At 41.2% G+C, this 576,716-nt stretch overlaps 4 protein-coding genes and 1 pseudogene across 21 annotated transcripts in view; 3 read left to right on the plus strand and 2 right to left on the minus strand.

The window, feature by feature from the left end:
- Positions 1-20,218, plus strand: part of PSTPIP1 (proline-serine-threonine phosphatase interacting protein 1) — a 41,694-nt gene extending 21,476 nt beyond the window's left edge. The window contains exons 2-15 of one of the 3 annotated variants that reach the window (XM_065906366.1): positions 353-453; positions 783-857; positions 9,446-9,480; positions 9,721-9,827; positions 11,529-11,591; positions 11,831-11,929; positions 12,822-12,867; positions 13,787-13,866; positions 14,409-14,507; positions 15,573-15,669; positions 16,203-16,293; positions 18,608-18,663; positions 18,867-19,000; positions 19,920-20,218. In XM_065906366.1, the coding sequence (XP_065762438.1) occupies positions 353-453; positions 783-857; positions 9,446-9,480; positions 9,721-9,827; positions 11,529-11,591; positions 11,831-11,929; positions 12,822-12,867; positions 13,787-13,866; positions 14,409-14,507; positions 15,573-15,669; positions 16,203-16,293; positions 18,608-18,663; positions 18,867-19,000; positions 19,920-20,051 (1,215 nt within the window). In that variant the 3' untranslated portion in view covers positions 20,052-20,218. The remainder of the gene's footprint in view (positions 1-352; positions 454-782; positions 858-9,445; positions 9,481-9,720; positions 9,828-11,528; positions 11,592-11,830; positions 11,930-12,821; positions 12,868-13,786; positions 13,867-14,408; positions 14,508-15,572; positions 15,670-16,202; positions 16,294-18,607; positions 18,664-18,866; positions 19,001-19,919) is intronic. The other 2 variants (XM_065906368.1, XM_065906367.1) reach the window with 2 other exon arrangements.
- A 14,390-nt stretch (positions 20,219-34,608) lies between these two features.
- Positions 34,609-61,855, minus strand: TSPAN3 (tetraspanin 3). The gene is made up of 7 exons (XM_065906629.1): positions 61,593-61,855; positions 47,900-48,091; positions 47,595-47,669; positions 43,928-44,029; positions 42,522-42,674; positions 42,179-42,262; positions 34,609-35,516 (listed from the first exon to the last, which is right to left on the minus strand). The coding sequence occupies exons 1-7, from the start codon at positions 61,653-61,655 to the stop codon at positions 35,424-35,426; spliced, it is 762 nt and encodes a 253-aa protein (XP_065762701.1). The 5' UTR covers positions 61,656-61,855; the 3' UTR covers positions 34,609-35,423.
- A 33,731-nt stretch (positions 61,856-95,586) lies between these two features.
- On the minus strand, positions 95,587-404,945 carry PEAK1 (pseudopodium enriched atypical kinase 1). Of its 11 annotated transcripts, none has more exons than XM_065906970.1 (9): positions 404,795-404,945; positions 348,509-348,573; positions 267,806-267,887; positions 245,387-245,549; positions 213,731-213,848; positions 161,533-164,789; positions 140,069-140,262; positions 122,285-123,030; positions 95,587-102,453 (listed from the first exon to the last, which is right to left on the minus strand). In XM_065906970.1, exons 6-9 carry the CDS (start codon positions 164,673-164,675, stop codon positions 101,290-101,292), a joined length of 5,247 nt encoding a protein of 1,748 aa, XP_065763042.1. In that variant the 5' UTR covers positions 164,676-164,789; positions 213,731-213,848; positions 245,387-245,549; positions 267,806-267,887; positions 348,509-348,573; positions 404,795-404,945; the 3' UTR covers positions 95,587-101,289. The 11 variants fall into 11 exon arrangements, with proteins under 11 accessions (XP_065763042.1, XP_065763043.1, XP_065763038.1 ...); XM_065906971.1 differs by lacking the exon at positions 213,731-213,848 and adding an exon at positions 240,520-240,574; XM_065906966.1 differs by lacking the exon at positions 213,731-213,848.
- Positions 275,490-275,873, plus strand: LOC136146950 (ATP synthase subunit f, mitochondrial pseudogene; annotated as a pseudogene).
- A 528-nt stretch (positions 404,946-405,473) lies between the features above and the next one.
- Positions 405,474-472,387, plus strand: HMG20A (high mobility group 20A). Of its 6 annotated transcripts, none has more exons than XR_010659092.1 (10): positions 405,474-405,768; positions 445,000-445,092; positions 451,012-451,159; positions 453,662-453,874; positions 456,894-457,026; positions 458,123-458,154; positions 464,322-464,397; positions 465,097-465,275; positions 466,691-466,833; positions 469,777-472,387. XR_010659092.1 is itself a non-coding variant. In XM_065906017.1 (10 exons), the coding sequence occupies exons 2-9, from the start codon at positions 445,004-445,006 to the stop codon at positions 466,825-466,827; spliced, it is 1,044 nt and encodes a 347-aa protein (XP_065762089.1). In that variant the 5' UTR covers positions 405,474-405,768; positions 445,000-445,003; the 3' UTR covers positions 466,828-466,833; positions 469,777-472,376. The 6 variants fall into 6 exon arrangements, 4 of the variants coding, with proteins under 4 accessions (XP_065762089.1, XP_065762090.1, XP_065762088.1 ...); XR_010659093.1 differs by lacking the exon at positions 469,777-472,387 and adding an exon at positions 467,838-469,761; XM_065906017.1 differs by having other exon boundaries at positions 465,097-465,312; positions 469,777-472,376.
- Positions 472,388-576,716: the final 104,329 nt, after the last annotated feature.

The raw sequence follows: 576,716 nt of genomic DNA on the forward strand, positions 1-576,716 counted from the left end.
TTTCTCACTTGGGCACCTGAGATAAGAGAGTTCTTGAGAAGGTGACAGGGGTGAACAGTGCCAGGCACCCCCCAAGGCTGTCATCACGGGGCCTTGTGGTGGGGGCCCTTCCCAAGGCCGTCTTAGGTTAGAGCGTCCTGACTGTGAGCTGTGATCCCCACAGGGCTCCCCCTGGTGCCTCCAGCAATCGGGGGACCCATTATGTGCCTGTGTGAAGCCACGTGGGGTCTAAGGAAGAGCTCGTCCTTAGATAGGGGAGATGGAGGCTGACGGGGAAGCCGGGTCCCGGCGGTGGTCAGCGGGGTCTGTTCCCCGGCGGTGGCCCTCACGCGCCCTCTATCCTGCATCCCAGTGCAGGGACTTCACCGCCCACACGGGCTACGAAGTGTTGCTGCAGCGGCTGCTGGACGGCAGGAAGATGTGCAAGGACGTGGAGGAGCTGCTGAGACAGAGGTGAGCGCCGGGAGCGGGGGGAGCCCCCAGGCCAGCCTGGCCGCTGGCAGGCCACCCCTGCTCTAAGAAGTCAGGAGTGTGATTCCCTGTTTTTCCCAGCCTGGGCCTTCCCCCCCAGTGGGCAATGTATCTGATGTCCCATCAGATATGCTTGAATTCAGCCAACGTTTATTTAGAGGAAGGGCTGGAGGCTTAACCGTCTCAAGGAGGCGTCGGCAGGGCCAGAGTCCCGCGCGGGCAGGCCCTGTGACCTGGCTGCGCCCGTCTGAGGGTGAGCCTCGGGTCGGCAGCCGTGGACAAGACCGGTGCCCGGGGGTTTGTCGTTGCAGGGCCCAGGCGGAGGAGCGGTACGGAAAGGAGCTGGTGCAGATCGCCCGCAAGGCAGGCGGCCAGACGGAGATCAAGTAAGGCGCCCCGCCTGCTTCCCCAGGCACTCTCTGGGCCTTTCGACAGGGTTTGGGGCTTCCCGGGGTGGGCTGGATGGGGAGGGCCGGCGAGGGTCTGAGTGGCTCCCGGGGCAGGGTGGCTGGCGGGCAGCTCTGTGGGTGCTGGGCACCCTGGGCACGGTCAGGTTCTTTGTGGGAGAGAAAAGTCCGCAGTCTGAACACCCAGGAGACCCTGAGCAAGGGACACAGCCCACACTGCCTGGGGGTCTCCATCCAAGTCCTGAGAGCCCCCGCGACGGGTGACAGGACCCCACTGGCTGCCGCGCCCCCTGCCGCACTGGCTCAGCTCGGGCTTCCAGGAGGGACGTGTGGCCAGAGGTGGGGGTGCCAGCTCCTCACCCGTCGGCCGTGTGGCCTTGAGGGGGGTTTGGTCACTGACACTCGGGGTTTCCGTTTCCTCCTCAGTGAGGGGATGACACTGCAGCCTTCCTCAGAGGGTGAGGCGTGTCCGGGGCTGCCCGGGCCTGGCTGGGAGGGCAGTTGCTGCTGGGAAGCCCCTGGGCCGGTGCCTCTGCGTGCAGACTGTGCGAGGGATGCAGGTGCAGAGAGAGTTTCAATTTGAGGGCAGCTAAGGAGAAGGTTCCAGCAGTGGCGAGGAAGGGTGGACTCTCCCTGCTGGGTGAGGACTGAGTCAGGCCGAGGGGCGGATAGGACTCCAAGTCCTGGAAGGGTAGGAGTCCTCCTCCTCCTCCTCCTCCCCCCCCAGGAGCCCAGAGACCCAACCCAGCCTGCGGTTGCCATAGCAACCCCTGCCCCCTGTTCCCCATGGAGGTCTGGCTCTGCTCAAGGAAAGTGGCCCTGGACGGAGCCTGTCAGCTGCAAAGCCTGGAACCCAGTCCCCTCATTTGAGATGAATAAACAACACTCTCCAGGTCTCCTAAAGACACAGGTGACCCTGCTTCCAACCTGGAACCTGGAGCCAGAGAGAACTCGGAGAGGGCTAGAGGAAGGTTGAAGAGTGGTATGAGCCAGGAGATATGGATGCTCATGCCCAAGGGTCCTGCCTTGGACCAGAAAGCATGAACGCAGCTCCAGGAGCTCTAGTCCCCGCTTGGCCTTTATGAGCTGTGTGACTGTGGGCAAGTCACTTAACCTCTCTGAGTTGGGTTCTCATCTGTCCGCTCCAGTGGGCTGTTGAGCAGATAAAAACGGCAGGACCAAGGCTGAGTACAGGCTGGGTGCTCAGGGGAGTGCATTCCTTACCAGGACACAGTAAGGAAAATGAATGGGGACCTTCTTTGTCTTCCCAGACAGGGGTGGAATCAAGGGAGCATGATCCAGGAGTCCCGCCTCCTGACCTTCCAGGGCTGCTGGAAAAGGAGAACTTTCCCAGCAGAGACAAGCCCCCTTGGGGGATATGGAGGGGGTGCTCCGGGCAGGGCCACAGTGGGAGGTCAGGCTGGAGGCGGAAAGTGTGAGGCACACTCAGGGGGCTGTGAGTCACAGGGGACTTAAAACAGGGAAGGAGAAGCCGCCAGTGAAGAGGATGAGGTGGAAAGGGAGCCGGGTGGGCAGTGGGAAGGGTGCAGAGGTGTACAGTGTCTGGCCCTATCTTTAGAGTCATGAAGTGGCCAAGGCAAGGCTCTGGGTGGCCCTGATTCCCTGTGTGGCTGTAGGAGGCCAAGTGGGACAAGGTCTGCCCTACCCTATATGCTGTGTGACCCTGGAGTGGTCACTCCCCCTCTCTGAGTCCTGGGTCCTCAGCTGGGAAAAGTCACAGTCATGAGTTCCTCTGGGCGTCACAATGTCAAGCAGAGAGCCCTAAGCCACAGTGGCACTTGAGAAACATTGAGGGTCATTACGCTCTCATGGGCCCCTCCATGAGTCAGACAAATTGGGGTAACCTGTCTTAGTCTAATTAGGGCTGAGGAGACTGCCTGGCCCGGCTAGACTATTTCCTCTGAGGCCCAGCCCTTCTCTGGCCCAGAGAGCTGGAGGGTGGGGCCCCTGGAGGGAGAGCCTCCCTCTGAGGTGGGAGCACCAGGGTGGAGCCCCAGGCCAGGGCAGGGAGCTCAGAGTCAAGGTCCACCTTGCTGCCTACCACTTAGGAGCTGGAGTGTGGGCTGGCAGGGCCAGGCCCCAGGGCTCAGCCTCCCCAGCAGCAGGAGAGGCAGGAACAAAACCCACAGGGGCCTCATTGCCCCTTGCACAGGTTCCAGAGCAGGCTGGGAGCAGTGCGTGTGAGCCGAGTTCCCCAGGGAGCTGGAGCGGCCAGAGGAGCAGGGCAGAGTGGAGGGCACCTCCTGGGAGAGGACCATGGACAAAGGCTGGAGGCTGGAAAGCTCAGGGCACATTTAGAGCCAGAGACGCAGGAGGCGGGGTTGGACTGTCCCAGCCCACCTGCTGCTTCCCTTAGGGCCCTGCCCCCTTGCAGCTCCCAGCTCAGCTGACGATGCACGATGGTGCTTAATCAGTGTTGCTCCTTGAGGTGTGTCCTAAGGTGAGATCATGAAATCATTGCTTTCTTTAACTATGGGTCAAGCATCCATCATCCATCTAAGTGTGTGCCATGCCCCAAGCTGTGTTGTGGGTATGGGGACTCAAAGGTTTTAAAATAAAATACAGGGCCCCACTGTTCTGAATCTGGGGTCTATCCCACTGGGGGTGACCTCGCTCTCGTCCCTGGTCTTTTGCATCAGAACCTTCCTTCAGGACCCTCTAATGCCCCACCTCCTCCAGGAAGCTCTCCTGGACACTCTGGCCTTGCCTGCCTGTCAGCGTTTTGGCTTAGACCAGGTCGCCCTGTTCCACACCAACCTGGAGGGGCTCTCTGTGCGTAGGGTGAGTGGCAACCATGACAACAGGGGTCACTTCCTTGTTGCCATGGAGACTGTGAGCTTGTGTGTGAGGTTGGTACCTGGCAAAGCTGGCTTGGCTATTCCACGTGGGGGCTGGAAGCTCATCCTCCAGGGCCCATCCGCCACTCGGGGAGCGGGGGAGCCCCATGCCTCCTCGTGGCCAAGCCCCCTGTCTCCCACGGATGCTCATTCTTAGCCTCTGAGAGGACGAGTGGAGGGGGCTGAGGGTGCATAGACTGAACAGGGTGGAGGAGGAGGACCAAAGCCAAGAGCTTCCATGACCCCAGAAATAGCCCAGTGAGAGCTGAGAGGGGGGAGCCGTCCAGACACCCCCACCCCTGCCGCCTGAAGACAGAGCATTTCTGCGTCATCCCCTGACCTCAGACTGGCCAGAAGGTCTGAGACTCAGCCACAAACATTGAGATGAGGTTATTCTGGCCTTCAGGTGACTGCTAGTGCTCACCTCGTTCACACATGAGCTCAGCAAGCGTCTACTGGGCAGTGGCAATGAGGGGCACACAGATAAGGTCCCCAACTCAGGGAATTCCCACAAGCTCTTTCAGTGCCTTTTAGAGAAGCACTAGGTGGGTGCAGGCGGCTTATCAGTATTGCCTAAACCACACATCCAACCCTGCAGAAAGCCCACCTTGACTCTCCTTCTGACCTTGGGGCCTTTGCTCTGTCTGACGCCCTCATGTCTCCCCTGTGAATTCTGCCTGAAATACCGCCTCCCCCAGAAAGCTGTCATCTCCCGCTCTTGCTCACCCTGCCCGGGGTGGGGCGCTGAGTACCGCACCAGCCGTGGAAGCTGCACAGGGTCGGGGTTCAGGAAAAGAAGGGGGATCGAGCCAGGGCTGGGGTCAGTTTCCTGTGCGTCCCTTTGTATCGGGTTGGCCAAAAAATTTCTTTCGGGTTTTTCCATGTTATGAAATACCCAACTGAATTTTTTGGCCAACCCAATAGTACCTGCGAGCAAGGACAGCCCCCACTTGAATCCTTAAACGCTCATGTCCCTGCTTCGCCACCAGTTGTCAAGCCTAAGACACTGCTTTCCTGTCAGCAGGGTTTTTTTTTTTTTCATCATCTCTCTTCCTCTGAGCTCAGAGAATGAAGGTATCACTGAAGATACTGCAGTGAGAGAGGGGGGCCCCGGTTCTTACCAGGGCTGGTCCTCCTCTAAGGAGGGCAGCTCACTCGGGCCCAGCCTCCAGCAGGAGCATGGGGCAGTGAGAGGAGCTGGGAGGAAGGAGCCTCGTGGCTGGCAGGGGGCAGGGGTGAGGATGGCAAAGCAGGGGTCATGAGATGGTGTGGGTCACATGGTGGGACAGAAGTACAGAAGGAGACACACTGGAAATTCAAACTGTCTGAAACAGAATTCTGGACTGAGTGTCCTGAGAGCCAGGTTGCAAAGGGCAATGGGATGAGTTAACAGGCGGACACTGGGGACTGACAACAGACGGCAGAGGCCTGCAAGGGGTTCCCAGCCTTGACACGTGGTGGAGACACAGGAGAGCAGTTGTTGTTCGGTTACTCAGTCGTGTCTGACTCTGTGACCCCGTGGACTGCAGCACGCCAGGCATCTCTGTCCTTCACCATCTCCCGGAGCTCACTCAAACTCATGTCCACTGAATCAGTGATGCCATCCAACCATCTCATTCTCTGTCGTCCCCTTCTCCTATTGCCATCAATCTTTCCCGGCATCAGGGCCTTTTCTAATGAGTCGTCTCTTCACATCAGGTGGCCAAAGTATTGGAGCTTCGGCATCAGTCCTTCCAATGAATATTCAGGGTTGATTTCCTTACAGTTCAAAGGGCTCTCAAAGAGTCTTCTTCAGCACCACAGTTTGAAAGTCTCTGGGAAATCTTGGCGATGATTTCTCTGAGTGGTCTGGTGTTGAGCAAGGCCTTGGGGTTTATTGAGTATTGAGTTTAATGCACTGGGCTGTGATCCTGGGGACAACGGGGAGAAGAACCAAGTGTTCAATAGGCTCTTATTTCAGTGCAGTGATAGACAATGTGTCAGCTTAGGATGACAACAGGAACACGTGCTCAGAAGAGACAGAAGGGAGAGCCAGGCAAAGATGCTGCACATAGGGAATTAGCATGTGCAAAGGCCCTGGGGCAAGAGGGAACATGGTATATAGGAGGAACTGGCCAAACGACTGTGGGCAAAGAACAAGGGTAAGAGATGAGGAGTGAAGTAGGAGGGAAGGAGGTGATGGGGCAGGGACTAGGGTGGTGGCAGGAAGAGGCGGATGGATAGATTTGGGAGGTGAATAAGAGAAGGTGATGCAGGGGGGAGGTGTGCATAACCTGGTAGGTGGTGGTACCTTTGCTGAGAAGGGAGCCTTGTGCGAGGAGCAGGTGTGTAGGGTGAAGAGCCCAGTTTCGGACACTCTGAGGTGTCTGTGAGATGTGAGGTCCAAAGGGAGGTGAGGACCAGTAGGTTGCAGGCCCTGGCCTCTGGGAGGGGTCTGGGCAGGATGTAGTCACGTTGTGGGTGAGGGCTGGGGTGTAGAGACGTGGCCGTGCTGGGCCTAGAGAGGCTCTAACCGTAAATGGGGAGACTGAGGCAGGAGATGCATGTGCGAGAAGGAGGTGTAACCACTGGGGAAGTGTCAGTTCTGTCAGAGTCCTGACCTCTCCACCCCCTACCAAGGCAGGTGGGGTCACCATGCCATCACCCCTTCCTTCCTCTGGTAAGAAGCAGAAGGTTACACCTCTTACCAGTTGTGCAGCCACGGTCAGCTTCGTCACCTCTCTGACCTTTGTTTTTCTCATCTGTGAAATGGGGCTAATGATGGTGCTCTCCCTGCCTGGTAGAGTTGTTAGCGTTAAATAATGAGGCCAGCACTGGAATGTACCTCTGCAGCACCGGGGGGCTTGTTGAAACAGTGTGCTAGGCCCCACCTCCGAGCTTCGACTCCAGGAGGACAGCAGTGGAGCCCGAGAAGCTGTGCTTCTAAGAAACTCCCAGGTGATGCTGCTGCTCTGCTGGGCAGTCTCCTGTGTCCCCATGGGAGGAGGGAGCCCCTTGTGAACTCTGCCTTGCAAGGATGGTGAGGAGATGCTGGCGGGTGAAGTCACATGTGGTGATAGTGGTGAAGAACCCGCCTGTTAATGCAGCAGACAAAAGAGAATGTGGGTTTGATCCAGGAAATGAATTGCAATTTGATCCAGGAAGATCCCCTGGAGGAGGGCATGGCAATCCAGGCCAGGATTCTTGCCTGGAGAATCCCGTGGACAGAGGAGACCGGAGGGCTACAGTCTATAGGGTTGAAAAGAGTCATACACGACTGACGTGGCATAGCACGCACGCTCACAGGCAAGCAGGCGGTGGGCAGGGCAGTATCGCTGGGTGTCATGTGGTCATATGGCCACCAGGGGGCAGGCACGCTGCTCTGCACAGGGATGCAGCCAGTGACAGAACGCCTCATCTGGCAAGATTTGGCGTGTGTGTGTGCGCGCGCGCGCGTGCATGTGTGTGTGTCGCTCAGTCATGTCTCTTTATGACCCCATGGACCGGTCAGGCTCTTCTGTCCATGGAATTCTCCAGGCAAGAGTACTGGAGTGAGTTGCCATTCCCTTCTCCAGGAGATCTTCCTGACCCAGAGATTGAGCCCAGGTCTCCTGAATTGCAAGCAGATACTTGACCCTCTGTGGTTCAGATGGTAAAGCGTCTGTCTACAATGTAGGAGACCTGGGTTCGATTCCTGGGTTGGGAAGATTCCCTGGAGAAGGAAATGGCAACCCACTCCAGTACTCTTGCCTAGAAAATCCCATGCAGTACTCTTGCCTAGAAAATCCCATGGACGGAGGAGCCTGGTGTCCAGGGGTTGCAAAGAATTGGACACGACTGAGCGACTTCACTTTCTTTCTTTACCCTCTGAGCCACCATCAGCCTCACTGGCTGTGGTTCCTCAGGTGGCCTGCTGAGCAAGGAGCGGCAGCGTGTTTTTGCCTCCTTTGGTAAGGGGCCATAGTCAGAGGCAGAGAATTTTACCCTTGAGGGTAGACAAGCCTCACTTCAGAGCCAGTCTGCAACCTCCACACACCACCTCTGTGCACTTGGAGACTTGGCACCCACCAGCCCACAGGGCTGAGGGGGTGACAGGAAGGGAGCCCAATCTATGGGGGCTGCTTCAAGGGGACGCCTCCAACCTGAAGATGAATTCAATGGGCATTTCTGATAAGAGGGGGGGGCATATGGTAAGCTCTTAGGTGGGGCATTTGGGAGGTACAGCTCAGGTCGGGTTCAGGGGCCTGGGGGACCTGCAGGACTGGTCAGGGTGTGCAGATGTGGGCTCAGGGGAGGGTAGCACAATGACAGCGACCCTTGCAGAGCATCTACTTTGCACCAGGTCTTAAGAGACGTTTATACATATAAATTCATTTAATCTTCACAACTATTTTGCTTGTGGTATCATTATCCCCATTTTACAGAAGGGAAAACTGAGGCATAGAGAGGCTAGGCCATTTGTCTAAGGTCATACAGAGTGTGTGTGGCACAGCTTGGAATGAACCCAGGCATCTGGCTCCAGGGTCTGCTTCTAACGCACATGGGAGTCGAGGGCAGGAAGCTCTAGCCAGGTTCCTTACCTGGGATTCCAAGCCACCTCCCTCCTCTGCCAGGAGTGGGAGCTCGCCCCTCAGAGAGGCCCCTGCTGGAGCAGATGGGTTGGGAGATGCACTTTCCCATCAGTCCTGTCTGACCAAGGTGCCCCTTACCCATCAGCAGCAGACAGGACTGGGTCCTGAGAGAGCTCCGACATCTTAGCTCAGACCTCACCTCTGTTCGTAGCTCTGGGTGACAGCCCCCTTGGCAGGACTGTCCCATTAGATTGTCCCATTAAGCTTCAGATAACACATATTTTAAAAAGGTAAGTATGTTCTAAATATTACATGGGCCATGTTTATATTCAAAGCTTTTGTTGTCTATCTGAAATTTGAACTTAACTGGGTGTCCTGTATTTTTATTTATGCCACCTGGCAACCCTATACTCGGCATCACCTCCACATTTGCCATGTTTAGCCAGCTCCTTCCCTTTGCTTCCTCTTTGGTGTCCTCCCTGGAGGGGGCAGCTCCCACATATCTGATTCAGACTGGTGCCTCCTGACGCCTCCTCCTGGATTTTCTCAAGCTCAGTGCACCCTGAAGTCACTCCCCATATCCTCTTTTGGGCCCTCTCGAGGTGTCACCCCCATCCTCTCAGCCACCAAGCCAGGGGCCGAGGACCCCCTCAGCTTCTCGCTGTATTCAACTGTGCACCCCGTCCTTCCTGCCTGAAGGCCCCTCCAGTTCTCCCCTTCAGCACCTCTGCCCCGCTTGTCACCATTTTCCCCTACAGCCGCCCTTCATCTCCCTCCAAGATGTTCTTAGGCCTCCTGCCAGGTCTGAACCCCACCCTCTCCTGCTTCAGTTCATCTGGGAGAGGACTATGGGGGAGGGCCCCGGGAGAGGGGGAGGGCCTGAAGATGTGCAGAAGCCGAGAGCATTTCAGGGGGCAGGGCGGGGGGGGTGCGGGTGTTGATTGCTTTGTCATTTCCAAAGAGAGCGCTTTGCATTCCAGAAATCCCAGCTTGAGTTCTGAGTCAGTGGTCATGGGCTGAGTGAAGGTCCCCTGGGTCTAGGTCAGCGTGTATGAGTGACCCAGGGCCCTCCCACCAAAATAAAAGTCCCTGGGCCCAGCCAGGACTTCAGGTCCCCCTTCACTGTCCTCCTACTGACCCTGGTCTTTCTGTTTTGCAGCTCCCTGAGGGCCTCCTTTGACTCTCTCAAGCAGCGTAAGTCCCGCCTATTCCCCATCCTGGGCTGCAGGGGGACAGGACCTTCGGGGAACACCAGATCCCCACCGATGGGGACGGATGGATTCTGGTTGGGAACTGAGGCTGGTGGAGGACTTGGGGGTGACAGAGACGAGCTGTGGGGCTGGGGCTGGGCTGGTCCAGGCAGGGGCGAGTGTGTCACTGGTTGGGGCCCATCAGGTCTGATGCCAAGGACCAGTGTCCTTACTCTGCCCCCAGAAATGGAGAATGTGGGCAGTTCCCACATCCAGCTGGCCCTGGCCCTGCGTGAGGAGCTGCGGAGCCTGGAGGAGTTCCGTGAGAGGCAGAAGGAGCAGAGGAAGAAGGTGAGGCGGGTGCTGGGCATGGGCCCCGGGGGAGACTGCGGTGTCACTGCGGTGGTAGTGGAGGCTGGCCTCTCATGATGGAGGGCGGGGCAGCACCTCAGGCTTGGGGGTGATGGTGATCTGGAGGAGAGAAGAGTGTGGACAGAGGCCTGGTGCTGGAACCAGGGCCCGGTTCTCCGGCCTGAAGGCCCCCCAGGGCTCTTCCCACTGAGGTGTCTCATGCCAAGAGCGAAGGGCATGGGTCTTTTCGATCATCCCATTATAGCAGGCTATGGAGGGTATAGCAGGCTATGGACAACGTGGGAGTATCCAAAGGAGGCAACCTAAGTTAGGGAGTCACCAGAAACTGTGCTTATCTGGGAGAAAGGAAGACCTGGGGGCTCAGTCACTGCAGCCACTCTGCAGGGCTGCCTGAGGTTGAGGTGGACAGAGCTTGCAGGGAATGGGAGGTGTTGAGCTTGCCCTAGCATCCCAGGGTATTCTTCACCATCTGCAGGGGACAGCTGTCCCTCAATACATGGAAAGGAAGTGAGGTCCCCATCGTGGGACGTATGTAAACAGAGACTGGAGGTGACTTGTCAGAGAAGCTGCAGAGCTTGGATGAGAAGTGGGGTTGGTACCTCGTGTCCCAGCGCCCGCTCCCAAGCCTGAGACTCTTGATTGGCTGAGTATGCGGCTCTCTGGGAAGGCAGGTGTGGACACAGGATCAGCCTCTCAGGGCCTCAGTGATGAGGGTGGAACTTGGACAGGGTGAGAGAAGTCAACACGCAGAAACACTTCTTGGAGAGGGAGCATCTTTGTACACTGTCCAAAAATTTGAAAATGGAAACTTCCACACAACTGACCCATGAAGGGGAAAAAGAGCAACAACAGTTCATGACTGGGGCCAACCTGGGGCTGGGTGTCCTGGCCAAGCCACTTACCCCCTCTGTGCCTCAGTTTCCCTCTTGCAAGATGGGACGCTTATTCCACCTCCCGAGCTTCAGGGACCCAACCCAGAACCAGGCCCCTCTCGGTCTTCACAGGCAGGGTGCCGGCTCCGATGAGTGGCTCTGACCACAGAAATTTCACGTGGCTGTACTCTCTGTCTGCCCACCTGGGGCCTGAGGCTTTCGAGATTCTAAATTTGGGTTCCTGAGCAGACAGTGGGCCCTCAAAGCCCACCCCCACACATCAGCCCAGCCTTGAGATGCTGGAGCACGTGACCTCTCTGAGCTGGGACTTGCCTGCAGAGCATCTGTGAGGCCCTGGGATGGCTATTTCAAGCTTTCCTGTGGCCAGTGAGGCTCTGATGTCTGCAAAAGCTATTTTTGACAGAGTGACACCTTCTACAGTGTGGCTGGGGTCCCCACGGGTGTGATTGCTATGCGTGGTTACAGAGGCTTGTGAGTGAAGGACAGTGTGTGTGCGTGCGCATGTGTGTTTGTAGGCTGAGTATTCTCTGGCTAGAGACCAAGTCCTGCCTGGGCGGGGTAGTTTGGAGGGAGCGGATACTTGGGGTGCATCCATGCCCCAGGCTTCTCTAGCCTTCTGTTGGAAGCAGCAGTTGTGAGAAAGCAGGCTGATGGAGGGGGAGGGCATCTCCCACTGCCCCATCAGAGCCAGGAGGGGAGGCTGGGCCTCCTCCCAGGGACACCCCGTCCTCTTGGCCTAGGGGAGCGTCCTGACAGCCCCACGCTCAGAGCCTCATGTCCCCTGCAGTACGAGGCTGTCATGGACCGTGTCCAGAAGAGCAAGCTGTCGCTGCACAAGAAGGCCATGGAGGTGAGCCTGGAAGGGGCGGCCGGGTTTGGGGTATGGATTCCAGGAGCCCTGGGACAGGGCTGGCCTCAGGCTTCCATCCAGCAACAGGCTCAGCGGCCTGTCGGGTTCCTGGAGCTGCAGATCTCTGTCCCTGGTGTGGAGGCCCCCTTTCCATCTACAGCCCCTGACAGGGAGAAGGGAGGTCGGGCTCAGGAGCCTCACCCTGGGGCCCCCAAGTCACGCACCTCCACACCCCCCAGTCCAAGAAGACGTATGAGCAGAAGTGCCGGGATGCAGACGACGCTGAACAGGCCTTTGAGCGCATTAGCACCAACGGTCAGCAGAAGCAGGTGGAGAAGGTGTGTGAAGTCACTGAGGCGGGGTGATGTCATGGGGCAGGGCAGGAAGAGGTGCCGCAGACACCCCCAGGCAAGGTTTCCTAGAATCTCAGGGTCTAGATAGATAGTTTGATCCCCTTTGCCATCTCCAGGCTGCACCCAATGACCCAGTCCTCAGAGCAGGCCCACTGCAGCCCAGGCCCAGAGCTCACAGGGCCGTGAGAGCAGACGCTAACCTTCACCCAACCTTTCAGAGAAGGGCTCAGTAGACCCACATCCCAGAGAGGAAACAGGCCCAGAGGTGGTGAGTGACTTGTCCAAGGTCTCAGAGCCATGCAGGAACAGAGAAAGGACCCCAAACCCAGGTTGTCCAGAACCCAAGCTCTTGACGACTCCGGCCTCTTGGCCAGGGTGGGAATGTCAAAGCTCCCAGGACCCAAGAACACATTTGGCCCATTGCACAGACAGGAAAGCTGAGGCCCAGAGAGGGCAGGGGCCTGCAGGTCAGTTGGTGGCAGAAAGTCAGGGACAGAGCCCAGGCCCCAACCAGCAGGCCCAGCAGTGGCTGTCTAGCCCCAGGGCCCAGCCCTGGTCTACACTTCTTCCTCTGGGTCTCCAGGTCTAGTTTGCACATGTGTCGGCATGACCGGGTTTCTGTTTTATTCCTGTTTTATTGGAAACAGCCTGTGGTCCTTTGTGGGGTGAGGCTGGAGTTAATGATGGAGCTTGCCCACAACTGGTTCCGGAGTGTCCCCTTCAGGGTTAGCGTCTGCTCGCCCTGCCCTGTGAGAGGGGGCCAGGGAGGGTGTGACAGAGGCCCTTCAGGGTGGCCCAGGGAGGCCAGGAGCCCAAGGTCTGGGCTGGGAGGTGCTCGGGGCCGGGCCTCAGGGCCGCGTTCCCTCTGTCTCCTCAGAGCCAGAACAAAGCCAAGCAGTGCAAGGACTCAGCCATGGAGGCAGGTACGCGGCTAGCCCACCTTCTCAGCCTAGGGGGTGGGGCAGCCCGGACATCTTTCCCCCCACAGCACACTTCCTTCACCCTTGGGACACAGTCCCGCACTCCTCACTCTTGCTTCCTTATGCAAGTAAAACGAAAAATTCGTTTTCTTGCATTTGCCAACACTGTTCATAGTGCTTTGCATGTTTTAACTAATGCTCACAAACAATCCTATGAGGTGTTCACTGTTACCATCCCCCTTTCTTAACAGGTAAGGAAACTGTGGCACAGAGAGGTTATTTAACTTGCCCAAGGTCACACAGCCAATAAGTGGTGGTAACTGTATTTGAATGCAAACCATCTGGCTCCAGGGCTCAGGACTTTCATAGCCACTGATCGAGGGAGACAGGCCCACTCATTGCACATGCACTTCTCTCTCTCTCTCATACACACTGAGACACATCCCAGCCTTCTCTGGGCATCTGTCTCCTCCATCCTCCTCTTGATGCCAGAAGATCCCAAAACCCCTCATCTCTGCTGACACAACTCTGCCTTCTGCCACACCACCTGTCCCAACACCCAGGTGCTCTCTTGGCTGGGGGGCACAGAGCTCACGGTCCAAGCCCACTGGCTTCCCAGCCCACCAGCTCCCAAAGCTCCCCTTCACCCTCCTCCAGGGCCACGCCCTCTGAGCCTCAGCGTCTCATCTAGAAGGTGGGATGGTGAGAGGCCCAGACTCTGACCTTAGGCTCTGCCCCAGCCCGAGGCAGCTGGAACACAGTGGGCACTGAGTGCCTCTCCAAGGGCGGTACCGGGGTGAGGGGCCCTGATGAGCGTTCACCTGCAGCTCCAGCAGCCAGGGCAGGTCTCTCCAGGGAGGAGGAGGACACAGAGGGGGCACAAGGGTGGGCTGGCCTCCCTGAGGACCCCCTGCGCTTCCAGAGCGGGTGTACAGGCAGAACATCGAGCAGCTGGAGAAGGTGCGGAGCGAGTGGGAGCAGGAGCACCGGGCCACCTGCGAGGTGAGTGACCCCTCGGCGCGGAGCTGATGCCTGTCCCTGCTCCGGCCGCTTCATGGGGGAAGAGGGGCAGTGGCAGGGGAAAGCCATCCTTCCTTCACTCGTTCACTCATCCGCTCACTCCAAGGCCCTCCCCAGGGTGCTCCTGCCTGGCTTTGTGCTTGGAGTCCCTTTCTGCAGGCAGGCAGGCATCCTTCGCCCCTTTTGGCTGAAGCCGCAACTGAGGCTTGAACAGAACCCATAGCTTCCCTGGGCTCTGCTGATGAACAGGGCCTGGGACACAGGATTTAGGGTCCAGTGCTCCTCTTAAGACACACCCCAAGGATGTGGTAGAGTCTGGGGAAGGGCAGGGGGTACAGTCCCACAGGCAGCTCAGCTTCCCAGAAGCCTCAAGTGCTGGCACAGAGGTGGAGGTGGGGACCCCCAGCCTTTAGGCTTCCTTTAGGCTTGGCTTTAGCAGACGGGGTCTGGCTGGTCAACTCCAGCTGAGCTGTGGGTGGGGCCTGGCCTGGCCCAGCCCTCCAGTGATCCCCATCTCTCCCCAGGCCTTCCAGCTGCAGGAGTTTGACCGGCTGACCATCCTCCGCAACTCCCTCTGGGTGCACTGCAACCAGCTCTCCATGCAGTGCGTCAAGGATGATGAGGTGGGGGCTGAGGGAAGGGAGAGGGTGGGTGGGGGGCGTGAGGGGAGGGCAGCCTCCGAGCGACTCTGCAGCCAGGCCCACCTGAGCCTGTGAGCAGGCCTTAGTCCTCTGTCACCTGAGCCCTGGCCTTAGGGTCTCCGAGCCCAGCACCGAGCCTCTGCCCCAGGCCCCAGAGACAGGGAACTCAGTACTGTGCAGGCCACGGTCTCTTGGCCTGGAAGATGTGCTTTGCGGTTACTCTGGTGTCTGCCCTCTCTGCTCGCCCCTGCTCCAAGGCCTCAGCTCTTCTACCAGAGCCCCGGAGCTCATTCCCTCTGCTGGGGAGGGGAGGGGAGGCAGACATAGCCCCTTAGAGGTTTGCAGAGAGGCTGGGAGACCCTGGGGTTGTCCTGCTCCAGGCCTGGTGCTTGCAGGAGCCGAGGTTCAGTCCCTCTTTTGTCCCCAGACATTTCCGGGTGTCCTGGCTCCCCCCACCTTACTGAGCTCTATGTGCCGGGTGGGCCTCCCTCAGCAGAGAGGGGCACCTCCCCGCCAGGGGCCTTGACCTCTGCTGATGCAGCCCTCGCTGTCTCTCTCTCTCTCAGCCCTGACTCCCTGATCCCACCACTGTTACTTGCCTCATCCCTTCTACCCGTGGGTGTGGAGTTTTGGGGGCTTTTCCCCCAAATGACTTGAGCCCACCTGGTGGCCTCGTTGTAGCAGAGGAGGGAGTGTGGGTTCTGAACCCTCTCATACCGGATCCAAAGTCCAGTGCACTGACTCCAATTCCTGCTTTGTGACCTTGGGCAAGTCACTCTCTGGAGCTTCCTCATCTATACATGAGGAAGTCCTATCTCTCACAGAGGATGGAGAGGAATGCAAAGGATGCGAAGGAATGTGCACACATGAGGTGTTCAGGAAACAGGAGAAGCTGGCAGCCAGGGCTCTAGCCCCTCAGGCAGGCCTGGGGCAGTTACACCTCAAGGCCCCTGATCAGGGTTCAGACCCAAAGAGGGGGGCAGGCTTGACAATGTGGGCATGGAGGTGAAGCCTGGCCCCTCAGCCTCCACTCCCTCCCACCCCCAGCTCTATGAAGAGGTGCGGGTGACGCTGGAAGGCTGCAGCGTGGACGCCGACATTGACGGCTTCATCCAGGCCAAGAGCACGGGCACCGAGCCCCCAGGTGAGGCCCGCTGGCGGGCAACACAGCCGCTGGGTCCAGGTCCCCTTCCCTGGAAGGCCTGGCCCGGGTTCTCTGAGCCTCAGCTGCAGACAGAAGCAGGGCGGCTCACAGCTCCCTTCTGGGTGCCGGCCCGGGGGAAGGTCAGGGACAGAGCAGTCCCCTCCCTGGCCACGTCCTTAGTGAGCTGCCTCTGTGAGACAGAGGATGGGCGGGGCCTGGGAGCACTCTAACACTCAAGGGGAGGCGGGGGTAGGGAGAGGCAGGAGCCTCCTCAGAGCCCCCACTCCACTCCACGGTTTGGCATCGCTAAATCTTGAGTCTAGAATGTTCCATCTTGGTGGTATCCACAGTGGGATCTCTCAGGGAAGTGATGGGGGGGCCCCCTCCTCAAGCACCAGGCCAGACCAGGGCCAGGAGGGAAGGTGGGGCCCTAGTCTGGGCCTCCGGAGGGGGAGAGAATGGGGTGTCAAAGCGCACAGGTCCCGCCTGCCCCGCCCTCGTCACCCTGGGCCTCTCGCACTTGTCACCTGCAGCGCCGGTGCCTTACCAGAACTACTACGATCGGGAGGTGGCCCCGTTGTCCAGCAGCCCTGGCGTCCAGCCGTCCTGTGGTATGATAAAGAGGTGAGCGCCTTCTGGACACCCCCGGCTGGGACACACAGCGGGGCCAGGGGGAGGCGGGCTGCCTGGAAAGGGGCCAACCCCTCCTCCTGCAACCGGCTCTTTCCCACGTATTTATCGGGCACCTGTTGTGTGCCTGGTCCAGGGTCTAGGTGCAGGACACTCTTGAGGGACAAGACAGACTCCATCTAGCCTCAGGACACCCTCAGCCCAAGGGGAGCCAGGCGTTAAACAATCGTACCCTGCTTATTCACTAGCAACTGTGCTGGGAGACTCCAGGCGGGCTTACCCTTGAGCTCTGCTGCTGGCCTGGTCGGAGTCTCAGACTGTCAGGCCCCTCACCGGCTGCACAGGATCAGGGCAGAGGAGCAGGCCCTGCAGCCAGCATTCTTGGAGAATTCTCCAGCTTTTTCCAAGCCCCCTTCCCTGGCCTGGCTATGGTAGGTGCCAGGGTCCTGGTGACAGGCCCCAGCATGTCACTTGCACAGGTCACACACCTCCTCTAGGCCCAGGGCCTATGAGTGTTGGGGGCAGACTCAGACCCAAGGACCCTCCCAGCTCAGGCCTTGGGTGATGACAGTGATAGCCCAGCGGGAGCACCATACCCCACTCAGGGTGCACCCACCCTCCAGCTCCCTCGTCCCCGAGTGCCCCATCTGTGGGCATCTAAAGGAGCACCGTGGGCTTCACATGGCACCTGTGCCCCATCCCCAGGCCTCCATCACCTCCTCTCTCCCTCCAAGCCAGTGCAGAGGGGGCTCTGCCTTTGAAAGGTGGGTGTGGGTGGGGGTGGAGGTGACAGAGCTCCTGGCCCTCTGAGGATGACTTATTTCTGAGGCTCGTGGGCCCCACAGCATGCTCCTCCAGGAACCCTGAGACAGTGAGGACCCTAGGAGGCGGACACTCCCACCCTCACCATCACACCAAAACCATAGGGGACTCGGACCTCCCTGCACCCCCAGTGAGGGCCAGATGCCTGCACAGGCGGTCACTTAGACAAGGGGCCTGAAGAGCTCACCTGGGGCAGGGCTGAGAAAGGGACAGAGAGGAGGGGGCTGATGAGGACGAGAGAAGAAAGAGGGAAAGAGGACCCACAGTGGGAGGCCTGGCTGCTGGAGAGGACAGGCAGGGACCCCTGCGTGGGGCAGCTGAAGCCAGGCAGGCCTAGGGAGGGCCAGGGGAAGTGAGTGGAGGGAAGAATGGAGCTGAGAGCATAGACAACCCTGGGAAGGCAGGCGGGGTGCCCACACCTTCGGTGAGCTCAGCCCCTCCAGCCCCAGCCTGCTGGGCTAACCCTCCCTGGCAGGGCGAGTCTGCATCAGACCTTCCCACGCCTGCCAAGTCTACGCTAACCTGTCCATGTGCTTCTGTCCTGGACCCTCAGCTCCACAAACGCTACCTGGGAAAGGTCTCTGGGTCCCACCTCGCAGCTTCCTACAGGCCCTGCCCCTGACTGAGCCCTCAAGACCCCTGGGTGTCTGGCCTGGTCCCTATTTCAGTCTTGTCTCCTATACACCCCAAACCGGTCCACTCTACTCCCCAGACTCCTCTGCCTGTACGACCTGCGCCTCTGCACTCCCCTCCCAGGTACTGGCCATGCCTGGCACCCATCCAGTCTGCTTGGTGAAGCTGGTCTTTGCAGACAGCTTGAACCTACCAGGCCAGGAAGGTGGGGCGCGGGAGTAGCAACAGCTTCTCCTCATGGAAGCTCTCAGCACCTCTGCTCAGGGCGCCCACATGGCCTCCGTACGAGGTGCCCCAGGGTCTGCCTCTTGCTTCTTGCACCTTTTTTTTCTTTTATTCAACACACTTGCTTGACTCTAGCTCAGTCCAGGTCACCAAGTACAGAGGAAGAGGTGAATCAGCCCAATACTTCCTCCTGGACGGCCACTTCGTGTGGTCGGGGAGTGGCAGGGCTGGCCAGGAAGGTCCCAGCAGGGCGTGAGTGGGCTGAGCTCTAGGGGGAAGCTTCTTCGCCTGTGGGGGAGGTTGGAGAGGGGTCTGGCCGGCATGGGGCCCAGGCTCTGGAGCACAGAGGTGTCAGAGCCACCAGTTTGGCCCTGCAGGGAGCAGTACTGAGAAAACTGGCCCTGCAGGGAGCAGTACTGAGAAGACAGACGTCTGCAGAGTAAGGGACTGGGAGAGTGCTGCTGGGGAAGAGCCACGGGGGAAGGGGACCACCCTTCGGAGAGCCCTCATGCCGAGGGGCACCCCATAAGTCACATCTGTGCCTGGAAGCTAGGGCCGACCTTGCGGGCTGGGCACCCTGCCTCATCTACTCCCCCCACCCCGACTCACCTGTCCTTCCTGCCCCCAGGTTTTCTGGGCTGCTGCACGGAAGTCCCAAGACCACACTGTCAGCGGCTTCTGCAGGTAATTTGGGGTGACAGCTGTCACCCTGGTTGGGGGGAGGAAGAGGAGAGGATGCGTACTTGGCACAGATGGGCCCTCCAACAGCTGGGAGGTTGGGGGATGGGGAGAAGCTGAGCAAGTCTGGGGACGCTGTGAGTCAGGGGGGCCTCCAGGGACTACTGATTTTTGCAAGGGGTGGGTGCCAGGCCTCACTTTGTACTCAGCCTCCACAGAGACCCTGACTCCTATCCCTGACCGGAATGAGAGTGTCTACGCTGCCATCGCCGTGCAGGAGGCGCCAGGGCCCCCCACCAAGCCAGGCCAGGACTATAGGGCGCTGTATGACTACACGGCCCAGGTGAGGCCCCCTGCCCTCCCCTCCTTCTTGGGTGGACACCAGCATGCCCAAGGGCGTGCTCACATGTGAGGGTGCTGGGGTGGGTGCCCTTAGAATAGCACCTGGCATTCAGGAGGGGCCTGGTGCACACCTGCTGAATGAAAGCTGATGAACGGCACTAGGCCCTGGGTCACGGGGTGTCCAGGCAGATGTGGGCACTGCGTGAGCTACGCACACATGCAGCCGGCTGGTGGAGCTGGAGCTACCAGAGGAAGTGGTCTGAGGGCCAGACTCTGCATCCGTGGGTTAAGGCCTTGTTCCCCATGACCATGGGTGCCCAGAACAAGTCATGATCAGAACTAGGTCCTCAGCTGTGCATGGTTGATTTTCTGAAGCCCACAAGGGGAGGACGAGTAAAGGAGCCACAGGGCCGCTGTGCCCAGATCCCCAGAGACTCTAATTTGTCCCTGCTTTGAGGTGAGGTGTACAGAGCTGGACCCCAGATCCAATGGGACTGAGGCATCTCCTCAGGGCTTGGCTGGCTACACTGACTCCCAAAGCCTGTCCCCTGGGGCGGGGGCACAGCCCAGGAGAATGATGGTGTGCTTGCAAGGGCTGGCGGTCCTGGGGAATATCAAACACCCCTGCCCCCGACTTGCCAGCTTGTCTCAGGTAGGGAGCGGGAGAAGGGAGCAGCTTGGAGGAAAAGCCAGGGAAGAAGCCCCAGGTTGTGACAAACCAAGGGGACAAGAGGCTGGCCTCCCAGGGCTGCCCTAGCCCGGAGTGGCCTTCTCTTGCAGCCCCAGGAGGCTGGCATGTCTCAGCTGACAGCCCAGCTGCGAGACACTTACTGCTTGGGGTGGGTGGTGGGGGGGTCGCCTGACCAGAGGCCCTCCCAGCAGGCCCCTTCAGCTGGATGTGTTTTCATTCTCTTGCCCAGAACTCCGACGAGCTGAACATCTCTGCAGGGGATATCCTGGAGGTCATCCTGGAAGGGGAAGACGGCTGGTGGACGGTACAACGGAACGGGCAGCGTGGTTTTGTCCCTGGCTCCTACCTGGAGAAGATTTAAGGAAGAGACAGTAGCCCCTACCTGGACCTGTCCTGCCCGTGGGGCCAGCCGTGCCCCCACCACCTCCCTGGCCTTGCAGGGGGGCCTCAGACAGAGCCTGCCCTCAGAGAAGGTGCCAGCTGCTCCCCAGCAGTCTTTCCCACAGGGAATAAAGGAGTGTTCTTTTTCCTCCTGGCATCTGTGTCCACGTGCTCCATCGGGAGGAGGCAAAGGAGGGGAGGAGTCCAGGAAAGCAGAGCTTCCCACCTGCAGTGTCGTCACTGAGGCCCCAGCGGGGTCTGTGCCAGGTCTGCTGGGGATGGGGGAGGTACGCTAGCGCGGGGTCCCTGCCAGGGAGACATGCTCACAGCCGCCAATGGGAGAAGGCCACAGGGGTCAGGGAGGATGGGGGAGGGGTCAGGGAGGATGGGGAAGGGGTCAGGGAGGGATCAGGGAGATGCCCACGAGAGCCAGGATGGGGGAGTGCAGGGTTCCGAGGGACAGAGGGACTAGAGCAGGGCAGCAGCAGACAGGTGTGTGAGCACGGGGAGGAGGGAACACCTGGAACATTCTGGGGATAAGCAAACTTAGCTCCAGGCAAGAAACAGGTGACAAGGCAGTCTGCCAAGGCAAAGGGGCCGTGGCACAGAGTCTGGTAAGGGGGGCCTGCAGGCCTCTGGGTCAAGGTGCGGGTGACGCTGTCTCCTGACCCAACTGCACGCCGCTCCTTCTCAAACACGGCAGATTCCACCAGGCAGGGGCCCCAAGTCTACATAGGCCCACCCTGTGCACAGAGGTGGCCAGCTCCTGCATGATGCTCTCAGGCCATTCTCTTTTTGGCCCCAGAAACATAAGTTCTACTGCTGCCCCAGGCCTGCCAAAGCCCTGCTCCAGCCACGCCACACCTAAGGCCCTGGGAGCGACTGCAGAGGAAAGCCAGTGCGAACCGGCAGCCAGAAGCGTTTCCCAGGTCAGCCAGATATGAGACCTGTCAGGAGTAATTCAATCAAGCAAGGCATCCTAATGACTTCTGTGTGAATGACACTGTATTTGAAAATAGGGGGAGGGGTGCTAAGATAAAGGGGTGGTGTCAAAGGGCTTGCTCACCCTGGAAGCTGCACAGAGATGCTATCAGCCCTCTGATACAAGGCAGACAGTAAGTAGGCTAAGAGTGGGACCAGGAGGCCAGGCGCAGGCTGGCCAACACAAAGATGATGGTGGCTTGTCCGGGAAGTGGCCACTGAACTGGACAATTCTGGAACAAAGAGGGAAATATATCAACAGCACCTGGAAACTTATAGGATGTGAGGCAGGAGTGGGAAGAGTGGAAAGAAAGGAGATGAGGTTTCCCTCCTCAGGTGCAGTAGAAGGTGGAGACAGGGAGCAGCAGGGACAACGTCTGAGCAAAGGCTCAGAAGAGGCAGGAGAGCCAAGTAGACTGACCACTGGCATCAGGTTATATAGGAGCAGCCAAGAGGAAAGAAAAGAAGAGAAAGCTCTAGGTTTCAGTGCCTTACTTATTTCTTGAAAATACCTTGTCATCTTGATTGAGCATTCCATTCAACTGCAAAGATCTTTTTTAAAAACCACTGGCCTAGATATTTATCATCAGCTCTGACAGGTGCCACAGTGTCTACAGCGCTGGAGGGTGATGGGTAACGAGTGTCGGATAACAGGGCTCGCCTTCTAGTCATTTTGTCAGTCACGCAATAGAACTGAGAGCAACTCTTGGGTCACAATTTATAGCGGGGAGAAAGAAACCCACAAATGAAGTGAAGTCAGATTCATTGCCTCTGCAGCATTCTCCATTCTCTGTGCACCAGGTCACAACCTCAGCTGGACAGACAGCCTTCCTAGCAGAGGAGATGGTGATAGATAAAGAGGGAGTTGGTGTGTTGGTAATGGAGTGTATAAATAACTGCTCCCCTCTTCTTGACAGAGGGCTACTCATGGGAAAAATGGACCAGAACAGATAGGAAAAGCATGGCCTCTGAAGTCAGAGCATCAGGGTCTGAAATCGAGGCTCATGCTTCCTTGTGTGGTCTTAGGCAAGGTACAATTTCTGTGGCTCTCAGTACCACTATCGGCAGGATGGGTGCAAAAGCTCCTGTATAAATTGCTATCCTTGGAAATTTCAAAATTAGACATTAAAAGTGTGCATGAAAAGCATGAGATGATCATTTTTAATAAAAAGGACCACCACCTCCAAACCTTGGCTGTAATCAATAGTAACTTTGGGCTTGGCATAGCATCCTCATTTTAACATGCCCTCGGGAGAGCTGTAGTTATGTCAGTAATTCCTTCCTGAAAGTGACAAGGAGTAAAGGAGAAGTAGGAGTTCAGGAGAAGCAGTGGGCTACTTGGCCGAATGGACACAAGCACCATTGGGGTCTAACACTTAATTCCAACCACCCTCCCACAGCTATTCCCAGGTTGGGCAACCTCAGCACAGGGGCATCTGTTAGGCTCCGACTGGCTGAACCACGATCTCTGCCTATTTCCCCTTCTGGCATGTGAAGCAGCAGCCCAAGCCCTGAACAAGGTCACCACCAGCAAGTAGGCACCCCATCCTCAGCTCCAAGCCCACAGGGATGTGGCTTTCAGACTGTGCTCAACAAAGCCCTACCAGGGGCCAAAGGGAGGGGAAGGCGAGCCCCACGCAATTTCAAACTCTACTTGTAGAGTCTACCTATTGGACCAGTGGTGGTTCTCATCCTTGGCAGCTCAGTAGAATCACCTAACAAGTTTTTTTTTTTTTTTTAATGTTGATGCTCTGGTCCCATCTCTGTCAAACTGAATCCAATTCTCTGCCAGCTCAGCTTGAGCATAAATATTTCAAACATTCTCCTGGTGATTCTAATATGCAGCCAGGGTTGAGAACTTTTCTAATGGGTACTTCAGCTGCAAAAGGAAAGTTCAAAAACCAACTTCTTATGGCATCATAGTGACTGACTTTAGATACTGAGTGTCCACTCTGACTACTATGGTGCTGAGGGTAGAAAGATAAACAGGTCTCTTTTCTATGCTATTATAACTTTCATATCCATTTTGCTTTCAGTGGATAAAGTCAAGAGACACGACCAGTATATAAGTCTGGTCAACGGACTGGTCAACATAGTCAACATGACTAGCCATACATTCACCACCGTCCAAAAAGGTATTCAGGAGGTAAACTTATGATATTTCTGCAAGGGCCTGCACAATACCCTCAGGAAATCTCAGGGACACTGCGGTAAAGAGCCACAGGGGGCACACAAATTATTTTCAAGAAATGCAAGCGTATAAGATGAAGTACTCAAAGAGCAGGGACTCCTACCCACCAACAATAACCAATCAGGGAATGTGTCAGGCACACAATCTCGTCACCACAACAGCAATACACACAGTTTCACAGAAAAGTTTCCCAAGTAAATCTGCTTATTAAGATCCACAAGAAAAACAAAAAACCCAAAACAACCAATCCAACTGGGCAGATGATACAAACTGGAAATCCAGGAGACACAAATGGCTGGAACACCATTGAAAATATCCTGGGCCTAGCTAATAGATACATCTTTTCATCTACTGGATGGGAAGAAAAGATAAGAGGACAACCCAGTGTCAAAAAGAGATCAATGTGGCAGAGTAGGAGGGTGGGGAACTCATTTCTCCCAACAAGCACATCAAAACTGCATCACATGTGGAACAATGCTCACTGAAAACCAGCTGGAGACAAGCAAAAGACTCCTGCACAACCACAGCGGTAAGAAAGTTACGCGGTAAGAAAGTTACAGAGAATCAGGCAGGAAGAGAGGAGCAGTGATCAGGCCAGGACTCGTGTCCTGGGAGGGGACTCACAAGAGCCCAGAGAGAGATCCTCCCTGCGGAGTGAGTGGTTCCAGCCACATACTGGGTGCCCCACGAAGATGAGATCCCCTGGCTGCTTGGAGGGCCGACGGTACAAACAGAAGGGCTGTGGGAAGCCTGGACTCCACTCACGGGGAGCAAGCACAGGCTTGCTTATTTCTGAAGCAGGGCAGAGAAGGCAGACTGACACTGCAAAGGTCTCTGACTAGTTTCCTCCCACCGCCCTGGTATGCACCCTAGCCTGAGCTGAACAACAGCTCTGACCTCACTTGTTCCACAAAGCAGCTCCACACCCAGGCGAGGGCTGTCCGGGCCAAGAGGAAAGCTCGGCCAAGAGGCACAGAGGTAGCCCAGATCCAGAGCAGCGTCTAAGTAGGGAGGGGAGAGCCATGACGCGCTGACCCACGTGGTCCCTCAGAACCTGTCTGCTGACTGTGACCAGACCTCCACAGCCCAGGCCCGACCCATACCGATCCCGCACACAGGTCCTGCATGCTCTGTGTTGATGCTACACTCTAGGGTGAGCATGGCAACAGCTGAGCGAAGAGACAAAGGAGGCTCGGACCTGGAGCAGTGTCTGAGCAGGGGAGGGGCAGCCATCACTACTGCCACACAGGCAGCACATCAGAAGCTCTCTAGATCTGACTGGCCAGACTGCCGCAGCCTGCTCCGAGCACCACCACAAATCTCTCTTGCTCCAGCACTGCTCGTCTCTGGGGTGAGGGTGCCAATGATGGGGGCAGAGAACACACACTTGAAGGGAACAGAGCTAGCACGGACCTGACCCCTCAGAACTTCTACCCCAGCAACCCGAGACCCAGTCGTGGCCCCAATAGCACAGTGACAGCCACTGAAAATAAGGGAAGTCACCTGTCACACCTGGACTCCACTCATGGGGAACAAGCACAGACTTGCTGACCTCTGAAACAGTGCAGAGAGGGCAGACTGAAACTACAAAGGTCTCTGAGCAGGTTCCTACCACCACCCTGGAGGCTGTGGGCCTACCTCTGCAGCCCCACCTTCTAACCAGCTGATGGCTGCCAGCAAACCCTGGAGAAAGAGGTGACTTATGCTCCTGTCAGATCTGGCTCCCCCACCAAGCTCATGGCTGCATGCAGATTGTGTAGGGTGGCTCCCACACAAGGATACTCCTTTTCAAGACGGCAACAGGTAACTGTTTCACCTAATTTCATAGAGACAGAGAAAGGTAAGCAAAAGAAGACAGAAGGGGTTTGTTTGAATTGGAAGAGCAAGGGAAAACCTCTGAGGAAACAACTAAGGAAACAGAAGTAAACAATTTGCCAGATAAAGAGTTCAAAGCACTAGTAATAAGAATGTTAACTGATTTAGGGAAAACAATAGATAAACAGTAAGAATTTTAAAAGGAACTATAAAATATTTAAAAAATCAATCAGAACTGAAGAATGCCGTAACAGAAATGAATAACACAGACAAGGAATAAACAGAAGACTAGGTGATAAAGAAGAATGCAGAAGTGATCTAGAAGACAGAATAATGGAAATCACCCAATCAGAACAGCAAGAAGAAAAATAAAAATTGAGAAGCTTAAGGCATCTCTGAGACAATATCAAGTGTACCAACATTCACATAATAGGGGTCCCAGAAGGAGAAGAGAGAGAGAAGGGTCAAAAAGGTATTTGATGAAATTATGAATGAAAACTTTCCAAACCTGAAGAAGGAAACAGATATCCAGATACAGGAAACACAGAGGATCCTGAACAAGATGAACCCAAATAGATCATATCATACATAATTAAAGCGGCAAAAGTTAAAGAGAGAATTCTAAAGGCAACAAGAGAAAAATAAAGAGTCATATACAAGGAAACCCCAATAAGTGCTGAAAAAGGGGAAACCTGCAACCAAGGATACACTCACTACCCAGCAAGATAATAATTTAGAGTTGAAGGAGAGGTAAAGAACTTGCTAGACAAGCAAACCTGAAGAGTTCACGAATAAAAAACCAACCCTAAAAGAAATGTTAAATGGTCTTCCTTAAGTGGAAAGGAAAAGGCTAAAACAAGAAGTATTTATAGGAAAGGAGAAATCCAACTAATAAAAGCAAATATATAGTAAAGACTGAGAATCAATCACTTAAATAAGCTAGTAGAGAGATTAAAAAACAACAACAAAAAATCTGTAAAAACAACTATAACAATCAGTAAATCAGTAAGTCACTGGCTGCGACGGACCGCGCAGAAGCGTGGCTGTGAGGAGCTACACTTCGCCCAAGGTCAGGGGTGGCGACGGAGAGCGCCAGGCTGCGACAGCGCAGGAGCAGCGCAGAGGAGCTTCCCCACGTCCGAGGTCAGGGGCGGCTGCCGAGAGGAGCTTCCCCACACCTGAGGTCAGGGGCAGCGGCCGAGAGGAGCTTCCCCACGTCCGAGGTCAGAGGCGGCGGCCGAGAGGAGCTTCCCCACGCCTGAGGTCAGGCGCAGCGGCCGAGAAGAGCAACCCCACCTCCAAGGAGCCTCGGCTGTGCAGGCGCAGGAGGGCCAATAGGAGCTACTCCACGTTCAAGGTCAGGAGGGGCGGCCGTGAGAAGATATCCCTTGTCCAAGGTAAGGAGCCGCGGCTGCGATTTGCTGGAGCAGCCATGAAGAGATATCCCACACCCAAGGTAAGAGAAACCCAAGTAAGACCGTAGGTGTTGTGAGAGGGCATCAGAGGGCAGACACACTAAAACCATAATCACAGAAAACTAGCCAATCTGATCACAGGACCACAGTCTTGTCTAACTCAATGAAACTAAGCCATGCTGTGTGGGGCCACCCAAGACGGTCGGGTCATAGTGGAGAGGTCTGACAGAATGTGGTCCACTGGAGAAATCAGAAAATACGTTGAGACAAGTGGAAATGGAAACACAACTTTCCAAAATCTATGGGACACAGCAAAAACAGTTCTAAGAGGGAAGTTAATCGTGTTACAGGCCTTCCTTAAGAAACAAGCAAAATCTTGTTTCCAACCTAACCAGCCATTCAAATAAATTAGCAGAAAAAGAACAAAGACTACCCAAAGTCAGCAGCAGGAAGGACATGCAATAAGGATCAGAGAGGAAGTAAATTAAGAGACTAAAACCTAATGAACAGTAAAACATCAGAAAAGAGCAATGAAACCAAGAGATGGTTTTTTAAAAAAGAAACAAAATTGAAAAACCTTTAGTCAGACTCATCAAGAAAAACAAAAGAGAACTCAAATAAACAAAATAAGAAAGTAAAAAGAAATAACCAATATCAGAGAGATACAAAAAATCTTAAGAAAATACTATTAAGTTATATGCCAACAAATTGGAAAACCTGGAAGAAATGGACAACTTTCTAGAAACATACAATCTTCTAATATCCAAAGCATCTACAAGGCTGCAGGGAAACGCAGAATTTCATATGCTGCTCAGTTCAGTTCAGTCGCTCAGCCATGTCCGACTCTTTCCAACCCCATGGACTGCAGCACACCAGGCCTCCCTGTCCATCACCAACTCCCAGAGTTTACTCAAACTCATGTCCATTGAGTCAGTGACACCATCCAACCATCTCATTCTCGGTTGTCCCCTTCTCCTCCCGCCTTCAATCTTTCCCAGCATCAGGGTCTATTCCAATGAGTCAATTCTTTGCATCAAGTGGCCAAAGTATTGGAGTTTCAGCTTCAGCATCAGTCCTTCCAATGAATATTTAGGACCGATTTCCTTTAGGATGGACTGGTTGGATCTCCTTACAGTCCAAGGGACTCTCAAGAGTCTTCTCCAACACCACAGTTCAAAAGCATCAATTCTTCAGTGCTCAGCTTTCTTTGTAGTCCAACTCTCACATCTGTACATGACCACTGGAAAAACCATTGTCTTGACCAGATGGACCTTTGTTGGCAAAGTAATGTCTCTGCTTTTTAATATGCTGTCTAGGTTGATCATAACTTTCCTTCCAAGGAGTAAGTGTCTTTTAATTTCATGCCTGCAGTCACCATCTGCAGTGATTTTGGAGTCCAAAAAAATAAAGACTGGCACTGTTTCCACTGTCTCCCCATCTAGTGGGAATATAAATTGGTATAACTTTTCTGGAGGGTAACTGGATATATCTGTTAGACTGGTGCAAAAGTAACTGCAGTCTTGCATTGTTGAACTTCACTGTTTGATACTGGAATACTTTCTTAAATAAATGTGGTTACGCATCATTTGCATGCACATTTCTCACTTTATTTTTTGCTAATGACTTATTATTTGTTGTTTATTTTATATTTTAGCCTAGAGAAATGATGTTAGAAAAAATGCAAATTCGAGCAATCTTTTTGAGTTCAAGATGAGTCATAAAGCAGCAGAGACAACTCACAACATCAACAACGCATTTGGCTCAGGAACTGCTAACAAATGTACAGTGCAGTAGTGATTCAAGAAGTTTTGCCAAAGAGATGAGAGGCTTGAAAATGAAGAGTGCAGGGCCCTTGGAAGTTGATGACCAACTGAGAGCAATCACTGAAGTGGATCCTCTTACAACTACACAAGAAGTTACTGAAGAATTCAACACTGACCATTATAAGGTCATTTAGCATTTGCAGCAAATTGGAAAGGTGAAAGTGCTTGATAAGTGGGTGCCTCATGAGCTGACTGCAAATCAAAAAGATGATTGTTTTGAAGCGTCGTCTTCTCTTATTCTACACAACAACGAACCACTTCTCCATTGGACTGTGACATGTGATGAAGTGGGTTTTATACAACTGGCGACACTAGCTCAGTGGATGGACTGAGAAGCGCCTCCCAAGCACTTCTCAAGGCCAAACTTGTACCAAAAAAGGTCATGGTCACTGTCTGATGGTCTGCTGCCTGCGTCATCCACTCCAGCTTTCTGGATCCCAGTGAAACCATTACCTCTGAGAGGTAAGCTCAGCACATTGATGAGATGCACCAAAAACTGCAACACCTGCAGCCAACATTGGTCAACAAAATGAGCCCAATTCTCCATGAAAATGCCAGACTGCACATCTTACAACCAATGCTTCAAAAGTTGAACGAATTGGGCTATGAAGCTTTGCCTCATCTGCTATATTCACTTGGCCTCTTCCCAACTGACTACCACTTCTTCAAGCATCTCAACAACTTTTTGCAGGGAAAATGCTTCTGCAACTAGCAGGAGGCAGAAAATACTAAGAGTTTGTCAAATCCTGAAGCATGGATTTTTACACTATAGGAATAAACAAATTTATTTCTCATTGGCAAAAATGTACTGATTGTAATGGTTTCTATTTTAACTAATAAAAATGTGTTTGAGCCTAGTTATAATGATTTAAAATTCATGGTCTGAATCCACAATTACTTTTTCATCAATCTATTAAAAGTTCAAAGTGAACCACTACTAAGAATCTATCCTTGAGTCCATGTACAAATTTAGAACATGGGATAATGAGAGTGCTTTGGAACTAGACAGAGGGGGTGGCTGCACAGTACTGTGAACATACCAAATGTCACTGAACTGTTTGCTTTAAAATGTTAATTTTATGCTGTGTGAATTTTACCTCAATAAAGTTTTTAAATTAAAAAAATTCTAAATGCCTGACAGTATGTGTAGGAAGGTGTTCACTGCAGTGAGGCTGGAATTAAGTGTCTGTCCACTGTACATTGGTTAATCATAGTATCGCTATATCCATGCAGCTAACAAAAAGCAAAGACAAATTCTACGGTTCAATACAGGTAAGAGTACATATTTTGTTGTGAAGGAAAAGAGAGGACCTATAGAATAGAATTCAAGAGGACCTACAGAGTAGAATTCAAGAGGAACTACAGAATAGAATTCACGTAACAGCAAAAAGTAAACCTACAAACCATGATCAAGTATGTTTTTGTATATGTAAAGCCTAGAAGGATACACACCACTGCTAAACTTGGCTTACCTAAAGGCACTTTTTCCTTACAGATGTCCATATGGTTTACATTTTTTAAAGCACTATTACTTTTGTTTAAAAAAATTAGAAACAAGTTTTAAAAGGTAGGAAGATAGCTCTGATAGAATAAGAAGCAAACCCCAACATCGATGAGCACAGTTAGTACCAGGGACCAACGTTCCTTGGAGAAACAATGATTCCAGGGCCGGGGCTAGGTGGGTACAAGATGAATCCGGAACATCTTATGTCAGAAATTACAGAAGTGTTAAAAAAAAAAATGTCAGGATGTATGGGACAATTTGAAGGGGCTCCCACTGGTCACATCTGGAACTATTTGAGAAACAAAAACAAAAACCAAAGGAAAATAATGAATTATAGACCACAGGGAAAAAAGGAGAATCCATCACTTCATAAGGAATATAAATATGTAAAAATAAACAATTGGGAGAGAAGGGAGTGCAGACTGGTAAATGAGGAAGGATTGTTGAACTGGAAAATCAGTATTTCACAACCATCATAGGAAAGATTGAATCAGGTCAGAGTCAGCCCTATTTGCTAAATTGAGGGAGAAGTTTGGTGAAGAGTAGGATTGTTACATGTCTTAAGACTGTATTTCCAGAGAATACTTGAATCCAAAGGGGATAAAACAGTAATTATACCATGGAGAAAGTGGAAAACATCCTGACCAGGTGCACTAGATATTAATTTGTTGCCTCTTAGCTCCAAACTTGCCTTCCTTCCCCACCACACTAAAGTTGGGACTCCAAACTACGTTTCTCTTTGCCAGCTGGCCAACAGGGGCCTCTGAAGAGGATGACAAGGCTGGAAGAGACCATTTGTGACTCAGTCTGGCCTGGATCCCAGCAGCATCCTCCACAGTGATTGTTCTCTGCTCTCATGTGTAGAGGGCACCTCCAGGGAGTCGATTCTGCAGCACAGGGCTGGCAGTACGTTCCTGTCGCAAGTCTGCCTCTCAGGCTTACAGGGCTCTCCTCTGATGTTCTAAGTTCCTTCTTTCTCTTCTCTTCCCCTGATCCTTGGGGTTGTAGCTGTTTTCTAGGCAGACGCTTTGGAGCTCTTTTCTCCCTTACAGTAGTTAATGACTTCTTACTCAGTTAACAATTGTTAAAATTTTCCTATTAACTTTTTACCTTTCACTAGACCCTAAATGATACACCAGGTGATCAAAATTAAGATCACCAATGAGGGGCAGATGACACTGTGTTTCCTGAGAGGATATATGACACAGTGTTCTAGGCATCTAGAATGTAAAACAATCTCATCGAATCAACAGGGAACATCAGATAAACCCAAAATGAGCAGCATTATTTTAAAGGAGAAACTGTATTCTTCCAAAATGTCAATGTCTTAAGTGACAAAACCATGGAAATGCTCCAGGTTAAAGATCAAAGAGACATGAAAACTCCCTGTAATACATGATTCAAGACTAGATCCAGAACTGGATGGGAGTAGGGTTCTACAAAGGACATTATGAGATCAGAATGCAAACAGTATTTTAAACTACTCTATCAGTGTTAACTGTACTGAATTTGATCACTGCACTGGGATTGTTGCAGAGTATCTTTATTCCTAGGAAATACCCACTGTTAAGTATTAGACCAAAAGGACCATGATACAGAGGGAGAGCACATGCAAGAATACAAACGACAAATCAAGTAGCATAAGCAAAGGATATTTGGGCCTCATATGTACAGTTTTTAATTCCTGCAACTCTTAGTAAGTCTGAAATCATGGGGTTGGCCAAAAGGTTTTCTGTAACATCTTAGGAAAAACTTGAACAAACTTTGTGGCCAACACAATATTTGCAAATAAAATTCATTTATTTTAAAAAAGAAAATGCCTACAGCAGTACTTCTCAGCCTTCACTTCACTCTGGACACCACAAGTCACCTCAGAAGCTCTGGGATTCCAGGCATCTGTATTCTTAAATTTCCCCCAGTGATTCCAATGTGCAGACAAGGATGGGAAATGCTGGTCCAGTGGGAGAGCTCACTTATTAAATTCAGGCATAAAAAGTAGCTCTTTTGCACTCTAGAGAATAAGCCCTGGGGAACAGGTCTCAGGGTAATGCAAACTCCTAGTCTCAGCTCCATGTGGTATGGCAGAGACCCTGGAGATATTAAGTACGTAGGTGGTGGTGGTGGTGTAGTCGCTAAGTCATGTCTGACTCTTGCGACCCCATGACGGGCTCCTCTGTCCATGGAATTCTCCAAGGCAAGAATACTGGAGTGGGTTGCCATTCCCTTCTCCAGGGTATCTTCCCAATCCAGGAATCGAACCCGGGTCTCCTGCATTGCAGGTAGATTCTTTACCAACTGAGCTACCAGGAAAACCCAAGTAGGTAGGTAGTAAGAGGAATTCATATGGATCTGGTCAACGTGGAGAGATTTCCGATCCAGAGCTTCCCAAAGGAATAAGGCATTTCCATGGCTATGCCAGGAATTAAGCACAACTTATAGCTGACAGGAACTAGAATCGTTTAACTGGACTAAGAACTACCATCTCCCCTTGTCTTTTTGGCTCCACTGCTAGCATGATGGGTTTGGGTCTGGCTGACAGAGCACAGGAAAGGATACTGCTCTCTCACCAGGCAAGCCAGGGAATGAGTGAAGGGGGTGGTGTGGAATTAGTTTCTTCAGCAAGTTCAAGGAGTGGGTTACTAATTGGCCTATTTTCCCAAAGCAGTTTCCTACGCTGGAGGCTCATCTAGGTAGGTCTCGCAGAAAGAGCTGAGGGCAACCAACATTCCAATCCAGCTACTTCTCACCTCAGCTCCAACCTGTGACACAGCAGCCACAGAATGGAACATATGGAAAACTGGAAGCAAGGATGGGGAGACACGGCTGGGGGATGGGGAAGGTGCTAGTCAAAAGCCCAAAGACAAGCAAACCATTCCTGTCCAACGTGCAACAGACAGGAACAGGAGATAGGTTTGGTCAACAGAACATAGACAATCTCCTACTCAGTTCAGTCACTCAGTCGTGTCTGACTCTTTGCGACCCCATGGACTGCAGCACGCCAGGCCTCGCTGTCCTTCACCAACTCCTGGGGCTTTCTCAGACTCATGTCCATTGAGTCAGTGATGCCATCCAACCATCTCATCCTCTGTTGTCCTCTTCTTCTGCCTTCAATCTTTCCCAGCATCAGGGTCTTTTCCAAGGAGTCAGTTATTCGCATCAGGTGGCCAAAGTATTGGAGTTTCAGCTTCAGCATCAGTCCTTCCAATGAATATTTAGGACTGATTTCCTTAAGGATGGAGTGGTTGGATCTCCTTGCAGTCCAAGAGACTCTCAAGAGTCTTCTCCAACACCACAGTTCAAAAGCATCAATTTTTTGGTGCTCAGCTTTCTTTATAGTCCAACTCTCACATCCATACATGACTACTGGAAAAAACTGTAGCTTTACTAGATGGACCTTTGTTGACAAGATAATGTCTCTGCTTTTTAATATGCTGTCTAGGTTTGACATAGCTTTTCTTCCAAGGAGCAAGCGTCTTTTAACTTCATGGCTGCAGTCACCATCTGCAGTGGTTTTGGAGCCCAAGAAAATAAAGTCTGTCCCTGCTTCCATTGTTTCCCCATCTATTTGCCATGGAGTGATGGGACTGGATGCCGTGATCTCAGTTTTCTGAATGTCGAGCTTTAAGCCATCTTTTCACTCTCCTCTATCACTTTCATCAAGAGGCTCTTTAGTTCCTCTTCACTTTCTGCCAGAAGGGTGGTGTCACAATCTCCTACAGTTCTCTAAAATCAGCCATGTTTTGGTTAATTTGCACTTGAACAGAAATTAGTCTCTACTCCTCTCCTTTCTCACATCATCTCCATTTTCAGGAAGGACAGACTTGCATAGTACTTAGTCTTCTCAAAATTGATGGATCCAAAACTGAACAGGAACTCATGTCCCTAGATATGATCCTTACTGGCTCTCGATCCCTGCAACTAATTCTGTTTTCCCAGTTGACTGAGCCAGAAACCTGGGACTCATCCTCAAATCCTTCCATCCTTCTCCTTTCTCTCTGCCCAGTGATCAAATTCATCATTCTCCCCTACTCCAAACTCCTCCTGAGACCACGTCTACCAACAGAGGCCCACTCCAGAGAGTTCTTGAGTTCTCTCCTAAACTACCATATCCACACCTCACTGAAGCCTGCATGGCCCCTCTAATCCATTCCCATGGCCACAGGGAGGCTATGACAGGTCTACCTGCATCACTACCATGTTCACACATGGCTGCTTCTACCTTCAAGTAAAATCTGACTTCCAAAGGATGTCAAGGAAGACCCTAGAAGACCTAGGCTCTACCACACTTCTTTTCCCAGCATTGTACTTCCAGCCCCAGGCACAAAGAGTTCCTTGTGGCTGTCTACATACTCCATCCATCCCATTTAACATTCCCATGTACCCTCTTCTTTAAAGTCTATCTAGTCTCTGGGCTTGGGCCTCTCCTCCAGAAGTTGCCTCTGACCTCTCCAGGCATCTCCTTCTGGCTCCCATTTTTTTATCACTACAATCACTGCACTGTACGGGAATTATCTGCGTCTGTAAATTCTCTGATACTAGCACTCCTCATCCCTTGAAGACGACGACAGCGCCATCACTGTATCCCCAGTGCCATGCACACAGCAGATGCTCCATATCTGCAGGATGTACTGGACTGAAAAGCATTTGTAGCTTTGTGAATACCAAGGTCTTTTGAATTTTGCAACACAAATTTTGTTTACAATAACTGAAACACATGCAAATCATAATGAACTACAGATAGCACCAACATAAAACATTACACTGCTGCTCTGGAATTGAAGTGTCTCCAAATAATTAAAAACTACATGTTGAGGGGGTGATACAGAGTTTATTGAATTAGATTTTTCTATTTACAACTGAGATCACATCTACATACTATTTTGCTAGTCTACATGGGTACATTATTTCTAACGAGTTTAGACTTAACGATGAATGGGCTCAATCATACAAAAATACACGCACACACTCACACTAATTGTTTTAAAACAGTAGTGCATACATTATACTCCTCCTATAAAGCCAGCTTTGATTAAAAACCGCTAGTTTCAAAGATCAGTCTGATTTTGAAGATGAACCAAGATACATGAGGTATGATTCTAAAATCTATCTTAGCCATTTTGTACAGTTGCTATCTTATTGGACTATAGTATATATTTTTAAAAAGGACACTGATGAGGGGCACCATCTGGTATTAACTTTAACCAGACAGCTGACTGCCTCCTCCTCCCCCCAAAAACCTTTGGCCAAGAGTTCTCCACTGTGAAGACTGAAAGACCTGGTGATATCACAGCAGCAGTCCCATTATGCTTGGAGGTGACAGAAGCAGGGCCACGTCAACCTTTAATGCTACCACACTACGCAACTCACAAACAGTTCTGCGATTAGAACATTTACCACCGTACTCAAAACACTTACGGACATGGAGAGTCAGCTAGAACAAAGGGAAAAAAAAGTCATCGGTGGGAAGGTAAGAAGGTAGACAAATGAAGAGTCAAGCTGCTCTGTCCAACACCTGTGTACGTGTGCTTTAACTAAATGAACTCAGGAGGCCAATAGCAGTGGACCTGCTCAATTCACCTTCCAAATCAGAACAAGACTAAAAAGCTCAGGCTTGAGTTTTCTACTATGCATAGGTTCCGCCGGTGATGAGGAGCTCATAAGCAGGATCTCTACTCCTTCTGCACAACACGATGCAGGCACACAGCATGCCCAGCAGCTGTAGGAAGAAAACAATGGGGAAAAAAGGCTGAAAATCCTCTTACAGCAAGTGTGCATTTCTCTGTTGGCAATGAACTGTTTCACCGTTCAAAGATCTCAAATCATCAAAAAAATCACGAACAGTAAGCAATTTCTAGTGAATACATTATCCTTTTAGGAAATAAGAATCCAGTTTTAGCATCCCTGCTGCATATCTAAGAATAATCTGTGAAGCAAGCAGAGTATCCAGGCTCTCCTAGTGCCATCCCCATCTTGATCCAGACCAGGGCTGTACAAAAGTGTACTTTCTGCAGTGATGGAAACAGTTCGTAACTGAGCTGTAACATATGGTAGCACATGAGGTTCCTGATCACTTGAAATGGAGCTAGTGCAATTAAGGAGTTGCATTTTTTATGTTATTAATTTAAATTCAGATGTATGTGGCTAGTGGTTACCATACTAGACAGCAAAGGTCTAGGGAGTATAATGAGCAAGACTACATATGAAGAAATCTAATGTTAGTATTTCACACATCTGGATTTTGGGGAGATAGGCTTTATGACAATCCACAGAATGAGAAGCCCAATATATGAGTAGCCCAAAAGCCCTATGCAGGGGGAACCAATCCAGATGCCAAAAAGTGTGGTTTGAAGGTTTCTGCTTTGCAATTATTTATTATTTTTGAAATCCAGGATAGCTCTGTGATATTATGTACATATTACCTTTTAAAGGTCACTTTCTTCATCATTTTAATAGGCCTAATCCTTCTGTGGTAGCAAACTGGAATAGTAATAAAGTCATGCCATGTTATTTTGGATAAGTGAGAGAATTAGGCTGGATTAAAGAGAAACGAGTCTAGAATTTCTGACCTGCCTTCTTACAAAATATAAACAGTCATATACAGTTAAAGAGCTAAATAAATTAATGTGCTGTTCTAACTCTTCACTGAAAGTGAAAGGTCTCAGTTATTTGATTTGAAAAGGCAGGGCCCTTTGTACATATAGGGGTCAATCTAATTTCAACAGAATGTACCTGATCTATAATTAGACACTCAAAGTCTGAAGTGGAAGATTACTAATGAGACACATGTACAGAGACAAAGGATGTTCTCAGTCTGAATTCTCCAGGATGAAGTCACACACTCCAACTTCTCCCCTTATTTAGCCTCTATATTCTACCCATTGCGATATATACTTCCTGCTTGAATTCATCAGTTTCATTATATCAGCATTTGCTGAGTGTTTACTAGTGCAAAGTACCTTAAAGATATTTTAAAAGTAGATATGGTTGAAGTTTACTATATTCTTAAGCCAATTCTAGACATGCTTAGTATCTAATTCCTAAAGAAACACATTTCCATTCACGGTACATCAAAACATTTTTAGAATAGCTATAAGATCAAACACAATTATGTTCCCAGGCAATGTTAAATTGAGCAATAAAAATGCTAAGCTCTGAAATTATTGATTTGGTTGGGGAAAAGATCTCTTCCCATCCTCACTTCCTCACATTCCTTTCAGTTGGTTAACTTCTACTGGAGTCAGCACTCTCAAAATGGGGTCTGAAATAAGTATCCTTTTTTTCTTGACTTTAAATTAAATCAACTTGTACTGATTTAAAAACAATTTAATAAGCTTGATAAAATCCTACTCATGCCTGGAAATGTGTCTGTTTAATAACATTAAATACTCCAATAAAAATTTTAAAAAAAATTAAGTGCTATACAATAACTTCCCATAGTGCAAACCTCATCACAAAGTATTACAGGTTCATCTCCAAAGCTTTGCTACATTAAAATCTCATTGATTATTGAAACTCTCCAACAACAGATTTAAAAATATCACAATGTTTTAGCTCCAGTGTGATTTCTTAGAATGAAACTTATCCCTACAATATTCAGGTCATGAGAAGTAATCTGCACCTAGTCCAAATATAACACGCAGCTGACAGCAAAAATGATTACTAAATACATAAGCAAATGATTAAAAAAACTGACTGCCAAGGATTAAAATGCTCTATGATACAAAATTATAGATGGCATTATGGGGAGATAGGTATTTTATACAAGGTAATTAGAACTGGACATTGGAAACACTCTTTTCTGAGAAAAATTTAGAAACACCTATCAGAAAATCATCCCTATTCTCTGACCCCTCAACTTAAAGGCTACAAATTTTTTGCTATAGATTTTGCACATACATACAGAGGGTATTCACTACTTGCACTTCGGTAATAACAACACTTCCATAAGTGCCCATTAATGCAAATAAATTATGAAGTAGGTAAAAAAATAGAATACTTATAGGTAGCCATAGTATCATATTAATTTGTCTTTAAGAAGGTACAAAAGGTTACATATATTATTCCACTTCTATAGTATTTTTAGAATGATGAAGTTTTAGGAATGGAGGACGGATTAGTGGTTGCCAGGGTATCAGGGAGGAGGCATGGGAGGGAGGTGGGTGCAATTATAAAAGAGTACCAGGTGGGACTCTCATAGTGTTGTAACTGTTCAGTATCTTGACTGTGGTGGTGGTGGATACAAGAACCAAACAGGTCATAAAATTGTACAGAACTGAATACACACATAGAAATGAGAAATCTAAATAAAACCAGTGGATTGTATCAATGCCAATGTCCTGGTTGTGACACATAAGTTTTGCAAAATGTTAACCACTGAGGGAAACTGTGCAAGGCACACAAAGATTCTGTCTGCATTATTTCTCAAAACTAGAGGTTTCATACAATTACCTTAAGAAAAAAAGTAGAAAATTGCATCCTATAAGCTTCTATTTGTATAAAAAATATTTATGTGCTTGTCTAACCAAAAACTACTTTAGGAAGGATATATAGGAAACTGGGAACACTGGTTGCCTCTACAAGGAGGGACTCGAGAACTGGGGTCAAGACTTGAGCAGGAGTTTCACCTCTTATTATATATGTATAATTTGAAGAAAAATTTATCAAGTGGGCTTTTCAATTAAGGAATTTTCAAAAAGTTAACAATTAAGATTAATTTTCCCCAAATTAAAAAATAAAAAAAGCTACAACTTAGCTACTCAGGAATTAGCTTCCCAAGCTTTGGTTTTAAGTTTTTAAGGAAGAATTACTTGAAGTATTTTTTTCAAAAGATGGTCAGAATTAAGCCACTCAATTTTATCTATCTAAAGGGCCCAATCCAAAGTGCTATTTACATATGTACTTTAACTTATTTTAATGAATTAAAATAGAAGTTAGAAGAAGCAGGAAGGAAATAGCAGTCTCAGCCTCCTTCACACTTGGCATACAGACCAGAAAAAAGCAGCATGGCCTTGGGAAGCGGTTCTCTATAAAATTTTACTCTTGATCATTCCATCTTAAGGACATGACAGCATTGTGAGACTCCAAGGACTGATAACTTCCATTTTTTCCCATATTGCCTTTGTAGAGAGCTTTACCTACTGCTGATACTTAAAAGAGCTTACCAAATCAAAACTCTAGATCTTATTATTATGACCAGACTGCTGAAATATAAAATTTATAGTGGATCATTTGTACATTTAAGAGGCTGCTTATTATCAAAGAAGTGAAATATCTTGTTGATTAATAAACTAATAGTATAAGGAGTGTAGAAAAATCTTTAAAATCTCATTCTCTTATATTAAAAAATACAATTAACTAGCACTTTTCAGATTTTTCTTTCTTGATCATTTTGGTCCTACCCAAACCTAGGGCACTTAGCAAGACTAGAACAAGGTGGGGGGCCAATGTTTCATAAAGGGCAATTATAGTAAATATTTTAAGCTCTGTGAACCAAGAGACAAAACTGGTCTCTGTGGCAACTACTCAACTCTGTCACCGTAACACAAAAGCAGCCATGGACAATACATAAGATGAGTGGGGCTCACACCAAAAGAGGTGGTGGGCAGACTGGCCTACGATACTCAAACAAGAGGCTTTTATTGGTAAATTAAGCTGATGAGAAAATTTCATCTTAAATTCACCTTTATGTCTTAGAACATTGATGAAATGTAGCTTAACGGTACCACAAATCATACTCAAGATCAAAGGAGACAGCACTTACATAGTTTTCATACTCACAACACTACCAAAAATCATCTTTCTTTACCATTAAATAAAACTGAATTTCCTGCAAGAGCTCTTAGAGCTTCCCCACTTTAGAACCTGAAGAAAAACACTAACAATTTTTCAATGGTATTACACTGTGTATTCCATCCAGCTTAAAGTGTCAATTTGCTGTCAGATTTCATAACAGAATTTAGGAATTTAATCTTTCGAGAATCTTAATTCTTCAATTTGTAATCAGAGGCAGAGCACACATGGAGATAAGGTTCAAGATTTAGTGATGGTCATAAGTCATGCTACACTTGCTCTTCCTCAATTTCAAGGTCTTCAAAGCTAAGGGAATAGGGACTGGAGAATCTCCAAGCATCCTTCTAGCTCTTTCTCTATCAGGGTAAGTATAAAAGCTCATTGCTCTTTGAGCTGTTTCTGCCTTCACCTAGGTTTTCCATATCCTGGGCACCAATCTACATCAGATTCTAAATATCAAAAGTTTAAACATTTATAGGTACTCACACATATTAGAAAACCCTTGGATGTTTTTTCCTCTTAAAACTAAATAAAATTTTTAAAATTTTCAAAACCACTATGTCTCAAGTCTGCAAAAGTTCTCAATCTCTGACTTAGTTTTGCTGAACTTGAAACATCAAAGCTTTTATCAGATATTATTTAAGCCATGGTGATTTAACTATAAAATGGTATGAGAAGGCATATTTAAAAGACTGGTTAGAATGTTTATTAGTCCCCACTGAAAAATATTTAATGAAGAAATATTAATAATCTGGTTAATAAACTCAAGTAGATGAGGGACATATCTGAGTGTTGATTTTCATTAGCCTTTTATATACGTGTTGCATACTTCTTGATCATAAGCATCATACACTTCTTAAGCTTTTCTGCTGCATGCTAATATATGCAGCTTTATCACCACACATAAAATTATTAAAAATGCACAGATCAGGATTTCACTTGGGTAAAGATATTACCTTCATGTTTCGTTATTTTTAGCTAAATGACAGTGTTTACACAAAGAAAATATGAAATACATCCCTGCTGACCTACAGATTACTGCTATGCTGAGCCACAGAGTAAATGCTTAGAAGGGCAGAGACCATAGCAAACAGAGCTAGGCTTTTTAATCAATCATTTCAGAGCTGTTTGAATACCAGCAAAATAAACAATCACCTTTCTGCCATTATAAAAGGCACTTCCTACTAAATACACTAGTTTCTGCTCAAATATACAGAGAGCAGACAAACCAAGCAACTTACATATAAATTAGCAATTACATTGGTTTATCTAGCAATTAAATGATAGAAAAACTTTAACACATTATTGCCTGGGGGATTTTTGCAGAAACAAATGCCTGTGGTGTTAATATGTCTTTGGTCAATAATGTGCTAGAATAGATTTTCTGGACCTGAAGCATGTTTCAAGAATATACTAAAAGAATACTACAGAATACACTGAGAACTAGATCTGATGCAAAGGATTTTCAATCATTTTCAAATAATTGTAACATTCCTCTAACAGAATCCCTAAGATAAAATATATATACCTGAGAAACTAGGAATGTAGGTAGTTTAACTGGGCAGAAAAATAGTCATCTTTCTTATTTGTCTTTTAGGTGGGTATGAGATTGAAGATTGAAGGCAGGAGGAGAAGGGGATGACAGAGGATGAGATGGTTGGATGGCATCACTGACTTGATGGACATGAGTTTGAGCAAGCTCCGAGAGTTGGAGATGAAAGGGAAGCCTGGCGTGCTGCAGTCCATGGGGTCACAAAGAGTCAGACACGACTGAGCGACTGAACTGAACTTAACTGATGAGGTATAAAGGATATGTGTGGGCTTGTTTGTTTTTGATAAAGTGAGAGGTAATTAAAACAATTACCAGCTACTTTGTACAAGCTATTAGTAAGGAGGGAAAAAGACTGTTTTCACTGGTAGGAGCTGGGACAAGTAGCCTCAGCTACCAAAAAGACACAGGACATTTCCAGATATGCCAAGCAGTATGACAGACTTCTTGATGCCAATCTGTTTAAAAAAACTAAATCCACAAATACTAGGGCAGATAAACCTCAGTATTTACTTAACAGTCTTTTCTGTAAAGTGATAAAGTTGCTCCTATTAGTGTAAGAGACTAGTGTAGTGCCAGTTCTTGATGTATGTATATTAACATATAAATCCCTTGGAGACAGGAGAGCAAGATATGGAAACAGAAACAAAAAAATTAAAATAAAGCTTTCCATCTCCAAGCTAAAATAAAGCAGTTTGATTTTTTTAACAATTGTGTGAAGTTCTACTAAAGCACCTCCCAAGAATACATTATGACAACAGTCTGTATTTTGAACAGGTCACTCACTAATCAAGTCAAGAAAATAAAACAAGAAGTCCCTCGTCCATGGTTTCCCCGTCCAGATCTCTGGTTTCTGGGACCATTCTGGTCTATGTCTGGAGACAGGAAATAGAAGATGCTGGAAACTGGTGTCTGTACCTCAGTCACTCCCAAGTTATCCATATACACAAAGCTTAACTGCACGTGGTGGTTAAAAATCATTTGGTATTGACATTGGAGAACCAGTACACTCTGATAAGTTCGTGGCTAGCTGTGCTTACCTGAATAGCTGCAAATGCCAACGCTGCCCAGATAACATGCATCATGATTTCTTGTAGCTTCTTCACAACTAGAGCCTCACACCCCTGAAACACCCAAAGTCATCTTCTTTAGTCTTTTTAAAAAGGAAAAAGCTGCAAGGTCACACATTACTACTAACTGGCAGGAATGGAAATGACAAACTACAAGAGGGAAAAAGATAATGCATTTGAAAATAATTTATATTAAAATTATATGACATTAAAGACAAGTAAAAGAAGGTAGAAAAGTTCTAGGTAGAGATAATTCACCAAGAAAACAGGTTACCAGGCTAGATTCAAGTGCTAGTCAAGAAACTGAACTTACCTCAGCATAGAGATCAGAGGGGTTGGCCAGACTGCCGTTACAGCTGCTGGCTGTCTCTCTGCAGCAACTAAGTGGGACGCTCTGGTTTTTGGTTTCTTTGAACCAGTCTGTATTTTCCCAGTCTGAATAGTTGTGAATTCCACAACAGTGCAGCTAACAGAGAAGAGAACAGAGACATCAGTCCTCATAGAACACATGGCCTGTGCTGAACTTCAGAGTTCTGTGCACGGCAGAGCTTTAAGCTACTTTAGACCAGTGATGTCCAACAGAACTTTCTGCAATGACAGAAATGCTGTAGGTCTGTAAGCTCAGTATGGTAGCAACTAGCCACACAGAGGAGAAGGTAATGGCAACCCACTCCGGTACTCTTGCCTGGGAAATCCCATGGACGGAGACGCCTGGTGGGCTGCAATCCATGGGGTCGCTAAAGTCGGACATGACTGAGTGACTTCACTTTCACCCTTCACTTTCATGCATTGGAAAAGGAAATGGCAACCCACTCCAGTGTTCTTGCCTAGAGAATCTCAGGGACGGGGGAGCCTGTTGGGCTGCTGTCTGTGGGGTCACACAGAGTTGGACACGACTGAAGTGACTTAGCAGCAGCCACACAGAACTACTGAGCACTCACAGTGTGGCTAGCGTTAACTGAGAAGTGAATTTTTAACTTTAATTGAAAGTTAATTTAATTTAACTTTATAATTTAATTTAAATTTAATTTAAACTACATAAAATTAGTGGTTCTAGACCCTCTGTTTGAAAAATCATATTGCCAACAAGGGGTAGTTTATAGCTAAGAAAAAAATCTTTAATTTTGCCTGTTAAACATCTGATTCTGGATTAAATATTATATCCAAAGACAAAGTACTTAAAATCTTTTGTCTGAAATGTCTAGGATTTACTTAAGTTATAACTAGCAAAAGACATGTGGGAATAATAGATGAAATAAGATTGGCAAAAAGTGGATAAATTTTGAGGTGAGTTTATGGATACAAAGATCTACTAGATGATTCTACCTTTAGGTATGTTTCAAATTGTCTACAATAATTTTCTTTTTTTTACAGTTTTGTCTTATCTTTGCCGGTCTTGTCTTCTAAAGGTATGTGAAAGACTTCTCACCTCCTCTAAAGTTCATTTGGCCTCTCAACTTTCCTGTGACATAAACCTCTTGCCCATTATCACCCCGTTAGCTAATTATTTTTTGAGGGGAAGGGCAGATACTTCCTATCTGGCTATGCTAGGTAATGGTGGAAAAAACTTATCCAGGGTGAAGGTAAAAATACTGGACTCATTATGCAGCTAACCATGGCTATAAAGGTACACTGCTAATTTACATAGTAACAGAGAAGTTTAATGTTGACTCAATAGCAATTGGTTCTCAAAAACAAATCAGCTTCAAGAGAACTCACCTGTCTCTGAACATAGTCAATGGCCCGGCTAGCAGCATCAGGGTTGGTTCCATTGTAGGTCTTATATACCTTCTGAATGCTGCGATCAACTTCATTTTCCACCTGAATCAAAACAAAGAATCCAGTCCCTCAAAAATATTGGTGAAAGTAACATTAGTCAAGGCTCCAGCTAAATGCCTAAATGGCATGTATGTAAAGTTTCGAGATAGCGCTATGAATTTCTTGTAAGAAAAAAAGTTCTCTCCCTTCGTGCCTTCAGGTAGACTCAGGTAAAATGTCAGACATATTACATTAGATTAAAAGCAATCAAAGAGACGATTGTGTGCAAGATGGCAGGCTACCTATTAATGAAAGAGGAAGAAAGCAGTTGAGCCTTGAGATAGGTGTCCTAAATTATAAATAAATCACCTCCTTTTTCAAATGGGGTTCTTAGAAGACCCACTCATTTTCCTTTCCTAAAGGAGGTAAAAATTAAACAACTTAAAAAGCACCTACAGGATACTTTTGGGACAAATACCAATATTACATTTTACTTATTTAATGTTTATTTAGACTTGGACAAATATGCAAAAGTAATCAACAGGTTTAAAAAAAAATCAGGAAATCAACTCTTCAAAATATATCACTGCCAACAGAGTGGCAACTAAAGTGCCACTTAATTAAGTTTGCTTGTACCAGATTCTAAGATGATGAGACCTATATGGTAATTTTATCAGTCATGTGGTTAAGATCATAAAATTGATAACCAGACTGTAAGCAGGGGCATGATCCACTGCATTCTTTTTTTTAGCATAGCTGTCTGGTACGTTATACAGCAATGGTTAAATAGTAAATCAGCCTATCACGTCTTTGACTCCAAACCGTAAGTTACAATGAGAATAGCCCGGGGTGTGCTCAGAGAATAACCTCACGATGCCTGTGCATCGGTTCTGTGTTGTTGTTGCTGTTTAGTCGCTAAGTTGTGTGCAACTCTTTTGCTAATGCATGGACTACAGCCCACCAGGCTCCTCTGTCCATGGGATTTTCCAAACAAGAATACTGGAGGGGGTTGCCATTTCCTTATTCAGGGGATCTTCCCCACGCAGAGATCGAACCTATGCCTCCTGCATTGGCAGGCGGGTTCTTTACCCCTGAGCCACCAGGGAAGCCCATAACAGCTCTATAGTTATACCCAAATTAATTAATTTAAAGCAGCCTATTTAGCCTTAAATGCTGCTGTAGGTGGAAGGCAAAAGTGGGCAAAATACATTTGAATCAGTTCTAATGAAATGGATGAAACTGGAGCCCATTATACAGAGTGAAGTAAGTCAGAAAGATAAAGAACATTACAGTATACTAACACATATATACGGAATTTAGATAGATGGTGGCGATAACCCTATATGCAAAACAGAAAAAGAGACACAGAAATACAGAACAGACTTTTGAACTCTGGGGGAGAACGTGAGGGTGGGATGTTTTGAAAGAACAGCATGTATATTATCTATGGTGAAACGGACCACCAGCCCAGGTGGGATTCAGGTGCTCGGGCCTGGTGCACTGGGAGGACCCTGAGGAGTCGGGTGGGGAGGGAGGTGGGAGGGGGGATCGGGATGGGGAATACATGTAACTATATGGCTGATTCATGTCAATGTATGACAAAACCCACTGAAATGTTGTGAAGTGATTGGTCTCCAACTAATAAAATAATATTAAAAAAAAAAAAATAAAAAATAAATAAAATGATCCAGGAAAAAAAAAAAAAAAAAAAGTGGGCAAAATAGAAAGGAAAGGGGCAAGAAAACAAGAAATGACCAGAAAAGAGGAAAGAAGGACAAGAAGGGAGTGGCTGGCAATAGTTATCTTGGTGTTTGAGCTGGTAGGGCCCCTCGTTCCTCAGGAACAAGTTGTAGGGTTGCAACTCCCAGTATGATGCATTTGAACTGTGGTGTTGAGAGAAGACTCTTGAGAGTCCCTTGGACAGCAAGGAGAGCAAACCAGTCAATCATAAAGGCAGTCAACCCTGAATATTCATTGGAAGGACTGATGCTGAAGCTCCAAAACTTTGGCCACCTGACTCTAAGAGCTGACTCATCGGAAAAGACCCTCATGCTGGGAAACACTGGAGGCAAGAGGAGAAGGGGACGACAGAGGATGAGATGGTTAGATGGCATCACCAATTCAGTGGACATGAGTTTGAGCAAACTCTGGGAGATAATGAAGGACAGGGAACCTGGCATGCTGCAGTCCACGGGCTTGAAAAGAGTTGAACACAACTGAGTGACTGAAAACCAACTCCCAGTAACCTTTTTCTATGTCTAGGACCAAGGCATTTTTTCCCTAAAGAGGCAATGGAAAATGAAATCCTTAATTTAATTCTTTTAAAATAGAAATCTGGGAATCTATGAACTAAGGAAATTTGAACAAATTCCTCAGCTGACTAATTATTCATTTGTAGATCATTCTACAGTCAAGGACATACTTGTTCCTTGGAAGGAAAGCTATGACAAACCTATGACAAAGATTGAGGTGGCTCTAGTGTGTAAAGAACCCACCTGCCAATGGAGGCCTAAAAGACGTGGGTTCGATCCCTGGGTTGGGAAGATCCCTTGGAGGAGGGCACAGCAACCCACTCCAGTACTCTTGCCTGGAGAATCCCATGGATAGAGGAGCCTGATGGGCTATAGTCCATGGGGTCACAAAGAGTCAGACACGACTGAGTGACTATTACTTTCACATGACAAACCTAGACAGTATACTAAAAAACATCACTTTGCTGACAAAGGTCTGTACAGTCAAAAGTTATGGTTTTTTCAGCAGTCATGTACGGATGTGAAAGTAGAACCATAAAGAAGGCTGAGTGCCAAAGAATTGATGCTTTCGAACTGTGGTGCTGGAGAACTCTTGAAAGTCCCTTGAATTCCAAGGAGATCAACCCATCCAATATTAAAGAAAATCAACCCTGAATATTAGTTGGAAGGACTGATGCTGAAGGTCTAATACTTTGGCCACCTGGTATGAAGAGTCAACTCAATGGAAAAGAGCCTGATATCGGGAAAGACTGAAGTTAAAAGGAGAAGGGGGCAGCAGAGGATGAGATGGTTAAGACAGCACCACTGACTCAATGGTCATGAATTTGAGGAAACTCTGGGAGATAGTGAAGGACGGGGGAGCCGGGCGTGCTACAATCCAGGGGGTTGCAAAGAGCTGGAATGACTAGCAACTGAACAACAACTAAAGTCATTTAAAGAAAACTATCTACAAACTAGGGGTTTCCCTCGTAGCTCAGGCAGAAAGAATCTGCCTGCAATGCAAGAGACTGGGGTTCAATTCCTGGGTCGGGAAGATCCCTTGGAGAAGGAAATGGCAACCCACTCCAGTATTCTTGCCTGGAGAATTCCATGGGCAGAGCAGCCTGGTGGGTTATAGTCCATGGAGTTGCAGGTTGGACACGACTTAGCAACTAAACCAGCACCACCTAAAACTAGGATAGCAGTAGAGTAACACTTTGTTATATTCAATGAGACAAGAAATCCTGACACATAATTTCTAATTACCTTTATATTTTTCAAGTGGTGGCTAAACTGAAGGCAAAAGAAAATGTTTACTCTGAAAATGAGTTTGTTCTATTTCACTCAAAACACTTAAACCACCTTTTAAAACATATAAATTACAGTAGACAACATACCTTTGCTCTGTAAACATATCCCAAAACCACAACAACAACTTCTGTGACAAAAACCAAGAGTAGGATGATGACAAACTGTAAGGAAAATGTAAAGAAACATTGTCAAAAATTAAATACAAACGAAAAAATAGCTCTAAATACTCTCTTGATAAAAAGCAATTATCTGAGATAACTGCTACAAGTTTAAGACAAGTGCTAATTCTATTCCAATTATAAAGAGAGCCAAAGAGAATATGGAGTTTCATGCTCAAGTCAAGCAAGTAACACAAATGAATATTCCCACATATCATGAAGAGCTAACTTACCGTGGCCAGTCCACAGCGGCTTTCCCGGATTGTGGCACAGCAACCAATTAGCCCAATAATGAAAAGCAGAGCCCCGACAGCTATGATCACCACCGCAGGGATGAGAGTGTACACATCTTCAAAGAAGTGGTCATAGTCGTCGTAAGTGATGAAGACATAGGCTCCGACATAGCATAAAATGCCAGCGGCTCCCTGTAGAAAACAAGATCAGAGCTCTGGTAAAATTCTTCAACCCCTGCTGGTAAACATTCCCACTATTTCTTGGCATGTTAGAATTCAATGAGATTTTCCACCATTTTTAAATCTATTTGTAGACTTTTATCAGTGAAGCTGAAAATTATTCATTAGTAAGAACATTTCTTTACTAAAGTTGAAAAGTCTTCCAAATTCCATCTACTCTTTGGTAATTGCTGGCTCATCTAGGACCAAGAAACCATTAATCCCGTACATAATACGGATGACAAGAATGAAAACACACACACACCCCAAAGGCCTTCTGTAGTCAATTACAGATCAGTGCAGAGGTGAGGGTTGCCCCCCTCAAATGGGGAAATCAGGACTAGTGGCAGAGTCAGGACCAGAATCCAGGTAATCTGACTTCAGAATCTGCATTTATACTCTCATCTCTTGCCTTGGGGAAAGAAAATTACAATAGTAACTAATAACCACGATACAGGATACCCACTTCTAAAAAATTTGCTGTCCTAGTTGACACTGTGAAATGGTAAAGCTAGAGGGCTGAATGATTAAAGAACTTTGCAAATCCTTTGTGTGTGTTAGTCACTCAGTCGTTTCTGACTCTGCGACCCCATGGATTGTAGCCTGCCAGGTTCCACTGTCCATGGGGTTCTCCAGGCAAGAATATTGGAGTGGGCTGCCATTCCCTTCTCCAGGGGATCCTCCTGACCCAGCGACTGAACCCGGGGTCTCCTGTATTGCAGGCAGATTCTTCACTATCTGAGCCACCAGGGAAGCCCCTTGCAAACACTTTAAGTCTATTTATGCTTTAGAATTGTGTTTCTCGAACTACATGAATAGGAATCACCTGAAGATCTTATTAAACTGCAGACTGATCAGTGGGTCTAGGGGTGGGACCCGAGATTCTGCATTTCCAACAAGCTCCCAGCTAACACTGCTGATTTCTGAACTATACTTCGAGGTACAAAGTCTTAGAGCACCTACAGGGAAAGTGGATGCAGAAAGTCATGGAACAGCTGCCGCTGCAGACACTGTGCTCCAGTCACAGAGTTTTATTAATACACACATTCTCCTCTCATTGCTGTCAATTTGGCTATGGTGTCCACTTTGCCAGCACAATGCTTACAGCCCAGCGTTGCCTGCTTTTATGTGAATGAGCAAATACAGTGTGAGGCTAAGTGTTAAAGCATCGATTTAATGAATTATCATTTATAGAGCACTTTGAGGCTTTCATATAAAAAGAATTATTTCACCATTCTTTAAAATTTAACAGATACGTCATTAATTTTCAAACTACAAAAGAGCCTCCACAATTATATCATTAATTCCTCTCAACCTGGAAGCAGTTTAAGTCTGTGGGATTCTGTAAGTTTGGGCATCATCAGTATATTTTCATACACTAGGCTGGTAGAATCACTCAGATCTGGAAGGAAAAGACTCCATTTATAGAAAGTTGAGAAAGTAACCTGACTTTTAAAAAAATAAATAAATAACATGGACTTTTTAAGAGACATCAACTAGAATAATGGAGCCAATTTAAAACACCATATTCTTTGCAAACTCTCCTCTGGCTTTCAGGAGGCCCCCACTGTTGGCTCTCTTCCTATTCTTGCACTTTTCTTGCTCTCTCATTCTCTTCAGGGACTCTTCTTTACCAGGCACATGTCAGTGATCTCCAAGGTTCTACCTTCGGCCCTCTTTAGTTCTTGTTTTGTAGGCTCTTCTTGGGCTAGCCTAGCTATGGCTTCACCAGTCACTGTAGCTCTCCACCTAAGCCATCAACTCAGAACTACACATCCCCATCTGGAAGTCCCACGGACGCCCTGACCTCAGCCTACCTCAAACCCTTGCTGCCTTCCTGCTCACTCCATTAAATTTGCCCTCATATTTTGTATTTCAGAGCAAATGGCACCAGTTACTTTTCCTAGTCAAATGCCTAAGAGTTATTCTATACTCTTTCTGTGACCTACCTCTATATCCCATCAATCTCCAAACTCCTTCAGGTTTACTTTTTTATTTTTTAGTAATTTTATTTATGGCTGTGCTGGGTCTTCATTGCTGTGCAGGTTTTCCTCTAATTGTCACGAGTGGAGGCTACTCTGTTGTGGAGCACGGGCTCCCAGGCTCAGCAGTCGTGGTACATGGGGTTAGTTACTATGCAGCGTGTGGGACTGTCCCGAATCAGGAACTGAATGTGTATCTCCCACGTTGGCAGGCTGACTCTTTACCACTGAGCCACCAGGGAAGCCCCAGATTTACTTTCAAAACACCACCTGAATATTGTTAACTTCTCTTTAACCCTCTGCAGTGCTTGTCTTAATTTGGGCCTTACCGTTGTTCACCCTAAACCTTACTTGCTGACCCTCCCTCTGTCCCTTAATAATATGTTCTTTATATGATCAGTTATTTCTGTTAAAAATATAAATCAGAACAAGGCATTAGTATGCTTAAATTCAGGATGAGGCAAGTAAGGCCTCTGATAAACTAAGCTGTTCTTTCCCACTTTTTGGGCTCAGACTCCACGACCTCTCATGCACCCTGAACAACTGAAAGCTGTTATTCCAAGCGTACTACAAATTCTCTCACTTCTTTACCTTTGCTGCTGTCTTTGGAATGCTCTCTTCATCTGCTTAGGGACTCCTTGTCACCCATTAAGATGCAGTTTAAATATCACCTCTCCTTTAGGAAGCCATTCTTGACCATTTCAGACAGGATTAGGTGCTCTTGGTCACAAACCATCCCCTACAAAGCTCTAGCGGCATTTATCACAAGTGCTGAAATTATAACTATATATAAAATCTCTGTATACCTTTAGGGCACAAACTTTGCCCGTCAGTCTTTCAGCGCTGAACCACCATCCATCACCTAGAGCAGTTCTTGGTAGATATTTGTCAAAATTTATTGAGAACACTTCATCTCATCCCTTCCCTTGAAACTGCCCTTCAAGCTCAATCATAATCTTTGGTTTGAATTTGCTTTGTTTCTCTTCAGCTCAATCTTACAGATTTTAGTTCACTATTAGAACAAGATTTAGCAACTGAATCCAGCTTACTTAATTCTTAATGGCCATCACATCTGGAATACACTAGCTTATATATGCTTTACTTACAGCAACTGAACCTGTTCAAAGACCCTCAGTTCACTGACATACTTACTTTGGGGACATATTATTATGGGATGATGGAAGACATGAGAGAGAGAAAAGAGAATAAACAGTTTATTTGGGTGCATTAACCACAGAAGTATATGGAATACTTAAAACTCATACCAAAAATTACTTTTTCTTGACTACATATGTGTGATATGCAAACATACACATATGTACACACAAACATTTTGTTACAGTAAATACTTTTAGTCCCCAAACTGAATTAGAAGAAATCCTATATATGAAGCAATCAAATTTTATCCAATTTGTCTTCATTAGTCATCTCTCTATTCTTTGGATTCTTAGCTTTTCTTACTCTAACAGGCAACCTTCATTTTTTATAAGGCTTGAATTAAAATAAATTCCATCTTTGAGCTGCTAATAAACGTAATTAAAGGCTACATAAATTTGACTGAAAATAAAACCGGAAGATATATTTATTCAACAATTTGAAATACAGGACATTGAAGAACTATTTCCATTTTACACATGAAATGAGTTTGAGATCCCTACAAGGCTCACCCTTGGTGCTGCCTGGGAGTGAGCCAAGCGAAACACTTCCAGTGCGCCATCTTCCACCCAGTCCACCCCGACAGATAATGAATGCAATGGAAGGAGGAGATGCCATTTGTAAAGCTGCTTGTTCCTTTTCTAATAGCTTTGAGAGAAGTTTCTTTCCCCAGGCTGCAAATCAGTCAACATCTAAATCTCACAGTGCAGTTGAGAACATAATGCTTCTATTTTGACAACATACCTGGGGAAGCAGCATAGCCGCTGCACGTACCAAGCAAAAACTGCAGTGATTGCTGATATGAAACTATATAAATCAAATAACTCATAAGTAGAGGCTGTCCCCTAAATTTTCTTCTCTTAATGACATGTGTGTGTGTATGTGTGTGTGGTCACTTCAGTCATGTCTGACTCGTTACAACCCTGGGGACTGTAGCCCGCCAGGATCAAACCCATATCTCTTATGTCTCCTGCATTGGTAGGCAGATTCAGAGCCCAATGACATGCATATATAGTGCTTAATAGAAGTTGTATAATAAACAACTTATGAAATGACATCAGTTACTCTGAAAATACAGAGAAGGTGTCCTAACAAGAGTTGAAGACCTAAAAACAGCAACAAACAACTGCTTTAATGACATCCAACCATCCAAATGACAAACATAGGTGGGGCGTATATGGTAAATGTAAGGAAGGTTATAAGTAATTCCTCAATAGGGACTTGCAGTCATGAAGATTTTTAGCATAGGAGCTGTGGCTATTAGAAAGGCTAAAAGGTGAGTAGGGTTAAATCCTTCTTCTGAAGGGTCATGCTGGGATTGAGATCTATCAAAGGCTCTGGGCTTTGCCAACAAAGCAGCTGCAGAGGGGATGAAATGTAGAACTTGGAAGCAGCTGAACTGCTTTAGTCACCACTGAGAAAATCTGAGCCTATAAGGAGGATTTGTGGAGGACAGTATACTAAAAATATTCATCCTTTTTACAAAGAAGTGAAGGGAAATTTAAGGGGAAGGCTGAAAGCTGAAACAATAGGGGAAAAAAAGAATTTCCTGAAGTGTTCTTCCTTAGCCTTTTTTAAAAATCTGCACCAGGTCTTCACTTGCGGCCGGCAAACTCTTTAGTTATGGCATGTGGGATCTAGTTCCCCGAGCAGGATTGAACCTGGTTCCCCCGGCTGCACTGGGAGCGTGGAGTCTTAGCTACTGGACCACCAGGGAAGTCCCTCTTCCTCACCCTTTAATAAACTAATGTTCTAAACTGTCACAGAATTTTAAAACCTTAGGAAAGACAGTGCTTTTGCACAACACCAAGCTATTCCTCCAAAAACAAAGTTACCTGTTAGGAAATTTTAGAAATATGAGTTTCAGAAGTATGACTTTATCCTTTCACCCCTTCACTCCCTACATACAAATGTAAAGCCCTTTTAAAGTAAGAAATTTCATTTTGTTATGTAAGATTGATTTTTCTATAGTTTAGAAACCAGTGTTTTGGTTTTAGAAACTAGTTTTTGTTTCTGTACTTTTCAAATCTTCTGAGAGAGATGATGAAATACTAAAATCCACAAAACTCCTAAATTCTTTACTTTTCTAAGAAAGAAGAAATAGGAAATGAAAGGGAGCACATCAAGCACAGTGAGCTTGCCACCGGAATGTGGCAACATTAAAATTAAACAGACTATTCCACAATAAGAGATGAAACAGCTCTGCTGTGAAAGTGTATCTATATGGAAATTTAGAAATGTGAGGGTAGAAGCATCCCACAGAGCATTTGGGTGAAGATAAAGCAAAGAAGAACAGAAGTGATTTTCCTGCAGGACAGGGTAAAGATGAGGGGGCCATCTGAAGTCATTCAGCTAAAAGCAGAGTCTGACAAATTCTTCTCGCCTGCGAGAACTACTTCTGTGTGATTTTTGCCTCCAACAATCAATCAATTGGTAAAGCAGAAGGACTGGAATGTTGGGAGAAAAAATAGAAAGACTTGGCAAAAAACTACTGTGTACTCCAGACTTTGTAAGAATGCAGATTTCAAAAAGCAGAGAGGGAAAAAACAGCAGCAGAAATTAATCTTCTGTATCTATTTTTAAACATTTAACTCAGAGCTTTCTGTATGGTCACAACAGTCTCTGGTGTACCTATCCCCCGTCTCTCCTACAAGGAATTCATTGGTAATTCTATACAGCGCATTTAAGGCATATATATGGAATACAGAAAAGACGGTACCGATGAACCTATCTGCAGGTCAGGAATAGAGACGCGGACGTAGAGAACAGACTTGTGGACATATTAGGGGAAGAGGGTGGGGTGAATCGAGAGAGGAGCACGACACAGATACACTATCATGTGTAAAACACATCGCTAGGGGGAAGCTGCTGCGTAACACAGGAAGCTCAGCCCAGCGCTCCATGACAGCCTGGAGGGGTGGGATGGGGCTGGGAGAGAGGCTTCAGAGGGAGGGGATATACCTACACTTAGAGCTGAATCACGCTGCCATACAGCAGAAACCAACACAATATTGTAAAGCAATTATCTTCCAAGTTACAAAAGTGATCTATTTGGCTGTGCCAAGTCTTAGTTGCAGCACGTGGAATCTCTGACCTTCTTTGTTTCAGCATGCTGAATCTTCAGTGGCGGCATAAGAAATCTTTAGCTGTGGCATGTGGAATCTAGTTCTCTGATCAGGGATAGAACAGGGCCCCCAGCACTGGGAGTGCAGTCTTAACCACTGGACCACCAGGTAGGTCCCTATACAGGGCATTTCTCAAAGTTTCCCCAAACTCCACCCTCAGGCCATAAGTTTCTTAAAATCACCTTAAATCTTTCAGCATTCTACTACTTACATAACATTCTCTAGTCAAACATATTTGTTTCAGTTCTGACTTAATCTGATAATATACTTCGTATCATTAAACAGAATTACTCTTTTACCAAGTCCAATGCTGCATATTTCTCTTATCACTCAAGAAAAAAGACTATACTATACCAAAGATTTCAAATCTTCTTAACAGAAATTAAAGTTATTTTAACCAAGAATTTAGGAAGCTATTAAAAATATCATTTTCTCCATAACAAATTGGTCAATAATAAAGACAAGCAGTATTCAAAGATACATAAGGATACAGAGAGAAGAGCCCTCAGGAGTATAAGAAATTTTCTGGAACGCAATCTGGCAACACATTATTAGCCTCAGCATTTATGCTTTTGCACCTATTAACTGTATTTCTAGGAGTCTATTCTTAAGAAAGGAGGTCAGATGGAAACAGATTTGTACAAGGTGCATCCATCAAAATGTTACAATAACAAAAAAAATTATAATAGCAAAAACAAAAGATCATGTTGAAGTTTGACAGAAAACAGCAAAAGTCTGTAAAGAAATTACACTTCAAGAAAAAATTAATTAAAAAAATAAATAAAAATAAAAGAGAATACTATATACATACACACACAAAGAAAAAACCCAAGCATCCCGAGATATATTTGCATTACAGCCCTTAAATATGTTGAAGCATAATTTAGTAACACACTTGTGGTATGTTAGGGGAAAAAACACACTTAGGCATGGGTATTTATAAACACCAAAGTGTTAATACTGGTTGTCTCTTAGTGGTGAAATTATGGTAATATTAAAATATTTTTTAGTGTCTTCTTTAAAAAGGAAATATATATTTGCAGAATTATGAAAGTCAATATTTAAAATTGTATCTGAAATTGAGACTTTGTTGTTCTTTAACAATGAATTGTTAAATCTGTCCTTAACCAAAACATAAAATAGGAATCTCTTCAATCCCAAATGTTTTAGGTACCTCTGCCAATCTTCTCTGTTTATGACTTTTCTTGGGTCTGCCTGGCTTTGACTCATCTTTAGATGTTTTCTGACTACTTAACACAATTCTGATCATTTCAGTACACATTTTTCCCCCCCCATAAATAAAACCTATCAAGGAGACAAAACAAAACCCTACTTTGAGGTGTAAAATCTTGACAATAAGCCACTTCTTTCTTCATTATCAATATCACTATCATTATTGCCATTATTCTTAAAGAAAGAATATTTTAATCCTTTAAACCAATATTATTCTGAAGATATTCCAAAGGTCATGTTCCTCAATTTTGTCCTATTTTCACTTTTTCTGTATTTGACTTTTTATAATCATTGTTTATCTAGCTTAACAAAATTTTTCTATTTAATCCGATTTTTATCTCCCTGTTGAAAAACCCAAAACATTCAGGCTGCAGTGAAACTGGAGATCTGCAACTGCCACAGTCAAACTATTGTAACAGCATGGAAATTAGATATTTTCAGACTGCAAGACTCCAGGGGTCATCTGAAAGTATTTTCAGAGTATTTAAATACACATTTTTCTTTGAGACTCTCTATCCCCATACCCTATTCTAACTGTAAAGAGTCAGTTATTACTACCGAAGCCTGAGGTGTTTCAGTTTCATAACAGGAGAGTTTGCCTTTGCTTGGGTTATGTGTTTAATCAATACCAACAACAGTGTAAAATACAGTATGTCAGCATTTACTATAGATTTCCTTTTGATAAGTCAAAAACAAATACACCAATGCAAATAACTTTTCTCAGCTACTGGCTCAAAAACAAATACACCAATGCAAATAACTTTTCTCAGCTACTGGCTCTACCAAACTATTAAAGAGGGGGAGGGAGGAAAGAGATGACATTTTTAAAGGAAGACTTAAGACTGTCCACGTGGAAGGGGGACAGAGAGGAGCAACTAGAAATTAAATTCAATAGAACATTAAATGATTTTGCCTGTCTGTCTGATCCTTCTACCTATAAGCTGTTAGAAAGCAGACACTATACCTTTTGCATTTCTCAAACAGGTAAAGCACAGATATTCAAAAAGTATTTACTGAATGAATGAGTCTTAGGGTATACTTGTTTGATGCAAGTATCAATTTTACGGAATAATTTTTTTGAAAAATTCTTAATGTTGGATCTTATGGAATAAAATTCATTAAAATATTTCAAAGCATGATAAATACCCTAAAAAGGTAATAAACATATTAGTCCTTCTACATTCCCATTGCTTTGAGTTCTTTCAGTTAATAGCTCACAGCCACAAGGTACTTCGTCCAGTGGACAGATGACTGAGAATGCAGTAAGACTGGAAGTAATTCATTTTCTTAACTGTCAAAGACAAGAAATAGGTCTCCTGTTATATACCATTACTTGCTTTTCTTCTAGTAAACTGAGAAACAACTATGAAAAAAGAAATCTGTTAGCTGAAGGTGTGCTCCAATGACATATTCTTTGTCGGAGCAGTCACTCATGAAGATGGGAATACAAGAGGTAAAGAAATAAATTCCAGGATGTGAGATGAAGGATCCAGTTTTAAAGTATCATGTTCTCAACTCGAATGTGCAAGATGTGCTAGAAAACACAAAATACATATATGGAGAAGTGTGACAAGCAGTTTTTCATTTAAAACAAAATATTTCATAATAAATTTTTATCTTTTAAACAAAAGCATGAAGGTAATTTGAACACATCAAATTTACCTTAGGGCCTGTAGATTGTTCCTTGTCTTAAATGTCCCCCATTTCCTCCAAATCACCCCAACATCTGTTCCTTCACATATTCCAGATTAAATTTCACCTCTTTGGAGAAGACTTCTTTGCCAACCTTAAGCAGCCACCTAATCACTCTATCACATCATTCTGTCTTAATTCTCTGCATAACGTATCACTATCTGTTATTTTTCTTGCTTATTTTTAACTGTCTGTCCTGTAAAGCTCTGTAAGAACAGAGATCTTCACTTTTCCACCACTTTCTCAGTAATATAAGCAAAAAGTGGGTGCTTAAACATTTGTGTAGTATTTGCTTAACAAAGCACATTTCCTTAATTTTATGTATTCACAAGAGGGAAATGCAACTTGAAACTTTTTTAAGATAAGACAAAATTTAAAGCTTAAATAAGGCTTTTAAACAGGATTTGTATTTCCTCTGAATGAATGACTACTGAAGCTGCCACATTCTAAAGTTGTTTCCAAAAGCCTTTAAAAGGTGTTTAACCTTGTGGTAGCTCCTACTCCATAGCCGTTTTAGCGTTACTATGGCCTTTCATACTGATGAAAAACACCACCCTAAGCAGATGTGCCAGACTAGAAATTCTGCAAGCATGGACAAAGCTTTCTCTTACAGTCTCTACAATGCCTAAGATATGTGAGCAAAATAAACACTAGCCAATTGGCTCTCCTTCTAGGGTAGAAAAAGCGAAGGTAATTTGTGTAACATGGGACTTAATTAAGTACTCAATTAACAGAATAAAACCTGAAATTATCAAGTACTGATTTAAACTTGTTTTAGATGAGGCCTCCCAGGTCAGATCAAATGACTCACTGAATTAAGGCTCTTGTCTGACCTTGGAGCAAAAGTGCAGTTTAGAGAAGAGGTTACTGACTGTTTATTCTAATACCCTTCAAAATGTAGTCACTAAACACTTTTGTCTTCTAAAAATCATCATGGGTCTAGCACCAATACACTTACATTTAAAGCTATGCCACTCTGTAAAAAACAGAGATCCAAGTTGTACAAACTTGTCCAAAATTACCTTTCATGCTACAAGCCCTAATATTTTGGAATTTGGTGATGCGCTCTCAATTTCCATTAAGACAAGCTTAAGGACTTTAGAAACCACTGTTTCCCCTTTGCCTGTGCCTTTCCATAGTAATTTTCTTAGACTGTACTGTCCATAATAATCTACACCAAGTCAACATTAACAACTTTGGCTGTTATATCATTTAATGCCGATTCTAAGCATTTCAAGTACATATCTATTTCCATATTACAACGCACTGAACAAACTGCCGACTGAACCAGGATATCAAGATATTAAGAGGCAGAGTTTAAATATGTTGCCAAAGTAATTAAACTTCAACACTTATCAACAATCAGCTGATAGTAAAAAGCCAATACAACAGTTAAAAAAATCTTCACTAATGTTGACCAGTGGTGGTGGTGGTGTTGTTAAGCTGTGTCCAACTCTTGCAACCCCATGGATTGTAGTCTGCCAGGCTTCTCTGACCACGGGATTCTCCAGGCAAGAATACTGGAGTGGGTTGCCGTTTCCTTCTCCAGGGGATCTTCCCGACCCAGGGATTGAACCTGGGTCTCCTGCACTGCAGGCAGATTCTGTACCAACTGAGCTATGAGGGAAACGTTGCCCAGGGAAACCCAGATAAATGTTAGAGATGCTCTGTGTAGGGAATGTTTATTCTTACACTTATACATTAAGGTATTAAAAGGTGGAACGGACCACTTATAAAGGAATACGCTTATTAGAACTGAAGAATGCAATATAAAAACCAGGAAGAACAGGTTAACATGTTTTATGTACTTCCCGATAATGACCTAATTTTTTAAACTGACAAGTTAAATAGTATAGTTTTAAATGCTGGTGGAAGTTCTAAACAAGGTTAAAATTATGTTTTGGAGCAAGTGAGTCTAACACTGCCTAAGGAGCTCCTTCCCCTTTGCAAGTCTTTTGAAATCACACTTTGCTCTAACACCACAGGCTCTAGAGTATAGGACACCCTGGGTATGAAGGCTGGCTCTGCCCCACCTTGGGTGTGCCACTGTGAGTAAATTTTAATGTCCTCATCTGTAAAAGAAGCATAATATTCCCTGCCAAATGAGGCTTTATTCCATTAAAGTACTTAGCACAGTGCCTGGGTATAAAAAAGCACTCAAATTTAGTTATGATTACCAACATCATCAGATTCCAATGGTTGGTCCTTAAAGTACGAATTCTGCGGGAGACACATCTAATACTGCTTCCTTCTTAGTTATGTTACATGAATCCTACTCTGTGCCACATTTTTCCCCCTACATGTCTGCTTAACTTCCTCATCACAGCTCACCTCACAAACATTTTACTATTCTACTAACCTAGATAAAGGGTGTTTAACCCCAGCCTTGGCAAGAACCCACTGTGAAAAGCACAACCGAAGATCAACATGACCTTCTTCACTAAGTGCCAATAATAGCACATATACTTATATAGTTTCTAAAGATGAATGAATCTTTGAATAAACTGCAATTTTAAATGAAAATTTAATTATTTAAAGAAAATGGTTCCTGTATTTCCAGTATTTTGTTTCTTTAACAATTCCAGTCCCTGAGCTTGAAAAGCCTAGAAGTCACTTGATATTACACAGATTCTTAAAAATAAAACTGTATGCCCATAAAAATAATAAGGGACTGTAAAGGATATAAAGCTAAGTCTACACTTAAGAATCATCTTATCTAACAGTGTTTCTCATCTGGAGATACTAGGAGATTCTTTTACCTTTTAAAAAGGTTTCTAAGTCAAACTAAAGTATAAGAAACACTGCTCTAAAGGGAAAAGAAGAAATCATGGAATCCTGATGTCACGTGGGTGATCCTGAACAGTACTCTCAGTCAGGATTCTTTTCATCACACCATACCCTGAAAGACTCTACGGCAAAAGATGTGTGTGGTAAGTGCTCTGTGATGTGTAATTATTCTTTTATGCTACAGCAGTCAGGATATGAAAAGTTTCATTCTTTGCAGGGGGAGGAGGGAACCAGGTTCTAAGAAGGAAAGGATTCTTTCCAATTTAGATATGTTTGTGGGAAAGAGGTGAATGGAGACATACAAAAGGATGGGAAGTGGAAATGTTCAAGAAGTGTCCTGGAGACTGGAGACACAGAAGTGTGTCCAGGTGTTTAAGAACATGGTCAATCGTGAGGAAGGAAAGATGATTTGAGGACATTGGTTGCAATACCAGAAGGGCATTGAACTTTTTTCTACTGCGGAAGCTTTGAGGGAGGGGTGTGTGTTTATTTGTTAAATGAAGTAAAGTGATGTGAAGGAAGAAAAGCTTAATAAGATTTATCCGGGAAAAAAAAAAAAAAAGATTTATCCGGGTGCAAGGTCCAGATGAACTAGAGGGTGGAGAGGCTGATAGGAGTAACACAGGTTATTACAAAAGTCCCTGACGAGATAAGGACCTGAAGTAAGATGAAGTGCTTTATAAAGGGCCCTTTCTTTGGGGGCGTGTCCAAAAAAATTCATAAGCCACCTTTTATTGAAAGTGAACTCATCGCTTTCTAGATCTTGTGACATTCGAGTCATATTTAACCAAGGTTTATAATCTCAGGCTACCCACCCCCATGACCAAACAAATAAGATTGATTTTCCTCCTCACAGGATTATTTAGCTTCTCAAGTTGAAACCTTTCCGTTTTCTGGGCTGGTAACCAGTCGACCAGTTCTCCACACACAAAGAGCTCTAAGGCAAAATTCCTCACGCCGGAGTCGGAAGCGTCTCCGCACTTCTGCACGTTTGCTCGCTCGCCTCGGGGCTGCCAGTGGAGCCGCGGGGGCTCCGGGCCCTGACAAAGAAAGCGGCGCCCGACCCTTTGGGGGATATCCTATTTCGAGCCTGATGTCCTGAAAGAATCTGCAATAAGAGCTCTCCGTCCAGCAGGCTGCTCCGGGGGGAGGTTGGGGGAGGGGGGAGGGTGGGCTCTCTGAGCCGGGCTCCTGGCACAGAGCCCGCCGGCCGGGGCGTTGGGCCCGAGACGGAGGCCGCCAGAAGCCCCCGAGGGTTTCTCCTCACCACCCTCTACACCCCGCGTCTTCGTCCCGGCCGCGGGGGGACCAAAGCGAAGCGGCCTCCGGGGCCAGGCCCTCCCGGGTCTCCGCCGCAGGGTCCCGTCTCTCCCCCACCTCCTCAGCGCCAGCCGCGACCCAGCCTGTGTCCCCGCTGGTTCCCCACCGGCGCCTCAGCCGAGGCCTCTTCGGGCCGCACCGCCGGCCCCTCGCCCTTTCCCGCCCGCTGGCCACGCTCACCCAGAAGATGAGGTTGAGAAACACCAGCACGGTCTTGGAGGAGGTGATGCCACACTGGCCCATGGTGCCGGCGGTCGGCTGCGGCCCTGCTCGGCGAGCGCTCGGGACGCGCTCACCGAGCGAGGTGGCAATGGCGACGGCGCCTCCCCACAGGGAACTGCACGGCCTGCGAGGCGTTCACCGCAGCCCCCGGCGCCGTCGCGAACCCCAGCCCCAGCAAGCACCTCGCTCCTACGCGCAGCCGCCGCAGTCTCCGCAGGGCCCCCGCGCCGCTCCCTAGCAACCGAGTCCCGCCCCGGGACAGGCAGCTCCAGCCAATCACTCCTGTGGTGGCTACAGCGAGGCCACACCTCTTAAAGGAGACAAAAGCTCAGCGCCCTTTCTTGGCCTCTGGCCGCCCTTGGGATGTAGATGGTTCACCAGGGAAGTTCCAGAGGACCAAACCCAATCCTTTACTATTGAGCTGCGTTTGCTATGCCAGGCTTATAGGTGATTCAGAGCCCGAAGAACGCCATCTTTCTAGCTAGTTCGTTCTCCTAAGGAAGTCAGAGACACTAATTATCTCCCACTCCACGCTGAGATTTTCCTGACAAAGTAACACCTAGGCATTGTCTGGGAGCGGTGCAATGAACATCAACAATTAACTATGGAGAACTTATTGTGTCAAGCCCTAGGCTAGCTCTCAGAAGAGTCATGGGAAAGGAGAAAAGGCTGGTGATGGGGCTGGCAAGGCAGAGACATTTTCGTGTATGTGTGTGGTTGGGGACAATGTAACACATCGAATCTATTCCTGGGTAAACCCCTTTGGAACGAGATTTAACAGGATTACATAAACATTGTTTTATATTGCAACGTTTCGCACTCTTCTCCCAATCTGGGATTGATCCTAGTAATTAACAATTATTGAGAGCTTACCCCATGTCAGGCTTTTTATGACCATTTGCTCAATTAATTTCCATCACAACCTTTAGGTGGAAGGTATTATGATTATCTGGAGAAGGAGATGGCAACCCATTTCAGTATTCTTGCCTGAGAATCCCACGGACAGAGGAGCCTGGTCGGCTGCCATCTATGGGGTCGCGCAGGGTCGGACGTGACTGAAGCGACTTAACATGCATGCTTGCATTATGGTTATCAGCCTTATTTTACTGGTGGGAAATTGAGGCTTAGAAAGATTAACAAATTTACCCAGAGCCGCACAGAGAGTAGGTCGTGTAAGGCAGAAACCACATTCTCAGTCACACACAAAACTGTTTACTGCCTTACCTGCCATTACAACCCTGCACGCCCTCCTTAAAGATGCCCATTTGCTTGTCCTTAATCATCTCATTCTCCTACAGTCTCCCTAGCTAATCACCTTCTCCAGGCACTCTCAGCAACACCTTTTCATCTCAGCCTCCTATTGATTAGCATCAAGCAGCAGCAGCCAGCTATTCATTCATTAAACCTTTTGCAAGTACCACCTCTGTGCCTCACAGTTCTAGATGGTGAGTATTTAACAGTGAGCAAGACAAATCCTTGCCCCCATGGAGCTCGCATTCAGGTAGAGGAGGTAGGCCTTAAACAAATAGGCAGGTCGGTTTATGACATGATATTGAGTAGTCACAGAAAATAATTCAGAGTAGTGTTGACATATATTCTCTCAGTTCAGTTCAGTCGCTCAGTAATGTCAGACTTTTTGCGACCCAATGAACCACAGCATGCCAGGCCTCCCTTCCATCACCAACTCCCGGAGTCCACCCAAACCCATGTCCATTGAGTCAGTGACGCCATCCAACCATCTCATCCTCTGTCATCCCCTTCTCCTCCTGCCCTCAATCTTTCCCAGCATCAGGGTCTTTTCAAATGAGTCAGCTCTTCGCATCAGGTGGCCAAAGTATTGGAGTTTCAGCTTCAGCATCAGTCCTACCAATGAACACCCAGGAGTGATCTCCTTTAGGATGGACTGGTTGGATCTCCTTGCAGTCCAAAGGACTCCCAAGAGTCTTCTCCAACTCCACAGTTCAAAACCATCAATTCTTCGGCACTCGGCTTTCTTTATAGTCCAACTCTCACATCCATACATGACCACTGGAAAAACCATAGCCTTGACTAGATGGACCTTTGTTGGCAAAGTAATGTCTCTGCTTTTTAATATGCTGTCTAAGTTGGTCATAACTTTCCTTCTAAGGAGTAAGCGTCTTTTAATTTCATGGCTGCAATCACAATCTGCAGTGATTTTGGAGCCCAGAAAAATAAAGTCAGCCACTGTTTCCACTGTTTCTCCATCTATTTCCCAGGAAGTGATGAGACCAGAGGCCATGATCTTAGTTTTCTGAAGGTCGAGCTTTAAGCCAACTTTTTCACTTTCCTCTTTCACTTTCGTCAAGAGGCTCTTTAGTTCTTCTTCACTTTCTGCCATAAGGGTGGTGTCATCTGCATATCTGAGATTATTGATATTTCTCCTGGCAATCTTGATTCCAGCTTGTGCTTCATCCAGCCCAGTGTTTCTCATGATGTACTCTGCATGTAAGTTAAATAAGCAGGGTGACAATATACAGCCTTGACGTACTCCTTTTCCTATTTGGAACCAGTCTGTTGTTCCATGTCCAGTTCGAACTGTTACTTCCTGACCTGCATACAGGTTTCTCAAGAGGCAGGTCACTGTGTGTGAAATAGCTAGCTAGTGGGAAGCAGCTGTCAGCACAGGGAGCTCAGCTCTGCGGCACTGTGATGACCTAGAGGGGTGTGGTGTGGGTGGGTGTGAGCAGGCCCAAGAGGGAGAAGGATATATATAGCTGATTCATGTTGTTGTATGGTAGAAACCAACACAACACTGTAAAGCTACTATAGCCCAATAAAAAATAAAAAATAAAAAAAATATTTTAAAAAGAAAAGAATTCAGAGGAAAGGCACAGAGAGTGATGAGAGAAGTCCTCTGAGAGGACATGGAAGGAGACCCAGCTGAAGTTAGGGAGCAGGCTGTGTGAATATTTAGAGGAAGAACGTATTTAGAGGAAGAAGCAAAGATGGGAATGGTAAGTACAAGGGCCCTGAGGCAGAAATGGGATCAGTAGGAAAAAGAACATTAAAGAGTCTAGTGTGCAGGAGGTCAGTGGAAAGCAGAGAAAGAAGTCAGCGCAGCCAGATCACCAAGGGTCTAGTAAGCCATATGTGACGGAAAGAAACTGCAAGGCTTTGAGCAGGCTAGGACACCATCTGACTTCAGTTTTAAAAGCACCATTCTTGCTACTTCATATCCCAGTTAAAATGTAAGAAGTCAACCAATCAATTAGTCCTAACTCTTAGGCGTTATTCCCTTTGAGATCTATCTCTTTGTTGGTCCCCATACTCTGAAATGTTTCTTTCTGCTTTACTGTGATGCTTTTCTTCCTTCCCCAAAACATCTTCTTTGCATGTCTTCAGCCTCAAATCTTCCCAGTTACCTGAGGAGGCCTTAATTCCCTGGCACCTGCACCTCCATCCTGCCCTTCCTTATTTTGATTTTTTGTCTGAGTCTCCCTACCACGCCCCCCCCATTAGGATCACCTGGACCACAAGACTTTCTTTTGGGCATTGGCCTCAGCACACTACGTGTTTTTAATGTGCAGTCAGGGTTGCAAACCACTGTTCTAAATTTACAACCTGCTTCAGTCTCTCCAACCAAAAAAGGAAAAGCTCTCACTTTGCATTTTTCTTTCTCGCTTCTCTCCATCAAAGTTCCTGAAAGCTCATCTAGTTCTGAAAGATTAGCTCGATGAGACTTCACTGTGCACGTGAATCACCTGAGGAACTTGTTAATTGCAGAGTTTGTTTCACAAGATGGGCCTGGGCCCAAGATGCTTCATGTATAATGAGCCCCCAGGTGACACAGTCAGACCACTCTTTGCAGTTAAGGGCTGGCCTGCCGGTCTGTACTCTCTTTCTTCCAACTCACTTTTTTTTTTTTTTTTTTAACTCACTGCCTTGTGGTTTTACCCTATAGTGTCACTGAAATTGCCACTGTTACCAATGACCCATCTGTCCCCCCCTCTTCTGGGGCAGTGTCTATAACAGGGAAGAGCACAGGCTTGGAGACCAGAGAGCCTGGGTTCAAACTGTAGCGCTCCCACTTACTAGCTCGGTGACCTCTCTGTGTCTCAGTACCCTTGTCTTTGGGAAGGGGGGCAGATCATGATGATAGTCCCTACCTTGTGAGAATTAAGCGAGTTAAGACACATAGAGCTGTCAGAACACTGCCTGGAACCCAAGGGCTTCATAAGCATTGGTGGTGGTCATCTCATAAGGCCTCTCACCAGTATTTGATTCCACTGACTTCTCTTTGTTTAAATGTTTCTTCTCCTCTAGCTTCCAGAATATCCTCCTCTCTCTCTTTTTGGCTGCACCCCGTGGCATGAGGGACTTAGTTTCCTGGCCAGGGATCCAACCCATGCACCCTGCAATGAAAGTGTGGAGTCTTAACCACTTGTGCATGCGTGCTAAGTTGCTTCAGTCGTGTCTGACTGTTTGCAACCCTATGAGCTGTAGCCCGTCAGGCTCCTCTGTTCATGGGATTCTCCAGACAAGAATACTAGAGTGGGTTGCCATGTCCTCCTCAAGGGGATCTTCCCAACCCAGGGATCGAACCCACACCTCTTATGTCTCCTGCATTGGCAAGTGGGTTCTTTACCACTAGTGCTCCCTGGGAAGCCCACTGTCACATTTACTGCAGCATTATTTACAATCGACAAGAAGTGGAAACAACTTGAATTCATCAGTGGACTTACCACTGGACCACTAGAGAATTCTCCAAGCCCTTCCCTTTTAGTTCTCCACTTCCTCTCCAGCTGCTCTTCTTCCTGGGCCCCCTTGGATGATGGTGTTTCCCAGGACTTTGACTTAGGCTCTCGGATTTTTCTCACCTGACCTGAGCCATCTGACCCAATACCTTGGGTTCAGTTCCCACCCAAATGCCTAGCTCTCCTGAATCTAGAGTTTCCTCCTAGATCTTTCAGTTTCCTATCTGTGTACCCGACAGCCTGCTGCATGGCTCCAGGTATATTCTTTCATCCATTCAGCACATATCTACTAGTTTCCATGCTCTGCGCCTGACCCTGTGTCAAGTGTGGGAGGTACAGTAGTGAAGTGGTTAGACCTTGTCGAAGACCTTAGGGAGCTTACAATCCAGAAGGGAGGTTCAATGATAATCATGCCATGATTGACTTATTGCAGTTGGAATGCATGCATGCTCAGTCGCTTCAGTTGTGTTCGACTCTGCAAACCCATGGACTGTAGCCCGCCAGGCTCCTCTGTCCATGGGATTTCCCAGGCAAGAATACTGAAGTGGGTTGCCATGCCCTCCTCTAAGGGAACTTCTTGAACTAGGGATCGAATCTGCATCTCCTGTGTGTAATTTAAAGGTTCAGGGTGCTATGAGAGTGTATAATCAGGACCTGACCTTGTCTGGTGGTGACATATATTCTCCGGACTCCATGTGTCCCAAACTGAACTCACTGTTTCCCTGAACCTGCCCCTCCTCTGCCTGTGTTTCTCAGATCAGTGAACAGCACACCTATCAACTTACCCAGGCCAAGTCCTGGATATCATGACTCCCACTCTCCCTCACCGACCACTTCCACCCAGTGGGAGAATCCTTCCTTCTGGAAAACCAGCCTTCTGGATAACTCCTGGCATCCTAAATTCTGACTGCCCTATGCTCAAGCAGGCTGATTTTATCCCCTGGTAAAGTAGAAAAAGAGCAAATGAGGGGCTGAGGTTCATCCCCAGAAAAGCAGACCCACTGTGTGTCCCGCTGCACCTGACTGTGGCCCATGTTTTCGGGTGGCAAGGGGAGGCTGGTGCATGCATGTCTTCTCTTACTGACTCTCAGCTGATAACTTTCCCCAGTAAACCCTGTTTCTTAATCTATATTACGTGAAGTAAAATGTACTCTGATTCACATTGTATGACACAAAGTGGTTGTGTTTTACCAAAAATGGAAAAGATACATTTATTTTTTGCACTGTAAAAGCTGTGTCTGCTTATAGTGATTAGTGTCTTTATTAGACCAGCTCTACAGACCCATTTGGGGGGGCATAGGAGAAAAAAAATGTAGATACAGATATATAGGGCCTCCCAGATGGCGCTAGTGGTAAAGAACCTGCCTGCCAATGCAGGAGATGCAAGAGACTCGGGTTCGATCCCTGGGTTGGGAAGATCCTCTGGAGGAGAACTTGGCAACCCACTCCAGTATTCTTGCCTAGAGAATCCCATGGACAGAGGAGCCTGGAGGGCTACAGTCCATAGGGTCACAAAGAGTCGGATACAACTGAGCGACTGAGCATAGATATATAGATAGAGAGCAATAATATCTGCTCGTAGCAAATATTCGTATTTTTTAGTTTTCCCACATTTGAATCCGTTACCTATTTGGAAGGATCCCCATTCAAGAATCTTAACTGATAGGATGAGCATTTTAAAAAATTAGAAAATTTCATAACTAGAAGGAAGACAAAAACTCATTGCTCTACATCCAGAACAAAATAAATTATGAGTAATTTCTTTCAGTCTTTTACTACATACATATGCTGATATAATTGCAATTATTTACCTATATAAAAATTTATATACTCTAAGTTAATTTTAAAATTGTGTTATTTCAAAGATGATATATATTCAACGCAGAAAATTTGAGGATACAAAAAAACCCCACAAAAACCCCAAAAGTTACAATTCTGAGATAACTACTGTTAATAATTTGGCATATTTCCTTAAAATTTTTTCTCTACATTTCTACATTTTACATAGCTGAGAATACACTGAGGATTCCAACTGTTTTATGCGTAGATAACTGAGACAATTTAACATTTCTTAGATAAAAGATTATATGAAGAGAAGCAAGGGGATAGATGTGAATAATACTTGCCATTCACGTGATGTATTACTCAATACCAATTAGAGAGCCTTAATGGATTCAGAGATTTAAAGATGCAGAAAATCATTATGCGAGTTTCTTGGCAGTGAACATGCACATTATGCTGCCCTTCACAACTCTGCTTCTACTGACAGAAATACAGAAGCCTTTTTGTTCAGCTGGTTTCCTGGCACAGTGTTCCAAGCTCTTAAAAAGTTTGTCCATTATGGGCAAGTGCTGAAACACAATAGGAATCATTATTGTTTTCAGTGTCATCAAACATGGCAAAGATACCACACGAATTGTGGGATGAATTATGGAGCCTGAGAAACACTTTTCCAGGAACTGAGAGAGGCGTGGAACAGAAGAGAAACAGCTGACAAGCTGATTCAGTGAAATGACAAGAAACATGTATCCTGGGACCAGACTGCTCAGACTGACTCTTGGTTCTTACCCCTCGATCATTATGTGACCTTGGAGAAGTTACTTTAAACTCCCTGGGCCTGTTTCCTCATCTGTAAAATGAAGAGTGATATTTGCTGATATTTTCATTCAGATTTTTGCAATCTCTTCAAAAAAAGGGTGAGGTGAGTGTTAGGAATAACACCTATTTCATAGAGCCCTATTTAACTGGAGAGAATTGAATACATGAGTAAATAAAGTGCTCAGCTCTACTACTGAGCAGCAGGGTCCACATATGACACAGAATTCGACTGGATCACGGCATTTGAGAAGCCTTGTAAGTTCTTTATTTCACAAGTTTCCTTTTCCTAAATTATCTCATTTTTATTAAAATTTTTACTGAATGAAAACATGCATTCAGAAAAATGCACAAAGCCCAGCTTGATTTTAACAGAGTGAACACACTTGTGAAATCACCACCCAGGTCAAGAAATAGAGGATGACCAGCATCAGAAGTCTTCCCTCATAGCCCTTCTTGGTCAGTATCTCCTATTATCATGACTTCTAACACCATAGATTAGTTTTGTCTGTTTTTTAACTTTTTATAAATGAAATCATATGATATGTACTCTACTGAGTTTAGCTTCCTTTACTCCATGTTGTTTATGGGATTCATCTGTGTTGCTGCAAGTAGCAGTAGTTTATTCATTCTCACCGCTGAATACATTCAATTGTATGATTATGTCAAGATGAAACAATGCATTCTTTTGTTGAAGAACATTTGGGTTGTCTCCAGTTTTTAGGTTATTGAGACTGATATTTCTATGAATATTCTTGATTCTTCCAATCCATGAATATGGTATTTCCCTCCCTTCCTTTATTTAGGTCTTCGTTCATTTCTCTCAGTAATGTGTGTAGTCTTATACACTTTTCATTAGCTTTGTTCCTGGATATTTGTTACCTTTTTGATGTCCTTATGAATTGTCTTATTTTTGAATTTCATAAATTGTAGCTGGTTAGTAGAAGTACTGGTAACTGGTACTGGTTAGTAGAAGTATTGGTAGTTGCATAAAGACAATGTTTCCAGCAACACTGCTAAATTTAATGAATAAATTAATTGACTGTTTTTCTCTATCATTTGTTTCCCTGTTTCATTCATTTTTGGCCTTGGTATTTCCTTCCTTCTACTTCGCTTGAGCTCAGTTTTCTATTCTTTCTCTAGCTTCTTATTCTATGAGGGATAGGGATCCTCTTCTGTTCCCATTGTCTGGTCTCCCATTCTGGATCAGTGGAGTTTGTGAAAAACAGTGTCCTGGATCATCACCGGGTCTCCCCATCCATCCTTGTTCCCACCTCAGTGCTTTACCTTGAGACTCTTCACCTTGAGGAGGCTAAGTGGCAGCCTCAGGCTCCCCTACTTTATTTCCTTTTGTTATTTTGGGGTTGCAACTTCATTTAGTTGCAGAAAGGTAGATGCAAGAAGGACAGGAAATTAAGAACAGTGTGCTGGATATCTCAAGAAAAAACAACAAAAACAAACCCATCCCATTTACAGCCCAGGGGCAGCTGCCCAATTTTTTAGTTGTTAGATAGCTTGAATTTCTGGACTGCAGGAGAATTAAGTGTATTTCTGTCTTTATTTACGTGAATGGATTGCTTTGTTTCCTAGTTGAAGCACAGGCAAGCAATTGTTTTGCCTTTCAGATGCTAGTAATTGATTGTCTGTCAGTTTTGATTTTCAAAATTGTTTGGCATTTTTGTGCTTTTCTGGTGAGCAGTGCAGAAGGCTGTAATGGGGGCTGCTCTCTAGACACCATTTAGAACAAGACATCTCCCAGAATGACCTTTCTAAAATGCAACTCTGACCATGCCTTACCTTCACTTAAAGGATTTTAATGATTCTCATTGTCTACTGAATAGAGACCAAAGTCCCAGCTTGGCTGAATGACTCTTTGTAACAAAGCCCCTGGCTGAGGCTCAGGACACATTGAGCTACTTAACAGCTTTCAGAAATGGCCTTGTCCTCACTCCCCTCTCAGCCTTTGAATATGTTACACATGTGGACTGGAATGCCCACTCTTATCCAGCTTTACCTTGAAGGACTGTTCATCCTTCAAAATTCAGCTCAGGCAACCCCTCCAAAAAGTCTTTCTGTTCTACCCCCTCAAGCTGGGGTACATCCTCTTCCCTGAATGCTGACAACTCCCTCTCCCCCCATGCATTCTTCCATCAAACTGTTACTGAACACAGGTCTGGCTACTTGCTGCTCATAAGCCAACAAAGAGGCCAGGTTGGTGGAAAGGAAAGCTTGCTTTATTTTGGAGGTTGGCAACCTTGGGGGTGGAGGAAGGCCAGTAGCTGTACAGAGGCTGGTTCCCTCTGCCCATCCACCACCCGAGAATCGGGAGCAAGAGCTTTTATGGAGAGAGGGAGGGGGCTCCATGCAGAAACAGCACAGTCAGCTCTGACAGTCATTTTGAAATTGGTCACTGCTGGTCTGACCAGTGTCATCTTGATTGTTTTAAGTACAGTTAATCTTCAGTTCCAGGGTTGGTTTGTTTCCATTTCCTTGAGACCAATTCTTGGACTTGTGGCAGTTTATGTCACGGCTGCCGTCGGTCATCACATTAACTTCTCCACCTGTTGGGGGTTTCAGTATCCATAAGACAGTTTACAGGACATGGCTCAGAATATTATCTATAGCCCTTGAGAAGGAATTAAAGGTCCTTGGCTATTAATGACTACATTATTATTATTTTGTCTCCTTTAACTGTTTTCCTTTGTTTCTGCATTTTCTCGCTTCTCTGATTAAACTTATTTTTTGGCTAAGGTTTTTTCACAGACAAGAGGCAGATAGAGGACATAGGGGCAAGGACAATAGGGTCCTTTGTTGTTATTTACTCGCTAAGTCCTGGCCGACTCTTTGCGACCCCATGGACTATAGCCCGCCAGGCTCCTCTGTCCATGAGATCTCCCAGGCAAGAATACTGGCGTGGGTTGCGATTTCCTTCTCCCCGGGATCTTCCCAACCCAGGGGTTGAACCTGTGTCTCCTGCCCTAGCAGGCAGATTCTTTACCTCTGAGCCACCAGGGAAGCCTCAGTAGTGGCCTGTTCCGTTTCAAAACCACTTGCCACACTGGCTCCTGATAGCCTGTGCTATAAGCGCCTGTTTCTTACGCGTCTCTTTACCCCATGACCCAGGGAGGACCTTAGTAAGTCTCTAGGCTGAACAGTGTGGCTCTTCCTGGGCTGGGAGCTCCTATCATATGCGGTTCTGGTGGTATTAAGGCCGCCACACATATGAAGATGCCGGTGCACTGACAAGTCAAGGACAGCCCCAGTTCCTCTCAGAAGACCTACTGACCCTGCTAGCTGTGCCCTGCTGTGTGCATGCAGACAAAAACAGGCTCGTATTGCCTCTCATGCCTCACACTGCAGGAAAATTGCTCGTTTCCATCATTTGGGCCCAGCTTTGTCAACCCCAGTTTGTTGCACGGAGGGTAGAAGAGAAAGTGGAGAACCAGCGTGAAAGTTGTTCATTTCTAATACCAGAGTGGAGAGAGCGCTGCTCCAATCAGTGGAAGGAGCCTGGGGTCAAATATCTTACAGTGAAATCCTGGCTCTGCATCTACTATGTCATCTTAAGAACAGTGGATTTTTGAGGCAATGAAACGACTCTGTATGATACTGTAATGGTGGATACATGCCATTATATACTTGCCAAAATCCACAAAGTGTACAGCACACAAAGTGAGCCCTGATGTAAACTATGGACTTTGGTTGTAAAGTAAACAATTGTATCACTTTATGATATGCAACGATTGCCAGGACGATTAAGTGAAAAAAGCAATACAGAACAATATATATAGTAAGCGACCTTGGCCTAAGGAAGAGAGTTGGAGAGTAAGAAGTATATATTCACATTTGCTTATATCTGCATAAAGAAAGCTATAAAAGATATACCAGAAATTACAAAAGTGGTTACCTCAGGGGCTAAGGAGTTGGGTGTATGGGGACGGGGTGGAAACATGATTTCCAAATGTATGCCTTTTTGTTTTGATTTGTGAACCATATGAAGGTATTACCCATTAAACTTGCTTAAAAACTAATTAATTCTATAATGTCTGAAATGCATGGTACAAAAACCCACTTACAAGACTCAGAGATGAAAGTGTGCTAATGTGTCAATCAGAAAAATAACCTGGACCCAGTAGTACTAGGAATCGTGTGATAGGGAAACTTATGGGACAGTGGGTTATCTCTTACTCGCGCTTCTGCCTTTCTGCCAGGGAGTTATGCACTTGCTTCTGTCTGGCCTCTTCTCCACCACTTAGAATCCCCACCTATCCAAGCGCCAGCACCAGAGCTGGACCCAGTCTAGCTTTGCTCAAAACTGGATTGGGGGATTACTTAGCACAGACATGGCTGCCCGAGCCTTTCTCCCTGTTCAACAGGGGCTGTGGTTAGAGACAAGTTTCAAAGAAGAGGGATTTGGGCAGGACTGCTGTGATGGGCTCGCTTGGTATGGCTGTTGCCTGGTGACTCAGAGGTTAAAGAGCCAACCTGTAACGGGCTGTCCTAGACATGGAGGGGCAGATGATGACTCTACAGCGCCTGGAGAGAAGAGGCAGAGAGACAAACTTGACGGGTTAGGAGCTTCTGCCCACTTCCTGTGTGACCTGGCCAAATCCCTTCTATCTGGGTTTCAGCTTCTCATTTATGGAACAAGGGGATTGGGCTACATGATGCTCTGAGGTCCCTTTGGTCTCAAAAGGGGAAACAAGCAAAGGGTGGTGAAAAGAGCCTTGAACCGGGAGTGGGGAGACCTGGTTTCCAGAGCCTCTGTTCCCATAGCCTTGCATTTGGGCCTTCATCAGGCCATGTGATGCCCATGAACCTCTACTAAAAATGAGGATAACACTCTGCAGACTGCTGTGAGTTAAATAAACTCCTGAGCATGAAACTGCCTTGTCAACTGTCCTGTCACTGTAGGTATGAGGCGTGATTATAAAGGCTACCACCTCTATAAAATAGAGGTATGACGCCGTCCTTGGCCTTCTGTCAGGATGACTATGGGAGCAAATGAGACAGTTCAGGAACTGGGGCAGCGACTGAGCTCTGGGCTGGGACAGAACAGCAGGTGTCCATTACCTGCCAACTGTGTGACGGTGGCCAAGGGTCCTTCCTCTCTGGGCGTCCATTTTTCACCTGTGGACCGGGAATGATAGTGTCTGCCTGAGAGGTGGTGCTGAGCAAAGATGAAAGCGTGAGCCTGAGGGGTGTAGTGTGGACTGTGGTGTGCTTTTTTGGTGAAAGGAATGATTAATGGGACTGTTCCCTGGTCCCCCAGCTCCTGAAGGAAGCTATTCTGTGATGTTAATTAAGCTCATTTACACAGGCTTCCTCCAAAGCCCTGGGAAGCAGCCCAGCGATGCATTTACATGGTCATAAATGTTTCTGTAAAACTTATAAAAGTAAAATGTTCAGTTAAGACCACTGTCTCTCCCACTGTAATGTCTCTGTCATACTTCTCCGCATGTTGGATGATGTTGTATGGCCATGGGCATCTTTGGGATCTGGTTAAGGGGAAGCTGAGTCTGAGATACAATTTATTTGACTTAGTGGATATATTTATGTAGTTTATAGTCACTTCTGTGTATAGTCACTTCTGTATATGCTAGTCATTCTGGCAATAATTCTTCTAACCACTAAAGCCCACCACACAGACTCATTCGTTATCAGGACTTGAAGATGCAGGCCAGAGGCCATACTGAAACATGGACGTGTCTACACCCAGCCCTGGAAGGTTGTGGAAGAGGAACAAAGTGTGAAGGGTACAGAGCCAGAAACTAGTTTGGGGAAAATTCTTCCACCACCAGAGAATAGATTCATTTCTCATGGATGCCCAGTCAAAATGGAAATCCCTCCTGTTAAAGAATATACTCAGTAATGCCACATATACAATTCTAAATGTACTATACATTTTGTTTCTCTTTAATGGGATTCATGCACAATAAAACGTATCGGAAGTCAGTTGTCTGTAGGACTTGAGCACTATAGCAGTCCTACACACAAGGGGTACTTCTGTGTGTGAAGTTGCATGTTTTACTCATCCCAGTATATGGAATCACATTTTGGGCTGACTAATGCACCATGTAACTAATGCATTGTGTCCTGATGAGGCCTGGAAGTTCCAGATGGAATGGCACACAAAATTGCTACAAATACAAGACAGACTAGAGAAACCAGGATTGCAATGACAAAACTCCTACACACACTCATCAGTAAGTACAGTGTATGTAGCACAAGAGAAATTTCATTACACAACTGTGTAGCTCAAAGCGATGTAGTAGCAATTTGAGAATGCGTCTGAATTGCTTTGGGTAACGAGCCATCAGTTTAGAGTTCTTAAGATGGATCCTTACCCTGAAAGCTTACAGCTCGTGTATAAAAGAAGTGGGATAGAAGTTACCCCCAATTTGAAAACAATTCTAAAAAATTACAACTTTACCAACAAGATGTGAAACTGAAAGAAATCTCCCTAAACTATTAATAAAATCACAAATTGGCTACCACACCAGGGGAGACACTGAATTACCTTTCTGTTCTCCTTATAGGAAATGCCATACACTATAGTATTGTCATATGAAGAGGCCATAAAAAGGTATGTAGCCAAAAGTCAAGGAAAATAAGGTATTAAAAGATGTGCTAGGCACATTAAAAATATAGCATATTAAAAATATTATGCTATGTGGGGAGATTTTGTGATATTTGTAGTAGGTCAGCTTTTCTTGTCTGTAGGTTGTTTTGATTTCTTTTCTCATTCTAAGTAACTATTCATGTTTGTCCCTGATCCTGTACTTATAATTTGTATTAGTTTTCCTTTTAGAAGGCCTCCAATTGTATAAGCTGTGTTGTTGTTCAATCGCTCAGTGATGTCACACTCTTCGTGACCACATGGATTGCAGCCTGCCAGGCTTCCCTGTCTTCCACTATCTCCTGGAGTTTGTTCGAGTTCATGTTCATTTAGTTGGTGATGTCATCCAACCATCTCAGCCTCTTCTGTGCTCTTTTCCTTGTGCCCGCAATCGTTCCCAGCATCAGGGTCTTTTACATTGAGTCAGCTCTTTGCATCAGGTGGCCAAAATATTGGAGTTTCAGCTTCAGCATCAGTCCTTCCAATGAATATTCAGGGTTGATTTTCTCTAGGATTGACTTGTTTGATCTCCTTACAGTCCAAGGGATTCTCAAGAGTCTTCTCCAGCATCATAGTTGGAAAGCATCAATTCTTCTGTGCTCAGCCCTCTTTATGGTTCACCTTTCACGTCTGTCCCCAACTACTTGTAAAATGATAGCTTTGACTAGACAAAGCTTTTTCAGCAAAGTGGTGTCTCTGCTTTTTAATATTCTATCTAGGTCTGTCATGGCTTTTCTTCCAATGAGCAAGTGTCTTTTAATTTCATGGTTGCAGTCACCATCTCCAGTGATTTTAGAACCCAAGAAAACAAAATCTGCCACTGTTTCCACATTTGCCATGAAGTGATGGGACCGGATGCCAAAATCTTAATTTTTTGAATGTTGAGTTTTAAACCAGTTTTTTCACTCTCCTCTTTCACCTTCATCAAAAGACTCTTTAGTTCCTCTTCACTTTCTGCCATGAGAGTGGTATCATCTGCATATCTGAGGCTGTATAAGCTTCAGTATAAGCTTAGGGCCTCACAAAACTTGGGTATGCTGTGACCTGGGGGGCTGCACTGATTCACATTATCCCCTCCCTGCTCTCCCCAGCCACTTTGGACCTCGTAGGCCCCACCGGAGTGCACTGCAGCTGGTGCTGCTCTCCATCTGAGCCATCCCCAGCCCCCGCTCCGGGGACAGCAGGCAGCAGCAGCAGCAGGCACCTCTCAGGAGGAACAGCCTGGCCCAAGGAGCTCCCACACTCCCGCACACTCCTATGTTTGGCTTCCTAACACAGGCCTCACTACTCTCACACCTTCTCAGGCTCCTCAGCACCTTCAGGACAAAATGGTCTGACATTCAAGGCCTTCTGGGTCTGGTTTTATTTGATATCAAAAAATTTTAAAGATCACATTTCCTTCCAGAATGAAGCTGATAAATACAAAAGCAATTTTGTATCTGGTCACCACAGTAAATTATTTCATGTAGTTTTTTAATTTTCTTTATTTATTCTTCGGCTTATTCTCTAGGAATTTCTAGGAAGACAAGCATGTCATCTGCAAATAGCCATGTGGTCTATTCCTTGTCAATATTTATATTTCTGTGCCAGTCAGAAGCTTTGTTTGCAAACAACAAAAACCAACTTTACTTTAACACTGGAAAACTATTGGAAGAGCCGCACTCTGGGAAGCCAACATAACCAACCAAGTCCTACTAGAATTCAGACTTCTTTCCATGCTGAAGTGCAAAAAAAAAAAAAAAAAAAAATTCAGCCTGTCAAACTGAAAATATCTTCACTCTCTTATCAGTTACTCTAAACAACTCCAAGTTCTAGGCAAGATCCATTCCTTCTCTAAATCTGTCCCAATCCTATCTCAGTACTCTGCAAACAATATATACAAGCATGGGTTAAAGGGAAATACAAGAGAAATTCATTAAAGTATATAAATATACAGATGGCAGAGCAGGGAAGGAAATATGGGTAGAGAATACAGGGCTCTGTGTCTTGACTTGGGTGTATAACCTCCTTCCTCTCCCATTTTTTGCAAGATGACTTTGCCTTTGGCCAACACCTCATCTGGCAGGGATTCTAGGCCATGTGTCAGAGTGGCCTAGACCATCATTCCTGAGGGGTCTGGGCCCTAGTGGTCTTGCCTAACATCTTTGTTGTGATCTTGCTTCCATCCTGGAAGCTATACATGGCAGTACTAGCAGGCAGAGCAGAGGGTTCCCTGAGAGTCAACCTCATTTCTTCATGTATTATTGTAATAACCTCCCCATCACCCTTTAGTACTCGTTAGTACTCTCAATCACTGTTGACCAGTAGAACTTTCTGCAATGATGGACATGTTCCACATCTTCTCTGGGTAAAATGGTAGCCAATAGCCATATGTTATAGCCAGGTGGCTCAGTAGTAAAGAATCTGCCTTCCAATTCAGGAGACACAGGAGATGTGGGTTCAGTCCCTGGGTCAGAAAGATTCCCTGGAAGAGGGCACAGTAGCCCACTCCAGCATTCTTGCCTGGAGAATCCCAAGGACCGAGGAGCCTGGATGGCTACAGTCCCTGGGGCCACAAAGAGTCTGACACGACTGAGCAACACACATAGCCATGTATGGATATTGACCACTTGAAATGTGGCTAGTGTGACTGAAGAAACTGGATTTCTAATTTAGTTGAAATTAAATTTAAATATAATAGCCACAGGTGGCTAGTGGCTATAGTATTGGACAGTACACTTGTAAATCAATCATTCTAGCTAACACCATGATCTCCCTGGGGCCTGTTCATCCATTGGCATGAAAGCCCATAATGGCTGATTGGCAGTATTAACTTCCTATTCAGTGGAACCATTGTGTGTCTCCAGATAGAAGCTGTCCTCCCTTGCATATCAAAACCTCTAAACTAGCAGGTGTAGAGATGTGAAAACAAAAAGCAAATTTTTTGAAAGGGAGTTATTTGGTGGAGTGGTGACACGTGCCATTACCACATTCATGCTTTGGTTCCAGGATTGCTGTAAACCGATCACTATAAGCTGGTTGCTGGCTGAGCTCATACACCACATCCTAGAGGACAGTAACTCAAACTCACAGGGTGTTGTATACCAGGGTGCTGTGACTGATCCTTTAACCGTCTCCTCTAGTCTTCTCTCCGGCCAGCTCTCCTGCGTATGATAAGACCTGTGAATCCCATGACCGTTGGCCCATTGCGTCATTCTTTGGCTGTACAGTGAGTTTTTAGGCAGATGCAGTATTGTATGGGCTGTTCTGATGGTATTTATGAAGTCCACTGATGTCAGTCCTGATGGAAGCATGAAGGAAAGAAAATATCTATTCAACTCCAATATCCATATTTATTCTGATGAGGACAAATCACTGTTCCTCCCTGATGGAAGGAGTCCAATATAACCGACTCGCTATCATAGAGTTGACTGTTCTTCTCCACTGTAGTGTAATATCAGATTTGCAGAATTGGTCTCTACTGCTGAAAGTTAGACCCTTGTCAGCAGCAGTGGCTGCTTCAGCTTTGGAACGGCTGTTAAGTCCTTACTCGACCAGGTGATCTCTCCTCCTGCCTCCAAAACCACTTATTCCTGAGCAGGCCCAGGACTAGCTGGGGAAAGAAATTGATAGACATCAGCTCACCCACTGGGTGGGTGATCATGTCCACCTGATTATTGAGAACTTCCTCCACACTGAGGGCATTTTGGAGAGCATCTACGTGAGACACAGTAGGCTCTGCCTCTGGGTCACTTCTGACAGCTCTATCCACATTATCTTTCCCAAACCACATGGTCACCAATTTCCACTCTTGTTCTTTCCAAGCCCCTGATCATTTGGCCAGACCATTAACTACTGCTCATGAACCAGTGTAGATCTGTATCTCAGGTCATCTTGCCTTCAAGGAAAGTGATCAATAAGATACAGTGTTTTAAATTTTGCCCTTGATAAGATTTCTCTCCCCCGTCTTCTTCTGGGGCCACTTCTGAATGGGACAGCAGGACCACAGGAGTCCACTTTCTGTGGACACGCCGTGTGTAAACTCTGCTCGGTTCTTTTCCTACCCTGTCAATTGGCTGGAGGAAATACTCCATGAAATTATAGATATAAGGAGTGATGGGAGGGCAGGACCACAGTATATGAGATGTCCCCAAAGCTGGGTTTGGGTGATAGGCCACTCATGCACTCAAGTGAACACACAAAGTACCCCCAATTGTAACACTCCTTCTGGGCATTTTGTGCCGAAGCCTTCTCATTCTTTGTGCATCTAAAGTCTCATAATTATAATTCCAGTGTTTATTTTCTGTGTCAGATTTTGGTATGCCAGCTTTGCCAAAGAGTCTCTTTTCATCTTTATGTTCTACATATTAAGTAAAAATATCAGTCCTCGAAATTTTGTCAGACTCTACTTTTCTTTTTGATTATGCAATTTTGATTTAATGTTAAAAATTCAATCAATATAACTCACTATATTTGTGAAACAAACAAGAAAAATGATACAATCATCTCAAGAGATGTAGAAAGATCATTCGGTAACATTCAGCATCTGTGGCAGGCAGGCCTTGAATCTGTGGCAGGCAGGGCCTTCCTACTGCCTCTGAGGGCTACTTTGTGAATTATTTATTGATTTACTTTTATTGGAGGATAATGGCCTTATAAGATTGTGTTGGCTTCTGCCATCCCTCAACATGAATCAGCCACAGGTATACATATGTCCCTCCCTCCTGAACTCCTCCTCCCGTCTCCTTCGCCATCACACCCCTCTAGGTTGTCACAGAGCGCTGGGCTGAGCTCTCGGTGTCACATAGCAAATTTCCACTTTTTATCTGTTTTACACGTGGCAATGTATATGTTTCCATGCTCTTCTCTCAATTCCTCCCACCATCTCCTTCCCCCACTCTCTGTCTGTTCTCCATGTCTGCGTCTCTATTTCTGCCCTACAAATAGGTTCACCAGTACCTTTGTCAGATTCTACTTTGAAATCATTTAGGTATTTATGTGTTTTGGTGATTACATCCTGAACAATCTTTTCACTTTCTTCTCTAGTTATTGGACCACTCAAGTTTTCCACCACTTATTGAGTCAACCTAGGTAATTTATGTATTTCTAGTAATGTTTCCATTTTATCCATAATTGCTTTCTAGTTTACCTGTTTTCAAAAAAATTTTGACATCGTATTATACACATCATTTGCGTAAAATCTGTATAATCTCCTCTGTATCATTCCCTTTGCCATTTCTAAGGATACTTTTTCATAATTCGTCTCTTTTCTTCTTAGTCGACCTAGCAGTCTGATCAGATCTTAATTTCATCAGTTCTGTTTGATTTTTCTGTCATTAATTTTTTACACTTTCTTTATTCTTCTCTCTTACTTTCCTAAGAGTATTTTATTATACCTTTCCAGCTTCTCGAATTGAATATTCAGGATATTCTAAAAAACCATCCTAACAGTTATCTGTTTGCCTGTAAGCTCCACAGAGAAATTTTCTCTCTTTTGGTCACCACCCTACCCTCAGCACCTAGAGCTGTGCTGGCCTATAGCAGGCACTTGGAATATCTTTGTGGAGTGAATGAGATATTGACTTTACACAAAAAAGTTTACGACTATGACACTGCTCTGAGGAAATCTTCAGTCAGAGTATTTAGGTTTTGGTGTGAAATATTGTTAGCCCTTTCAGGCATTTTGTCATCAGATTAAAAAAAATTCAGTTTAACTTGAGCTAGTTAGAGGAATCACCGACTCGATGGACATGAGTTTGAGTAAACTCTGGGAGTTGGTGATGGACAGGGAGGCCTGGTGTGCTGCAATCCATGGGGTTGCAAAAAGTCAGACATGACTGAGAGACTGAACTGAACTGAGAACTGAGTTAGAGGAATATTTGAAAATTTCCAAGTGGTTAGACTTGAGGTGAAGACCTTATCTTTTTGTTGTTAACTTCTAGATTTATTACGTTATGAGCAGGGAATGTGGCTCATCTGATTTCTCCTTTTTGGTTTCTGAGATTTTTTTTTTTTGTGGCCTGTGTGTTACGTGGTGAATTTTTGTTATTGTTCTATAAGGATCTGAAAATAAAACAGATAGTTTACATTGGGGCTACACATGAAGCTTGTTAAATTTGATATTCAAAACTTCTCTTTACTCAATTTGATTTTAGGTTATGATAAACCCTTCCACTATGCCTATGGTTTGGTTGAAGTCCCTTTTTATTTCACATTTTCCTGGCATCTACTTTTTATTTGAAAAAATTTATATTCTTTATCTTGCTTAATGTCTTGTCTTGAGTTCTACTTTGTCTGATATGAAAATATCCTACATTGCTTTGTCAGCTTTTGCCTGGATTATCTTTGCCAGACCTTTCATGCTAATCTTTGTTACTTTGTTATAAGTGAGTATTTTGTAACTGACTGGTCTATAACTGGATTTGTGTATATGAGTGTGTATAAGAATATATGTGTGTGTGCCCAATAAAGAGATTTAAGTGTAAGTCACAGATATACTGTAACAATAAAATGTTTGGTCTTCCTGCCATTCAATTTCATGTTTTCTGTTAATTATTCTTTCTCAATATTTTCTTTCTTCCCTTTTCTGAATTTTGTTGGGTTGACAAAGCATTGACTGTTACTTGTTTTTCCTCTTGTGTTTTTAACTTCCGTGTCATATCAGTATTATTATTAGATGCTGTTCAGTCGCTAAGTTGTGTCCGACTCTTTGCAACCCCATGAACTGCAGCATGCCAGGCTTCCCTGTCCTTCACTATCTCCTGGAGTTTTCTCAAACTCATGTCCATTGAGTTGGTGATGCCATCCAACCATCTCATCCTCTGTCCCCCTCTTCTCCTGCCCTCAATCTTTCCCAGCATCAGGGTCTTTCCCAGTGTGTCAGCTCTTCGCATCAGGTGGCCAAAGTATTGGAGCTTCAGTATCAGTCCTTCCAATGAATATTCAGGGTTGATTTCCTTTAGGATTGACTGTTTTCATCTCCTTGCTGTCTAAGGCTTCTCCAGCACCACAGTGTGAAAGCATAAGTTCTTTGGCACTCAGCCATATTATTAGTACTTATCTTTAAATTACTAGCAAATTTATTTCAATGTATTATTTCCTATTTACATTAAGAATTGAATAGAATATGGTTTATCCACTGAATAAGACAAGTCGTTTATAAGAGATGGATACTCAGCTTAAATTGGCTTAAGAAAGATTCTCATAACTGAGGAGCCCAGATGTCCAGACTAAGTTTAGATACCAGCTTCTCAGAGAGCTGTCTAGAATACTAACTGCTGGCATCTGGCAGGCTGGTGGAAAATTGAACTTTGACTGTTGAGATAAGGGTAGCTTTCAGTGGACATTCAGCTTGTTACCAGGCAACCTGAGCTTCCATAGTCATTTGCTGGATAATTCCCCACCCCCACCCCCCCTCATGTGCTTATTATTTTCTATTCCCTGGAATAGTTTAATGAGCATTGAGAATGTCCATTCCTTCAGCTTTGAGGAACTCCCCTCTGAAATCTTTTTTAAGGGATTAGCTCTTTAACAACTTTCTCTATTTCTTTCATTAGATTTATCTATTTAGACTTTTTCTCTCTTCTGGGGTCAGTTTTAATAAATAATGTATTCCTAGAAAATCAATATTTCAACTAGATATTTCAAAGTTATTTGCATAGAGTTATGCAGAGAAACATCTTATAATTTTGAAATTCCCTCAGTTTCAAAGGTTATTCCCACTTGTCTTTCTTGTCTTGGATGTGTGTGCTTTCTCATGCATAATCGTCTCTCTTATTGTCTGACTGACAGATGGAATCAATGCTCAGAGCAACCTGGGAGCTCACTTGTTGAAGATGACAGTGCTTCTTTCATCCTGGGCCTTGGGAAAACTGTGGGCAGCAAAATCCCCATCTCACTCTACCCCTTCCAGCTGGACTTCACATGAGCAAAAACTAAACTATTGTGCTGAGCACCTGATATTCTTGGAATTTACCCATTACAGCACCTTAACTATTATACAGATTTTCTTCTGTTATTTTTATAATTTCATTGTTACAATTAAGGTCCATTTGGAATTTTAGGAGAGGAAGTAACATGGAAAGCTATTCTTTTTTTTTTTTTTAAGATACATGGTGAGTTATACCAAAACTCTTTATTAAATGGTATTTTCCTCTCTGATTTAAAATACCATCTTTACCTTAAATTAAATTCTCCTATCACTTCTGTCTTTTTTTTTTTTTTGAAGTTTTAATTTTTCTTTAATTAGTTTGCCAAAAAGCCAGGATCAACTGTTGTTGGTCTTGACTGTTCTTTACCAAGTTTTTGCTGAGGTGTACTGTGCTTTTTCAAATATAAATTCAAGTCTTTCCTTACTTAAGGAATGTTTTCCCCTTTCTTGAGCTCTTTGCTCTCTCTTGCCACATCCCTTTTTGCATTTTCAGCATTCTCTTTTTGGATGCTTCTAAAGTGACCTTCAGAGCTACTATCTATTAAAAACAATTATAGTTGAAGATTTGTGTTTTTGAACTGTTTATTTTATCAATGTATTGGAGTATAAGGCTTCCCTTGTGGTTCAGCTGGTCAAGAATCTGCCTGCAATGCAGGAGACCTGGGTTCTATCCCTGGGTTGGGAAGATCCCCTGGAGAAGGGAACGGCTACCCACTCCAGTATTCTGGCCTGGAGAATTCCATGGACTGTATAATCTATGGGGTCGCAAAGAGTCGGACACCTGAGTGACTTTCACTTCACTTTAAAGTGATCATTTTGCAATCATGTTAGTAATTTCTGAATTCTCTTTCTCCTTCCTAATAGCCTGTTCCAGTTTTACCTATGTGAAATCCTTCGAATCTCTCAAAAAATGTGGCTCAGAAGTTTTCCAAAATTATTTTTTAAAAATTTTATTTATTTGGTTACAGTGGGTCTTTCTAGCTGCACACAGGCTTTCTCTAGCTGTGAACAGTGGGGACTATTCTTTGTTGGGGTGCACGGCCTTCTTGTGGTGGCGTCTCTTGTTGAGAGCACAGGCTCTAAGCACATGCGCTTTAGTAGTTGCAGCATGCGGGCTCAGTAGTTGTGGCTATCGGCCCTAAAGAAAGCAAGCTTCTGTAGTTGTGGCACACGGCTTAGCTGCTCTGCGGCACGTGGGATCTTCCCAGGTCAGGGATCAAATCCCCGTCCTCTCCATTGGCAGGCGGATTCTTATCCACTGTACCACCAGGGAAGTCCCAAAGTTATCTCTTATTTACTGAACTCACTCCTTTCCACTGGAGGCCTGTTCTGATTTTGTGCCTCTGTCTCCTCTTCTGAGCATCTCTTTCTCCTCTTGTTCTTTATTATTATAGCTAATGTTTAGATTTCTCCTATTCATAACTGAAAGTCTAGATCTTTACTCTCCAAGTATTCTACTGCACACGACCTCCATGGGATATTAAAAGGGATCATGAGAAAAACGTTCAACGGTTCAGTAAGTGTGATAAATGATGAGTTGAAATATTTTTTTAAAGTTACTGATGAAATAACACCAAATAGCGGTGAGTATATAGAGGATATGGAGCCCCAGAAGCTCCTATACATTTCAGGGGGAGTGTAAGCTGGTACTCTGTAAAGCAGTTTAGAGGTTTGCATGTATCTCAAAATTCCACTTCTAGGTAAAACCATCCAGGAAAAAGACGAAACATGTTCACACAGAGTCTAGTGCAGAGTACAGAGTCTAGTGCAGAGAAGTATTCATAGCAGCTTTGTTCAAGCCAAAATCGGAAAACTCTAAATATTTAACAACAGGAAAATAGATAAACACATTGTAATAAATATGTATCTTATCATGGAATACTCCTCAACCATTAAAAGTAATGAACCACAGACACATGCAATAATGTGGGTGGATATTACAGATAATACATGGAGTGAGAGAAACCAGACACAAAGGAGCACATATTGTGTAAGAATCCATAAACATGAAGCTTCAGAACAGGCAAAACTAATCTATTATTATAAATCAGTTGCCCCTGGGGTGAGGGTAGAGGTGACGGGCCAGGGGAGTGAGAGGACTTCCTGGGGTGATGAAAATGTTCAGTGTTGTACAAATGATATGACTGTGGGTTATGTGGGTGTGATCTTTTGTTAAAATTCACGAGACTGCACGTGGTAACTGCGCTGAATGTAAAATAGAATAAAAGTGACTGCAAGACCTCTCAGAACCTTTGATGCCTAAGATCTACTGTGAATATCAAAAGGAGGATGTGGTACACAAGGTTTCCTGGCCTCATTTGGGCCTTGCTGGGGAGGTATGGGCAGGAAGTGTTCCCTTCCAAGTGCAGAAACTGGTAGCAAATGGCCGTGTGGGGGCAGGAGCCACAAGATCGCTTGTGCCTGGCATCCCGGGTCTCATGGAGTACTGCCCACACCACGAGGTTGGGGCAGGGGCGGGACAGGTCTCTGTGGCCTGTTCCAGAGGAGTCCAGGCCACTCTCCCTGCTCCCCACCCTCCAGTCCTATAGCTTCTGCCAGCCGGGCCTCAGGTGTCCACAAGGGACTAGACTGTAATGGCCAATGGCAGTAGAGAAGTTTCTGGCATGGCGGGAGCTGCCACTGCTACCAAGATCCCCCCATGCTTTCCTCTGTGGTAACTGTGGGGCCCCAGCCCCTCTGTCCTGTGTGAGCCTCCCACACCCCTCACTGCCTCAGCACGCAGCCCTAACTGGTGAAGTCTGAGCATCCACCTCCCAAGGCCTCCTTCTGGCCCTCTGCCCCTGCTGAGCAGGGCTCTCTGGTGGGAAAACTGGGCCCCAGGCTGGGTGGGTCCTGGGCTGTGCTGCACCAGTGGGCTTCTCATTTTGCTTGTTCTCATCTATTTCTCAGCTTCTAGAAAGCCTGCAGAATGACTAGCTTGTCAACAGTACCTTTACTGTTTTCTAACACTGCTATAGCGGCTTCCCAGGTGGCCCAAGTGGTAAAAATCCCACCTGCCAATGCAGGAGATGTAACAGACGCAAATTCAACCCCTGGGTCAGGAAGATCCCCTGGAGAAGGGCAACCCACTCCTGTATTCTGGCCTGGGAAATCCCATAGACAGAAGAGCCTGGTGGGCTATGAAAGAGTCAGACACGACTGAAGCGACTTAGCACGCATGCACACAACACTGCTATAGAGATGTTCTCATTTTTCTCTTTCTTCTGTCAATACAAAAAGGACAGAGCAGACACTTTATGAATGAACCAGACTGTGTGTGTGTGTGTGTGTGTGTGTGTGTGTGTGTGTGTGTGTGTATGTGCATGCGCGTGCGTGCACACACGTGTGTATGAATGTCCATTCAGCCTGAGCCCAGGCAAAGAGAAGGGGCTGGAGGAGAGGCTGGGGAGGTGGCCTGGCAGGTGGCGGACAGCCAGCCCTGTGAAAGGCCCTTTCTGGGCACGGGAGTGACATTGGTGTGTGACGGAGCTGACAGATGCTCCACGGGAGATTAGGAAATAAGTCTGCATCTCCCCTGGGCCCCGATACCATCAGCGGTGAAGAGGCCTGTCTGATTTCATTACAAATCTTCCATTCCCGGGGCTTAGAGCTCAGCCTCCGGACTCACAGGTGTGGGAGGACAGTGGGCCGTGGCAAGGACATTTTGCTTTTAATTGTGGTCATTAATCTGATACTAACAGCTGGTCTGTCCTGCAGGAGAAGGAGGGGGTGACAGGAAACCCATCAATTGGGACCCAGTTGGCTCTGCTGCTTTGTTTTCTAGGAAGTAGGGAGCGAGAAGGGAAACCTTCCTATTCTCACTTTCACGGCCCCCTTTCCTGGCCTCACTGGGAAGGATCTCAGTTGGCTTTCTCCTTGGATTTGGGGGGAGTTTCCTGGAGCCTGTCAATGACTAGCTCCCAAGCCACATTCCTTGCGTTTTCCTAGAGACAGGGCCACAGTAGTGTGCGGTGGCACTTTGCCGAAGGCCTGGCCTTGCGCCAAAGTCAAGGCGTGTCCCAGTGAGAAACGTGGAGTGGGATTACTTACCAGGGCCCAGAGGAGCATGTGGGGCAGCCCACTGAGGAGCAGCATGGAGTGGGGAGAGGCCCCAGGCAGAGGGGACAGAGCTAGAGGCAAGGCCAGTGTGACCACAAAATGGGAGGGTGGGCCAGACGGCGTACTTGTGTGCACACGTGTGTACGTGTGATGGGGAGGGCGGGTAGGAGAATTTGCCAAATTCTATCCTGTCTCCATCCATCTACAACCTTGAGCTGTCCCTCCTGCAGGAATGACTCTAGCAGGCCCCCGAGGTGATTTAGAGGCCTGAATCCACCCTGGGAGCTTGCCAGCATCAGACAAGTACGCAGTGGCAGGCGGGCCAGAAGGGGCATAGAGCAGGTGGGGAGACACCCCATGGGGTTGGAGAGGAGGCAGGCAGACTGAGGCCTGGAAGGGTGAACGGAATCCTGACAGGCAGAGACAGTGGTGAGTGAACAGGGAAGGTGTGAGCTGCTGGGGCTCCTGGCCAACCAACTACTGAAGGGTCTGCTGAAGGATGGGGACCCACTGAGAAAAGAGGGTCCACTGGTAGTGGACTTGATTCCTGGGTGGCAGGCCTGGGGTCCAGTTTCTGAGTTAGAGGCTGCACCTGTGAGGACACCGTTTGGAAGCAGCTCTGTGTCCTCAGACCCCATTAGCCTGAAGGGAGCCAAGAGCAAGGCTGGGGTGGCCGCAATCACACTGTGTGCTGGGACCCCAAAGACCCCACACAGCCCTGGGGGCGGGGGCAGACGTGGGGTCACTGAGGCTTGAAGAGGAAGAGCGACTTGTCCAGGGTTACACGGAGCAAAGTGTGTTTGAACCCAGGCCCTTCTTGCTATCCTGGGGGGCCTTCAAGACAGAGGGAAGCCCAACCTGGCTCACCTCCTCCCACCAGCAAGAAGGGCCTAGGCACAAATGGGGGAGGGAATGAGATGCCCGGGTCAGCCCTGGTGCCCCCGGGGAATGATGTTTGGTGCTGGGAAGGTCTTTTGCTTCCTCAAAGGAAAACCAAGACTCTGGTCACCTAATAGGGATACTTTGGGGTAAAGAGTCAGGAAGGCCCCATTTGAACGTGGAGCACACCTATGCAGGGTAGGTCAGACTCAGTGTGGGGAGCTGCCGCTCGCCATCCCACTTCTGGAGCACAGTGACCTTGGGCAGGTCATGGCTCCTCTCCGTGGCTTTCTCACTGGCGAAATGGGGGTAAGAACAGGATCCACCTGGCAGGTTCCACTGCAGAGGAAGTGTGTATATATGCAGGCAAAGCACGTGTAACGGTATCTGGCTAAAGGAAGCTGCTAGCTGCAAGCCGTTGCTGTTGTTGCCCCCTTGCAGACCCATTCGGAGGAAGCACAACCATTCAGTAGCCAGGGAGTTTGTCCAAGAGGGCAGGTGTCACCCCCTCCATCCTCCTCATCTGCTCCCTCCCCGGGTTTCCTCAGGACACCTGACCAAGCCAGGAAACATAGACTCTACTTCCTGAATATTTCATGATCTAGCCCTGCTCTTCCATTTTCATGGCAATGAGTTGAGCTGAGGGTCCCCCAGCCTCCCTCACCTGGTTCTCCCCGCCCATAGACTCCCACTCTGAACCCTTCTCTACTGCAGCAGACAGAAAGACGGGTTTTCTCCAGCACAAATCTGAGCCTCTGAGAGCCTCCTGGGGCTCTCGTGGATGCAGACATTCCTTTGTCTGGAATGCTCTTCACCATACTTTGTCCACCTGGCGTACTTCTGTTTATCCTTCAAAACCTAATGCTAACACACCTCCTCTTGAAGGTTTTCAGACTGTACTTCCTCCCCAAGTCTGAGACAATACACCTAGTGTTTGATACTGCCTTCCATGCTGTGTGACCTCTATGCCAGTTTATATTTTACTATTGTGCAAACTCCTTGGACCTATCTCTACCCTCACTGCTAATCCAGGGTTTGGCTTGTGTCAGTTTTAGATGACCCAAACTGAATTTGTTTTTAAGGATTCTCTGGTCTACAGATGTTACTATACCGGGGCCGTGCTGTGTGGCCTTGGACATGCTCCTTCCCTCTCCGGGTTGCAGTCTCAGCATCTCTATAATGAGGAAGCTGCCAGGATCTCTGGGCTGTTCTGAGTTTCTGGAACTTCCCAGGTCTGCCTGCCTACTCTAGGGGTGAACAAAAATTTGGTGGGGGGGCTGGTTTTTAGTGCCTCACAGACCACCTGCCTCTCCTGTTAGCAACTTTGTCCCCTTGGAACCAGGTGACTGGTATTATTGGGAAACAAAAAGACTTTTGCAGAAGTTAATATTTCTTTCTTTTCCTCAAAGAAATGGATAAACCTCATTAAGCCAAGACAAGGGAACTAGGTCATGCCCTGATGATGCCAAGCAGAGGCTTGTGAGTGAAGCAGGCTATTAAATTTCAGATATAAAAAATAATCTGCTCCTTGCACCTGCCTGATTCCTTTATTAGCACAAAAGATAAATTTAAACCTCAGACTTATGACAAAAAGAAGTAAGTCTGCCCTCTCCTCCTAATTAAACCAAGAGAAGCCAGCCTGATCCAAGGACACCCAGCCCACTCAATTAATTAACATTTATTACAATCAGAAAACAATCTAATTCAATTAAAATGTTTCCACAAAAGTGGTTTAATGACTTTCCCCAAAATAAAGTACATTCGACCGGAGCATTTATTATGCCAAGGCCCAGTTGTCGGTCGTAAGGGGAGGAGGAATGACAGCCCTGATGTGGCTCTGCGGAAAAGGATGGGACAGACAGGGTCTGGGAGGGTCTGGGCTGAGCCCCTTGTCAGGGGAGAGGGGTGCCTTCTGCCTCCGATGTGCTGTGTCACCTTGAAAAGGTAGGAGGTGTTCAGAGAAAGGACAGTTAGCAGGGCTTTCTGAAACTTAGCCACGAGATATTTGGAAAGCGGGAGAAACTGTTTGGAAGCTGTGAAGAGTTTTCTGACTCTCATGAGGCAGAGACTTGAATTCACAGTGCCTTTGTTCACCAGAACTCCCCTGATAGGTCCTGAGTAATAAAAACAGAAAGCAAATATTTGGAGTTTGGTCTTTTGAGCTAAAAAAATAGTATAAGCACATGCTATTGCCAGGCAGTGGGCTAAACACCTTTGATGGACTTTAATCCTCACAGCGACCCTGCAAGTTGGCACTCTCCATTGAAACCAAGGTTCTGAGTGTGCCTGAGGACCACGGTTAACTAGAGGTGAAGGGTGGATTCAAACCCAGGCAGCCAGACTCCGGGCAGAGAGGCCCCGGCAAGCTCCAAATAACCATGGGACCCTGGGGAGAGGGAGGCCTCTGCTATCAGACTTGGGTGGGGCCCCACAGTCTGTCCTTTTGGAAAGCCCCCTGGAGACTCTGGTGCTCTGGTCTTGGAGATCTGCAGTCTCTACATGGTTCCTGGGGTCACAACAGGCCTAATAGCCCTGCTCAGCTGTGGCCTCAGGAAAAGGACAGGGTGAATTAAGCCCCTTCCCCTCAAATTCAGTTGCACCTATGTTGTCTGAACCTCATACACTGTCATCAGCACTGAGTACAAGCTTTAAAAGGAGCTTTCTTAGCCTGATAGGCAGAAAATAGGAAACCAACAATAGGATTCAAACTAAAAAAGAAAAAGGCAGAGGAAGCAACACTTGCAGGATACACAGCAAACATCAGTACTGGTCTCTTCTGGATAGTGACCCAGTGGGTCAGTTTTATCTTCCAGATTTTCTACTGTACATGTATATCACTTTTATAATCAGAAAAGGCTATTAAAAGGGTTTTTAGGTTCTTCGTGTTTCTTTTCTCTTGTTTCTGGAAAGGTTAAGCATTTGGGTTCTTCTGTGACTTTTCTGCTCTCATCTTTCCATTGACATTTTAGGCTCTTGGTGGTTTGTATGAGCTCTTTGTAACAGGATTTTAACCCTATGTCCATTATATTTGTTAAAATGGTTTTTCTGGCTGGTTATTTACCTTTCAGTTTTGTTTCTAATGTTTTCAGTGGATGAAGGTTTATCATTTTATGTAGTCAAACCTATTGATCTTTCCCTTTCAAGATGCCTTCTATTGCTTTTTAAGTTAGAAAGTCCTCTATCAACAAGAGATAAAACAGGTATTGACTTAGCTTTCTTTCTAGTTCTTAGGATTTCTTTTCATTTTTCCTTTCCTTTGTGCCATGTAGCTCTTTGATCTGCTTGGGTTTATTTGGGTTTACAGTGTGCAGATTAATTATTTTCCAAAGAGCTAACTGATTCACATCTTATTGGATAAGACTTTCTTTCCCTCCCATATAGTAATGTCTAACTTATGCTATATTACATTTTTTATAGATAATAAGCTTTTTTGTTTTTAAGTTACCTATTCTGTTATACTGACCTGTTTTTTTTCTTGTATTTCTATTGCACTGTTTTGTTGATTACAGCTTATTCATATACTTAAACTGCCTCTCAGTTTCAACAATTCGTAGGTTTCTTTCACATATTTGTTCTTCCAAGTGACTCAGAACCATTCTGTAAAGGTCAAAAAGGAAAAAACAACAACAACCCACTGAGATTTAAAATGCAATGAAATATTTGAAAAGATAACACGGTCCTTCTACCCACCCTGGGGGTTCATCTCGATACCTATGTCACTTCTATTATAGTTCTTGAGAGAGCTTTGCAGTTTCTCATGTTTCACTGTTTAACCATCCCTACAAGTATGTGGCTAGATGTCCAGAGAAGCGGAAATAATGATAAGAATAATATATTTACATATATGTATGTTATATAATGGGTTTCCCTGGTGGCTCAGCAGTAAGAATCTGCCTGCCAATGTCTTCCAGTGCAGGAGATGCAGGTTTGATCCCTGCATTGAGAAGATTCCCTGCAGAAGGAAATGGCAACCCACTCCAGAATTCTTGCCTGGAAAGTCCCATGGAAAGAGGAGCCTGCTAGGCTATAGTCCGTGGGGTCTTAGAATTGGACATGACTTAGCAACTAAACAACAACATTGTTACGTAACACTATCATTTTTAGTGAGAGAAGCTGCTTTTTGAGAATTGCTATGATTGTGATGTCTACTGGGTCAGTCTTAAATGAGAAAACCAATTTGCAGAATATTGTACAGGTGTATGTGTATGGTTTGTGTGTATTTGCACAAAGATCTGGCAAAGGGTTGAGCACTTTACAATCTAGATAACATGACAGGGAGGGAATGGCGAGGGTGGAGGAATGGAAGGTAGATTCCCTCCACCCCCACACCCCCTGCCTACAGGCACGAAAAAGAAGAAAAAGGAGGAGAAAGTTGCCAAATTGCCTCTATGGTGACTGGTGATCACCCAGTTACCTTTTTCATCCCAGAAGCCGTCCTAGGAGTTCCCCATGGTAGCACCTGCTGGCTGGGTGAAGCTGGGCTTTTTGACTTGGCAGATTTTGCCCCTCCTTACCTTTGGAGTGGGGTGAGGGGAGGCAAGTCTGCTTTGGGCCCTCTTGAGTGGGAGGCCCCAGAGTGTGTGGGAAAGGAGCAGGGTCAGGAGTTTGAGGAGAAAGAAGTCAGTGGGGGAAGCTGGACTCTCAGAGCCTGAGCAGGGAGGCCTGCAGAGCCTGACCCCCACAGTGGGCTCTGTCCTCGGCATTGGGGGGCATGAGTGGCCTGGGCAGGGGAGGCCAGGGCAGTGGGACTGGGCTGGTTTTGGGTGTGGCCCTGGGGCTGTGGTGGAGTGCGGTGCAGGCATTTGTGGGGAGAGAAAGAACAGACGATGAGCCATAGGCTTGCAGGTTTTCACTCTGCCCAACTTCCGACCCCTGGTTCCAGGATTCCAGCCCAAGTGTGAGGTGATGGCTCCAGAAAGCAAGAGCTCTGCACCCCCCTGACAGAGATTTGGTGCCCCTCTACTCCTGGGACCCCAGGTCCCCCTCACCAAGCACATTCTCCAGCACCCAGGAGCCCTGCTTAGATTCTCCAGCTGGGACTGGTGACCAGTAAGGCTCAGCCTTTCGGTTGCTTCCATGTACTTTCAGGGGGTAAGCGAGCAGTTAGCTGGGATATGTGTGTGTGGAGAGAGAGTTACCTAACATCTCTGGGAGGTCAGGAGTTGTGCCCAGGCAGCCTGTTTCCACTCAGAGGTTTGCACATTTGAGAGAACTGGATCTTGGCAACCGGGATCCTTCCCTCTCCGCCCTGTATGCAATTCGGTTTTTAAGTTTCAGCTGCGAGCCGCCAACTGCAGCCCTTGGCTCCTGAGGCACTAATGAGGTCCCTTCCCTTGTAGAGCATGGGCTTGCTTACGAGGAAGCATAATTTGCTGAGCCTTGGAGAAGAGCAGAGAGCTCACGGAGCGCACACCCTGCGCCAGGTACCCAGAGAGCTTCTCGTACCAGTGAATCCCAGGTAGGAAAGAACTCAAGATTCTTTGTGACCTGGGTTGAAAGAAGTCAGTTCCCAGGCACGTAGAAGCCAAAGAAAAAGTTAAAGTATTAGTCACTCACTTGTATCTGACTCTTTGTGACCCTATGGACCACCAGGTTCCTCTGTCCATAGGATTCTCCAGGCAAGAATACTGGAGTGGGTTGCCATGCCCTCCTCCAGGGGATCTTCCCGACCTAGGTGATTGAACCTGGGTCTCCTGCATTGCAGGCAGATTCTTTACCATCTGGGCCACCAGGGAAGCCAAAGGCCCCACTCAAATGTCAGTGGTCGATCACCTCTGGACAATCCAGAATCAAAGGAAGAGTGGTCTTCCTGAGGGCCCACTGACAGAATTCTTAAGAATGGATCCCATGCTGGGCAAGGTGGTGAAGCGGTAACAGAATCTTTCTCCAGTCATACCAAATGTCAGAGGGATCCCATTTGTGGCCTTGCTCCACCCACTTTGGAGCCTGGCTTGGGCAACCCTGAACCCTCACCATCCAAGCCCGTGTCTTTCAGAGGCCCCGGTTGGCCACTCACCAGCAGATCGCTGGACAGCCACCCAAGCCTACTGTGTTCCCTCTCTGTGATGTTGAGACCTCTCAGCTCCAACTGTCTCTTTCTTTGCTCCTCTCCCTCCAGAAGTCAGTTCACAAGGAAGGTTAGTTCCCTGGGCTCCTCTCCAGAAGCTGAGCCTACGTCTCAGGGAGTTGTCTCTCAGCTTTATCCTGTTGACTTTTCCTCCCAGGCCCAGGCAACAGAGAGAGCTCTGAGGCCCACATCAGTACAGTTTTCACCTCCTCAGCAATGTACAACTTGAGTGACAATCACTTTTCTGGAATATCCCTTAAATATTATGTCTGAAAATTCTAGAGTGCTTGCTGGTAGAGAGCAGCAGAAACACCGGGCTGGAAACAGGGTCCACGGTAAAGGGTTAAGAGCTCTAAAATCTGGTCTAATTTAGAGTCTACATGTTTGCACTTTCATCCATTCTACTCCAATGACGTGGCAGCTGTCACTGCCTCTGCCCACTGCGAACTCGTCCTGCCTGAGCCGGGTGGTCTCCTCTGTCTGCTATGGAAGCGTCTGCTCATTAGCTTGTCTGCCTTTGTGAGGACACAGTGTGTGACCGTGTACCTTTAGGGACAGGCAAAGGATGTGAATTCCATAGCAGGGGACGCTGTACAAGGTCCTGCTCTGCTCATATTGTCTGCAGAGCTCTGAGATGGCCACTGAGAGGCTCAGCCGCAGCCAGCTAACCAAACCGTTTAAACGAACCCAGGGCCTTTTAAACAAACCCAGGGCGTCAGAGGATGAGATAGCTGGATGGCATTACTGGTGCAATAGACATGAACTTGGGTAAACTTCGGGCGATGGTGAGGGATAGAGAGGCGTGGCTGCCGCAGTCCCTGGGGTCCCAGAGTCGAACACCACAGGGAGACTAACAGGACCTCTATATGGTGACTGGTCACTAGGGGGCGATCTCACACAGCAAACCTGCAGCCCTCTGAGTTCTGGGAGAAAGCTGAAGGCCTTCACTTGCCCTTCCATGCCTGGGTTTCTCAGTTCAGGGAGGCAATGAACTGAAAACAAGTCCAGGTCAGCAGGCAGGAGCATCTGAGAAGGCATACCTCCCGGCAGCTAAGATGTAACCATGTCCGCGGCACGTCAGTGTGGAGAGAAGCTGAAAGGACAAGAGCTTGTCTGTTTTTACTGGGTATGAAAATGAATTTATTTACACAGTAACATGATGCCACAGAGAACACAGCAAAGTACCACAGCAAACCAAAGGGCGGCGCCGCCTGGTGACAGAGGGGACCTTTCGTTGGTAGGTTTTTACAGCTCTACAATGTGTTAAGTAGAGAGGTGAAGCTCCAGGAAAGAACAAAAGAAACAAGATTTTCAAAAAGCGAGCATGGGCAGAACCAGTGGGGAATGAGAGAGAGAGCGGAATGAGGACTGCCATGATTCAAATCACTGAGAAGGACAACATCTTGCTTCTGCCCTCATTTCATACCAAAATGCCCGGCATGTCAACAGAAAAAAATCCCATCCCGGTGTGTTCGCATGTAACACCCTTTAAAACTGCTAAGGGAGGGGATAACCAAGTAGTTATTTGGAGCAAGTTTCCTGAAGCAGTGTGGTTTATCTTTCAAAAATGCTACCCTGAAGCCATAGGGCTGGTTCAACATTCAAGTTATCGGGAGCGCGGACACACACACACACACACTTTCCACACACTACACGGGCAAAGTGGATTTTCCATAATATAATATTTGTAGCAAAATATATGACTCTGTACTTCTGCTAGGTTAAAAAATGTCCGACCTCTTTTGATTCCCTGAAACGTTCTTGATTTGAAAAATAAAAGTGGAGGCAAATGGGTGGGGAAAAGTGAGAAGCTGGAATAAACGCGGAGGCTCTCCGGCGTGGGAAACACCTGACGCGGGATGTCCCGGATGCAAGCCCCTGCAGCCCACCGGGGTAAAAGGGGAAAAGCTTCTGCAGTGGCTGACGCAAAAACCTACTCTAATTTCAAACAGCTGCGGAGAGAGGGTGTTTAACAGCTGTATAGCACCTTGTACTTTCTGGGCACTTATAAATATTAAATGGTGGTGGTGATGAGTGGTGAACACCTCGGTTTATAAAAAAATACTACATTTTTAAAAAGAAAATTCCCAAGAGTTTTTTTTAAACAAACCTATTGAAACTACCACATCTCTTAAAAAAAGAAAAAAAAAAAAAATCCTCAGCTTTTAGTATTACAGGGATATGATGTTCCCAAGCTCAAGTTTGGGTGATTGTCACAATCATGTAAATGGGAGGGGATAGTTCCTTCTCCTGAAATGCTAGGGAATTTATAATCTGCCCAAGGTTTTCGTTAGCATCATCTTCCCCCCCACCCCATACACAAAATGGACTTGTTTTTTAAAAAATAGGTGCTTTTTTGAGGATGGTTTACTTGATCAGTGGAATACCTGGATGTGGAATGCATGTGAATTCTCTTCCCATGGCATCTGTCATAACTCAGCCTCATCACCTAAAAAACATCAGGACAAAGAGGCTTGGTTTCTTTGGTATAATCTCTATCTTGAATCTTGCGTGGCACCACTCAAGGCTTCCCTAATGGCATTGTTTTTGGTCCATGGAATCCCGTTTGGTGCTACCGTCAGCACAGGCTGCAGTGCACACTTGAGCAAGAGTGGCACTTGGATTTGTCTTGGCACAGCACTTTGGGCCTTTGAGAATATGGGCTTCAATGAGGTAAAACTAACCACCTGCTATCATGGGCAGCCATCCTGTTCACTCATTATGCTGAACCAGAATTTTTACTCCTTGTCAACTAGTAAGGGGAATAAAAAACATGTCAGAATTAGCCCAGGAAGTCAAGTTACTCCCTGCCCATCCCAAGTATGTTCATACTTTATTTATACATCTAGAATCATTTGGAATACAGTGCAGTATCCTGAGCCCATCCCAATTTTTGGAACCCATATTTTTTTCAGATCATTGCTGGTAACATCTAGGGAAAACTTCTATCAGCAAAACTAAGGTAATTTCCTAGCACCAAAGTATTCTTAATTCAAATGTGCGAAGTGGAGTGCAATCCTTCTATGCCCTACTGTTTAGTAGGCCCCAAAGATCTTTCATGGATATTTTATAATGCTAGAGACTTTAAAATACAATTTTAGGTAGTCTAATTCCCAGGATTATCATTAATATTTCCAGAGGCTCAGATCTCTTGGTTTAGAGTTTTCTAAGTTCACAAACTTGGACTGAGTTTGGAAGCACAACTGGCCCCCAATGACAGTGAAAGGCTACTCAGACTCTTAAAATTCTAACCAACAGATCTTACTTTTGGCCCCTCAGCATCAGCAGATTAGGGAATGTGAGTGCTTTGCTCCCCTATATATCTCACCCAGTTTATCTTCTGAGGGCAAAACTTAAAACCCACTGCCATATCCTGGCTTCCAATTCTGACTTAGCCTATGGCTTGGGGGACGTCCTTCACCATTCTTTTGTTGTTGATGCCATGGGTTGCAACTGTTCTTTCCACCATCTTGCTGTTATTCTTGATGAAGTAGCTTCTTGACATCATGCTAGTGCACCAAGGGCTCTCCTCAGGCGAACAAGGGAGCCCTTTCACAGCCCCCCACCTTCCCGTGGAACATCTAATTCCTTTCCTCCCAGACGAGGTTAGCACGCTAACAAGGCACTCTGCTGTACATTCAGTCTTGGTCTTGGCTACTCCAGCCATTGTCCTGTTTCTCTAGTACCTAAAAGTGTACGAGAGATTATTCTTGCTCATGTGGCTTAAGGAAAAGTTCCAATAGCGGCTTAATTGTTCAAATTCTTAATATACATGGAAGAATCTATAGTACAGACTTCAAAAGAAGAGAAAAAATCCAATCCGTATTGAAGACAATAATTTGATGTTACTTGAGAAAACTTAAAGTGCTATACTAGTCACAATCCAAAACTCATATATATATATATATATATATTATATGTATAAATATGTAAGTCTGTGTCTGAGTGCAGGATTTCTTTGCAGTTGATGAATGAATTCAAAGTTTCTGCTACAATTAAAATGGAAATGCAAAATATATGTGTCAGTATGAGATTGAATTTCATAATTTTGGAAAAATATTTGGAGGACCATCTGACAATACCTCTTGCCTAGAAATAGGGTTATCTTGCCTATTCCGTTTTCACCTGTAACACCTTCGTCCTTCCCCACCTTACATTCTTCGGCCCTCACTCAGAGAACTATTAATCTAGCCACCTGTCTTGGAGGAGCCCGAGTCCCTTCCTGACTAGCTGGCATTCATCTTTTGCCCTTAACAAGTCCGACCATGAAAACAGTACTAAACGCATCTAATGTGAAAAGGTGTTCGGTTCGCCAGTGCTATGAGATAATGGTAGTGGAGGGTGTCCGTGCTTATAATATTATCGAGTTAAAATGAAGAAGACTGGATCCAAGTCAAAACAGAAACAGGAGAAAAAAAGGAGGGTGGTGGTGGTGAAGGATACCTATAAAACAAACAAAGGGGCCAGGAAACATTCTTCATTAAATATGAAACTGCATTAAATAGTCAACATTCAAATTCACACGGGCAAGGCAGCATGAGAGTGACATTGAGGACGTGTCTCAATGTCAAACCATGGAGAGCAGGCTGCTCAGGGGGCGTGCTGGCTGACAGGGCCAGTGGTCTGTGCGCTGCCACTTCAGTGTATAACTGGGCAGGGGCTTATGTGCACGTGGGTTAGCTAACGTCACCTAATAAAGCCTGCTAGGCAAAGTGAGGCCAGGCTGCAGGACGCCGAGAGCGAGCGGACGGCTGGCCTGCAGCGCGCGCCCATCCTGTGGCCATTCCCAGGGGGCAGAGCCTTGCACTCTGGCCAGAGGAGACAAGACTCTGTGTGGGCCAACCAGCTCTCTTCCCTGGAAGTCCTAAACTGCTGGCCGGGAGGACAGGGGCATCCTCCAGATGGGCCTCACGGGTCCCATTCTCGTTTAAAAAAAAAGAAAAAGAAGCAAAGAAGAGCACAATAAAATACATTCTTCTCCTTTCTTGATCCTCTTTGATACAGGCGAATCACATGAAAGGTGGTTAATAATGTTAAAAGTTTAGAAATTACCAAAAGGCCACTAACGTGCTACCTAAGTAATACTGCACAATCAGGCTTGGCTTTAACAAGCTCTGCACTGGCTGATGCGGGGCCCAGGGCTGTCTTGCCCACCAGGCAGAGGACGTGTCTATCAACCCTGCCACAGGTTGCTCCCCCAGAGGCCTGGCCTCTACTTCCAGCGGGCATGTGCACACACACGGGTATACACGTGTACACACACTCACACTGTCTGAGTGACTCTTGGGATTTCAAAGTTGAAGTAAACAGAACAGATACTCACAGTTTTGAATAACACACACACACACACACACACACACACACACACACACACACACACGGTGGAAGGGACACTCGTCTCAGCGCAAATATGTGCCAAGGGAAGAAGGGGAGGGTTTCTGTGGATATTGCTTCAGGTGAAGTTGCAACATAAACACTATATATACAGCTAAAAAAAATACATACAAAAATTGCACATGTATCCATAGGAGGGGAGCACAGACCCCATGCAGGGTGAACGGCTCTCAGCCACCCACCTCAGCAACGCAAACTCCCTATGAGCTGCCCTCAGTGCTGTGTCTGAGTCACCGGGAGCAACGTGCCCGTGCAGCTGGGAGGCGGTCTCTCTAGACAATGTGGGCATTGCAAAGAGGAGGTCAGCGGTCTCATCAGTGGCCTTCTCCCCTTCCTCTGCCTTCTGGCCATCCTAATAGCCAGCCACACCATGCCCTTGAGGGAGACGTTACGGCTCAACGGACAGCCATTTCCAAGCAGAGCTGTTGTCTACAGCATTTGGTAGACTAGTTAACACCGGCTGCTGATAGAAGGAGGCTGGCCAATTACGGCTCAGGGGAAAACTGTGATCTGGGTACCGGCAGCCCTGGCTGCCAACGCTGACAGCTCTGACAGTAATCAAAGAACGGTCCTTTAAACTCTGTTCCCCTGATGGCCCCTAGAGAACTGCACATGCAGGAGCACCATCTCCTTGTGTCCTGCTAGCTATTTGTAAGATCTGAACTGCACTCTGCCCTGTTGGGGCACTGGTGACACCACCTTGGGTCAGCTCTGTCATGGGCTGATAAACCCAAACTTTACTGGCAAGTGGGGACAGAACCAAGGTGAAGGAGATTCAGGCAGTGGCAGCACGAGGGGAGACTTAGGGCCATCCTCCATACAGTGCACACACTTACTGATAATGGAAACCAAATGGGTGCATGACCCTAAGGATGGATTCTCTCTCCTTGTCCTTCTACCATCTACTGGAACAAAGGATGTAATTCCTGGAACCAAAACTGTGCTGATGCTAAGGATGGCAGTTCTGCCTGGTAAGAGAGCCAGTTATTGATCCTTTAAAGGAAAAGAGTTTGTTGTGAAAGTTTAGTAGACGATGGTAAGTACTGGTTAAATCTGTCTATTGCTAGTGAGAATAAATACATGGTGTTAAAAAGACAGGTGATACTCAGAGTTCTGGAGGAACTTGACCCAGCTCATGGAGTTCAAACCAGAGGAGCTGTCACTTCAAGGACGCATCTTCATATTTCCTGCACTTGGGGACAATTAGGACAGAAGGTGTTCCCATGAATGGCAGCTGCACATTTGTGCGGCTGACTTTCCCTAATGTTAAGATGGACTCAGTGTCTCACTGGACTTGGATGGGGATGGAAGGCTTGTCTCTCCTCTTTCCTTGAATTCTGTATGAGTACCAGGAAGGGGAAATGTGTGGGCAACTTGAAGAAGGTGACACATGAAGTAAGAGCAGGGACCGGGACATGTTAACGGGGCTGCAGGATTTTCACAACACAGCTGAGAGAGTCCGGAGTGGCAAAAGCCAGATACTGAGCACAAAGCCAGTCCTCCAGGCTGATGCCAGCCTCCCGGTCCAGGGACTTCTCGGCAAACTTGATCATGAGCAGTGTGCGCTTGATGTCCAGCCAGTTCTGGAGCAGGGTATTCCTCTGAGCGGGGCTGGGGGAGGCAGTGAAAGTCTGGAAGAGATCTTCCCGGGGACCCCAGAGCAGACACTGGAGGATGCCTTTGGCATCTGAAATGAGGATCCGCTCAGAAGGGTTGGGATTCAGGAGGCAGCTGGCCAGCTGCTGCAGGCCCCGGGAATAGGGGGAGCGGAGTGGGATGCGGGGCAGGTCGGCTCGAGTGTACTCCTTTTCCTTCAGCTCTGGGTTCTCATCAAAAGGGTTGGGCAGGTGCAGCATCTCGTAGATGAGGATGCCTGTCTGGAACTCATCACACTTTTTATATTGCGTGGCCGTGATGATCTCCGGGGCGAGGCGGGACTGGTCCCGGAGGATCTCAGGGTCTACCAAATGGCTCTTCTGCTTGGCCTGGGAGAAGTTGCTGACGATGAGCCTCGTGGGACAGGACGGGGTGGGGCTAGGCTCCGTGGGTCCCAGGCCCTGGGTGGGCCCCCCGGGCTGGTAGTGGACGAGCAGCAGGTTCTCCAGACGCAGATCGCAGTGGGTGACGTGGTAGGGTTTGAGGTGCTCCAGGCCCGAGCACAGCTGCAGAAGCAGCAGACACACTTGCCTCTCGTACGCGTCCGGGCTTTTCCCATGCTGTGCCAGGGAGTCGCGCACAAAGTCGGCCACTGTGAGACAGGGAACCTCTCTAGTGATGACCACAACGTGGCTCCTCTGCTTCCTGCTGACGACTGCCTGGCTTTCTTTGTGGGACGACGACTCTGCTTCGGAGCCCAGGTCTGGGCTCTTCCCATCAGCTTCTCCTTTCACCTCTTCTGGTGCTTCCATGTCATCCTCCTCCTCTTCGGGGGCGTCGGGGTCCTCCCAGGGAAGCAGGCGCTTAGGAACTTCGGCAAGGAAGTGACCGCAGTCCTGCTGGATGTTAAAATGGACAGCCAGACTCTGCCGGATGGCCAAGCTGTGGTAATACTGCTGCGATTCCTTAGCTTTGCTCTTACAGATCTGAAGGAAGAAAGCAAAGAACACAATTTAAAATGCACACCATCATAACACGGCTTCTGATTTGTAAAGAGGGGTTAACTAGAAGGTGACTGGTAGGAGTCTGGAGTAGCGAGAGCAACAGTGTTGCAGTGGAGATACAGCAATAGGGTTGAGTTTTTCAGAAAGGGTTTTGGTGACTGTGTTGGGTGACAGAAACAGTGTCTTCATGCTTAACCCATCACGTGTACTATCTCTAGTCCTTACATGTGCGTCTGTGCTAAGTTGGTTCAGTTGTGTCTGACTCTTTGTGACCGGATGGCTTGTAGGCCGCCAGGCTCCTCTGTTCATGGGATTCTCCAGGAAAGAATACTGGAGGGGGTTGCCATGCCCTCCTCCAGGGAATCTTCCCCACCCAGGGATCAAACTTGCCTTTCTTGTGGCTACTGCACTGCAGGTGGACTCTTCAGCACTGAGCCCTCAGGGAAGCCTTCTAGTGCTTCCACTAACTCCTTAAAGAAAAACCACTACAATATTGTAAAGTAATTAGCCTCCAACTAATAAAAATAAATGAAAAAAAAAAAAAGAAGAATAGGCTGTGCGTGTGCATGGTTAGTCGCTCAGTCGTATCCAACTCTTTGTGACTCCGTGGGCTACAGCCTGCCAGGCTCCTCTGTCTATGGAATTCTCCAGGCAAGAATACTGGAGTGGGTTGCCATTTCCTTCTCCAGGGGATCTTCCTAACTCAGGGATCAAACCTGTGTCTCCTGCATTGCAGGCAGATTCTTTACTGCTGAGCCATCTGGGAAGCCCAAAGTAGGCTGAAGACTTAAGAATTTAAAAAACAAAATCAAAAAACACAAACCCAGGGCCACTAGTTTGCAAACCTAAGTCTGCCCGACACCAAAGCTTCCTCCTTCCACTCTACCTTGCCCCTCATCTAGAAAAATGAAAAACAAAAAAGTCATTTTCCATTTATGCTTTCTTTCTGTGGAGTTTTATAGCCCAGACTTACAGAGCAGCTTAATAAATAGCTTATAACATAGGCCAGAATACCTTATATCACTGGTCAGGAGACTTGACATAGAATTGGCCAGGTAAACTGTGGGTCTTCCTAACTTTTCAGGGAATGTCATTGTGATGGTCCCAGGCACTCATGGGTAAAGAAGAAAGTTTGAGAGAATCATTCGTCTCATCTAGCCAGAGCAAAACCACCATTTCAATGGCAGCAGTCTGAGTTTTACATTTTCTCTCTCTCTCTTTTTTTTGAACAACAATCTATACCCAGCTTTTATTACTTAACAATATGTCTTGAAACTGTTCCATAGATAGCATACCATTAATAGTTTTTTTAAATAGCTACATACATTCCAGTGCATGGACATATAAGAAGAGTTCAGTTACCCCTCTCTACTGGCAGACATTCAGGTCCTTTCCAGCTACAGACAATATTGCAGTGAAAAGCCTCATACATCCCCAGATTGCTTGTGTATGAGGATACCTGTAGGATAAGTTTCCAGAAGTGGAAGTGCTGAGTCAAAGGGGATCTGTATTTAGATGTTTGATAAATGTTACCAAATTGCCTCTATCAAGTTGAGTCAGTTTGCACATCACCAGTGGTGCAGGGGGGTGGGGGTGGGGGTGGGTGGGGTGCTTGGTCTCTTCCCATCCTTGCCAGCCTATCATGTTTACAAGCTTTATCTCTACTGATCTGATAACTGCAGAAAAGTATCTTTGGAGATAGTATTTTTAATGAGTTATTGAGCACCTCTTCACATCTTTAAGGGTCCACTGTAATTTCCCCCTTTTCATTACCATTAACTATCTCTTTATGAAGTGAAGTGAAGTGAAAGTTGCTCAGTTGTGCCTGACTCTTTGCGACCCCATGGACTATATAGTTCATGGAATTCTCCAGGCCAGAATACTGGATTGGGTAGCCTTTCCCTTGGGGATCTTCCCAACCCCGGGATTGAACCCAGGTGTCCTGCATTGCAGGTGGATTCTTTATCAGCTGAGCCACAAGGGAAGCCCAAGAATACTGGAGTGGGTTGCCTAGCAGTGGATCTTCCCAACCCAGGAATCGAAATGGGGTCTCCTGCATTGCAGGCAGATTCTTTACCAACTGAGCTATGAGGGAAGATTCCCTATTTCTTCATATCCTTTGCCTATTTTCCTCCATTTGAGTCACTGGTGGTTCATTTCACTTAAAAAAAATTACAGTATAATTGTTTTACCGTGGTGTATTAATGTTTGCTTACGATGAGGTGAATCAGCTGTGTATATACATCTGTCCCCTCCCTTTGGACCTCCCTCCCCCCAGTCCCTCTATCCCACCTTCTAGATCCTCACAGAGCACTGGGTGAGCTCCCTGAGCTTTACAGCAGCTTCCCACTAGCTATTTATTTTACACACAGTAGTGCGTATTACTGGACTTCCCTCATGGCTCAGATAGTAAAGAAACTGCCTGCAGTGCAGGAGACCTGGGTTCGATCCCTGGGTTGGGAATATCCCCTGGAGAAGGGAATGGCTACCCACTCCAGTATTCTGGTCTGGGAAATCCCATGGACAGAGGACCCTAGCGGGTTACAGCCCATGGGGTTGCAAAGAGTCGAACATGAGTGAATATGTATTATATGTCAATCTTAACTCCCAATTTGTCCCCCCTGTCCCTTTCAGCCTGTGTCCACATGTCTGTTCTCTATATCTGTATCTCTATTCCTGCCCTGAAAAATAGTTTCATCTATATCATTTTTCTATTATATCTCAGGTGGCTCAGTGGTAAAGAATCCACCTGCAATTCAGGAGACGTGGGTTTCATCCCTGGGTCAGGAAGATCCCCTGCAGAAAGAAATGGCAATCTACTCCAGTAATCTTGTCTGGGAAATTCCATGGAGAGAGGAGACTGGCGGGCTAAAGCAAAAGGGGTCACAAAAGAGTTGGACATGACTTAGTGACTAAACAACATCATTTTTCCAGATTCCACATATACGTGTTAATATATAATATTTGTTTTTTTCTTTCTGATTTCTTCACTGTGTATGACAGACTCTAGGCCCATCCACATCTCTACAAATGACCCAATTCTGTTCCTTTTTATGGCTGAGTAATATTCCATTGTAGATATTCATCTATCATTGGACATTTAGGTTGTTTCCATGTCCTGGCTATTGTAAACAGTGCTGCAACGCTATCTACACTGAACATTGGGATAGATTAAAAAAATATGCAAACAATAAATGCTAGAGAGGATGTGAAGAAAAGAGAACCTTCTTGCACTGTTGGTGGGAATGTAAACTGATGCAGTCACTGTGGAGAACAGTAGGAAGGTTCTTTACAAAACTAAAAATAGAACTACCATATGACCCAGCAATTACACTACTGAGCATATACTGAGACAACCATGCTTCAAAATGACATGTGTACATTTTCTCTTAACAGGACAATATTCAAGCAATAAGGCCTCTCAAAAAGAATCTTATTAAGTGGTTATGGATCAAGGAAGAATTTTTTGAACAAAAACATTAGCCAAGAGTTCTACATCCTAAAACAACTATTGTATTTCTAGTCTTAAAGGGTTAGAAAAGCAATAAATAAATAAAAATCACCCCTAAAATGATTATCCTCATGATACGATATGAGAAGCTGACAATGGAAGGCTGAGTCTCCAACACTATTCATAGATTGTAACAGCCTGGTCCGGACAGCTCCTCCACAAGACCCTGGGAACCAAGAACAAACTTGCCACTTTTCCTCCTTGGCAGGAGCACGCTGCTGCACCTCACAGACACCGACGCCTCCCAGCAACAGGTGCTCTGCAGTGTCTACAATTTACTCGTTTATTGTGGTGACACAGAAAAAGCAAATTTGGAAAAGCTTTTCTAGCCTTCTCTATTTACAAAGAAAAATGTACATTTTCTTAGGAGGATGCTGATGGATCCTCAGTTCTGGGAAGCAGCAGGCTCTGATTTCCATCAAAATAGATGCTTTAAAAAAGGAGCTGTGGCAAGGGAGTCTGAAGGAGAGGAACACCAGAAGGATGTTCCTCTCTTTTATGGTATTTATACATATTTATTACAGTGGTCGATGACATACACGCACACACACAAGCACACTTGAGAGAGAGATGTGAAAAAAAGTTTCTTCGTCTTCTACCACGAACTTCATCAGTTTTTGGCATTTTTCCTTTATGCAAACTTCTGGTCTTGAAACAGAGATATCGCCAGGCTGAGTTCAAGTTCAAATATATATCTTTCAGAAAGCATTATCTTTGCAAAGCTTTCTAAGTCTCAGCACATGCAGTATAATATATAATCCTGTATGCTCATCAATCACAACATGAATTCTTTCTATACTGTACTGTTGGCAATATTTCATATTTATATGTCACTAGGTATTTAAAAATCTTATACTAGTCATCATTTAGTTGCATGCGAGTTAGATCTAGGACACGACACATTCCAGTTTTAATAATTTGCCCAATATCACACTGCCCACTAGAATGGAAGTTCAAAGGTCCCAACTCCTCAGCCTCTGAAAAGCCAGTCAAACACCACTGAGTTCGGCTGAATGAGACTGTAGTTAAACCCTGTCACCCTAGAGAAGGGAAACTTGCCAAGGACTTGAAAGGCCTAGCATTTAGCCCCGCTACCAGCTGTGTAACCTTGGTCATTTCTCTTAATTTCTCTGGGTCTCAGTCTTTCTAAGTAAAGGAGACAACATAAAGAATACCGAAACCTCCTTCACAGGGCAGTTGTGAGAATCAAGTGAGATCAAGTATGTAGAGCGTAATTGTGAACTGCTGCTGCCGTGCTGTCCTGCACGCAGTTGCTCAGTCGTGTCTGACTCTGCGACCCCATGGACTGCAGTCCGCCAGACTCCTCTGTCCACGGGGATTCTCCAGAAAAGCATACTGGAGTGGGCTGCCATGCCCCCCTCCAGGGGATCTTCCCAACCCAGGGATCAAACCCAGGTCTCCCTCATTGCAGGTGGCTTCTTTACTATCTGAGTCACCTGGGAAACCCCTGTAAACTACTAAGCTGTACAAATGTCATTCATAATGACTAAAAAATGACAACTTGTAAATGTTAACAAGTGATGCATTATAGAATCCTCACATTTTTTTAAACAGAGAGCAAGACAGAAAATTTCATCTTTCTTTGGGGTCTGAGAGCTACACGCCCCAGCAGTGAGGCTCTCTGATGACAGGATTGGCAGAGGGTGCCTAAACAGGGACCATTAAGGTTTCCCACCTCCATGCCAGGTCAGCCCTGACCAACAAGTCGAGATCAGCACTAAGATGGGCCAGTCTAAGACTAAGGAAGAGAACTGCTTAGCCAAACTGTAGTTTTCACTGTGCCAAGTTGCACAGAAAAAAACTTCTCACCTCGTGGCTTGCCATTAAAAGCAGAGAAGATATTCTAATTGCTACTTCTATTCTAACTGTATCTATACACAGTCCATACACACCCCCACACACAATTTTAGAAGCTATCTCAGAGTTTTGTGAGTAGATAAGAACATGGATGGATACTACAACAGGAATTTATGTTTGGCTTCACAGATCAACTTGAGATAAAGGTTCAAAGTGATTTATGAAGAAGAAATGATAAATTGTTCAGTCACTTCGGATGCTCTGAAGGAAAATAGTCTGCTTAGAGAGCCAAGCTGAGGAGCTGGCACTTCCTTATCTCTTCATCTTATAATATGGAGACAGGCTGAAGAATCACTGGTCACTCTAGTTGTAAGGGCAGAGGAAAAAGGGAGAAGACTGGAGTATGACAGAAGAAAACAAAATACTAGTGCTTTTAATTAGATCATAACTAAGAAAACAGTTACAACCAAAACACAGACCTATGGAGATTTCCATAACAGGGTTTTTCATATGGTGAGTATCTCATAAATCTTTATTATGGAGGCTGCGATGATGTTAATTTAGGTAGGAGTGTTATATTATTCTCTTCACCACAAAGTAGCCATTTTTCAAATGTTAATAACTTGGCTCCTTTGGTTTAAAAAAAAGCCTTAGAATGACTTGGCTTCAGATGATGAATTTCTAGTTCAAAAGTCATTTCAGAAAACAAGCCACTCTTTCCAGAACAAACAAAGAGGGGTCTTCTGCTGCTTGCTGTTTTTCCCTTCTTCTCTACTCAGTATTTTCTCTAGCAGAGATCAAAGTAACTTCTTGGCCTCCCATTTTCATTTACCTTTCTTGAAAGGAATTCACATTCCTTCCTTACAGAGGGTAGCTGGCTTTCAGTTGAAGCCAGCTACCCAAGCTTCCACTCCCCAAGAAGAATGATTTCCACAGGACTCCTTGGCTCCACAAAATTCTGAAATAGGAACAAAACTGGAGCTGGAATGGTCCCATGTCTTCATGTAAGATTCCCTTTTGTAATGGGAGAGAAATCATCTTATATTTGTTTTCACTATGTATGTGAAAACCTATTTAAAATGCTGCAGATTTTTGGCAGACTCTATTGCGCACATTTTCTGAATGGGAAGAAAGGCCCTAGGAGAGCCTGAGCCACGATGACACTAGAGGGAGCTGTGACATCAAGATCCACAAGTCACCTGCATAGAAACTGCAGCAGGAGAACAAAAAACCAGGCTGGAGAAGGCTGAATCTCAAAACACGCTGTAGGTTCTCTTTACGGACACACTCTTGCTTCTATGGATGTGGCTGTGCCTAGTTCGTGCAGAGGGAAGGCTTCGTGTGCGGAGCACAAGCAGGAGGGGACGCCCATCCTGGGCACACTGACCTCTGCCTGCTTGCCCTCACAAGCTGCTTCTCCCAAAGAAAGCCAGAAGAACGTCAAAAAGGAGAGCCAGTCAGCTGATAGTTCCACACCCACCAACGTGGACAATACACTGTCACAAGAAAAGAGGCTGGGGGAAACCACGTGCTTGTCTGAGTTAATCAAGACGAGTGAGAACAGAGGAGAGGAGAAATACTGATTCCCATCAATTGAGCATTCAAACAAGTATATGACGGCTCCTCAAGGATGTCCTGTCTGAAGAACAAGGCATCCTGAAGCATCAGCCCAGAGCCCCCAGATACAGTGAGAACTCCTTAACCACAGGCAAATCACCTGTTGGAAAATGGGGGAAAAAATGCTTCCAGAATCACAGCCAAGTTAATCTCTTCTAAGACCTTCTTAGACCCGAGTCAACGCCCATAACCCTCACACAAGCCTGACCTTAGTGGGGAAACAGGGCTGACAATGGATTCCCCACACACAACCTGGGAAGTTTAATTCCAAACGTTCATTTCAACGCAGGAGCTCATTTTCTGTGTTGCTCCTGGCAACTACTCTGCATACCGTTGAGGCAAACTTGCCATTATAGAGCATTTATGTTTGTTATAATAATCTTAATCTAGCTAGATAGCTAACTTTAAAAAAGTAGACTGTGGGGGGCTTTGACTGTAAAGCCTCACTAAAAGCAGCTGGGACAGAGAAGACAAGGTTATGTGTCTAATGCTACTGACACTGTCAGGATGCCCACGATGCCTGGGACCTGTAACGAAGGTGTACACCTTCCACCCTTCCAGTACTGGGGAGTGGAACAGATATTCAGTTTAAGGCAATGAAGTAGGAAGGTAGGGTGGGGGGAAGGTGGACATTTGGCAAAACTGGATGGCTGTGGAATAAATCAGTTGTTGAATGGGGAGTGGTATTATCAGTCCTTACCTACGCGACCCTTCCTCCCAAAGGCTTTCTGAAATGCTGGTGTTTGAAGGGTCTGCTCTTATTTCTCATTGACACTCTCCCTTCAGGAAGCTCATGGCTTCAACCATCATGATATACTGCTGACTTCCACATCTACATTGCGATCTAAACTTACCTTTGAGCTTCAGATTTATCCATACAAGGGCCTACTTGATTTCTCTCCATATATGTCCCATCCTATAGACAGATGCCTTAAACTCAACATAACCAAACCTGAACTTTTTCCCACCAAATTTCCTGTTGTAGCATGCCTACTTTTGGTGAATGGCCCTGTTATCTGCCCCAGCATCTAGATGAGTTATAAAGTTCACTCTGGGTTTTTCCTCCATCCTCATTCCCTGCATCTCGTTAATCACCAGCTTCAACTGCTTTTGTTCCCATATGCTTTCAAATTCTCTTTTCTCCATCTCTATGGCTACCATTATCACTTGCTGGTCTGCTACCAAAGATTTCCAGCTGGTCTCCCCGACTCGACTCTCACGTGATTTCCCTCAAATATACCTTTTACGTAGCCACAAGGGCCACCTTTCAAAAAAAATAAAATAAACTTCCTAGGGGTTCCCCATTATCTCCAGAGGATAAAGTCCTGGCCTGGCTTCCCTTACTAGGCTTATTTCTCCCCTGTCTCCTACTTTTGCCACACTGAACTCCCTGCAGCCAGCGCCCTAATCCTACCCTCCAGGGGTTCTCTGATTGAGGCTCCTCTTCTCCCCCCATCTGCCTGAAGGATTCCCACTTATTTTTTTCTTTCAAGTCCTCACACGTGTCGTGTGTGCCACAGACAGAAAGTGTCAAGTGCCCCAGGTCTCCTTTCTGTGTTTAGCTACCTCTCATGTACATGTCCCCATTATCACAGCTGTCACAGCTTTCGTCTGTCTTAAGAGCAGATATGTGCACCTTCGGGTCCAGCACAGAGCCAGGCACCTGGTGCACGCTCAGCGTGGCCACACAAACACTGAGAGCGGCGACATCTGACCTGGTGTGGCCATAAAGCTCATTTACTCAGGATGGTGAGAATATATGATTAGCTCTTACGAAACAGATGGAAGCTGGCAAGCTGATGGGGAGGGGGCAAGGGCAGACAAATCTGGGTAATAAACGCTCATGACCTGACTACACAAATGAGTCATATCTGAACAATGGGGGCTGTCTGCTGAGTCCAGGCTGCCCTGGAGGCCCAGGGGTTTTGTGCTGTACAAACCCTCACAAAACAACACTGCTCTTTGTCATTCCATTCAATTTTCTCTTTTCTCCAAAGGAAGCAATAAGTATAAAACACAGGAGTCTTCAAAAATATTCTACATTAGCTTTTATTTTTCTATTATGGGCCCAGTTGGCCTAGTGTGCCTTCAGCCGACTTCCACTTTATCAGCAGGGATTCCCATTTCCAGCTTGCTCTGTGCACTTTACAGGACCTCGGTGAACCTTAAGTGAGATGATGTTGTGGGGAATGAATGGCAGAGGGACAAAAATGAGACATGCTGACGATTGCACACACAGTATACCATCTGTGCTATTCTGTCACATTACCCCAAAGCACAACAGCATATGGGAAGGGGCGAAGAATGAAAAGTGGCAATTTCTAAATTGATATTCATTATTTGGTATGACCTCACTCTGAGAATACAGGCTGACCACTGATAGATTTCAATTCTTTGATATGCCCAGAAGGAGTACTGCCTTACTTGCTGCTACAGAGCTGAGACCATACATGCTCAATGCTGTTACAATCATATTCAAAATGGATTAAGTGTTTACCATATAAATACTGTCTGGACCCCCAGGAATCAGAACTCCATGCTGTAGAAATCTGCTATGAGATCTGTCAGGTGGGTCAGGTATTTTACAGCTTGACTTGCTGTAAAATGTTCACATGCTCCCCCCCAATATTTGGGAGTCTAGAAAAGAAATTCAAGAAGGCAACTGTATAAGATTTCACTATTTTATTTGTGATTTGTACTCACTGAACTCTTTTTATGCTCCCACTCAGCATATGGAGCAAAAGAAATTCATGTGTGTTCCTGAGTCAGTAATTTAGGCTGACCAGGTGACACCCAGGATGATCACACTGGAGAAACTGAGGCACAAACCAGTTGAACAACCTGTTGAGGGTCCAGATTAGGAATTCTATTGGTTTGAATCCCAATTTATAATTCTCAGCTGTTTAGAAAGATGGTAACAATAACCCTATATGCAAAACAGAAAAAGAGACACAGAAGTACAGAACAGACTTTTGAACTCTGTGGGAGAAGGTGAGGGTGGGATGTTTCGAAAGAACAGCATGTATATTATCTATGATGAAACAGATCACCAGCCCAGGTGGGATGCATGAGACAAGTGCTCGAGCCTGGTGCACTGGGAAGACCCAGAGGAGTAGGGTGGAGAGGGAGGGGGGAGGGGGGATCGGGATGGGGACTATGTGTAACTCTATGGCTGATTCATGTCAATGTATGACAAAACCCACTGAAATGTTGTGAAGTAATTAGCCTCCAACTAATAAAAAAAAATAAAAAAAAATATAATTCTCAGCTGTGTCCTGTCACTCCATTAATTAAAGCTGTGGCTGTTTTCCCACTAGATAGTTCATTTTGATTCTTGGTTTACATGAGTACCCAAACTTCCCCTTTCGAAACCAACGTCCAGTAGAGACTTTAAGGCACTTCTGTATGCATTTCAGCAGTGAAACATAGTGAAAAACATAGGTCAGTGAAACTGACCTAGGGTGGCTATGAGTCTGTAGAGCTGGCTGCTGATCAGTCGCTTTCTGGGAAGGTCCAACGTTGGGCACATTTGTGTTGCATTATGAAAATGAAAATGGTTTCCTCTCTGTAGTTGGTTCCTTATCACTAAGCCAGCAATTAACTGCCTTATCCTATAGTCTGAACTATTGGTAAATTCCTACCAACCCCAGTTATTCCTATTAATGCTTTTTCATTTACTGTCTTGCTTTCTCAGCAACCACCCAAATGAGATCAACGGAGACTCTAGAGCCAAAATGCAATAAAAGATGTTGGTCTCCACAGTTCACCTCTACTTTATTACAAGCTCTTAACAAGATTCTCGGCATAGCTGGAAGAAAGGAAGCTGCTCCACTGCTGTGACGGGGAAGTGAACACCTTCACTGAGCTTTGTGTGCTCTCTCTGTGAGAACAAAGACCAGGACTACTTTAAAAAAAGAAGATACCTACGACCACAGAGTTGGAACTGCTGCAAAAATAAGTCAAAAATGTATACTTTTGCTTACAAAAGATTTTCATTGCCTTCCTCAAGGTAATTTCATCAATTTCTCATGTGGTCTCACATAGCAGCATTTGTTAGAAAATGATCTCATAACAACAGTGAAAAAAGAATGTCCCATGGACACTGAGCCATAATTTTACCAACTGTCCACCCTGCTTCTAGGCAAAAGGCTGTCATTTGTCCACTCAAGGATAACACTGAGGAACAGCAGGGCCAATTCACTGACTCAGGTATGATCTAATAGGACAAGTTCCATGTAGGAATGAAGAGGTAGCTTGCCATAAAAGTTGATGACAATATGCAAAAGTAATTGTTCCTCTCTGTTCTCAGGTTCTTCCTGTTTGGAATGATGCAGGCCTGCCCTTTCAAAGTTGAAGAGTGTACTTTGAAGATTACGTGTTTGTTCAGTGGCTACCCAGATTCTTTGAAAGGTGGCAAAAGTAAGGTGGATTTTATTTAGAACAGGGAAGTTAAGGGCTGGAGGCCAGCCAACATGCAGCCACAGAGACAGACGGTCCAATCTACTGCATGGTGACTCACCAAATGGTGATGAGGGGATGAAAGGAGACATGAATGACACAAACAGGAGCTGAAGGCTAAATACTGTCTAGGAATCAATGTGGTCTTTTCTTCACCAAAACTCTTAAAAATGCACTATGCTCACTGTCTCCTCAGCCTCCCTGTTCCACACTTCCCTGACTCACTGCATTTAATATCCACTTCCACTGCTACCAAGACTGTATTTTTTTTTTTTTTTTAAGGTTTACCAGAGATTCAACTCCTGCCTTCTCCTTATATTGCTCAAACCTCCCTGAATCTTCAACTTTGATCTGTGGGTTCTTGTCCTTTGCTATATCCCTTTCAAATTCTCCTGCTTTAGGTCACTTAGCTGTGTGGGCCTTTTCCCAATATGCAGACTCTACCACTACAATATCACACATTCCCAGTTTGAACTAAATCAAGTTGATGAGAGCACTAGGTAACCTTGACCTCTCTTCTGAGTACCAAACTCATGTTTTCATCTGGCTACACATTTTCTCTTGATTTGTTGTCCCATGGGCACACTACACAGAGAGCTCATCTTTCTGGCTTTTCTGATTCATATTTCAGTTAATGGCATCACCATCCTCCTGGGGTTGCTCCTTCATGAAATCTTAGCATCAGTGCCCTCATCCTACATCCAGGCACTCACCAGAGATGGTTGACTGCCTGCCTCAGCTCCTTCACCATCTGTCCCTTTTTTCTGATGGTCTTATTGCAAGATCTCATCATTACTTACCTGGACTGTTGCAATAGCATAATGACTGGCTTCCCTGCTTCCAATGCTTCTGAACTTTTCCACCACAGTTTATTTCTAAAACCATTAATCCCTAAAATCATTAATCTTGTTATCTCTCTGTTTAAAAATCCTTAATGGTTTCCCACAAAACATAGAATATAGCCTAACCTCTTAAGCTCATCAATCAAAGCCTCTAAATTTGGCCCCAAATCTTCCCAGCTCCATTTTCCACTATTCTCTCCATATACTGTATTTACCCCTAAGAATAAAATGAAGTAGACACTAGAGGCCCTTTTTTGTTGGCCCTGAGATTTAAGAATGTTAAAATGACTTCTTTCATTTATTAATCTTTATCTTTATATCTTCACACCACTCTTAACCTTTACTATAATGTCTTGTTTAAAAGTTACTTATGCCTTTGTCTTTCCCACCGGAATACATGCTCTTTGAGGGCAAGGCTTTTGCCTTTATTCATATGTATTTCTGTAAATGCATACAGATATTACAATGTTTTATACAGTCAATGTTTGCTGAAAGGTCAAGTAATATTTATTGAATGCCCACTATGTATGCAACACTATTATATTAGTATATAATGCTGTCTAATGCTAAGGATATTAGATTAATAATATAATAAAGATATATGGATTAGCAAGCCATGTTCCCTGCTGCAGGGAACTCAAGTATAACAGTGGGGAGGGGAGGCATGTTACTTTAATTGGGTAATGGTAGTATTGAATGGGCTTCTCAGGTGGCACAAGTGGTAAAGAGCCTGCCTGTAAATGCAGGCAACATAAGAGACGCAGGTTCAATCCCTGGGTAGGGAAGATTCCCTGGAGGAGGGCATGGCAACCCACTCCAGTATTCTTGCCTGGAGAATCCCACAGACAGAGGAACCTGGGGGGCTACAGTCCATAGGGTCGCAAAGAGTCAGACATGCCTGAAGTGACTGAGCATAGCACAGCACAGTACTGTAGAACTGTAGCAAGATAGAACAGTGGTAGAGAAATCCACTACATATAGAGTGGGCACACAGAGAGGAGCCATCAACATATTCTCAGAAGATCAGAGAAAAAAATTCACAGAGCTGGATTCCTTAAGAAAATATAGGAGTTTTCTGGGCTTCCCTAGTGACTCAGATGGTAAAGAATCTGCCTGCAATGTAGGAGATGCAGGTTTGATCCTTGGTTGGGGAAGATTCCCTGTGGAGAGGAACGGCCACCCACTCCAGTATTCTTGCCTGGAGAATCCCATGGATAGAGGAGCCTGGTGAGTTACAGTCAGTGGGGTGGCAAAGAGCAGGACATGACTGAGTGAGGGGTTTTCTAGGTACGTGAGAAGGGAGTGGTGGAATGAGAAGCTACCATTTACTGAATACTTACTCTGTGTCAAATGATGCTCTGAGTACTATATACATCTCTAGGTACAACTGACTCTTGTGATTTTTCACAACGGCTTTAGGGAGAATGCAGTATTTTCTCCATTTTACGAATAAAGATAATGGGCTTAGAAAAGGCAACTAACTGGGCCAAGGTAACACAGCTCATAAGATAGCTAAAGTACAAATTTAAACACGAGTCTTTCTGACAACAATCTAAATTCTTAACCGCTATATCAACAGTCCTGAAATATTGTGGAGGAACCACCTGAAGGTGCTTAACAGTGTAGTTGCCCAGGCCTCACTTTCAGAAATGCTGATTCTGTAGGTGTGAGATGGGATCAAGGCAAGCACATTTTTAATGAGGATCCCACAGGTGATTCTGAAATAGGTTACCTGTACAGACAGTGCTCTTCCCAGAAAAGCAGTCCAAAGGGAGGAACTGGTGAGTGCAAAGCTGGGTAGCATGAAGCAGGAGCTATTTATAATTTGTGTTCAGAGGATGGGACTACAGAGATAATAAGTAAGGACACCTGTGTCTTCAAGAAGCTCACTATCAAATAATCCATAATCTTCAATTCCTTAGTTTTTTTACTGAAAGGACATTATGACATCATTTTTTAAACAAAATAAAAACTGTCCATAATCATTACTCCTCTAACACAGAAATCATTTATATATTACCATTTTGTAGGTCAATTCTTTTTTTAAGTTATGGTTACAATATTTGGTATTCTGTTATTCTAATGTGACATTTAATCAATGTAACAAATGTTTTCCATGATTTTAAATAATCTTCATAATAAAATTTTTAATTGCTGAAAACATTTCATTGGGCTAATACACCATAATTTATTACATTGTTTCCTTAATATCAGGCACTTAGTTTGTTTCCAGTTTTTGGCAGTACTAAAATTCTGAAGGATTGTTACACTTAGTAGCTTTCTCTCATAAATTTAAGGAATGCAGAGCCTATTAAAATATGCTCAGGCTAGTGCCTAATATTAAGAATAATAGTGAATGACCAAAAGAATGTTGAGAAGTAACTTTCCATTATTGTTAAAAACACTAATGCATTATTTTATTATATTTTATATAAACTTCATAATTTACAAAAACAGTTTCACTATATAAACACATACACATATAACAATCTCATGAGGTAGGTAGGGCAGTGAAAAGCAAGACAGGTTATATGACTTGCTTGGGTATACACAATGACAGATAGAGAATCTGCACTCACATTAGTTGACTACTTTCCTTTATTCTATATTGTGATGTCTTTTAGTTTAAGACAAAGGAAAATCATAAAGATAGTCACATTGAATGAAAAACAGAATAAAGCTATGAATTGAATTGTGTCTTCTCAAGACTCACATGTTAAAGCCCCAACACGCAATGTGACATACTCTCTCCCCTACCCTCCCAAGTGCGGACATAAGGACACAGCTAGAAGCCAGGAAGAGAATCTTCCTTTCCAGTCTCCAAAAATAGGAGAAAATATATCCAGTCTATGGTATTTTGTTATGGTGGCCCAAGCAGACAAAGATTTTGTTGCTGAGAAGTAGGGTACTGCTGTAAGCAGTATTCCAAAATGCAGAAAGAAGTAGCTTTAGAATTGGGTAGAAGCTGAAAGAGTTTTAAAAGTCATGATAGAAAAAGCTTAGAAACTTATGAACTGACTGTTGCTAGAAATATGGACATTAAGGGTGATTCTGGTGAGGTCTCAGAAATGAGGAACATTCATTAGAAACTAGGAAAAAAGGTGAGATTTCTTTAAAAATGGCAAAGAACTTGGCTAAACTCTGTTCCAGCATTTTGTTAAGGCAGAACTTGTGAGTAATGAAATTGGATATTTAGCTGAGAGACAAAGTATTAAAGGAACAACTTGCTTCCTTTTGACTGCTTATAGTGAAGTGCAGAGGGAGAAAGAGTTGAAGAAGGAATTGTTAAGCAGCAAGGAACCAGAATTTGAAGATTTAGAAAACTCTCAGCCTACCCACACCACAAAAAATTAGAAAACTTGTTCTAAAGAGAATACTAAGGGTGTAGCAGAACAGCCATTTGATAAGGAGACAGACTGTGACTCGTGGACTTAATCAGCCATCTCAGCAGAAGCCAGAAATAGAGATGGGGTTACACCGGGAAAGGCACTGTCAGTTTGAACTAAAGGGACAGAGAAAGCTGGGTGGAATGAAGGAAGGCTAATGGATTCTCCAGGAGTGGATCACAGAGCTATTTAGCTGTGAATGTGCACTGTTCTTTAAGGAGAGGGAAGAATGACCCTGAAAAGGTGTTTCAGGGATCAACATAGGGCTGCTGCTCCCACCACAGGCCCAGAAGCAAGGCTGTTTCCTCCTTGGTTTTGAAGGGCCGGGCTGCCTCTCCAGATTGGGAAGGCCAGGACGGACCTGCCCAGAGGCTCAGGGGCAGGCTGCCCTGGCAGTCATGTGGGCAGGTCCTTACAAAAACCCAAAGGATAAGGGTGCCCAGCAGAGACACAGATGATTCTGTCACCCCAGTGGGCCTGAAAGACAGAGTACTGAGTCCAAGAGGATTGTTCTGGAAACTTAATATCTAATGGAATTTGTCTTGCAAGATTTTGGGCTTGCTGGAACCCATCATCCCCTCCTTCCTTCTGATTTCTCCCTTTTAGAATGGGACAGTTTATCCCATGCTTGCCCACCACTGTATTTTGGGAGCATATGACTTGACTAGTTTCATAGGTTTATAGTTGAGGAGGCAATTTGCCTCAGGATTTATCAGACCTTGAGTTTTACACGTATCTGATTTCTATGATATTTAGATGAGACTTTGGACTTGAGTTGATGCTAGAATGAGTTACCTATGGGGCTGTTAGGATGGATTGAACATATTTTGCATGTGATAAGAACATGAATTTTTGCGGGGGTCAGGGGCAGAATGTTATGGACTGAATCATGAACCCTCAAATTCATACGTTGATGTGTTAACCTCCAGTGTTAACTATATTTGGAGATAGGACCTATAAAGAAGCAATTAGAGTTAACTGAGAGTAAAAGGGTGGGGCCTTGATATGGATTAGTGTCCTTATAAGAAGAGACACAGGTGGCCCTAGCGGTAAATAACCTGTCTACGAATGCAGGAGACATAAGAGATGCGGGTTCAATCCCTGGTTGGGAAGATCCCTTGGAGGAGGACACAGCAGGAGAGTCTCATGGACAGAGCAGCCTGGCGGGCTACAGTCCACAGGGTCGCACAGAGTTGGACACTACTAAAGTGACTTAGTATGCATAAGAAGAGACACAAAAGAGCTCCAACCCCCTGAGCCGTGTGAGGAATTAGAAAGAAGGCAGCCATCTCCAAGGCAGAAAGAGAGCCCTCACTAGAAACTAAATCAGTTGGAACCTTGATCTTGGACTTTCCAGCATTCAGAACTGTGAGAAAATAAATTTATGTTGTTTAAGTCATCCATTCTTAGTATTTTGTTATGGCAGCCTGAGCAAACTAAGACAACACCCAAAGTTAAGATCGTAATGCTCTGTCACCACAGTGGATTTGGTATTTAAGGAGCAGTGGTATTTAAAGAGCAGTATCCTTTGACTTTCAAATTATTAAATTCCAGCACCAACTTCCTTTTGTAACATTTTAAAAGAACTTTTAGTCTCTTGAACAGACATAGAGAACAGACTTGTGGTGTGGGGTGTATGTGTGTGGGGGTGGAGTGAGGGAGGGATAGACTAGGAGTTTGGGGTTAGTAGATGCAAAGTATTGCATACGGAATGGATGGACAACAAGGTTCTACTATATAGCAGAGGGAACTATATTTAACATCCTGGGATAAACCACGGTGGAAAACAATATTAAAAAATGCATATATAGGTATAACTGAATCATCTTGCTGTATAGCAGGAATTAACACATTGTAAATCAACTACGTGAGTGTGTGAAGTCACTCAGTCATGTCTGACTCTTTGCAACCCTGTGGACTGTTGCTCCGTCCATGGGATTTTCCAGGCAAGAGTACTGGAGTGGGTTGCCATTTCCTCCTCCAGAGGATCTTTCCGACCCAGGGATCGAACCCAGGTCTCCCACATTGTAGGCAGACGCTTTACTGTCTGAACCCCAGGGAAATCCAAATCAACTATACATCAATTAAAAAAGAGAGAGTTGTACTTGCCTGGTCACTCTTAAATTTCATTAGTATGGACATGGATGATTTTAAGAAGACAAACAGTAAAAAGTTGTTTGTATGAGCCAACTGCTAGTCTTTTTTGTTTATTTCTGCAAAGGTAGGGCTCACAGTATCCTCGTAGCTTATTCCTTTATGGTTGTACTATCAATTGGGTACTTCTAGAAATGCCTAGAGGGTCTTCAAATAGACATTTATATTCACCATTTAGTGTAAAACATCCTTTCCCAAACCTGCCAACAACTCTCAGTATATAACCACTTGCCACCTGTTCTTTGGAGATTGCTTTTGCATCATTACAAGCAAAGAAATCAATACCAGGCCATTGATTTGGGAAAGAGACAAGATTGCACAGCAATAATACATAAAGTTAGTCAAGCCCTACTTCTCAGTTGTTTTGAAAGCACAGATAGTTCAATGTTCCTTTCTGAAATAGGCATTCATCCTGCATTGGCGATCCTGTAGCAATACAGGCCCGAGATAAATGAGGTCCCATAACTCCAACTAGTGTAACGGCTCTTGAACACTACACAAAATCTCAACATGCCTTTTTAGACTCAACAGTAATGTATTAACTTGAATCTAGATTCTCTCTCTGCAGTTTACCCCTCAGTTTAATTTAAGAAGTGTGGGCTGGGGCACAAGGTCACTCTGAGTATCACCAGAGTGAAGTGGCTTAGGTGCTACAAATGCAGAGAGCAGTCAGCTGAAGATCTGGTGCAAATACATGTTCTGTCTTGAAAGACGGGTAAGGCCAATCATTTACCTTATCCATTAACTTACTAAGATACCATCTGGTCTATCTAGCCAAATTAACATGTACAAGTCATTTAGATATGCTAATTAGTTTTGAACCAGTGAATAGAATCTGGAAAAAGGGACTATGCAAAGGGTGAACCAACATTATATTTACATAGAGATTTATGTTTTTAGAAACTCTTTCACATGCATTATCTCACTTGACCCTAATCTCAATCCCACAAATGTAAACATCTGAAAGAGGAGGAAATTGAGACTCAAAAGATTGTTGCTGTCTTGGCAATCAATAAAGGGAGGAAGCTAAGGGATAGTGAAAGAAATGAATACCAATCACTAGGTATTTTGTTTTCTTGCAGCCAAATAGCCCCATAAGATGGGTACAATTATTATTCCTTTCTAAAGCTGAGGAAACTGACACTCAGAGGAGTAACTTGTGACAGAGCTAAGTGGAAGAGTTAGGATTTGAACCTAGATCTTTGGAATTTCAAAGTCCATGCTTCATTTATGACATTGATGAAGCCTATGGCTTACTGTTACAGTGAATGTAATTGCTCAAGAACTCTTGATGCTAAGAGTTTTAGCCTTCTTAAATAAGTGGGCTGTCTGGAATGGGTGATACACATATAAGAAATTGATGTGACATAACAGAAAAAGTGTAGGCTATGGGGCCAGAGAGATCTGTTTAAATCCTAGCTTTACTAATTGCTAGCTGTGTGACCCTAAGCTTTATTCTCACCTGTCAAACGGATAAATAGATCTTAACCCCATGAACTTGATGTGAAGATTAAATTATATAACACGAGAAAGTTCCTTGTACATCAACAAATATTGATTACCTTCCTCTATAAAAACATTTCTCTCAAAAGCAGAGGAGTTAGAAAGCAGAGATAGACAAGGGTCTCTTATTTGCTAGGGAATAAAGACAGAAACATAGAGAGTGAAAGGCACATAATAGACCTCATTTGTACAGGAAATCTTTGCAAACAATCTCGCTCAAGTATTACCTACTTTAAGAAGAATTTTTTAGCATCAAGAGTCTGGGTTAAGGTCCTTCTAAGCTCCCACAGAATCCTGTTAACTTCTACCTTAGCATTAAGTATACTGTGTTATAAGTCTGTCTCTTTATAAATCTGTTTTCTCCAATAGATAATAAGTTAAGGCCTCTTCTATTACAATATCTGGTGTAAGGCAGATAATAAGTTTTTGCTGAATGGAGAAAAGAAGGGGGAAAAAAAAAACAGACCCATCTCAATAACAGTGTGTTGGAGAAGATTAGAATCAGATTTATAATATTTTCTTACCTTGACTGCATAGTTATTAAGTGGATCTTTTGCATACGAAGCTGTATAGTAAACTGCATCACCAGCCTCACAGCATGGCTTGTCACTGGTCAGCCTGAAGTCTGACCAGCTGTCTACCCCAAAACGGAGTTGGTCTTTCTGCCCAGCCATGAAGAGGTCTTCACATTTAACAGCCAGTTTCTTCAAAGCATCTGTATGAAGGCTTCGGATTTTACCCACCACTTCTTCACGATTCTCAAGTCCTCGATAAAGTGCTTGTCTCTGTGGCTTCTGGATACTCCGGGCCTGTCTACCAGAGGGACCCCGCCGGCTGGACAGGGACTCTGTGCTGTTGGAAAACCTATCCTTAATACTGAGAGTGGTTAGGCTGGAGATGCTGTTTGCTGCTGAGGGCACACGTCTCTCCTTGTGCAAAGGTCTCTCCAAGGAGTCATAAGACTCAGCGTCTAGTCCCTTGAGTTCATAGCTGACCGAGGAGCCAGCACTGCTGGCATCCCAGCTGGGGTCGATATCGTAGGTGGGATTAGCCATGACACAAAGGGTAGTTTCCAGGGACTTTTGGAGGTCTTTGGAGAGTGGCTCTGTATTGGCTCTTATAATCATTTTCTTTGGCAGTGGGGGTGGCGTTGGTTGCAAAGCATTAGGTGCTTCTTGGTCTGTTTTCCCGCCAAAGGCGATGGCATCATCCAAAGCTCCCTTAGCCTGCCGTGGATGCTTGGGAGGTATCATGGCTGCTCTAGATTGTCCTGGATTGTTTTAAAATAAAGAAAGAAGAAAAAAAGAATAATTAAGTAAAATTTTTGTACTGGTTACATAATTGAAACTTAGGCAGAAATAAACGTAGTAGCCATAAGAATAGAAGAAGTCAATGCCTTAATTCAAAAACAGTAAAAGAAAACAAAGAACAAATAGCTAAATTTAAAGGTAGAATTCAAGACCTAATGGGAGCAACAAATGTGAACAATGTCTCAGTATTTTCTTGCCATAGGAACAGGGCGATGGGTTTTGTTTTCAAGAAGGAATCCAGATTCTCCACTCGTGGCCCCAAGAGTGCTGTATTCACCACAGTAGAGTACTAAGAAGTGACAGACACTCAAATAACTGTACTGTGACAGGAGAGAGATGATAACATTTGCAGGTTAAAAAGAAATACTTGGGAGCATTACTAAAAACAATTGGGATTAGCAAATGAGACTGCTAGATTGGTGCTCAGATGATACCATTCTATTCTTTTAACTTTGTTCCAAAGTTACATTGTATTGTATATAACACTTGTCATTCTCCATCCAAACCAAACAAACGCAATTTCATAAACCATGCTATTTCATTTCCCTACAGAGAAGGATTCTGGCACCACTTAAACTGGTCTATGTATAAAGATCTCTGAGATTGTGGTAAGGGAAACCATGTGTATGAGCAGGCAACTATTGTTTCAAACATCACCCACAAACTCTTACATGATTCTGTTTTATTTGGGGGGGAATATAAACTGTGATTTGAGAGATGCTTGCATTTGAACTTCTCTGACAACAAGCTCCAGTTACAGAACCAATCACTTTTGTTTCCTTTCCAGAATTTATGCTTAGAAGATGAAACACGTATGTATGAATCAATGATACCTTCAGGCCTTATAATGGGGATGGGGCATTATTTTTTTTAAAGACTGAGAAATATACCATGAAATTTTAATAAAAGTTATTAAAATTAGTAATGTTATTAAAATGAAATAGTCACTTAATATTTCAGAGTTAAAGCATAATGCTCTATTATGGGTGGAATTATGTCCTCTCCCCCAAAATATACTTATGGTACTTCTAAATGTGACCTTATTCAAAAATAGAGCCTTTGTAGAGGTAATCAACTTAAGGTAATCAAGCATCCAATGACTTCTTAATGAAGTCATTCAGGTAGGCCTCAATCCAATATGGCTGGTGTCCTTATAAGAAGGGGAAAATGTCGTATGAAGACACAGGGAGGACACCATGCCATCACAGAGGCACTGCTTGGAGTAATGCAGTTGCAAGCCAGGGGTGCTAAGGACTGATGGCCACTGCCAGATGCTAAGCAGAAATAAGGGAGGATTCTACCCAGAATCTCGGTGGGAACATGGCCTTGGTAACACCTTAATTTCAGCTCCAAGCTGCCAGAACTACAGAAGAATAAATTTCTCTTGTTTTAAGCCCCCAGTTTGTGGTACTTTATTATAGCAGGCCTAGGAAACTATGCTCTTACTAATGATCAGACTGAACAGAAGGCATTGGATGGTCTTGAGGATGATAATGAATAAGGATGGTGGTTTTGTTTTTATTAAAAATAATGTCCTTGTAGCAATGCCAAGGGGAAGCACCAATATAAACTGTGATTATAATAATAATATACTCCATTTCCTATGCATGCAATCTGCTTCAAGAACACTTAAAGAGTTTACATAAACTATGACAATATATAAGCAAACCTAAGAACCCTCTTTCTTCACAAATGGCATGTAGCAATATTCTTTTACAAAGAACAGAGCTACATTACATATAAATAAAAAATATGTATATATAGACAGCATAAGACAGAGAGAGAGAAGGAGTATGAGAATGCGAAGCTCTAAGAGGGCCAGGACATTTGTTTTACTCATTGTTGTACCCTCCATGTTAAGAAACAAGGCCTAATTATAATAGATGCTTAATAAATATTTCTTGAATGACTAAAGGAATAAATATTTAGGGCTAAAAGAGAAAAGCAGGCAAAACTGTACAGTATATCAATAACCTCAGATATGCAGATGACACCACCCTTATGGCAGAAAGTGAAGAGGAACTAAAAAGCCTCTTGATGAAAGTGAAAGAGGAGAGTGAAAAAGTTGGCTTAAAGCTCAACATTCAGAAAACTAAGATTATGGCATCTGTTCCCATCACTTCATGGGAAATAGATGGGAAGACAGTGGAAACAGTGTCAGACTTTATTTTTTTGGGCTCCAAAATGACTGTAGATGGTGATTGCAACCATGAAATTAAAAGACACTTACTCCTTGGAAGGAAAGTTATGACCAACGTAGATAGCATATTAAAAAGCAGAGACATTACTTTGCCAACAAAGGTCCATCTAGTCAAGGCTATGGTTTTTCCAGTGGTCATGTATGGATGTGGGAGTTGGACTGTGAAGAAAGCTGAGCGCCAAAAAATTGATGATTTTGAACTATGGTGTTGGAGAAGACTCTTGAGAGTCCCTTGGACTGCAAGGAGATGCAACCAGTCCATCCTAAAGGAGATCAGTCTTGGGTGTTCATTGGAAGGACTGATGCTGAAGCTGAAACTCCAATACTTTGGCCACCTGATGCGAAGAGTTGACTCATTGGAAAAGACCCTGATGCTGGGAGGGATTGGGGACAGGAGGAGAAGGGGATGACAGAGGATGAGATGGCTGGATGGCATCACCAACTCGATGGACATGGGTTTGAGTAAACTCTGGGAGTTGGTGATGGACAGGGAGACCTCGTGTGCTGCAATTCATGGGGTCGCAAAGAGTCAGACACAACTGAGTGACTGAACTGAACTGAACCTATACCAAGTAAAGATATTGAATTAGAAATTTATGAAATTCCCACAAAGAAAAGTCTAGGACCATATCGGCTTCACTGATGAATTCTACCAAAATGTTTAAAGAAGTATTAAAATCAATCTTTCATTAACTCTTCCAGTAAATAGAAGCGGAAGGAATGCTTACCAACTTGAAATCTATGATAGGCCAATATTACCTATATAACAAAATAAGAGAAAGAAACCAATACACTAATATCCTTTATTACTAGACAGAGAAATCCTCACAAAATACCAGCAAACTGAATCAAGCAACACATAAAACAACAAATTTGGATTTATCCCAGAAATGCAAGGTTGGTTTAATATATAAAAACCAATCCATGTCATATATAATGTAAATAAAATAAAGAGAGGAGGAAAAAACCTTACATGGTCAGCTCAATGGAAAAAGAAAAAGAATTTCATAAAATCCAATATTTATCAAGATAAAAACACTGAACAAGCTGGAAAAAGAAGGGCTCATCCTCGTTCTAATACAGGGCGCCTATGAAAAACCTAAAGTTAAATCACACTTAATGGTAAAAGCCTAGGTTTTCCCCCACTAAGATCAGAAACAAAACAAAGATCCCCATTCTTGTTTCTTCTATTCTACATTGTACTGGAGAAACTAGACAGGGAAAGTATGAAAAAAAAAATTTAAAAAGAAATAAAAACATTCAGGTTGGAAAAGAAATAAAACTATCTCTATTCACAGATGCCATAATCTTGTACACAGGAAAGCCTAAAGAGTCCACAAAAAAAATGAGAACTAATATACTAGTTCACAGATTGCAGGACTTAGGATCAATATAAAAACTCAATTGTATTTCCATATACTAGCAATGAATAATCCCAAAGTTAAATGAAGAAAACAACTGCATTTATAATATCATCAAAAAATATTTAGAAAAACATTTAGCAAAGTAAGTGTAAGTGTAAGCAAAGTAAGTGTAAGACACTAAAACTACTTGGGCATTAAAAACTTTGATGAAAGACATTAATGACCTAAATAAATAAAAAGAAATTTTATGTTCATGGATCAGACTTTACATGTTAAGATGGAAATATTCCTCAAATTTTTCCTCAGAAAATTTAATGTCATTCACATCAAAATCCCAGCTAGCTTTCTTGCGGAAATTGACAGAACGACCCTAAAATTCATATGGAAACACAAAAGGTCTAAAGGAGGCCCTCTCCCCACCCAAATCTTGAAAAACAGAACAAAGAATCTACATTTCCCAACTTCAAAACATACTTCACAACTACAACAACCAAAAACTATGGGGCCAGCGTAAGAATAGAAATACAGATGGATAGAATAGAATTGAGAGTCCAGAAATAAGCTCTTATATGTAGGGTTGACTGGTTTTCAACAAGGATGCCAAGACAATTCAATAGGGAAAGAGAGGCTTTTCAACAAATGGTGCTGGGACAACTTGGTATCCACATGCAAAAGAATGAAGTTGAACCCCTACATTATAGTATACACAAAATTAACTCAAAATATATGAAAGATCTAAATGTTAAAAACTAAATCTATCAAACTTCTAGAAGAAAACACAGGAGTAAAATTTTTTGACCATGGGCCAGACAATTACTTCTTAAATAAAATACCTAAAGCACAAATAACCAAAAATAAATAAATTGGAATTCATAAAAACAAAAAACTTTTGTGCTTCAAAGGTCAATTTAAAAAAAGTGAAGACATAACCCTTAGAATAGGAGAGAATATGAGCAAATGATATATTCGGTAAGAGACTTGTATCCAGAATTTATAAATAACTCTAACAATGAAAAAATAAATAACCCATTAAAAGTGGTCAAAGTGGGACTTCCCTCGTGGGACAGTGGTTGAGAATCTGCCTTGCAATGAAAGGGATGTTGGTTCAATCCCTGCTTGGGGAACTAAGATCCCACATGCCACGGCGCAACTAAGCCCATGCATTGCAACAGACAATCCCACATGATGCAACTAAGACTGAAGGCAGCCAAATAAATATTTTTTTAAAAAAGCAGGCAAAGGATCTGCACAGACGTTACTCCAAAGAAGATATACAAGTAGCCAAAAAGCATGTATAAAGATGCTCAGCATTTCTCACTAGGTAAATGCAAACCAAAAACCACAAGGCATCACTTTATATCCACTAAGCTAGCTTTAATAAAATAGATGAACAAGTATCAGTAAAGATATGCAGAAATTCAAGCCTTCATACATTGCCAGTGGGAATCTAAATGGTGCAACCATGAAAATGGTTTGTTAGTTACTCAGAAAGTAAAACAGTTACACATGATCCAGCATTTCTAATCCTAGGGATATATTCGAGAGAAATGAAAACATATGTCCACACAAAAACTTGCGCTCAAATGTTCACGGCAACATTTGCGTACAAGAGCCCCAAAGTGGAAACAACTCAAATGTGCATCAACTGATGAATGGATAAACAAAATGTAGCATAGCCACACAACATAATATTCAGTTCAGTTCAGTCGCTCAGTCGTGTCTGACTCTTTGTGACCCCATGGACTGCAGCACACCAGGCTTCCCTGTCCATCACCAACTTCCAGAGCTTGCTCAAACTCATGACCATTGAGTCAGTGATGCCATCCAACCATCTCATCCTCTGTCGTCCCCTTCTCCTCCTGCCCTCAATCTTTCCCAGCATCAGGGTCTTTTCCAATGAGTCAGTTCTTCCCATCAAGTGGCCAAAGTATTGGAGTTTCAGCTTCAGCATCAGTCCTTCCAGTGAATATTCAGGGATGATTTCCTTAAGGATTGACTGGTTTGATTTCCTTGCAGTCCAAGGGACTCTCAAGAGTCTTCTTCAACACCACAGTTCAAAAGCATCAATTCTTTGGCACTAAGCTTTCTTTATAGTCCAACTCTCACATTCATACATGACTACTGGAAAACCATAGCTTGGACTAGATGAACCTTTGTTGGCAAAGTAATGTCTCTGCTTTTTAAAATGCTGTCTATGTTGGTCATAGTTTTTCTTTCAAGGAGCAAGCATCTTTTAATTTCACCACCTGCGGTGATTTTGGAGCCCAAGAAAATAAAGTCTGTCACTGTTTCCATTGTTTCTCCAGCTATTTGCCATGAAGTGATGGGATCAGATGCCTTGATCTTAGTTTTTTGAATGTTGAGCTTTAAGCCAGCTTTTTCACTCTCCTTTTTCACTTTCATCAAGAGACTCTTCAGTTCCTCTTCACTTTCTGCCATAAGGGTGGTGTCATCTGCATATCTGAAGTTATTGATATTTCTCCTGGCAATCTTGATTCCAGCTTGTGCTTCATATTATTCAGCCATAAAAAGAAATTAAGCCCTGTTGTGTGCTACAATATGTATGAACCTTGGAAACATTATGCTAAGTGAGAAAACCCAGTAATAAAAGACATATATCACATGAAATACTTAGAAACACATAAATCCACAGAGATAGAAAGTAAATTAGTGGTTGCCACAGCCAGGGGAAAGGGGGAATGGAAACAAGTGTTAATGGCTTTCTGTTTGGGGTAGGCTTCCCAGCTGGCTCAGTGGTAAAGAATCCACCTGCCAAAGTAGGAAGGGCAGGTTCAATTCCCGGGTTGGGAAGATCCCCTGGAGAAGGGTATGGGTAACCCATTCTAGCATTCTTGCCTGGGAAATCCACTGTACAGAGGAAACTGGCAGGGTACAGTCCACGGGGTTGCAAAAGAGTCAGACAACACTTGGCAACTAAACAGCAGCAACAATTCTGTTTGGGGTGATGAAAATGTTTTGGAATTAGATACTGGTAGTGGTCATAAAATTCTATTAAACTAAAACTCATTGAACTGCACACTCAAAAAGGGTGAATTTTATGGTATATAAATTGTATCTAAATATGAAAGCAAATCAACAATTCAGTCTTAGAAACCATCATAAATTCAGGTTTCATTCATATCTTCCCATTATTCTGTGCTCTTAACATCACAAAGGATGTAGGGGCTTGGCATTTATTGAACTCTTCCTGTGATGGTGAGGCCTCCCTCTTGGTGCTATCCCAGCCCTATTTTGCCTCAGCTAATGTGTGAAGTCAGAACCATAGTTTATTTACAAGATGACAGAAATAGGCTGTGTAACAAACCTTCATTTTCCATTTGCTGACTCAGAAGATGCAGAAGGTTAGAAGCAGTGAACTGCACCAGCAGCTTATCTTCCTGGCCTGACTACTGTGGCAATCTTCTGAAACCACTGTCTCCAGTTTTTCTTCCCTCACCACACTAACCATTAGAGACTTTATTCAAACACCAAATCTAATCATGGCACTCTTCCTGTACTTCAAAAATTCTGTCCTTGAGAATTTGGACTTGATCTTGAGGATGGAGTTTTGTTGCTTCAGCACAGAAAGAAAGCTTCTGGTTGTTCTGTTTCTCTCACAGCATTTTCCCGTGTGTCCTAAATCGGAGCTACCAAACTGCTTGTGGTTTCTCCAGCACTCTTGGCTACTTCATGCTCTGTGTCTGTTCTCTTGTTGACCCTCTTCCAGGAATGCTTTCTCTCTCCACTCATCTTTAAATGTTCTGCCTCTGAGGAATGTTTCTTACTCCACTTCAAAATTGCAAAATTGACCTCTCCTTCCTGGGGACCTCAGATGTATTATGTGAACATTTCTGTCTTAAGCACTTAGAATACTTGACTTGTGTCCCTATATGAATTCCCCATGGGTGTAATCATTGAGGGCAGACACTTGGCTCATTTATATGCCCAGGACAAAGCAAAGAGTCTGGCTGAGGGAGGAATGGAAGGAATGAATTAATAATGAACATAAAACAAAACCTAGAAACATGAACCTATTCTTACTCCTTCCCATGAGAATCTTTATGGGATAGCCATTTTCTTTTCATTTTTTCTAAATAAGAACAAATAGTCATGAAAACAGAAGGAATGAAGAATTCCAAAAGTGCTTTCTTTTTCCTTTTCTTTTAAATGTCCTCAGAACTGACAGATGAGACAAGGTCTAACACCATCAGCAGCTCTTTCACGCTTATCAGAGGAGACACAAGAGGGCTGATCATGCCACTTCCCACCACCTTCAGAATAAAGTCTGAACTCTTCAGGAAGTTGGGCAAGGCTATCAGTCTTATCTGTCACTATTTCTCATCAACTCTCCCACAAGAATCACTTGATTCCTATTCTTTTAATAGGTTCCCTGTTTTTACTTTTATATCTCTGCCTTAGTAATGGTGTTCTTCCATCCTAAAGTGAAAATGAAAGTGTTAGTCACTCAGTCGTGTCCGACTCTTTTATGACCCCATGGGCTGTAGCCCACCAGGCTTCTCTGTCTATGGAGATTCTCCAGGCAAGAATACTGGAGTGAGTTGCCACGCCCTCCTCCAGAGGATCTTCTGAACCCGGGTCTCCTGCATAGCAGGCAGACTCTTGACCATTTGAGCCACCAGGGCGCCCCATCTCTACTGAAGCTATCCCTCCTCTCTACTCCTCACCCTCAAGTTGGGAGCCATCACTTCTTCCCCTGTGTTCTCTTACCACTTTCCACTATATGATAGCATTTGAGGCTTTTTATATCGTGCGTATTTTTGTTTTTTTTACATCCCCTTGGAACCTCTGGCGCGGTGTGAGACACGCAGCAGGTGTGCAGGAAACAGCTGCCAGCCGGAGAGACAGTGTCAGCAGAGCTGGTCATTGTTCCAAAATGAAAATGGACAGCCAAGGCAGCAAGGAAATAAAGATAATTAACGGTGGCTTCTCTCTCCAAACAGTGGGACATGATCTCCTGGGAGCTAAGGTTTCCACATGGGAATCAGAAACGTTTGCATTCCAAATGAAACCGTGAACATTTTGCAGCCTATGCAAGGTCAAGGCACTTGCTCAAGTCTGAAAGTGTCCTTAGTTTTTTCTTTCCTTCTGAGAAGAACAAGTTCTCCTAACTGAATTCCAATCATCTGGGTCAATGTTTTAAGAGCTTGGTATCTTAGCTGTTTTTATTTTAAACTTTTAATCCTGTACATTCTTCTCAAGCCTCTGGGACCAGACACTAAGCTCCGCTTTCAGCAGGCTTGATATAACATCACATACTCTACATTTTTGTGGCATGCCAGCTCTCTAAACAGAAAAGAAAAAAAAAAAAAAAAGAATGTGTTCTAAATCTTGCCTTGCTATAGACTAAAATGTTCTTTTGGACAAATATGTTTGACTAAAACATGCTCAATCCCTACTTTCCTTTCTTTTTGCGTTTCTAAACTCTATCTTTATACTTTTTCTTCACTTAAAAATGTCTTCAGACTGACAAATAAGGCCTTATATCACTTTTTAAAAAGCAAATGATGAAAGATGGATTAAAAAGCAATAATTTGCTGACACTACTTCAAAGAAGCAAAAAGGGTGTTTAAAACTCCCCAGGAAGGAAAATAATTGATATGGGCTCTAAAAACTTACACAACTGGTTTAATAATAGAAAAGAAATAAGAAAACTATTATCTCTAAACATCAACATTTTAAAGATGATTATACAGTGAAAAACTCAAAATAATAATTACATCTATAGAGATCTACTGGAAGGTACTATCATTTGAAGACACACTTGGGAAAAATCACAGAAAATGTTTGCTTAAAACCTGACAATCCCTATCATCTCAGGGTGCCAGGGATTAAAGGCACTTAAGAATGACCCATTTAGACAGAGATAGTGTGTTTATGAGTACAATTAGCTCCTTATTCCAGTAAGACAGGAATGTCATGGTCTCCTGGTCAGTCTCCCTGCCTCCAGTCATCCTGTAGGTAGCTTCCAGAATGATCTTTAAGAAATCCTGATCACGTGGCTCTCCACTTCCTATCGGAAAAGATACACTCATTGCAATATATACAAACCATTTATGATTTGGCCCTGCTTTTCCACTCTGCCCCCTTTTGTCAACTCTGCCTCCTTCACGCTGCACTTTAGCTACTTTTAATTAAGTACTTGTAGTTAACCAAACATTCATTTTTCTATCAAGCTTCAGGCCTTTGTGCATACTCTTCCTTCTATGTGGAATGTTCTCCCTTGTTGTTAGTCTGGCAAATAGCTACTCTTTTGAGCTTAAAACTAGTGACCTTCTCGGAGACTCTCCAAGGCAGGGGCTTTGACTGACCCTTTAAATATGCACTAGTATTCCCAGTGCCTCGCCTGGTTCCCAGGAGACAGCTGGCACTCAACAAATGAAAGTGTTAAAGCCAAAATAAGTGGAATATATTTTTCTACTTAAACTGTAATTTCAGTCTTCATGCTGAAGCTTTTCCCAGGGCTCATGACAAACAACACAGATGAGAACAGGAAGGGAGAGGACAACAGAAGAGACGGTCATCACTAAACTGGGAAAGATGCACTGGAAATAGATGCCACACACACGCTGGGCACCAGCCTTGTCAGATGAGTGGCCTCTCCTTGACGGGCTCCAGCACTCACTTCATCACCCCCTGGCAGTAGGCCTCAGCAGCTTAGGAGGAAAGGTCCTAAACTACCTGGGCATTACCACTGTGCTAGGTTCCAGCACAGGTAAATGTAGGCACCAGATGGCAAACCACAGGGGCATCAGCTTCATGCCAAATGATAAAACAAAGCTTCAAGATGACTTCAGGCTCAGGCTTAGCTTCAAATAAAGAGATGCATGGACCACTTTAAAAGAATGTCAGTGGGGTAGCAGCTGACAGACTCAGTTTTTTAAAGCTTGCATTAGTGAGAACCTCTCCAAGAACAAGAGATTATTTATTTGGGGGTAAGTTATCTATGTAATTTAAATATTGTACTCTGCCAACAAATTCCAGTACACATGGGAAACTATTTTTAAATTGTGAATGCAGCCAACTTAAAAGATAGGAACACAGCCTAGGGTTTCTTTTTAAATAGAGATAATTACTTTTTAGGAAGTACAACAAATGCACAAACAAATGTTCAAAGCTGTCACTCTCACTTTTTAAAAAATATCTAGATAATCTAAAAATGTGCAATTCTTTAATCTTTGGTTCAAATAATTAACTTTGTATTATGTAGCATAATGTCTGGCCCACAGAATTATTTGTTGTGCCTCAATAATTATTAGTTGAGTAAATGAATGAATATATTCTTCAGAATGATTTTTTTTAAAGCTGCCATTTATGATGACATTACTCCATAATTACAACATCAAGTGGAGTAGGAAATAGCAACCCACCCCAGTATTCTTGCCTGGAAAATTCCATGAACAGAGGAGCCTGGTGGGCTACAATCCATGAAGTCACAAAGAGTCAGACACAACTGAGCTACTGAGCAGGCATGCACGCACAACAAGGCTGAAGATGTAACGACATTCCTTTAAGTACAATTAACCTTTAAAATTTCACACTGACGGTCAATACATTGCCAAAGGAATTTCTGGGGATAGAAGCCTTTTAAGTGTTTTCTTTCAGTGTTTGAATGGTACAGCCTTAAGGAGATGTTCTAGGTAAGTCAGATGAGGACCGTGAACAGTTTCACATGGACAGGAAATGGAGGTTTGAAAGTGAAAGTCGCTTAGTCACGTCCAACTCTTTTCGACCCCATGGACTATACAGTCCATGGAATTCTCCAGAACAGAGTACTGGAGTGGGTAGCCTATCCCTCCTCCAGTGGATCTTCCTGACCCAGGAATCAAACTGGGGTCTCCAGCATTGCAGGTGGATTCTTTACCAGCTGAGTCACAAGGGAAACCCAAGAATACAGGAGTGGGTAGCCTATCCCTCCTCCAGTGGATCTTCCTGACCCAGGAATCAAACTGGGGTCTCCAGCATTGCAGGTGAATTCTTTACCAACTAAGCTATCAGGGAAGCCGCAAACTGAGGTATGGCTTACATAATTCCTTAACTGGGAAACCCCTGATTGAGTCTCATTTTAGAAAAAAGAGCTAGCTGATAAATGGAACATATAAACCAGGACTTGAAATTTTCCTATATGAACTTCCCCCAGGAGAGCTCAATTTCTGTAATCTGAATATTACAAAGTCAAATGCTAAGTCATTTTTGACATATTCATTCAAATGTGTTCTTAGCACCTTCTGTGTGTTTTAGATAACGTGTTAGGTTGTAGGCACAAAGAAGGAGGAACAGGCCAAAATTCTGTCCAGTAAAGGGAGACTGGGAAGATCTTTCTAAAAAAGTACTGTCTAGAGTACTTAGTTACAAAGTGAGTGAAGGAGAGCTAAAGTCATCAACTAATTTCTAGCAGAGTAGAAGTCATTACAAGCTCCTGATTTTAGTGGGCTGATAAAGAAGCCAGGTGCTCCACATAAAAATATAGTGATAATTCTTCTAGACACTCTTGAGATAGACATAAGAAACATGGGGGAAATGTTGAAGGTCTGATTAAAAAAACTTTCTATCACTTCTTCAGGAAATCATTTTGAGTGGCAGACACCATGCTAAATTCAGCTTGGGGTATTAAGGTGTTATAGATCAGAGGGTGTTCAGGGATCTCACGTCACTGTCACCCAGAGGAAAACCATCACTCTGTAAGGAGCAACCTTCCTAAGGACCTGTCAAGTGCATAAAAGCCAATCATGATTTTGTGCCCGCAGAACACAATACAAATCAGCCAAATAACAAATTCTTTAAATCAGTGCTGTCCAGTCGAACTTCCTGTGATGATAAAAATGTTCTGTATCCGCTTGCTGAATACAGTAACTACTAGCCACATGTGCCTACTGAGCACTGGAAATATTGTTAGTGAGACTGAGGAACTGAATTTTTATCTATATTTTAATGAATTTACTTTTAAATAGCCATCTGTGGCTAGGGGCCATACTGTACAGGAAAGCTCTAAAATCTAATAATTAACCCAGTTACAAACAAAATAAAGTTTGCTTTGTTTATGTTAAGGAGAAAAAAGGCAGTTGAATTAACCCTGGAGAAGGATCTCTGAGATAAAAAAACAAATGAATGGTTTGCATAAGTCAGTAGCTTTTTGTAGGAATGGTTGCAGCACAACAGTTCTTGTTACACCACCATGGAGAAAGGAAGCTGTCCCAAGGGTGGAGGTCTAGGGGGAGATTCTGAAGTAGGGTAATCAGGGCCTGGGCTTCCCAGGTGACTCAGTGGTAAAGAATCTGCCTGCCAATGCAGGAGACACGGGTTCAATCCCTGGGTCAGGAAGATACCCTGGAGAAGGAAATGGCAACCCACTCCAGTATTTTTGCCTGGGAAATCTCATGGACAGAGGAGCACGGTGGGTTACAGTCCATGGAGTCACAAAAGAGTTGGACATGACTTAGTGACTAAACATCAATAATGACAATCAAGGCCTATTCCAGTCCAGTTGTTTTTCGTTGTTGTTGTTGTTGTTGTTTTCTGACTTATTAGTTTTCAGAACTATCTAAGAAATGTGAGAAGTACAGAACAAGTTCAAACCATGTCTCTTGTTTTTTTTAAGCATAGCAAAGGGACTCACCCATACATATACATGTATCCATTCTCCCCCAAACACCCCTCCCATCCAGGGTGCCAAATAACACTGAGGAGAGTCCATGTGTTATACAGTAGGTCCTTGTTCATTATCCACTTTAAACACAGCATGTGTACATGTCCATTCCAGACTCCCAAATTACCCTTTCCCCCATTCATCCCCACCCTCTGGCGACCGTAAGCTCATTCTCTAAGCCTGTGAGTCCGTCTCTGTTTTGTAAATAAGTTCATTTGTATCATTCCTTTTTAGATTCCACATATAAGGGACATCATAGGATATTTTTCCTTCTCTGTCTGCCATGTCCGTCTGTTTTGCCACTACTAGCAGACCTTGGGGCACTGGGCCTGTCACAGTACTTTGCTATTATCTGTCATATCTCCCCTGGTCCCTGCTGGCCACCTTGGGGGTCCTGTCTCCTCATTTACGTTTCACTCCCTCAGTCATCAGTTGCACAGGTAGCCCACAGTTTTTTGGACTTACATATTGTTGCTCTGTTTATTCAACATTCTAATAAACATTTAAAATTATTTCTACTTTATTCTACATTTTCTGGCTAACACATTAAACATATTGACAAATGAAAGCAGCAGTATGTTTTGGGGTAGAAATAAAGGAACTTGACAATAATTAAGCTCTTCTATGAATCAAGCACTTCTTCTGCCATCAGCCCTACAAAGCAGATGCTAGTAATTCTCTCATGTCAGATGAAGAAATTGAAGCTCAAGGATGGTAAATAACTGACCCACAGTCATGCAGGCAGGCAGTGATACAGCTGTCGTAAGAACCCAAACTTGTCTGATCCCCCCAAACCTATGTTTTTTCCTACTAAGGAAAAAAAAAACACTGCACCCTAAGCCTACTTTTAACAATGCAGTTTTCATAAATAAATTCCCCAGCGAAACATTATGGTAATCCTTTACTTCCCTCTGTCAGTTTCTTACATCAGATCATATGTTCTCTGACTTATTATTATTATTATTTTTTAAAGAAGACTAAGAAAGAAGGAAAAAATGAGAAAGAAAGAATGCATTTGTGGAGTGATTCTAGAATATTTAAAAGGATGCGAAGCTATGACATTAAGCGGTTTTGTTTCCTTTTGGTTTTAAAAAATATAAGTTCTTTTTATTTTTTAAAGCTACCAAGGCATTAAAGCCTGATAAATTACTCCAAGAGATAGTTTAAAACTTCATGCAAATGATTTATTGAAAATATTAAAAAAAGGTAAATTCCAGATGCCACCTAAAATACTGTTCCATTAAGAAAACTAGCAATACCAACACAACAACAACAAAAACCCTACCAGTTTGTAGAACTGATGGAGCCAACTCTATTATTCAGTTATTATTGTACTTACATAGTAAAACCATGTACCATATCCTATGGAGTCAAGCATCACCACTTAAGAACTTAAGGAAGGCTAGGCAACATTTTATAAGTATCACATACTTTTAAAAGTAAAGCAACAGGTAGAAAGAAAGTTATTTTTCTGATGGGGCATCTGTAACTTAGCATTTTTGTACTCTAATCAAACCTTTTACAAAAAAATGTCTTAAAGTTTGTCTCTCAAAGTGGATGACTTAAAAAAAAAATGGAAACACTTGCAACCTTTCAATATCTTTCAAGAATTTAATGTTTATAGTCATTTTAGTCTAGTAATATAGACAAACTGGGTTCTGATCTTGATTCAGTCCTTACTGGTTCTGTGACTTTGGGCAATGCACTCTGATGTACTTTCTTCATCTGAAAAATGGAGATAATAATTTCCAAGGTTGTTGTTTATTCATGAAAGTAATGCTATATTTTTTCTAACGATCTATATAACTGAGAAGATAATAAGATAAAATAGTTAACTTTAACTGATGTGGGCTAATGGATATTTTTAAAGAAAAGATTCCATAAGATAACATACAATCAGTAAAAGTTTGCACATATTTACTGAGGACAACATGAAAGAAATTTTGGTGCAGTAAGAATGTCTGAAATGTAATTCCTGATATATATGCTGAGGGCATATAGTAAATAAAAAATAAAATTCTCATTTTATAATATGTTTCATAAAATGTAAAAGAATGGAAAAAGTTCAATAAGCTCTGTAACTATAAAATCTATTCCAACTAGAAGATGGTATCTAAGATGGTTGCTTGGGTAAACTGCAAGAGTGTACTTTCCCCCAACCACAAATCATAGAATAGAATGGAAGTCTTCCACAGAATGGAAGTCTTCTTATGGAATGTGTTTTTAGCTGCATGTGGGTTGTTATGATTGAGCTTCCCAAAAGGACACAGTAGAGCATTTCTCCTAGCTTTATCTAACCTTTCGATCTTCTTAAGATGCCCTTATTTCCAAGTACACTGGCTGATCTTGGAATGATTTTTCCTTACAAGAATCTGCTAGAGAAAAAAGACAAAGAAAGGAGGTAAGAAACGAGATAGAAGAACTGGCCAGTAGCCCATAAGAATCTGACTAGTGCCATGCATGTGGCAGCTCACGCTACTCATCTCTCATGACTTCATGGGAGAAGAGTACTAAGAAATCCTTGTCCAGCTCCAAGCTTTGCTTTTCAGAAGGAAGGAAACTCTGTGACACTCAAGGAAGGGAGAGAGTGTGATCAGAAGTCACTAGGCACTCAAGAAAGAAGAATGAAGATGATATCAAAGTGGAAGAATCACTGCATTAACAGGTACATTAGAGATAATTTAGTTCAGCCCTCTTTGTAGTGCAGGATTCCCCTTCACTGTATCTCTGAAAAATGATCCTTCAGGCTCTGCCTAAACACTTCCAATAATTGGGATCTTACCTCTTTGAGTCCACTAGCTCCTAGCCAGAAATCTGGGATATATTATAGATTCTTTATATCATTCACATCCAGGTAACTATCAAGGTATTTTACCTCTCAAATATCTCTTAAATCCGTCCACTGTTCCTCTTCTCATTATCTTAGTTGAGGCCTTTCTTTCTTATCCCCTTCTGTGGTCCTGCAATAGTACCCAACTACCAGATTTTCTGCTACCAAATAATTCACCTCTAATCCATCCTCACATGGCAGACTGCAGTGGATGTTCTAAAACACAAATCTAGTCATGTCATTCCTCTGTTTAAAACCTTTTAATAATTCAATACCACAAACAGCCAAAAACCAAAAAACTAAGGTTTTAGCCCGAAATGCATGACCTTGTCTAACTCTCCAGTGCACACTTCAGCTACACTAAATGGTTGTGATGTCCACATGTTCCAAGCTCCTTGCTTTTTGCTCATGTTGCTGCCTCTGGTCGGAACACTCTTTTTTCCCCTCTGTCAATCAGCTCAATAAGGAAGTATCTTCAGGAAGGCATCTTTTGACACCCTCCCCAATGTAATATAAAAAATATTCTGCATGGGAGGGGGGATTGGGATGGGGAATATGTGTAACTCTATGGCTGATTCATATCAATGTATGACAAAACCCACTGGAAAAAAAAAATATTCTGTGTGTATTCTCTATCACTGCACTTACCGTATTATACTGAAGTCATTAACTAGTCTCTTTCCCGCCAGGTGAGTCTCTCAAGGCAGGGACCATGGTAAACTCTTAGTGCATGACACAGAACTCATGGTGATGTGTTTAATACATGCCTAGTACATATTAAATACATGAGTTTTTCTGATGTAAGTTAAAATTTATAACTCCAATTTCCAACTTTTACACCATGAAACAATAAAAACCATCTCGCTAGGGAAATAATGGCATTTGGCCAGTACATAAAAAGGCAAAGTTTAAATACTACTTATATGACATTTGCACTTACCTAAATTGCTGTATGTTGCACTACAGGGATTCAGGTCCAGAGGATCTGAAATGTCTTCTTTTTCCTCTTCTCTTTCCAGGTCAGGTAGGTGCGATGCTGGTGCGACTGAAGCGCAGCCCCCGCCATCTTGCTTCACAACAACAGTTCTTGGATCCCGAGGAGAAAAATCCTCTGTCACTTCGTGAGTCACGTGACTGAAACAGATCAGACCACCATCACACCGGCTTCAAAGGTCTCTACTAAGATATAGATTTATGGAAGGCACATACTTGCCATAAATGTAAATAACTGGCCCTATAGTCACAGCAATGGGTTACAAGGCCTAACATACTTGTCTGAAGATAAGGCGGTCTTTCACACAGGCTGCTGTGTCTATCTATCCTGATTCATATTAACTGAGAATTCAGTTTGGTGGGGGAGGTATAGGAGGCTCAGAGGGAAGTTTGAGAATAATAGGTAAGGAAGGGAACTTCCTGTACGTAGGAGGCTAGCGATAATGGGGATAGAGGGAAGTGAATGCTTAACAAGTTGAAGACATATATACTCAAGTATTTAAGAAAGTAGTTAACATATTTACTATGTTTACCATACTATAGTACAGTCGTCCTTTGGTATGTATCTTCAGGGGACGGGTTCTAGGACTCTCCACAGGAAACCAAAACCCACAGATGCTCAAGTCCTTTATATAGCATGGCTGCAGTATTTGTATTATATGCAAATACACCATTCCATGTATGTTAAATCACCCTTAGATTACTTCTAATACCCAGTACAATGTAAATGTGACGCAAATAGCTGTAAAGACAATGCAAATACCATGTAAGTAGTTACCAGTGCATGGCAAATTCAATTTTTGATTTTTGGAAATTTCTGGAATTTTTTCCCTGTAATATTTTCAAACCTGTAGTTGGTTGAATCCACGAATATGGAACAAACAAATTAATAGGGTGGACTGTGCTATAATACTATACTTCATAGTATTTATTTTATTCCACACTAAAGTATTTATGAAACTATTTAATAAAGGATCAGGAATAAAGCTGAGATTTAAATCAGGAAGTTAAGCAATTGTATTCTGTAAACTGAGGCCAGGAAGTCTTTTTGCCAGGAGGACACTGACGTATCAACCTTTGCTGGTATGCATGCAGCAGGCAAGGCAAATGGAAAAGAAAGGTCTGTACTCTAGCTAATCTTGTCTACTAACATGAATCTGAAGCGTCCCACTGGCCACATACCAGAGGATGCTCATCCATAATGTTTTTTATTTCTCCAATCTTGTTTCTCTCTGCTTGCTCATTTGCTTATAGCTAGCTCTTCTAGTCTTCCCCATATCCTAGTCTATCTGAACTGTCAAATCTGTTGCTATAAAGTACAAGGGGATGGAATGGTTATTAAATGCTGGAGGAGAAAACTGCCCTAGTTAGAAAATCTCACTGGGCTGGTCAATGAAATAAATTCAAAATCAGGCACCTTTAATAGTTTCTGGTTCTACTAAAAGTATTCCTAGACTGTTACACACTCCCCAGCTTTTCTTTCTGTTTTTTCTTTTTAATGGGCAAAGAGAAAGAAGGAAAGGACACATCTTATACACTGTTATATGTTATTTCTGGAATTTCAAATGGCAGTGAGTCATGGTGACATTTACGAGTTTCTTTAAAAGAGGTACTTGGTTTGATCATGTGTCATCAGAGCATATATCACCTGTGGACTTGAAGGAGTAGATCTGAAGGAAGAGCACTTTCTTATCAATCTTTCATTATGGAAATTATGCATGTGCAGGAAAATAAGCCTTTAAGTCTACCGGATAAAGTGTGTGTTAGTCACTTAGTCATGTCTGACTCTTTGCAACCTCATGGACTGCAGCCTGCCAGGCTCCTCTTTTCAGTGATTTTCCCAGCAAGAATTCTGAAGGGGGTTGCCATTTCCTTTTCCAGGGAAGTCTGCTGGATATACAACTTCAAAAGTACTCTTCCAAAGCTGGCAGACACAGAGGTCTCTTTATCCTGACAGTAAGCAATGAGTGGGAGGTACCATTATGGGATCTAGCTCCTGGGGATGGGGTGAGGTGGGAAGGCTTTGGTTCATTAGCAGTCAACAGGAGGGTTCATGTAAAGAGGGCCTCAAATGGTAAAAACATGCTGCCTCTTATTAATCTCCTGGGCTGCTATAGGTTATCAACCCAAAACAAAGCTAATATGGAGCATAATATGGAGCATCATAAAATCAAGATAGCAAGGGGCTCTACTTCCATACATTAGTGAAGAAAAGCAAGTGACACTTCTGAGTCACTCTCAGATGTCACTTGGTGGTGGTGGTTTAGTTGCTAAGTCGTGTCCGACTCCTGCGACCCCATGGACTGTAGCCCGTCAGGCTCCTCTATCCATGGGATTCTCCAGGCAAGAATACTGGAGTGGGTTGCCATTTCCTTCTCCAGATGTCACTTAGTATCACGATTGTAGGTCACCGAGTCGTTATCAACACATTTCAGGAGGAGGAAAATGATCTTCATTAGACAACAGTTAATATAAGCCATTTTTAATTTCAAAGTGATAAAATGATTAAAATATATCATCCCCCTTTGACAGGAAAAAGATTAAACCTCCAGACACTCTCTTCTTACTCTAGAGTCAACTTGAGAGCTTTCTAGAAAAGTGATTTTAGGTTCCTAATCTCTGCAGCCTTGCTCTTGCCTTTTTTCTTTCTTTCCCCAATCTCTCTTTCCCATTTGTCAAAAATGAAAAAGAGGAAGCTCTCTTTTCCATTTGTCAAGAATGACTGGTGAAGCCCAGTTAAAAAGCCATGATTCTACCCTTGCTTGTCTATTTTCCTCCCAGGGAATGGGCTATTTCTATTAAGCCTATTGTAAAAACTACAAGAGTTACTGCTATTAACCCATGAGGAATTCCCTGGCCTGTTCCCACATACATGAAACATGGCTTTGTACTCAAAAGGGGTTCTCAAAACACAATACAGGTGCTAAAAAGCAAGAAATATTAAAGACTCACCCACTGTACTCACTCATACAACTCCCCATTAAAGGAAATTCTACAGGGCCTTCTTCAGTCTGTTAATCATGTTCTGAAGCTCTGATGAACCATAGCTCCCACTGAGTTCTGGAGGACTACAAGTTGGGCAAGATATAAGAGGCTCGAATTCTGCACCTTAATATAATCCATTGCACTTTGACCTTTACCTTAGGGGTTTGGTCTGGGAAATGAGCCAAATTACCTTCTGGGAAGCTAAGCAAAGTGAATGCTAGTTTTATTAACTCTTTGAGAACCTGAGCAGCACAACCTGACCTTCTACACAAAGGTCAGTTTTCACAAGCACATTTTAAATAGGTGCACTGGTATATTAAATCACCAATTAAACCAACTGTCAACTATAAAGAACTATGCAAGGACCTGGTGAAAGTTAAATCACAAAGGTTTACAAATGGATGCTAAGACATTTAATCTACATCTACAGTGACAGCAGTGTCTAAGAGGAAGAATTTTTAAAATGCATCAGTGATATGTAATGTCTTGATGCTTGAGGGAAGGACAGCTCTTTATATGATGAAAATGGTAAAAGAGAGAGAAAAACAGAAAGGGAGAGTTTTGAGAGTTCAAGCTTAGATGTGATAACATGCTGTGACTAAAAAATGAAAAAGAATCAAGAACAGCATCAGAGGAGGTGATTCAGTCACCATGTGCGTGCATGTGCGCTAAGTCACTTTTACAACTCTATGGACTGTAGCCCGCCAGGCTCCTCTAACCATGGGGTTTTCCAGGCAAGAATCCTAGAGTCAATCACTATGTATAAATGGACAAATTGTTCTGCAAGAGAAAAGGAAGTAAAATTTTATACTTAATTTAACTTATGCATATTAATGTAATAAGGGAATATAATTTTTGACCATTTTTTTTTTAGTGTTTCACATTTAGATATAAAATCAGGAAACCCTTGCAAATAGTAATATGATGCTTTTCAAATATAGGTTTTTTTCTCCTAGCAAAGTGGTTCACTACTGATGTTTCACCACTTGGGAAATGTTCAATGTAATGGAGAAAATACCAGAACAGGAATCAGAGAACCCAGGTTCTGTTTCCCTATTACTTTGATGTTCTGTGTAAACTAGATGATAACATCAGGAGGGAGATAAAGAAAAAAATGAAAATTTCCCCCATTTCATCCATGAGATAGATGGTAAAAAAATTCTTTAAATGAAATTACAAGAAATCTACTAGGATTTCTAATAGAGTATATCTTAGTATGTCTTGAAAGTAGCAAATAATGATGACAGTAACTAGATTTTTTTCAGGATAAGTACAAGTTGATATTCATTATTATAAAACAGAAATATTAACTGATCAATGGCCCACAGAGAGGAAGTTAAGGCTTTTCTATTCCTGCTATTTAAATTCCTGTTGAAAATCCCTAGTTCTCTAATGCAATAGAGGGTGTCTGCAATAACTGTGGTGTTGACATCTAGATCCTTGATCACCAGGCTGGGTCAAACCCTGACTCTGCCAGCTCTTTTACTGGACCCTCAGCATTGGTTTTGCTTTCAGGATGGAAGGTAACACACATTTCCTTGTACCTCAGACTCTGATCAACTTTTCAATAATGACTAGTTTTCAATTGAGATTTGGTAATGTCTGTATATAGTCACCTTGTTTATTTAACTTATATGCAGAATACATCATGCGAAATGCTGGGCTGGATGACTCACAAGCTAAAATCAAGATTGCCAGAAGAAATATCAACAACCTCAGATACGCAGATGATACCACTCTCATGGCAGAAAGTAAAGAGGAACTAAAGAGTCTCTTGATGAGTGTGAAAGACGAGAGTGAAAAAACTGGCTTAAAACTCAACATGCTAACTAAGATCATGGCATCCAGTCCTAATACTTCATGGCAAATAGATGCGGAAAAAGTAGAAGCAGTGACAGATTTTATTTTCTTGGGCTCCAAAATTACTGCAGCCATGAAATTAAAAGACACTTGCTCCTTGGAAGAAAAACGATGACAAGCCTAGATAGCGTATTAAAAAGCAGAGACATCACTTTGCTGACAAAGATCCATCTAGTCAAAGCTATGGTTTTTCCAGTAGTCATGTACAAATGTGAGAGTTGAACCATAAAGAAGACTGAATGAGGGCCGAAGAATTGATGCTTCTGAATTGCGGTGCTAGAGAAAACTCCTGAGTCCCTTGGATAGCAAGGAGATCAAACCAGTCAATCCTAAAGGAAATCAACCCTGAATATTCATTGCAAGGACTTATGCTAAAGCTGTAGCTCCAATACTTTGGCCACCTGATGTGAAGAACTGACTCATTAGGAAAGACTCTGATGCTGGGAAAGATTGCAGACAAAAGGAGAAGAGAGTAGCAGAGGATGAGATGGTTAGATAACATCACTGACTCAGTGGACATGAATTTGAGCAAACTCCAGGAGACAGTGAAGGACAGGAAAGCCTGGCGTGCTGCAGTCCATGGGGTTGTAGAGTCTGACAGGACTGAGCTCCTGAATGGCAATAACAGTGTCTGACCTGACACTTAAAAAAATCATGTTGCAATCTCCACAAAGACACATCTCATTTTCTGAACATGGAGGATGAACTTAAAGTGTTCAAAGGAAATGGTACAATTGTTACAGATTTGTCTGTAATACAAATGAATCCCTTGGTAAGGGATTCATCAGTCTGCAATATTCATACATAATTCAAAGCTGCAGAAGCAATCTCCTGCGGGAAGCTCACTTGGCTTACCCAGGTGGTAGGATTAATCATTACACCATCAGATGAAATAATCCTTTTTTTTTTTCCAGCAAGTTTGTTCAAGACAGATTTTTGTAGAAATTCTGTTCATGTCTGAATATACTTTTTAAAAAGGCAAATCAAATGGCACATTAGAACAGATTAAAGGCCTTTATGTATCCAAGTATTTCCACAATTTCAGTTCAACTTTATCTTCAAATTCAACCACCTTCATTCAGCTTCAGAAGGGACGGTAAACGAAATCAGACTTCTGTAGAGACCATCTGCCTTTTGGGGCAAATGGTATCCTCGATTCCCATTTGCCAGCTCTCTTAAGTAGCTGCATCTGTCTTTAGTTGCCCAAGATAGCCAATAAGGAAATGTGTGATTTTTACACCCTCTTTTTACCCCTAAAAATCAGATCAAAGCACATCAGAAGCAGCATTTTGTAGTTTTATTACTGGTTTCCAAAGCTGCTTATTTCTGGAGGTGCTGGGGATGATGGACCTTTGCAGAAATGGGATGTGAATCGACATGAGGAGGAAAGTTCAAAGTTATTGAATCCCATACTCTTTATCTATTGAAAGAGGGGGAGAAACTCTATTTCTTCCCGTCGTTCAACCTCTAGGACCCCCCCACCAACATGATATTTTTTCAATCCTATCTTAGTTTTCAGATCATCAACTTGATTTTCTTACACTTTCCAATTACTGGCATTCTCAGGTAGAAAAGTGTTGTGTCCATTGATCACTATCTTAGTGTCTCCAATTTTCCACTAAGCCTTCTGTAGTCTTTAACTGAAAAACTTCAAACTTCTTATCTTGAACTAAGATTAACCTTTAGCTGAGATCTGATGTATTCTTGCTAATATGTCCAACCTAGTCTGGTCAGACGAAGGTAACTCCTCCTGGTGTGAATAAAGTGGCCAGGTCTTGGGATGGGGAAGATTGGCAGCCATGTGCAAGGTCTTAAATAGACTCTAATTTCCAGACACTGCACAGTTTCACCTTTTTTTCCCTTAACAAATGTGAATGGCAAATTAAAAGTGTCTTCGAGGCACCAGACTGTAAGACAGCAAAGTAGATAAGAACACAGGCCATAGTACATCACTGTCACCTTCATAATACTAAGAAAAATTACAGTTTTAAAATCCTATGAAATACAAAGTCAGAATGGCACCTGTACAAATTAACAGAAAAGATAAACTAATCTTGGAAAAGCACAATAAAATAGGGCTGCCTTTCTCAACAACAGAGGTGTGGTAGGAGCTTCGCAGCACCACCATTTGGCCTTAGCTCACTTCTAAAGAAGGGGGTTGGATATTGATGCTTGTTTCCTGGGGAGGCAAGGTGTTAGAAGAAAATACCCACAGGCCCCTCAACAGGACTAACCTAAGGAGGATGTGGAATAGTCATCTTTGGGTCCTGGACTTTTTCCACATGCCCAGAAGTACTGGAGAAGTAAGTCACTGTACCTTTTCCCAATTTCCTCTTATCTCCCTCAACTGCCCATTTGCCCTTTGAGTCAGAGGAGTGAGATGATTATTTACCCTACACTCTTCAGAACACAGCTGGCTCACTAACAGGATGGATGTTGGGAGGGAAAGGGAACCGTCACTTCTCAGGCTCCTCTTAAGCTACACAGCACAAACTGCACTCTTTTCAGTTTAACTCACAAGAACACCTCAAGAGGTAAAAGTGCTTATTTCTCACTTTACACATGGGGAAACTGAGATTGAAAAAAAGTGAAACGAACTGTCTTAGGGTTGGACATGACTTAGCGACTTAACAACACCACCAAAATGGTTAGTGTGCACTTAGGTGACAGAGTCAGGATCTGAATTCGATATTATGCAGCTATGTGTTCTTGCTACCACACTGGTACTATTAGGTAAGCCTGGTGCACTGTGAAGATTCAACAGTAAATGGTTGATTATGAAGAGATAAAGGGTTTTGAAGAGAAAGAAGCTATCATTGAAATGTGGGGTGTTAATGATTACGGCTGTGTTCTTTTGAAACATTCTAAACAAAGTTATTATTTAAATGGTAAAAGGATTTTATTTTTTTAATGGGAGCTGGCTGTTCTAGTGTGTGAAAGACTGTGTTTATAGATATTTGGCTTCCTAATATTAACCTCTACCACTAACGTCTACACCTGCTGACTGCTAGATATTGTGGGCTTAAAATATGTATCTCCTATAGCAATCCTCTGAGTAAGAGTTGTTATTCCCATAACAGCGAATGATAAGAGCAGCCAAAACTTACATGGTATTACTATGCCCCTATTCTAAGCCATGTTTCTCAAAGTGGCACTGTTGACATTCTGTCCAAATAGTTCTTTGTGGTGGAGGGCTGTCCTGTGCATAGTAGGGTCACACTAACATCTTTTACCCTCTCTCTATCCCATAGTTACTGGAATCACTCTCCGCTTCCCCAGTTGTGACAACCGAATAGTCTCCAGATATTGCCAAATGTACTCTGGGGATATAAAAACCCCTTCCCTTGCCCTCCTTTCTAACACTTGCCATCAACCCTTTTAAGTCATACAAGTGATTATTTCTGTTTTACAAATGAAGAAATATTAAGCCAAGAGTGATTTAGTTATCTGCCTCAGGTAACACAGCTAGCACCTGGTGGAGCTGAGGTTCAAACCTGACACTTCAGCTCTAGTCTGTGCTCTAAACAGATTCTGCCTCTCAGTTTACAGATGAGGAAACTAAGAAGCAGAGCTCAGGTAACTTGTTCCAGATCCAGATGACAGAGCTAATAAATGGTGAAAAATGGAAGTGAAAGTCGCTCAGCCACATCTGACTCTTTGTGACCCCATGGACTGTATGTAGCCCGCCAGGCTCCTCTGTCCATGAGGATTCTCCAGGCAAGGATACTGGAGTGGGTTGCCCTTTCCTTCTCCAAGGGATCTTTGCGACCCAGGAATGGAACCCACATCTCCAATGGGTTCTTTACCACTGAGCCACCAGGGAATAAGTGGTGAAAGCAGGATTCAAATCCAGGTCTGAGTGAATTCAAAGCCTATGTTCTAACATACTATGCTGATTGTTATTAACATGCCTAAGAATTGCTTGTTAAAGTGCAGATTTTCGGCCCCCCCACCACAAGGGACTGATTTTACAGCTCTGGGGTTTGACCCAGAAATTTGCATTTATACAAACACCCCACGTGATTCTGATGCAGTTGGTCCTAGGGCCACAATTTGAGAAGCTGTTTTTCACTGCCTCCCTCTCTGCAGAGAGGAGCAGGAAAAATTATAAAGGGAGTAAAATGTAAGAAGTGAGGAGGAAATTTTTTAGTAAAGGAGTATCATTGCTCAGAAGTGATATGGCTGAACAGGGGAAATAAAATAATTTAAGTAGTCACAGGTGAGAGATTCATAACAGGCTATTAAAAAAGGGAGGGAGTGCTTTGGGACCAATCCTTAGCTTCTGAGGTTTATTCTTAGATAAAATTATACAAACTTGCAACATGTTAGGAAATGAGGATAAAGGCTAGTACGACATTTCTGATTTTGATTAGAAGGCCTGGTTGGCCGAAGACCATTCTGAAAACAGGAAATGGCATCTGTGACACCAGCAGTAAGTCTCCCAGCATGCAGAACTGTTTCAGTTCTTCACATTAACAGAGGCCAGAGGTGAACACAAAAGCCAGGCCCCTTTGACTGAAAAAACTGCTCCAAGACAGACCACAGCAACTGCACTTTCTACCCACCCTGCAGGGGACTCTTCTTAAAATCTCTCTTCCATTCTGCTATTCCTCTGTTCTTCATCAGCCATAGGTCCTGTGGTCAGGTATTGAGGTCAGGTCCAGACCACCTGTAGGACTTCAAAGCCCTTCACTATGAGGTTGCAACATATGTTTTCATCTTTATTTCAAGCTTTCTGAGACCCGATCCTTCAGCTTCAGACAATGTGTTGACATCGTACATTGGACACACCATATTCTTTATCTTTGTGTACCTGCTTTCCCCTCTTAGAGCTGCCTCCCTTCTTCTTTCCATCTATTCCAAACTCAGTCAGTCATTGAGACTGTTCAAATCTCAATTACCCATGATGTCTTATTGTCCATGAGGACTCTTCCTTCCCTGAACACCCATGGCATATGTTATAAACTGTTTGTATCTCCTCCAAATTCATATGTGGAAACCCTAAACCTTGGTGTGACTGGAGTTAGAGATGAGGGCCTCCAAGGAAATAATTAATATTAAATGAGGTCATAAGGATAGGGCACCCTAACCCTGTTAGAGAGGACTTGTGTCCTTTTAAGAAGAGGCACCAGAAGGTTTGGTTTCTGTCTCTGTACCTATTAAGGAGGAAAGGGAGGACACAATGAGAAAGTGGTCATCAAGTCAGAAAGAGCCCTCACCAGAAACCAAACTGGCTGGAACCTTAATCTTGGACTTCTGGCCTCCAGAAGTGTGAGAAAATAAATCTTTGCTGTTTAAGTCAACTGTGGTGTGTTGTTATGGAGCCCAAGCTAAGGCAGCAAGGACTGAGGATCCCAGAAAGCACTCAGTAAATGGGTATTGAATAAACCCAATCAGGTGGGATCTGGCAAGGCACTAGAGAATGGCACCAGGATCTGTATCCACACAGCTCCCAGCAAAATTTCTGCTGGTTTCACTATGGAGGATGGGACTGGGACAGGTTCCAGCGAGGAGCATCCAAATGGAGGAGGTTCCTCTCCACAGTTAGGAAGGCAGAGGGAAAGGGCATCTTCCCTGGTGCAGAGTGGCGCTTCTGCACGCACCAGCAGCATGAAAAGGCCAGTGGCTGATTCCTGATGCTGTTTCACTCTGTGATAACTAGGAGCTGCTGTGGGGAGCTGACCAGTGTGCTCCACTATTACCACTCTGCTTTTTTTCAGGCAAGCCCTTCATCCTGCTACTAACAAATCACCATTAGAGAGGCACCATACGAGGATAAACTGCTTGTCCTGGAATTAAACCTTTAAATATCACCTGATGACTCTAATCAATACTCGACTGCAGTTATATTAAGTAATCACTGACTGAAAACTGGCCTAGAGGTCTGAATAAAGGCCGAGAGATTAGAAACTCAGATTTAATTTCAGCTCTGCCACCAATGCTAGTCTGTCCCTGTCTCCCATTATTCATCTATAAAATGGGTGTAGTGACATTTACAGGAGTGTATATTAACTAGGAAATTCACATGAAGTGCCTTGAAGAGAGTGAACAACTGTGCCAATGTTGAGTACTTCAAGATTGCTTGAAGTCAATGCATCAGTACACCTCACTGTGGCCCTTAGTGGTCAGAGACATGCCTTCCTGCACTCAGGCTGACTTTATAAAGGACATGATAGACTCCAACAGACTCAATAATCACCCAAACAATGCAGTAAAAAGTACTCAGAGGCCAAAAATCTCTGAAGTCAGAGTCTGGCTCTGCCACCCACTTGCAGAGTGGACCTGGGACTATCAATGAGCCGCTCTGTTTTCAGTTTCCAATAAAATAGGAAGAATGCACTATCAGAGAGATACTAGGACAAGTGAGATAACATGAATGAAAATTGAGAATTATATAATAAGATACTGGTATTTGACTTCAGATTCATTAGGTGAACAAGGAAACAAAGTTGACCTGACAAACAGGGGAATTTGCAGTTTGATTCTTCACTTTGGACTACATTCATTATGAGACTCAAAACAAGTCAATTTAATTCTCTGGATTTTCAATCACCTCCCCAAAGGGAAAGGAACATAAAAAGCTCTCTGAAGACCACCCCACAACCATCCTATATCATCCTTTGATTACAATAAAATGAGATACTCATTCATTTTCTCTAAAAGAGGATTATTGAAAAATTGAATAGTAAGGACTTTACAAACTCATCTAAACTTCAGGAAAAATAGTTCAGCAAATGCAGATGTGATTTTTATAAATGCTGATAGTCCAGAAGTTTCTTTAAAGCAAAGAACATGATCAGGAGAAGTAGCAACTACTTTCAGCTTCTGTCTCCAGTTTTTTTCTTTATGAGAAATAGGAACTTGGTCTTCAAGTTCTTAGGATCAGTTTAGTCTTAAGCAGGAAAAGATGACTTTGACAAGTTCTCTTAGCAAAGAGTAGAGATAATGCAAATTAAGATATAATTAGAACACATCTGAAACTAATATAACATAAATCAACTATTATTCAACTAAAAAAAAGTGTTAAAAAATTTTTTTTAAAAGATTGTCCATATCAAAAGAGAGAGAGAGAGAACTGGAGCATACACATTAAAAAGAAAAATTCAAGCTTCTAGCTGAACTTTCCAGAGAAGGACATCACATTGTATCATAATCTAGGAAGTATTTGAACTTCTCTGTCCATACTCCATGTGCATACACACATGTATATTAAGAGACTCAGACTCTGGTTACTTTAGTGAGCAGCAAACATGTCTAGCATTTGGCCAGAACGGCCAACAGGCCACCAGCATGCCTGACTACAGACAAATCAGATACTATAGTTTAGTCCAGCAGTCAGAAAACTTTGTTATGAAGGGTCAAATAGTAAATAGCTTAGACTTTACAGTCCATGTGTGCCTTTTGCAACTATTCAACCCTGCTTTTGGAGAAGGAAATGGCAACCCATTCTAGTATTCTTGCCTAGAGAATTCCATGGACAAAGGAGCCTGGAGAACTACGGTTCACAGGGTCGCAAAGAGTTGGACAGGGTGACTAACACACACACACACAACCCTGCCATTATGGTACAAAAGCAGCTGCAGATACGTAAAAAAAATGAGTGTGGCTGCTTTTCAATCAAACTTCATTTATAGAAACAGATAAAAGGTTGAATGTGGCCCACGGTTCATAGTTTGCCAATTCCTGATCTATACCCCTGAAACTTGGAGTGGATTAGAGGGGCTCTAAGGATTGACTCCTGCATTATTGAGGAATATAGCTGAATTCTAAGGACTCTAAGAAGGTCAAAAAGGTCTTGGAAGGGTCTAAGAAGGTGTATATAGATGACTAGCATTCCTAGGAGAGCAATGGTGTGCCAAACCTAATCTGCCTGTCCAAAACGGAAGCTGCTGCAGTTTGGATAGAATCCCAGCAATATGGGGCAGAGCTGGATTCCTGAACTGGTTCTGGGAGTCCCAGAGAAACTGGATTTACATGGTATCCAAGAGTACATGGTAGGGGTGTTTGCTAATTAGGAACATGATCTTCAGGGCTGGTGGAGCTAGAAAGGTTAGTCAAAGTGTAATAGGGAAGAGTCAATTTTGACTCTTCTATGCAGAATTTGTTTCTTTGACTTTAACCCTTGCTTTTTTCTTTTTTGCCACTTTTGTTATTATAATCATACATAATGGTCTGCTTCAGCGAACCCTGTCCCCTCTGTCGGACCCTTAAACTAAAGTGTCTTTTTTAGCTTACAGGGAGATCATTTGACCCTGGCTACCTGTAAATGACCGCAAGAAACTAACACACTTCCTGCCTAAGGTCTGCCGTTCTAGGAGATATCTGCAAGAGTCAAACGGCCTTTTCACTTTGTTTCCCTACCTCCCCCCATCTCTGATCCAGAAAAGAACCTGGCATCCAGACCCCGACAAGATGGTTATTTTGAGACATTAGTCTGCCATCTTCTCAGTCAGTCAGCTTTCCAAATAAAGTTGTATTCCTTGCCTCAACACCTTGTTTCTTGGATTCACTGGCCCTGCCTGCAACAAGTAGAGCAAGCTTGAATTCAGTTACAAAAATTCAAGAGGCCATTTCAGGGGGCAAATGATATCCTTAACTTCAGTTGAGAGTGTTATAGTTATTTTAGGCAAGTTACAGTTATTTTCTCAGTCGTTGACTGTTTTTCTAACTGATTAGAAAGAAAAAATTTTAAGCTAATTTTTGTTTCTTTCATGGGCTGAGCAGCACAGTATGGACTCTTAGCAGCACAGAATCTTAGTTCCCCAACCAGGGATTGAACCTGTGCTCTGTGCAGTAGGGGACTTTTCAGGTGGCACAGTGGTAAAGAATCTGCCTGCCAAGCAGGAGACACAGGTTTGATCCCTGGGTTGGGAAGATCCCCTGGAGAAGGGAATGGCTACTCACTCCAGTATTCTTGCCTGGGAAATTCCATGGACAGAGGAGCTCAGTGGGCTACAGTCCATGGGGTCGCAGAGTTGGATGTGACTTAGCAACTAGACAACAGCAACAAACAACCCCTGGAGTGGAAGTACAGAGTCTTAACAACTGATCCACCAGGGAAATCCTTTGAGCTAAATTTTTAAGAACATGTATGTGACTGGCAATAGATACTGTCTACCAATCATGGAATAAATAACAATTTTAGTCAATTAATCAAGAGCTTATCACCAGTTTATGGAAAAGACTACTAAAAGGGGATACCTTGGGAGGAAGTAAATTGAATCCAGAAGGGAAGAATGAAATAAAGATGGAAGAGTTTTTTTTTTTTTTAACATGATAAACATGTGAATAAATCTAAAATAAAAAAAGATGATGTGATGTGATGGGGAGTGACTGAGGGTGGGGGAAGTTTCTTACGATTGAGTAGCCAGTGAAGAATTTTCTGAAGGAGTGACATTTAAATTGAGAGCTGAATGACGAGGAGTCAGCCATGCTAAGATCTGAAAGAAGCATACCAAACAGAGTGAACAGCTGATAAAAAGGGATTAGGCTTGGCATGTTTGAAGAACAGAAAGAAAACTCCTACTGTGAGAAGTTCATGAGTAATGTGGTGAGTAAGAGACAGGTTATACCAGTAGTTAGAGGTCAGATTATGTAGGGACTTCTTTCACTGTGTTGAAACAATGAGATTTGCATTTAAAAAATATATACTATGGAATATTACTCAACCATAAAAAGGAATGCATTTGAGTCAGTACTAATGAGGTGGATGAACCTAGAGACTATTATACAGAGAGAAATAAGTCAGGAAGAGAAAGATAAATATCACATATTAATGCATATACCTGGAATATAGAAAGATGGTAATGATTAACCTATTTGCAGGGCAGCAATGGAGGTGAAGACATAGGGAATAGACTTGTGCACACAGTGGGGGAAGGAGAGCGTGGGACAACTTGAAAGAGTAGCACTGATACATATATATTACTATATGTAAAACAGATAAACAGTGGGAATTTGCTGTATGATGCAGGGAGCTCAAACTCTGTGCTCTGTGACAACCTAAAGGGGTGAGATAGGGTGGGAGTCAGGAGGGAGGGGACATATGTATACCTGTGACTGAATCATGTTGATATATCACAGAAACCAACATAATATTGTAAAGCAATTATCCTCCAATAAATGCATTAAAAAAAAAGAAAAAAAAAAGAATACACGGCTGTTCCAGAGAAATTAGATTAAAAGGGGCAAGAGATTAGGCAGGTAGATCAATTAAGAAAACGCTTTAGTAGGCCAGGTGAGAGAAAATGGTGGCTTGGACCAGCATGGTAGAAGAAGAGATGGAGAGAAGGAAATAGATTTGTGATATGTTTTGGAGGTTGAGTCAACAACACTTGGTGATATTTTGGATGTAGGGGATGAGTGGAAGAGAAGGATCAAAGATGACTCCTAGTTTTCTAATCTGAGCAACTAAATGGATGGTGGGACCATTTAGCAAGGCAAGGCTTGGGATAGAATAGATTTGTAGGGAAAAATCAAGAGTTCTGTTTTGGACACATTTCATTTGAGATATCCAGTTGTTTAAGTGGAGATATCAAATGGATAGCTGTAGGTTGGGAAAATCCCCTGGAGAAGGGAAAGGCTACCCACTCCAGTATTCTGGCCTGGAAAATTCCATGGACTGTAATAGTGCATGGAGTCGCAAAGAGTCAGACACAACTGAGTGACTTTCACTTTCACTTTCATGTGAATCATAGGTGAAGAGATCAGAAATGGAGATATAAATGTAGGCGTCAAAAGAATATACATAATATTTAAAATCTTGATGATGTTTAGCTAGGGGTTAGCCATTCAAGTTTAAGGAATTCTTTTGGCACATGTTTCAAGGGAAAAAAAAAACACCTTTATCTTTTAGAGATACATATTGAAATACTTACAAATGAAATGATGCCTGGTATTTACTTCAAAATAATGGGGGGAATGGGATGAGGTTTGGGTGAACAAGACTGGCCATAAATTGATAACTGTTGTGGTTTTAGGGTAAGTGGTGGTTCATTTTATGAAGCTATCTACCTTTGTGTATGTTTAGAATTTTCTTTCATAAAAAGTTTAAAATAAAATAAGGGGAATTCCCTGGTGGTTCAGGGACTGGTTAGGACTTGTGCAGTCACTGCCGAGGGCCTGGGTTCAACTTTGGTTGGGGAACTAAGATCCCACAGGTTGTGCAGTGTGGCCAAAGCAAGCAAGAAAGAAAGAAACCGAAAGGAACTATTTTATTTATGGTCTCCATTAAAAGTGGCAGAAGCAGAGATGGAGAGATAAGAAATAAATTTGGGATTAAAAGTGGTCCTCCATTAAAGGTGGTACTGAGGTAACAATTTCACAGTCAACATTTTAAACAAGATGCTCAGAAAGAAAGCCAGAATAACCAGAGGCACATGAGGAAGAGGATAAGTAAGATTAATCAGGTAGACAGAGGTCACACATATAGGGCCTTCAGTGTGGGGATATGACTGGGCTTACATTTAAGAAAGAGCACTTGGCTATTATAAGAATAGAATGCTGGAGAAAAACATTAAGCAAAGATTATCTTAAATTCTGATATCCTAAGCATAATTTGTAAAGAAGTCAACTGATATTGCTAGGTATTGTACAATACTTTACAGATATCTATTTAGTCCTCATGATGTCTCTTTAAGGTAGGTAGTCCTCATGATGTCTCTATAGTACATGCTGGGGAGCTTCAGCTCAGAGAGGTGAAGTCAAAAGTCACGCAATTACAAGTGGCACAATTCAAACTAAAATCTTTGTCTGACTTCAGTGATTCATTTTTCTCACTACACAATATTACGGACATGCTATGGACACCGAAGAGTTGCAGAGATGGTAGGTAAACTAGTGCTTCTAAAAACTATCATGGAGAAATTCCCACCTGGTCACAGACCTGACTAACCACTAAATTAATTTCTCTTGATCCAGACTAGTTGGATAGAAATGATGACTATGGATACATTCTTGAGCCAAAATTTGATTGGTATTGTTGTCACCAACATCTTCTACTTCCAATTCATCTTTAATACTACTGCCAGAAAAGTTTTTAGATCACACAACTTTCCCCCTTGAAAGCTGTTTCTGCTACAAAATTTATAACATAAAGGCCAAACATTTCAATGTAGTATGCAAGGCTCTTCACAGTCTTTCTTAGCAGTTCTTAAACTTTTGATTCTCTTAAAAGTTATTGAGAACTGTAAGGGCTCTTTGTTTTTGTAGATTATAGCTATTGACATTTATTTTATTAGAAATTAAAACTGAAAAATTAAAAAATGATTAAACCATTTAAAAACAGTAAACCTTTAAATATTAACCAAAATATTTTTTTCCAAACCTCTTTAATATTATGGCTTTACAGAAGACCGCTGGATTCTCGTATATGCCTCTGCATTCAATTTGCTCTGATATGTTTGCTCTGGTTAAAGTATATGAAAAATATCTGGTCACATCCATGTATGCAGGTGGCAAGGGAATATTAATAGTTGTCTAGATAATCTTGGATATTCTTCTTTGGTACTATACCAGATCTTGGTTAAGTGGTAGTTTCTTAAAAGTTACCTGCAATACGAAATCTCAAACCATATCAATGAACTTTTTGTACTCAGTTACATTAAATTCATTGGTTTAACTTGCAGTTTCAATGGATCTTTTACTCATGCATAATTCTGTAACATCCTAAATGGGATCATTTGGAAGTAATTGGTTCACTGAGTTATGTGGATCTTCCAAATGTTGACACATTTCATTACAAAATTAAAAAAATGTTTTTTGCTAATGCCACCAGCAATCTCATCAGAAAAAAAATGTTTAAGTATTATCAGGCTGTCATGGTAGCAGATACAAATTTTCAAAAATTCTTATTTTTGTGTGAAAGCATGAATTTTATCATGGATGAGAAATACTGTCAGTTGTTTTCCTTGAAGTAATAGGCTCACTGTGCTCATTCTCAAGAAAATATCCTCCAAACACCCAATTCTGAATAACCACAGCTGGTCTGCCACTTGTTCTTTTAAGATGGTCCATGAAAAAGAGGCTAGTTCAGCTTTGTAATTCAAATTTTGAAACTTCAACTATTTAGCAAGTGGTTTTCCTTGAGACGACCATACTTTGGTATGCAGCATAAATACTTTCTGTGTACTTTTCATTTTATCACACGGAATTTTTTAACAGATACGTACTCAAGGGTTGAGATTTAATAAGATGTGCTACTTCATCAAGGACATTCTTAAGTAAAACTGATGTTTGTTTTTCTAAAACTACTGGAACCATATGGTGCCATGGTTTTGATTTGCACAGGTGTAAGTGGTTTTACCCATTATTGTTTTTGCATCTTCACTGCAAATGTCAATATACTGAAAAAGAAAAATAATGTCTTGGTATTATTAAGAAAATGGTGACTTTTTCACGGTCATTATTTGACCTTGCATGCACCACATCTGAAGAACCACTGCTTTACTCATTATTCTTTTCCAGTCACCTGTCTTGCTTCTGTTTGCCATCATCATCTCTGTGACTTTGCATATATTGTTCCTTCGCCTACAGTGTGTTCATCAGCCAGCTGGCAAGATCTCATTTGTCATTTAATACCTGGTTTGTATTTCATTTCTGAGAAGCTGACTTCAGGTCTTTTAAGCTGATTTAATCACTCTGTTTTTTGTGCTTCTGTGTCATTCTGAGTATACACTGTTTAAGCATTTATCACATTGAGGGCAGAGGGTCTAGTAATATTTTTAAGCACCTACTATGTGCCAGACCCTGTGTTAAGTCTTTTATATGTTACTATTATATCCCCAAATTAATTACAGACTGAAGGTTCAGACAGACAGCTGAAACCGAAGTCAAACCCACATCCACTATTTCAGCAGTGTGATAATCTTTACCCCTGTTTATCCCTATGGCACATAGACAGCACAGTTAAGACATTCAACTTATGTCCCTTGAACAGTCAAATAAATGAGCTTCGTAAAAATCTCAACTCATAATGCAAGGCTCTACAAAGTCTCTCATCTTTCAGAGCCTAGGGTTTGGCCTTTGGTACAGTATTTTTCATTCTTTGTGTACCATTTAGATTTGGAATCTTCATTTACTTATAGAAAAACTTGCATTTTCATTTCTTCCAGCAATGTGTTCCCAGCCGTGGGATGGTAATTTAATGATCACATTGCCATCAAGCTGGAAACACAAATGTTGACATTTGACAGTAATGTTTTTCCTCTCAAAGTTGCTTCAAGTAAATACTAATGGTGTATCCAAGTAAATGGAATAATTATTGAAAAAGCAAATGGTGTATATTTTTCAACATGAGTATTCAAGTTTTAAACTCTCCAAAAAGTTTTTTTTTTCTTTTTTTTTTTTAAAAACCTATTTAACACTAATATCTCTTTTTCTACTTAGTCTGGGACATTATGAAATGTGAAAATTCCAGTGTGCCTCTAAGAAAAGCTTAATGCCTCAAAATTTCTTTATTTAAACTATAGTACATATCTTGAAAATGGGAGGACGACCAGTGGTCCTCAAAGTATGGCCCCAGGATTAGCATCATCATCATCATTTGGGAACTGTTAGAAGGACCCAACTCAGACCTACCAAGTCAAAAAACTCCGGGGGCCTGGCCTGGCAATTTGTGTTTTAATAGTCCTCCAGTTACTGAGACACATGGTTAAATCTGACAACCAGTGGGGTAAATGCACTGCATCTTTTGGATAAATGGATGCTACCTGTAAAGAACTAATACATTGTAGAAGTTATGATTGGGCTATATGCCAACAAACCTTTGACAATATAAGCTGTTTAGCAAGAGGTCTGCCATGCCAAGGGTCCAGGTTATCCTCATTCCCGCACACGGTGGCATGCAGCCGAAGTAGAGAATCTCATTCCACTGAACAGAAGCCAAATTATTCCTTGACTCTGCCTTCCAGGATGTGGATAAACACACCACAACCATACTTAATGAGGAGTAAAGACATTTATTGATTTTCATGAACCATCTGCCATTCTGTCATAGGTAACTCCAGCCATGTACTGTTTAAATTGCTTCTTTTCTAAATAAAACAGCAACCTGCAATACATGTGTTTTATTACTACTGGAGTACAATATTCTATCATCTACTTTCAGCTACTAATGACAAGACTATTCTTCCCAGAGATGTATTACCACTATTCTACTTGCTTTGTTATTACACGAATTTAAGGAAAACAGTAACTTCTTAGCATTTTGATAACTAGTTGCAGGTATGTATAAAAAGCTTATTTTAGCAAAGAATATATATAGAATTTCCTGGCATTTTGCTAGAAGAAATGAAGGCATTAAGGGTTGATTTTTATTTACATTTTTCTAAAGAAAAGCTGATGAGAGACTCTGTCCTGAACCAGAGTTTTCTGTCTTTGCTGGGAGAAGGCCAGACCTGGGAGAGAAGGCTCACTGTAAATCAAGAGGCAGGAAGACTCAGAATCAGATGAATGGAATACTCAGGGTGTATCTTTGTAAGAGTAAAAAGGGCAGGGGATACAAGGAAATCATCCCATTTGTTACAAACCTGGATAACAGTTCCTTGTTCTTATTGGAAGTACATTAAGTTTGCTTAAAATACAAATGAGAAAGAAAAAACCTTACACTTCCTAAACATAAATGTTTATGTGAATGATTACAAGTGAAAGTACAAAAACTTTGTTTGATTCTATGTACATTAACAATGCAACATTATAGGAAGAATAAAAGTTGCAGAGTGAGACAGATCAGGGTTTGAATTCTGGCTCTGACAATTACTAGATGTGTGTATCTGGCCAATTTTTAATTTCTCTGGTTTTCAGCTTATAGGGCTATTACAAGGATTTGATATAAATATTTGGGATATGACTTATAAAGGATAGGTGATCAACAGACAGGTATTCAAGTATTAAAGTAAATTGATGCTTAGAGAACTGGTGTGGGTGTGCAGTTTGCCTAGTTGGATTGAGAATTATACCACTTGGTCTCAATCTCAATAACTAACTTCTATTATTTCGCCTATATGTTAAAAAACTATAAATTGCTTGCTGTTTCCCCAACCTTTCCATGACACATGAAATATGAAAGAAAGAGATAGAAGTAAAAAGAACAAACATTCCCCTAAAAAATAATCCATATAGACACAACACCTTAGTGAAAGCCAAAAAAAAAAAAAAAAATTGCTTAAAGAGTTTGATTTCACTTACAGTGAAGTAAAGAATAGTATCACCATTTATTCATTTGATCTTGTTTCCTCCTCATACTACCATAGCATTTCAAAGTAACATATTATTTACTGCTAGTAAAGTGTTACAAATTTGTTTTTCTATGTTAAAGTTCCTCTGCATTTACCAGAATGCAGCAGACTACTTTAGCTAAAGATCCAGAGCAATAAAACTTGTCCAGTGCAATATGATCATTTTAATAATATTCTACTCTTGGAATGCAGTTATAAAGATAGATGATGGCCACTGAGTGCTATTTACAACACAAAAATGGCTCTCATACAATCTTAAAGATGCAAAAAACTCAGCAACTGAAAATATGTTTTAAAAAATTCCTATATTCCACAAGTAGATTTTACATACCTGAGAATTTTCTTAGGAATCTGTGATGGAGATGAATGACTCCTTTTCTTCTTCTCTGAGTCCTGTAGTGACCCCTCCCCTGCTCCACCCTTCTCTGTGACTGCTGACTGCTCTGCCCTGGCTTTGCCCTGATCCATGCTGAGCTGGCCTTGGGCAGGGTCGCACCTGTACATGAAGACAATGGCTGGCTTCTCGCTGGATTCTCCTTTTGCCTCTGTGAACCAGTGATGGCGCTGAACTGGAGGAGGTGGCAGCATGTGGATGACTGTGCCATCCAGGCCCACCAGTTTCCCCTTCTCCCGGTCTTTTTCTTTGTCATCCTCCTCGTCTGTTTTCCGACGGCGGAAGAAACTTTTAAATGAGATCCAGCGTTTAGGTTTTGCATCAGCTGCCCGCCTGCTGCCTTCAGAGTGCAGAACTGATTCAGCTTCGGTTGACCTGGTCGGGCTGGTTGGCTTGGTCCAGTTGGTGAAATGCCTCTGCAAAAGGTTACTTGCATGGTAAGGGGAGGAGGTCGAGCGTGGTGGGGGAAAGGGGGCTGGTGGCTCGCTTTGGGGGTTCGTCACTAATTTGGAGGGAGGGGTGGCGACTGGCTTTGTGAGTGGATCTTTCTGTGGCTTGGTGGTAGGACTTTCTGTGGTCTGAGGTGCTTCAGCCTCAGCGCTGGGCTGGGACGTGAAGAGAGATTTGGGGCGCACCGGTGTACTCTTGGGTGTAGTCTTAGCAGCACCGGCATCAGGAGGAACTGCATAAAGCTCTTCTGCACTGCAAGCTTTAGGGCCAGACTGGGGCACTTCTGGAGGAGACTGCGGGGGCTGGATAGAAGCCACAATCTGAGAAAGCACAGTGCTTGCCTTCTCTCGGGTGCTACCGCCACTGCCCACCCCCTGAGGCTCCTGAGTGCCTTCTGCTTTGGCCACAGGCTCTTGAGTGGTTCTCTGGAGCTTTGTTGGTGAGCTGTGGCTAGAACTGTAGCTTCTCTGTGGTGAAGACTGACTTCTGTTAAGACAGCTGTTAAACTCCTGAACCTTCTGAGCCACTGAGCCCCTTTTACGCTCTGTGCTGTTTGAAAACCCTTTAGCTTGGGGACATTCAGTGGGTTTGCTAGTAGTGTTATCAGACGCTTTGCTCTCAGTCTCTATTTCTTCGTAAGTGTGGCTTATTACACTTGTGGTTTTCTCCTTCACTGAAAGTTCTCCACTGGTTCCGAGAAAACTCTTGTAAATGGCTAGATTGTCATACGCATTTGGATTGATTACAATGGGAACTTTGATAGCATTTTTGGAACTCCGAGCGTAAGTTGGCTCATCATGAATGATAATTGGAAAAGGTGGCATACCAGCATTGTTATAACTGTTAAATTTTATTTCAGACAAATTGGGTGACTTCACAGGGATGGTTTTGGAGGAAACATTTGTAGCTGTGGGTGAAGTAGGTGCTGATTTGTGACAGATTTTCCTTGGAGGGACATTGGGTCCAGTCCCACTGCTGATTAACTCCACTTTAGGTATCTTCTGTCGTGGACTGGTGCTGGAAGTCCATACTTCCTGGTAGCGAATGGCACTGGATTTTTGGAAATGGGAACTTATGTGTCCTGATGTCAATGCAGGTGATGTCACCGGAGAGTTTGGAGTAGAAGATGAGCTTTTAGCCTTGGGACTATGAGCATGGCCCTCAAGGTGCTCACTGGCCATAGCTGCTGACACATCCACGACAGTATACGGCTTGCACAAAGGCTGCTCCAGACTCACAACTCGGTAGGGCTTTGCTTGCTCTTCCACAGGAACAAGATTTATGGTTACTGCCTGCCCAGCAATATCTGTAGAGGCTTTACTTTCTGGCTTCTCCGTCTGTACGGCAATCTTGCCATCCTTCTCTTCTAATCGGAGAGCAAGGACTGCTTTGTGTGTCTCTGGAACTTTTACCGAGCTTTTAGAGGCTTGTGAGGAGTCCTTTTCCTGGTCATTACCAGAGAGGCTTTCATAATTGGGCTCACTTTCCTTCAAGTCCTTAGAATCTCCCGGGTTACCAGGAGCAATTCCCCCATTACAGATCTTCTGGGATAAACTGCTGGCTGTCTCAGAACGTGATTCTTCTGTTAAAGAGGAATCTGGGGATGTGGAGTCGGATGACACCATGCTCTGAGTGCTTCCTGGTCCATAGGAGACCACAGAATTCTCTTCATAACCATTCAGGATTTCATCATAACTGTCATCATAGTCTACAGCACAGATTCTTTGCAGAGATTTATTTCGCAGGGGGACGGTATTCCATTTTTTGTCCACGAAGAATCGCACCGGAGACAAAGTGTTTGCCCGAAAGTTGGCAAAGCGAGGTTGCCCTCTCATGCGAATCTCCATGGCCAGCAGTTCCTCATCACTTTCATCCCAGCTCTCGTGCTCCTCCTCCATGTTACTCAAAAGCACATCTTCCTCGCTCTCTTCACCACTAGAAAACTCTGGGTAACAGAATCGACCCCCTTCATTACTGATCACTTCTGTGCTCCCACTCAGAATAACGTGCTTGCCCTGAGTATCCTTCATCCCGCCCATCATGCAACTTGGTGGAAGCTTCCTTTCCAGGGATCGTTTATAGCAATCATTTATTCTTCCTAAGAATGTCTCTCTGGAGTTAGTCTCATTTTCTTTTGCTTGAGGGGTGGTATCCAAGCCTGCTATCTCCTTTAATACCTCAGTTAGTCCATTATTGTTATTTGAAATCTTCTTTGCACTATCGTTATTCCCATAAGGCTTAGGGACATGGCTAAATCCTTCAACATCATCTTCATTATTATTATTAAGTGGTTTCTGATTCAAGGCCATCCTGTTTCGGTTCCATCCTATGACGACAGGTTTATTCTCACAGTGTTCTTGTATACTAAGCTCACCACACACACTTTGCCCATCTGCCACCATCATAGTCGGCTTCACGGCGATGGTGGGTTTTTTAGCCACAGGAGGCCGGAAGTTTCCAGTGTTCCTGATTCGGTGGTTGTTACTGTGGTTGGCATTAGTTTTATTGCCATGGGTGATGGGTGCCTTCTCAGGGTCTGGGGGCAGCTGGTGTAAACTTTTAGGTTTAAAGCAGTTCTTGCATTCACCAGGTTTCCAAACGTGTTCAGTAAAGGTATTACAAGCAGACATTTTTAAAAATAGAACTTCACAGACAATGCTCTCTTTTCAGTGCATGGCAAAACTTTCATCTGTTAGTTTTCACCTCCCCTGTGTTCCTTAGCAGCTCTTGTAAGTGTGATCAACCTGATGGCAGAAGGGGGAGAGAAGAAGAAAATATGAATGGAAAAGGTACTATGAGGTTTATTATGATGAATGATTAGAAAATATTGGCTCCTATTTTCCTTAAATCAAAAGACAGAGAAATAAACTAATTTGGTCACTTTATGAACTCTCTTTAGTTAATTAGCATTTTGAAATGCTAGTTTTTAAACCATAATTTTATGCATTCTCATTGAACCAAGTATGTATATATAATATTTCACTTGATGTCTCTGTGACAGTGATACTGTGAGCTTCCCCTCCTGGAAATGAAACCATTCTTTCTGTTATCCTCCAACCTAAAACTTCTTAGTCCATTGTGGGTTCCTCTTCTTTCGCCTACCCTTTATGTTTGGATACCTCATAGAAACTCCTTAAACACAATGTATCCAGGACTAATCTTTTGGCCACCTCTTTCCTCAACTGTTAAGATGCTTTTATACTCTAACCAGCCCTCCTCTACCCTTCAGGCCACCTTTTTCCTCTGTCTTTATCCTAATTCAGCTACGTCACTATCATCTACCTAGATAGCTAAGCTTCAACCTTCAGATCATCTTTGACACCTCTCCCACACTTCTAACTGCACATCCTAAATCCTTCTGTAAATTAGTCTTGCCAAGTTTATTTATTACATTTCACTGGAACTCCTTCCCATTATCAGACACTGCTGGTAGTTCACTCACCATCTTTTGCCTAGATTCCTACAATAGGTTGTTAACTGATCTCCATGCCAGTAGCCTCACCAATCTAACCTCTCTACCTTTGTTACTCAAACTATGGTCCTTAGTAGAGTAGTATCAGCCTCATCTTGAAGGCTGTTAGAAATGTAGTATCTAAAGTCCAATCCCAGTCCTACTGCATCAGAATTTGCACTTAGTGAATTCTCAGGTGACTCTAACATTCTCTACTACTATCAGATTGTTTTTTCTATAATGCTAAAATGTTCACCATATCACCTAGCTTAACTATTCTGTGGTTCAATATTACCTAATGCATTGACTCCAAAATGTCAGATAGGGGTTGCTAGATGGGTAAGAACCACCTGGGAAAACACTCAAAGTCAGTCTCTTAGGGAAGACTCCAGGAACCTGATCTTTAAACAAATTCTCCAGGCAATTCTATGTACACTGAGGTGTTGGAACCTTTGAGTTATCGGATGAAATACAAGCCTCTTAGGTTTTCAGGATATAGTCCTTGCCTCCCTTCTAGCCTTATGTCTTAAAAATCAACTAGTCTTTTCAAACTCTAAATCCCACTGGGCTTGGCTACTCATTTCTCCTCGGTATCATCAAAGTCACTTAGACATATCTCCATGAACTAGCACTTTCACTTTTAATTGTCTGTTTTCTCACTAGTTTTTGAACTTTTTAAAGCCTGGGCTATATCTTGTTCATTTCTATATATGTCTAATGTAAGGAGTTGGATGGGCTTTCCTGGTGGCTCAGTGGTAAAGAATCTGCCTGCCAATACAGGAGACATAGGTTTGATCCCTGGGTCAGGAAGAGTCCCTGGAGAAGAAATGGCAACCCACTCCAGTACTCCTCCTGGGAAATTCCATGGACAAAGGAGCCTACTGGGCTACATTCCACAGGGTTGCAGAGACTTAAGACATAACTTAGTAACTAGACAACAATAGCAAGGAGCTGGATAAACACTGATTGATTAAATGTGCTAGTTTTGAGGCTTATCTTTAAAAAAAAAAAAATCATGTGGCTCTCTCTCTCTCGTCTCTCTCTTTGACACAGTGCTACAGACCTTCCCACTACATTTCCACTTTGGATATTATAATAATGCTGGCAGTGGGCATGTACATGTAAGAACTATTTTAATAGCTGGAAAGTTTAACTTCATTCATGGACAATGACAGTGACCAGAATCTTTGGTTTGTCAGAAACACAGTCTTTCGTCAAGTTTCAGCACATTTATAAGAAAGGAAAGAACGTTTTCTTTAGCTAATATATACAAAGCTACATCCCTTGTAAACAACACTCACAGAGCACTCTGCCTCAGTGGAAGAAATGCAGACAAAGATCAAAGAATTCCACACAGAGAGTCCAATGACTTGGCCAAAAGCTAAGTTCATTCTTTGCTGGAGATCATGGAATGTCTTTTTTCAATAAAGTTAAAATATATTTTTCAAGTGTTTGTTTGAAAGTATTTATTTACTCTTTCAAATGTTCTAAAAGCTATATCCTTTGGTTGATAAAACCATTTCTTGCTATTCTTAGACTGAAACATTTTGAGCAAGGAGAACAATAGAATATAAAATTAGGCTGAAAAAGAGAGCAGGGTCCAGATCACATGGGGCCTTTTATAGCCTTTTAAAGTAAAGAGTTTCCTAAGGGCAGTGGGAACCCACCACAGGGTTTTAAACAGGGAAACAAAATGACATAATCTGCATTTAAAAAAGACAGCTTTGACCAAAAAACCTGAAATACTTAGGTATAAGTCCAATATAGTATGTGCAAAATCTCTATGCAAAAAACTAAAAGACTGATTAAAGAGATCAAAGACCTAAGTAAATAGAGAAATATATCAAGTTTTCTCAGTGTTGTTAAGATGTCAATTCTCCCCAAGTTGCTCTGCAGATTCAATGTAATTCCAACCAAAATCTGAGAGGATTTTTTTGTAGAAATCATCAAGTTGATTCTAAAATGTATATGGGAAGGCCAAGAAACTAAAATAGCCGGAAATAATTTCAGAAAAGAACAAAGTTGGAGGACTCATATTACCAGATTTCAAGACTTTTATAGTAATCCTGACAAGGTAGAACTGGCAAAAGGACAGAAATATGTATAGATGAGAGAAATGGGATAAACAAATTACAAACCATAGGGCAAATCTAGTCTATTGCATGTTTTTGTATGTTCATAAGCTAAAGATGCTTTAAAAATTTTTAAATGGTTGAAAAAAGTTAAAAAGTATTATTTTTTTGACAAGTCAAAATTATATGAAATTCATATTTCAGTGCCCATAAACGAAGTTTTATTGGCACATAGGCAGGTCCAATTGTTTGCATATTGTCTACCCTTATGGCAGAAAGTGAAGAGGAACTAAAGAGCCTCTTGATGAAAGTGAAAGAGGAGAGTGAAAAAGCTGGCTTAAAACTCAACATTCAAAAAACGAAGATCATGGCATGTCCCATCACTTCATGGCAAATAGATGGGGAAACAATGGAAACAGTGACAGACTTTATTTTCTTGGGCATCAAAATCACTGCAGATAGTTACTACAACCATGAAATTAAAAGACCTTTGCTCCTTGGAAGAAAAGCTATGACCAACCTAGATAGCATATTAAAAACCAGAGACATTACTTTGCTGACAAATGTCCATCTAGTCAAAGCTATGGTTTTTCCAGTAGTCATGTTTGATGTGAGACCTGGACCATAAAGAAAGAGCTGAAGAATTGGTGCTTTTGAACTGTGGTGTTGGAGAAGACTCTTGAGAGTCCCTTGGACTGCAAGGAGATCAAATCAATCAATCCTAAAGGAAATCAGTCCTGAATATTCACTGGGAGGACTGATGCTGAAGCTTCAATATTTGGCCACCTGATGTGAAGAACTGACTCACTGGAAAAGACCCTGATGCTGGGAAAGATTGAAGGCAGGAGAAGGGGACGACAGAGGATGAGATGGTTGGATGGCATCACCGACTCGATGGCCATGAGTTTGAACAAGTTGCGGGAGTTGGTGATGAATAGGGAAGCCTGGCGTTCTTCAGTCCATGGGGTCACAAAGAGTCGGACACGACTGAGTGACTGAACTGAACTGAACTGATGGTGGCTTTTGTGCTACAATGGAGAACTGAGTAGTTATGACAGACTATGTAGCACCCTCATCATTTTGCAGTGCTTTTCAGAACTCCACAAATTTCATTTCCACTGCCACATGAATCACTTGTATGAAAAGACATTTTCAAAGATAAAAACATGTGAATTTCATATAGATATGCATCAATAAATAAATATTTGTAATCAACTTTGATGACAGGAAACACTAACTTTGAACCCGAATGAAACAAAATTAATCATTGTTGATCTTAGCACAAACTATTTATCCCTCTCCTAAAAAAGAATTCCATTCTTCTTATTAAGTAGAGCTGTCTTACAAAAAAAAACTATCCCCAATTTTTGCATTTTGAATTTTGTAATGAAAATTCATGGAAATGTATTTTCTTTCTTGTTATACAAGTACCTACATAATAATATCTTGGTTTCTGCTTTTTCACCTGCAAAACCTAAAATATTTATGATTTGGTTCTTTAAAGAAAAAGGTTGCTGATCCTGGATATAGATCAGAACAGACATAGAAGAGAACTGAGACCAGAAATAGATCCACACAAATATAGTTAATTGATTTTTGATTAAAATGAAAAGGATACCTTTCAACAAATGTGCTAGAAAAACTGGATATCCATAGGCAAAAAAATGAACCTTAATCTACAGTCACACCTCAAATACAAAAATTAATTCAAAAGGGATCACAGATCTAAGTATAAAATGTAAAGCTACAGAACTTTTGAAAGCAAACATAGGAAAAATTCTTTGCAACTTTGGGATAAGAAGAGTTCTTAGATACAACACTAAATGCATGATCCATAGCGAAAAAACTGATAATTTAGTCTTTACTAAAATTGTTCTGACAAAGGTACTGATAAGAGAATAAAAAGACAAGCCACGGATAAGAAACTTTTTGCAATGTTCATATTTAACAAAGGACTTTGTATCCAGAATATACAAAGAAAACTTTCAAAATTCAAGAAAACAAATCCAATAAAAATAAATGCAAAAGATTTGAGCAGATACTCCACCAGAGGTAAATGGATTATATATCAACATGGGAAAGATGTTAAATATCATTAGTCATACAGAAATACAAATTAAAACTACAGTAAGTACTGCCATATATCTATTGGAATAATTAAAATAAATTAAAACCAAAAACTGGGGTTAAGGAGGATGTGATATGGAGCTATTGAGATACTTACCCAGTGCTAGTGGGAATGCTAATAGTTCAGTGACTTCAGAAAACAGTTTGGCAGTTTCTTATAAAGTTAAACATAAACTTTCCAGGTAACCCAGCGATTACATTCCCAGGTATGAAAACTTGTGTTTACACTAAACACTGTATGCAAAGGTTGACAGGTAAAAACTGAAAGCAATCCAAATATTGTATGGTGGTAGTTATATGCTTGCATGCATTCGTCACAACTCATAGAACTGTACATTTTTTAAAAAGGCATTTTATTACATGTAAATCAAACCTCAATAAACCTGACTTAAAAAAATAAAAGACTTTTGGATAGCAGCCATCCTGACTGGCGTGTAATGGTACCTCATTGTGGTTTTGATTTGCATTTCTCTGATGATGAGTGATGTTGAGCATCTTTTCATGTGTTTGTTAGCCATCTGTATGTCTTCTTTGGAGAAATGTCTGTTTAGTTCTTTGGCCCATTTTTTGATTGGGTCGTTTATTTTTCCGGAATTGAGCTTCAGGAGTTGCTTGTATATTTTTGAGATTAATCCTTTGTCTGTTTCCTCATTTGTTATTATTTTCTCCCAATCTGAGGGCTGTCTTTTCACCTTACTTATAGTTTCCTTTGTTGTGCAAAAGCTTTTAATTTTCATTAAGTCCCATTTGTTTATTTTTGCTTTTATTTCCAAAATTCTGGGAGGTGGGTCATAGAAGATCTTGCTGTGATTTATGTCGGAGAGTGTTTTGCCTATGTTCTCCTCTAGGAGTTTTATAGTTTCTGGTCTTACATTTAGATCTTTAATCCATTTTGAGTTTATTTTTGTGTATGGTGTTAGGAAGTGTTCTAGTTTCATTCTTTTACAAGTGGTTAACCAATAAATGCTGGAGAGGGTGTGGAGAAAAGGGAACCCTCTTACACTGTTGGTGGGAATGCAAACTAGTACAGCTACTATGGAAAACAGTGTGGAGATTTCTTAAAAAACTGGAAATAGAACTGCCATATGACCCAGCAATACCACTTCTGGGCATACACACTGAGGAATCCAGATCTGAAAGAGACACGTGCACCCCAATGTTCATCGCAGCACTGTTTATAATAGCCAGGACATGGAAGCAACCTAGATGCCCATCAGCAGATGAATGGATAAGGAAGCTGTGGTACATATACACCATGGAATATTACTCAGCCGTTAAAAAGAATTCATTTGAATCAGTTCTAATGAGATGGATGAAACTGGAGCCCATTATACAGAGTGAAGTAAGTCAGAAAGATAAAGAACATTACAGTATACTAACACATATATACGGAATTTAGATAGATGGTGGCGATAACCCTATATGCAAAACAGAAAAAGAGACACAGAAATACAGAACAGACTTTTGAACTCTGGGGGAGAACGTGAGGGTGGGATGTTTTGAAAGAACAGCATGTATATTATCTATGGTGAAACGGACCACCAGCCCAGGTGGGATACATGAGTCAGGTGCTCGGGCCTGGTGCACTGGGAGGACCCTGAGGAGTCGGGTGGGGAGGGAGGTGGGAGGGGGGATCGGGATGGGGAATACATGTAACTATATGGCTGATTCATGTCAATGTATGACAAAACCCACTGAAATGTTGTAAAGTGATTGGACTCCAACTAATAAAATAATATTAAAAAAAAAAAAAAAAAAAAATAAATAAAAGACAGTTCTGGCTGCTGTATATAGAATGAACTGGGGGAGAATAGTACAGGAGGCCAGGAGACTATTTAAAGGGCAGTTGTGGGCAAAATAAGATATGGCAAGGATCTGTATGAGGATGTAGCTTGAGGGAAAGTGGATAAAGGTATATGATGAAACCCTGGATTTTAGACATTGAGGTTTTAGGTTTATGTATTCAAGTGATTTGTAGGGCCATTTATTGAGACTGACGATTTTGGAGGAGGTATAACGTTTGGAGGGAAGATTACAAGTCCGTAATTTGTTAGCCCGCATACTACAGAGCAAGCAGTTGAGTTCAGGAGTCTGGGACACAAGGGCATTCTGCTATTCTTGTCTGTTTGGGAACTACTACCACAGGAACAGCTAGGCCCAAAAGAGAACAGAGTGAGCTCGGGAGGTAGCCTTGGTGGGTGACCCAGGGAGAAGGGGATAACCCCCAGAGTAAACTCAAAAATAACAGCCCATGGGTAATAACAGAGAAGCCAGATGAGGTTTCATTGTGTGGACCTCAAATGCTGCTGAGAGGTAACAGAGAATGAGAACTTGAATGTGCCTACTGGACTTGGCACTGTGAGCTCACTGGTGATCTCAGCCCAGATTATTCTGGTGCAGTGGCAGGAATGGAAAGCAGACTGTGGTGAGTCAAAGAGGGACAAGAGAGAGTAATTTTAGATAACTTTTTGGCAAAGTTTAAATGGGAGGTAGAAGAAAGAAAGAGCTGGGAGTATGGGGGAGGGGATCTCGAAAGGATTTCCCTATTTTAAGATGGCAAAAACTAGATCATGTTGACTACAAATACTGGAAACAGACACAGGGGAGTGAGAGAGACTGAAAAGAGAGGAAAAAAGTGGTAGATATTAATAATTACAAACCTTAGAATGTTAAAATTGAGCAGGCCCTTAGTTCAATTCTTCTGTTTTACTGACAAGGGAAACTGAAGCCCAAAAAAGGTCACACAAATGAATGAGAAAGACTGAGAAAAGCAACTCAAGGCTATAGCTACCTACAGGATATTCTGTCTTTAAATTACATTTTTCTTTTGCGATATAAGATATTTGTTCTGTTCTTATGTATGCTCACTGTGAAAACTCAGAAAAGCATAAAGAAAATGAAATCATGCATAATCCTATTATTCAGAAGTGACTTCTATTAGCAGTGTGTGGAAGCTCATTTCAGTTATCAAGAATCTTAAAAAAAAAAAAAAATTCCTGTCTACTTAGCCTATGTGGTACTGATGACAAAGAATACGGCATCCCAGTCTAATATCTTGTTAACCAAGTTAAACCCACTGATGAAAGAGAGGGATTAAATTTTCTCTTTGCAAGTAGTAGAGTATATTTTCTTTTTCCAAGGCTGGTAGACAGATAGTGAAAATAATTCTCCATTTTGAGTGCACATAAGTTGATTCAGTCAAGAGATGCTGCTGAGTTGATTAGCAGCTATCACATTATTAACAGTATAGACAAATGAGATTCACCAGGAACACAATCAGCTTATATCAGTGCTGTGTGCAATAGAAACCTTCAGTTTTATACTGAAGCCTTGGATTTGACATTCTTTTATAAGTTCTGTGTACATCTGTATTCAATCTTATAAAACCAAGAGGTGAACCAAGCAAACACCTTTAGCAAGCACCAGATGGAGCTGCTGTCTAAGTCACAAAGGCTTAACTATGAGGGTTTCATTTTTCAACACTAATTATGTTTGGAGACAAAGATGTGTACTTAAAGACACTGTCAAAACTATTTTAACTTATAACAGGCTCTTATAAAGAGAAGCTACACCAGTTGTAGCTCTATCCAAAAAGCAGTCCTTGGGCTTTACTGCCTTTGTGAAATGACTTCGATGGCAATCAATAACTAGCAGCTTTGTCTGCTCAACACTGACACCTCCAAAATGGGAAACTCTAGCCACCAAAGTCATGCTTGAGAAATAAAAAATGTGTCTCCTGAGGCACTTAAGCAAGGATATATGACAGTCTACCCTGGTGTCTTCAATTTATTTGCCAAAACAGGTCAGCTATGGAGCAAAAAATGGAATGTTGGATAAGGAAAAACTCATTGGCCTCCACATCCCTTATAATCTCAAAGCAAATCCTGCAGATGAAATGCTCAATGAGAAAGTGTAATGGCTGAAGTTGCCCCTAGGAGCTAGCCAGGATTCCATGATCTAAAATCTGATTTCATATTTGACAGTTTTCAAGGCCAAAACCCTTCAGGCTATAGATGAAGCTGTTCACGGGTAGCTTATTTCACTTCTAGTCATGACAGATTTTAAAGAATCTATTACTGTTTTTTACTCTTTCTACTGCTATACAGTCAATGACATAATTAGTTTGCTTCTAGTCCAACAGTTTCAAGCAGATTTGATACAAGACAGCCAAATCCACATAGGATCTAAAACTTGGAATAGACAGGCCCACAGAAAGAGCCAGAGCTCCTTAAGCTAGATGCAATTTCCAAGTCAGTGAAGAAGGTGAGAGTGTGCTGGTGGTATATTAAATGCCGTAAGCAGAGTATTTCCTAAAGGCATCCAAGGAGAATCGGTTAATAAATGAGGATGGAGAATGGACTGCTCAGCTCCTTCCCCAATCCTGTGACTCCCAGAGCCCATTATCTCTCTTCATAAAACCTGTCATACTGTCAAAGGGGCAGAATCAAGAATTCTCACTGTTTTACATGGGCTTTTAAGGATACTCTTCACTGAGAAACTATTGCTTATATGTCATCCAACACATTACTGTAGTCCAGCTCCAGGCTACTAAAGTAAAATTTACAAGCCAAGGTTCTCATTAGACTTTTGTAATGGAACAAGTGGGTCACTTAAATAAAAAAGGAAAGGAAAATGTGACAAGTATCCCCACGTCACTGTTTCCAACCTTTCCTCCTTCCACAGTGAAAAATGCTGACCATACCTCAACCAGCTGCCAAACCCTTCAGTATATGACTACAAGGGTGGGGAAAGGAAGTGAAAGCAAAGCTGCAGGAAAAGGCTTTGTAGGAGATAAAACACAGCTTGAATTTGGCACATAAATGGAAATTCCATGAATAAAAGAAACCTTCTTAAAATGAGATTTGACCAAAGGGGGAAAAAAAAAAAAACCACAGTTCTTTGCCAATGATAAGAATAGGCAAGATCTTAAGACTTAAGGTTCTTCTGTCTAAAGAAGAAACCAAGGTAAGACCTACTTAATTCAGAAAACTTAACTAAAAAGCTCTGCTGAAAGGAGGAAGACCACCCACTTCCAGTTGTTCTAACCACAAGTTTTTTCTAACAATTTACTGTTCCTGTCACATGGTAGTCATCTCAGGATAAGAATTGTGCAACAGCAGATGCGTCACTGTAAAGAGGCACTGCTAAGGTCCTGACACATTTTTTCAGTTCAAACTCTTTGATGAACCAGTTAAATAATAATAATAATAATTATTATTATTATAAATTGGATAACAGCTAGTTATAAGATTATAATTTCCAAAATGTTCACTGAACCCACTTCAGACCCCTATGTAAGAAGGTAGGCATCAGAGAGCAGGTTAAAATGTTATCTAATAACAGTCAAGGACTCCATAGTATTTTTCAGTTTTACTCTAGTCACAAATGATTCCCTCTGTTTGGAATGTATATTCTCTAATGCTGTTCCATTTGGCAACAGCCTGTTTACCCTTCAAGACCCAGTTCAAAATTTACCTGCGATGAAGCTTTACCTGACTCCCTAAATACCTTTATTGTAAGACCATGTTATATTATACAGGTCCCCAGAAGGCAGGCCTGTGTCTTTTTCATCTCTAAATCTCTTGGATTGCTTGGAATATAGCAGATACTAAATAAGTGCTTCCTAAATAAAAGCAATTTTCGCCAGCATTTATTACTAACGCCAGGCACCATTTAAAGCTCTTTACCCATGAAAACTCTTAATTCTCATAAAACTCTATGATGTGTATAGCCCCACTTCATTGATAAAGAAACTGAGGCTTGTCCAAGGTCACATAGCTAACATGGCAGAGCCAGAATGGATGAATGCATGCACATATAAGTGGTAGAGTTCAGCTACCTATGGTATCTGGAGACTGCTTTAAATGTAAGCATGGTGGTGCCTGAAAAACAGTTCACTCAGCAACAGCAGCATTGCTTATCATAGTGGAATTCCATCTTGAGCAAAGCAGTGTTAGAAGTAGGCACACCCCCAGCATCCCCAGCTCACTCCTGAGATTGCAGGGTCCACGTACTCACTGCAAAGCAAGTTAGGAGTAAAACTAAGAGCCAAATAGCTACCTGGGCTACCCCAAAGGTGGTGCTGTTTGTTTTTTTCTCTTTGTACTTCAGAGTATTAGAGTGAATATTCTGAGGCAAATTAAGTATGCTCTTTCATCTAGACCAACCTGAGTCAGGAACCATCTTTATTTGGAAGGGCCTATGAAGTGGCTGATTGAGAGCAACTGGTGAGACGCTGTTAGAAGCTCCTTACTGTATTCTTCTCCACTGCTGTCAACTGTCAAATGAAGAAAGCTAATTGAGATGTGAAAAGATAGGTGATCTCTGGTTTGAAAGAAGGGAGTAAGAAAGAGGGAAAATGAGGAAGTGAAAGAGTCAAAGGTAAGAGAAAGAAAAAAAGGAGGGGACAAAGAGGTTGGGAAGGAAAGAGAACCAAGAAAGAGCCAATCATTTTGAGAGAAATCCCACTTGAATGCTTACAGCAACATAATCAGGGGAAGTGATAATGTCCTTTGTTATCACGCTTCACCATTTCTGGAGGCTTTATTCTTTATCATCTTGCATGACTTGTACATTTGGTAGGAGGCATTATTTTTCCAGTCAAACTAAAATTTACCTTCCCAGTTATAGAACAGAGTAACAGTACATTCCGTAAAACATTTATAACTTGAAATTCTAAAGAGAAAAAGTACTTCTAAATTAATGAAAGTCTGAGTTATACAATACTTTAAAGAAATATAAATTTATTGTTTTCAAAGAGTTATCATAGACATATCATAATAAATTAGCTTAACAGTCTTTCCTGTTAGAAGTATTTGGAGAATTATTCTAATAAATATATAAGAAACCAGTCAATCCTAAGGAAAATCAACCCTGAATACTCATTGGAAGGACTGATGCTGAAGCTGAAGCTCCACCTGATGCAAACAGCCGACTCACTGGAAAAGATTGATGCTGGGAAAGATTGAAGGCAGGAGGAGAAGAGGGTGGCAGAGGATGAGATGGTTGGATGGCATCACTGATTAAATGGACATGAACTTGGGCAAACTCCAGGAGATGGCGAGGGACAGGGAGGCCTGGAGTGCTACAGTCCATGGGGTTGCAGAGTCAGACACAACTTAGCGACTGAACAACAACCACATAAATAAATAATGCTTAAAATACATTAAGAGTATCAACCTGGGATCCAGGATGTACTTTTCAAGGGTCTACGAGTACTCCAAAACAGCCCCTCTATTGAACTGAAACCAAAGTTTACAATCTAAAGTAAACATAAGATGGAACACTGCAATGGCCACTTATTAACTAAGCACAGCATCATGATTTGTAACAGTATTACAAATATACATATATATTTGTTTTTCTAACCTGAGCTAGTATCAAGCACACTACTTTAATTGTTAGGAATAATGAGAAAAGAAGAGGTTTACTTAATATGTAAATGACACAGTTCCACTAAGTAAAGACCAAAATGACATCATGGTACAGTCACTGCACATTGTACCAGTCCTGAATTTTCAATAGTCTTGAAAGAAGTGTGGCAGAAGAAGAGAGCCAATGGTAATGAAAGCTGCCAAAAAAACCAGTGGGGTTGCAGGCAGCTCCGTATTCACATTGTGAGCAGCAATTGTTTCACCACAATATCATCTATTATATAAAAATAGTGTTGTTAATTTGAATTTCATTAGTTTTACAGGCTTTTTTCTTGGGGTTCTTCACTTTTAAATTTGTTTTAGTTTATAGCTACATAAGAAATATAAGCATAAAGAATTTATATCTAGTTTTATATTTGTTCCTATTTAGGTAAAATTATAATAATAATGTACCTCAATACTAAAAGATTGTAGCTTTAAAATCAGTTAAAAGGAGCCTATAAATTACTGAAGTTTGAAAAGCAGTGCTTAAAAACAATATTCTCTTATGTCAGGTAATCATTCCTTTCCTGATCTCATTTACATTATTAATTTGCTAAGCATCTGTTAAAGGAGTGTAATAATCACCTACCCCATAGAATTGCTGTTAAAATGAATTAAGCTAACATATTCAGTGATTGTACTGAATCTATAGACGGCTTTGGGTAGTAAGGACATATTAACAGTATTAATTCTTCTAATCCACAAACACAGAATATCTTTCCATTTGTGTCTTCTTCAATTTCTTTCAAAAAAATAGTTTTCATTGTACAGATCTTTCACTTTCACTTGGTTAAAATTACTCCTAAGTATTTTATTGTCTTTGATACCATCATAAATGGGATTGTTTTATTTTTCAGATATTTCATTGTTAGTGTGTAGAAACACAACTGATTTCAAAATAACAATTTAGTCTCTTACCTTCTGATTCAATGTAGTCCCTGTTAAAATTCTAACGGCATTTTTTTTTTTTTTTTTAAATGATCCCTAAAATTTGTATGGAAACACAAAAGACCCTGAATAGCCAAAGCAATCCTGAGAAAGAAAAAGGCAGAGGCATCATGTTTTTTGATTTCGAAGTATACTGTGAAGCTATAGTAACTAAAACAGTAAAAATAGACATATAGACAAATGGAACAGAGAGCTCTGAAATAAGCCCAGGAATATATGGCCAATTAGTTTATGACAAAGGAGCCAAGGATAATACAGTGGAGAAAGGACAGTCTCGTCAACAGATAGTGCTGGGAAAACTGGACAGCCACATGGCAAAGAATGAAACTGGACCCCCATCTCAGACCACACACAAAAATCAATTCAAAATGGATTGAAGACTTGAACATAAGACCTGAAACTGTTAAAACTTCTAGAAGAAAACACAGGGAAAAAGCTCTTTGACACTGGTCTTGGGAACAGTTTTTTGGATATGACATCAAAGGTACAAGCAACAAAAGCAAAAATTGACAAGTGGAACTACATCACACTAACAAGTTCTGTACAGCAAAAGAAACGATCAATAAAATGAAAAAAGAAGCTACAGAATGGGAGAAAATATATGCAAACAATATACTGGATAAGGGGTTAATGTGCTAGGTCGCATCAGTCAAGTCCAACTCTTTGTGACCCTATGGACTGTAGCCTGTTAGGCTCCTCTGTCCAGGGGATTCTCCAGGCAAGAATACGGGAGTGGGTTGCCATGCTCTCCTCCAGAGGATCTTCCTGACCCAGGGATCAAACCCACATCTCCTGAGTCTCCTGCATTGGTTCTTTACCCAGTTTACCCACTTTACCAGGTGGGTTCTTTACCACTAGTGCCATCTGGGAAGCCCAAGGGGTTAATATCTAAATATATAAAGAACTCATACAACTCAGTAACACAAAGATAAAAAATATGATGTAAAAATAGGCAGAAGAACTGAATAGATATTTTTCCAAGAAGACATCCAAATGACCAATCAGTATATGAAAAGATGCTCAACATCATTAGTCATCAGGAAATGCAAATCAAAACCACAGTGAGATATCATCTCACATCTGTTATGGCTATCATTAAGATGACAAGAGATAAAAGTATTGATCAGGATGTGGAAAAAAGGGAATTCCTGTGCACCACTGATGGGAATGTAAATTGGTTAGGCCACTATGCAAAATAGTATGGAGGTTCCTCAAAATTAAAAAAAATAGGACTGCAAATATGATCCAGCAATTCCACTTCTTGGGTATACATCCAAAGGAAATGAAAACAATTTACTGAAAAGATAACTGTACTCACATTTACTGCAGCATTATTTACAATAGACAAGAAATGGAAACAACTTGCAAGACCATCAGTGGATGAATACCCAAAGAAGATGTTGTATATATATACAACATATTAGTCAGCCATGAGAAGGAAGGAATCCTGTCATTTGTGACAACATGGATAGACCTTGAGGGTATTATGCTAAGTGAGATAAGTCATACAGGAAAGACAAGTACTATATCACTTACATGTACAATCTAAAAAACCCCCCAAAAAACTCAATCTGATAGAAACAGAGTAAAATGGTGGTTGCTGTGGCTGTTTAGTCACTAAGTCATGTCTGACTCTTTTGTGACCCCATGGACAATAGCCTGCCAGGCTCCTCTGTCCATTGGATTTCCCAGGTAAGAATACTGGAGTGGGTTGCCATTTCCTTCTCCAGGGTATCTTCCTGACCCAGGGATTGAACCTGCATCTCCTGCATGGCAGGTGGGTTTTTTTTTTTAACCACTGAGCTAGCTGGGAAGCCCAAATGGTGGTTATCAGGGACTGAAGGACAGGAGAATTGGGAGATGTAGTTATGCTTAGAAGATAAGTAAGTTTTGGGGGTCTAATTCAGAGCATACTGATTATAGTCAACAATACTATATTACATACTTCAAAGCTGCTAAGAGACTAGATCTTAAATCTTCTACCACAAAAAAGAAATGATAATTATATGATGTGATAGTGGGGTGAGCTAATTCTATGGTATGCTATGGTGGTAATCATATTGTAATATATAAATGTATCAAATCAACACACTGCATACCTTAAATTTACACAATGCTAAATGTCAACTGTGTCTCAAAAAAGATAAAATATGTCAAGTGCCTAACAGAGACTGATAAATAATAAGCACTTAATAAATATTAGTTCTTCCTTCCTTTATTAAATTTCTATATCCAATGGAGGATAGGAAGGGAAATGACCTCTTCCATACCTTCTACACATATTTGGACTGCATCTTGACATTCCAGGTGGAAACACTGTTAACTAAACTGGGAGGCTTCAATTATGGATGCTTTAATTGAAAGTTTTGGCTATTTTGTAAACCTATCTATCATGTCCATGTATTGTTTCTACAAGGAAAATGTACTCCAAGTTCTGAATCAACTGATTTGCAAAGAAACTTTAGCATCTTATTTTGGACCTGTGTTTTGCATTATTTTCAAGAAATGCTCTCAGATTTTATCAGGAAGGAGCTGCCGAGCAATAGAGTAATACAATATTACTATGCTTTAAGAATTCAGGTGGATATGGAAAGGATATACTGATAAGAGGAAGGTTAGAGGAAATGTGGTTGGCTCAACTTTTGCAATACCATACCAGGTAAGGCTCCAAACTAATGCGGGCAGTTGGAATTAATGGGCAGGGACTAATTTGAGAGACCAAATAAACAGTACATATCAGCCAGCTGGACATTAGGAGAGAGGGACAGAGACTTAAGATGACCCTGGGGTCTCCCTAGATGAAGACCCAGGATGACTTTCCCAGAGGCATACTGAGAAGTGTAGACAGTGAAGTTAGCAACAATTGTACTACTTCAACTGTGGAAAATGAGAAAACTGATGTTTGAATGAAAATAACAGCCTAAAGCCAAGTAGTCCATATCTAAAATTTTTTCCATTAAAAATACTTTAATTGCTGTTTTATTATATAAACCTTAATCTAAATGTTGAGTGCAAATGGTTTAGTGAGAGTAATACAAAAGATTCAGGATGCTGACATAGATGTGGGAAGGAAAGAGAAAGGCAAAGAGACAATTTTCTGTTACCTTTATTTTAGCATAGATAAAAGGCAGAAAAATAAAACTTGGGCTGAGGAAGTGGAGTGATAGGACCAGAGATGGATCATGAAGGATGTCAACTGTGGTCAGAGGATTCACATTGTCCAGGTGGGCATGAACATATGCCAACAGGTTTCCTCCAGGGCTGGTCTCAAGAAAACAACAAAAGCTTGGACTCCAGGGTGTTTGTTAGATGTTAATGTATATAAAAAAGAGGATCACAACCAGAAAGAAGAAAAGCTAAACTGCTCTCAAAAGTATTCTAGGTCTTTAATCTCCTTATCAGTGAACATACATGCCTATGGTGTGTAACATTGGAACACTACAGACAGCCAATGCTTCTCTGAATGTAAAGTGACAGGTAGGATGCCAGCCATTCCTAAACAGGTATTGGGCTCCTGGTCCTTGTGGTTGGTTGCCAGAGTATTGGGTAGCATTTCCATTCCTATCATAACAATCTACCAATTGACTGAACTCTCAGAGGTGCAAATGAACAAAGCTATAGGCCATTACTAATTAGATATACATTTATACAAGTTGTTGAACTCCCTAGGCCTCCCGGCCTTTATCCTTTTTTTTTTTTAATGAGAAATAACTTAATTCCTTATATTATGAAAGCAATCAGAAAATACAGATACTCAAACAAACAAAACCCCAAACCAATAATCTTATCATATACCCTTCCGAGTCTTTTTCCTGTACACAGATCACTTGTACATACATTGTACACACATTCGACACAATGAACATGAATATCATTAAAATTGTTTCTAAAATTTACTACCAATTCAAAATTATATAAATGCAAGCATTAGTTAAAGTGACAATTTAAATCATTAATTTTCTTCTTCTTTTTTTTTTTTTGCCATGCCACACATCTCATGGGATCTTAGTTCCCTGTCCCTGACCAGGAATTGAACCCCTGAGCCCACAGCAGTGACAGCACTTAAGTCCTAGCCACTGGACCACCAGTAAATTCCCCATTCAATCAAAATTAACAATGAAAGAAATGACTTGTAGTCAGAGTCCTTGAAAGTGAAAGTGAAAGTTGCTCAGTTGTGTCCAACTCTTTGCAACCCCATGGACTATACAGTCTATGGAATTCTCTAGGCTAGAATACTGGAGTGAATAGCATTTCCTTTCTCCAGAGGATCTTCCTAACCCAGCGATTGAACCCAGGTCTCATGCATTGCAGGTGGATTCTTTATCAGTCCTTCAACAACCTCAAACAATTAAAAATATTTCTCATGTATAATAAGAAGCAACTTCTTTTCTATGGACATAGTTAATCTGGCAAGATTACCTATTCAGGGCATAGTTGAAAACCAGACAAAAAGTAGGAAAGAGCCTTCAGGCCTCACTTCTGGACTCTTCTGTTTGCACACAAATTTAACTTGATCAACTCAAGCCAGTAATTTTGTACATAAATAATAATGAATGCTCTACTTATGAGTGGTGAAGTATAACTATCTCTCTCATGTTGCCCTTGATTTGTACACTCCCTATCCACTTTACTATGAATTCACTGAGATAACAATGTTCATTTATTTGAATGGAGATATGTGTACTCCACTGCACTTTCAAAAAGATGCCCCCTTCATTATCACTCTTTACAAAAGACTTTCTTTCTAATCGTCTCTTCTGTAACCTTGTCTATTCCCAAACATATAAGAATGCAGTATCTTCCCAGAATCTCCACTTCTTATTCCTGTGCTCTGAAGTTGCAGACTTCGGCTTCCAACTATCTGTTAGACCACTCTAAACAAAATTAGTTGTCTTTCCTCCAAAATATGCTCCATCTTTTTCTGAGCACTATAACAATTAATGGTATCACAATTTCGGTAGACATTTATGCTAGGTCAACTTGACCCCTCTCCTGGTCCTTCTCATATTATATACAGTTTATGCCAGTTTAAGTCCCAGATTTTATTCCTCTTTGAAATACTGAGACAGTATTCTGTTGTCTCCTAATTCTTCTAAAAAACAAATCTTTACCACTTTACCGATTTTTTCATGAAATCATGACTGGTTCTCAGATGTCTATACAATCTATTTGAACTCTTCAGAGTATAATGCTCTTCTGTGATCAGATACTGTCTTACCCTTTAAAAAAAATCATCTTCTACATGTCTACCATATAACAACTGTTCAAAAATTCTACAAAACTTTTGATGCTTCAGTCAAATGCCAACTCCCCTGTGAAGATGTGGATCATCCTCTTAGAATTAACTGCTTCCTCCTCAAATTTCCCATTCTATGGTATTTATGATTGTTTGAATACAACTTTCTCTCTCTCTCACTCACTACACTTAGCTCCTTGAAGACGGGAGACATTTCTTACATAGTTTTGGTACTTTATATTTCTTGAACAGATGAATAAATGATGTTTTATTATCTGGTTTCAGAGATCAAGATAACTTATAAGGGGATAGAAGAATTCAGACAGAAGTGACAAGTGATTATTGACAACAAAGGCGGGGGGGAACAATAATAATAACCCCCCCCCAAAACTTAAGAACTCAAACAGCATTTCAGTGTGGGGCAAACAAGCCCCTATATCCCTTAACAGCATCACCATATTTTCTAGAATAGCACTGTGATTGACACGGATACTAATTATAGCAAGATATCAAGAAAATGTTAAACTGTTTGGTATCTTATATTTAAAAAGGGAGGAAAACAGCAGAAGTTTGAAATATATTTTAGAAATATTTTTATACACATGGTTTTATTATTTACAAGTTTATTTATTCAATTATAAAATAAACACCTATTATAGCAAACTTGGAGAATAAACAAAGATAGAAGAAAAGAAAAGCACTCCAAATCTTAGTTTTGTCATCATTGTTCAGTTGCTTAGTCATGTCTGATTCTCTGCGACCCCATGAACTGCAGCATGCCAGGCTTATCTGTCCTTCACCATCTCCTGGAGCTTGCTCAAACTCATGTCCATTGAGTTGGTGATGCCATCCAACCATCTCATCCTGTCTTCCCCTTCTTCTCGTGCGCTCAATCTTTCCCAGCATCAGGGTCTTTTCCAAAGAGTTAGTTCTTCACATCAGGTGGGGCATAGTGATGGAGCTTCAGATTCAGCATTAGTACTTCCAGTGAATATTCAGGGTTGATTTCCTTTAGCATTGACTGGTTTGCTCTCCTTGCAGTCCAAATGTAGGTCACATAAGCACCAAATGATAATTGTAACTAAAAGCCTTTTAATGTTTAAAGAGCTCAAATTCACAGTTATCCAGAAAAATTTGGCCAACTAGAACTCATTATAGTTCTAGGACATAAAAAGCTTAGGTTTTATTGAATCACTACATAGTTATTCATCCAGTGCTTTTGTTTTAATGCATAACTGAAGAATAATGGGATGGGGAAGGGATGAGGAAATGGGGAACAACAACATTAAAAAGGGGGGATAAAATGGAGGATGAAGAGAGAGAGAGAAAGGGAACCCAAGATAAAGAAGAGGTGGGAGGGGGCTTCCTGGTGGCTCAGTGGTAAAGAATCTGCCTATGAATGCAGGAGACATGGTTTCCATCTCTCATCTGGGAAGGTCTCACATGCCTTGGAGCAACTAAGCCCATGTGCCACAACTATTCAGCCTATGCTCTAGAGCCTGGGAGCCACAATTACTGACTGAGCCAATGTGCCACAACTACAAAACCCACACTCTAGAGCCTGCGCTTCACACCAAGAGAAGCCACCACAGTGAGAAGCCTGCACATTACTAGAGAGCGGTTCTGGCTCTCAGCAACTAGAGAAAAGCCTGTGCAGCAGTGAGGACCAAGCGCAGCCAAAAATAAACAAACAAAAAAAGAAAGGTGGGAGGACAATCAAGAAAACTGCATGCCTGGAAGATCAAAAAAAGAGAGAAAGCAATAAATGAGCAGACACATTCAGAAAAAGAACAGATAGCTCTTCTTGAATTTCCCTTCTTGACTTCCATTGTTCTAATTGACTTCAGGCTGATGTGTGTACCCTTAGATGCATGCTGAATTCCAATGAAGTCTTCCTACACATATACTTTATACTAACACAATCTAGTTAAAAGGATTTTAATTGGTGTGCACCATTCCCTGCAATTTCAACATTTTAAAAATGAATAGCCTCACTAAGTACCAGATGGTGACATGCACTAATTCATCAGGCCTATTCGATGAATGAGCATATTAAAATGAATTCACCTATTAGACATGTGTTGCTGATGCTCCATCCAGAGGACGCTTCCCCTTAAATGAGTACACACGGAAGGTGCAGATTTACAGTGCAATACTCACAAGCGTCTCCTGCAATTATTTGCAGCAGCAATACCATCATTCTTGCAATTCCCTCTAGATCACTCGATATTTCATGCTAAGCAGCCTATGAGCCCTGCTATTCCTCTATAAACTATTTGACCTCTGTAGCAAGAGTCAGCTAAATATTAGATCTACCATTTTTCTACTAAAGAGAAAATTTTATAAGCTTATCAGTGTCATTTGTTAAGTGGACAAACAGGTGAGAGATAGATCGAATGAAGCTCCTGAGCCAACTACCTTTTCCCCCAATTTGTCTGTGTGGTATGAAAAACGTGGCATTGCTAGGTCAGGGAATAAAACAGTGCAAACAAAAATCCTACATGACATTCTCATGCTCTGATTTTTGGTAAATATTGTTAGCACTGGAGAGAAAGATATAATCTATTGGGAGGTCTCAAAGTATGATTTGGTAAAATTTTTGTTAGAGAAACAACTCCTAAAAAGCTATTTGTTTTCTTAATTTTTCTTACTCATCACTCTTTCCTTATATATTATCTTGGATCACCACAAGTCCAAATATATTCTAATGGCAGCAAATACCCAAAATCTTTCTAGATTTAGAGGCAGAGACTAGTTTCTGATTTGCTGATGGCACTAGGAGCTGAGAGGCTTATCAGGTAAGGAATCAGCAAAGCGTAGGAAAAAACTAGACTTTGAAGGAGGGGGTACTGTGACACACGTGTCAGGTGGTACACAGAAAGCACTGACAAATGTTAGCTCCCTCCCCAGACAGTAACAAATAGCAGGGAGAATTTTGGTTTGCTCATTAAAAAATCAACATGAAGGGAAACCTAAATGAAGAGAAGTCTAAATATGAATATATCTGGGGAATTTTGAGATTATGGTAGACAATGTGATCTTAGGGCATACCTTTAAAATTAAACACAATATACTTTACCTTATAAATAAGCCTAGAAGACAGAATTTTGGGAAATCTGTATTTGTTTATGGTGTAGGGCAAGGTAATTGCTTAAAACCAGAATATTACCCCAAAGAATTCATGGGGAGGGTAAACCAATAATAGAAACAACAAAATTTATAAGTAATAGACTACAAAAGCCTTTCTAAGGCAAAGACCATTTAAACTTTATTCCTTTCCCTGGGCTCTTGTCTAAAAGTGAGATGTAGAAATAATTAATTATTCAAGCAGAATTTAATTAATCTAGACATAATTAAGAGTCCAAAATAACACAAAGATTTTTATCAAGAGGTTTCTGTGCAATGATTCAGTAATTAAAATCTTTTCTATTATTTTAATTAATAATTTTGGTAATTTCTATTAGTTTTCAAATTTTGGTTCTACTTCCCCCCCCCCTTAAACAGGAGAATATTTTGGTAGAGTGTTCAGCAGATAAGTAAGTTCTTAAGAGAACTTAAGAGTCTTGTGTTCTGAGACAAGACAAAACTGAAGAAGACAATTTAGATAGATGGTGGCGATAACCCTATATGCAAAACAGAAAAAGAGACACAGAAGTACAGAACAGACTTTTGAACTCTGGGGGAGAACGTGAGGGTGGGATGTTTTGAAAGAACAGCATGTATATTATCTATGGTGAAACGGACCACCAGCCCAGGTGGGATACATGAGTCAGGTGCTCGGGCCTGGTGCACTGGGAGGACCCTGAGGAGTCGGGTGGGGAGGGAGGTGGGAGGGGGGATAGGGATGGGGAATACTTGTAACTATATGGCTGATTCATGTCAATGTATGACAAAACCCACTGAAATGTTGTAAAGTGATTGGCCTCCAACTAATAAAATAATATTTAAAAAAAAAAAAAAATAAAACCAATCACAATTCCTAGTCCAAATACTTAGGAAATACATTAGAAAAATCAAAACTCAGCCTAAATGGAGAGAAAGCAATGATTTATACCAACCTAGGTAGAAACTAAGATGACTTTTGGACAACTCCAAAAATCTATTGTTAAAATTATGAAGAGAACAATTACCCCATAAATCAAATCCAAGCAAAAATGCAGAAAACACAATGCTTCTTGAACATAGAGGTATGAATAGCTTAGTGTGAAACTATATGATAAAGGGCACAGTACCCGATTTCATTTTACCTACCTCTAACTAGAAGACTGCATTAATATTTTTTATTTTCTTTTTTCCTGATTTATTTTTTAACTGAAGGATAATTGATTTATAGAATTTTGTTGTTTACTGTATACCTATGACTGCATTAATATTAAAGCTTAACTTGATTTGGATCAAAATCAGGTCTAAAGTAAATACCAAGTGTGACAAAATAAGTCAGATACATGTGGTTTCAGTGGTGGTGGTGGTGGTTTAGTGGCTGAGTTCTGTCTGACTCTCGCCACCCCACAGACTGTCGCCCCCTGGCTCCACTGTCCATGGGATTTTCCAAGAATACTGGAGTGGGTTGCCATTTTCTTCTCCAGGGGATCTTCATGGACCAGGGGTTGAATCTAGGTTTCCTGCACCAAAGGCAGTCTTCTGCATTGCAGGCAGATTCTTTATTGACTGAGCCACCAGGGCCTAAGTCTGACATCTAATACTGGGTTAGGGATTCTACTTCTGTTTCTGTCTTTAAGATAAAACTCTCAAGTATCATTTATGCCTCTGGCTACATAGCAATCAGAGATCAAATTGCCAACATTCATTGGATCACAGAAAAAGAAAAAGAATTACAGAAAAACACCTACTTCTGCTTCACTGCCTACACTAAAGCCTTTGACTATATGGATCACCATGAACCGTGGAAAATTCTTAAAGAGGTGGGAACACCAGACCACCTTACCGGCCTCCTGAGAAATCTGTATGCAGGTCAAGAAGCAACAGTTAGAACCAGACATGGAATAACAGATTGGTTCCAAATTGGTAAAGGAGTATGTCAAGGCTGTATATTGTCACCCTGCTTATTTAACTTATATGCAGAGTACATCATGAGAAATGCTAGGCTGGATGAATCACAAGCCGGAATCAAGATGACTGGAATAAATAGTAACAGCCTCAGATATGCAGATGATACCAGATAATGGCAGAAAGTAAAGAGGAACTAAAGAGCCTTTTGATGAAGGTGAAAGAGGAGAGTGAAAAAGCTGGCTTAAAACTCAACATTCAAAAAACTAAGATCATGGCATCTGGTCCCATCACTTCATGGCAAATAGATGGGGAAAAAGTGGAAACAGTGACAGATTTTATTTTCTTGGGCTCCAAAATTACTGTGGACAGTGACTGCAGCTATGAAATTAAAAGACTCATGCTCCTTGGAAGAAAAGTTATGACAAACCTAAAAAGGACAAACATTAAAAAGCAGAGACATCACTTTGACAACAAAGATCCATATGGTTTTTCCAGTAGTCATGTACAGAAGTGAGAGTTGGGCCACAAAGAAGGCTAAGAGCCAAAGAATTTATAATTTTGAACTGTGTTGCTAGAGAAGACTCTTGAGAATCCCTTGGACTGCAAGGAGATCAAACTAGTCAATTCTAAAGGAAATCAACCCTGAATATTCATTGGAAGGACTGATGCTGAAGCTGAAGCTTCAATACTTTGGCCACCTGATGCAAAGAGCGAACTCAATTCTTTACCACCTGATGCTGGTAAAGACTGAAGGTAGGAGGAGAAGCGAGCAACAGAGGATGAGATGGTTGCTGGCATCACAGACTCAATGGACATGAGTTTGAGCAAGCTCTGGGAGACAGGGTGAAGGACAAGGAAGCCTGGCATGCTGCAATCTGTGGAGTCACAAAGAGTTAGACACGACTTAGCGACTGAACAACAAACAATATGGCAAGCTACCTCCAAGGTGCCTGGAATTCCTTGGAGAAGTGTTATCAATATATCAGTGTAAAAACAGACTGAACTAGCTTTTCCCAATGATAAACCCCAAAACAATGAAAAGACAATATTCAGAATGTTAGTTTATCTGTTGTCTTTTAATTGGCTGACCAGTAGATTTGAAATGAACAGACTCTCAAAATAAATAAAGAAACAAAAACCTTCTACATCCTGAATGTGCTTTTTGAATCATGAGGGGTTTTCAAATTGTAAAATGTGAAGCTACTATGTCATATTCACAGTTTGATAAAGTTTGTTTTTTTATAGTAGGGCTTCTTAAACTTTATGTGCTTTCAAAGAACTGGTGTGTCTTATAAAATTCAGATTCTGATTTAGTAGGTTTGGAGACAGAGACCATTCTTTGAATAGCAGGTTTTACAGTAATACAAAATATGGGGATGATAAAAATCTGGGAAAAATAGTACGTGAGAAAATAATTTATACTGCTCCTTGGATATGTAGCTAAGGTAGAATATTATGTTGAAGTTTTATTCCAGACCTACATAACATGTCTATGGAATTAAAATCAAGAGCACAACTCAGAAAAGCCAACACAAGTTTGAAGAAGAAAATCAGAGGATTGACACTACCCATCTTTAACACTAACTATAAAGCAACTGACTATAAAGGCATCAAAGAATTGATGCCTTCGAGCTACGGTGCTAGAGAAGACTCCTGAGAGTCCCTTGGACAGCAAGGAGATCAAACCAGTCAATCCTAAAGGAAATCAGTCTTGAATACTTATTGGAAGGACTGATGCTGAAGCTGAAACTCCAGTAATTTGGTCATCTGATGTGAACAGCTGACTCACTGGAAAAGTTTCTGATGCTGGGAAAGATTGAAGGCAGAAGAAGAGGGCATCAGAGGATGAGATGGCTGGATGGCATCACCGACGCAATGGATATGAACTTGGGCAGACTTCGGGAGATGGTGAGGGACAGAGAGGACTGGTGTGCTGCAGTCCACGGTGTCACCAAGAGTCAGACCCAACTGGGCAACTGAACAACAACAACAACAACATAAGGCTACTATAACCAAGACAGTGTGTTACTGGTAAAAGAACAAATGAATCTGTGGAACACAAGAGAGAGTCCAGAAATAGATCCATAAAAATACAGTAAATCAGTCTTTGACAAAGAAGCAAATGCAATTCAATGGAGAAAACAGTCATTTCCACAAATGATCCTGGAACAACTGAAAATCCATATGAAAGAAAAGGAAGGAAGGAAGGAAGGAAGAAAGGACAGAGGGAGGGGATCTGGACAAAGATAACACAGGAAAAATCTAGAAGACCTTGGGTTTAGTAATGACTTTTTAAGATACTACACCACAGGCACGATCCATGAAAGGAAGAACTGATAAATTGGAATTCATTATATTAAAAATATTTGTTCAGTGAAAAACAATGTCAAGAGAATGAAAAGATGAGCCACAAAATGGAAGAAAACGTTTGCAAAAGATAGATCCAAAAAAGAACTGCCATCCAAAGAATTCTTGAAATACAACAGTAAGAAAACAAACAACTCAACTAAAAAAAGGGCAAAAGATCTGAAGAGACACATAAGTCACCAAAGATATACAGACAACAAATAAACATGTGAAAAGATGCTCAGAATCATGTGTTGAGCAATCATCCTTCTTGATGTTTACCCCAAAGAGTTGAAAATTCACATCCAACAAAACATGCACACAAATGTTTATCATGGCTTTATTCATAATTGTTAACACTTGAAAGCAATCAAGATATTTTTCAATAGGTGAATGGATAAACTGTGGTACATTGATAAAATGGAATATTATTCCATGATAAAAATGAGCTGGCAAGCCATGAAGATAATGTAAGAATCTTAAATGCACGTTATTAAGTGAAAAAAGTCAATCTGAAAATATTTCATATTGGTATATGATTTCAACCAGTACATGATATTCTAAAAAAAAGGCAAAACTATGGAGACAGTAAAAAGATTAGTGGTTGCAGGGGTTTTGGTGGAGAGAAATATGAACAGGTGGAGCACGGGGGAATTTCAGGGCAGCGAAACTGTTCTGTTTAATGGGTAGATTGTCAAAATCTATAGAATGCACAATACAAAGGATGAATCCTAATGTAAACACTGGGCTTTGGCTGATAATGATGTATCAGTATTGGTTTACTGATTGGAATGAAGGTACCACATTAGTGTCGGATCTTGGTGGGGGAGGATGTGTTCATGTATAGAGAGCAGGTATTTGCGAACTCTCCTTACTTTCTGTGCAATTTTGCCGGAAGCCAAAAATTGCTCTTAATACGTCTTTTAATTAAAAAAAAAAAATCAAGGGCATATATATCTCTAATGCTTAAAAAAAGACTTAATTAAAGGTTTACTATAAGCGTGGAAATTTTCCACAACTAAATTAGTGTAGCAGTAAAATAACTTGAGTTTGTATAAGACAGCACATACTTTTTTTTTTTTAGTTTAAAATTTTTAAAAGAGGCTTTGTTTTCCAAAAGGGTGTTGTTTGATTGATTGGCTAGACAGAAGGGAGTCCTTCCTTCAACAACAGGGTCCATAATAGAGAGACCCAGGGCAGTGTAGTGGGTACTAGAGGAGAATGTGGAGGGATGACAGAGGGTTTCTGACAAGGAGTACTATGTTTTGCATTTCCAGTTATGCTTTCATTTTTCCTTTCAGGACTCTCACAGGGCTCCCCCTAGGCCCAGGCTCAGTGCAGGCCTGCCTGGGACCAGGCTGCAAATGGTGTGCTACTCTGAAATGTGGGGCAAGGCTCTGAGCGCAGTTCTATCCCCTGAGACCTTCTGACCAGAGTCGGTGAGAAAAAGCCAACTTGAGGCAAGCTCTTCTATGACTCTGCCCAAAAACTGCAATCTACTGTTTTTCACCCTTTAGTACCTATTTACTGGGCTACTAATAATGCTATATATGTCATATCCCTGATTCATACAATAACCTGGAGGGGCAGCAATGGCCATTTTAATGAATGAAGTGAGGGACTGAAGAGATTAAGCTCCTTGCTCAGCGCTGCATAGCTCTTTAGTAGTAAGCTGAGAAATGAACCCCGTCCTGACTCACATCAAAGTCCCACATGATTCTATTAAATCGTGCTGTTTCTATATTCCTTGATAACCAATGAAACACTTTACTACTTTTTTATTCCAGCATATTCCATTCCACTCTGTACTTGGCCACTCCCTTAGCAAGAGCCACCAGCAGCTCTGGGAAAATGATATTCCCCTTCTCAGTATTGTTTCCATGGGACTTACATTGGCCAGTAGCCTCTCCTCAAGGTGAAGATTATCAGTCATTGTTAACTACTGTGTCCATCCTTCCTTCCTACTTTATTAGTTTAACTGCTTATGTTAACTAGGAGATCTATGAGTTCCGGGTAATAGTACAGAAGAAAAGCATCATCCTTCCTGTCCAAGGAGAAAAGCTAGGAAAATGGCTCAGAAATCAAAGTGCTATTTAGAATAACAAAAATAAAATAAAACAAGAAAAAATGATGGATTATGGAACGGTTAAAGTCTAATACGTGAAATGTGTGAAAATATTTGGTTTTGAAAAAACAGAAACATCTAACTGTGAGAATTAACCTATTGATGAAAAACTGAAGTAATGGCCTAAAAAACCAACTCATAAGCAATTATCAAATAACACATGTCCTTTACCTCCTCCATTGCCAGTTCACATAGCAGTTATAAAACAGTTTCTGTAAAGGATTCCTTTTAATTGTTACTCATTTTCAAAATACTATCTCCTCTCTATTGCTATTATTGTTGAAAGTAAGAGTTAGGTGTCTACCTGCTGCTGCTGCTGCTGCTGCTAAGTCATTTCAGTCGTGTCCGACTCTGTGCGACCCCATAGACGGCAGCCCACCAGGCTCCGCTGTCCCGGGGGTTCTCCAGGCAAGAACATTGGGGTGGGTTGCCATTTCCTTCTCCAAGGCATGAAAGTGAAAAGGGAAAGTGAAGTCTCTCAGTCATGTCTGACTCCTAGTGACCCCATGGACTGCAGCCTACCAGGCTCCTCCGTCCATGGGATTTTCCAGGCAAGAGTACTGGAGTGGGGTGCCATTGCCTTCTCCGGTGTCTACCTACTAGCAAGTAAATTTACAGTACAGATTCAACTACTTAAATTGAAGTCAGTTTTTTTAAAAGAAAAACTGTATTGTACAACAACCCTTTCATCTTTTTAAATTTTTAAAAATTTATTTGTGACATATATATGAGATGATATAGAAAGTTCAAGACTTCCATAAACCCTTAAACATTGAGTCTAAACACTAACAAAAAGATTTTTCAAAGCACCCAATAAAAGTCAAACGTCTGCATCCATTTTATCCTTAGCATATTTCTTTATCCTTTAGGAAAAGATGCATTCCCCCCCAACCCCGCTTTTTAACCAGAAACTATCAAACAAGCTAACAGATGGCGAGGGCATTGAATCAAGTCTAATTTGGGTTGAATTCAAGTTTGATTATCTAGAGACATGGAAGCAATTTACCTATATTAGCATCAAATGCCTAACACTGATAAAAATGTTATAGATGTATGATCCAGTAGAAAGCCTTCTGTATTGGGACTTAAAAGATACTCCCTCCCCCATACCCCACAGGCTAACTGCAATTATAAAACTGCAGCAAAGTCACACACTACTTCTGCCTCAGGATCCTTTATCTGCCCAAAGAGAAGACAATAACTCGTTCTCCTTTCTGTGAGATACTGACAGGACAAAGTGGAATTATTTGAAAAATTTTGTTCTTCACTGGGTGTGGTAGGCAGAATAATGGCCTTGCAAAGATACCCATCAGCCTAATCCCCAGAACTTGTGAAAATGTTACCTTATATAGCAAAAGGGTCTATGCAGATGTGATTACATCAGCATCTTAAGAGATTATTCAGGATGTCTGGATGAGCCTAAAGTAATGACAAGGGTCCTTAAAAGTGTGAAGGAGATGGTCATTCTGACTGATGTGAAAGTCTACAGACAATAAAAGCTGGAGAGGGTATGGAAAAAAGGGAACCCCTCCTGCACTGTTGGTAGGAATACAAATTGATATAGCCTCTATAGAGAACAGTATGGAGATTCCTTAAAAAACTAGGAATAAAACTACCATATGACACAGCAATTCCTCTACTGGACATATACCCTGAGGAAACCATAATTGTAAAAGACATATGTACCCCAATGCTCACAGATGCACTAGGTCATGGAAGCAACCTAGACGGCCATTGACAGATGAATGGATAAAGAGGTTGAGGTACATATACACAATGGAATATTACTCAACTATAAGAAGGAATGCATTTGAAACAGTTCCAATGAGGTGGATGAACCTAGAACCTACTATACAGAAGGAAGTAAGCCAGAAAGAGAAAGACAAATATTACATATTAATGCACATATATGGAATCTAGTACTAGAAAGATAGTACTAATGACTCTACTTGCAGGGCAGCAAAGGAGACAGACATAAAAGACAAATTTTTGGACACAGTTTGGGCGAAGGAGAGGGTGGGATGATTCGAGAGAATAGCATTGAAACATATAAATTACCAAATGTAAAACAGATAGCCAATTTGCTGCATGACACATAGAACCCAAAGTCGGTACTCTATGACAACCTAGAGGGGTGGGATGGGGAGGGAGGTGGGAGAGAGGGGACATTTGTGTAACTATGGCTGATTCATGTTGCTGTATGGCAGAAACCATCACATCTTTGTAAAGTATTTATTCTCTAATTAAAAATACAAAGTTTATCAAGGAAAAAAAAAGTGAAGGAGAGAGGTAGAAGCCTTAGATTGAATGATATGGTAAGACAAAGACTTGACCATCCACTGCTGGCTCTGAAGAAGGAAATGGGCTATAAGGCAAGGAATGCAGGCAGCCTTTATTTGCAGTGATGTGGATGGATCTAGAGTCTGTCATACAGAGTGAAATCAGAAAGAGAAAAACAAATATCATAGATGAAGCCATATGTATGAAATCTAGAAACATGGTGTAGATGAGCCTGTTTGCAGGGCAGGAATAGAGATGCAGATGCCGAGAACAGACATGTGGACACAGAGCGGGAAGGGGAGTGGTGGGACGAATTGGGAGAAGAGGATTGACATATATACACTCACACTCTGCGACCCCATGGACTGTAGCCCACCAAGCTGCTCTGTCCATGGGATTCTCCAGGCAAGGACAGTGGAGTGGGTTCTTATGCCCTCCTCCAGGGGATCTTCCCAACCCAGGGATTGAACCTGGGTCTCCCGAATTGCAGGCAGATTCTTTACCGTCTGAGTCACCATAAACTAGTGTTGTTTTATACCAATAAGTCCACTGCAGTTTCTTAGAGCAGTAATAGAAAACTAATGCACTGGGATCAATCTCAGCTCTGATAATTAACCTAGCTATGTGTTCTTGAGTAAGTTTTTTTATGCTTCTGAACTTTAATTTCCCCTGTAAACTGAGGATTAAAATCAGCAACTATTAGATGCAACAGATATCATATAGGATAAGTGCTGGGTGTTATTCAGTGATTTAAAAAAAATTATCTATTTGTTTACTACTTCTTATATTACACTAAGGCAATATAATGCAATTATTTTTTCAAAATCTATTCAATACATGCAACTGATAGTTTCCATGTGCTATACACAAGCAATGAGCATTAAAGCTTCCATCATTATATAGATGTCATTGGTTTGTTCTCACAGACTGGAAGGTTGGCTCCTCCGTCCGTGGGATTCTCCAGGCAAGAATACTGGAGTGGGTTGCCATTTCCTTCTCCAGGGGATCTTCCCCACCCAGGGACTGAACCTGGGTCTCCAGTATTGTAGGCACAGACGCTTTTACCATCTGAGCCACCAGGAAAGTAAAGAAGAAATATGTGTATAATTTGTTTTAAATCCAGTTTATACATCCAGTATAAAATCACAACTTAGCATTGATTTTTATCTTTAATTTTTTTTTAATCCTTCAGGCAAAGGTGTCTTACATACCAGAAAACTTTTGATGACAAAAGAAAATTAAAGATAGAAAGACAGATTACCATAGTCTCACATTTAATTTTACTAAGAAACAGAAATTCACAAGGAAGTTAAATGGATTTGGTTTGTTATCAACACTCAGCCAGTTCATGTCAGAGATAGATTCCCTCCTGGGTTTTCTACCTGCAGACTTGTGCTATTTTATTACAGTAGGGATCAACAAACTATGGCCCATGGGTCAAATCTGGTCTGCCACCTGTTTTTTGTAAATAAAATTTTATTGGAACATAGGCACACCCTTCATCTACATATTGTCTGCAGCTGTTTTTCTGATATCAAGGCAGAGCTGAGCAGTTGCAATAGAGACTATGTGGGTGGCAAAGCTTAACTTATTATGACCTGAACCTTATACATTAAATTGCTGATCCCTGTACTATAGTGCATTGCTTCTCAAGGCATGGAAACTTAATTTATCTAATAAAATGCTTCAAAACAATAGATTTTAAAAATGAGCCTGCAGCAAAGTTTTAAGAATATTACACAAATAAAGAAATACTATGGCTTAATGTACCATACAACATTAAATATGGATGAAATTCTGGGCAGTGCAGGTACTATGGCTCCAGTAAGATACCATGCAGGTAAATTCAACTTTGGCTAAATGATGTTGATTTAGTAAAAACAAAAACATCTCAGCATACAAATGTCAAGCAAAATAAAGTAATAACTTGCCATTGTTGTAATCACTATTTACTAGGAATTATTATAAACATATTTGACCATAATTTACCTTAAAAACTGATAATTATTAAAAAATAATCCTTCAGAAAGCATTTATTCATTAATAATTATTGAGTGCCTTATCCTAGTGGATGTAAACACCTTTTATAAGTGGGAGCAAACACATTTTTCTCATGTTTTCTTATGGTTGAATAAGGGGAAAGCAACTAATAAGTATTCAGTGTGAAGAAGTAAAGGGAACCAAAACACATAACAACTGAATTTTCAAAATAAACATATGAACAAAGAATTTTTATTTCCGTTTTTACAACTGAAGAAGTAGGCTTGGGGAAAGGGAACATCCCTCCAAGGTTATATCATTAGAGCTATTAGGTGGTTGTACTAGAACTTTAGCCCAGGCTTTTCAGTCTCTAAGATTCCCTATTGATTACTTCTCCTACTTTTAATAATGTCTTTAGAGTCAATGATCTCCTGAATATTTGGTATAGAAATGTTGGCCTCAGATGAGTACTTGTTCAAGTACTTTGGATTCAAATCTCCTTTTGAAAAAATTAAAAGTTGGACTTGCCTTTAGTTACTTGCCATGGGGAAGTGACATAGCCTTAAGTTTGGGCAAAAAGATAAATCAGGCTCCTAAATTTTAAAAATATAAAAGTCAATTATAATTTCATCATGTAAAATATGTTGATTTCACTTGGACTCAATAATACAGGATACAAGCATATCTAAGACTCATGAAAGAATCTGGTAAAATTTATTTATTCCCAACTCTGAAAGTCTGCTACTCTTTGGCAGAAGCCAAACAAGGGGTATTTTCATTATCTGCTCCCTTCTTTAAACTCTATACTTGTATATAGATCATCTACAAGCAACAAACTAGGGCAATGTTATCCACAAGGTCCTGGGAAATGGTCCTCAATGAATTTGGACTTAATATTATGCATCTGGCTTTTTATAAAAGGCAATATGAGAAACATCTAATCCAAGAACATTTCTGGCTCTTTTCAAAACCCCATTGAGTTATTTGTGTTGTTTATTATACCCAACATCCCATACATAGGACCCATGTAGTATCTCCTAGAGGTTAGTATAAGCAAAAATCATCCTTTTTGTCTATCAACTAAGAAACTTTTTAAAGAAACACATAAGCTATGAGCCCTAAAACAAAGGAACTTATTTTGTCAGATAAAGTAAATTTTGAGAGATCGCAATTCCCTAAGCTGCACATATTTCCAAAGCAATATGTCTGCAATCAGAAAAGACTGAAATCCAATCAACTGGAATCCTTCATTAAATGGAATGATGCTCTACCACTGCTTTTGAAAAAGGAAAATAAATAACAAGATATGCAAAAGTTAGACTCTGGGGGACCTAAGATAAAGTTAAAAATGATCCCCACTTCCACTGACTTCAAAATGAGCCTCTTTTTTAGGGGAGTTGAAGTATGCAGATAAAATTACAAAATACAGAAACATATAAAATGAGAAGTAGCATCCCAAGATTTATAGATAAGAAATTCTGGGAGTTTAAAGAAATGAAATATTGCCCATATATTTAGAATGTCTGAGTTCTTATTCTTTAATGAATGTTCATGCTTCCATCTAGAATTATTAGCTCCAGCTTAAAGAACTTTCTTTAGCATTTCTTGTGGAGCAGATCTCTTGGTAGCAAATTCTCTGTTTTCTTTTATCTAAAAAATGTATTCTTCTTTCACTCTTATTAAATTGATGTATAATTTACATAACATTAGTTTCAAGTGTACAGTGTAATTTGATATTTGAATAAAGTATATAATTGCAAAATGATCACCACAGTAAGTTCATCCTTCATTCTTGAATAATATTTTTGCTAGGTATAGAATTCTAGGTTGACTGTTCATTGTTTTCCAGATGCTATCCTACTCTTTCTGTCCTCAATGATTTCTGATGAGAAGCCAAATATTAAATACCACCCAACAGACCTTTGAAGATTTGCTCATTTCCCCTATAAGCTTTCTTTTTTTCCTCAGATAATTAATATTGATCAATTTGAGATCACTTACTCTTTCCTGTCATGTCCACTCAACTGCTTTTCATTTCCAGAACTTCCATTTGGTCTTTTTTTTTGTTTCTGTTTTACTGCCAACCTCTGTTGAGATTTTCATGCACTAAAAGCATATTTTGTTTCACTTCATTGATAATAGTTACAATAGCTGTCTTGAAACCCTTGTATACTAATTCCAATGCTTGGTTCATCTTGATGTTGGAAACAACAGATCATCTTTTCAACTGAGAATGTATTTTATTTTCTTGGTACTTTGTATGTTATGTATATACATGGGCTTCCCTGGTGGCCCAGACAGTAAAGAATTCCCCTGCAATGTAGGAGACCTGGTTTGATCCCTGGGTTGGAAAGATCCTTTGGAGAAGGGAATGGCAACCCACTCCAGTACTCTTGCCTGAAGAATTCCACAGACACGGGAGCCTGGTGGTTACAGTCCATGGGGTCACAAAGACATGACTGAGCAACTAACACACATCAAGTCTGTTATTTTTCTCTAGTATTTCTTTATTTCAGGTGATTAAAAAAAATTTTTGTGGGGGGTTAATCTCTAACTGTAAACATTTCTTCTAGTGTAGGAGATCTTTTCATTTTAGTTGGGCTGTGTGCTGTGTGCTAAGTTGCTTAAGTTATATCTGACTCTTAGTGACCCTATGGACTATAGCCTGCCAGGTTCCCCTGTCCATGGGGATTCTATAGGCAAGAATACTGGAGTGGATTGCCATGTTCTCCTCCAGGAGACCTTCCTGACCCAGGAATCGAACCTGCATCTCTTAGGTCTCCTGCACTGGCAAGTGGGTTCATTTACCATTAGTGCCACCTGGGAAGCCCTTAGTTGAGCTGGGCTGAGTCTCTTCTAGGCATGTATGGTTCAGAGGTCAGTCAGAGATGTAAGCAGATAAAAATCTGGAGATCTGTCTGGCTCTTTCCCTTGAAAACCACTTTCTCTTTAGCATTCCCAGTTTCCCATTTTTTCTTTTCTGGTACACCAGACCATAAAGGACTCAAGTCTTTCTCTGTCTGCATTATCGCCATCCATTTTGCACTGCACAGACTTCATTTAGTCCCTAGCTGAAAGGGACTTAGTTGTGCAGCTCTTTGTCTCTCTTCTCCAAGTGAGTATAGGTTATTTCTGAGGGTAGTATGGAGAAAGAAGTATACGGCATTCTGAGCTATTTAAGGAAAGAAAAGTAGGTAAGAAAGCCTAGATGAGAAAGATACACTGATGGGAAATAATGATGAAATGTTGTTAGGATTAAATCATGTAAGTTGTTGAATGCTAGCTATGGCTAGGAGTATAGCCAATAAAATATATATTTTAGGCAGAAGGATAATATACTCATATCTATATTTTAGTTCAAGATTAATTTATCTGTATGTTTAAAATTAACTGCAATGATGGGAGGTAGGGAAAGTAGTAAGGAAGCAGTTCTAGTAGTGCAGGTGGGAGGTAATGAGGTCTTAACTTGGCTACTGGCAGAAGGAATGGAAAGCAAAGAACAGAAATGAAATGACTTAGCAAATGACTTATTGATGACCTAAAATTCATCAATAATATGGATTACCAGAAAAGATTAAATTTTCCTGTTATTAGGCAGTAGGTGTCCCTTTCATTATTTATTTAATAGTGAGGACTAATATAAAAGCAAATCAATGTAAAATTACTCCTTAGATGTATGAGTCTGGTTCACAGGGTAAAAACAGATAATTACAGACTGTAGTATATTTCTGATACCATATAGTAGATTATCATTCTATCAGGATATAACTATATGGTAGGAGATAAAAATCAAACATTTCCCATACCCACATACCAGTAGCATGTAAAATTGCCATTAATGCAAGCCCAGTTATGGGACTGTCCATACTGCAGTCTCATCAATACTTCTGTACCAAAGAGTCTGAGTTGAAGACTGCAAAAGAATTAAAACCTCTTTTTGATTGATATACTGTAAAAATGAAATTGACTATCAAGCCATTGCTACCAAAAGGAATAAAACTCCAACTAAAACAATACATAGCACGTAGAAGATACTCCATCTTCAAAGCATTCTACCCTCATTAACTAATTACGAGTCTCAATTCAGTGGGTCTAATATAGTTTTCTACTCAAATGGTATATATTAAAATTTATTTATTAGTAAGCAGTACTTTAAAGTCATTATAATTGTTACTTAATTTTGACTTATGTGCAAACATTTTATGTATATATTGAGCATAGAGTATATAGACATCAACATCCCCTCCCCTCTTCTACAAGAGTTAACACATTTATAAATGCTAACAATTTAAGAATCACAAAAGCAAAATACAGTTGGGTTTTTTTTAAAACAAAAAGTTTTAAAGGGAAAAGAAGAAAAGATAGCCATGGTTAATTTAATAGGAAAAAGGGAAAAAGTTGTGCTCTTTAGAGAAAAGAAAATTCTTCATGAGAAATTTGGTAAAAGATAACATTTAGTAAAATTTGCTTGCTTCTGGAGAGTTGATGAACAAAAATTTGCTTGGTTTTGGAGAGCTGATGAACAAAAATTTACTCTGCATTGAGATGTTTGATTTAAAGATGACAATTTTTACTCAAAGTTTCAAGGCAGCAGAACAAATGTAATGTCTTTTAATCCTGTTATTTATTACCACCTAGAATGTGTTCCTTGAATAAAGAATAGTTCCCTTTTATTAATTTATGACTAGAGTTGATAAGTGTTATATATAAGAAATTTATTTGAGACATCTCAGCAAAAATAATTATGGTGTCAATAGGCTAGGTTACCTCACTAAAATTCCTAGAAATTCAAATTAAACATTAAGAAATCAATAAATCATCTATTACATTGCTCTAAAATGTAAAAACAAAAAACAAAACCAATTTAGCTGTTGGTTAGACTGTGGAGTATTCTACACACTATCTATGTGTGAAGTCGCTCAGTTGTGTCCAACTCTTTGCGACTCCATGGACTGTAGCCTACCAGGCTCCTCCGTCCAAGGGATTTTCCAGGCAAGAATACTGGAGTGGGGTGCCATTTCCTTCTCTAGAGGATCTTCCCCACCCAGGGATCGAACCCAGGTCTCCCGCACTGTTGGCAGACGCTTTACCATCTGAGAGCCACCAGGGAGTCCAGGAGAGTACAAAAAACGTACAAGTCCAAGGACTTCACTGGTGGTTCAAGTGGCTAAGACTCCATGCTTCCCTTGCAGGAGGCATGGGTTTGATCCCTGATCAGAGAACTAAGATTACACATGCCCTGGGCCATGAGCCTCCCAAACCCCCCCAAAAAGTAGAGGTCTTCTCAAGGGTGATAAGACATACATAAAACATCTGCATATATATAAAGACATAAAGATTAAAAACAAATAAGCACATTAAATCCTTACATGTGTTTTGATCTTGCAGTTTCTAAGAATTTATCTACAGGAAGGCAATGCCATGCTCAATTATTAATTTGCATGCACATTAATTTCTACAGGATGTTCTGTACAGCATTATTTCTGATAGGGAAATGAGACACAACTTAAATGTCCCATAATATTGGAGGTCAGTAACTTAAGATAACATGGCAATATGACAGAATATTATACAGTTAATGAAACAGAGATGGTTACTTAAAGACATTGAAAAGTATCTTTGTGTATGGTGTTAGGAAGTGTTCTAGTTTCATTCTTTTACAAGTGGTTGACCAGTTTTCCCATCAGGAACAAGACAAGGATGCCCACTCTCACCACTACTATTCAACATAGTGTTGGAAGTTTTGGCCACAGCAATCAGAGCAGAAAAAGACATAAAAGGAATCCAGATAGGAAAAGAAGAAGTGAAACTCTCGCTGTTTGCAGATGACATGATCCTCTACATAGAAAACCCTAAAGACTCTACCAGAAAATTACTAGAGCTAATTAATGAATATAGTAAAGTTGCAGGATATAAAATTAACACACAGAAATCCCTTGCATTCCTATACACTAACAATGAAAAAACAGAAAGAGAAATTAAGGAAACAATACCATTCACCATTGCAACAAAAAGAATAAAATACTTAGGAGTATATCTACCTAAAGAAACAAAAGACCTATACATAGAAAACTATAAAACACTGATGAAAGAAATCAAAGAGGACACAAACAGTTGGAGAAACATACTGTGTTCATGGATTGGAAGAATCAATATTGTCAAAATGGCTATTCTACCCAAAGCAATCTATAGATTCAATGCAATCCCTATCAAGCTACCAACGGTATTTTTCACAGAACTAGAACAAATAATTTCACAATTTGTATGGAAATACAAAAAACCTCGAATAGCCAAAGTAATCTTGAGAAAGAAGAATGGAACTGGAGGAATCAACCTGCCTGACTTCAGACTCTACTACAAAGCCACAGTCATCAAGACAGTATGGTACTGGCACAAAGACAGAAATATAGATCAATGGAACAGAATAGAAATCCCAGAGATAAATCCACGAACCTATGGACAGCTTATCTTTGACAAAGGAGGCAAGGATATACAATGGAAAAAAGACAATAACACAACTAGTTTTAAAAAGACTACTACATATAGGATAATCCCAGTTTTGCTAAAAACAATGCACATAAATCTAACAAAAAGATTGAAAGACTAATAATACAAAATGTCAAATGAAAATGTATATATTCCAAATTTTCTTTTTTTAAAATTAATTAATTTATTTTACTTTACAACATTGTATTGGTTTTGCCATTGACTTGAATCCACCATGGGTATACATGTGTTCCCCATCCTGAACCCACCTCCCACCCTAGTACAAGACTACAAGTGTATTTCACTCAACATCACTTTCATAAAAGAAAAGAATTACATCGAGTTACTAAAAAAAGTCTCATATGCCCTTTACCCACATGCAATGTACTCTAGATATTCTTGCTCTGATGGCTCTACATAAACCTTCTGCCCAGTCACTGAAGCTCTGAATGATTCCAACAAAGATAATTCTGAATGTCTATCACATGGTCAGTCACCTGGGAGGGATTATATCAAATTGTTATGAGTCTGGGGACCCAAATGAGCACCCTCTATTGCAGACCAATACTAAAGTAGGACTACGTGTGTCCTAGGCAAGATTTGTTCTCCAGAGGTGAGAGGCTAGTGCATTAACCAGGTTTTATATTAAATGTCTTCATCATTTGTGAGCAGCCAGATGGTTGGTAATATGTGTAGATATTTTGAAACATAGGCTGGCTGATTTCAATTAGCTTTGAAGTGAAACAAATGATAACACAGATCTAAGCCCAGGGGTACTGAGAGAATATTTTCTTTCAGATGAATACCCCAACCTAGAGTTCCCAATTATATAACACAGCTAATGGGTTATCCTGGAACATGTGCTGTTAGAAAGAATCTGTGTTATGAAGCACCTAACTGGGCAAATATTTCATGCCCAGGATAAAGAAACCAGCTAATGTGAATGAGGAAAGGGAATCAAAACGAAAAAAAAAACAAAAACCTAACACCCCAGTATAGCCTACATGCTTGTGTTTCAGACTAAGGTTAGTGAGGAAATTTGGCAGCAAATAAAAATACTTCTATGGTAAGCTGAAGTAGTTTTGGGCCAAATCAAAGGCTCTGCCTAAAAAGATTAGTAACTGAACAAATGTTGGCTTTCCAGGCTTAGCGTGCAATGCCAATTTTATGTCATTTTCCTCAAGATGCCAGCTGTGTTGTTCCTGATGATTCTCCTCGCTATTATACTGAGGAAAAGGACACAGAAGAGTCCTTGAGAATGCCACCATGTGGGCATATCTTGGCCTTAAAAATTCAGACAAGTCAGGAGAGAATGAAATTAATTCTCTTAACCAAAATAGGTTGAGAATCTAAAATTTTATTTCATCTCTGAATCATAGGGATCTAACGGTCATTCAGAAAAGTGGTTTGACTCCAAGTCTCCCAAAGAAATCAAATGAGTTATCGTTTAAAAATCATAAAGCAAAACAGAAACAAAAGTTTCTTGAAACATAATTTTAATCTTTAATTTTCTTTAACAGAAAACAGTTCAGGTTTTTCCCCCCTCCTTGTTAGCTACATTGCTAATGAAATCCCGGATGTAAAGAAAATTATTGTTTAGTCACTCAGTCGTGTCCAACTCTGTGTGACCCCATGGACTGCAGCCTGCCCAGCTCTGCTGGTCATGGAATTCTCCAGGCAAGAATACTGGAGTAGGTTACCATTTCTTTCTCCAAGGGAAAATTAAATGACTTTCAATGTTTTTCTCATCCCATTCAGTGACTGGGATGCTTATTATTAACTGCTAAATGCCTACCATACCACAGGTACTATACCAGGTACTTCATTTACACTATTGCTTATCACTAACCATGACAATGACCTTATGTAGGTTTAACAGACTAATGAATTGAGAGTCGAAGGTATTAGGTAATCTGACCAAGGTCACACAGTCCAGATCCCACTCCAAGACCCATGCCCTCTTCATATAACCATAATTAAATGGAAAGATCTTTGTTAGTTGACTAACAAACTCAGTGATTCAATTTTTTTACAAGAAGAAATAACAAAAGACCATTATGGCCTGAGACAAAGCATGGACTTTCCATTAACAAAGGGACATATCTTCCAGATGCAGTCATTTTTCTCATAGGATCATTAAGCATTCTGAAATAGTTTGAAGTGGTCAAATAAAAAGCAAACACCTTACCTTTTTTTTTTTTTTTTAAATCTTTTATATATTTTTTTCTTTTGGCAGCGCCACATAGCATGCATGGATCTTAGTTCCCTGACCAGGGATTGAACCCATACCCTCTGTAGGGGCAGCACGGAGTCTTAACCACTGAACCACCAAAGAAGTCCCCCAAACAGCTAGATCTTATAGGCCAAAAGGAGACAAACACAGGAAGACAATAGGAGCTACAGGGTAATAAAAATAATTGTTTAGACTCTTCCTTCCCTGGTGGCTCAGTGGTAAAGAATCCACCTGCCAATGCAGGAGACATGGGTTTGATCCCTGTGTTGGGCAGATCCCCTGGAGAAGGAAATGGCAACCCACTCCAGTATCCTTGCCTAGGAAATCCCATGGACAGAGGAGCCTGGCAGGCTACAGTCCACAGGGTTGAAAAAGAGTTGGATATGACTTAGCAACTAAACAACCACATCTCAAAATATGGTCCAGTAACTGCAGGACTGGTATCACTTGTTGGCTTGTTGAGGTTTCACAGGTAACACTAATGGTAAAGAACCTGCCTGCCAATACAGGGGATGTAAGAAACTCAAGTTCGATCCCTGGATTGGGAAGATTCCCTGGAGGAAGTCATGGCAACCCACTCAAGTAGTCTTGCCTGGAGAATCCCATGGACAGAGGAGCCTGGCAGGTTATAGTCCATAGGGCTGCACAGAGCCGGATATGACCGAAGCAACTTAGCATGCACGTTGGCTTGTTAGACATACAGACTCTCAGGCTCCACTCTAGACCTCTTAAATCATGATTTAAAAGGTTAGAATGTTCATGAAAGCTTGAGAAACAATTATCTTAATTATAATTAATCCAATAATGACTAAATTATGTTCAAAGCTAAAGAGGTAGAAATTAGCCTAGGGCCAACAATACTTTGTAGAAAAATAAGCATTTTTATGCATTTCCATAATGTGATTGATTTTGTAAATTGTGAACAGTAGCTTTTGCTTCACTTGCTAAGACCACTTTTGCAGCAAATTTTAAAGTCATTATTCCACTCTTTGTTTCCTACCTGGTAAGAGCTTAGTTTCATCTCTCACTTTTCACCCACTCTCTTAGCAAACATCGAAGTCTAAACAATAGCACATGCCTAGTCAAGATTTTACCTTAAAGTGATAAAGGCCAAAGAGCCAAGATATGACCTGCAGGAATGAAATGCATTTATAAGTAATAGCTGTCCTCACCTAAATTCAAGGTTTCCCTTGATTTAACTACAGTAGCAAGCGACCTGCATATTACCCTACAAAATGCAATTTTCTCTTTCAATAGTGGTCTCTAATACCATTGCTAACTGAAAGGATTTATGAGTTCATTTGTCAAGACAAAAGATCTCATAAAAATGGACTTTTTTTTTACACATCTAGCCACAACCCAAACGAATAAGATTAGTGGGAAGAGTAAAATGCATCTGATTACAGAGAGAACACAATTAAACCCATTAAGGAACTGACTGGTCATAAACTAAAATTACCAATGTCCTGTTACAGAAACAAAAACATAAAATTACTGATGGATCCTTCTCATTGAAAACAGGAGATCTGTCACATAGTTAAAAACAACCTGCTTGAAGTAACTGACCAGACCACAATGTGTTAAAGGGGAAGACAACAGCCTCACTTGAGAGATTTTTAAAAACTTTTAATTTACAATTGTTATGTTTATAATGTACTCACATGGGACAAGAAAGACTGCCTCTGAATCAAAAACCCATGGCTTTGAGTATAATTTAAGGGAATTCTCTTAAACCAACATTCTTATTTTTTATCAGGGTTATTCTTTATTGCGCATCAAAATAAAAAATATCTGAGTCAAAATCCTCAAAAAGCTTAAAAATTAGATGGAATATTGGTTTTTTCTACTTTAACTTCAAGAATCTCTCTAATTGAAGAAAAATAAATCCAGTCAGAGATATCGAGACATTATGTTATTTCTGATTCCAGATTCTTCCACTTTATAATCTCATAAATCTAATATTCTTATATCCTATAACAAAAAAGACTGAAAAAAGACTGCATCACCCAGATAATACCATAAAAACAGGAAAAGATTAGTAATAAATTCAATGTTAAAATTATAATAAAACTTTCGTGATTGACCAGTTTCACTAATACAGCATTCTTTTGTCTGATGATACCTTCCATCTTTGCTGCTTTTCTCCTTTAGCAGGATTGTTGGCTTTGCTTAAAAGAGGACTGATTTGTCTCTGACTTATCAGATGGTTAAAGTCTGTCTAATTTGAGTAAGCTCTTAAAAAAACACTGCTTTAGAAAGGTCAATTAGTTCTAAACAAATGTGTTCAGTTCAGTAAGCATCTCCTATAGAGAAAGGTCCTAAACGGATAAGCCAATATTTCCTGTTGTGCTCTAGTGTATAAAGGGGCAAAGGAAGCTGTAACTGAATGCACACATTACCAGCTGGAGTCCCCAGAGTTTATAATTTCCGCCAACACTTACAGGAGATTTCCACTGAGCTGCTACACCAGCATTTTCTAGGCTTTTGCTGAATTATGCCATTTGTAGGGAGAGGGGTGTTTAAAAACACATCAAATCCATCATGAAATCTGGATGTTTTTTCCTCCACAGTGATTTCTGGTCTTTCCCAGATATTTCCACTTTTGCAGTTGCACCTTTCATGTTTACAATGTTCTGGCATTCTCCCAGCTGCTGTCTTTGCCTCCAGGCCTTCTCACCCCATCTATATACACTCATTAAAATAATGTTCTTCAATTAATTTCATCATGTAACCTGTCTGTTCAAAAAATTATCATGACTTCCTATTTCTCAGTGTTATCAAAGCCAAATTTCTTAATTTGGGTCTCAAAACTCTCCATACTTCAGATCAATTACTATCTCCTCTTTACCGATGAAGCACTTTGAGTCCTTGACTAGGGTCACACAGTTAGTAGAGGAGCTGGGATTTCAGCCCAGGCAATCTGGTTTCAAAGTTTATGTTCTCAAGCGTTATATTATAGTACATGACCCCTGTTAAGAGCCTGGTGTGTGGAGTTACCTTGCAATTGCATTTATGGATCTCTGGATATTTTTTCCCAACTACATTATTCCCAGAGACAGTCCACTTCTTTGATATGTTCACACAAAGCCCACACATAGTAGACAACTTAATGTTTCATTCACTGGTGTTACACTACAATAATTGTTCAGATCTTTGAATGTATCAGGTGGTTAAAACAGTTTTTGTCTATTCATATCCTCATCTGCTGTAGCTTGTGCATTTCCTTGTCTAACAATAGGGTGTTATTAGATATTCCTAAATGGTATTGTGGTTCAGAAATAAGCAATGGTGGAATCTCAGCAGAGATTCACACACACACACACACACACACACACACACACACACACAATCAGATAGTGAACAGAAGACTACTCTTAATGGCAATCCTAGAAATAAAACAAGTAGGAAGGCTACATGAAACATGATAGTATGTAATCTCCAGCACTGGCAATTCTTAAACACAAAATAACTTTTAATACACTCAGTTTTCTATATATGATGAAGCCAACAAAGTAAATAAAGAGGGAGCCCTTGCTAGAAGGCACTGTTATGTACATTTCATGAGAGAAGGCAGCCAGTCATAGTCTTGTTCAATCCTAGGCAAAGTTTGTGTAAATTAAATATTCAAGCTTAGCCCTGTGCTCTGAGTATTTGATCAATCCTGAACTATGAAACAAAAAGAGAAATCAATATGTTTCCTTAATTCTGTCAAGTTTGTGGCAGCTGAAAATAAAATATATGGGTGATAGTATACATGCAGAAAGACCATTATCTGGAACAGGTCTCTTTCCTCTTCTCTTTTCCTCTGGAGTTTTTCCACCATTACATTACCAGTTAAGTTTACCTGAGATGTTTCAAAAAAAATCTGAAATATTATCATTTACAGATCTACAGAGATTAACCATATAAACATATGATGACAGAGTTGTCAATACAAAGAATTAGGCATCCACATGTTATTTCATTAACAAAAACCCATTGTTCTAAAGATTTTGGAACTAACAAGGTTATGTCCCAAGTTCAAAATAAACCAATACTCCTGTTTTTAAAATAAGACAGTGAATAACTTTGAAATTAGATCCAAAATAATAAGCTACTCCAGAGGATGGTAAGGAAGCTAAAAGCCAAGATACTACCCATTTTCTCTATTATTTTTCTAAGTAGTCCAAATGCAAGCTTGGAGGAAAGTGCAAAGCCCAAAGTAAATCTCTCTAATTAAAAGATAGCTGGAGGAAGCTCTGCATAAATATTTTTTGGATGCAGAAAAAGAACTATTGTGAGAAAAATCTCACTCTTCATAAGTCAAGAGGAAAACCGAGGATAACTCAGAATAGTTAGAATAACAATACCAGCTATCACTTACTGTCGAGAAATATTATTATCTCCTTTAAGCCCCACATCTACCTTATTAAAATATTACCGTTCCAGTCATATAGATAAGGAAATTGAAACTCTGAGAGATTAACTAATTTGGTCATAGACCTAGGTCCTGGTTCATACAGGACCTAGACTGTGGCATACCGGGATTAAGAACTCAGATCTAAGTCTAAAGTCTATGCTTCTTTCTATGTGACTATACTTCAGAACTTCTCAACCTTCAGTGCCTGCCACAATAGCCTGGGATCTTTTTCAAAATACAGATGCATGGGTTACATCCTCATAGTTCCTAAACCAGCAGGTCTGAGGTGGCACCAAAACATTTTTACTTTTTTAAAAAATGTAGCACAGGAGTTTCTGATGCACATCAAAAGACTAGACAGGGAAAAAACCCAAGGCAATCTAAAAGTAAATTCTTTGTCATTCTGTAATACCTGTTTTTCAGCAAGTTAACCTTTCTAATCATACATTCTGTAGGCATCCATTAAATCATCCTGTTTCCTATCAGTATGCTATCCTTAAGCAAATAAGGAGGTTGGAGTAATATAACTGAAACAGAGGCCCATTTACTATAGGAGGAACATCAAACAGACATTGACCATTTTCCGCCAATAATCTAAAAAGTGAACAACATAGAGACAGTAGAGGTAGAAGTTAGAGAAATATTGTTCTAATATCTTAATACAGCACACATTTTGGATTAGACAGGAAATGATAAAACCTTATAAAATAAACAGAAAATAACAGTTTTATTCTGGGCTTAATCTTCAGGTTTAGGTCATACCTGAATGGCCTATGGCTTTCCCTACTTTCTTCAATTGAAGCCTGAATTTTTCAATAAGGAGCTCATGATCTGAGCCACAGTCAGCTCCAGGTTTTGTTCTGCTGACTGTATACAGTGTCTCCATCTTCGACTACAAAGAAGACCAAAACCAGCCCAAAGAAAAAGAAATGTAAGAAGGCAAAGTGGTTGGCTGAGGAGGCCTTACAAATACTGAGAAAAGAAGAGAAGCGAAAAGCAAAAGAGAAAGGGAAAAATATACCCAGTTGAATGGAGATTCCAGAGAACAAGAGCCAAGAAAGGCTTCTTAAAGTGAACAATGCAAAGAAATACAGGAAAACAATAGAATGGGAAAGACTAGAGATCTCTTCAAGAAAACTGGAGATACCAGGGGAACATTTCATGCAAAGATGGGCACAATAAAGGACAGAAATGGCAAAGCAGAAGCCAGAAGACAAAACAGAAGCAGAAGAGATTAAAAAGAAGTGGCAAGAATACACAGAAGAACTATGCCAAAAAAGTCTTAAAAACCCAGATAACAGTGATGGTATGGTCACTCGCCTAGAGCCAGACATCCTGGGAGTGTGAAGTCAAGTGGGCCTTAGGAAGCATTACTATGAATAAACCTAGTGGAAGTGATGGAATTCCAGCTGAGCTATTTCAAGTCCTAAAAGATGATTTGTGAAAGTGCTGCATTCAATATACCAGCAAATTTGGAGAACTCAGCAATGGCCACAGGACTGGAAATGGTCGGTTTTCATTCCAATCCCAAAGAAAGAAATGCCAAAGAATGTTCAAACTACTGTACAACTGTGCTCATTTCACTTGGTAGCAAGATAATGCTCAAAATCCTTCAAGCTAGGCTTCAGCAGTACATGAACTGAGAAATTCCAGATGTATAAGCTGGATTTAGAAAAGGCAGATGAACCAGAGATCAAATTGCCAACAACTGTTGGATCATGGAAAGAGCAAGGGTATTCCAGAAAAACATCTACTACTGCTTCACTGACTACACTAAAGCCTTTGACTGTGTGGATCACAACAAATTGTGGAAAATTCTTAAAAAGATGTGCATACCAGACCACCTTACCTGTCTCCTGAGAAATCTGTATACAGGTCAAGAAGCAACAGTTAGAATCGGACATGGAAAAATGGACTGGTTTCAAATTGGGAAAGGAGTACATCAAAGCTGTATATTGTTACCCTGCTTATTTAACTTATACACAGAGTGCATGTGTGCTAAGTCATTTCAGTAGTGTCTGACTCTTTGCCACCCTATGGACTGTAGCCCGCCAGGCTCCTCTGTCCATGGGGTTCTCCAGGCAAGAATACTGGAGTGGGTTGCCATGCTCTCCTCCAGGGAATCTTTCCAACCCAGAGATCAAACTTGGGTCTCTTAGATCTCCTGTAAAACCTGAGTCCTTTACCACTAGCGCCAAAGTACATCATGTGAAATGCCAGCCTGGAAGAATCACAAGCTGGAATCAAATTGCTGGGAGAAATATCAACAACCTTAGATATGCAGATGATACTACTCTAATGGCAGAAAGTGAAGAGAAACTAGGGAGCCTCCTGATAAAGGTGAAAGAGGAGAGTGAAAAAGCTGCCTTAAGACTCAACATTCAAAAAACAAAGATGATGGCATCCGGTCCCATCATTTCATGGCAAATAGATAGTGGAAAAGTGGAAACAGTGGCAGACTTTTTTTCGTGGGTTCCAAAATCACTGTGGACAGTGACTGCAGCCATGAAATTAAAAGACGCTTGCTCCTTGAAAGAAAAGCTATGACAAACCTAGACAGTGTATTAAAAAGCAGAGATATCACTTTGCCAGCAAAGGTCTATCCAGTCAAAGCCATGGTTTTTCCAGTAGTCATTTATGGATGTGAGAATTGTACCATAAAGAAGGCTGAATGCTGAAGTATTGATGCTTTCAAATTGTGGTGCTGGAGAAGACTCTTGAGAGTCCACTGGACGCAAGGAGATCAAACCAATCAATCCTAAAGGAAACCAACCCTGAATATTCATTGGAAGGACTGACGCTGAAGTTGAAGCTCTAATACTTTGGCTACTTGATGTGAAGAACCAACTCATTGAAAAAGACCCTGATGCTAGGAAAGATTGAGGGCCGGAGGAGAAGGGAGTGACAGAGGATGAGATGGTTGGATGGCATCATGGATTCCATGGACATGAGGTTTGAGCAAACTCTAGGAGATAGTGAAAGACAGGGGAGCCTGGTGTGCTGCAGTCCATGGGGCTGCAAAGAGTTGGACATGACTTAGCAATTGAACAACAACAAACAATCTTCAGAAGCTTACTTACAACTTGTAGAAATGAGATTTAAGTACTTTTATTTGGCCCCTCCACATGATATGGGGGATCTTAGTCCCTAATCAGGGATCAAACCCACAACCTCTACATTGGAAGCAGCCTTAAGTGCTGGACTGTTAGGGGAGTCCCGAAATTTAAATAGTTTAGATACAACCATCTCCAAAATGTTTTCTGCTATTGTTCTGTAGAATACAAGTAAGAAAAAAATCCTACAGGTTAATATTTTTTCTGGTAAATGCAGATTTCTCTTAAGAAAATAGGCTAATATTTTACATACATCATTATTTTATCCATTCATTTTTACTGAGTACTTACACAAGACACTTTACTACCTCTAATTTTTTTACCAGTTGCATTCTAATCATGCTTTTATCATTTTGAACTTGTACTTCTAACTGGACTCAAAAATATAGGGTGGTTACCAGGTCTGTTCTGTGTCCACGGGTTCTCACAGGACCTGAGTTCATAATAAGGTCATATTAGATAACCTGCTTTGGCCTTTAACTTTTCCAGAACTTCTGGTGCAGGACTTCAGTGAATAGAGTTTGACCTGCAAGACCCTCACAATATGCTTGATCCATACTCCTCATTAGGCAGATGAAGACACTAAGATGCAGAGAGAAAGAAGTAGATTAAAATATCACGTATTTGGCCAAAGCTGCTGCTTTATTGCAGTCTAGCACCAAACTTGAGAAGTGGATACATCTCAGGCAATGCTGCACTATGAATTTTATGGGCCCAGAACACTTTATCTTCATGGCCCTTCCTCCATAAAAAAATGAAAAATTATATTTATTGCCCTTTTGGTATGAAGACAAATATATTAATGTGTGTGTGTTTAGTCACTGTCATGCGTGACTCTTTGCAACCCCATGGACTGCAGCATACCAGCCTTCCCTGTCCTTCACTACCTCCCAGAGTTTGCTCAAATTCATGTTCATTGGGTTGGTATTGCTATCTAACCATCTGATCCTCTGCCGCCCTCTTCTTTTGCTTTCAATCTTTGCCAGCAACAGGGTCTTAACACATTTTGTTCATTTGTTCCTTTTGATTTCAAAAGATTTTAAAACATTTTCATGAGCCCCTACAGGTACTGAGGGTCCTGGGCACTAAAGCATTAGATGGCTGTGGTTTTAGATGACCCATTTGACAGTCAAAACCAGCTTTTCTCTTCTCCAGGAGACATGGCTCTGCCAGAGGGCACTATCCACATGGCTTCTCTATCACTTAGGATGTGCTGGCCATAGAAAGCTCAGTCTTTTATCAGACTATTCCAGTGATTCTCATTCCAGTAGCTCTCCAGAACCTACTTCCTCATTCTAAACCAGCCAAGTCCCCTACAAAAACATTCCGAGAGAGTCAGCAGTATTCAATAGAGATCAGCTGCCAAGCCTCTGGGAATGGAAACAATCTCCAGAGTCCCAAATATATTTGAAAGGAATATTAGACAGATCACTTCATTGCGATTTATGGCCTTTCACAGGGTGGCTAGTTATCACCCATAGAGACATCCTTACTCTAAGAACAGGTACAAGGATTTTCTAGAACTAGATATGATTTTGTTTCCAGTATATTCACTATGTAAAAAGGCCATATCATTCATAAAATGGAAGAAGTTGTAACTCTCCTGTATTCAGGGAAAGTCAAAGACTAACAAAGCTCCCAATATTAATTCACTTTATGAAAACTGCCATTTTAAATGGAATTTATCATTCCCATAGCACCTGCTCTGACTGATTTTACTTTAGGGTCCTCAGGTATGAGGCTCAACTCAAGTGCTAGCCTCTCTAGTAACTCAACATTGATCACTTCTCTCATGGTCAGAGGTATTTGACTCCTGACTACTTTTGTCACATATGTTATTTTTCTATAGCTATTTCTGATTTTTTAATTCAATGTATAATATAATATTTTCTGACTACTATATGCTAGGTATGACATGGTGTATACAAAGAGCAGTAAAAAAGACACTACTCTAGAAGAGCTAATTTCAAGCAAGGGGTAGAATAATACATAATATAATAATATACATAATATATTAATATTTTAAAAAAGGCAAACATAAGTGCCACTATAGTGTATTTATTGGATGAAGGAAGTACTTATCATGTAGGTGCTAGCATTTGAGATGAGTGTTAATGAGGAAAGATGACACAGAATTGGAAATAAGGTAGCAAAAAAACAGCACAGCAAAAACACAGAAGTAGCAAAGTGTCAAATATATTTATAAAACAAGAAGTATAATTTGGTTTACAACATGTAGTACTACTGAGAAGTGAAAAGCAAAATTATGGGCAAAATATAAACATCTAAAAGGCGTTCTAACATTTGGGACCTCATTTTGTATTTTGTTTGTATTCTTATAGCCCAGGCTAGTTCTGGCCATTAATAACATTTGGCAATTGACTGAAGCTGTTAGAAAAAGCATTCAACAGTGTACATATTAATAAGGCATCTGTTCAAAGGCATATAATAATTACAGCAAATATATAATGACATAAGGCACTTGGGGAAAAAGTGCCCACAAATTCAGTATAAAATAGTTGTAGTTAACAAAGAATAGATTTGGGGAAAATCATCTTAACCTTTCTTGTAATATAGATTTGGTATTTTGAAATATTACAATACCCATCACAAATTTCATGACATTTCCTCCACCAAAGCTCAGAAATAAAGTATGTGCACTTCAATAAAAAACAATTCCAGTCATTTAGAGTACTAAGTCTACTTTTCATCAAGTCTTCCAAGACAGGTGCTGATTCAGTTTAACAAAGGAAAACTGCAATGGCTTCCTAAGTAAAGAGAGGCAGCTAAAACTAAAGGCCAAGTTTTACTGAGAACAATTTGCAACTGCATGATTAGATAACAAAGGGAATTAAAGATAGCATCTTCAGTTTGAGAAACTGCCCAAATTAAAATAAAATTTAGAATTTTCTTTCAGTAACAAAATTTTAGAGCATAATTTTATTTTCAGATGTGGATAAAATATTGTATTTAAAATATACAAGTAGATTCAAAATTTCAGAAATAAATGGAAGTTAACTATTTGAACAATTTAACTATTTTACAAGAAAAATTAGAATGCATGCAGATACAATGTAACAAATGTTCAATTTAACAATATATTTTAAAAGCTAAATGTATAATAAAACAATTGGTATACTCATTTTCTCTGATCATTAATCTACTCTCTTCTAAGGTATCAATGATTAATGTCTTCCTACACACATGTATAAATTCACTTTCTTACAAGCATCTTTGCCTGTGTTTAAATTGATATACTATGTAATTTGAATAAAAACAGATATTTTCTCTAACAACCATTATGACTCACTATTGTAAATGCTTCTTCAAGAGTGGCCCACAGTCCACATGACTCATACCTCACCTGGTATGTTTGTTCAAAATGTAGGTCTTTACTCCAACAATTCTTGGATCTCACCAAGATACAAAATCATTGCCCTTTTATTGTAACGAGTATTCTTACTTCTCTCTTACTCAGAATAAATTCCATGAATAATTATGTTTTCAACTTTGCAACACTCTCTAGTTCTTTCTTTCCTCTTTCAACCCTGTTAGCCTGAGTAGATGACTACCAGAGAAAAGCCATACAACTTTGCTGACTGCTTTCACTTAAAATGTATTACTGTGTTACTACAAGTCTCAAATGGGGATTTAACACTGTCAGAAACAGAATCCAAATCAGGTGTTTCTATATACCTACTTTGCCACTTTGAGATAAATATTTCACAATTTTCTTGTCTCCTCAAATCTCTGACATCCCTTTCCCAAGTCCCTTACTACAGATGACCTTGCCTCATACTTGAGGGGAGAATGAAAGTGAAAGTGAAGTCACTCTTTGCAACTCCATGGACTGTAGCCTACCAGGTTCCTCCATCCATGGGATTTTCCAGGCAAGAATACTGGAGTGGGTTGCCATTTCCTTCTCCAGGAGATCTTCCCAACCCAGGCATTGAACCAGAGTCTCCCGCGTTGTAGGTAGACGCTTTACCATCTGAACCACCAGGGAAGTCACTTGAGGGGGAAAAATAGATCCAAATAGATGAATTTTATCTCATCTTCCCATTAATTCTACCAGTCTGACTTCACATATGTTACCTTCACTGCCCTAACAAAGGAAAAAGGATTTGTGTCCCTCTTTAAAGCCAACCCTTCCACTTGTGGTCAGAATCTCACCCACTTGTGACTTCTCAAGGATTGTTACTGCAATATCTTTTCTCTTCTCAATATCATTAATTTCTTCAGACCAGATAATTCCCACTGGCATATGGGTGTGCCTCAATTTCACTCATTTTATTTTTACATTTTTATTTTATTTATTTATTTTGGCTGCACTGGGTCTTTGTTGCTGTATGTCGACCTTTCTCTAGTTGCGGCAAATGGGGGCTACTCTCTAGTTGCAGTGCACACTGGCTTCTCGTGGTGGTGGCTTCCCTTGTTGTGGAGCATGAACTCTGGGGTGCTTTGACTTCAGTAGCTGTGGCATGTGGGCTTAGTTGCCCCACAGCAGATCGTCCCACACCAGGAACTGAACCGGTGTCCTCTGCATTGCAAGGGGGATTCTTAACCAATGGACCACTAGGGAAGGCCAATCCTATTCATCTAAAAAAACAACCTTCCCTGTATTTATGTCTCCCTCTAGGTACTGCAGCACTCCTGTATTACCCTCCACAACAAAACTCTGCAAGAAGAGTACCCTTTTCATACAAATTAAAAATTTTTAAATTCTAGTTCTGTGAAAAATGCCATTGGTAATTTGACAGAGATTGCACTGAATCTAAAGACTGCCTTGAGTAGTACAGCCATTTTACCAACATTGATTCTTCTAATTCAAGAACACAGTGTATCTTTCCATCTGTTTATATTGTCTTCAATTTCTTTCACCAGTGTCTTCTAGTTTTCAGAGTACAAGTCTTTTGCCTCCTTAGGTAGGTTTATTCCTGGGTATTTTATTATCTTTAATGTGATGGTAAATGGGATTGTTTCTTTAATTTTTCTATTTTTTTTGTTATTAGTGTATAGAAATGCAACAGATTTCTGTGTATTAGTTTTGCATCCTGCAACTTTACCAAATTAATTTATGAGCTCTACAGTTTTCTGGTGGCATCTTTAGGCTTTTCTATATAAAATATCATGTCATTTGTGATTAGTGACAGTTTTCTTTTCCAATTTGGATTGCTTTTCTTTTTTCTTCTGATTGCTGTGGCTAGGACTTCTGATACTATGTTGAATAAAAGTGGTGAGAGTGGGCATCTCCTTGTCTTATTCCTGATCTTAGAGGAACTAGTTTCAGCTTTTCACCATAGAGTACGATGTTAGCTCTAGGTTTGTCATTATGGCCTTACACTGAGGTAGGTTCCCTCTATGCTCACTTTCTGGAGAGTTTCTATCATAAATGGATGTTGAAATTTATCAAAAGCTTTTTCTGCATCTCCTGAGATGATCACATAGCTTTTATTCTTCAATTTCTTAATGTGGTGTATCACACTGATTGATTTGTGGGTACTGAAAAAGTCTTTGCATCATTTAGATAAACCCCACTTGATCATGGTGTCTGATCCTTTTTGTAATTTTAAAATTTGTATGGAATCACAAAAGACCCTGAATAGCCAAAGCAATCTTGAGAAAGAAAAATGGATCTGAAGGAATCAGACTCTCTGACTTCAGACTACATGACAAAGCTATAGTAATCAAAACAGTATAGCACTGGCCAAAAGACAGACATATATATCAATAAAACAGGACAGAAAGACCAGAAACAAAGCTACACAACTGCGGTCAATTAATCTACAACAAAGAATGCAAGAATACACAATGGATAAAAGGCAGGTTCTTTAATAAGTGGTGCTGGGAAAACTAGACAGCCACATGTAAAAGAATGAAATTAGAATATTCTCTAACACCATATACAAAAATAAATTCAGAATGAATTAAAGACCTAAATGTAAGACTAGATACTATAAAACTCTCAAAGGAATACACAGGCTGAACACTCTTTGACACAAATCACAGCAATATTTTTTGGGATCTATCTCCTAGAGTAAAGGAAATACAAATAAATGAATGGGACCTCATTAAACTTAAAACAACAAAGGAAACTACATACAATGGAAGAAATACTTGCAAAGAGTGCAACTGACAAGGGATTAATTTCAAAAATATACAAAAAGCTCATACAGCTCAATATCATAAAACAAACAACCCAATCAAAAAATAAGCACATGATCTAACTAGACCTTTCTCTAAAGAAGACACACAGATGGCCAAGAGGCACATGAAAAGATGCTCAATAATGCTAATTATTAGAGAAATGCAAATCAAAACTACAATGAAGATCATCTCATACCAGTCAGAGAGGCCATCATTAAAAAGTCCACAAACAATAAATGATGGAAAAGGTGTGGAATAAAAGAAACATTTCTACACTGTTGGTAAGAATGTAAATCAGTACAGTCACTATGGAGAACACTTTGGAGGTTCCTTAAAAAGCTAAAAATAGAGTTGTATGATCCATGATCCCACTTCTAGGTATATATCCAGAGGAAACTCAAATTTAAAGAGATACATGCCCCCCAATGTTCACTGCAGGACTATTTACACCCACATGGAAGCAACCTAAATGTCCACTGACAGATGAATAAAGAAGATATATATGCATATATATATAATGGAATATTACTCAGTTATAAAAATAATGAAGTAATATCATTTGCAGCAACATGGGTAGACCTCACAATTACCAAACTAAGTGAAGCAAGTCATTCTTTACACTATTATTAGTCAATGTTCTAAAACCTTTGGTGAGATCCTCAGTTTTCATGGAATAAAACCTAACTCCCTTCTTAAAATATTCAAAACTTTTCATGATTTCAATTCATCTTACCTTTTCATTCCCATCTCTCAGTGCATTTCCTTCAACTATCCTTTAATCATGTAAGACTGCATGCCCCAGACATGACTGGATTGACCTACCTCTAAACTTTGGCTCATGCTATTCCTTCACCCTGGGAACAATCATGGAATACACAGAACATTGCACTGGTATCAAGAAACTTGGGTCAGAGTTCCAACCCTACCATGTGTCCTCTCTTGAGTTCATTCTTGATAGGTAAAATAAGGACCAAGTACCAGCCTCAGGATTAAATAAGAATGCATTTCAGAGTTTTTTTTTTAATGAATTCTAAACGGTACACAAAATACTGACAAATTCTTCCAGATAATGACTCTACAATTTTACAAACCCACAATTACTAATAGAATATCCTTTTTCCCACATACCTGCCACCACTGGACACACCAATTAAAAAAAAAACAAAAAACTTCTGCCAATCCAGTAGATTAAAACAATTTTATTATCTTTAAAACTTGCATTTCCCTGATTATTAGATTGAACATCTTTCCCAATGTTTATTAGGTATTTTCTTTACTTTTAATTCCCTGATCATATTCTTTGCCCATTTTTCTATTTCCTCCTCCCTTTTTTATACTATAAATATATTAATGTGCTATCTTATCCATTTGAAATATTCTTTTAAGTCTGGCACTTAGCTTCTTAATTTGTTTAAAGGTTCTTTTGTCATAAAGAAGTTTTTATTTTGCTCTAAGTGAACCATCTATTTTTTTAAAATGGTTTTTGATCTTGATAGCTGATTTTAAGGCCTTCCCTACCTCATGGTCACAAACACTTTCTTCTAACATTTGCAAAGTACTTCTTATATTTAGATTTTTATTACATTTAATTCTTATTTTTGTGAATGGTGTGAAAATTTTCATATATCTTTCTAAACGCACACTATTTATTGAATAGTCCATTCTTTATATACTGATTTAAAGTATCACATTTATTCTACATTTAAATTGGGAGATATACAGATACCTGAGACAGATATGGGTCTATCTCAGAATCTTTACTCTGTTATTGATATAGTTGTCTTTCCCTATGCCAATACCACACTTCTGCATTTTACTGAATGCTTTTTGGGGGTGATACTGAGACGACCCAAGTTTCTTGATAACAGTGCAATGTTCTGTGTATTCCATGATTGTTCCTAGGGTGAAGGAATAGCATGAGCCAAAGTTTAGAGGTAGTTTTCGCCTCTAATAACTAAGTTAACAGTGCTGACCCATCTTTTCATTCTTAGTGTAAGTACTAAGTAAACAGCTCAGCATTTTAATATCCTTTTTATGATTTTTTTTAGTACTATATCTAGAAATAAGATAGACCTGTAGTTTTTCCTTCCTCTCACCACCTCCCCTGCCCCCTGACTTCTTGTTCTCTGTCTTTCTTTTTTCTGTGTCCTCCCTGTTTCGTTTGGGTATTAGTGTCACATGATCATCATGAAACCAATTGGGTAGGGTCCTATCTTTTTACACATCATGCAAGATTACATAGGAAGTCTTTAAAAGTTTACTTGAACTCACCTGTAAAACTTTGGCCATTGTAGGGACACATCTTTAAATTTTTTTTCAATTCCTTTTCATAATTATTAGTTAACTCAAGGTTTTTACCATTTCATGTGGTAGTTTAAATAAGTCATATTTCTGAAAAATTACTCATTGAATCTTGGCTTTCACATTTTATTAACACACATTTATACAGAATTCTTACCACTTTACAAATCTCTGTATCTTCAATTGTGCTCATTTTTTAATTTCTAATATTGATTAGTATCTTTTCTTTTCCGGACTTACGAAGATAATCTATGTTATCGATGTTTTAATCAATCAACAACATGCTGATTACTGATTTCACCCTTATTAATCTGGACCTTTATCTTCTTTGAATTATTTTATCATTCTCTTTTAATATTTTAGTCAATTATTTAATTCATTAATTTAATTTATGCAAATGACTTAAGTTTTATGGAATGAAATATGCATCCGTAAAAAGTTTAGTAATACAAAAGTACAAAAATAGTAAGCAACAAACCAACCAATATCCCATTACTCAGAAAGGAAAAGTGCTAACATTAATTGAATGTTATTCCACACATCTCTCTAAGCATTTATGGAGATGAATGGATGACTGTATGCTTCCCTATTTATCCTTTTTCTTCCCAATTTTATGGTCTTTCTTAAAAACAGTCTTAAGCTGTTTTCAACTTCAAAAAGCTTTAAAATTTACAGAAAACAGCAAAATTCTATAAAGCAATTATCCTTCAATAAAAAACATTAATTTTTTAAAAGGGGAAGATTCTAAAAAAATTTTTTTTCTTTTTTAATAAATGTAACGTCCTCTTGCATGTCTCTGAGAATATATTTATTCTAAAGTTCTCTTTTGCTCTATTAACTCTGATTCCTTCGATATTAGGTCTTCCATTTTATAGTTTGGAACCTTCCGTCATGGTATTAGCTTTCTTTAAATATTTTGTGATATTGAGTTGTGGGATCATCTTCATTTAGGCTTGAGAGATATCTTGTTAGTCTGTGACTGATGTGATTACAGAAGCATTTTTTTCAGGGGAAAGGCAAAATATTTTACTGGGTAGTGAACATGGATAGTTAAATATTTGGGGGGCTGCCTATCCTTTCTGGATATTGATGACAGGGGGGATTCTGTTGGCTTTTTAAACATGCTGTATTTCTCTCCTTGCCTGTATTGGGCCTCAGATGTGACACAGAGGATCTTCGCTGCGTCACGCTGGCTCTTTCACCGCAGGGCACAGACTCTGTAGTTGCGGTACACGTGCTGCAGAGCCAGCGGGCTTCAGCAGCTGTGGTGTGCTAGCTCAGCTGCTCTGTGGCATGTGGGGTCTTAGTTCCTGGACCAGGCCATCAAAGCAGCATCCCCTGCACTGCAAGGTGGATTCTTAACCACTTGACCACCAGGGAAGTCCCCGCTTTGGCGTTTAAAGCACCCACGTTGTTGGGTTTTGCACCATACACACCAAGGAGAATAAAGTTTGGGATAGGTAGATCCATATGTTTGCTTGTCCAGCAAGCCAGACATAACACAGCCTTATAATCACACATCTTTTACAGTATTCCACTTCTGTGTGTGTTTCCTCATCTGCATTCCCATTCCATTTTCAAGGTCTTTTCATGGGATTTTGCCAATTTTGCTTTTTGTTTGCCTTTCACAGTTGTGTTTGATCGGTACTGTGTATTTTTTGGAGGAGGAAGGAGGGAAAACTATTAGAAATAAAAAGCATCAAAGGGAGGCTTTAGCATGCCCTCAGTGTACCACTATGCATTGGAAGGTTCGAACAGATATGCTTTGGCACAGATAAATGGACAACATTGTACATACTTTTAAAGGAAAATGTTTTTTCCTGTATTTTCTCTTCTACTGAAGTATGGTCGTGTAAAAGTAAGCACAGGGCATTATCCAGTGTTTTCTAACCCCAGATGAACATTATTAATCTGGGGGAGCTGTTTAAACATATTAAAATCTAACAACAGAAATGCCATTTTAACTGGGTTGGGGTAAGAACCATTGGTATGGTGGGAAAACTACAGACTTTAGGATTAGAATTATCACTTACTGTGATCTGTAACTTTAGGCAAGAAACAAATTTTTGAGCCTTAGTTTCCCATCTATAAATTGAATTTACAAGATTATGGTAAAGATTAGAGATAATGTAAGAAGAGAGACTAGCAACATGCAAGACAAATAGCAAATGACTAATAAATGTATTTATGCTCTTCTAAATATATTTATAAGTAAGTAGACAAAACCCCATGGCATTAGAAAAGAGAGCAAGTAAAATAGATATCCCTTCATATGCTAAAATCTTACAAATGACAAATTTAATACTAAAAGTCACAAAATTGTTCATAGGAGTTTGCGATCATTTCCAGATATTCCAAACTAAGACTGGGATTTACCGAGTGTTCCTACCACATTTTATTGTACCCCTGGGCTCTTTTAATGTTCTTATTTCAATGCATTTCTTTTCAAAGGATAACTCTCTAAGCTATTACAAGATTTCTGAGCCATTCTTCATTTCTACATTTCAATGTCTGAGAGTAAAAACAGCAGCTTATAACAGTGGCAACCTGGTTATATGTTTCTGTCTGTACTCATTTAAGTATTTTGTGAGAAACAGACAAGTACTTTGAAATTGCAGGCAATGAAAAACTAGAAAGCTGTGGCACCCACAAATTAAACCAACTTTAGTGTCTCTAATGCATGAAACAATCCATCCCAAATTACAGTGAGCAACTGGAGACAACTCCACTTTTAGACATATTAGCCAAACACAGTGATGCCCATTTGCACATTTACAATGATCACAAGTAAATGTGCATATTTCTATCATTTGTATCATTCAGAAGCACAAGTATGCCACTTGGCATAACGTACCTACTTAATAAGTAATATTAACTGAATTCTTTAAAAAGTGTTAACCCATGCCAAATTATAGCTATGATTATTCACATATCAACAATAAAGGAAAATTATTTTTTCCTTGTTCTGTAAAATGTTTAAATGCTCAAAAGTTATTAATATTCACATGTATTACATAATAGGACTTAATTTCTCAAATCTTTACTGTAAAATTAGACCCACATCAATACTAATAGTCAATTTGACAATAACATCTTAAATTATCTGACACTGATTTTCAAAAACAAATTCTATGGCCAAGAAATATATGGAAAAGTGTTCAATGTCATTAGTCACCAGTGAAAAGCAAATTAAAATTTCAATAAAATACCATCACAAGCTCACTGGAATGGTGAAAGTGATACAATGTAATAACACCAAATGCTGGAGAGAATGTAGAATAACTGGAACCCTAGTATCTTATTTTTGCTTAGTTATGCCATGTAGGATCTTTAGTTGCATCATGTAAACTCTTAATTGTGGCACGTGGGATCTAGTTCCATGATCAGGGATTGAACTTGGGCCCTCCTGCATTGGGGGTATGGAGTCTTAGGCACTGGACAACCAGGGAAGTCCTGGGAACTTTAATGTCTTAACAGTGGGAGTGAAAGACACAGTAAATGACACATAACTCACAGACAACAAGATCTTACTTATAGGTAGAAAATCCTAAAGAACAGACACACACAACTATGAGAACTAATAAAAGACTTTGGCAGTTTCAAGATACAAGATTTACACAAAAAAATCACTTGTATTTCTAACACTAAAAATGAGCATGAAAATGAGATCAAGAAGATAATTCCATTTACGATAGAATGAAAAAGAATAAAATAGTTAGGAAGAAAATCAAGGAAGTGCAAGATTGTGCACTAAAAACTACAAAACATTAATGAAAGAAATTAAAGGAAACCTAAATAAATAAAAAAGCATTCCATGTTCATGGACTGGAAAACTTAATATTGTTAAGATATCAGTATTCCCAAAGTTGATCTTTTGATTCAATGCAATCCCCATCAAAACCTGTTTCCCTTATTTAGAAATTGACAAGTTAACCATAAAATTCAAATGGAATCTCAAGAGACCCTGAATAACCAAGACACTCGGATGGAAAGAAATTGAAAGATTCACACTTCCCCAGTTCAAAACTTATTACAAAGGTACAGTAATCAACATAGTGTGGTGCTGGCATAAGAACAGACAAATGGAACAGGATTGGGAGTTCAGAAATAAACCCATACATTGGTAGTCAAATGAGTTTTGACAAGTGTGCCAAGATCATTCAATGGGCTAAATAATAGTTTCTTTAACAACAGTGCTGGTAAAACTAATATCAACATGTAAAAAAATGAAGTTGGACCCCTACCTCACATTATATACAGAAATTAACTCAAAATGGATCAACAATCTAAATGCAAGCACTAAAACTATAAAGCTTTTAGAAGAAAACACAGGGGAAAGTTTCATTACTTTGACTTTGACAATGGATACTTAGATATGATACCAAAAAATGTAAGAAATAAAAGAAAAAATTTTTAAATCTTTTGTGCATCAAGACACTATCAAGAAAATGAAAAAAATTACAGAATGGGAGAAAATATATACGAATCACATATCTAATAAAATATTTGTATTTAGGATATATAAAGAACTCTCACAACACAATAGCAAAAAGAAAAGCAACTCAATTAAAAAATGAGCAAAGAACTTGAATACATTTCTCCAAAAATGATATAGAAATGGCCAAGAAATAAACGAAAAGATATTCAGCATCATTAGTTATAAGTAAAATGCAAATCAAAACCATGAGATACCACTTCAATCCACTAGCATAGCCATAATCATAAAGACAAAAAAACAAAAAACAAAAAACCAACAACCAAGAATTGGTGAGCATATGGATCCTGTAAATTTCTGACAGGAATGTAAAATGGTACAGCTACTATGGAAAACAGTGTGGTGGTTCCTCAAAATTTAAACATAGAATTACCATCAGTTCAGTTCAGTTGCTCAGTTGTGTCTGACTCTTTGCGACCCCATGAATCACAGCACGCCAGGCCTCCCTGTCCATCACCAACTCCCGGAGTTTACTCAAACTCATGTCCAGTGAGTCAGTGATGGCATCCAACCATCTCATCCTCTGTTGTCCCCTTCTCCTCCTGCCCCCAATCCTTCCCAGCATCAGGGTCTTTTCCAATGAGTCAACTCTTTGCACGAGGTGGCCAAAGTATTGGAGTTTCAGCTTCAGAATCAGTCCTTCCAGTGAACACCCAGGATTGATCTCCTTTAGGATGGACTGGTTGGATCTCCTTGCATACTACCCAGTAATTCTACTGCTGGGTATATACCTCAAAGAATTGTAAAAAGGGACTCAAGCAAATATGAATGTTGTATTTGAATGTGAATGTTCACAGCAGCATTATGTTCAATAGCCAAAATGTAGAAGCAACGCAAGTGTCCATTGATGAATGAATAAACAAAACGCAAGTGTCCATTGACAAATGAATAAACAAAATGCAGAATGAATAAGCAAAACAAAAATAAGTGCATACTAAGTTGTTTCAGTCATGTCTGACACTTTGCAACCCTATGGACTGTAGCCTACCAGGCTTCTCTGTCCATGGGAATTCTCCAGGCAATAACACTGGAGTGGGTTGCCATTTCCTTCTCCAGGGGATCTTCCTGACCCAGGGATAGGACCTGAGTCTTTTATGTCTCCTGCATTGGCAGGTGGGTTCCTTACCACCAGCATCACCTGGGAAGCCCCAGAACATAATGTACAATGGAATATTATTCAGCCATAAAAATGAATGAAGCATTGATACATGCTACAAATGTAGATGAAATTCAAAAACATTATGCTAAGTAAAAGAAGTCACATATAAAAGATCACATATATTAGTGCATTCATGTGAAATATCAAGAATAATTAAAACCATACAGATAGAAAGCAGATTAGGAGTTGAAGGGGGCTGGGCGAAGAGGGGGAATAAAGAATGACTGCTTAATGGATAAGGGATTTCCTTTTGGGTTGATGAAAATGTTTTGGAACTTGACAGAGATGGTGGTTATACAACCTTGTGAATGTACTAAATGCTATTGAATTATGACTTTAAAATGGTTAAGTTTATGTTATGTCAATTTTACCTCAATAAAAATAAATATATGAATAAGAAAAAAATTCTGATGCCTCTTATTAGCAGTTATTAAGACCATTTTGGGTCTTGCCTAAGGAAGACACACACAGTAAAAAAAAGATCTAGAAATTACAAGAAGAAATTGGTTATAGTTGCATTACAAAAAATTATCTTTTATTTCACTTGGGAAAATACAAGAGCAAATAACTTGGCAGATAAATAACCAGTAATCATATAAACATTTTTCTGTTTAGTTTTCTATATAATTACTCTTAACAGAACTTTTGGTTGGACATACACATTTTTCTTGCTCAAATATTCCTTCATCAATGAGTCCTATCCTTACCAACATATTTAAATTTTTCATGAGCTGTCTACTACTTCTAATCTGACTATCATACTATATTTTTGTCCATAAAACAGTAAACACCTGCTTAACACCTAATAATGTGTAATGCAACTTACTAATTAGGTTCATTGTTGATGTTTATTTCCCTCTGCTAGAATATATGTTCCATGAAGATGGTCATTTTTGTCTGTTTTATTCCTGAATGAATTCTCAGTGCCTAGAACCATGCTCAGCACACTGTGAGTACTAAATAAATATCTGTTGAGAGAATGAAGTGAATTAGCAGGCCCGAGAAACTGAAAGCCAACTGTCTAGGGAGGGAGGGAGAAGAGGGAAAAGACAATAAAAATCATGTCATGCATCAGGTATCAGAACCTGTAGGCAAGTGCATGTTGTAGGAATAAAAACAGCAGATTGATGGAACATATTAATAACTGAGGGTCCAGAGACTCATACTATTCAAAATGTTCATGATATTCAAAATTACCTGGCATATAAAGAAGGCCATAGGAAAAGACAATCAACAGATGCCAGTGTCAAGATGACATAGACGGTAAAGTTACTGGACAAAGACATTTAATTACCCATTAAAAAATACTTGTGAAATACATACAATGATAAAAAACACTTGAATCAAATGGAAAGTTAGAAAGTCGCAGAAAAGAGATAGAAGATACAAAGAAAAACTAAACAGAAATTTTGGGATTGAAAAATACAACATTTTAAACGGAAAAATCAACTGGGAAGGCTCAATAGTCAATGATAAAGGAAAAAGTCAGTGAATTTGAGGAGAGTTAATAAAAATTATACAATCTGAATGACAGAAATAAATTTGAGCTAATAAAAAAGAAAAAGAGGACAGCTTCAGAGACCAAAAATAACCAAAGGCCTATCATCAATGGTACTGGAGGCTCAGAAGGAAAGGAAAAAGAGCATGGTGCTACAGGGAACTCAGTCGAGTGCTCTGTGATAAGCTAGAGGGGTGGGATGGGGTAGGAGGTGGTAGGGAGGCTCAGGAGGGAGGGGATATATGTATACTTATGGCTGAATCACATTGTCATATGGCAATGTAAAACCAAAACAATATTGTAAAACAATTATCCTCCATTTAAAAATTTAAAAAAAAATTCTGAATTGTAAAAAAAGAAAAGAAAAAAAGAAAAGTGTGGGTGGTCTCCGGTCTCCTCAACCATGATGACAGCCAGAGCAGTGTTGTCTTATAAGATGCTTCTTGTTTTGGCCAAGTCATATTCAGTATGCCAGACTCTGGAACTTGAGTCTTCAGATCCTTGGCCAGAGGAAGTGGATGGTGTCTGAGGAAACAAAAACCTGTAGGGGACTGAAGAGGATTGCCAGGACTTACACTTCCCAGACCTGGGCTTCATGATAGTCAGTTGTCAGCAAGTCCTGCCACCATCTGCTCTAACCCTCAGCCCATCCAGCCCCACGTTGGAGGGCTATCAAGGAACCTCTCGTTTCCCCTTGCCCCACCTGCACTACTGAAGTATAACAACCAGACGTGTTTAATAAAATGGTTAGTTGATTTTGTGTCAAAAGTAGAGGGGATGGCGATGGGAGATCCAGTCCTTGTGACTGAACACCTTAACATTCGATTCCTTTCTCTAAGAGAAGCTATGAAATCTTATATATTATTTAAAGTTAAACAAGTTAGTGTAACAGGAGAAAAGAGGCAACATTTATATGTGCAGGCATGTTTATATTTTGCTTGTGTTCCAGTTTACGTCATTGCTTCCCATTTTCAAGCGATTGACTTAAAGGGCCACCTCACTGGCTTGATGCTCAGCCATGCGGGCTTCTTTGATAAAATGAAACCTCCATTTTCTCTACTGTTTTACTGTGCCTCCTACTCTTCCGTTCTTGCCAAAATTTTTTACAACCCAGTAAAACAAAAGAAAACCAACAAAAATCCTGAAAAAGTGGGCTTGCAAAAGAAAAAGGAGATCAAAGGTCAGTTAGGACTCTTGATTCTATATAATTCAAGTTTTGGGGGATCCATTTTGGACTAGGGAGAGTTCATGATTTAAGTCTGAAAACAAAGGAATGATGTATCTTCAAAGATCAGAAAGGAATGAAAGGAATGAAGTTTCCTTTCGAAGGGATCTTGATTTTTTTTTAAATTCACTTAAATTTAAAATCCAAGTGGACAAAGTAAAAAATCAATAGCTCAATGTTAAAAAAACTAAAATAAAATTCCTGATTTATAATTAAATAAATTATTTTCTCAATAAAAATAAAAGAAAAATAATATGGTGCTAAAAATACAGGAGAAATAATGTCTGAAAATTTCTCAAGTTTGGCAAAACATACAAAGCTACAGATTTTAAAAGCCCAGTGAACTTAGTAAAGGATAAGCACAAAGATATCCAAACGCAGGATATCATAATCACACTTGATGAAAACTAAGAAACAAAAGGAGAAACTAGCTAAAGAAAAACAATACTTTTAGGGAATCAACTGGAATGACTTAAGATTTCTCACCAGAAACAGTGGAGAAGAGTAACAGGAAGTAACACATTATTTTTAAAGCCTTGAAAGAACTGAACTATCAACTAAGGATTCTACATTCAACAAAAATGTTCTTCAGGTGTAAAGGTCAGATATAGATGCTTTAGATGAAGGAGAACAGGAGAAAAGGTTGCCAGCAGACATGCTATAAAATAATTGCTTTTAATGTTATTCAGAGAGAAGTTATCAGTAGGAAGCTTGGAAGATTAGGAATAAAGAATGAGGAAGAGAAACTGTAAATATCTGGATAAACATAACAGACTATTCTTTCCTCTTGAATTATATTTGACATCTGAAAGCAAAAAATTATATGGTCTGATAGAGTTTTCAATGCATGTAGTATAACATATAAGAAACATAACCTAAAGGGGGTAAAGATGAAGTCATTTTTATGGTGATAAGATTTCTACATTTTACTTGAAATAGTAAAATACTGATTCTTAGTAGATTGTACAAGGTTTAGTATGTACATTGCAATCCTTAGAGTGTCTACAAAGACATAGAGCAAAACACATAATAGACAAGTTAAGCAGAATAACAGAAAATGTTCAAATTAGTCAGGAAAGAGAAAACAGTATTAAAAAAAAAAACAGAGAGAACAAACAGAAAATAAATCTAAATTCAAATATGTCAATTAGGACTTCCCTAGCTAGTCTTCAACAGTAGTGAAATAAGAACTTCCAGATGTACAAGATGGATTTAGAAAAGGCAGAGGAACCAGAGATCAAATTGCCAATATTCATTGGATCACAGAAAAAGCAAGAGAATTCCAGAAAAACATCTAATTCTGCTCCATTGACTATGCTAAAGCCTTTGACTGTATGGATCACAATAAACTGGAAAATTCTGAAAGATCGGAATATCAAACTACCTTACCTGCCTCCTGAGAAATCTGTATGCAGGTTAAGAAGCAACAGAACTGGACATGGAAAAATGGACTGGTTCAAAATTGGAAAAGGAGTACGTCAAGGCTGTATATTGCCACCCTGCTTATTTCACTTATACACAGAGTAAATACATCATGCAAAATGCCGGGCTGGATGAAGCACAAGCTGGAATCAAGATTGTTGGGAGAAATATCAATAACCCCAGATATGCAGATGACATCACCATTATGGCAGAAAGAGAAGAGGAACTCTGGAGCCTCTTGATGAAGGTAAAAGAGGTAAGTTAAAAAGTTGGCTTAAAACTTAACATTCAAGAAACAAAGATCATGGCATCCAGTCCCGTCACTTCAAGGCAAATAGATTGGGAAATAATGGAAACAGTGACAGACTTTATTTTCTTGGGCTCCAAAATCACTGCAGATGGTGACTGCAACCATGAAATTAAACGACGCTTGCTCCTTGGAAGAAAAGCTATGACAAACCTAGATAGCGTATTAAAAAGCAGAGACATCACTTTGCTGACAAAGGTCTGTCTAGTCAAAGCTATGGTTTTTCCAATAGTCATGTATGGATGTGAAAGTTGGGACCACAAAGGAGGCTTAGAGACCACGAATTAATGCTTTTGAAGTGTGGTGTTGAAGAAGACTCTTGAGAGTTCCTTGGACTGCAAGGAGATCAAACCAGTCAATCCTAAAGGAAATCAGCCTTGAATATTCATCGGAAAGACTGATGCTGAAGTTGAAATGCCAATACTTTGTCCACCTGATGGGAAGAGCCAACTCAATGGAAAAGACCCTGATGCTGGGAAAGATTAGGGCAGGAGGAAAAGGGGGCGACAGAGGAAAGATGGTTGGATGGCATCACAAACTCAGTGGACATGAATTTGAGCAAATTCCGGGAGATAGTGTAGGACAGGGAAGCCTGGCATGCTTGCAGTCCATGGGGTCACAAAGAGTTGGACACGACTGACTGAACAATAACAAGAGCAACAAGAAGGACTTTCCTGGTGGTACAGTGAATAAAAATCCACCTGCCAATGCAGGAGACACAGGTTTGATTCCTAGTTGAGGAAGATTCCACGTGCTGTGGAGCAACTAATCCCATACACCACAACTACTGAGCCTGTGCTCTAGAGCCTGTACTCTGCAACAAGAGAAGCTGCCACAGTTAAACCCACGCACAGCAACTAGACAGGAGTCCCCACCCACTGCAACTAGAGAAAGCGCATACACAGTAACCAAGACTCAGGGCAGCCAAAAACAAATAAATAAAATGAAAATATGTCAACTACATTAAATGCAAATAGTATACACATTAAAGAGATTATCAGAATGGATCTGGAAAATCATGACTTGATTATTTGGTATTTACAAGAAATACACTTCAAATATAATTATATAGGTAGATTAAACTTTTTTTTTTTAAGATAGACATGAAGCCACTAATAAACATAAAGCTGGAGTGGTTATATTATCAAATTAGACTTCAAGGTAAAGAAAATTAACAGGAATGAAGAGTAACATTATATACTAAAAAACGTCAGTTCTCCAAGAAGGCATAGCAATTTAAAATGTATGCACCTAACAAGAGAGATTCAAAATACATGAAGCAAGAACTGACAGATCTGAAAGGAGAAACAAACAGATAAATTACAATTACATTTGGTAATCTCAGCATTTCTCTCTCAGTAAACAACAGTGAACAAACAGCAATGACACAGAAGAGCTAAACAAGGCCATCAACCAATTGAATCTAACTGACATTTATAGATATTTATCCAACAAAGGCAGCACATACATTCTGTTCAATTTTATATGAAACATTTACCAAGGTATACCATATCCTAGGTCAAGAAAGAAATCTTAAGAAATTTAAAAGAATAGAAATCAAGAATGTTCCCTGCCCATAAAAAATAGAAATTAAAAACAGAAGGATAATAGGAAAATATCCAAATACCTAGAAACTGTCTAAACAATCTATGATTCAAAGAGGAATATTTAGAGGAAATTAGAAAATATTTTGGGGGACACTTCCCTGGTGGTCCAGAAGTTAAGATTCTGTGTTTTCACTGTAGGGGATGTGGGTTCAATCCCTGGTCGGGGAACTAAGATCCCACAGCATGCTGTACACAATGCAGCCAATATGTGTGTATGTTTACATATATATACATACAGAGAGAGAGAGAGAGAGACTAATACACTCCTAATTAGATCTTTACAAACATCTGTAAATTTTACAGGTGTATACATACATATTTTAAAAAGTTTTGATATATATTGCTAAAATGCCCTCAGAAAGATCTTTAAATTTTGACTTACAGCTTACTTCCTCTGAAAATCCTTCCCTGATTAGCCCTTTCCCACCGCTCCATCTGTGCAACTATTTGGCTTCATTAAATTACTATTATATTTATTGGACCATATAAGCAATTACTGTTTTAATAAGACATTAGGCCTCTGGGCTATCTGCTTACAAAGCACATGATATCTTAGAGGAAATCTAAGTGAGGAAATAATAAACTTATGGGCTATTAAATGGGTAGCAATATTGACATAAAAAGATGAGTTATTAGAATTAATTGGGTAACACCCCATTTTCCATGAATGAAGCATATTCTAATCATTTTTAGATTTTCCTATTGTTATGGTTTGTGTGCCTCATAAGAGGCAGTGGCTTCTGGTACAGTTTGCACTGTCTGTATTATCTTTGGAATTATTAAAAAAAAAAAAGTTCAAGCTCTGAAAATTGTATCAAATTCTCTGTATCTTCAAAATTCATATATGCCCTCTCTAGATTTCTATCATGCCTCCCTTATAAGGCATGAAATTGAAGGCTAACTGATGTCATGTGACAGAAAAGTGTAGTAATTCAGAAACACTGGCTGTTGTGTTTTATTTCACTTGTGAAATGAAGTCACATACATTAAAATAAGAATAAAGACTCAAATTGTGCATTTTTAGCATCTGACATTACTCACAAACAATTAGCTAGCACTAATTAGGTCCAATATTGTGAATGTTTCATTAAGAAAAAATTAATTAGCTCTGTTAATTATGAATGTCACAGGAAAATCCAGCCTCAAGCACTCTGATTGTTACTATTTGTTTTTAGGAATCATTTTCTGCGAATTGCTTCCCTTAGTTTTATTTCTATGCCTTAATTATACGATCTTAAAACATGGCAGCCCCTTGTATTATACATTTCCTGCAAATATTAAGCAAATATGCTAAAGCAGGAGCATATTTTACATAACCACACATGTCAGACTAAATGTGAGCCAAGAAAAAGAATGAATGCAGCTCATATCTGATTTATATTTGGCAAATACAGAGATATCATAAGCTACTGGTTTAAATGCCTACATGGTATTTCCATGGCAACTGCATAAACATTTTCCCCATAACACACAGCAAACTTCATTCTTTATATCCCATTATTTATTTTTTCCACTCTCAGGGGAAAGTCTAATTTATTCCCTAGGAAAAATCAATCAATGATTTTCTTAATCAGTGGCATTTGAAGAGCAGGAGGCACAGTTCTTTTTATGGAAAAGCAATTTCTACCAACGCTCTTGTTATGTGACAGAGACTAGGGGAGAATAAAAGTACTACTTGCTTTCAGAAAAGTGTGAGTACAAGTTGCAATCTTCAAAGAGAAATGAGAATGTACATAGAATATCCACAAAAGGTTGGCCAAAGTGATCACATGCAACTCCAACTTCCCTTTTGTCTATGAGTGGAGTATCATAGAGATTCCTTTACGTAAAAAAAAAAAAAAAAAGGCGTTCTTTCATTTCTACAGAGTTTTGGCAGTCTTTAAAAAATTCCTTTGCTGCTTTCCTTGTGTGATAGACATTGTACAGAGCTAGAGGCAAGAGAAAGACTACCCACTTAAAAGTGATCAAATGACAGTTCAAAGGAAGAATAAAGGGAAACCATGTCAGGTTTCTTCACTTTGTCTATTCTTTCAGCCTGAGGTAATTATCATGATTCAAATTGCACCGGATGGAAGATATCCCTTATTGGATTTTAGCTATCAAATGAACAATTTCCCAAAGTGCTCAAAAGGACAGTGGATCAACTAACATTCTTCAGTGTACTCGGCGCTCAGTGGGTTAGCAGAGGAAGCCCTTTCAGGATGAGTGTACGTATTATCCAGTCCCTTCCCGAGCTTCCCTGGCACCACTATAATAGCACTTATCATGTTCTGTTACTGTTATATATGTATGAGTCCCTCAGAGGGTCTTTATAACACCCCTCCAATCTAACACAGTTAGATTGCTCTGTGAATAGTAGCATGCTTAATAAGCTAATGGGTTAAATGAATATTTAGCTATAGCATATACACATTTCCTACAATACATAATGCTTCTCATAATGTCTTCCAATTATTCCTTCTACCATTTTGATGTTTCTATTCTCATGGAAGTTTCATTACTTCATTTCTATACAGTGAATCTCTTACCATCTCCTCTCTTTCATTTATCTTCAAGGTCTATGTTAAGTTATAAAGCAAGGGCTTTGGGGGTTTTTTTTGGCTTTGCTTCTACTGTTCCAGTATCATTTGTTGGAAAGATTAATCTTTCTTCATTGGGCTGATTCTGCACCTTGTAAAAAATCAATTGATCATACACACACACAGACACACACACACACATGTACACACACACAAAGCATCTGCATCTTGTTTCCTTTTAAACATTCCCCATGTGAAACTCACCTGTACTCTAGCACTAGTTATACAATGGCTCATTATTTAACATCAGAAAGTTCTAAAGTACCAGAATGTTTCATGTTTTCCTTCCTATATATGTCAAACCAACAGAAGGAAACAAAAGCTGGGCCTGACTCCAAGAAGAATGAGTTTCTTAGGGAATGAGTGTTTCCTTTCATTTCTACAATTTGGTATTTTTAGATAAGCTCTCCTGTGACCATATGCCAGAATTGTTAATCTTCAAAATGTACAAGCTGGAATGATAAAAACCAATCCCCACCCCTGCCGCCCCCTTATTCTATGGCTACTGCATGGGGGCCGTTAATTCAGAATTAAAACACCAGTAAGGTTAGGACTAACTGGCTTGCCTAGTACAAGCATTTGTGCAGACTTCTAGTTTCTCACCCTTATGAGAAGGTGAGTAACAGAAACAAGGAGACGCTTTGTATTTATCACGTTCTTCAATTGCCACGTATGTTTAGTGGTATTCTAGCTAATTATCATTAACTTAAAACATTTACTGCTAATTACATTTGGTACAAAGAATCAAAGGGTAAAAACTGTGTTCTCAACACCCACAGCAATCCTTTCTTTCACAATAAGATTTCTATCTCTTCCTCTATCATCCCTTATGCCATGGCCAGGTCCTTGGTGAAAGGACTTCTAAGCTCTTTTAGAAGTTCAGATAAACGTCCTCTTTCTGGATCGTTTTGTCACGACATTTTCAGAGGCTAACCCTTCCCATACATCACGACTGACTTCTTACTACCTAGTATTGTTGTCTTGCCAGCAATACATTTGTGAAGGGAGACTTTCTACCACATGGTATAGTCATTTCTTGGTCATCTGACTCTACTACAGAGTATTTCTGCTACAATGATCTCAGTAGTAAAGAATTAAAAGAGCTAATGTGAGAGATACAAGCCCACAGAAATAACTGTTTTCCCAACCAAAGTCTTAAAAAATACATTTGAAAACCTACAGAATGAAAGAATTATATTCTTCCAAAACACAATGCAGAATTGACAAGAAGACAGTGGTATTTTAGGTATCAAGAAGAGAACACAGGAGGACAAAGTCATAACACAACAGCAAATCCCCACTATTTTAGTTTTTTTAAGTGAAGGAAGATTTATTTAAAGAAACACACTCCATAGACAGAGTGTAGGCCATCTTGGAAGACAGGAGAGGCATGAGAAATCTCTACTATTGACTATAGTATGTTGCCTACTCACCTGTGCTATGTTTTGAGTTCATATGAAAAAATGAATTTAAATGAATATCACATATCATGAAAGATGGAAAAAGTACATCTAGTATATCATTATTTACATTTTATGTTGTTAATGGGTACATACATAAGAATATATATTCACCAACCTCACAGCATTTTCTCCAGAAAAGGATGACAAGAATGAATTGGAGAAAGATACAAAGAGGATTTCAATTGTTCCTAAATTGTTTTATCTCTTTAAAAAAAAATGGGAAAATGTTAGGATTCAATTAATTCTTGGTGGTAAGATAATAATGTTTTTAATATTATTCTGAATTTTCCTGAAGTATTAGAATTTTTAATAATAAAAAAATTTAAGAACAATAGAAATATACTTAATTACATTTTAGCTTGAAAGTAAAGCAGATTTCTAAACAAAGAAAACATGAGGAAGAACCTTCTTTTGTGGAATAGAGTAGTATCTGACAAAATGCATTTTGAACTACATAGTTTGAAAGAATATTTCAAGTGATACTGTAATTTCTGAGAAATACTGGATAAATAGATTTGCCTTTAAGAGCTTCCATTTAATTTTATGTAAAGTAAGGATGTCAAAATAAAATATCTTGGATAACCTCTCCAACTTTAAACGTCTATGTCTTTTTTTCTTCTAAAGGAGGTAAGCATATCTCTGCACATGTTATTCCTTTCACCTAGAACAGGAATACTCTTTTCCTCTAGCTTGCTCCCTGGCAGTAAAATCCTATTAACCAGTAACATTCAGCAGTAGGATTCATTTGTGCTTTGGGAAGTCTTTCCTCGCCCTTCCCAAACAGAAAAAGTACTGCCACAGCTCTGTCCTCATATTCCCATTAATCTCTTGAACACTGCTACTTACATGTGTGTCTGCTCTGTTAGAGAAACAGATGCTGGCACCTGCATCTCCTCTTCCTTGAATGCCATGTACCCTCCATAGTGACATGTTTACAGCCAAGAGAGAGATAATATACACAAATCACTTAAACTTAATGTTTGCACAAAGTAAATTAAAATTTTTTTATCTATTGCAAATGTTATTTTCCCCAAGTAAATGTGTGATGAATGAATGAAGTCAGTATGTAAAATGACATGAAGTTATTCCATCAGTCAGATATGTTGATCGTCCCACTGTAAGGTAGGGACCCAGATGATCGCTTAGTATTCTTTCCAAAAGAATCCACAGGATTATTTTGAATTTTATGCCCTTTAGTTTAGAAAGCAAGGATAACATAACTTTTCTGGTTCTTCTTTTACTTTTCCTCATATTATTGGAAGCTTGGATCAACAGCTTTTTACAAAGGACATGAAACACTCTTCAGAAGCAAAATCTCAGAAAGAAGATACACTAAACCTTGGACTGAAAACTGTTACTTTTAAAAAGGGGAACATTTTATCATATACATGTTTGGATAATATGCACTTAGCTGTAACAGTTGATTCAACCCTTGTTCTCAAACAAGGCTGTTTATAGTTCCTATGGTGGAAGAGGGATAGTATGATAACATGGAGGGGAGAGAGAACTTGGTAAAAAATAGCAAGTAATCCCTTCCCAGGAACCCAAGGAAGCAGGAGGGTAGATCTGAGCACCCCTAGTACTTTCTTGGATCAATCTCCTTAGATGTGGCTCATGAAACAGTTGTTAACTAGGAGATTCTTTGAATCAATGGGATTGTCTTGGGAGTCCACCAGCCTGCCATAAGACCTAGAAATGCCCTTGGCAATATTAAAACCAAAGCAGACAACTGCCACCAGATAGGATGGGAAGGTTGGGGGTGGGGGTAGATTTGGAGCTCAAAGCTGCACCCTCAGAGCTTCTAACCAGGTTCTAGCATAGCTTATGCTAGTCATTTCATTAATCCACAAGTAGCATGACATTGCATTTTACAGGACTGAATTTTCTGGACCATACTTAATTAAAATAGGGATTTTTTATTTTGAAACAGAAGAGTTACCAGAAGTTGCAAAGGTAGTACAGAGAAGCCCTATTTACCCTTGAAAGTTTGCCCCAATAGTCACATCTTGTATAAATATAATACAATATCAAAACCAGGAAACTGACATGGGTACAATGTATGTATATTCAATGTCATTTCATGACACATGTAGATTACTCTAGCTATCACCACAGTCAAGATACAAACTATTCCATCACTGCAAAGTTATCCCCTGGTGCTCTTTATAGTCACATCCACCCACCTACCCCTCAACCTTCCCAAATCCCTGGCAACAACTGTCTGTTCTCCATCATCATAATTGTGTCATTTTGAGAATGTCATATAAATGGAATCACACATCATGTGGCCTTATGTCCTTGAGATCCATTGAAACTGTGATATATAGATCTACTGTGATCAGTAGATCATTCCTTTTTATTGCTGACATTGTACTCCACAGTATGGATGTACCACAATTTGTTCAGCCATTTACCTATTGTAGGACATGTTGGTTGGTACAGTCTGTGGCTATTACAAACAAAGCTGGTATGAACAATAATGTACATGCTTTTGTGTGAACCTAAGTTCTCATTTTACTGGGTTTAGTGCCCAACAGTGGGATTGCTGGGTCATATGGTAAGTGTACATTTAGTTTTAAAAGAAACAATCAAATTATTTTCCAGTGTCTGTTCCATTTTATGTTCCTACCAGCAATATATGAAAGATCTAGTTTCTTTGTATCCTCATCAGTATTAAGCATTGTTATTATTTTTTATTTTGGCTATTCTAACAAGTATACAGTGATAACTCATCATGGCATTAATTTTCATTCCCCAATAGCAAGTGATATTGAATATCTTTTCAAAAATGCGCTTCTTTGTCAATGCTATTAAGAGTATATCCTCTTTGGTGAAGTAGTTCTTCATGTCTTTTGCCCATTTTGAATTGATTGTTTTAACTGTTGAGTTTTGAGGGTCCTTAAGTATTCTACATATGACTCTTTTGTCTTCTCATCCTTTTAAGGAGGTCTTCTACAGAGTAAGAGTTTTTAAATTTTGATCAAGTCTGACTTATCCATTTTTCTTTCTTTTATGGTTGTGCTTTGCTGTCCTAACTATTCCTCACTAACCTCCAGATCCTGAAGATTTTCTCACAGGGAGCCCATCCTGGTGCTCTGTGATGACCTAGAGGTGTAGGATGGAAGAGGAGAGGGATAAACTCAAGAGGGAGGTGATATATGCATAATTATAGCTGATTTGTGTTGTTGTATGGCAGAAACCAATACAACATTGTAAAGCAATTTTCCCCCAATTAAAAACAAACAAAAAAGATTTTCTCCTATAAAACTTCTAAAATGTTTTCTAGTTTTACATTTAAATCTATGATTCACTTTAAGTTAATTTTTGTATAAGGTGAGAATTTGGGCTGAGAATTTAGGTGAGAATTAGGCTTCTTTTTTCTATGAATATTCAATTGTGCTCCGTTGCTCAGTCATGTCCCACTCTTTGCAGCCCCATGGACTGTAGCCCACAAGGCTCCTCTGCCTATGGAATTTTCCAGGCAAGAATACTGGAGCGGGGTGCCATTTCCTACTAAAGGAGATCTTTCTGACCCAGGGATGAACCCGCCTGTCTTGTGTCTCCTGTGTAAGACAGGAGGATTCTTTACCACTAGCGCCATGTTGCTCCTGCACTATTTGATAAAAAGACAGTCCATTCTCCATTGAATTGCTTTTACACTCTCATTAAAAAAAAAAAAAAATCAGCGGGCTATACTTGTGTGGGGCTATTTCTGGGTTATCTATTCTGTTACTGATTTATGTGTCTATCCTACTGCTAATACCAGTCATGAGTACTGTGGCCTTATAAGTTTTGCAATCGGGTAGAGTGGTTCCTTCCATTTCCTTCTTTTTCAAAGTCATTTTAGCTGTTCAAATTTCTTTGCTTTTCCACATAAATTTAAAAAATTTTGTCAGGATTTTAGGAGTTGATTTAAGCCTATACATCAATTTAGGGAGAACTGATATCTTTAATATGTTGAGTCTTGATAAGTTTTATCTTCTTAAACCTTGATAATAGGTTAATGTACTTAGTGAAAGTGCTCAATCCTGTCTGACTCTTTGCAACCCCAGGGACTATACAGTCCATGGAATTCTCCAGGCCAGAATACTGGAGTGGGTAAGAATACTTAAAGACACTCAGAACTCAACAGTTAAAACAATCAATTCAAAAATGGGCAAAAGACGTGAAAAGCTATTTCACCTTTCCCTTCTCCAGGGGATCATCCCAACTCAGGGACTGAACCCAGGTCTCCTGCATTGTGGGCAGATTTTTTACCAGCTGAGCCACAAGGGAAGTCCTAGAGTACTGGAATGGGTAGCCTATCCCTTCTCCAGCAGATCTTCCCATCCCAGGAATTGAACTGAGATCTCCTGCATTGCAGATGGATTCTTTACCAACTGAGTTATCAGGGAAGTTTTCTACAAATAGAATAAGAACTACCTATTTGAAAAAGACTATATATGAATTTAGCAGAAAATGTATGCCACTACTATATTGAAATAAATAACCAACACGGATGTACTATAGCACAGGAAACTCTGATCAATGTTCTCTAATAACATAAATGGGAAAATAACCTGAAAAAGAATAGATACATGTATACGTGTAACTGAATCATTTGCTGTACACCTGAAACTATGTTAACAAACTATGCTCCAATGTAAAATAAAAATTCAAGATGAACTCATCTCCAAATTCACTACTATTTTTGTTTTTAGTAACAGTATCAGAGACTGAAAAACAATGAAGAATTTTCTCAGGATAAAGAGAAAGGCAGATAAGACTTTAAGGGAGGACAGCTGAGTAAACAGGCCAGTTTTGCATTTTTTCCTCATCTGTGTTTCCCTTCTCTGTCCTCTGTCTCTATCTCAGGTAAATGTGGGTCTAATGATATCATCTTCAAGTATCTTTTCTACTAAATAATAACTACTACTTTAAGAACATAATCAGAACAATGAGAAATTACCAACAGGATAAAATTGATGTTGCAAAAGAAAAATAGTATCTTACGGGAACATAATTTCACAAAACTGAAATGAGAATGCTGCTAATAATAAGACCTATCCTTATCTGCCACTGGGTAAATAAAAATTTTAACAAGTTGAAGTTTTGAGGTATTGAATGCTTATAAACTAGAATACACTCCTGGTTAAGAGTTCAGGTTATGGAGCTGACTCTACCTTGGACTAGCAACTTGATGCAGGGCAATTTAAATAACTTCCTTGAGAATGTGTTTCCTCATATGTAAGATGGAGATATTTAATAATATGACTAATGTCAAATAGAGTGGTGAAGCCTCAGATGATGCATATTAAACACTAATTCCATTGCTTCACATATGGTAATCACTCAGTACACATTAATTACTTTTACGTTAAATTCTTATTTGTCTGGGCAAATTATACCTAGGTTTCTCTCCATAAGGACAGTTTTCCTAAATGAAGTCTATTAAGATTTATGAGTTTAAGATTCTTTATAGATACATTATTTGCAGTGGTCTTACCATCTGCAAGAATATACTCTATTCCCAAGAATCATAATTTTAAGCTAATGAACTTAGATAAAACTGGGTGTTCAATTCAACTTTAACATAGCTAGAACAGTATCTTTTAAATTTTAGCCTATTCAGGGTGGCCATGATAGTTTGTACAGTTAGAAATGTGAATTTCTAATTTAGAAATTCTGTCAGTTGCACAGTCAGAAGCCTGATTCCATTCCCTCATCAAAAGCCACAGTTGATTTGGGATTCTGGATGCACTCAGCTTAGATGGGACCAGAAAAAATAAACAATATGTAATTCAGGTAGTCTCATGCATGTGAATTACATGACTTCTGAACTGGACTTGATGGGAGAATGAAGGCAATATTTTTATTTTGTAGAGAGGTCAAGTTCTAATTTAATTTGATCCTTGTTAATATTATGACACTAAAAAACAAATTTGGTAGTGAACAAAGTGGAAATTAATGATTAGAAAAAGCCACTCCCTGTGGATTTCAGTGATCCTATCCATGGTTACCAAAAATCACTGTGAAAGGGAAAGTGTTAGTCGCTCAGTCTGTCCGACTCTTTGCAACCCCATGGACTATACCCCAGCAGGCTCCTCTGTCCATGGAATTCTCCATGCATGAATACTGGAGTGGGTTGCCACTTCCTTCTCCAGGGGATCTTCCCAACCTAGGGATTGAACTCAGGTCTCCTGGATTATAGGCAGATTCATGACCATCTGAGCCACCAGGGAAGCCCTCCAAATCACTGAAAGATGAATTTAAATGGAAATAAATGTTTGGTAAGGAGTGGTAAATGTATCACGATAAAAACTTTGACAATATTGTTTGTTTTGGGTTCATTAATGAAGCTGTGGTTATACGAGGTTATAGAATCAGATACAATCAAATGGGTAAAGAAAACTTAGATCATTAGTGGAGAAGACATGGAAGTTTGCTGACTTTCTTTTTTCTTTTAGCTGTACCATGTGGCTTGTGGGATCTTGGGTCCTTGACCAGGGACAGAACCCAGGCCCAGGGCAGTGAAAGTGCTGAATCCTAAGCACTGCACCTCCAGGGAATTCCCCAGTGACTTTCTGTGTACTATTTGCTTGTATAACTGAATATTCAGCACTTAAGTTTTTGCTGTTTCAAAAGTTACTTTCTTCAACTTTGTATAATTTTTTAATAGTTGTGGACTAGAAAGAATTTGCTCAATATTTTAAAAACGCTAAATGCTGGGAGATAGTGACAAGCATACAGAAATTCCTAACAATGCCATAAGTAGAAGCTTAACCAATAATTGGATAATTAAAAAGAAAAAAATCAATGTTAAGGTATTTCCTATCCAGGTTAATGTTAGCACAGGGAACATTCCTTACATACTACTTATCCTGGGTTACACTTACCAATTTAAATCATTTTCCTGAAATAGTAGGTCCTACATTCCTTAGAATCATTAGGATTAGTCATTGATTAGGGCTGTATTTGATTTTTCACATGTTTCGATTTCACAGCAAGGACCTAGTTTTACTCAATCGCATTCATTCACTACCAAGACACAATGACTCAAGCAAACAAACGGTTATCCCCCAAAACCAAATTAATAGACTTTTCCAATGAATAAAATTTCTAATTGTTCACTAGGATGCCATTAAAAATTGCAAACATTTTAGTTTTTAAAAACATGTGTTGAAACAATTTTGGCCTAAGATCAAGGAGATTTGAGAAGACTGACAAAGAATTTTAAGTCTTTCTGTAATTGCTTTCCACTCTACTTAAAATGTAACAATCACTGTGACTTCACAATAAGAAATAATTCTATAATTTTTTCAAACTTCTCTCTCCTTTTCCATTTTGGATCCTTGTGTCTTTTTTTTTTTTTTTTTTTTTTTAATGACAGAATACTTAAAACATGGTGTCTTTTATAACCCTAAATTCCTGAGAAGGAGGAGGAGAGGATAAAATAAAGATTAAATTAAAATAAGATGCCAGATATGAAAGGAAAAAGATCAAGAGACCAGATGTCACATAAGGAAACTAAAAAGACAACACTAAATAAAGTTCAGAAAGTAAGATTATAAAACACTTTCACATGTGATAGAATACTACAGTTTATGTTGCCTGAGTTGTTTTTATGAAAGGAAAAAATATCTGGCAAAGGACAGACCTGTAAGTATACTAATACTATGCCATATTCTTACTCAAATAAGCTTATTTGTTTCTATGTTAAAAGTTGATAACCTGGAGGAAAAAACAACAATTCTTTTAGCTAATATCAGGGTAAAGCATTAAAAGAGAAAATAAAATCCCAACTATGCTAAATAAGTTATAAAATTACCAGCTATCTGCACTTTGGTATTTGTTAAGGTAAATATTTAAAGCTAAAAAGAAATCCTTTCAAGTGATTTAAAGTTCTTGGTGGAAACATGATATGAGAATTCTGGTTACCATTTAAATTTGAAGTACTTCATCCATTTCGGTGACAAAGGTGGTTTTAGCAGCTATAATTACATTCCTTCAAATTTCAAAGTGCTTTGGGTCCTTCCAAGATGAGTGAATGTCCTTTCTTCCTTGCCTCTCATTCCTTATTTTCTGAAGATAGTGGTGTTTACTGCAAGAGAACAGCACAAAACAGAGCTAAGCTGGAGAGGTAAGCTAGTTTTAAATATATTGGACATTTTCTTTCATTTAGGATATTCATAATTTTACCCTTACTCAAGAGTTAAAATTGGACTTATTTAAGAAGTAACTTCTTTACTTAGGAAGTGACGTGGATAGAATCTTACACACTCAAGAGTTATCCATGACATACCTAAGAATCAAGCAACTCATATGAATCAAACTAGTACTGATACATTTGAGGCTTTCTAAGATTTCACTTGATTATCTTCATATATTTCTATTTTTGGCTAAAAATAAAAGAATATGAAACATAAAATTCTACTTCACCTTCATAACAATTCAATTCTAAGTGACAATATCCAACTTTGATACAGCCTCTGTCAAATATGAAAGTATTTATCTCCAAATACAAAAATTCCTCTAGCCACTTTGCAGTTTCACTTTAGGTTTAAGTATAAAATATATTTGTAATTTGGTATACAAAATATCACTTAAGATTAAAATAATAAATTTCTATCTATTTCTGACTCTAATTACATGCATGTTTAAACAGGCCCAAGCCCTCATTTGCTTTTTCTATAACACTAAATACAAGGAAAATGACTAGAAGAGTTAAGAAAGAAAAAGATAATGTGACAACTTTTAAATGATTCCAGATTATGCTTACATACTGTAAAATTGAACCTTTCAATAGATTCTAAGACAACAAAGGCACATTTTAAAAAGGACACTTTTGTGCAACATTAAACAATATCTAACTCTGACATTGCTGGGTTATTCATTATGAAAACAATATCCAGTATTCTTACAGTGTTTATATCTATCACTTCAAGTGCTGTATAACAATGATGAGTGTCATGTAGGAGAAATATATTACCAAGAAATATATACATATCACTAAAGTCATGTCCAACTCTCTACAACCCCATGAACTGCAAGATGCCAGCCTCCTCTTTCACTATTTCCCAGAGTTTACTCAAAGCCCTGTATCACATAAACAGTGGCAAAATCAGTTATTCGTATTTCCACTATGAGTTTTTAAAGAAGAAAAATGCAATCAATGCCTATTTTATTTTGAAATTTGAATATGGAAAGATATTGAACTTATAGATATACAAATAGTGATAACCTAGAAAAGTACTTTGTGAGAGAGAAGTTAAGTGATTTCCCATGGGTAAGTGTTGTTAGTGACAAAACTGAAATGAGAACCTACATCACCTTACTCTTTCCTAATGCAGTGATCTGTTATCCTCTTATAATCTACCCTGCGTTCCTTGAAATAGTCTTTTTCTGAATGCTTTATTCTGATGTGTTTGGTAGAACTCAAACTCCAAATCTGAAATATCCCCTCAACAACTTCTCATGTCTGCTATTACCTTCCACTAGGCCCTATGGAGTCTCCTCCACATGTGAACTTAAGTAATTAGCCAAAGATCTGAAAGGAAAGACATACAAATTTTGAGGGTGCCTACTCTGTGCCTCTCCTTTCTAGGGATGTTCACCATTGAATTCCAGAACAACTGGTATGACTTGAATAGGGTTGTACGTTAGATGAGAGCAACCAATCAGCCAATTGTAGGTTAGAGGTTAGATAGTAGTAACCAACCAACCAGTTGAATTCCTGATTGTGATTATTTTATCCTGATTATGTGGCAGAATGTCTTTGTAGGAAATGTACCCTAGAGTATTGAGTGATGATGCAGTATAATGTCAGTAACTTAATCTCAAGTGATTCAGGAAAAATTATCTGTACCATTCTTACAATTTGCATATAAGTTTGATATTATTATAATATAAAAAGAAAAAAATTAACATATCAGTACATCAGTCACATTTCCAAAATGTCTTCTGTGGAAGTTTGATACAGCTAAATGCTTAAAGAAAAAGTAGTTCTATATAGTGAAATAAATTTGGGTAAAGTTACTTGCATTCCTTCTTGGTGATTCACTATACACGTTAGCCTATCAGATATTCCTACAAATCACACCTTTTTTTTTTTTAAGGCATACTTTTATTTATTCATCCTTCCAACCACATAAATTATACTTAAGGCCTACTATATGAAAGGAAATGTTCTAAGTAGTAGAGATAGACAGAAAATAGGGAAGGCAAGATCTCTCCTCTCAGAGAGCCAACATTTTAATACAGAAAGAGGCAAAGTCAGTAAATGAACAAACTAATTTCAGATGGTGATAAGTACATAGAAGAAAACAAAACCGAGTGTTAAAGTCTGGGAAGGTGGAGGTGCTGTTTGAGAAGGCCCTCAAGAGAGATAATTTTCAGGTTGAGATGAGCCAGACACGGAAAAATTTAGGGGGCGAATTTTCCAGACACAGGAAGACATACATGCTGTAAGACAGGAATAAGCTTATAATGCTCATGGGGAAAAGTTTCTAAATTATCAAAATAACGAAATAAGAATTTTTGAGAAAAATCTCTTAAGTATCATATCCCTCAAAATACATGTGAAAATTGGCCATATTTTAAAACTATTGACTCCTATGTAAAAAGAACAATAACATAACAATTACTAAAAATTCTTAACCTATTTTTTTTAACTAACTACATGAATTCTCTTTGGATGACAATTTTCTATTATTTCAAAGCTTCTTTCAGAACCAATCCTTATTTTATAATTGAGTGAAAGGTTATTCTCTCTCTGTATGTAAAATAAAATAAATTGCCTGCTTTCCCCTCCCCTGGATGATGTACCAGAGTGCTGGGAAAACATCATGAAGACATGTAGGCATGAAAAGTATTCCCTGAATGTATATGGAGCTATGTTACTACTCACTCATTGAGGCAACAGCAGCATATACCTAAAATCTCTTCTAGAACTTTGACAGCACTGGATTTTGCACATTGCTAAAGAACAACTTCAATTATAAACCTTAATGAAGGAAAATACTCTTAATCATTCACAGGATTCCCTGGTGGCTCAGACAGTAAGGAATCCGCCTGCAATGTAGGAGACCCAGGCTTGATCCCTGGGTTGGGAAGATCCCCTGGAGAAGGAAATGGCTACCCACTCTGGTATTCTTGCCTGGAGAATCCCATGGACAGAGAAGCCTGGCAGGGTACAGTACATAGGGTCGCAAAGAGTTAGACACAACTGAGCGATGGTCACTTTTGCTTTCAATCATTCAAGGGATAACTGTATATAAAAAATCGAAGAAAATCATACACTGCATGTATCAATACTGCTGTACATATAAGAAAAACTCTTGAGTAGTCTAAGAGGGGACTGGAACAGCATGCTAAGCTACATTAGGTGGAAAAAAGAGATTATGCTTTAAAACGTATTTTGTGTTCTACCTGGCTAACAGGGATATGTGGAAGACAATGCAGAAGCAAAGGTAATGAAGGGAGAAGTATATTCTCAAAACTATGAATTAAGAAGAAAAGTCCCTAGATCATGAGTAGGGAAAACCACTAGATCATTCAGGTATGACCTAAATCAAATCCCTAATGATTATGCAGTGGAAGTGAGAAATAGATTTAAGGGACTAGATATGAGAGACAGAGTGCCTGATGAACTATGGATGGATGTTCATGAATTGTACAGGAGACAGGGAGCAAGACCATCCCCAAGAAAAATAAATGCAAAAAAGCAAACTGGCTGTCTGAAGAGGCCTTACAAATAGCTGTGAAAAGAAGAGAAACCAAAAGCAAAGGAGAAAAGGAAAGATATACCTATTTGAATGGAAAGTTCCAAAGAATAGCAAGGAGAAATAAGAAAGCCTTCCTCAGTGATCAGTGCAAAGAAACAGAGGGAAACAACAGAATGGGAAAGACTAGAGATCTCTTCAAGAAAATTAGAGACACCAAGGGAACATTTCATGCAAAGATGGGCTCAAAAAAGACAGAAATGGTATGGACCTAACAGAAGCAGAAGATATTAAGAAGAGGTGGCAAGAATACACAGAAGAACTGTACATAAAAGATCTTCACGACCCAGATAATCACGATGGTGTGATCACTCACCTAGAGCCAGACATCCTGGAATGTGAAGTCAAGTAAGCCTTAGGAAGCATCACTACGAACAAAGCTAGTGGAGGTGATGGAATTCCAATTGAGCTATTTCAAATCCTAAAAGATGATGCTGTGAAAGTGCTTCACTGAATATGCCAGCAAATTTAGAAAACTCAGCAGTGGCCACAGGCCTGGAAAAGGTCAGTTTTCATTTCAATCCCTAAGAAAGACAATGCCAAAGAATGCTCAAACCACCACACAATTGCACTCATCTCACACGCTAGCAAAGTAATGCTTAAAATTCTCCAAGCCAGGCTTCAACAACATGTGAACCCTGAACTTCCAGATGTTCAAGCTGGTTTTAGAAAAGCCAGAGGAACCAGAGATCAAATTGCCAACATCTGCTAGATCATCGAAAAAGCAAGAGAGTTCCAGAAAAACATCTATTTCTGCTTTACTGACTATGCCAAAGCCTTTGACTGTGTGGATCACAATAAACTGTGGAAAATTCTGAACGAAATGGGAATATCAGGCCACCTGACCTTCCTCCTGAGAAAACTGTATGCAGGTCAGGAAGCAACAGTTAGAACTGGACATGGAACAACAGACTGGTTCCAAATAGGAAAAGGAGTACGTCAAGGCTGTATATTGTCACCCTGCTTATTTCACTTATATGCAGAGTACATCATGAGAAACACTGGGCTGGATGAAGCCCAAGCTGGAATCAAGATTGCTGGGAGAAATATCAATAACCTCAGATATGACACCACCCTTATGGAAGAAAGTGAAGAACTAAAGAGCCTCTTGATGAAAGTGAAAAGAGGAGAGTGAAAAAGTTGACTTAAAGGTCAACATTCAGAAAACAAAGATCATGGCATCCGGTCCCACCACTTCATGGCAAATAGATGGAGAAACAGTGGAAACAGTGACTGACTTTATTTTTTGGGGCTACAAAAATCACTGCAGATGGTGACTGCAGCCATGAAATAAAAAGATGCTTACTCCTTGGAAGAAGTTATGACCAACCTAGACAGCGTGTTAAAAAGCGGAGACATTACTTTGCCAACAAAGGCCTGTCTAGTCAAGGCTATGCTTTTTCCAGTAGTCATGGATGGATGTGAGAGCTGGACTATAAAGAAAGCTGAGCACCGAAGAACTGATGCTTTTGAACTCTGGTATTGAAGACTCTTGAGAGTCCCTTGGACTGCAAGGAGATCCAACCAGTCCATCCTAAAGGAAATCAGTCCTGAATGTTCATTGAAAGGACTGATGTTGAAGCTGAAACTCCAATACTTTAGCCACCTGATGTGAAAAGCTGACTCATTTGAAAAGACCTTGATGCTAGGAAAGATTGAAGGCAGGAGGAGAAGGGGATGACAGAGGATAAGATGGCATCTTGGATGGCATCACCGACTCAATGGACATGAGTTTGAGTAAACTCTGGGAGCTGGTGATGGACAGGGGAGCCTGGTGTGCTGTAGTCCATGGGGTCGCAAAGAGTCAGACACGACTGAGCGACTGAACTGAACTGACTGTTAGTGGAATGAAGTAAAAAATGACATAATGCTGGGGGACCTTTTATTTATGAGTACAGGGCAACTTCATCACTAAATAACTAAATCCAGGTTACATATGTGCTAATTTTGAAACATTAGTAAGGTAGGCATATCGAAACAAAATAGGAAGGAAGGAATTTAATCTTGCATAATTTAAAAGAGAAAAGGTGCCAGTTTGAGAGTAAGGTAACTTAGGCATTAGCCCAAATTCTCCATTAACTAAGGAACCACTGGTATAATCTCTGACATTAAAAAATCTATCAAAGCCCTACAGGCTCAGTACTGTGCCTTCTTATTTACTTTGCTCTTTAACGGTAGAGAATGTTTAAGTAAAAGTATTACTAAGAATTAAAACATAACAGTCCATCAGGAATCCTACAGCTTACCTGGGAGCTTTTTAACCACACAGCACAGACTGTCAAACTATGACTCAGGGGCCAAGTCTGACCAGCAGGCTGTTTATGCATGACCTGCAAGGTTAGAATGTAGTTTTTCATTTTAAAATAGCTGGGAAAAAAGGTCAAAAGAATAAAAATATTTTGAGGTGTAAAAATTAAATGAAATTCAAATTTCATTTTCTATAGATAAAGTTTTATCAGAACACAACCAGTACATTTAAAAATGTATCACCTATGGCTGCTTTTGTACTGCAAAGGCAGAGCTGAATTGTTGCAACAAGGAATGTATGGCCCACAAAGTCTAAAACACACACTATCTGGCTCTTCCCAGATAACATTTGCCAGTTCCTGATATTAAGTACATGATTATGCTCTAAAATGATAGGATTTACATTTTAAAACACCAGATCAAATGGTTCACTTTAGTCCTTATCTCCCAGTATAATAGTCTTTCATGTTTCTAGTGAAATATTAAGTAATAACCTTATATTTAAAATGACTATGCCATAATATTGAGAGAATTTTTGTATACCCGAAAATCCACTTTCCTGATACTTGAAATTTATTAGGCATGATAAATCATTTTCTTTGGGTCAGCTTCTGATTTAAAGTGTGCAGTGGAATCTCTGAATTGAAAAATAATAGCTCCAACAGTTGATATAATATCATTTATAACAATACTGAGAAAAAAGTGAATAAATGGTTAAGTTATATAAAAAAATAATCATTGCTTGAGAGTTTCAGAATTTTGTAAACTGTCTTAGCATTAAAACTAATTCTGGAATGATTTACAGTCCAGAATAATCCTCCCACTGAAAACAACTAGAACACCATACAAAGTACAGGAGGCAACTATTTTCAGACACAGGCAGTATAGGACTATGGTCCCTGAGAAAAGGGAAGTAAAGAAGGCAAGCCCTACCATCATCCAAGGCTCTCAGCCAGGAAGCAACTCCAGTACAGCAGAAAGAACCAAAATAGAGCCTGGCAATCGTATTGACTTGAGGAGACAGAGAAAACAGTACCAGGAGGTCAAGGAAGCTAGAATTTATGGAGTAGAGTTCCAGAGAGCAGGGAAAGAGTTCCAGTAATTTAAATGAGGGTTCCCTTGAATATTTAGCTGTATAAAAACCTGTACATGAGAAGGGTAAAATTTCTTGAGACCAGCCAAGAAAAACTTCTAAGGAAAAAAAGCTAGCAGGGAGTTCTAAAACAAAGAATTCTCAGCGCTGACACAGGGCCAAAATTTCAACAAGTTCCCCTCTAGCAAGAGGGGATGAACCTCACTGAATATGCCAGGCTATTAAAAATGACCCCAGAAGGCCCACACACAGAAGCAGGGGGGGAAAGTAGTCTGAGAATAAAAGTTACTCTAGACCCTCCTGGAAGAAGCTTGGAAGCCTAGAAAGATCAAATGAATAAGCAATTAACAATGCCTACTAGGAAAAAAATCTAATATACTCTAAAGGAATACCACAAAAATAAAAAACTCAACATGTAAAATTCACAAATATATGACATTCAATTAGAAATTACTGGACACACAAAGAAGTAGGAGAATGTGGCCCATAATCAGAAAAATACGTGTCAACACAGACAGATCAGAAATGACAGACATGATAGACTTAACAGGTAAAGACATTTTTAAAGGGCATTATAAGTATGCTCCATATAAATGAAAATAGGAACACAGTGAAGAGAGAAATGAAGTATTTTAAAAATATTTTTAAAGTATTAAAAAAAATACCCAAAGAGAACTTCTAGAGATTTTATATATATATATATATATATATATATATATATATACACATACATATATATATATATATATATATGAAAATTTCACTGGATAAGATAAGCACTCATGGCAGAAAAAAAGAAATCAGTGAACTCAAAGAGCAATATAATCTATCCAAAATGAAGTTCAGAAAGTAAAATATGACTGTGAGACAAAGGAAGAATACTGTCTTAAATGTATTACATTATTTTTAAAAAGTGGTATAAAATTATTTGATAGTAGAACAGAATAACAGGGATATTATAAATCCTAGAGCAACTACTAAAATAAGTAAAGAGAATAAAAAATAAACCAATAAAGGAATAAAACAATAGAGAAAATTAAATGGAATTCAAAAGTATAATTAATTCAAAAACTGGTTATTAGAAAACAAATGGCAAGATGGTAGATTTAAACCCAACCACATTAATAAATACATTAAATGTAAATTATCTAAATTCTCCAATAAAAAGACATGAAAAAAGCAAGACCGAATATACACTGAGGGTCTCACACTAAAATAAGGAAATAGCTTAAAAATAAAAGGATAGAAAATATACCATGCAAACCAAAATCTTAAGAAATACCACATTTATATCAGAGAAGATAGAAGACAAAACAAAAATAGCATCAGAGATAATGAGAGATATTTCATAATGATCAAGGGATCACTTCACTTGGAAGATGAAATAATTCTAAATGTGTATGTACATAATACCAGAACAAAAACTTATAGACCTGAGGGGAGAAACAAACAAGTACCCAGAACAGTTGGAGACATCAATACTCCTCCCTCAGTACCTGAAAAGAACAGGTACACTGAAAGTCCAGCAAAGACTTGAGCAGCACTCTCAATTCAATTGATGTTCATAGAACATCCCAATCAACAGCAACAAAATAAAAAGTTCTATACTGCCCATGAAATGTTTACCAAGATAGCCTACCTGCTGAACCAGGAGTGCGTCTTAACAAATTAAAAAAAGAAAAAGAAACTATACATAGTACATTCCCTTATCACAGTGGAATTAAATGAGAAATGAAAACCAAAAATGAAGAAGAAAGTACGAACACTTACAATATCTGATTTCTGGGGTTAACATCCACATAGTTGGGTATATAGTTTGGTACACTGCAGCAATCCACATAGTTTGGTAAAAGCCTAATGATAACATATAGAAAACTGGAACTGAACAGAAAATCCAAAAATAGACTATAAAATACTCAGTCAATTAATTTTTTAAAGTGCCATGGTAACTCAATGCAGGAAGAAAAAATTTCAACAAATGTTGCTGAAACAACTGGATATTCATATGGAAAAAAATGAATTTTTCTTCTATGTGACAAGATTTTGTATATGTAAAAAGACTAAATGAAAATACATTATAAACCTAAGAGTAGAACGTAAAACTACAAAGCTTCAAGAAGAAAACAGGGACAAATTATTTTACTACTTTAGGATAGGCAAAAATTCAAAAGCATGAACCATATAAAAAAAGAAATACAGAAATAGTAAACCATACTTTACTTCACCTCATAAACCATACTCTATCAAAATTAAAAACTTTTGCTGTTTTAAAAACATCATTAGAAAAACTAAGTGGCCAGTAATTACATTAAATGATAAAAACCACAAGATACCAGTTCACACTCATTAAATGGCTACATTTAGAAAAGACTGACAATCCTAAATACTGGTGAGGATATACAGCTGTGATGCCTAAATACTGGTGAAGATGTAGAGCTGCATTCATGCACCCTCTAACACAATAGCCACATGTAATCATTTAAATTTCAATTGATAAACTGAATAAATTAAAAAAAAATTAACTTCCTGAAATGTACTAGCCATATTTTACCTGCTTAACTACATGTGGCTAGTGGTTACAGTACTGGACCGTGCTGATATAAGACATTTTCATTATTTCAGAAAGTTCTATAGAATAAAATTAATTTAAAATATCTGAAGTGTTCAGACATTACTTGCAGGTATGTAAAATTTTACCATCACTTTAAAAAAGCTTGACACCTTCCTTCAAAGTTGAATAAAACTTACCAAATAACCCAACAATTGTCCTCTTAGATATCCACCCAGCAGGGTTAGTATCATTAGAGACCTAGTGGGGAGCTGGAACTTCCACTCCTACTAAAACATAGCAGCAGCTTTCTCCCAAATGTCAATGGAGGGTAAGCGGTACCCTGCACTTACATTTCTAGCTGGCAATACCCTGTCAGGGTAGTATCAAAAGAGGTCTGCTCAACTGAAATAAAATGTAAAGTATCATGACATAATTGTCCAGGTTTTAACTGAAAACCACTCAATGAGACTAACATACTGGAAAGAAATGAAAAATAGAAAGTCTAAGAAACAGAATGTCTTAGCAAAGAAATACAAAGAATAAGATTATTATAAAAAATAGAAGATACAAAGAATAAAGTTATAGAACTGAAATTATAATAATTGAAATTAGAAATCCAATAGATGGGCTAAACAAGAGAATGGAGAGGATAGAAGAAAAAAATCAGTAACTAAAAGATAAAACAAATTAAATTTTAAAAAAAGATAAAACACTAGAAGTTACCCATCCTAAATAACATAAAGGACATAGACTGAATGCAAATGAACAGAGCCTCAGGGAACCATGAAATTATACCAAAAGTTCAAACATTCAAGTCATCCCAGTCTTGGAAGTGAGGAGAAAAAGAGCAGGGCTGGAAAAATATTTGAAAAAATATGGTTGAAAAATTTTCCCTAAATTGGCAAAAGACATAAATCTATAGATTCGAGAAGCTGAACAAACTTCAAACAGAGTAAACCCAGAGAAATCCACACCAAGACATACCACAGTCAAACTTCTGAAAACTAAACACAATAAAAAAAAATCTTAAAAGCAGCAAGAGAGAAAAGATCCTTTATCTACAGGGAAAAACCAATTTGACCATCAGTGGATTTCTCATAAGAAGCCATACAAGCCAAAAGGAACTGGCACAATCTTTTTCAAGAGCTAAAAGAAAAAGAACTGTCAACCCAGAATTTTTCCTCCAGAAAAATATCATTGAGGGAATGAAGAGAAAATGAAGGATATTCTTAGGCAAAGGAAAGTTAAGAGAATTTATTTCTAGCTGACTTGCCCTAAAAGAATGGATAAAGAAAGTTCTCTAAATTGAAAGGAAATGAAAAAAGATGACATCTTGGAACATCAGGAAGAAGGCCAAAAGGGTAAAACTATGGATACTAGCTATACTGTGAATAATAGTTCTTCTTCTCTTGTCTTCCAAATTATGTCTGATTGTTTAGGCAAATATTATAATACTGTCACAATGTATTAAAGAAAATATTTAAAATAAGTAGATACAAAATTATGTACACATGCATATAATATATACCTATAAATAATACAACTTATATTTTAAAATATTAAGTCAATTAAATGAGGGCAAATAAAGGGACCAAAGGAAGGTAAGGATTCTACACTTTGCTTGCAGTACTAAAATGTAGCAGTGCTAGTAGCAGTATTGTACAGGAGACTGTGGTATGTTATAATTATACAATGTAATATCTAGAGCAATGATGAAAAAGTTGTACAAAGCAATACCTTTTAAAACACTACAGTGGGTCAACACGGAATTCTAAAAAGTATTCAAGTAATGCACAGAAAAACAGGAAAAAGAAAAGAAAAATGGAAAAGAAGAAACAAATGAAATATAAAAAATTAAAGGTCCGATTTAGGTCCTAACATATCAATAATTACCTTAATTAGCAACAGACTCAAACTGGAAGCAACTAAAATGTCCTATAATGGATGGTTAAACAAATTGTGGTACCTCAATACTATGAAATACTAAATCAGCAATAAAAAGGAATGAACACAGTATAATTTGGGTGTATCTCAAGGGCATTATGCTAAATGAAAATAGCCAGTCTCAAAGGTTATATATCATGTAATTCCATCAATATGACATTTTTTACAATTTTTTAAATTTATTTTTAATTGGAGGATAATTGCTTTACAATGTTGTGTTGGTTCTGCCACACAACACCGTGGATTAGCCACAAGTATACATATATCCCCTTCCTCTTGAACCTCTCTCCCATCCTTCCCATTCCACCCCCTAGGTTATCACAGAGTACCAGGCTCAACTCGCTGTGTTATATAGCAACTTCCCAATTCATCCCACTCTCTCTTTCCCCCACTGTGTCTACAAGTCTGTTTTCTATGACGGTGCCTCTATTCTTGCCTTGTAAATAGGTTCATCAGTAACATTTTTCTAGATTACATACATATATGTGTGTTAATATATAATTTTTCTCTTTCTGGCTTAATTCACTCCGCATAACAATCTCTAGGCTCATCCACCTCAAAAGAACAGACTCAGATTTGTTCCTTTTTGTGGCTGAGTAAGATTTCATTGTATATATGGACCACAGTTTCCTTGTATGTTCATCTGTTGACAGACATCTAGGTTACTTCCATGTATATGACATTCTTGAAATGACAAAATCATAGAGATGGATAATAGATTAGTGGCTGCAAGGAGTTAAAGGTAGTTGAGAGGAGGAGGTGTGTGGGTGTGTGTGTGTGTGAGACTATAAAGGGGCAGAAGGAGGGAAGTTTTTCTGGTGAGATTGCAATCTTGGTTATATGAATCTACATATGTGATAAAACGCCAAAGAACTATTACTCATTTTATACCAATATCAGTTTCTTGATTTTGATATTATTATTCTACAGTTATAGTAGATGTAACTAATAGAAACTGGGTGAACGGTAAAGAGGATATCTCTACATGATACTATCTTTGCAACGTCCTGTGAATTTGTAATTATTTCAGAGTATAAAGTGAACCAACATTGTGAATACTTTGAGTTCATTATCAAGGTTTCTAGGTTTCCCAGATGGCACAGCGGTAAAGAATCCTCCTGTCAAGCGGGAGATGTGGGTTCTATTTCTGGGTTGGGAAGACCCCCTGGAAAAGGAAATGGCCACCAACTCCAGTACTCTTGCCTGGAAAATTTCATGGACAGATGAGCCTGACAGGTTACATACAGCTCATGGGGTCGCAAAGAGCTGGACACGACTTAGTAACTGAACAGCAGCAGCAGCACCAAGCTTTTAATAATATGTGTAAGTAAAAATTTTTCCTTTTTTCTTAAAAAAAAAAAAGCCACAACATCCTTATTTATAATAACTAAAACCTGGAAACAACTCAAATGTTCATTAATAGGTGAATGACTAAACAAATGGTTATGTAATTGTACAATAGAACGCTCAGTTCAGTTCAGTCGCTCAGTTGTGTCCCACACTTTGCGACCCCATGAATTGCAGCACACCAGGCCTCCCTGTCCATCACCAACTCCCGGAGTTTATCCAAATTCATGTCCATTGAGTTGGTGATGCCATCCAACCATCTCATCCTCTGTTGTCCCTTTCTCCTCCTGCCCTCCATCCCTCCCAGCGAAAGGTCTTTTCCAATGAGTCAACTCTTCCCATGAGGTCAAAGTATTGGAGTTTCAGCTTCAGCATCAGTCCTTCCAATGAACACCCTGGACTGATCTCCTTTAGGATGGACTGGTTGGATCTGCCTGCAGTCCAAGGGACTCTCAAGCATCTTCTCCAAAACCACAGTTCAAAAGCATCAATTCTTCGGTGCTCAGCTTTCTTCACAGTCCAACTCTCACATCCATACATGACCGCTGGAAAAACTATAGCCTTGACTAGACAGACCTTTATTGGCAGAGTAATGTCTCTGCTTTTTAATATGCTATCTAGGTTATTGACTATGCCAAAGCCTTTGACTGTGTGGATCAGAATAAACTGTGGAAAATTCTGAAAGAGATGGGAATATCAGACCACCTGACCTGCCTCTTGAGAAACCTATATGCAGGTCAGGAAGCACCAGTTAGAACTGGACATAGAACAAACTGGTTCCAAATAGGAAAAGGAGTACATCAAGGCTGTATTGTCACCCTGCCTATTTAACTTATATGCAGAGTACATCATGAGAAACGCTGGGCTGGAAGAGGCACAAGCTGGAATCAAGATTGCCAGGAGAAAAAAAAAAAAGAGATTGCCAGGAGAAATATCAATAACCTCAGATATGCAGATGACACCACCCTTACAGCAGAGAGTGAAGAGGAACTAAAAAGCTTCTTGATGAAAGTGAAAGAGGAGAGTGAAAAAGTTGGCCTAGAGCTCAACATTCAGAAAACTAAGATCATGGCATCTGGCCCCATCACTTCATGGGAAATAGATGGGGAAACAGTGGAAACAGTGTCAGACTTTATTTTTTTGGGCTCCAAAATCACTGCAGATGTTGATTGCAGCCATGAAATTAAAAGACAATAGAACACTACTTAGCAACTAAAAAAGAATAAATCACTTATATACAAAACATGGATGAATCTCAAAAATATTAAGCTGAGGGAAAGAAGCCACACACACAAGAGTTCACTGTGAATAGTTCCACTTATGCAACATTCTGGAATAGGCAAAACTAAAGTAATGAAGTACATACAGATCAGTAGTTGTCAGGGGTTTAAATGTAGGTAGAGGCTTTGAACAAAAAGGAACAGTCTGAAGGATTTTCTGGGATGATGGGTTTACCTGTAACCAGTTTGTAGTAGTAGTTTACATGAATCCGTATATGTGTTAAAGCTCACAGAACTAATTTTTAAAAAGTCAATTTTACTGCATGTAAAAATTTAAAACAATGATAAAAACCATCATCTCCCATCACAGCTTTTCAAGTCCCATTTTCAATAACTGATATATCGGAAAAAGAGTACAGCTGAATCTTGAACAATGTGGGTTTGAACAGTATGGGTCCACTTACATGCAAATATCTTTCAATACTAAATTCAGTACTCAATATTTTTCAGTACTACACCATAGTTAGTTGAATCTCTATTTGTGGAGGAACTGGAAATGCAGAGGGAAGACTATACATGATACCTGGATCAACCCCATTATTCAAGGGTCAGCTGTATTCAGTTCCTACTACTGTCACTACCTAGCTGGTACTGAGTAACTTACCTTCTAACCCTTGGTTTTTCTTTGAAAAATGAAATAATTAAATGATCTCCAAAGCTTACTTCTATTCTAAAACCTATTCATATTTCATGCTTCTGTTAAATTTGTTGTATCTCAGAATTAATAAGGAACACAAAACATATCCATGTACTCAAGTGGATTCTATAATCCTTCTTCAGACATTGTGGGCTGGCTTTCAATATTCTCTACTATTGGTGTTATTTCTGTGATCTTTTTATGGGCTGTTAATGTCTAGCTTTGGAGAAGGAAATGGCAATCCCCTCCAGCATTCTTGTCTGGAGAATCCCATGGACAGAGAAGCCTGGTGGGCTACTGTTCATGGGGTCACAGAGTTGGACACAACTGAGTGACTGAGCACAATGTCTAATCTTAGTTATTAGCTTTGAGTAGATGATCTTTGGATAGGACTCTCCCCTATTAGTAATAACCAGGCCTCAGCCTGTATTTGTACTCCCTTTATTACATCAGTCCTTCTCTATAGTTTGCTTTTAAAGTCTGTGAACCAGCATTCATGCTAGCAAAATGACATCTGCTATTTTTAATTTTATAAGACATATGGTATTGGTATTACTGGGGAAGAGAAAGCAAGCCATTTTTAAATGGTTTTGCTCAATATAATAATGTGCTTTTTTTTGGTTTACCCTGTATGGAAAATCCAGAGTTCCCAAAATCTTTTACTCCTTCTTATCTCCTGTAGAAGACCTGCAGACTAGCAAGTCTTATACTGAAATGCTCTCTTCCCACACAAGAATGAGCAAAGCCAGCGAGGGGACTCACATAATTTTAATTCCAAATTTAGTGTTCATAGAAAACCCTGGTTGCAATCTCAAATGGCCTTTGGTTTAATTCTTTTTTTTTTTTTTTTGAGATGGAGTTTTATAAAAGAAATAAGACTAGAGAACAAACGATTATTTATTTCAACAAGTTATATCCAACAAATAATTTTTGAATACTTAGAAAAATCAGCCAATCTTCTCGTTTTGAGAAATAAGAAAAATAAAAGTGGCACACATATATACCAACAAGTATTCAATTAACTATGCTTGCTTGATTGATACTATTTTTCTCTAATAAATCCAAATACCAGGCAACTACAGATGAACTGATAATACAAATATAGGTCAGCAGATTCTGTAACTCTCCTTTATCACCTACACTTCCTTTAAAAAAATATGAATCAATTCATTTACTTCTTTAAGATATATACTAAAATATAAAATAAGTCCTGAGGTACATATAACTGTTAAACAGCAGTACATTTGGAAAAGGAAAGCTAACTAATATTTCCTTATAATTCCACTGCTATGTTAACCTTTAACGAAGATGCAAATTTTACTTTATTGAATTTCCTCAGTGTTGAGATCACACACATAAATACACACACACACACACACACACACACACACACACACACAAATCAATATCTCTGTATTTCCCTCACTGCCATCCTCAGATTTACTAAAGATGACATTGAAAAGGATCTGAGAGTTCCTCAAATTCCTATACATCTATAAGAACTTATCTCATTCTTAGAAAGTACCCTGATACAGAAACTAAACTCCATAGAAGAAAGCAAATCTACATTAATATTGAATCAATATCGTGACAGAACACTTTTTTAGTGCTACCAAATTTCTAAACAAGGCTGAAAAAAAAAGTGTTTCAATCATTTAGTTATGGGCGTGCTAAGTCACTTCAGTCATATCTGACTTTTTGCGACTTCACAGACTGCAGCCCTCCAGGCTCCTCTGTCCATGGGATTCTCTAGGCAAGAATACTAGAGAGCGTTGCCATGCCCTCCTCCAGGGGATCTTCCCGACCAAGGGATCCAATCCATGTCTCCTGCAGCTCTTCCACTGCAGACAGATTCTTTACCACCAAGCCACTGGGGAGCCCTATTTTCTTATAGAAGTAGTTTAAGAAATTAAAAAGCTTAATGGAGTAAACCCATGTCTTCTCAACCATTCCTGTACTGAGAGAATGTTTTAAAATGAATGAGGCATCAGACTGGAAGCCTGGCTCTTTAACCCTAGTGCCAAACAAAAGAAACTAACAAATCACAGGAAAAAAAGTCCAATCACTTAAAAAAATTCTAAGCCCTCAGCTAAACATAACTTTATTATGACCACTAAATCAGAACTGGCCAATGAGAAGCTAATTGTAGTCCTTAAAACTTACTGTAGTCTGGGTAAGTAAGATAGAGTCATATTATAACAGGTACAATTCAATAAAAAACTGTTTATGTCAGATGTTTAAAGCTTCTAGAAGACTAGTTCCAGAGATATCTCAAAATAAAAACTAAATATCAAGTATTCTAAAGTGGTGTTTTCATTTTTTTCCTTTAAAGAATCTTAAAAGCAATGGTTGAAAAATACCCTTGCACATGTTTTGAGGTCAGATACAACACTGAGAATTTAAGTTTTCCTCAGATGCCATTTCCCTGAATACCATGGATCTGATGGTATTAAAATGGGAGTTAGCTAAAAGGTGGAGCTCTGTAGCAAAGGGCATGTGGGAGAAATGTCAGCTTGTGGGACAAGAGAATCTTTCAAATTAAAGACTCCTAAGGAAAGAAAGATTTCAAGAAGAACATTTTCTTTTCTAATTTAAGTAAAATCTTATTTAATGTTGCTTTAAATTTTGTTATGCATCTATTACATCCTTTATTGTTTTCTTCATTTGACAAAACATATGGAAGATCCTCCATTTACTAGTTCTATAAAATAGTTTATTAAAAATTTTAATATAAAATTAAAAAAAAGATTTTTACTAATGACCAAATTTTCATATCCACAGAGAAAGCATCATCACACCATATAATCTAGAAAACGACCTCCTTTTAAGGAAGGACAATTGGGGGACCAGAACTGTAAAAGAATAACGACTAACATCCATAAACTAGTTTTAATATAATTTTCTTTCCAATTAAAATATATATATTGTTTACAGAAAGCTACCAAAGTAAAGGAATCTATTGATCTGTACAGAAAGATCACTGGCATGGGAACAGTTAATGCTTCCAAAACTACCAAGTGGAAATAGGAAAGAAAACTGAGTTCACATCACTAAAGGCAATGAAATAATGAAATGATTTTCAGTAAAATTTAGCTTCCCACACATATTTTTGTTCCTTTGCCTTATATCCTTTTGAATTAACTGTCTTAAATTTTCCTTAGGTAATTTACAATTTATTTTTTACATTTAAAATCGCTCAGTCATGTCTGACTCTTTGAGACCCCATGGACTATAGTCCATGGAATTCTCCAGGCCAGAGTACTGGAGTGGGTAGCCTATCCCTTCTCCAGGGGATCTTCCCAACCCAGGAATCGAACCGGGGTCTCCCGCATTGCAGGAGGATTCTTTATCAACTGAGCTATCAAGGAAGCTAAAATCTGACACTTGTAGTTTGTTTCCTCCTGCCGATTAAGAGAGAGATAAAAAATATCTGACACTTGCAGCCTATTTCCTCCATTTGGAGACCCCTAGCCTTCCTACCTGTTACCCTCTGGTTTCCCACTTTTCTTTTAGGAGAATTAAGTACTTGATTATGAAGTATGGTTTCTCTATGAACTACTTCATTGTGGATAAAGCAATTCAAATAGTACACTACTGATAAATACAAAAATACTAAAAGACCATTATACCCACTCCTCATCCAGGAAAAAATGAAAACAAAGATTAAATCAATGCAGATCTGAGTTTTTGCCATTCCCTTCCCTCTTTGTTCCTGCTATTTATACTGCTTGTAGTCATTACTACATTTATACTGGGAAACATTTGTTTTTCCTGCTTGGATTTATTTCATAAACCACTAAATTCTCACTTTCTCCTGCAGTAAGACTTCATCACAAAGGTATAATTAATCCCACTAAAGCAAGAAAAAAAAAAGAAAACTCTAGGTTTAGTCACTCATTTAGTTTAGGCTCAGCTATGTGACCCTAGGCCAATTCAATTGCTCTTTTGTACAATAATGATGACGCTAGGTAATCTACAAGATTGTGATGAAGCTTGTGTGAGATTAAGGTAGGTGAAAGGGTTTTGGGTGTTTAAAGCGTCATATAAATGTAAGGGTCTCAGTTTCTGCATCTATCATATGGGAGGATTCAGTTTGATGATCTCTAAAGATGTCTCATCTCTAAAAATGCATTGATATTTACATATGAAACACATTAAAAAATCTATTTACTCTTGGGATAATTTCATAGTTGTAAGAGACTTAGGGAACAATTAACTTAACCCTCTCATCTCACAAAATGAGTCCAAAAGTAGACTAAGAGACTGGTATATAACACAAGTCAGTAGGAAAGTTGGGAGCAGGAAGGACACAGACCAGACTCTTACCTCAAAATCCCTTCTATCATGTGATGCCGTTCACTGTTTTGTGAATTTAAACTGTCTTCACCACAGTTTAGACAATTACCTTTACAAACTGGAATGGAAAGCTAAAATGGAAAGCTTATTAAGAAAATGTAAATATTACTTTGGTGAGGATGATTTAACTGTTAACAGTCCAATTAAGAATGTTTACAAATGACTTTTTTTTTGGCAAGGAGAAATATCAATAACCTCAGATATGCAGATGACACCACTCTTATGGGAGAAAGTGAAGAGGAACTAAAGAGCCTCTTGAAGAAAGTGAGAGGAGAGTGGAAAAACCTGGCTTAAAACTCAACATTCAAAAAATGAAGATCATGGCATCTGTTCCCATCACTTCATGGCAAAGAGATGGGGAAACAATGGAAACAGTGAGAGACTTTATTTTCTTGGGCTCCAAAATCACTGCAGATGGTGAGTGCAGCCATGAAATTAAAAGATGCTTGCTCCTTGAAAGAAAAGCTATGACCAACCAAGACAGCATATTAAAAAGCAAAGACATATAAATTATAAGTAAGGTGAAAAGACAGCCCTCAGATTGGGAGAAAATAATAGCAAATGAAGAAACAGACAAATGATTAATCTCAAAAATATACAAGCAACTCCTGAAGCTCAATTCCAGAAAAATAAATGACCCAATCAAAAAATGGGCCAAAGAACTAAACAGACATTTCTCCAAAGAAGACATACAGATGGCTAACAAACACATGAAAAGATGCTCAACATCACTCATTATTAGAGAAATGCAAATCAAAACCACAATGAGGTACCATTACACGCCAGTCAGGACGGCTGCTATCCAAAAGTCTACAAGCAATAAATGCTGGAGAGGGTGTGGAGAAAAGGGAACCCTCTTACACTGTTGGTGGGAATGCAAACTAGTACAGCCACTATGGAGAACAGTGTGGAGATTTCTTAAAAAACTGGAAATAGAACTGCCATATGACCCAGCAATCCCACTACTGGGCATACACACTGAGGAAACCAGATCTGAAAGAGACTCGTGCACCCAATGTTCATTGCAGCACTGTTTATAATAGCCAGGACATGGAAGCAACCTAGATGCCCATCAGCAGATGAATGGATAAGGAAGCTGTGGTACATATACACCATGGAATATTACTCAGCTGTTAAAAGAATTCATTTGAGTCAGTTCTAATGAGATGGATGAAACTGGAGCCCATTATACAGAGGGTAGTAAGCCAGAAAGATAAAGAACATTACAGCATACTAACACATATATATGGAATTTAGAAAGATGGTAACGATAACCCTATATGCAAAACAGAAAAAGAGACACAGAAGTACAGAACAGACTTTTGAACTCTGTGGGAGAAGGTGAGGGTGGGATGTTTCGAAAGAACAGCATGTATATTATCTATGGCGAAACAGATCACCAGCCCAGGTGGGATGCATGAGACAGGTGCTCAGGCCTGGTGCACTGGGAAGACCCAGAGGAATCAGGTTGGAGAGGGAGGTGGGAGGGGGGATTGGGATGCGGAATACGTGTAACTCTATGGCTGATTCATATCAATGTAAGACAAAACCCACTGAAATGTTGTGACGTAATTAGCCTCCAACTAATAAAAAAAATAATAATAATAATAAATAAAAAAGCAAAGACATTACTTTGCCGACAAAGGTCTGTACAGTCGAGGCTATAGTTTTTGCAGTAGTCATGTATGGATGTGAGAGCTAGACAATAAAGGAAGTTGAGCACTCGGGCCTGGTGCACTGGGAGGACCCAGAGGAGTCGGGTGGAGAGGGAGGTGGGAGGGGGGATCGGGATGGGGAATACGTGTAACTCTATGGCTGATTCATGTCAATGTATGACAAAACCCACTGAAATGTTGTGAAGTAATTAGCCTCCAACTAATAAAATAAAATTAAAAAAAAAAGAAAGAAAGAAAGTTGAGCACTGAAGAATTGATGCTTTTAAATTGTGGTGTTGGAGAAGACTCTTGAGAATCTTTGGACTCTCGAGGAGATCAAACCAGTACATCTGAAAGGAAATCAATCCTGAATATTCATTGGAAGGACTGATGCTGAAGCTGAAACTCCAATACTTTGGCCACCTGATGCAAAGAGCTGATTCATTAGAAAAGACCCTGATGCTGGAAAGATTAAAGGCAGAAGAGGATGACAGAGGATGAGATGGTTGGATGGCATCACCGACTCGATAGACATGAGTTTGAGCAAGCTCCAGGAACTGGTGATGGACAGGGAAGCCTGGTGTGCTGCAGTCCATGTGGTGCAAAGAGTTGGACAAGACTGAGCGACTGAACTGAACTGAACTGACAAATGACACAAATCGCAAAAGGAGCTTACATCAAACTGTCCAGCTATTCACTTGATTTGTGTGACATTCAATTTTAAGTCAATAGGTATGATGTAAACCCTATCTAACCTTTCACAATAAAGAGGTTCAATTCTGCTTTTGTTACTTACTAGCTACGTGATTCAGGGCAATTTATTTCCCTGAGCTTCAGCCTCTTCCGTTTTCTTTAAAACAGAGATAATACCAAGTATGTCACCTGGTTATTCTGAATTAGCTCATGTTAAATGATCTAGCTCATGTTAAGACCCTATATATCAGTACCTGGCACATACCAAGTGCTGTACAAATATTATTTTCCTTCTCTAATTTCTTAAACTTTAGGGGAATAGAGAATGTTTCCTCTCCTTTTACTTTATCAGAAATATTTATTAAATTAAATATATGGGGTCCTGGTCCTTCCACTTCAGTTACAAGCAGTTGTACAACTAAACCTAAATAAAATGAGGAGCAGTGTGACAAAATGGAAGACATATGGGGTTTAGAGTCAACAAATCTGAATCTGAATTCTGGTCTGACTACACACTAGCTTTTTACCTTGAGCAATTTACCAGACCTCTCAAGCTTCTTATCTAGCTTTTTATCATTCTGTTGTTCATATTCACAGATATGGCAAATACCTAGAAAGGGGCATGTCTTATTAATCTCTGCCTCTTCCATACTAAGGTAGAGTTCAAAATTATAAGATCTGCTGCTAGAATAAGGCAAGAGACTGAAAAGAAAGAGAGAGAGAGACTCAAGATTAGAATAAACATGTTACATTAAGAAAAGAAAAAGTACAAACCCAATTTAACTGGCACCAACTGTAGGCATTATGTCATTGCTTCCTTTTCTTTCCTTAGGAATGGGCCTCAATTATTCTTTTCCTACAGGATGATGCAACGTGGGAAATGTGTGTTAGTGAAGGTCAGTTGACTCAGACTTTAAAATTGAGCATTTTAAAATTTACCATACAGCAGTACTTACCACAATACTCATTCTATTTAATGAACTTTTTAAAATAGATAAAATATCCAAGAGGTGTTTTACTTTAGAAAATACTATAGGTTTAAATAGCCTTAAGAAAAACCCCAAGTCTCATACTATGGGCAGATTCCTTACTGTCTGAGCCACTTGGGAAGCCCTTAAAAAAGTAACCTTACCTCAAACATTACTTTCAATGAATAACAATACTTTGTTAAAGAGGACTTAACTAGTCAGGATAGGATTGCAGAAAGCAGTATGTACAGATGCTTCTAGAGCTATATGCCTTAATCTTTTGAGTGAAGGGTGAGTGGTGAGGTATTATACACAACCAGGAGAATCTGATGAAAGCTACAAATTGCATGCTCAGAAAAAGACACATACATGCATCATATTTTACATATAATTTTAGTTGAGTCATGAAGCCCAGTAATTACCCTGTAAATCTCTAAAATCTGTTAGCCGATGCTAAGCAACCTCTGTTTTTGAATTTTTCAAAATAATGGACTTAAAGGATTTTACAACCTTAAGCAATTTAGCAGTCATCTAATGCAAACTGCTAATACTAATAAAGAAATAGTGCCCCAGAAAGATAAAAAGAATTAGGTAAAGCCGTGTTGCACCCAGGAACAAAGACATGTCCAACTATCATACTAATCTACATAAGACTGACAAGGCAGAATTTAGTATAAATCCGTGCCTTTGGGTCAGAATAATTATCACAATGGAACCAGAATAGGAGACTTTCAAATGATCTCTTGGCCTAAACACATAATAGATCATCACTGATGGTTAAGAAAAGGAAATTTGGAGTTACATGGCACGTGAAAAAGTTGACAAAGGCACTAAATCTTTCTTATTCTCAGGTTCTTCAAAACAAAATGGAAAAATAATAAAACTTACCCTTGTAGGGTTATTTGAATGATAAAATCCTATAACACAGTGCCTAGGTATATCCCCTGGAGGAGGAAATGACAACCTACTCCAGTATTCTTGCCTGAAAAATCCCATGGACAGAGGAGCCTGGTATTATAGTTGGGCTACAGTTCATGGGGTCGTAAAGAGTTGGATACGACTGAGCACAGCACATCTGCAGAAACAAGGTACACAGTAGGTGCTCATGAAATGATATGAATTTTAACATATTTCTTGTCAAGTCATGGAATTAGGTAAAATATCAAATAAAATCTCAAAGTAAATGAGATGCTTTCCAGCTAAATAAAATAACTAGCAAACATTTACAAACTATCTATACTATATTATTCAAGGTTTTACCAAGGATACAAAAGGATAAAGCTGTCCTCCTGTGTTCTCTTTTCAAGCAAAGACACAGAGATTTTTCCTGCTCAGTTTCTGCCTTGGGTTCCTCTTTCCCTTTTCACTTTCTTGTTTAGCTGCTCAGTCGTTCTGACTCTTTGCGACCCTTTGGATTGTAGCCCGCCAGGCTCCTCTGTCCATGGGATTTTCCAGGCAAAAATACTGGAGTGAGTTGCCATTTTCTTTTCCATTCCTTTCCCCTGAGGGCTCAGCTTTTTGCCTACTTCATATCTACCCACATTCTCTGTGCTCCAACCAGGACTGAAAGGATCCCCACATGAATATCTCTAATCCTAACCTTTCATCTGAGCATCATATGCCTATATTCTGCTTTCTATATGCTTCCACTTGAAAGTACTATAAGTACAATACATCAAAAACTTTTCCTAACATCTATTCCTTCTTTAAATTCCCTGGTATGGTTACTAACAGCACCACAGCCACTTAGACACTTAAATCAAAGTCTGACAGTAATCTCACATTTCACCAATTACTTTAAATGTCTGATTCATTTCTACCCTAAACACTTTTCACGTCTATGTCCTCAACTTCACCCCTATTAATGGTATCCAAATCCAGGTCATTGTCTCTCAATATGACTAACTCAGTAATCTATCTGGTTTACTCTCCTGTATGCATGCACTCTTACTCTACCTCAAAGCCATTTACCATACTCCCATTAAAATGATCACTCTAAAATGAAAATCCTGCCACACCTGTCACACTCTTCAAAAGCTATTATTCACAGGATAAGGATAAAGTCCAAGTTCATCCACAAAACAAATGCCCACATATGATACAGAAAGCCCTCCAAGACTTGGCTCATGCCTGTCTCTTCATCTTCATTTCCTATCTCCCACTTCATCACACTACAGCCATACTGAACTACTTGTCAAACTTCATGCTGTTCTCTTAGGCAATATAAACTTATGCTCCTTCCACAAATAGGAAATTCTTACTTGTTCTTCCAGATTGAGGTCCAGGATCACCTTCTCTGGGAAGCCTCCAGAGTACACTTTCCTACCCCACTAAGCTCACACATCATCACAACAGCACTCAGGAGATTTTTGTTAAACTGAACTGAAACTAAGAAAACTAACAACAAAGAGCAAATAATTTATACATACAAAGCCAGTGAGAAGGGCAACTAGGTCAATTTCAGTGCTTCTTTAGAGAAAAGTCTTGATCTGGGGATACAAGCAGAGATTGTTCACAGATTGTTGAAGAAAAGAAATTAAAGTATTTGAGTGAGTAAAACAGAGATGGAAATGGACACATTTAGAGGAGACACATGTAAGAAAAGACTGGAGGATAATAAACAGCTAATATAAACTCACAAATGTAGCCATCAATATAAAATGATTTAGAGACACAACCAATAAATCACCAAAGATTTTTAAACAGTTTTCTCTGGAACTATATGATTTAATTCCCATTTATAGATACTACCCTGTACTTCAATTAGGGAGATATTAATTGAGAAAGATATGTTCATCTTTTAGTTAATCTCTTGCATTGTTATAAGTCTGAGAAGGTATTCCCACTTAGTTACCATGTACTGAAGAACTCTACACAAAATCCTGAAATTATAACATATCTCTACATAGCACAATAGTTCACTGAAATTGGAACAAGGTAACACAGACTTTCTTTCAGTTAGTTCAAGGGCTAGTCAATCTCCTTAAATAATCATTAATATTGGAACACTAGGTTGCTCCAAATCAGCAGTGGAAAATGAAACTACAGAAAATTCAACATCAATTCACAGAGGAATTCAACTGTAAATACCCTGCTTTCTGAATGCAGAATTCAAGAATATCAATCCTGAAACTTAAATACACTAGTTATAACACAGAAGAACAGATGTATGAGGTAGACTCATATGAAGAGTAAAAACTAAGGTTATCTACTAAGAATAAGAGAAAGAAATGCTGTTATTTCTGAACGGTACTTCATGACACAAATCTACTGCTTGCAGTAAAAACAGGTACGACTCATCCTAATACAATAACTAGAAAAACCACACAACAGTCAGAAGAGGATCACATTAGAAGAATAAACAGAACAAGTAAACCAGCCACCCTAAACTGAAGCATCTTGAAGTGGACATCTGATTGGTTATTTTATATACTTGACAGTATATATGTATAAGGTAATAGCAACCCTGGGCACATCTTCTATACCAAGAGGAAAGGTGATTAGAAAACAGATTTATGTAAACAAGCACAGAAGTACTTTGGAGCTTAAAATTCATTTGCATGGAGTTGTATGTTTTCTTGTCCTTGACTGTAAATGCAAATACCCTGCTTTTAGCTTTGTAGACAATTTAAAAAGAGAGACACAAAAGTGAATGTGAATTTGCAACATAACTCTGATGTTATATCAGAAGATATGGATGATTCTCACTTTCACATCATATCTGTCATTTTAAAACACCCCTACTGATATGAACTAACATTCATGAATGAATGGTTAAAAAATTCTCTTGGGCTGCTGTATTCAAGCAAATTGACAGATATGAATGCACAAACACTAGTCTTAGATTATGAAATCCCCCCCACACATGAATACCACTGTAAAAATAAATTTCTCTAAGAGAATAGGGACTGAAAATGTTGCTGGTTTGCTAAAGAGAAAGCATCACTATAAAAGAAACTGGCAGCCTACCAATATGATGCTGACAAACATTTTATGCCCAGGTGTGCTGTAGATGATCTTTTAGATTCTGTCAGTCAGTGTCACCTATGTTTCTGCAATATTTCATTTTATGAAAAACCTATTGGCTGAGGGAATATGGAATCATCCATCTGCAAAAGCAAACTTTTTGTCTGACATGGATTTATTTTTTTAACAAGAAAAGAGAGATATATATTTCTCAGGATCATAATCTCAAGCACCAATTGGGACTAATATCTGAACTGTACACATGCAAGGATTATTCATAAAAGAGGAGCAGATTTGCACACACACAGTTGATTCTTGCTAAGTGCAGTAGTTATGTTCTGTAAAGTTTTTGCAAACGCTGAACTGGTGAATGCTATACTTCCATCACTTCCAGGAAATGGAAAACAGGGTTAAGTTTCTACAAGCCTCTGCTTACAACATTTTATCAACCTATCAATAGGTAACTTCTTTTAATGTGTACTTCTGTTTAGAGATACTTTATTTAATATATACTGTTGATTCATTAAAATCGAACTCACAGCCAAGAGTTTAGGTCATGACTGAACAAAGCTTATCTAACACACATATTTTCACCATTAGTAACATCACAACTTTCTTGTGCTTAGGCACACTACACAGTACTTCTACACAAAACCTAGAGGCCAGGTTAATCAGTGAAATCACCCACCAAGAAAGCATTAAAAATTTGAAAAACATGGCACGAAGGAGATGGCAAAAAAGATGCTTCTTTATAGTATAAGAGTTGAAACAAGAGGCAGAGATGTCAATCTCAGCTGAGAATGTAAACATCACGCATTTCAATTTTTTTTGCCACTCTGCCTATGTCTGCAAATGATTGTGAAGGCAGCACAAATATTGATTTGGGAGTTTAAATAAATCTTAGCAAGTAGATGAATTTGCAAATATGGAATCCATAAATAATGAGGATCAAATGTGGATATATATCTACATGTATTGTGTGTAAACATACACACATATGAACATGTGATAAATGACATACGTGGCAGAAAAGACAAGTTATGGGACTCTCTGGTTTGAAACTTTCCTAAGGACCAGGCCTATATTTCCTTTGGGCCCCCTGGATACCACCACCTGAAAGTTCTATCAGCACTTCAGACTTCAAAGACCAAGCTCATCTTCTGTACTTTGCTTAATCCTGTCTTCTGCTATATTACTTCTCCAATAATGGTACCATCTTATCTCCTCAAGTCATGATGACTTTGACTCTCTTCTACGTCCTATCCAGGGAGCAAATCATGTTCATTCTTCCTCTTAAATACCTTGTAAAGTTATCTCCCCTGCCCAAGTCCACTACAATTATCACTAAATGCCTTTCTATCATTTGTTGTGTTTAGTTGCTCAGTCGTGTCTGACTCTGTGCAACCCCATGGACTGTAGCCTGTCAGGCTCCTTTGTTCATGGGATTCTCCAAGGAAGAATACTGGAGTGGGTTCCCATACCTCCTCCAGGGAGTCTTCCCAACCTAGGGATCGAACCCAGGTCTTCCTCATTTCAGATGGATTCTTTACCATCTGAGTCACCAGGGAAGCCCTTTCTATCATTTGGACCATTGGTAAAGTTTACTGTCTCCTCTATCTTCTACCCCAGAATCACAGGTGATATTACTGTCAGTGTTATTTTTTCAAACCTAATTACACTCTTCATTTCCTGGTACCTGTAAGATGAGCTTGAGAATTCTTGGTATGGTATGTATGTTTTTTTATGACTTGGCACCAAATCATCTTTTTAGACTCACGTACTGACATTCATCTCTAATAAACTCTATATTCTAGCCACAACAATTTATTTCCCATTATTTGACTGTATCATAAAGGCCCTTTACAAATCCTCTAAATTTTACTAGCAATCCTCTTTCTTCCATTTTCTACTTGCCCTTAAGTGTCCTGCTGATGTTACTTCCTATGTGAAGTCTCTCCCGATAAACCTCTCCCTCCACCTCAGGCCAAGTTAGTCAGTCTTGTCTGTGCTTCCACAGTATTTTCACATACTTTTGTTACAGAATTCCTTAAGTTCTATAACAGAGGACAGAATTTAACAGAGAAAGTGTGAAATTAACAGAGAAAGTGTGAGAATTTACAAGGTTAGTCAAATATTGACGACTATTATAGCTGAGTGGTGATGTGAATTCATTGTATCACTGTGTACTGTAGAGTACGCGTTAAACATCCATTAAAGGAAAATTTTTAAAAAATGTGAGGGTTGTGGAGAGGAGGAGGAGGAAAGAAGAAGAGAAAAGAAAGGGAGGGAAGGAGTGAATTTGCTTGTGAGTGAATAGAAATTAAAAGACACTAGCTCCTTGGGTGGAAAGTTATGACAAACCTAGACAGCATATTAAAAACCAGAGACATCACTGCTGACAAAGGTCCAAATGTTCAAAGTTATGGTTTTTCCAGTAGTCATGTAAAGATGTGAGAATTGGACCATAAAGAAGGTTGAGTGCCAAAGAATTGATGCTTTCAAACTGTGGGGCTAGAGAAGATTCTTGAGAGTCCCTTGGTCTGCAAAGAGATCAAACCAGTCAATCCTAAAGGAAATCAATGCTGAATATTCATTGGAAGGACGATTCTGAAGCTGAAGCTCCAATTCTTTAGCCACCTGATGCAAAGAACCGACTCAGTGGAAAAGCCCCTGATGCTGGGAAAGATGGAAGGCAAAAGGAAAAGGGGCAGTAGAGGATGAGATGGTTAGATGGCATCACCAACGCAACAGGCATGAACCTGAGCAAACTCCAGGAGACGGTGAAGGACGGAGGAGCCTGGCATGCCACCATCTATGGGATCGCAAAGAGTTGGATATGACTTAGGGACTGAACAACAATTGAAAACTTGACTTATGTGTGACTTAAACAAATAGGGCATTGATTTTTTCCCCCATGTAAGAATTCTAGAAATAGGTAGTCAAGGGTTGGTACAGAGACTCAAGATGTTCAACAAAGGCCAAGGCTCTGAGATGGCACTTCCTACACTGGAACAGATGACTTTCACTTCTGGTGTTTTCCTGCTCCTTGATGCCAATGGCTTGTGAGTAGCATCCATCTAAGCAAGAAACTAGTAGGATGCCATGGAAACAACTGTGTCAGAGGCAGCCTAAGTCTGTGAGGAACCGTCCAGGTTTCCTGGACTCTGTTTTTTCTCTGGTAAAGGAATTTTGAGGACTGATCAGCTCTTGTAGATCTAAAACCATGGCCCGTGGGCCAATAACATTTAGGGATGTGGTTACACAGTTCTTTCCTCATGAGTGGGATAGGATGATGGAGAACTATAGCAACTTGGCCTCACTGGGCCATTCCATTCCTCAGCCAGACATAATTGTGTTATTGGAGCAAGGAAAAGACCCCTGGATGGTTGTAGGGGAAGAAATAAGAAGGTGGAATACAAATTTGGATTCAAGTTATAAAATAATCAGTGACAGAAAAACATTTGTATCTGGGAAACATTCATCTCTTTTTCTGCATCAGAGAGTTCATAGTGGTGAGAAAGCCTATGAAGGCCGTGGAAAGGCCTTTTGTTGTGTGTGCCTTAAACCTTGCTCAACAGGGAAGAGTTCCTACTGGAGCAGACAGTCAGGACTCCAAGATAGCGTCAGTTGTACCACTAAAGGAGAAGAAACTCCTAGATGTCAAATTAAGGGAGCTGCCAAGCTGGATACTAATGTGAGATTTTATCCCTAAAGGCATTGCTGGAATATTTCAAAGAGGTTATTACCGATATTTCAACAAGTATTTCAACATGAAGAATGGGAGTGTCACTGGCCTTTCTATGGTGCTGGCAGCTTACGTGCTTTTCAACTGTGGCTGTTCTTACAAGGCTCTTAAACGAGAGCAGCCAAGAGAGTCCCACCGAAGAAGGCACACTCTGCATTCCTGACCATGATACCCGCCGGGAACCCTGGATCCTTTCACAGACTAATGGAGAATTAACACCCAATAAAAAATAACTGGTTAAAAAAATCTCTTAGCAACTTTCAAATCCAGTAATATTAACTATAATCACCATTCTGCATATTACATCCCCATGAGTTATTTATTTTATAATTGGAAATTTGTAGCTTTTGACTTCCTTTACACATTTCACCCCACTGCCTCTGGCTACCATCAATCTCCTCTCTGTATCTATGGCTTTGGTTTCATCTTTTCGTTTTTTATTTTTTTCAGATTTCACATGTAAGTGAGATCATACAGTATTGGTATTTGTCTGTCTGACTTCACTTAGTATAATGCCCTGAAGATTCATCCATATTGTTACAAATGACAGTTCTTTCTTTCTTTCTGTTATTGACTAATATTTAATTGTATACATGCCACTTTTTAAAAAAAAATTCTTGACCTCTTGTCTCCATTACAACAGTCTTGGCTGTTTTAAGTGATGCTGCATTGAACATTGGGATGCAGATATTTTCTCAAAATAGTGATTTTGTTTCCTTTGGATAAACACCAAGAAGTGGAACTGCTGGGTTATATGATAGTTCCAGTTTTAATTTTTTGAGGAATCGCCATACTGTTTTCCATAATAACTACCTAATTGAAATGTCCTCCAGGAGTGCATAATGGATACCTTTTGTCCATGTTCTTGCCAACACTTGCTATTTCTTGGTTTTTGGTAATGGCTAACAGGTGTGGGTGATGTTTTACTATGGTTTTGGTTTGCATTTCCCTGATGATTAGTGATGTTGAGCATCTTTTCCTGTACTTGGCCATTCAAACATCTTCTTTGGAAAAATGTCTAATCAGATCTTCTCCCCATTCTCTGACTGGGTTCTTTGTTTGCTTTTCTATTAAGCTGTATAACGGTTTTAAAATATATATATTGTGGGTTATAAACTAACCATACCCCAATATAAAATAAAAAATTTAAAAAAAGACCAAGGCTCTTTCCTTTTGCTCCATTAATTGTGTTGATGTGTTGCTTCAAAGTTGTTTGCTGTGCATATAGGTGTTACGTCTGCATTCAAGGCAAGAAAAAGGACAGCGTCAGTCCCACCTTTACCTCTCTAACAGGAAAAACAAAGGCTTCTCTCAGTGACCTCAGCACAATCAGCTTATACCACATTCTCCACGGCTGGTGGGTCATCCAGCAGTGTCTTAATACCCTGATCTCCTTGAGGGTAGAGACTATTTTTGTACTTTAGCAACCAATCCAGTACCTGGCACACAGATAGGTTCTTTGTATCTAATGAACAAATGAGTCTAATAAAGGAAACAGTGGCAAGTATCATAACACAAACTCTGCTTTCCTAATTTTTTTTTTTGTTAAGTAATATAATAAAAAGTGTTCTAAAAATAACCAGCGCTATACTAAAAACGAATTATTAGTATTACAGTAGCTTGACACCTATAATCACGAAATATTTTATAATTATTGCTTTCTCCATAGAGAACCAAACAGAGGATTAACAAGGAGTCAAGAAGAAAACTGAATTTCTGTACAAGCAAAACATTCAATCATGATGAAACTCAGTTTACCTAAATAATAATGTTTATTTCCCAGGACTATTTTGAGGACAAAGTAAATATAAATAATATGAATGTATACTAAAATATATAGAACACTATCAACATATGCATTATAAAAGTGGTTCTGTTAAGTCTTGAGAGGAAACTTACAATTCTTATGTAATATATGCAGAGTGATACACCATCCGGCACACAAATAGTATCAATTAAAAATTAAACACTATCAATATCTAGTATGGATATTGGGCATTAGTCCAAGGGTAGATGAGATTCTGGACTTGGCCCTGCTTCTTTCATGACTATAGGGAAGTAAACTAATAACTGTACATACTAAAGAAAGAGGCTTCATAAAAATAAAATTGGTGTCTCAATGCAATTCTATAATACACACAAAGCAGGATATGAAAAACAAAATAAACTAGTTAACAAGAACAGATGACATCAAATCCCAATGCATCAATTAATAATTACTACCAACAAATGAATAGTACTAAAGTAGGCCAAGGTCCTAAAGCACTTCTAAGTTAAGTCAAGTGAGACATAAAACAGTAGAAGCATTGAATATTAATTTTCCTCTGGCTTTAATAACCCTGATTGAGCTTATAAAGAACACCCCTCAAGGTGACCTTATAGTTCATACACACAGGCAACATTGGTGGTGAGAACGATTTCTAATAAATTATAACCTTAATGGCCTGTTTTCCAGGTTTTTATTAAGCTGTATATTTCCTCATATAAAAGAACATTACATTATAATAAGCATTGCATAAACATAACAAAAAAACAGTAGTCAGTATTGAAGAAGAGAAAAACGACAGTTCTAAGCCAATAAAGTCTCCTTGGAATATTATAGTAAGAACTGTTGCATCTTTACTTTTATTGGATTTGGGGACAACAGCTGCTTTGAAGAAAAATACAACCTTCTGACAAGTCTGTTTAATTAACTCTCACTTTTCAAACATTCAAATACCTTAAGCTTATTATTAAAGGCTTACCATTTCCTGATTCATTTAAGCAGAAACTATTCTCTGTGTAGGTTACCAAGGAATTATTTAATACTGAAAACTGACTCATCTTAATACAAAAAAAAAAACAAAACAAAAACTGCTTCAAGATTGTAGGCCGCTGAATTTCAGCACAGCACTGCATAAAGCGTCATTAGGTCATAAGCAGAACTAGAAAATTCCAAGAGTGGGTCAGACTCCTTACTGTGCAGTTATGTCCACAGGGGGAACATCTATTTAATAATAAAGTGCCGGAACAGAGAGGATGAGCTTGTGTTTTATGGTGACACTCACTCAGTTTCAACAACTTTGATTCTTATTTTTAAACAGGGAGAAACACAATCTTTCTCTTCCTGTTTTATCTGCAAAAACACCTTTATCAGGTAAAACTTCAACAGTGAATACTTCTCCAGTAAGAATTTTGAAGTACTTGATATAAAGAACAAATTATTTGCCAATGTTTGTACAAATAAGAGTTATAAGTGATACATTTACAATGAGGAACTATTTAAAATATGTAACTTTACAGATGGAGGAGGAAGCATATATTAACTTAAAGATTCATTGCTTTTTAAAACATTATTTTCTCTTTAAAAAGAGGATACTATATTTAAAATAATAAAAGGTTCAATACAGTGGAAAGATACAATTACGAATGGTAAACACCTATTGACAGACCATCAAAATATATGAAGAAAAAAAAATGACAAAATCGAAAGGTGAAATAGACAATTAAATAATAATAGTTGGAAATTTCAATATCCCACTCTTAATAATGGACAGAAGCAACCAGATAGAAAGTAAGTAAGGAAATAGAAGATTTAACACAATAAACCAACTACATCTCACAGACAAATACCAAATGCTCTAACCAACAATAACAATATACATACATATTCTTCTCAAGTGTATATTGGACATTTTCCAGAATAGACCATACTTTGGGCCACAAATGAAGTTAAAAAACAACAACAAAAGTAAAACCGGAAAATCCACAAATTTGTGGAAATTAAACAACACACACTTCAACAACCAATGGATCAAAGAAAAAAAATCACATGGAAAATTAGAATACCCTTAGAGATAAATGAAAATGAAAGCATAACATATCCAAACTCATGGAATGCAGGGAAATTTTATAGCTATAAATGCTTACATTTAAAAACAGAAAAGATCTCAAATTAACAACTTAACTTTATAACTTAACTAAAAATAAAAACTAAAACTAAATCTAGCAGAAGGAAGGAAATAAAACAGGTTAGAGCAGAGATAAATGAAGTAGGAAAAAAAAAGAAAAAATCAATGAACCCAAAAACTAGTTCTTTAAAAAGATCAACAAAACTGACAAATATATAGCTAGATGAATAAAGAAAAAAAGAGAGAAGACTCAAATTACTAAAATCAGAAATGGAAGTGGGGATACTGTGGTTAGTCGTCAGTCATGTCCAACTCTTTGGGACCGCATGGACTGTAGCCTATAAGGCTCCTCTGTCCATGGGATTTTCCAGGCAAGAATACTGGAGTGGGCTGCCGTTTCCTTCTCCAGGGGATCTTCCTGACCCAGGAATTGAACCCGCATCTCCTGTGTCTCCTGCGTTGAAGGTGGATTCTTTATTCGCTGCGCCATGGAGTGGGAGGTAGAAGTAGGGACATTAGTACCAATTCTACAGAAATAAAAGGGATTATAAAAAAGTAGTGTGAACAAATTAGAAAACATACCTGAAATGGACAAATTCCTAGAAATATAAAACCTACCAAGACTGAAACACAAAGAAATAGAAAATATGAGTAGACCTACAGTAAAGAAATTGAATCAGTAATTTAAAATTTCTCCCCAAAGAAAAGCCTTATGCCTGATGGCTTCACCGGTGAAATCAACCAAACATTTAAATAAGAACTAATACTAGTCCTTTTCAAACTTTTCCCAAAAATCAAAGTAGAGGAAATACTTCCTAACTTCATCTATGAAGCCGGCAGTACCATAATAGCAAAGCCAGACAAAAACACTACAAAAAAGAAAATGACAAACCAATCTCTCTTAAAAGAACAGTGAAACAAAAATCCTCCACAAAATAGCAAACCAAATTCATATTAATCAGATGACACATCTTGACTAAGTTAGATTTACTCCTAGAATACAAGGACCATTCAACATATGACAAGTGATTGATGTGGATTCTTTACCTGCTGAGCCATGGGGTGGGAGGCTCATTAACAGAATGAAGGGGGAAAAAATATGATCTTAATCAATGTAGAAAAAGGAGTTGACAAAATTCAACATTCTTTCTTAATAAAAACACTCAACAAACTAAAAACAGAAGGAAATTAATCTCAACATAACAAAAGCAATATACAAAAAAAAAAAAAACTCACAGGGAACAACACACTAAATGGTGAAATACTGAAAGTTTTTCCTCTAAGATCAGGAATAAATGAAGGATGTCAGCTTTTGCCACTTCTATTCAACATAGTACTGGAAGTTCTACTTAGAGTAATTTAGGCAAAAGAAAGAAATAAAAGGCAACACATAAAAAAAAAATCAATTGCATTTCTATAAACTAACAATGGACAATCTGAAAAGAAAAAAACAAAACCAATTCCATTTATGGTAATATCAAAAGGAATAAAATAGGAATTAACCAAAGAGATGAAACACCTGTACACTGAAAACTACAAAAAAAAAAATCACTGAATGAAAATAAGCAATAGCTCAATAAATGGAAACACATCCCATCTTAATGGGCTGGACAAGTTAGCTGTGTTAAGATGTCCATTCTACCCAAAACAATCTATAGATTCAGTGCCATCTCTATCAATATCTCAAATAATATTTTTGCAGAAATAGAAAGAGTCATCCTAAAATTCATATGAGTTCTCAAGGGACTCTGAAGAGCCAAAACAATCTTGAATAAAGAAGAACAAAGCTAGAGAACTTATACATCGTGGTTTTAAAATTTATGACAATGCTAGTATGGCACTAGCATTAAAAAAAGACAAAAAGACCAATGAAACATAATAATTATAAACCTTTGTATACATGGTCAAACAATTTTTGACAAGGGTGCCAAGACTGTTCAATGGGGAAGCGAGTCTTTTCAACAAATGATGCTGGTAAAACTGGATATCCACCATGCAAAAGAATGACATTCAACCCTTACCTAACACCGTACACAAAAATTAACTCAAAATGGACCAAAGATCTAAATGTAAAACCTAAAACTAAAAAACTCATAGAAGAAAAGATAGGGCAGAGGCTTCACAGCATTGGATCTTGCAGTGATTTCTTGATATAACAAAGGCACAGGCAACCAAAGGAAAAATAAACAAATTGGACTTTGTGAAAATTTTAAAATTTTGTGCATCAAAACACTACCCACAGAGTTAAAAGACAACCCACTGAGTGGGAGAAAGTATCTGCATATGTGCATATCATGTACTTGATAAAGGATTAATCTCCAGAATATATAGAGAACTCTCAAAACTCAACAACAACAAAACCAAACAACTCGGTTCAAAAGTGGGCTAAGAACTTGAATACATTTTTCCAAAGGTATATAAATGGCCAAAACACACATAAGAAATTAAATACCACTGATTATTTAGGAAATGAAAATCAATCAAAACTACAGTGAGACACCACCTCACATTCATTAGGATGGTTGCTATGGAAAAAACAAATAGGAAGTAACAAGTGTTGGTGAGGATGTGGAGCAAATGAAACGCTTGGCACTACTGGTGGGAACTTAAAGTGATATGAGCTCCTGTGGAAAACAGTATGGTTCCACAAAAATTAAAATAGAATATTATCCAGCAATTTCTCTTCTGGGTACATACCCCAAAAAAGTTGAAAGCAAGGTCTTGAGAAGATATTTGTATACTCACTCATAGCAACACTACTAATAAAAGAAAAAAATGAGAAGGCAATCTAAGTATCCACTGACAGGTGAATGCATAAATAAAACAAGGTATATACATACAATGGAATATCATTCATTCTTTAAAAGGAAGGGTATTCTGCAACATGTTACAACATGGGTAAATCTTGAAGAGATTCCTCTAAGTAAATAAGCCAGTCACAAAAAGACAAATACTCTATGACTCCAGTTATACAGAACTGGAAAGCAATGGAGAGATGGTTGCCAGAGGCTGGGTGAGGGAAGGTGAATGGGGAGTTATTATTTACTGGGTAAAGAGTCTCAGCTTTACAAAATGGAAGGAGTTACAGAGATGGGTGATGGTGACAGTTCATCAATATTATGAACGTACTTAATACTAATTGTATACCTAAGATGGTTAAGATGGTATATTTTATGCTAGGTGTATTTTAGCACAATAAAAAAATGGAAAAAATTAAAAGGAGGGTGAGGGGGGGGAGGGAAGTGTAAATGACCCACTGGGAAACAAGGAAAATATAAATGTCATTGGAAGAAGAAAATATAAAAAGAAGAAGGAAGAGAGGGAAAGAGAGGAAGAGAACGAGGAATGAACCTACATACACACTTTGAACTTTGGCCTAAAGTACCAGGTACTGCTCACTCAGATACTGCCGTAGAGAGAATGTGCCAGGAGACCAACCATTGTCATATTCTGAAACCAAAGATAAAAATTCCAGCCTAGTATAAAATGGACAAAATTGGACTTAATCAGAAATAATCAGCTGTAAAAAATGCAGATTTGAAAGGTCTAGACTATGTTCCACTGTCATTCCCAGTTAGGATATCAAATTTAATTTGGAGAGTTTAGTATGACTTGTGTCTCTTAAAATTCTCAGGATACACACAGAATGTAGATGCTCTTGGAGTAGCGGACTTGATGAATGTTATGGAGAAGCACTTCAGCCATTCATAGGAAAAAAGCACATATTTCACAGAAGCACTTAAAATCAACGTTTTCCACTGCTTCAAATGGTAAGTGAAGTAAAAATTCTCATTTCAAACTCACTCTAAGCTGCAATAAAAAAATGTATGCTCTTATAAACTTCTGTTAGCCACACAGCAAAGGAATGTGTTACTAACATCTGTGAATGCCATGTCCCCAAAGCATTTGTCACTTCAGCTAACATAACAGCTCATTCTCCCTGGAGGAAATCAATCACTCTGTCAATAGTCCCGGTCAAGCAGGTGAAAATATTTCTCACAGGGGATTCTCTTAGTGCAATGTCTCAGTAACTCTTTAAAATCTGTAGGCACATGAAATCTGAGGATTGGATGAAAAAAAAGAAGAAATGTATTGCATTTTTACCTCAAAAGTCTCAGTGATACTGCTTCACATTTTCCTATATTTCAGCTCCTATAGGAAAAAATTTTCCTATATTTCAGCTCCTACAGGAAATTATTATATGACATTACTGTCATTTCCTATAACCAAGGTATTTGTTTACCTGGATGGACTGACTGCAGAGAGATTTCAAATTTTACAAGCTCAGATACACCAATCTTTTCATAATATTGACTGTGAGTTGGGCTGGGGAGGATGGCTTGAGGAAAAAGGAAACTGGTTGCAAAGAAGGAATTCTGCTATAAATAGGTAGAATTTTCTATTTTCCTGGCAGCCACAGGGATATAACAATGTAAAAAAAAAAAAATCTATGAGCTGGAAAGGATTTCTCCTATGATCTAAGAAAGTAAACTAGGTAAATACACCATGTCAATCACTCTCCAGTTTGCCACCAGCCACTGGCAGCATCATAGACTTAGTAACAGAGGTTTTTAAATGGTAATAGATTTTAAAAGTCTCTTTTAAAATGGGCAGTGAGAACTGCAGCTATGCTGCATGCTACATTTTTAAAAAATTGTGGCAAAGAAAATGAAATTGATCTTGCTATTTAACGATTAGGTTTTTTCCCTCTGTGTGATTTCAATTCAAGATTAACATGAGTACCTTTCATTTGTATCATATCCCAAATTCTCTACTGAGTAGAAAACAAGAACTGAATAATATGGGAACAACATTTCTTTTCTCAGTGAGAAATTAATGCCAGTCTTTTTCAATCTTTTTAGATTATTCAACATTCATTTGACAGCATCTAGTTATCAAACCTACTATATTCCAGGTACTTCAATCATCCAAAGAACATAAGCACTATAGTTTACAATTTTAAGGTACTTTTAAACACATGGTCTCCAAGGAGGCAGTTATTTTTATTGTTTTAGGTTTTCAATTTAAAGTTTTTAGGAAAACTCAGCCATTTTAAAATAGTTTAACAAATGTACTTCTGTCAGAAATTCTAGCTATCTAGAAATTATCTAGCTAATTCTAAACTAGACAAATATGGAACAAAGATGTATTATTGGTTTACTTGTGATTACATATTGAATTAGCAACATGAGAGAGAATGAACATTTTCAGCAATTTGGGGGGAATAAAAAAATCACAGTATTTCAGTATTTCTATTTCTGTATTTCCATTTCTTCTCTCCATTAATTTACTCCATCACTACAAATTTCTATTTTATTCAATAGGCTATAATTTGATTAGGATTATTATTCTGATGTTCATTGTGTTCTAAGATCAGCCAGCAAGTGCCTCTTGAAGGTGACTTCTGAATCCTTCAGTTACAACCCCTCACTCTGTGAGAAATTCCTTACTTTCTGGCACAGGATGATGTGTCCAGCATATCTTGTTATGTTCTTTCTCTACAGTATCCCTAGAATCAGCCATTTCTTCAAGAAGCCCTAGCACATCTACCTTTCCAGGTCCTGTCTCATGACTCCCAGACTGAATTATTCAGGAAGGAAAGAAGAACAGCAATAAGAAAGCCAAAGGGCTACTTTGTTTAGAATGGGTGACTTGCACTGATTCCCTCTGTAGCTGGATAGGTCTGTTTCCCCAGTAGCCTCATCTGCCTTGAATAGCAAGGCTGACTATACGCTCTGTTTAAGAAATAGAGGAGTCCTGTTAATAGGCAAGCTTCCCCCAGCACATAATTACAACAGCAAGGAGACACTAGTTCTGGGAGTAGAACATTCTGGGTTCATTGTATTCCCTGGAAAGTTGCCTCTTCCTTTTTCTTTCTTTTTAAATACATTGTTTATTTTAGGACAGCTTTAGATGTATAGAGAAATCGTGAAGACAGTGGAGTTCTCATGTGTCCTCCATGCAGTTTCCCTTATTAATATCCTATATTATTAAGGGACACTTGTCAAAATTAGCAAACCAATATGAATATTATTAACTAAAGTCTGTACTTTATTCGGATATTCTCAGTTTTCCTGTTATCCATTTTCTGTTCCAGGATCCCATCCAAGACATAATATTACATTTAAGTAGTTATGTCTCCTGAGGCTATTCTTGGTTGTGACAACTTCTCAAACTTTTCTTGTCTTTGATGACTGTATTAGTTTCCTGTGACTGCTATAACAAATTAATACAAACTTAACAACTTAAACAAAGAGAAATTTGTTCTCTTACAGTTTTACAGGCCATAAGCCCTAAATGGCAACCTACTCCAGTATTCTTGCCTGGAAAATCCCATGGACAGAAAAGCCTGGTGAGGTAGAGTCCATGGGCTTGTAAAAGAGTCGGATACAACTGAGCAACTAAACAAATCCTGAAATCAAGGTCTCAGCAGGGCCAAACTCTCTGAAGGCCTTCAGGAAAAATCATTCCATGCCTCTTCTACCTTCTGGTGGCTTAAAGCCATCCCTCAGTTTGTGGTTGACTCACTTAAATTCTCTGCCTCTTTATTCTCTGGTCTATGTGTGTCTTTTCCTCTGTGTCTTATTAGGACATGTCATTTGATTTATAATTCACCCAGATAATCTGGGATGATCTCATCTCAAATTCCTTACTTAAATACATCTGCAAATACTCCTTTACCAAATAAAATCACATTCACAGGTTCTGGAGTTTAGGACATGGATACTTCTTTTGAGGAGCATCACCATTCAACCTCCTACCATGAACTCTACAGTTCTGAGGATTACTTGTCAGATATTCTGTGTGACTTGATTTCTCATGGTTAGGCTGGGATAAAGTATTTGAGAGAGGAAAACCAAAGTGTCACTTGTATGATACCCTATCAGGGGTACATACTATCAACATGACTTATCACTGTCGATGTTAACCATGATCACCTGGCATTACACTTTGCCCGGTTTGGGCACTATAATGTCACCCTTTCTGTGCCGTGCTCTTTGGAGAAAAGTCACCATGAGCAGCTCAACTTAAGCCCTGAGGAGTCATGTCCCACTTCACGGAGGGTGGGAAGGCTAAACAAGTTATTGAGAATTCTTCTATGGGGGATTGTCTAGTTTTCTTCAAGGTCAACATTAACCATTTGCTTATATTACTATGGAGGCATTACTTTACACTTGGGGTTTTAACCTAATACTACTTTATTTTGTTGCTCAAACTGTTATAGTTTTGGTCATTGGAAGATCTTTCAATTGGCTCTTTTGTCCCTTTGGTATATTCCTGCTATCATGTTTTGGCTTTTTTTTTTTTTTTTTTTTTGCCACTGCAACATGCTCTAGACTCATCCTATTTCCTATCCCAATGGGAGAATCAACCATGTCTCCAAAAAGCCCTGATTCCTCTTAATGGAGAATGGTATTAGAAACCAAAATTTGCACACTAGGTGTAGTCATTGCTATTGGGGTTTCATTGCTTCTAGGCCCTCTCAGCTGACAGAGCAATTAGATATAGATCTACATCTATCTATATATGCATACATATACAAATACCTACAGGTATACCTCAGAGACATTGTAGGTTCAGTGCCAGATCACTACAAGAAAGCAACTATTGCAACAAAGTCACAAATATTTTTGTTTTCCAGTGCACTTAAAAGTTATGCTTACACTACCTTGCAGTCTATTAAGTGCAAAAAAGTATCATATCTGAAAAATAATGTACATACCTTAATTTTAAAAAATACTTTTACTGCTAAAAAATGCTAACCATCACCTGGGCCTTCAGAGAGTTATCATCTTTTTTCTGGTGTAAGAGTTGAAATACATCAAGAATTACCATAATGTATTAGTAACACAGAGACACAAAAGGAGCAAACACTGTTGGAAAAGTGGTACCTATGGACTTGCTTTATGCAAGGTTGCCACAAACCTTCAATTCGTAAAACATGCAATTATCTGTGAAGTGCAATAAAACAAGGTATGCCTGTATAACCATCTCTATGTGTAACCATCTGTATCTATATGAAGTTAAACATGAACTCTTTTGTCTCCAGCTCTAATCCATTACCACATGGATGGTTCTAGCCTCTTCTTGCTTACCTGTACACTATGACAGTGAGAAACCTGACTTTCAACACACATATATCAATTTCAGAATTCTTACTCCATATCCCGCTTTCTGTGTAAAAGAACTTTATCAACTAAAGTACAGTGCTTATGGATATAGTTCTTTTTGTGTTTTAGTCTTAAAGGTTCCACTCATTTCCAAAGCTACATAGGGTAGCACTTTATTCTTCCACTCCCTTCAGTAATATTGTTTCATTTATTTGCAATGTTGTCACATTTTATATTTAATCATGGAATCCTTGAGGTTTTAAGTGAGTCTTAAAATTTTTGTATATGTTAAGGTCTACTCTTTCTGTTGTAAAGTTCTATAGATTTTGGCAAATGGTTAATATCTTATATTCACCTTTAGACTATTATACGAAATAGTTGTACTGCCCTAAAAAAGCCCCTGTACTTCATTTTCCTACAACTGCCTGCTCCTCCAGGCTTCTGGCAACTAATGATGTTTTCACTCACTCTTTTTTTTTTTTTTAACTTTTTTCCAGAATGCTATATAACTGAACTCACATGGTACATGGCATTTTCAGCTTTTATAACTGAGCAATATGCATTTAAGATTTATCTATGCCTTTTCATGGCCTAGTATCTTTATTCTTTTTATCACTGAATAACATTCCATTGTATGGGTGTTTATCCATTCACCTCCTGAAGGACATCTTGGTTGCTTCCCGTTTGGGGAGATTATGAATAAAGCTGCTGTAAATGTTTGTGTGCAGGTTTGGTGGATATAAGTTTTCACATTAGTTGGGTAAATATCTGGGAGCATGCTTGCTGATTTGGATGGTAAGTCACTCTTAGTTTTGCAAGAAACTGTCAAACTGTTTTCCAAAGTAGCTGTATCATTTTGCATGCCCACTAGCAATGAATTAAGTTCTTAACGCTCCACATCCTTGCCATAATCTGGTTTTGCCAGTGTTTTGGATTTTAGCCATTCTAACAGATATGTAATGTAATAATATGTAATGATATGATATGATATAAAATGAAATCTCAGTATTATTTTAACTTGCAGGTCCCTAATGACATGAGGCGGGACATCTTATTATATGATTATTTGCCACCTGTATATCTTCTTTGATGAAGTATCTCTTTAAAATGTTTGCTCATTTTTAAACAAAGTTCATTATTTTATTACTGTTGAGTTTTAAGACTTCTTTATATATTTTGGATACAAATTCTTTATTGGATGTGTTTTGCAAATATTTTCTCCCCATCACTGGCTTATCTCTTAATTCTCTTCATTCATGTCTTTCATTGAACAGTTTTCTATTTTAAATATACCCCTTATCTACTTTTTTTCTTGCATGAATTGTATTACTAATGTGTTTTAAAACACACTGCCAAACCCAAGGTCATACAGATTTTCTCGTATATTTTCTTTAATAACTGTTACAGTTTTTCATTTTACATTTAGGTCTATGATCCATTCTGAGTTAATTACTGTGTGAAATGTAAGGCCTGTGTCTGAATTCACTTCTTTTTCATATGGATATCCAATTGTTCCAGCACCATTTATTGACAAGACTATCCTTTCTCCACTGAATTGCCTTTGCTTTCATGGCAAAAATCAGTTGACTATTCTTGTGTGGATTTATTTTTTATTTCCTTTCTGTTTTATTATTCTATATGTCTACTCTTTTGCCCATACCATTGTCTTGATTACTGTAGCCTTACATTAAGTCCTGAAATCAGATAGTGTGAGTACTCCAACTTTGTTCATTTTCAGTTCTGTGTTGGCTATACTAGGTCTTTTGTTTTCCATTAAAACTTTAGAATTAGTATGTTGATATCTATAAGATAGCTTGGTAGGGTTTTGATTGGGGTCACATATTTATAGATCAACTGTAAAAACATCTGTCATTTAACAATATTGAACCTTCTGATCCATGAACACAGAATATTTCTCCATTTATTTAGATCTTCTTCAACTTGCTTTTTAAAAAAAATCAATGGTGTATAGTTTTATGTTTGTGTTTTCTTAACTACATATGAGTATCTCATTTCAGGGGAGTCTGTTTAAATCCTATTTTCTGAGACTAAAAAGTTGAGAATGGTCATATAAACCACTTAATATACTTGGGCCTGTGGGTTTCTTGTTTGCACATGTGTATAATCCCTGTGTTCATTAATCTAAAGGGTTACTGTAAAGAAGAAATTACAATATATGGAAAAACTGTATGCAAACTAGAAATCATTAAACAAGTATAAGTTCATTAAGTCCATCATTCTTTTCATAAGCATGAAGATACTAAACTCCAGAGAAATTAAATCACTTTACAAAATTTCATTTGGGGGATGAAACTATTTAGACTGCACATAGCAGAATTGAAGGATGTTAAATAAACATGACTGGCTGGAGGGGAAGATTTGTAAAGAGGGTAGGAAAGGTGGTTAGAACCAGATCTGTACCAATTGCATATATGTGAGGGGCCACTAAAAGATAAAGAAATTGATAATGTAGGGTTTTCTAGAAATTAATATGACTGATAGGGCAGTATAAAATGGAAAATGGAAGGACTCAGAACTGTGTAACAGATGAGGTTCTTTGTAAGAACTTCAGAACATGAAAGGGACTTAGAAATTTTTATATACACTGTAGGTTATTCTCACCAGCAAACATATATACACCAGTATAATAGATGAGTAAAACACAGGACACCATCAGATTTGCTCTAATTGTAACTGCAGTTAACATGTGCATTGTTGCTCAGTCATTTTCTCTTTCTGGTCCTGAACTGCTTTGGAGTATTTTTAAGAAAAGCGAAGAGGGAGTAACTACTCAGGCAGAGTTTAAAGTGATGGCATCAATAAGACCTCTTAAATACTTCACAAGTCTAAATCCTCCCTTGGATTTAACTATGGAAACTCTGAGGACATCTTTTATCCTTTTGCTCTTACATCATTTGCATTGTTTTTCAGAAATTAGTTGGCTCTATCTGAACATTCTATCTCCTGGGTAAGGCAACTAGAAGAAAGCTGACAGTAGACCCCAAATACTTTCTTATGCCATTCAGAACTGAAGTGCACCCGGATTCAGAAAAAGAACAGTTATGATCATTTAAAATCCCAGGAAATGGCTGTGTGATAGAATTTGGCATTTACATTTTGAACTGCTTAATCACTCTTTTTTATAGACTAGCTGAAGGTTATTTTGTCTCTCTGGCATTTTCTTATGTCTTAGCTGACTTCCTCTGTCATCCAAGGCTCAGTTTCAAGGGTGAAATACATTATGATAATCACAGTCAACCAAAAGCAACCCAATTCCAAACTCTATAACTTCATGCTTTTCCCATCAATTTCACTTCAGTTAAAAGACCAGTTAAAGGAAGAATGTGTGAATAAATCTGAGTTTACAAGTTCTATTGCCACTATTACCTCGCACAATAAGGCTTTTTAGTCAATTCACCACTGTCACACTATATTATATACTATAAGGATGGCATGTACATAACCATCTTCAGAAATTAAATGACACCATTTTAGAAAGATGAACTTTCTGAAGTAAAGGTTCCACATGCTTTACTTAAATAAATTATTGTCCATATTCCATCATGAATAGTTCCATTACTTCATGTTTCTTCAATTACTTCTCTCCCTAAGTCAATGAAAAAACAAAACAAACAAACAAAAAACTGGTTTAAAGTATTAAACCACTACTAACCTTCATGCATTTTCAACAAGACCTTAAGGATGAAAACCACAACTGTAAGCCAAGCCAAGTCCCAGGTCTGATGCTTACAGTACCTGACATGAAGCACATCACAGCTTATTTGGGGCTTGGCTTCTTTGTGTGCAGTATGAGGGGACTGGACACAATGACTGGTAAATTTTCTTAAACATCAATAATCTAAACTTTTTAACTTCTATTGCTGATATTTTTTACAAAGAATGAGGGGTCCTTTTGAAATCATTACTGGAATAAATGACCTACAGAATCACACTAAATCACAAAGTAAGAGTAGCATAAGCAATTGATAGATATAAATATTTGGATTAATAAAATGTGAGAATCTTAACAAAAACTTTCCTTTAGATTCGGTACTAACCAGGTTTCCTTTGTCTTGGCTCAAAAACAACAATCTTTCTGTAAAACCTCTCTTGTTTGGAATAGAGATGCAGACACAAAAATGGACTTGTAGAGACAGTGGGGGAAAGAGAAGGTGGAATGAACTGAGAGAGTAGCAACTGACATATATACACTACCATGTGTAAAATAGATAGCTAGTGGGAAAGTGAAAGCGAAAGTTAGACTCTTTCCAACCCCATGGACTATAGCCGGCCATCGATGGAATTCTCCAGGCAAGAATACTTTTCTCCAAGGGAACTTTCCAACCCAGGGACCAAACTTAGGTCTCGATTCTTTACCGTATGAGCCACCAGGGAAGCCGAAGTATATTGAAGTGGGGAGCCTAGCCCATCCCATCTCCATAGGATCTTCCCAACCCAGGAAAAGAACCGGGATCTCCTGCATTGCAGGCGATTCTTTACCAGCTGAGCTACCAGGGAGGCCAGCTAGTGGGAAGCTGCTGTATCACATAGGGAGCATAGCACAGTGCTCTGTGACAATCTAGAGGAGTGGGATGGAAGGGTGGGAGGGAGGCTTAAGAGGGAGGGGATATATGTATACTTACAGCTGACTGACACTGTTGCACAGCAGAAACTTAACACAACACTGGAAAGCAATTATCTTCCAGTTTAAAAAACAATTCATTGCCACAGAGCAGGAGCTGGGGGAGGGGAGTGTGGGAGGCAGAACTTTGTACATAGTGTCAGGATTTGCCCTGTTCTTAACATGGTCAGGGCTCATACAGGATCCACAGTCTGTAGCTCAAAAGTCCGCTGAATACATGTGAAAATATAAAAGCTATCTGATCTAGTTAATATTACGTATAGATTCCAAATCGACTCAAACCAAGAATCAGATAATTTGTTAAATGTGAATTACCACTAAGTCCTTTTTTTCTTTGAAGCAAACCATGTACCAGGTTTTGGATCCCAAGTGTGTTGGTTAAGTCAAACTGCATTCTGTTAACCCATGAGTATATTTCTATAAGTATAGTTATGTTGAAATAAAGTTTTAAAAAGCAAAAGCAAAAAAAAAGTTCACTATAACCCATGTGGGGAAATAAATTTACTCCTACTCTGCTGGTGGGAGTATAAGTAGATAAAAAACAAACAAACAAAACTTTGCTGCTTGAGGAGGTTTTACACTAATTCCCTCTCCAGGTTCTCACTGCACACAATTCCCGTCTATCAAGGCGTTTTAACAAAACTAGGAGCTCCTTCCTCAAGATGGATAATTTGGAGGGGTCTAGCAAACAGTCACAAAACACTGAAGAAAAGAAACTTGCTCTCTTTGATTCCACTTTGAAATTTTGTGTATATAAGGGTGAGTTATTTATCCATTTCTAAACTCCAAGGGGGGAAGACTGAGTCTTCTTACTTGGTTACAGCTCTCATAATACTTAGCAAGTGTTAGGAAAATAGTAGCTGCTTAATAAATGTTGAATATGGAACAATAAAAAGTTAAAAGTTTAAGAATTAACACTGCACAGCTTTTAACTTCTTGGGTATACTATCGGGTATTCAGCAGAATTAAAGTTAAAAAGTAACTATTTTAATATAACCTTTCATCTAAAAAACAGTTTGAAGTAATGGAGAGTACAGGTATAATCAGACACACCTGTGTGACAATGTCTTTGCACTTCCATGTCCTCATTCTAAAACTGGAACCAACCTAGTTTACAAGATTGCTGTAAAGATTAAAGATAACATATACAAACTATCCATTAGCCCAAGCCCACCATAGGTGTTCAACAGATACATGGCAATATTATGTGACTTATTCCTCAACATAATTTCAGGCTTTGTAGATAAAACCCTTTTCTTCCTGCTTCATTTTCAACATACCCCTCATTTGTATTTAAATCCCTTCCTAAAAATTTCAAGTATGTATGCTTTTATCAAATATTAGCTTCATTACAAAGTTCTATTAAGAGGAATACCTTTACTACTTTAATAATAGAGAAGAAAATCAGTTTTGATATTTCACTGCTTTTCTGAGGTCCTAAACTAGTAATAATATTTATGACACCGAGGTTTACGAAGCAGTAAATAGCTTTTGTGGCTGATTAAGCATATCTGTTTCACTTCACATACCCTGGTACCATAGATATTATCCCTTAATTAAATGCCTGTTTATGTTACACAAGGACCTTTTCTGATCATATACAACTCAACAAATATTAGAATGAGAGAGAAGAAAAAAAAAAAGCTGAATTACTGGAGGAGATGCTATTAACACTGAAACTTCTGCTCAAAGTCCAGTCAATGAGATGATATCATATAAAAGTTTTACTGTTTAAAAATAAAAACCAAAAATTTATCCAAAAAAACCTATATTTTAGAAAGATATCAATCTGTTTGAAATGTCTGAGATTAGGGGTACAAGTAAAAACACAAACATGTTATAAAAGGAGGAAAATGTTTCTTTCCCAATTTTTGCTAGAAATAAAATAATTAGCTATAAAATCATTTTCTAATTTTCATTGGATATTAATATTTTAGCACTTGAGTGGCAAAAAACCAGAAAGGTGCGAGTTTGTGTCATTACCAAGGTGAATGTATATTCTCTCATCCCATCTGTGGGGGGTTTTATCCTAGAGTAAGATACAGGAAAAGTTAAAGAGAAATCCCTGACAAATTATCCTCGGGGCTGTACAGTTCACAGGAAGTTCAGCTGCCACCATACTTTTGATGAGCCTAATTCAGGCAGCAGTTGGTAAATCCGTATCTCTGCACAGACAGGAGGAATGACATGTTAATGCTGCCACAAGTTATAATTCATGATAGAAAGGGAGTTTTTCAGCAAGGGAAACATAAACAAACAACTCCCTCCTACACACACCTTTTCAGTTCTAGAACAACAGTCTACATGCCTGGTATGGCAAAATGTTGGATACACTGTATTTATGAAATTGAGCAACTGATCACAGATTGAAAATGATGATGATATGCAAATGTAATGGTATAATATAGCTAAAGAAGTGATCATACATCAGATAAATCATCACCTATACCAGTTTCTACCACTCAAATGTTCTCTGTCTCTACTCCCCATTTAATCCACCAAAAGAAGTTTAGATAAAGAGTTTTTTCTGATCTGTAAGCTGAATACCAAACTGTATTTCGTAGCTTCTCTCAACTCATTTGCCTTTGTATATTTTGCATTTGCCATAAATACCTATGAATGTGTTTTATTTGCAATCATCTTTATTATTTACACTAATGGGAAGTGGAAAGTTAGTCACTCAGTTGTGTTTGATTCTTTGCAACCCTGTGGACTGTAGCCCACTAGGCTCCTCTGTCCATGGGAGTCTCCAGGCAAGAATAATGGAGTGGGTAGCCAGTTTCTTCTCCAAATGGGAAGTGGATAGAGTAGTAAATAATCTAAAACACTCAAAAATAAAAATTTTATAAATTCAAATAAGATGATAAAAGAATTTTAAAGCCAAGATACAAGAGGAACTGGGGCTATTCTTCCTGGAGAAAAACTACATACAGAGGACATGATGGCTGTCTTCAGATGCATGAGTTGTCACACCACAAACACTGCTAAGAAGTAAAGCTGGTGGATGGTAACTGAGGCAGGTTTCAGTTCACTGTATAAAGACAATCTCTTGTATATGGGTAGGAAAGAACACCCAGAAATCGAATGACATTGAATACACAGGTGGTTGATCTAAAACTAAATGACCCCTAAAGCCTCTTTCAATTCTTGAGTCCATGATTTTGCAATATATGTTTAAATCATGATCAAATCTGAATGTCTGACAGCAGTTCACGAAATCACACAAAGTTCTAACTGTAAGGACTGGGTCTGGGGGTCACGGCAGTGAGAAACAGAATGCAGGCTGAGTCATTCCTTATAATGTCTCTAGCTTGTTCACAGGACCCATTTAAGTAGAGCTTATATTACTCTGAACCAAGCAAACAACTGCTAACTTTCTTTATGAGTTTCTTACCAAAACATGAAAAACAGAATAAATCAAAAGCAAAAACTGGAGAGAACGTCAGGCTGTAAATGAGCTGCGAAAGAACCTCGAGTTCTGACAAGAGCTATATTTAAGGAATTGATCATGAAGTCCAGACACAACACAAGTGAAATGAGCAGTTTGTACAGAAGGAATGAAGGTTTCCAGAAGGGTGGATGCAGAATAAAGAAAGGAACTATAATCATTGTTGAAAATTAAATGCAACTATATGCTTGCCACCTTGCTCAATTCTACAAGTTGGTGCAAAAGGCAAAGTAAGTGAAACACATAACAAAGGAATCTGACATAGAGCTAGGTGGAGATATCCTGAGAAAGTATTGAGATTGGAAGGCTGAGATCTAAGTAAAAAATGTTTCAGATAAGAGAATGACATTTGTGACTCTAAGATGAAAGGGAGCAAAGTATATTTAAAGAATGAAAACAAGTGAGGCTAGAGAAGTAGGTTTGCAGGAACCAGTCTATACAGTACATTACAGGAGACATTAGGATTTACTTCATAGCCTAGATCATTAGGAAATCAGGGAAGGAGTTTTAAGCACATGGCCATAATGATCAGATATGGAGTCTGAAAAAAATCACTGGACACTGGACAAAGAATGTTATTTTACAAATTACCAAAGTTGATCTGGGAGAACATTGAAATAGGTTATGATGATGGTAGTCTAGAACAAACAAAGTGGTGGTAATGGTGATGGAAAGTAGATGAATTCAAGAGGTATTTCAAGTATAACAGCCAGTAATGTGATAACAGAGGTTGATTGAGTACAGGGATTTTTGAGAGGGATGGGAGAGAATTAGAGAAGGTCTTCTAAAACATCAGCTCTGAGTCTTAAAGAACTAAAGGCATTAAAGATAATGAGAATTCCCACTTGAACAAATGTTCTGAGATAAAGACAAAGAAAACTAAAGACAGAACTAGTCACACGTGTACGACGAAGTCAGTGAGTGGTGTGTCCTTTGGGGTGGTTTGTATTTGGGTCACTGCCATAAGATGAAAATGAACATCCAGGCAAAGTCAGATGCCAAAGGGCTTTCAAGGGGAAAAAAAAATTTGAAATTTACCCTAGAGACTGTACAAATGATTTTACTGAAGACAGAAACAAGATTTTATATGCCTTTTGGAAAGACTCCTTTGCCGGTGGTATGGGGAGAAATTGTTAGTGAACCCAAGTCCATGTGTCTAATGCACAGTGAAGCCAAACAATACCAAAACATCAGAGTTTGGAGCAGAGAAGAGTTTACTGCAGAGCCACACAAGGAGATGGGTGGCTCTTGCCTTAAAAAATTCTGGAACTTCCTGAAAGTGTTCCACAAAGCCCTTTTATAGGCAAGGTGAGGGAGGGGTGTGGTTAGTTGTTGCAAACTTCTTGGTGTCAGAGCCTTTGTTCTTGAGGTCAGGTTATAATGTTCCTGTTAAGCTCCACCCAAACAAATGTTGTTTTCTGTTCTGACAAGAAAGGGCAAGGTAGCAAACACCAATCAGGTTAATTCTCAACTTACAACAATTACCCTTCTTTGTGAATACCCCTAACCACAGAGGTGGACCTGAAGTAATGACATGCAATGTCCTTGCAACTTACATCTGACTTCTAGCCACCTCTTGAAGTGAAGTCACTCAGTCGTGTCCGACTCTTTGCGACCCCGTGGACTGTAGCCCACCAGGCTCCTCCATCCATGGGATTCTCCAGGCAAGAATACTGGAGTGGGTTGCCATTTCCTTCTCCAGGGGATCTTCCTGACCCAGGGATCAAACCTGGGTCTCCTGCATTGCAGGTAGACAGAGGCTTTAACCTCTGAGCCACCAGGGAAGTGTAGATAACTGATCTAAGCTATACCAATTTTTGAAACTTGAATGGAAAAGTGTGAAGCTGGTTGAAGCTGTTACCTCAGTGGCAGTGTCCACATGGCAGTTGCTGAGGCCTCCATGGAACTGCCTGTGACCCACGGAGATTGCTGCTGCCATTAAGTCACACAGGTGGGGGTAGGGGAGAGGTTTGCTGATGCTCCAAGGCCTGGGCCCAGTCAGTGGGCAGCCTTAGAGCCCACAGAGCCCTCAGCCTGTCCTGGACCCCTGATTCACTTGCCAGCTCTGAGGAGAAGGCCGAGATCTGGCTCTCACCACACTCTACTGGGAGGATCACCCGGATCCTGGCTGTTAGAGCAGGACCTCTAGCCAGCCCACTAAGGGTCTCAAGCTAATGGTCACACACAAAGGGATGCAGCCTGCCCCGCCCCTGTTATAACCTGGGAGGGCACTGCAGGGACCTGGACTGCAGCCGAGCTGAGGTTTGCACTGTCCACTAGCATATGTCTGGCGTGTGGTGGACGGAGGCCAGCATCTCTGGTCCCAGAATGGGGCACTGAATGTTCCCTGTACTAGGATGAAGGGGCCATGGGTGTGTGTGTGTGTGTGTGTGTGTGTGTGTGTGTGTGTGTGTGTGTGTGAAATCCTGGATTCGAGTGGGGCAGCCCTGCTGGCCACCTGTTCAAATGGGCATGCAGCCAACCCTCGGGGACAGCTTGGTAGGAATTGGCAGGCCAGAAGTGCAGGGAGCTTCATTACCACCTAGAGGGCCATTTCCTCTACTCTCTGACCTCAGGAAGACAAACCCTGGTGCTTCTTGGCCTCCCTCTCCCTCTCAGTGGTACCCCCATAGCAGCTTTCCCGCCTCTAACTGGACAAAGCTCACCCGCTGGGCCACATCCACCCCTACTGCAAAGTGAACTGGGGACAAGGCAACTAGGTATGACGGGTCATAATGACCTGGGTGACAGAAATTTATGAGGTTCAGAACTAGTAGAGGAGGAAAGGTATTTTTTAAATGGGACAAAAAATATTTAAAAGGTAAGAAAACAGTCTGTGGTTACCAAATGGGTATGGAGAGTTAAGAGAAAAGGAAGAGACTGAGACTATCCTTTTTTCTGTCTTGGAACTAGGTAAACTGTGATACCATTTGCAGATACAAGGAATAGAATTAAGATAAATTAAAGTGACAATGAGAAGAAGTGAAACTCTCACTGTTTGCAGATGACATGATCCACTACATAGAAAACCCTAAAGACTCTACCAGAAAATTACTAGAGCTAATCAATGAATATAGGAAAGTTGCAGGATATAAAATTAGCACACAGAAATCCCTTCCATTCCTACAAACTAACAATGAGAAAACAGAAAGAGAAATTAAGGAAACAATACCATTCACCATTGCAACAAAAAGAATAAAATACTTAGGAGTATATCTACCTAAAGAAACAAAAGACCTATACATATAAAACTATAAAACACTGATGAAAGAAATCAAAGAGGACACAAATAGATGGAGAAATATACCGTGTTCATGGATTGGAAGAATCAATACTGTGAAGTAAGTATACTACCCAAAGCAATCTATAGATTCAATGCAATCCCTATCAAGCTACCAACGGTATTCTTCACAGAACTAGAACAAATAATTTCACAATTTGTATGGAAATACAAAAAACCTCGAATAGCCAAAGCAATCTTGAGAAAGAAGAATGGAACTGGAGGAATCAACCTGCCTGACTTCAGACTCTACTACAAAGCCACAGACATCAAGACAGTATGATACTGGCACAGACAGAAATATAGATCAACGGAACAGAACTGAAAGCCCAGAGATAAATCCACGTACCTACGGACACCTTATCTTCGACAAAGGAGGCAAGGATATACAATGGAAAAAGGACAACCTCTTTAACAAGTGGTGCTGGGAAAACTGGTCAACCACTTGTAAAAGAATAAAACTAGAACACTTTCTAACACCATACACACAAAAAAAACTCAAAATGGATTAAAGATCTAAATGTAAGACCAGAAACTATAAAACTCCTAGAGGAGAACATAGGAAAAACACTCCGACATAAATCACAGCAAGATCCTCTATGACTCACCTCCCAGAATATTGGAAATAAAAGCAAAAATAAACAAATGTGACGTAATGAAACTTAAAAGCTTTTGCACAACAAAGGAAACTATAAGCAAGGTGAAAAGACAGCCTTCAGAATGGGAGAAAATAATAGCAAATGAAGAAACAGACAAATGATTAATCTCAAAAATATACAAGCAACTCCTGAAGCTCAATTCCAGAAAAATAAATGACCCAATCAAAAAATGGGCCAAAGATCTAAACAGACATTTCTCCAAAGAAGACATACAGATGGCTAACAAACATATGAAAAGATGCTCAGCATCACTCATTATCAGAGAAATGCGAATCAAAACCTCAATGAGGTACCATTACACACCAGTCAGAATGGCTGCTATCCAAAAGTCTACAAGCAATAAATGCTGGAGAGGGTGTGGAGAAAAGGGAACCCTCTTACACTGTTGGTGGGAATGCAAACTAGTTCAGCCGCTATGGAGAACAGTGTGGAGATTTCTTAAAAAACTGGAAATAGAACTGCCACATGACCCAGCAATCCCACTCCTGGGCATACACACCGAGGAAACCAGATCTGAAAGAGACACGTGCACCCCAATGTTCATCGCAGCTCTGTTTATAATAGCCAGGACATGGAAGCAACCTAGATGCCCATCAGGAGACGAATGGATAAAGAAACTGTGGTACATATACACTATGGAATATTACTCAGCCATTAAAAAGAATTCATTTGAATCAGTTCTAATGAGATGGATGAAACTGGAGCCCATCATACAGAGTGAAGTAAGCCAGAAAGATAAAGACCAGTACAGTATACTAATGCATATATATGGAATTTAGAAAGATGGTAATGATAACCCTATATGCAAAACAGAAAAAGAGACACAGATGTACAGAACAGACTTTTAGACTCTGTGGGAGAAGGCGAGGGTGGGATGTTCAGAGAGAACAGCATTAAAACAAGTATACTATCAAGGGTGAAACAGATCACCAGCCCAGGTTGGATGCATGAGACAAGTGCTCAGGGCTGGTGCACTGGGAAGACCCAGAGGGATGGGATGGAGAGGGAGGTGGGAGGGGGGAAGGGATGGGGAACACATGTAAATCCATGGCTGATACATGTCAATGTATGGCAAAAACCACTACAATATTGTAAAGTAATTAGCCTCCAACTAATAAAAACAAATGGAAAAAAAAAATAAAGTGACAATGAGTAACTGTGATCAAGTAAATAACAAATATTACTATATTCTGTCTTTCATCATAGTTACTGGTATAATTATCCTATTCTACATACCATTATTAAACTTGGGTTCAATGGGAACAGGGATAATGTCAACAAAACTCCTCTCTTTTCACCCCATATATGGGGGTTTACATGTAGTAGGTCCTCAACAAATATGCCTTGAATAAATAATAATTTTGTCAAACAAGTTGATATGTGAATCGGCTAAGACTGTGTGCTTAGCTGTAGCAATTACAGACAAAACAAATAACAATAGGGTAAACACATAGGAGTTTATTTTCTTTCAGGTAACAAGTAGTCTGGAGCTGGGCAGACCAGGGACAATTCAACCCTAAATCAGCCATGACATCATAGAACAAGGTTCCTTCTCCTTCTATTGCATTTCCTAGCATTTGCTTTCATGTTCGTGCTCAACACCCAGGCATTGGTTCCATTTTCCTGACAGGAAGAAGACTGAAGGGCCCAGAGATAACTCCCTTCAGGTTCTGAGCTTCAGTTTTGCAAAGAAAGTCCTTCCCAGGATGTTTGTACTTACATCTCCCTGTCAAGCGCTGTGTCACATGGCCAACCTTGGCTGAAAGATGTCTAAAGGAGAAGGAAGGGAGGGAGAAGGTAGTTGGAAACAAATATTTAATGAGCCAATCTAAATTTGCCATGGTAGAATTCATACTTATTTTATCAAAGGTTTTAAGGGCGAAAAAAAGAGATAAAGAGAAAACCAAAGTTGGGAAAAAAAAAATTAAGAGAAAAGTAAGACAGCACCCCAAACCTGGTTTCTAACACCAGTCTCCAATAAAAGGAAGCATGCCTCCTAAGTCTGTGACAGAAAGTACACAAGAATGCCTGAAACATCTTGGAGTGACATAAAATAAGGAAGTGCTTAGAAAACAAACAAAACTGTGTTAATGGGGCTATGTCCAAGGGGCACACAAGAGACAATTGAAAGCCAATTTAATGGTTCAAAGCTTGAACAATTTGGGCAATAAAATAAAGTAATATTAGATTAAAACCCAAAGCATAAAATATATCTCCATGAGTTCATACTCATGATTGAACATATAAACAAATGGAGGAGAAAAGATAAAAAATCTTCTGTGCAGAAGAATTCCAAGTAATTTATGTAGATACTCTTCCTTCAAGGAAGTAAAGCATAACTCTGACTCTAAGTGTAGGCCGTGCACAGAGACTTCCTTGCAAAAAGCAATATATGGAAAGGAGAGAGGCAAAATAACTTTACTGTGGATAAACCTGATAAACACTACTTCAGCCAGGTGATCAAGGGTAATATCAACAGTGATGAATCACATTGATAGTATGTAACTTTGATATAATGTGACAAGAATGGCACTTTATCTTTGTGGTCTCCTCCCAAAAACCCATACTTCAGTAAGATCATGAGAAAAATCTCAGATAAATCCCAACTGAGGGACATTCTACAAAATACCAGTATACCTCAGAACTGTCAAGAACATTGAAAATGAAGTCTGAGAAACTGTCTGCAGCCGACAATCTAAAGTGAAGTGAAAACTAAACATAAAGTGGCACCCTGGATGGGCTCCTGGAACAGATAAAATATATTAGGTAAAAATTAAGAAAACCTGACTAAGCACTGGGTAGCTAATAATAATGTATCAATACTGGTTTATTAATTGTAACGAATGTCCCATACTATTGTAAGATGTTAATAGGAGAAAGTACATGCATGTGTGTGTGTGTGTTTTGGTGGTGGAGGGTAGGGTACATGGGAACTCTATGCCATTTTCTCAACTTTTCAGTAAAGCTAATGCTTCTCTTAAAAATTTTCTGTTAAAAAAAATGGTACCTGTAATACCACCACAGTATTAACACTTTGAGATATATTTTACCAGTTTTGTTTCCCTCTATGAACATGCGTATTCACACATCCAATAGTTTTATGGCTTTTCTTTTTATTTTAATTAAATGATAAATACACTAATGTCTACTCATACTCCTTCATCAGTCATGTGTCATACATAGTGATTCTTAGATCTTAGCTCAAAAGTTATATTATCTGGGAGATCCTCCTTGGTCCCCAGAACTGGTTAAGTCCTTCTGACAGGGATGGACTTGGATTTCTATACTGCTTTTTCCTAGTGCATATTACATTCATCATAAAATGATCAATTGAGAAATTAATCATTATTAATGTCTGTCTTCCCTCTAAAATGTAAGTTTCATGTATTATTCATCACAATTTCCCCAGCATGGTGCCTTGGGCACAGCAGGCATTCAATGAAGAGTGACTAAATAAATGAAAGAACAGTACATGTACACAGCAAAGTAACTATTAAAATCATGTGAACAGATATGGAAAAATGCTCAAGATACCTTAGTAAAAAAGAAAGATGCAAAACAATGTGCACAGGAAATTTTTATTTTTAATAGTAATAACTAAAGCTTACTCGATGCACATAAAAAAATAAACAGCTTTGGGTGAGAAATTTAAGTGTACTTTCAATTTCTAATGTATATAACTCTCATGTTTCAATTTTTAATAAGTATGCATATTTTTGTAAGTAGATAAACAAAGATAAAATATATTCATTATGGAGAAGTTGGAAAATAAAGACAAGTTCCTTTTTAAGAACATATACCTCTTGTCAGTCTCTGTATACCAAACACAACCACCATTAACATTTGTACCTTACATACTTATTTTTGTTTGCTATGGAATGGACAATTTTATTTTGAGTTCTATGTCTCATTTCATCCACATAATCACCCACTCAGGTAGAGAGCCCCTAGCCACAGAAGAAGTGGCATAAAAGGTTAAATATGAACATGTGGTACTAGGGCTGGTTAAACACTGTCAGAGGAGGGGTGTCTCCTGACAGTCGCGCACTCCATACTAGCCCTAACAGTTTAACAATAAATAGTGAAAGTTGAGATTTCATGTGTACGGTGACTACAGCCATGAAATTAAAAGCCTCTTGCTCCCTGGAAAGAAAGCTATGACAAACCTAGATGGCCTATTAAAAAGTAGAGACATCACTTTGCCAACAAAGGTCTGATAAGTCAGAGCTATGGTTTTTCCAGTTGTCATGTATACATGTAAGAGTTGGACCATAAACAAGACTGAGCACCAAAGAATTGATGCTTTCTAATGGTGGTGCGGGAAAAAACTCGTGAGTCTCTCTTGGACTTCAAGATCAAACCGGTCAATCCTAAAGGAAATCAACCCTGAATATTCATTGGAAGGACTAATGCTTAAGCTGAAGCTGTAATATTTTGCACCTTATGCATAGAGCCAGGAGAAGGCAATGGCACCCCACTCCAGTACTCTTGTCTGAAAAATCCCATGGACGGAGGAGCCTGGTAGGCTGCAGTCCATGGGGTCGCTAAGAGTCAGACATGACTGAGAGACTTCACTTTCACTTTTCACTTTCATGCATTGGAGAAGGAAATAGCAACCCACTCCAGTATTCTTGCCTGGAGAATCCCAGGGATGGGGGAGTCTGGTGGGCTGCCGTCTATGGGGTCGCACACAGTCAGACACGATTGAAGTAGTCGACTTAGCAGCAGCAGCAGCACAGAGCCAAGTCACTGGAAAAGATCCTGATGTTGGGAAAGACTGAAGGCAAAAGGAGAAGGGGGCAGCAGAAGACAAGACAGTTAGATAGTATCACCAACTCAATGGACATGAATTTGAGTAAATTCTGGGAGATAGTGCAGGACAGGGGAGCCTGGCACAATGCAGTCCATGGGGTCACAAAGAATCAGACATGACTTAGCAACTGAATAACAACTGTGCAACAACTGAATTTGAATTTAACAGCTATCTCTACATGTGCGTGCGTGTGTGTGTGTGTGTGTTAAGTTGCTTCAGTTGTGTTGGCTCTTTGCAACCCTATAGACTGTATCCCGTTAGGCTCCTTTGTTTATGAGATTTCCATGGCAAGAATACTGGAGTAGGTTGCCATGTCCTGCTCCAGGGGGATCTTCCCATCCCAGGAATTAAACCCACATCATTTTATGTCTCCTGTATTAGCAGATGGGTTTTTTACAACTAGCGCCACTTGGGAAGCCTTAACAGCTCTAAGTTTAAATTAATCACCTTTATAATATTTCAAAAGTCATACATATAGACATATATTTATTTTGGCCCTAAGAAGACATCAATAGTAATTTTAAAAACTAGGTTAACTAGTGAGGCATGTGACAACTTGGATATAACCTCAGGGGAATTAGGCTGGTTGAAAAAAGTCATCTCAAGGGTTATATACTACATACCATTTACATAAAATTCTTGAAATGACAAAATTTTAGAGGGGGACAGCAGATTAGCATTGGCCCAGGACTAGGGATGGTGAAGAGGACTGAGTGTGGCTATAAAGTGGTAGTATGAGGGAGCTCTTTGTGCATATGGAACAGTTCTATATTGGGGCTACAGTGGTAGTTAGACAAAGCTACACAAGACAAAATTGCACAGAACCGGATACACACATAGAGAAATGCGTGTAAAATTGATGAAATCTGAATAAGGTTTATGGATTGTATGGATATCAATTTCCTGGTTTTGCTATAGCACTATAGTTTTGTAGGAAGTTAAATCACTGCAGATGGTGATTGCAGCCATGAAATTAAAAGACACTTACTTACTCCTTGGAAGGAAAGTTATGACCAACCTAGATTGCATATTAAAAAGCAGAGACATTACTTTGCCAATAAAGGTCCATCTAGTCAAGGTTATGGTTTTTCCAGTGGTCATGTATGGATATGAGAGTTGGACTGTGAAGAAAGTTGAGTGCAGAAGAACTGATGCTTTTGAACTGTGGTGTTGGAGAAGACTCTAGAGAGTCCCTTGGACTGCAAGGAGATCCAACCATCCATCCTAAAGGAGATCAGTCCTGAGTGTTCACTGGAAGGACTGATGCTGAAGTTGAACCTTCAATACTTTGGTCACCTCATGAGAAGAGCTGACTCATTGGGAAAGACCCTGATGCTGGGAGGGATTGGGGGCAGGAGGAGGAGGGGACGACAGAGGATGAGATGGCTGGATGGCATCACCGACTCGATGGACATGAGTTTGAGTAAACTCCGGGAGTTGGTGATGGACAGGGAGGCCTGGCGTGCTGTGATTCATGGGGTCGCAAAGAGTCGGACACGACTGAGCGACTGAACTGACTGACTGACGACTGAGGAAAACTAGGTAAAGAATATACAAGAACTCTGTACTACTTTGACATGTGAATGCTTACCAATTTGAAATGAAAAGTTTTTTAAATGGGCCAAAAAAAAAAGGTTGATAAATGATACCAAAAAAAAAAAAAAAAAAATACCCATCATAATTTTCCCTTGCCAGAAACCCTTTGTATCAGGTTTTTAGGAATATTCAATACACAGAGCAATAACTGGATTGGAAGAAATACAACATTGCAGAGCTGTGCAGCAACAGAATGGGATCTCAAGCAAGCAGGCGGTTCCTCATTGGAGGTATTTCAACAAAGAGGATGATTTTCTATGGGACATGGTAAGATATGGTAAGGAATATGGTAAGAATAACTCATATTAGTTTTTAAGTGGGGTTTCCCTGGTGGCTCAGATGGTAAAGAATCTGCTACAGTGCAAAAGACTAGGGTTTGAGTCCTGCGTTGGGAAGATTCCCTGGAGAAGGGAATGGCAACCCACTCTAGTATTCTCGCCTGGAGAATTCCACAGACAGAGAAGCCTGGGGGTTATAGTCCATGGGGTCATAAATAGTTGGACATGACTGAGTGACAAATACACACACAAATATCTACTCTAAGCCACCATTTATAGATTTGACTAACATATGGGATAGGTAACACAAATCCCATTCCCTCTTTTCCCAACATGTGATCATATCAGTCATTATGAGATCGTACCACTCCTTTCCAAATGTCCCCTGCCTCCTAACTGCCTCCTAATTAGGAGGTCCAAATGCCTCCTAATTGTTAACCCTGCTTATTTAACTTATATGCAGAGTACATCATGTGAAATGCTAGGCTGGATGAAGCACAAGGTGGAATCAAGATTGCAGGGAGAAATATCAATAACCTCAGATATGCAGATGATACCACCTTTATAGCAGAAAGTGAAGAAGAGCTAAAGAGCCTTTTGATGAAAGTGAAAGAGGAGAGTGAAAAAGCTTAAAACTCAACATTCAAAAAACTAAGATCATGGCATTCAGTTCCATCACTTCATGGCAAATAGATGGGAAAACAATTGAAACAGTGACAGACTTTTTCTTGGGCTCCAAAATCACTGCAGATGGTGACTGCAACCATGGAATTAAAAGATGTTTGCTCCTTGGAAGAAAAGCTATGACCAATCTAGACAGCATATTAAAAAGCAAAGACATTACTTTGCCAACAAAGCTCCATCTAATCAAAGCTATGGTGTTTGCAGTAGTCATGTATGGATGTGAGAGTTGGTCCATAAAGAAAGCTGAGCACTGAAGAACTGATGGTTTTGAACTGTGGTGTTGAAGAAGACTCTTGAGGGTCCCTTGGACTGCAAGGAGATCAAACCAGTCAATCCTAAAGAAAATCAGTCCTGAATATTCATTGGAAGGACTGATGCTGAAGCTGAAGCTCCAATATTTTGGCCACCTGATGTTAAGAATGGACCCACTGGAAAAGACCTTGATGCTGGGAAAGACTGAAGGCAGGAGAACGGGATGGCAGAGTATGAGACGATTGGATGGCATCACCGACTCAATGGACATGAGTTTGTGTAAGTTATGGGAGTTGGTGATGGACAGAGAAGCCTGGAATGCTGCAGTCCATGGGGTCACAAAGAGTTGGACACGACTGAATGATGGAACTAAACTGGTCACTCTTTTCCAAATGTCCCCTGCTGCTGCTGTTGCTAAGTCACTTCAGTTGTGTCCGACTCTGTGCAACCCCATGGAATGCAACCTACCAGGCTCCTCTGTCCATGCGATTTTCCATGCAAGAGTACTGGAGTGGGTTGCCATTGCCTTCTCCGCCAAATGTCCCCTGGAAGCCTCCTAATTGTTAACCAATACTCTGGGTAGTCATTACCAGTTAGTCAGAGCTGATACCTCCTAACAATGCAGTCCATATTCTATAAAATCTTCAATAATGGCAAAACTATAAATTTTAATTCAAAATAAAGCTTTGGCAAACCTTGTGCTAGAACTGAGAAGACTAACAGCCTAATAGGTTCTAGAGAAGACTGTCTCCAGCTGCAACAGTAATCATAATCACTATGATAATGCTTTGAAATTTAAAAGTCACTCTGATCTAACAACCTAATAGTAATGGTACTTTATCATTGCAAATAAATTAGTCTTACCTTTCAAACTCTTCTTACAGAAAAGGTGAGAAATTATTCTTGGCCTATAACAAGTGAAATCTGAGCACATGCAAAGTGAGCAATAGTTTGTCCCAAACACAGTTAACAACAAACAAAAAAGTATACCCAAGTACTACTTGAGTATAAAGTTCAAGACTTTGAATCTTTTGAGCATTCTAAAAACACTTCAATTTCAAAAGGAGTATAAAAAAGAAAATCTCAAATAGGAAAATTAAGTTTATACTTAGTAACTAAAACTATTATCTCTGACAATTGAAGAGTTAATATTAATAACTAACTTTGAAAGATTCTAAATTAAAGAAAGCAAAGGGAATCAAAACTGGCTGTCACTGACAGATAGGAAAACTTTGTTGAATACCTAGAATTTAGGAGCAGCTCATGATACTAAAGGAAAAGTACACTTCAGCTAATAAACAGATCTAAAGCACAGAGATAAAAGGTTCTTTGAAGAGTTTCATTGTTTCTTAAGATGTTTTAAGGAATAAGAAAGGGTAAAACCAAACACTTCAGCTAGCTGAGAAAGAAAATAAAAATATCAGACCTCCTGTAGACATCTGTTTTCTAATATGGTCCATCATCAAATCGTCTCAAATAGCTGTTCTACTCCACGAGACTATCTGTCCTAACATTCTGGGCCTGCTAACACCAAATTTACAGATGTACCCAATTAGAGCCAAGCAAACTGATTGCCATTTTTAGCAGTATCATTAGGGATGGTGCTTTATTCTTTCTTTCTTTTTTTTTTTTTGCAAAATAGGAAGTTGCTCCCAATAGAAAGCATCTTTAAAGGTCAACTACAAAGCAACGCCAAAATATGAGGTTTTATTATGATAACCAAAATGCATCTTTGTAACAAAAATATTGTTGTGTTTTATGATATATTTTGATTTTTCTCTTGGTAATTGTCAGTGAGATTGCTGACGCATGATATAAAAACAAGAAAAGCTTTAGAAAGATTCTCCGAGGTAAAAATGGTTGCTTCCTTCAGTCAGCAGTGACTTCTGACTTCCTGATCTTAGTCTCTCCTTATTCCCTACTGTCATCGCAACCAAGAGAAATCATTTAGTAATAAACTGATTTAATAAATCAGTTTTATTTAACAAATAAAAAATTTGGTAATAAACTATCTACTTCTACCATTTTGTAATTATTTGTATATGTAACTTTATCTTCCATTGTCCTCATTTAGAATAAAACACTTTATCTCATACATTTTCTATTCCTAGTGTTGAGCATGATGCTTCCACATAGCAGGCCTTGGGGAAATGTTTACCAAACATTTAATAATCATGGCAACACCCTCCACTGTTTACTAGAATTTTATTTTCCAGGTTTTTCTAAACTAAATAAAAGAGAACAACAACATCCAACAACTTGTGCTTTGCCTCTGCAGTTCATTATTTTTCACATCCAGGAGACTAGCTAGTTGAGTCTCTTATTTCTTTGTGTCAAAAGTTAAGACTTCAGAGGCAGATAATGACCTCCTCAAGGGCAGGAATCACATCTTATTTGTGTCTATACTCCTAGTACCTGGCTATGGAATATGAGCTCAATAAATGTTTGCTGAGTAAAGGCATTATCAAACTGATCCACAGTGTATTTTCCATACTGGCTAAAAATAATTTCTAATATTGTACCCATAATCCATGTAAAAGAATCTCAAAATATTTGTCCCATTAGAGTTTACAAGGCAATTTGGTACAGAGCAGTGATATATTAAATTGAATTCAGTTCCTAAGTTCTATGTAGAGTAAAATTTGAACATGAAAAAAAAAAAAGAAAAGAGGAAAAACTACCCCAGCTAGAATGCATTCGGAAAACCCTTGCCTTAGTGAGACCACAGCAAACAGGTGGAGCTGAGTTGCCACGCGTTTTTATAATGAGAGGATAAATGAGCAGTGACAGGGCCACAGAAGAGCCAGAAGCAGTTAAACTCCTTGTAAACTCTACATTCTCTGGGCTATTTAAAGTTCTTAAGTGGAAATCCCACCTTTCTATTTTGGAAGTGATTTTAAAAAGATGTTCGTGAGGTCTTTCGATCTATTTTCCTTCAACAATATACAGATGAAATTTTCTTGGCTTATAAGTTAAAGATGATTTTTCTAATTGGGATCTGGAAATCCACCTGCATCTTTCTCACTGCTTTTTTAAAATCTCTCTCCCTTTTAGTGACCAAGATTCTTTGATATGAATATAATCAACATAAATGTTATGTTACTTGAATCTGAAGTCATTATGAAGAATGGATTAAGATTTAAAAATAGGTACAAATAGAAGATAATAGTATAAATAGGACAAAGAACTGGAGATAACTGTAATTTTTCCATAAACCATAACCATAGACTGCATCTAACTTTTCACAGTTTAGAAATCTAATACTATACAGTTAGAAATTTGTCTATTAAATGTTCTAAATTTTAAGAGAAATATGATCTCAAAATATTCTCCACAGACTATAAGAGAGAAAATCTCCCCATTTGTTAAGCCATTTCAGTCATCTATCTAAGCATTCTTCTCCTGTTTCCCTGCCCTACTCCCACCCAGATTCATCTTTGGATTTTAGAGACTGATATAATGAACTTCATCATTAGTAGTCTATTAACTTTGATAAAGGGACTCTAAAATATTGATAACAAACACTTTCAACTATTCTATTGTGATAAAAAACTACAATACTCTGGGTCTTGCTTTTGGTCTTGACAATCTTTCAAACAGATGAATAAACACAGAACTTTTTTTTCCCCAAAAATCACAATTTTAATGAAATTTAAATGATAGTCTTCTCTTGCTATTGCAAAAGGGACATATATAATAGAATAAGTTCCCTACATATGAATCTTCAAGTTGTGAACTTTCAAAGATATGACTGTGTTCGCAGGTCTAATCATGTGAGTCCGTCCATATGTCCGGAGTACATTGTCAAATGTATGCATCTTTTTACATGTGGTTATGCTGTACTGTAAAGTACTGTATAGAGTCCTGGAGAAGGAAATAGTAAACCACTCCAGTATTGTTGCCTGGAGAGTTCCATGGACAGAGGAGCCTGGCTGGCTACAGTCCGTGGGATCTCAAAGAGTCAGACATGACTGAGCGATTAAGACACACACACAGGCAAACACACTGCATAGAGGTCAATAGTGCAGTATCTTTATTTCAAGCCTGGGATGTCTGGAAGCAAGTGTAAAAGCAGCGGTGGTATAAATAGTACTACTGTGCTTTTCAAGGTACTATATACTATAAGATTAAAAATGCTTATTTTTTCCATGTTTTTTTAATGTATTATTTGAAACACAGAACTTTTAAATTAAGAGAAATAAAAGGAAGGGCACAAAGTATTTCCAATAAAAACATAAATGCCAGAACCATTTCAAAAAAAGTTATATCCACTTCATTAGAAGGAAAATTAATCTACATTTCCTCCTAGTATAAATGAAACACAGGGCTAGAAAGCTTTGTTTTGAGACTCCTCTCTTTATTTCAATTTCTACTTTCCATTTGATGACAGCATTGTCTAAATACAGGGAATTTCTCTCATCATAGAAATTTCCTGGTGGCACTCTAGAAGGAAAAAAATCATTCTTGGCTCCCAATCCAATTGCCTAGTAATGGTAGAAAGACAACTCCCTAAGACGGTAAGATGGTTCTGAAACTGATATCTCATTTACCCCAAAATATAGACTCATTCACAGTCTATATTCTTGATATTATTCTGTTCAGGAAGCAGCTTGTAATTTGGGATGTATTAAAAAAATTATCAGTGACAAATGAGTTCTTGATAGAGGTAGAAAGAAAAACTACTTCATGTACACTATATTTTGAAAATTCTCAGGAACTGTTTAGTAAGCAAAATAATCCCAATGGGTGCTACGATTATTTACCTCAAGTAAACGTATTTAACAACAAACTACATCCAATAATGTTTTTCACAATAATAATGATATTCAACTATCATTTAAAGTAAACTTTCAAAATATGCAACAAAAATCCAAATACTTCTGATAGGGCTCACTGTTTTCCACAGAAATTAATGATATCAATAAGCAACCAAAGATTTTTATACTAAAAAGTATTCCCAAATGATTACCAAGACAATGGTGAATAGCTTAATGATTTTTTAATAAGTATAAAATTAAATATTTGGATGTTAAATTAAACTATTCCCTGCACTCATAAGATTACTATTCTAAAGTAAGTAAATCAATGTTGGGAAAAGGGTACATCTAAATTGAAACCAGTCAGTTAAATAAAGAAATAACCCAATGAATCATTATAAATTCTTATGCCAATAAGATAAAATCTCAACCTTGGCTCTAATGTACTCAAAACATGTCTGTATTTCTTTTACACTTAGAGTCTTTGTAAATAAGAGGCAGATAATTATTAAACAAGTTCCCTTTTAAAACTTATTTAAATATGTTTAACAACTGACCAATTTTAAACATAAGTGGAACATTACGTCAATAACTACAAAATACACTAAGGCCATAATTAAAGATTCCTATTTAACAAGAAAAAATTAAATCTCAATTATGATTGAATTGTTTTATGTTAATCCGGAAAAACTAAACCACTATACCAACTTTAATAAAACACACTAGATATTCCTTTTGATATAATCAGAATCATTAAAAAGAATATGTTTTAAGTGGAAAAAACATAATGTTACTACAAAAGTCACAGGTTAAAATGATTATAATTAAGGAAGATATTTATACTCTGAAGATTTAAGAATTAATTGAAATACCTATGAGCAATTAACCATCAACAAAAGAGGCAAGAATATATAGTGGGGCAAACACAAAGACAATCTCTTTAGCAAGTGGTACTGGGAAAGTTGAACAGGCACATGTAAACCAATGAAGCTAGGACACATCCTCACGCCATACACAAAAACAGAGTCAAAATGCTTAAAGACATAAATATAAGACCATATGTAACTCCTAGATGAAAACATAGGTAAGACCAGTGTTTTCTTAGATCTGCCAAGGCAACAGGAATAAAAGCAAAAATAAACAAATGGGACCTAATCAAACTTAGAAACTTTTGCACAGCAAAGGAAACCATAAAGAAAATGAAAAGACAACCTACAGACTAAGCGAAAATATCTGCAAAGGATGTGGCAGACAGGGGCTAAATTTCCAAAATATACAAACAGTTCCTATAATTCAATAACAACACCTCCAAAACAAAACAAAAAAAAACAACCCAGTTGAAAAATAGGCAGAAGTCCCAAGTAAACATTTCTCCAAAGAGGACATACAGATGGCCAATAGGCACATGGAAAGATGCTCACTGTCACTAAATTATTAGAGAAATGCAAATCAAAACAACAATGGGGAACCACCTCACACCAGTCAGAATGGCCATCATTAAAAAGTCTACAAATACACAACCCAGGAATCAAACCCACATCTCTTCTGTCTCCCGCAATGGCAGGCGGGTTCCTTACCACTAGTGCCACCTGGGACACCCTTTTACGTTTATAAGTAGTGGTTAAACGTTTAAGAGGTTGTTATTGATTAGATTCATAAACCTTTCTTGTTAGGTGTTTGAAATGCTTGAGGGATGTGGATGTGTTAAAATTTCTAATCACAATCTAAAATGTTTAAGGAAGCTGAATTATTCAGATTTATAAGTGATGCCAAATATTTAGGGGAAATTAAACTGTCAAATGTACAAGTCAATTGAGCGTTGATTAAAGAATAAGGAAAAACTGCATGTTTTCCATTTTGACCACAAAAAAAAAAGTCTACAAATAATAAATGCTAGAGAAGATATGAAGAAAAGGGAACCCTCTAACACTGCTGGTGGGAATGTAAATTGATGTTGCCACTCTGGAAACCAGTATGTAGAGATTCTGCAAAAACCTAAACCATATGGCAGAGTTGCCATATGATCCAACAATTCCACTCCTGGACATATATCCAGAGAAAACTCTAATTTGAAAAGATACAAGCACCTCTATCTTCACAGTAGCACTACTTAAAATAGCCAAGACATGGAAAAAACCTAAACATCCACTGATAGATAAATGGATAAAGAAGATGTGGTACATAATATACAATGGAATATTACTCAGCCATTAAAAGTAATGAAACAATGTCATTTGCAGCAACATAGATGCAACTAGAGATTATCATACTAAGTAAAAAAAAGAAAGACAAATACCATGTAATATCACTTACATGTGGAATATAAAATATAACACAAATGTATATAGCTACCAACAAAAACAAACTCTCAAATATAGAGGACAGACTTGTGGCTGCCAAGGAGGAGAGAGGTGGGGAAGGAAAGGACTAGGGGTTGATTAGCAGATGCAAGCTATTTACACACAGGATGGATAAACAACAAAGTCCTACCATATATTCAGTATTGATGATAAGTCATAATGGAAAAGAATAAAAAAAAGAACTTATGTGTATATAAATGCATTACTGAGTTACTCTATTATAGAGCAGAAATTTAAACTTTGTAAATCAACTATATTTCAATAAAATCTAAAAAAAAAAAAAAAAGAGTTAATTGATAAACATGTTATGGGAAAAGAAGGAAATGCCAACCCACTCCAGTACTCTTGCCTGGAAAATCCCATGGACAGAGGAGCCTGGTAGGCCACAGTCCATGGGGTCACAAAGAGTTCGACATAACTGAGCGACTTCTCTTTCTTTTCTTTTCTTTTCTTTTCTTTATGGGAAAAGGAGAGAGCCCTCCAACAGTTCACAGTGACTTCAAGGACATTTTAATACCACAACTAACAGCTTCTTGACAACCACTACCCTGCAGTGCAGTGGAAATGACTCTAGCTTAATAATGGAAGTTTCATTTTCCAATAACAGAAGATCAGTTTACAATAAACTATATGGATTTTAATCCATAATGATAGGCCTATTATTACAAACACATTTTAAAAATCTTTCCAAGTATGATCCTAAGCTTTCTCTTCAATGAAAAAAATAGTGTATAAACCTTACGCAGTTGTGGGGATTGGAGACAATGTTTAAAAAGTTTCTAGCACAGAGAACTTGCAGGATATCTGGCACAATTACATGTTTTAAATATACTACAAAACTGCACATTAAACATCTTTAAAAAGAATGAAAAAAAGCAATACCTGGGTTAAAGATCTAACATCATGCAGACCGAATTTAGTAACTGACATTCTTTTGTACAGTATTCTGTACAAAAACTTTCTAACATTGTAACAAAACCACCAAAGGTTTTAGTCAATACAGGAGCCAAATTAAAAACATAAAATAAGAAAACAGAACAAATAATATTTACTGGCTACCTATTACCACACTAGGCACAAAGCTAGCAACATATGACAACAAATCTATATTATAGTTTTACTGATGAGGAAACTAAGGCTCTGAGAGCTATTCAGTGGCAGAGCTGGGATTCATGGGGGTCTGAATGATGGCAGACTATTTTCATTCCACAGTATCACACAAAATTCATAGAAAAGTAAGAAATTCAGAAAGCATAAACTAGGCAAGATAGGTGTTTTTGAAGCAAAGGAATTATTCTCACTTAAACATTTAGGGAACAACAAGAATACCAGTTTTAGGTCATTGGAAACCTTAACCAAAAAACCAACATGCCCATTAGACAAAAAAAAAAAAAAGCCAGACATGGCAAAATGTTTACCATCAAGTTGCTTAATAGGTATACAAAGATCCAGGAGGTATAGAGAGTTTTCCAGACTACAAAAACAGAGGTTCATAGATCATATTTCTTCATACCTAAAGTGTAAGATATTTCTTTTTCTATAAAGAAGAAAAAAAATCATACTTGTTGTTTATTAAAGTATAGCCAACAGGCCATGAAGAAATTTTGCTATTTTTAAAACAAGCGCCATTACATATTTACAATTTACTAGTGATTTCAAACCAAAATACAAAACAAAACAAACTTTTATCAAGGCCATGGTGCTCCTTGCATCATCTGGAGAGGTGTCTGCTCTTCAGATCAAAAAGCCAAAATGTCCATTTTCCAGATAATGTTAGAGGACTAAACATTGCCAGTCAGAGCAAGGGATATAAAAGCAACAAAGCAAGGGTTACTATTTTCCTGCAATACAAAACTCAAGTCATGCTTCCAGATAATGAGAGTTTTATTGATTCATCATTTAAGAACTCAACCATGCAACTTAGAGACTGTCATACTGAGAAAAGTCAGAAAAGGGAAGACACATACCATATGATATTATTTACATGTGGAATCTAAAATATGACATGAATGAACCCATATATGAAACAGAAACTGATTCATGGACATAGAGAACAGACTGGGGGTTGCCAAAGGGAAGCGGGGTGAGTGAGGGATAGAGGAGGAGGTTAAGGCTAGCAGATGTAAGCTATTACATACAGAATAGATAAACAACAAGTTCCCACTGTACAGCACAGAGAACCATATTCAATATCCTATGATAAACCATATGGAACCATAATGGAACCACAATGGAAAAGAATATAAAAAGAGAATGTGTATATATATATATGTATAAACAGAATCACTTTGCTATACAGCAGAAATTAACATAACACTGTAAATCAACTATACTTCAATTAAAAAAAAAAAAACTCAATTAGAGCCAAGACTGAATCCCAGTCTTTTTTTTCTCTCTGCCAATCAGTATGTTCTAGATCAGTACAATTCTTACCTAGTTTAGAGTAAATTGGTTTTCAAGTGTTCTAATATTTGATATAATCAAGCAAATCAGAAAGGTAAGTCAGAGGAGAAAACTCACAGTACATTCTAACGATTTGTACAAATAAATTTTCAGGAAATCAGCAACACAACTAATACTCATTAGCTAGGATGACCTAGATGTGACAATCCTGTTGATTGACACTGCAATTTTTTGTGTTATTCTGCATCAGTGATAATGTAAAAACAGCAGAACATATAATGTATCCCAGCCATACCAAAGTTATAAAAAATGTAATAAAGCAATCTTCTAAGAGTTTACTTCACAAAGGAAAACAAGGATGACAGGGAAAATGCTGACTACAGTCTGCCCGGGCTTGAAAAAAGTTGTAATTTCCTTCCTCAATCAATTTCACTAGTCAGTTAACTAACATCCTGGTTCTAATTTAAGGGCTGGGCCTGCTCACTGTCTGAATCACCAGACAGAAGGGAATGGCCAACACTAAAAGGAAAGAAATACAACTCAAATTTTTAAATGTGGGTAATACTTTTAAATGTGTGTAATCAGGGAAAAAACACAGTAAAACAAAAGTTGCTTAAAATTTTTTTTCTCTGATTTTAAAAGTAATAGTGGGGCTTTCCTGGTGTGTGTGTATGTGTGTGTGCTCGGTTGTGTCTGACTTTTTGCAACCCCGTGGGCTATAGCCCACTGGGCTCCTCTGTTCATGGGATTCTCCAGGCAAGAATACTGGATTGGGTTGCCATTTCCTCCTCCAGGGGATCTCTCCTCCAGGGATTGAACCCTAGTCTCTTCTATCTCCTGTATTGGCAGGCGGATTCTCAAAGAATCTGCCTGCCAATGCAGGAGATACAGGTTTGATCCCCAATCTGCGAAGATCCCACATGCTGCGGAGCAACAAAGCCCATGTTCTAGAGCCCAGAAGCCGCAGCTACTGAAGGCCACTTGCCTAGAGTCCTTGTTACACAGCAAGAAAAGCCACCACAATGAGAAGCCTGGAAACCACGACAAGAGAGTAGCCCCCACTCTCTGCAACTAAAGAAAAGTCTGCACAGCAACAAATACCCAGCACAACCAAAAAAATATAAATAAAATTAAAAATAAATAAATAAAATAGTTACAGAAAATTTGAAAAGCACAGATGTGTATAAAGAAAAAGTCATCAGCAACTCCATCAGAGATAATTAAATATATATTAATATACCAACACATACACCATTATTTTTTCAAAAGGTGTTTGTAGCTGTACATTACAAATCCAGAATCAAACCTCTTCTCATCATTGGTCAAAACTACTATCATCTGCTGTCCGGGTTATTACAATAGCCTCTTAACTCCATTTTCCCAATACTGCTCCTCTCCAGTCTGTTCTACACAAAACAGCCAATATGATTTTAAAAGTCAATCAAATATCATTTCTCTGCTCAAAATCCTACAATGACTTCTCATCTTAGAATCATAAAGGCCAAAGTGCTTATAATGACCTATAAGATAACTCTAATGGCCCTCCATTTTCACCCCCAATCTCTACTTCTCTTACCTTATTTCCTACACACTTTATCACTTGGTTTATCTGACTCAGGGCTTCCCTTGTGGCTCAGCTGGTAAAGAATCCGCCTGCAATACGGGAGACCTGGGTTTGATCCCTGGCTTGGGAAGATCCCCTGAAGAAGGGAACGACTACCCACTCCAGTATTCTGGCCTGGAGAATAGTCCATGGGGTCGCAAAGAGTTGGACACAACTGAGTGACTTTCACTTTCACTTTATCTGAGTCAGCTACTGACCTCCAAGCTCTTGCTGGAACACATACATATCTCTGCCTGAAGTCTTTGGACCTGCAGTTCCCTTCATCAAGAACATTTCCTCCCTGGCCCTCCACCCCAGAAAAAACATTGCTTTCTATCTCCTTAGCTTTCTTCAGGTCTCTATTCAAATGTCACTTTTCAGAGGGGCTTCCCTGGTGGCTCAGTGGTAAAGAAGCGACTGCCACTGTAGGAGACATGGGTTCAATCCTAGGTCCAGGAAGATCCCACATACCTCAGAGAACTAAGTCTGAGCACCACAACTACTGAAGCCCATGCAACCTAGAGTCCCTGGGCTCCACAAGAGAAGCCACTGCAATGAGAAGCCTGAGCAACGAAACTAGAGAGCGGCCCCTGCTCGCAGCAAATAATGAAAAGCCCAAGCAGCAATGAAGACTGAGCACAGCCAAAACTAAAACAAATAAAATTTTTTTTAAATGTCACTTTTCAGAGACTTCCCTGACTCACCTTATATAAAGTAGCAAAATTCCTTCTCTTTTTCCTTGGTATTCCCTATTTAACTTTACCCTGTTGTATTTTATTCCAAAGCACTATTGCCAACTGACAAATTTTTTGTTTATGGTTCTGTCTCTCCTGACTAAACTGCAAATTCTATGAAGACAAAGAAAGAATCTGTTTTGTGACACACACACTCCTGCCCCCACCTCCACACACACACACACACACACACACACACACATACACACAGCCCTCTATCTCTATATTCTAAAACAATGTCTGGACTGTCACTATTTGTGAGTGAATGGCTGAATAACTGCATGAGCAACTGGGATCAGACTATACCTAAAATTTATACTCAGTTCAGTTCAGTCGCTCAGTCGTGTCCAACTCTTTGCGACTCCGTGAATCGCAGGACACCAGGCCTCTCTGTCCATCACCAACTCCCGGAGTTTACTCAAACTCATGTCCATCAAGTTGGTAATGCCATCCAGCCATCTCATCCTCTGTCGTCCCCTTCTCCTCCCGCCCTCAATTCTTCCCAACATCAGGGTCTTTTCCAATGAGTCAACTCTTCACATGAGGTGGCCAAAGTATTGCAGTTTCAGCTTCATCATCAGTCCTTCCAGTGAACAGCCAGGACTGATCTCCTTTAGGATGGACTGGTTGGATCTCCTTGCAGTCCAAGGGACTCGCAAGAGTCTTTTCTAACACCACAGCTCAAAAGCATCAATTCTTTGGCACTCAGCTTTCTTTACAGTCCAACTCTCATATATGACCACTGGAAAAACCATAGCCTTGACTAGATGGACTTTTGTTGGCAAAGTAATGTCTCTGCTTTTTAATATGCAATCTAGGTTGGTTATAACTTTCCTTCCAAGGAGTAAGCGTCTTTTAATTTCAAGGCTGCAGTCACCATCTGCAGTGATTTTGGAGCCCCAAAAAATAAAGTCTGACACTGTTTCCACTGTTTCCCCATCTATTTCCCATGAAGAGATGGGACCAGATGCCATGATCTTAGTTTTCTGAATGTTGAGCTTTAAGCCAACTTTTTCACTCTCCTCTTTCACTTTCATCAAGAGGCTCTTTAGTTCCTCTTCACTTTCTGCCATAAGGGTGGTGTCATCTGCATACCTGAGGTTATTGATATTTCTCCCGGCAATCTTGATTCCAGCTTGTGCTTCTTCCAGCCCAGCATTTCTCAGGATGTACTCTGCATATAAGTTAAATAAGCAGGGTGACAATATACAGCCTTGACGTACTCCTTTTCCTATTTGGAACCAGTCTGTTGTTCCATGACCAGTTCTAACTGTTGCTTCCTGATCTGCATACAGGTTTCTCAAGAGACAGGTCAGGTGGTCTGGTATTCCATCTCTTTCAGAATTTTCCACAGTTTATTGTGATCCACACAGTCAAAGGCTTTGGCATAATCAATAAAGCAGAAATAGATGTTTTTCCAGAACTCTCTTATTTTTTCGATGATCCAGCAGATGTTGGCAATTTGATCTCTGGTTCCTCTGGCTTTTCTAAAACCAGCTTGAACATCTGGAAGTTCATGGTTCACATATTGCTGAAGCCTGGCTTGGAGAATTTTGAGCATTACTTTACCAGCCTGTGAGTTGAGTGCAATTGTGTGGTAGTTTGAGCATTCTTTGGCATTGACTTTCTTTGGGATTAGAATGAAAACTGACCTTTTCCAGTCCTGTGGCCACTGCTGAGTTTTCCAAATTTGCTGGCATATTGAGTGCAGCACTTTCACAGCATCATCTTTCAGGATTTGAAAATTTATACTCAGCCTTTATCATTTACTATTATTATCTGGTAAAGTATTCTTAATTTTCATATAGCATCCCATTATAGATATAGACCACAGTATACTCAATTTTCTACTTTGAATATTTAGGTTGTTTCTAAATTTTTTGTTGTAAATTTATAATATCATAAACATCTTTGTATACACTTTCACATCCTTATACCAAATATCCTTGAATATATACCTTCTTGCACAGCTTTGGTAGGTTTTTTAGGACAAAGTATTTTAAATAAAATTTTTGAATCAAAAAGCAAATATATCATGAATTCTTTTAACACATTTTATAAACTATAAACATCAATAGGTGAGTGTAAGTAAGATGGATACATAGTATGCATGGATAAGAGTATGCACATGATAGAGTACAACAATCAGAAGTAAGGAATCAGAATTATATACAATACAAGGATGGGTCATTTAAATGAAAGGTTGAATGGAATATTACTCAGCCGTTAAAAAGAATTCATTTGAATCAGTTCTAATGAGATGGATGAAACTGGAGCCCATTATACAGAGTGAAGTAAGTCAGAAAGATAAAGAACATTACAGTATACTAACACATACATATGGAATTTAGAAAGATGGTAACAATAACCCTATATGCAAAACAGAAAAAGAGACACAGAAGTACAGAACAGACTTTTGAACTCTGTGGGAGAAGGTGAGGGTGGGATGTTTCGAAAGAACAGCATGTATATTATCTATGGTGAAACAGATCACCAGCCCAGGTGGGATGCATGAGTCAAGTGCTCGGGCCTGGTGCACTGGGAAGACCAGAGGAGTCGGGTGGCGAGGGAGGTGGGAGCGGGGATCGGGATGGGGAATACGTGTAACTCTATGGCTAATTCATATCAATGTATGACAAAACCCACTGGAAAAAAATAAATAAATAAAATAAAATAAAAATAAATGAAAGGTTGAATTTTTTTTAAAAAAAAACAATATACAAAGTTTAAACTTTGAAAAAAGAAAAAAAACAAAAAAACAATAAAATGAGACATACAGCCCAATGCCATTTATAAAAATTATAAATTTATACACAGAAAACACTATGTATTTTCTAAAGATATAGAAATATTTAAAGATGTATGCTAACTACCTTAGAGTGGGTGCTTATGAAAGGATGCTAAATGAATAGAGACAGGGAAATGAGTGGGATGATAAAGACAACAAAATAACCAATCAAGATACAGGTCTAGCCCTTGGAATGCCAACATGAGAAGCACTGTTCTTCTCCTAAAGGTTGGGAAAGAGATAGGGGAGTAAAGGAAATCCAAATAAACTCAATTGGGCCAGTATAATCATAACAGTTCCATGTAAACAAAAACTGTTGTAAGTACAATTATACAAAATTAACATCATTTATTTTAAAAGGCGCCAAGAATATTTCACATATGTTAGAAAAAATCCAGTAAATATTGATTTTTTTAAAAAATCAAGAAAGTATAATCATTAGGATATAGTCAATAATCTAAAGTAACTATATGACCAAATTGAGAATTTGATGATTTGTCTGAAATTACTAGGTCTATAACAGCCCAAGATTAATCTGAGTAAAATACTGGCTATAAAAGACCCTGAAGATAACATTCCAAACCCTATAAATCCAGCACAGGGAATCTACACAAACTCAATTTTTAATTTACACATTTGTCATAGAACTCATGTTACAAAATATTTACCATAGACCAAGTCCTGTGAATGAAATAACATCTAAAACCACGGCATCACATAAACTTTAGAAAACATAGCAGGAAAAAGTCACTTCTCAGTACCTCTTTATTGATATAGCACCCATATAAACACAGTCAAGGGTAGGGAGAAAAAATCTGAAGCACATTTCATCTTTGAAATGAACAAAGAGGAGGAAACTATTTTAGCATTTCATGCAATGGAGTTGAGCAAGAACTTTTAAAAAATCACTTCCCTTAGCATATTGGTCTATTCTTATTAAATTACAACTGAATCTGCCAATGATGCTTTACAATATAATAGATTCTCCAGGATGTCAATAAAAAAACAATCTGGATTGGAAGTGCAATTATATAGCTTTCTGGAATCTATAATAAATGATCTTGGTGGAAGAGCGATATCATTATTTTTCAAATGTACAAAACAATATAAGTTCAAGCTTTTTTCTGCTACTGAACTCAAAGTATACACCAAAGGATGCAAAATGAGCAACAATAATCAAATCAACAGTGACAGGTTAGCAGGCACAATTAACACAGCAGACAATGGGAATAGGCTTCTCTAAAGACTGCAGTCCTGTGTAATGCAGATTTAATTTAGGTCACAGAAAATTCTACGAAGATCTGACAGCTTCTGCTTTGACTAGATGAAACTTGCTGCATACATCAGCATAAATAATTAGTTCAACTGTACATTCACCAAGCAAAATAAAGTAACTTTCCTCAAGCTGGGGGAGGAAGCTATAGCTTTACCTCTACCTTGACTTGTAGAGATCTTCTGATTGATCCTAGAAACAGTGTTCTCTTTTAGAACTGATGATTATAGTTGTGTTGTTTGGTCGCTAAGTCGTGTCCAACTCTTTTGCTACATCATGGACTATATCTCACCAGGCTTCTCTGTCCATGGGATTACCCAAGCAAGAAAACTGAAGTGGGATGCCATCCCTTCTCCAGGATATCTTTCTGACCCAGGGATCAAATCCCCATCTCCTGCAATGGCAGGTGGATTCTTTTCCACTGAGACCAGGGAAGCCCATAGTAAAGGAAACACACAACTTAAACAGAGTCCCCGAAGGGACTTTCACTGCAGGGGGTGCTGATTTTATCCAAGGTGAGGAAACTAAGATCCTACATTCTTCATTAAAAAACAAACAAACAAAAAAGAGTCTCCAGAAAGAAATCTATAAAAGGTAAGATTTCCAATTAGCATTCACTTTAAATAATTAAGTCTTTCTGGCTTCTGTTGAGTATCTTTAACAGGGTAGCTGTGGAACATGATATCAATGATCTAATGTCATTTGTGTTTGAATTCTAAGAGCCTCCCACACACACATACCAAAAAAAAAAAAAAAAAAGTTTTTTAGATTCAAGTCAGTAAACCTCTAGAGGGTTGAAAAATTTAATGCACAGGTCAGTACTGTCTGTTTATACTAATACAGGAAGCCAATATAAAATTATAACTGTTAACAAATTATTTAACATTAAATGACTCTTAAATTAAAGACATACCCTTTCCTACAGTAAAAATAAAATCCTATAAATTGCAAAGACAATGCTGAGTTCTGAAACAAACAAGTTGATGAAATAGGTGTAATATATATAGTGTTGTTAATGTGAAATTTTAAAACTTATAAAAATCCCATAAAATATGACACACAAATACTTAGAAAACTATAAAAAGATGCTTAGATTTGAAAAATACCAAATTCATAAAACTAATTACTTCTGAGTCAGGGAGAGGGATGAGACTGTGAGGGATTCACAGGAGTCTCAATTACCATGATTCTATAATCTGTGTATTTATCGGCTAAAATGTTAACAGCTTATTTGGCAGGCAATATTTTATTTGCCATGGGTCTACGATAATGGTAGACCCATGACATTATGAATTTGTCAAAACCCATGAAGGTGTACAACATAAACAGTGAATCCTAATGCAAACTTTGGGCTTTAGTTTATAATAATCTATCAACATTGGTTCATTAACTGTAACAAATGTACCACTCACTATTCTGTTTCAACCTTAAATTAGTGTACTGCAATTCTATTTCAGCACTAACCACTCAAAGTTAGTCTGGAATCCACAAACCAAAGGGCATTATCCCAAATATGACTGCACTTACTTTAGATGCCAGTCACTCTTCAGGATCTCCAGGCTATCTGCATTTCTAAACAACTTGTCACATACTCAGAGATTCCTATGATTGCCTCAGTTTGATAACTTGCTAAGACAACTGATATAACTCAGGAAAGCATTATACTTATTATTATAGTTTTATTATAAATAATATACACAGGACAAGCTCTGAGATGGCCCTGAATGAAGGGCTTCCAAGTCCTCTCCCTGTGAGTCAGGGTGCATCAGACTCCCAACAAATCACTGTCTTCACCAATCAACAATCTCCACTGAGCTTTGGTGTCACTTCAGTCACTCAGTCGTGTCTGACTCTTTGCAACCCCACGGACTACAGCACGCCAGGCTTCCCTGTCTTTCACCAACTCGCGGAGCTTGCTCAAACTCATGTCCATTGAGTTGGTGATGGAATCCAACCGTCTCATCCTCTGTCATTCCCTTCTCCTCCTGCCTTCAATCTTTCACAGAATTAGGGTCTTTTCCACTGAGTCAGCTCTTCATATCAGGTGGCCAAAGTACTGGAGTTTCAGTTTCAACATCAGTCCTTCCAATGAATATTCAGGACTGATTTCCTTTAGGATTGATTGGATTGATCTCCTTGGAGTTCAAGGGACTCTCAAGAGTCTTCTCCAATACCACAGTTCAAAAGCATCAGTTCTTCAGCGCTCAGCTTTCTTTATGGTTCAACTCTCACATCCTTACATGGCTATTGGAAAAATCATAGCTTTTAACTAGATGGACCTTTGTCAGCAAAGTAATGTCTCTGCTTTTTAATATGCTGTTTAGGTTGCTCATAGCTTTTCTTCCAAGAAGCAAACGTCTTAATTTCATGGCTGCAGTCATCATCTGCAGTGACTTTGTAGTCCCCCAAAAATAAAGTCTGTCACTGTTTCCACTGTTTCCCCATCTATTTGCTATGAAGTGATAGGACTGGATGCCATGATCTTAGTTTTTTGAATGTTGAGTTTTAAACCAGCTTTTCATTCTCCTCTTTAACTTTCATCAAGAGGTTCTTTAGTTCCTTTTTGCTTTCTGCCATAAGAATGGCATCATCTGCATATTTGAGATTACTGATATTTCTCCTGACAATCTTGATTCCAGCTTGTGCTTCATCCAGCCCAGCGTTTCTCATGATGTACTCTGCATATAAGTTAAATAAGCAAGATGACAATACAGCCTTAATGTACTCTTTTCCCAATTTGGAACCAGTCCATTGTTCTGTCCGGTTCTAACTGTTGCTTCTTGACCTGCATCCAGATTCCTCAGGAGGCAGGTAAGGTGGTCTGGTATTCCCATCTCTTGAAGACTTTTCTAAAGTTTGTTGTGATCCACATAGTCAAAGGCTTTCGCATAGTCAATAAAGCAGTAGATATCTTTCTGGAATTCTCTTGCTTTTTCTATGATCCAACAGATGTTGGCAATTTGATCTCTGGTTCTTCTGCCTTTTCTAAATCCAGCTTGAACATCTGGAAGTTCTTGGTTCACGTATTGCTGAAACCTGGCTTGGAGAATTTTGAGCATTACTTTGCTAGTATGTGAGATGAGTGCAATTTTGTGGTAGTTTGAACATTCTTTGACATTCATGTCAATATAAAGCCCAGAACTGGCATATTATTAATATAAAACCCATTTAAATCCATTTTTAAATGGATACATTGGTTACAGCACATAACAATGGTTAAGGTCTATAATGATCAAATGGAATCCATACTGAATGAATTATGAATAGAAGAATGAACTGGAAAGGAAACCAAGTTGTAGTCTTTATAAAACCTGCTCCTTTCCACAGAGTTAAATGAAGGAGCAAGGACTCAAAAACTATGCCACAGACCAAAGCATTGAGGGTTAAAAATTATATTTTATAGAATTGTCTCTTTCTTCACCAACATCAATAAATAAGTTACTAAATCTACCTTTTTGGCATAATAAAGTAATTTCAACAGAACTAAAAGTGCTACAGTTAAAATGTCAGCTCTTCTGAAAATAAATGTTGCTGCCATGCCTCGGAATTCAAATTGCACCAGCAGGTCATTACTCTGTTCTATTCTGTTGACACATTTTAACTCATTTTATAAAGCAAGAATTTGTTTCTGTTCTAAAATCCTGGGGAAAAAAAATGTTTATGGGAAGGCAATTTCATTTTGCTAGGTTGACAGTGACAGTCCCTTGGGGGAGAGGCCAACTCAAGCAGGACTGAAGCAGCTGTTAGGAGCCAATTTTCCTACCTGTTAATTGCTTTTGTGACTAGGCTGCACCAGCTTAGACACCCACCTGACAAGCAGTAGATAAATCGAAATAGTCATATCTCAGAGTTAAAATTAGAAGGCTTTCTCCTTTCTGAAAGAATTTAACTAGGGAACAGAACAGCAAAGGAAGAGAAAAACATCAAATATACAGAAACATTAATTGCAAAAAAAAAACACTAATTGCAAGAATAATTAGCACCTTCCTGATTACCAAAAAAAAAAAAAAGAGGAAAATGTTTTTAAAATTTTTTTATAAATAGCCAATAGAAAAAGCATTCATTTGGTCATTCAACAAATATTTACTGGAATAACTACTACGGCAGACACTGTTCTAGGTGCTGGGGATACAGCATTAAACAAAACAGAATATCTATGTCCCCATCAGAGGAGATACACAAGAAATAAATATCAACCAGTCATTAGGTGCTAAGAAGAAAATAAAACCATTAATAGTGTTAGAAAAACACTAATTTTCAGTGAGTTGTTAAGGAAAACCTCTTTGAGGAAGGAACATTTAAGCTGAGACTTAAATGACAAGAAAGAAAAAGCCACACAAGTCTGGAGGAAAACCATTCCCCACAGCGGGATAACCACAGAAGTCCCTGAAGCTTGACTGACTTTATAGAACAGAAAAGAAGGCTGGTGTGACTACAGTTTCATGAATAGGGTTAAGAATGGCAGCAGATAAGGTCTCCTCAAAATGCCACAGTCATTTCAAAGTCATCAGTTGGGAAGATAAAAATAAAACTGTGACCAATGAGCTATTCATAGAATTCTCTTTTGGACTAGTAATGACCACCCAGAAGCTTTCAATACAAAAAGAAGAGAAACATGAGTTAAGGAACATCCCAAGGGCAAAGGTTTTTCAATCAGAAAGGATCAACATCAGAGTCCTAGCTGAATCAGTGTTTCAATCACTGTAAGAGCAATAAGGCTCCAAGTAAGATCAATATCTAGTGCTGGCATGTTAAAACATAGAACTCATAAATGAACTCTAGACAGAAATGAATGTTCCTGGACATGCTTTTCCTAATCCCTGCCAGATCTACTTATTTCAGATAGTTCAGAGAACTTTTTAAAATTTAAATATAAACAACGGATATGATAAAACATAACTCACCTAAAATAGAAATTTTAGAGAAATTTGCCATGGGTAATGCTCTTTCTAGAATCACAAATTAGGATTTTAAAAACAAAAACATTTCATAAGTAATTAAATCAACTGTTTTCCTTCTATAGAAAGCACAGATATAAGTTTACAAGCATCTATAATATTAAACAATGCTATGTCTTAAAAATAAAATACATCTATTAAAATAGAACTCATCTTATTTGAAGGACAAACTATATTTTCCAGCACCGAAGGATTCCCAGATAACAGTGCACTGTTGTATAATGCCAACAAGACTTTTTGTAATGGTGCTATAATGTAAAAGTTGCCAAATTATGCTTACTGCTATTAAATAGGCACACCTCTCTATAAAAGCATTTTGGTAAGGCAGGCTCTATTCATTTTGAGAAATAAGAATAGAAAAATAATGGAGATCAAAAGCTTGCTTTAGATGATGTATGTGGCAAAACATCTTCACTAAGCCACATGCTAGTAAAAAAAAAGAACACTGGCATCAGAGACTGGAATCCCACCTCTAACACTAAACTGAACCTCAGTTTTCCTTATCAGTAAAATGAGAATATCACCTACTTTCACAGGATTGAGAGGAAGATTAAATGAAATGTAACAGATGAAGATGAAAGGAATCCAGTCTTACAGTGTAATCACAATATCCATTAAACGAATAGGGACAAGCACATGTTAAAAAAAGAGAGAGAGAGAGAAAGATTATGATAAATTACAGGTTGTAAGTGATGAATACAATGTAAATAGTACTCCTCCAGATGAATATACTGGCCAAACTCTTGTGTTTTACCTATAAAGAAATAGAAGCTCAGAGACTTTGAATGATCAGCCCAAAGTTAAAAAGCAGGCAGAAAAGGGGTTAAAATCTTGCTTAACTACTAAAGGTGGCATATGCTTTATATAGCACTTTCACAAATCAGATCTAATTGACCTTCACTACGAGGCAGTTAGTCTGGCTCATGAGAAAATCCAAGGCACCAAAGTCAGCCAGTGAGTTAGTGTGTAAAACCTGGGACACTGAATACAGCTTCTCTTAAAACAGAGACTGAGTCTTTCTTACTCATAACTTGACTAATAGAAAAAACTATGTCTTAGCAAGCAATCACACTGTCATATTCAGTTAATGACTATGTTTAAAGTCATACTACAGAGACATAAATGCTTCCATTCTCTACTTAACAGAATCAGCTTCTTAACATTAAAATACTCAAATAAAAGACAAGTTTTTTGACATATTTCCCAAACTAAAACCTCAGTAGGTATTGGTCTAGTGCACAGTACCAAGAATTATTTTTATTCTGTTTGTTCATAGATTATTTAAACAGGACAGCCGCGTTAGTGAGTTACTGAATATTTTCTCATAATCAAGCAGTATGTTGTTTCTATCATTAATGACTCCAATACTCACATTCTTAAAAATTACTTAAGCAACCCTATAAATTGTTCTTTATTTTATGTAAGATTTTGTAGTTAACACTTAGGTCAATCAACTCTTGTACTTAAAGATGATTCACATCTGCAAAATAATCATGTTACAAATATTGCATTATTATGCAGCTGAAGGGACAGATAGGCTCGGAAACAGATAGGCTCGGAAATTGGCTCAGTGGAGATGAGCCAATTGAAAATACAGCACCTAAATAACAATAACATTTACACGTTTCTGAACATTGTTAAAAATATATAAATCTGCTTGATATTCCAAATTCTTGCTTTTAAAAGGATCAAGCTTTGAAGGAAGATTTCTAGGTTTAAAAGAGGACATGGCACAACAATGGAGGAGGTCAGAGTTCAGTTATCATGACGGTTTTCAGGTCATTTGTGCAAATAAGAACATGTTAGCTGGGTTCCAAACAAGTTTCTGCTCAAAACCACTTTCAAAGATGTGAAAATAAAGGAACATGTGCATAAAAGTAATTTCTGAGTTTTGCAACTAATAACTGGCAATACTACTTTTTGGTGAGTGAGAGAAGAGAACCATTAAATTAATATACAAATGAGCAGCAATCACTCACACTATTTTCCCATGAATGAGAGAATACAAAATTTGGGTGGGGATCAAGCACTTGAAATAGTTATGGCCAGAGACTACCATCAAATTAACTGCTTGGCTCAGTTCATAACATTTCACTTGGACCCATCAAGGATTGTCATCCAAAAGGCACAGCCTGAATGTAGAAGAGTAAGCCTTCTGATAAACTGAGATTGTGCTTACACCCTAAGGTATGTTGCTTGTCTGTCTTCTGAGCATTTTTAAAAGTACATTTGATAATAACACAATTTTGAATCCCTTTTACCTAGTGCTAATTTTATAGTATACTTTTTAGGTAGACAAACCATTAAGTAAATGTGTTAGAGATTCAACTGAAAAAACAAGGCCCCAGCTTATGAAAAAGCAACAGTACAGATAATACTGATTCCCATAGCTTTCTTAGCCAGAGACATACCTAGGAATTGTGATCACACGATTCAGAAAGATCATGCTGAAGCATCTTATGGATTAATACAGATAAATTCTGTACAGTCCACTTTGTTCTGCATTAAAATTATCTAAAATTGATCATTTGAAATTGGCTGTTATGCACTATGATCAATTATTGAAATATTCCCATTTCTCAATCACCTTCATTATGCAGTTTACTGCAAACATAGTCCTCTAGAGCAATTCACAAAGTGTTCCACTAATTAGCCTTCATTCAGCACACATTTATTAAGCACTTATTGTGTACTACACACTATTAGTACAGGAAAGAGCATGCTGAATCAAATTAGCTGCTGCCTTTAGAAGCAGAGGGCATGACTTACAGAAAAGCAAATATTACATAACACAACCAGTGCTATAAAAGTAATGTGTACAAATCACAACAGAAATATAGAAGGGGAAGGACTTAATTCTTCCTTGGGAAGTGAAGAAAGGTTTATCAGACTATACTTTAACAGAGACTTACAGGATGAGTAGGGACTTCCCAGGTGACGCTAGTGGTAAAGAACCCGCCTGCCAATGCAGGAGATATAAGAGATGTGGGTTTGATCCTTGGGTTAGGAAGATCCCCTGGAGGAGAACATGGCAACCCGTTCCAGTATTGTTGCCTAGAGAATCCCATGGACAGAGGAGCATGGTGGGCTACAGTCCTTAGGGTGGCAAAGAGCCAGACACAACTGAAGTGACTTAGCACAGGAGTTTGGCAAATATACTAGAGATTGTTCATGAGGAAAGGGGAGTAGGACAGACCTATAGCATATGCAAAGTTGCATAAGTAGAAAAGAGGGCTTGTTTGTCAGGGCAACAACAGAGCTCACTAACAGTAAAAGTAAGCAACGACCAGAACAGGGCACTAATGATCTTCAACGATGTTGAAGCCATGTTAGTTTAGCCTTTATCTCAATAAAAGTGTGAAGCACTAAAAAGTTTCAAGCAGGGATGTGATGATTTTGGTTTTAAAGAAATCCTCTGGCCATACAACAAAAGGAAGGAACAAACTTGGAGGCAATCAAGTCTAGTAGATTTATTAAAAGATCATTAAACTCCCTACTGCCTTTAGATCAAGGCAATAGGATTTGGCCCTCATGTGGCCACACACATCTTTCTCCATGTAATGAGCAGAGAAAAGGGCCAAAAGGAAGTGTCACCTTCCTGGGTCTCACCCTAACAGACTACTTTCTACTGACCTGGAATCCCAGAACTCCTAGCCCAAATGGCAGAGTTCATTTCCAGGACAGGTCCTCATGTAGGTATGTGCAACCCTAAACTAAGCGCTAAGTTGCTTCTGTTGTGTCTGATTCTTTGTGACCCAATGGACTGCAGCCCACCAGGCTCCTCTGTCCACGGGAAACTCCAGGTAAGAATACTGGATAGGGTTGCTGTGTCCTCCTCCAGGGGATCTTCCCAACCCAGGGATTGAACCAGTGCCTCTTGTGTCTCTTACACTGGGCTCTTCATCACTAGAGCCACCTGGGAATCCCACCCTAAGTCTGAAAGGTAGCCAAAGGGCAATTGCTGTGGGAAGGTGGGGGCTGTAGAGAAAGCTTAGACTTTATCACAATTTTGGTAAATACACATGCATGTATATTGATATATATTTATGTATATATATCATATTTATAATATTAAACAGAAATAAACATTTAAGAAATATCTTATATGGTAAAGTATATATTATAATATATAAATTATAAGTATATATAATGTATACAATATTTAACAATATCGTATATATTATATGTAATATGGCAAATTTGCAATTTCAAACCATACTTCTGTATCAATGGATATCTGTGCCTAGAAATCTAAGTTTTTTTATGATATATACTCCTGATCTGAAATTTTAAAATTTTTAATGTTTTAGAGAAGATATGAAGTAATTCTTTAAAAAAAAAAAAATATCCCCCTTAAGATAGACATACTAAAGTCAGGATCAACTTAGTAGAAAAGTCAAAACAATGTGAAGATAGATAAGTCAACCACATATTGGATAAGAAGCTAGTGAAAAAAAAAAGAAAAATCACTTAGTGAAGGATCAATGTGTGGGTAAAGGCAGATACTTTTTATCCACAAATGAGCTACTGTGCTGCACAGCTCTTCTCCTTATTGAACAGAGGTGCATCGCCCTCACATTAAATAAAGAACTCAGTGAGCAATACACTGTAGCAAGCATCTGTTGGCTAATGACAAAACCATAGACCTTTTGAGGCCAATTTCCATCCAGCTGTAAGCATGGAAGAAACAAACACACATACTTCTTTTCAATACCAACCCCACTGGACAGCTACATGTAAAAGAATGAAATCAGAACATTTCCTAACACCATACACAAAAATAAATTTAAAATGGATTAAAGACCTAAATATAAGGCCAGGAACTATAAAGCTCTTAGAGGAAAACACAGGCAGAACACTGTTTGACATAAATTGCAGCAAGATCCTCTTTGACCCACCTCCTAGAGTAATGGAAATAAAAACAAAAATAAACAAATGGGACCTAATTAAACTTAAAAGCTTTTCCACAGCAAAGGAAACTATAAACAAGATGAAAAGACAACCCTTAGAATGGAAGAATATAATTGCAAATGAAGCAACTGACAAAGGATTAATCTCTAAAATATATAAGGAGCTCATGCAGCTCAATATCAGAAAAACAAATGACCCAATCAAAAAATTAGCAGAAGACCTAAACAGACATTTCTCCAAAGACAAACAGATGCCCAACAGACACATGAAAAGATGCTTAACATCACTCATTATTAGAGAATGTAAATCAAAACTCACACTGGTCAGAATGGCCATCATCAAAAAATCTACAAACAATACATGCTGAAAAGGATGTGGAGAAAAGGGAACCCTCTTGTACTGCTGGTGGGAATGTTCATTGATACAGCCATTGTTGAGAATAGTATGGAGAGTCCTTAAAATAAATAGGAATAAAACTATCACATGACCCAGCAATTCCAGAGTATACTGGGCATATACCCTGAGAAAACCAGAACTGAAAAAGACACAGGTACCCCAATGTTCACTGCAGCACTATTTACAATAGCTAGGACATGGAAGCAACCTAGATGTCCATCAACAGATGAACAGATTACATGGAATATTACTTTGCCATTAAATGGAATTAATTTGAGTCCGTTCTAATGAGGTGGATGAACCTAAAACCTGTTGCACAGAGTGAAATAAATCAGAAAGAGATAAACCAAATTTCGTATATTAACGCGTGTATATGGAACCTAGAAAAATGGTACTGATGAACCATTTTCAGGGCAGGAATAGAGATGCAGACATAGAAAATGGACTTGTGGACACAGCAGGGGAAGGGGAGGGTGGGATGAAATGAGAGTAGCACTGAAACATATATATATTACCATATATAAAATAGAAAGCTAGCAGGAAGTTGCTATATAACATAGGGAGCTCAACCTGGTGCTCTATGATAACCTAAAGAGGTAGGATGGGGTGAGAGGGAAGTTCAAGAGGGAGGGGATACATGTATACTTATAGCTAATTCATGCTGATGTTTGGAAGAAAGCAATACAATATTGCAAAGTAATTATCCTTCATAATTAAAAAAAAAAACAAATTTTTAAAAATCAGGCCCAAATAACTATGAAAAAGAATCTTCTCAGCTTTCATGTCACTTTGCATCAAAGGCATTTCAAATATTAATTATATATACTAAACAAGGCACTTAAGTTTGTCTGCTGAAGTCATCACTTGCATTACTTTTTTTATGTCTCTATTTCACTTTTTCTATTTTACTTTTTCTTCCTCTCTAACATTTTTCATATTTTCTAGGATCTTGCTGTAACCATATCTCTGAGGTGTGCTTTGGCCTCCCTTGCTCCAGTGCTGAATTTATTTTACCCATATTTTCCTCAGTGTCAGATGACCTGATAAAGAACAACACCTACAAACATCCATAACTCCTTCCCTTTCGCCTCTCCTTCTGTCCAAGACTAATTCTTTCATGTAACCCCAAGACCACACCCTTTCTTGCCTTCTCAGAAATCTTTTAAATTTTGTAGTATTTAATTTTCTCTCTTCACTTTCTTAGTGTCTTTCCCTCACTACAAAAACACATTTTTTTAATTCCTAAAAAATTATAAAACCTTTAGCTTAAAAGGTAAATAAAACTACTATATGGAACTTACCCTATGGTGTCCCCCTTTAGTCTTTGCCCTCAAGCAAATTCACTCCCTGATCCACAGCAATATGTCTTCTGCTGACACCATTATATTAATCCCAGGATTCTTAACCTAGGGCTATAGGGTCTGTGGATAGAATTCAGAAGGCTCAAGAACTTGGGTGGCAAAATAAATCACTTCTTTATTTTCTACAACCTCTAAAATTACAAATATATACTTATTTACAAATTTACTAAATTACTATGAGCCTTCCACTGTAAAATCCCATGGACAGAGAAGCTGTCCATACTGTAGGCTACGGTCCATGGGGTTGCGAAGAGTCGGACACGACTGAGCGACTTCACTTCCACTATATCTTGTGTAGTATGTTAAACAAGCACGTATTACTCTACATAATTCATTTGGTAATGGTTGCTACTGTTGTTGTTTAGTTGCTAAATTGTGTCCGACTCTTTTGTGACCCCATGGCCTGTAGCCTGCCAGGTCGCCTGTCCATGGGATTTCCCAGGCCAAGAATATTGGAGTGATTAACCATCCACTTCTCCAAGGATCTTCCCAATCCAGAGGTCAAACCCATACCTCTTGCATTGGTAGATGGGTTCATTACCACTAAGCCACCAGGGAAGCTCTTGGTAATAATATGTTCATATAATTGCTTTCCTTTGTAATCCTACATATTTTATTTTATCCATCTGTGGCAACAGTATTTCCCAAATATACTACAAAAAATATCTCCCATTTGACATGCTTTTCTATGATATAAACATGCCACTTCCCTATAAAGAGGTAGAGCCTGGGACTTCCCTGGCTGCGCAGTGATTAAGACTCCTCGCTTCCACTGCACAGGGCACAGATTCAATCCCTGGTTGGGGAACTAAGATTCCTCATGCTGTGTGGTGCAGCCAAAAAAAAAAAAAAAAAATTTTTTTTTTTTTTTAAATAAAATGAAGATGTAGAGCCTAATTCCCTTCTCCTTAAATCCAAGGTGGCACTTAACTTGTTTGCAACCAACAGAGTGTGGTGGAAATGACATTGAGAGGCTTCTAAGGCTAGGGAAGGAAAAGTAATGCAGGTTCTGGGTTACGTTTCGGGTGGTTGGTTAAACAGTGATAGTTACCAGAACAGAATTCGGTACCTGCAACTAGGTACAAAAACATAAAACATGTGATACTGGCTTTGAGATTTGGTGGTAGACACAACCTGGCAGGGCCCTAAGGATCTCATTAGCTAAAGCTTGATGAGCCTTGAGGGGGCTGTTGGAGAAGCCTTAAAGGAGAGTGAATAAAGTGCTCTCAGAAGCCAGAAGAAAGAAGAGAGATCCTTGTTACAAAGTGGCAGAAAATTTAGCAAAACTGTTGCCTGTGCTAAGTTAAAAAGCAGAAAATGTTGGTAATGAACTGTTCTTCTAGCTAAGGTAATTTCCAAGCAGAAAGTTCAAAGTGTCAACTGGTTTCTTTTATATGTACACACAGTAGAAGGTACAGTTAGAAAGATGAGCTAAAGAAAGTATTCTGTTTTCAGGCAGAATTTAAGGAAATATAAAGGACCCAGCAAATTGCTGGATTCAAAAGTAAACTATTTTCATCTAGTCTCGCCCAGCAGAGAATGTTCAAAGTAAGAAAAGGTCTGAAGACAAAGATCACAGGTTGCTGGGAGGAAAATCTGGTCTCCAGGAAGAGAGGAAGCCAAGGATGTTACTGAAAAATCCTTTAACACCTGGTTTCTCCTTGATCTCCTTCCCAGTGCCTTTTTCTGTACTTGTCCACTAAAACCAGATATGCCCAAGGGTTTTGTCCTCAATGTCTTCAACTACTTCTGAAAATTTACTAACCCCCAAATCTCTATCGCAAGCCCCCACCTCTCTCCAAGAACTAGACAGATGTGTACATCTCTACCTGAATATTTCAGGGAAACCTCAAACTAAACTATTTCAACATCTTATCCATCCCTACCCCACAAATTCTTCCTATACCTGGACATGCACTGGGAATAAAGAGTACTACCACCTAGTAAGCTGCCCAACATAGGAGTCACCCCTGGTTTCTTCCTCTCCTTCACTCTGCCTCCATTCTCCCTCAGGCAACAGTTGATACTATCTGTTTTCAAGTTCTACAGATTCTACCTGCTAAACTTCTCTAAAGTCTACCCCTCTTCAGTTACATCCTGTCTGGACTACCTTTCAAACAGTATCTCCATGTCAATATATCTACCATACTATGCTCAAAATCATCTCCTTAAAATAAAAATATTAGTCAGGTTAATCTTCTGCTTAAGATCCTTCAAAAACCCCTATCAAAACCTTTTGACATAACTTACAAGTAAGTGTCTTTTGGTCCTATTCTCCCCTACAAAATGCCTCACATACCATTTATTTCAATGATGTAAAATAAGGATCCACCATGATTATGAGTACGTACTTCTCCCCACATGATACAACTCCTGTTATGAATTCTAAGTACTTTGCTATGTGTTAATTGAATTCAGTAATTATAGAGCACCTACTTCATGGCAAATCTGGCAGGACCTATGCCAGGGCTAGGCATACAAAAACAAATAAGAAACAGGTCCTGCGTCTCCCCTGGAAGCACAGAAAAAGAAGGAAAATAAGTACAACACGAATTTATAATGGAAGATAGCATGATGTAGTAGACTAATCATTTGGAGTGGGCAGAGAGGTAGAGTGGGCAGTAAGAAAAACAACAGGATAAATATAGCATATTCTCCTGGAGCAACAGATCCCTTTGATGTAAGTAACTTAAAACATTTTAATATTAATATACTCATTATAAGCAGAATACAAATTACATGAGATGCAATTAAATACTTTAAAATTCATGGTCCATTTTAGGTAAGAATGACTATCCAGAGTTAGAATTTAAAGCAATATTACTAAGCAGAAGGATAGCCACGTTAAGTCAGAGACCTTCTTAGAACTGAGCAACTCACACTACCTAAAGGACATTTTGGCTCTGCCGATCCAAAAAGCCAGCTCTGGCTGGGGAAAAATTCAGTGAAACACGACTGGATGGTCAAAAAGATTCTGTTACAATCAGCCTATACCTCTATATAGCCTCTTTAGAGGGCTTCAGATATGGCAAGAAGGTTTGCAGACAACTGAGGAATCCTGATTGAAGGCAGGAGGAGAAGGGGACAACAGAGGATGAGATGGTCGGATGGCATCACCGACTCGATGGACATGAGTTCGAGCAAGCTCCAGGAATTGGTGATTCACAGGGAGGCCTGGTGTGCTGCAGTCCATGGGGTCATGAAGAGTCAGACATGACTGAGTGACTGAACTGAACTGAGGAATCCTGAACCTACTAACCTACTTGGTCAGATTAAAGTTACCTGTAATTATGCAAAGGAGGCCTAACAAGACCAAGAAAAGTTTATACTGGCTCCAGTTCCTGCTGAGATGCTGAATCAGCAAAATCACTGCTGCTCTTTCAGGAGATCAGCCCTTAGGGAAGTCACACAGGAAAACAGGGAGAAGCCTATGAAGAACACCTGGGGTGACAAGGACCCGTTCTGAATTGCTATGTGTGGAATGATGGTGCTGGCTAGAGGCAAGAGGCAGCCCACCAAAGCCGTGGGATAACAAAACAAGAACTACTGAAGTTCAGTTTTTGCTTTTCCTGGGTCCCAACACCTATGTGCACACAACCTGGTCCCATCTGTGGGACAACCTCTGGTCTCTGGTCCTCAGAAAAATAGGAGCTGAGAAAAATAGGTGGATATACACTAATCTCCCCTGAATGTTTCTTCACATCACCCTCTCCTCCTACACAAACATCTTCCTCAAGAGAAAAAGGTAAAGAAATGACCCAAAGTTATACTACACGGTGTTAGGAGTGACTGACTCCAGCCCAAGAGTGCCTGGGGCTCTCTAACTCCTGCCCTGATATCATCCGGAGGTAAACCGAATGCTCTCCTACGTAAGCATTGTCTGACATTGTAAAATATCAAGTACCAAAGAGTACATGTAAAACAAGATACTGTGGGCTGTTCGAGGTACCATTATAAAATACCACAGACATGATGACTTCAACAGAAATACTTTCTTACAGTTCTGGAGGCTGGAGGTCTGTAACTGGGATGCCAGCAGAGTCAGGCTCTGGTAAGATCTCTCTTTATGGCTTGCAGATAGCAGCAAGTCTTATAAAAGTACTAACCTCACTGGAGCAAGGCCCCACCTACATGACCTCATCTAACTTCACTATCTTCCAAAGGCCCCATCTCCACATATCACATACTGGGGGTCAGGGCTTCAACATACAGATTTGGAGCAGGAGGAATGATATATAAATATTCAGTCCATAACATCCATTTTTATTTAAAGGGGGAAATTTGATCCTGATATCATACCATACGAAAAATCAATGGCAAGAATTTAAACATCAAAAACAACTTTAAAAACCTTAGTGGAAAAGATGACTATCGTTTGATATCAATAAGGAAAGATTTCACTATATTAAGAACTGCTGTTCATTAAAAAATACCTTCAAGAAAGTAAAAATACAACTTATAAACTAGCATAAAGTATTCACAATACACACAACTTATAATGCACTATTATCAACAACACATAAAGCAGTAGCATACACATACAAACACATTCGGAACACTGCCCCCCAAAAATGAGCAAGAGACAATAAGGCATTTCACAGCAGAACACAAATATATAACCAAGACATGAACAAAAAACTGTTCATCACAAAGGATTACAGATTTTCAAAGCAAGGCCCTGTGTCATGAAAAAGTGAAAAGCTTTGAAATGGACCAAAAATAAACAAATAAAAAAAAACCTAGTGAGTGTTCTCTTGAACTCACACATTCATTACCTCCATCTTTCATTGCCTTTGAGAAATTTTTCAATTTGATAAAATGTAGAAAACTGATGATAATGTGAACTATTCTTGTGTACAACAGAGCAAATTAGTTGTGTCCAGTGGATTACAATTCATAATTGCCCAGGAGATAGACCAATTTTTGCACCTATTTGAAAATTTTATTTCAGCATTCCTTTATTACATATAAATGAGTAGTTCTGCAAATTTCCCTTTGAACTGATTTAAACATCTTACCAGTTTCCTCATTAGTGAGTTAAATAAAATACTTGACAAGTGCTCATTTTATATCTGTATGAGAGTTACAATTATACCTCCTTTTAAAAATCCTTTGTGACCTCAATTAAAATTCAACATCAACCACCATGATTTAAAAAAAAGAAAAAAACATTTCAGCAAATGAGGAACAGAAAGGGCTATTCAATCCAAGGATAATGTCATGGTGAATGACTGACAATTTTCTCCCTGAAATCAGGAACAAGCCAAGGATGTCTACTCTCATCACTTGAATTAAAAGTTGTATCGGAGGTTCTAGTGTGTAAAATAAGGCAAGGGAAAACTGACAGAATGAGAGGAAGAAGTAAAACTGTCTTTGATTATATACCTATCACAATTACATAGTAAAGCCTGGAAAATCTTTTTTTTTTTTTTTTTTTTTTAAAGCCTGGAAAATCTTAAGGAAAAAAAAGCTATTGAATAAAGGCCAATATACAAAATTATATTTTATTTTTATATGCTAGTGATGAATAACTCAAAACAAAACATTTAAATGTCACTACAATAACAAAAAAATCAAAATAAAAGATTTATACACTGAAAAATAAAAGAAATACATAGCTCTTGAGAAATTAAAGATGATCTAAAAAAGTGGAATGAGATATCATACTTATAAAGTATTAAGATGTCTACTCACTTCAATTTGATCTGTGGAATAAATAGTGTGAAGTAAAATCTATAAATTTTTTTTCAGAAAATGAAAAGCTGATCTTAAAACCTTAATTTCAGTGGATTTCAATATTTAAAGGAAAAACAAAGAGCCTAGAAGAGCCAAAACAAATTTTTAAGGAAAACAAAATTAGAGAACTTACTCTACTTGACTTCAAAAGTTAAAAATCTACTGTAATCAAAACATCATGTTATCAACAAAAAGAAAAAAAATACATTTTTTTCTTTGATTTCTTTTCTATATATATACATATATAGTCAACAGATTTTTGATGACAACAAAGTCATCAAAGCAATTCAATGAGGAAAAAGTCTCTTTAACAAATGGTACTGGGAAAACTGGCAATTCACATGTAAAAGAATGAAAGTAAACCTTAAACTAATACTAAATACAAAAGTTAACCTAAATGGATCAAACATCAAATTGTAAGACCTGAAAGATATGCCTAAAAGTAAGACGTTTCTCTTGGGTGAAAACATAGCGCAAAAGCTTCACAACATTGGATTTGGCAATGATTTCTTGAATATGACACCAAAGGCGCAGGTAATAAAAGATAAAACAGACAAACTGGACCCCATGCAAAGTTTTAAATTTTGTACATTCAAAGACACTATTCATGGAATAAAAAGATAAGCCACAGAATGGAAGAAAATATTTGCAAATCACATATAAGATGAGAGAATAATATCCAAAATATATAGAGAATTCCTAAAACTCAACAACAACAACAAAAAATAATTAACCCTACTCAAAAATGGGCAAAGGACTTAAATCAACATTTCCCCAAGAAGCTTTAAGATGGTCAATAAGCACAGGAAAAGATGCTCAGTGTCACTAATCATTCAGTTCAGTTCAGTCACTCAGTCATGTCCAACTCTTTGCAACCCCATGAACTGCAGCACTCCAGGCCTCCCTGTCCATCACCAACTCCTGGAGTCCGCTCAAACCCATGTCCATTGACTCAGTGATGCCATCCAACCATCTTGTCCTCTGTCGTCCCCTTCTCCTCCTGCCCTCAATCTTCCCAGCATCAGGGTCTTTTCCAATGAGTCAACTCTTCGCATCAGGTGGCCAAAGTATTGGAGTTTCAGCTTCAACAACAGTCCTTCCAATGAACACCCAGGACTGATCTCCTTTAGGATGGTCTGGTTGGATCTCCTTGCAGTCCAAGGGATTCTCAAGAGTCTTCTCCAACACCACAGTTCAAAAGCATCAATTCTTCGGTGATCAGCTTTCTTTAGTCCAACTCTCACATCCATACATGACTACTGGAAAAACCATAGCCTTGACTAGACGGACCTTTGTTGGCAAAGTAATGTCTCTGCTTTTTAATATGCTGTCTAGGTTGCTCATAACTTTCCTTCCAAGGAGTAAGTGTCTTTTAATTCCATGGCTACAGTCACCATCTGCAGTGATTTTGGAGCCCAAAAAAATAATGTCATCCACTGTTTCCACTGTTTCCCCATCTATTTCCCATGAAGTGATGGGACCAGATGCCGTGATCTTAGTTTTCTGAATGTTGAGTTTTAAGCCAACTTTTTCACTCTCCTCCTTCACTTTCATCAAGAGGCTCTTTAGTTCCTCTTCACTTTCTGCCATAAGGGTGGTGTCATCTGCATATCTGAGGTTTTGATATTTCTCCCGGCAATCTTGATTCCAGCTTGTGCTTCATCCAGCCCAGTGTTTCTTATGAGGTACTCTGCATGTAAGTTAAATAAGCTGGGTGACAATATACAGCCTTGATGTGCTCCTTTTCCTATTTGGAACCAGTCTGTTGTTGAACAGCATGTCCAGTTCTAACTGCTGCTTCCTGACCTGCATATAGGTTTCTCAAAAGGCAAGTCAGGTGGTCTGGTATTCCTACCTCTTCCAGAATTTTCCACAGTTTATTGTGATCCACAGAGTCAAAGGCTTTGGCATAGTCAATAAAGCAGAAATAGATGTTTTTCTGGAACGCTCTTGCTTTTTTGATGATCCAGTCATTAGAGAAATGCAAATCCAAACCACAAAGTACCATCTCACACCCAACAGAATAGCTACTGTGAAAAAAACAGCAAACAGTTTTATGTAAAATGTGGAGAAACTGGAACTTTTGTGCATTGTTCAGGGGAATCTCAAATGGTATTTCTGCTGTGGAAAACAATATGGTGATTCTTCAAAAATGAAAAAAATATAGAATTACCATATGATCCAGCAATTCCACTTCTGAATATAAACCCAAAAGAACTGAAAGCAGGATCACAAAGAGATATTGGTACACCAAAGTTCACAGGAGTAATTTTCATAATAGCAAAAACATGGAAGCAACTGAAGTATTTATTAACAGATGAATAAGTAAAATATGATATATATGTATAACAGAGTATTATTCAACTTTATAAAGGAAGCAAAAATATACTGCAACATGGATCAACCTCAAGGACATTATGCTAAGTGAAATAAGCCAGTCACAAAAAGACAAATTACTGTATGATTCCATTTACATGAGGTACTTTGAGTAGTCAGAGTCATAAAGACAGAAAGCATTATCTTGGTTGCCTGGGAGGGAAAGGAAAATAGGAATTTGTTGTTTATTATCTACAGAGTTTGCTTCACAAGACGCACAGAGTTATAGGGGGACTCCCCTGGTGGTCCAGTAGTTGGGAATTCATCTTGCAATGCAGGGGACATAGGTTCAATCCCTGGTCGGGGAACCAGGATCCCACATTCCATGGCACAGCTAAGCCCAAGGGCACTGTAACTACCAAGCCTGTGAACTACAACTAGAGAGTCTGCAACTAAGACCCACGATAGACAAATAAATTAATTTCTAAAAATTAAAAAAAAAATTATGGGAATAGATGGTGGTGATTGCTGTACAACACAAAAGCATTTAAAACCACTGAACTGTATACTTAGAAATTGTTAAGATGATAAATTTATGTTATGTATACTGAACCACAAATTTTTTAAAAGACACTAAAAAGAGAGAATGGGAGGAAAGAATTTTGTGATGGTGAAAACAGATGATTCTGTAAAAAAAAAAAGTCACAGAAATCAGAATAGTGGTTCACTGTGGTGAGGGAAAAGAATATCAAGGAAGAAGCCTGAGGAAACTGAAGCAGTAATAAAAAATATTCTACATTTTCTTAGGGGTATGGATTATACAGGTATATGTATTTGTCAAAACTTACTGAACTATATATTTAAGATCTGTATGTTTTACTATAAAACTGAAAATTATACCTAATTTTCAAAAGTTCTTTAAATGATCACAATTAATTCTATTTTAGATCATTCGGCTACCAAAATTTTAAAGTCTAAAAACACCAAGTATTGTAGAGACCATAAAACAACAGGATCTATTACACACTGATGGTAGAAGGATAAAATGGGGCAATCACTTTGGAAATAAATTTTGTATTATTCCTTTAACATTTAGTACCATATAACCCAGCAACTCCATTCATAATTACATAGTGCAGGAGAATCTCTTGCACATGAACTATTGTAAGAGTCACGTATAGGAATGTTTCTTGCATCAGTGTTCAAATTAGCAAACACCTGAAGACTGAATTTTTTATCACTCAATCCCAGAAATAAATCATGTGATAACTAAGGTTATCAGGTTCAAACACTAAAGATGTCTTTATGTTTTAAAGACAACTAGTTTAAGTATGTATATATTATCACTTTGTTCAGTGTGTGTGCATACAGTATAAATCCAAAGTTAAGGCACAGAATTAAGGTACTATAATTTTTTTTAGCATATTAAAAAGCAGAGACATCACTTGGTCGATAAAGGTCCTTTGAGTCAAAGCTATGATTTTTCCAATAGTCATGTACAGATATGAGAGTTGGACTGTAAAGAAAGTTGAGCTGATGCTTTTCAACTGTGCTGTTGGAGAAGACTCTTGAGAGTCCGCTGGATTGCAAGGAGATCAGACCAGTCAGTCCTAAAGGAAATCAATGCTGAATATTCACTGGAAGGACTGATGCTGAAGATGCAACTTCAATACTTTGGCTACCTGATGCAAAGAGCTGACTCATTGGAAAAGACCCTGATGATGGGAAAGACTGAAGGCAAAAGGAGAAGAGGGGAGCAGAGGATGAGATGGCTGGATGGCATCACAAACTCAATGGACATGAGTTTGAGCAAACTCCGGGAGATAGTGAAGAACAGGGAAGCCTGACACACTGCAGTCCATGGGACTGCAAAGAGTCAGACACAACTGAGTGACTGAACAACAACAATGATTTTTTTTTTTTAAGGTAAAATTTATTCTTTCAACATGGCTTTTCTGGAAGTAAAGACTGGAACTTATCTAAATGCTGGTTACATCATTGACACTATATTCATACACAAAATATCCTGCAGCTGTGAACACGAAAGAAGTAGATCTAAGTATACAGAAAGATTTCCAAGATAAGTTGAAAAATCAAGAAGTAGAACTGTCCATTTTCATGGATTAAAATGAATTCCATAAGATATTTTAAATTTTATATATATATTTGCAAAAACAATTTGAAAGCTAATAAACTATTAATGGTACTTTCTTCTGAAGAGAGGGACAGGGGATCTAAGGTGAAAGGAAGACTTACTTTTCACTGTAAATCCTTTGGTACTATCTGAATTTCTGACCATGTACCTGTTTATCAATTTATTTGGAGGGAAGGGAAAAAGAAGTTCTCAAAATACTTTGTATTCTGGCAAGCAACCTCTCCATGCCTCACAGGAGGGGAAGAGTCAAAATAATCTTGAATAAGAACAAAATAGGAGAATTCAAAATAGGAGTATTGTGAATTCAATACTACAAAATCAGGCAATGTGGTACTAGCACAAGAGAAGATGTATAAATCAATGGAATTGATTTGAAAGTCCAGAAACAGCTTCCCAGGTAACACTAGTGGTAAAGAATATGCCTGCTAATGAAGGAGACACAAGCTTTAACCCCTGGGTCCAGAAGATCCCCGGGTCCGGAAGACCCCCTGGAGTAAGAAATGGCAACCTGCTCAAGTATGCTTGCCTGGAAAAATTCCAAGGACAGAGGAGTCAGGTGGCCTACAGTCCATGGAGTCACAAAGAGTCAGTCACGTCTAAACATGAGCATGAAATTCATTAAGGGCACCAAGCTAATTCAATGGCCTAGGACAAATGGCTATCTGAATGCAAAAGAATGAAGTTGAGCCTCTACTTCACATCACATATAAAAATTAACTCAAAATAAAACACAGATCTAAATTTAAGAACTAAAACAGCAAAATTCATATTTGAAAGAAAATGCAAATTAATCTCCATTACCATGGGTTTCTTAGATAAAATACCAAAATCATAAGCAATAAAAGAAACACATAAAAACAAAATCTTTGTGCTTCAAAGAACAATATTGAGAAAGTGAAATGACAACTCACTGAAGAGGAGAAAATATTTGCAAATCATATATTTCATAAGTGACTTTATCCAGGATATATAAAGAACTCTTACAACCAAAGAATAACCTAATTTTTAAATGGGCAAAGGATTTGCGTAGACCTTTCTCAAAAAAAGATATACAAATGGCCATTAAGCACATGAAAAGATATTCAACATCATTAGCCATTAGGGAAATACAAATCAAAACCACAATGAGTAGTTTACAACCATTAGAATAACTGCAATTTAAAAAAAAAGAGGACAATAACAAATGTTGGTGATGATATGGCAAAACCAATCATACACTGCTGGTGGGAATGTAAAATGACACGGTCTCCTTGAAAAACTATTTGGCAGTTCCTCAAAATACTAGACATGGATTTACCAAATGACCCAACAATTCCACTGTTAGGTATATAACTGAAAGAAATGAAAACATGTACACACAAAAACTTATACACAACTGTTCATAGCAAAATATTCATAATAACCAAATGTAGAAACAATCTAAATGTTCACCAACTGATGAACAGATAAGCAAAATATGGTATATACATATTGCAGAGTACAGCTCCTGACCAAGAAATCCACCTGTGACTTTTCCAACCCAGCCAAAAATTACTACAAAGGTCCCTCACATGGGAAAACCTGCCCTTCCCTCACCAGATTTGGTGCACAGCCAAAGCACTGCAGCCTCTGAAGAAAGTTGCGGTCAAGGATGCAGGCCCCCAGGTTGACCATGTTCTTTAGCATAGCTGCATCCCTAGCCCAGGTGCATTCTTCCAGAATTTTCTTTAATCTGTGGCCTGCAGCTGAGGCCTTTCCTCAGGTGCCTCTTTTGCGATCTTCTCATTAGGAAGGAAACACTAGAGACACTTTTTCTCTATTCTGACTCAACACTCTTCCACTCTAGTCCTTCCATCTCAGCCTCCAAATAGCCCTGGGTTCATAAAACTGCAGGAACCTTTTCTTTAGCGCTCCCTCAGCTGTGAGAGGACTCCCCCCACGACTCCCCCACTCCCCCATACTGATTCTCCTGAGTGACAGGACCTGTACTTTCTCAGGTGTAGCCTCTTGCTTATACTATCTCAGTAAGTGAATAAAGGCTAGACTGTCACTTTCATTTTGGAACGTAGTTTTTAATCGGCTACTCTTGACACTTGGAAGTTGAGTACTACCGCTACCCTCAACCCCATCTCTCCCTCTGTCTCTCTCTCTTAAGTCAGCTAAATCCCTGACACATACAATAGAATATTATTCAGCCATAAAAAGGAAAGAAGTACACGTTCATGATGAGTGAACCATGGAGGAACCTTGAAAACTAGATGAAAGAAGTAAGTCACAAAAGACTACACATTGTACAATTTCATTTATATGAAATGTCCAGAATAGGCAGCTCTACAAAGAGAAAGTAGCTTAGCAGCTGCCTGGGACTGAGTAGAGGGAGGAATGAGAAGTGACTGCTAATGAGTACTGATTTCTCTTTGGAGTAATGAACACATTCTAAAATTAGACTGAGATGATAGTTGCATAACTCTGTAAATTTAATTTAAAAACCACCAAATTTAAATAAACAAGTGAATTTTATGATATGTAAATTATTTCTCAGTAAAGCTGTTTTTTTTTAAATGTTACTTCCCAACATTCTCAGAGAACTAGTGAAGTGAAAAATGGATAAAAGCAGAATATACTGCTTTGTAAAGGAGTTTGTAAAATATCCTTTAAACAATGTAAAGGTACTGAAGGACTCTGAGTCATGGACTAACATGATGACATTTATCTTTTAGAAAAAGCACCCTTATAAGTGTGACAAGAATGGCTTAGGGCGGAGCTGGATTCAAGGTGGAAAGATCAGATGACAGACTTAAAATGGTATATTTAAAAAAATCAAAAGGTGAAGAAGATTTGAGCCAAGACACATAAGAAAAGGGAAAGGGCTATGATACTATTGTTGGAGTAGAACACCAGCCACAGAAATCAAACACTAACACACTAAAGGATATATCCTTATTTTACAAGCCCCCCCAAACAGTGGGAACTAAAGAAAATAATAAGCTCCAAGAGAACAGAGTGGTATAAAACTCTTAATAACAGAACAATTAAAACAGTTGCTAGATGTTATAATCTATGATTTAACTAATTAAAGGTTTGCCTTTAAGAATATCAGATTATAATGCCAATATCTTTCTCAAGTGTATGTCAGAGAACAGCTGTGTGAACTCCATCTTTGAGTACGAAATACAAAGTAAAAATTCACTCAAAACTATTTTAATCACTAGAAGCAGTTCCATTCATTTCAATCAAATGTCCTATAAATTAAAAGTAAGCATGCTATATATGTAGCTTTATAATAAACAGTATTTGCTTCCTATTAAAACTCGGGAAAAGACATTAAATTTTTAACGCCTTAAATTTTTCAGAAACAGTTATTTCTCATTATAAATACATTTTAAAAGACAAGTGTACTCATAAAATATCTCACCTTGGGTTTTCAGAAAAAATCCACAGAAAAATATTTATAGCATAAGTTCCAGTTTAGGCAGACACCTGAATTGAAAAAAAAGGAAAACGATATGGTCAATATGACTAAATCTGAGTAGGGAACTTAATTTTTCAAAAGGAGAAATCTAACTTGACTGTTCAAATTTTATGTTCAAGTTGTTCTTTAGAAACCTGTAGACTGTCAAGGATATTAATTCTGCTAAACTTTCTATTATCTATAATTATTTAACATTTTGACAACTCTTGAAATAAAAAAAAAGTATCAAAACATATATTAACAAGGGATGAGGGGAATCAATTCAAGAGGAATAATTTTCTTTTACCTGCTCAAGTTTTCAAAAGAAAAGGTATTTTCTAAAAGTCTGTACTCCCTATAAAATCACCATTATGACCTTCTATTCTCACAAAAATGACAGTACTCAAGATATCTGGAAATGAAAAAGTAAACCAACAGCATGTGTTTATAAAACTTAAGTAAAAGGAAAGAGTATATGAAACAAATGGCTAAGAAACTATGAAAACCTATCTATATTGGCCAAGGAAATCAAATTGAGATATCATCTTTCATCAATAGAACTAGAGTTATTTTTAAAGTAAGATGTTAGTTATTAGTGCTGTTCCAAATATCCTCCTTCTGAGACTCACAGTAGAATTGTACTTCACTGCCCTGTTTCATCTCTGTTTGGGCTATGTGACTTGTTTTAGTCACTAAAATGTACATAGACATATGAGATACTATCAAGCATAAGTTTCAGGAACCAGCACACAATTGGAAGACCTACCCAAGTAACAAGATTGAACTCTGATTAGGATGGGTCACTAAATGACTCCAAAGAGAGAAAGAGAAGACACTGTTGATATGTGTTAGACATGTAGCATGAAGAAAAAATAAACTTTGTTGTATTAAACCACTGAGATTTGGAGGACTGTTACTATAGCATAATCTACCGCTATACTGACAGCCACTAATGATAACATAATACAATTACATAATTATAATAATACAATGATGCAATATAATGGGCATCTTTGCACACTGTTTCTGGCAGTATAAATAGGTAAAATCTTCCCTGGAAAGCAATTTTGCAATGCACAAGAGCCTTAAAAGTTAAAACCATTTGATCTAGTAACTTTTTCTTTTAGAACTCTGTCCTAAATAATAAAAAATTCAAACAAATATTTATATCATAGCACATTTATGACTGTAAAGAACTGGAAACAAATTAAATGTTCAAATGATTGTTTAATAAGTTAGAATAAGCAATTATTAAAATTATGTATCATAAATGCTTAATGACTAGTAGAGGAAGCTATGTGAACTTTATTATCTGTTCAATTTTTCTGTATATGCAATTCGAGAACTGACACAACTAATCCATAGAGACAGAAAGCAGGCCAGTTGTTACAGTAGCCAACTTTGTTGAAAGAACTAACTACAAAGGCATTTAAAAGAAACATTGATGGCAATATTCTACGTTTTGATTGTCGTGGTCACCATAGGGATACATACATTAGTTAACACTCATCAAATTATACTGCACATTAATCATATCTTACAAAAGTTGATTTTTAAAATAAAATTTAAAACTGCTTAATGACAGGCAAATATTCATCTACTGAGTAATTTGAATTATGTATAATGTATACATGTGCACAGAAAAAGACTAGAACTACCCACTCCAGGGTTCTTGCCTGGAGAATCCCAGGGATGGGGGAGCCTGATGGGCTGCAATTTTTGGAGTCACACAGAGTCGGACACAACTAAAGTGACTTAGCAGCAACAGCAGCACATCAGTAGTACTTTACATAAAGGTTATAGGTATTTCAAGTTTTTCCATATATTTTATACTTTCAAAATGCCCCGAGTAAGTATGTACTTTTATGTTTATGTTAACGGCATTTTATGGAGAACCAAAGTCTGAAACCTAGAATCAGTTTGAGGTTTTATTAATTTATCCATTCAGTATTGATTGTATGCTTCGATGTACAAACAGCAGTCTATGTGGCTAGAGTTATGCTTCTGAACCTGGGTGCTGTTCTCCCAAGGTTTAGTTAGATGTGCCAATGAAAGTACAAGCATCAACAATCTGCAAGCCACATCTGTTTATCATCTTTATCCCAGCAAATGACAGTTAGGTCATGACTATTTTTAAGAATTGTATGCACTAATGACTATTTATTTACCTAGTCTTTCTGAAAATAAGCTTAAAACTTCCATAATATTTAATATTGACATGTATTCTTTGAATTTATGTATTTTTAATTATGTTTGTGTTTATGAATATTATAATGATTATATGCATTGATAAATATCACTAATTTTTTATTATTTAATCATTTATTTAAACAATTAAAAGCTTTTACAAATATAAAGTCACTACAGTGTTTAAAATTATAACATGAATAATGGAAAAATATAAATGACACAGAAAGAGATAAATGTGGTAATGAAGATAGCATTAAACAAAAAGAACCAACAGTATTAGGTTAATCAAATAGAAACACACAATGATATAACTTACAAGCTATAACCAATAGGGAAGGATATAATAGAAAATACTTGTCACAGAGTGTGGCAATTCAAGATAGTGGGGACGAGAGTTAAACACAAAAAAGTATACTATCTTCTCATGTCAGAAACATCTAAGATACCTACTCTATTACAGGGAATACATACAAAGCAAAAAACTGGGACAAACATAAAAGAGAGTCTGATTCAAAAGTGATTTTAAACAAATGGGCACAGGGATTAAATCATTATGTTTAGTTACAACTGTATAATATATTGCTTTCTCAAATTCGATGTTTGGACTTATTATATGTTATACCCAAAAAATACTAAACTGTTCATAGCTTAAAATAAAATACAAATACTACATTATTTATACTAATATTCATTAAAAAGTGCTAGAGCAATGTATGTTTATCAAGATACAGCTATTAAATATCAGAATAAAATAGTCTTAGACATCAAGAATATAACACAAGAAATATCTGGGCATTAATCAAAAAATGAGTAAAATATTTGAGACATCAGTGAGCTTTCAAGGCGCTTAGAATGAAGGACATAATCTGAAACACAAAATCATCAAGATGCAAGAAAATGAATAAACAATTTTCAATGAGTACTGGCTTCCTGATCTTTAGAAACTATGTTATAACTGTGTGTGTGTGTGTGTTAGTAGCTCAGTAATGTACAACTCTATGCGACCCCACGGACTATAGCCCACAAGGCTCCTCTGTCCATGGAATTCTCCAGGGAAGAATACTGGAGTGGGTTGCCATTCCCTCCTCCTGGGGATCTTCCCAGTCCAAGGATCGAACCCGAGTCTCTTGCATTGGAGGCAGACTCTACTGTTTGAGCCACTAAGGAAGCCCAAAATTATAAGTATTCAATAAAAATACAGACAAATGGAAAAACCCTATCACCAAGCTGGTCTTGGTTTCTAAATTTTAGAAACCTTAAGGAATAATTGCCCCCAGTTAACAAAACCAAGGGCTAAACTATGGCCTGGCAACCAAATCCAGTCCATTCCTATTTTTATCTGGCCCCTGACAATGATTTTTACATTTTCAAGAAAGTTAAAAAAAACAAAAAAGGGAATATGCAATGGACACAGTATGTAGCCATAAAACTAAAAATATTTACTATCTCACCCTTTACAGAAAAAATTTTGCTAGCCTCTGAACTAAACAATTCATAACCAGGTAAAATAGGTCACAGTGCCAGCTCTAATCCAAATTTCAAAGTGTGCCATGGTGTCAATTACAACTAGAAGGAAGCTCTAACATCATCTTTCCTCCCCATCATGTTACAAAGGAAGTGCCCAGAAATTCCGGTCTTCCTGGCCTACCATCTCTTAAACTCAAGCTCTTTACATCCTATCACAACACTGGCTTCCTTTTCTTCTGTGGAGTAATTTGAAAATAAGAGAGGTATCAGTTCAGTTCAGTTCAGTCGCTCAGTCGTGTCCGGCTCTTTGCGACCCAGGGAGGCGGCACGCCAGGCCTCCCTGTCCATCACCAACTCCCGGAGTTCGCCCAAACCCATGTTCATCGAGTCACTGATGCCATCCAACCATCTCAAACTCTGTCATCCCCTTCTCCTCCTGCCCTCAATCTTTCCCAGCATCAGGGTCTTTTCCAATGAGTCAGCTCTTCGCATCAGGTGGCCAAAGCATTGGAGTTTCAGCTTCAACATCAGTCCTTCCAATGAACACCCAGGACTGATTGCCTTTAGGATGGACTGGTTGGATCTCCTTGCAGTCCAAGGGACTCTCAAGAGTCTTCTCCAACACCACAGTTCAAAAGCATCAATTCTTCAGTGCTCAGTTTTCTTCATAGTCCAACTCTCACATCCATACATGACCACTGGAACAACCATAGCCTTGACTAGATGGACTTTTGTTGGCAAAGTAATGTCTCTGCTTTTTAATATGCAATCTAGGTTGGTCATAACTTTCCTTCCAAGGAGTTAAGCGTCTTTTTATTTCATGGCTGCAATCACCATCTGCAAAATCTGCAGATCTGCAAAAATCTGCAAAATCTGCAAAGATCTGCAAAATCATCTGCAGTGATTTTGGAGCCCCAAAAAATAAAGTCTGACACTGTTTCTCCATCTATTTCCCATGAAGTGATGGGGCCAGATGCCATGATCTTAGTTTTCTGAATGTTGAGCTTTAAGCCAACTTTTTCACTCTCCTCTTTCACTTTCATCAAGAGGCTCTTTAGTTCCTCTTCACTTTCTGCCATAAGGGTGGAATCATCTGCATATCTGAGGTTATTGATATTTCTCCCAGCAATCTTGATTCCAGCTTGTACTTCTTCCAGCCCAACGTTTCTCATGATGTACTCTGCATATAAGTTAAATAAGCAGGGTGACAATATACAGCCTTGACGTACTCCTTTTCCTATTTGGAACCAGTCTGTTGTTCCATGTCCAGTTCTAACTGTTGCTTCCTGACCTGCATATAGGTTCTCAATACCAGACCACCTGACCTGCCTCTTGAGAAAGAGAGGTATATAGTAGAGTAAATATGCACTCATTCAACTCTCCACTGAGCCCTTCTAACAGTCATATTGAGCAAAATGAGCTACTGATAACCATAACTGACCAGCTCAGGATCAAGGGTCATTTCTATTTTCTCAGCTTCATCTCCTCCTACTATATTCACATATCCTCCATACCAAGCAAATAAACCTACTTAACATTCCTGAAAAAGTATCTTGTTCTTTTTGTCTTGAGGACCTTGGTTTACGCTATTTCCTTCCTGTGGAAAAATCCTCCCTTCTCCACCTATCCAAATTCCTACCATCTTTCATGGCCCAATTCAACATTCATGACACTTTCAAAAAGTTTATAATTTTATAGAAAACATAGGTAAGGTTCATACAAAAAAATAAAAAATAAATATCCCCAAAATGTAACAAAATGTTACAGAAATTCCAAAGAATAAAATGTCAAGGGAAATGTTAGGTAAGGTTTTGGGAAAGCCTTTGAGTAAGATGTTAAAGGATACAGACTGGGCATTAAAGGAAGTGGAAATGGAATGACCAAAGGTACAAAAGGGGCAATTTGCTATGGCAAAGATTCTCACCATTTTTTTTGTTTCCCTAGATATGGTTCTAGCCAAGTGATGGCATATACAATTAATTTCTAAAGAAACTGAGCTACCCAAAAAATGAAATAAGTTACAAAAAATCACAGATGTAATATGTTGGTTAAGGTAATCAGCATTCAAAAACTAGACAGTCTATACCTTCTTAAAGTTTTCCATTAGCCTTTGTAAACAACAACAAAAAATACAACATACCTGCTAAACCAAATATAAATTCTGTGGACTTAAGGTTGAATCTGTCATTTTCATAACATTAAGCACACCAAAAAAACTGAAAGTTTTCACTTTTTAATTATTTTAGCTTCCTTCTATTGAGTAATTTTATTCCATGGATAGCAAATTTTGAATAGCTCACTCCATACCTACGGTCTAGTAGATGCTATCTATATACTTTTTGAATTGATATTGAAATATAATATACATTTCACTGAAAATACTCTTTATACTTATTCAGAGTAATAGAAAGCAGAGAGAAAATAAGTAACATTGATTGAAAATGCTACAAAAATGAAGCCATAAATAAACTATTACTTCAAAATCTTCCTTGAAGTAAATAATCTATTAATATCTACCAGTATCTCAAATCTGTATTATAGCCTTTGTTATAACACTACACACACACATCATCAAGACAGTCATTTTTGCTAAATGTAGCTTAAGGGAGAAAAATCACATAATTTGATACCCAGAAAAATGCCAGTAGTTCACCTTTGTATTCTTCACAATTCCTAGCACATAGTGGTGCTTTCAAATCATTCATTGAGTTGAACAGTCATAGAGCAAATGTTTATTCTGCTGTCCATATAAGTTCATTATATTTCATAGGTATGAGTCATCAGCTCTGACAATAAAAGCAGAACTTACACCACTACAAATCCTTGACATATTTCAAGAGCTCTCAGAAATATGAAGAGATATCCATGGATATATTCCCTAAATTATACAAGTATAAGAAGATATACCCGTTCACTGTTGTAGGTTTGCTATATTTAGATGGCTCTTGAATTAAATTATTCAAGCATATACCAATACAGCATTGAAGGGGTCCACATACTTGCTCCTGACAGTCTGGAAACAAAAGCTCCTATTCAGATAAAAGATGACAGGCAATAGGAATCTGACAGGCCAGTAATTTACTTCCTTTTCTGCACATTGGAATTTGTAGGCCTCCACAGTCATTAAGCAAAATTAGTTTCATGATGTCAGCCAAAAAGCCTCATGGGCAATAGTTTTATGTCATTAAAAAAACCACCATCCTCTGTCTGACTTTGTGTTTGCTCATTAGAAGCCTCTCAGTGAATCAGCAGAGAAGTTTTTTCATTGTACTCTTGCTCTATCAATGCTTGGTGTAGCCCTGAACTGTAACAAATTCCTATTCTTCCTTCTTTCTCTACGCCTAAAATAATTTAGATATAGTTGAAGAAGCTAAATATCAGCCTAGCAGTTCTTTACCAATAATGGAGCAATTTCAAAGATACAAATGTGGCATACAAATATTTAACAAACTTAAGAATCAAGAGTCAAATAAAGACATCTTCATCTTCCATCTCTCCTACTCGTTAATGTCTGAATCTGCCATGCTCTCTCACACTCTGCCTTTGTAAGTGCTATTTTCCCCTCAGCTTGGTTAGAATCTCCTCCTTGAATCTGACTTTGGCAAATTTCTAGTCACCATAGAAGTCTTTTATGATGAAGAAGAACTAAAGAGCCTCTTGATGAAAGTGAAGGAGGAGAGTGAAAAAGTTGGCTTAAAGTTCAACATTCAGAAAACTAAGATCATGGCATCCAGTCCCATCACTTCATGGCAAATAGATGGGGAAACAGTGGAAACAGTGTCAGACTTTATTTTTCTGGACTCCAAAATCACTGCAGATGGTGAATGCAGCCATGAAATTAAAAGACGCTTAACTCCTTAGAAGGAAAGTTATGTATGACCAACCTGGATTGCATATTAAAAAGCAGAGACATTACTTTGCCAACAAAGGCCCGTCTAGTCAAGGCTGTGGTTTTTCCAGTGGTCATGTATGGATGTGAGAGTTGGACTCTAAAAATAGCTGAGCACCAAAGAATTGATGCTTTTGAACTGTGGTGTTGGAGAAGACTCTTGAGAGTCCCTTGGGCTGCAAGGAGATTCAACCAGTCCATTGTAAAGGAGATCAGTCCTGGGTGTTCATTGGAAGGACTGATGATGAAGCTGAAATTCCAATACCTTGGCCACCTGATGTGAAGAGCTGACTCACTGGAAAAGACCCTGATGCTGGGAAAGATTGAGGGCAGGAGGAAAAGGGGATGACAGAGTTTGAGATGGTTGGATGGCATCACTGACTCGATGGACATGGGTTTGGGTGGACTCCGGGAATTGGTGATGGACAGGGAGGCCTGGCGTGCTGCGATTCATGGTGTCGCGAAGAGTCGGACATGACTGAACAACTGAACTGAACTGAAGTCTTCACCACTTTTCCCCAAAAACTCAAGCAATCCTTCCCCTATGTCCTTCTACATATTTTCATTACATACTTCTCAAATTGGGTATTAACTGTTATTCTATAGTCAGAGACTGAAAGCACCTTGGCAGAGCTAATATTCAGCTGGTTCACACCACTATAGCCTTAAGGGTTGTGCTAAAATACTTCTGTAATATGGTCTGGCAAACAGTCACTGCCCTAAACGTCACCAACTCAAAGATAGTTGCTGATGGCTCAGTCTCCCTACTATCATCACCACCACCACTACTCCAACTCAGCAACAAAAGCAGCAAAGCCTGATACAGTGCAAAGAATGGAGGGGTCCTTCAAGACCCTGAGTCTAGTGCTATGGCCATCTTGATTGACTGATGCCTGTGTTGTAATGACTAATAAATACTCTTATCACTCCTGCTTCCTTGTACAAAGCTTTGTATCCAAAGCATACACTGTATGCTTTAACGAACTCTAAATTCTTTATTAAAATAATGAATTAATTAATAATCAGCTCTATTCAACAACCCAAGACTAATGGGTATGTCATCAAACTTATGAAGACAGTAATCAGATTGACAAGAAAAATCCAGGTCCTTAAGTATAAGATAGGAAAAGTTGTCAAGTCTGCCTATTTTCTGTGATTGCTTTTAGCCACTGATAAAAAGAAACAATTTGACAATGTGGGCAAAAATCTTCAATGTCATACTTTATAGTGCATATGATTCAAGGTTGTGTTCTTTTTTTTTATGTTATTAAACAAAGTTCTTATAAAATGATACTCTCTATAAAAATACCACAAAGAGTGATCACTGAATTCTAATCAGTATCTTGAACAGGAAGACAGGTATCACTAAGGAAGAACATAAGTAATTAATTAAAATGGAGAGGAAAAGGCAAGAATAAGAAAAGTCAGTTAATTATGAATCACATGTCTAATTACAGACTTTGCCAGGGGCTTCAGATACTTCTAATTAGTTTTACTTGGTATATTAATTATAAATAGAACACCATGAGATAATTTTCTAATCACAGGAATTCACTGAGCATGTAAAATCAAATTTTAAGTTATCTTTCTAATTTAATAATTAAATATTCAATAATATATGACAATTATTTTGAAAGTCATCAATAAAATACACATCACATTAAAGTCAAGTTACTCAGAACACTATTAAGGTAGTAACAGAATCTTTAAAAAATCCACAAGGGAGATGTATAGCTGAAAGAAGGATGAATATGTAATTTTAATAAGAAATTTGAACTTTAAATACTGATACACCAATCATTTTAGGCCACTTACTTTCTAGTAGTAAAATCATCTTTCCGTCATACTATACGGAGTTTCAGAGAGCTATAAAATTTAATATTAAACATAATAATGGAGAGAATAATAACCACATTTTCTAAAAGAGAAGCTTAATTATCTAATTTCTACATTGTCCTATTAATCTAATGTCAATTTTTAGTAAAACAACGCTGTTCTACATACACAACTGCTAAAGAAAAATTCTAGAAGGTGACAAAATCTCAAACAAAAAGCATCATGTAATATTTAGAACAAATCAAGGAAGACCAGTCTGCCATTCAATTATTAAATTAAAAACAAGAAAGAGAAAACAAACACTAATTTTAATTTAATAAAAGCTTTTGAAGTCTTACTAATCCTAATTTGAAACAACCATGTAAATTATCTTGGATATTAGCACAACCATATGAACTCAAACAGCAAATGTACACAATGAATAGGTTAAGTAATAGTAACTGTAGCTACCACTTATGGAGTAACCATAAATAATGTATGAGACAGAATACAATGTGATTTATATAGATTGTTAATTTTCACAACCACATTGCAAGGCAGATAATCATCCCTACTTTACTAATGATGAATCTCTGCTAGAAATAATCTTGCCAAGGGTCAGCTAGTAAGTAGCAGAGTAAAGATTCAAACCACTATTCCACAGGCCCTGTGCTGGCTGCTATACCCCAGTGCCTGACCAGAAGAACTCAATGAATTAAATAAAGTAAATCAACTTAGCACTTAAATCCCACGGTATATTAGCTCTCCTAAATGGATGAAGTCAAGATTATGGACCACTATCCCAATAGATGCAACCACCAAAATACCTAAGGAAAATAATATAACTTTGTAATTATATTTCCAACCCTGATTTAGGAAATCAACAGTGTTTCCAGTGAGCTTAAGGGTTGTCACAAAATTCTGTTTTCATTAAACTCACTTTGATATAAATAAATAAATTAATAAAAATGAATTCTTAAAACTTACACTTAGATGCAGACACAGCAGGATGCTGAAGGGGGAAAAATCAATTAAGAGAATATAATTTTTACACCTTGAGAATCTTCTGTCAAGAAATTCTAGGACTTCCCTGGTGGTCCAGTGGTTAAGAATCTACCTGCCAATGAGGGAAACACAGGTTTGACTCCTGGTTTGGGAAGATCCCACATGCCATGGAACAGCTGAGCCCGTGCACCACAACTGCTGAAGCCTGTACTCTAGTGCTGCAAGTACTGAGCCTGCATACCCTGGAGACTGCACTCCGCAGCAAGAGAAGCCACCTCCATGGGAAGCCCTCACACTGCAACTAGAGAGTAGCCTCCGCTCGCAGCAACTAGAGAAAGTCCTCCAGCACAGCCAAAAATAAAATAAATATTTCAAAAGGCAGCTATTTTGCATATCTCTCTTCTCAAAAACTGACCCTAAATAAACTGATATGCATAAAGTTACTACATACCTAACAAACGCACGTAACAAATGTCTGATGAACAGTAAATGGTTTTGGTAAATGAAGATGAAAAGTGAAAATGGGGAAGAAAAATAAAACTAAGGGAAAAGAGCTGACTGGTCTCCCAAGTTCCTTCTCACATAAACAGTTCAGTCGCTCAGTAGTGTCCAACTCTTTGCGACCCCATTGACTGCAGCATGCCAGGCTTCCCTGTCTATCATCAACTCCCAGAGCTTGCTCAAATTCATGTCCATCGAGTCAGTGATGCCATTCAACCATCTCATCCTCTGTCATCCCCTTCTCCTTCTGCCTTCAATCTTTTCCACAATCAGGGTCTTTTCCAATGAGTCAACTCTTTGCATCAGGTGGCCAAAGTATTGGAGCTTCAGCTTCATCATCAGTTCTTCCAATGAATATTCAGGACTGATTTCCTTTAGGATTGACTGGTTTGATCTCCTTACAGGTACATAAACAGTACCTGCTGGTAAATTTCTTTATTAAAAAACAAACCACCACAGAATACAACTTCCCTGAGAGAAATCTCCTCATATTGTGCCCTAAGAAGTATCACCTACCTCCTTACATCCAAATGCCACCTTCCCTTATCCTGTACAGACTCCCTTTGGAAATATTTTCCATCCCTCTACATTCCAGAGCATACTCTTTAGGATCAACTTTTCTGTTTCTACTGGTTTTGTGAATCAAATATACTGTTTAATCAACAAAATGAAAAATGTTAAGAGTTGTTTTGCTATAGAAGAACCCTGGTGCAACAAGGATACCTTATAGTATAATGCAATTTGAATTTTCTGAAAAGTATAAGGATCTTTCACAGAGATGAAGCCATCTGAAAAGTATTTTTCAAAAATCTTTGTCACACGAGTTACTCTCCTACCTTTTCATTTTAAAGAAACCACACCTTTAACAAAAACTGTATTATTTACTACTCTTTCATCTTGTTTGTGAATACCTAGAATAATCTCCCACATCTTATTTACCACCTGCTGACTCAAAAATCATCTTAGAGCCCAATTTCTTTACTTAACCTAATAAAACTTGCTGAGCTTGCACACAGAAAGACTGCACGTGGTATATTTTTCCTAGCACACCAATGCCTATAGTTGGACACGCTGAGACCAAGGGTGATCTCCTCTCCCCACTACACCAGACAGCTAGCCTATTACTTGAATATGCTACTATTTTACATGTGAGTTTGAGAAGAAAATTTGCTTACCTGTCTTATTTCCTAAAACTACAAACTTCTAAGGATTGTACTGATTTTTTATAACAACACTATGCACATATCTCAGAAAAATCAAGCAAAAATTCTTAGATCCTATTACACTTTCAAAAAGATCAGCCACATAACAGTTTTAAGAAGTATCTCATTTCTTTAGCAAACTACAAAAGGTGATTTCCCTTTCTTTGATATGCACAGACAGTGCAAATTATAATCAAAGGCTAAGTGAAATGGTTCTAAATGAAATTCTTGCTTCTTTCATAGAGTACAAAATCCAGGAATCTTGCTATTTCAAGCTATTATTTACCTTACAAACCACATTTAATTAGAGTTTAGTATATAGGGCTTAATTATAGTATGTTATTTGTTGCAGTTTAAAGTTATTAGAAAATAAAATCTTTCCTTCTGCTGACATTCTAAACTACATTTTTAACTCCACTGTGCATAAAAATTTCTAACAATAGCCTTTTATGTCTTAGTGGGTTTTGGGCTGCTAATACCATTGCATATACCTATTTGTTGAAATAAATCCTTTTAAAAATCGCACTGCCAATTCTTCTTGGCCCTAGAAAAGAGACATGTCAAAAACTCAACTAGAAAGCAAATAAATCAAGAAACATTTGAAATGTTGTTAAATGATCCTGAAGACCAAATCTGGGTCAAACTACAAAAAGATCCTGGATCTCTGCTACCAAGGAAAATTCTGTTAATTCATTCACATACCAGTCATAGAAAAGAGGTCATCAACACGTCCTTAGCCAAGCAAAACATATTTGCTGAGATGGACTGTGTGCAAGTCAAAGGATTTTACTTTCCCCCCCTTCATCTTTCCTTGATCTTTAAGAAACAACTGTAGCTGAGACTGTCCTTTGTTGATCTGTTTCTAAAGGGATTTAACTGCTTAACCAGGCCTTTCCCAAAAGTATTGCAGCCTTCTCCAGTGGGTTACAAGTTATATTAGCAATGAATTAACTGTGTTCAGTTAGAAAACCAGAACGAAGGAAAAGGCAGCCTATAATACTGCTGAGAATCTGAAGTAATATACACACTTTCCCCCAAAGAAATAAAAGTAGCTGAGTATCCACGTATTTCAAATGGAACCTCAAAGATCTATGGGCATCCACAGTAAGGCCTTCCACAAGTAGAAAAAACTGTCCTTCTGACAGTTTCCAGAATTAGCATTCTCCATGGACTTCAAAATCATAAGAGAATGGGAGTCATACCTGAAGAGCACAATGAAGAATAAAATGTAAAAGACTTCAAGTATTAAGGTAAGGAGAAATTAAAGAAACTATCTAGAAATAACATATATATCCCAAGATGTACATAACTTGATAAAAATAGCAGTTATCAAATACCTTCACATAGACAGTTCTGTATCCTCTGGGAAGAATGGCAGATGAGAGAATTTATTTCCTGACTGAACACACTAGGCCACAGTTCCCCATATCAAACATATGCAGATAAAGGGGTTACCTGTAAATATTCTGGACTGTAATGTATAGAATGGAAACTGGTCACTGCCAACCCAAGGGCCACTCAACTCTAGACACGCCAGCAGGGACCTCTGAGAGGGTTGGTTAGGTCTAGAACCTTCATAAAAGATTTAATTGGCTTTGAAACAGGGTATTAGAAACTCTTAAAGGGGAAAGGTTTCCTTTTATCTCAGCCCACACCCAGGAGACATCAAATCAGAATGTTGGTCACAACAATGGGGCCTGTTTTAACCAACTATATGCAGATCTGTGCAAAATGCTAGTTTTCAATCCTCAGGTAGAACTACCACCCATCTAAAAACAAAATAGAACAAAAAAAAACAACCACCAGACTTTTCTTCCTCTACAATGACTCAATGAATTTCCTTGAGTGTGTGTTTTATTTATGAGTTTGCTTGTTTAGGCTGTGCTAGGTGGCATGTGGGATCTTCCATCTTTCTGTAGCATGCGGGATGTCTAGTTGCATTATGTGAACTCTTAATTGTAGCATGTGGGATCTAGTTCCCTGACCAGGGACTGAACCCAGGCCCCCTGCATTGGGAGCATGGAGTCTTAGCCACTGGACCACCAGGGAAGTCCCTCAATGAATTTCTTTATTCCATTTACTTGCCTGGCAAGTGAATAAACTCAGCTTTTATTTTGTTTGGCTTTGTTTTTTAGCCCTAGTGGCCTTTGCTTTATTTTTTGACACTCTGGTTTTTCAAGGGTAGGCCTTCCCTTTCCTCCAGCAAAAGTAAATCAGAACTGGCCTGGGAGTTAGTGCTGGTCAACAGCAGGGTCTGCCCTAGCCATCAGAAATACAGGCTGGGAAAGTTCATCAATCATCTGACTGATGGTTGCATCATGCCACTGGTGTACCTGAATCCTGCCAGTCAGTTAGAATCACCACTTCAGCAACACAACAATCCTGTGAGTACTAAGTGATAGTGCTGATAGGAGTTAGGACATAATTGATAGGAGTTAGGACATAATTGGTTTTTAAAGACAAATTTCCTTTATATCCCTGTTCTGTTTGTCATGTGTTGATACACAGTACAGACGTCAAAGAGATAAGAGAAAATTATTTTCTTTATAATTTTACACATTTGGCTGTGCTGGGTCTTTGCTGCTACACAGATTTTTCTCTAGTTATGGCAAGCAGGGGCTACTCTCTACTTGCCGTGCTTGAGCTTCCCACTGCAGTGGCTGCCTTGCTGGGAAGCATGGACTCTGGGGTGTGCAGCCTTCAGTATTTGCAGCTCCCAGGCTTGAGAGCAGAGGCTCAGTAGTTGCAGCGCATGGCAAAGCTGTCTAGTGGCACGTGGGGTCTTCCTGGACTAGCAATTAAATTCAAGTCTCCTACATTGGCAGGCAGATTCTTTACCACTGAGTCACCAGGGACGCCCCTCAACTATTATTAAGTAGCAGTTGTTTTTCTGTCAAAGACAGGCATTCCCCCTACTATTACAAATGACAAATGGATAGGGGTATTGCTGGAAACCCTGGAACACCATGTTCACCAACCTAAGACTATCTATCTGCAGATACACAAACTTCTTTGAGGGACTTCTGTATTAGGTAATTTTACATTGAAGGACAAAAGTTTTATTTAAACAGCACAAATTAAAAATACAATTTGTTTTATTAGGTCAGACTCCGTTCCTCAGCACATCCCAAGCTTTCCTCTCCCCATTCACAGAGACTATTACAGAGATTCTACGGAACTCAAATAGACCAAAAAAAAAAAAAAAAGTTGTGTAGATTTTTAAATTAAGGGAATAACATGATGAAAAATCATGTTTTAAGGAGATTAAGGGAAGGAGTGGATAAGCTGGGAGATTCAGAATGACATATACTTACTACTATATATAAAATAGATAATTAATAATGACCTACTGTAGAGCACAGGGGATGCTACTGAATACTCTGTAATGACCTATATGAGGAAAGAATCTAAAGAGCAGGCATATGTATATGTATTAATATAACTGATTCACTTTGCTGTACACCTGAAACTACTCTAACACTGTAAATCAACTATACTCCAATCAAAGTTTTTTAAAAATGAAGATTAATAACACAGCAAAACAATCTGGGGCTGCAGTTGGAAGATAATGGGAACAAGCAGACCAACTCAACATGATATGCTAACTGGTCCACACAGAATGAGACAACGGTTGACAGAACAGTAAAGAAGAACTGAACCCGACATTACCAAAAAACTTCATCTTTCTATTACAAATTTAGTTCATCCTGGGAATAAGGTAGATGCAAGTTATTATTTTCTTCATTTGTCTGATAGAAGAAGGGGAACTTTAAGAGTTCACTTGTGAGGTCCTAAGATCTTCATTTTCTAACAAGGTTACAGAGTGCCTGAAATTCAACCACCAGGAAATCATCCTTTCCAATTACAACATCCTATGGCCCTGGCGTTTTCTGCCAAAATGCCCTAGATGGAATAACTTCAGAATCACTCATTTAGCCATTATTGATGGCAATTAGCTTGTTTGCTTGCTTTCTTTGTAAGTAACCACCTCTATCCCCACCCCTACCCACATAAAAAGAATGATAACCTTCATATTTTCTCTGCTCTTGGATACAATAAAAAATTTAAAAATTTTTTGTGAACTTCCTAATGTAATAACAACAGAAAAAGACAAACAGCGTTTTCAAACTAGACTCCACCCTCCTTGGTTGTTGTTAACACATTAGTGGGTAAGAGTGGTAATACACACAGCTAATAAATCAAAGAAGATATCAGTCTAAGCTTCCTTCAAGGACTCCTTGTCACAGTCAAGGCAAAGTTCTGATACTATTGCCTAGAAAATAAAGCCCTTAATATTTGAAGCCCAACAATCTTTTTCAACCTCATCCTTTACCACACTACTTTCTACTTCCTCGTTTACCACCATACCTACTGAATGAATACAGATTCCCAGTGTTCAACTATTCTCATACCTCCATCAGTTCAGTTCAGTTCAGTTGCTCAGTCATGTCTGACTCTCTGCGACCCCATGCATGGACTGCAGCACATCAGGCTTCCCTAACCAACTCACGAAGCTTGCTCAAACTCATGTTCATTGAACCGGTAATGTCATCCAGCCATCTCATCCACTGTCATCTCCTTCTCCTCCTACCTTCAATCTTTCCCACCATCAGGGTCTTTTCTAATGAGTTGGGTCTTTTCTAATGAGTCAGCTCTTCCCATCAGGTGGCCAAAGTATTGGAGATTCAGCTTCAAAATCAGTCCTTCCAATGAATATTCAGGACTGATTTCCTTTAGGATCAACTGGTTGGATCTCCTTGAAGTCCAAGGGACTCTCAAGAGTCTTTTCCAACGCCACAATTCAAAAGCACCAATTCTTCGGCACTCAGTTTTCTTCATGGTCCAACTCTCACATCTATATATGACTGCTGGGAAACCCATAGCTTTGACTAGATGGACCCTTGTCAGCAAAGTAATTTCTCTGCTTTTTAATATGCTGTCTAGGGTTGCATAGTTTTTCTTCCAAGGAGCAGGCATCTTTTAATTTCATAGCCACATTCATTATCTGCAGTGATTTTGGAGCCCAAGAAAATAAAGTCTGACACTGTTTCCATTGTTTCCCCATCTATTCGCCATGAAGTGATGGGACCAGATGCCATGATCTTAGTTTTTTGAATGTTGAGTTTTAAGCCAGCTTTTTCACTCTCCTCTTTCACCTCCATCAAGAGGCTCTTTAGTTCCTCTTTGCTTTCTGCCATAAGGGTGATGACATCTGCATATCTGAGGTTACTGATATTTCTCCCTGCATTCTTGATTCCAGCTTGTGCTTCCTCCAGCCCGGCATTTCGCATAATGTGTTCTGCATATAAGTTAAATAAGCAGGGTGACAATATACACCCTTGACATACTCTTTTCCCAATTTGGAACCAGTCCATTATTCCCTGCCCAGTTCCAACTGTTGCTTCTTGATCTGCATACAGATTTCTCAGGAGGCAGGTAAGGTGATCTGGTATTCTCATCTCTTTAAGAATTGTCCAGTTTGTTTGTTGTTATCCACACAGTCAAAGGCTTTCGTGTAGTCAACGAAGCAGAAATACATGTTTTTCTGGAATTCTCTTGCTTTTTCAATAATCCAACGGATGTTGGCAATTTGATCTCTGGTTCCTCTGCCTTTTCTAAATCCAGCTTGAACATCTGGAAATTCTCAGTTCACATACCGTTGAAGCCTAGCTTGGAGAATTTTGAGTGTTACTTTGCTAGTGTGTGAGATGAATGCATTTTGCAGTACTGCAATCTTGTGGTAGTTTGAACTTCTTTGGCATTGCCTTTCTTTGGGAATGGAATGAAAACTGACCTTTTCCAGTCCTGTGGTCACTGCTGAGTTTTCTAAATTTGCTGGCATATTGAGTGAAGCACTTTCACAGCATCAACTTTTAGGATTTAAAATAGGTCAGCTGGAATTCCATCACCTCCACTAGCTTTGTTTGTAGTGATGCTTCCTAAGGCCCACTTGACGTCACACTCCAGGATGTCTGGCTCTAGGTGAGTGATCACACCATCGTGGTTATCTGGGTCAGTAAGGTCTTTTTTGTATAGATCTTCTGTCTTCTTGCCACGTCTTAGTATCTTCTGCTTCTGTTAGGTCTGTACCTTTTCTGTCCTTAATTGTTCCCATCTTTGCATGAGATGTTCCGTTGGTATCTCTAATTTTTTTTGAAGAGATCTCTAGTCTTTCCCATTCTATTGTTTTCCTGTATTTCTTTGCATTAATCACTGAGGAAGGCTTTCTTATCTCTCCTTGCTATTCTTTGGGATTCTACATTCAGATGAATATATCTTTCCTTTTCTCCTTTGCCTTTTGCTTCTCTTTTTCAGCTATTTGTAACGCCTCCTCAGACAACCATTTTGCCTTTTTGTATTTTTTTCCTTGGGGATAAATTTAATCACTGCCTCCTGTACAATGTTACGAACCTCCGTCCCTAGTTCTTCAGGCACTCTATCAGATTTAATCCTTTGAATCTATTTGTCACTTCCACTGTATAATCCTAAGGGATTTGATTTAGATCATACCTGGATGGTCTAGTGGTTTTTCTTACTTTCTTCAATTTAAGTCTGAATTTGGCAATAAGGGGTTCATGATCTGAGCCACAGTCAGCTCCCGGTCTTGTTTCTGCTGATTGTATAGAGCTTCTCCATCTTCGGCTCCAAAGAATATAATCAATCTGATTTCATTATTGACCATCTGGTGATGTCCATGTGTAGAGTCGTCTCTTGTGTTTTGGGAAGAGGATGTTTGCTATAACCAGTGCATTCTCTGGGCAAAACTCTGTTAGCCTTTGCCCTGTTTCATTTTGTACTTGATGCCTAAATGCCTGAGGGCATTCTACTTTTCTTCATAGAACACTTTTCCCCTGCCAGCGTAGCTACATAGAGTTTATGCTCTTAGAAATAATTTCTTGACAACTCTCCTTCTGGACCCTGAAACACTTTCTTCCCCTAACCCACACCAAGTCTGAATTAGGCTTGTTCCTTTATGCACATCTCTACCAAACTTCTTAAGAGGTATTTCAATTCTCAAACTAGTGAATTAGTTTAGCACATTATATTAATAGGTACTAAAATAATTATTAATTCCCAGTTTTGTGTTCTTTCTGCAGAACAGGATTCAATTCACTCCATTACGATGTACAGCTGAGGTTTTCTCCCCTTCTTGTATTTTGGTTTGTTATCTAAGAATCCTCAGTATATTTCCTATTAACTCGACAGGTTTACACACATGTAGAATGTGGTAATTAGATTCTGGAAAGAGAATCCAACTGAAATTAAATACACATGGAAGCTTTCCCATATAAGGCTTGATGGGTCAATTTGACCAAAAACTGAACCTTTTATGAATATTCATAATTCTGCTATAAAAAGAACTTCACTTAAAATATTCTTTGTATCTATTTGGAAAATGCATTCCTACAATAGCTTCTGAATGATAAAAAAAAAAATTGAAGTATGAAACCAGTTTGTTTCATTATTTTAAATAGAGAGTGACACCCACGCTGCAGCAGGAAATATCTGCCTTTGGAATAAACGTCAGAGTTAAAACTCGCATCATCCAATTCCACATTTCCTTGATGCTTTTAGAAAGGATATCTGTTAAAAGATACATCAAAAACTGATAACCATGCTCTTCAGAACCCTGTTCAAAATTTTCCTACTAGGGATTCAGACTAGGGCTGGCATGACATTCCAAAGTCAACAGTGTAAAACAGAAGCTTCAAACAAAACATCATCCAAAACTACACCCAGCTATAGACTGACACTGGTGACAAACCCCAAGTCTGTTGCAACCCCATGTTCAAAATAGTTTTTATAATAATGCTAGGTGGAGGGCTTTTACCAAATCAACAGTTTTAATAAAAGCACAAAATGTGATCTAAGATAAAATACTTATTTGAGTGTCGCTTTTCTTTTCAGGATGACTTTGGCCAATCTAGTTAACTTATTCTGTCCACTTGTGTGCATGCGCAGTCACAAAGTCATGTCCAACTCTTGTGAACCCATGGACTGCAGCCTGCCGGGTTCCTCTGTCCATGGGATTTTCTAGGAAAGAACATAGGAGTGGGTTGCCATTTCCTCCTCCAGGGATCTTTCTGACTCAGGGGTTGAACCTGTCTCCTGTATCTCCTGCATTGGCAGGCAGATTCTTTACCACTGAGCCACCTGGGAAGTTCATATGCTATCTACTTATTAAGGTCTAAATGTAGTCGTTGTAAAATTACTATTATAAAATGTTTTCTAAGTCATTTGGTACACCTTAAGTCCATTACTCTTATTCTAAAACAGAATTACTACTCACTGAAGGGAACATACTTAGAATTAAACATTGTAAAATACAGATCAAAAATAAAAATATTAGTCAACTTGAATCAGAAGGTTAAATTCTAACAAAATGATAAAGATATGTCAGTGAATTCATTCTAATTGTAATAACATGGGATTTCCTTTATTTACCTCAGGGGGCTATGGAATGTAACAAATAAATTAGGTATTCTAAAGATCAAAGTAAAAGAAAATACAACCTAACTAGACTTGAAATTGCATTCTGAAGGGAAAAAAAAAAAAAAACCCAAGCTCATAAGGTATTATATTTTTGCCCTCTCCTTCACTATTCCCTGCTGCCAGATGCCTGTTTTAGAAGTTCTCGTGCAGAGAAAATAGCAACAAAGCCATTTTCCTTCCAAATGCAATCAAGTTTTGGCAAACTTGAGTCAGTATGTCAGTTAAAAATAGAAACTCAACCCAAAATGTGTTTGGCAAATATCTACCTACGTATTGAGTAGTTCTCTTCTCTTGAATGCTATTGAATTTTCCATTTATCATTTTTAAATAAAACTAAAAATCTGCACATGTAGCTGAACAAGTAATAGCTTCCAAATTAATAATACAGTATGCAAGTCTCTTTTATAAGCATTCACTGAGAACAAAATTATGCCATTTTGGAAAGAGAATTCCTGTGAGACTGGTCCTTAGTAGCTATGATATTTCAAAACACTGTTTTTATTTCTATATAAACACTATTGTGACTCCTTTATAAGTTGGCAGCCAACTTTGCCAAAAGCTTAAATAAACTGTTTTCATCAAATAAGTGTCTTCATTGGACCCTCCACCAGATCCATTCAGAGTATTAAAACAGGCCTACATAAATAAAGTTTTATTGAAAGTTATGTGTTGTCATGGCTACTTGTGATCTACAGAGTTGAACAGAGACATGAATTGTGACAGAGAGCATATGGCCCACAAAACCTAAAGTATTTACTGTCTAGCCCTTTGTAGAAAAAAAATTACCTCTACCAGAAATTTTTCAAAATAAACTGAATAAAATTCTCTCACCATTTCTCTGCAATTTATTTGTCTATGAGACGAAAGCAACACTGTACTTATAAGACGTCTTAAGTGCAACTGACTCTTTAATATTTATACTATGTGGAAACTCATTTGTATAAGATACTGTTCTGAAATACTGAACCAGAGCAGAGTTGACTCAGCAACTCAGATGAAGCAAAATCTTCTCAGACTCAAAAGGCAAAACACAAAACGTCTACACCCAGCACCACCCTAATTACTATTACTCAGCATTAAGTATGGTATTGTTATAGGAAATTCAATAATGACAGAAGCAAATTTGTGGGCCATTGAAGGATTTTCAAGTGAAAAAAAATGGCTATATGTAGTTAAAACAAACACACTTTAAATTTTTGCAAACAGAATAAATGCTGTTAAATTTTCAATGATACTGTCTCACTGTAAAGCCATGTTTAAGTTTTCAAGTGAAAAACCCAAGAGCTAAACCCCAGATTAAAATGTCAGATATTTAGGTATTCAATAAATATCTGGTGAATAAAGAGAACATTATGTGAAGCTCAGGCTATTGCCTTCACTGCCATTATTTTTGTATGTTTCAATTTTCACTCTCCTCAGTTAAGAATCCAGACCTAGCAAAGAAAGTGAAGTCGCTCAGTCGTGTCCAATGCTTTGCAACCCTGTGGACTATAGCTTACCAGGCTCCTCCATCCACGGGATTCTCCAGGCAAGAATACAGGAATGGGTTGCCATTTTAATCCAGCCCTGACACTCCCCAAGATCACTGTCATAGGAAGACTATCTGGGAATGGGTGCTGATACTGCCTCAGTCTGCAGAGGAGATGGACCAAAAAAACCCCAAAACCCAGCAAAAAACCCAAATCACACTGTATGAAAACTCTTCACAGAAAACCCTGAGGCCTGAAAAACATGTCATTTTTTCTAGGGATAGAAGAGGCATTCAGATGCTACCTGGGCCTCTGGTCTCACCAAACTGCCTTCTGAAGTCAAAGTCCAGTGAGTAATAAATGGCATTTAGAATTTTCAAAAGATTGGGCTTAGAGCAGTATATTTAAATAAGGAAGGAGCTTAGGTTTTGGAATGAGTCAGAAAGACTCACTAGTTTCACAACTCTAGCAACTATTTCCTATGTGATGCAAGCTACTTAACCTCTCTGAGCCTCCATCTCTGCATGAGGATAATGATGGTGCTACTTTCATGGGATTATGATGATGATTAAAGGAGATATCATAGGAGGGCCTAATCTCTGGAATGTAAAAAATTATACACAATAGCAGCTAAACATATATAGGACCATAGGTCAGGTATATATTCCTCATAAAATCCATTAGGTAGGTACTATCATTAAACTTGCTCAAGGTCACAAAATCAGCAAGAGCCAGAGCCAGATGTCAGGCCAGGAAGTATGGCTCCAGTATCCATGCTCTTAACTACCTCATTATATTGCCGATATTATTAGAATGAGCATTCCAGTTATTCTAAATGATGGTTCTACGTAAAACAAAGTGTTTGAAGCCCTTCTATGTCAACATTTGAATTATAATAGATTTTTAGTTTGGGAACAATCCTGCTCTGTTGGTAGCACAAAGCTAATACTATGGTCACAGCTCAGTTTCAGTAACTGTGCAGGTCACGTAACTTCAGTCGGCAGCAGGGTGGGGGGGGGGGGGAGTTCCAAAACCCCAGAACATTTAGGCTGGCTTTGAGAGAATAGAAAAGGCAAAAATCAAACACCTCCTCTCCAAGAAATTACCTCAAAAGGGATTTGAATGGCACCACAAAAAGATTCAGTGCTAGAAGGGTCCTCAGTTTAATTTTTAAACTACAAAGTGGAAACCAAAGCCAAGAGAGCAGCGTAGCTTTCCTCATGTCTATAGTTAACCATCCTTCGTGTCGGACCATCTACAGGACCACTTTTCCATCATACCGCTTTGTCTAGATTCCTACTGAACTCAGTGCCTAATTAATACCTCAACTGAAAAGTCATGTATAGTTTGTTGCACAATATAAAGATACTGGAAGTCAGTGGTGGGGAAAGAGTGTTTTACCAACAATGTTTAAAGAATCCTACCTGAATAAGACATAGTCAACTTGTTGACTCTGAACAAACTGCAGACATGCTGCTGCTGCTGCTGCTAAGTCGCTTCAGTCGTGTCTGACTCTGTGCAACCCCATAGACGGCAGCCCACCAGACTCCCCCATTCCTGGGATTCTCCAGGCAAGAACACTGGAGTGGGGTGCCATTTCCTTCTCCAATGCATGAAAGTGAAAAGTGAAAGTGAAGTCTCTCAGTCATGTCTGACTCTTAGCGACCCCATGGACTGCAGCCCACCAGGCTCCTCCATCCATGGGATTTTCCAGGCATGAGTACTGACATATAAATTAGTAAACATTCCTAATGTACTTCTAAACTATTGCTATGTTCTCAACATAAGCTAAGCCGCCAACAAAAATTATCTTCTTCTTTTTAGTATTTCCAACGAGAAAACTGCCATTAAGTCCTGATGATATTCCTCGTAACCTATTCTACAAAGACACTGTTCCCTTAAATTAATAAATTATATTAAAAAAATTCTTCCTTCTTGAAAACAAACACACATCAACACTTTTTTCCATTCTTTAAATTAATTTGTATTGGAATATAGTCATTTTACAAAGTTGTGTTGGTTTCTGCTGTACAACAAAGGGAACTGGCCGTATGTATACATGCATCTTCTCTTCCTTGGGTTTCCTTCCAATTTAGGTCACCACAGAGCACAAAGTAGAGCTCCCTGTGCTATACGGTAGGTTCTCATTAATTGTCTATTTTACACATAGTATCAATAGTGTATATATGTAAATTCCAATCTCCTAATTCATCCCACTGGTCCTTCCCCCTGCTTGATGTCTATATGTCTGTGTCTCTATTTCTGCTTTGCAAATAAGATCATCTATGCCATTTTTCTAGATTCCATATCTATATGTTATTTTTTTTCTCTTTCTGACTTACTTCACACTGTATGACAGTCCATATGTACATCAATGCTTTTAAAATAAAATGGTCATATACTTTACCATCCTCTCAGATACCTGGATATTCATTGCTCAGGTGTAAATACACTTAGCTTGCTCCAAAAACAATTTTGTAAGGTAGAAACTCCCTCATGATAAGCTACACATACTTGTCTTCAAACATATCTTACCTTTGGTTTCTTGCAAAAACTTTGTTATTCAAATTCAAAACAATAACATAAGGGAAGTGCCTTTATTACTGTTAGTAGCTGAAGTTTTCAACTCCTCTTTGCCACCTCTGACTAATGTCAATGCCTATGGTCTCCTCCTCTAACAGAAATGAAACTTATAGTTCAAATGGGGAGCTAACTCTCCAATGACATACTCCAGCAGCAAAACTTAAGATGAAACAACTAAGGCAAAAAAAAAAGACACTATCCAAAAAGATGTCTTTCAAAAATTACTTGAAAAGCCTTATGGGAATCCTTGAAAATCAAAAAACAATTAATTTCACTGGGAAAAAAGGAAAAATTTAACTAGTAATGATTAAGCGAAAGGGACAAACTACACATTCCAAAGGAACAACTATGAGACTTGGGGCAAGATTCAAAGATGAGGATTGATGAATCAAAAGTGACCTCAGTATTTTGGTGCCAGAGAAGCTATGTAGACAAGCACTTCTCTGACAAACCCAGAAGCCAGAAAATAGCTTGTTGATGGGAAAGGAAGGTAAGGTCAGTTTATCCCCTGGAAGTGAATGTTAGCAAGTGGGTATATTTCATACATCTTAAGTATATGCAGCTGGAGATAAGTAAATTGAAGACGCACAATTTCAGCCTCTTGCTGGGGTTTAAACACATGAAAATGTTAAATGACGAAGGTGGGCCTCCTGAGTAAAGGCTAAAGCCTCAGAATGACAGATATGATATGCTAACATAGAGCTAACGAAATTCACTTCTGAACCCTTAAGTGTATTACAAATACCTCTTCATATAGTTGCAGTAATCAGTGCTTACCTCCTTGCCCCCTGTTTAAAACAAATTCCAAATAAAAGACAGAAGCTTCACATTGGGATCTCATTTCTAGAAAGATATAATTTAGTACTATGGCAACAAACTCCAGAATGTTTATCTGAATCTTCTCTCCCTGAATCAAAGAATGTTTGCAATTTGCCTTCTCTGAACCATATCTACATTAAACCCCCACTTAGCTCATATATCTTTATCTCGACACATCTTACATTGATCACCTTTCTCTTTTAAAAAAGATTTATTTTATTTACTTATTATTTACTGATTTTTAGCTGCACTGGGTCTTTGTTGCTGCATGAGGGCTTTCTCTAGTAGTGGCAAAAGGGGGCTACTCTCTAGCTGCGGAATGTGGGCTTCTCATTGTGGCGGCGACTCTTGTGGAGTACAGACTCCAGGCACACAGGCTTCAGTAGCTGCAGCTCACAGGCTCTACAGTGCTGGCTCAGTAATCGTGGTGGATTGGCTTAGCTGCTCCAGGGCACGTGGGATCTTCCTGCACCAGGGATCAAACGCATGTCCCCTGCATTGACAGGTGGATTCTTAACCACCAGATCACCAGGCAAACCCTCACTTTTCTGTTAAATACACATAATATTTCTATTTCCACTTTCTCCTTTCCACTGACACTATTTTCACCCTCTGTTCTAGATCTATTGTGAAGTTAATTCTGAATCTCCAAGTTAAAAATGTGACACTATCAAAATAAAAAAATTCTCCATCAGACAAGATAACTGCTTTCTAAGTATTTCAATATGAAAAGTGCTTTAATGATGTTTTCTGCTTCCTATCTTTTATAATTGATCCACAATATCAACTTAACCTTCTTCACACTTTCTTTCCACCCATTTACTTTCTTTTACCTACTATTTTTATTTAGCCATACCATTTATAAGCTTCTATAGGAGATATTTTGACCCTCATTTTTAAAATTCAAATTTCTACCTCTGGAGGAAAAAAAATAATTTGTGGACTGAATCAACTCTGCCTCACTAAATAGCTGTGCAATCTTAAGACAAACTGTTTAACATTTTTGAGACCCCATTTTCTTATTTGTAAATGGGAGATAATATCACTCATCACACAGGGATGTTTTTCAAATTGAAGAAAAAGAAATGTAGCAAATCTAGGATGATAAGTGGTAAACAACATTTAATAAACTGGTGCTTATACATTAAAAAATGTGTTATGTTATTATCAAAATAATTATCTCATAGGCCATTACAGAAATTTGCTACCAAAAGCACTGGATGTACTTCCTAATTCTGGCCTCAATTCAAGAACAAAATACAAATCACATTACTGCAATTTTAATGGTGAAGCCATCAAGTGGAGTGTGTAATGGAAATATGGGCTATGACATTTGGGCAGAAAGGAGCTGGAACACAGGACCAGGAAAGCTAACTCTCAGGGTTTACTGTGTTCTAGAATCCCTGTATGTATAGATATACCCTTGAGGGCAGTATAATCTTGACTGTAAAAGCAAGGCTACAGTACATGTCAAGCAGAGAGCTGCTACATTTCATTTAGTCTCCCAATTTCAAGCAGAAATGATTAGTGCAAGTGTGCATTTCACTGCTGATTTGAAACATGGAACAACAACCACAGTGATGATGTTGATAGATACTAATTTTGCAATTAATATTTGAGACTTACTCCATACCAGTATGCACACTATGCTAAGTGTTTTCTATTCATCATTAACTCTCACAACAATCCTATGAGGTTGGATACTTTTATCCTATTCGACAAACAAAACTAACCAAAAAACCCTGAAGCCTAGCAGAGCTGAAATTCAGACCAAGGTAACAGTGAAAATTTCAAAGATCCAGTAATATAAGTTATGTGCTGACAGTAAGATACCTAATATTTCAGCAGTCTGAGCTATTTGGGTATCTGTGTGGGAAGCAGAGCATCATACTCACTCAACTGTATAAGCAAAAGCACGAGGGAGGTAGAAAAAGGGTTACATCCCAGAGTAGCAATTCTGGAACTTTCAAATATTAAAAATCATGACATTGTCAAATTGAGCATGGCCTACTGTGGGGATAATTAGAGCTCTCTAGATCAAAGGTTCTGTTTTCCACCTTACACATGCTGGTGGATGAGGGTATCAGAAGCTGATGCTATGTGCCATCATTTGCTCAAGACACCACCATGTACCCCCACACACCCCCACACATCCCCACACACCTCCACACACCCCCACACACCTCCTCCTGCCCCCACACGCCTCCACACGCCTCCTGAGTGAGATTCTCAGAACGTCAGCAGCACCTCTGTGCCTTCTCACCCTTTTCAGGAAAGTGCATTAGAGTGAAAATGAGTAAAATTGGTATGAGTTTTTCTCGGCATCAGATAAGTAAATATTAAAATATATTGAATATTGGCACTATATACTAGGCTAAGTTAAGTTCTAAGCCCTTTGCTATATTAATCCTCAAATGACATTATGAATTAGGTACTATTTTATTCCCATTTTACAGATAAGGTAACTGAGACACAAAATAAGTAATTTGCTGAAGATTACACATAAGAGAAATGACAGTGCAAGATTCTAATAAGGAGGTCTGGTTCCAGATCCTTAGTTCTTAAACACAAAAACAAATTGCTTCTCAGTTTTGCTAGGACATGAACAAGTAGACAGGTACGCTGGGTAATTCCAGAAATGCTGCACAACCAAGTTGATGGCACAATTGAAAAGATAACTTCTGCCTCTGTGGATACATCCAAAAGGCTGGCTCCCTAATGTCTTCTACCAGGAATTTAGTTTAATGTCACAGGGACCTTGGATTCCAAGCCCACAGGCCCAGAAGAAAACGTCATTTAGAACCTCTCCCCTTATCCTTGGATAAGCTGAGCAATAGGAATTTTCTTAGTAGCCCAGCAAACGACATTGGTTATGAGGCAGCCCAGCCCTATAACGCTATTGCTGGACCATAAGGAATGAACAAAGCTTCACAAAAAGAACAGGAACACAATCCCTTGCTCTGAAAAGCTCTATGCATTCAAGAGTCACTCAGTCTTCTGGGTAGGGTTGTTCACATACTATCCAGGCAGTATTCTAAGTGCTGGAATACACCTGTGAACAAGAGGTCTCACAATCATGGAGCTCATTTCCTAGTGTCACAGAAATATGGGTCTATATGGACCTATAAAGGTCAACTCCAAATACAAGAGGGAAAGGTATTGGCACCATCCTAAATTCTCGGTGGAAAAAAAAATGTGAGGAAAAGATGTAAGGGGGCACTATTTACTCTGAATGGCAGGAATGCTGGAATCTTTTCAACTACAACTTAAGAAAACCAGGCCAAACTATTGCACTACTGCCAAAGCTGATGCCAACTTGAAATGAAAGCAATGTAGCTGGATGGCACTGTTTCTGCCTCAGGCTAGGAAAACAGTGCCCACCTACAAGTTCCTAAAGAGAGAAAAGGAAAGGACAAAGACATAGAAGCCTGGGTTGTTTATCTCTTTTTAGAACCTACTCCCAAAATAGAAAAAGGAAATCACTAGCAAAGAATCCTAAGTTCTGCTGTATCTTGACAATGTTAGTATCAGTGTTCAAACTAATACAAGGAAAAAGGATGACAAATAGCATCAAAGAAATTTAAGAAGAGGTCTTTTTCCAACAGCAGGTGGAAGCTGGGGCCAGATATGGTTCAGAGTCCTTTGTCCAAACAGAGCAGATAATACACAAGAAATAGAGGAAGGAAGAATACCACACACATACTAAAAACTGGTTATTCACCTACAGGTTCTCCTTAAGTAAGAATTCCAGAAGCTGAGATATGACGAAGCATTAGATACTTTCATCCCCAGGCCTACAGATATCTCCATCTCAGAATGGCCAAACTGATGCCACTCACAAAAGCCTGTACAGCATGCACCTCTACATTGTACCTGCCATGCAACAGACACCCTCTCATTCTTGTGTTCTCCTCTGGGCGCGGAGATATGGGAAGGCAAAGATGGCACTTTATTTTGTATCCCAGCATTTAGCACCAGCCCCATTACAAAGAAGGCACTCAAAAACTTAGGAACTTCAGTTTTAGATTGCTAAAAACAGCAATCATCCTTAATATACAAATAATTAAAATAGAAACTACTGGTGGGAGACACACCAAAAACTACTCATCATGACTGTTCATTTTGAATGGTTTGGCCAAAGTCTACCTAAGTAAAACTAACTTAGGTAATAAGTTAGATAATGCTAATCCACATGAAAAAACAGAAGCAATACTTATAAAAGAAAGTTAAGCATAGTAGGAGAGCAAAATAACTCAAATTGCTGGTAATTTACTAAAAAGCTTAAGTGCTCAGCATGATAGATGTGTTAATACCAATTCAATTCAAGGCCAATCTCTGCAGCCCTAACTGCCTGGTTATTTTCAACTCATGGCTCAAAAAGACTGACAGGCTTCATATATGTGGCATTTATGCACTCATTCACTCATTCATACATCTTCATGTTTTATCATGCTAGACATACTGGGAGGTGCAGGGGATCTAACACTAAACAGGAAAATACAGGGCTCCTACCTTCATGGATGGGCTTTCTGGTCACATTCATCAATGAAGATGCGTATAGCTTAGATGTAAGCTGCTTTTATCCATCCTGTCTCACTGCAGAAAAACTGTAATCTTTTTTGTTCTTCTCACCTCCATGTGGGAACTCAGTGACACAAGTGTAACTCAGTTTCAATGACATTAAATCATGTACCTAAAACAGTATGACACAATTCGGGCATTTTTTTAAAAGAAGATGAAATAATCCAACTATGGATTAATCAATTTTTGCTTCTTCTCACAATTCTGGTTTTTTAAAAAAACTTAATATGTTCTGCATACATAGAAAACAAAAATAGAGAAATATAATGGTTTTCACCCTTTGTAGATTAAAAGCTCTAAGCCTGTGCATAATGGGTCTATTCCAAGAGCACTATTTTTAATTTTTTAAAAAATGTAATAAACTTAAACTACCACTCAATGCTAAGGAATACTGTGTAGTAGTTAAAGAATAACTCAAAACTATATGTAATGACATGAAAAAGATATTCCATATTGACATAGAGGACTGAACGCAGAACAATGTATGCGATATGTTAAAAATATAGAGACAAAATAAGACTGCACACACACACAGAATAAAAGATCTGGATATCAAAAACTGCAGTGGTTATCCCTAGGTGGCAAATAAAGAAAGGGAGAGATATGCAGGAGAAATTTGGCTTGTTTTTCTATACATATTGCTGCGTCACTTAATTTCTTCTGAGATATTATTCATCTATTTTTTTAATTTTTAAAAATTTCTAAACTGTCTCTAAAACCAGATAAACATCCATTATTAGGTATTTGGTCCTTAACATTCCTACAGAAAGAAGCAATCCTGTTTGAATAGTCAGAATAAATAACATAGCATTTTTAATATAATTTTTATTTTATGTTGGAATAGAGTTGATTTTACAATGTATTAGTTTCAGGTGTTCAGTAAAGCAATTTAGTTGTACATATACATATATTTTATTCTTTTCCCATATAGGTTATTACAGAATATTGAGTAGAGTTCCCTGTGCTATATAGTAGGTTTCTGTTGATTATTTTATATACAGTAGTATGTATGTTAATCCTACCCTCCTAATTTATCCCTCCACTCACTTTCCCTCTTTGCAACCATAAGGTTATTTTCTATGTCTGTGCATTTGTTTCTGTTTTGTAAATAAGTTCACTTGTATTGCCTTTAGATTTCACATATAACTGATATTATATGATACCTTGAGTTACTTCACTTAACATGATAATCTCTAGGTCTATCCACGTTGCTGCAAATGGCATTATTTCATTCTTCTTTATGATTGAGTAATATTCCATTGTATATATGTACTGCATCTTTATCTATTCATCTATCGACAGACATTTAGGTTGCTTTCATATCTTGGCCATTGTAAAGAGCATTACAATGAACACTGGGGTGCTATCTTTTCAAAGCATGGTTTTCTACAGCTATATACCCAGGAGTTGGACTGTTGGATCATATGGTAGCTCTGTTTTTAGTTTTTTAAGGAACCTCCATACTGTTCTCTGTAGTGGCTGTACCAATTTACATTGCCACCAATGTTGTAGGAAGGTTCCCTTTTCTACATACACCCTCTCCAGCATTTACTGTTTGTAGACTTTTTAAAGATGACCATTCTGACTGGTGTGAAGTGATGCTTCATTGTAGGTTTGATTTGTATTTCTTTACAAATTAGCAATGTTGAACATCTTTTCATGTGCTTTTTGGCCATCTGCATGTCTTCTTTGGAGAAATGTGAAATAACATTTAGACACAACAAAATACTTACATTATATAAGTGGCAAGAACTTGGAAAAATTAAACTCTAAAAGGAGTAGATCAGAGAAAGAAATCCTATACTATTTTCAAAATATTTGACATTTGTCAAAGTATTTGACGTATTTCAAAATATTCTAAGGTATTGGAACTAGGTTGTGCTTAGTCACTCAGTCATGTCCAACTCTTTGCAACCCCATGGACTGTAGCCTGCCAGGCTCCTTTGTCCATGGGGATTCTCCAGGCAAGAATCCTGGAGTGGGTTGCCATGCCCTCCTCCAGAGGATCTTTCCACCCCAGGGACTGAATACAAGTCTCCCCGCATTACAGGCATATTCTTTACCATCAGAGGAAACAGGGAAGTCCATGAATACTGGAGTGGGTAGCCTATCCCTTCTCCAGGAGATCTTCCCAACCCAGGAACTGAACAGGAGTCTCGTGCATAGAAGGTAGATTTTTCACCAGCTAAGGTACCAGGGAAACCCAGAACTAGGTTAGACACTATAAAAACTGCTTTCATATATAACCTGTAATTCATTTACTATAAATGTGCTTTACAGATTAACAGTTCACAATATCCTCAAGCTGCAAACTACTGTCTCCAAAATAAAAATGAGCATCTCTTTTTTCTTCCCTAGAGAAAAGTTTTGCTATATATACATACCATTTCTTTTCCTCTGAACAGTTCAATCTGCTGTCAATTCAAGCAGGAGTTCAACTGTAGCGCTTAAACCCTAAGAATATATTGTTTTCTTACTCTTTCAATATCTTCTCAGAAATGTTATCTAAGGACCAGAAATGGAAATATTACCATGAGAGTCAATCTGCTCTAGTCATAAGAAAACTGTTAAGGGTTTGAAAAGAACTAGTTCATGAAACTAAAATCATTTTCCTTTTCTGCTTCTTTAAAAACTCAATGCAAAAGTTGTAGCTAATGGCTCAACTACATTCCCAAATCAGCTAGGAACATATTTTTTTTATTTTTCACAGATTATTATTCATTTGAACTCCCATCAGTCAGACACTAACATCAAAAGAGCCAAAACTTAATGCAGAGCATATTGTCAAACGCATGACTACAATTTGGTATATACTAAATAAGCTAGTGTACTGTTATTGGGAACTTCTGCTGATCTAGATTGGAATTTTTAAGGGCCTAATTTAAAAAAAAAAAAAACAACTATTCAGGACTAGATTACAACAAGCAGTCATGAAATGAACTTATTTTAACCAAATATTGTTAGTATTTTCTAATCTAAGAATGAGTAGATGCAAGATACATAAGAAATGAAACTAAAGAAAAAGGACAAAATTTCAACCCTCTTTCCCATGTGCCAGAGCACAGTACCAAAAAGTAAAATTTAGAATGGAATAGAAATAAGCAGAGAATTTTGCATATCACAATTGCTTTAAAAATGCACTTCTAGTCATCAGGGGAAAAAGATCAACAAGGGAAGAAAAGAAGCAAGTTATCTCTTCCCTGCCTTATACTGAGGCAAATCATTTCATTTAATCAACAGATCACTCATTTTTCATTTGGCCAAGTGTTCTACACTATTACTGCATATACCTTTTAATAGTACTTACTATATTTCTTCTCACTAAAACTTTTAAATATTTACCATCATGTGAAGAAAAAGGGGGGGGGGGGCGGAAATCAAGTATGATTGGGTTATCTTTCTGTTCCAAATATCCAAAGATAGTCAAAGGTTTGAGGTGAAGGTAGAAGTGGGAGAATATAATAAAAACAGAAAAGTATGCCAACTACTTTCAGACAGTATCATTTAGTTCACAGTGTCCTAGTGCATTGCCAACATTCAATTTCTCCCCTAAAATTCCTCACTTACACCCAAGAAACAACAAGGCATATGTCACACTACACATGCTATCTCACAGGCAGCTTGCTTACTTCATTCCTAATAGAAAAAAAATTAATATACCCTAAAAATGAGAAATATCTCTAAAAATGGGGAAATGTACTCTAAAAATGGAAAATATCCAAATTTTCAATTGCTACAGATGACCAAGTAAGTGTGCAGTTATAGAAAGTTATTTATATATTGCTACTTTGCTTCCAAAACAATTTTGGCATCCAATGAGCTTGCATTTGTGTCTCGATCAGGATGAGCTTTAAGATTGGGTACAGTAAAAAGTCATGTCTATCTCCCAATAACAACAAAATTTCTAACTGCATATATACTATTAACAGATGTAAAGATGCTTAAGTGCTAGACCTTTTTTGGAGGAAGGGATGTGCTGGGTCTCCGTTGCTGTGCGGGCTTTTCTCTAGCTGTGGCAAGAGGGAGCTACTCTCTAATTGCAGTGTGTGGGCTTCTCACTGCAGTGGATTCCCATGTTGTGGAGCACGGGCCCTAGGTGTGCAGACTTCAGTAGTTGCAGCTCCCAGGTTCTAGACAACAGATTCAGTAGCTGTGGCATCTGGGCTTAGTTGCTTCATAGCATGTGGGATCTTCACAGACAGGGATCAAACCTGTGTCTCCTGCACTGGCAGGCGGATTCTTTACCCCTGAGCCACCAGGGAATCCCTAGAATTTAGACATATAGCTAACGCTTAAGATAAACTCTGATAAAATATTAATGGTAAGGAAAAATACAACCACAACAGGCAATCCTATCCATGGTTTGTACAAGGCAAATATTACTATACTTCTCACATTCCAGTAAACACCTTAAATAAGAAGAAATAATACAAACCAAGTCCAGTAGTTTCCATTTGTAGGACTCTCAGTTTAGGAAGTTCTTGTAAATACATTCAACTTTTGTATTCAATAATTAGCATGTTAATTCAATATTCATTTATAAATGAATAAGGTATATCCCTTCAGGCTTCCTTCATCCAATTTGACAATAAAAATCAGATTGAGAAAAAATAGCAGGATTATCTCCATTTTACAAAACAAAATAAAAGCTTATAGATGCTAAGGAATTTTTTCCCCATGATCACAAATTAAAAGCAAAGCATTTTCAGTATTCTACTTTATACATTCAATTTATACCACTAGCCTCCTGATCATGCCACAGCTTTCTTATCATGTCACGAATTCATTTTAGAAAGAAGAGAATGATTTTAATTGCTATTGTTCCTTAAAAATAATGATAAGGATTACGATAAATGTGTATATATGTGTGTGTACATAGATATATGTTACATGTTCATATGTAATACATACATGTGTATATGTCTTTGTTACTGACTTCATAAAGGTGTTCTGTACATGACTAATAAAAATTTATTTCTCCTCAGGTCTTAAACTCTTGCAAACTCTTTGTTATCCAAAATCCTTAGTAGGAATTGATTTTATTGACTATCTGAGAATTAACTTCAAGTATTATACCTAGCAAACCTTTGGACGACTACAAATTTAACATTATTGTGTAACATGAGGGCTTCCCAAGTGGTAAACAGCCAGCCTACCAATGCAGGAGACTTAAGAGACACAGGTTTGATCCCTGGGTTGGGAAGATACCCTGGAAGTGGACACAGGAACTCATTTCAGTATTCTTGCCAGGAGAATCCCATGGAGAGAGGAGCTTGGTGAGCTAGTCAACAAGGTCACAAAGAGTCAGACACAACTGAAGCAACTTAGCATGTATAACATGAAGATCCATAAATACAAGAATGTGTAATTTCATTGAGGCAAAGTTTTAAAATTTCATGAGACACCAAAGTGAGTGCTCAATATCCACAGTGCAACCCTGCTTTGCTGCTTTCTTCTCTTTAACCCCCTTGTAGAGTACCTGGAAAGTGTATTTTATCACATCTTATGGAGAAAATTATATGCTCTAGGACTGTGCTAATATTAGCCACATGTGGCTACAGAGCACTTGAAACACAGCTAGTCTGAAATGATGTGCCATAAGTGGAAAAAAACCTGAAATTTGAAGACATAGTAAGAAAAGACTAAAACAACTCAAAATTTTTTTATATTGAAGACTTAGGGACATGGGGAGAGGGGAGGAGAGGGTGAGATGTACTGAGAGAGTAACATGGAAATGTACATTACCATATGTAAAATAGATAGCCAACAGTAATTTGCTGCATGGCTCAGGAAACTCAAACAGGGGCTCTGTATCAACCTAGAGAGGAGGGATGGGGAGGGGGATGGGAGGGAGGTTCAAGTGGGAGGGGACATATGTAGGATTTTCTGATATGAGAAAATATTATCAGAAGAAAAAGGATATAAAATTATAAAAGGCAGAGATGCTTCAAACATGCTTGTGAAGTTATTCAAATTTAGTTTAGCAATATGAAAAAGAGAAATATACCAATTCCTCTAAATGAAAAGAATCTCCTATAGAGCATGAATGTACTGTCTCCTCCACCAGTCTTACCCCTGCATGCTTCTCACAGCATGACCAGCTTACTGAACTGACTAATCTGATACATTAATGATATCTTTACAATAAACAGTATGATGTCAATTAGGTATTTTGAAAAGTAATACATGTACAACAAAGGAGGTGGAGTGAGGCAACAAATTATTAGTACCAGTTGTCCCTGGATGGTAGAGTAACAATTCCTCTTTTTCACTTATTCTATATTTTTCCAATTTTTTCTACATTGAGGGTTGAAGGTGGAGGTGTAGGAAGATCCTAAACTCCCCTCCTCTGATGAACACAACAAATCTACAGCTACATATGGAATAATTCCAACAGAAAGGGACCTAAAAACTGGATAAACAGAACCACCTCAACAAAGGATAAAAGAACAGCAAGAGATTGTGAAGACAGACAGAGACACAATCTCACCAAGGAAAAAACCCACACCCCAGACTCAGTGAATTACAATTGGGAGGGATCATCAAGGAACAAATCATTTCCCTCAGGAGCAAGATATTCAAGCTCCATATCAAGCAAACCAACTCCGAGGTCCTGCAAAGACCTGGTTTTGAAAATCAACAGAGAATATGCCCAGAAAAACTACAGAATAGAAAACATAGTCTTAAACGGCTCATGCATAAATTCACTAGACCTGAAAACCCGTGCAAAAACAATAAAGTCCATTGCCCATAGGTGAGGGAAATACATTTATTAATCTTGAATTCCTAGAAGAAGAGAGAAAGAAAAGAACCAAAAAAATTATTTGAAGAAAGAGTGACTGAAAATATCCCTAATCTGAGGAAAGAAATAGACATTCAGGTTCTGCAAGGCCAGAGAGTTCCAAATAAGCTCAAGCCAAAGAGACACACACAAAGATCCATTACAATTAAAATGGCAAAAGTTAAGGATAGAGAGAGAATCCTACAAGCAGTAAGAGAAAAACAACTTGCTATATATGAGGGAAATGACATAAGGTTTTTAGCAGATTTTTCAGTAAAAACTTCCTTCAGCCAGAAGGAAGTAGCATGACATATTCAAAGTGCTGAAAAGGAAAAATTTCCAACCAAAATTGTCTACCCAATAAGGTTATTGTTCAGAATTGAAGGAGAGATCAAGAGTTTCCTAGATAAGCAAAAGCTAAAGGAACCATCATCACTAAACCAGCCCTAAAAGAAATATTTAAAAGACTTCTTTAAGCTGAAAAAAATTGGCAATAATCAATAATGAGAAAACACATGAAAGTAAAAATCTCACTGGAAAAGGCAAATATATAATAAAAGTGGTGAATCAATCACTGATAAAGCAAGCATGAAAGTTAAAAGACAAGTAGCAAGAGTAACTAAAACTTACAATCTTAATTAAGAGATGTATAAAATAAGGTATAAAATGTATCATCAAAAGTATAAAACATCAGAGGAAAGGGGTAAAAAGATAAACTGGAACAAATTCCAAAGCCTTCCTAAAACTGGCTGCTACTTACATAGGATGTCATATGTGAACCTTACAGCAACCACAAGGAAAAAGCATATAGTACACACACAAAAGAACATGAAAAAGGAATAATATAACACTAAAGAAAACCACCAAAACACAAAAGAAGACAGAAGAGAAGAAAGGAACTAAGAAGAACTACAAAAACAACTACAGAACATTTAACAGTATGGCGATAAGTACATATCCATCAATAATTACTTTAAAAGTAAATGGACTAAATTTGTCAATCAAAAGAGAAAGAGTGGCTGAATGGATGAAAAAAACAAGACCCATCTATATGTAGCCTACAAGAGTCACTTCAGAAGAAAAGACACATAGAGACCGAAAGTCAAGGGTTGAAAAAGATATTCCTTGGCTAACAGGCGTGAAAAGAAAGCTGGAGTAGCTATACTTTCTGACAAAATAGATTTTAAAACCAAGATTTCAATAAAAGACAAAGAAGAGCATTACATAATAATGATGGGGTTAATTTAGCAAGAAGATAAAACATTTATAAATATATATTCACATAACACAGAAGCACTATGATATATACAAAGCAAATATTAATGAACTTAGAAACTGAAGGCAGTATAACTATACTAGAGAACTTAGCACTATACTTACATCACTGCACAGAGCATGCAGACAGAAAATCAATAAGAAAACAAAGAAACGAAATGATATATTAAACAAGATAGATAACGGACATAGAACACTACATCTAAAAGCAGAATACAAATTCTCAAAAGCACATGGGAACACTCTCCAGGACAGATCACATATCAGATCACAAACCAAATCTCACTAAATTCATCTCAAGCACCTTCTCTGATTACAGTGCTATGAAACTAGAACACAATCACAAGAAAAAAAAAAATAGGGAAAAAAAAACACAAACACATGGAGATTAAAGAACTCACTACTGAACAACCAATGGGTTACAAAGGAATCAAAGAAGAAATCAAAAAATATCTAGAGATAAATGAAAACAGAAACTTGACATATCAAAATCTATGGGATGCAGCAAAAGCAGTTCTAAGAGAAAAGTTCATAGCAATACAGATCTACCTCAAGAAACAAATCAACAACAAAATAAACAAACAATCTAACTTCACACCTAAAGGAACTAGAAAAAGAACAAATGCAGCTTAAAATCAGTGGAAGGAATGAAATAATAAAGATCAGTTTAGAAATAAATGAAATAATGAATTTAATGATCTTGTGTTCTTTGCCAATTGTTGTTGGTTTTATTATGGACAAATGCTATAAAGATTTACTGTATTGTTAATTGAAAAATTTCTTGAACAAAAAACATGCTTACCATATGTTAAATAATCTAAGACAGAAAAAATGGCTGTGTAATTTACGTAATTTATCAATATGACACTGCATTTGAAGAAGTGGAATTTGTAGCACCGAAGAAAGAAAAAGCTTATTTGTGATCTAGCAAGACACATACAAAAATTTATGTTCAAGTGTCAATTCTTCATAATACAAATATCTACACATTTTCCAAATGAATCAATATACATAATTTAATTGTAATTGACAGGATTATGTAAATCATCCTCTAAATGTAAAGGAAAAGTTTGAAGAACACTAGTACTGAGTTGCCACAGTAATGTACTTAAATTGGACAGACAAGTTTTGAAACCAAAATGCTTTTGTTACAAAATGAAAAAAAAGTATTCTTCTGTAAAAGTAGTTTTCTTACTTTGAATACAAATATTAAATAAAAATGATTTTGGTAATGGAAAAAAAGGAAATAAATGAAATAGAATTAAAAAATTTTAAATATAAATGAAACTAAAAAGTGGTTCTTAAAAAAGATAAGCAAAATCAACAAACCTTTTGCAAGACTAACCAAGAACTCAAGACAAAATTCAAATTAAATCAGAGATAAAAGAGAAGTTACAGCTGATACCACAAAATACAAAAGATCATAAGAGACTACTATGAACAATGTCCACAAATTGCACAGCTAGAAGAAAGGATAAATTCCTAGAAACATAACCTTCCAAGCATGAATCATAAAGAATTATAAAATCTGAGTGGGTCAGTTACTAACAAGAAGATTGTAACAGTAATCAAAAATCTCCCAACAAACAAAAGTCCAGGACCAGGCAGCTTCACTGGTGAACTCTATAAAACATTCAAAGAAGACTACCCTTCCCAAACTCTACCCAAACAAAACTGAATAGGAGGAAAACCTTCCAAACTCATTTTACAAAGCCAGCATTACTGTGATACCAAAACCAAAGACAACAATAATGTAAAAAAAGAAAGAAAAAAAAAAAAAGAAAAGAAAATTAAAGGCCAGTATCCTTGATGAACACAGATGCAAAAATATGCAACAAAGTACTAGCAAACTGAATCCAACAATACATTAAAAGGATCCTATACCGTGGTCAAGTGGGATTGAGTCTATGGATGCAAAGATGCTTGGACATTTACAAAATCAATCAACATGATACATTAACAAAATGAAGGATAAAGATCATATGATCATCTCAATAGATCTATTCGTGATAAAAAAAAAACTCTTAACATAGAGGGAATTTACTTCCACACAACAAAGGTCATATATGACAAAGCCACAGCTAACATCCTATTCAATGGTGAAAAGATGAAAGCTTCTCTAAGGTCAGGAACAAGACAAGGATGCCTACCCTTGCCACTTTTATTCAACATGGTATTGGAAGTTTTTGTTATTCAGTCACTCAATCGTGTCTGACTCTTTGCAACCCTGTGGACTGCAGCACGCCAGGCTTCCCTGTCCTTCACCATCTCCTGGAGTTTGCTCAAATTCATGTTCACTGAGTCAGTGATGCCATCCAATCATCTCATTCTCTGTCGTCCCTTTCTCCTCCTGCCCTCAATCTTCCCCAGCATCACAGTCTTTTCTAAGGAGTCAGCTCTGTGCATCAGGTGGCCAAAGTCCTAACTATAGCAATTAGGCAAGAAAAAGAAATAAAAAGTGGAAGTTCTAGCCATAGCAATTATGCAAGAAAAAGAAATAAAAGTCATCCAAAGTAGAAAGAAAGAAGTAAAACTATCACTATTGGGTAGATGACATGATACTATATACACAAAACCCTAATGATTCCACTTAAAAACATGTAGAACTAATAAATAAGTTCCATAAAGTCAAAGGATACAAGATCAATATACAGAAATCTGTAACATTTCTATACACTAATAACAAATCATAAGAAAGAGAAATGAAGGAAACAATCTCACTTACAACAGAATCAAAAAGAATAAAATACCCAGAAATAAATTTAACCAAGGAGGTGAAACACCTGTACAATGAAAAATAGAAGACATGGAGAAAGAAACTGAAGAAGACACACACACACACACACACACACACACACACACACACACAGAGGAAAGATATTCTGTATACACAGATTTAAAGAACAGATATTGTTAAAATGTTCTTTTTAATCCTCCAAAGCAATCTACAAATTCAATACAATCCCTATCAAAATTTCAACAGCACATTTCAGTGAACTAAAGCAAATAATTCTAAAATTTGTATGGAAACACAAAAAAATCACAAATAGTCAAACAACACTGAGAAAAAACAAAGCTGGAAATCTCATACTCCTTGATTTCAAACTATGTTACAAGGCTTTAGTAATCAAAACAGTATGGTACTGGCACAAAAACAGGCACACAGATCAACAGAACAGAATTAAGAAATCAGAAAAAAAATCACACATAGGGAAATTAATTTATGATAAGGGAGTAAAGAACATACAGTGGAGAAAGGATAGTCTCTTCAACAAACAGTATTGAGAAAACTGAACAGTCACATGCAAAAGAATGAAACAAGACCACTACCCTACACCAGACACAAAAGTTAACTCAAAATAGGATTAAAGGCTTGAATGTAAGACCTGAAACCATAAAATTCCTAGAAAAAAAGCAGCAACTTCATCGATACCAGTCTTAGCAATATTTTATGTGTTCTGACTCCAAAGGCAAAAGAAACAAAAGAAAAAAATAAACAAATGGGAATTCAACCTACAAAGTGTCTGCTTCTAGGAAACCATCATCAAAACAAAAAGGAAACTTGCTGAATGGGCAAAGATATTTGCAAATCACATATCCAAAAAGAGGTTAATATCCAAAATATACATAAAAAACTCACACAAGAACAACAAACCAATAAAAACCTGATTTAAAAATGGGAGGAAGATCTGAATACATTTTTCCAAAGAAGACATATAGATGGCCAATAGGCACACAAAAAGATGTTCAACATCATTAACTGTGAGGAAAATGCAAATAAAAACCACAATCAGATATTATTTCACACCTGTTAAAATGGCTATCATTGAAAAGACAATACACACAAACGTTGGACAGGATGTGGAGAAAAGGGAATCCTTGTACAAGGCTAGTGGGACTGTAAATTGGTGGACCCACTGTGGAAAACATTATGGAGATTTCTAAAAAAAAAAAACAAAAAACTTAATACTACTACTGTGTGACTCAGCTATCCCCCGCTCCCACAGACATAAAAACACTAATTGAAAAGATACATATATACACAGGCATGTACTGCTGTACTACTGTACACTTCACTGTGGTACTATTCACAGTAGCCAACATATGGAAACAACTGTCCACTGATGAACAAAGACGACACAGCATAAATATATATAAAATGGACTATTAACTCACCATGAAAAAAAATGGAATCCTGCCATTTGTGACAACATGGATAGACCACAAAGGTATTATACCAAGTGAAATAAGTTAGACAAAATAAGAAAAATACTATATGATTTCACCCATATGTGGAATCTAAGAAAACAAAAAAAATGAACAAACAAAATAAAACAAAACAAATTCAAAAATATAGAGAACAGAGGGGAAAGGGGTTAAGGGGTGGGTAGAGGAAGGGGGTGAAGGGAGTCAGCTGAATGGTAATGAAGGGAACTAGACTTGTGATGGTGATCACTCTGTAGTATATATAGATATCAAATTATAATGTTGTATATCTGAAACTGTTGTTTTTAAAAGCTAACTTTTTCTATCATAAAACTTAAAGATGTATAGTGTAAGAGATAATACTAAACTTTACTTCAAATCTGAAGCCAAGAAAGAGAGAATTAGAGGGAAATCCATATAGTAGGATTGAGTTTCCTAGTCAGAGAGCTAGTTCATAAAAACCCAGACCATGCAGTCTTATAGGAGATAAGGAAGAGAGGATTAACATTCATACAGCTTTTTTTTGTTTGTTTTGCCTTTAACAAAAGATTATAAAACACCCTTTTCTAGATGATGAGGTTTTTTTAATAGACTTTTGGAATGCAAAACTGACAACAGAACTACAAGTTGCATTTATAATAGAATTCAAATTTTATTTGCATGTTTAATAAACATATAGATGTGAAATAAAATCTAAGTCAATAATTAAAAGTTCAACTCTCTAAACTAGGAACTACCATATTTATAAATTATTTCTAGACTGCTGATAGTATAATTTACATATTCACTGATGCTATCATTCCACAAGCTATATATGTAAGGAAAGGGGTATATAAGAAACAATGTAAACTTTGTCTTATTCTGTACAGAAGAAAAAGATTGTCAAACTACAGGATCCTCTTCTCTCCTTATTATTAACTTCCTCATTGAATCTGGAAACCAACAACCTCTTTTAACTTCAGGTCAGGACCATAGCTGAATTAAGAAATGGCAGTCCATCTGAAGTATTTAATTGTGCAGTTTAACACTGAGAATGCAGCCAGTCCTCAAAGGCAAAGGCTGAAAAACAGTCAAGGGATATTGCTGCAAAAACAATTTTTCAAGTCAAAGAGAGAACTGACATCAGGAAAATACATCTTATTGCTTCTCCAATGCCTTAAATCTTTCACACAAACTCCCACAATTACTCCTACTTCATACCCAAATAAAATCTATAAAAATTGTTTCACACCTGGGAAGAAGGCAGTTTCTCAGCACTTGAAATATTCAACTCATTATTTCAAAATATTTAAGAGGTGCATCACGGCATCTTGTCTTGTAATAACAAAAGTAACTCAATCTCTTATGAAAATTATTGGCGGGGGTGGGGGGAACCTAATTCTAAACTATGAAAAGTGCTCCTATCATATAAAGGATTTACAAGAAAATGGTTTTCCTGCTTCTCTACCATGGAGGCAGACACAGGTGATTAAGAGGAAAACTTTTCTCAACTATAAGAAAACAAATAGTCTACTGAGTATGTATAAACCAATAAATATACTCTAAAGCTAAAACCTTTCATTAATTTTCAAATGTTATATTTCTACCATTCTTTATTTTATTCAAACACAAGCCATTTACTACACTCCATGCATTATTTTAAACATTGCTCAATTATTAGTTCATGAACTCTCTGAGGTAGGTACTATCAATATTCTAATTTCACAGATGAGAACAGTCAGGCATAGAGAGTAATTTCCCCAAAATGATTCAATCTCAGGCAATCTGGGTCCAGAATCCATGTTCTTAACCACAATGCAATGTTGACTCTTAAATAAAAGTAATATGCTCATGAAAGCCCAGTGTCTTATAGTAAAATAGTTAATAAAAATCTGCTAAGCAAATTAAGAGGGGAAAATAGAGATAGCAAAAAGTAGAAAACCTATCATTCATAGTTTCAATACATTACTATAAGTTTATTTTCCATCAGTCTTCTTTTCTTGTTCACAGAGCTTTTTTTTGTTTGTTTTCCCTTTAGCTATCACTCAGCAAACATGATTTTCTAGAAAATACAAAATTTTAAAATATGAATCTCTCAACATTTTTAGAATAACAGTTAAAATTAATTGAACACTGTATATCAAACATGTGCTTGCTACATATTGTTATCTCACCTCACAATTCTATCAAGTAGTTATATGTATTATTCCCATTTTACAAATGAGGAAAGTGAAGCACAGTTAAATCAACTTAAGATCCCATGGACAGTGATCAGTTGAGCCAAGATTCAAATTCAGGCAGCCTGATTCCTGAATAGAATTCTTGACTACTCGTGGAGGACAGGATTATGAATTACTTGAAAGATAAGGATCATGTTTTTAAGAGTAGTATTGTTTGTTTGAAAGTGAAAGTCTTAGTCAATCAGTCATGTCATGATTCTTTGTGACCCCATGGACTGCAGTCTGCCAGGCTCCTCTGTCCATGGAATTCTCCAGGCAAGAATATGGGAGTGAGTTGTCATTTCCTTCTCCAGGGGATTTTCCCAACCCAGGGATTGAACCTGAGTCTCCCACACTGCAGACAGATTCTTCATCATCTGAGCCATGCCCTCCTCCAGGGGATCTTCCCTACCAAGGGATGGAACCCTGGTCTCCTGCATTGCAGGCAGATTCTTTACTATCTGAGACACCAGGGAAGTCCATTGTTTGTTTGGCTTAGGCTAAAATGAGAATGTTAACATATAGTTATTTTACTTTGTCCTAAGTCTGAATTATACAAATAAAGTTTTTAATATCTTAAGGTTACTTCAGCAAGCTAAATAACTCTTCATGTCTTAATATAAGAGTCAAGTATTTTATGTAATTCCTTCACTCAACAACCATCTGAATATCCATTTCATGCTAGGCACTGTGCTAATAAGACTTAATCTTTACACTCAAGGCAGAGTCTCTCCTCATTCAGCATATGAATACAATAAAGCTTTCCACAATAAATGAATACAACATACTGTACATACAAATGGCTAACAGCTTTGCCAACCATTCAGTGGCAGAATTGAGAATGGAATCCTGTGATCTTTTTGCCCCTTATGCTTATAAAGTATACCCCTCATTTCTCTTACAGGTCCTAGAGAGTGATTGAAAACTACTACTCAATGAGTACATCTGCCTGTCTTATACCATATCACCTTTTAATGGCTGGCAATGACACCTATTCATTTTTAGTGCAACGGAGCTAAAATTAAAATATTTTACTTAAACCTTGGTTTACTAAGTTACACATTTAAATTACTTTTAAAGTTCCATGATCACATTAGGATATGAATTTAATAAAATGACAGATGTGAGTGACTAAGAAATACCTGGAGTAACAGGTAAATTTGGCCTTAATGAGTACAGAATGAAGCAGGACAAAGGCTAATAAGAGTTCTGCCAAAAGAATGCACTGGTCATAGCAAACACCCTCTTTCAACAACACCAGAGAAGACTCTGCACATGGATATCACCAGATGGTCAATATCGAAATCAGAATGATTATATTGTTTGCAGCAAAAGATGGAGAAGCCCTATACAGTCAGCAAAAACAAGACCTGGAGCTGACCGTGGTTCAGATCATAAACTCCTTATTGCCAAATTCAGACTTAAATTGAAGAAAGTAGGGAAAACCACTAGATGATTCAGATATTACCTAAATCAAATCCCTTGTGTTTATAGTGGAAGTGACAAATAGATTCAAGGGACTAGATCTGATAGATAGAGTGCCTGAAGAAATATAGACAGAGGTTTGTGACACTGTACAGGATGCAGTGATCAAGACCATCCCCAAGAAAAAGAAATGCAAAAAGGCAAAATGGTTGTCTGAGGAGGCCTTACAAATAACTGTGAAAAGAAGAAAAGCAAAAGGCAAAGGAGAAAAGGAAAGATATACCCATCTGAATGCAGAGTTCCAAAGAATAGCAAGGAGAGATAAGAAAGCCTTCCCCAGTGATCAATGCAAAGAAATAGAGGAAAACAACAGAATGGGAAAGACTAGAGATCTCTTCAAGAAAACTAGAGATACCAACGGAACATCTCATGCAAAGATGGGCACAATAAAGGACAGAAATTGTATGGACCTAACAGAAGCAGAAGATATTAAGATGTGGCAAGAATACACAGAAGATCTATACAAAAAAGATCTTCACAACCCAGATAATCACGATGGTGTGATCACTCACCTAGAGCCAGACATCCTGGAATGAGAAGTCAAGTGCGCCTCAGGAAGCATCACTACGAACAAAGCTAGTGGAGGTGATGGAATTCCAGTTGAGCTATTTCAAATCCTAAAAGATGATGCTGTGAAAGTGCTTCACTCAATATGCCAGCAAATTTGGAAAACTCAGCAGTGGCCACAGGACTGGAAAAGGTTAGTTTTCATTTCAATCCCAAAGAAAGGCAATGCAAAAGAATGTTCAAACTACTGCAAAATTGCACTCATCTCACATGTTAGTAAAGTAATGCTCAAAATTCTCCAAGCCAGGCTTCAACAGTATGTGAACTGTGAACTTCCAGATGTTCAAGCTGGATTTAGAATAGGCAGAGGAACCAGAAATCTGTTAGATCATTGAAAAAGCAAAAGAGTTCCAGTAAAACATCTACTTCTGCTTCAGTGACTCCGTGAAAGCCTTTGACTGTGTGAATCAAAACAAACTGTGGAAAATTATTCAAGAGATAGGAATACCAGACCACCTGACCTACCTCCTGAGAAATCTGTATTCAGGTAATGAAGCAACTGGACATGTCCAGTGGACATGTCCAAGTGGTTTCAAATTGGGAAAGGAGTATGTGAAAGAAGTATATTGTCACCCTTCTTATTCAACTTATAGGCAGAGTACATCATGAGAAATGCTGGGCTGGATGAAGCACAAGCTGGAATCAAGACTGCTGGGAGAAATATCAATAATCTCAGATATGCAGATGACACCACCCTTATGGAAGAAAGTGAAGAAGAACTAAAGAGCCTCTTGATAAAAGCTGAGTGCCAAACTATTGATGCTTTTGAACTGTGGTATTGGAGAAGACTCATGAGAGTCCCTTGGCCAGCATGGAGATCCAAGCAGTTCATCCTAAAGGAAATCAGTCCTGAATATTCATTGGAAGGACTGATGCTGAAGCTGAAACTCCAATACTTTGGCCACCGGATGTGAAGAACTGATTCATTGGAAAGGACCCTGATGCAGGGAAAGATTAAAGGAGGGAGGAGAAGGGGACGACAGAAAATGAGGTGGTTGGATGGCATCACCAAATCAATGGACATGAGTTTGAGTAACCTCTGTGAATTTGTGATGGACAGAGAGGCTTGGCGTGCTGCAGTCCAGGGGTCGCAAAGAGTCAGACATGACTGAGCAATTGAACTGAACTGAACTGAACTGAACTGAAGACTACCCATGAAAGAAGCAGTCAAAAGTGTCACATGTTCACAGAAGATGAAGGCCACTTCTGCTTGATTTTACACTGAAACAAATTTTTAAACAGTGTGAAGTCTAATCCCATTGATTCTATAAAGGTGGTAGAGAGATAAAAGTTAAAAAGTCAAGTGTAACAGAAACTCTCCTAACCAGTTCTCTGGCCTAATTGATAGCAATGACCAAAGTCACAGTTACTAACCTGAGGCCTTATAATGGCAGGGGACCAAGAGCAGAAGCAACTTAGGAAGCCAAGATCAACACAGAGAACAGATTCTCCTTTTTGATAATTGCTAGTGTGTGCACGAAACCTTGACAAGTTTCCTATCTGATACATATTTATATCAGTGCTTATATGTAGCTGGCACAAGCTTGGGTTCATTTTTTCTGATGCCTATGTCTTCTAACAAGCTTTTTTAGTATGTATTTGAACCATTATCTGGTATTTGCCTTCCACTGCTACTTTCTTTTTCAGTCTGTAATTTGTCTCATCCTAGATTATAAATTTATGGCTCAATGCTAACTCCTGAAACAGCTCAGTGCCTTGCAAATAATAGGTACTGAAAATGTGTTTATTAATAATAGATATGAAATCCATCCTAGAGTCCCACCCCAATCCTTACCATTTTGCAGAACTGTTCCTCCTCATCTCTGACTGGGATGCCCTGTGGTCAGTCCCTGAATCTCTTTTCTAGCCTCACTCAACTCCTCAGGTGATCTCACCTGTACTGATAATTCCTAAATGTAAACAACCTAGATCATCACCCTCCTCTGAACTACAGATTCATTTGTTCAGTTGCTGACTTGACATCTCAATTAACATGTCTTTTAGACAACTCAAAAATGTAGCCAGTCTGGAACAGAACTCTTGAATTCTACCCAGAAACCTGCTCTGCTCATAGTTTTCCCGTCTCTGAAAATGACAACTCCACCCTTCCTGTTGCTTAAGCCAAAAACTTTAGAGTCATCCTTGATGTCTCTCTTTTCACATTCCACATCCGTCAGCAAACCCTGTTGGATCAAAACATACCTAGTTAGAGTCAGAGTTATATTTTACATATAGAAATAGAGAAATATGTGTGGATACACAGATTAGTAAGCATACATATATTTCCTAGCTCTGTCCACAGAGAGCATCTAGCACAAGTGGTATCCCATTAACAACAAGCACACCTAGCATCCAGATCTTGACCTTAAAATACCATTCTCCAATCAAAGGAATCAGAGTTTTGTGAAAAGAAATGAGTCTAGGGCTGAGGCAGGAAAAATACAAGGTAAGCCTGAAACATCTAGTAGTGCCAGAGAATAAAGAAGTGTAACATGTGCACATACAAAGGACATATCAAAAGAACACAGAGGTCAACCTAAAAGAGCTCCCAATGGGGAAAGTTGGAATAATTTGGACAACAAAAGAAATAATGATACCAAATGAATTATAACCCTAAGAATAAAGTATCCATGAATTAGAACTGATAGGATTAGATAGATAGAAAGACAGAGAAGGAACAAACCTTCCTTACAGAAGAATTCCAATTAGTAAATGCAGTAACAATGAGGGAAAATAAACAGTACATTTAGAACATCATAGCAATAATTACTACAGGCAAGATTACTGGTGAATGCTAAAAGTAGCAGAAACAGGATACTGGCAAAGGCTCAAAGTATCTGCCTCAAAATATTTACCAATTACTGTGGTGGTCTTAATATATGTCCATAAATTCTTTGATACATCTCCCTCCAGGAAGTAGAGTTTAATTCCCCTCCCCTTGAGTGTGCACTGAATTTAATGACTTGTTTCTAATGACCAGTGTATGGAAGGGGAAAAATAATGACTTTCTAACAGAAAAATCTGGCAGAAACTACCTAACCTAAGTGATCGCCCAGTGATGCCATGTTGATAAGAAGGTGTAATAACAAGGGAACTCTACTCTGTGGTGTTCTTCCTTAAAACTCTATAACTAATCACGAGAAGATATCAGAAAATCTAAATTGAGGGTCATCCTATAAAAATACTTGACCAGTACTCTTTAAAAGTATCAAGGCCATAAAAGGTAAGAAAAGACCAAGAAACCAATGCATTAGAAGAGACAAAGGAGACTTGACAACTAAAGACAATGTAGTATCCTGGTTTGGATAATGCAATGGAAAAAGGATATTAGTGGAAAAACTGGTGAAACACAAAGTCTGCAGCTTGGCAGAAGCATTGTACCAATATTAACTTCTTAGCTTGACAAATGTACTGTGGTTATGTAAGATGTTAATATTAGGAGGAAAAGGGTGAAGTGTATATGACAATGATTCTTAATAGGAGCAATTTTGCCCCACAGGGGGCATTTGGCAATGTCCAAAAACATTTTTGATTGTTACAACAGGGGTATGGTACTGCCACCTATGGACAGAGGCCAGGGATGCTGTCTAACATCCTATATAGCATAACCCCCAAAACAAAGGTTTATTTAGTCCATAATATCAATAACGCTGAGACATTATTGCATTATGCATTGCATATTGCATTGCATAGATGCATATGCATTGCATTATTGCATCTATGCATTATCTATGTAACTCCTCTATAGATCTAAACTTATTTCAAAATAAAGAAGTTAAAAATATATCCAAATCCAATCATTTCTTATCAATTTCCTAATGTAAGACACCATTAACTCTCAAATAGATTTTTGAAGAGAGCCTCCTAATTGATCTTGCTTTTTCACTTCTTTAGGCTGCTTTTAACACAGTAACTGGAGTAAAGTTTTTAAAACATAAATCTGACTGTGTCATTTTGCTTTAAAACCTGTAATGGTTTCTATCTCAAAAAGTAAACACTCAAGCCCTTCCAATGTTCTACAGGCTCCATGTAACCTGGATCCAGTTATTTCTTGAACTAAACCACTTTCTACTCTTCTATTCTATTCACTGTCTACGCTTCTATTCACTCCAGTCCAGGCACACTGGCTTCCTAGTGTTCTGAGAATACACGAAGTACACTTCTGCCTCAGGGCCAAAGCAAAACACTGTTTCTTCCACCTAATGTGTCCCCTTACCTCCTTCTTAAATTCTTTGCTTACTCCTCACCAAGTCCTTCCCAGACATCCTTTTTAAAAGTGCACATACCTATTGGCATACCTGTCCTGCTTGCCTGTTCTATTTTTCTCTACCACACTTATCCATCACCTTCTAATACTGTATAACAACAAGTTACTTATTTTGTTTAATGTCTGTCTTTCTCTCTCTCCAGAATGTAAAATCCATCAGTGCATGGACTTTTGTCCATTTGGTTCATTACTATAACCTCTGCACCTAGAACAATGTTCAGCACACTTAATGCTAAACAAACAATGATGATACAAACAAATGAATGATACATCTTTGAAGTCCTAAATTTAATATCCCAGTGTTGCTATACCACTTTGCATCTTTACTGCATTTTCTTACTCCTCACTAGAGAGGACTACAGTTTGGAGAACAAAGAACAGGCTTTGGATCTTGGTTCTATCACTTGAGAGTGTGCTCTAGACATGGGATTTAACCTTTCTAAATCCTCAGTTTCTTCATTCAAGAGAAATGACAAAGGGATGGATGTTAAAGTTAATAACGCTTCTGTTAGAATTAGAAACAAGGCATTAAAGTATATACACATAGTAGTAGGTATGTCATAAACAAAAGCTAATATTTTTGCTCCCTCCTCACTAGCTCCTTGGCTTCATTCACAATGACCTCTAGCTCCCAGTGTCTCCCAGTTGAATCACCTCTTCTATGATTTCTGCTCATGATCCAACCTGGACTCCACAGTTCACTCCAGTCACAGCCTTTTAACATCATTAATTCGCTCAGCCAACTGCCCTTCAGGTATCTCTACCAAGCAGGCATCTGCACAAAGCTGTGCATAACTGCATGGGCTCTCCAACTGAATCACCAGGGTTTGTACCCCAGTTGTTATCTTACAATCACAGAGAATAACAGTACCTACCTTTAGAGCTCTTGTGAGTTTCTTCAGTTATACCCAGAGTGATCAGTGCTGGAGAAAAATCAAACCATGCAAACTGGAATTCCTACAAATCTGAGGTCCAGAACCTCAAATGGGTCCTCAGTGCTGCCTAACAATTCTTTTTCATTATCCTAGTCATGTGTCTATTTCTCTCCCATTCCCTTGAAAGCTATTATATATTGATATGCTCTTTTTTTTTTAAGAATCCCTATTTTATCATGCTCCCCCTCATTCTAAGCAGGTACTCAAAAATGTTAGAAGACACATCAACTATTCTCCCTCCTGTCCCCATCATTCAGAAACTTATTTACACTGCCTCCAACTTCACCTCTTTTCTTCATGCTCAATGAAAAAGGAAAATCAAGGCCAACTTCGGTACCTATGGTTTGGATCCCATCCCTTACTATTGCTTCCCAATTCCTGGCACCATCAATCACCTCTGCCCCTCATCTCCTCCCCCCACTCCCGCTTCAATTTCTCCTCTCCATTGGTTCATTACAAATCCAAATAAATACACCCCAAATCCTCCTATTTTAAGAAGGGGAGAGAAAGTAAACTTTTCTAAAATCCCCAGTATCTCCTTCACCTATACTATTTGTCCAGTCCTTTGTTGAAAACACTGTATCTCTTACAATTAGCTACATTTCTAGTTGTCATTGGCTCTTCAACCCTCACCCAGAAAGCATTACAATGTAGCTACCTGCTCCAACTGAAGTAACAAATAACTTAATCACCAGGTCTCAGGGGCTTTTTTTCCCCATTTTTATCTCACTAGGCCTTTGCATGGCGAGGTACAGTATTCTCCACTCCTAGTCCTTGAAATACTCTTCTCCCTCAGGTTCCATGACAAATCTCTCATAGTTTCATTTTTCAACTTTGGTCTATCTGGCACAGATGGTTGGCTTCTCTTAGTTGTCTGCCCCATTCAGTAGCTCACAACAGAAACGTGGGAATCATGTTAAATGGTCAATCTTGCTCAACTCTATAATCTGATTATTTACTCTATCCTGTTGATAATACTTCCTAAACCTCTTACACATCCACCCCTCTTCTCTCTCTCTCATCATTTCTCACCAGGAATGGGTTCCTAACTGGTTCTGCTTCTAGTTTTGCCCTTCTCTAATCCAGCATTCACCTCACTGCCCAGAACACAAATGTGATTCTTCATAGCATGATTCCCTGACTCCCCCCGCCCCACTAAATCCTCACAGCCTTCAGAATAAAGTTAAAGCCCCTTAGCTTGGTTCATAAGGCATTCGGTGATTTGACTTCTTAACACTTTTTTCATCCCCTATTCCAAACCCTGTTGTCCACATGTGCCTATTGAATACTTTAACAAGGCTAGACCCAACTGAGATATGGTCTAAGTGTAAAATACATACCAGATTCTGAAAACTTAGTTTGAAAAAGAGAATGTCAAATATCTCAATAATACTTTTTATATTGATTACAGATTGAAATATTTTAGATATATCAAATTAAATAAAATATATTATTAAGATTAATCTCACCTTTTACTTTTTAACTGGCTTAATAGAAAATTTTAAAATACATATATGAATTACATTTGTGACTTACATTGTTATATTTTTACAGAACAGCACTGGTCTAGAATGTCCTTTCTCTTTTTCTGAACCTAGTTAGCCCCTGTCTATTTCTGAAGATTAGCTGAGGTAACTCACTAAGATGCATTTCAGGATACTCCCCTCCTAAGACACCCAAGTACCCGTCCTCCTCTGTGCTTCTATCCACAGGAATTCACTTACACCTGTTATATATCACTCCACATTATAATTATTGGTTATCAGCTATCTTCTTCTGCTAAACTATATGCTCCTTGCAAAAAGGCATATCATTCTACATACACTCAGGGATTTCCACCATGCCTACCACTTAAAAGGCACTCAAAATATTTGCTGAACAAATGTGAACTATCTATTCCTGGTCTGAAAGTTACTAGAATTTCTCCAAGGAAAACAAATCAGCAAAGAAGGAACCTAGATTTTTTCCAAGAGCTTCAGCAATGAAAGGATCAGAATGATGCTAGGAAGCAGGAATTACAGTAAAGAGAACAGTAGTAAGAAAATAAGGCTCATCATATACACCTCTTACAGTGAAAACAGGAATTTGCAGCAGTGATATGGAGCCTTGAACTCAACTTGGCATGCCAGGGGCCACAGTTTGGTTCCTAAATTACTCAAATAACCCATCCAACAAAAGACTATGATTTGGCAGGTTTCAACACAAACAGCTAGAGCCCAGCACCTGTTCCACTTAAACAGAACATCATTACAGTTAAAAACAACAACAAATCTCTCTCATGAAGCAAATGCTAATCTCATGATGCTTCACCATGGAGCAATTTAGAAGAGTTATTATATGAAATGTGCCAAAGCATGAATTTATGGCTGATGCTTATTTGGCAAATATGGTTGGCACTGCTAGATGTTGAAAAACATGTATGCAAATAAGTAAATAAAAGTTTTTAAGCTCTCAGACTTAAATATTTACATTATCATAAATGTACAAAGATAAATGTTTATATGAGAACACATATAACACATCCCAGGAACATATTTTTAAACGTGATTGTCAGGAACGGTTATGAAGTGGCATTATTTCTTTATGAGCCTCATGGTAGACTCTTAAAAATAAATTTTGACTGAATGTTAATGGGGTACAAAAATTATGGAGGAGGTTTCTCTGTACTATCACTGGGTAAAGTGAATAGTCACAGTATCATAATAGTTCAGAGCAATCTTATCTTTTCCTTTCACCAAAATACTTTTCTTCCCATCCTGGAGCACAGCCAAACATAAATGTCAAACCCTAAATGGAGGGTCAGAGGTGAAGAAGAGGACCACACATCAAAGAGGCTTAAAGAAAATACTTTGACATTTTTCCCACATTAATATAGTCATGTTAGAGTCTCCAAAAATAAATACATGATAAAATATTTCCCCCTCTTCCCCTCTGACAGTTATGGAAAGATGTTTGTCTTTTCACATAGTTTGTGAGTTGGTCATAGCCAAAACACATAGTAATCATATGAATTCTGCTTCCATTGTTAACTGTTCATCTCTGGGCAGAGGCTACAACTCCCATCTCTGAAGCCAAGAAAATGTACCATACATGCCATTATAGTTTACTAAACGAGTCACCAAAGAGAAGCAGGCACTTCAGAAAGTAATTAAGGTAGTCAGTGAACTGAGCTATCTAGAAGTGCTCTGAGATTACAGGAGAAGCCATCATGAAGCAAGTATTCAAGATCGCTCATAGAAAGTTTACCCCAGTGGGTAATTCACGGTTTTCACTTCTACACTGCAGAGAGCAATATAGGTTCTCCGACTATACACATTTCCACATCATTCCATTTATCAAGAAAAAAAAGAAAAGACGTTGTGGCTGAACAAAAGTCAAAAGCTAGGCCCCAACACAGAATCCTCAAGGCAACCCCAATTCAGATGAAGAGCATATGACATACAGCTGACCTAAAATCAGACTTTCATATATAATCTTACCATATTTAACAGACACAGAAGAAAAATGTATTGAGTTTTCTATAATAAGGTCAATAGAAATGAAATCATAGTTTTCCTTTAGCTCCTCTCTATCCCCTCAACACCAGCCTTCCAGTAACTCCATTCCATAGCTCTCCGATTCCTAAACGGAGATCTTAAAAACACAAACGGACTGCAAAAAAGTAACATTTAATGGTGGGAGGGCTCCTCTTTCCTGTTGCTCTCAGCAGTCTTTCATGTAATCGAAGGACCAAAAAAAAAAAAAAAAAAGAGAGAGAGAGAGAAATCAAGCTCTCAGACGGATGGTGCAGGCGACTGGGAGAGGGTAGAAAAGGGGCTCAGACGGCAAGTCCTCATCGCGGGAGGAAAGAAAAGTTGCAAGAATGAGCGAATCAAAGGGCAAAGGAGATACAAGATTGACCTCACGAACCACTCAAAACCCCCAAATAACCAAGCAAACCCGCACGTTATAGGGGTTCACAAGCCGCAGAGCGAAGTGAGCAGGCAAAGAGCCACCGGGTTTCGCCCTAGAGCTGTTGGCCAGGCTGCGACGAATCCTCGGGTTTGGAGGTGGATGGGGATGTCCGTGCAGACTTCGCAGGAACGAGAGGCGTCCTTCCTGCCCTAACCTCGCCGCGTCCACCTCCTCCAGGCTTCACTTTCGCCAGCAGCCTTCCAGCTGCGCCCGGGGGCGTCCCCGCCGCCAGGTCCCAACTTTCCCTCCTCTGGGGGGCGCCGAGCCACCGGGGCCTCCGCTAGCGCAGCCACCGAGGGAGGGGGCAGGAGCGGGGGCGGCAGGGGGCGCGAGGCGCCGGCGGGCCCCGAGGACGGCGGGGCGCTGGGGTGGCCGTGGCCGGAGAGCCCGCGCCCGGCCAGAGGCACAAGCCGCCTAAGCCCCCGCGGCGGCGCCACCCAGACCTTGCGCCGCCCCGCCCGGATTCCCCCAGGTCATCCCCCTTACCCGTCGGCGACCCTAGTCCCACAAGCCGGCGCGAGAGGACAGAAGGGATCGAAGGGGACGCGGACAACCCTGCCCCCGTTACCTGAGGGGCTCACACGCCGCCGCGGTGACCACCTTCGCCGACCGTCCCGTACCCTTCCTGGTGACCGCCGGCGCCGCCGCCGAGCAACTGACACTGACTAACAACAACTAACTAACTACTCGCCGCCGCCGAGTCCACCGCGCGCTCCCGGCCGCCCGCCGCCCGCCCGGCCCACCAGCCAGCCCGCCTCCTCCTAGCCTCGCGCGCCGCCTCTCCGCGCGCGCACTCGCCACCGCGCTCCTTGAGCGAACACGCGCGCGCGCGCACACGGGCCCTCTCCCAGTCCCTCAGCCCCGCGGGAGGAGTCACCGTGAAGCCCCACCTCTCGCGTTCCTACCTCCCGGGAAAGAGAACCAGAGCGCGCCTGATTGGCCGAGGGGGCGTGGCCAAAGGAAGAGGGAAGGACACCCAGGACCTTCGGCTGGCGTGAAGGGAAATTTCAGTTCAGTTACGTTTTAGCGGAAAAGGGGAACGAAGTATTGGCTCATTTGGTGCCTCAGCCCCCTAGGTCAGCCTACCGTCGAATACAGAATATGTGTCTTCAAGGACTCCAGCACATAGTAATCACCAATTTAAGCCCAATATTTCTGCAGGCCTTAATTTTAAAAACTACATCTCCCAGAAACCTCCGCGAAAATAAGTCTCACCTTACGTAATCACGTAGTCCTTCGCCGCCTTTGAACAAAATAATCCCTTCATTTTTCTGAAGGTATGGGGAATACTATTTCATTTTTCTCCTCACTGGAAAATTTTTAAGTGCAGCGATTAAACAAGTTACCTATGGAAGGAAGTTAAGCAATTAGGTAAAGGGAAACAAAAGACATCAATAGAAAGTACTGCGGAGGAATTTTTGTCAAGCTGTGAGACGACGGAGTGAGAAGAGTGAAGGCGGTTGAGAGGGGCTCAGGGAATTGTCCTGTGTGCCAGGGACTTTCTTTAGGCCTCGGGCCCCTGTCTACCCCTATCGTCAGCAGGTCAGTAAGCAAGGCGAGCTTGGGGGTGGCCACAGTGGAGGTAGCCTTCACCCCTTGAAGATCATCCCTCTTTTGCTGTTACTGGTTTGCCTCAGTTTGAGGCCGACTGAATGGGGGCGCCTCACTTCCGGTTGGGGGAGGGGAGGAAGGCTATCCTGGGGGAGGGGGGAACACAACTCACTTCCTGTGGGGGTAGGGTGATAGGTTGGGGTGTCCAACCCATTTCCCGTGCCGGCGAGGGCTTGAAAAGGTGATGCTTGGTGCCATATGCATAGACGGTATCTTAAAGCTTTGGGATTGTGTCATATGTGAAAAAAATTAGGTTATTCCACGAAGTTGTGCTGATCACCAGCCTCCAGTCAGAATTTATGTGAGTTTTGATTCCATGTGTAACGTGAAAATTTTCTCCCCAATAGAAGTTTCTTAATGTATTCTTCAAATAATTCGAAATCTCTTGTTAAAATTTTCTGCCCATCTGTGCAAGATGACATACTTTCTGGTGTGACTCATGAACTGCCCACCCTGCTCCCCGACTCAAGTCCAACCTTGACTTAGAATGGTATAGCGGTATTCTTTGCCTTGACGTGCCACAGGAACTCTATAGCTGTTCTTAAAAGAAGTTGTTTATTACAGGACTCGATATTTTACGTAAACTATGAAGCATTTTCACCTTACGAGAATGAAAATATACCCAATCAACAGGTGTTACCTTAACTGATGTGATTGGTGTCTTAAATCCTTAGACCTGTTGATTTTAGGGTACAGGTTCTGCCCTGTGCCTGAAAACAACTTCCTCAGCTTTAAAATCGATTTATTTACATTACAAAGGGGGGAAATGTACTACAGTGTGACTTTCACAGATGTTACATGTGAGTTACATATAAGAATTTTTAAAGCTGAGGAAGTTGTTTTCAGGCAGAGGACAAAACCTGTAAGAGACGTGGGTCCCATCCCTGAGTCAGGAAGATCCCCTGGAGTAGGAAATGGCAACCCACTCCAGTATTCTTGCCCAGGAAATCCCATGGACAGAGAAGTCTGGGCAGGTCAGAGTTCATGGGGTCGCAGGGAGCCCAACACACCTGAGCGATTGAGCATGCACATGCATGCACATGCACCCAGCACCGATTTTAAAATGGTGTCTACACTTTGTGGTTTTAAGGCATGGTGCAGGGATCCTGAAATTCATCTCAGATTTTAAGTAGGGGGGGAAATTTGGCTCATAAAGGACAAAAAATATGTACCAGAACGTTCTATTTTCCTATATTCTCAATGTTTTGTAAGAAACTACTTTTAAAGTAATAAACACTTAACAGTTTGACTTCTTGGCTTGTTTTCAAGTACCACAATAATTAGTAGGTGGTGAGAGTACTGAAAGGATCGATCTATTCGGTGATTATGAAATCTCAACAGCTTTAGTAATTTTAGAATATCTATCAAGTGAACTGTATGTCTTTCAAGAATATTTAAAAGAATAAGGCTTTTGTATTTTTTTTCCATTAGGGTTCTCAGCTAATCTACCCTCAGAATTTGCAATTGTTTTAATCCTAGTTCTTTTCAAAAGCTAGTTTGTTTAGAGTTTATTAGAAAATCTGATTTACACTAAAATGTTTAAACAACTGTAAAACTTAAATGTCACAATAAGGAAAAAGATATGTTTTGACCTTTTATAGACATAAAGACAAAAAAGCTAAGACCCAAAAATCAGTGAGTTATCTTTTCAAGGACTACAGAGTTTCTGCAAGAGCTGAAAAGACAGGACACATTTATGTCTGTGTTACTATTAATAAAAGGTTAGGAACATGTAGACTGCCCCAAGCAAGTATTAATTAATTGATTAGAAAAATGAGTTCATTATCTTGTTAGTGTACGATAGAAGAAAATATTATATGAGCCTCCTGACAAATTAAACTATTAAACTACAGCATTAAGAACTATTGAAGTGAGTAAAGCTTGTGGAATTAGATGAAATAGAGAAAAGGTAAGTTAAAATATTGATTGAAATACAGTAGTAGTGCCTTTAGGAAACTATCTTTGGAAAGCAAAGGAGTTTTTAAAATTGGTCTTTATACCATTCCGTGGAAGAAATGCAGTATAGTAGAAATAAGAAAAATTGTTGCAGCTGAGAGACTTGAGCAACTTGAAGAATTGTCTGTTTAGAAGAAAGCAATTTATAAAGCACATATCTGAAAGAAGATGTTTTGTGATAAGTGGCAGTTATTCACTGGTCTCATCAAAGAAGAAATATTAGAAGACCTTGTGAAAAATAGAGGGAAGTTCATGGAACCTGCTTTTATTCTCTTTAAAAGTGTTTTTGTAGAGCAGCTTGCTGTCTTCCAAAGACTTTTTTTTTCTTCTTACAGCTCTTTGTTGCAGTTTTCTTTTCATGTTCTAATAGAAACATATTATCAAAATTAGGAGAATAAAGACTTTTGTAGGTGTACTCTGTTGCTTCTTTAAGTAAATGAATTTCATTCCATTACTTGCCATCAAGAAAAAAGAGATTGTCCATTTTTTCATAATATTTAGATTAGATAACCATTTTCTTTTTCAAAGAGCTGTCATTAGATATACTGCTTATAGCAGTTTGAAATAAAACAGTAGGTCAAAATTCTGGATTCTCTCTCACTGAAGTTTGATTATCCAGGAAGTGCTAGATGCTATCTCTAATGCAAAAGGATCTTTTCATTCTTTTGTCTACGTTTCTTTGTAAAATCATGCTCTTGTTTTACAACTATTGCTTTTTTGTATATTTGTTGTTTTGATAGGTACTTATTTTTGCCATTGAGTTGAAAGAGAATATGCTAACAACATGAATGGTTCTTAGACCTGCTGTACTGCTGTCATCTCAGGGCCATCAAGAGTATTCAAATGAGAATACCCCTTACATGACCTTTCATTATTTCAAGAAAAGTTTATTGAGTGCTTACTATGTAATAGTCTCTGTTTTAGGAACTTGAAATACATCAGTGAATACAGACAAATATCCATATTCTCTTGGAGTATCAATTCAGTTCAGTCACTCAGTCATGTCTGACTCTTTGCGACCCCATGAACCACAGCACGCCAGGCCTCCCTGTCCATCACCAACTCCCGGAGTCCACCCAAACCCATGTCCATTGAGTCGGCGATGCCATCCAACCATTTCATCCTCTGTCGTCCCCTTCTCCCCCTGCCCTCAATCTTTCCCAGCATCAGGGTCTTTTCCAGTGAGTCAGCTCTTCGCATCAGGTGGCCAAAGTATTGGAGTTTCAGCATCAGTCCTTCCAATGAACATTCAGGACTGATCTCCTTTAGGATGGACTGGTTGGATCTTCTTGCAGTCCAAGGTACTCTCAAGAGTCTTCTCCAACACCACAGTTCAAAAGCATCAATTCTTCGGCGCTCAGCTTTCTTTATAGTCCAACTCTCACACCCGTACGTGACCACTGGAAAAATCATAGCCTTGACTAGACGGACCTTTGTTGACAAAATAATGTCTCTGATTTTTAATATGCTGTCTAGGTTGGTCATAACTTTCCTTCCAAGGAGTAAGTGTCTTTTAATTTCATGGCTGCAGTCACCATCTGCAGTGATTTTGGAGCCCAGAAAAATAAAGTCTGACACTGTTTCCACTGTTTCCCCGTCTATTTGCCATGAAGTGATGGAACCGGATGCCATGATCTTAGTTTTCTGAATGTTGAGCTTTAAGCCAACTTTTTCACGCTCCTCTTTCACTTTCATCAAGAGGCTCTTTAGTTCCTCTTCACTTTCTGCCATAAAGGTGGTGTTATCTGCATATCTGAGGTTATTGATATTTCTCCCAGCAATCTTGATTCCAGCTTGTGCTTCATCCAGCCCAGCATTTCTCATGATGTACTCTGCATATAAGTTAAATAAGCAGGGTTACAGTATTACAGCCTTGACGTACTCCTTTTCCTATTGGGAACCAGTCTGTTGTTCCATGTCCAGTTCTAACTGTTGCTTCCTGACCTGCATACAGGTTTCTCAAGAGGCAGGTATACTCCAAATCAAAACTGGAATTTTACTCCCTTGATATTCCTAAATAAGCTCTGTAGTGTGGTCATTTTTCAAACTGAATCAAGAAATAGCCCTAGACTTGATCTCTTTTGGTCTTGATCTCTAAGCATTCTAAACCCAGTTTTTAATATTTCAGTCGAATTTTTCCCCAGACCATTAAAGTCCCTGTGTTAAATATTCAACCCTTTTCATCCATGCATGCATCACAACCCTACCATTCTAACCTCCTTTGGTGGTACAAACAAAAGTGAACCATGGGGAAAATAGGGAATCATACAGGCCTGGGTTCAAAAGTGATGTCTACATTTTACTAGCTGAGTTTCTTAATAGCTTGGTAACCTTGAACAATTTATTTAAGCTCTCTGAGCCTCACTTGCCATAAACCTAAATGGGGTTATTTGATGGATCAAGTATATTTTATGTAAATCACCTGGCAGAATGCCTGTTGTTAGGAGCTTAAAAAAAAAAGTGAAAGTGTTTGTCACTCAGTCATGTCTAACTCTTTGTCACCCCATGGAATGTAGCCCACCAGGCTTCTCTGTTCGTGGAATTCTCCAGACAAGAATACTGGAGTGGGAAGCCATTCCCTTCTCCAGAGAATCTTCCTGACCCAGAGATTGAACCCAGGTCTCCTGCACTGCAGTGTCTTTATGTCTGAGCCACCAGACATGGGAAGCCTGTTAGGAGCTTAATGAATGCTATTGTTTTACCCCCCAGTTTGCTTCATTATTCTAGCTATTGGGATATGCCTGCATGACTGTTGTAAGCCTTGCATATTCCCAGAAGTATGGGGATGCGGTGCTAGGGTTATTCAAATTCAGCCTTTCCCAATCTAAGTAATCTAAGCATGCCCACTTAGCTGTCAAGATTTTACTTTTTGTTCCTTACAGAAGAAATCACTAATTTCCATGATTTTAGATAATAAGCAGAATAGAAGAGTTTCTAGAAAAGGTTAAAGAATCACTAAAGTAATTTGAACTGTTAAAGGAAGACTTTTTGAATCAGTCTTCTAAACCTATTTAAATATTAAGCCTAACATTCAGGAGTCTTCACTTGTTACCCATCTACACATTCCCAACTAAACTGGTCTCTGGGGGGGGGAGGCGGGAATGTATCTTGTACCCAACCTTTTCTATCTTGGTTCATGCTATTCATTCTCTGTGTGAAACACTTTGTCTTTTCCTAGGAAAATCCTTATCTATCTATCAGAATGCCACCTTCTTTGGTCCTTTCTCAAGTACCACCTTCAGCTTCAAAAATTATTTTCTGATGTCTATCCTCTAGTACTTCCATTTTCCCAACCATATGTGCTGTGTCTGTTGACCCTCCAGAGCATTTTGTATTTTGCTTGTGGCATTTAAAATCCAGTACTACTGATATTGTTGTGTATTTCTGTTGTTGTTATTGTCATATGTGGAGTTCATGAATGGTCATAAAAGTTTGCAGACTACATGATATTACTGTCTGTGTCTGCTGTCTTACCTAGCCATTCACATCATCATAAGTATTCAGTAAATATTTGTGGAGTTGAATTGGCAATTGGGGTAGATGAAACTGATCAATAACTTTTGTCCACTACTTAAACCCAGTGTTTTATATATATATATATTCATATAGCATATGTTGAGACCTATGGGAACTCAATTTAATTGGGAAGAACCCATCCTCAATTTAATTGAAAATTACTAAGTTTTCATTAATATGTACAGATTCTGAAGACTGAAGGTATTTCAGTGAAGGTGGGGTGGGGAGTCACTGTAGAGTCACTCGCATTTTGAGAGACATCCCAGGCTGTCTGAACTCAGAAACAGAATAGATTGAGATATCAGGAGATACTTACTGTGCAATTCCACAACTAGTTATATACCCAAGAGAATGAGAAATGGGTTCACATCTTTTCCCCAGATGTTCCTAGCAGCATTTATTTGTAAGAGCCAAAATATAGAAACAAAACCCAATGTTTATCAATTTATGAATAAATAAACAAAATGCAGGATAGTCATACAATGGACTATTATTCATCAATGAAAAGGAATGGGGCATTGGTACATGCTATAAAATGGATGAATCTTGAAAATATTACACTAAAGGGAAAGAAGCTAGACACAAAAAGCCACATGTGATTCCATTTATATGCAATGTCTAGAACAGGCAAAACCATAGAGACAGAAAGTTAATATATTAGTGTGCCAGGAACTGGGGGCTGAGGATGGAGAATGACTGCTAATGTGTATGGAGTTTCTTTGAGGGAATGATGAAAATGTTCTGTGATGGTTGCACAACATAACCATAATACTAAAATACCTTGTGTACAAATATATTGGGCCAGCCTGAAAGTTGGTTCAGATTTTCCAGTAAGATGATACAGAAAAACCAGAATGAGGTTTTTTGGCAAACCCAATACTAAACCACTGAATTGTATACTGAAGGGGTGAATTTTATGGGATATGAATTATACCTTTAAAGAGAGGGATATACCTAAACTTGAAGATTCTGGATTTTTGGATGGGGCGAGAACAAGGAAGTAGTAGTGAAAGTTGCTCAGTTGTGTCCAACTCATTGCAACCCCTCTGTCCGTGGGATTCTCCAGGTAAGACTACTGGAGTGGGTAGCCATTCCCTCCTCCAGGGGGTCTTCCCAACCCGGGGATTGAACCTGGTTCTCCTGCATTGCAGTCAGATTCTTTACTTTCTGAGCCACTAGGGTTCTAAGGATGTGATAATTCTCACATTCTAGAGGGAAAAGTAAGTGTCTAGGTGCAGGTCAGGTGAGGATGGATAGGTTTCTGGCTATCATGTTTCTTATGAAGCAGGCAGTGAGGTGAATGGTTAGACTAGAAGGGTGTTGACAAGGGAGAACAGCATTTTAGGAACTTGAAGGAAGCTTCAGAATTTTTCTTGATAGGGTCAAGGATGTGGTATGTGGTCATCCTGGTTTCAGTGTGAAGGTCAGCTTAGTTCAGAGGGTGAAAGTATCATAGGGAGTCTGATAGCAATCAACGATGAAGTTACTGGGGAAGATTGGAGAACAGAGACTAGACAGAAATATTAGAATTTGATTCTAAAACTATCCCCATATGATGAAAAATAGTTAAATCATAGTGGAAAGGAGCCAAGAAGTTAGTACATATGAAGGTATTCATTTGAAGAAATGCTGGAGTACCTTTTATGTGCCAGGCACTATTAAATAAAACCATAGTTGTTTTCTTTATTTGAATTATTTTTTTAGAATAAGATCTTACAAGTGAAATTGTTCATTTTAAGAGTATGGGTATTTTATAGTTCTTGATACAATAGGCTGTATTATTTCTCTAAAAGGTTATATTAATCTTTGATATCACCAGTAACATACAAGTGTGTTGTCTTAACCACAGTTTCACCAGCAAAAATTCTTGGCTAATTGGATAGGCATAGAATTATTCTTCTCTTTGATTATTGCTTCCATTATGGTGTTTCTGTATTATGGAACTGGCATCTGTGCGATCATGAAGGAATTCAAAGCCTTTATATTTGCTCCCTCTTCTGGAATAGCTTCCTTAAAGAATATGGATTTTTAAGGACTCTAGGAATCAAACCAGCCCCTAATTTGAATCAGCCCAAAACTACTGTTACTCAGTGGTGTTCTGCTTATTTCTTAAATGGTATTCACATTTAGACTATATTTAGTCATAATTCCAATTCCCATTCAACTAACTTAATTCTCATAATTTAGTGTTTTAGGTATTAACTAACTTCCTGTTGCATATGAGAAGATAGAGTCTAGTTCACTTGACCTGTAAGTGAAAGAGACAGGATTTGAATGCAGCCGGTTATTATTCTCAAACTCTGTGATCTCTTAGAGTCACTACTAAAACTTACTGGGGGCTAATAGAAACTGGAAGTGAAATTTGAAACAGAACTTGGCCAATCAGGCACTTACATATGTACGTAATGAAGCAGTTAGCAGAAAAGGTTTTTTACTTTTTTATTGGCCCTCAAAGAGGCCCAGAGTAACTTTTTAAATAATAACTTTGAAACTGATAACAAGGTTAGTGAGATACTCAAAAGCATAGTACATGATAGCAAAGAAAGGGAGATTTTTTTTCATTTTTATTCAGTATAGTTTGCTCACTAGACAGATTTAGGATCAGGACTATAAAATGAGATGCCATGTTCAAATGCTCAGCTTTAATCAGATAAAATAACCCAACATATAGATAAGGCAATTTAGGCCCAGAATTACATACCAAATACAGTGACACAACGGACCATAGATCAGCCTCCTGCTTCCTAGTACACTTTGCTAAATTGAACCAAGTAGAAACAACCATATATGCGGTTGTTTTGTAATTTATAATTTTCATAATTTAATATGCTATCCTTAAAATAGATCATTTCTCTGTGTATTTTAAAACAATAATAATAAAGATCCACACACCAAATTACTAAATATTTAGTGATAGGTTAGAATAAGAAGTGATACTGAAGATCAAGTTGAACCCTAGTGTATCAGATAGTCTATCTGTAAGTTATACCTGAACAGTGTTTATCTGTATCCCAGATGAGTATTTGGAATTTTCAACAAAGCCCAGCCCTTTTTGTCTATCCCTAATCCTTTAAGTGAAACTAATACCCCTGCTGCCCCCAAAATAGTATCCAGATACTCCACTTTCATTTCTTAGCCTCAAAATTTATATCTCCTTTCTCATGCCATCTCCACACTTCCTTCATTCCTGTACTTCATAACTTTAATTCCTGTTCTCTTAACACAAACCTTGCATTTTTATTGCCAGTGATACCACAATTACTTCAGCTCTTTGCAAAAGCAATATAGCTATTGTGTCAGCAATAATAATATGTTCACAGTCTTGAGCCAAATTTCCACTGATAGAATTTTATACTGAGAAAATACTTCAAATAAAGAAAATAGTGAAAGGGACAAAATGTTAATGGCACTGATATCTATACTGTTTTTTAAAACTGGAAACCTTCTAGATATCCAAAAATAGAATAATAGTTAAGCAAATTATTACCTATTCATTCAATAGGCTATTAGACATTAATTTTTCACAATAGCTTCTTTTAAAATATATTAAAAGATGCTCTAAGAATGTTTATGCCAAAATGAAAAAAAGGAGAAATCAAGAAAAAATAGAAAATTTTATGTGACTCACGAATTTCTGAAGCATTTGTATTTTCTGTGTCATAATAACTGACATTCATTGAGCAGATACTGGTGTCAGGCACAATACTAAAGCAATATTACAGAAGTATTGAGTAATTAGTAAGAAACCTACTCTAAAGTCAAATCCTAGCTCCATCACTTACTAGTATGTGATCTTAAAAAGGAAACTGGAGATAGTAACTATATCTACATTAAGTTATTAAATCTGTATAAAGTGGCACACTGCATGCCCTCATTAAAGTGTTTTTGTTAGTAAACATTTTATAGACATTTTAATCTTCACATCCTCACAACATTTATGAGATGGTGTTGTTTTCATTTACATAAGAGAAAATTGAAACTCAGAATGTTTAAATACTTTGGTCAAATAACTTGCCAAGGTCATACAACTAATAAGCAGTAGATTTTTGATTGAGAGCCCATGCTATGACGTCTCCTTGTGCTGAGGTTCTAGGTTGCTGCAGACTAATGCTTTTGCTGAGAACAACATGAGAGGACACATTTTTTAAAAAGAATAATGAAAACATCAGAGACCTACTGAGGCAGCCATCAAAGTCATGGAGCCAAGGGAACTTCAAAGAAGCATGCTTATGTTCTATGCTTCTCTTTTCCTGTTCAAGAATTTGCTTAATGTATAGTACAGAACAAGAACCTATGAAACTGAGCAGAGGATTCCTGCTATAAGCAAAGAAGCAAGTATTCTCATGGGGCTGAGTACATAAAAATTGGAGTTTAGTGATCCCCAGTGGCCAGGACTGAGAGGTCAAGATCCTAGTAGGGAAGGGAAGCATCTAGAAGTGATTTAGCTGAAGAGCAGAAGCTAAGCAAGCTAACCTCTAAAAAGAAAGAGTGAAGTTTTTTTTCATCTCATGATGTTGACAAGCAAGCATTAAAATTCTGGTCCCTCCAAGGAAGAAAGGACCTGTAAAACAGCTGAGGCTCTCAAACAGTATTCCCTAGAGGACTATGAAGAAGGCAATGGCAACCCACTCCAGTACTCTTGCCTGGAAAATCCCATGGACAGAGGAGCCTGGTAGGCTGCAGTCCATGGGGTTGCTAGGAGTCAGAGACAACTGAGCGACTTCACTTTCACTTTTCACTTTCATGCATTGGAGAGGAAATGGCAACCCACTCCAGTGTTCTTGTGGAGAATCCCAGGGCTGGGGGAGCCTGGTGAGCTGCCGTCTATGGGGTTGCACAGAGTCGGACACGACTGAAGTGACTTAGCAGCAGAGGACTACAACATCTATACATAATAGACATGAGTACAAGAATAACTAGAAATAAGGAAGAATATTTCATAATTATAGAAATGTGAGAATATAAATCTATATATCTAATTCTAGTAATATAGCTTCAAAAAATATTTTTTCAAGTGTACATGGGACTTTTAACAAAATGGATCTTATGATAGACCATAGAGCAAGTCTTAACAAATCTCATCCAGACTGTTATCTGAACATAGTTCGATTAAGTAAGAAATGGATTATAAAATAGTAGCTAGCAAACTCCCCCCAAAATACATTTCTGAATGACCCACTAGATCAAAAAATAAAGCACAATTAGAACACATTCGCAACAGAATAGTAATAAAAATACAATATATCAAAATATATGTGAATGAGTCAAAGCTATACTTGATGGGAAAATTTATAGCCCTATATTAGAAGGGAAAAAAGTCAAAAACTAGTGATCTAAATATCATTTTCAGGAAATCCAGAAAAGAACAGCAAATTAAACCCAAAGTAAGTAGAAGGGAATTATTAAAAAGTAGCAATTAATTAAACAGAAAACGAGTACACAATAGGAAATATCTGCAAAGCCAAGAGGTCGGTCTTTGAAAAGGTCAGTAAAATGTATAGACCTCTAGCAATACCTATCAAGAAAAGTACACACTCAATCTTAAATTCTTGATCTTTTTCTAATTCTACATCTCCAGTATTCCTATTTCTATAAATCTCATCTCCGTATATATCTTCTGATAGCTCAGTTGGACATCTTGGTATTATTCTTGAGAACTCTTACTACCACACATACACACCATGCAGACCACTACAAAATTCTCTTAACTCTACCTCCTAAATATATCAAACCCACTCTATATGCTGCATCTTCACTGTCATGTCCTGTTTTAAGCCACCATCATGCTGTGGTAGACTGTTCAGTGACTTCCCAACGGTAACTTCCTGGATTCATTCTTACTATTTGTCAGTCGATTCTTTACATAGACGTTAAAATGAGGCTTTAAAAAGCATAAATATCGTATCATGCTGCTCCTTGGAATTCCTAAAAGCCTTGCTCTCACATTGGTGAAAACCCAAATGTTTAAGATAATCCCACATCTGTGCAAGATGTAGTCCCTGCTTGCTTATCCTTGCTGCTCTCTCCTGATCACTTTATACTCCAGCCCCCTCTAGCCTTCTTTCACTTCTTCCAAAGCACCAAGTCCTAATTCCTCAGTGTGGAATGTACCTACTTAACATTCAGTTCTCACTTTACTTCTTCAGAGTGGTCCTCTGTCTAAGTGACATCTCCCACTGTTTTTCTATAGCATTCTGTTCTTTTCCTTCCTAGCAGTTTTCACAACTTAAAGTCGTATTCATTGGTATATGTGCTTAATCTTTCACCTCACACCATAATTTTCATGAAAGCAGAGACTGTTCACTGTTGTAGTCCTGGTGTCTTAACTAAGTGCCTGGTATATATTACACATTTGATAAATACAAGATGAATGAGAAAAGATAGCATGCCACCTTAGGTAAACTCTATAGGTCAGGAACCGTTTCATAGGTGTGCCCTGTACCCTAGGAGCATGGAGGGATTATTTATTTTCTCTGGTTTAATCCTTTATTTCTTCAGAATTACTCTCTGAGAAAGGCACCATGTAATCATTGTAATGCCTGGAGACAGTTTCTGATGATCAGCCTGTCCTTTCAGTGATGTATATTTTATGTGCTAAGCTAAACTGGCAGTTGTGGGCAGATTTCATTTAAGCCCCCACAGAGGAATACACCTACCTGCATTTCTTAGGTCGGAGCTCTTGGAAACTTGGCAGAGTATTCTCAGTGGCAGTCTTGGCTAAACAACTTGTCTTCTTTTCTAGAATTCCTTTTTTTTTTTTTTTTAAACATTAGAGCCCTACAAAGGAAAGGGGGTTTAATTGCATTTGCTTACTGCAGAGATTGACAACATTGTTTGTATAAAGGTTATTAGCTATTTTAGGCATGTAAGTATGCCATAATGCTGCCACAGTAAGTATATGACATGCCTTTTAATCACAATAAAGCAAAAATGACCACATTTCACAATATGAATGTCTTCATACATGTTTTATAAGATATACAGAACAATTATGATTTGCTATTACAGAGTATTCTACATTTTGTTAGCTTGCGTTTTTTTCCTTCATCTTAGACCTAATTTTTAATTAAAAATTTAATTGTTTTCAGCTAATTTCAGTAAAATGAGATGCTTAATTGTGTGTTTGATATACAATTCTAAGTCCAACAATTGTTTTTTCTTTTTTTTTTAATATATTTATTTTTACGAAGTCCAACAATTTGAAAGAGCTTTTGGCCACTAGAATTTCTTGAAACATATGAAAAAAATGTTTGCTAGCAATTTTAGGCATAAATTTCATTTCGAAAGAAAATGTTTTATATACCTGAAACTAACTCAACACTGTTAGTCAACTATACTTTAGGTTTTTTTAAAAAAATGTTTCAGGGACTTTTATTTCTTAGTGTATAGTAAATGAAGTATTCTTATTTATTTATAAGGTCTTGGTACCATACTTAGAATTCTCCCATAAACTGAAAAAAGCGTGATGAATGTTTCTTATGCATTTTGGCAGGTTCAGGGTGAGGATGGGGAAAGGGAGTAAAACAAGAAGAATGAGAATTCTGAGTGCCTGGTTTCTCACATCATCATATTATTATTGCTATTATTAATTCTGCCTTTAACAAAATTATTAATTCTTAATGCAATAATTTTTAAAAGCTTCATCTGGTTATTGATATTTGTGGATTTCCTAGATATTCATAGCTGTTCTCAGGTCAATGAAATTGGGAGTTTATAAGTCATAAGAATGTATAAATGTCTGCTGACAGGTATGACTAAGTAAGTTTCTGAATTTCATAATCCTCTGGTTGCTATTGCAGGTTCTTTCTTGGGTTTTTGAAATGTAAATCACTGACTCTAGAGCTAGTGAAAGAATATGAGGAATATTGAAATTCTTTCTATAGTACTATAGCAGTGTACAAATATGGTGCATTATCGGTATAGAAGGGGTGAGGAGCCTTTAAGTACAGGGAACTCTGCCATATGTGAAAACAGTCTTCTCCAGCTAATTGCCAATTTAGAGACTATATTAAATAAATGTAATAGAGTAGTTTTTATGTTTATTTCTTGAAAGGGGAAAGAGCAGCTTTATTTTGCCAGAGAGACAGTGTCAGCTATAGCCATTAATTTTCTGGCAAAACAAACTACTTGCAGAATTCTAATTGGCCAATTTCTTCTCCCCCGTGTTTAATTAAAATCTTTCTCTAGCAATACATGATACTGAAGACAGTGTATAGATTCCTTTACTGTACCAAGAAAGACATGGGTCAACTATATCTTTCTAGCTGTCAGTCTTTACTAATTATTTATCTTCTTTTACTTGTTTAGCAGTCTTGTCTAAAAGCATTCTCAATGGTAAAGAGTAGGGTAGATATACTGTTTACAGTCTTTATCTTCTATGTCTGTGTCACCATCCATAGAGCTGTATTCCATTCTATAGAGTTTAATGTTTACTTGGCTAAGCAAAACCTTATCACATTAGAAATTACAACTCAATTTCTGTTTGTAGCTTAATTTGATCATGTAGTAAAAATAATTCTGGTGCCTAGGATTGGAATTTATCTCTGTTTGTACCTTACCTTAGAGTGATGCCCTGTAGATAAATACTGTGCTTCAGGGGTGCTAGATTGAAGACTAAGGATGAATTGGAATAACTTTTTAAACATTAGAAAATCTTTCACCAATGGTGAAACAGCAGTCATTTTTACATATCAAGAACAATATCCTGTTAGCTAACAATTGATCATCTAGTAGGAAGCTTGAGTTCAAAGATTTCAAATTCAGAACACTATTTTTCAAATAGGTTAAGTGTATTTAGGTTCAGTAGTGCGGCATTTTATGAACTGTTCTAGAAAGCACTGAATACAGTGTAATGATTGAGCTTTTTACCTCCTGAGTATTAAATTGGTAACTAAATTGTTCTCTTTTTTTTTCAAACTGTGCCCTCTTAGCAGATAGGGAAGGCATGTTTAACCTGGTGGGTCCAACTCTTGCCTGGGTTACGTGTTTTATCATTTCAATACTTAATAAATGCACATAATAAGAAATAAATTGTAGCTGTAGCTCTGAACTTACTTTGCTATGACCTATAATAATCTGTTTACACTCTGCTCTCTCTTTCAAGCAAATCACATCACCCCAAACTTAGAACCTACCTTACTACAATTGTGTCAATAGTGTTGTCATGTTTGAGGAGCCTAGAAAGAAGAAAAAATTTAACTGGCATCGTGGGATCTCAGTTGGTTTTACAGTTTCTCCTGCCTTACTTGGTAATGCATGTATAAAACTGGTGAATGGCATTTGCACTCCAAAGGTTTTGAGGTTGATTACAACAGAAATACATTGCAGGAAAAAACATAGATACTGTAATTTAAAGGGTTATAGGAGAGACTAGAAATTATTCTGATAGCCTGTTAATTTTAAAACCTCAAGCATGTATTTAAATACAATACAATAGAAAATAATCTTCCTAGTTCAAAAATTAATAGACAGCTCTATCATAAGTAGTTATGTATCTTGAGGATTAAATCTTATGATACTAATTTATTTCATCTCCTTTCTTTAAAACTGTGTTTATTTCCTGGACATAGGCTATTTGATCTACAGGAATACCTCAGAGATGCTGCAGGTTTGGTTCTAGACCAGCGCAGTATTATGATAATTGCAACAAAGCAAGGCACACAGATTTTTCAGTTTCCCAGTGCATATAAAAGTTATGTTTATTCTGTACTGTAGTCTGTTGACTAAAGTGTGCAATAGTATTTTCTAAAAAAAAAATACCTTAATTTTAAAAGATTGCTAAAAAATGCCAACTATCATCTGAACCTTCACCAAGTTATAATCTTTTTTGCAACAGTAACATCAGAGATCACACATCACCATAACAGATATAATAATAATGGAAAAGCTTTAAATATTGCAAGAATTACCAGAATGTGACCCAGAGACACAAAATGAGCAAATGCTGTTGGGAAAATGGCACTGGTAGACTTGCTTGACACAAGGTCAAACCACCAATTTGTAAAAAAAAAAAAAAACATAGTATCTGCAAATTGCAATAAAGCGAAGTACAATAAAACAAAGTATGCCTGTACTTAAAAGAGAAAAGAAGGTCGGGGCTGCATTTTTTTAACTGAGCACTTGTTATCTACATGTTAGTCTTAATTGGCAAGTCAGCTGAATCTTATTCCCTCAAGGGATAAATTTGTAAGATGTTTCATGTGAGAACAAATAGAGGGTGCTAAAGATAAGTATTCAACATAGAGAAGACATTAGTTTTTTTAATATGTTCTTTTTAATTATACTTTTTGTGTTCTAGTTCATTTAAACATATCAAGATTCCTTTTTCTGATTCCCAAACTAGTTTAAAGGTGGTCATTCACTATTATAGGACCAAGTTTTATTGTTTATTCTAATAATAAAATAACATATCTTTACTGCAAGACATTCAGACTTTGAGCATACAGACAAGCATAACTTTTATGCTTTTAAACAGAGAATTTTAAAAAGAAAAAAGTAAAAATCATCCAAAGACAGGTGGGTCGCCTCTTGAATGATTTTATACAAGGAATGATATGCATGATTAGATTTGTATTTTAGAAAGATCACTGGCAGCTGTATGGAAACAGATTGGAGGCAGGAACAACAGGCAGGAGGTTGTTAAGAGTACTCAGGCCAAGAAAAATAAAGGCTTTCACCGAGACAGTAGTCATAGGAACATAGAAGAGGAGGCAGGATCAACTAGGTTTTGGTAAGGGATTGAACATGGAAAGAAGGGCAAGGGAAATGCTGGAAAGGACGCCCAGGTTTTTGGGCTGAGTGACGAGTACAGCACCCTCAACTGACATAGAAAACATAGGAGATGGAATAGACTTTGAGGAAAAGATTATGGATTCAGTTTTATATGTGTGAAGTGTGAGTTGTCTCTGGCACACCAAAGGAAGATAATCTTCTTTGCCATATAAGATACAGGCCTGAAATTTTAGAGTTGGTTGTAGATCTTATCAGTATAAGTGGTTATTAAAACAGTGGGACTGAAAGAGACCACTAGGAAAACATACAGAGTGAGAGAGAGAGAAAGGGGCTAATATCTAAAGAAATGGATACAGAGACGGGGAAATAAAACAAGAGAGGTAAACAGGAAACAGTGGAAGAAGAATCATTTATAGTATCAAATGCCAGTTAGCAGCAAAACAGATTGACAGTTAAAAGGTGTTCATTGAAATTAGCAGTTAGAGATGACTGGGTATCAGAGAATAGTCCATAGAGTCAGTTAGGGATAGAAACCAGATTACTGTATATTTCAGATTGAGTGGGTAGTGGCAGTGCTAGAACAATCTTTGTAGTTTCGTTATGAAGAAAAGGTAAATGAAGTTGCTTAGAAGGGAAGATAGGAATTAATGAAGGGTTCTATTATGAGTTTTGTTTTTTTCTTTCTTAGGAATACACTATATATCTGATGGAAAAAAGAACAGTCATTGTTGTAAAACAGGTTAAAATGATGGTAAGAGAACTGAAATACGTGAAGAACCTAGAAGGATATCCAGAGCATGGTGTCTTCCATGGAGAAGACACATAGAAAATTTACAACTCAAAGTGGTGCCAAGTGTTAAATGAATAAATAGAGAAGGCCGGGAGTTCCAGAGGAGTTGAAAAAAGTTTGATAGTTTGACTCAAATGCTGAACTCATTGCATATCCTCCATTTAGTTTTCTACTTATAAATCAGTGCATTATTTAGAAGTGTGTAGTATAAGCCTTCAGTTCATTATTGCTGCTGAGAATCTCTAGTTGTGTATAAGATTTCCCTGGTTCAGTCTGATAGTTGACCTTCACTGTCTTCAGGCATTTAATCTGTCCATGTTTCTGTGTTAGCTCCATAAAATCATCAATTTCATGGCACCATTTCTCTTGCAAAGCACAGCCATGCAAGAATTTCTCAGATTACAATAATTACTAAGCTTTCTTTCTCGTTATTACTTCATATCCTGTCTCAGAAATTCCCCAGAATCATTAAATAAATACATTTTATCTTTACATAATTCATGTTGCAGATAATCTATCTGTAGATAATCTTGAGTCTGGCTTTTACACCGTATGCAGAATCTTAGTTCCCCGACCAGGGATCAAACCCATGGCCCATGCAGTGGAAGTGGAGTCAACCACTGGACCGCTAGGGAGGTCCTTGACTATTGTTCTAATCTGTGCAATAAAGGACAACACAGAAAGAATATGAGGTTGTAATAGTAAAAGAGCAACCATTGATATGAAATGATCGTATAGGCAAAGTGTTAGTGTTTGGCTTTTTAAACAGAAGACCTGCATAGTATGAGTACTACTAGAAATCTTGAGTGTGAGAAAAATCTCATTCTGGTTTTACATTTATCTCCTAAACTGACACTATAGAAGCTTTTCAATGCCTTAAAATATACAATTCTATGAATTAATTGTCCAGTTGGTTGTTTGAGGTTAGGAAGTACTTTTATGTTTGTTCATGAAGTCTGGTATGCTTTAGGCTTAACAGTGCTTTCATATATTCATCTTTATTCCAAATGGACAGATCAAAATTGTCACCACTGACTTGACTAATTTTTTTATCTAAGAAATACACTTCTCATCTTCCTAGTCTAAACATCTGATGGCAAATACTCTCCAAATCCAAGTGAGTTAGGCATCTTTCATGAGGAGCTGTTATATGTTAATATGTTAAGCATTGAGAGATAACTTTTTCTGCTCTCATGAGCACACAGATGTGGCCAGCTATATGCTATAAACATTGATGTGATTTAAAATTCATATTTTGAGTAAAAAGCTACAAGTTGGTTATCTACTTAAGTTGATACATAACATTAGAATACTTTGGTTGAAAGAGTAAAGTTCAACAGAGGTGCAGCAAAAGAGGTAAATGAAAGGAATGTAGACAAGTAAAAATAGAGGTTTCCAGAATTTTTAGAGCTGAAAGGAATCTAAACAGTCATTAGATAAGCCTTGGAATCACTGCATGCGTTTGCGCTCAATTGCTCCAGTCAAGTCCCCACGGACTGTAGCCCGCCAGGCTCCTCAGTCCGTGAGGTTCTCCAGGCAAGAATACTGGAGTGGGTTGACATGCCCTTTTCCAGGGGATCTTCCTGACCCAGGGATCAAACCTGCATCTCCTGCACTGCAAGTGGATTCTTTACTGACTGAGCCACCATGGAATAACTGAGGGGATGTAATTTAGAAAAGGGAGCACACTTGTTCTATATATTCCTCAAAGAGTAGAATGAAAATCTAAGGATGGACACTTCTTGGGGACAAATTTGGAGTTCATTATTAAGAAAAATTTTCTAGTGGTCAGACTATTCAGAAATGGGAGTAGACATCCCCAGGAGAGATACTCAGGTTGGGAGCCAAGCCTTGGATGTGTGGTTGGATCCAGTGACCTTTATGAGATTTTCTAATCCTTGAATTCTTACTTAAACCAGTGAACAATGTTTCTCTTTTAACTTTTTAAAAATACAGTATATACAGTAAGTGCACAAATCTTAAATGTACAAGTCAGTGAATGTTTATGTATATATGCACCTGTGAATATTTCCAATACTTCAGGAGGCTCTTTAGTCAGTACCCTCTCTCCCCTTGTTATAGATAACCACAACTATTCTGATTTCTGTCACCAGAGAATAGTTTTCCCTATACATAAATAGATTGACAGAATATTTACTTTTATGGGTCTGGCTTCTTTTGTTCATCATTATATCTATGAGGTTCATCCACGCTACATGTAGCAGTAGTTCGGTCAGTGTAGTGTTCCACTGATGTCACTGTAGAAATATGTTAGAATGTAACCAAGCCACTGTTGATGGACATGTTGATGTCCAATCCACTGTTGATGGATTAGTTGCACTTTGAGATTGTTAATAATGCTGCTATGAATAGTCTTTATGTGTCTTTTGGTAGACATCTGCACTTACCTTCAGGATATGTTACTAGGAATGGATTGCTGGTTCATAGAATAGGTTTATTTTAGCAGTTATTGCCAAGGAGTTTTCCAAAGTGACTGTGCACCTTTAAGCTCCCACTGGCGACATGGCAAGAATTTCAGTTCCTGCTCCTCCTTGCCAACACTGTGTATTGTCAGTATTTTTTATTTTAGTCATTAAATGTGTTGTAGTATTTCTTTTTCTATGATTATTGATCATTTGGATTGTCTCTTTTAGGAAGTGCTTTTTTTATCTTTAGCCTTTTTTTTTTTAATTGAGTCATTTGTCTTTATCTTGCTGACTTGTTTTTTACACATTCTAAATATGAATCTTTGGGAGATTGTGTGTGTTACAACTATAATTTCCTAGTCTGTGGTTTACTTTTTAACTCATGGACTTTGATAAACAGACATTCTTAATTTTAGCTCAGTTTATCATTTTTCTTGGTTAGTGCTTTTTTGTTTCTTCTTCAAGAAGACTTTGCCTATCCCAAGGTCATGAAGATACTTAGACTAATAATTCTTGAATTGTATACTAAATTAGACAATATTTAACTTTCATTTGTTCATATTCCCCCAAAAAAGAAATGTATAGAACTGTACTATTTTCTCCTGTAATTTAATTAACCTTTCAGCATTAGATGTAAGTAAGTAAATAATTATGATGGTATTAAATCTGAAATTTACTATCAGGATACTTGGTTATTGCTATGGTAACAATACAATCACAAAAATCTCAGTGGGTTTTTTTCTCAGTCATGATACTTGTCCAAAGTGTGTGGGGTAGGGGAGTTGGGAGTGGGCAGCTATGCTGTTTTTATACACTTTGGCATCCGGGTTGATGTAAACTCCAGTGCAGTATATACTTGCGTGATCACTATAATAGGGGGAGGGCAACATGGAATATTGAATATTCGTTGGAAGGACTGATGCTGAAACTGGAGCTCCAATACTTTGGCCACCTGATGCAAAGAGCCAGTTCATTGGAAAAGACCCTGGTACTGGGAAAGACTGCACCCTGGTGCAAGAGGAGAAGGGGACAACAGAGGATAAGATGATTGGATGGCATCACTGACTCAATGGACATGAGTTTGAGTAAACTCAGGAAGATAGTGAAGGACAGTGAAGCCTGATGTGCTTCAGTTCATGGGACAGAGAGTCAGACATGACTTGGTGACTGAACAATAACACCAGTAACATGGAGAATTGCTTTTGGACTCAAATTTTCTGCCTAGAAGTATCATGTGCCACTTTGAGATGACCCTATGAGTTCCCATCAGCCTTACCTAATTTCAGAGGTCATGAGGAAGTATAATCTTACTATGTTCCCGAAAGGAGAACTAAAAATATTTGTAAATAGCCGTAATATTGACTCTCACAGTTAACTTGGGCACATTACTTAACCTTTTTATGGATCAGTTTGTTCACTGTAAAATCAAAGCTAAGGATAGTAGCTACCTCGTGATAGTTGTGAGGATTAACTGGGGTAATACATGTAAACTCTTAGAATATTGCCTGATACTTAGTAAACACTGAGTATATGTTTGCTAGTATTACTGCTATCATTATTATAATTTAATTTTTTTTGGCTCTGCTGGGTCTTCATTGCTGCCCAGGCTTTTCTCTAGTTGCAGTGCACAAGGACTACTCTTTGTTGCAGTGTGCGGGCTTCTCATTGTGGTGGGCTTCTCATTGCATGGAGATCTCACTGCAGACTTCTCTAGTTGCAGAGCACAAGCGCAATAGTCATTTTCATGGGCTTAGTTGCTCTGCAGCATGTGGGAACTTCCTGGACCAGGGATCAAACCCATGTCTCCTGCACTGGCAGGCAGACTGTTTACTGCTGAGCCACCTCGGAAGCCCTGTCATTGTTATTAGGCTCTCACTATGGGATAGATGGATTTACCTGGCCTGGTAGGCTACAGTCCAAGGGGTTGCAAAGAGTCGGAAACAACTGAGCAACTTCACTTAATGGAATGGATACTACACATGCATGTGTGCTAAGTTGCTTCAGTCATGTCCAACTCTGTGTGACACTATGGACTGTAGCCTACCAGGCTCCTTTATCCATGGTATTCTCCAGGCAGGAGTACTGGAGTGGGTTGCCATTTCCTCTTCCAGGGGATCTTCCTGACCTAGGGATTGAACCCATGTCTCTTATGTCTCCTGGATTGGTAGGCAGGTTCTTTACCACTAGCACCACCTGGGACACCATACTGCCTGCTTTACTTTACATAGATTGATTCTTCAAATAACTCGCATTATAGCTACTATTACTATCCTCATTTACAGATGAGAAACCTTAGGTTCAGATATTAACTAACTTACCCAGGTTCCAGAACTAAAAAATAAAAGGTGGGATTTAAATTTAGGCAATCTGATTTCAGAGCCTGCAGAATTAACCATGACTCCCTCCCAGATAGCAAGTAAATATTAACAGAAGAATTCAGAAGTGCATCCTTTGCTTAGAGAACTCTGTGTTTATTTGTATACGTGTATATTCATGGTTATGAGTTTATATTGAACTTTCAATATATTTCTATTTTCTGTTAGTTTGTAAAATTGTTTCTAGTTCATATCATTTAATTAAAGGTACTGTTTCATTGTGTTCTGTTCATGGTTTGACATCTAGACAAATTTAGAATTGATCTTGTGCTTAAAATGAAGAAACTTAAGCCAGAATGGTTTAGTGATCCCAGAAGACACAGCTAGTTGGTGACATGCCCGAACTCAGAATCAGACTTCCTGACTTCAGTTGAGAGCTCTTCCTGATGCTTCAGATTACCTCCTTAGAGTTTGTATAAGTTGTTACAGCACATAATCCTTTATACAAAATCTGAGGTGCTTTGGTTCTTCCTCCCCCAAAATTCACGTGAATTTGTTGTAGAAAACGGAGATTGTGCTTCTTTCCTCATAGCTCAGGTTGGTACATCTTGCTTTTAAGTTACCAACTTTGTATTTTAAATATTCTAATGTTGCTAAACACCAAGAGTCAAATTAGATATTTGAAAAGGCTTTGTAATAAGAACAAATGCCTCCAGAGAAAATGCTTCCATGGAAAAACATTATAATGATGAGCTTTTTCATGTCAGCCAGATTTGGAGTCAAATTTCTGAAGGAAAAGGGATGACAGTAGAATTAGAAATGAATCAAGTCTACCTTACTTGAGGTATATCTCAAGATACATTAGCAAGAAATAAAATGACTGTTCACTCATAAACAGCTTGTTACTTTTCCTACCAGTGACATCATAATGTACATTTCTCAACTTCACATGTAGTTTGCAGAATTAAATCTTTTAAGGAAATGCCAAGCCATATTAAGTTGGTGGTCATGGTTTATTTTCCCATTATTAAATGAGACTTTTGTATGGTAATTGCAGTGTATTATCATGTAATTTTATCTGAAAGATTAACAGGATATAAATTGAGTTAACTGTATAGTTCTAGCCAAAAAATAGGATTTACTCATTCTATTGCTATATAGTAGAGAAGGAGTAGAAAGTCAGCACTTCTGTTTCTCTCAATATCAGAAGTTGTCAGGTGTCTGTCAGGAAGGTGAACCTAACCTGTACTATGAGGTAATGCACTCATAGGGAAATATACTATTGTTTTGAAGAGAACACGATGCTTTTTCCTGGTCTCCCTCAGTTTTAAACATTCATTCTTGCATTAGGGTAAACATTGTTTTATAAAATTGAATGCAGAATTTAAATGAATTTTTTAATATAAAATGCAAAGTTTATAAACTGTGCTCTCATACTCTTCTTGCTAGACATTTTTACTCTTCTCTGCCCTGAAGCACTCATTCTCATTTGAGAGAAAGAATAAATATATCACTGAAAATTATCTCTAAGGCTCCCTTCAGCAATAAGCTAGCATATTTTCTGGAGACGAGAGTGGCAAGAGTCTGGTCAAAGTGAATTTTAGTTCATTGTATGGTGAGTGAAGAACTTTTTATAAATATAGTACATTTATAAATATATTTATAAATATACTTTCTTTTTATAAAATATATTCATAAAGAGAAAGTATATTGCATGTGAAATTGAAATTTAAGTTGAAAAGGTCTGATTTTTCATTGTACTTTCTTTTAAATAACCCTATTACTGAATATTGGGGAGTGAAAACAGATTGAAAAGTAATTTCTCATAATTTCACCACCCTAATATTATTACTTTGAGCACTGAGTATGTTTTCTTCCAATCTTTTTTCTTATGTATCTGTTCTTTTGACATAACTATAACCTGTGTAATATACTTTCTCATAAATATTTCATAATTAGTATATGTCATAATTAGCAAAAATAGCTTTTAAATTTTATTATTTGCAGATAACATAATGTTTGATCCACACAATATCTTTTTGAGTTAAACAGGGAAGGTATTATTAGCATCATTGCAAGCAGAAATCACATAATGCCTCTACTTGGTCCTGTAGTGGATTTCTGTTCTCCACAGAAGTACTTGCTAACACAGACGGGTGAATGAAGTTCAGTTCAGTTCAGTCCAGTCGCTCAGTCACGTCCAACTCTTTGCGACCCGAGGGACTGCAGCACGCCAGGCCTCCCTGTCCCTCACCAACTCCCGGAGTCCACCCAAACCCATGTCCATTGAGGTGATGGCATCCAACCATCTCATCCTCTGTCTTCCCCTTCACCTCCCGCCTTCAATCTTTCCCATCATCAAGGTCTTTTCAAATGAATTAGTTCTTCACATCAGGTGGCCAAATATTGGAGTTTCAGTTTCAACGTCAGTCCTTCCAATGAACACCCAGGACTGATCTCCTTTAGGATGGACTGGTTGGATCTCCTTGCCGTCCAAGGGACTCTCAAGAGTCTTCTCCAACACCACAGTTCAAAAGCATCAATTCTTCGGTTCTCAGCTTTCTTCATAGTCCAACTCTCACATTCATACATGACCACTGGAAAAACCACAGCCTTGACTAGATGGACCATTGTTGACAAAGTAATGTCTCTGCTTTTTAATATGCTGTCTAGGTTGGTCATAACTTTCCTTCTAAGGAGTAAGTGTCTTTTAATTTCATGGCTCCAATCACCATCTGCAGTGATTTTGAAGCCCAGAAAAATAAAGCCAGCCACTGTTTCCCCATCTATTTGCCATGAAGTGATGAGACTGGATGCCATCATTTTAGTTTTCTGAATGTTGAGCTTTAAGCCAACTTTTTCACTCTCCTCTTTCACTTTCATCAAGAGGCTCTTTAGTTCTTCACTTTCTGCCATAAGAGTGGTATAATCTGCATATCTGAGGTTATTGATATTTCTCCCAGCAATCTTGATTCCAACTTGTGCTTCATCCAGCCCAGCGTTTCTCATGATGTACTCTGCATATAAGTTAAATAAGCAGGGTGACAATATACAGCCTTGACGTACTCCTTTTCCTATTTGGAACCAGTCTGTTGTTCCATTTCCAGTTTTAACTGTTACTTCCTGACCTACATAAAGATTTCTCAAGAGGCTGGTCAGGTGGTCTGGTATTCCATCTCTTGCAGAATTTTCCACAGTTTATTGTGATCCACACAGTCAAAGACTTTGGCATAGTCAATAAAACAGAAATAGACGTTTTTCTGGAACTCTTGCTTTTTCGATGGTCCAGCGGATGTTGGCAATTTGATCTCTGGTTAATGTAGAAAGAAGAGCAAAACAAATTCTTATTCCCTGGACACAGTCCTGCCTTACTGGACTAAGCGAGCCTTGAACAGCAATAGGCAACTCTGGAAATACAAATTTTGTCAGATTTTAGTAAATACACACTCACTCAGACACTAAGAATCTGGAGATGATTTGGTTAGTCTGGTTACCCCTCAGAGTTACACCACTGCTAATAGGTTTTAAATTTGTTTTTGTTTCACCTGGAAACAAAATCAGTAGCTTGTAAATGGGAAAGATAACATCTAAGCACTTGATTGGTAGCCTGAGAGCCTGGAGGCTTAGTGTATGAAGGGCAGAAACCTTTTCATATTGGGTAGAGTATTTTCAAATTAGGTAAAGTATTTAAAGGAAAAATGTTTCTGGGAAACTGCTCTTCTAGAGCTTTAAATGTTTCATTTGAATTCTGTGGCTACTTGATTTACTTTCTGAAGTCCTGAGCATTATCAGCTTTAGGATTCAGAAGCAAAACACAGCATAATATTTCAGAGTTTTAAGTTTTCCCTCTTTCATTTAAACTGTTCTGTTAAACTGCAATTATGCCTTTTTGTTTTCTAGGGAAAACTGAATTTCAAAAGGAAAATATAGCAAAATCTGAGTTTTAAATATTCTCTTTCAGTTAATTTGTCCTGTTAAACTGCAGTTGTGCCTATTTGTTTTGTGAGGAAAACAGTGAATTTTATTTTATTGTTCAAAGTGGTGAAGACCATTAACTGCTTTGACTCACGGCAGTTCCTGGGGGTTTTTTTTGTTGTTGTTGTTATTTTTGTCTTCACTTTTTGACTGAAGAAAATTTCCCTACTACCTAACGCTTCTGTTTTTCCTTTTAGGAATTCTTCCTAGAAAGAGAATTTAATTTGTATTAGATTAAACCGATCAAAATGAAGTTGATTCAAATGAACACTTTGATGGGATCTATTTCCTCTTATTATACTGTAGTTTTTATAAGTGATCTCTGACTTTCCTTTCATCTTTTACTTTTAGTATTCATCAGCTTTAAAAGAGTAAAAGGTGTGGAATTATGGACTGTAACAGAAAGGAGCATTCTTTCCATCTCTTTGCAGTGCTGTTTCACAGCTGCAACTTAGAGCTGAAGAAGCAGTGGAAAACATAACAAAATAAAGAAGCAATGTTCTTTGGACCAGTAAGGACCCTTGCCGTAGAAGTGTTAACTGCTGAATTTTTGTTTGGGTCAGTAGATACTGAGGACTTTTGTTGCTTCTGCTTTCTCATATATAGCTTTCCTTAGATGCCAGGCTTGAATAATTTTGTTTTAGAGCTAGAAAGGAATACTGTCTGTCTCCTTAATATAAATCTGGATACCAAACATGTAAGTACCCCAAGCTGAGTGTTCCTTCTCAGGTTTTACTCAATTAGTGGTTTCTGTTTCCTTCAGATCTCAATTTTCGGTGAGTTCATTACAATTATCAATGGTTATCTTAGCTGGTCATCCCATCTATTCAATTCATCTATATGTCTTCCCTGTTTTGTCATGTATTTAAATAAATAAATAACTTTACACACATTAGCTACTACAGCCTTTGCATTTTTTTTCTTACCATTTGCCTTTCTGTGCCTCACTAGATTACAAACTGTGAAAGGACAAGTATTTCTTCTTGATCTTATTTACCTCTGTGTCTTTGGCACATAACACAGTGATATATAATAAACTGTGAAAAGCACTGCTCTTCAGCTTTTTAAAAACTCATTTCCCTCTTGATAAACATAAAATTCCTCTAATCTGATACACCCTCTATGAGGGTATCACCAAGAAGTGAGTGAAAATATATACATCATATGGCTTCCTAGATGGAGTTTGCCTGTGCTGGCACTCCCCTCCCCTGTCTACGTCCCTCTCACCCCTCCTCTATCTCATATACACCTTGTACTTTCCATAGTACCCCAGTGTCCCAGGATATTGTTTGGGAAAGTACACTAAGGAAGTAGTACCAAGTTTTATTGGGTTACTTTAACTCTTAGTTCCAGCACTGGTCTGAAAGTTTCTTACTTGGGCAGTTATCTCTTTGTTTACTAATAATAAAAGCAGTGCTTGAATAGACTGTATAGGAAGGGCAACTTGGGACCATTAGGCACCAGGAAAAAAAAAATAGGTGGACTATGACCTTGAAAGGCAACACCCTCCTTGTAAAATAACAAATTTGCTTTGGCAGAGGAAAATGTTTTTTTTTTTAATTTTCTCTATATTATCAATATACTTTAATCTGTGATACAAAACACTATGTCTAGATGTTTCAGGTTGTTTTCTTTTCACAACATATTTTGTGTCCTAATGGTAATACATCTCCATCAAGATTTCATTGAGGGGAAAAAAAAATATATGTACAGGGATCAGATTATCTAGAAAGAAATCTAAACTGTGCCTGGTTTCTTTTGATGATCTAGTGCTTATATTTTTTAGAAAATATCTAACTCAAAAGTCTGAAAAACTTTTGCTTCAAAAAATCATAAACAACAGTAGAAAATTTATGTTTGTTTCTAACCCTGGCCTCTTCTTTCCACTTATCATTGTTGTCTGAGAACAGTGTCTCTAGACCAAGGAGAACAACAGACTGTAAAATTCTGTAAAGCATAGCTACACACCACTTGACACCAGGCACAATCTTAGTTACGCGGTAAAGATACTCAACAAATGCTTGCTGTTGAAATATGAATTCTACAAGCATTTACCTTAAAAAGAGGCTGGAGTATTTCCTTTATGCCCCCCCCCCCCAATTAATATATTGCCAGTATGTGTGCTGTGCTCAGTCATGTCTGATTCTTTTTGACCCCATGGACTGTAGCCCGCCAGGCTCCCCTGTCCATGGGATTCTCCAGGCAAGAATACTGGAGTGGGTTGCCAATTCCTCCTCCAGGGGATCTTCCTGACCCAGGGACCAAACCCACATCTCCTGTGTCTCCTACATGGCAGGCAGATTCTTTACTACTGAGCCATTGGAAAAGCCACCCTTTATCACTAAATAAGTTATAACGCTACAGCTGAAAATAAATGCAGGGTACAGTAGATAGATTCTATTCCTTATTCTGAACTGAGAAATTGGCTCTACCTTCAATATATATCAAGAATCTGACCACTTCTCATCACTTCCACTATCATCACTTTGATCCAGTCCACCATTTTTTAGATGGATTATTGCAACAGATTCTTAAGTGATCACCTTACTTCTATCCTTGATCCTCTTCAACTTTCATTCTGTTCTCAAAACTGCAGCCATGGTAATCTTATTAAAAATGGTTGATTCCATCCCTTATCTGCTCAGAACTTTTTAGTGTCTTCACCATCTCAGAGTAAGTGCCTGTCTTTACTGAGTTACAGTGCTGTATATGGTCTTATCCCCTATAGTAGGCAGCCTCATCTACAGTTTTTGCCCCTAGTTCAGGCCAGCCAGATTTGCTGCTGCCTTCAGTCTTACCAAGTGTACACCTTTGCATGTGTTCCTCCTGCCTGGACCACTCTGTCCTCACACACATACATAGCTCTCTCCTTCCTCTCCTTTAGGTCTTTCCCCTGAGATTACCTCAGTGAAGACTTTTCCTGGCCTCTATTTAAAATTCCAGAATCCTCTTCCCTTGAACTCTTCCTGGCCTCTTTCTTTGCTCTCTTTTTTTTTACTTTGTACTTATCACTATGTAACATTTTTCATTTTACTTTATCTTGTTTTTTGTCTGTGTTCCACTATACTAAGCTCTGTAAGGGTGGGAATTTTTGCCTGTTTTGCCTACTGCTGTATCCCCAGGACATATAAAGTGCCTAGAATGCTAGATACCAAAACAAAACAAAAAAAAAATACTTGTTCAATGAATGAATACTTGTTGAGTGAATAGTTTCTCTATTATTTAGTTCCTAGACTAGCCTACTACATCTTTTAAAAAATTAGTGATAGTCATAGTTATAAGAGCCTGGACTCAAGATTCTAGGAGTAGAGAGCCACATTTTCTGCCCACTCCATCCAATACCCAGCCTAACACACACCTGTATGTACTTATTAAGTATTTAACAACCCTGAGCCTCAAACTCTAATTATATCCCCCAACCTACCCATCCCCCAAAAGTAAATATTTAATTACTCCCAAATTACCTGACCTTATCTCTTGCCCTCTCATCTCCCACATCAAAACCTATAGTGAGCTAGTTCTTAACTGAATTTCACTTAACTGAACCCCAGTTAACTGCCTGGTGGGATTAGCCAGTGTTCTTATTCCCTCTGTAAAACATATTGATTAATGCCCACAGCTTGCTGAGTGTTCTTAGCTAAATGTTCACAGCTGGCAGATGGTTTTGTAGTAAGCCTTCATTCTTTCACTTGCCCCAGCTAAACTAACTGTGTGCATATAAAAATCAGTTGTATTTATTCCTCAGCTTCAGGGCTATCTTACAATAAACTGTACAATTAAATTAAATTTTAAATTAATGAATGTTATCTTTTAGAGCAGTTTTAGGTTCACAGCAAAATTAAGCAGAAAGTACAGAGTTCCCATATACTCCATGTCCCCATATGTGTACAACTTTCCCCACTCTCAACATCCCCTACCAGAGTGCTACCTGTGTTATAGCCAATAACATTCAGTAACAGCCAGTTACAGTCAGTTATAGTTAATAACAGCCTGCATTGACACATAATCATTACCCAACTCCACAGTTTAGGTTTCACTCATGGTATTGCACCTTCTATGGGATTTGACAAATGTATGACATACATCTATCATTCTAATATGTAGAATAGTTTCACAGCCCAAAAAATCCTCTGTGTTCTGCTTTTTCACTCCTGCCTCCCTCCAACCCCTCATCCTTTTTACTGTCTCCATAGTTTTACCTTATCCAGAATGTAGTGTGATTGAAATTATACACTATGTAGCCTTTTCATATTGACTTCTTTAACTTTGTATTATGCATTTAAGTTTTCTCCATGTCCTTTCTTGGCTTAGTAACATTTCTTTTTGGCACTGAATAATATTCCATTATCTAGGTGTACCACAGTTTATCAACCCACCTACTGAAGGATATCTTGGTGGTGTCCAAATTTTGACATTATGAATAAAGCTGCTATAAACATCCACATGCAAGTTTTTTGTATGGAATAAGTTTTTAACTCCTTTAGGTAAATACCAAGGAACACAGTTGCCAGTAAGAGTATGAGTAGTTTTGTAAGAAACTACCGAATGGTTTCCCAAAGTGGCTGTACCATTTTCTTTCATTTCCACCAGCAATGAATTAGAGCTCCTGTTGTTCCATATCCTGGCCAGTATCTGGTGTTTGACAGTGGATTTTAACTGTTCTATAGATATGTAGTGGTATCTTGTTTTCATTTTCAATCCCCTACTGACATATGATACTAAATATCTTTTCATATGCCACTTACCATCTGTACAAAGGCACTTGGAGGAGTCTGTTCAGGTCTTTTGTTTATATTTTACTTGGGGTGCTCCTTTCCTTACTGTTGAATTTTAAGCATTCTTTGTATATTTTGGATAAATTTCTTTATCAGGTGTATCTTCTGCAAATGGACTTCCTGAAGTCAATGGCTTGTCTTCTCATTCTTTTGACATTGTCTTTCATGGAGAAAAAGTTTTTTATTTTACAGTTTTGCATTTTACATTTAGGTTTATGATTCTTTTTAAGTTAATACTTGTGAAGGGCATAAGGTCTGTGTCAAGTTTTGTTGTTGTTGTTTTGTGGGGGGAGGTTTGTATATGGATGTCCATTGTTCCAGCACCATTTATTGAAAATACTATCTTTATTTCATTGTTTTGCTTTTGCTCTTTTGTCAAAGATCAGTTGACTATATACATTTATTTCTGTCTAGGATTTCTATTCTGTTTCAGTAATTTGTCTTTTCTTTCACCAGTACACACTGTCTTGATTATTGTAGCTTAATAGGAAGTCTTGAAGTTGAGTGGTGTCAGTCCTTCAACTTAGTTGTTCTCCTTCAATACTGACTTGGCTATTCTGAGTCTTTTGCCTCTCCATATAAACTTTAGAATCATTTTAATTTTATTCACAAAATTACTTGCTGAGATTTGTATTGGGATTGAGTAATCTGTAGCTCAAGCTGGGAAGAACTGACATCTTTAAAATTTTGAGTCTTCCTATCATGAACATGGAATATTTTTCCATTTATTTAGTCCTTCTTTGGTATCTTTCATTTTGAGTTTTGTAGTTTTCCTTATAGAGGTCTTGTAAAATATTTTGTAAGATTTATACATAAATACTTCATTTGGGAGGATGCTAATATAAATGGTAATATGTTTTTAATCTCAAGTTTCACTTATACATTGCTAGTATATAGAAAAGCAATTGAACTTAGTATACAATTGACCCTTGAACAACATGGGTCTTAGTAATGCTGATCCTCTATGTAGGAGGAGACTAAACAACATGCTACTAAAAAACCAGTCAATGAAGAAATCAAAGAGGAAATTCAAAAATACCTTGAGACAAAATAGAAATACAACTTTCCAAAACCTATGGGACTCAGTAAAAGTATTTCTACTAGCAATTCAAGGTCTACCTCAAGAAATAAGAAAAATCTCAAACAAACAACCTAAATCTCCACCTAGAAGAATTAGAAACAGAAGAACAAAGCCCAAAGTGAGCAGAAGGCAGGAAATAAGAAAAATCACAGTAAAAATACCAGGAAGAAAAAAGAGAGAAAAGATCAATGAAACTATGATCTGGCTTTTTGAAAAGATACAAATGATAAACCTTTAGCCAGACTCATTAAGGAAAAAAAAGAGGGTACCCAAATCAACAAAATTAGAACTGAAATATCAATACAATTGATATTACAGAAATACAAACAGCCGTAGGAGAATACTAAGAACAATACAATGAATACAGTGACAAACTGGACAACCTCAAAGAAATAGCTAGATTCTAAGACTGAATCAGGAAGAAGTAGAAAATCTGAACAGACTGATTTCTGGTACTGAAATTGAATCAGTAATTAAAAACTCAACAAATAAAAGTCCAAGACCAGATGGCATCACAGGGTAATTCTATAAAACATCTAAAGAAGAGTTAATGTCTATCCATCTCAAACTGTTCCAGAAAGTTGAAAGGGAGGGAATACTCCCAAACTCATTCTACAAGGCCAGCATTGCCCTGATACCCAAGCCAGACAGAGATATGGCAAAAAAAGAAAGTTACAGGCCAATATTCCTGATGAACATAGATGGTAAAATCCTCAACAGAATATTAGCAAACTGAATTTAACAGTATGTAGAAATGACCATACACCATGATCAAGTGAAATTTATTCTAGGAATGCAGAAATGTTTCAGTATTTACAAACCAATCAGTATGTTTCCCCATATTAACAAAATGAAGGATGAAGATCACATGATCATCTCAAAATCTCAGTAAAAGCATTTAAAATTCATGATAAGAACTCTAAACAAAGTGGGTATGGAGGGAACATACCTCAACATAATAAAAGCCGTTTATGACAAACCCACAGCTAGTATCATACTCACTGGTGAAATGTTGAAAGCTTTTCCTCTAAGATCAGGAATGGACAAGGAGGCCCACTCTGGCCATTTCTAATTAACTTATATTGGAAACCCCAGCCACAGCAATCAGACAAGAAAAAGAAAAGACATCCAAACTGTCAAAGAAGAAGTAAAACTGTCAATATTTGCAGATGATATGATGCAATATATAGAAAACCCTAACAACCCCACCAAAATTTAAAAAAAAACCTATTAGGACTAATAAGTGAATTCAGTTAAGTGCAGGATACAGATACAGTATTAATATACAGAAATCTATTGTGTTTCTCTACACGTTAGAGAAACGTGGTGGTTTCTCTAGGTGGTTCAGACATTAAAGAAGCTGCCTGCAATGTGGGAGACCCAGGTTCAATCCCTGGATCAGGAAGGTCCTCTGGCTCAGGGAATGGCAACCCACTCCAGTATTCTTGCCTGGAGAATTCTATGGACAGAGGAGCCTGGCAGGCTACAGCCCATGGGGTTGCAGAGAGTCAGACATGACTGAGCAACTAACAGTCATAAACTTCAGAAAGAAAAGTCAAAAAGAATTGCTATTTATAATGAAATCAAAAAGAATAAAATATCTAGGAATAAATTTAACCAAGGAGGTGAAAGACTTGTATTCTTAAAACTATAAAATGTTTATAAAGGAAACTGAAGATAATACAAATAAATGGAAAGATACTCCATGTTCATGGTGATTTAGTCACTCTGTCATGTCCAACTCTTTGTGACCTAATGAACTGTAGCCCGCCAGGCTCCTCTGTCCATGGGATTTTCCAGGGAAGAATACTGGAGTGGGTTGCCATTTCCTTCTCCAGGGGATGTTCCCCCTCCCAGGGTTTGAACCTGGATCTCCTGCACTGCAGGCAGACTCAACCCACTGAGCCACCAGGGATTGTTAAAATGACCATGCTACCCAAAACAGTCTACAGATTTAATGCAATTCCTATCAAAATACTGATGACATTTGTAACAGAACTAGAACAATAAAATTTATATTGAACAACAAAAAACCCTGAACAGCCAAAGCAGTCTTGAGAAAAAAGAACAAAGCTGGAGATCATGTTGTCTGACTTCAGACTATACTACAAAACTTCAATAACCAAAGCAGTGTGGTACTGGCACAGAAACAGACACATAGATCAATGGAACAAAATAGCCCACAAATAAACCCACACACATATGGACAGTTACAGTTAGTCTGTGACACGGGAGGCAAGAATATATAATGGGGGAAAGACAGGCTCTTCAGTAAACTGGACAGCTACATGTAAAAGAATGAAATTAGAACATTCTTTCACAATGTGTACAAAAATAAATGGATTAAAGACCTAAATATAAGACCTGAAACTATAAACCGCCTAGAAGAAAACATAGGCAGTGGACTCTTTGACATTGGTCTTAGTGATGTTTTTTTTAATCTATCTCCTCATGCAAGGGAAACAAAAGTGGGAAACAAAAAATCAACAAGTGGAACCTAATCAAGCTTAAAAGCTTTTGCACAGGAAAGAAAACCATCAACAAAATAGAAGGCAACCTACTGAACAAATGGGAGAAGATATCTGCAGATGATATGTCTGATAAGGGATTAATATTCAAAATATATAAAGAACTCATACAACTCAATAAAAAAAAAAACCAGATAGCCAAATTTAAAAATGAACAGAGGACCTAAATAAGCATTTTTCCAGAGAAGACATATAGATGGCCAACAGGCACATTGAAAAGATGCTCAACATAACTAGTCATCAGGGTAATGCAAATCAAAAACACAATGAGATATCATCTCACATTTGTCAGAAAGGCAAGACATAATATGTTGACAAGGATGTGGAGAAGAGAGAACCCTAGCCCACTGTTGGTGGGAATGTAAATTGGTATAGTCACTATAGAAAACAGTAATACAGGTTTCTCAAAAACTAAAAATAGAACAACCATACAAGAAACAAAACACTATTTGAAAAGATATGTGCACCCCAACAGTGCATATATTTAAAGAAAACAATAACACTATTTGAAAAGATACATGCACCCCAACATTCATAGCAGCATTATTTACAATAGCCAGGATATGGAAGCATCCTAAATGTTCATCAAAAAATGAATGGATAAAGAAGATATGCTATATATATGAGGGAATATTACTCAGTCTTTTAAAAAAAATTGCCATTTGCAACAATATGGATGACCTGGAGGGTGTTATGCTTAATAAAATAAGACAGAGAAAGACAAGTACTGTATGTTTTCACTCATATGAGGAATTTTTTAAATAAACAAATGAATATAACAAAACAAATAGAATGACAGATACTGATAACAAACTAGTGTTACTAGAGGAGAGGAATGGGTGGGAAGGGCTAAAATAGGTGGAAGGGCTAAACTAGGCTGAGGGGACTAAGAGATACAAACTACTAGGTATAAAATAAATAAGTTACAAGGATGTTGCTTGATTGTTGCTGTTGTTCAGTTGCTAAGTCATGTCTGACTCTTTGTGACCACATGGACGGTAGCATGCCAGGCTCCTCTGTCGTCCACTACTACCAGAGTTTGCTCAAATTCATGTCCATTGGGTCGATAATACTATCTAACTATCTCATCCTGTGCCGCCCCCTTCTTTTGCCTTCAGTCTTTCCCAGCATCTTTTCCAGTCTTTCCAGGGTCTTTTCCAGTGAGTCAGCTCTTCACATCAGGTGGCCATAGCTTAAGCATTCCTTCCTTCAGAAGGAATTTTGGAAGGAATATTCCTTCCAGTGAATATTCAGGCTTGATTTCCTTTAGGATAGCCTGGTGTGATCTCTTTGCTAAAACTCAGAGTTGATCTACATCTAGGGTATAGAAGAATAACAAGGCAAAGGAATTGAGAGTGTTGGCCAAAAAAGAAAAGAAAATTGAAGTGAAGCTCTAGAATCTAAGCTAAACAGAGTAGGGAAAATTTAAGAGTCAACAAATAGAGGTTTGTGAGGTTAAAGGTCAGTTGTAGTAGAATAGGGCTTCTCAGGTGGCGAAGTGGAAAAAATCCACCTGCCATCCCTGGGTTAGGAAGATCCCCTGGAGAAGAGAATGGCTACCCACTCCAGTATTCTTGCCTGGAGAATTCCATGGAAGAGGAACCTGGCAGGCTACAGTCCGTGACATCGCAAAGAGTCAGACCCAATTGAGTGTGCACGCTCATGCACATTGTAGAACTGAAATGACAGGAGGTAATGATCAGAGACTGGTATAGCCAAGTAACATGACTTTTAAAGGAACTGGACGTTTTACATAAGGGTTGTAGTATGGGGAAATGTGGGCAGAATCCTACCTCTCAACTCTGACGTGTATACAGTTGGGGCTGGTGTGGTAGGGAAGGAGTGTGATGTGTCTCCGTGAGAGGGCTTGATGACGTGGGATTAACATGTGTGCAGTAGGGAAGGGGCACTTGCAAAGAGCCAACTCCAGAAAACACAAGTACAGATTCTCCTTCCAGCATTGTCCAGCATATTCAGAATAATGCAGTCTCACTGGTGAGATCATTCTTCTGTTGGGAAAGACTACTATTAGTAGAAAAAGCTTAGTTGAAGAACATTTCTTAAGCTCTGCCTGAGTTCCTTTATTCTGACCCTGTATTGACCAAAGACATGTTCTGAGTATGATTAGTGGCTTAATGTAATTTGTTAACAGTTTTTGTAATTGCTATTAAAATATCTTAAATTGGCACTCTGTTATATACATCAGGTTTTTTTTTTTTCCAGTGGGTATTAATATTAGTACTAGAAGGGATTTTTTTCATTTCCAAAGCCACAGTCAAAGTGTCAGCCCCAAGGTAATACTATTTTTGAAGCCTCCAGGTGGAATCCTTCTGTGGGTGAATCCCTTCTGCAAGAAAACATCTGCTTGATATACTTGTTTCTGTAAAATGAAGTGGAAAACCAAACTTGTATATTGTCTTGCCTTTGTGTGTATTTCTCTTCTTTCCCCTTCCAGAGCAGTATTCATTATACAGCTTAAGTGCTTTGCATAGAATTTCCAAGTTCAGTATGACCCCTGTACTGGGACGTTATCAGGCACAGCTGCTACACTGAAGGACTTTTGGCCATCAGTGGCTTGGTAACTGTGATTCAGCTTGAATCACCCCCTCATGGACTATATGAAAGCAGATTCTTACAGGATTTCAGCCAATTCTCGGGAATCATTTTATTTTCCAACTTACTGGACTAGTTTAGAGGCCTTGGAGTTTCACTGGACTTTTTCCTCATTTCCTTCTTTTGTTGATTTTGGCCCCTTAACCTTCCACCCACTTTATTACTCACTCATTTCTTAGGGACCTGACTATTCTGTAACACTAGAGAAACTATATCTGAAACCATATGGGTTGAGTAAAACACACTTAAGAGGGAGGAAAAAAGCAACAACAACAAGAAATGTGTTCTCTGAACTTCCTTTGTTTATATGGTCTGTTTGTGTTGTTAAGGTTGTGTTGTCCAGCTGCCTCCCCATATTTCAAAAATGACCGAAGATATCTGGGAAACATTCTAAGAGGATCACATTGGCATAGTCAATGAAAAGACACCTCAGGGACTTCCCTGGCGGTCTGGTGATTAAGAATGCAGGGGATGTGGGTTTGACCCCTGGTCAGACTAGGATCCCAAATGCCTCACGACTGAAAAACCAAACCAAAACATAAAACAGAAGCAGTAGTGTAACTAATTCAATAATGACTTTAGAAATGATCCACATTAAAAAAAAAAAAGATAATTCATTTGTCCCCCACCAGATAACATATCTTCTTCTTAGGTTTAGATGGGGTGTCAAGAGCTTCGGATGCTAAATATTGAGGCTCTTGAGAAGTTCTTTACTTCTAAGGAGACTTTTAGAAAGAAGTCAGTTAAGTGAGTTCTTTTGAGGTTTGTGGATATATATCTGGTTATTTGAATGTTTGTGGTTTATAATTAGGCTGCATGGCATCTAATTGATTAATTTTCTTTTGGTAAAATGAATATTGGTATAAGGTGACGTTAGCAGCCCTTAAAGCCTGGGTTCTCATCTAGTCTGTGCATAATGTGAATTAAAACATAAGCGCACTTGTGTCAAGATTATCCTAGAATGAATGGAACTGTGCACTATTTGTTAGAGCCCCTTGTAAGCCCCCTTCTCCTGAAGGAATTGAAACACATTAGCAAGATCCCTGTACATGGAACAAACTCCTTACTCTGTGGTTGAGTGGGAAGTTCCTCTCTGCCTTCCATGCTCTACCCACACTATAATGAGTGGTGAATATACAGAGATGCATTTTTTCACATTAAGCTATTTGTGGAATTTGGTCTGCTAAGTAACAAAGAAATGAAAACAAGAAAATAAGAATAAGAAAGAAATCATCAGTGTTATCATTTTGGAAGTAAATTACTATATTGAACTTCAGAATATGGCATCGGTGTCATCAGCATTTTCCTCATGTTGCCACCTCAGTGGGGTGAATCTTCGCTCTGCCTGGGCTCTGTGCTTTCCTTATAATTGCTGTTTCACTAGGTCCCCTTAGGAGCAGCACCTGACAGAACTGCTGAGAGAGCTCCTGAGTGAGTTTTCATAAGCGGCTTCTCATTCTCCCAGTTGATTAAGGCACTTTTTTTTCTTAAATGGCTGTTTGGGGTCACTGTTGAATGTTTTGTTTGAATATCACTTTCACGGTGAATGGGAGGCTTCTGCTTTCAGCTCTGTGGGGTGAAGCCCTTGGTGTTAAGCCTTGAAAGGGAAAAATCTTTCTTTGTAGCAATATGCTAAATGAAATTACTCTCTTTGTCATTTTGTCCTTTTATCCTTTCAGTCCGATAACCTCAAATTCTTGTGATTTATTTGCTTTCTTCAGTTAAGCTTAGTTATTTCCTGTGCCCAGGTGCATGGTATTTCCACTGCTGGTCATCATGGTGATGTGGAGCATATTTCTGACCTGGAAGTGTGGTTTCTTTAATTTTGAACCACATCAGTATGCCTTCCATCCTCCACTTCCTTTGCATTATTTCCTTTTGGAAGGCTCAGTTTGTCACCATTTAATCTAAGGATGATTCATCTGGGACTGAGAACTCATAATGTTGTAATAACAATACCTTTCTTTGTATAATAATACTCAAAGCACTTACCATCTTAGCCTTTCTCTATTTATGAAGCACTTTCAGTTTAATCCTTCACAATAACCCTGTGGGTTAAGTCAGCAATTTGGTCTGTGTCTAAGATGGTGAAATTGTATCTCAAAGAGGTTGAATAGCTTGCTCAGGGTTGCAGTGCTTCTGAGTCTACTCTGCTTAACAATTTTTACAGCAAATACAGAATAGTTTTGAAGATATGCTGAATGAACAAAAGGAATTTTCCAAACTGTGTCCCGATTTTTAAAATCTGATTTTACCCTGGTCAGTTGGTAAGACTAGGGTTAAAAGCCTATTAACCATAAAGTTTAAATTGATGTGTCCAAGTCATGAAAATATTTAGGTCAGTTTCTCTTCTGCTGCTGATGTGATAAATGTTAAGGAAGGCTGGCTCTTAAATATGTGCAACTTGAACTGGAAATAATTAAGCCATTTTTTTTTTTTTTCTCTCTTCCTTCCAGAGAGATGGAAACCTTGATGACTAGTTCCACTCTGCCTCCCCTTTTTGCAGATGAAGATGGCTCCAAGGAGAGTAATGATCTGGCTTCAACTGGGTAAGCAGCTGCTTTGGGACACTGGGCCTCTGCCTAGGCTTCAAAACAGATTTTGATAACGTATAAGGTGCTAAAGAGGTCGTCTTATATCATAAAAATAGAAGGTACGTTTGTTATGCTTTGCCAAGAGAATGGGAGCTGTTGTAAACTGCTTTGATATCTGCATTCAGCCGTTGTTTGCAGTGCTGGTTCCTGTGAATTGGAACGGCAGTACTGTGGGATCTAGGGAACAGGACTCCTGGCTACATGATCACCATTAAGGAAATACCTGCCACAGGGCTAGCTGCGAAAAGCAAATTCATTTTCTGTCTGAATTGCCACAAATATTAAAATAATTTTTTCCCCAAACATCAGATTTTTTTAAGATCAGATTTTTAGTTATGGTTCTTTATTCAGGATGCCTAGGAGCTCTAGCTTACTTCTCTTTCTCCCAGCACGTACCACCCCCAACACCCCAACTCCTTTCTTTGGTATTTTTGGGCACATATGTGAAGAAATATAGAAAAGGGCTAATAGCAATAGTCCCTCTTCCATTGACAATCTCTGTTCCACTTGAATGTTTATCTTTTCTACTTAGATATTATTTGCCAAGGAAGAAATGTATTCACTAATAGATTGAAGTGCTAGCTAATCCCTAAGATGAATTATTTTAATATCCTTTATAGCTCTTTAAAAATAGACTACTCTTTATAATTCTGTTTCCTTCCCTGACATTCTTTACTCATTAATATCTGCCATCTGACTCTATTCAGATGAAACTGTTCTCCAAGATTTTGCTAAAAGCTGCCTACTTGCTGAATCCAGTTTGTACAGTAAAAATGTTCTGAGTGTCTGCTGTGTGTGCCAGGCACCATTCTAGCTGCTAAATACTAAGCAGAATAACCAAAACATACAAAAATTACAAAAATTCTAACCTCTATTCTATGGGGAAGTCAGACAATAGAAAGTATAAAGAAGTAAGTTGCATAATACATTGATAAGAACTATGGATTAAAAAATAAAGTCGGGAAGGGGAACAGGAAGGGCTTGGGGTGCTGTTTTAGATAAGATGGGCCAGAAAGGCTTTACAAGTGACTCGAATAAAAACCTGAAGAAAGTAAAGTAACTACCTACATTATGGGCAAAGATTATTCTAGGCAGAGGGAAGTAGTGAGTGGGAAAGCCTTGAGCTAGGAGTGTTTCTTCCTTTCAGAAACAGCTGAGAGGCCAGTATGACTAGAGCAGAGTATACCAGGGGGAGGGTATAGGCTTCATCATTGTGTTTCTCAAATTTTAATGCACTTATGAATTGCCTAGACATCTTATTAAAATGCAAATGCTGAGTCAGAAAGTCTGAGTTAAGACCAGAGATTCTACATCCTATTAAGTTCCCAGATGATACCAGTGCCACTGGTGTGAGGCCGGTACTTTGAGTAGCAAGGGACTAGATCCTATAGGACCCTATGGGTCAGAGTAATCACTTTAACTGTCCCTCTGAGTGAAGTGCAAAAGTGTGAGGAGGTTTTGCACAAAATGATGTGATCTGACATTTTTAAATAGTATCCCTGTGGCTGATATATAGAGAAAAGAGTGAAGGGAGCAGGGACTGAAGCAGGAGACCAGTTTGGGTTCTAAAATAATTTGAGAGATGACTCAAAGGACTTCACTAGTGACAACAGTATTTTTGGCAGAGTAGTAGGGAAAAAAACTTCATTAGAGTGTGTTTCAAGGATTATAGGAATGGGGAGTGGTGAAAAGTATAGAATTCTAGATATATTTTGAAGATAAGCCAAACAGGATTTGCCTGAAAGACCAGATGAGATGTGAGAAAGGAGAAAAAAGCAGTCAAAGACAAGCTCCAAAATTTTGGCTTAAGCAACCTGGAGGGATGGAATAGCCATTACATTAGATGGCACACACTGAGCAAGTGGAGGAGGGAATGTTAGATTGGTTTTGGAGATTTTAAAATTGACATGCTTATTAGATATCCAAGCAGAGATGTCAGATAGGCAGCTTGACACAGAGCTCTAAAGTTACAGGCTATCTAGATTGAAAAAAGAAACTTGGGAATTGATGAGCATATTACAGCTGACACTTAAGGCCGTGAAACTGGTTGAGATCATCAGATGAATGAGCACTGTGTAGGGAGATAAGAGAAGAGACCTGACACTTGAACTTGGGGATATTCCAGCATTTACAAGTCAGGGAGAAGAGGAAGAGTCAGCAAAGAAGACTCAAGGGGGGTACCTAAAAAGGTATCAGAAAAACCAGGGATGTGCAGGGTCCTGGGAAGCAGGTAAAAAATGTACTTCAAGGAAAAGGAAGAGATGAACTGTGTCAAATACTTCTGGAAGATCAGGTAAGATGAGGTCTGAGAAATGACAATGGATTTAGCATGGAGGTCATTGGTGATCTTGACAAGAGTTGTAAACATTTATCTCCTTTGGGTTGGGTTTAAGATAGAATGAAGGGAGACAAATTAAAGTCAATAACTATAAACAGTTCTTCCCAATACAAACAACTAAAAGTCAGTAAGTGCCCCTCATCCTCTCATCCATGGTTTCACTTTCCATGGGTTCTGTTACCTGCCACGATCAGCCATAGTTGGAAAATACTAAATGGAAAATTTTAGAAATAAACAGTTCATAAGTTTTAAAGTGCCCACTATTCTGAATAGTATGGTAAAATCTCACACTGTCCCACCTGCCTGGGACGTGAATCATCACTTTGTCTGGTGTATCCCACCTGTTCAGTCACTTGGTGGTTGCCTCTGCTATCAGATTGTCACAGTATCTCAGTGCTTGTGTTCAAGTAACATTTATTTTACTTAATAATGACTCCAAAGAGCAAAAGTAGTGGTGCTGTCAATTCAGATATGCCAAAGAGAAGCTGTAACGTGCTTTCTTTAAGTGAAAAGGTGAGAGTTCTTGACTTAATAAGGAAAGAAAAAAAATAATAAAAATATGCTGGGGTTACTGAGATCTGTGTTAAGAATGAATCTTCTGTGAAATTGTGAAGAAGGAAAAAGAAATTTGTGCCATTTTTGCTATCAAGTATCAAACTGCAAGAGTTGTGGCCACAGTGCATGATAAGTGCTTAGTTAAGAAAGGCATTGAATTTGTGGGTGGAAGACATGAACAGAAAACAGGGTTCAGTTTTATCTGCTCATCCACTGGGGATCTTGGAACGTTATCACCCCTGGGTCAGGAGGCTTCTCTATAAACAGTTCCATAAAAGAAGGAGAAAAATGAAGTGGAATCAAGAAAGTTTTTTTTTTTTTTTCCAGATAAGACTAATAATACTGTATTTGTTTGCTGATTAGGCTGATCTAGTAAAGAGGAAAGAATTGGTGATGCCAGAGAGGGCAGAATTGCTGAAAACCTGGTTTTGAGTAGGCCAGTGGGTATGGGATCCAGGGCACAAATGGAAGGGTTGTTGGCTTTAGCTAAGAGCTTGGACAGTTCATTCATTGGAACTAAAGAGCCTTTTTTTTTCCCCAGTCTGTATTCAGTTTGTCATCTCTAAGCATTTGACACTTTTGACCACTACCTCTGATTCCTGTTCATTTCAGTCAAAGCACTCACGGAATGGGTACTTGTTCCCAAACGTAGTTTTCATATTTTACTAAAATAAGAATGTACAAGAGTTAGTAACTTAAAATCTGATGGCACAGTTAAAATGAAGAATGACAGTGAAAGAAAAAGACATCGTACGATATCCAAAATGATTGAAATATTTGGAAAACAAAGCTGCCAAGATCAAACTGAATCTCTGATGGCAGCTCTTTTTCAGAGAACATGATTAGCATTGAGTTAATAGCTTCTCTTATTTACCATTTTTCAAAGAACCTCAAAAATGTAGGATCCTTTAAATCTTCTATTTTCTCTGGAAAGGATCAGAAAAGTAAAATTTCTTTCCTCTCCAGGAGAGTTTGTATCTGCTTTCATTCATCTCTCAGCCCACTGTAATCTGGTTTTTATTCCCATAACTCCACTAAAACTGGACTCCCTTCAAGTACAGGAGTACAGTTGAACTCCTTCAAATCTTCAAATTTAGCTGATACTTTTTAGCCTATCTTATGTGACATCTGCAACTTTTTGCTTGTGTAAAACCCCTTCTCAAAAGTCTTCTCACCTTGGCCTCTGTAACAGTTTTCTCTCTTGTCTCTTAGATCTCTTCATGCCTTCCTTAGTCTTTCTCAGCTCGTGTAACACTTGATCTTAAAATATTGTTCCAACAGGGTTCTATCGTGGCTTTTCTTCTCACTATCTTTCTGGAGAAACACCTAACATTTCCCAATATTTCCATGAACTGATGCCTCCTGAAACGTCTCCTGCCTTTTCTTCACTTCTGTTCTCTCAGGATATGTGTCCAGTTGTCTACAGGACAGTTCCACTTAATTATGCCAGGAATTATGTTTCAAGCTTATCATTTTCTGATCTGTCTTAACTTATCCGTCTTAATGTGTCTTACACACATGTGTACACACACACTCTCCAGTTGTTACCTTGGTTAATAGTACATTATCACTCAATCTAGAAACCTCAGAATTACCTTTGACTCTTCTTTTTCCCTCACTATTTATATTCATTCTATCATTTTGCCTCTTAATTATCCCTTAGCTTTTTCTCCCCTGTTCTCCCACTTGCCCTGGTCTCTCACTTAGTCTTTTGCAATAGCCTCCTGAAAAGTTTCCCTTTCTCCTATTATACCCTGTTCTTTTTACCTGTAATAATATTGTTTACCTAGGGCTTTTCTGGTAATTCAAATGGTAAAGCATTCGCCTGCAATGCAGGGACCCAGGTTAGATTCCTGGGTCAGGAAGATCCCCTGGAGAAGGAAATGGCTACCCATTCCAGTATTCTTGCCTGGAGGATTCCATGGACAGAGGAGCTTGGTGGGCTATAGTCAACATTTACATGTTTACAATCCATTGTTTACCTAATGAATGCCTATTCATCTTTTAAGTCCTCCTCTGTAAAATCTTTCTTAACATTCTCTCCATATATATAAAAGTCCTCATCCCCTCTACTGTACCTTTGTGGCACATTTTATAGACCTCTGTTTCACTACTTGTAAGTATTTTCTGTAACCCTATAAAATATACATTCTTCCACAATAATGACTGAATATTGCTCTCTTATACATCTTCCTCCACCTTCCCCACTACCTGCCCCAAACCCCAAACTCCCTAGCACATGGTGTTACCTTTATTTCCATTCCTTTATCTAAATGTTTAGTTAGGGTGTAACTCCATCTGAGATCTAACCATCACCTGTACCTTGAATCCACTTTTCAGAAAGATGAGGTTTGCTGACTCATCTGGAACAGAATGGTAGGAACAGAAAGTGTGTATCTGTGACTTATTAATGTTTATACCTGAATTTCTGAACTTGATAATATTGTTCTTAGATGATCTCATTGTCAACAAATACTATAATCCTACAGAAGGAATAGTCTGTGGAATGTACTGTAAGAGAAATTTCTTGTGCCCTTAAAGAACTCTCTCTTTTGTGTTAGGGGGGCAAACTGCCTCTACAACTCCCATTCCTATTCTTTTCCATTAATAGTATTTTCCTTTTATCACATTGGAGGTACATGAAAAGTATCACATAAAAGTCAGCTGCATGCTCAGAGTTAACATGTAAAGTCTCCATTGAGGAGAGAAGTAATCTGCGGGAGAAAGATTATAGTTGTTTTTAGTAGGAGACTTCTTCTTGGAACTGAGCTAGTCTAATCAAACACTGAAACCTTTTAAAAAGTGTTCTATAACTGCTATGGAGATATGGTTTATTTACATTTATACAGAATGAGGTGGGGAATTAATTCAAGGGCTGGCATATGATTTTCCTGGCAGTGAAATGTGTCTTGAACCTTGATAAGTAGGAGGTTTTGATGCTGCTGATACTAAACTTCTCCACTCTGCCGATCATTCTGCAGGTTAACCCACCCAGAGGCTCCATATAGTAGTGGAGCCACATCATCCACCAATAATCCAGAATTTGTAGAGGATCTCTCCCAAGGTCAGCTGCTTCAGAATGAATCTTCAAATACAGCAGAAGGCAATGAACAGAGGCATGAAGATGAGGTGAGCTGAAGCATCTCCTCTAAGGGAGTTGATTGAGGTGTTCATCCTCTGGCCTTCCATTCTGCAGAATATTCTGTTTTATATTTCTTCTTTTACATAGAACCATATTAATGTTTTTAATGATATAGAGACAAGTAGACTCTTCTTTATCCCCTGCCAAGAAAATTTATACCTGCATCAGATTAGATGCTCAAATGCTTACTGAATGAGTTGAATGATTAAATTAAATAAGTATTTAATGAGGAGTCTACATGCACTTACTCAAGACCACATAATGCTCACCTGCAGCATATATGCCCAAAGGGTCCACACGATTTGCCAGGTCATTCTCTCTCCCATAGAAGGCTGCTGCTGCTGCTAAGTCACTTGAGTCGTGTCCGACTCTGTGCGACCCCAGAGATGGCAGCCCACCAGGCTCTGCCGTCCCTGGGATTCTCCAGTCAAGAACACTGGAGTGGGTTGCCATTTCCTTCTCCATTGCATGAAAATGAAAAGTGAAAGTGAAGTTGCTCAGTTGTGTCCGACTCTTCGCAACCCCATGGACTGCAGCCTACCAGGCTCCTCTGTCCATGGGATTTTCCAGGCAAGAGTACTGGAATGGGGTGCCATTGCCTTCTCCGCCCATAGAAGGCATCTTTTTCTAATTCACACAAGGGCAGTCATGACTGATTACATTGTCTGTGTTTCAAGGTACTTTTTTTTAAGCCATAGAAGAGTACCACCATTGATTTTTGTCTTTATTCTCATTTTGAAAAAGCTGATTCTTTCTACATTGGCATTCTTAAAGATTATGATGAATGCTTGTGTGTGTTGTATACTCAGTCACTTAGTCATGTCCAACTCTTTGCAGCCCCATGGACTGCAGCGCCCCAGACTCCTCTGTCCATGGGATTTTTCAAGCAAGAATACTGGAGTGGGTCGCCATTTCCTACCCCAGGGAATTTTCCTGACCCATGGATTGAACCTGGGTCTTTTGTATCTCCTGCAGGTTGGCAGGCAGATTCTTTACCACTGCACCACCTGAGAAGCCTCATGATGAATGCTTAAAGCTTCTTAAACATCTCAAATCCTTAGTGGCTTTAATGTTAAATGTTACTAGGGTTACAAAACAAAAACAACAACAACAAAAACTGTCACCAAATATATCATTTGCCCAGTGCTAAATTATTATACCATTGTATATATATTTGAAGGAGTACAGTATGATAATTGATATTTAGATATTTTCATCTCATTTTGATTATCTTTCTCTCCTCTGAAATAAAAATGCTTATATCCATAAACCTTTATTAACTGATAGGCTATATGTATTTGTAAAATTATGAAGCAGAAGTTGCTTGTATCTTGTTTAAAAGGACAAAGAAGAAAGCTGTGGTAAACATTAGTGGTACTTAAACTTTGTGGGGGGGGGTGGGGAGCAGTAATTTTATTTTTTAATAACATATAAAACCTCGGATTTATAAAATAAACATCTTAAGAAATAAATCAAGCCAAAGAACTAGTCTTCATTCTGGATATATTATAGTTGCTAAATTTTTCTAAGTCTTATATATTAATTTTAAATTCTATAGTGCTACCTGCTGTGGGAAATAAACTGATCTTTGAATGATATTAGTGAGAAAAACCCTAATAATGATTTTAATACCAGTGTTACAGCTTCTCTCTTCTTTTGTTGTCAGAAGTGCACGTGATAGCATCTTGTTCTGATCTACTGTAGCAATGTTGGCTGCCCTGGCACAGTGCTGTGTATGTGCTGCCTTTCTCATCTAGAATATTCCCCTGGCAGGAGTCAGGCTTTGTTAAGTGCATATGAAGGCCAGAGCTTATTTATGTAATTGTGGTAGGGGTACCTTACCCTTTTGTTTTGTTTTGTTTTTTTAATATTCACTTTTTTTCTGTTGGCTGTTCTGGGTCTTCACTGCTATGCTCAGGCCTTTCTCTAGTTGACAGAGAGCAGGGACTACTCTCTAGTTGCAGCTCATGGGCTTTTATTTCAGTGGCTTCTCTTGTTGCAAGCACAGGCTCGGGGTACACAGGCTTCAGTAGTTGCAGCACATGGTCTCAGTAGTTGCAGCTCATAAATTCCAGAACACAGGCTCAGTAGCTGTGGCACATGGGCTGATCTTCCCAGACCAGAGATCACACTGGTGTCCCCTGCGTTGCAAGGCAAATTCTTAGCTACTGAGTCACCAGGAAAACCCCGGTACTCCTTATTCTTATCTGTTGGGATTAGCGCTAAAATGGCCCCTTAGTGAAACAGTGTGTAGCGTGGTACATAAAAAGGTCTGTAGGTGAACCATCTGGAGTCCCTTCCTACAGACTGCATTGCAGTCTTTTGTTCCTATAACAGATTTGGAGAGCTTTGACTATGCGGGGACTTAATGGTGAGAAAATGCACTTCTTAATCCTGTTTTGTTTGTCAGTGTTCATTGTTGCTTTACTGGGAAAATTTTTGTTGTTGTAATTTGATTTGGGGTTTTTTAATTTTGACTTGTTTTGCAGCAAAGAAGTAAACGAGGAGGTTGGTCCAAAGGAAGAAAGAGAAAGAAACCTCTTCGAGACAGCAATGCACCCAAATCCCCTCTTACAGGATATGTTCGGTTCATGAACGAGCGTCGAGAGCAGCTTCGAGCAAAGAGACCAGAAGTCCCATTTCCAGAAATTACAAGGATGTTAGGCAATGAATGGAGTAAACTTCCTCCGGAGGAAAAACAGGTAATTGTTCCTATTCCTGATCCTTTGCTTGGTGTTGATTCTGTCTCAAAAATAATTTTTGTCAGAAAAGCAAAGAGAATGGACTCTCGATTCTTCACTTTTGTCATGATACCTAGGAGACCAGAATAGCAGGGTCCTTCCTAGTCCTTTTATTTAGCACAGTAGTTTTTATGCTCTTCCAGGGTCTGCTGTAGGCATGTGAGCAACCTCAACCAAAGCAGCTCCACTTTTATTTGCTTTATACGCTGAGTTCATATAAGACTTATGTAAAAAATAGTTCAATATTAAGAAATCTATCAATATGATTTATCCTGCTGAATTAAATGAAAAGTCATGAGTTAAATGAGAATTTTGATAAAATTCTGCTGTTCACATAAGAATTTTAAGAAAAAGATTTAACTGTTTTAATAAACTTTTTAAACTGGAGTCCTGGTAAATTTATCCTACCATGGAAAATAAAGCAAGAACTATTGGAATTCTCTTCCCTCCAAGACAGAAATTAACCCTATTGCCAAACTGAAACAAATCCATTAGAGAGATTTGAGAGGAAGGGAGAAGGCAATGGCACCTCACTCCAGTACTCTTGCCTGGAAAATCCCATGGACAGAGGAGCCTGGTAGGCTGTAGTCCATGGGGTCGCTAAGAGTCGGACACGACTGAGTGACTTCACTTTCACTTTTCATTTGCATGCAATGGAGAAGGAAATAGCAACCCACTCCAGTGTTCTTGCCTGGAGAATCCCAGGGATGGGGGAGCCTGGTGGGCTGCCGTCTATGGGGTTCCACAGAGTCGGACACGACTGAAGCAACTTAGCAGCAAGGACAAGATAGCCACAAACTGACTGAAATCGCACAAAAGTAATGTGATGGTAATGATGTTGAAGTGGTTTGGGGTTAAAAGTTCCCAGCATTCTCAGCATCTGAAGTATATCTGTAATTCTTTTTATGTCCTACACGCCTTAAAAAGGATTCCAAACAAATTAAACCAAATTGAAAAACACTCTTGGGAATTAACTGAATTCAAAAAAATTTCAAAGAGATCAGATTGAGTTGCAACTTGAAGCTCTGTGTTTGTGGTAGCAAGCTAATAGAAAACAGTGTACATCATCCATTGTTTCAGCTCTAATGTATAAAGGGCTAGACAGAGATCATGAGCTGTACATAGTAATTACTCTTTTCTCTTTTTTAATTTTTTTATTTCAGAATTAATACATGCTCATTGTTTAAAGTTTTTCAGATAATGGAGTGATAACTAGTTAGGACAAGTATTTGTTCTCAAATTTTTATTTGAAAATATTTATTTGAAAATACTCTCCTGGGCAAGATTGGGTATGTAACTCTTTCTTTCTCTCTGTCTCTCACACTCAATCACACACACAAACACACACAATTTTTTTCTGAATTTTTTCATATAAGTTACATACATCATGGCCCCTTACCCTTAAATATTTCAGTGTGAATTTCCTTAGACACATTCTCTCACTTAACCACAGTTAGCAACCTCATAATTTTATATGAACACAATACTTCTATCTAACTTACCATCTATATTCCAGTTCTGTCAGTTGACCTAACGTCATTCCTCTGTAACATTTCCCCCTCCAGTTCAGATTCCAGCACAGGGTTCAGGTTCTGTGTTTAGCAGTCAAATCTCTAGATTCCTTTAATCCAGGATATTTCCACACCTTTCTTTGTCTCTTATGACATTGAAAAGAATACCATCTCTCTCTCTTCCTCCCCCTCCTTTTGTTTACTCTTAACAGAACATTCCTCATTTTATATTTGTCTGATGTTTCCTCATGATTAGATTGAGGTCATGCATTCTTGGTCAGAAAACTGCATAGATGGTGTTGGCCCTTCTCACAGTATCACATATGCAGGCACACAATGTCATTTATTTCTTGTTGGTAATGTTAATTTTGCTCACTCAGTAAAGTTTTTCACTTTCTCTTATAATTAAGAAGCAGTCTGTGCAGAGACATTTTAAGAACATGCAAATAGTCTATTCCATTTCAGAATTTTCCCTAGATTTAGCAGTCATTAATAACTTCTCCTTGATCTAATCTTTACCATGATGATTGCAAAATGATGATTTTCCAACTTTAGCACTCACTTCACATGTGCTGGTTGGCCCTTGGCATTCTAAGCAAGAGCCCTCTTCCTCTCTCCATTTATGTATTTGTTTATTTATTTACTATTGATATAGGCATATGAATCTCTCTTTTTCCCAATGGTTTATAAATTATTACTAAGTAAATTTGATACTTAAATTGCCCCAGATTTGGCCAGGGTGTCCTCTATATCTGGCTTTTGTGTGGGACAAGGCCATTAACATAATTTCTGACTCTAGTTTGTGTTCATTTAGAAGCAGTGTTTTTCTACTCTATTTCTTAAACCTAATTGATGAATGAAAAGTACAAGGCATTAAACAAAATTATCCTAGTAGATCAATGAACTTTGTTTAAATAATTAATGGCACAAGGCATATAGATACAGGCTCTCTCATAGTAGTCCATTTTAGGTCCATAGGATGAGGTCATTCTTTTTTATGTTGTGTCTCCTCTCTCCTGGCTCTTAAAAGGCGAATTGATGTATGAGATCATCCCCTCAGAATGGGTTGGGGATAAAGAAACAGAGTAATATTCCATCCTCTCCCCTGGGAAGATTTAAGTGTGCCTATGTGGTGTGTTGAGGACTCTAGTGGCCATGTATACTTCTATCTATAGGATTAGAGGAAGAACCATAATCTTCTTGTGAATTTTTTATGAGAATGACCTCAATAGAACTTGTCTTCAGTAAGTTAAAAAAGGCAATAGTCTAAAAAGTCAAAATTGCCTTTTTCTTTTATAATTGAGAGAGATTTTTTTCACATGATTTTTTTTTTGTAGTGCTCAAAAGTTTATTCCACTTTTACTTTTCTTTCCATGTTCTAATTATCTTTTGTTTTCTTCAAAGAGTTCTTTGGTATTGTACCTCAGTTAGATCTATTTCTTGAAAATAATTCCATATTTCTTTCCTAGCGATACCTTGATGAGGCAGACAGAGATAAGGAGCGTTACATGAAGGAACTGGAGCAGTATCAGAAGACTGAGGCCTACAAGGTTTTCAGCAGGAAAACCCAGGATCGTCAGAAAGGCAAATCTCATAGGCAAGGTATCAGAACCAGAATCAAATATATTTGTAGTTTGTTTTGCATGATGGAGTGTCATAAAGCCTGCTATTAGAGCAATAAAGATAAAAGATATGTTTCTATCATTTCTCTATTATACTAGATTCACTTAAAGCATCTTCTTCAACATTTATTAAAATCACACTACTCTTGTTTAGAAATTTCAATTGGGTTTCCATATCCAGGATCAACAGTTTGACTTGTACTCCAAGACCCCTTTTAGTTGCCTGTGCTGGTGCTTCTATTTCCACTGTAGGCATTTCTCTGCAATGCAGAAGACTCGGATTTGATCCCTGGGTTGGGAAAGTCCCCTGGAGAAGGGAATGGCAACCCACTCCAGTATTCTTGCCTACAGAATCCCATGGACAGAGGAGCCTGGCAGACTATAGTCTATGGGGTTGCAAAGAGTCGGACACGACTGAGCAACTAACACTTTCACTAACACCTCTAAACCTTTCATGTGATCCTTTCTCCCAGCTTCCAGTGGTAAATCTTTTTAATTCACTCATTCTTATTTGCATGTATTCAAAAAATGTGTTGAACACGTCCTATTACATATCAGGATCTCACCTAGCCATAAAGAATGCAAAGGTAAACAAGATACAGAAGATCCTGGTCTTCATGGATCTTTTGTTTTCTGTAAAATTGTTCATCACACTGTTAAAGTATTGCTAAAGTTCCCCTTTTTCAGGGAACACTGCCAAAGAAAGAAGCCCCACTCATAACAGCCTGTCATTCCTTAGCTATTGCGTCTTCTCCACATTTGGGCATCTTGCCTGCTAAACTGTAATGTTGTGCAAACAGCCTTTCGCATGTGTTTCCTGTCCACTCTCCCACCCTGTTCTCCTTAAAGGTGAGGACTGTGTCTGCTGTTTCTCTTCCGTCAAATTGCATAACCTATAAGACGGGGTTCCCTTTAACTCTTGTTGACTGATTAATAAAGCTATTAGAGAAAATATGATGTTTTGAGAACCCACATATACCAGCAGTTTCTGTATTTTGGCACAGTCATTTCCTTAATTTTTTTTTTAATTTTGTTTTGTTTTTCAGCTTAATATTCTTGTTCTTTCATATTTTTAGATGCAGCCCGACAGGCCACTCATGATCATGAGGTAATTAACTTTCTGTCTCCATTGTGTGTATGTGTGTACATGTGATATACGTATATAATGATGATGCTGTTGGAAATGCTATTGGACTGTTTTTTAATGAATGGCAGAGCATTTTCTGTCCTGTAATTAGGATTGAATTAGTTGCCTTTAGCTTAAGGATTCCTAGCATATGGCAGACACTTATGTCATGAGTCTGTTCTTAAACTAAAGCCCCTAACTCTAGTCCTTTCTTGTGGTCCAAGAATTTTACTGGCTTTAAATGCTGAAGATGGCTGGAATCTGGAGTGATGTATAGAAATGGGGACCAACTAAAAGCTATAACTTGACCATAGTTTATCATCACCAGATACTATAGTCTAACTCTCAGAAAGCTGTTATTTAGGAAATCCAGCATTTAGTTAAAATGCACTATTCAGCTTACAGCATCTGCAGAGCACAAGTGACAATATCTTGATTTCTGTGCCTTCTTTCTTCCCTGGCACATGTTTGTTTACTGGTCTTCACCCCCCCCCCCCATTTGATTCAGTTTCAGCAATAGGATTTTGATCTGTGTTCCCATATAGGATTGAGACCTAAGTGTGTTGGCTGTGTTGCATAGAGAGCTTTAAATATATATTTAGCCTATGGTTAATATATGATTGTACAAAAATAAAATGTGTGGTATTTTCGTGCATGAAAATGTTCAGTGACTCCTCATTGCTTACCAAATCACATTCAAACTCAGCAACCAGGGTTTTCTGTAATTAAGTGCCAATTTCCCTTTCCAAATAACCTAACTCCTATATGTCTCTCTTGTCAAGCTTTTTATTTTGTATTGGGGCGTAGCTAAATAACAGTGTTGTGATGGTTTTAGGTGAACAGCGAAGGAGATTCAGCCCTACATACACAAGTGTCCTTCTCCCCCAGACGCCCCTCCCCTCCAGGCTGCCACTCACTGCCATATAGTAGTTCCTTGTTGGTTATCTGTTTTAAATATAGCAGTATGTACATGTCCATTCCAAACTCCCAAACTGTCCATGTATATCTTACGTACTTAAAAAATACCGACTGTCCTCTAAGTGCCCTGTCCTTTCCTGCCTCATGCCTGTGCTCATATTCTTCCTTTCATGAGCATACTTTCTTTCCCTCACTCTTTTTTTTTATCACCCTCTAGTATCATCCAATTTTGCCTCCAAATTCTAGTCATCCATCAAACCCTATTTCAAGTTCCATTTTCTCCTTCAAGCTTTTCCTGTTTCCTCCAACTTCCCTTAAACCTCACGGCTCTCTATATGTCTTTTATGCATTTAGCTGGTCTGGCTAAGGTGCCAGAGTTACTCAAATGCTTCTGTCATTAACACTTTTGGATTATAATCTCTGTGAAGGCATGTGTGGTCTATTTTCCATTCTGTACCCATCCACATACCATCTAGCATTATGCTCTTGTATGGAGGAGTTCTTCCACAAATACTCATTTGTTTTTATACAAAACCCATTTGTTGAAATAACAGTGGAAACTTACACAAAAAGAATTTTCTGATGCACTCTTTTGCATGCACTTGGTTTTTCACTAAATCAAGGAAATCACTTCTTCAAAATAATAACTTATTTATTGTGGAGTTGTAGTTCTCATACCTAATTTGGTATTAGTTACCTTCGAAATGTAGAGAAAACTTTTAGATTCACAATTCAAGTAGATTTATCACCATCCATGAATTATAAAGTGAGAAGCATGGTAAATATGAACATTTTATTTTTCATATAAATCCTATATAAATGTAGTTATATATGACTTCTCTGTGTTCCAATTAGGATGAATTTTTTTTGCTTGAGAAACTGTATGTACACTATATGCTTTAAAGCATAATTGAATTGTGTTGTAAGTTTTCTATACTGCCAGATACTTGTATAATTACTCATTGCCCACCAATATCATAAATTTTCTAAACTTCTTTTTTCCCTATTAAGCATCCTTTATAGCTTCTGTATCCTTAATAGTTACAAAAGAGAGTATGGACAGTAAAATCTTAGATCTCACATTTTCTAGTCAATGACTGACTGACTCCTTTCATCAATATGGATTTTGCTGGCCAAACCATATGTGGCATTTTTTGCCTCTAATAAAGTTAATAGTTGTAATAAGAAAAGATTTAGTAGACTTAGTCAGTCACAGAAGCTGCTGCTGCTGATTTGAGAAATTAAGCATTTTAATAAAATATGTTATTTTAGTATGATAGGACTTTCTGCAGCATATGAAAAGGAATAAGTCTCTTTGTGATTTTCCTGTTTCAGGATTAGACACATGTAAAACCAAAGAAGAGGAGGGAGTAGGTGGAAAGCCAGCAGTAGTTTCTCAAATATGTATACACTAGGCTTTATAAACCTGTCTGGTGTATGCCCAGGTCAGGATAAAGCTCTCTTAGTAAGGTTGTTGACTTAATTAATGTCATTCACTTTATCAGGTTTGTTTTGTTTTGTTTTGTTTTTCATTGAATAACATCCTACTAAACTGTTAACTTCAAAACAGTTGCAATTTGAAAAACTGGTTTGACAGTTTTTAAACACAGCCACACATAACTTCTTAGTATAATAAGAGTTAAGAAAAATAAGAAAGCACTATGAGTGGGGGGAAAAAAAAAGCCACAGAAGCCCCATGGAAAGGAGCAACTGAATCAGACCTTAAAGATGACTTGGGTTTTGTGGGGGCATTACATATATATACATATATATCTTTGGATAAAGTGGCCTGAACTGAGTTATGAGGAAGTTTAATAAAAGAGCAAGTATCTTGTAACGTGCCTAAAACATCACATTTCTAAATACATGCTTATTTCCTTTTTCTTATCCTGTTAGGAATAAAATGGCAAATGCCATAAAACAGTTTTCGAGCTCACATCAAAATTACTAAGACCTCAGAAATCCTCTCACCTGACCCCCTCATTTTGCCAGTGAGGAAAATGACTTGCCTAAGATAGGAGAGAATGTCCCAGAATCACTTACTGAATTGGTTAGAGGCAGAATTGTGACTGAAACCCAGGCGTCTGTAGCCCAGGCTTATTAAGGTCTCTTGGCAGTGCCCGCCAAACTATATGGAATAAACAGTGTTGCAAGCCTGGCTGCCTCTGGTGTCAGCAAAATTTGTTGCCACTTGAGACAGAAATGACTTGATTTGTATATATGTAGTAAAGAAACTATTGTATTCCTTAATGGAACTTAGACTCCTAAGACATTGTTACCAAGGTAGATACTGGGGAGCCCTGTTAGAGCTCAGGATATGCTGACCTGAAAGCCATTCAGGCCATTCTGCATACCAGTGGGGCACTTCAGCCTGGTACACAATATTGAGAGCATTCCTTAAAGTAAAGGGCACTTGAGAGAAGCATATCACTCCATGAGATTCTGGCCCTGAGCCTAGATCACAGCAAAATAGTTTCAGTTCAAAAGGCCTCTGTTCTCTTACCTTCCACTCAATATACAGAATGAAAACCAAAGTGAAGAGTATTCTTGCTCCTCTCAAATCAGAAGCCAGCCTGCTAGACCCAGGAGTCAGCTAGTGTTACTCTCAAGAAAGTGTCTAAATCTCATGTGAGGACTAAGATAGAAACAATAATTTTGTTTCTCCTTTAATTTATGAAAAATGACAAAATGACACTCAGCCTGAACAAATTAGACCCTTTCAATGATGAGGTAATGAAATCCTTATGATTTTAATCCCTTGAGTGATCCTTGGAGCAGCTTAAGTATATCTGAGCCCCCAAGAGGATCCTCTTCAATGCCGAGTAATGTACTCAGTAATGGAAGAGTGCTGATGGTTTTTATGATGACTCTTCAGTTAAGTAGAATTTCTCTCTTGGCCTTTCAGAGACTGAACAGTTTCGTTTAATTGCTGTGGTGTTTCTTATTTTGTACTCTTAAGAATTTGTACCAAGAGGCAGTGTGTTAATGCACTTATGTGGTGCTATCCTCTGCCCTTATGTAGTTAGCTTGGTCTGGACTGCTCTGTCAAGGAAGAAAACAGAATTACCTGTCTGAGCAGAATCTAAGCCTTGGAGAGGGCTCTTGGTACCATGGTAATGGGAACCAGGCATCCCCACCGACCCATCTGACTGGCAAATATTCAGACCTATAGCTAAGTAAATTGATCTCACACGACTGAAACGACTTAGCAGCAGCAAGCCAGTACAGTTAAGTAAGAGACTGAACAGGATGGGATGATAAAATTATAAGCCTTTATCTAAAGTCATTTGTGGATTTATATCTGTTATGTCTTATACAGTAACAGAGTTAAAGCATATGGTAAGCCAGCAGGGTTGAGAGAAAGCCACTGTGAAATATATCTAGGATCTCTTCTGGAACCAGTCTTTCTTACCCATACATTAATTCTCTTTGAGATCCACCAAGAACTGGCTAGAGGCAGAGCTTTGCCTGTGAAACTGGGGCCTTCAGTGATAATTCTGTTGTTTGTTTTTAAATCTTTCTGGAAAACTTCACTTTCTTTCTTTAAGAGGTAGAAGGGCAAAAATTAAGTGCTCTGAAAGTTTCTTCAGGTAAATACATAGTTTTTCAGACTTTCAGCCTACTAGATGTTTCTCTTAATGAGCTGCCCTTGGCCGGCGGGTCACATAGCCCAACCCTCCATAACAAGGCAGGCACCGATACGAAAACAGGAGCCTGGCTGTCAGAGTTCCCTCATAGGCTGTTAACTGCTTAGCCTTTCTGCTGGGCACCAAATCATATTTGTGTTCAAAGATAAAAGACTAGTGGTGGCAAGAGTAGGAAATATACATTCTATCTCTGGCACTAAATGTGTTTTTATAGGAATGATTTCTAGACTTTTTAAACTGTTCTTTATGTTATAAAGGTTTTGAAATCCTCAGATTTCACTAGCAATTTCTTCAGTACTCATTTCCCACTGTTTTCTTTACCATCTTATATTATCCAAGATTTTAAACACTGCCAAGACACTTACAATTTATATTCTTAATGTTTTCAACTTTAAATTCATTGTAGAAATTGCTGCTAAAGCATTTTGAAATATTGACTTTATTCACAAGGATCATTGTGGAATATGTTTTGCAGTGGTTTTGTGAGACTTTTATTTTTAATGGCTTATTGGTGAATTAATTTTAGGTTTATTATTTTTTCTCTCACATAATCCTTGGCATTCTCATATTTAGAGCCTAGTTATTACTGACTTTTTGGTTTTGTTTGTTTTTCCTGGGTCCGAAGAAAGTCTGAAAGATCCCGTTATAGACTGCCTTTGTAAATAAGGAGAAGTAAAAGTAGACGTCCTAATGGAATACCATTATTATTGCTCGTGGCTGGCAAATCTCTGCTTAAAATTCTTATTGTCCACTCTGCAAAGTTAGATTGCATCATCCTATCTCAGAGAGCACTTTATATGCATAACCAAGAGAAGCAACAGAAAAATCACCCAGAAATTTTTTCTCTATACCTACCTCTTAGATGAAAAGTTATGACCAACCTAGAATTGTGGTGTTGGAGAAGACTCTTGACAGTCCCTTGAACAGCAAGGAGATCCAACCAGTCCATCCTAAAGGAAATCAGTCCTGAATATTCATTTGAAGGACTAATGCTGAAGCTGCAATACTTTAGCCACCTGATGTGAAGAACTGACTTATTTGAAAAGTCCCTGATGCTGGGAAAGATTGAAGGTGGGAGGAGAGGGGGACGACGGGATGAGATGGTTGGATGGCATCACCAACTTAGTGGACATGAGTTTGAGCAAGCTCCGGGAGCTGGTGATAGACAGGGAGGCCTAACATGCCGCAGTCCATGGGGTTTCAGAGTCAGACATGACTGAGCGACTAAACTGAACTGAATGATACCTACCTCAGTCACTTTCTCCCTTTCTCTGTTGACTATTCAGAACACAGAGCTAAGAAATGGTTTCCAACATCTCTATTAGGGAAATTTATGTAGGTTTGTTTTAAGGTTTCATTGCACAGCAGTTGTCACCTGAGAGACCTGAATACTTAACATGCTTGAGCTCTGTGAAAGTTTGGTTCCAAAGGAAAGGTGAATACATTTTCTTCACAGTCTCACCTAGACTGACTGACTGCTGCTCATCTTACTATTTCTTTAAGGAAAACATGACCATTGTGCCTTCAGGCACTACTATTTAATTTAGCTTAAGAATTAACTGTTTTGTTACTCTTGATTCACAGAAAGAAGCAGAAGTAAAGGAACGGTCTGTTTTTGACATCCCTATATTTACAGAGGAATTCCTGAACCACAGCAAAGGTGATTACCAAAGGATCGTATTGTGTTCCTCACATCTGTGACAGGGGATTTAGTTGTCAGGAGAAATTAATTGCTCAAAAGCAATGGTAGTGATACTCCCGACCCTGGGACTGGTCTGGAAGAAGAAAGTTGCTTCTATTTCACTCTCTATTAAAAATAGCTACTCAGAGACCAGTGAGGAAAGCTCAGCCAGTGTTGTCAAAGCAGCTTTAGTCTCTGAATCAGAGGAAATAAATATACATCACTAATTCAGTTGCTTTCAGGCTCTTAGCCAAGAACCCTTTGTACAAATGAAAGCTTGCATGGATATCCAAAATATAAAATAAATAAGAGCAAAGCTGACCCCACTGCAATAAAGCTTTGGACCCACAGCTGTGCTTACCCAATCTCCCAGGATCCCCCGTGAAACCCCTCAGGCTTCTCATAGCATGGCTTTAAACAAACCAAACAAACAAACACTGGGAATTGCAGCTGTTCCTTGCAGCCTTAAGTATAGAATATGACCAGCTTTAAGAATTAAAATAACTCTGGAGAGCCAGGCGTTTTATTGCTGAAATTGCTATCAGAAAGGCCATAATGAGACTAGGGACAGGAGGAGGGGTAGCTAATTAGAGACAGCTAAGCAGAACTTCTAGAAGAGTCACTGGGACTCCTCAGAGACACTGTGTTACCTGTGTTTTGGGGGGCTTGCGTCCTCAGCTCGGGAGGCAGAGCTCCGTCAGCTTCGCAAATCCAACATGGAATTTGAAGAGAGGAACGCGGCCCTGCAAAAGCACGTGGAGAGCATGCGCACAGCGGTAGAGAAGCTGGAGGTGGACGTGATCCAGGAGCGCAGCCGCAACACCGTCTTACAGCAGCACTTGGAGACCCTGCGGCAGGTGCTGACCAGCAGCTTCGCCAGCATGCCCTTGCCTGGTAACATCATCCCCACCTGAGTCCTGTAAAGCGGTGGGGGCTGGGGAGGTGCTGCATATGTTGGCCTTGGTGTGGTGAGGCTGAAGTCTCCCTTCAAGGGGAAGACCAATAAACTCCGAGGTCGTTTCCTCAGAGTTTTCTGTAGGTAATGTAATAGAATCTTAGTATTGGTTAAAATCTGGAGGAGGGCATGGCAACCCACTTCAGTACTCTTGCCTGGAGAATCCCCACGGACAGAGGAGCCTGGTGGGCTCTAGTCCGTCCAGTCGCAAAGAGTCAGATACGACTGAGCCATTAAGCACAGCACATCCCATTGGTTAAAATCATCCAAAATTTCAGACTCTCTGCTCAGTTAAATTTTTCTTCAATTATATTTTAACATAATCTACTTTCTACTAAGTTTAATTTGATTTTCAGAATAGTGGAAACTGTGTAATAAATCCTCAGTAGAGCACTTTTCTTTTTTTAAATTGTGCTATAATTGATGTATAACATTGTGTTAATTTCCAGTGTACATCATTATGATTCTATATCTGTATATGCTGTGAAATGATCACCCAAGTCTAGTTACCATGTGCCCCCATGTGTGCATGCACACCAAGTCACTTCAGGCGTGTCCTACTCTTTGCAACCCTGTGGGCTGTAGCCCTCCAAGCTCCTCTGTCCATGGGATTTCCCAAACAAGAATACTGGAGTGGGTTGCCATTGCTTTCCTCCAGGGGATCTTCACAACCCAGGGATTGAACTCTTAGCTCTCCTGCATCGGTAGGTGGGTTCTTTGCTGCTAATGCTACCTGGGAAGCCTGTACCACCTTACAAAGTTGCAAACAAATTTTTTTTCTTGTGATGAGAACTTTCAAGATACACTTTCTTGGCAGCTTTCAAGTACATAGTACAATACTGTTGACCACAGTCACCATACTGCACACTCCACCCCCATGACTTAATTTATTTCATAACAGGACATTTTTATTTCTTGATCCCCTCTCCCATGTCACCTGTTCGCCCAGAGCACTTTTCCAGAGCATATAAATGTGCTGGCTTTGTGATACTGTCTTAATGGGAAGGAAAAGAAATACTAATATTTCTTATATATGTTTTCATGTTGAAAATAGTCACAGCAGATCTAAGAGAGTCCTTAACCTCTTTTATGCAACTACTCCTATATGCTGTGCAGCAATAGCAGTCCATCTGTTTATTTAGAGTATGTGGGTTAATTTCATTTCTTTGAGGTCTGAAAGTCTCTCCTCTGAAATTAAAATCTTCTCTGTGGAGCAGACACCATTAGAGTCAAGTTTCTTTGCTGTGGAATCACTGATCTGTGTTACTATTGAACTGAATGGGGAAGCTTTTCTTACTTTCTCTTATCTCACTTCAGGAAGTGGAGAGACACCTACAGTGGACACTATCGACTCCTATATGAACAGACTGCACAGTATTATTTTAGCTAATCCCCAAGACAATGAAAACTTCATAGCTACAGTTCGAGAAGTTGTGAACAGGCTTGATCGTTAGGGAATGGTGAGTGCTCACTGACTTGATTCGTACATGCCAGCACATCATCAAAACTAAGATGGCATTAGACCTTATTAATACTACTAAAATCCTGGAATGACATTGAATAAATGAGTTGGAGGCTTAAGATTCCTGTTGCTTGGTTGCTAAATGAAGTAAATAGTGTTGGAAAACTGAATCAAGATAATTTTTCCTCATGCATGCCTCCATGTGGCTTAATGGAAAGAGCATGATTTTTGTGGTTGGATCTCAATTCTAGCTTTGTCACTTATTAAGTCGTATTCTTAGGTATTAGTTTCCCAAAGGGTTTTGAAGGTTGAGTGAGAAATTTAAAGGAAATAACCCCGCAAACAACACATTGGACAAAACAAGTATCACTTAATTGTTAAGCTTCCTTTTCCCTGTAAATTTAACGATAATTCACAATAGTCAGTGAGACATTATATGTGTACAAGCCTATGTAAGTAAGCTTTTCATTTACCACTCAATATCAGAGTAACAGTTGTGTGTTAAATGTTAATGTGGACTAAACTTACAGTGAAACAGTTAATGCCTTGATTGAATATGTTAAAAAATATATAAACTCTCAATAAGTGAAAGGAGAGAAACAAGAAAATAAACTTTTTAAAAATATATTCAACAAATGACTTGTAATATGTTTTACATCCTTTTAGAAGAGAAAAAATACATTTCCAAAGGGGTCCTGCCTTTATAAACTTTTTGGTACTCATGGTCAGTCATCAGTATCATTTCTTAAATGGAACTGGTTATTTTTTCACTCAGATTCCTAGAGATAGAGTACCCTTTAGTTTGTCATTCCACAATTGACAGCCCTTTGGTCTGTCAGTTAAATTGTTCCATCCCTGCAGACATACAAACTATGTGGAAATCTTAGGGTTGAACCATACAGTGAATGGCCATATATGGATGCTAAAACAAGAGTGGATGGCAAGATACACTCTTTAGCAAGGTTGGTCATGGATTTATATCTTTATTTATTTGTCTTGCAGGTAAATGAGCATACTCATATACATGTTCATATTCTAACATGGTCTGGACCTTGAGCAACATGTGCAAGAAAAAATAAAACCTATAATTCTTTATCTAACGAGGTTGTGTCTGCCCGCAGAGACGAAAGCAGTCGTCTCTATCCTTCTTGGCCACGAGCTCCAATAGTATCTGTACAGGGCGATTCGTCATACTTTCGCCCAGTCGTGCTCTGATGGGGAAAGGATTACTGTCCTTCTAGTGCGTAGCCAGATGGAACGGACCATACTTCTAAGAGATGACTGGACTCCCTACAGAATAAAGAAATGGCATTACTGCTGCTGTTTATGAAGGGAACAGCTTGTAAATCTAGGCCTGGGATTTTCAGGAGCTCATCATCCTTCTCATTTTCACACAGGGTTTTCAATTAGCACTCTGGTAGTCTTGAAAAGAGGTGGGAGAAACAGTGTGGAGAACTGTGGAAGAACACAGTAACTGATAACATGATGTCTCCTCACATAGGTATAGGGCAGTTGTGAGTTTTGAGCCAAAAATGGTTTTCCATTTTGAGCATTTGGCCAGTAAGGCTTTCCTAAAGTTTTACCCATCTTAAGGATATAAACTGTCATATCTGCTTTCTGAGGTGTCTTTGAAAACCTAGAACATTATCATTATCCTTGATTTAACCTACAAATATTTTCCCTTAAAAGAAAGAGTAGCTGAAAATCTGAACGGTTTTGTTACTACAGATTCTTACAATCTAGCCACGTAAACATAACTGAGAATAGTTAGTTCTCCACACGCTCTGAAACTGTCAAATGAAACAGTTATAAAGACTGTGATTAATTCTAGCTTGGCCTCATTATACAAATATGTACAGACAACTAGGCCTGATGTCCCCAGCATTCATGGTGCAATTAATTACTCTGACATGGGCTTGGCAAAGTTTTCTTCCTTTGTCAGGAGCCAGTGAGTGAAAGGAAGCGAATGGTCTGTGGTTTTAGAGGAGCATATTAGAGCTGGAAGGGGCCTTTAGAAATTCCATCATTGTACATACGATGAAACTGAGTCCCAGAGAGGTGAGATGTCTTGCCTAAAAATACCTAAGTTTTAGGCAAGTGCAGATTCTAGAACTAGAACACATGTATCTAAATGTAATTGAGTTTCTAGAACATTGATACAAGGAGGTAGGGATGGGTGTCAAGGGAGAGCACTAAAAAAATCTTAGAATGAAAGCAGTAAGATAAATGGGGGGTCATTAGGAAAAAATTACAATCCAGCAATTATAATGTAAAATTTTGTTCAGCCATTTTGTAATTATTTTTTATAGATATACAATGGAAGAATTACCCCAGCTGTCATCTTTCTTTGTGGCTAACTTATACTTAGAAAAAGTGGAGCTGAGAGGAAGCCATGGGGGTGATTTCACATGGAGAGGTGACTACTGTATATATCAAAAGCCATATGTTGCTTGATTTCAGTTGAATGAAATGATAAATAGTTACCTGTTTGAGGATTGGAAAGAAAACAACTTTTTTATGTGATTGCATTTTTATCAATGTAAGAATTTATTCATCTTATGCACATAAGTACTTTCCTACACATGCAGGGAGCCTTAGATTTATACTTAAAGAAAGTTGGTTTGATTGACCAGGACCAAAGTGCTCATTTTTCATCATCGAATTTGTCCCTGATACTTGGTTTTCTGTGTTTGGCTGGCAATTTTCCAACCTCCCCATTGTGGCTGAACTGGAGCAGGGCCACACTTGTCATTGAAATGTCTAAAATGCCTCAGTGAGGTTGGCTGCTTGCAGCTTTGTGAGCTCCTTGGTTTACATACACCCTGCTATTCACCTTAACCCTTTTGAAAATAGAGCATCGCAGTATTTTCACCAAAAATCTGAACCCTTTCTGATCCATGCTTACCTTTTTGCTATCTTTTTTCATTTTTTTTCCTCCCAGTTCTACAGGTCTTAGAGCTCCAGGATGTTCTGTAAGTGGTTTTACTTGTTCAGAATGAGAAGCCATCCATGGAAATTTGAGTTGAGTGGAGGCAGAGAGGGCGTACAGATTATTATGCTTGTGAAAGAACCGTCAGTTATGAGGTACATGCCTTCACCCCAGGAAGCCATGTGAGGGAGCAGCAAAAGGAACATGTATGTGAACTTCCTATGGAATTGTCCTTGTGAAGCTTTGACCGTGTGCAAGTCTTCAGTCTCCTATCATCTCTACTTCTGTTCAAGTGGGTCTGCGTATATTCTGCTGACTAGACACCCCTGAGAGAGGCACCTTTTGCAGCAGAAAGGAAGCCTTCTCATTGTTCTGCTTCATTCAGATTGGACTCTTTTACCAGTGGCTCTGTGGTTTTTATCAGTTTTCCTACCTAGCTGTCACTTCTTTTTTTAATGCTTTGGGGGGTTGATTTTTTTTATATTTTCTTCACCCCACCAAGTTAGATGTCTCCATTTTCTGACCTCTGGGCTTTGTTGCTCAGCAGGGCTCTGAAGGAGAGTTTCTCTCACTGGACAGGCCCAATCTTCTCCCATCATTGTCCTGCTGTGACTCCAAAGAAAGGAGCTTCTTGTTGACAGTGTCCTGTGGAGCGAGGCTGTGTCTCATACCCCGCACAGCGCTCAGTGGGTGCCAGCCCTTGTCGTGGAGGCTTTGTGATTGCTGCCCTGAAGGAGAGCACTCTTTCCTCCCCTCTTGGTACTGCCTGCTGTTTTCTAAGCATCGCTCCTGCACGTACCCTGTGTCCCGGGCCCAGCAAGGCTCTTCTGTTCCCATCTGTTGGCAGTGACTTGTGGAATATTTTTGCTGAGGGAAAGGTCATTGGTAAACAGGACAGAACGAGAAAAGTAGTTTCTCACTTGATATTGAAAAAGATCCTAAAGTTTCTTATAAGCAAAAACAGAGGAAATCCCTGTGTGCTTGAGGTGTACTGAGTCATGGATACGGGTGGCAGAAATGTCATCAGAATACTGCCAGCTGACAGAAGAGAACACGGAGGAATTCTCCATCCTTCGTCTTTCTTCTCTAATCATAACTGCAGAGTCTGTGTCAAAGGTACAGGCTTTCCTTCCTTCTGCCCTCTTCTGATTTAAAAAAAAAAAAAAGCAAAAGGGAAGAGAAGTTTCTGATTTTCACCTCAGGGTTTGGTTTTGTTGTATTATGTGTCGATGCTGTGGAGCACAAGGCTGGTGGTTGCAGCTGAGATCTTTGGAACCAAAGCAGGGCACGCTGAGCCCACTGTCCAGGCACCACGCCACCAAGGGCAGGTGGAAGTGTGGCCCCCTCACGGTATGCTTACAGGCCAGGGTGCAAGCCAAACACCCCCATCATGTTGCTGCACCCTCCTGTCTTCTCAGCATCTCCTCCCCTGATTTCTTTCTTAACCCGAAGGAAACAAAACAACAGCAAAAAAGCAACCTTGTTAGAAGGTCTTACGTGAACACACATCAAATTTTCATGTAATGAAGCCATACATGTACCACCTTGGCTGTCTTTTAGAATAACAGCCCATCATTATCTCTATAAACTTGCCAACTCACCTGCTCTTCTGTGTTTTCCTGCTCTGACTGGCCATTCCTGGCTCTTCTCTCAGACACCCTGCCTGCTCAGTTCAAGCTGGAATGCACTGTCTGTGGCAGAAGGACAGCCAAGCCAGTTCTGGAGTTTGTGTCTGCCTTCTGCCAAATACTTTGTCTCCTTTCTTCCTCCTCATATTTCTCTCTGTCTCGCCTTTGTGTTAGTTTTGCACAGCATTATTAGCAGTGCTGTGCACCAGGAAAGGCTGTAATAGGTCCAGAGCTTCTCCTTAGTCTGGATAGATTACCTGACACTGACTTGAGAGACATCCATATTCGAGAATGCATGAGATCTCAAGAAAGCTGGCAGTTTGAAAGCATTTTCACAAAATAGCAACCTGCTTCTGACATGCTGGCCCTCCCAGCAGCTACACCTGACTCACTGGTGGCTGGAATTCAACTGCCACAAGAAGGTTCCATGAAGCGGGTCTGCCTTGCCTTCTCTCTCCTCTGTGCCCAGCCAGGAAGGGAGTGAGTGAGCTCAGAGGCTGACAGAACACCTAATTCACATTTCCCAGTAAACTTGTAGATATTATTGCACTAACATGTTCTTCTCAAGAAATAAGTTGTTGCCTATTCAGTGTTACAGATTTCTTTCTTTTTATTAAAACACAAAGAGCAGCTGAGGAAAATGAGACAGATTCTGACATAATGAAATTTTAGAAGAAAAATGTGTACGTGTGTTTGAAACTGTTGAAATGCCAAGTTTTCTGTAAAAGTGTTTTTGTAATTAAACTTTTAGATTTTGCTTTTTTTTAAGAAGTCAATATGCTTGCTTGATGTTTGCCTCATTAAAAACTTTTCTATGTTGAATCCACTTGATTCAGTTTTACCTGCATTGCCTTCTTATCTTAAAGACTTTGTCAACTCTACATTAATCATTGTCTGTTACACTTTTAAAATGCTAACATTTCATTTTACTAATTGCTTATGCAAAATGTGTCTTAGCCTGTTTGAGGGTTCAATTCTCTTAATGTATGCTATAAGAATACAGTGAATTATAATTCATTTTAATGTGGCAATAGTATTCTGGAGGCAACTTGAAAGAAGTCTCCTGTTCTTAAAGTCAGTGACTTCAGCCCCCTTGATAGGAGACCTAAAGACAGTCTTCCTTTTGACTGAAGAGAGAAATTTTCCTTAAATACTTGCTTTTAAAAGTAACCACTACTTCATTAGTCGAAATCTGTTTTAAAGGTAATTTGTCACCTACTTCCACCATGCTTTTATTTATTTTTTTTTTATTAGTTGGAGGCTAATTACTTCACAACATTTCAGTGGGTTTTGTCATACAATTGATATGATGAATCAGCCATAGAGTTACACGTATTTCCCATCCCGATCCCCCCTCCCACCTCCCTCTCCACCCTATTCCTCTGGGTCTTCCTAGTGCACCATGCTTTTAAAATTCTAGGGGTGAGCGCTCCTGGCTTCCAAAGCCTGCTGCCCTCCGAGTAGCTAGTTATGTGGCATTGGGCAAGACTTGCTTTGCTCCCAGTTTCCTCATCTGACATGCCTCAGCTCTCTTACACTTGTCAGAAAGACAGAGTTGGGTGATGTATTGACTGTACTTTGGCGTCTATGAAGAATCTTAAATGAATGCCAGGAATTATTGAGGCAACTCAGTTAGGGTCAGACTTGACTATATTTACCAGAAACTCAAATCAGCAAAAGCTTAAATAAGACACATCTCTCTCACTGAAAAGTATTCCAAAGGTAGGCAATCCAAGACCAGTATAGGGGCTCCTGTCTGCACCGCAAGAAGGTTCCTTCCTCAAGGTCACTTCATGGTCAAAATCAGCCACTTGACCATCAGCCATCATTTGAAATTCCTGGCAGCTTAAAGGAAGAAAAAGGGCAAGGACAAAATGGGCAAACTCAGCTGAGTCAGCATCCTTTAAAGAGTCTTCCTGGAAACCACACAATGCTTCCAGAACAGTCATGTGACAACAGCTAGCTATGGGAGGCCAAGGAATGTTATCTTTCCTCAGACATTACTGCCTCCATTAATAGACAGGTTTTAGTCGGCAAGGAAGGAGAAAATAAATACAAAGTAGGCAACTGAGTTAATTACATGACTCATGTGACTGTATGTATATGCATAGGCCAGCCCAGACTCTAAGGCCAGCCCTGCTCTGCTAGTGAGCAAGATGCACTATCCTGTCTTTGCCTCTTGGCCATCATGAATGACCGTGTATTTCGTTGGTACTTCCCCCCGCTTCAACAGCCAAAAGGCTGACAACCAGATTAAAACAGGGTAAGCATTTTCCTGTTGCCACCTTGGTTCATCCCTTGCCTCTCAACAGCTGGTGGCCAGTCTTGTCTGGTAAAAGTCAACATAAACAGGTGGCAGTATTTCCTCCAGTTGTTTGTTCCCTTTCTCTAACTGCTCAGCATATGCTGGATTAAAACAACAACAGGATAATCTTTCCCTGCGGGTGGGGAGATTGAAGTATTGCTTGGCAGAAAAGCTCGTAGCTACTTCCTGCCCTCTAAATTTCCTGCCTTGCAACTGAGGGTTCCAAGTTAAGGACCTTGTCTTTGTTTTATTTATTTACATGTTGACACATAGCCAGTGCTTAAAAAATATTTTACAGTATCTATGGAAATAAACACTACTAGCTCATACCCTAGCTCACAAAAAAGATGTGGATTGAGAATTTAAAAGATTAAGTGAAAATGTTAATGTACTTCCTCTTACCCAGAAACCATTTCAGTTTAACGCTGGGGGAATGTGGGCCATAGGGAGGATCGTCTGCCAGAAGCATAAATGTAAGTTCTTTTAGCCTAGAAAAATGCAGAAAGGAGGAGGAGCTGTGAGATAAGGATGGCATTGGGAAACAGAGCAGGGTCAATGCAAATTGCCCAGATAGAAGAACTTTTGTAAACCACTTGCAACTACTGGGATGGGAAGAAAATGCCTTAGATGTTTAGATAAGAATATATAAGATAGTGGGTATAGAAGTAGCCTTTTGTCTGAATCTCAAACACCAGAGCCAGTTCTTTATTTCTGTGTTTTCCGTTTCATGTCAGTTCACTATTTGGAACTACAAGAGTATTTATAAAATATGTTTCTGCCCTTGGTATGACAGTCCAGTGGGAAGAACAGATATCTGCATAAATAGTTCTAACACAGGGCAGCCTGTAATTAAGAGTTTTAATGGTGGTAAATACTTTTTGGAGAGTGTATTGCTTGAATCTCACCTAACAAGAGCTGATTTTTCCATAATTGCAAGAGTTTGCAATGGGAAATAAATCTGAGTCTTGGGGGATCGGCATCTTAACTAATAAAGGCTTTATCTGAAATGTAAATGAAATATAAAGTCTATACTGATAGCCATCAAAGTTTTCTAGCAGGAGTTGAGGTAACTGGAAGGTAAAAGTAGTTGGATTATTGTAATTTGACAATAATACTTCTTCAAAGTATGCTTTTGACTCATTAACAGGTCATTAAATCAATAAGTTGATCAAAACCTTTTTTCATTAAAGTGAAGAGTACACTACATATAGTAAGGGTAAATATTATTTTATGAAACTTGTTTCTACTTCAGAGCAGACACATGTGATGGGTTACAATATGAAATGTATTTCTTACTGTGGGGTCACAATAAAGATAGTCAATGATGGTTTCACTACCTCTAAAATCGGATTGAACTGCTGGGTTCGAGTTTTGGCTCCATTTTTCTGCTTGTGTGACCCAAGGTGAGTTGCTTAAACTGGTCTGTGGCTCAGTCTGTAACACAGGGATATTTATAGTTTCTATTGTGTACAGTTTGGGGGTGGGGTTTTTTGCTTTGTTGGTTTGGTTTGTTTTTTTTGGCTGCACTGGACCTCCGTTGAAGCACATGGGCTCTTCGTTGTGGTGCATGAGTTTTCTCTAGTTGCACGTGCACAGGCTTCTCTTGCTACAGTGGATAGGCTTTAGCATGTGCAGGCTCTCTAGCTGAAGCGTGGGGGCTTAGTTGCCCTGCAGCGTGTGGAGTCATAGTTCCCTGACCAGGGATCGAAACCTGCATCCCCTGCTTTGGAAGATGTATTCTTAACCACTGGACCACCAAGGAAGTCCCTGTATTGTACAGTTTTCATGTGGATTAATCCATGTAAGATATTTCGTACCTGCCATAGAACAGACACCTAAATTTAGCTATTATAATTTATGAAGGACTCAAGGGGAAAGAAGAATTAAGCACATACTATAAGTCAAGCACTCTGATCTAGTTTATATATATATATATATATATATATATATATATATAATGATATATATGATAAATGATATATATATATATATTTATCACTTAATTCATTTTTTGGAGTCGCAAGGAGTCAGACACGACCAAGCACACACACACATTTAATTTGAACCACAACTTTATAGAGTATGACCATTATACCATTTTCCAGGTAAGTAAATTAAGGCTTAAAGCTGATAAGCAACTTGCACGTGTTACGACTGGGAAGAGGCAAAGAAAGAATTTATACCCAGGTCATTCTGACTCCACATTCCACTGTAGCCATACTATCTTAGAGATATTTAATGAGACTGACAGGAGATGGAGAGGTAGAGGGGCTTTGAAGTTGGTAGGCAATAACGAGATTATATAGCATACAAATAATACCTTGTAAAATGTGATCAAAATTTTAATTGTATCATAAGTATAGCATGAAGTGTTCTATGAAAGTAAGTGACAAGATCTGATTTCTATTTTTAAAGGCTCATCCTGGCTGCTATGAAGGGAATTATGAGGAGACAAGAATCAAAAAGGTCAGTTAGAAGCTTGGCCCAGGGATCCAGGTGACAGCAGCTTAGGCTAGCATGGAGGCAGTGGGGGCCGCTGATGAATTCTGAATGTATTTTGGAAGTATAATGAACAGAAGTTGCTGAGGGACTTCATGTGGAGAATGAAGGAAAAAGAATCAAGAATGACCCCTAGACTTCTGAAGGGTTTGAGCAACCAGGTGGTAGACAGGTGCCACTGTCTGAGATGGCATAGAGTTAAGGGTGAAGCATCATGGGGGAAAAGAATAAGAATTCTGTGTTTGGACTTGCTAAATTTGAGATTCAGCCACCAGATCAACCCCTGAGCAAGACACATCTCTCTGCTATTCGTTAAAAAGATTCCTTTCAGATCTTAAAAGCCTATGGTTCCATGAGATTCTAACTTCAGGTCAGGGCTGCTAACATTCCATGCTCGGTTCCTGCACACACACGTAGATCTGGTTACTCAGGCTGTTTGCTGAACTATGAAATTAAGGAATGGTCTTTTTAATTTTTCAAGCTCCTTAGGAAAAGAATTTTTTAAACCATCCATCTGCATTTGTTTAAGATTGGCATAAAGCAGCTGAATGTTCTAGGATATGAAAATCATACCATAACCTGATGGTTAGAAAATCCTGGGCAAGTAATAGAAAGCGTCTGCTTGAAGGAGACTGTATGAAAATATATTTGGCATCAGTCAAAGAAGGGACATATGAGAAGACATCAGTGATACAGCCAAAAGGTTTATGGAATCAGCAAATGGGTTCCTGCTAGGGGTACTTCTGCTATCTTCAAGGACAGAAATTAACCAAAGGCAGCTGGGTCCAGGCAGTGACTGTAAGATGATAATCTTCTATTTTTCTTTGACTGGTGGATTTTTCAAGTGGACTTACATGTATCAAAAGAAGTTCCTTCTGCTCAAGATATGTTGCAGGCTGCATAGAAGGGGAGCTTGGGGGAGAATGAATACATGTATATGTATGACTGAGTCTCTTTGCTGTCTACCTATCACAATGTTGTTGATACTGCAATATGATATAAAAGGCTTTTTAAAAAAAAGTTCTTGTTTTGAAGGACAGACTAACGTGTTCATTATGGATTTTACTCATCCCTAAGGAGAATGAGTATTTTACATATATTCATTCATTCAAACATTTTCAAGCAAGTACTTACTATGTGTTTGGGGTATAAAGTTGAGGACATCTCTTGCCTCAAGAAGTTCACAATATAACACAAAAGAAACACAGGATCTGATGAATTAGCAAATGTGCAGTGCTTAGTCGCTCAGTCGTGTCTGATTCTTTGTGACCCTATGGACTGCAGCCCACCAGGCTCCTTTGTCCACAGGGATTCTCCAGGCAAAAATACTAGAATGGATTGCCATGCTCTGTTCCAGGGGATCTTCCCAAGCCAGGGATCGAACCCAGGTCTCCCACACTGCAGACAGATTCTTTCCTGACTGAGCCACCAGGGAAGCCCAAGGATACAGGAGTGGGTAGCCTATCAGGGGATCTTCCCCACCCAGGAATCAAACCAGGGTCTCCTGCATTACAGGCGGATTCTTTACCAGCTGAGCCACCAGGGAAGCCCAAGGATACTGGAGTGGGTAGCCTATCGGGATCTTCCCAACCCAGGAATCAAACCAGGGTCTCCTGCATTACAGGCGGATTCTTTACCAGCTGAGCTACCAGGGAAGCCCAAATTGTCAAACAGCTATAAGCAAAGTGTTCCCAAAATTACAAAGGAAGGATTCAGTGGTTGTGCTTAGTCAAAAGAGGGTTTTACCAGGGTAACATTTTGAGGTAGGCCTTAAAAAAAAAAAAGCTCTTTAAGAGAAGCTAAAAATAGATCTGGAGATATGAGTGTATTTTTGGTGTACTCCAGTGATTCAGCAGGACTGGAACACAAGTATCCAGAGTATTGATTAAAAAAATAAATAAATGAAGATAGGAAGGTTTTTGGGAAGAATATGGCTGTAAATGGGCCTTGAGTGCCATATGAAGGAATTTAGCTTTTACGTTGCAGCCAGGGGGAAGGCATTAAGGCTGTTTTTGCAAGGTAGAGATGTGAAATGAAGAAAAACTAGACCAGAGGTTCTTAACATTTTTTCTATCATGAACACTTTCGGCAGCCTGGTGAAGTCTGAAACCTTCTCAAAATAATGTTTTCAAGCGCAAAAAATAAAATTCATAGCTTTACCAAGAGGAAAATAACTATATAGAAAAATAACTATTGAAAAATAGTTATTGGAAAATAACTATACTTAAATATATTATTATTAAATAATATTAATATGAAAAAGTTAATAGGAATATCTGTGTTTACTACTAAAGGATTAAATAATATAATCTAGCAACAGCTCTAATAACCACCATAATTTTAAAGTAGTATTGATCATAAATGATATTTCAACATTTGCAACAGCAGTAATGTTATGTAAAAGTATTTGTGATTCTCTTGGTGCCAAAGTCATAGGTCCTGCCAGTACTACTGAGGCTTGTGCCAACATTTATAATCAAAGAAAGTGCAAATTTCCAGTTAGAGGTTTCTGAAAATCAAGATGTAATTTTTTTCCCCATCCAAGCTTGCAGTTCTGAGTCCTTGCCAGATTCCTGAATTCAAGACAGTATGGAGACAGACTGGTTATGCGACTGTCAAAAAACTCAGGTCCAAGACTTCCCTGGTAGCTCAATTGGTAAAGAATCCACCTGCCAATGCAAAAGACATGGGTTCGATCCTTGATCCGGAAAGATCCCACATGCTGCGGAGTAACTGAGTCGGTGCACCACAACTATTGAGCCTGTGCTCTGGAGCCTGCGTGCCACAGCTACTGAAGCCAGAGTGCCCTGGAGCCCGCGCTCTACGGCCAGAGAAGCCTCCACAATAAGCCCACGCACGGCCACTAGAGAATAGCCCCTGCTCGCCACAACTAGAGAAAAAGCTTGAGCAGCAATGAAGACTCAGCACAGCAAAAAATAAATAAGTAACTAAAATTCTAAAGAAAAAATAAATAAATAAACTCAGGTCAAGAAGCAAGAAGAGCCTGTGTTGGGGGTGGTAAAGGAGCAGATTGTAGAAACATTTGGGAATCGGGCTTGGTTTCTGCCAACCCACAACGAGGAATCCACTCAAGAAGGAATTTGGGGGTAACATGTGATCTGACCAGGCAGATTCACCAGAAAGGAAACATAAATCCTTTAAGCAGTTATCCCTATTACAGTTGAGTTTCATTCATTTGTTCAACTGATATTGATTACCCTCTGTGGCAGAGTTGAGGAATACAGCCATACAGACACAGCTCTTGCTTTCATGGGGCTTTCTGTCTGGTGGAAGAAATGTGATGAAAAAAGCTAAACAAATAGGGTATTACTATTTGGGATTAAATGCATGAAGAGTGGTGGGCTGAGAGCATCTGGTCAGGGAAGAGGGACCAAGGCCTCTCCAAGGAAGTGACACTTAAGATGAGACCTGAAAAACCAGTAGGTTATAGGTAGAGTCAGGAAGAAAACATGATGGGCAGCCTTTTGTGCGTTTTAGAGGAACTGAGAATCAAGGGAGTGGGGCGGAGAGAACCAGGGGAAGAGTAGCAAGAGGCAGAGAGGAGCTAGGCCGCGGAAGGCCTTGTCGACCCATGGAAGGATCTTGGGTATGACGTGCAGGGGAAATCCACTGAAGCTTTCAAAAAAGGAAATGATATAATCCAGCGTGTGGTTTTTGACAATTCTCCTGGCTGCTCTCTGAAGAGCAGGTTGTGGAAAGCAAACACTGAATAGGGAGCTCAGCTGTGGCTGTGAGAGATGGTAGGAGCTCCGACAGAGGCTAAGGCAGAAAAGACCGAGGGGAGAAGAGGGTGGAACAAAGCTATTTAAACAGAAAGAGTGATGGGCTAGAGGTGAGAAGGAGGGAGGGAGAGAGCAGCTGTGGATGAATCTCGGGCTTCAAACCATTTATTGAGATGGGTGGCCTGGAGTAGGCGGGTTGTGGACAAGGGCAGGTGGGAGTGGCTAGAAGTCAGAGATCCTTGTGGGCATCTTCCTTTGCGATCTGAGAGAGTAGGTGTTAAGTAAGCATCTATATTGACAATTCTAATGCTTAAGAGATAGGTCTGGAATTCTGGTGACACTAAAGACCCCAAGGAGGCTTTTTGTGTTAACCTTTTCCTCCCTGATCCTGGCGCTGCTCTGCAGGCAAACATATCCCACCAATCTCTACCATCCTGGCTAAAAATGTCACTGCTGGATCCTTGGCCCTATTACCAACTTTAACTATTCTTTTGTCCTTGTCCTTGACACCAGAAATAGGATCTGGACCTAGCTGCAACTTTTCTGTTGGCCTAAATCAGGCAGTATCTTTAAAGATGTTCAGAGCATTTAGCTTACATAGGTTTTTTTGCATGGAATTTCTGCAGGAGGAACTTTGTATATGTAAATTTAGGAAGTATTAGTCACTCAGTTTTGTCCCACTCTTTGTGACCTCATGGACTGTGCCCACCAGGTTCCTCTGCCCATGGAATGTTCCAGGCAAAAATACTGGAGTGGGTAGCCATTCTCTTCTCAGGGATCTTCCCAATCCAGGGATTGAACCTGGGTCTCCTGCATTGCGGGCAGATTCTTTACTGTCTGATCATTTAACTTGCATAGGTTTCTTGCGTGGGATTTCCACAAGGGGAGCTTTGCATTTGTAAAATGAAGTGAAAGTCGCTCAGTCGTGTCCAACTCTTTGTGACCCCCGTGGACTATACAGTCCATAGAATTCTCCAGGCCAGAATACTGGAGTGGGTAGCTGTTCCCTTCTCCAGGGGATCTTCCCAACCCAGGGATCGAACCCAGGTCTCCCTCATTGCAAGCAGATTCTTTACCAGCTGAGCCATAAGGGAAGCCCAAGAATACTGGAGTGAGTAGCCTATTCCTTCACCAGTGGATCTTCCCAACCCAGGAATTGAACTGGGGCCTCCTGCATTGCAGGCAGATTCTTTACCAACTGAGCTATCAGGGAAGCATGTATCTGTAAAGCAGATGCTGAACATCCTAGTGGCTTACTGTGAAATAATATTTGTTTATTGTGGCTGATTTTGTAGCAAATATGATTGGGATATTTACTCATTTCTTAGAACTGGGTGAAAATAATAGGACAGACCTAGTGAAATGCAGCAACTAAACATGCTAGCAACATGGGAGAAAGGGCTGTAGATTATAGAAAATTGTAGATTGTGATCATGCAAAGAAGGAGCTTCACTGTAGCTTGAAAACCTGACCCATAGCTAAATGGGGCCAAGATTAATCATGTCTTGATCTTATACATAAGCCAAAGGATCTTTTCTAAAGATCATGCCTATTAAAGCAGTAAAGACTTTTCTGCGGGTTATACCATAATGAGCTCCAGGCATTTAATGAGAGAGACAAGTGCTATTGTTAAAAGTGGTAACCTTCAGCATCTAATGTGAAAATGAAACAGGGCTGCTTGCTCTGCCAAATGAGGAATTGCTCTCCAATTCAGTCCACGAGATGAAGAGGACTCTCACAATCTTAAATGCTCTGATGCAGGCAAATTTAAATCTTCTGGGAATGAGGGAAAGGCTTTGGTTGGTTTTGTTTTTATAATTAGGTAAGGATTTTACCTGCAAGGAGCAAGTCACTGACTCCAGGCTGCAGGCCCAGAAGCTTCTAAAGATGGTAAAATAAAACCAGCACCAAGAACAAACCAGCCTAAGGGTCTCGATGCAGTTTCCCAAAAGACTCTGGAAGAACAGACAGCATTTTGAGGAGGGGAGACTTGGCTTCCATCTCTGTCACAATAGCTATCTCAGATGAGGGTAACTGCCTGGCCAAAAAAAAAATATTACCAGCATGAAAATGTCATCTCACCCCGAACCCCCAGAAATCTCCTGTCTAAGAATTTATGTTAAGCTGGATTCTCTCCTACATTGCTATGCAGTAGGAAGTGCCAGGACGTGAGTCTGACCCTCGTCCCCCTCAGTGAGGCCCTCACTGACTGTCCCCACAGCAGACAGGATGCTACCTCACGTCCTGGAGCTCACTGCAGATTCCTGCCCCACTTGCTGCGTTCTGGCTTCCTCTTGCAATTCCCAAGAGACAGAGGGCAGCAGGGGCAAGAAGGGAAGGAACAGAGGCTGAAAACCTTTAGATGCCTGACTTTGCCCCCAGCTCCTTTGCCTTGGTGGGTTGGCCTTTCTGGGCAGGAAGAGGGTGGGGGTGGGGGGGTCCTCAGCTGCTTCCAAAGGACCGTTTCTTAAAACGACCACAGCACAAAACAAGCCAGGTCATTGTGTTCCTGGATATAAATATTGATTCTCGGTGGTGTTAACATTCTGTTCGTAAAAAAGGATGTAACATATTTCTCCCACACCATATTAGACTGATGTGCTGTTTGGCCAAGAGAAGTCTAGATTACTGGCTTCTGCAGGGGAAATGTGGACATTTAAATGCATGCAGCTCTCGGAAGTCTAGGGAGCCGTCTTGGAATAGAAACCAGGTCCCTTTCCTGGCTCCAGCCCTTCTCTCCCCTGTCCAGTTTCTCCTATCCGGACTCTATGTTGCATACCGCACTGGCATTTCCAATCGCTTGTAACTTAGGAGAATGCTTTCTTAGAATTACATCTTGTTTCTCAAGAACCTGGAAATGTGGGCACTTGCTCTCTTCGGGAGGGAGGTGTGGAAGGTCAAGGCCAAACATTTTTTGCTTTCTTCCCCTCAGGGGAAAGATCTGGGTGGTCCCCGCTCCTCTGTTTTTGTTTTTTTTTTTCCCACCCCACGTGGGTGGGCAGGGCAAAGGCTTCAGACCAGAGGTGGTCCCTCAGAACATTCCACCCAGCCCTGACCAAGCCCCAGATTCAGAGGCGCTTCCCGCCTTGGCAAGACAAATTCCCCGCATTCCACAAGTGCTCTTGAGGGGGAAATAGCGCTAATGAGAAAGTGGAGTTCTGGATGTGTGTGCATGCTCACTCGGTGCCAGCGCGTCTCACAGCAGATCCCGGGCCAGCAGTATTTCGTAAGAGAGTGGTGGAGCCGGGTTCCAGATGCGGGAGCCGCAGTGACACATGTGCTGTCAGGAGAGTCAGCGCCCTCTGCTGTCCCGGTCCGGAAGCACCACGACGGTGGGGAAGAACCCGAGGCCTCCGGAAAGCGGGCGGCGGTCAGAATCCCCTGCAGACCGCGGCTGGTGCGGAGGCCGCCGGCCGCTCCTCGCCGTCCAAACGCTGGGTCTGCGAGGGGCTGCACTCCCTCCGTCGAGCTGGCCCTCTTTACGTTTGGGGTTAAGAAAGAGCCAAAAATGGAGAGGATTTATAATAATAAAACCCCAGGCTCCAGCAGCATCCGCTGGTCCCATCCCTGAGAAGGTGAGGAACAGCGGGGCCGGCTCCTGTCCCCGAACCTGGCCAGCAGGCCCGAGCCAGGCCAGATCAAGAGGGCGGCCGGCCCAGGAGGAGACCTTCCCGCTGCAGAGCAGCCCTGGGCCACTCCCTCGCCTGGGAATGCGGCTTCTGGAGGCCTTGCTGGCTCCGAGGCTGCCAGCCGAGGGGAAGTAGTTACTGCCCCCACTCAGGCATGCTGGCATCTCCTAGGGGCTGGCACCTCAGAGAGACTGGCTCAGCTTACAAGCTAAGAGCGAGCTGCCGCCCCCTCTGCTCCTCCGCTTGCCAAGACAGCGGCTCAGCAGCGGCCCAGGGTCAGGCTTGCTGCTGCAGTGTGTGTGTGCGTGTGTGTGTGTGTGTGTGTGTGAGATGGTGAAAGTAGGGTGGAGATACTGCTGCAGTGTGTGTGTGTGTGTGTGTGTGTGTGTGTGTGTGTGATGGTGAAAGATAGGGTGGAGATACTCAGGTGGGGGTCAGAGGGAGGCTGGCAAATGGCACTGCTTGGACAACTTTGAAGTTTTGCAAAAAGGCACAAAACAATCACATATTGTTTTTTGGCAGGTTTTTAATTTTTTTTTTTTTTTTTGGTAAACGGATCTCCTCCCTGTTGGGAGAAGAAAAACCCAACCACCAAACAAACCCCTCACAACAATGCCCTTCTCTCTCTGGGACCAATTTCCAGACTGCACAGCAGTCCTGACAAGGTCAACAAGCTGGAGCGGTAAGCGGAAGATCTTTATCTATGTGGGAAATAGGAAAATCATTTGACTGATAAAAGGAAATACAATAAATAGCTTCTAAATTCCTGGCTGCATTCCCTGGGGCCCCTCCTCTGCTGGAGAAAGTGCGCGGGGCAGGATACACGTGCTGCTCCAGCAGGTTTAAAAATAGCATGCAGCACACAGCCCTTTCTTACCTTCCAGAAAGACTTCATTACCGGATCCTCAGCCCCAAGCCTGCAGAGCTGCTGCTGGCGCTTTCTTCTCCCCACACTGGGTTTTTCTTTTTTGGAAACGTTAAGGCAATGCCTGTGATACATTTTACTCACGGGCCAGCTCCTGCTCAGCTAGTTTCAATCTGGTCACGTCTCAAGCTCACGTTGAAAGTCCATTGTATTTAATGGGGTGTTAACTCTGTTTATTCTCTGGGACTTGGGCAGTAATTTTACACTCTGCAAAACTAGCAACTTGAACTTAAAGTGGTGTCCCTCTCTTCCCATCCCCATCCATGGGTCTCAGTCCCCAGGCACCTCTGGTCCTGTTTCCCACCTTCCCTCACAGGTGGCCATACATGACTTGGATGGAGCCAGGAAACCTGGGTTCACACCCACTGCAGCCACCCTTTAGCATTAGTCTCTTGAATCGCTTGGAGACTCAGTTGTCTCATCTGTAAAATGGGGACTTTAATCAGCTGTTGACATACCACAATTCCAAAGTGGATAAACATTTGGGGGGAGGGTACCTCAAAGACCCCCTATTCTGTTATTCCCAACCAGGCCACTTCTATATCACCTTGCAACATCTTCAGACCATCTCTCCACTAAAACCCAAGGTGGTTCACCATGAAGCCTGTGGATAGGACTGGGTCTTCACTGTGCTACTCTGACCTTCTGATTCCATTCTTTCTTCTATCTCTCCACGTGGGCACTCTACTCTCAGGCAGCAATTTTCTTCTCTCTCCTTTTATTCATTCACATTGCCTGGCCCTAAAAGGTATGAATAAACAAAAGATGAGGTGGTCCTTCTAGCTCTGAGTCTCTGGGTCTAGATCAAAATAACTGAAGCACCTGCAGTTTCTAACAAACCAACGTTCTGTATGAGCTATGTCTTAAATTATTCCCACCTGATCTAAAAACTGGATTCTTAGGCACCTTCCAGAATCGCCACTGCTTAGATGCCATCTGGACCTTGGTCCTCTCTCTCCAGGAGCCAGGCTTTCCCCCCTGCATGTCAACAGCTCAGATCTGAATCTCCAGGCCCCTCCTTGCTGGAGTTCCTGATCTCTATTTCCAGCTCCCTCAGGCCTTCTCCATCTGGTATTCTGTAGAATCTTCAAACTCAATTTGTCCAAAATTAAATAGTCTCCCCAAACCCACATTTTCTCCTGCATCTGCCAACTCAGTTAAGAACTCTACTGCCCACTCAAGCTAAAAAGCCTGTCATTCTCCATCCCTCTTCCTCATTCTTTACCTTGCTCGCTCACTGTCCTCCTACACCCCTTCATTCATAGGAACCCCCCTCATTCAGCCATGGAACCTCCTATGAAGTGGTCCTTCTTACCATCCCCAGGCCAAGTTTCTGTAAGGTACTCAGCGTTCGGCTCTCTTCTGAGCTCCCTCAATAGCTCATTGTTTTGTTTTTCTTCTTGATTAATTATTAATAATTCTACAATAGCTCTTCACTGGCCTTAGTCCCCCCTGCTGCCCATCTGTCCCCTCCCCAGCAGGCCCCCTTCTGTCCTGCCCACCACTGTAAGAACAACCTTTCTAAAATGCAAGTCTAATCTTGCCAATATCACTCTATTATAAATTATCATTTTGGTAGTGGCTTTTATTTTATTATCTCATTTAAGCCTTGCAATAATTCCATATGATAAGCATTATCCTTGACCTGTTACATGTGAAACTGAGACTTGCTGGGTTAAAGGATGCAAGGTCACACAGCTGTCATACCTTGCAAACCAGGATTTGGTCTGTCTTATATTGCAAAATCCATGTTGAAAACTTATAAGGTAGTAGCTCCATGCCTGGCACACAGCAGATGAACCAATGTATTTTTCCTCCCATTTCTCCTTTTAACAGATTTCAGTCTCTTTAGCAAGGTGTGGAGGCCTATTCCATCAAGGCCAGCTTACTTTTCTGAGGCGTTCCCTGTCACTCCCTGTGATCCACCATCACCAGCCCCATCAGGCCAGATCCGGCCACATGTTGGTCCCCAAACTCTCCCTGTTCTTTTTGAACTCTGTCCCTTTGAAATTTTTCCCACAGCTTGGCAAACCTTTTGTTCCTCCATCTTCCCCATCTGTAAGGATCAGGTCAGCTAGAGCCACTCTGCGATGCTTTTTCTGATCCCCAGACACAGACGCGGCGGCTCCAACATTCCCCTTGCTGATACCTCTTGCCGTGTGCCCTTTAGTTGGGTGCTGATCACATTGGAGTGTGGTTATTTGGGCCTGTCTCTTCCCACCTTTGAATCCCTGTGCCTGGCACCGTGCCTAGGACAGAGTGGGCACTCAAGGAAAGTGTGTGGATTTAGTTCCATCCCTCATCCTTCCCTATGACTAATGCTTAATTTCGGTTGTTTTGCAAAGGTGAGAACGTTCCCAAAGAATGGTTTGCGTCACCTCCGTTCTCTCTGACTCCTACGCCCACCTCCTCGCTGATCGGCTCTTGTGAGGTCATCAGAGAACCCCACGCCACCAGGTCCCCAAACACTTTCTCGTCTTGTCCTCCCACGCTCTCAGTAGCATTGGACACAGATGCCACTCCCCTCTTCAGTCACCCTCTCCTCCTGGCTTCTGGGCATCACAGTCTGCTGTTTTCTTCCTGCCCCTCCAGGCTCTCCTGGTCCCCAGCCGACCTCTGGAATAGAACCACCTCAGCGCTCTGTCCTAAGCTGTGTTCTCTTCTCTCCCAACGTTCCTTTCCCAAATGGGCTTGCCTCTTCCCAGAATGCAAAATCTTATCTCCATCTTCAGCTCTGAGCTCCAGAGTCAAATATTCAATAACCTCAGTGATTTAATTGAACCACTTAGAGGATTCTTAGGTATCTCAGACCCTCAGTTTTATCCCCCAAACCTTTCCTCCCTCACTGGGTCCCACCGCTTTCAGTGAAAGGCATAATTATGGGTCCTCTTCCTGGGATCTTGGGAGTCACTTATCTAGGAAGAAGGTGTCTTGGAAGAGGGATCCAGTTTCAGGAGGTCTGAATATCATGCTTTCCTATCTCTGACACAGGTTTGGAAAAACACCAGATTCTTTAACCTGGTATTCTGTGCCCAGCATCATGTGAGTACCATCCCCCACCCAGACTTTTCAGCCCCATCTTTTATCCTGCCCCTAGTTCAGAAATACCCTTCTGCAGAAAAAGTTTCCTGACCTCTTGCTATGGTCTGAATGCTTGCTATATGTTGAAATCCCAACCCCCAAAGTGATGGTATTTGAAAGAAAGGCCATTGGGAGGTGATTAGGTGTGAGGGAGGAGCCCTCAAGGATGGGGTCAGTGTCTTTATTAAAGGGATCCCAGAGAGCCAAGAGTTCTCTTGCCTCTTCACTGTGTGAGGACACAGCAAGAAGACACCATCTGTGAACAGGAAGTAGGCCCTCAACAGCCACTGAAGCCATCCTTTCCTTAATCTTGGGCTTCCCAGTCTTGAGAATAAACTTCTATAAGCCACCCAGTCTCTGGTATTTTGCTATAGCAGCCGGAACAGACTGAGATGAGTCAAGCCATCCCCCGTCCCTTAAATACACCTTGCAAATGTGCACCTTTGCAATTACTGCTCTCTGTTCCTTTCCATCTAAATCCTCTGCCTTCAGGCATTTCCAATCCAGCATCTTCTAGAATCTTCCATGTCTGCTCCACCCAATAATGTCTATCCTTCTCAAACTCCTCTAGTAACACAGAAAGTTGGTAACGCCCAAAGCCTCACACTGACTGTTGGCTTTCCTGTTGCTTGTGTCGTGTGTCCTTTCCAGATTGGGTGAAAGGTGAGGACTGGTGAGGTGTCTTGTTCATCGTGTGCCGCAGGGCCCAGCGCACTGCCCGGCAACATTACAAATGGGTAGAACATAGGTGCTGAAACCCTCCTTGCCTGGTCTCACCTATCCTGACAGTCCCCTGTCTAAGTGTGATACAGAGCTATCCATTTTATTTGCTTAGGTATTCTCTATTTAAAATATGCAAATTGTATCCAGCTCCCTCCAGTTTATCTCCATGAGGTGCTGAGGACAGGCAGAGATGGATAAATTGCAAGAACAGCTTTAGGAGACTGCCTGGGCTTATGCAGAAGCAAAATGAAAAAGGCCCCGGGCTCCAATCTCAGCTCAGCCACTGACCATCAGGTTTTGCTGTTTCACCTCTCTTTCCTCGGTTTAATCATCTGTAAAATTGCTGAGCGATCATTGGGTATCTGCTTGAGCAGAGGAGTCCCAAAAACCCTTTCTAACTCCTCAACCTAAAAATCCCATTTTTCCTAAAAGCCCTCATTGTGGTGAGCATTCCCAAGCTCACCTCCCAGGAGAGGCGGGGGTGCCTACCCAAGCCCCTGCCTCGGGGACCAGCCCCCTTTAGGCTCCGTCCTCATTCTATTGAGTTACACAACAACTCTGAGAGAGAGGCGTTTTTAGGCTCCATTTGGCAGACCAGGAAATGAGACCCAGGGAAGGTTTGCCCGAGCCCAGCCAGCATGTCGCAGGACTCCAGGGCTGTCACTCACTCCACAGCCTGTGTGCGCGGGCCTTTCCAGGAGCGTTCTCCATCAGTGATTCTCAGACTCCAATGTTTGAATCACCCAGGGATCTTGTGAAAACAGATCTTGATCCCATCACTCTGAGGGGCGGCCCCAGATTCTGTGTTTCTAACAAGCTCCCAGGTGGTACACCTGCTGCCTCGTCCCTGAACCCCGCTGTGAATCACCAGGTGGTACACAACCTGCGCAGCTGTACCTGGCAGCCCTGCCAAAATACAGCTCAAAAGCAGCAGAGCCGGTACTTCACATTAGGTCTCTTGACTCAAAGTCCAGGGCAGTCTGTGAGCCAGGACTTGGTGAAAAGCCCCCTCTGCTCTGGGCCCAGGGGTCCCTGGAGAACTAGAGAAAGTTTAACAAGGAAAGACCCTAAAGAGGACCTCATCCCTGCCATGCCAGTCAGGAGTCCTTGACCGGGGACCCTTGGAGCTGGCACAGGTAGATGTGTGTGGAGGTGGGGGCCCTGTGGGGACAAGGAGCAGCCAAGGGGCTGCATGCCTGGCCTCATGGGGATGTGGGGCCAGGAGGAGTGAGGACCGGCAGCCGGACTCCCAGTCTGCAGCTCCCAGGGCGGTGATGAGCAGGGCGTTCTTCAGTTCTCCGTGCAGGTGCTGAGAAGTGGGGATGATGCTCGCAAGCAGAGAGAGGCACTGAGCTGCAGCCTGGGAAGCCTGCATTCCCGGGATCCTCCCCACCGCAGCCGAGCTGGCTCAGGGCCTGTTTCCATTTGCTGGGGAACAGCCAGACATTTTACAGGGACCCCTTGCAGATGGGGGCTCCTTCTGGCCTCTCCGGGGTAATTGCCTGAGAGACACAGGTGCTCCCTGGGTCTGGAGTCTCAGCTGGGGCCACCATCGTGACATAATATCCTGGGGTGGGCTTTGTAAACTCTAGAGAGCTGTGCAAATGCCATGAGTGCTGGGGTGGAAGGTGGGTCTGCAGTGAGGTGCAGTTGGGGAGAACCTTAGAGGAACAAGGGTGAAAGAAGGGTTTCTAAGGAGAAACCAGGGAGGCCCTGGGGAAAACCGGCAGAAGAGAGCTCGGTGAACAGACAGAGAGGACAGAGGGAGCAGCCAATCTGCAGGTGGGGTGAGTGCGTACTAAGTTGCTTCAGTCATGTCTGACTCTTTGTGACTCTATGGACCATAGGTCACCAGGCTCCTCTGTCCATGGGGATTCTCCAGGCAAGAATCTGGAGTGGGTTGTCATGACCTACTCCAGGGGATCTTCCCGACCCAGGGATTGAACCTGCATCTCTTATGTCTCCTGCATTAGCAGGCGGGTTCTTTACCACTAGCGCCACCTGGGAAGCCCCTTGCAGGTGGGGGCCTGGGGCTGAACACTGCCCTGCCACTCACCAGCTTCAGGCACATATCTGCAGTTCTGGGAGCCTCCTTTGCCTCCTGTGTACATGGGGACAATGAAGCCACAGAGACTGGGACATGTCTCGGGTTATTGGGGGTGCACATGTTTGTAGCACAGTATATGTGGATTGATGCCAAGACTTGGGTCATGTGTGGCAGCTTGCTGAGCACTGAGCAGGGGCTGTGAGCCCTGCTTGGCCTAGAGTCCTGCACTGGCCTTGGACAAACGCCTTTTGCTTTCAGGGCCTTGGTTCCCCTTGTGCATAGTGGGGAGGAGTAGGTGTGAATGGCCCGCAAGTATCCTTCTAGCCCTGGGCCTGAGCTCCAGATGGCTGCACGTTCTGGCCAGCAAGGCCTGAACTGGGCATCTATTCTGAGGCTTTGCCCTCTTCAACAAGGCTAAGCTGGCAGAGGTTTCCAGGACCAAGGTGAAGGACCTCAGCCTCCCCTGGGGCTGAATCCTGAAACCAGTGACCATTCAGAAGCATCTCTCCTCCAGGCAGGGTCCCAGGGCTACCCAGTCACCAGATGCTGGGCTACAGGAGCAAGAGCCTGGCAGGGCCGTTTCTGGGAAGCCTGGTGAGTCCTGTGGCATAGTCTCAAGGCTCCCCTTCACCGTCTTGACTCCCACGTCCACAAGCGGGCCAACCAGAGAGACGTAGTGGCTTCTGCATCCAACTCAGAGCAGTCACACTGGAGAAAAAAGGATTAAGGACAGAAAAGAGGCTGATGTGGTCTGCCAGGCTCATTGGGATAGAAGGCACGTCCACGGAGAACACAGATGGGGATGTGGGAAATAAAACTCACCAGCCCAAACCTGGAGAACGGACTTAGAGGCATGAGGTGCAACGGGAAGTGAGACTTCAAGGACAGTGTTGCAGATGGGGTGTCTGGTGGGCAGGCACACCCAGAGTCGTTACAATGGGTTCTTCATCCTCTTGGCACGCAAGTCTCTCCCCCAGCTCCTCATTGGCCAAGTACAAAGGGTTAACAATCTTCCCAAAAGTCTCCTGGATTTATTATTCTCCCCACACACTTCTTCCCATTCTTATGTTTTGAATTTACCAATAGAAGGAGTCCGTGCCAAAATCCGGGACGTTCCACTCTCCTTTTGTCTGGACTTTCCCACGCAAGTACCCTAATGGCTATTATGTCAGCAGGCTGTCATGTAGGCTAGCTGTCCTTGAAAATGGACCACTTTAAGTTTTTATTTCTTACAGGGAGACCAAGGCACAGAGGCCGAACTTGCTCGAGGTTTCATGGGAGCGGGTACCAGATCTGTAATCAGCACTGTGTCTTCCCTCGGCCACTTAGTTTCTTCTAGAACAGGCCCTCCAGATGCTATTTCAGACTGCAGTTGTTTCCATCTTCTGATTCTGCCTCCCTCCTGGGACAGCCCTTCTGAAATTGAAAGCCAGCGCCCCTGTCCCCCAGAGTCGGCCGACTGCTGGGAGAGACAGCCTGTTTCTTCAACCATGTTGTTCCCCACTAAGGTTGCTAGATTTCAGGGGAAAAAATATTGCTTGATGAATACAGGACACCCAGTTAAATTTAAATCTCAGATAAACATCGAATAACTTTCTAGTGTAAGTACATCCTATGCAATGTTGAGGACAAGCTTATACTACAACTATCTTGTTTCTCTGAGATTCAGAGTTAACTGAGTGTCTTGTATGTTATTTAGTAAACCTACTTACCCACCTCCCAGGCCATCCTGGCCAACCCTCTCTGGTGGGGTGCTGGAGAAGTTTCAGGAACATCAAGGAGGGTCTCGCTTTTGTCCAGAGGGTGGCTTTGTTGGGCAGCCTCTCACCACTCTGCCCTGCTTGTGCTCTCACTGCCAGCAGGCTCCCCTCCCGTAGCCCTGTGCGTGGTTTGTGTCGGAGTAGGGAGTATCCTTCTCTGTCGCAATTGTGTTGATTAACTCCGCGCTCGGCTCAGGCTCCAGGCATGTGCCTGCACTCTTGATTCCCTGCTCGCGCTATTCATGACCGCCACTCAGCCACTTTGCCTTTGGTTGCTGGGCACCTAGAACACAATTTATTCCTCTCTTCCCCCCCAAAGTGGGAGTTCTGGGAAGGGAGCCAAGGATTTGAGAAGGACCTCCAAAAGATGGAGTTCCCCGGGCCCAGCCCGCCTCCCTAAGGCTGGCCTCACACCTATGGAATGGGTGTGCTCGGCTCCATGCCACAAGTGAGGTCTCCCAGGCTCTCACAGACCTGCTCTGCTGAAGAAGGAAGTGACTGAAAATCCCAACCTTGACCCCAAAGAGTGTATGTTAAGTGCCCACTCTCTGCCACTAGAAGGTTCAGTCAGCGCCTCCATCCACTGCAGGGTTACAGAGAGGACAGGCCAGTGAGGAAAGGCCAGCATCCTTTGCAAGGACAGAGGTGGCTGAACACACACATCACACACAACTCCCAGAAGCCAGTCATATGACAGACCTCTCCCAGATTCCTTCTGCACTGGGCCTGTGTTCCCCCGAGGCTTACTGAGTGAAGGATCTTTATGAAAGTGATTTAGCAGGAAGTTCTCGAGGAGAAATGCAGAGCAGAGGAATGGGGAAGTGGGACAGGGAAGCAAAGAGAAAGAAGCCGAACAAAAGTATCAATTTAGGGGAAGGTGCACAGAGTGTAACTTTGGCCCAATCCCCTGGGACAACCTCAGAGTTGTCCCAGTCAGGGGCCAAGAGAGCTGGGGCATTGATAATTCTGCATGGCCAGGCCTTGGGGGACACAAATTTCCAGGCACTTCCTGTTCAGGGTGGTTACAGGCAGAGTGTTTTTTCTGTTAGGCAATCCTCCAACAGAGATAGGGTGTGAAGGCCCAGGGGTGGGCGAAGGCAGGGGAAATATGGAGGGAAGGTTGGAGGAGATGTGGGGGGGTCACGTGGGTGTAGGGGGTATAGGTCAGGAGAACGGGGGAGAGGAAGGTTAGGGAGGGCTTCCCTTTGGACAGCCCACTCAAAGCTCACCTCCCAGTGTGTTTCCCTCGGTAAAAAACCTACCCTAACATCTTGAGTAACCCTCAGCACTCCCGCCCCACCCCTGGAATTCTCCAGTTCCAAAGCTATTACTGTAATAACAATAAGCCCATTGTGTACACTTCCTGACTAATCCCTTCCTTGTGACCTGGAGGAGAGAGGGGCAGGCCCAGGGACTGAAGCCCATCTTAGGCCAAGAATTAAGGCTGAGCAGTCTGGTGAGGTCAGGTGTGGGAAAGACCCTGGCTCACAGGCCAGGCCGTGCCATCCCACCCGCTCTAACGCAGTTGTTTTCCAGGTTCTGCTCCATCACAGCCAAGGTCTGCTTCTGACTGCGTGTGTTAGAAGTTCAGTCATGTCCAACTCTGCAACTCCAAGGACTGTGGCCCACCACGCTCCTCTGTCCATGGGATTCTCCAGGCAAGAACAATGGAGTGGGTAGCCATTCTCTTCTCTAGGGGATCTTCCCGACTCAGAGATCTAACCCCGGCCTCTGGCATTACAGGCAGATTCTTTACCATCTGAGCCACCAGTATTCCGACTAGAACTGCAGAAACCTAAGGGTACTCCCTGAGCATACACGGTGCCCAAGATCCCGTGCTAGGCTCTTGCATTCCTCATTTCATTTTCCCTCATGTCCAGCCCCACAATGTAGCTATTAGAGTCTATTATTCAGATAAGGAATCCAAAGGTCACAGAGATTCAGTGGTTGATCGATTGGAATGTGCAGGAATGCTGAGTGATGATGTCATGTCTAAATCCAGGCTCCTGGACCCCTCAGCTGGACATCAGTCTGCATCTCCAAGGTCCTGTCTCCAGGATCCACACTGGAGTCAGTAAGAGGTGGAGTGGCCAAGCTCGGGCTGGATGGGCCAGGCCCCGCGTGTGCCTTGGCACCAGCAAAGCAGGGCATGCCCCAGACGAGAAGTTTTGGAGAGATGATTCATTTTTGAAAAATCATTGTAGAGTCATAGTAGAAGAACTCAGACCATGGCAGGACTTCTTACTCTCATTCTGTGATTTAGGATTAGCTTTATTTTAATTTGCAATATGTAAGGGGGGGGGCGCATTTTATTCTTTTCTCCAGGCTCAGGTCCCATAAATAAAGGTCTTCATCTGACCCTGCATAGGTCTGGAGAAGATTCTTGAGAGTCCCTCGGACAGTAGGGAGATCAAACCAGTCAATCCTAAAGGAAATCAACCCTGCATATTCATTGGAAGGACTGATGCTAAAGCTGAAACTCCAATACTCTGGCCACCTGATGTGAAGGGCCGACTCATTGGAAAAGACCCTGATACTGGGACAGATTGAGGGAAGGAGGAGAAGGGGGTAATAGAGGATGAGACAGTTGGATGGCATCACCAACTCAATGGATGTAAGGTTGAGCAGGGCGTGGGTAGGTCCTGCAGGGAGGAGCTGCTTCCTGGTCTCTATGGCCCCTGTGTTAACTTACCAAAGACAAACCGTGCACCTCCCACCCACCAGGCCCTGTGCACCACGCCATGCAGGGGATACAGTTGTTTCTACTTCCTTACCTGGTGCTCTTGGAGACAACCACACACACTGATGTGCTCTGTAGACTGTAAAGTGCTGTGCACTCACTTCCCAGTTCCATAGGCCTCCCTCCTCTCCACCTCTTCTGACAGGAAGCCACTCCAGGATCAGACAGGATCACATGATCACACCACCTTTGAACATACAAGACCCCTCCTGTGGCTGCTGGTGGCCTCTGCTGAGTGTGACAGAGGTTTACTCAAGCTCTCTGGGGAAGAAACGTCAGTCTGCTGGCCCAGCATCCAGCCCAGGCCCACATACATGGCAGCCACTCAGGAAATACTGGTTCAAAGTTTTCGGAATTGAATTGACCTCAGTCACTCCAGAGCCATAGGGGGTCATATTTTTCTAGGAGCGTTCCCTGGCTGGATTCCGATTGAGTTCTTGCTTCTTTCTTGGGTGTGTGTTCCATACCTGCTCCCATCCCCCCGCTTCCCACCTGGTTCCCATGCTCTCCTTTCTGGTAGACGGTGGTTCTGCCAGCTTCTCCTTCTTGCCTGAAACTTCATTCCCTTGTATTACCCACAAGGGGACAGAACATGAGATTTGGAATCTAGGCCTCTTCATTTATTATCTGGGCAAGTCAGACAAGCAGTTTCCCTCCCCAAATCTCTGTGTCCTTATCTGTAAGATAGGGAGAATGGGTTGTTGGGATTATCTGAACAAAATAACATACATGCAAGTTGCCTGGCACATAACTAAACTTTAAAATATCTTTTGCCTTAGGACCTCTCTGGTGATCCAGTGGTTAAGAATCTGCCTTCCAATGCAGGAGACATGGTCCAGATCCCTGGTTGGGAAACTAAGATCCCACGTGCCTAGCAGCAACTAAGCCCATACACCACAACTACCCAAGAGCCTGTGCTCCACAACAAGAGAAGCCCCCACAGCGAGAAGCCCCCACACCACAACAAAGAGTAGCCCCCACTCGCTGCAACTAGAGAATGCCTGCAAGCACATAGCAGTGAAGACCCAGGGCAGCCAAAAATGATAAATAAATAAATTAAGTACTTTTAAAATAAATAAATAAAAATATTTCTCCCCTTAACGAAATCTTGTTACTTCTTGCCTTTCTTCTATTTGTTCTATTAATGCTTATCAAGCACTTGCTTTCTACTAGAGACAATGTAGGAAAGACATAGTGCCAAATGCATGCATGCTCAGTGGTGTCTGGCTCTTCACGACCCCGTGGACGGTAACCCGCCAGGCTCTTCTGTTTGTAGAATTTCCCAGGCAAGAATATTGGAGTGGGTTGCCATGACTTGCTCCAGGGGATCTTCCTAATCCAGGGATCAAACCTGCATCTCCTGTGTCTCCTGCGTTGGCAGGTGGATTCTTCAACACTGAGCCACCTGGAAAGCCCAGGGAAGACATAATACCTGCCCTTAAGGACTGTAGAAGGGGTGAAAGAAAAATGAACAGAACCACATGCTCTGAATAGAGAGGAAGGTCCTTAGGCAGCTCTGAAAGTCTTCCTGAGGAGGTGAGGCCCGGAGGGTCCTGGACAGTCAGGAATCTCTAGGTAAGGATGCGCTGGTAGCCAGGGGAGGTTTCCAAGTCAGCCCAGGAGGCTCAAGATTCAGGACATCTTCCAAGATTCTGTATCAATTCTGAGTCATAATTTTGTTTTATTTTTCTTTCAGGGCCCCCAAATTATATAAGGTCCAGGCCTGCTTAAATGTGCCTCAGTCATCTGTTGGAAAGCCTGAGCTGCCTTTCTGGGGACTCTTGCCAGATTTTCCGTCATCCTCACCTTCTCTGCTTTCAGCACTCTTAGGGTGTTGCTCCCTCCCCTAGTCCCTGGCAGGACATCTCTGGGTGAACAGGGCAGGGCTTCTGCTCCCTGACTGGGTGGGGCTCTGTGACATCCAATGGACTGTGGTGAGTTCCCTGAGGGTGAGGGTTCTCCCCTTGCACCCTGAAGGCATTGCACGTGGTAGGTTTCAGGGACCTCCCATGCCTATGGCCACCTTGAACTGAGAGCCAGCCTGGGCATGAGTTGGCCTGGCTGCCAAGAATGACTGAAGCCTATTGATGGGCCTGAGCAGGGCTTCTTTTGGACAGAGATGCACCCTCTTTCTCAAGCTTCCCAGGTGGCGCTAGTGGTAAAGACCCCGCCTGCCAATATAGGAGATGCAGGTTCAATCCCTGGATCAGGAAGATCCCCTGAAGAAGGGGATGACAACCTGCTCTGGTATTCTTGCCTGGAGAATCCCATAGACAGAGCAACCTTGCTGGCTAAAGTCCATAGGATCGCAAAGAGCTGGACGCGACTGAAGCCACTTAGCATGCATCCTCTCACCAGGTGGCTGTGTTAGTGGAAGCCTGGATACAATGGCAGGCAAAACCACATTCTGGTGGCTGGGATGAAAGAGAAACCTTTAAACAATTTGCACCTATAAAGTGACGCTTAAATGCGTGGGGGTGGGGGGCGGTAAATATAGTGAATAGGTTGTGCTCAGCCTAAGAGCTTCTGTATCAATTATGAACCTCTTCCAGTTTCTAACCTGATCTCCCAGGACTGGCCCACTTGGTTCCCCTAGCTGGCTGGGGGAGGCCCAAGGCCCCAGCAACATGCTTGACCCTACCAGGTCCAGGGGCTCTGGGTAGGGTTCAAGTGTTAGGTGGGCCCAGGGCAGCATTGCCACCTCCAGCGGCTGCCAGCATGCTTCCAGCCTTACAAGTGCAGAGCTAGAGCAGACTGGGTCATCATGGTCTGGTGGGCATCCCTGCCCCAGGGGCCAGCCCAGGAGCCTCCCAGGAACAGTGACACACGGGTAAAGTCACAGCCCTGGAGGTCACTAAAGGCAAGTCCCCGAGTTTTCAGCTAATTACATAGGGCAGGAATGCACAGAAGCTGTCCACCCACTCGTTAAAACCCAGCACAGTCCTTATTCACTTGCTTACTTCCTTCCTGAATAATTGAATAATTCACTCAACAGGCCGTTAGGGCCCCTACCTCTTTCCTGATACTTGTTGAAGGCAGCAAGGGGGTTGGGGTGAAGCAACCTTGAGTTGGCCAAGTGAAGTGGCAGCCATTGGGGTCAGGAGATTGGCTATACTCAGAGGGACTGAGCAATAGGTTAACATATTGAGGATGGTGGGAGGAAGATTTCTTGCTGTTGGAGAAGGAAGTTGCAAATATGAAAAGGGAAGAAGCTAGAATGACTCCAGTGGTGGATTAGAAATAGAGTTATTGATATGACTTATAGTTTTCAATATATGGATACAGAAATAAATATAAATGTAAGTACACACATACAAATATTTTCTAGCTCTGGTCACTGACAGGGCCTGGAAACAGCAGCTCCACCCCCCACCCCCAACCAAGAGTAATGAGCAAACCTGGAACCCAGATATGTTTCTAAATGCCATTCTCCACTAAAAGAAACCAGGGCTCCTTGGAGAAATGGCTGTTCCCAAGGGTAAGGCAGGGGAAGTAATTAAACAGCTGAAACATCTTACAGTTTCAGTTGGAAAGTACTCAAAGGATGATGGGGACATGTCAAAAGGAAATGAGATAATATCTAGAATATATAAAGAACTCCTACACTCAACAACAACAAAACAAACAACCTAATTAAAATATAGGCAAACAACCTGAGTAGACTTGCTCCAAAGAAGATACACAAATGTCCAATAGGTACGTGAAAAGGTGCTCAGTGTCACCAATCATTAGGGAAATGCAAATCAAAACTACAGTGAGATTCTGTCCCACTGGGATTAGGATGACTACTATGAAAAAACAAAAATAGCAAGTAGTGGCAAGAATCTAAAGAAATTGGAACACTTTTGGACTGTCCGTGTAGCTGTTATGGAACACAGCTTGGTGATTCCTCAAAAAATTGAAAATAGAGTTACCATATGATCCAGAAATCTCACTTCTGGTATATACTCAGAAGCATTGAAAGGAGAGGACTCAAAGAAATATTTGTACACTCACATTCATAGCAACATTATTCACAATAGCCAAAAAGTGAAAGCAGCTCAAATGTCCCATTGATGAGTGGATGGATAAACAAAATGTGGTCATACATATGGTGGGGTATTATTCAGCCTTAAAAAGGAAGGAAACTCTGACACATGCGATAGCATGGATGGACCTTAAAGACATGGTGTTAAGTGAACTAAGTCAGTCATAAAAGGACAAATACTATATTATTTCATTTTAAGAAGTGCCTAGAGTAGTCAGAGTCAAAGAAATAGGAGAATGGTGGTTTCCAGGGGCTCAGAGAGTGGGAAAAAGAGAGTTATTGATTAATGAGGACAGAGTTTCAATTTTATAAGATGGAGTTTGGACTTCCCTTGTGGTCCAGGGGCTAAGAATCTGCCTGCCAATGCAGGGAACACGGGTTCAATCCCTGGTCCAGGAACTAAGATTCCAAATGCTTCAGGTCAACTAAGCCCATGAATCACAACTACTAAGCCCATGCTCTAGAGCCTGCAAGCTGCAGCTACGGAGCCCATGAGCCCTAGAGCCTGTGCTTCACAATAAGAGAAGCCACGGCAATGAGAAGCCTGCGCACCACAACTAGAGAAAGCTCGTGGACGGCAGCATAGAGCCCGTGCACCCCAACAAAGACCCAGTGCAGCCAAAAGCAAATACATTTTTAAAAAAGGAACAGCAATTTAAAATAAAAAGAGTTCTGGAGATGAGTGGTGATGATAGTGGCACAACAATGCAAATGCCCTTAATACCAAGGAATTTTACACTAAAATATCTAAGAGGATACATTTTATTTTATGTGTATTTCACCACAATTTAAAAAAATTTTAAATAATTTTAAAGGACACAGAAATCAATTTGAAGCACTCCAAATTCCCAGAGCTGGGACAATTTGAGCATCAAAATAAATACCGATACAGTCCATCAGACTGTATTCTTGTAAAGAAATAAATCAGTAAACAAATGGGGAGAAGAGAATCCTCCTCCTTAGAGTAGAATGCCAACTAATAAATGTAGAGGGAATAATGGAATTAGAAAAACCAGATTTTGTAGCCATTGTAGAAACATTTGATGTGGGCAAATCTCATCCATGGATATTAAATTTATCAGGCAAAATTATCATGAGGAACAGAATATTTACATAATCTCAAACTCTCTCTCCACAAAATATTTACTTGTTGTTCTTATTAGTTAATTTAACAGTAGAGAAGCCTGGCAGATGCCATCTTAACCAAGTGTTAAAAGTTAATGTCCCCAGTAATGGGACAAATTGACCAGGAGCCACTCCTCAGGATACAGAGGGAAGAACACAGCATCACTTCTGTGACATTCCTGCCAAAGGTGAATAATATCAGATAAACTCACATTGGGAGACATTCTACAAAATAACCAGACTGTAATCTTCGCAAGTGTCAAAGTCATGAAAGTAAAGATTGAGGGACTGTCTCAGACTGAAAGAGGCGGAAGATACTCGATAACAAAATGCCATATGTGATCATGGACTGCACCTTTTTGATATAAAGGACAGTATTGGGATAATTGTTGAAACGGAATCTGTAGACTAGTTGGTAGTATTATAGTACCCTGATTTCCCTGGTTGTAATGTGGTTTTGTGAGAAAAATAAGCTCTCTTTCTTTTTCTTTCCTCCTTTCCTTCCTTCCTTCTTTCCTTCCACCCTCCTTCCCTCCCTCCCTTTCTTTTTTCCCCTCTCTCCTTCCTTCCCTCCCTCCCTCCTTTCTTTCTTCCTCCCTTTCTTTTTACCAATGTATCTACTCTGTGACCCACTTGTGAAAACATACTCAGCTGAATTACAGTAAATCCACTACATACAAACAAGTTCCTTTCCAAGAACATATTTGTTAAGTCTGATCTGTTCATAAGTGCAGCAAAGTTAGCCTAGGTACTCAACTAACAAAATCAGCTATATGCCACTATACTGTAATAGGGTTGTAATAGTTTTCACACAAATAATATATAAAAAGCAAACAAACACAAAAATAAAGAAAACATTCTTAATCTTACACTACAGTACCTTGAAAAGTACAGTAGGATGATACAGCAGCTGGCACGCAGGGTTTGGAATCAAGTGTACAGGCAAGAAGAGTTCCTGGATAGAGGAGCAAGAGGAGGTGGGAGATGGCAGAGTACTACTGAACTCTATCCAGTTGTTGATGTTTAGATGCCGAGTTGCATCTGTCTCTTGCGATCCCACGGACTGTAGCCCACCAGGCTCCTCTGTACATGGGATTTTCCATGCAAGAATACTGGAGTGAGTTGCCATTTCCTTCTCCAGGGGATTGTCCCAGACCAGAGATCAAACTCTTGTCTTCTGCACTGACAGGTGGATTCTTTACTACTGGGCCACCAGGGAAGCCCACTCTATACAGCACTCAGAGTACAGTACACAAAAGCCCTACCACTCTCAGAGGATGCATGCACATGACAACGGACACCAGACACGTGAACTAACTTACATGCTTGGACATGCAAACACACACTGACATCTTTGAAAGTTTGCAGCTTGAAGGTTCATATGTAGGAGACATACTGGAAGTGCTTATGTCTACCAAATATTGTTCTCTATGTTCTGTATGTAGAACAATATTTAAGTAGCTTTGTTTGTAATGGATCCTAATTAGAAATTACTTGTATAAATCTAATCAGGGTGCCATAACAGAATATCATGAACTGGGTGACTTTCACAACAGAAATGTATTTTCTCACAGACTTGGAGGCTGGAAGTCCAAGATCAAGGTACCAGTGGGGTTGGTTTCTGATGAGACCTCTCTCTTCAGCTTATAAACTGCCACCTTCTTGTTTTCACCTGGCCTTTCCTTTCCACTTCTCCCTCTTCTTATAAGGACACCAGTTCTGTTGGATTAGGGCCCCACCCTGGTGATCTCTTTTAACCCTAATAACCTCCTTAAAGGTCCAATTTCCAAATAAAGTCACGTTGGTAGTCAGGGATTCAATTCATGAATTTTGGCAGGACTCAATTCATTCTAGAGCAGTACCCAAATGCCCATTAACAGTGGAATGCATAAATAGCGGCGTATTTATTCAGTGGAATACTGCATGGCAATGAGAATGAACCACTAATACACACAACAGCATGGATGAGTTTCACAGACATAATATTGAGCAAACATTTCAGACAGAAAAGGATACATACTGTATGCTTTCATGTATATGAAAGCCAAAAACAGGCAAAGCTAATCTATGGTAATGTTGTTTGAATAATAGGAGTGGTAGGTTTGCCTCAAAAGAACATGAAGAGACTCCTGGGGTACCAAAATGTTCTGGGCCTCAGTCTAAGTAGTGATTACATGGCTGTTTACATATGTAAATATCAATGAAGCTGAAACCACAGAAGCAACCCAAGTGTCCATTGACTGATGAATGGATAAGCAAATCACGGTTACACTTGTGGGGCAGTTTTATTCCACCTTAAAAAGGAAGGAAATTCTACAGTGTGCTCTAACACTGATGAAACTTGAGGACATGCTAAGTGGAAAAAAAGGACAAGTCCCGTATGATTCCACTTCTATGAAGTTCCTAGAGTAGTCAAAAGCATAGCGATGGAAAGTAGATGGTGGTTGCCAGGGGCTAGGAGGACAGGGAAATGGAGAGTTATTGTTTACTGTGCATAGAGTTTCAGTTATACTTGATGAAAGAGTTATGGAGATGGGTGGTAGTGATGGTTATACAGCATTACGAATGTATTTAATACCAGAACTATATGCTTAAAATGCTTAATATAGTTAATTTTTATGTATTTTATCACAATGAAAAGAATTGGAGGAAAAAAATCAGTCAGGCTGTAACATAAGATGTATACAGTTTACTATATAAAGATCATGTCTCTTACTTAAAAAAAACTAAAAAAATATGGAGGGTAATGAGCTGAAATATGGCGAGAATGTATGGTATGGAGAGGAAATAGGGGAGAGCGTGGGAAAAGGCTGGAAAGAGACAGACCCTGGTTCTAGGCCCTTGTAGGGTTTGGATTTTTTTTCCTTATAAGGAGTTCAGATTTTTCCCCAAGAATAAGAAGCCATCAGAAAAGGTCTAAGCAGGAAGTGACATAGTCATGTTGTATTTTAAAGACCTTTCTTGCTGCAAAGGGCTCAGCAGACTTGACAGGCAGGAGGGGAGGCAGGAAGACCCATCCACATTAGCTCCTATGGTCCCAGCTAAGGATGACAGAGGCTTGACCCAGGCAGGTTCCAGAATCATGAGAGTTGTTGATGAATTGTTAGTAGGATGAGAGAGAGGCAGGAGTCCTGGAGATGCCCAGGGCTTTGCCTCAGGTGACTGGGTGGGCTATGATTCATCCTTTAGGACTGGGAGAGGTCGAGAGGAGAAAAGGATGTGAGTTCAATCATGATGTGCTGAGTTTGAGGTACCCATAGAACATCCAGGAGGCAGTGAGAAATAAAAGTTTGGAGCATACAAAGAGAACTGGCTCAAATGCCAATCCTAGGGACAGGTACACAAATGAGGAAAGTGGCTGTGAGTGGAATAAAGTGATGGAGACTATGGTAAAATGGGGGAAGTGGTGTTTTTGGTGAAGGAGGAAGCTGCCAGCCAGAGCTCATGTAGAATAAAGATCCAGCAGTGCAGACCTACCAAGTGTTCAAGAAAAGGTGGGAATCAGGATTTTTAATATGAAATCTGCAGATTAAAAGAACACTTTTAATTGAAGTATACATACAGAAAAGTGCATAAATTCTAAGTGTACAACTTGAAAAATTATTATAAAGTGAATTCACTTATGCAAATCTGTTGATTTTCAAATGTTTAGCAACTAATTTAAACTTTTAAAAAATACCACAGCAAGGACTTCCCTGGTGGTCCAGTGGTTAAGACTCCTCTCTTACACTGCAAGGGGTGGGGTTTCGATACCTGGTCAAGGACGTTCCACATGCCATGCAATGTGGCCAAAAAAAAAAAAAAAAAAGAAAGAAAGAAAAGAAAGATACTGTAGGCAAAACAGAACATATCTGCATGAACCTGGGGCTACCATTTTGGAAAATGAGGTGGAGGCTTCAGAAGGAACATGTAACTGGTCTATGGAGTCAAGGTTGTGGAAGAAACTGGAAGTGGAGAGCTAGAGGAGAGAGCGCTGGGATGGGGTTTGGGGAAGGCTGGGTGTCATTTAAAGATGTGAAGATAAGAGGAAGCTCCAAGGCCCTTGGGTTCCACAAGGTGACCAGCCATGGCTTAGAGATCTGTGGCCGGACCGTCCAGGATGGGGCTTCAGAGAAGAGGTGGCTTCACACATAGACAGGGAAAGCCTAAAGTGTCATGGTCACTTAGGACCCCCTAGACACCACAGCAGAGTCTAAACACTGCTTAGGAAAATAGATTAGAGAAATTGATAGTTCTCTGATTTCATTTTCTCTTTTGATGAAAAATAGATGACTTTCATATGGTGGCAGAACAAACAGAAGCTTGAGTATGGACACAGCTGCATCATCGATGCTGTGAACTTTCCCAGCTCTTTCGCTTACCATCCCTCCACTCATGACTCATTGTGGGGCCAACACCCAACTCCTTCCCCAGAGTCACTCACCATCCAGGGAGGGAGACAGATGAGAAAACAAGCAACGCTGTGACCAGGGAGGGATGGGGCCCAAGAAGGCACGGATCTCAGTTTGAGGTTTTGTGAGGTGAAGACCAGGTTGAGCATCAGACAGTGTCTTTAGAGGAAGAAGAGGAACAGGATGCGGGCATCCTAGGAAGAGGGGACAGTGTGAGCGAAGGCTCAGAGGTGTGAAACAGCTTGGTTGTGTGGGAAACCACAAGAGTCTGTAAAGGTTGTGAGTAAGGCTCTGAGTAAATGGAACTAAGGCAGGGCATTGGCAGGGGTGCTGCTGCAGGACTGAGGCTGTCTCCCTCAGCCTGTCGGAAGGGCCATCTCACTTTCCCACCCCTCCCAGTCCTTTCTCCTCTGCTCTCCACTCAAGCCAGTCTTTAGACCTCAATTCCCTTCCCCATCGTCACTCTTTACCTCCGTCCTAGAAAACCATGTTCCTTGAAGACCTGGTCCAGGCCACCTACCTGTCTGAATCCCCCACAAGGGCCCTGTATCGTTCCTCCCACCTTACCCAGCCCATCACTGAGGAGCTAATCACGGCTCACCCTGGGCCTCTGTTGCTAGGGTTCTAACCCTGTAGAGTGTCTGTCTTCCCCTCCAACCATGACACACGCAGACGGAATTTCACATCCTAGCATGGTGCTAGGCCCAAAGCAGATTCTTTTTTCCCCTACTATATAGGCTTTCTTTTTTTTTTTTAATTTATTTATCATAATTGGAGGATAATTACTTGACAATATTGTGATGGTTTTTGCCATACATCAACCATAGCAGATATTTAAGAGCTTATTAAATGAGTTGCCAGAGAACCCAGCCCTTTGAGTGAAATGACACCCAGTGTCCGCTATTTGAAGAGAATGCTGAGAATATTGTTTCATAAACTCGGCAGTTGGAAGAATTATGTGGCAGCATTTTTTAAAAGCCTAAAACACTGCAGAACATGCTCCCTTAGGGGGAGGACCCCAGCGACATCAAGAAGATTGTGTCTAACTTGAACAGTTTCCCTCTTCCTGTTGACGTCTTGTGTTGTGCTGTGAAAAGGCTGCAACCCTGCACCTTTGAGCAGGCGCACTCAGCTGGGGAGATCACCAGGGCAGCTCTTTGGGGAAGGGCATTTGGAGGCCCTGGGACTGAACCACAGGAGCCGAGGAGGCACTAGGCCCAGACTCCCCTCCACACCAGACTTCTGGAGGAGGGAATCACACACGTCTTGCCTGGGGCATCATCACAGGGTCAGGCTGTGTGGACAGACTCACTGCATGGATAATTTAGCCTGCCCCAGACCTCAGTTTCTTCATCTGTGAAATAGGACTAATCCCTTTCTAATAGAGCTATTACAAACAGTGAGATATTGAACATAGAACACTGAGCATGCTGACTGGCACTGGCTGATGATTAACAGATATATCCTTCACCCACCCTCACAAACTCAGGGAGATGGTACAGGACAGGGAAGCCTAGCATGCTGCAGTCCAGGAGGTCACAAAGAGTTGGAAATAACTGAACAATGAGTCAGTCATTGAGTGACTAAGCAACAGATGAGTGACTGAATAACAACAAGTCTCACAAACACATAGTCTGGACCTGGCCTCTGGAATCATAGCTTTCTAAGGATCACAGGCTGAGTAGCTAATCACATCAAAGTTTGCACTGATATCAAGAGTTTTTCCTTTAGCAGGGCCTCTTGGTGCCAGAAAAGTCTTTGTCTTCCTAAGGAAGGGAGTTCAAATGGTCGAAGCAAGTTGGGGAGACTCTGCTGGCTCAGGGCCTTCTACAGGTGAGCATGTGTGATCACCTCTGATTATGTCACCCCATTCCCACCCCTTTAAAAGCACCAGTAGCTCCCTGGCCTTTTTTTGCTATTGTTCAGTCATGTCTGACTCTCTGTGACTGCATGGACTGCAGCACACCAGGCTTCTCTGTCCTCCACTATCTGCCAGTTGATTCAAATTCATGTCCATTGAGTCAGTGATGCCATCCTGCCATTTCGTTCTCTGCTGCCCCATTTTCCTTTTGCCTTCAATCTTTCCAAGTATCAGGGTCTTTTCTAATGAGCTGGCTCATCTCACCAGGTGGTCAAAGGACTGGACCTTCAACTTCGGCATCAGTCCTTCCAATGCACATTCAGGATTGATTTCCTTTAGGAGAGACTGGTTTGATCTCCTTGTAGATCTCCCTGGCTGTTACCCATGGGATAAGATCTCACCTTATCAGCCAGGTTTTCAAGGCCCTTGGTGATATATCCACCATCTGCCTTCATCATTCATCCCACGAATATGCCGAGGTCCCCAGCTCTATGTCTGCACTAAAGCTGTAACCTGGGCCTGAAACACCTTTCCTCCCTCTTAACTGATCCCCATTAGCCATCCACCTTCTAGTTTTGGGATTTCCCTGGTGGCTTAGACAGTACAGCGTCTGCCTGCAATGCAGGAGACCCAGGCTCAATCCCTGGGTCGGGAAGATCCCCTGGAGAAGGAAATGGCAACCCACTCCAGTACTCTTGCCTGGAAAATTCCATGGACTGAGGAGCCTGGTAGGCTACAGTCCATGGGGTCGCAAAGAGTCAGAGACGACTGAATGACTTCACTTTCACTTTCTTTCGCTTTTCTAGTTAAAGGGCATCTGGGCTCCTGCTGGAACATACTTTTCCATTGTTTGTGTCTGTATTTCAGCTTCCCCACAAGGCCCTCTGCATCTGCGGCAAGGACACACTTCAGAACCCCACTTAGGTGGGGTGCCATGCTCAATCCTTCCTTACAGAGGATGAGGGGCAGAGCTTCTAAACTTAAGCCTGGCCCAGATTGGAACGTACAGGTGAGCTGAGGAATAGAAGGGTGGGAACACACTCCCGTGGGCTCTCTGAGGGGATTCAGAGGTCCTGCGCGGGGGGATGTTCTCTTTTCTTCACTGACACAAAGGCAAGTGGCAGTTGCTTGCATCTCTCTGTGGCCACTCTAAGTATGTAAAAATAACTTGTCTATTTCTCATCTGCTGCCACGCCCGGATGACCTCCTCTAGCACTGCACCAAAAAGCAGCTGTTTGCAAAGCGCCCCAGAGATGCTGCAGGCCGTCCCCAGGCCCCCAGCCCTGTGTCTGGAAACCAGCCTTCGATCCCAGGCAGTGGAGCCAGCCGAAGGCAAAGGGGTTCATGCCTTGCTCTTTCTGGTCTAGGCTCTCCGTTATAAAGAAAAAAGATGGAGGTGATCAGGGAAGCTTTCTGGTGGAGGAATCCACAAGATCCCACTGAAGGAAGAAAATGACCCAGGACAGGAGCAGGCATGGGACTGGCATGTGGGTGAGTGTATCTGTCTCATGTACATCTGGTGCCTGGGGAGTAAGGAGCCAGGCTTGGGCGAACGTGTCCTGGAGACTCCACCACTTCTGAGGCCAGTTGGTGTCTGTCACAAAAGCAGGACAACGGCCATTATTCCCATTGTACAGAGAAGAAAACTGAGGCTTAGATAAGTCAAGATCACACAACTCAGCCAATTAGGGTTGGCAGAGCCAGGTCTTCGGATTTCAAGGCCAGAGCCCCTTCATTATACCAGGTTGCTTCTAACAGAAGGCCAGTTTGGTGGTGATAAAGGGGAGATGTACTCTTTGTTTGATGTTGGTGAGTGTGATATTGTGATTTATAATAAGTAATATATATTTAATCTTTGTCCTGTTCTTAGCACAGAGTTCTCCAATCCTTGGAATTTCCTAGGATGAGAGGAGTACAGGTGTTTTTTGTTATGTTATTGAAGTGACTTTAGGAAGGTGCCTGGGATCACAGAAAGATGGGGGTTGGTCACCAGAGGAAGCAACCACATGGAATTAGAGAGTTAGACATTTCAGTCCCATTCTCCACCCCATCGCTCTCTCCTATCCCCGACCTCCAGGGCTACAGATTAGGTTCAATCGCCAATGGCTAGAGATTTAACCAACTGGGCCTATGCCATGAAATCTCCATAAAACCCCAAAAGGACTGAATTTTGGGAGCTTCTGTATGGCGGGCATGTAGAGGCACGGGGAGAGCAGCACTCACAGAACATGCTGGTTCTGCGCCCTCCCCCACATCACCTTACCCTTCCTATCTCTTCCATCTGGCTGTTCCTGAGTTAAACCTTTTCATTATAAACCAATAATCTAATTAGTAAATGTTTTGGGGGCTTCCCTGGTGGCTCAGTAGGTAAAGAACCTGCCTGCAATGCAGGAGACACAGGAGACTCGGGTTCAATCCCTGGGTCAGGAAGATCCCCTGGAGGAGGGTATGGCAACCCACTCCAGTATTCTGGCCTGGAGAATCCCATGGACAGAGGAGCCTAGTGGGCTACAGTCCATGGGGTTGCAAAGAGTCTGCCATGACTTAGGAACTGGACAACACAAATGTTTTTCAAGCTCTGTAAGCTGCTCTAGAAAATTAATCAAACCAAGGAGGGGGCATTGGAACCTCCTCCAGTCTGTAGTCAGCAGGTCAGAAGCACTGAACTTGAGAATGGGTGGTGGGAGCAGTCTTGTAGGACTCAGCCCCTAACCCCCGGGGGATCTGATGTTATCTCCAAGAGATAGTGTCAGAACTGAGTTGAATTATGGCTGGCCCAGCTGGTGTCACAAAATTTCTTGGTGTGAGGAAGAAAACCCACATGTTAGTAGAATTGGGAGCAGAATTGAACAACTGGAACTCTTACACATGGCTGGTAGGAACATAAACTGGTACAGTAGCACTTTACAAAAGTGTTTAACAGCATCTGCTAAAGCTGAACATGTGCATACCTGATAACTCAGCAACTCTGCCACTGTGTTCCAAATACACTCTAGGTACTGGAATGTTCACAGCAGCAGTAGCCATAAAGCAAAAAGCAACCTGGAAATTCCCAAATGCCCATTAACAGTATAATGGATAAACATATTCTAACATATTTATACAATGCAATTCTGAACAGCAATACAAATGAACAAATGACAACTGCATAGAAACAGGGAGATAAATGTCACAAACATAATGCTAAGCAAAAGAAACAGATACCAAAGAGTAAACATTATGTGAGCCCACTTATATACAGCATTCAAACTGGGCAAAACTTAATCAAGTGAACCCCCACCACCACCCTGGTAACCAGTACCCCAGAAGTCCCTAACTTCTGGGGAGGAAGATGGAGGGGGGTTTAGGGAGGGGGGACACATGTGCACCCATGCGTGATTCATTTTGATATATGGCAAAAAGCATCACAGTATTGTAAAGTAATTATCCTCCAATTAAAATAAGTTAGTTAATTAAAAAAAAGAAGTCCCTAACTTCTAACATCATTTTCTGTGTGTATGTTACTCTTCAGTAAGCAAACAAACTTTTTAATACTGAGGACAATCTCCATAAACTGATACAGAGTGATGCCCGGATGTGATGTTAAGTGAAAAACTCAAAATCAAAAATATACCTATAGCATGTAAATTTTCATGACAGAAAGAAAGAGAAGTAAGAAATTTTATATGACTGATTTTTCAAAAATAAATAGAGGAAGGGGGAATACATGTAACTCAGTGGCTGATTCATGTCAATGTATGACAAAATCCACTGCAATGTTGCGAAGTAATTAGCCTCCAACTAATAAAAATAATTGAAAAAAAATTAAAAAAAAAAAAGAAATACAGGAAGGGTAAACTAATGAGATCAACTACTCTCAGAGGTTGGGTGGGAATGGGGTCGGAGGGTCATAAGTATTTCTCTCAGCATAACTTTTTAGACTAGAATTGACTTTTGGAACCATGTTAAAGCTTTATGTACTCAAATAATAATAATAATAACAGCAACAACAGCAACAATAATAAAAGATGGGGAAAATTTCTAAAATGAAATACATACCAACAAACCTAACTGTATTTCAAATGAATAACATAACCATGCTGAAAGAGAAAAAAAGCATAATTTAAGAAAGTTTTAAACACAGTATTTTGACTACATACTCACAGACAATGCTTCCCTGGAGGCTCAAGCTGTAAAGAATCCACCTGCAATTCAAGAGACCTGGGTTCGATCCCTGGGCTGGGAAGATCCCCTGGAGGAGGGCATGGCAACCCCTCCAGTATTCTTGCTTAGAGAATCCCATGGACAGAGGAGCCTGGCAGGCTGCAGCCCATGGGATCGCAAGGAGTTGGACACGACTGAGCGACTAAGCACAGGACAGGACGCCACGGCACAGCCAGACAAAGGACGGAAAAGGGCTGCAAAAATATCAGACACAAGGTAGCAGTTTTGCTCTTCACAGTGGTTGTTGTTCAGTTGCTCAGTCGTGTCCGACTCTGCAACTCCACGGACTGCAGCACGCCAGGCCTCCCTGTCCTTCACCATCTCCTGGAGCTTGCTTAAACTCATGTCCATTGAGTCGGTGATGCCATCCAACCATCTCATCCGCTGTCGTCCCCTTCTCTTCCTGCCTTCAATCTTTCCCAGCAGCAGGGTATTTTCCAATGAGTCGGCTCTTTGCAACAAGTGGCAAAAGTTTTAGAGCTTTAGCATCAGTCCTTCCAATGAATATTCAGGATTGATCTCCTTTAGGATTGACTGGTTTGATCTCTGCAGTCCAAGGGACTCTCAAGAGTCTTCTCCAACACCACAGTTCAAAAGCATCAATTCTTTGGTGCTCAGCCTTCTTTATGGTCCAACTGTCACATCCATACATGAGTACTGGAAAAACCATAGCTTTGATTATACGAACCTTTGTTGGCAAAGTAATGTCTCTGCTCAGGTGATCAATTCTGTAATGACTTTCTTTGTGTTCTAGGACTGAATAAATGAGTAAATGTGACGAAAGTCATGGATCTAGGTTTTTCACTGTTGGAGAAATGAATTACAAATATGGCAACAGGGAGGACAAGAATGTTCCTCTAGGATGTAACAATATGAGCTCATGAGTTTATAAATAGATATTAAAGTAGATATCAATTCAGTTCTGTTCAGTTCAGTAGATCAGTCGTATCCAACTCTTTGTGATCCCATGGACTGCAGCATGCCAGGCCTCCCTGTCCATCACCAACTCCTGGAGTTTACTCAAACTCATGTCCATTGAGTTGATGATGCCATCCAACCATCTCATCCTCTGTCATCCCCTTCTCCTCATGCCTTCAATCTTTCCCAGCATCAGGGTCTTTTCAAATGAGTAAGTTCTTCACCTCAGGTGGCCAAAGTATTGGAGTTTCAGCTTCAGCATCAGTCTTTCCAATGAATATTCAGGACTCATTTCCTTTAGGATGAACTGGCTGGATCTCCTTACTGTCCAAGGGACTCTCAAGAGTCTTCTCCAACACCTCAGTTCAAAAGCATCAATTCTTCAGCACTCAGCCTTTTTTATAGTCCAACTCTCACATCCATACATTACTATTGGAAAAACCATAGCTTTGACTAGAATAGATACGGTTATAGATATTCTACCTCCTGGACCACTCTCTGCTAAAACAAACAAGGGCTCCTTGGCAGATGGCTGATTCCTGGGCAAGTACATGCTGAGTCTGAAAGTGAGGATATGCTCAGAAAAAAATTAGGAAATGTCAAAAGGACACAGGTGCCAGTTTGAAGGGGCTCCCAGCAGCCAAATCTGGGACCATGGAAGCATCAAAATAAATAGTGATAGGGAAGAATTATGACCCAGTGAATAAGAATTCATAAGTTGATACAAATATAATGTAATGAATATAAATAAATACATGGAGGGGGAAGCTCTTCCTTATAATAGCACTTGAACTAATAAATAAAGAGGAAATTATGGGATTAGGAAATGACATTTAGCCATCATCGTAGTAGTAATTGATTCAGTCAAGAATTATCAATAGACACTAAAATTAGTGGATGAAAATTTTGATACACAGGATGTTCATAGTCTTCAGGTGATTCTCCCCAAAATACTTGTTAAATACAATTGGAAAAGTCATGATTCTATGGCAGTAGACCTTCCCTTAACCAGCGACCCAAGTTGGCATCACTAGGAATAGAACAAACAGACAACAGTTGCCTCCTGAGATGATGTGCCAAGAAGAACATAATGTCACTTCTGCGATAATCTTGCCAAAAATTAATAACCTGAATCTAATCATGAGGAAACACCAGACAAGCCCAAAGTGAAGAACATTCATTAAAATAACCAGCCTGTACTCTTCAGAAATGTCAAGCTCTTGAAAGACAAAGAAAGGCTGAGGAATTATTCCAAATCAAATGAGCCTAAAAAGACATGACAATTAAATGCAACTGGTGATCTTGGATCCAATCCTGGATCAGAAAAAAAAAATTTTTAATAAAAGACCTTATTGGGACAAATAGCAAAATTTTAGTAAAAAGGTCTATGGATTAGGCAATATTCTAGTAATGTTAATATTCCAATTTTGATAACAGAAACAAGAAAATATCCTTGTTCTCGGGAACTATGCACTGAACTATTGGGAGGCAATATTCACAGCAGGCTTAACCAAAAGCTAGGAACAACCCTAATGTCCATCAACAATGGGTAAACTTTGGTACTTTGATATAATGAAATACTACTGAGCCATAGAAAACAATGAATTGCTGATATATACAACTACATGGATGAATCTCAAAATGATTAGGCAGCCTACTCTCAAATGGCTCAGAAAAAACCCATATATGTGTATGAGTGTGTGCATGTTCAGTCCCTTCATTGGTGTCTGACTCTTTGCAAACCTATGGACTGTAGCCCACCAAGCTCCTCTGTCCATGGGATTCTCCAGAGAAGAATACTCAAGCAGGTTACCATGCCCTCCTCCAGGGGATCGTCCCGACCCAGGGATCGAACCACATCTCCTGTGTCTCCTGTAATGCAGGCAGATTCTTTACCGCTGAGCCACAGGGAAGCCATACTTGTGTATACTTGTGTATATATTGTAATTATAATAATATGTATATATACATACAGAGAGAATGGTGGGATAAATGTAAATGTTAATTGTTAAAGAATATGGGTGAAGGATAAACGGGAGTTCTTTGGCTTGGTCTTACAACTTTGCTGTACATTTACAATTATTTCAAATAAAGATTTAACTGACTAAATGCTATTTGGCATGCTTATATTATTATTAACGTATTTATTTATTGAGATAAAATCTTTATACAGCCTTAAGGGTACCATTGCACCCTTGACAATTGTCCACATACATACACCCACCACCCCAATCAAGATACAGAATGCTTCTGTCACATCACTCCAGAAAGTTCTCTCATGCCTCCTTCCTGTCACCCCCTCTTCCACCCTGAGGTGACCAGTCTTCTGATTTCTATCACCAAACCCATTATGGCTTTTCACATCAGTGGAATTATGCAATATGTCCTCATTGATGCCTGGCTGCTTTCAAACTCAGCATAAAGACAGATTCATCCATGTGCTTACACGTATCAGCAGTTCATTCCTTTAGACAGCTCTGTAGTATTCCATTGTGTCAATGTACCACGGTCTATCCAAAGCTGATGGACATTGGGGTTGTTCCAAGTTTGGGGTTATTTCATTCATTGTTATGAATGACCCCACTATGGATCTTCCTGCACAAGTCTTTGTGTGGATCTGTGTTTTCACGGCACTGCCTGCCTCCCTCTGTGATACCAAGTGTGTCTTGCCCTCACTCACATACATGGGTAGAAACATAACCTTGGGCTTTTAAGAACACCAGAAAAGGTTACTGATCCAAATTATCTCTCTCTCTCTCTTTTAAAAATTATCTCTTTTGAGAATGCCTAAATTTCCATCAGTTGCTGTCTCTTCCTTTGAGGCTACTCTAGCTCCAGCTGGTCTGAAATTTTATTGGAAGAGAGTTTGCTAAACATTTTTCTTCTGACCAGGAAGGTCTCTGCATAGGGCTATGGAAAGTGGGTGAAGGGACTGAAGAGAAGCATCCCCCATGTCACCATTTTCTGGGAAATGTGTATTTTCAGTGTATATGTTACTCTCGGACTGTGTCTTCCTCAGCAGTTCCTATCAGATACCCCATCCCTAGGCTAAACCATCAGGTCAATTTATGAACTTGGCATCCCAGACCTGTCCATCCCCAGACAGCCATCCTGGAAGGAGGGAAAGACACCAGTGTGGAATTTCCATATTCCTGATTGCAAGGGTCCCTGGAGGCCTGGATGCAGGGGGCGGGGGTGGGTAATGGGGAGTGAGGGATGTGTGTACTGGCGAGAGAGAGCCTGCAGACACGTGCAGGGATGCAACCGCTGGTCCTCATGGGAGCAAGCCTCTCTGCATCAGTGGAATAAGCCAATTTGTGCCTCCACCGCCTTCCTCCCAGGAAGGATTCAGCGGGCTTTGTGTAAGGGGATTAAGGCTTTAGCCTGCTCAGCAGGGAGAAGGGCTCTCGGCTCCAAGTTCTGTGGCTGTGTGACTGTGCCACCCTGACTCCACGAGGCCTTGAGGGCTGCTGTGGGCCCTGACTCCAGGCAACAGGACCTTCAGCTAGAAATAGGAGCTGCAGCCCACAGCCTCCCTAGGGAGGGGAGTCCGTGTGCTCTGCACCTATGCCCTATGAAAGTCCTAAGAAGGAGACTTTCAGGGGTCTCAGGAGGGGCGTGGGGGGGGGGGTGGTGGAGATAGGCAGAAAGACACGCCCTGGAAAGATCTGAGCCCAGGTAGGAATGATGTTGGCAGAAATTCCCTGTGTGCTGGGCCTGGGCTGGGTGCTGAAGCAAATACATTCTACCTAGAGCCAGACCTGAACTTGGAGTTTGAAGGCTGGAGCCTGAACCCAAGGCTTCCCTCACCAACTCTGTGAAATGGGCGAGTCTGGTGTCCCCTGTGGTCAAGTGGGAATGACTGTCCTCCATGACAGGATGGCTCAGGAGTTAGAATGCTGTCCACTTGAGGGATTTTGACTGGGACTCTTCCTACTCAGAAGGCTGCTTGTGAATGTCCTTTGAAGGGCCAGGGACAACCTGGGCAGTGACAAGTGGTGGGGGGTGGCAGAGGTGGGGGGCAGGACTGGGGGTTCTGTCTATGCTTGGGAAGAAAGATGCCCCAGCACCCTCTGCTCACCCAACCCCATCCCTGGGGGATATGTCCTGCAGGTCAGCTGACTTCCTATGCCCTTTCACTTCCTCCTCCACTTAATAGTAGCCCCGCCAGAAGTCAGGCCCTGGGAGAAAAGCTGGGAGGAGGGGCAGAAGAAGACGGGGACAAATCCATCCACACCCCACTGCTCTGCCCACCACCCAGCCTGCCCTGTGCTTCACAGGGCCTGCCAGAATCTCCTCAAGGTCTTGGGCTCAGAACCTTGGAGCCAGGACTCCCAACTCCATCTCTGTGTGGCTGGCCTGGGAAAGTCTCGGTCTCTTCATCTACACAACAGGGTGTGGACGGGGAGGCCTAGGTTAAATGCCCTCCTGATAGAGTCCCTCAGGCAGACCCCTCTATTCTCCCTTCTTAGCCAACTACCCTGTGCCAGCTTCTAGGATCAAACTCTGAGCATTCAGGAAGGACTTTAGAAAGCAGCTGATGTGCTGTACCCAATGCTCAGATGAGAACAGTGAGGCCCAGGGAGGGATTGGGCTTGCCCCATCCAGTGAGTCAGCACCAGGCTGACTCCATCTCCTGATACAGAGTCTGTACCAGACTCCAAGTCTGTTCTCTTGACCCCTGACTCATAGTGGGAAGCAGAGCATTTTCTGGGTCCGAGCAGGACTCAGGCGACTCCTCCCTCAGTGGTGGGGGGGGGGGGCCAGGGTAGGAGGGCGGGCAGGCTAGTCCAGACAGGTTCAGCGGGAATCTACTCTGGCCATAGCTGCCTTCTGTTGGGTTGCCTCAGGCTGGGCCCAGGGCCTCAAGGTCCTAGGGACATTGCTTTCTGTTTATTTTCTGCCTGGCTTCTGCACGCATTGCGGTTTCCTCTTGGAAGGGCTGCAGTGGGAACTGTGGGGCCCGCTCTCGGGGGGCTGGGCTGCATCTGTGGGAAAGTTTGGGTTCTGCGGATGGCTTGCTGCCAGGACCCTAGTCCCTGAATTCCCAGCCCGAGTCCCTATGCTGAAGTCCTATGCTGTGGACAGTGGGCTCAGCGCCTCCACCTAGGCCAGTTTAGAGTAAGTGGAGGGCCAGATCCTCTGTGTGTGAGCCAGAGGGGTCTTCTAGTCCACACTCCTTACCTACTATTTCACAGATGAGGGAACCAAGGGCAGAGATGGGCAGGAACCCATCCAAGGCCCCTCCTAGCCCAGGGCAGAGCTGGGGCACGAACGGGGCTGCCTGGTTCCCAGCTCAGGGAGCCTTCCACAGGGCCTGAAAGCCCCTCATCCCTTTGGGCTTTGCTGGAGTGGAGTGGACACCCAGGGATGTCTGAGGCCCCGAGTTTCCCATGACATGTCTCTGGAAGGGGCCTGGCCCTCCTTCCCCACAGTACCCTGGCCACGGCCCAGACTCTGGGCAGAAGGAAGTTGGGAGGGGGCTGCCCCTGCTCTTGTTCTCCCTGGGGTCCCTGGGAACCTGACCCACCACTGAGAGGGCTGTGTTCCGGCCTGGGAACCAACCCTCGGATTTGAATTCCAACTCCCCTCTGCCCTGCCCACTGGCTTAGAAACTCTAGCAAATTGTCCCAACCCCCTGCGCCTCAGTTTCCTTGTGTAAAGTGGACTTGTGACAGCCGCCGCCTTACAAGGTTAACAACAGGAGCAGAAGTACTACGCGAACTGTAAGATGCTCCGAGCACGCAAGGGAGTTGAGGCCAACAGCCAAGGACCTGATTCCAAGCAGCAGCTGGGAACGGCCAAGGTCTCGTCTTGCCCAGACAAGCCTGTGGCGGGGCCCGGGTGAAGGTGCTGAGCTGTCTCTGGAGAATGCCTGCCCTCTCCAGGGAGTGCACAGGCCTTGGGAAGAGAGCAGGATGGCCTGGCGAGTGGCTCCACTTTGTGAGGGCCGGGGCCACCCGATTCTTGCCATCAGGGAGCCAGGTGCTCTGTGGGGGGAGCTGATAATTGAGCCATCTCTCAGGGAGCCGACCCTGATTTTTATTAATCAGCAGGACAAAGCAAGCAGAGCTGTCCTGCTGAGAAGACTGTGAGAAGGCGATGAGATGAAGGGGAAGTCATTTATCTTGCCAGCCTCTTCTGCTTGGGGGACTTTCCTGGCGTGTGACAGAAGTGGGAGTCAACATCGGAACCTTGGGCAGAGGGCTCCGTGGCTCCTCTTCCTCACATGTCTTTGCCCCTAGTCCCTCAGCCACCTGCCTCTTTAATCCGTTTAACACCTCTTCGTTGCCGTGTTTTTTTTTTTTTAATACTTTTCTTCAGCTCAAGCCCCCTGGGGCCTCCTTGACAAATGAGAAACTCCCAGGGTCCCAGTCGCGACAGCCTTGGGCTTGGCGGTTCCCAGAGCTGGCTGGGCTGTTTCCCGGGAGGGGACGCGGCTTCAAGGTCAGGCTGACGCTGGCTGACCTTGAAAGCTTCCCCTGCCTCCCCTGACGTGCCCCCGCTCTCTAAGCTCAGTGAGCTCCATCACATTAAAAAGCTGTTAAAAGTGCCCATCTGGTTCGCTGCCTGCACAGGCTGCTGGGCAATCGATGGTCGGGATGAGCCGGCAAGGGTCTACCCTGGGGACCTGGTCCATGGGGTCGCCTGGCAGCCTCCATTCACCCACTCTCACTCGAGGGAGGGCAGGCAGTAGGAAGAAGACAAAATAATCAGGGTGGGGACGCTATGAGCTGTATTTGATGTGTGTGTGAAAGGCGCCCCCTGGAGTTGTTCTGTGATCAGGCTTAACACAAACCCTGTGCCAGGCATTAGCCTAAGTGCTTTAAATAGATGAATTCATTTATCTTCCCAGCAATCTGCTGAAGAAAGACTATTATTAATTCCATTTTGCAGCTGGGAAAATGAGGCACAGAGAGGTTAAGTTATTTACTCAAGGTCACACAGCTGGTAAGTGACAAAGACGGGTGGGAAGCCAGGACGTCTGGTTCCAGAACTCGCTGCAGCATCTGATGTTGGCCGGGCTGCTTCCGGGGAGGCAACAAGACCATACTCCCTAACACCCTCGCAGAAATCCTTTTTTAGCTGTGCTGGATCTTAGCTGCGGCATGGGGAATCTTAAGTATTGGCAAGTGAACTGTTATTTGTGGCATGCTGGATCTAGATCCCTGACCAGGGATCAAACCCAGCCCCCTGCACTGGGAACGCAGAGTCTCAGCCACTGGGACCACAGGGGGATTCCCCCTCATAGCAATCTTGAGAGAGAAGTATGACCATGCTCATATTACAAATAGAAGACCAGAGGCCCAGGAATGTTTAGACACTTCTCCAGGGTCACACAGTTAGTAAGCAGATGGGGAGACACTCAACCCAAGAACCCCCTGCTTTCAGCCTCACCGGCAGGGTGATGTCCACTTCCCACTCTGCACACACTGTCTTGCCTGGGCTGCAGGCAGCAGCCTCCTCTGGGCTGTAGCTGCCCTGTCTGGATTACTAGGGTAGCCTGAGCTGAGCCTCTGAAATCCAGGGCTGTGTGGCCACAGACAAGCCCTTTCCTGTCCTGGGCCTGCGTTTCCTCGGGCCCAGGGTCAGATAATCAGAAGGCCTGGTGGGTGGGTGGGGGAGTGTGAGGAGTATGCAGCATAGAGTGTTATGCTGGGCTTTGGGTCCTTCATTAAATTCCAAACAAACCTAGCTGCAGCCTTCCACGGCGGGCTTCATGGGCCTCCAGAGCATTTTGTCTGCCGGCTAATGGTTTTTAGTACTCCTACAGGGCCTGGTAACAGCCAAGCCCTTGAGGGCTCGCACCTAGCCCCTCCTAGGCTGAGGAAGGCTCCCTGGGAGGCACCAACCTTCCTCTGCCACCCCAGCTGACCAGGCCCCCCTGGGGACATATCACAAGCAGAGCTGGGGGAAGGGAAACGTTGAGAGGGGGCCCCCGGAGAGATGAGGGATCATGCCCCAACTCCCATTCTGCTCCCAGTTGGCTGCCACATGTGGCTGTCAAGAGCCCACAACTCCATCACTGGTGGAAATCTTCAGATTAACCCGTGAAGGCCCACCTTCCAATGACAATTTTAATGTCAAGGTCTAATGATATCTCTCGATCACCTTTACCACCTCACTACCTCCCACTCATCCCCAGTTCGCTCTGTCCCAGCCACACTGAGCTCCCTGCTGTCTTCAGGTACATCAGGCCCACTGCCCACTCAGGACCTTTGCACAGGTGACCATTCCTCTGCCACCCCCCTTCCCCATGGTCCTCATGGTTGGCTCACTTCTTAAGCTGCTTCAGGTCTGTTCTTGATTTCTACCTTCTCACTAAGGCCTGTTCTGACCACCGACTTCAAACTGCCTCCTCCCGGCCCTCCACACCCTTCTGACCCTGCTCTGTTACATTCCACAGATTTATCGCCTTTTGACATTTTGTAATTAACTTATTTAAATTGCTTTCCTCTTTGTCCTCCATTAAAATATAAGCTCCAAAAAAGCAGGGACTTTTGTTTGTCTTGATCAACATCAAATCCCTCCGCAGCACTTAATATCTAAATACAGTGTAGGCACTTAATGAACACTTGTGGAACAAATGAATGGATGAGTGTATAGATTACAGTACATCCCAAAGCAGGGTAACCATGTGTTCCTTTGTTTGGGGACCAGGAAACGAAGTCTTCCGACACTTAGGTTGGAGCCTCACCTCTGTCCTGTTGGCTGTGTAATCTTGAGCATGTGCCTCGACTCGGAGCCTCAGCTCACTAGGTGTCCTGGCCTCTCACAGGACTGCAGCTTCTGAAGAGATGGCTTCAAGGAGGGGCCTGGCAGCCAGCACACCCTTAGGTCCCCACCCTGCTGTTCTCCATCCCAGGCAGCTCCCCACATCCTGGCTATGTGACATCAATGCTAGACAGATCATCTGACTTCCCTGGGGCTAACTTTCTCCACTTCTAAAATGGAAGATGATGAAGACTGAGGTCCTTGAGCAGGTGCCATTGAACCTAGGATTTGGTGAGCTTTCTGCAAAGCTTCACTCTATTCAGTAGTTGCTAGGTCAATGGGATGGAAAGGCCTTTACCATGAAGCATTGGGCCATCAGACAGCCCTCCCTAGCGAAGGGGGGACCACCTGAGTGGAGGACAACGGAGCCAGCAGGGACTTTGGAGGTCAATGGGGTGGCCACTGATCCCGCAGAGGAACAGGAGCTTCTCCAAGGCTGTGGAGACTCAGATTCGGCCCTTCCCTGAGCACCTGTAGGTTTCACCTCGTAGGTCTTTGGGTGTCAGGCAGCCCTGGCAATCCTGTCCAAGGCTTGCCAAGGGTTGGGATACACGCACTTTCAGGTGTGTGTGCATCCTCTTCCTACATCTTCTCCCCATCAGCTGAGAGTGTGTGGGGTGGGGTAGGAGGCAGACCCTGGAGAACTAATCTCCTGGTTCTAAACACTCTTGGGCTCTAGAATCCCTCTGATGAAAGCTATGACCACCTCTTGAAAGAGAAGCACATTTCCACATTCAGAAGATAGAACTACTGTCCCCGTAAATGAGAATTGAGTCATTATCCAGTGGGGTTGCCCCCATGGTGGGGTTGGTCATGGTCCCTGTTACTGGGTTCCATGTGTCCATGCCGTCCAGCTGCATTATCAGATCTGTAGCACCAGCATCTCATGTAAAACAAGGAGGTCACTGCCACGATATCGGCCAGGAGTCGATCTTCAGCAGCGAAGCCCTGGAGGGCAGCACACAGCACCCTGGACATGCACGATCAGGTTAGGGTGGGGGAGATGGAAGAGGTGGTGAGAGCAGACCCCAGGCCTGCCTCTCTCAGGATCCCCTCGGGGCTCAGACATGTGGGGCTGCTGAGAAAGACTCAGGTGGCAAGACAGGCTGGGGGGAGCAGAAAGAGTACAGTTTAAGAGAGGAGTCTCTAGGTCTGGTCCTTGAAAGCAAGGCAGGAAAAGGATCACTAACCCATTTCACAGATAAAGAAATTGAGGCTCAAAGTAGACACTGAGCACGCAGATGAAAAAAATGAAAAACCAGGACTTGAATCTGCTCTGACTGCTTCTAGAGTCCATGTCTTGGCCCAATGGAAGGAACAGTTTCAACAATTTAACTTGACATTGAGCAGCTCTTATGTATAGAATCCTGTGTCAGACAACTTGGGAGGACACGGATCTAAGGGGAACATAGAACCCACTAGAAACATCCAGGGAAGTAATAATAATAATAATAACCGAGGAATAATAATAGCTAACATTTTGGGAGCTATTATGCTAGGGGCCAGCATTAAGCCAAACAATTTTTATGAATTATGTCATTTAAGCTCTTGGAAACTTCGAGGTATGAGTAGCACTGTGTCTGTTATTCTTGTTTGTTTTTGGGACCCAGAAGTGTGTACTCATTTTTGAGACGAGAGCCTCAGCGAGATTAGGCAGCTTGCCTTTGACAAAGGTGATATCTTGCTGAGGCTCTGTTTCTCGCTACCTGGATGTTGTCTGGAGCTGTGTGGACCCGAGCAGGTGTCACCTAGATACCTGGCTCAAATTGGCTGGAGCAGGATGAAGTAGAAAGGTTGTGGGTAAGTGTCACTCCTGGATTGTTCTAGAGGAATTGTATTCCATGTTCCCTCTCTGAGTCTCATTTTTCCCTTCTTTGGATCCTCTGACCTCTGATGTCCTTGAATCTGTGACCTGAGCCGTTATCCCGTTCCAGATGCTTTGAGGCTCGGTGAAGGGTTAGGGTCTCTGTGAGAGCAAAGAATGACTTGATGGAGGAGAGACTGGCTGCCAGGTTTGAGGTGGGGTGATGGGGGCAGGGGAGAGAGCAGGGGCAAGAGCACAGGAGAAAATCTGCTGGGAGGAACACACCTTCCTGCTTGGAGAGTGCTTGGAGAGTTTGGAGGGAGAAACACCAGGTCTCCTCCCAGCCCTATTCTAAACAAGCCCCAGGCCACCTTTCCACCCCTGTGTCCCCCCAAAAGGCTAATTTAATACCAAATCAACCAAGACAGCAAAGAAAACAATGATAGGAGAAGAGGGGCCAGCATTCAGCCACATCGCTTTCTTTCTGGACTTGAGTCTCTCCTTGGTGAAAAGAGGGAGTGTTCCTTCAGTCTTTTGGGGGGTATTCATGCCCGGCTGGCTCTGAATCTGGAAAGGTGAAGGTAGTCCCTCCGTTCCCTACCCCAGGTCTGTGATTGGTGGTGTCCGCTCCCCTTCCCTCTCCCCTTCCCCGCCTCCCCTCCCCTCCCACTCTTTTCACAGCCCCCAGCGTGCTGTGCAGTTATTAGTTTAGGTTCATTTAGAATCGGCTTAGCAACCCCACACCCCTGGAACCTGGAAGCTTAAAGCACAAGATGTCTGGCAAATGGAAATTCAATTGCTTTAATATAGAGACTATTTTGCTGCAGTCGAACTGGAGCCTCTTATTAAGAATCTGATGGAATTTCTAAACACAGAGAGAGGCCCCAAGGAGGGGGCATCGCCCATCACACACCAACATTGCTCTTGACATATTTATGGCTCCAATAAAATCTCCCATCTGGTATATTTTAAAATAAAATTGAAAATTTATCACTATCCCTGAGTCGGTTTGTCGTTCTCCCCAGGAGGAGATAGCCAGCCTGAGATTACCAAAGTGGCGGTGGCAGCAGCAGCGAGCGGCAGGCGGGCAGAGAGGTTACCGGGCTCTGATTTAAATTTCAATATTTTCCCCATTACAGCTGTCTGGGCTGGGAAAATTACTAGAGGGAAGCAGGCCTTGTTCTTCTCCTATTTCTCTGGACAACTGCTCAGCTCTCCCCCCGGGGCCCTCAGGTTTGGTTTGTTGTATCTCCTGGTTTTCTGGGATGATGGGTCTCCAGGCCTGGGAATAAGCATTGTCCTTATTCAATCCTCTGGAACCCAGGAGACATCCTTGCAAACTGCCAGATCGTTGAAAAGGTCCTCTGTTTATTAGGGCTTAGAGATCAAGATCAGGGTTTAGACTCAAGTGGGGATCAAGGTTCAGTTTATAACCAGCATTGAGGTTCATCTAAAACTAAGATCAGAACTTAAACTTACGTCAGGATCAAGGCTTGGTCGATAAGCGAGTTCCGGGCTCAGGCAGGGATCAAGGTTCAGTCTATTAACAAAGACACAGCTCAGATTTCCTCTTTATAGAAGTCAATTCATATCTCTGAGCTTTAGTTTATTTTTCAGTCAAATGGAGAGATAAGAATTGCCCTGCCTGCCTCCAGAGGCTACCTAGAGGAACAAATAAAACAAGAATATCTTTCATTTCTGTAACATTTCACAGTCTATAAAAACGCCAGTACATACTTCATATCTTTGTTCCTTATAATAATCCCTACTTTAAAGACAAGAATATAGGCTGAGAGAAGGTAAGAAGCTTATCCAAGGTCACACAGCCTGTAAACACAGGCAGGAAAGAGGGATGGGAACCAGCTCTTCCAGACTCCAACTGGTTACTAGCATACAGAAACACAAACAAGTAGTGACAAGACTGCACTTGTCTACCCAGTCCTCATTTCCCCCTTTTGCTCTAGTAACAGCATGTTTATTCTCTTCTGGGGGCCAATGTATCTACCTAAAAGACTACATGTCCTAGCTTCCCTTGCAGTCAGAAGTGGTCAATGAGCTATGAGGAATGAGAAGTGTTGAGTGGGACTCCTGGGAAAGTTGTATAATAGAGACATGGAAAGAGTATGCAGATTCCTCTCTTCCCTCCTCCTTGCTTCCTGCCTGGAATGTACACAACGGAGCCCAGCAGCCATGTTGGACCATGAGGTGACGTGGAAGATAGACAGCAGTGCTGAGGAAGAAACCAACAAAAAGACAGAGACCAGAACACTGATGATATGGTGGAACCACCATACAAACCCTGGACTGCCAACCTCCAGTCATGGAGCAGTAAAAGACACAACTAATTTATTTAAGCCATTATGCTTGAGTCTCTGTTCAGTTCAGTTCAGTCGCTCAGTCGTATCTGACTCTTTGCGACCCCATGAATCACAGCACGCCAGGCCTCCCTGTCTATCATCAGCTCCCAGAGTTTACTCAAACTCATGCCCATTGAGTCAGTGATGCCATCCAGCCATCTCATCCTCTGTCATCCCCTTCTTCCCCTGCCCCCAATCCCTCCCAGCATCAGGGTCTTTTCCAATGAGTCAACTCTTCGCATGAGGTGGCCAAAGTATTGGAGTTTCAGCTTCACCATCAGTCCTTCCAATGAACACCCAGGACTGATCTCCATTACGAGGGACTGATTGGATCTCCTTGCAGTTCAGGGGACTCTCAAGAGTCTTCTCCAACACCACAGTTCAAAAGCATCAATTCTTTGGTGCTCAGCTTTCTTTATAGTTCAACTCTCACATCCATACATGACTACTGGAAAAACCATAGTCTTGACTAGATGGACCTTTGTTGGCAAAGTAATGTCTGCTTTTTAATATGTTGTCTAGGTTGGTCATAACTTTCCTTCCAAGCAGTAAGCATCTTTTAATTTCATGGATGCAATCACCATCTGCAGTGATTTTGGAGGCCCCCCAAAATGAAGTCTGACACTATTTCCACTGTCTCCCCATCTATTTCCCATGAGGTGATGGGACCAGATGCCATGATCTTAGTTTTCTGAATGCTGAGCTTTAAGCCAACTTTTTCACTTTCATCAAGAGGCTTTTTAGTTCCTCTTCACTTTCTGCCTTAAGGGTGGTGTCATCTGCATATCTGAGGTTATTTATATTTCTCCCAGCAATCTTGATTCCAGCTTGTGCTTCTTCCAACCCAGCATTTCTCAGGATGTACTCTGCATATAAGTTAAATAAGCAGGGTGACAATATATAGCCTTGTATTCCTTTTCCTATTTGGAATCAGTCTGTTGCTCCATGTCCAGTTCTAACTGTTGCTTCCTGACCTGCATATAGGTTTCTCAAGAGGTAGGTCAGGTGGTCTGGTATACCCATCTCTTTCAGAATTTCCCACAGTTTATGGTGATCCACACAGTCAAAGGCTTTGGCATAGTCAGTAAAGCAGAAATAGATGTTTTTCTGGAACTTTCTTGCTTTTTTGATGATCCAGTGGATGTTGACAATTTGATCTCTGGTTCCTCTGCCTTTTCTAAAACCAGCTTGAACATCTGGAAGTTCAGGGTTCACGTATTGCTAAAGCCTGGCTTGGAGAATTTTGAGCATTACTTTACTAACATGTGAGATGAGTGCAATTGTGCGGTAGTTTGAACATTCTTTGGCATTGCCTTTCTTTGGGATTGGAATGAAAACTGACCTTTTCCAGTCCTGTGGCCACTGCTGAGTTTTCCAAATTTGCTGGCATACTGAGTGCAGCACTTTCACAGCATCATCTTTCAGGATTTGAAATAGCTCAACTGGAATTCCATCACTTCCACTAGCTTTGTTAGTAGCGATGCTTCCTAAGGCCCACTTGACTTCACATTCCAGGATGTCTGGCTATCGGTGAGTGATCACACCATCGTGATTATCTGGGTCGTGAAGATCTTTTTTGTACAGTTCTTCTGTGTATTCTTGCCACCTCTTTTTTAATATCTTCTGCTTCTGTTAGGTTCATACCATTTCTGTCCTTTATCAAACCCATCTTTGCATGAAATGTTCCCTTGATATCTCTAATTTTCTTGAAGCGATCTCTAGTCTTTCCCATTCTGTTGTTTTCCTCTATTTCTTTGCACTGATCACTGAGGAAAACTTTCTTATCTCTCCTTGCTATTCTTTGGAACTCTGCATTCAAATGGGAATATCTTTCCTTTTCTCCTTTGCTTTTCGCTTTGAGTCTCTGTTACAGGCAGGCAAATGTAACTTTCAACTGATTCAAAGGTGTTACCCTGAAAAAGAGTGTGGTCAGGTAAACTTGAGAAATACCATGCTAAACAGAGACTTTCTTGTATAACTTCCCAGAGCCTTTAAGTCCTACCGCGTTGGTTCCCAAGCTTGCTTTTCATGGATCTCTTTTCCTGGTACCACACTGTGTGTCTGGGTGCTGGGAGACCATTCTTGATATCTGACAGGGACTGGAAAATGCCTCATCCAGTGCTCTCATTGTTAAAACAAATGAAGCCACTGGCCCCTTCTGACCCTTTCTTGAGCTTCAGCTAGCATTCTGATTTTGGCTTCTCAGTGTTTAAGGCAGGTCGGGCCAAGTGTGTGTGCATGCTCAGTCTTTTCCGACTCTTTGCGACCCTGTGGACTGTAGCCCGCCAGTCTCCTCTGTCCATGGGGTTATCGCCACAAGAATACTGGAGTGGGTTGCCATTTCCTTCTCCAGGGGATCTTCCCGACCCAGAGATTGAACCCATGTCTCCAGCAGCTCCTGCATTGGCAGGCAGATTCTTTACCACTAGCGCCACCTGGGAAGCCCATAGGGCCATGCAGGGAAGGACTAATTTGGGGACAAAACTAGCAGAGCCATCTGGAGCAAGAAGGTCTCCTTGTAGCAGCTGGAGCCCTCAGGGACTGGGGCTTGCCTCACAGGTGAGGGGGCCGTTGCAGGGAGAAGAGGACCCTGGGCACCCTTTACATCTTACATAGGGCACGGGCAGTCTGTCCCTCTTCCCACCCCAAGAGGGACACCCAAAGAGGGACATAGAGGGCATGGAGCATGGGAGGGACTCATCACGGCCACAGAAACAGTGACTGATGCCCTCTGCCCAACCTACCACCAGCCCTTCAGTTTTCCAGAAAGCTCTGGCTGAGTCATGTACTTTGCTGCCGTAGCTGCGTCTCACTCCTCTGTGGGGGTCCCACTGCAGGCTGCAAGATCTTGACATGCCCTTTCATTGCCATTTTAAGAGACTTTTAACACAGTAACAGTAACAGAGGCACCCACTGCCTGGCTTGGTAATTACTGCGCTCCTTGTTGGAGAACTGTTTACTGCTTTGCAAAGGGTGAGGTCTCCCACTACTTTTGAAATAAGTGTCCTCCTTGGAGAGCACGGCCACAACTGGGGCAGTTCATCAGCAGCCTGCGCCAGGGAGAGAGAGGCATGGAGCCCCAGCGTGGCAGCCCAGGTGAAGGAGAGTGGTTGTGTGTGTGGGGGGGGGGGGGGGCGGTTTGTGGGGGGTGGGGGATGCAGCCTGAATCCCAGGCCAAGGATGCCTAAGGACTCGTGGTCCCCCTCCCTCTGTTCCGCTGTGGCCAAGTCCAGCACATTCCCCAGACCTCAGTCTCTCTGTCTGTGCAATGGGGGCAAGAGATCAGGCCTCGGAGAACTTGTCCAGGGCCAGATTTCTGAAGTTCTGCCTTTTAAAGGAGATTGTAGGGAATTGAGGGCAGAAGAGAAAGACAACTAGTTCCCTCTCTTGCTAGCAAACTCTTAAAGATCAAGAACCATGCCTGTTTCCTCTCTTTAGCTCAGAACCTGACTCTGGCATGGTGAGGTAGAAGAACCCATCCTAGCTAGAGGCGTGGACAGTTCTAGGGGAGGGTGGAGTGGATGGGAAGGGAGCGGCGTGTGGGAAAAAATGGAAGCCCAGGGCTCCTTCTGAAGAAAATTCAATATAAAATCTTTAACAAGAGCCCCATAAACCAAGAAACAATTCTTGGACTCAGGAGGTGAAGGATCATTTAAATGGCAAATTCCCCTGTGCCTGCAAGGGCCTTGTTTATAGAATAAAGAGCTGAGAGTGCAGGTGGTCCCACACAGAAAACTGGAAGCTTTTCTGTTTCAACTCCCCAAAGATTCATCTGCAATGCAGATGAAGCATCTTAGAAACGAGGATGAAAACAGGGTTTGATTTTCACAAAGGCCAATTCAGAGGCACACTTCCTGTCCAGCCCAGCACATCAGTATCTGTGGGTGAGATAACCATCCCCTGCTGGCTAGGAGCCTGCCCAGGTCCTGCCAAGGTCAGGTGGGTCTACACCCACGCCTACATGTAAACTTACACACATACACTCTCTCATTTACTCGGGATCTACAGCAGACTCATTTTGGATTTGGTCTTTATGTCAGGTCTATCCTCTGCCCAGATCTGGATCTAGAAAAATTCATTTACTCTGCAGTTATTGAGTAAGGAGTAAGAGCCAGGAGTTGGGAATACCATGATGAATAAGATGCAGCTCCTCAAACTCACAGGTAAGGTAGAGAGACAAAGAGACCAACACTTTAGAGAACAGAGCACCACGGGAGCATAGTAGATGGGCATCTAGTACAAACTTGGGAGGTCAGGGAGCACTTCGAGAAAGAGGTGACATCTTTAAGCAGCACCAACCAATGATAGCCACTGGCCACATGTGGCCTGTGTATTTCATTAACTTAAGGTTCATGCATGTGAGCACAGTCATGTCTGACTCTTCACAACCTCATGGATTATAACCCGCTAGGCTCCTCTGTCCATGGAATTTTCCAGGTAAGAATACTGGAGTGGGTTGTCATTTCCTACTCCAGGGGATCTTCCTAACCTGGGGACCAAAACTGGGTCTCTTTCATCTTCTGCATTAGCAAGTGAATTTTTTTTTATCACTGTACTAGCTGGGAAGCCCTAACTAAAGATAAATACAATTTAAAAAATATTTTCTCCTTAGCACTGGCCACGTTCAACTGGCTACTATATTGGACAGTGCAGAGACAGGATATTTTCATCCTCATGGAAAGTTCTGTTGGACAGCACTGTGAGGACAAACAGATCTTCCCCAGGTTAGGGCCATGGAGGGATATTTCAGTTCCAGGGAGCAGCTTTGTAAAGGCTAGGAAGCATAATGCAGTGGGTCTAAGGGACTGGCACCCCAAGCACAGGTGTGAGGAGGAGGGCGGGTGGTGATGGCTGAAACTAGAGAGGAGGGAAGAATTCTAACAGCTGCTGAAGCCTGCATGTGTTGGCAAGGACCTGGGATTTGGTCCTGAACGTTTGGGAAGCCTTGGAAGAGTTTTCAGTGGGGAGTAGCAAGATCAGTTTTTCATGTTGGAAGAGCTTGCTTGGGGAGTGTACTGGAGGGGAGCAAACTTGGAGGCCAGAAACACTCCGGGAGGAAGCAGGTACCAGCATTCAGGTAAGAGTCCTGTGGAGAGAGTCGCTGGCCTGGGAGTTAAGCTGAGAGGACCTGGAGTTGGATTGGCTGAGGGTCCCAGGGAGAGGGGTTTCTGGCTTGAGGGACAGGTATCTGGGCTGCCCTTTGTGGGGGAGGAGGGAATCTGGGGGAGACCAGTTTGGGCTGTATTGAGTGTAAGGGAAAGTCGAGACTCTGTAATTGGTAGGTAGGTGAGGGCGCCTGGTCCTCTGGGGGAAAGCTGGAGCTGGAAATAAAGGGAGTGGTCGTCAGCAAAAAGACATGAATGCAGGTTCTGTTTGGGAGCAGAGGTCCCAGGAACATCCTCAGAAGATGATGCTGGTGAGTTTGTGGCCAAGAGAAGAGAAGGAGCCAGAGAACCAGGGAAGAGCAAGGGAGACCAGGTGCCCCTTTGGAGGAAATGTGTAGCTGTGGCTCCATCCTCAGGATGTGGGAGCTGTAGCTGCCAGTCTAGGTGGGGTTTCTGGAGAAGACAAATCAGTAGCTGGACATCGAGAAGACCAGGCTCAGAGAGGAAGGGAACTCATGACAGCAATGACAGAGAGGCGATGGGGCAGGTTGTATTTTCTGAAGATGGCCACACAATCTCCCCCACCCCACAGGCTCTTCTGCAGTGTTACCTGGCCACCTGTACCTGGGGTCAGGGGTCTGTGTCCCTCCTCTTAAACCTAGGCAAGCTGGTGACTGCTCTGACCAATAGAATACAGAAGAAGTGGCACTCTGGGACTTCTGAGGGTGAATTAAGATGCAATACAGCTGCCACTGTGTTTGCTGGGACATTCACTCTTGGAGCTCCAAGCTATCGTGTCAGAAGTCTTATTGGGACTGAGGCCACCGTGCTATGAAGATGCCCAGGCCATGCAAATAGGCCCCATGTGGATGGGTCCCCTGTGGGTGTTGCGGTCAATAGCCTCAGCCTAGCTCCCAGCCCAGTCAGTATCGATTGTCAGACATGTGAGGTGCTGAGCCTCTGGATGATTCCAGACCCCTGATGTTGTCACTCCCAGCCACTGAGGCCCCAGACCACCCAGACCAGATACAAGCTGTCCCTTCCCTACCTGGTCTGAATGCCTGACCTACAGAATCCTTGAACATAATGAAATAGTCAGAGGTTTACACCACTACATCTTGGGGTGGTTTGTGATGCAACAGTAGTAGTAACAGGAACAGACAGGAAGCAAACAGGCCAGGATGTGGAGGTTTGGCAGGGACAGGGGGACTTGATTGGACTGCACAGTGGGCTGGGACCTCCAATCTAGGGGAGGATTGTGCTTCACCCTGCAGGCAGGTTAGGGAGAGGAGGCAAGGTAGAGTGAGCAGGGGCTGATGCTGTGGAAGCTGGAGTTTGGAGACCAGATGTGAATGTCAGAGAGAGTTTTGGCCTGGGAGGTTACCCTAATGGTGGCATCAGAGAGGTCCTGGTAGGAGCAACTGTGAGAGGTGGGGAGGACTTTGGAGTCTCACAGTTTTATGTTTAGTTCCCAGTGCTCTCACTAACCAGGTCTCTCTCAGCCTCAGTTTATTGATCTGGAAAATGGGAATATAAATTCCTCCGTAGCACAGAGTAAAATGCAGTGTAAATGTGACTTCTGTTTCTTTTATCAATTTTTCTCCGTTTATTTCTTATCTTAACAAGGAATGTTCACATGTGTATGCCCTGGTGGCTCAGTGGTAAAGAATCTGCCTGCAACGCAGGAGATGTGGGTTTGACCTCTGGGTCCAGAGGATTCTCTGGAGAAGGAGATGACAACCCACTCTGGTATTCTTGCCTGGGAAATCTCATGGACAGAGGAGCTTGGCGGGCTACTAAGTCAAAGGGGATGCAAAGAGTCAGATATGACTGGGTGACTAAACAAAAAAAAAAAACCAGCAAATTTTAACAAGGAATGTTCACAAGTGTATAGACTCAACTGTTGATAAACACATTTAAGGGCAAGGTTATTTGCCTCATTTTACAAACACAGAACATGAAGCCCCTAGAGGGGCTGAGAGTATCCAAAAGCCTCAGAAGTCTGGAGCCTTCAGCTTGTACTTTTTCTGCAACTGTTCTTCCTCTGGATAGAGTCAGGGAGGAGGTGAGGGCAGGCTGGTGCCCCAGCAGGTCCCAGGGGCCCTGGGCAAGGCTGCCAGTGCCGTATTATGTATTCCTGCCCAACCCTGCTCCAGCCCCAGCCTCGGTGACTGCTTGAACTCTGGAGTCCCAGACAAACTGTAGCCCCAAGAGTGAAAGCAAGTGCGGGGAGATTACAAATATGGCAGGCCCAGCCCTACCCACCCTGGCTTCCACCCTGAGTGCCTGCCTCCGGGTGGGTTGGGGTCAGAACAGCCACTGAGGCACCCCCACCAGGAGCCTCCACACACACCTGGGCCTCCTGGGGTCCTTGCTGCCTGGGCAACACTTACTCCAAGCCCTGGATGTACCACCTGGACCCCAGCTCCTCTCTTCCTGCCACTCTCCTCTGCACCTGGTTTCATCTCTGAATGCCTTGCTGTTGTCCCTAGCAACCAAACTCCTGGTCCCATCCTGGTCCTCCTTTCTCCCCTCTTTCCTTCTCCTCTTTCTGCTTCCCCGTTCTCATCCTTCTTCCCTCCCCCAACCTGTGGAGACAGTGCCAAGGGCTGGAAGGCTCCCCTCAAATCCCGGGCCAGCTGAGCAATGCAGCCAATCCCCCTGGCCTTTCTGGGTTGCTAACTGACAGATGATCACATTCAGTACTCTCCGCCTGCTTGGGGGACTGGGTACTGAGACCCCAGGAGCCAGGGGATGTCCTGAGAAGACCCTCAGGCAGAACTCTCAGGGCATCCAAGGCACAGAGCTAACAATTATACAGAATAGAGTACACTTAGGAGCCAAAGAGAATTTTTCCCTCTCAGAGCTGTTTGAGGTGGTGAGCTTCCCAGAGTTGGGGGCATGCAAGAAGAGGTTTCTCCCATGATGATGGTGAGGGTCTGGTGTAGGGCAGTGAGAGTCCTGCGACAGTGACTTGTGCCGGATTGAGAAGGAAGTCAGTGAGGTCCTGGCCCCTATCACCTCTCACTGTCCTTTTTATCCTCATTGTCTTTCCCCCCAACCCCACGACCCTTTAGTAACAGGCCCACTCCCCCCATCCAGCCTTCCCAGAGGCTCCATCTCTCTCAGCTGGACCCTAGGGAGTGAGGACAGTACCAAAGTGAGGTTCTTGGGTGTATTATGCACCCACAGGCAAGCCCAGTGCTCAGCACAGCTGTTCCAGAGTGAACACACGCAGTGCGCAGGGCAGTGTGCACACAGCCACCCCCACCCTCAGAGTCCCCAGAGGTCCAGCCTCCCTTCCAGACTCCCCTGTTCGTACTCATGGCCCGATCCCGTATCACCTCCCCAGTGTCCTGCTGTAGCCTCTTTAACTTGGGCTCCAGCCCTGCCAAATTTGCCACCTACTCAGGCTCTTCTTAGTCTTCTCTCCCTTCCTGGAGGTGCTCTCATCTGCCGTTTACTCCAATTCTGCTCAGAGGTTGCCTCTTTCAGGAAGCCTGCCCTGATAGCCCAGACTTAACTCAATTCCTCTGCTAGGCTCCTGAGCACTGTACTTGGCTATCTTACAGCTCTTTACCCCACTGAATGGTCACCATCTTTCTCCTGAGCGCTCCTACCTCTCTCTGGGCCTTGGTTCCCCTCATCTGTAATGTGAGCAGGACAGGCTGGCGGTCTTGGAGGATCCTTCTGACTGGTGAGGGTGTGTAAGTCAGGGCTGTTAGAACAAGAGAGAGAATAGTCTGGGTCATCTTTGTCCTCCTCTCCCCTCACTGTGTCCCCTCTGAGTTTCAGGCCCTGGGTGTGAGGGCAAAATCCTTCCTGTGTGGTCCTGGGTTGGTCCTGACCTTTTCTGAGGCCTCAGTTCCTCATCTGCTAAATGGGGAGAATAATCACAAAGACCCACATCTTCAGCCTGCCACGAGGCCTGGGGTGCAGCTAGCAGACTAGACTTCTCTGTCTACGTCAGCCAGAACCCAGGCTGCCAGAGGGAAGAGCTCCGGCTCAGCTGCCTCCAACTTCTGGACAGCCCAGCCCTTGGGCTCAGGGGTCTCTGGGGCTCTGCTGCCCCCCAGTGGCCAGAGGCCCCTGGGCACTTGGAACCAGTGAGTTTCTGGCTAATACAATTGACCTCCGACCCAACCCAAGACAGAGGGAGACAGGAACTAAGGCCCAGAAGATGGAAGAGTCTTGTTGGAGGGGTCACTCAGCAAGTCAGGGCAGCGTCTAGATCAGAACCTGGGCCTCCTGGCTCCCAGCACTTCCAAGTCCAGGGGTGGGGCTTGTCTTCTTGCGTCAGGCTGACCAAAGACAGAGCTGCCGTCTCACTGACTCAATCTGCCTCAACTGGGGACCCTCAGGTGTGGTGGGCCCTGCCCTCTGAGAAGGATTCCCCATACTTACCCAGGGGTCACCCCTGACTGGGAGGGGCTGTATGACCAGCAGGGGTCTGCCTTAATCCCCTCCCTCTTGATTAATCAAATACTTAAAATAATGGCCTTGGTCATGATTGATGGACAGAGCATAGCTAATTACCCTGGAGATTAAAATGACTGTTTCTGTTTAAAAAGGCTGCAAATGAGTTAATTATTTCCTTTGCTCACCTCTCTAACCTCGTTACACTTCTAAATGAATAGCAATATTGATCTTGGAACTGATTTTGGTGTTACACCGCCCGAGCGGGTTTAATTAGGGTTTGAAAACGCTGCAGTGCCTCCTCCTTCTGACCGAGGAAATTAGCCTTGGGTTTTACTTACATTTCACAGCTTTGTCCTCGCAGACAGCAGGGCTAGAACACGGGCAGCCATGCCTGATGCCCGCCAGCTCCCCCCCATGTCTGGCTCCCAGCTCCCTCCCCACCCAGAGCAGCAGTACCGACCATCCCTTGCCTCTCATCTCTCAGAATATGCAGCAGGAAGGTCACTGGGGCCAGCTAGTTTAGCCTCCTCTTTCTGGTCACAGTGGGGGTTTGGGGGCTGAGATATGACAGGGAAGAAGCCCAGCATCACATGACGAGGCAGGGGCAGGTCTGGGACCAGAAACTGTCATGGATTCCTAGTCCTAGACCTTGACAGCTCCCTGACTAAATAACTATTTCTTCTCCAGATCCCTAAGGAGCCACTTAGTCCTCCACCTCCCTGCCTTGCAGCTCCCTCCTGCCTCTCCATTCCTAGGGCTGCGTGAAACAAAGGCTGCCAGCCTGTATAAAGGTGGGAAACAGTAGGGGGAGCGGGAGCAGGAGACAAGGTGCCCTATCGTGGTTGGTTACTATAGGCACGACAGCCAGGAGGCTGGTGGGGAAAGGCAATGCTTCATTCAAGCCATGGGGGCATTAGGAGCCTGGCATCCATATCTGATCCGCCCAGAAAAATCCAGGAGCCAGGTCACACGCCCAGCCTTATCAAATGCGGAAAGGGAAGTGTATTTGAGAATGAGACTCCTGACTGAATCTGACCCCAGTCATACACTGAGTTCCAACCCTCAGAGGCCCAAGCTTGGAAACACTGCCTCGACTCTGGTCACCGGTAAAGCCACCACCTTGGTCGCTAACTGAGCCCTGACCCTCCTCATGTATTGAGCCCCAACCCTGGTCACACACTAAGCCCCAAATCTGGTCATCACACTAGCTGGATTCTGAAAACATACTGAGCCATGAGCCTCCTCACAGACGGAGCCCCCAACCTGGAGCTCCAACCCTGTTAAGAAATGGAGCCTCCACCCTCCTCAAACATGGAGGCCTGACCCTGGCCACACACTGAGCCCCAACCCTGGAAACAAACAGAGCCCCCCTGCCCTCCTCACATGGAGTCCTTGACCATGGTTATGAACCAATCCCTAAATCTGGTCACACACAGAGCCTGACCATGGAAACATACTGAGCCCCAACCTTCCGCACACAGTGAGCCCAGATTCTCCTCAAACACAAAGCCTGGACCCTCCTCACATGCTGAGCCCAGACCTTCCCCACACAAGGAGCTGTGATCCTGCTCACACACTGAGCCCTGACCCTCCTCACAGGGTGACCCCTGAGGCTCCTCACAGTCAGAGCCCCAGCCCTGCTCACACCCAGAGTCCCGACCCTAGTCACACATGGAGCCCTGACCTTGTCACACACGAAGCCCTGACCCTGGTGACACAGAGGGCCTGGACCTTCACACAAGGAGCTGCGGCCCTGGTCATACGCAGACCGTGGTTGGTCTGAGGGAGCAAGTTTACCGGTCTCTTCTTGTTCTTCTTGCCCCTTCTGTCCCCAAGGATGGGGGCGAAAGAGAGGGAGTTCAGTACTCCAAAAGTGGCAGGCCTCTAGTAGTGGAAGCAAAATAAACCAGGTCCATTGTGCAGGCCCAGGAAAGCTCAGCTTTGTTGGAGTTCACGGCTTATGTGTGAATACTGGAAAATTTTGGTGGGACAGCTGAAGGAGTTGAAAGACCCAAAGTCACCTTCAAGGAGCCACTAGCAGCATTCTCACAGGAACCTCTGTGCTTTCAGGCACCTCAGAGGCCCCTGGAACTCTCCAGTTGCCACAGGACTCTCTGGGGCCTGAGAAACAGAGTGGCCTTTGAAAGGAGTTTCTTATTGTCCCAGCTGTGCTGCCATTTTCCATCTCACTGTGTCCTGTGACCCACTCAGCTCAACTTGGTCCACATCCCATCAGTTCAATTCAGTTCATTCGCTCAGTTGTGTCTGACTCTTTGCGACCCCATGAATCGCAGCGCGCCAGGCCTCCCTGTCTATCACCAACACATCCCATAGACGGAACATTATGTCCCCTTGGTGCATCCAATGTGGTTGATGGGTCCTTGACTCTAGAATCTGACTGCCTGGAATTCAAATCCTGGGGCTGCTCATCCCAGCTGTGTAGTTAGAGGCCAGCTACCTCACCTCTCTGGGCCTCAGTCTCCTCATCTGTAAAATGGAGATGATAATAGCACTTACCCCCAATACTTCCACCATCTGATAGGAAGAGGTGACTCATTGGAAAAGACGCTGATGCTGGGAAAGATGGAGGGGCAGGAGGAGAAGGGAGATGATAGACGACAAGATGGTTGGATGGCATCACTGACTCAGTGGACATGAGTCTGAGCAAGCTCCTGGAGACGGTGAAGGACAGGGAAACCTGGCATGTTGCAGTCCACGGGGTCACAAAGAGTCAGACACAACTGAACAACACCTAGGGTAATGTTTCTGAGGATTAACATGAATTAATTCCTATTAAGTGTTTGGTCCCTGGGAGTGGGTAGGCACTATATTGGGGTGGTTGTTGTGCTCATTTTGCCTGTTGGTGCATACTTGGCTGACACTGTGACAAGATCACAACACTCGAGGGAGGCCTGTATTCAGGCCCTGAGGGACCAGCACAGTTCTGTGACAACTGGTGGTTACTCTGTCCTGGGCATGGGTGACACAGGGAGTAAAATGCCATAATCCTGCTCTCTGGGGGCTCCGCTGCCTCGGCAGAGACCATCCTAACACATGTGTGTGGGCTACGTTGGGGGAAAGAAGACCAGGTAAGCTTATTGGGGGATTGGTGGGTATTTGTAACAAATACAGTTTATTGAGCAACTATTGTGTACCAGGAGCTGTTCTGGGACTTTACAGACACTGTCTCATTTCAGTCTCATAAGAGGATCATATATAACTATGTAACACTTATCATCCCCATCTTATAGATAACTCTGAGGCTCCGAAAGGATGGGACTGGAGAAGCCTGAGGCTTTTCTGCACTAGAGAAAAGTGTGAGTGGAGGTGTGACTGAGCTCCGGCGACCCAGGGTCCAAGGGTACTGCCTAGCTGAGGGGCCCAAGAGGTGTCATAAGCGAGGGCCTTGAAGGCCAGGCTCAGAAACTCTGTTCAGTAAACACTCTGGATTGAACGGAGCAGTGCTCCAGCATAGGAGAGCAGGGGGAGGACCACCCGACCCCCAATACCCAGCTCTGAACACCACACTTCCCAGAGAGTCCTCTGGTGGGCGTGTGCTCAGGTGTGTACACGCTCAGCAGTGCTGGTTCAGGGCGAGGTAAACTCACTGGAAAAGACCCCGATGCTGGGAAAGATTGAAGGCACAAGGAGAAGGGGACAACAGAGGACGAGATAGTTGGATGGCAACCCCAACTCAATGGACACAAATTTGAGCAAGGAGATGGTGAAGGACAGGGAAGCTCGGTGTGCATCACAAAGAGTCAGACACGACTGGGCGACTCAATAACAGCTGCCCCCTTCAGGGTTCACACTTCCAGTTCCCAACCAGGGTAGACCCAGGCAGGCTACACAGGGCTCAGGACAGAGCACACAGCTGGCTGGGAGGCTCAGCCCCGGCTCCGTGAGGGTGAGCAGGGTTGGCAGAGGGGGTAGAAGGGAAGTGCTGCTGGGGTGGAAATGAGTGACAGCTTCCTAGGAAAGGAGAGATGCATGTTGGGCCGTGGATGGGCCTAGAGGCTTAGGACGACAGTGGCCTGTGGAGCTGGGGCCTCCCACTCAGCTCTCTCTCCTGGCCCCGTGGAGTCTCCTGCCTTACTGTGGACCCCAAACACCTCCACCTCAGACTGGGAGGAGAGGCTGGAGGCCGCCTGGCAGACCTTGGGAGCATGGGGCACCTGTCTCCACCCTGTCCCTCCTCCCCTGAACTTACCCTTCGCCCACCCCACCCCACACCCGGCTGCACAATTAGCTGCTCTTGTCTCTAATTGATTCCTCTGGTATGCACAGGACAATTAGAATTTAAATTGCCTTTTACAAAGGTCACAAAAATATGATCAAAGAGGAATCTATTAGAGGGGCTGGGTGGCCCCTCCTTCTTGGCCTCCTAGAGCTGTTGGGGTGGAGGCCCGCTACCTGCCAGGGCCCCTATTGTTACCCCAAATCACTCCCAAAGCTCCTAGGCCCCTGCTCTGTGAAAGCAGGGAGGGTAAGTCCCCTGCCTCATTTCTGCGCCTTCCCACAGCCCCTGTCCCCCACTGTGCAACCTTAAGTAAGCTACTCACCCCTGCAAATAGTGGCTTCATCTGTGAAATGGAGCCAGTACATTTTGCTTCTCAACCATGGGAGGCGCCACATGAAAAACATAAGACCTCCCTCCAGCTGTGGACTCCTTGCGTCTCTGATCCCATTTGTTTCTCTGCCTCTTCCAGGAGGCTGAATGTGGGCGCTCATCCTCTGGCTCCTCCAGCCCAACTGTGGCCCAGGCCTGGCCGTGCTCCTCAGGCTGCCCTGGGGGTGGAGGCCGCCTGCCTCACTGGAGCCCAGGTTGGGACTCTGCCCATGCCTTCCTTTGGCTCCCTCAGCAGCTTACCCAGGGCTGGGCACATAGGGAGACAGTCTACCTGACAGACGGAGAAGTGGCTGAAAGAGAGCCCAGGTCCCTACCTGCAGGGGGCTCAGCCTCTGTTGGGGCAGGCAGCAAGCCTGGGCAGCAGTTGTGACCAGCCTGCACTGTGTCAGACCTGAGGAGGATTGCTGAGGGCCTCAACCTCCCATCCATGAGACAGGCATGGGGCTGCAAGGTCTCCAATGACCCTGCTGACTCAAGTTCTTGGGTTGACTCGGGATTGTTGGGGTCGGGGCCCAGGACCAGAGAAAGCTGGGCGGAGTGGCCTTGGCCGTAACAGGAAGTCAGGTCAGGCCACCCCAGTTGTTTATATCAGCCTCGACAGGTCAAGCTTCTGAGCTTGGTTGGGGGGTGGGTGGTACAAAAAGAGGCCAGCAGGGACTCGGCTTCGTGGAAGAAGGCCCTGACCCAACCCAACCAGATCTAAGAGAACTGGTAGCCACCACAGCCCTAGCCCTTCCCTGTTTCTTCTACCCAAGCTGGGAGGGCTGCCCCTAGAAAGCAAACGGCAGAGCCCATCCTGGCTGGCTCCAGGAGGAAAGTAGGGCTGAGGCATGACTGCTTCCTCTGGCCTAGGTCTCCCTCCACTGAGAGGCAGCCCACCCAGCAGGTCCATCAGACATAGAAGGGAGCGATGTTCACTGAGCACCAATGATCAGACAACCCTGGACCGCAAATGCTGCAGAACTGATGCTTTTGAACTATGGTTCTGGAGAAGACTCCTGAGCATCCCTTGGACAGCAAGGAGAGAAAACCAATCAATCCTAAAGGAAATCAGTCCTGAATGTTCACTGGAAGGACTGATGCTAAAGCTGAAGCTCCAATACTTTGGCCACCTGATGCAAAGAACTGACTCATTGGAAAAACACTGATGCTGGGAAAGATTGAGGGCAGGAGAAGATGGGTGACAGAGGATGAGATGGTTGGATGGCATCATCAGCTCAATGGACATGCATCTGAGCAAATTCTGGGATACAGTGAAGAACAGGGAAACCTGGAGTGCTGCAGTCCATGGGATTGCAAAGAGTCAGACACGACTTAGCGACTGAACGACAACCTTAGAGAATCCTCCAGCAGTCCTATATATCACCATTTTACAAGAGAGAAAACAGGCTCGGAGAGGTCAAGCACCTTGCCAAGGTCACATAGCCAAGGAACTGACAGGGCTGGAATTTAAACTCAGGCTTGCTTGGTTCCAATGTAGAAGGTCTGCACGGCCCAGCCCTGTGGCTGGTACTGGCTGTAAGGGATCTCATTCATCTGGGATTCAGACCAGCAGTAGGAACACCAGAGGATGTCCTGTGGCTCCTTGGGGTGAGCAGGGAACCCCGTAGGGAGTCTGTGTGGACTCAAGGGAGAGGAGCAAGGTATCAGTATTCCTGTTTTCTCTGGGTTGGCTCCCAAGGTCAGGTTCATCGTCATACCTCATTTAGAAGCAGGTGCAGAGCCACAAAGTACAGAGATTACCCAGGTAATCCAGCCTGATTTACCAGCCCTGGAGGAACTTCATTTGGATGCTAAAGGAGGCAGAACTGGGACCCAGGCCTGTGGCGCAGTCAATGAACGCCCTGCCCCCTGACCTGGTGTGAGCAGGAGATGCCCCCTAGGAGGCCCCTATTAAAGTGAAGAGGCATAGGCAGGCAAAGGGTTGGGGGGTGAGGGGCGGGGCACACAGGGGCCCTCAGAGCAGGTGGGGAAAGACTCCCCTGGATTCAGGGACGGGGAGTTGACAGAACCTACCATCTGTACCCCTGTCCTGAAGACCCTCAGAGTTGTCCGCTAGCAGGAAGGACTTTAAGAGTGGAGTGGGAGGCTGAGAGTGCCCAGAGAGACGATGGAAGGGCTTCTGTCGCCTGCAGCACCCTTGCTGGAAGGGTTTCTTGCTCTGACCCTGGGTCTGGCCAGGGCTGGGGGTGGGGCTAGGCATTCAGTCAGTGCCTGAAACATAAGAAAGTCTCTCTGGGGCCATAAATCCCATGAGCCCAGGCAAGCAGGCCCACAAAGCTGTTGTGACAGCAGTGGTTAAATTAAGTGGCTGTCACAGAGCCGGGCGGGGCTGGTTTCCTAAAAGGGGATTTATGGCCTCCCTGCCTCATTTGCTGCCCAGTCAGCCTGGGCCCCCCCACTACCTGCCTGTCTGACAGAGGCCCGTTCTCAGAGCCCAGGAGCTCCTGCCACACGGGGGAGCCAGCACAGACTGCCATGCAATCTGGAGCCTCTAGGGCTGGGGCTCTGGGGCCACACCACTGCCTGCCTTATCCTCAGAAAAGGGGCTCAAGGCCCTGAGAGGGCATGAGGTCATGTGAGTCCTGGCCCAGGCTCTGACTGTCAGAGGCCACACCCACACTGCCTCCCTCAGGATTCGGCTCAGCCCTGCTGCCTCTGAGACTTTGCTGGCTGCAGCCGAGCCCCTTACCTTGCTCCTCCACCTGCCTTCTTCACTGATCTTCTCCTAAGTCACTCCTTCCAGGTCCTCCTCCTCTCCTGGAGTCTTTGATCTGTGAAGACAGAGCGGGAGCAGGGGGCTGGCCATGCCTTGCCTCCTTCTCACATACACATGCCTGTACACACACACACGGCAATGTGAGTGTTGAGTAGCAACATAAATGTGCCAACAGTTCAACTCATTGTAGGATAAAATACTGTGCTTGGAGCATTTCATCTGCAGAATCCCCTGAACTGGACATTGTCAGATGTTGACAAGGGGAACAAATAGAACATCAATGATAACAATAAAGAAGCGATACACAAAACATAAAACATACAGGCCTGGAGTCCCAAAGCATCCTCTGACCAACCTGTTCCTTGGAGTCGTCTGACCTTAGGACCACCCCACCCCCACCCCAGTTGCACAAGTGATCTCAGCCAATGAGGATCCAGAAAGGCCGGCACGCCCCTCCTGGACACCACCTTGCGTTCACAACTAGTCTGTGGACAAGCCAGAGAGCCAGACCCATCTCCTCCCCTGGTGCTCATTCCACGAACCCTCCTAAGTCACATTTGTCATTGAAAAAGTGAATAGTGGATGGCCGATTACCAAGCCTCAAATAATAAAATCAAACCCAGTTCATAGATGTCCCTGAGCAAAAGCATGTGATAACTGGGAACTGCCACCCTTCTCAGGAGGGTCATCTGCTTGGGCCAAACCTGCAGGGCAACCGCATGGTCCCAGACAGCACCTGGGAACGTCCATCAGAAGCAGCCCAATCCCCCTCTGCTCTAAAAGGGCTCCTACTGCCTTGACTCTGAGGCCTTGGTGGTGGTGGGGCAGGGGTGGGGTTGTCAGGTTTTTAGCTGGATTCTCTCTTGAAGGCCTAGGATGTCGGGAAGGCCAGGAGGGGTTTCTTCTCCTCAGCTTGGCCCCAGGACCCCAAGCCAAATTTCCAGCCAGCCTTTCCAAACCTTTTCCCTCCACTCCTCATGTGCTCAAGTTTAAGGATTGCAGGTGTCATTTATAACCTGAACTTTCCCACCTGCTAACCTTGGCTCAAGGCTCCAATGGAGATGGAGCCTCAAATTCCATCTCCACCTTTTCTGATCCTCTCCAGCCCCTGAGGACTGCATCTGCATCTTGGAGAGGGTCTGGATTCAGAGATCCTGGGTTTTCTCTTCAGTTAAAAGAAGGCTGGTCTGAGATGAGTACAAACAGATGAAACATCTGCCTGGCTGGATCCTCACTGGTCTGTGAAAAGGAAATAATATCCTTGTTCATCTCCCTGCCCCACCATCCCCCATGCTCTGCCCCTGTCCACTGTGGTTCTCAGGCCTTGAGGAGTCAGCATAGGAGGGCAGGGCAGCCTGGAGCAGAGGGGTGAATTGGAAGGGGAGGTGCTGCTGAGTTAGGACCAGCTGGGGAGCAAACCAGAGGAGGCAGAGTGAAACGGGCGGAGGGGGGCTCTCTCGCCCTTAAGGCTCATGAATGGGGAGGGGTTTGTAGGCAAAAGCGAGGAGGTGCAGGCTCTGCAGTTTGTACCTGAAGGGCAGCCAGGGCTGCATGTGTATGTGGTGTGTGTGTGAAGAGCATGTGCTGACATGCATATATGAGCATGCACATGTGCCATGTGCATCTCTGTGTATCTGTGTGAGCCTGTACGTCTGTCTATATGCATGTGGCATGTTTGTGTGGCCCTCGGGCCTGGACTGCATCCCAGGGGTCCCATCCTGAGGTGCTAGGGGTTCCATCCTGTTTCCTCCACCTGCTCCTTTAGGTTCTAAGACTTTGTAAGGTTCATTACCAGCTATTCGTTCACTGGCACCTGGCCCTGGCCTGCTTTGCCTGGTTCACAGCAAGAAAACAACAAAGCCTCATACTGCGGGTAAAAGAGCCAGACCCTGACTTTTAGGGTCTCCCTGTCTTGGGGATGGGAGGCCAGCAGATACTACATACATATTCATACACTCAAGCACGAGTTGGGGTCCAGTGGGGGTCTTGGGCAAGGGGCAGGTTCAGCCCTTGGGGCATGAGACCCCAAGGCAAGAGCATGCTGGGAATGTCCATTCAGATCAAGGGACCAGGCAGAGGTGGAGGTCCGGGGCCCAGGACTGAGGCGGAGCAGAGCTGGGCAGATGCAGAGAGAAGGGAGATGGAGGAGCTCTGAGGAGAGAGCGGAGGAACGGGGGTGCGGGGGGTGGGGGAGAGATGCCGGAAGGGCCCTGAGGCCGGGGAGGAGGGGCTGCTGCCGGCCTGGCCAAGTTGGCTGATCTGGACATCAAAGCCCAGAGTGTGTTCTGAGGATGCTGGTCGCTCCCTCCCACGGAGAGACAGATGTCCCTTTGATGGTGAGAAGAAAGGATGTTGTACAGAGAGGGTGGAGGAGGGGGACGGGGAGAAAGAGTCTCCTCCTCCCTGTGGCCACGTCTCCTCCCTGTGGCCACCCAGGGAATGGGAGAGATCACACAGTGGCACATCCTCATCTCCAGTGCCCTGGGAAGCCCACCCACCACTGGGGTCTTCACCTCTCCAGGGAATGGGCAGAGGTCCGGAGGGCAGGGTCTGATAACGAGTTGCTGCTGTTGCTGTTGTTCTTTTTCAAGTCGTGTCTGACTCTTTGTGACTCCATGGACTGCAGCACACCAAGCTTCCCTGTCCTTCACTATCTCCTTGAGTTTGCTCAAACTCATGTCCATTGAGTCAGTGATGCCGTCCAACCGAATAACGAGTTGACTACTGGCTACTTCCTGGCACCTTAAGCCCCAGGAAGGGCTGAGTCAGAGTGGGCCAATCTTGCAACAGAGAGACAGCTGTGTCCTGCGGGAGAAGGACAGGCTCCAGGCCACTTCACACCTCTCTGCAGCCACCTTAGTTAGACATCTCACCTGGGCCAATGTGTGTGTGCACACATGTCCATCGGTCATGAGAGGTTCTATGCTGTGTGCAAGGCCTGCCTCTCCAGCTGGCCCTCTCATTCCAGGAAGAGCTAGGCACGCTCCTTTTACAGTCCCTGGACACTTCTGAGTCCCACCTCTGCTCTTGGTTCACCGTTTCCCAGCCTGGCATACTGTCTGCACCACCCTTAGGTCATAGGATGCCTTTGTAAGAAATAGCAGCAGGCGCCCTTCCTCCAGATGCTTTCTTGCCATCTGTTGGAACATTGTCATAAAGATACACATCAGTGATGGACTGGAGCTGCGAGGGGAGGACCCTGAACACTCCCTGCCCTCCTCTTGGTGGCCCTGATCCACTACGTTCCTCCATGAGCCCCAGGGCCCCCAGAGCTTGTGGTGCGGGGCAGGTCTTGATGAGAGCAGTGGTGGCCTTGGGCATCCCTTCTGAGAGCCAGGTTTGGCGAATTCCTCCTGAGAGAGCCAGCCTTCTCCCCTCCACCGTCACATCCCAGAGAGGTCACACTTTGGGGGGCAGCCCCATCTCCACCAGTGTCTGACGGGCCCTGCGTTACAGATGGCAAATGGATCACAGCTGGATCCAGGGTAGATTTCAGTCCGGTTGGGGATCATATCCTCCTGGCCAGCATCTATCCGAACGAGAGGTCTTGGCTCGTGGTCCCAGCTCTAGGACCATCAGGAAACATCTTCAATGCAGCAACTGGTTCTGAAGAACCCATGGCTTCTCTATGTGTGCTCAGTCACGTCTGACTCTTTGCCACCCTATGGGTTGCAATAGGCCAGGCTCCTCTGTCCATGGGATTTCCCAGGCAAGAAGATTGTAACCTGTTGCCATTTCCTCCTCCAGGGATCTCCCCAACCCAGGGGTCAAACCCGTGTCTCCTGCCTCTCCTGCATTGACAGGTGGATTCTTTAGCACTGAACCACCGTGGGTTCTCTACAGCCTCCTTAATCTAGATTCTTTGGAAAGGCCCCTTTAATACGGAGCACCAGCTCCCCCAATCACCCCACCCCACCAGCCTGTGGGTGTTTGCTGGTCACCACAAAGGGAATAACCTTCCTCTGCCCAGGCAGGACCATAAACTTGGGCAGATTCTGGGGTTTCTCACCTGGACTCACAATCCTCTTACATTCTTTGCTTAACACCATAGCCTACAACCCCCTAACTTCCCACCAAGGGGATGCCCACACACCCTTCTGCCCACACCTCCCACAGGAAGGCACATCCTGTGCCGAGGGTCTGGTCCTTATCGATGCCAAGGTGCTACTGGGTAGGTCTATAGGGACCTACAGACCTCTTAACCCCAGCTGTGCCCAGCCTTGGTACCGGCTCCAGGGACTCCTGGCTTTGTGCCATTAGCGCCTCCAGCCTCTCCCCACAGCCTCTCCCCTCCATGCTCATAAGGCTGAGCCATTCCAAAGACCCCTGGCTGCCCTCCCTCTTCCTCTTAGAAACAGATGCTTGCAGACTGCAGCGTCCACACCTGCTAACCAGACATGCCTGGACCCCCTGGGGCAGAAACACAGCAGTGCCTCTGCTGCTCACATCCAGGGAGGTTCGCACCATCTACCACTTGGGCCCAGGCTCCGTCAGCAACCTGGTGGAAAAACCCCATCAGCCCCAGCTGACTTGGCTCTGACCCCTTGAGAAGGAAAATGGGAAATAAAATGGAGGAGGGGGAGATACAGAAAAATAAATTTCCAAGCCTTGTATGTGACGGTGACATCCCAACAGCCGCTGTTGACGTGGAAAAATAAAAGTTGCCGGCTTGTTTTTTTGCCCTCTCTTTCTAAATGATTTGACGTTTTATTCCCCCCCACCACCCCACCATCAAACTCTCTATTCTCTGCTAATGGCAGAATAATAAAAAATTATACCTCATAGCGTGTGAGTGAGAGGCCAAGACGGGAGCCCAGGAGAGGGAGGAAGGAGAGGAAGAAAAAGGTTATTATAAATGTGTCAGCCTTGTTTATGGCCCTTTATCAGCGAGGGAGAGACGAGGAGGGAGAGACACCGTCAGCGCACACTTTAAAGCGGCCTGCCAGCTTGGTTGGGGAGTGTAAATAATTTTTATTTTCAGCTGCATTTAGATATTTTAAAATATACACCCGCCAGCCAGCCTTTGCAGGGAGGCAGCCGTGCTGCTGGGGAGAAGCGGGGTGGGGGTGGCTTGCCTTTCAGCCCCTTTGATGGGCCCATGCTTGACAATTAGGGCTTTCAGAAGCAAGTGTTCGCTGATAAGGGCTCCCTTCCCTAGGAGCCAGCAGAGATAGTGAAGCCAGCCTCGGTGGCTGCCAAACTCCCCAGCTGGCTGGCTGGGGCCCATCTGACAGAATAGGACTGGGGAAGCTTGCTCAGCCAGCCGGTGTCCTTCCCAAAAAGGTCAGCAAAGGCATAGGCTGCCCGGGTCAGCACCCCACCCTTCAGGCACCGCTGGACGCCACATCTGCACTGCAGGCTTGAGACCATGTAACTTCAGCCCTTCAGGTTTCATTCATGCTATTATTCAATGGTCAATATTTATTGAGTACCCACTGTATGCCAGGATCATAAGGGTTCAAGGGCAGGGGAACTTAAAGACTGTCTCATCTAATTGGTCCTCTTATCCCTCCTCCCAGGTGGCCTCCCAGGAGCAGTCCATCATGACCTCTCGTGCTACCCCACTGCATTCTGGGCTTGAAATGGGCTGTCCCAAGGCGGTGTGGTCCAGGGATTGAGAACACTCACTCCATAACTGAGTCATGGCTGAGATCTTGGGCAGATGACTGCCAAGGGCTGAGCCTCCATTTCTTCTCCTGCAAAATGGGGATAATAGTGGTACCAACCTCATATGGTTATGGAGATGGTGAGCATAAAGACTTTGCTGTATGACACACAGGGAGCACACTCTAAAATAAAGAATGTCTCTCATCACTGGTTCTGCATATTCAATCCCACCAAAACCCCCTAAATGTCCAGGGTGCTAGCATAGAGGCCAGGATTAAGGGGGTCTGCAAAGAACTGAGCTCTGTTTTCCAGAATCTCATGGGCCAGGCCAGACAGAGGGCCTGTGTGTGTGGGGAAGGCTCATCAGGACAGGCTCTGGCAGAAGGGTTCTAGAAGGAGGAATAGGATTGAAGTGGGGAGGAATAGGGAAGAGCCTGGACTGGCTGAAGAGGAAGGGATGGTCAATGCCCTGATGGCCTGATGTCCTCCCCAGGCTCATTCCCAGGACTTCCCAGGTGGCGCTGGTGGTAAAGAACCTGCCTGCTAATGCAGGAGACATGAGAGACATATGTTCAATCATTGGGTGGAGAAGATCCCCTGGAGGAGGGCATGGCAACCCACTCCAATATTGTTGCCTAGAAAAATTCCATACAGAGGAATCTGGAGGGCTACAGTCCATGGGGTTGCAAAGAGTCAGACACAAGTGAAGTGACCGCACGCACACAGGCTGGTTCCTAAACCAGCTCTGAGAGGGGGTTTGGCACACATACCCCATGACAGTTGTATCCCAGGTATGTGGCCTGCACATTACTGTCCCCTGTGTCTTAGGCCTTCAGGTTTGTACTAGTCCTGGCATGAGGCCTGTTGGTTGAGAGGAAACCATAAACGTGAGAGAGGGATAGAGTGGAGAGGGAGCAGACGGGGGCTCTATGCTTGCCTCTTATCTCTTGTCATCCCTTCAGTCAACCTTTACATGTCATAAACACGCTACTGCCTGCTCGGAGCCTAGTGCTTAAAGCACTAAGAGCCCCAGAGGTAGAAAGATCTGTAAACAGGCAAGGATAAACCCGTGTTTGAAATGGTGGTCTATGGTGGTACAAAGGTGCAGAGAGGAGGTGGGCGTCTAGGAAGGAGCAGGAGAGATTGAGTGGGCTTCAGAAGTAGATGCAGGAGTTTCCCAAGCAGACTAGTGGTGAGGACGCTGCATGTAGAGGGTAGAGCATGAACAAAGGCCTGAAAGCATATATTGCAGCCGCATGGGTCACTGGGGAAAGTACAAAGTAATTATGAAGACCTGGGTTTATGTTTCCCAAAAGTGTCTTGAGGAATATTAGTCCTGGGAGACTTTGATCGATGTTACTTGAAACAAGAGTTCCCCTGGTGGGTTATATTTGGGAAATGTTAGACTAAACAATGAAGAGCACAGGGTAAAAGATCGATTGTAGTCGTATACATAGCAGTGAAAAATGAAATTAAGAAAGCAGTTACATTTACAATAGCATCAAAAAGAATAGTATACTTAGGAATAAATTTAACCAAGAAGGTATGAGATTTGTACCCTTGAAACTACAAAATATTTCTGAAAGAAATTAAAGATTGAAGTAAACAGGAAGACATCCAATGTTCATGGATTGGGAGCCTTAAAATTACTAAGGTTGCAGTACTCCTTAAGTTGATGTACAGATTCAATAAATCCATATCAAAATCTCAGTTGGCTTTTTTTTTTTCCTGTAGAAATTGGACCAACTGATTCTAAAATTTACATGATTCTAAAATTTCCTTTATAGCAGCAAAGGACTGCTGGTGGGAGTACAGAACAGTACAGCCACTTCGAAAGACAATTTGGCGGTTTCTTACAAAACTAAGCATTGTCTTACCATACGATCCAGCAACTATGTTCCTTGGTATTTACCCTGAGGAGTTGAAAATTTATATCCACATGGAAACTTTCACACTAAGGTTTATATCAGCTTTATTCATAATTGCCAAAAGTTGTAATCAACAAAGATGTCAGTCAGTAGTTAAGTGGATAAACAAACCATGGTACATTCAGATAATGGAATATTATTCAGGGCTAAAAAGAAATGAGCTATCAAGCTATGAAAAGACATGGAGGAAATTAAAATGAATATTGCTGAGTGAAAGAAGCCAATCTAAAGAAGCTACATACTGTAAAACTCCAACTACATGACAATTGTTGTTGTTCAGTCACCCAGTCACGTCCGACTCTTTGTTACTTCATGGACTGCAGCATGCTGGGTCTCTCTGTCCCTGACTATCTCCCCAAATTTGCCGAAGTTCATGTCCATTGCATCAGTGATGCCATCAAGGCAACTCATCCTCTAACGTCGTCTTCTTCTGCCCTCAATCTTTCCCAGCATCAGGGACTTTTGATGAGTCAGTCCTAACATGGCAGTTAGGAAAAGGCAAAAATATGGAGACAACAGGGCTTCCCTGGTGGTTCAGGCAGTAAAGAAGCCACCTGCAATGTGGGAGACCTTGGTTCGATTCATTGGGTTGGGAAGATCTCCTGGAGGAGGGCATGGCAACCCACTCCACTATTCTTGCCTGGAGAATCCCCATGAACAGAGGAGCCTGGCGGGCTACAGTCCATGGGGTTACCAAGAGTCATACCGAACGACTAAGCGCATGGAGACAACAACAAAAAATATCAGCGAATTTTAGTGGTTGGAGGGAGGAAGGGATGAGTAGGTGAAGCACAAAGGATTTCAGAGTAGTGAACTACTCTGTACAATACTATAATGGTAGATACAGGTCATTATACATTTATCTAAACCTATAGAATGTAAAACACCAAGAGTAAACCCTAGTGTAAACTGCGGACTCTTGATAATGATGAATCAGTGTAGGTTCCTCAGTTGTAGCAAATGTACCTCTCTGGTGTGAGATGTTAATCACGGGGGGAGGCTGTGCATATGTGAGGGCAGGAGTTATATGGGAAATTTCTATTTTGCTGTGAATCTAAAACTGCTCTAAAATTGTCTGTTTAAATATGTCTATTTTCAAAATGCAAGGGACCTAGAATAGCCAAAATAATCTTGAAAAAGAACAAAGTTGGCAGACTCATACATCCCAATTTCAAAATTCACTATAAAGCTAGAGTAATCAATACTTTGTGGTACTGGCAAAAGAACAGACGTATAGATTAATGGAATAGAAATGAGGGTTCTAAAACAAAGCCCGACATTTGTAGTCAATAGATTTTCAACAAAGGAACCAAGACAACTCAATGGGGGAAATAATAGTCTTTTCAAGAAATGATGCTGGGACAACTGAATATCCGTACACAAAAGAATGAATTTGGACCCCTTCCTCGCACTATATATAAAAATTACTCAATACAGATTAAAGACCTTAATATAAGGCTTGAGATTGGGAAAGCCAGGCTGCTGGGGCTAGAGGCAGGGGAGTGGAATTACCACCTGGTCAGGTCCTGTTAGAGAAGTCTTAGAAGACTTCTTAGTCTAAAGAAGTCTTAGAAGACTCAGAAGTCTTCTACAATAATCATTATAATTTATTTTGCCCTAGAATTCAGAGGTTGACAAACGTCAGTAATAGACCTTGTAGTGAATCCATAGAAACAGGAAGGGTCTGTAAATGTTCTCCATCTCTCTTCCAATTTATCCGCCTTGAAAGTTGGGGGGAGTAGACATTGGTACTTTTGGAGGGAACTTTGCAGTTACTAATGCCCTCCTTGAAAAATGTGAGAACCCTACCACCATTTGGCATTTGCAGAAAATACCAGCCTTATGGAGCAGAGAGAAGGAGGTACAAAGGTGTCATCACAGAATTGCTTGTAACAGCCTCTTTGGTAGACCAATTACAAAAATGGCCCCAATGCCCCATACTTTCCTGTATCCTTTTCCAATGTCACTTTGCAGCTCTTTCCAACAAGAGATGGAGTTGATTTCTCAACCCCTAGAATCCAGACTGGCCTCTTGACTAGATTTGGCCAATGGAACATGGTGGAAGTGACCATGTGCCAGTTCCAAGTGCTGGCCTCAGGAGCCCTTGTATGCTCCCCCTTGTTCTCTTGGACACCTGCTACCACCATTAGGACAAGTCTAGCCTAGTTTGCTGCAGGATGAGAGACCACATGGAGAGAAGGAAATCATCTCAGGAGAGGCCATCCTGGACCAGCCAGCCCCCAGGCAACCCTCTAGCTGACTGCAGATGCCCTAGTGGACTCTTAGGAATCAGTCTAGCCTGGCCCAGACCAGGGCTACCCAGCTGACTCAGACTCATGGGCACAGCTAAGCTTTGGGGCTGTCAGGGGGCCATTATTTACAGCACTGAAAAACAGATACAGCCCCAAACTGGAGGCCACCCAGATGCGCATTGATGCGAGGCTGGAAGTATAAATGGTGGTTCGGCCATACAATGGGACACCCTGTGGCCATTAAGAAATGAGGTCGATCCATACATACTGACCTGGATGATGTCCATGATATATTGGTGAGGGAAAAAAGCAAATGACTAGTCAATATTTATGCCATGACCCCATTTTAGTTTTTGGTTTTTTTTTAAAGTCTGTGTGTAAAATACATAGATTCACCTAGGGAAAAATCAGCAGTGATACACAGCAAACTATTCATAAAGGTTGCCTCTAAGGGAGACAGGGAGGAGTTTTATATTTTTGTTTTCTTTCTTGCATTTTTTTTTAAGTGAAGATTACTTGGGGGAAAAAAATACACACACACCAAAAGTTGGGGTTTTCAGTGACTGAGTCTGTTGAAATTGAGGCCCAGCTGTTTGTTGAAATTGAGGATTCTCCGGCTTCTCCTCTTCTGCCCTGATCCAAGCCCACCCCCTCCTCCAGCAAACCCACACCCCTGCATATCCCTCCGTCACTCAGTCACTCACACGGACCCCTAACCCCCTTAGGTATTTACCTTCAGACAGGAGAGCAGGAAGATCCTTAGGGGATACAGAGGGAAACTCGGTACCACAGAGGCGGCTGGGACACAGGGGAGGCCTCTGAGGCAACGGCTGAGCTGAGGTAAGACACAGGAGTCCTGAGGGCCCATCCACCTCAAGGAGCCTGGAGCAATCCCCAGCCCGGCCCAGACCTCTGCTGGCTCCCAGTTCCCTCAGAGGGAGCCTCGAGGATCAGGGACAAGCTTCATCCTTCTTGGGAGATGGAGGAAGGACTGTGAGGGAGGGGAAAAGGGACAGAGCCCAAGAGAAGGAGGGATGGGTGGGGGTGGGCATGAGTGCCAGCCGCAGCCCAGAGCCTCCGGCAGGCAGCAGCCAGATAATAAGCAAGAATAATAGAGGAAAGAGAGCGAAATGTCACATAGGCTCTGGTGCCATTAGCCACCAGAGAAGGGAAATATCACATAATTAGGCCAGGCCTTTGTTTGCTTTTGTGCAGGGGGAATATGAGGGGGCCCTGGTTATTGGGGGGGGCACTGTGCCTCTGGAGATGGATCTGTTTACCTGGGGTGTGGGGTGGGGCAAGGGGAAGTGGATTCTGGGAACCTCGGGCTTCCCACTCCCTGGTCCCTGAGCCTGACATACTCAGGGGGTATTTGGAAGGGGGCCAGGGAAGGGATAAGACTGGTTCCACCTCGAAACTGAAACGTGGAGCTCAGAGGCTTCCTTGCTAAACTGTGTTTGCTGCTGTTTGTTTATATTTCCCTCGTTATTACCCAAGTCACAGAAACACCCGGGTAATAGCTGCAAAATTACACACTCGCAGCTAATTCGAGTACGACTCTTGGCATAGCAGCCACGTTTTAAGGAGAAATAAACAAGGCTTGAAATAAAAGTCGGCAGGAATACAAATCTGCAGCAACGAGGCCCACTCCCCCCCTTCCCATGCAACAACTAGCACATATAGCCCTCTTTCCACACGTGCACACGCCTCTACCCAGGCCCAAGGGCCCACAGGCCAGCCCTCCCCATTCCCTTCAGGATGACTTGAAGGGGCTCTTATCACTGCTCCCTCCACTCTAATCCAGGTCAGGCCAGGTCCTTCGTTCGTCAGACCCAGGCTCCTCCTCTGCCTGATTCCCTTCGTTTGAGGGTGCCCACTCTCCTGGTTCTCTGGCTAAGGAGGTTCTAACCACCTGCTCACCATTTACTCATCCAACACGTATTTCTTGAGCATATACTGGTGCCAGGCATTGATGGTGCTCTAGTGGTGAGAAAATATAGACACAGTGTATGAGACAGATATTAGACAACTATATGCATGAATAAGTGCATAATAACAGGCAGGGATAACTGCTCTAAGGGAAAAGCAAAGTGTGCAATGGGAGTGGAGAAGAGAGACTTGCTTCAGATTGTGGGTTCAGGAAGGGTTTCTTTTAGGGAAAAGGAAAGGCCTGTTGGAATTGAGGCCCAGAGCATTCTAGGTGGAGGGAATAGCTTGGGCAAAGGCCCTGAGGCAGGAAGCCAGTGTGGCTGGTGAGCAGGGAGCTGGGGGGATGTAATGTGAACTGGCCTGGACATAGGTGCCACAGGCCACCTTAGGGAGTTGGAAAGAGTTATAAGATTCTAAGGAAAGATAAATTGATCTTGCAATCTTGAAATATCTCCCTGCTTGGCTAGAGTGGGGGAGTAAGGTGGAAGGGTGGTTGTAGACTTCCTAGTAAGAGATGACCGTGGTTTGAGAAGGGGCTGTGGCAGTAAGGACAAAGAGGGGAGAAGGGGTTATGGGGATTCCAAAGGCAGACAGCACTTGAATTTCCAGGGGAAGGGAGAAGGAGTCAGAGAGAGCTGGTGGATGGAGTTCATTTCCCGAAATGGGACGTCTGCAGGAAGCATGGGTCTGGGACGTGTGTCTGGGGTGCATAGAGATAACACTCAGGACCACTGGGGAGCCAAGATCGTCCATGGAAAGAGAAAAGTGAGGAGAGAAGGTGTGTGTGCACACGTGTGACTCTCAGCTCAGACTCTGGCAGATTGTCCCTCCCCCCATCACCAATAACAAGAATAAAAGTTCCAACCACAATTTGTGGAGAGAATTAAACAAGAAGGAGTCTCAGCCCAGCTGCATCAGAGGCAGCCCCACTGTACCCTCTACCTCCCTTAGGATCTGCTCCAACCAAGTGTCCGTGAGCTGGGAAATTTGTTGGGAGAGGGAGTGTAGGAACCTGGGAGAACCCATGGAGTTCAGTCCAGAGATGAGAGAGGTGACAGGTGAAAGCAGGAGGGGAGAGAGGGAGAAGATGGTTGGCTGGGGTGGGTGAGGAGGACAGAAAAGACAGAAGGCAGGCCGGGACTGGGCTGGGCAGCAAGGGGGTCTATCTCTGCCAGGCAGGCCCAGGCTGCAGGAACTAATTAGCGCAGAACGAGGTCCTAAGGAGGCACTCTGACTCCGGCTCACACCCACACACTCACACCATGGAGTGTAAGGGATTGTGAGCGTATGACTGCTGGAGGCAATGTCACCAGGCCCCTCCCTTCCCTTTCCCCCCCTCTTCCTGAGAAACCTTGGGGGCAGGGCAGGGACCCCAAGCTGGGAGGCGGGAGACCCTGGTTTGCCAGAGTCCCCAACCCTGCCTGGTCCCTGGCCTCCCTATGAGGGGTTGAAGGAGGTCCTGTCTGGCCATTGAAGCCTCAGACCACCCTGGGCCCAACCCCAGTCCCCTGTGACTCCAAGTTCTGCTGTCCCTCACTGCTTGTCTGTGTGTGTGTGTGTGTGTGTGTGTGTGTGTGGTCCATATATTTTGCTTGTCCCCATGTGCACTTATAAAACATGCTTGCACACCCGTGTGCATATGTATGTGTGTGTCCAGGTTCATCAGTGTGAGGAAAGGGAGGGGATCCCAGCTGAAGTGGTGAGCGGCAGCATCCTGAGGCCTGGCTCAGCCTCCCTCCCTAGGGAATTCTCCTCCACCCCACTTCTGGGCACTCGGGCCCTAAGTCCTTGTGCTCCTGCAGCAGGAATTGTACTCACTGCACCCCTGGGGCCCTCTCTGGGGCCTCGGGTTGACTGAGAACTGCCCTGGAAGAGGCGGGAACTCTCCTCATTTTTGTCAGGCTGGCGGGCTCTGCTGGGGCAGAGGCCTGAGGGTCTAGGACCTGCTGGGGGGAGGCAGCTGGCCTGAGGCTGCCGAGGGAGCTCTGTGCTTCAGGAACACCTATTTGGACTCAAGGGACACTGGACAAGGTCTGTCTCCAGCCTCCTTGACTCTGGGCAAAACTCTGGGAAGGAGAGGCTATAGCCAAGTGACCCCCCATGCCACCCCACCCCATACAAGGGTAAAGGAGATTTTGCCATATATTGTTGAATGCAGTTTGGCTTACAGGCCATAAATTGTCTAGGTCTGAGGTCCAGCCCTGCCACCGATGTGCCCTGTGACACTGGACAACACCCTCCTCTTGGGCCTCAGTTTGTGCATCCGTAAAATCAGTAGGGGTGGATGCTAGATGACTGGATGGCCCCTGAGGGCCTGTTCAGCTCCAGTGCTTTATTGCAAGACTGAGGTGAGCAACCCTTGGCCCCTGAAGACCAGCTCAGCGGAGTGGGTCGGGGGCAGGAAGTCCAGAGAGCACAGCCCCAGGACGCTTTCGGTCACAAGTGTGCTTGTACCACCCTGCCTTGCTCACATCTGCAGTACAGAGAGCATCTCCCTAAACATTCAGGCTCACTTGAGAATTTCATCCTCACCTGAGCTCTGTCCCTTCTGGAACTGGCTGGCCCACAGGGTGACAGAAGTTGCACGATCGCAAGCCCAGAGCTGATGGAGAAGCCCATGTGACAACTGGTTCTCCCGCTGCCCCCAGCCAACTGCCCCTGGGGGGGGTCCATGTTTGTACCTTCCGATCTTCTGTACTGGGCTTCCCTGGTGGCTCAGATGGTAGAGAATCCACCTGCAATACAGGAGACCCAAGTTCGATCCCTAGGTCAGGAAGATACCCTGGAGAAGGGAATGACTAGACACACCAGTATTCTTGCCTGGAGAATTCTAAGGATAGAGGAGCCCCGAGGGCTACAGTCCATGGGGTCCCAAAGAGTTGGACACGACTGAGGAATTATCACTTTCATCTTCTTTACTGCATCTATTCAGGACTAGAGAGATAATGGCCCCAGGAGCAGCTTAACATTTTAATTTATAATTTTGAAAAAAAATTCATGTGTTTCAAAAATAAAAAAGTAAAAGTTATAACATAGGGTAAAAACCTTCCCTCCCTCTTGCTGCTCTGCAGGACTGGCTTTTAGTTTCCCGTGTGTGCTTTCAGGGTTTCATTTACTTTCAGAAGCAAATACAAACACAAGCATCTTCTGAACGGATGACTAAGAGATCCGGGGGCTTTCATGGAGTGCCGAGAGCTGGGCCTCCCATCCCTGACCGGCTTCAGACCCGAGGATGTGACCATCCCAGGATGATAATCAATCGGACACTTTCAAATATTTATGAAACACTGATGGATTTTCTCAGTCTGGAGTTGTAGCTTTCATGGAATTGGGCTTTATTAGCCAGAAAGTCAATATTTTCCCTGGGCCACGGCCCAGCTGCATGTGTTCCTGTCGTGCCCCTGGTCCTGTGAGTCTCGCTGCTTCTGCCGTGTCAGCTTCTTCCCGGGGGCTCTCGAGTTCCCTGCCGCTGAAAGCTGGTAGGGGAGGACACACAAAGGCCAGACCTCAGGAGTGAGCCTCTGTGCAGAGACCTACTCTGGGGCTTGTGCTGGGCAAATCATTTTCCCTCCCTGAGCCTCAGTTACCCTATCTGAAAGGTGAGAAGATTGGTCAGTTATTGAGCTTCATTGCTGCTTGGGGCTCAAGGGGACCCTGCAGGGTTCCCCAGACAGGGGCTCCCTGAGTGCAGAGCTAGATCTTCTCTTCCTCCTTCATCTCTCCCAGTGTCCCCAGGCATAGGGCAAAGCTCAAGCTCGGGCTCTTTCCTTCTCAAAGTATGATAGACTCAAGGCTCCATTATTCTGCAAAGAGGATGTTTCCACGGGCTCTAAAGAAACCACAACTCTTGGGCCTCACCACAACTTGTCCTGGGTTCATGATGTCTTCCCTGCGTGGCTGGGAAATATAAAGCTGGTGGGATCCGAGTCGGATCAGCGGTGAGGGATGGCCACAGAGCAGGGCTGACGGGAAGTTGTGAAAAGAGAGCTGATGTTTCTGTGACTCTGAGGTCAAAACCAGGGGCAGCAGAGAGAGCTAATGAGCTTGGCTGCGATGAGTGGGTGGGGGGAGCAGGACTGCTGGGCTGCCAGAGTGGAGCCAGGTAGGGGCCCATCTGGTGCCAGGGAAGCTAAGGCAGGGCCTGCTTACCCTGCCCAGCCTTTTGAAATATGTGTGTGTGTGTGTGTGTGTGTGTGTGTGTGTGTGTGTGTGTTTTAATTTTACAGTCTTGTGTTAGTCACTCAGTCATGTCTGACTTTTTTCAGCCCCGTGAACTGTAACCCACCAGGCTCCTCTGTCTATGGAAATTTTTAGGGAAGAATACTGGAGAGGTAGCCATTCCCTTCTCCAGGGAACCTTCCTGACCTAGGGATCGAACATGGGTCTCCCGCATTGCAGGCAGGTTCTTTAGCATTACGGACAGATTCTTTACTTTCTGAGCCACCAGGGAAGCTGAAAGGGTTAGTCGCTCAGTCGTGTCCGACTCTTTGTGACCCCATGGGCTGCAGCCCACCGGGTTCCTCTGTCCATGGAATTCTCCAGGCAAGAATATTGGAGTGGGTTGCCATTCCCTCCTCCAGGGAATATTCCTGACCCAAGGATCGAACCCAAGTCTCCTATATTACAGGCAGATTCTTTACCATCTGAGCCACCCCAGATGCTCTTACAATCTTAAAAATATTTAAACATATATTCTAGTAATAGGAATACATGAATACATTTTTACCACAAAAACTCAAACAGTGTACAAGCATATCACAAAGGAGACTTCTTTCCCTACAGAGCATCCTCCACTGTTTACCATTGTTAACAGTTTGACATGTAGCTTGCAGACCTTCCCTTACATATTATATTTACACACAAAATACCTACATGTGCACAGATAAGAGGCTGTTTTACAACATAACTAGGATCCTACTAGATACATCTTGTCCTGGAATTTACTTTTTTCCCCATAAGCTTGGGAGATCGCAACTGCTTCCAGGTTTTTCTTACAAAGGATGGGTCTTAGCTGGCCTAACAACCCCTCTATATATGAGCATTCAGGTTGTCTCTGGTTTTTCACTATTAACAAAGAGGGATGCTGGGAATATCCTTGATGATCCTACTCTCTTGGCCTTTCTCGAGACCTCCTCTCAGTCCCGAGGTACATGGGACCCACTCAGTCAAAGGTAAATGTCTGATCCATGATGGCCCCTGAGTAGGAAGGGCCGAAGGCATGCTCCCTCTGCTGGGAGAAGCTGAATGCTGAGCCCAAGAACAGACACCTATAGGATGGCATTTCAGGCACTGAGATGGCAGTGATGGGGTTAAGAATGCTGCCCGTTAAAGAATGCCATATCTCTTACTACCCATCCTCTCTGGTTCTCACCCAAGACAGCCCCAGAAGGGGAAACATGAAGATGCTGTAGGAGGAGACTGGAGTGGAGAGGTCACTGATGGCTGCAAAGCAGAATGCCCAGAGGGGAGCGTGGGCTTGACCGGACTTGATGAGCCCACCATTCAGGGTCACGAGCCAGAGTATGGAGCTGGGAGTTTGCTTTCTCTGAATGTTTGCTATATGCGAGGCTCTGTGCTAGGAAATCTGGATGCTTGTTGTGGTTCAGTCACTCAGTCGTGTCTGACTCTGCGACCCCATGGACTGCAGCACGCCAGGCTTCCCTGTCCATCACTATCTCCCGGAGTTTGCTCACACTCATGTCCTTTGAGTCAGTGATGCCATCCAACCATCTCATCTTCTGTCGCCCACTCCTCCTCCTGCCTTCAATCTTTCCCAGCATCAGGGTCTATTTTCCTTCAGTCCTGTGTGGTAGCAGGGATTTCATTGACAGACACAGGTACTGCAACTTAGGTGAGGTGGCTTGCCCCAGGCCACACAGCCACTTTCCCTGACTGCACAGCCCCAGTCCATCCATCTTCCCTGGCTGCCTCCCTTTGGCCTTTGGGCTCCCCCACCAGATGATGCTAGGTCTGGAGCCCCACAGGCCTCCGGCCACCTGGGCCTTGCAGGTAAGTGGTCAGTGGTGACAGATGAACCAGGGCCTCTCCTGGGAAAAGTAGGGTCACCACAGGGCTCGCACAAGCTGCCTGAGCTCATTCCATTGCAGCATCACGTGGCTGAGAAGCAGGCCCTAGAATCTGCACAGGCACTGGGGGACTCAGGCAGAGCTCAGGTTTGCTCAGGCTGTGGGTCCGCGGCTAGGTTTGGGGTCAAAGGGCAAGCAGCATGACTAGAGATTTGTTGGCTGGGGATGAAAAGCTAGGGCCTTCCTTACGTGTCCCCTCATATCTCTGTGTTAGGGCAGGATTTAGAGCTTTCTTCAGATTCTCAGAAGCATCTGTGGTTCCCAAAGAGATTCGAACTTTGTGGATTAAGACACAGTCTCTACAGAGCACCTGGGGCAGAGGAAGGAGTCTGGGAGTCCTAGTTAGGATCCCATCTCTACCCTGACTCAGCGTCCCCATCTGTCTTACCCTGAGCTGGACCTGAGCATCCCTAAGGGCTTTCCTGGCACCTCCAGCTGGACTCCACTCTCCATCCCGGAGAAAGCAAAGCATTCTGGGAGGCTTAAGTAGGTCTTTGAGAATCCCTGGGCTCCAGGGTCAAAGAACTGGAGAGCTGGTTCATGCCTTGGGAAGCAGGGGGTGAGGAGACAAATAAGAGAATACAAGGATAACTTTCTCTGTCTCTTTTTTTTTTCCTCCAATAATACTGGGCAGGGAGGGAGGGTCCAACATGAAGAACTGGGTATCTGTGTGTTGAGTGCTGGAAAAGCTTTTCAGGCTGGGGGCGGTGCCCAACTCTGTGCCTGACCACAGTGGGATGTGCCCTGGTGGGAACAGAAGAGGGGAGCCCTGCCGTCCCCCCTCAGAGAGCTCTTACCAGGCCTGGTAGATAAATTTCAGCCAGAGCCAGAGTTTGGACTCTGGGGCTTCAGGGGTTCTGGAAGCAGCCCAAGGCCTGGACCCATCAATGAATGAGGCCCTGACATTGGTAGATGGCTTTAGCATCACACAAGCAGGGCAGACTTCCTGGAGGAGAAGGGAGACTGCATTGAATAGGTCTCCTAAGCATGTGTCTTGGAGCCAGACACACCTGGGTAAACCTCTCACCTCATCGTTTATTGGATATGAACAACTGACTTTGCCTTCCTGTGCCATAGTACCCTTATCTCTGAAATGGGAATAATAATAAATTTTAACCCAGAGAGTTGTTGTGAGGATCCCAATTTCTTATAATGATGCCTGACACAAAGCAAGTGCTCAACAAAGATAAGTAATTTTTGGGATTATTTTCTCAATGTGATTAGAGGATAGGAAGAATATGAAAAAATGAAGATACAGGCAGTCCAGGTGGCTGCCAGGGTGGGGCTAGGAAACCCAGGCCTGGAATAATCTCCAAGGAGGTTCTACCTCTCAGGGAATAAAGGGGCCCAGCACAGATTTACAAGCAGTTGGATCATCTAGTGCATCCCCACTGTGGGGACCAAACTTTGCCAGCTTCTAGCCCCAAGCTCTGTGATGACTGACCGCATCCCAAAGACCCAGAGCACAAACAGTAGAATCTTAGTACTGTGACAGTTAAGAAAAACATTTGAAGTCTGAGGTGGGGTAGGAAGTAAATAGATGGCTGCCTACCTTGACCATGCACAAGCCAACTCTTCTGGGAGGTGGTGGGTGGGTGGATCAAACTATTGAGTCAATCAATAGCTTCTCAAGGGACAGGGCAGGTCCCTTTCCTAGTCTGGACCTCTGTTCCCTCATCAGTATAACGGGACTGGAGTGGCTGGACCAGGTAACCAGAAAGGCCCTGCCATCCGTGGTTATCTCTGAGATAACAGTCCAGGCCAGAAGCCAGATGCAGAGTGTAAGGTAGAGGGCCGACCCTGGGGGGACTCTCCCAGAGGGGAAGTTGGCAGGAAGCTGGGATAAGGCAGATCCTGTCCCCTCCCTTCTTGCTGCCTGGCGGGTGACAGCTCCTCCGCTCAGCTCCCTGAACGAGACTGAGGCTGACTGACTGAGAAGGCTCCAGAGCCAGGCTGTCAGCAAGTGCCCCCTGCCACCTTTGCGTGGCTAATTTGCATAAAATTTGCACATATCTGCATAATTTAGGAAGCAGCCAGGGCTCATCTTGGGCAGTCCAACTCACTGTGATTTTATGAGCTTTGAAGTAGCCCTTTTTTCTCCTGCCCGCTCCCCCTTCTGCTTCCCTTTCCTCCGAGTCTGGGCTGTCAGATCCTGTTGCCTCTGCCCACTTTTCCAGGGCTGGAGGATGGGCCTCCCAGGCTGGCTTGGGTCTCCAGAGAGAGTCCCTCTGCAGCTGCTGAGTGTCGATGTCTGTAAACCTGACACTGGTTCCAGCCCAACACTCCAAGAAACCTTCACAAAGAATGTTTAGGGATCCTGAAACAGCTCTAGGTCGTTCACAAAGAATAAGTCACGACAAGGTAACCAAATCTTTTTTCCTGACAGGGCACTAGGACACAGGGTGCCTATAGGTGCCTACAAAGCTCTGCACCTGATATTGGCGAGGCCAAGATGGTACCCTGAGGCTGGAATACAGGGCATGGTCTACAACTGGCTGATCAAACAGTCGACCCTGACAGCTCCTGGATTACTGACTCATGGATTGCTGTCAGCCCAGATGGATGTCACTACAGCTGTGCCACAGGGCTCTGTCCCTCTCCTTTCAACATTTTTATTCTTGAATTAGTCAAGACTCTTTTGGATACAAATAATATTAACTCAGCTTTCCTGGTAGCTTAGCAGTTGAGAATCCACCTGGCAATGCAGGAGACACGAGCTCCACCCTGGGGTCAGGAAGATCCCTGGGAGAAGGAAATGGCAACCCATTCCAGTATTCTTGCTTGGGAAATCCCATGGACAGAGGAGCCTGACAGGCTGTAGTCCATGGGGCTGCAAAAGAGTCGAACATGACTTAGGAACTAAACAACATTAACTCAATTCCAACTGGTTAAGCAAAAGGGGAAAAAAAAAAAAAGAAAGAGAAGGGATTTATTGGCTAATGTAACCAAGAAATTCAGGGGTATGGACTTCAGGCATAGCTGGATCCAGAAGCTCAAATACTATCATGAGAAAATTGTTTCTCTCTCCTTGCTGTTGGCTTAAACTGGCCCTTTTGCTTTTAGAGCCTCCAGAAGCTCCAGTGCAATAGATACCCTGCCAGCTCTAAGTTCAGGAGAACTGGAGTTTCTTCCTATCAGTTTCAGTTAAAGTCTAGAATGCAGCCTTACTGGTTTAACTTGAGTCATGTGCCCAAGGCTGAACCAAGCTCAGTGATCAGAAGCCTGTGACCCTCTCATTGGCCACACAAAGGTTACATGGGCAACTGGGGCTGGGGAAGGGTCAGCCTTACTCTAAGGATTGAGAGTGGGAAGGGGGATGTGACCGTTTCCAGAAGACACGTGGGGTCCTGGATATGATTCCAGCCGGGCAACTAGCATTTTCTATGGATAAGTCATTTTTGGCAACCTGACATACGAGGAGCTGGAAATTGGGGAGGGGGAGGTTTGTGAAGACTCACTAGGACTGTGGATGTAAATTTCCTCACCTCTATGAGCTTAGGAAGAACTTGGGCAGGATTTGAACCCAGCCCTACTTGTTCCTGGGTACTTGGTGGGGAAGCCATGACACACAGTGACTGCAGAGCCCTGAGTCACGTGGCCTCTGAAAAACAAAGACACGCACTTTATAGAGCAAAAGGGACAGCAGCGGCCATCTGGATAAGGAACAGGGAGGCACTGCTATTTAGCTCTGATAGAAAGTGGGCGGGATGACCCTGGACTTCCTTTCCACAAATGCTAATGGAGCCTTGGCCCTTTAAAGCTAAGGAGGCTTTGAGGTAGGGAGTAATTACAGACACAAGAAACCTCCATTTTAAGGCAGTCCCTCATCAACTGCACGCCGTTCATCCCATCCTGAGGTCAGAACTGCTGAGTCTGCCCTCCACCTCCGACCAGCTCAGCACTTTGCCTGCGCACTTGGGTCCCAGGGCTGTCCAGTCCAGGGTGGAGGCTGGAGCTCAGACCTGCAGCTCTCAGCCCTGCTTACACATCGTGCTGCCCAGACCATTGCAGTGGGGTGGATGCTGCCAGGTTTTCCTGTGGCCTGGCCAGAGTTCAGCCTCCTCCTCACGGGGCCGCTGCCCCAGGGAAGGGCCAACAACTGCCAAGCACTCAAGAGGAGCCAGACCCTGGATTAAGTGCTTTTACTCATTTAATCCTCAACAACCCATGAGAAGGATATGGTTTATTACCATAAGCTTCCTCCTTGCTTTAGGACCAAGGAGCCTGAGATCCAGAGAAGCTAAAAACTTGCTCAAGGTGGTACATCCAGCAAACAGCAGTTGGGTTTAAACCTCAAATACCTGGGTTCTCTAGGTAGTACTGTGTCCCTGCCTCTTTCTGTACCGTCTGTACAATGGGCACACGATCACATGTGTCCCGTGCTGCCAGAGGTTAGGGAAGAACAAACCAGATTTTAATTTATTTATTATATTATCTTTTTCTTTTAATTGGAGTATAACTGGGCTTCCCTGGTGGCTCAGATGGTAAAGAATCTGCCTGCACTGTGGGATACCTGGGTTCGTTCGATCCGTGGGTTGGAAAGATCCCCTGGAGAAGGGAATGACTACCCACTCCAGTATTCTGGCCTGGAGAATTCCATGGACACAGGTGCCTGGTGGGCTACAGTCCATGGGGTTGCAAAGAGTCGGATAAAATTGAAGGACTTTCACTTCATTTTTCGTAATTGCTTTACAATGTTGTATTAATTTCTGCTGTCCAGTGAAGTGAAACAGCTGTATGTATACACACACCCCCTCCCTCTAGAACCTCCCGTCCCCCATCCCACCCCTCTAGGTCATCACAGAGCACCGCGCTGAGCTCCTTGTTCTATATGGCTGCTTCCCGCCAGCTATCCATTTTACATATAGAATGTGTCAATCCCAGTCTCCCAATTCATCCTACCTACCCCTTCCCCCATGTCCTCATGTCCATTCTCTATGTCTGTGTCTCTGTTCCTACCCTGCAAATAGGTTCATGTGTACCATCTTTCTAGATTCCACATATAGGGATTAATATATGATTTTGACTTTCTTTCTGACTTAACTTCAGTCTGTATAATAGGCTCTGGTTCCAGCCTTGTCTCTCCAAATGACCCAATTTCATTCCCTTATATGGCTGAGTAATATTCCATTGTATATATGTACCACATCTTCTTTATCCATTCATCTGTCATTGGATGTTTAGGTTGTATCCATGTCCTGGTTATTGTAAATAGTGCTGCAAAGAATATTGGGGTACATGTGTCATTTTGAATTATAGTTTTCTCAGGGTATATGCCCAGTAAGGGGATTGCTGGGTCATATGGTAGTACTATTTTTCTTTTTTAAAGGAATCTCCATACTGTTTTCCACAGTGGCTGTATGAATTTACATTCCCACCAGGAGTGCAAGAGGGCTTCCTTCCCCCCACAGCCTCTCCAGCATTTATTGTTTGTAGGTTTTCTTTGATGATTTCCATTCTGATCGGTGTGATGTTATACCTCATTATAGTTTTGATTTGCATTTCTCTAATAATTAGTGATGTTCGGCATCTTTTCAAGTGCCTGTTTGACATACAAACAAGATTTTAGAAGACAGGGCTTGAGAAGCACCCTTCTAAGACAGATCTTTGTCCTCACTACCAAGGCAGAAGAGGGGGAGCTGGGTGGGGGAGCAGGCGGCTGCAGCCCCAGGACAACTGCATGGAAGGAATGTGTGGAGGAAGATGGCATCAGCTGTGTCTACCACTGTGAAGAGGAAGCAGCGGGGGAGGAGAGTCAGGATGAGGCTTTAGGAGTGGAGACTGGGGCCTTAGCTGAGCAGTGAAGGTGGGCGGAGGGCAGCTGGCCAAGCCTCAGGGAACTGGCTCACACAAACCACTTGTGGAGGATTTTATCAGCAAGTGGAGGAAGGAAGAAGGAGGATGGGAACAGAGCTAGGAGAAGGCTTTTGATGCAGAGGAAACGGCATGCCTGGGTCAGAGCCAGGGCATTGGGAGGGAGACAACCTCCTCATCTCCCAGTTCTAGAGTCCCCTGCAGGACTGGTGTCATGCCCATTCTACAGAGGAGGAAACAGGGGCTCAGAGAAGCAAGGCCAACGATGTGTCTCCCAGCTGGGGTGTTGGGACTGGAGTTCACACAGACAGCTGGAGGCTGCTCCCTACCTGCACACCTACTGCTATGGCTTGGGATGAAGAGATGGATGCCTCATTTTTGTACATTGTCATACTGTTTTCCAGAGCTTGCACATCGAGCCCACCTTTGGAAGTCTCAGCGGCTCCCAGGACAGGACAGCAGACTACCAGGAATCATCAGAGCCTCACATGTGAACAGCATTCTCTCCCATAGCCCCTGCCTTTCCCCAGAGGAAGAGCCAGGCCCAGGTTCAGGAACTTTCAGTCACTGTTGTCTTCAAGATGACAAACTGCTTCCTGAGGTGGTGAACTCCCCATTCCTCAGGGTGTGCAAGCCGGAGCTGGATGCTGTCTGGGCCTGGGCTATTATGGTTGAGATTGCTGCCCTGCATTAAGATATCCTGGCCCATCTCCAATGTCCTTCCCATCTCTTAGTTAGGGAAGTCCCATCCCTGATGGTGTAGTTTCTGGCAGCCAGATGACAGAAGTGTGGGTGTTACTGGGCCCTCCCAGAGCCCCTCCAACTTCACTGTAGAGGCAGCTGCCTCCTCTGTTTCTGCATGTGCTTGTTTCTGGCTCAAGGGTCCCTGGACACAGTCTGGGCAGATCCCCATAGAAACAACTAATACACCTGTAGGTGCCCATGGCAGCAACCCAGAGCAAGAGAGGGAGAAGCCAGGGCCGGGCGTTGGGGGGTGGGGTGGCTGGGGCAGTGAGCCGGCCTCCCCCATTTGTGCCCCACAGCAGAGCCACGTGAGCTCATTTGGGAACTGCCTCATGTGGAGTGGGTCTCCCTGGGAAGCCACTAATCCCATCTCACGCCTCCTGTCTCCTGGGGGGCAGTTTCCGGAGGATCAGCGCTCCCCGCAGGAGACATGTGGGGTGCTTCCTGACTTCACTGACGTTTCTGATTCCAGGCCTTCAGCGGCTGTGCGACTTTCCTTCCAAGTCCTCGGTTCCACAGATGCCAGCTTGCAGGGCCAACTGGTGGTTACCCGGCAACGCAACAAATATTTGGGCCAGCCAGGCTGGTCCGTGCCCCCCATCCTGGGTTTAGTGAGACCTTAGAAGGCAGGCAACCCCATGGGCTTTGCCTATTTTTTTAAAATATCTGGGCACCAAGTAAAAATAACTCTGCTTGGCAAAGCCCTTTCTGCTGACCCCTTCTCCAGGGATTTCCATGTGGGGACCTGGGCGAATAGGTGGGGGGACTGGCAGAGATAAGGAAGGGATGGGTGAGAAGGCAGCAGGCAGCCGTGGATAGAGGAAGCCAGGGCTTTGGGGCTGAGAAGGCCTGGGTTTAAATCTGGCTCCGGAAATGTTGGCGGGTGGGAAAGAGTGGACCCCTCCCCCTCAGATCTGCTCTGCTTCAGAAGGCTACCCATCTCAGTCCCTGGCCTACAACAGCCCCACCTGATCTGACTCAGCTCAACCTGGCTCCGCCCGGCGGGTCTCATACTACACCCCCCTCAGGCACCCCTTCTCTCTCTGGGATGCCTCACTGGTCCTCTTGGCCTCTCCCATTCAGCCTCCACCCAAGAGGCAGAGATTTACACTAAAATAATTATCTGATTCCCTCATTAGGTCCTGCTGAGAACCTCTCCCGAGAGCCCCTTAGCTGGTACCCAGGAGAGCCCCTTAGCTGGTACCCACGCCTTGCCCGGTTCCCCTGCCTCCTCCTCTTCCCTCCCCTGCAAACCTTCAGCTCTGGCCATTTGCCATTGTCTAAACCAGGCTTACTTGGGCCTTCACACCCTGGTTGGGGCTGGTCTTGGGCACCACCCCACCCACCCTTCCCCACCTTCCGGGTGTCTGCCTTCTTGAGGATGTAGAGACTGGATGAGCTCCCCTGGCATTCCTGCTCTGACGCCTGTCAGTATACTCTGAGCAGAGATTTCTTCTTTACTGACTCACCCTACACCATCTCTGCACCCAGACCACCCCCCGCCCCCACCGCCCAGCCCTGGTGCCGTCCACCCTGCATGGGGCAGGGACTCGGTTGAACCGAGGCAGGGTCATTGGGGCAGGCCCCTGTGGGCCCGTGAAGTGCACTGGTGCCCTAAAAAGAGATTTCCTTCCTCCGGTGGCCACAACCCCACACGGAGCTGCTGGGCTTGACGAGTAGAACACAGGCTGGACTTCAGTCCTTCTTCCTCCCCACCCAGACACTGTGACCCCCGAACTCGACTTTGTCCAGGCCCGCTCCCCTAGGGCTGGCACTGCCCCCAGCATAGCACTCAGAGGAAGCAGGCTGAGTTAAGCTGGAGTGGGCCTCGTCCCTCTCAGGGGGGCCCAGGTCTCCAGGCCTCTGCCCTGGGCTGGTCATGGCTCCCAGAGGTGGGTTATGTTTTCTCCTCCATCATGGGTGCTTTCTGCTGTGTCTGCTGCAGTGAGGTTCTCCTCTCGGTGGGGCTCCCGACTCGGCTTCTGGCCAGCATCTGCCTGGCACTCTGGCCATTTGTGTAGATGCTTATTCTCATATATTGAATCTACGGCATTCCTCTTCTTGTTGATATTATCCAAACAAAAGCCACGGTTGTAACTGACAGGCTGGGTGTCCAGGATACGAAGGGCACTGGAAATGTGAAGCTAGAGCGCAGGGCAGGGAGAGGCTGCCTGAGGCAGAGGGGCCTGCAGAGGGGCTGGGGCTCCCTCGGCCTCCCCCATCCCCATCTTTCCCTGTCACAGGCTGCACTTCCTTCCGGGCATTTTCTGAGGAGAGTCAGTGACTCTGGCTCATCTCTCTCTTGTGTGAGGAGCAGGTACCCCGCCCACTGGGTCCAGAAAGAGAGATAACAAGCCCCCCACTCACCCTCTCACACATCTGTCGGGGAGTAGGACAACCCCACCGTGGCTCCCACCACACCAGAGAGAAAGCCCACATCGCCACGTGACTTACCTTACTGCTTACTGATTCGGCTCCATCCCCTCTCTGACCTCACATTTTCCTCTCTCCCCCTCAACTCACTCTGCCTCCACTGTGCTGGGTCCTTTGATGCCCCTCCCCCTCGCCAGACATGCTCCCACCTCAGGGCCTTTGCACTCACTGTCCCCTGGATCTCATAGTCTCCCAGCTCAGGACCCACACGACTCACTCCCCCCACCTCCTTTGCCTCTCTATTCAAGGGCCACCTTCTCAGCAAGGCCTTCCCTGACCACTTGTTTAAACCACAACCCCTCCCCAGAAGCCCCAAGTTCCTGATTATTTTTTCCATAGCACCTATCATCATCAGAAATACAATTTATTTTTCTTTCTTATTTTGTTGGGTGCCAGTCTCCCCTCTTGGAGAAGGAAACGGAAACCCACTCTGGTATTCTTGCCTGGAGAATTCCAGGGACACAGGAGCCTGATGGGCTGCAGTCATGGGGTCACAAAGAGTCAGACACAACTGAGTGACTAAGACTAGATTAGTCTCCTCTCTAGAATGTAAACCCCAAAAGGTCAGTCACTTTTCACCGCTCCATCCCCGGTGCCTGTCAGAGGGTAAGTAGCATGAATGAGGTTTGTAGAATGAACAAACGAGTGAATAGACAACAGCAGTAAGGAGGAGCAGCTGCCTTGGGTGGGCAACCTCTTGGGCTGACCTTTGGCATCCATTCTCTCCTTGAATTCTCCCAGCACCCCTCCACCTCCTAAGTGAGAGAACTGAGTCTCAGGAGGTTAAGACTCCCGTGAGGTCACTCAGACAGCAGGTGACCAGGCAAGGCAAAGGTGGACCCTGCAGGCCAGCGTGTGCCCACTACAGGAAGTAGGGGGCTGCCCCACGCCTGCCATCTGGAAGCTTACTTGACTTCGGCCTTGGAATCCCAATGTCCCTGCAGACTCTGACATACCCAGCATTCCTTGGGCTGGGGGGCAGGTAGGGGAGAGGGTTTGTGAGCATCCATCTTCTGTCCCTTAGGCCTGTGGTGTGGTCCTCTCCTCTCTGCCTCAGGCTGGGGAGGCGGGGTAGAGGGGAGGGTATGTGAGCATCCATCTTCTGTCCCTGCAGCCTGTGGTGTAGACCCCTCCTTTCTGCCTGCCGCAAGGTCCCTTCATGGTCTCAGGCCATTGGACATTCTCCCATGGCTGGCCCACATCAATGTTCCCCCTTGCAGCTTCCCACGAGCACTGAAAAGGCACAGCTTTTAATCTCCCTTCTGCCCCGCCTGCCTCCCGCCGGTCATTTCAGCGGCACATGAAATATATTCCAACTCAACCTCTTTCTAAATCTACTTGGCGCCCTCTCTTCTCATATTAGCACCCCCTCTCCTCCAGCCCCTCGTTCTCTGCCATCCTCTGCCATTGCCTCCTCCAGCAAAGCCCCCAGGGAATGTTGTATATGAAATTATTTTGTGAAATCCAATAAAAATTTTAATCAGGTCAACATCATTACAGGAAAAGGAAATGATGGATCTTCCCTGGTACAGAAAAAATGAAGAGAAGAAAAATATCCACCAAGCCACCCATATACCAATGCCTGCCCTTGTGTGTACTTGCAACCGTGTGTGTGCACCCCCACTGATGTACGTGGCACCCTGTGCTTGCACACATGCGTGCATTCTCACAAGGCTTGTGTGCATCACTGGCAAGCCCTTGGCACCCTCTAGGCCTCAGTTTTCCCATCTGTACAATGGGGCCTTGATTACTGAACTCAAATCCCTACCAGCTGGGGAGCTCTGTAATCTGGTGCCTGCTCACAGCTATGCCCATGGTCACACCGCCTGGTGGAGGTGGCGGCCTCAGCCCACACTGCTGATAGATGCCATCTCAGAGCACAGAGAATTAAGTCGAATACCCCAGCCTCCAGCTCCAGGCCCACTCCTAACATTTGTGGGGTCTGGGGCAGTGGTAAAAATGGAAGCCTGTGTACCATATGTCTAGATATTTACATTACAAATCAAGATAACTGTTAAATAAAACATGTTTTAGGCTCCTACCTTGACAAATACACCTTTAGGGAACCTGAAAGGCCAGGTTCAAATATAAAATTCTTGGGAGGAGCTGGCTGCCAGCCTCCAGCCCTGGCCCGCACCACACTCTGCCCTCTGCCCCTGGCTCACATCTGTGGGGACAGACACCCCAGGCTGCAAGGCCTAGCTCTGTCTGCACCCCATTCCCTGATCACAGCCCGCTGGACTTGCCTCAGGCCTTAAGAGTGACCATCAGTGGCATGGTGCCCTCTTAGAAGGTGGGTCCACGGAAGAAGCCCCTCATGATAGAAAACTCAGGCCAGAGCACTCTAAGGTGCAAGGCCCCCAAGAGGAGCCCCTCTTACCTGGGTTGAGGGTGATGCTGACCCACCTCCCTGCCCTGAGGAAGAACATGTTAGGGGAAGTACACTGATTGAAACCGCCCACCCTGGCCAGGCACCATAGTAACCATTTGCATGAGTTGTTTTACAACAGGAGGTCCTGGTAAGAAACATGGAACTAATAAGCTTCCACCAATCAGAAGAGTTCAGGAAAGGTCAAAAGGAGACACCACCTGTCCGACCACCTCCCAGAATCCTTCTCTCTGGCATCCATCTCGGCTGAACAAGGCGTGCACCACCAGGAAGGACTCTGAGTCAGAATGGCTGGCTAAAGACAACCTGGAAACTAATTTCATCACCATAAAACCCGAGACTGCCGGCCATGTGACAGAGCAGTTCTCCTGGGTTCCCTTACCTTAGTGCTCTCCGCCCGGGTGCCCTTTCCCAATAAAATCTCTTACTTTGTCAGCACATGTGTCTCCTTGGACAATTCATAGTCGGAGTGTTACACAAGAGCCCAGTTTCGGGCCCTGGAAGGGGTCCCCCTTCCTGCAACAAATGGATAGAGAAGCAGGAGTCACTCCTTGCACCATGACAAGGCCGATGGCTTCAGCTGACAGTCCACCCTCGAGCCCCTTTCCCCACCCTTGTCTCTGGGGCTGGTCCACAGCATTTAAGGGGTGCTGGCCAGGGAGGCCCCAGGCACACAGATATGCCCCAGAGTGGGAGGGAGTGTTCTCTGCACCTGCCCCACGAGTGTGGTGAGCTTCCTCCCTCAGGGATGTGGGTGGGGACACGGATGGGGAGGGACACCCAGCCGGGGGCACTCACCCTGGGGAGAGATCAGGCTTTCTGAGGGGGAGGGTCAGCGCAGATGCACATGTGGGAGGAGCCCTGGGTGGAGGCACTTTCAGAGTCCCGTTCCAAGGATGCAGCAAGCCGCCAGAAACTCTCAGAGTCTGTGAGTCTGGAAGACAAGTCCTTTAACCCACTGCTGCCCATGGTCCCACCGCAAGGAGGGGAGTCTGGATTCATTTTCCCTCACCCATAAAACAGGGAAGTGACACTGGCCACTCTGGGGTTCCTGGAATAATTACAGGGGGCTGCGTCTCTGATGGGGATAGGGTAGGAACAAAGGAGACCACCTGCCCCCCACCCCTCACCATTCTCTCTCTCCCTTCTCCAGCCCTGCCCCCAACGGGATCCAGGAAGCTACTCTGCCCTTCTGACATTTACAGATGACTGTCCCTCCTCTCCTTCCTGCTGACATCTGAGCCTCCACCTGGGCCAGCCAGCCGGGCTGGGGGCAGGGCTGGGAGGGAAGCTACTTAGCCTCTCCTCAGGGGTTCCCAGGGACAGGAGTTTAGACCCCAGCCCTCCCCCAGGCCAATGGTGAGAGAGCCAGAAAGACTGGGCAGAGGCACCCCCTCCATGAAGCCTCTCTTCTCACTCACGGCCTCTCTTCTCCCAGAACTCTTCCCAGTGTCCCAGGCAGGAGACACTGACCCTTGCAGACCCACCAGAATTTCTCTCGCTTCTTGCCAGATGTTTATTCTGTAATCGGGGGCCTAGGATTGCTGAATATGCTGCACAGCCCACCTCCCCCTCCTCCCCAGCCTGGCCCTGTTGGGGGGTGAGAGGTGGATAATATTCCAGCTCCTTATCTTCACAGACTTCCCAGGTGGCGCTAGTGGTAAAGAACCTGCCTGTTAATGCAGGAGATATAAGAGATGCCAGTTTGATGTCTGGGTAAAGAAGATTCCCTGGAGAAAGTCATGGCAACCCACTCCAGTATTCTTGTCTGGAGACTCTTATGGACAGAGGAGCCTGGCGGGCTACAGCCCATGGGGTCACACAGAGTCGGGCATGACTGAAGCGACTTAGCATGCACACCTCACAATAAGACATCACTGCAGCGTGCTTCATGCAGTCCCTGTCAAGTCCCCGGGTCCCCAGGCCAACTAGACTCCCCCATGCCGACATCAGTCCCCCACACTGGCACTGATCTCCTTCTCTGTTCCATCCCACTGCCCTTCTCTCTCTCCTCCCTTCCTGGGATCAACTTGGACTCAAATGCCTGTCTCAGTGACTGCTTCTGGGGAAACTAGTCTATGATGGTCATGGATGCAGTGAGTGCCAGCTGGGACTGGATCCCCAGGGCAGAAAGGACAAAAGCAAAGCTCGTGTTCTGATCTTACTCCTTACTGCAGGGCTCCCCACTTCCCCCAGGAGACAGTCTGTATTCCTGGATGGGGTCTCCTCTGGCTTCCACATCCTTCTTGGCCACATCAGTGGGCTCTCGAGGCTTCCAGTTCCCTCCTTGGTTCTCTGCTAGGCTGTGAGTCCTGGGAGGGCAGGGACTGGGACCTGGCACCAGTGTGGCACCCAGAAGATGCTCAGGACTAGCTCTTGAGGGTGTGAAGGTGCTGATCGTGCTCTGGGAGCTTGGCTTAGTCACTTCCTGGAGGATCTGGCTGGGATGGAGGGAACGCCTTCCCCACTACCAGCCCAAGGAAGCTGCTTCCTGCAGGCTGCCATGAGAACATGTGAATCATGGAAACAATGATGTCTGGCCTACTGTGATTATTGGAGCATTTGTGCAATTCATCCTTTGCAATTTCGGGGAAGAGGCCCTTGTGCCAAAAGGAAGCTGCCTAGCTCCATAATGAGGCAGTCTTGGGGTCTGCCAGGTCATACCTTCCAAGTGACAGGAGGCTTGGGGAAGTGGACTCAGGTGTGGGAGCAGGCTGGGTGGGAAAACATGTGGCCTGAAGGAGCTGCTAGGTGAGCAGGAAGAGCAGGAAGAGGCGGCTGGGGCCAGGAGGGCCAGGGCCAGTCACCATGCAGCCTCCACATTGAGTCTGATTGTCTTCAGGTGTAGAAGTGAAGATGCCAGGTATGTCCTATTATTAAGTCTGGTGTGACCCCAGGCTAAGGTCTTGATCACTCGAATATGAGGAGCTTGAATGAAATGCGTGGGCTTCCCAGGTGGTGCTGGTGGTAAAGAACCCACCTGACAGTGCAGGAGACACAGTTCAGTCCCTGGGTCTGGGAGATTCCCTGGGGGAGGACATGGCAACCCACTCCAGTTTTCTTGCCTGGAAAATTCCATGGACAGAGGAACCTGGTAAGCTACAGTCCACGAGGTCACAGAGAGTTGGACCTGACTTAGCAACTGAGTGCACAATAAAATACCATTTTGAAAGGAGCACAAAGTTTGAAGTGTGGTTTCAGATCCTGACTCTGCTACTTACTGCCTTGTGACCTGGGCCTTAGTTTTCTCATCTGTAAAATGGGACCAGTGGACATTCCGTTCTCCTTTCCGTGGCTGGTGAAAGGATAAGAGTCCTTGTTTCATTTGACAAAGTTTACTGAGCCCTTTCTAGGAAATGAGGATACAACAGTGAACAAAATACAAAAATTTCTGCCTTGGGAATTTCCCAACAGTGCAGGGGTTAAGGTTCTGCGCTTCAGCTTCAGGGGCTGTGGGTTCTATCCCTGATCAGGTAACTAAGAAAAAAATGTCCCTTCCTTCATGAAGTTTGTGCTCTGAAGGGGGAGAGGCAGGAAAGGAGGGAACACAGTTGATAAACCAGATAATTAAGAAAAATAGACAGCCTGTGAGATACTGATAAATGCTAAGGAGAAAAATAAATCAGGAGAACAGAAAGTATCAGTGGCTGTGCCTGCAGTTTTGGGGTATCCAGGGAAGACCATGCTGAGAAGGTGACATCGGAGCAAGATTCGAAGGAGGTAAGGGAGGCAATCAGATAGATTCTGGGAAAAGGAAATCAGGCCTAGGGACGGGTAAGCGCTCAGGCTCTGAGGAGGTCATGTGGCCTAGGAGGCTGGGATGAAGGGAGCTGTTGAAGGGCTGACTGGAGGTGTCATGAGGGATCACCTCATCATGGTAGGGTAGTGGTAGTCTGTGTGTGGGCTAGAAAAGCATTTCCAGACAGAGTATTGCAGAGAGGAGTGAGTTAAGAACAAAGAGCAGAGATAACATGGCCACTGTAAGCACAGTGGGCCGACTGCCCAACAGACCCAGGAGAGCCTACGGTTAGAACAGCAGGCCGGCTCAGGGGAGAGCCGACCCCTTTCATGGGTCAGTAGCCAATTTTTACAGTCTCAAGACAAAGAACATTCCTGCAGAAAGGTGGCATTAGGTGATTGGGTAGGGTGGGCCCGTGGGTGCTCAGTTGCTCACTGTGGTTGGAGCTACTAGACTGCAACCCCCGGACTGTAGCCCGCCAGCCTCCTTTGTCCATGGGATTTCCAGGCAAGAACACTGGAGTGGGTTGCCATTTCCTCCTCCAGGGGGATCTTCCCCACTCAGGGATTGAACCCGCATCTCCTGTGTCTCCTGCATTGACAGGTGGATTCTTTACCACTGAGCCACCTGGGAAGCCCTCCGGTGTGTATTTTTACCTAATATGGGGTCAGGGAGCTGGCCAGTAAGGACCAGGGGGGCTCTTGGCAACGGTTGCTATGGGGCTGAGTCAGTGCCAGAGATGGCCTTGGTTCTGGCTCCAGGTCTGTAGCCTTGGTACAGGCCTCACACCTGCGACCTTGGTATGGGGCTACCATTGCTTGGGTAAAGTGGAAGGCTCCAGTGAGAGGAATGACAGGACCTGACATGTGTTTTAACAAATCCTGTTGTTGTGGGTGGGTCCCCTGGCTGCTGAGGGCAAAAGAAGCAAGAGTAAGAGCAGGGATTCCATCAGGAGATGGTTGAAATTGTCTTGGTCAGTGGCTCAGACCTGATGAACCTATGCAGAGGGACCCGGTGATGACTGGTGGGAGGGGGACACAGGACATGTCATCGTGTCATCAAATCGTCACTGGATAAGAAGGCTATTCTACTTTCCGTTAGTTTCAAAAACCTTCTGAAAACAGAGAAAGCCTTCAGGTGGTACTGATATGCCTTCAACACCTCTAGCTTCTGGCAATCTCCTCCTTTTAAACCCAAAATGACAGGCCTCAGACTCAAGGACTCCTGCCTTTTCTGTCTAGCTTTTTTTTTTTTTCTCATCATTTTCATTTGTATCATTTTCATGGCATTTGGTTTCACACTTACCTTCTGTTTATGAAAACTGAGACTGAATTTTCTCTTAAGTTACTAACAGAAAGGTTTCTTTTAAAATGAACTTATCCAAGTAAAATGTAAGTTGACCTAAAGAATATTAGGACAATAGCACAGATAGTATAAAAGTTCCACAAAAGTGGTATGGTGAGCCTGAATGGCTGCAGCTGGGGAATCTCAGAGCTGAAGTAAAGAGCTGATTTCTAGCTGTGAACTGATGTGCTAAGGCCCTGGGGTTCTGAGCAAAGCTTTGTACTTCCTGGTGTCTCCCAGACCTCTCCTGGCCCCCAAATCCCAACAGTGCCTCCACAGACCAGCCCTGCTCTCTCAACTCTTCTTCTACCATGCTGTGGTCAGGAAAGTGGAGCAAGGCCATGAGTTAAGAGCTGAGAGACAGGGTGCACTTGGGGCAGGGCGGAATCCTCGCATTGTTCCTTGGCAACCCCCTCCAAGGAGGGGTCCAGAGAGACTGAGGGGAAGGCATTGGTGTGAGCCTCACTGGCCCTGAGGGAGGAGGTTGGGGAAGACTTTAATCACCATGCCTGTCACACCCCCGAGCCAGTCGCCAACGCGCCTGTCCCCAGGGAGCTGAACCATCGTCACATTTTCTTAGCCTTCTCTTCAATCTCAACTTGCCCTTTCTCCACACGCGGCCTGTAGATCATCCTTAAAGGTTGGCAGCAACTGGATTGGAGAGAGGAAGGAGGGGAACGGCCTGTGGGGACGCCTCCAGGAAGGAGGTTTATTTTGGCCCCAGTGCAGCTGTCTTGTGCCTCCAATAAAGAAGGATGGGTCTGCACCATCATACACTCAGCCTGGGGGCTGGCTGAAACCCGCTCACCCTGCCCAGAAAAGGTATGGTCCAGGCCAGGCCAGCTTAGCGGGGGACTGGTCATTTCAAGCCGTGTCGTAGTCACACCTGACCGCACAGCCCACTCATCCATTCTGCACACGGTGCCTGCTGTGCGCCCGTTCTGCTCACAGATTTAACTGCATATCCAGCATACTGAGCACCTCCTATGCTCTGAGCAAGATTCTGAGTGCTTCCATAGATAGCATCCTTTCCGAAAGTTCTTCTAGGATGTCAAGGCTGTTTTGGCATCTCCACTGGGGTTTTGGCTAAAGAAGTTCAAAGTGGCATGGCCAGTCCTCTCTGCCCACCTACCCTTGCTGTACCAGCTGCTATTCTTGTGCCCAGCCCCCAGCCGCCCTCGTGGGCAAAGTTGTGTTCAGGCTCTGGTCCTGGGTCCCCTGACCAAGTCTACCAGGGATGTCCACGTCCAAGCAGGACCAGAGGACACATCTA

The sequence above is a fragment of the Muntiacus reevesi genome, chromosome 15, assembly GCF_963930625.1.
Source record: "Muntiacus reevesi chromosome 15, mMunRee1.1, whole genome shotgun sequence".
Classification (NCBI taxonomy): domain Eukaryota; kingdom Metazoa; phylum Chordata; class Mammalia; order Artiodactyla; family Cervidae; genus Muntiacus; species Muntiacus reevesi.

Coding starts and splice junctions, on each gene's coding strand:
- PEAK1 (XM_065906976.1), bottom strand. CDS start 164,675: ATGTCTGCTTGTAATACCTTTACTGAACACGTTTGGAAACCTGGTGAA. Junction 140,263..161,532: donor ATTCCTAAGAAAATTCTCAG/GTATGTAAAATC, acceptor GATCTGTTTCAG/TCACGTGACTCACGAAGTGA. Junction 123,031..140,068: donor TGCAACATACAGCAATTTAG/GTAAGTGCAAAT, acceptor AAAACAATCCAG/GACAATCTAGAGCAGCCATG.
- HMG20A (XM_065906017.1), top strand. CDS start 445,004: ATGGAAACCTTGATGACTAGTTCCACTCTGCCTCCCCTTTTTGCAGAT. Junction 451,160..453,661: donor AACAGAGGCATGAAGATGAG/GTGAGCTGAAGC, acceptor CTTGTTTTGCAG/CAAAGAAGTAAACGAGGAGG. Junction 464,398..465,096: donor ATTCCTGAACCACAGCAAAG/GTGATTACCAAA, acceptor TTGCGTCCTCAG/CTCGGGAGGCAGAGCTCCGT.
- TSPAN3 (XM_065906629.1), bottom strand. CDS start 61,655: ATGGGCCAGTGTGGCATCACCTCCTCCAAGACCGTGCTGGTGTTTCTC. Junction 42,675..43,927: donor TTGACTATGTTCAGAGACAG/GTGAGTTCTCTT, acceptor CTTCTCTGTTAG/CTGCACTGTTGTGGAATTCA. Junction 35,517..42,178: donor TGGCATTTGCAGCTATTCAG/GTAAGCACAGCT, acceptor TTCTTCCTACAG/CTGCTGGGCATGCTGTGTGC.